The following is a 527,588-nucleotide window of genomic DNA, read 5'->3' on the forward strand; positions in this document are numbered from 1 at the left end:
TATTAGTATAGGATAGAAAACACTCTGACGTTTCTAAAACTGTTTGAATGATGTCTGTGAGTATAACAGCACTCATATGGCAGGCATTTGTAGTTTTTCAAAGCTTGGCCTACCGAATACACAGTGTCTATGGAGTCAAGTTGCACTTCCTACGGCTTCCACTAGATGTCAACCGTCTTTAGAAACTGGTTTGAGGATTCTACTATAAAGGAGGGGCTCATGAGACCTGTTTGAGTCAGTGGTCTGGCAGAGTGTCTTATGCTCGTGACGAGTGCTCTCGATAGAGTTAGCTCTCGTTCCAGTGCTTTTCTTCAGACATAGAAATTCTCCGGTTGGAACATTATTGATGTTTTATGTTAAAAACATCCTAAAGATTGATTCCATACATCGTTTGTTTCTACGACCTGTAACGGAACTTTTCGAGTTTTTGTCTGGACGAAGTGCTCACGCCTCATGAAGATGGATTACTGGGCTGAACACGCTAACAACAAGTGGCTATTTGGACATAAATGATGGACTTTATGGAACAAATCAGTCATTTATTGTCGAACTGGGATTCCTGGGAGTGCCTTCTGATGAAGATCATCAAAGGTAAGTGAATATTTATAGTGTTATTTCTAACTTCTGTTGACTCAAATGGCGGATATTTCTCTGGCTGGATTGGGCTCTGAGCGCCGTTCTCAGATTATGCTTTTTCCGTAAAGTTTTTTAAAAACCTGACACAGCGGTTGCTGTGTCAGATTTAAAGTCTATCTTTAATTCTGTGAATAACACTTGTATCTTTTATCAATGTTTATTATGAGTATTTCTGCAAAATCACCGGATGTTTTGGAATCAAAACATTACTGCAAGTAACGCGCCAATGTAAACTGAGGTTTTTGGATATAAATATGCACATTATCGAACAAAACATGTATTGTGTAACATGAGGTCCTATGAGTGTCATCTGATGAAGATCATCAAAGGTTAGTGATTCATTTTATCTATATTTCTGCTTTTTGTGACTCCTATCTTTGTCTGGAAAAATGGCTGTGTGTTTTTTTGACTTGGCGGTGATCTAACATCATATGTTGTGCTTTCGCTGTAAAGCCTTTTTGAAATCGGACACGATGCTTAGATTAACAAGAAGTGTATCTTTCATTTGCTGTATTGGACTTGTTAATGTGTGAAAGTTACATATTTAAAAATATAAATTTTTGAATTTCGCGTGCTGCCTTTTCAGCGGAATGTTGTCAAGGGGTTCTGCTAGCGGAACGTCTGCCCTAGAAAGGTTAATGTAACTCTCACACTTGCATCATGTAATTTGGCGTTCAGAGGGCACTGTGAAAAGCTGGGGCAGGCTAACAGTGGGAATTTTCTCAATATAATTGAACTGCTGTCCTTTTACGACCCAGTTCTAAAATAACGTTTAGAACGCTCCGCAGGATCCGTTGACTATCTCAGTCCTCAAATCCAAAATGAGCTGATTTATATTTTAGCCGAGCGAGTGAAGTGTGACATTCAGGGAGAGATGCAGGAAGCCCCATTTTTTTCAAATTATTATGGACACCACACCGAATGTATCCAAAGTAGACCAGTTAAGCCAAGGTTATCGCTATGTGAGAATGATAAGGGACGCAAATAATGTCGCCACAGATCTGAACATCACAGAGTCGTTTTGGGGATTTCTGGAGACTGCTGACATATCAGCAGCTGAGCTTCAACATAAAATCCTAGGCAGTATAGAGGACAATGGGATGCATTAGCGGGGTCTATTCGGGGTGTGCAGGTCAGAATATCCGAAAAAGAGCTGCTTGCTGTTTATGTGCATTGCGCAGCGCAAAATCTTAACCTGGCTTTCTCTGTCAAAAATGTGCCAGAGATTAAACAGTTTTATGATACTATTGAACTGTTATAGAGTAGCATAAAGAGCATAGCATAAAGAGATAGTCAATGTTGAGTGGTTTATTTGATTTTGCGTCAGAAAAATAAAATGTAACTCTAAAACGACTGTGTCCCACCCACTGGTCATCTAGATATGAGTCCCTTGCCACCCTGAGATACAGATATGTGGACGTAATGAAGGCCCTCGCCAAGATTGTGCTTTTAAGTGACCTCCCGGGTGGCGCAGTGGTCTGGGGCACTGCATCGCAGTGCAAGCTGCGCCACCAGAGTCTCTGGGTTCGTGCCCAGGCTGGGCTGGGTTCGTGCCCAGGCTGGGCTGGGTTCGCGCCCAGGCTCTGTCGCAGCCGGCCGCAACCGGGAGGTCCGTGGGGCGACGCACAATTGGCATAGCGTCGTCCGGGTTAGGGAGGGTTTGGCCGGTAGGGATATCCTTGTCTCAGTATGTAAAAATGTAATAAAATGTATGCACTCTCCTGTAAGTCGCTCTGGATAAGAGCGTCTGCTAAATGACTAAAATGTTTAAAAATAAAAATAAAAAAAAATGTAAGAAGGAGGAGAGGGATGATGCAGCAGCACTGAAAAAGATAATGGAAAGCTGTAGTTAAATTATTTTGTCATTATCCAGAATAACACGGCGCCCAAACCGGCTGCGCACTTGCATTCCCCTACACCAAACGTGATCATGACACGCAGGTTAAAATATCAAAACAAACTCTGAACCAATTCTATTAATTTGGGGATAGGTCGAAAAGCATTAAACATTTATGGCAATTTAGCTAGTTAGCTTGCACTTGCTAGCTAATTTGTCCTATTTAGCGAGCTTGCTGTTGCTAGTTAATTTGTCCTGGGATATAAACATTAGGTTGTTATTTTACCTGAAATGTACAAGGTCCTCTACTCCGACAATTAATCCACACATAAAACGGTCAAATCATTTCTAGTCATCTCTCCTTCCAGGCTTTTTCATCTTTGAACTTATATTGTGATTGGCATCTAAACTTCCATAGTATTACCACGACAACCGGCAACACAGTTCATCTTTCAATCACCCACGTGGGTATAACCAATGAGGAGATGGCACGTGGGTACCTGCTTCTATAAACCAATGAGGAGATGGGAGAGGCAGGACTTGCAGCGCGATTTGCATCAGAAATAGAAAGGACTTCTATTTTAGCCCTTGGCAACGCAGATGCTCGTTGACTCGCACGAGCAGTGTGGGTGCAATAATTGAATAACATAGATTTAAAAATGTATTTTGCAACGCTCGCGTACGCGACGCGAGTGGTGTAGTCAGGGTATAAGGTTTTAGAAAATGTGAACGCTGTCTCTAAAATGCTACAGGCCAAAGACGGAGAACTGCACAGGGCAGTCAGCCTACTCAAGGACATGAGAGGTCCTATCCGGATTTTGAGAAGGCCAAAGTCACTGCAAAGATGAGACCGCAAGCCGTCTGGCTGAACATTACAGCAAAGATATATCAGCACGCTTCCCTGGCCAATTACTCTCTTTCAGGGCCTGTTTTAAGAAGGAAATAGCAAAGCACACTACAGTGAGAGACCTGGCCAAGATGCTCATTGTGGATTACAATTCAGTCACTGCTACATTTGGGGAAGTAGCTACAGCGATGCTCCTTTTTATGACTGTCTGTAACTGTAGCCAGTGCCGAGCGCTCCTTTTCCAGGCTGAAAATAATTAAATCATACCTGAGGAGCAGCATGGGACAGGAGAGACTGGGTGGGTTGGCCATTCTGTCCATTGAAAACACCAGGGCCAGGACCATGGATTTGAATGCCTTAGTCAACGACTTCGCAGAGCTCAATGCCAGTCGAATGCCAATCAAATGAGTGAGTAAGATTGTATTTTTACAGGACAGGCTACCCAGACAGCCTATGTAAATCAAGCTTTATATAGATTAATTTACATTTCTTGTCAATCTACGACTATGCTCGATCTGTCTTTGGAAACCATCTTCTTGTGCACGGCCGCTGAGCCATTTCACTGTCATCATAGCCTATACGTTTAACTAGGCTATAAGAATAATAGTAAGCACATACGCATCTTATACTGTTAAATGGCATGCTGCCATTTAAGCAATCTGTTTGAATGCTCCACTTGATGGATTTGCTGGTGTTTTTGCAATAGGCCTCTGCTGGAGGCAGATTATATGAAATACCGGTGTGACAGTTTTGTCGCTGTGCATAACTTCAGCTAGCATGTACTGGGTCATTAGCTGTGTTTCTGTGTTTCTGTCAAGAGGTTTGATCTATATCTTTATGTTTTATAATATAGGATATTGCCTATTATTTGCAGATAAAATAGGGTGTTTTTTGACCGCTTTGTGCTTTCCGTGGTGCTGATCAATATATACGGGGTAATTTCGGACTGCCGTTCATGGTGTTGAATGTGTTGGCTATATTGCGGCTTCTCTGGTAACAGCTTCAAATGGGCACTTAGATTAGGTTCTGCTCTGCTGTTACAATGCTTAGTAATATTAACACACAGCCTTACCAACAAAATTATTTTCATTTTAAGGGAAATATGGGTGGTGATAGGGGCCCGTCTTTTTTGGGGGTACCTGGGCCCGTCATGATTAAGATATGCTACTGGACAGAAGAGAACCAATCAATAAAAAATCACAACCCCCTTCATAATCGAGCATCATGCCTACAACATCAAGGAGCCTTTCCAGACTCTGAAGTCAGGAAGAATGAGTTCGGTGTCAGCCAGAATAACAGACTGTGGCTTAACCCTGGCAAATGCTAACATCCTTTGTTATGAGATAGTTTCCTATGTGCTTTACTTACTTGCAGTACACAATCACCTTCTCTGCATTTTCCTTTTGGTCTCGCAGCTGCTGTATGACCCAGGCCACCTCTGCTCAGATACCCCTCCTACCTCTGCAAGCGGTTATTGCCAGGTAAATATCAATGTATCATCCTGTGTGGCTCATTTGGTAACAGGGTAGAGCAAGCTAAGCCAAGGTTATGGGCTTAACCCCCACAAAGATCAGAGACATATACAAAAAATACAGTATTCAGTCTGTATAGTGTGAGCCACATTGGATTAAAATGTCAGCTAAGTGACATACTGTAGACTGAACAAACATATAAAGGAATATGTAACATTTCAAAGATTTACCTGAGTTACAGTTCAAATAATGAAGTCAACCAATTGAAATCAATTATTTAGGCCCTAATCTATGGATTTCACATGACTGGGAATACAGATATGCATCTGTTGGTCTAGGATGCCTTAAAAAGTGGGGGCATGGATCAGAAAACCGATCTGTATCTGGTGTGACCACCATTTGCCTCATGCAATGCAACACATCTCCTTCGCATAGAGATGATCAGGCTGTTGATTGTGGCCTGTGGAATGTTGTCCCACTCCTCTTCAATGACTGTGCGAAGTTGCTGGATATTGGCTGGAACTGGAACGCGCTGTCGTACACGTCAATCCAGAGCATCCCAAACATGCTCAATGGGTGACAATGTCTGGTGAGTATTCAGGCCATGGAAGAAATGGGACGTTTTCAGCTTCCAAGAATTGTGCACAGATCCTTGTGACATTGGGCTGTGCATTACCATGCTGAAACATGAGGTGATGGTGGCGGATGAATGGTACGACAATGGGCCTCAGGATCTTGTCACGGTATTTCTGTGCATTCAAATTGCCATCAATAAAAAGCATTTGTGTTTGTTGTTCATAGCTTATTCCTACCCATAACATAAACCCACCTCCACCACAGGGCACTCTGTTCACAACGTTGACATCGACAAACCGTTCTCCCACACAACACCTTACACGTGGTCTGTGGTTGTGAGGCCGGTTGGACGTACTGCCAAATTCTCTAAAATGACGGAGGAGGCTCTGTGGCATTGTGTTGTGTGACAAAATTGCACATTTTAGAGTGGCCTTTAATTGTCTCAAGCAGAAGGTGCACCTGTGTAATGACCATGCTGTTTAATCAGCTTCTTGATATGCCACACCTGTCAGGTGGATGGATTATCTTAGCAAAGGAGAAATACTCATTAACAGAGATGTAAACAACTTTGAGCGCAAAATTTGAGAGAAAAAAGTGTTTTTGTTCGTATGGAATATTTCTGGGATGTTTTATTTCATGAAACATGGGACCAACAACACTTTATATGTTGCGTTTATATTTTTGTTCTGTGTAAATGGCAATTTATTTTAAAAAAGAAACTGAGAGCAACAATAGATATAGCAAATCTATTCTATGATCCCCAGCAGAGATGATCTCTATCTCAGAAATTCCCAGGTGCATCCCGTCGATGAAATCTGTAACCATGGTTTCTGAAGAGGTGGTTCAGGAGCTTGGATAAAATCCAAATCACTGTGCCGAATACAACAGGTGTAGACTTTGCTGTTAAATGCTTACTTACGAGGCCTTTCCCAACAATGCAGAGTTAAAAAGTAAGAACATTTGCAAATCAAAATGGAACATCTTCATGAAATAAATAATAATTAGGCTATATGCAAGGAGTACCGATACCGAGTCAATATGCAGGGGTACTTAAGGTTGTTAAGGTAATACAGTATGTACATGTACTGTAGGTAGGGGTAAAAATGACTAGGCAAACTAGATAGATCACAAAAAGAGTAGTAGCAGCAGCGTATGTGGCGAGTGTGAAAGTGTGTACCATCAATATACAGCTGAAGTCGGAAGTTTACATACACTTAGGTTGGAGTCATTAAAACTTGTTTTTCAACCACTCCAAACATTTCTTGTTAACAAACTATAGTTTTGGCAAGTCGGTTAGGAGATCTACATTGTGCATGACACAAGTCATTTTTCCAACAATTGTTTACAGACAGATTATTTCACTTATAATTAACTGTATCACAAGCTGACTGTGCCTTTAAACAGCTTGGAAAATTCCAGAAAATAATGTCATGGCCTTAGAAGCTTCTGATAGGCTAATTGACATCATTTAAGTCAATTGGAGGTGTACCTGTGGATGTATTTCAAGGCCTACCTTCAAACTCAGTGCCTCTTTGCTTGAGATAATGGGAAAAGGAAAAGAAATCAGCCAAGACCTCAGAAAAAACATTGTAGACCTCCACAAGTCTGGTTCATCCTTGGGAGCAATTTCCAAACGCCTGCAGGTACCACATTCATCTGTACAAACAATAGTACACAAGTATAAACACCATGGGACCACACAGCCGTCATACCGCTCAGGAAGGAGACCCGTTCTGTCTACTAGAGATGAACATAAACTCAGCAAAAAAAGAAACGTCCCCTTTTCTTTTTTTCTGGTGTAACTGAGCCAGGTTTGTAAGCCTCCCTGCTCGCACACACTTTTCCAGTTCTTTTCCAGTTTGAGGTCAGGGTTTTGTAATGGCCACTCCAATACCTTGACATTGTTGTCCTTAAACCATTATGCCACAACTTTGGAAGCATGCTTGGGGGCATTGTCCATTTGGAAGACCCATTTGCGACCAAGCTTTAACTTCCTGACTGATGTCTTGAGATGTTGCTTCAATATATTCACATAACTTTCTTTCCTCATGATGCCATCTCTTTTGTGAAGTGCACCAATCCCTACTGCAGCAAAGCACCCCCACAACATGATGCTGCCACCCCCGAGCTTCACGGTTGGGATGGTGTTCTTCAGCTTGCAAGCATCCCCCTTTTTCCTCCAAACATAATGATGGTCATTTTGGCCGAACAAAAATGAAACATTTTTGTTTCATCTGACCAGAGGACATTTCTCCAAAAAGTACGATCTTTATCCCCATGTGCAGATGCAAACCGTAGTCTGGCTTTTTTATGGCGGTTTTGGAGCAGTGGCTTCTTCCTTGCTGAGCGGCCTTTCAGGTTAGGTCGATATAGGACTCGTTTTACTGTGGATATAGATACTTTTGTACCTGTTACCTCCAGCCTCTTCACAAGGTCCTTTGCTGTTGTTCTGGGATTGACTTGCACTTTTTGCACCAAAGTAAACTCAGCAAAAAAAGCAACTTCCTCTCACTGTCAACTGCATTTATTTTCAGCAAACTTAACATGTGTAAATATTTGTATGAACATAACAAGATTCAACAACTGAGACATAAACGGAACATGTTCCACAGACATGTGACTAACAGAAAGGAAATAATGTGTCCCTGAACAATGTGGGGGGGGGGGGGGGGGGGTTAAAATCAAAAGTAACAGTCAGTATCTGGTGTGGCCACCAGCTGCATTAAGTACTGTAGTGCATCTCCTCCTCATGGACTGCACCAGATTTTCCAGTTCTTGCTGTGAGATGTTACCCCACTCTTCCACCAAGGCACCTGCAAGTTCCCGGACATTTCTGGGGGGAATGGCCCTAGCCCTCACCCTCCGATCCAACAGGTCTCAGATGTGCTAAATGGGATTGAGATTCGGGCTCTTCGCTGTCCATGGCAGAACACTGACATTCCTGTCTTGAAGGAAATCACACACAGAACGAGCACTTTGGCTGGTGGCATTGTCATGCTGGAGTGTCATGTCAGGATGAGCCTGCAGAAAGGGTACCACATGAGGGAGGAGGATGTCTTCCCTGTAACGCACAGCGTTGAGATTGCCTGCAATAACAACAAGCTCAGTCCAATGATGCTGTGACACACCGCACCAGACCATGACGGACCCTCCTTCCTTTGATGATAAACGCGAATCCGACCATCACCCCTGGTGAGACAAAACCGTGGCTCGTCAGTGAAGAGCACTTTTTGCCAGTCCTGTCTGGTCTAGCAACGGTGGGTTTGTGCCCGTTGTTGCCGGTGATATCTGGTGAGGACCTGCCTTACAACAGACCTACAAGCCCTCAGTCCAACCTCTCTCAGCCTATTGCGAACAGTCTGAGCACTGATGGAGGGATTGTGTGTTCCTGGTGTAACTCGGGCAGTTGTTGTTGCCATGCTGTACCTGTCCCGCAGGTGTGATGTTCGGATATACCGATCCTGTGGAGGTGTTCTTACACGTGGTCTGCCACTGTGAGGATGATCAGCTGTCCGTCCTGTCTCCCTGTAGCGATGTCTTAAGTATCTCACAGTACGGACATTGCAATGTATTGCCCTGGCCACATCTGCAGTCCTCATGCCCCCTTGCAGCATTTCTAACGCACGTTCACGCAGATGAGCAGGGACCCTGGGCATCTTTCTTTTGGTGTTTTTCAGAGTCAGTAGAAAGGCCTCTTTAGTGTCCTAAGTTTTCATAACTGTGACCTTAATTGCCTACCGTCTGTAAACTGTTAGTATCTTAACAACCGTTCCACAGGTGCATGTTCATTAATTGTTAATGGTTCATTGAACAAGCATGGGAAACAGTGTTTAACCCTTTACAATGAAGATCTGTGAAGTTATTTGGATTTTTACGAATTATCTTTGAAAGACAGGAGGAATGGGACAAAATTCACCCAACTTATTGTGGGAAGCTTGTGGAAGCCTACTTGAAACGTTTGACCCAAGTTAAACAATTTAAAGGCAATGCTACCAAATACTAATTGAGTGTATGTAAACTTCTGACCCACTGGGAATGTGTTGAAAGAAATAAAAGCTGAAATAAATCATTCTCTCTACTATTATTCTGACATTTCACATTCTTCAAATAAAGTGGTGATCCTAACTGACCTAAGACAGGGAATTTTTACTAGGATTAAATGTCAGGAAATGTGAAAAACTGAGTTTAAATGTTTTTGGTTAAGGTGTATGTAAACTTCCGACTTCAACTGTACATGAGTTACACAACTAATTAATATAGACAATAGAATAGTGACATATACAATAGTGACATGCATGATACATGATATAGTGGAAAATGTCCATCATACTAAAGTTTTTAGGATATGACCATTGTAGGAAAAATTTGCCCAATTCAGCAGTTTGTGGAGCTATCAGGTCAGGACTTGGTACTGCAGCAGCCTTAGGAGTTGTGATCTCATGCTGAAGCTACCGGTAGTGAGTGTATTTCATTCAACTCAACCATGGCATCATTTCCAGACGTGTGCTTATGCCTACCAAGAAATGGGAAAACAATTAGGCACCTGACTTCGTCATATTAACATGAAAAAATGTTACAGTAGCTAATACATTGAGCAGCGATGGTTGCCAACTATTGTCTAGCAAGTTTGATAAGAATCTGTCACACTTTTCAATTGTTTAACCCAGCCTGTATTTACGGACTGAAGACGAGAGCTTATTGTGCAGAGTGTGTTTGACAGTACCTTCCCTCTACGTCGAGGATGTTTTCCGGAAGACACACATTCAGGGTCTCGGGCAGCAGGAAGACCACACAGCCGCTGCCAATGGCGGTGGCGGCGAAGATAAGTGGGGGCGTGAACACCCAATAGTCCTCCAGCAGCATGACCATGGGGACCAGTGAGCCCCCCATACGCCCCATGAATGAGGTGTAACCTAAACCACACTGTCTGAAGGAGGAGGGGAGTGCAAAGTCCGTGTTACCACAGTCTATCCTGGGGTCTCACTAAGAAAAGTTGCCTACTTTCTTACTTAAATTTCACAGTCAACTCTTAAAATGTGAGGAAACAAATGTATCCACAGTGGACAAAGTAGACTCTGCAAAGCATAATTGGGAAACGCAGAAGACTAAGAATGTCAAAAGTTTGAGAATGACCAATCAGACAATTCAACCATCATCGAAGAAAGTAAGGTGATTTAGGAGTAGTGTGCATATGCATGTAAGTTATGGCGCTAGTTTCACAGTCGCACTTACCTGAGAACGGTGGGATAGAGCTCTGCTGTGTAGAGAAAAGCTGTAGTGAAAGCAACTTCTGAGAAACCCTTCCCCACCACAGCTATGCAAGTGCGAACCAGGCCATTTTCTGGATGAAGAAACAAGAAGGATAGGATAAGAACAGGGGCGTCGTGATCCCCAAATCTGAGGGGCCACAAAGTATGTGAGGACGGCTGAGGGGTGTAAGTGGGGAGAATTTTGCATTTTTCAAACACCTGAAACAGCTTTTTCCAGCAATCTAGAGCGGCAATCATTATACTTAATTCTATGTACAAAAATATATCAATTTTTTCTATATGTCTAAGCATACGTCTTTTTTAAAGAAACGAAATATGCTTCTCTGCATCTCTGCAAAATTTGAGAGGCGCACCGCGATGCGGTGTGGAGCTTGATTTGGCCTGAGCATACCTCCGGAGACTCCGCAAATTGCATCACACCCTCCATATGAAGCCTCCGACCACATTTACGGATCAAGCTTAAATTGCCTTTGACTTGATTGATAGCTTGAAATAACTTCTTGATAGCTAGTTATGAGGGATGTCCACATACTTTTGTATATAGTGTATCTGGGTTAGCTACAACCAACTTTACAAAATTGCTAGGTGGCTAGTAGTATTACATTTTAGTAAATTTGACTAAATCACTCACTCAAAATGTACCAAGTATAATCTATTAAATGTATTAATATTATTTACATATTAATGTTTAAACAATAATCAAAAATTTGACTAGGGGAAGAACTATTCAGAGACTTGCAAAATGTAGATAACCTCTCTCAACAACAATTATACAGAGCAGGCCTGACACAAAATGTAGAAATAGTAGCTTACTTTGACAACAATTCAGTGAACGCAACAAGTATTAGAGAAGATACAAAACAGACAATTTTAAAAGGTACACAATTTCCCAATAAGATTTGTAGGACAAATTATTCATATTTCACACTGTCACATTTAGTGTTTGCATTTAGCCTACAACATGACATGGAGTTTCTGGAAGCATGACCCCATCCTTTAAAGTAGCACAGAACGAGTAGGACACCCAAAGTAGGTTTCTACACATCTCCCACTCTTTGCCCTGCGTCCACTCCGGATGCACACCACTCCCTCTCTTGTCTCTTTTGACCCTCCACCAACACGCCATTACATTATCTAAAGACCATTTTACACTCTGACCTCTCTGGAGCTTTCCCTTCATAATGGCCTTGGGGAAGTACGATTGGGCCTTACTATAACCACAACAATCAGTACGGTGGATGCCCATGAGTGCTCCCTATGGGCATGACGCCTCTGGATAAAAGTCCCAGGATAAGAGAAGAGCAACTGTGATATGCATATATCAAGTAGAAGAGCAACTGAGTTTTAAACCGTTGCATTGATATTCAATGTCACTGTTTAGTATTTTGTGAGTTGTTTTAATATGGCAGAAACTCCTCGATACAGGACCTGAAACCCAAGATGAGTGTGCATAGAGTGTTTTTAATAACCTACCTGTGGGGATAGCGGTATTGAGAGCTATCAGCGCTCCCGTGATGATGAGAGACCACGCCTGGCCATTTCTTCGGCCAATGCGATCCAAGGCGAAGTAGGCCCCCACTTTGGCTGGGACTTCAATTGCGCCGTAGACAAAATGAGTGAGGTACATGTTCAGACCAAACCCTGTAATCTTATAGCTGATCCCATAGTATGCGAACGACACAGCAAACCTTTTGGGAGGTAAATATAGGTAAAAACATTACTTGCAGTTTCAGTGAGGGCTCGACATATATTATAATCAGTAATTGGGGAAACTTAAAATATGAGTAAGTGAAAGAAGGGAAACATTTTATGGGGCAGAATGTTTTAATTAAAACGTGTTGAAAGTGGAATCATGGAGATTGCAGGTCTAAACTGGACACAAATGTACATGCATGCCACAAACTATACACACACACACACACCTATTTCTCTTCACAGCAGTAAGTCCACTCTCGCCCTAGCTTAGGGGCAGGCAGACTCTATATATCTCCAATCAAAGTTATGGGTGGAGTTGTGGAATCATAGACCTTTCAGGCCTAAACTGGAGACAAACACACTCATGCACAAACACACACACACATTTCTTCCCAAATACTCCACTCTCCCTAGCTTAGGGACAGGCAGCTTCGCTAATTGTCTGTCTCGTCAAAAAGGTCAAGGGTGAAACATTTTTTCCTCATACCAGAATATTCCTGAGCAAATAGTGATTTTCCTGAGCTTGGGTGTCTTGACCAGATCCAAGTAGGAATAGTTCTTAGTGGCAACCTCAGAAACAGTTACCTTCCTCAAAGTCTAAGATAAGAACGAATTAGAATATAAAGTTCAGAGGTTAATGTTCAGATATATTTTATTAGTCAAGTTTCAGTAGAATAATTTTGGTCTGCATTTATTCTATAATGCTCAATAGGTAATAAGCAGAGCTTTGCAAAACATTTTTGTTTTAAACAATTGGACAAAATGTAAAACCTCCAAGATAAATTGTATTTTGTACAAAAGTTTTCATTCAAATGTCAGATGAATTTCAGGATTTATCAATTTGTTCTCAAACACATGTATTTTAAGACATGAGAAAATGATGGTGTTTCGTTTACATTTCATTCAATTATGTATTTACTGTGTCTTCAGAAATTATTCATACTTATTCCACATTTTGTTGTGTAACAGCATGATTTTAAAATGGATGAAATGGATATTTTTTCTCACCCATCTACACACAATGCTCCATAATGACAAATTGAAAATACGTTTTTATACATTTAAGAAAATGTATTGAAAATGAAATACAGAAATATCTCATTTACATAAGTATTCATACCCCGGAGTCAATACTTTGATGAAGCACCTTTGGCAGTGATTACAGCTGTGAGTCTTCCTAGGTAAGTCTCGAAGAGCTTTCCACACCTGGATTGTGGATTGACATTTTTTATTTTTTATTATTCAAGCTCTGTCAAGTTGGTTGCTGATCATTGCTAGATAACCGATTTCAGGTCTTGCCATATATTTTATAGTAGATATAAGTAAAAACTAACTCGGCCACTCAGAAACATTCACTGTCTTCTTGGTAAGCAACTCCAGTGAGATTTGGCCTTGTGTTTTCGGTTATTATCCAGCTGAAATGTGAATTAATCTCCCAGTGTCTGGTGGAAAACACACTGATCCAGCTTTTCCTCTAGGATTGTGTCTGTGCTTAGCTCTATTCCGTAAATTTTTTATCCTGAAAAACTCCCCAGTCCTTAACAATTACAAGCATACCAACAAGATGATGCAGCCACCACTATGCTTAAACATATGGAGAGTGATAGTATGTAATGTGTTGTATTGGATTTGCCCCAAACATGACACATTCAGGACAAAAAGTGAATTACTTTGCCAGATTTTTTCCAGCATTACTTTAGTGCCTTGTCGCAAACAAGATGCATGTTTTGGAATCTTTTTATTCTGTATTGGCTTCCTTCTTTTCGCTACAATGTTGTTGATCCATCCTCAGTTTTCTCCTATCACAGCCATTAAACTCTGTGACTGTTTTAAAGTCACCATTGGCCTCATATTGAAATCCCTTAGTGGTTTCCTTCCTCTCTGGAGGAAGGACACCTGTATCTTTGTAGTGACTGGGTGTATTGATACACCATCCAAATTGTAATTTTCAACTTCACCATGCACAAGGGGATATTTAATGTCTGTTACATTTTTGTAACAGATCTACAATAGGTGCCCTTGTTTGGGATGCATTGGAAAAACTCCCTGGTCTTTGTGGTTGAATATGTGTTTCACTGCTAGACTGAGGGACCTTACAAATAATTGTATGTGTGGGGTACAGAGACGAGGTAATCATTCAAAAATAATGTTAAACACTTATTGCAAACAGAGTGTGTCCATGCAACTTATTATGTGACTTGTTAAGCACATTTTGCCATTACAAAAGGGTTGAATATCCTAGTTACTGACTCAAGAATTATGATATTTTAATATTCATACTTTTTTTCATTCAGGCTGTAACACAAAAAAAATTGGGAAAAATTCAAGGGGTTTGAATAGTTTCTGAAGGCAATGTATTTACATTTATTTTTTGATAGTACCCAGGGCTGGAGTAAATTTAAATCCCAGGCAATTCAGGAAGTGTACTGAAATTCCAATTACAAATCCAATTCCCTTCAATGCTTTTCAATTCGAAAAATGTGGAATTGGAATTCAGAATTGATTGGAATTGAAATGGACCCCTACCCTGATAGCAGAACATTATTAAACTGAGAAGAAAGAGTCCCTAGTGTACACCTGGGTTCGTTAACTCACCTCAGTGTCTAGTTTTGCAGCGTAACCATACTTCCCATTCATTATGGCACACTGCACCAAATACTTCTTTGCCTCCTTAACTTTGCCTTTGGCCAGTAGCCATCTGGCAGACTCGGGTATCCACCTAAACGAAGAAAAGAAAATCTGGACGTTATATTTGTCATTATCCACTGCTGTAACAGGATAATATCTTGGACACAAAATCTGAGATTCAAACCATGAGCACATTGATTCATTAATAACCTTTAATAATAATAATGCACTTTAATCCTTCATCAATCACTGTACTGTTATTCGTTTTGTTTCATTCGTAACTCTACATTAGATGTACTGCATAACGCTAACATGTGGGAACACATCATACGTATGTCTTCTTTTCCATTGGCAACTTTCAAATGTATGTAGTTCTGTCCTTGAGCTGTTCTTGTCTATTGATGTTCTGTATTATGTCATTCTGTATTATGTTACATTTGAGCAAATGTATAAAACTAAAACTGAAATATCACATTTACATAAGTATTCAGACCCTTTACTCAGTACTTTGTTGAAGCACCTGTGGCAGCGATTACAGCCTTAAGTCTTATTAGGTATGACGCTACAAGCTTGGCACACCTGTATTTGGGGAGTTTCTCCCATTTTTCTCTGCAGATCCTTTCAAGCTCTGTCAGGTCGGATGGGGAGCGTTGCTGCACAGCTATCTTCAGGTCTCTCCAGAGATGTTCGATCGGGTTCGGGTTCTGGCTGGGCCACTCAAGGACATTCAGATACTTGACCCGACGCCACTCCTGCGTTGTCTTGGCTGTGTGCTTAGGGTCGTTGTCCTGTTGGAAGGTGAATCTTCGCCCCAGTCTGAGGTCCTGACACTCTGGAGCAGGTTTTCGTGAAGGATCTCTCTGTACTTTGCACCATTCATCTTTCCCTCAACCTGACTGGTCTCCTAGTCCCTGCCGCTGAAAAATATCCCCACAGCATGATGCTGTCACCACCATGCTTCACCATAGGGATGGTGCCAGGTTTTCTCCAGACGTGACAAATAGTTCAATCTTGGTTTCAGCAGACCAGAGAATTTTGTTTATGATGGTCTGAGAGTCCTTTAGGTGCCTTTTTGCAAATTCCAAGCTGGCTGTCATGTGCCTTTTACGTCTGGCCACTCTACATTGAAGGCCTGATTAGTGGAGTGTTGCAGAGATGGTTGTCCTTCTGGAAAGTTCTCTCATCTCCAGAGGAACTCTGGAGCTCTGTCAGAGTGACCATCGGGTTCTTGGTCACCTCCCTGACCAAGGGCCTTCTCCCCCGATTGCTCTGTTTGGCCGGGCAGCCAGCTCTAGGAAGGGTCTTGGTGGTTCCAAACTTCTTCCATTTAAGAATGATGGAGGCCACTGTGTTCTTGGGGACCTTCAACCCTGCAGATATTTTTTGTAACCTTCCCCAGATCTGTGCCTCAACACAATCCTGTCTCAGAGCTCTACGAACAATTCCTTCGACCTCATGGCTTGGTTTTTGCTCTGACATGCACTGTCAACTGTGGGATCTTATATAGACAGGTGTGTGCCTTTCCAAATAATGTCAAATCAATTGAATTTACCACAGGTGGACACCCAAATTGTATAAACATATTTCAGTTTCTTGTTTGTAATACATTTGCAAAAATGTCTACAAATCTGTGTTCGCTTTGTCATTATGGGGTATTGTGTGTAGATTGATGTGAAAAAAATAATACATTTCAGAATAAGGCTGTAATGTAACAAAGTGTGGAACAGGGAAAGGGGGAAGAATACTTTCCGAATGCACTGTATGTCATGGCTATGATGTTATTGACTATGGGCTATTCAGGTCTTGCTCCAAAACCACTTCTATAGTATCACAGCAAAAATCTGTAAGATACTGTCCTTTTTTTTTTTTTTAATAGTCTGTTTAATGAGATTTTTGTGACATTTCAAGTGTAAAGATGGACAGATTACTCAATTAATTTCCTTCCCACATTTGTCAGACATATACTGTCTTTTACAGGGTTGGACTTCATTCCATTTCAATTCAGGAAGTACACTGAAATTCAAGTTTACTTCCTGAATTGACTGAATTGAAATGGCATTGCCCCCAACCTGGAGTTTTTCTAGCCCCATCTTACCACCAGGAGATGATTGCAGCGATGCAGGGGGACGTCACCACCAGCATGAGATATCTCCAGTCTCGTATGAAGTATGCCAGGAGGGCCAGGAGCATGTTGCCCACACTCCAGCCCAGACTGATAATGGTCCCTGTGAAGGTGCGATGCTTAATGTCCGTCCACTCTATACCTGGAGGGAAAAACACAACTGCAACTTACCTCTGTGTACAGTAAATAGCATTTATGGGATAGGTAAAAAAATAAATATTGTCAGGGTAGTCCTTTAGGACTGATTTTGGGCCCATTGCTTTAAAACGACTGTCTGGGATCTGGAAGTCTGTTCAATGGACATTTCAATTCTTGATGAAGCCTCAAACGGGCTTTCACTATCATAACCCAAAATATAACGTCTTACCTTTATTGTTCTCAAACAAGAATGTAAACAAACCATGTATAGCTTTGTTTAAAACTGTCATGTGGATGTCATGGACTGTAAGTCCTTGCATCCATAGCTCTGTCTATAAATTTGAGAGGGGTTATATTTTCCATTGGACGTTCAGTCCTTGCATCCATAGCTTTGTCTATAAATTTGAGAGGGGTTACATTTCCCAGTGGATGTTCAGTCCTTGTATCCATAGCTCTGTCTATTAATTTGAGTGTGGCTGCATTGTTGTTGTTTGAACTACAGATTGCCCCTTTAATCAACACATATCATGTTATAGGAAACCCAGTGGGGGTTAAAGATCATAATAGTACTCAGGGCAAGAGTGGTAATGGTCATTCCCGTCAGTGCGACTCCACAGAGGGTTCTGGTCACGGCAAACATGACGTAAGAGACAGAGAAGGCGGACATGGTTCCGAACACGGCACTGGCCACGAAGGACACTAGGATCATGGGCTTCCGACCAAATCTGCAGCAGGAGAGAAAGGGGAAAGATTCAGAGTTCTTTCAGCGGTCTTCACTGTCTGAATGTCTGCCACAAAATACAGAAGTACAGCGCTTTCTCTCCCCAAAAAAATGATTTTAACCACTAGCCCTAACCCTGACCTTAATCCAAATGTTAACCTGACTAACTTGGTCATCGAATTCTGATGATATAGGAATTTGAGTCATTTGTAGCATCTAATAAGTAAGGACATTCTCTTTTATTGTGACCATTAGTCTGCAGCTAATGTATGACTGTCTACTTCTATCGAGACCTGTAACGGTGGTCCTCCTCCTCTTCAACCGAAAAGGGGGAGTAGTGATGGAACCAAGATGCAGCGGATTGTGAAGACATGATTTTAATAAACAAGACGGAAAAAACACGAAACGAAATACACTTGACTAATTAACAAAACGGAGTAGACAAACCTGGACATACGAACTTACAATAAAACACGAGAACGCACGAACAGGGAAAATAGCCTACACATAAATGACGGTGAACAAACAAACCGAACAGTCCCGTATGGTGCGACAAACACTGACACAGGAGACAACCACCCACAACGAACACTGTGAAACAACCTACCTAAATATGACTCTCAATTAGAGGAACGCCAAACACCTGCCTCTAATTAAGAGCCATACCAGGCAACCCATAAACCAACATAGAAACAGAAAACATAGAATGCCCACCCAAACTCACGTCCTGACCAACTAACACATACAACAAACTAACAGAAATAGGTCAGGAACGTGACATAACCCCCCCCATAAGGTGCGAACTCCGGGCGCACCAGCACAAAGTCTAGGGAAGGGTCTGGGTGGGCATCTGACCACGGTGGTGGCTCAGGCTCAGGGCGAGGTCCCCACCCCACCATAGTCAATCCCAGCTTACCTCTCCCCCTACAAATGACCACCCTCATATTACCCCCACTTAATCTTTTGGGTAACATCGACACAAGGGGCAGCACCGGGATAGAGGGATAGCTCAGGACAGAGGGATAGCTCAGGACAGAGGGATAGCTCAGGATAGAGAGGTAGCTCAGGATAGAGAGGTAGCTCAGGATAGAGGGGCAACTCCGGACTGAAAGGCAGCTCCGGACAGAGAGACAGCTCTGGACTGAGGGGCAGTTCTGGATAAATAGCCGCTCTGGGCTGAGGGACAGCTCATGACTGGCTGACGGCTCTGGACGCTCATGGCTGGCTGACGGCTCTGGACGCTCATGGCTGGCTGACGGCTCTGGACGCTCATGGCTGGCTGACGGCTCTGGACGCTCATGGCTGGCTGACGGCTCTGGACGCTCATGGCTCACTGACGGCTCTGGCAGATCCTGTCTGGTTGGCGGCTCTGGCAGATCCTGTCTGGTTGGCGGCTCTGGCAGATCCTGTCTGGTTGGCGGCTCTGGCAGATCCTGTCTGGTTGGCGGCTCTGGCAGATCCTGACTGACGAATGGCTCTAGCGGCTCCTGACTGACTAACGGCTCGGGACAGACGGGCGGCTCTAATGGCTCGGGACAGACGGATGGCTCAGACGGTTCTGGGGAGACGGATGGCTCAGACGGCGCTGGGGAGACGGATGGCTCAGACTGATCCTGTCTGGCGGAAGGCTTTGGCTGCTCCTGTCTGGCGGAAGGCTCTGTAGGCTCATGGCAGACGGGCAGTTCATGCGGCGCTTGGCAGACGGACAGTTCAGGCGCCGTTGGGCAGACGGCAGACTCTGGCCGGCTGAGACGCACTGTAGGCCTGGTGCGTGGTGCCGGAACTGGAGGCACCGGACTGGAGACACGCACTTCAAGCCTAGTGCGGGGAGCAGGGACAGGGCACACTGGACTCTCAAAACGTACTATATGCCTGGTGCGTGGTACCGGCACTGGTGGCACCGGGCTAAGTGCACGCACCTCAGGACGAGTACAGGGAGAAGGAACAGTGTGAACAGGGCTCCGGAGACGCACAGGTGGCTTAGTGCGCGGTGCAGGAACTGGAGGCACCGGACTGGAGACACGCACCATAGAGAGAGTGCGTGGAGGAGGAACAGGGCTCTGAAAACGCACTGGAAGACTGGTGCGTGGTGTAGGCACTGGTGGTACTGGGCTGGGGCGGGGAGGTAGTGCCGGAAATACCGGACCGTGCAGGCGTACTGGCTCCCTTGAGCACCGAGCCTGCCCAAAATTACCTGGTTGAATGCTCCCCGTCGCCCGACCAGTGCGGGGAGGTGGAATAACCCGCACCGGGCTATGTAGGCGAACCGGGGACACCATGCGTAAGGCTGGTGCCATGTAAGCCGGCCCAAGGAGACGTACTGGTGGCCAGATATGTAGAGCCGGCCTCATGGCACTTGGCTCAATGCTCAATCTAGCCCTACCAGTGCGGGGAGGTGGAATAACCCGCACTGGGCTATGCACCCATACAGGAGACACCGTGCGCTCTACTGCGTAACACGGCGTCTGCCCGTACTCCCGCTCTCCACGGTTAGCCTGGGAAGTGGGCGCAGGTCTCCTACCTGCCCTTGGCCCACTACCTCTTAGCCTCCCCCCCCCCCAAGAAATTTTTGGGTGGTACTCACGGGCTTTTCGGGCTTCCGTGCTAGACGGGTCCCCTCATAACTCCGGTTCCCTTCTCCGGTTGCCTCTGCTCTCCTCAGTGCCTCCAGCTGTTCCCATGGGAGGCGATCCCTTCCAGTCAGGATCTCCTCCCATGTGTAGCAACCTTTCCCTTCCAAAACATCCTCCCAAGTCCATTCCTCCTTCTTGCGCTGTCCCTTCCTCCGATTTCCTCGCTGCTTGATTCTGGATTGGTGGGTGGTTCTGTAACGGTGGTCCTCCTCCTCTTCAACCGAAAAGGGGGAGTAGTGATGGAACCAAGATGCAGCGGATTGTGAAGACATGATTTTAATAAACAAGACGGAAAAAACACGAAACGAAATACACTTGACTAATTAACAAAACGGAGTAGACAAACCTGGACATACGAACTTACAATAAAACACGAGAACGCACGAACAGGGAAAATAGCCTACACATAAATGACGATGAACAAACAAACCGAACAGTCCCGTATGGTGCGACAAACACTGACACAGGAGACAACCACCCACAACGAACACTGTGAAACAACCTACCTAAATATGACTCTCAATTAGAGGAACGCCAAACACCTGCCTCTAATTAAGAGCCATACCAGGCAACCCATAAACCAACATAGAAACAGAAAACATAGAATGCCCACCCAAACTCACGTCCTGACCAACTAACACATACAACAAACTAACAGAAATAGGTCAGGAACGTGACAAGACCGTGTTAAGAAAGCAATGCCAATTTTCTTGTTTCATGTTGAGAAAAGACAACACAGTTTCGAAACATGGCCAAGCCTATGTTTTGTAAATTATGTTTGTATGCAAGATGCTGTGGTCAAGTGATAACATGCATGTCCTGTAAATGTTGAATTTGGGAACATTAATATTGTCAAATATTTGTCACAGTCATTACCATAGAATAATTAGATTCTAATAGGATAAATAACATACTTATCTGAGAGGTATCCAAATATAACTGCACCGATTGTGACTCCAACGAAAAAGAAAGTAGCAACGGCCTGGTTTAATTTCTTACGGTCACACACCAAATCCCACTGTGAAAAAATAAACAGGTTCATAAATCAGAATTAACCCCCAGTTCCACCAGTTTTCCCCACAAGCACCCCAAGGTGTCATAAAACAGCAAACAAGGCCTTTCATACACCACAATGTGAAAAGAAATGATCCAAGCCAGCACAGTTCGGTTTGGGTCAGCCATGTAGGGTAAAGACTTGGGCTGCAGTGTGACCGTATTACCGCCACACTGGCAGTCATGAGTCAAGACCGCATAAAATTCCATGTGGCAGTTGAGTCACGGTAATCTCCTCTTATTCACTCTGGACAGGCTTTGATAGTACCCAACTCACAAATGACCATCAAGTCCTAATGGCCTGGTACTCAGGGCTCCATTGTCCCTCTAACCACTCTGACATCAACGCAAATGGAATAGAAAATCACATCAAACACTTATCAGAAAAACAGTATCATGCTTTTCAAACTCACCTCACTGTGATGATCAATTTAAAGAAAGATGTTCAACAGCAGGTTGAAACTGAGTGTAAAACATGGTCGTTGTGGATGTTGTTTCAAAGCCTAACACAACAAAATGGACAGCTCTTTCTAAGATGATTATTCATTCAAAACACCTATACGAATATTGGAGCTTAAGCAATCGCATAGGCTTATGAGCTCAAGCCCAAAGAAAAACCCCTGAATACATACAGTTGAAGTAGGAAGTTTACATACACCTTAGCCAAATACATTTAAACTCAGTTTTTCACAATTCCTGACATTTAATCCTAGTAAAAATTCCCTGTCTTAGGTCAGTTAGGATCACCACTTTATTTTAAGAATGTGAAATGTCAGAATAATAGTAGAGAGAATGATTTATTTCAGCTTGTATTTCTTTCATCATATTCCCAGTGGGTCAGACGTTTACATACACTCAATTAGTATTTGGTAGCAGTGCCTTTAATTTGTTTAACTTAGGTCAAACGTTTCAGGTAGCCTTCCACAAGCTTCCCACAATAAGTTGGGTGAATTTTGGCCCATTCCTGACAGAGCTGGTGTAACTGAGTCAGGTTTGTAGGCCTCCTTGCTCGCACACGCTTTTTTAGTTCTGCCCACAAATTCTCTATAGGATTGAGGTCAGGGCTTTGTAATGGCCACTCCAATATCTTGACTTTGCCACAACTTTAGAAGTATGCTTGGGGTCATTGTCCATTTGGAAGACCCATTTGCGATCAAGCTTTAACTTCCTGACTGATGTCTTGAGCTGTTGCTTCAATATATCCACCTAATTTTCTCTCCTCATGATGCCATCTATTTTGTGAAATGCACCAGTCCCTCCTACAGAAAAGCACCAAATCAAATCAAATCAAATTTTATTTACCACATACACATGGTTAGCAGATGTTAACAACATGATGCTGTCACCCCCTTGCTTCACGTTTGGGATGGTGTTCTTCAGCTTGTAAGCCTCTCCCTTTTTCCTCCAAACATAACGATGGTCATTATGGCCAAACAGTTCTATTTTTGTTTCATCAGACCAGAGGACATTTCTCCAAAAAGTAAGATTTCTCCAAAAAGTTCAATCTTTGCCCCCATGTGCAGTTGCAAACCGTAGTCTGGCTTTTTTATGGCGGTTTTGGAGCAGTGGCTTCTTCCTTGCTGAGCGGCCTTTCAGGTTATGTCGATATAGGACTTGTTTTACTGTGGATATAGATACTTTTGTACCTGTTTCCTCCTGCATCTTCACAAGGTCCTTTGCTGTTGTTCTGGGATTGATTTGCACTTTTTGCACCCCAGCACGTTCATCTCTAGGAGACAGAACGCGTCTCCTTCCTTAGCGGTATGACGGCTGCGTGGTCCCATAATGTTTATACTTGCGTACTGTTGTTTGTACAGAGAGCGTGGTACCTTCAGGCGTTTGGAAATTGCTCCCAAGGCTGAACCAGACAACCAGGTCTACAATTTTTTTCTGAGGTCTTGGCTGATTTATTTCGATTTCCCCATGATCTCAAGCAAAGAGGCACTGAGTTTGAAGGTAGGCCTTGAAATACATCCACAGGTACACCTCCAATTGACTCAAATGATGTAATTTAGCCGATCAGAAGCTTCTAAAGCTATGACATCATTTTCTGGAATTTTCCAAGCTGTTTAAAGGCACAGTCAACTTAGTGTATGTAAACTTCTGACCCACTGGAATTGTGATACAGTGAATTATAAGTTAAATAATCTGTCTGTAAACAATTGTTGGAAAAATTACTTATGTCATGCACAAAGTAAATGTCCTAACCGACTTGTCAAAACTATAGTTTGTTAACAAGAAATTTGTGGAGTGGTTGAAAAACGAGTTTTAATGACCCCAACCTGAGTGTAAACTTCCGACTTCCACAAATTACGGATGGCAGAAGAACAGATTTTCTGAAGACGTATTTTTGGTAATTCCCAGCTGCACATGATGATGGAGCACATGATGACTGGGAGTGTGACAAAGTCATAGGTCACATGTTATTTGGATAGACAACAACAGATCTGTTGATGCTCAATCTATCACCCTATCAACTCATCAACTGCATCTCTGTTGATATGCAACAGCTTGCTCACGTGAAGGCTTTTGTTGGGGCTACAATTTAAGATTAGGGTAAAGGGGGATACCTAGTCAGTTGTACAACTGAATGCGTTCAACTGAAATGTGTCTTCCGCATTTAACCCAACCCCTCTGAATCAAAGAGGTGTGAGGCGCTGCCTTAATCGACATCCACGTCATCGGCGCCCGGGGAAGGTTAGTGGATAGTTAGTTGAATAATTGTTGAGAGTTAATGGAACGCCTATAACCTATATAACCATATATTGCAACATCACAAACACCTCATTACCACAAACCACCACATCATCATACAATTCATCGAAGATGGGTAAAGCCATAACAAATGAAAACCAATGGAATGGATAAAAAAAAATATTTTACCAGGTAAATTGACTGTGAACACATTCTCATTTACAGCAACGAGCTGGGGAATAGTTACAGGGGATGAATGAGACAATTGTAAACTGGGGATGATTAGGTGACCATGATGGTATGAGAGCCAGATTGGGAATTTAGCCAGGACACCAGGGTTAACATCCCTAATCTTACAATAAGTGCCATGGACTCTTTTAGTGACCACAGAGAGTCAGGAGACCTGTTTAACATCCCAGCCAAAAGACAGCACCCCAACATTGCCCTGGGGAATTGGGATATTTTTTTATACCAGAGGAAAGAGTGCCTCCTACGGGGCCTCCAACACAACTTCCAGCAGCATCTGGTCTCCCATCCAGGGACTGACCAGTACCAACCCTGTGTAGCTTCAGAAACAAGCCAGCAGTGGGATGGAGGATGGTATGCTGCTGGCCTATTGTACACTGTGTTACATATGCTGTGGTTATGAATCTGATTGGCCATCTCTTGGTAAAATATGCATGTATAAAAAATTACAATGGCAGTGCTATTTATAGCTACACAAGCTAACCACCATTCTATCAAATATTCAGTTGGAGTTACTGTAGTCATGGAAACAAATGATATTGGGGAAGTTTTACAGTTTGATCATTTTTTTCTTCTGATTGACAGAAACTACAAACAGGGTAACAATTAACATGAACTGCATGTTCACGAAGCATACATTAGACATCTATAAGCACATTAACATGACATTACATCTACATAAGGCATCAAACCCATTGGTACAAGTGTTCTGGAGGTAGGAGCTTAGACTGCTAGACCACCATTGTGGGCAACAGTGTTATTTTTTTTAATTTTACCTTTTTTTTTAACTATGTAGAACAAGGGGAGGAACGATAGATTTTTACCTTGTCAGCTCGGGGATTCGATCTTGCAACCTTTCGGTTACTAGTCCAACACTAACCACTAGGCTACCCTGCCGCCCCGTTAATAATGACATTACCTGGGTGGCAGTGGTGGATGTGAACTGGGAACGGTCGTACACCCAGCCGTCCTGGCACGGCACCGACATGGACACATTGGTGTAGTTGGAGTGGCCAAGGTCAAGGGTCACCAGAGTGGCAAAGGCCCTGCAGGAGCTGAAGGAGCCGTCGGCTTCACGAGGGACCCTGAGGGCCAACGTCATGGGGTCGGCCAGGGTTTGGGGTCCATCTCCATGGATCCCGAGGGCGCAGTGGTGCGGAGGCACACCCGAGATGAAGTTGTGCAGGAGAAAGTGGAGGGGGAGAATGACCCTGGGCAAGCAGAGCAAGTGGAGCATGAGGAACTGAAACTTGGAGAAGCCACCCACCTCGTCCAACACCTCCTCGAACCTCATCCCGAGAGTGTATGAGTGTGCGTGTGTGTAAAGTCAGACAACACAGGCCTCCTTTTTCCTTCTTCCCTCTCTGTCTTCTCTCCCCCAGGAATAGGAGTCTCTCAATGTGGAGTACCCAACAGAGGGAGGGAGGGTCTTATTCAGTGTAAGTGTGCAAATTGAGGCACACCATAGGCCTTGCCTCTGATTCCCACACTGTCTGTGGATAATCCCAATATAATACACTACTCATCGTAGTATTTCATAGCGCTAGCTTCTGTCGTACGCCTGTTGAACTGTGAGACACACAAACACTCCTTTGTGTAAAATGGTATGCGTGAAATAGTACTCACAGGGATCCTCTTCACCAGAACTTCTCACCTGACCAACAGCGAAAAAGCAGATCTAATACATTAGCTCTGGCAAGAGCTCCTTCCTGAAATCCATCGTAATAGTGCTGGTTGTGTAAGATGTAAACTAATGACCAGATAGAACTAATAATGAAGATGATCCCTGTCTAACTCTTGAGCATATGTTGGCTTCCATCTATGATTTAGAAAATGTGATTTTATACTGAACAAATGCAACATAATTGCAACAGGCAACAATTTCAACGATTTTACTGAGTTACGGTTCATATAAGGAAATCAGTCAATTGAAATAAATTCATTAGGCCCTAATCTATGGTTTTCACATGACTGGGCAGGGACGCCCATCCACGGGAGCCAGGTCCAGCCAATCAGAATGAGTTTTATTACAGACAAAAATACTCCTCAGCTTCATCAGCTGTCTGGGTGGCTGGTCTCAGACGATCCCGCAGGTGAAGAAGCCGGATGTGGAGGTCCTACGCTTGCATGGTTACACATGGTCTGCGGTTGTGAGGCCAGTTGGATGTACTGCCAAATTCTCGAAAATGACTTTGGAAGCAGCTTATGGTAGAGAAATGTACATTAAATTCTCTGGCAACAGTTCTGGTGGACAATCCTGCAGTCAGTATATCAATTGCACACGCTCATTCAAAACTTGAGACATCTGTGGCATTGCAACACAACTTAACATTTCAGAGTGGCCTTTAATTGTCCCCAGCATAAGGTGCACCTGTGTAATGATTTTGCTGTTTAATCAGCTTCTTGATATGCCACACCTGTCAGGTGGATTGATTATCTTGGTAAAGGAGAAATGATCACTAGCAGGGTTGTAAGCAAATATGTGCACAAAATTTGAGATGGGTGTAATGGTCATATGGATTGAGAAAATATTGTTTTATTTAACATATAAGGCAGGTGTGGTACATGGCAAACATACCATGGCTAAGGGCGGTTCTTATGCAAGACGCAACGTGGAGTGCCTGGATACAGCCTTTAGCCGTGGCATATTGGCCATATACCACAAACCACTGAAGTGCCTTATTGCTATTATAAACTGATTACCAACGTGATTAGGACAGTAAAAATAAATGTTTTTAAAAACCGCCAATCAAAATAACCACAGTGACCCATGTTATTTCTGGGAAACCCGTTTGATTCCGAGTTCAGACATATACCTTTTGTATGTGAAAACGATTTCTAAGTTGCATACTTTCAGTTTTTCCGAACTCACTTCACTCACGCTAAAGAGGGAGGGTCGCACTGCTGGTGCTAGCACATGTGCAGATAAAATATACATCTGGAACGCAGATTAAGGTGTTTACATGTCCTAATAATTTGAATAAATCCAGGTGTTTTAATAGGCGTATGCTTAATTCGATTGTGACCGTACGCTGGTGAAGATAGACATGTAAATATCTTACTCGGCCTAATATCATACTGTGGATGTAAACATACTCACTATTCTACCACGTCTTACCTCATACTCATTATGGATTTAATCATTTTTTTAATTGAACTTTTTACAATACGTCAACGTAACCTCAGGGAGACATCTCACAGCCTCGTGGTAGGGAGGGAGAGACCATCTCACATGCTTGCATTGAACAAGTGGGGGCGGGGAGAAAGGGAAAGGGAGGCCTCCCTTCTACTGGATATCTCTCAGGACTCATAGGCTCAGCTTTCAGTGCATATATAACAGAATTTAAAGGGCAACTCCAAGAGACCATTAGTCTCAGCACAGTACTACACTGCAATGAAACATACTCCTATGCGCATAAATTGCATTATTTATGTAATCAATTGATTCCTGTTGGGATGGATCAAAGATGAATTTAATAGCATTAATAGTATTCAAATGTGGGTTATGTACTTGCTCAGGAATATTCTGATATGGAAAAAAATAAACATTTTCACTCCTGGCCTTAACGAATGTAGACAGACAATTAGAGAAGCTGCCTGAGCCTAAACTAGGGAGAGACTGGACTTACCAATGTGAGGACAAATGTGTGTGTGTCTGTGTGAAATATTTAACAGTATGTCGTTTTTGTACACGTCTGTACTGTAACTACCTCTTGAAAATAAAATGACCTAAATATGTGAAAACACTTCAAAAATGTGTCGGAGTCAATTCACCCTGATAAGGAACCTTTCAGACCTATTCAGTTGCCCAAGATGCTTCAGTTCCAGTCCTGGAGGGCCGAAACACTTCTGCTTTTTGTTTCAACCTGGTACTTTTATTGCCCTCACCTGGTGTCACCTGGTGCTCACCTGGTGAATCAGTCTCTGATTAGAACAGGATGAAAACAAGAAGCAGTCCTTTCTAGAGGCCATGGTTATATCTGACAAACAGTGTAGAAAGGAAACAGGAGATAGTCAATCCACATGACAAGGATTTTACTTTAGCTCAGTGCCCTGCATTTGTAGGTTTTATTTACCCAATACAAACACAAAACATGGGTTCCAATGATCCACCATTCATTTCATTGTCAGAACATTAAAAGGCAGGTATCTATCGCTCAAAGTTAACCTTATTTTTCTCATGCGTAAAAAAACAGGCATATTTGCCAACATTATTCAACAGCAGAGGAAAGGCAAAATATACAGGTTGTTTTCACAAGATAAAAAATAAAGATGTCTTTTTTCAAGAAATGATCATATTATATACACGTCTTCGGAATGTAAATATAATCAAACACCCACCCCAAAAATAGAATGATATAATGCATGCCCATTGTCACACGCTAACAAGGAGACCAGCAATATTACTTCTGCATTCGCTTAATATCGGCAGTAATTTACCCCATAATCCAACCTTCCTCTTTTAACACATCTGACCAGAGTTGGGAATGATTTTGGCCTTTGCATTCTATCAGATTTGGTTATCGTGTCAGACCATTGGAAGTTTCCTTAACATTATTCAAATTATCAAAAGTGTTTGTGATATCTATACCATGCAATGTAAAGTGAGCAGGATATTGTCGATGATAACTTAGTATATCGGTGTGAGACGTTTGTGTGTTGAGAAAGATTGCAACTTGGCTTGCAAAGGGGTCATGACGACCGACTTTGTTCAAATACATTTCTTGCATGTAGGATGCAAAATTCACAAACCTAAAGAAATGTTCAACCTCAGAAACAAAAGGAACATTTATACAATGCACCAGTGAACAGCGTACACATAGCACCATGGTAGCATCGCTCCTCGGTGACATTGACTAAAAGTTATTTGACTGGAAGCTCATGAAGATTGTTCCGTATGGTTCCTCTTGTAAATGTTGTTGTCATGGTCTAGTTAGTAGAGGTACATGATTTAGATCAAAGAAGGTATTTGAAAGATTAAAAAATATGGGAAACCGCGTCAGTCTTAACTTGGGGTCGGCCTGGAGCTTTTTGAGGCATTGAGTCTCTCTGAGGACAACAGAGAAGCGTATGCGTTTCATCCCAGTGAATCTGTTTACTATCTCGAGGTAGCCATCTTGTCCTCTCTGCTTTGTTTCACTTTGGCAGGGCCTGTTGATTTGGCTCTGATTCTGGCAGGCATAGCGGTGAACGCCTGGGTAAAGCGGCTCTGTGAGTTGGCCTGTTTCATGGTGGTGGTAGTAGTATTAGCCCTGGGCCAGAGCGGAGGGGCAGTTGTGGGCCGGACAGAGAGGGGCTGTCTAGTTGGACGGACACGTTGGGGGGAGGGGCTGTCTGTCCTGCAGTGGGAGGTGCTTAGGCTGCGTCGGGTCATGAAAACGCAGCGCAGGGGCATGCGGGGGCTGCCGCAGGGCTGGGCGGGGACAGGACATGGCCTCGGACAGGAGGAGGAAGAGGAGGAGCCAGTCTGCAGAGGTTTAGACCACCTCTGGGTCGGGAGAGTGCTCAGTCCTATTTTCTGAACTTGGAGCCTGAAATGAGAATAAGTGGAATAAGAGTTAATTCTTCCCCCCGGAAACCTTTGATAAGTCATCATTTAAGTGTTTTTACAAAAATCATAACAAAACTTTAAAGAACATGACACCGTTCAACCAATCAAATTAAGTTTAGGTCATAAACGACAGAAATCAGACTGTCTTTGGCAATGGCTAAACTCTCAATATTTGGCACTGTAAAGAAGTGTTTTCATAAATTATAGTAAAGCAATCAAGGGTCTTTTCATTTACAGTGGTAACCAATGAGCCATACAATGTTATAATGTTATGTTTGCAAACATGATGTTGTGAAGACTACTTACCCATTACCAAAGGTGGATGCATCTCTACAAATGCCCGATACTGGCAACGCGAGAGGGGAGCCCACGGCGGCCACCAGCCGCCCCGAGGGCCTCTTGATGGGGGTGACGGGCCTGGGGATTCTGCTGCGCCACTCCGTATGGCTCTGGTCCCCTCCAGCCCCTGCCCTGGCCTTCAGACATGAACTCCTCCTGGCCAGGGACTCATCCGAGGCGTGGGTGTCTTCTTCCGAGCCGGTGGTGGAGAGCGTCTCGGAGGCCCTCCCATCGCCAGAGGACAACGAGGAGGATGTCCCCGAAGGTAGCCTCATCCAGCGGCCCTGCTGCTTCTGCACTACCAGCCGTGCCAGGTCCAGTTGCCGGGCTCTCTTCCGTAGTCGCGCTCGGGCAGAGAGTGAGGCTGAACGCTCCGAGCCTGTGTCTTCTTCAGACAGTAGAACCGGGATGCGGCTTTTGATCCTCTGCCTGAGTGCGGTATACGGTAATCCAGCGTTGGACTCGGCAACACCTTCGGTAGACAATGCTCCCTTGTTGGGATCTGCAGAGAGAGTTTTGTGTTCCAGAATGGGCGACATGGCTTCTGGGACAGGTTCCAAGGACTTAACAAAAACCAGCGGTGGGCGGTCGTCTGGTTTGGTGCGAGTGACACCGTTCTCCAGGGTCACGTCTGGGATAGAATGGGCTTGGGGCTCTCTGGAAAGACGCTGGGATTCCTCACCCTGTTCAACATGTACGGTCTGATCATGGGAGTCTCCTTCCCATGGTGAGGTCTCCCGGGTAACGGCAGAGAGGTCGCTGCTCTCCTTTGCGGTCTGACCTCTGGAAGACATGACGTTAAAGTGAGAAGTCTCGGCAATGTGGACAAAGGTGCGCTCGACTTTGGTGAAGGGGGGAGACGTGGGGGCGATTGGGGTGGATGGCCTCAAGTCTGACCTCAGTGTGAAGGAGAGCTCTGGCTGACTGCCCGCACCCACCAGAGGCATATCGTTCCTAGGGGTAGAGGCAGGCGCCGTCCCGAAGTCAACCTCCAGCAGGACGTGTTCTCCCCCAGTGGATGGAGACTTTCGGGTATCCCCCGGCGAGAACAGAACCAGGGTCTTGGAACCGTCCTCCAAGTCAGGGTCAGCATCTGCGGCCGAGGCGGGTTCCCGGGGGCCCCTGGGACCATCATCGGCCATGAGGGTATTAGGGGCCCCATCCTGGCTCCGCTCTGTGCTTTTTTGGCTGGCCTCGCTGTTCGACTCACTCTTGGTCACGTCATCGTCCCGCGGGCCCTGGGGCTCCTGGACCTCGTTCTCTGTTGGCAGAGCTGCTGTGAAGGTTCGCCGCTGAGGAAGGGTGCCGGTCAGCATGACGGTGAGGAAGTCGGCCCGCTTGACCTGGAGCTGGGGAAGGATGTGGAAATGCTCCTTCTCGTCCAGCTGGCCCTTGGTCCTGAAGTCTGGACAAGGCTGAGATAGACCATTGTGCTCAGTCGGAGACATGATCACCTACAAAAGATGCAATTAAAGAATTACTTTTTCACTTGGAACAAGAGGCATGCTGGAAATATTGTCAAGGCAAAAAATATAAAACAATAAGTATTTTGGAAGATATGGCTCATGTCACACGATGTAAATGAGGACAAAACTGGGAAAACACTCAAGATTATGTAATGTGAACATATCTAAGATAACTTCATAAAGAACGAAACGAGGGACAAAATTGTTTCCCCAAACGATTTAATGTTTTTTGGGTTATACACAGGCTTTTAAAGATTGTCTAGATTACATACATTGATAGAAAAGGCACAAAAATGCATTGAAGAGTATTCCCTTTTAGAGAGACACTTCAATATCTTGTGATTTTCAAGTGTTTCCCTTCATAAAGAATTGACATACAGTACTGTAGTATATACACACTAAAACCAACTATCTTGCATGCTACTACAGATTAACTGAGAACTCAGTAGGCAAACTGGTTAAAAGTACGTATTTTCAACATGTTTTAAAGTTAAAAATACATCATTTCAAACAGTTTTGCCCACTGGGAATTGAACATTTATTGAGTTGTATGTATATATATATATATACTGTATATATATATATATATATATATATATATATATATATATATATATAAATATATATATATATATATATATATACACACATACATACGTTTTGTTGATTTACAAAAAGTTTAAAATACATGCTTTTTACCTGTAAATATTACAAGCAGACTGTACAATTGTATTGTGATACAAAAGATGCTTACACGTGTATATACAGTATATCGTACATCTAAAAGACACTCACAGATCACGCTTGACAAATACTGCAGTTATACTCACGACTATTTATTTCTTTCACAATTATATCATACAGTACCTTCTACTATCTCATGAGCCCTGTTTCCAAATATGAAGATGAATGCTCACTCATTTACAACGACTTGACAAAAATCTCTCCTGTAGACTGAACAATGTTCTTGTCTTATATTTGACGAGGTTGAAGCACTTCTGACACCATGATATGTACTGTGCAGCAGAGCAGAAGCAAATAGCTTAGCTTCAAAATGTTAATGATCAATTTAGTGATACCCGCGGCCTACCCTTACCGTAGTTATTGATGAAAAAACAGGCCCTACCCGGCACTAACCCAATGTATAATGTCAAGGGCCATCGGACTCAGGTCGTGTAGCAGAGCTCTAGCCTACATCCCTGAACACAACAGGCGCATTTTATTCAATTTATTCATTTCCTGCACTAATGTGTTATCATTTACACACCCGACGTTCATTTGAAACAGGCGTTTTTTTTGTTGAAATGTGTGCCATTGCACGGCTATTAAAAAGTACATGCGGCTATTTGAGACTGCATTTAATTTAAGTTTTACAGACATCTTAATTTTCAGTCAATTTTCCTCACGGAGATGCATAAAATATTCAAGTCATTAAACACTTAAGACTTATAGACTGAAAACACTTTCAAATTCTAGGCTATCGTTGACAAATATAACTCAGCAATTCAAGATAATAATTGTATACAAGACCACATCATGCTTTTATTTTAACTCAACTTGAAAGGCTAAGGGTTAAGGGGCTTTCTGAGCATACAGTGTGCTTTACAGTGCAGTGGCTTTGTGTAATGTTATGTGATATGTTAAACAGGTATCACATCTATGGCATTTTCAATCACTCTTAGTCCATGGCTAAAAGGGATTTCTGCCACAATAAACAGTTTACAATATTTCACAAGACATTTGCCCATGTCCTGTGGATTTCGCAGCAGATTTCTCAACTTATAATGCTATCCATTTACAATAGGTTGGACACCCAGCCCTGCGGAACAAGTCATTTTTCAGACTATAGGACAGGATATGCAGAACATATGGAAGATATTGTCATGTATCAGTGACGTGAACTGAATATGTTTAATTTATCTGAGAAATTAAAGTAATAAGGTGCGAAGCACATAGTTTTGTTAACTGAAAATGCAAGTCCCTCTTCGCTGCAACTTGAAATACATGTTTGATCCATGAGTATACTCCGAGTCAATATTCACATAATAATAAGGAATTGCACGCCCACAAATTGGGGAAAATAAACATTCTTTCCAATTGACCCCCATTGTAAAAGAGCCAACTTCATCGTTGTTTTTTTGTTATATAAAAATAACAAAACATGCCGAAAAGCTGCTGTGTTGTTCAATGTAACCAGGTAAAAAAAATCCAGATCTATGGTTCGCAATGCTCCCATGTAGGGGAATAGAGCCTGCGAGAAGAGCTATTTGGCATGGGAAATGTGGGGAGACAGTGTCCAAGTATGCTACACATAGCTGTGTGTATGGAAAACATTTCGTCACAGGTAAGACAGTTAACTTGTTAAGTATAGTCTGCTTGTAACTCCACTCACTACTTGTAGCTGTATAGTCCGTTTGTTTGTGTTGTTGGTCTTAGCTATCTTAATGTTGCGGTTGATAGCTAGCTAGCTCTCACTCACATGGCTGCTAACACCTTCATTAAAAGGGTCATGAGGGAAGACCTACAATATAACGTTTTTTCTAAGCAGTGGAAACCCAGGCAATGTTGAAAAGTCCTCTTTAGACATATTGTACCTTTCTTAAATGTAGTTTTGTAATTGACTAAAACAAGCAGACAAGAAAAGTGCGTTTGAAAAAGGTCACGTTTTTGCTGTGAGCCAATGGGGTAACTTAGGTCACCACAGTTTGTTTCCCCACAGGCGAGTGGGGCCGGTACGTTCTATATCTAATACCGACTGGAACTATCCCTTTACCCGTGGTAATATACATAACTCACTGAAAAAATATCACTGGGTTGTTCCACCAATTGGGTGCCATTTGAGTAGTATAACTTGTTCAAACAAAACTTTTGATTTCACCTAATTTATAATCTTTCAGAAATGACTTTGTCAAAGCAACAATGTAACTATAGCATTACAATGATGAAGACTTTGGATTTTTTGGGGTTGTTGGTTACAATCTTCCTAAACTCTGAAGAACTTGAGGGACCTTTCAAAATTCTGGCACTTTAGCAAGTCTTTTGGCACTTTAGCAAGTCTTTATTCATATTATAAAAAAATATTTATTGAATTGTCCATGTTGGCTATATTAAATGATACTTCATTGAATATAACAGGCTTTTAGAATTCAATATTGGTGCACAATTATTATTATTGTTTTATTTTGTACTTGTACCCCCAATTGGTATCCAATTGTTAGTTACAGTCTTGTCCCATCTCTGCAACTCCACTATGGACTCAGGAGAGGCGAAGGTCAAGAGCCATGCATCCTCCGAAACACGACCTTGCCAAGCCGCACTGCTTCTTGATACACTGCTCGCTTAACCCGGAAGCCTTCCGCACCAATGTGTGGGAGGAAACACAGTCCAGCTGGCGACTGAGGTCAGCTTGCAGGCATCCGGCCCGCCACAAGGAGTCGCTAGAGCGCGATGGGACAAGGAAATCACGGCCGGCCAAACCCTCCCCTAACCCAGACAACGCTGGGCCAATTGTAGGCCGCCTCATCTGTCTCCCGGTCACGGAAGGCTGTGACACAGCCTGGGATCGAACCCGGGTCTGTAGTGACGCCTAAAGCACTGTGATGCCTTAGGCCACTGCGCCACTCTGGAGGCCCATTGGTGTACAATTTCTACTTAAAATACTAAAGGGACGCAAAAGGCATTAATTTCATAGAATGACCGTACTATACATTTATAGCCAGAGGTTTGATATTATTATATATCATGCAAGTAATGTTAGAAGTATGAAAACAGTCTTGTACAATACAATTTCTCTGCAAGTACATTTCAAAATTGCCTGCGTTATTTTCAGAGTTCAGTGACAACATTCAACATCCTGTTTTGATTGAGTATTATGGCGAGATTTGTTTGACCGAGAACGGACAAAAAAGTACAAAAACAATATATTTTTTAATATCATTGCCAATTATGTCAATGAAAATTTGCATGTGTGCAAAATGAAGTTTGACGTTAGCAGCTAATCCACTCTCAGTACATTCACTGAGTAGTGCTCGTTACATGATGCTATACACAAAACGACAAGCATGATTTGCTGAAAATTGTCTAACCAAGCAGTGATTATTGAACTGACGGAACAGTTATCTAAATCAGAGACAGAGGCGACATTCAGAGAGGGATGCTTGCTTGCTTCTTAGTGCCGTTAAGTAAATGCAAACGTCTTAAATGCAAAGCTTGGCAAAAGTAAAAATGGTGCATATTTCTGTAAGCGTAGCCCTTTAGCGCATTCACAAAAGGAATCATAAAAGAAACATAAGATCCTACTCATTGAGAAGACCAAATAAGAAGGCTGTATGTGGTTATGCCATTTCAGAAATACAGTAGTATCGTTCCTCTTCACAATGGTTTCAGCAAAACAGGGAACACAAAGCCAAGAGATACATGGTTATTACAAGATATCAGTAAAATAACAGCATAAAACGTTCATTAAAATGTTGAAAAGACATCCAAAAAACATTGGCGTGTAACAAAAATCAGCTTACAGTGCAGCGTGAAGCCTGTGATGTCACGGGTCAAGTATTTCTAAGCTGAGGTGCAATTCTATACAATTCATTTCTATACTGTACATTTTTGCACTTGGCTACATCTACAGTGCATGCCCTTTACATTAGAACTGCTACCCACTTAAGTGTCTGAAACCTCATTGGTTGGGGATGGAGAGAGTGGCATAAAATGAGTGTGGAAATAACCAATCCTCCTCCTTTCCTCAACCTTTTTTCTTCAAAATGGCGTAACATTTTCCCCCCAAGCACCCTTATTTATTGCGTTTCTCATCTTTTGCATCAATATTCTCTACCTGGGTCCAACAGTAACCAAGTTCTCCTGTTAAGTCCTTAATAAAGTGCAATAGTGAGGTACAGTACTCAAAGGACAACAATGGAGAAAGTGCTATGTTGATGACTTATCTACACAAACATACTGTCACATACAACAGTCAATCCTGATACAGTATGTAGCTCACTTCACTGCAAAAATACACACCAAAACCCACAGAATTCCAATGGCATTTTTGGCTAACTTTGGCTACTTGAATGAATGGTTTATGCTATTCTGCAGAAAGATAGATAACGCAAAGCCCCCCCAGTGCAATCCAAACCCTGGCATTATCTATCTATAACAATGACAGAGTTGAAGTGCTGAGCTAATGCAATGGCAGAGATGTCATTCTATGGAGCTTAAACTGTAAGTGCCTGAAATACTTTGGAACCAGATTTCAATTCATAAAACACAGCTGTTTGCATAGTACACCCTAACCACTGGTCCAGGGTCTACCCTGCTTATGGTTAAGGATAGGATTCAGGGTTGGGTGATCTTATCCTAGATCTGTGGTTAGAGGCAACTTCTATCTCAAGCAGGAAATTCAGTCTCTCTGGGTAGAACTTAAAACGTGCAAGTTTTCCTCCGTCAACATTCACACATAGCAGCTTTGCTACCGATTCCAGACAGTGATGTGATTTCACGACCAAAGTGATGTGATTTCACGATTTCATGACCAAACGAACTTCAGACAACTGTGAAATAACTACTAGGGTGGAAGCTGGAAGCAACGTCAGTACAAGAAATGTTTGTTTGAAATGGGTTTCCATGGCCGAGCAGCCACACACAAGCCTAAGATCACCATGCACAATGCCAAGCATCGGTTGGAGTGGTGTAAAGCTCACCGCCATTGGACTCTGGAGCAGTGGAAACGCATTCTCTGGAGTGATGAATCACACTTCACCATCTGGCAGCCCGACGGACGAATCTGGGTTTGGCCAGGAGAATGCTACCTGTCCGTATGAATAGTGCCAACTGTAATGTTTGGTGGAAGAGGAATAATGGCCTGGGGCTTTTCATGGTTCGGGCTAAGCCCCTTAGTTCCAGTGAAGAGAAATCTTAACGCTACAGCATACAATGACATTCTAGACAATTCTGTGCTTCCAACTTTGTGGCAACAGTTTGAGGAATGCCCATGCATGACAATGCCGTGCACAAAGCGAGGTCTTTACAAAAATGGTTTGTCGAGATCGGTGTGGAAGAACTTGACTGGCCTGCACAGAGCCCTGACCTCAAACCCAACACCTTTGGGATGAATTGGAATGCCGACGAGCCAGGCCTAATCGCCAAACATCAGTGGCCGACCTCATAAATGCTCATGTGGCTGAATGGAAGTCCCCGCAGCAATGTTCCAACATCTAGTGGAGGCTGTTGTAGCAGCAAAGGGGGGGGGGGGGACCAACTACATATTAATGCACATGATTTTGGAATGAGATGTTCGACGAGCAGGTGTCCACATACCTTTTCATGTAGTGTAGCACGTCATTAAATGCTATGTCACATAACTGAATTAGAGTTACAGTTATATGAAAGTAGGTTTCACCATTTCCTGCATCATACCCATCGAATCATGTTACCGTGGCTACAGTAAGTTGTCATAAACTGCCATGACATGCTATAACATGATTTGGACACTGGTACAGCAAGTGTTATTACATTTTCAATACCTCAAGCCAAAGAGAACCATATAGAATTACACTAAAGTTATATGTATGGGACAACTGATACGGCCAATAATTTCTATAGTTCAAGATGCCATTGTAGTCATAGTAGCCATAATGGAAATACAGATGTAGGATCTTCATTTTAGACCGTTTGCTACAGCATGAATATAATCCTGCAGCAACAGGACATGGAAATTATTATGTGCATTATCATGAATGGACATTTTTGTAGGGGTTGATACATTTTCTGTTAGAGCATTCAAGTCTGAAATTTCAAAGCCTTTTTAAAAACTCAGACATAACAAGTTTAAATTCTCAGCAACAAAAGAGTGATCAAACTAAGATCTGTACAGTACATTGAAGTCAACCACGATAACGCTTGTCATAAAACATGACACAGAATATTAGAGAACAGGAGTTTTCCTATTGCAAAACCCCACAATTCATATCCTCACCCTTCAGAGGCCTGCCTAATCCATTGCTCAAGCATTTTAACGCATAGAAAGCATGGAGATGCAAGCAACCGACACACAAAAAACACCTCTAGTACACCAAAAGCAAGATAAGACCTATAGAAAAGTGCCATGTGTGATAAACATACAGATGCTGAAGGATTTCTGTTTACATTCCACAAGAACTAGCCTGGTCCCAGATCTGTTTGTGCTGTCTTGCCAACAGTATGGTCATTGTTAAGACGTTGTTATGGACGACATGGATAATATAGAGCTGGAGGGATTTTCAATGCACCGGCAGAACAGAGAAGCTACGTTTGGTAAGACGAGGGGTGGGGATGTGTGTCTTTTTGTCAATAACAGCTGGTGCGCAATGTCTAATATTAAAGAAGTCTCTAGGTATTGTATTGCATTGTTCGCCTGAGGTAGAGTACCTTATGATAAGCTGTAGACCACACTATCTACCAAGAGAGTATCTACCAAGAGAGTCTCATCTATATTATTCGTAGCCGTCTATTTACCACCACAGACAGATGCTGGCACTAAGACCGCACTCAACCAACACTATAAGGCCATAAGCAAACAAGAAAATGCTCACCCAGAAGCGGCGCTCCTAGTGGACTTTAATGCAGGCTAACTTAAATCAGTTTGACTAAATTTTTGCAAGCATGTCATGTGCAACCAGAAGAAAAACAACTCTAGAGCACCAGGGGCGGCAGGTAGCCTAGTGGTTAGAGCGTTGGGCCAGTAACCGAAAGGTTGGTGGATCGAATCCCCGAGCTGACAAGGTCATTCTGCCCCTGAACAAGGCAGGTAACCCACTGTTCCTAATCTGTCATTGTAAATAAGAATTTACAAGCAAAAACTAAAGCAGGAAGTACCAGTGACTTGCTCAAGATGGAAGTGGTCAGATGATGCGGATGCTACGCAAGAGTGTTTTGCTAGCACAGACTGGAATATGTTCCGGATTGAGGAGTATCGGTTTCATCAATAAGTGCATCGACGACGTATTCCCCACAGTGACCGTATATCCCAACCAGAAGCCATGGATTACAGGCAACATCCGCATCGAGCTAAAGGCTAGAGCTGCCGCTTTCAAGGAGCGGGACACTAATTCGGATGCCTATAAGAAATCACTCTATTTCCTCAGACGAACTATCAAACAAGCAAAGCGTCAATACAGGATTAAGATTGAATCCTACTACACCGGCTCTGATGCTCGTCGGATGTGGTAGGGCTTGAAAACTATTATGGACTACAAAGGGCAACCCAGACGCCCAGTGACGCGAGCCTACCAGACGAGCTAAATGTCTTTTATGCTCGCTTCGAGGCAAGCAACACTGAAGCATGCACGAGAGCACCAGCTGGATGACATTGTGACAACGCTCTCGGTTGCCGATGTGAGCAAGACCTTTAAACAGGTCAACATTCACAAAGCCGCAGGGCCAGATGGATTACCAGGATGTGTACTCAAAGCATGCGCGGACCAACTGTCAAGTGTCTTCACTGACATTTTCAGCCTCTCCCTGACTAAGTCTGATACCTACATGTTTCAAGTAGACCCCCATAGTCCCTGTGCCCAATGGAGCGAAGGTAACCTGCCTAAATGATTACCGGCCCGTAGCACTTGCATCGGTAGCCATGAAGTGCTTTGAAAGGCTGGTCATGGCTCACATCAATAGTATCCTCCCGGATACCCTAGACCCACTCCAATTTGCATACCACCCCAACAGATCCACAGATGACACAATCTCAATCGCACTCCCCACTGCCCTTTCCCACCTGGACAAAAGGAACACCTAGTCGAGAATGCTATCCATTGACTACAGCTCAGTGTTCAACACCATAGTGCCTACGAAGCTCATCACTAAGCTAAGGACCCTGGGACTAAACACCTCCCTCTGCAACTGGATCCTGGACTTTGACGGGCCGCCCCCAGGTGGTAAGGGTAGGAAACAACACGTCTGCCACGCTGATCCTCAACACTGGGGCCCCTCAGGGGTGTGTACTTAGTCCCCTACTGTACTCCCTGTTCACCCACGACTGTGTGGCCAAACACGACTCCAACACCATCATTAAGTTTGCTGACAACACAACAGTGTGATCACCGACAACGATGAGACAGCCTATAGGGAGGAGGTCAGAGAACCGTCAGTGTGGTGCCAGGACCACAACCTCTTCCTCAATGTGAGCAAGACAAGGAGCTGATCGTGGACTACAGGAAAAGGCGGGCCGAACAGGCCCCCATTAATATCAACGGGGCTGTAGTGGAGCGGGTCGAGAGTTCCAAGTTCCTTGGTGTCCACAATACCAACGAACTATCATGGTCCAAACACACCAAGACAGTCGTGAAGAGGGCACGACAAAACCTTTTCCCCCTCAGGAGACTGAAAAGATTTGGCACGGGTCCCCAGATCCTCAACAGATGCACCATCGAGAGCATCCTAACCAGTTGCATCACTACTTGGTGTGGCAGCTGCTCGGCATCTGACCGTAAGGCGCTGCAGAGGGTGGTGCATACGGCTCTGTACATCACTGGGGCCAAGCTTCCTGCAATCCAGGACCTATATAACAGGCGGTGTCAGAGGAAAGCTCATAAAATTGACAGACACTCCAGTCACCCAAGTCATTGACTGTTTTCTCTGCTAACGCAAAGCAAACGAAACCGGACCGCCAAGTCTTGGACCAAAAGGCTCCTTAACGGCTTCTACCCCCAAGCCATAAGACTGCTGAACAATTAATCAAATTGCCACCGGACTGTTACATTGACCCCCCCCCCCCCATTTGTTTTGTACACTGCTGCTGCTCGCTGTTTGTTGTCTATGCATAGTCACTTCAACCCTACCTACATGTACAAATTACCTCTAACCTGTACCCCCGCACACTGACTCTGTACCGGTACCCCCTGTACTGTCTATAGCCTCATTATTGTTATGTTATTGTGTTAATTGAAAAACATTTTTTTTAAACTTTAGTTGATTTGGTAAATATATTCTTAACTCTTCTTGAACTGCACTGTTGGTTAAGGGCTTGTAATTAAGCATTTCACGGTACACTCTACACTCGGTGCATGTGACGAATAAAGTTTGATTTGACAATGACCATAAGTGTTTGCAAGACGGCACAAACAGTTCTAGGACCAAGCTACACAAGATCAGCGTGAAGACTGCAGAGCACCAGATAGTACCCTAGCATCTCATGCCGTCTCTGGGGAATAATTGAACTTAAATGCTTTGTCACAAGACCCTCATTACAGTGTCAGGAGCATGACATAACTGACGCCTTGGGATAAACAAGGATAACTTAAGACTCTACATTGTTATGACACCGTTGATAAAGTAGCTGGCCTAGCATGTACCTAAGTCAGTTGGTTACGACTGCTTAAAGTCAGCTATCACTAGAGGCCGTAACTGCTTATGACAGCTATATGTCATTATCATGACAGTGCACATAGGTCTTATGAGGAAATATTATTTAAGGAAAGTGTGGTAACACAACTTGTAGCTTGCAGGTGTAAAGCTTTATTACTTGTTATAAGCATGTATGAGCCTTTATAACGACTTACATTGCATTATAACGTCATCCTAATGCATTATACCTGCGCGGGCAATCTGCGATTGGTACATCCATTTTAATACATACCCATTGATTCTTAAAGAATATAACTTAGAAATGCCTCATGAGCTTGGTTCAACTGTCGTACCCCATCAGAAGCCAAAATATATGCTTGGTTTACTCCATTGATTGTAAACAATGTAATTGTTAAACAGCATCAAAACATGGCTAAAACTGTACGTTTGATATCATGGATCTTCATTCCTTACATAGCTCTGTCTATGAATTCGAGAATAGTTCTTCATCCCCATCCCTCAACTGTTTACCAAAACAGTGGTGGGGTGGCCCGACCGCCTTATTGTTTGAACTACAGATTGCCCCTTTATTTTAATGTTACCGAAAGCGTTACTGTATTCCTTTAGGTACGCATCGCCGACATGACCTGCATTCGACGACAATCCCTCAAGCCTTCAGCATGAATGGAAAAAGAAGAATGCAAATGAAGTTGAACAGCCTCTTAACAGTCCCGGTTTTGTGACTCCTCTTCCTCACGGCACCATTAAAGGATGAAGAAACCTCAAGTTTACCCTTCCACCACTTTTTACTGAAATTGTGTACATTTTTGTGGCATGTGCAACTGACTTTGCAAGTAGCAGACTTTTAAGAGTTTATTGCGCGAAAAATATTTTGCCGTCAGCACTTTTCTTCTCTTCGTATTCACCTTTCAAAAAGTTAGTTACATTAAAGTGAGTTGTTTGTGTTTTAGTTCAGCATGTTTGCGTGTACGTGTGTGCAAGCGTGCATGTGTTTGTGTTCTAACCAACCCGCCAAAATATGGCTCTTTGGGTTACAAACTGTGTGTGTACATGAGTATGTCCCCCTGTATGTACACAATGGGTGTGTACGAGTATACGTTAATGCATTTTGGCATGCAGAGTGCCCTTCCCTCAGCTCGCGTTCTTGTTCATGAGCTTGGCAAGCAATTGCTGGATTTGCGTGCGCGACACGTTCAGGACCGAGTGCCTGCTCCGCGGGCTGCCCGGGCTCTGCAGGGGAGCATGGCGCCGGTGGGTGGAAGCGTTCATGTGGGCGGGGCTGCTCTCGGCCGAGCGGCTCCGCTGGATGAAGGACCCTCCGGGGTGCGGGTACTGCTCCGTCTCCAGCGTGGAGGATGAGAAGACGTAGGAGGCCAGCCTCCGCAGCTGATTGGGCCTCGGGTGGTGCCTGTCATCCTCCAGCTGCAGAAGAGACCAATCAAAAAACAGAAGGAGGGGCATTAGGATGGAAGGGGGGAGGAACAACCAGGTCATGCTAACAGACTATAAACTAGTATCGGGCCACGTCCCAACACTCCTGAAACGGCTTCATTTCCTTGTCTTCTTACCCTTCCTCACCAGCGATCTAAAAAGATGAGATAGTTTAGAGTTATAGGCTTGGGCTCTCAACTATCCAGTACCTTTCAGGTCAGCTGATAAAAGGAGACAAGGAAAGGGATCCATATAGAGTATTGAAACATAGCTTGTCATACATCTCTCCTTCCCTGTATGCATGCTGTAAGGGTTCTCTGATGTAGTCCAGAGAGAAACAAGGAGAGGAAGACTATGGTTGTAGCTAGGGTTGCCATTACAGTATGTTAAAAGGATAGTAGACAGTATTCTACAAAACTCTTAAGTGGGTTGCCAGATTGGAAGCAAATGAGAGTAGGTTTCCGTCTCTCTCATAATCAAGGCACAGTGGACACATTCCCCAACAATGCCATTAAAAACACACAAGTACTGCACATGTTCCTCTAGTATGTCAACACATTGAACCTGGGAAAATGCCTGGACACCATCAAATTTACACTCAATTTTGCTAAAAGACGTTAGTCGAAAAATCACCATTGGAAAATGCTAAATGAATAACACAAAATATAGATGGTCTCATCAAGCACACGAAACACAAACACAGGACGAAGAAAAAGGGAATAAATATGGCTCAACATAAAAAAGGGTTCGGAACAGAAACGAATTAAGAAAAAAACAACAGAAGTAAGGACTATCCTAAACTGTGCTTACCCCAAAACACCACTTTATTTCTTCGCTTGTTGTTCCCATGGCACCCTCGCTTTTTCTCCTTGGGTGAGTGCAACTTGACATACTGTACTTTTAATTGATAGGTTGCGCAAATACATCAGTTATGTCAAGGAAGAGGTCACAGGGCAAATAAAACGAGGGTCCTTGATCATGTTTGCGGTAGCGAGGCCTGCCGTACTAGGCACTTGCGGTGAAATCACAAATAAGGCTGGTAAAATGTTATTGGTGAGGTAAGTAAATCAACATTTTTGTTTCCTTTTACAGTAATCCATGACAAGGAAATACAACTGACACAGGGAATGGGTGAACTGGCCTTGTGGTTTTGAAGGCCCCTTGTGTATGCAGGTATTTATTCGTACCAAACACCTGAGCAAAACATGTTCTTTAACATATTTCATGGACATACCGTAACAGTCAGAAAAAGACACGCAAACTTACAAAAGGTTTAATAGACAGAAAATGTCAAGTTGATAAAATGGTACGCAGACCTGCATAACACAAGAGTTCTTCAGGACTGGTTTCTAATTGATGCAGTGCTAACGGACCCTAGTGATACATGGACGCTGGGTAATGTGTAAAAGATTTTTAGGCACGGCAACAAGGTCAACAATATTAAATTGTAATCTAAGCCAGTGGGAAAAACTGGTCGATGTCAGGTTGTGTTCTGATTATAAATGTTTTTAGACATATTTTTAACGTCTTTAAATAATTGAAATCATCTGACCAGTTAACAACCAAATTATGGTGCCTTTCCCAGGGCCAGATTACTGAAGAGGCATGCAGGGCACATGCCCTGGGGCCCCCGACCTCCGACCCCCCCCCCCCCCAAAAAAAACAACATATGAACACGTTGGTTGGGGGCCCCTTGGAAATATTCTCTCAGTCTCATGGCAAAATGTATAGAATAGCATGAAATGTGTTTTAAAATTGCAAATGTTTGTCTGGCAAAATGTGTAGAATTGCAGGAAAGCTATGAAATCAGGTTTAGTATAATCTTAGCTAGTTTATGTATTTTTATTCAAATTGAAGAGATTGTAATCTGATGTTGGTTCAACAACATTTTTCCCAGGGTTGTTGATGTCGCCATGATAAGGATGCCTTTATCTGGTTGTAATCTGATTATCTGACTTCGCTTCAACCAGAAAACCAGATTTCAACAAAAGGGAATTTTACAAAAGGTGACTTTAATTAAGGCTGTTGTGTGAAGTTTTGGATTTGTACACAAAATAGTTTGAGTGTGTGTATTTTGTTCAATAAAAATTATAAAAACAACTTGGATTTTGGGTTTTCAAAGAACAAGGATTTGCTCCAAAATTTAAATAAAATATCTGAAAAGGTATTCTTCCACAGTGCATTTTTAAATTCCACTCAATTGAGGCAATGAGTGATAACTGAGTCGTTCCATGAAATGAGTCCCTTTTGGGTAGTGTAATTTGTTGAACGTTTTAATTCACCTCATTTTAACATTCTGCCATGACAAACACATGTTCAACTTCATAAAAAAGAGGTCTATAGTAAGTGCATATTAACTGCCAAATAAAGTAACAGGGAAGCTTGTTGTGTGCAACAGGGAGGGGCAATTGGGTGGGGTTTTTGGACCGGCTGGTGACATCACCAAGTGGTACAAGTTAATAGCCCAATAACAAAGAGAGTTTGCCCTACTCTCTGCCAATAACAGCTAGTTTTCAGGTTAAATTAGGTTCCTTCATATTAGGTCCCTCTCTCAAACCACTTCCAGACAGTCCTAACAAAATTCTAGCTTGAGAAATATCATTTAGCTAAGGAGCTATTTTGGTTTCTTTTTAGCCACTTTAATTGAAAACAATCACAGTAAGGTACTTAATTGTTACCCAGAAATTATTTTATTTTGAGATGAAAATGGCTGCATTGAACCTTTTAAGAGAGATACATTTAACTAGGCAAGTCAGTTAAGAACAAATTTGGTGGGGTTAAACAGACGGATTTTGATGTGAATATTTGTATTATGTTAACTAGATTGACACTCGGGTACTTTTTAGTATAATTCAAGTTTAAAATTCAATATTGGTGCACAATATCTACTTGAAATATCAAAAGAACTGTCACGTTCTGACCATAGTTCTTTTGTATTTTCTTTGTTTTAGTGTGGTCAGGGCGTGAGTTGGGTGGGTTATCTTTGTTTTGTGTTTCTGTGTTGGTTTTCTTGTTTGGCCTGATATGGTTCTCAATCAGAGGCAGGTGTTAGTCATTGTCTCTGATTGGGAACCATATTTAGGTAGCCTGTTTTCTGTTGGGTTTTGTGGGTGGTTATTTTCAGTCTTTGTGTGTCTGCACCAGACAGAATTGTTTTCGGTTGTTTCTTTGTTATTTTGTTATTCAGTGTTCTGTTTTGACGATTATTAAACATCATGAACACTTACCACGCTGTACCTTGGTCCTCACCTTCTTCCACCGACGACAGCCGTTACAGGAACACAAAAGGGACTCATTTTGTGGAATGACCCAACTACACTATTGTTTCAATTAATCAATCTGAACTAACTGGATTTAAAACCACATCTCAGTGACTACTGACTGACATTCTTGTTAGCCATGTTCTTTTTTTGACTGTTGTCCTTTAACAGTGAGCGCCATTGTTTCATTCATATGGAGCTGTATCACATTTTCCGTTCAAACCTTTCAAATGATCGGGGAGTTATTTCTCACCCTAACCTCATAGATAAATACACTACATGATCAAATGTATGTGGACACCTGTTCGTCGATAATCTCATTCCAAAATCATGGGCATTAATATGGATTTGGTCCCCCCTTTGCTACAGTAACAGCCTCCACTCTTCTGGGAAGGCTTTCCACTAGATGTTTGCTGCACTAGATGATTGCTGCAGGGACTTGCTTCCATTCAGCCACAAGATCATTAGTGACGTCGGGCACTGATGTTGGGCGATTAGGCCTGGCTCGTTCCAATTCATCCCAAAGGTGTTCGATGGGGTTGAGGCCAGGGCTCTGTGCAGGCCAGTCAAGTTATTCCACACCGATCTCAACAAACCATTTCTTCATGGACATTGCTTTGTGCATGGGGCATTGTCATGCTGAAACAGGAAAGGGCCTTCCCCCAACTGTTGCCACAAAGTTGGAAGCACAGAATCGTCTAGAAAGTCATTGTATGCTTTAGCGTTAATATTTCCCCTCACTGGAATAAAGGGGCCTAACCCGAACCATGAAAAACAGCCCCAGACCATTATTCCTCCTCCACCAACCTTTACATTTGGCACTATGCATTACGGCAGGTAGTATGCTCCTGGCATCCAGCAAACCCAGATTCAGCCGTCGGACTGCCAGATGGTGAAGTGTGATTTGTCACTCCAGAGAACGCGTTTCCACTGCTCCAGAGTCCAATGGCGGCGAGCTTCCCACCACTTCAGCCGACGCTTAGCATTGCACGTGGGTGGTCTTAGGCTTGTGTGCGGCTGCTCAGCCATGGAAACCCATTTCATGAAGCTCCTGACGAACAGTTCTTGTGCTGACGTTGCTTCCAGAGGCAGTTTGGAACTCAGTGAGTGTTGCAACTGAGGACAGATAATTTTTTACACGCTTCAGCAATCGGTGGTCCCGTTCTGTGAGCTTGTGTGGCCTACCATTGCACAGCTGAGCCGTTGTTGATCCTAGACGTTTCCACTTCACAATAACAAAACTTAGTTGACTGGGGCAGCTCTAGCAGGGCAGAAATTTGACGAACTGACTTGCTGGAAAGGTGGCATCCTATGACGGTGCCACGTTGAAAGCCACTGAGCTCTTCAGTAAGGCCGTTCTACTACCAATGTTTGTCTATGGAGATTGCATGGCTGTGTGTTCGATTTTATACACCTGTCAACAACGGGTGTGGCTGATATAGCCAAATTCACTCATTTGAAAGGGTGTCCACATACTTTTCTATATAGAGTTTACATACTCTGCTCTGAGTTAGGATGTTTTGAGCACAGGGATGTGTTGTGGCACCCTCTAGTGTTTGGCGCAGGGGAATAAAAAATAAATAATGTGTTACTGTACTTACACTATGTGTATGGGCCTCCCATTATACATACACAGTAGCCCGTAGTAAGCAATGTATGACACGTTCATAATCATTGAATATACATTCACACAATGTTTTCTTATCAGCATGTACAGTTTATGTAAATCAGAGTTTTCCAACTCTAGGGAGCTACCTGTTTCCAATAATCAACTCATCATGATCTTCATTCAACCAGGGATGTCAAACTCAAAACAGTTCTCTATCCATCATTTTGTGACTTTTTGATGCTCCCTGATTGTCTAGCTTTCAATTCGATGATTATTAGCGAGCTGGACACAGTCAAGAACATTTATGTATGTAGGTCCATTTTAATTTCTACACAATTTAAATTTTGTTTTCGTCATTTTAAAGTATATTGAGTTTGTCCCCCCCCCCCCAAAAAAATATTTATATTGTTCGTTTTTTTTAACTCAAACCACCCTGGATTGGACCTTCTCGCAGGCCGGATCCGGGCTCTGGGCCGGACGTTTGACACCTGTGCCATATGCTAACCAGTGATTGTTTTGAAACGCTTAAAGCATTTATGAAATATGAAATACTCATGGATGTGTATTTGGTTCATACTTAAATGCCTGTTTCTTGACACATATTTGTGTAGAAAACTGTATTTCAGAGTTGAAAGTGTAACTAATATTTTCTTGTTTTCCATGAAAACATATATGAAATGAGTTGCAAAATGAATAGGAAATAGTCAAGACGTTGACAAGGTTATAAATAATGACTTTTATTTTAAATATTGGTGTCCTTCAAACTTTGCTTTCGTCAAAGAATCCTCCATTTGAGGATATGACAGCCTTGCAGACCTTTGGCATTCTAGTTGTCAATTTGTTGAGGTAATCTGAGGATATTCCACCCCATGCTTCCTGAAGCACCTCCCACAAATTGGATTGGCTTGATGGGCACTTCTTAGGTACCATACGGTCAAGCTGCTCCCACAACAGCTCAATCTCAAGGGTTGAGATCCGGTGACTGTGCTGGCCACTCCATTATAGACAGAATACCAGCTGACTGCTTCTTCTCTAAATAGTTATTGCATAGTTTTGGAGCTATGCTTTGGGTCATTGTCCTGTTGTAGGAGGAAATTAGCTCCAATTAAGCGACGTCCACAGGGTATGGCATTGCGTTGCAAAATTAAGTGATAGCCTTCCTTCTTCAAGATCCCTTTTACCCTGTACAAATCTCCCACTTTACCACGACCAAAGCACCCCCAGACCATCACATTGCCTCCACCATGCTTGACAGATGGCGTCAAGCACACCTCCAGCATCTTTTCACTTTGTCTGCGTCTCACGAATGTTCTTCTTTGTAATCCGAACACCTCAAACTTCGTCTGTCCATAACACCTTTTTCCAATCTTCCTCTTTCCAGTGTCTGTGTTCTTTTGCCCATCTTAATCTTTTCTTTTTATTGGCCAGTCTGAGAGATGCCGTTTTCTTTGCAACTCTACCTAGAAGGCCAGCATCCTGGAGTCACCTTTTCAATGTTGATGTTGAGACTGGTGTTTTGCGGGTACTATTTAATGAAGCTGCCAGTTGAGGACTTGTGAGGCGTCTGTTTCTCAAACTAGCCACTCTAATGTACTTGTCCTCTTGCTCAGTTGTGCACGGGGGCCTCCCACTCCTCTTTCTATTCCGGTTAGAGCCAGTTTGAGCTATTCTGTGAAGGGAGTAGTACACAGCGTTGTATGAGCTCTTCAGTTTCTTGACAATTTCTTGCATGAAATAGCCTTCATTTCTCAGAACAAGAATAGATCGATGAGTTTCAGAAGAAAGTTATTTATTTCTGACCATTTTGAGCCTGTAATCAAACCCACAAATGCTGATGCTCCAAATACTCAACTAGTCTAAAGTAGAGCAGTTTTATTGCTTCTTTAACCAGAACAAATCAGACTTTATTTGTCACATGCGCCGAATACAACAAGTGTAGACTTTACTGAGAAATGCTTACTTACAAGCCCTTAACCAACAATGCAGTTCAAGAAGAAGAAAATATTTACCACAGTATTTTCCACAACAGTTTTCACTAACATAACTGCAAAAGGGTTTTCTAATCATTAATTAGCCTTTTAAAATGATAAACTTGGATTAGCTAACACAACGTGCCATTGGAATACAGGAGTGATGGTTGCCGATAATGGGCCTCTGTACGCCTATGTAGACATTCCATTAAAACAAATCTGCCGTTTCGAGCTACAATAGTCATTTACAACATTAGCAATGGCTACACTGTATTTCTGATCAATTTGATGTTATTTTACTGGACAAAAAAAATAGTTTTTCTTTAAAAAACAAGGACATTTCTAAGTCACCCCAAACTTTTGAATGTTAGGCAAAATCACTGTTTGGCAAAATAGTATGATTGCACGTTTTTAAATGGAGAATGACATTCTCACCTCAAAGACCCCTAAAGAACTGAAACACTAATGGAAGCTACAGGCTGAGACACATTGGTTTTAACAATGAGGAAACATTTTGTCAACTTCAACTGTTCTCCAAGAATTTGCTGAATTTCCTCTATAATTCATTCAGCTAAAAGACTTGAACATTCCCCATATTTTATTTTGTGCATCTTTTTATGTATGAGGTAACGGTCAGCTTAAACACATTTGATGGCAGCGATGGGAAGACCCATGGTTTAAACCTTTTAATTTAACATTTTCAACCAAAAGGTTTTCATGTCAGGACAGTGTACATCTAACTTTCTAACACTGACGTCCAGAACATGTTCAGTGTGAAGAAAAATGTTTTGAAACTAGGTTACACCACCTGAACATGTCCAAATATTTTGTTTGTTTGTTACAAAAACCTTTTGCTCATTTGTGCCATACTGAATATGACCCAGCTATCTGGATGTTTGCTACATTATTCTCATCAGAATGACAGTGTCATCATGTATGCGTATGTCTTGTTTCACCAGTCAGTGTGTCATAACGAGGGCATCAAGTGCAGTGCAACCCTGACAAATGTTATCCCGAATACAGGGCGGTAGTGGGAACAGGAATCTGCCCGTGGTATGGAACAGCCTATCTGGCATTTGCCGGAACTGCACTATGAGAAAATGCTCTTGTGGACTCATTGAGAAAAATATTGTACAAATACATTTGGGGGGGGGGGGCACTGTCAAAATAACCCTACTCAAGCCACCATCTCACCCAAAAAGCATAAACTGTTCAATAATTCTAATATGTAAGGCTACATCCTACTGGAATATGCAGTTAGCAAAGCCACGTCTCCCACTAATACCTTAGCATTACAAAAACAATGGTTAAAACCAAAAGTCATGGGCAAAACCAAACTCATGGAAAGGAACAATTTGTGCCTACTGACACAGAAAAATTCACTTTTTCTCTCTTTACACTGGCAGGATATGTCACACCAATGACAGTGTGAATGACACTAAAATGGCTGTGGGAATAATGGTCGCCCCCCTCGCCAAGGTATTCAGTACCCACTGGCTTGCAAAATTCTAGAGTTGCAAAATTCCCTGTTTTTCTAGATTGATGCCTGAAATTAGAAGGAATCTTCCAACTGAGATTTCCGGAAAAACAGGAACATTTTATTTTTTTTAAATAAACTTTATCCCCTTTTCTCCCCAATTTTCGTGGTATCCAATCGCTAGTAATTACTATCTTGTCTCATCGCTACAACTCCCGTACGGGTTCGGGAGAGACGAAGGTCGAAAGCCATGCGTCCTCCGAAGCACAACCCAACCAAGCCGCACTGCTTCTTAACACAGCGCGCCTCCAACCCGGAAGCCAGCCGCACCAATGTGTCGGAGTAAACACCGTGCACCTGGCCCCCTTGGTTAGCGCGCACTGTGCCCGGCCCGCCACAGGAGTTGCTGGAGCGCGATGAGACAAGGATATCCCTACCGGCCAAACCCTCCCTAACCCGGACGACGCTAGGCCAATTGTGCGTCGCCCCACGGACCTCCCGGTCGCGGCCGGCTGCGACAGAGCCTGGGCGCGAACCCAGAGACTCTGGTGGTGCAGCTAGCGCTGCGATGCAGTGCCCTAGACCACTGCGCCACCCGGGAGGCCCTAAAAAAAAAAACTGGTAATTTTGGCAAAATTATCGGAATTTTGCAACTATAGGCTTAGTTAATGTTAATTGACATCCCGACCAGAGGGGGCACCGAAGAGCTAACCTTTACATCATCTGGATAGATCAACAACAACACCCACCGCTTATGTGGGTCTCATCCATATCATCTGAAGATCAATCGCATTGTACAGCAGGCGGCCCAGCTCTGAGCCGACTCCCATGAACATGCAAGGAGAGAAACCTCTCTCCACCGATAGGTCGGCCCGGTCTCTTACCGGTCTTTGTGGTCCAATAGGACGGCCTGATGGGAGTGAATGACAGGGCGACATGGCGGGGCTCCCCCCACTTCGTCTGGAGGCTTCCTCCTCAGTGAGCGTGAGCATGCCCCGGCTGCTGTTGGTCGTGTGGGTCGTCTTGGGTCGCACCACCATCTCCGCCCCTAAAACAAAGGATTGGTTTGGAATCTAGTACCCTTTTCACACTATCATGCCAACCCGAACCAAACTGTGATGGGTTGAATATTTAATTTTCACATGGTCCTTTTCAGCACGGTTCTGCTTGTGGAGGATGCATAACCAGGTCAGTTCAGTACAAATGGTTTGGTTCGGCTCAGTAGTGGGAAAAGCGTTTGCCGGATTAAGTCAAACGTCAAACAATATTTGAACGTGAGAGGAGAGATGAGCATCATCGTCAACACAACACAACTTGTACAGAATAGAACTGAATACAACAGAAGCGAATAGAATTGAACTGACTGAAATTGCACATCATTGAATGCACATAAAACCTCCAGGCCCACCTCCTCCACGCAGCCGCCTCCTCTCCTCTCCCTCCTCCAGGGGCCTCAGCTCCTCAGGCTCCTCATCGGTGGTGCCCGACGTGGTGGGCTGGAAGTCCCTCAGCTCCGTCTCCTTGTCGATGATCACCCACTCCTTGCTATCAAAGTCTTCTTCCTCTGCCAGCGGCACCGATCTGATAAAGGCATTACTGTGGGCTTCCTGGTCCACGGACGCCACCGAGCCCTCGCCGTGCCGCCCGCGCTGTAGGCCGCAGTCCACAGACAGCATCATGGCCGGCTGGGACGAGTACACGTGGCGCGAGGGCGATCCCAGGATGTCCATGCGGGACCTGATACTGTGGCACACAGATGTGTACACATACATTCACACAGGTACAAGCACGAGGACGTACAAGGGCACATAGACACACAAGCACGCGCAAACGAATGCACACACACAAAACCCACACATTAAGTATTGAATTAAGTATTAAAGTGGAGCGCTATAATAGATTGGCTTATAGCAGTTTCACAACCCTAACCCAAAGGACTATCCTGGAACACCTAAGAGACTTTAATGTAGCTAGGTACAATACTAAATGTATATTGTACTTCCTGGTTAACTACATTACTTAAATACCACTATACTAAAAGCTAGTACAGGTCTGGAACTAATACTAGAGCTGGTTTGTTGTGGTCACCTTTGGCCGTATCCGTCGACGCCCCTCCCATCTGCGGCCGACATGCGGTCTGACTCGGGGCTGTTGATGCGGCGGTACCGGAGCGAGCGCACCTGGCCACTGGGGGACTCGGGGGCCCCTCCTGGCCGGCACGGAGACATGGGACAGGCCCCTCTGCTGGGTTCATCCCCCTCCTGGGCCCCCTGCAGACACAGAGGGGAGAGGAGTGGAAGAGACGGGAGGGGAAAGGAGAGACAGGAGGTCACAATGATGTATGCTAAACAGTAATTCATTCTAAAATGTGTTTATTACCACTGCTAGGAGTTTAAAGGGTAGACCTTCGTCTGTCTGGTGTACACATTTTCTGTCTGGATGTCCATCTCTGCCTGTGCATCTCTCTGTCCGTCTATCATCCTCTACCCAGCCAACCATCAATCCATCCCATATTTTTCATTAATCAAAAATGCTAAAAATACTGTATCAACAAACAGTATAAGCTAAGCTAAAACATCTACATCGATGCCATCCTTCCATCTACGGGCCATTGTGGTGAGACCAGGCCATACAGTAAAATGTTGTGGTCTCCTTCCCCTCATTCCTCCCCCTTACTCACCTTGCCCAGGCTGATCCTGAGTTTGTTGCGGTTGAAGTCGGTGTCCTCCCATCCCTCGCCCTTAGCGGGCGTCTGGCCACCTCCCACCTGGCGGCTCCCACCGGGGGGCAGGGCCGGAGGGGCATTCTCCTGGTCGCTGAGGTGCTCGTCCTGGAGCACGTTCTCCGTGTTCTCCTTCTGGAGGTCTACGGGCACCGGGGTGTTGAGGGCCCTGGAGGAGAAGATGGGTGGGAGTGGGGGGGGGGGGGGGGGGGTTCAGGTTTAATCAGTTGATTTAAGAGCAGTGGTGGCCCAACGATGTATACAATGTATGTACTAATGTGTATGAATGTATATAATAAACACATGTATATAACACCTATATGTGAATATGTCCACTGGTTGTGCAGGTTTTTGTTCCAGCTCTACTCTATTCCAAAATGTTTTTTTTATTTCCTAAATTAAGCACAGGCAACCCTCAGTTCAGTAAACATCTATTTACATATCTATTTATTCAGTGAAACATTAATTGTAAACTGGTATATCAAATGCCTTTTACAGCCTAGTTTAGAATTCAATATCATGCATTTCAAAGGGTTTGGATGAGCAGTGTGGCAGTAGCCTCGAGGTGTGACAGCAATACCGATGGTCACAAAACCTGTTATCTCTCTCTGTTCACACTGAGACTCTATGCCAAATGGCACCCTATTCCCTACTTAGTGCACTACTTTTGACCAGAGGCTTATGGGTCCTGGTCAAAAGTGCCCATACATAGGGAATAGGGTCATTTAGAATAGAGTCTCAGTGTGTGATGACGACCGAAAGACTAATGATGTCTCCAGAGATAAGGATGTCATGCAGCTGTGTGTGTGTGTGTGTGTGTGTGTGTGTGTGTGTGTGTGTGTGTGTGTGTGAAAGTGTGTGTGTGTGTGTGTGTGAACGTGTGTGTGTGTCTAGGGGGGCTAAACAGTAAAGAGCTTCAAACAAGACAGTCATCAGAGAGAGAGAGAGAGAACTTCAAAAGGATATATTTGGGTGAGTGAGTCAAACAATAGCTCCCATGAAAGATGTATAAAAGACAGATTAAAATAGAGCACTGTGACTGTATCACGTTGTGGAACATTCAGGATCTAATATTTTGTACCATTGCCTTGTTTATTGATACTGTAGATGTCAAGTGTCAAAGACAGACAACTGGTGAAAAATACTCTAGGATTAAAGGAAGACGCAGATATATGACATCATCGTACACAATGGGGAAACTTTCTGCTTACAAAAATCAACAACTACAAAATGTGAATCTGCCAAGATGGCCTCTATTGGCTCTTCCCACATGGGCACGTCTCAAGGGAGGGCACTTCAGCAAGCACATTTACATTAATGTGAACACTGAAATGTTGATGAACGGGCACTGTCCCTGTTAACACTAGAATCACTAAAGCAGTAATTTTGACTGCTCATTCATATAATTATTTTATTACTCTGACATTTTTAAAGCCATGGATTCATCCCCCTCTTTGACTTTTCCTAAATAAGTCCATATAACACACTGCCGTTGTTAGAATGTTAATATCACAAACAGAACTGGAGTTATAACCAGTTTAAGGAAGGCATCTCATTTTTTGAATGGTTTTCCACTGTTGCCCCCCCCTTCTCCCGACAGTGAAAAGTGCCGTGCCCAGTTGATAATTGTCACGGTTGTCGTAAGAACGGGACCAAGGCGCAGCGGATGTTGAGTTCCACATATTTATTGCAAAGTGAAACTTAAAGAAAAAAACAATAAATCCATAAACTAATAACTAAACGTGACTACGTATAAACTAGAACACAACATAGAAATAATAAACTAGAATAACCCCTAGTCACGCCCTGACCTACTACACCATAGAGAAACAAGGGCTCTCTATGGTCAGGGCGTGACAGTACCCCCCCCCCCCCCTCCAAAGGTGCGGACTCCGGCAGAAAAACCTAAAACCAAATGGGGAGGGTAGGGGGAGTGATTATTGTCGGTGGCGGCTCCAGTTTAGGTCGTAGCCCCGGCCCAGACCACGGATCCTGCCATCGCGCCGGGCTTAACACCGTGCCTGGACTGGGCATCGGCACAAAGGAGGACTCCGGCCATGGAGCTGGGTTGGATGCCGTGCCTAGACTGGGCACCGGCGCAGAGGAAGGCTCCGGCCTTGGAGCTGGACTGGACACCGTGCCTGGAAGCTCCGGACCGTGGACCGTCGCATGAGGCTCCGGAACGTGGACCGTCGCAGGAGGCTCCGGAACGTGGACCGTCGCAGGAGGCTCCGGACCGTCGCAGGAGGCTCCGGACCGTCGCGTCGCAGGAGGCTCCGGACCGTCGCAGGAGGCTCCGGACCGTCGCAGGAGGCTCCGGACCGTGGACCGTCGCCGGAGGCTCCGGGACCGTGGACCGTCGCCGGGAGCTCCGGACCGTGGACCGTCGCCGGGAGCTCCGGACCGTGGACCGTCGCCGGAGGCTCCGGGACCGTGGACCGTCGCCGGAGGCTCCGGGACCGTGGACCGTCGCCGGAGGCTCCGGGACCGTGGACCGTCGCCGGAGGCTCCGGGACCGTGGACCGTCGCCGGAGGCTCCGGGACCGTCGCCGGAGGCTCCGGGACCGTCGCCGGAGGCTCCGGGACCGTGGACCGTCGCCGGAGGCTCCGGGACCGTCGCCGGAGGCTCCGGGACCGTGGACCGTCGCCGGGGGCTCCGTGACCGTGGACCGTCGCCGGGGGCTCCGGGACCGTGGACCGTCGCCGGGGGCTCCGGGACCGTGGACCGTCGCCGGGAGCTCCGGACCGGGGACCGTCGCCGCGAGCTCCGGACCGGGGACCGTCGCCGGGAGCTCCGGACCGGGGACCGTCGCCGGGAGCTCCGGACCGGGGACCGTCGCCGGGAGCTCCGGACTGTGAATGCGCACTGGAGGCCTAGTGCGTGGAGCTGGTACAGGGGGCACCGGACTTGTGACACGCACCTCAGAATGAGTGCGGGTAGCAGGCACAGGACATACCGGACTGGGGAAGCGCACTGGAGGCCTGGTGCGTGGAACCGGCACAGGTGGCACCGGACTGGTGACACGCACTTCGGGAGGGTGCGGGGAGCCACAGGACGTACCGGACTGAGAAGGCGCACTGGAGGCCTAGTGCATGGAGCCGGCACAGGTGGCACCGGACTGGGGAGACGCACTGGAAGCCTAGTGCGTGGAGCCGGCACAGGTGGTACCGGACTGGTGACACACACTCCAGGGCAAGTGCGAGGAGGAGACACATGATGTACCGGACTGGGGAGGCGCACTGGAGACCAGAAGGGTGGAGCCAGCCCAAGTTGCACCAGACTGCTAACCGGATCCCCTGGTCGGATGTTTAGCAGAACACACTTACACAACATCTCTCTCTCTCCTAACCTCCCCAATGCCTCCCTGACCGTCTCTGGCACTTCAGGGCGAGTGCAGGAAGCAGGCACAGGACGTACCGGGCTGGGGACACGCACTTCAGGGAGAGTGCGAGGAGGAGACACAGGACGTACCGGGCTGGGGAGGCGCACTGGAGGCCAGATGCGTGGAGCCGGCCCAGGTTTCACCGGACTGATGACACGCTCCTCCAAACGCCTGCGTTGCTGCATACTCCTAGCCAACTCCATTCTCCGGTATCCCTCTTCACACTGTTCCATCGACTCCCAGGCGGGCTCTAGTACTCTCCTTGGGTCGTGGGTCAACCTACCACCTCTCTAACTCCTCCCAGATGTTCTCAGGCTTTTCCCTCTGCTCAGTCGCCAGCTCCATGTGCCTCCCCCCAAATATTTTGGTTTCTGTGGCCGCGGTCCCCGGTGTCGTCGCCGTTCTTCTTGCGACTCCTGCCAAGGAAGGGTCTCCTGTCCTTCCATGATTTCTTCCCAGGTCCAACTTATTTTTCCCATCGTTGCACGTTGCTTGGTCCTTGGTTTTTGGGATATTCTGTCACGGTTGTCGTAAGAACGGGACCAAGACGCAACGGATGTTGAGTTCCACATATTTATTGCAAAGTGAAACTTAAAGAAAAAACAATAAATCAATAAACGAACAACTAAACGTGACTACGTGGTGCACATGCACAAACACAAAACAATATCCCACAAACACAGGTGGGAAAAATAGCTACTTAAATATGATCCCCAATTAGAGACAACGATTACCAGCTGCCTCTAATTGGGAATCATACAAAACACCAACATAGGAAATATAAACTAGAACACAACATAGAAATAATAAACTAGAATACCCCCTAGTCACCCAGATAATTGTCTCAAAATTTAACCAAAACAATACCGAAACTAATTTCACACTTATACCAACAGATTAAATATATTAAGTAAAGTTTGATGGGGGAGAATGGGTGAGTTAATGAGCGAAGGGATGAGAACAATGCATAATTATGTAATTACCAATTGTGAATGAAGAACAGGGCGGGAAATTCTATTGTATTGGTATATTCTAATTATAACCTGAAAATGGTATAGTATGTGCTCTATATCAGTCCACCAAATCCAAGCAGTTGTATCAGTCTACTCTGACCTATTTGGAGAGTGTGCGTAACATACAATGGCAAGAAGATAAAGACGAATGGATGCACATGCTGCGTTAGCACTGCTACTAGATCTGAATGAAAATGACTCAGATCGTGGGGGGGAAAAAATGGATCATGACATCTCTGATTATTCTTCAGATTCTGAGCCTCAGCATGAACCTACACCTCCGAGGCCTAAGCGCAAAAAAAGCCAGAATGATGCTCACTCAGCAGGTGCCCACGCCACCATTAAATAAATATTATTCAAATTTTACCTTTATAATTTGTGCGCTATCATATATGAAATTGATTAATTACACTGTCAGTGTTGCAGTCGGAGTCACTGCTCATTAGCTTGAGGGGGGTTCTCTTGAGGCCCAGCGGTTCTAGTGTTAAGTAAAATGCAGAAAGTCGCCCTGCAGTGTATGATCATGTAATATTGTGGACTCTCCTTTTAATCCTAATGGTAAATATATCAGGGTCCTTACCCAACCATGGCGACGGTGGGCCGTGTGTTGTGTTGTGGTTGGGTGGAGGCGCTTGTTGACTGCGTGGAGTCTGTCCCTCCTTTCTCCCAATCAAACGGCTCATTTTCCATGATGATGCGCTCCTTCATGCTGTTCTCAAACACCGACATCAGCAGCTGGGAAATAAAAGAAATTTGACTTTGGATGGATCCCAAATGGCACCCTAATCTTTCAAATACACCCTATTCCCTTGACCAGACCAGCGGGCGGCCAATAGAAAACAACTCCAAATGAGACTCTGGTTGTGTCCAAATGGCACCCTATTTCCTTTACACTGTAGTGTACCTCTCTGGTCAAAGTAGTGCAGTAAATAAGAACTAAGGTGTCATTTTAGATGCAATTTTGTTATTGGAAATAGCACAGGGAGTGCTAGGAAGCATTGACAAAGTCAACTTATCAGTTTGTGTGCGCATACAAAAACGTCCCCGCTGTAGCGGCCAGTCAAAAAAGAAAGAAAAAGAGATACGTTTGTGGGAGTATTTCAAAACACTTTCAAAGTACTTTCCTTATTCTCTATACTGCGATGGTACCTGATAATCCGGCTTGGTGTAGTAGTCAAGGCCCAATACATGGTCGAGGAAGATATGAAACTCTGAAGGCATGTGTTTCAGCAGCATCCTATGGTCATATCGCTCTTTTATCTGCCCAACTTGCTCCTGCGCAAAACAGAAGAAAAAAAACAGATTTGTTTGACTTTTATTTTATTTGTTTGCTTGTCATTCAGTGGCTGAAACCAAACCAGTCCCCCTCCATTTGCCCATTGCGCCATATGCACAAGTGTCCGAAAACTGATGGGGTGAAAATGATCAAGGGTGTAGGGGCAAATTAGATCATCCTATATGCCACTTCGACAGAGCCAACACACACTGGGATATTTGTAGTTTGCACAATTTCATACAATGAATTGAGAGGCGTACCAAATGATATGCCACATTCATTTATTTCTATCTGCTTTCGAGGCGTTACTCATATTACAAATCAAATACCTAGAAAAACGGACTAAATGAAATGTTTAATTGTTACTAACATTGTCAAGAGTTGAAAGAAAAGAAGATCCAAAAAGGCTTGTGTTTTGTTCATCTTGCGTATGTGATTATTTGACTTTAACGATTCGCTAGAAATACAGTGGGTCTGTCGTGGTCGAGTGAAGTGACTCTACCTTGTCCTTGATTTTCCGCCATGGTAGCTGTCCAACTGCAAATTCCACCAACATGTAAAATAAAGACCATAGGTCATCATGGCGTCCCATTTCCTGGGGAGAGAAAAAAATTTAAGTAGAGATTACGAATGATATCTTCCTCCATGCTATATCGTTTTAATTAGTACAGTATACCCTCAATAGTGCCAAACCTAAGGTTGCCCCCATAGAGATCCTATTAAATTACTAGAGGGGGTATGTATTGGAATTCCGTATTCTATGGTTGCCTGCCACCATTTTATAGTAGAACAACACAATAAACAAGTCTATTTCAAAGAGAAAATTTGGCAGAATACATTTTCCAGCATATCATTTCGACAACATAAACATTGTTGTTTACTTTGTTTTTATGTGCGTTGACTGAGGCATATCGGACAGTTCCTCGAAAACCTGCGACAGTTCTCGGCTGAAAGGAAACAAAAGGGAACAGTATTAGTGACGGACCAATATCAAGATGCACATAATTCAACGTCTTGGAAAAATAACAATTCTAACACTTCTTCCTTCTAGGTTTCTCCCTACTGCTCACTCTCCAAAATTGGTTTTAAAAACTAACTATTCCGATCTAACAAACACTAAAACAACTTGTTTTTATAATACTTAAATGGGAAGTGAATAGTAAGGAAAACAAATGGAACAAAATAAATTACCGGGAACAATTTACATTTACACTACACTAGCATTCATCTCACATCTGTTAGCGCCAAATAACCAGGACACAACAGCTACATAGAGGATACATGCAATACAAGTCATCTTAAGACCCAAGAGCACGTCATTGAACATGCTATATTTGACCTTGCAAATTCCATCTGACATATAGGTAATATCATTGCTTTTGTTGCCGCCATTTAGTGCCGTAGAGAAGCTATGGATGCTTACTGTAAACACAGTGAATCTAAATTGTATAAATAAAATAAAAACGAAATAATAAAGTAGACAAAAACAAAAGTGAGGGGTCACACCAGGCGTCTGTACACTAATCCTACTAAAAGCTCATGAATTAATGTCTGCGTGTGTTTGGCTCAGTAAGCGACTTGGGTAAAACCATTATGGTATTATACTGTAGTTAAGCTAAATTTAATTTGTAATCCAGTCAATATCAATAAGCAATATTCAATGAACTTGTCTTGAAACAATTCAATAACTTCTTTATTCTTTCAAACTTTTTCCTAAATGTCAATTCATCTCCTGAACTGACAATCTGAAAACTTCAAAATAGAATTGCGCCTCTCTAGCTTATTTTAGTAACTCAATCTCCTGTGAGTTTGGCTTGGGATGGCAGTATCAGTGGTGCGGCACATGCTGTTCGTTCTCACATTACCCTCGTAGTTTGCTGGTGCCATGACCTTAGCTCCGGGGGGAGCAAACTGAACGCTCGCGGTCGAGTCCCACGGTCATTTATCGAACACTGAGCACTGAGCCCTCGGAGGTAGACAGCTGTATCCAGAATGGCACTCTTTGGGACGCATCCTAGGTTTAGATTTGACAGTGAGGGATGTCCCGTTATTGTCAACAATAACACCAACTGTGCTCTCAGCTGGTTATTACAGAGAGAAGGCTGCCTGTATGCCGATTCACACTATCCTAAACAAGCAATTAACTAAATGCTTCTTCGGCGACAAGGAGAAGCTGCTTCAGACTGAATTAGAGTGTGCAGTTCGCTATGTGTAAGAACCTTAAGGGAAATTCTGAGCCTCTACCTTGTGACCTTGAGAAACTTCCACATTGCTCTAACTTACGCTTAGATCTTCTGTTGCTTTCAAGTTTCAAATCCTTGTCGACTGCGTATGCATCAGAATCAGGGCCCTACTCTGACACATAGCTAAAACCTAAAAGAAACAACATCTAAGTGTAAGTTAGAAATAGTTCAAGTTAGCGAGAGAGCGAGTAATAATGTACAACTGTCTTACATCCGAATGTGGCTCTAATATCATTGCTATGTAGATAGATCCATTTATAGCTGTTGCTATATAAAATAGCTGCCAGCAGCAATAACGGGGTCCTAGCATTAGAAACAGTAACCATTGATATGAGTATAACAGAAAGGTTGAAAGTGGGTGTCCTTAGTGTGACCCCTCTGCTATGAGGAGAACAGAAAGCTTGGTGACCACACTCACGTCACTCTGTCACCATGCACGTGACAGCCATGGCGGAGCAAGGATCTGATGGAGAAACGGGTTGGAGCATGCACTTCAAAATCAAATGTCCAAAAGGAACTGTAAAACACAAAACAAAGGCAAGCACTGAAATAAAATGTATGAATAAATGTAAGGAAATGTAAAATAAATAGGCACACATCACATAGGAAAACAGTGACGTTCATGAGGTCTAAATTACACATGGTAATGGCAGGTAATGGCAGTCAAACATTTTCTATTGGCGTTTATGTAATAGAGACAGAACTATATATACACAATAAGTAATGTCCTTGCTGACCACCAATGGCCACAATTCTGGCTGAAATATATTTAAAAAAATGTATGTAAATGTGTATCAATTTCCTGTAACAATCACATTCTGGCTTACAACATCACACATTCAGAAAACGTTTCAGTTTGATTTTTGGGAACTGCTGGTGAGTAGGGACCTTACTTTTTTCAACTGGCTGTTTTCAAGTTTCAAAAACTGCATCCCATTTTATCACCTACTGTAGGTATGCAAGTGGATTGAGTGTTATCCTATCCAAGAGGCAATAATGTGCATGAAACAGCCTTAATTATGCCTATATAATGGTGTTATATAGTGTTATACAGAGACATGTTATAGGAAATGAATTAGCATGCCAAAATCTCTACATACATAATTATTTTCCACTTCCCAGCAGCAGTCATGGAAAACAAGATTTCTGAGAAACGCATGACGCATGCCACGGGAGGAAAAATAGCTCCGCTATTTATTACCCACAATGATTTATTCAGTTATCAGGGAAGGAAAGTGAGGGAAGATCCCTCTTCATTGCGGAGAGAACACTACAGTATGTAGCAGCTGGTAGGTCATTCACTGCACAAGCACTGGATGCTAAAAGCTACATGCTAACAAATATGCTTTGTGGCAAATGGCTGGGGGCTGACGGCTATGTGCTAACAAATATGCTTTATGGCTAAGGGGCTGACATAGTGGCAAGGTGAAGGTCATTTGGACTGGAGAGGCCCCTGACACATCCTTCCCTGGAGATCTGGCTGCCTCAGGGTAGGAGAGAGGCATACATGGCTATTTGCCAGGGACTGGGGGAAGAGGGAGATGAAGAGAGAAGGGAGATGGAATGAGAAGGAGGGAGGGAAGCAGGGGTAAAGAACGAGAGACAGACAAGGAAGCAGGGGGAGTTAAATAAAGCAAGATGGAGAGACAAACAGGAGGGTGAGAGGTAGACAGAAAGAGGGAGAGGCAAATGGGAGAGAAAAAGGGATAACGCAGAGAGAGAGAGAGAGAGAGAGAGAGGGAGCCAGAGCCTCGCATTCATCACAAATCAATGAGCTGAAGCTGACTCAGCTGTACTGGCTAGAAGAAGAAAAAAATCAGAGAGTGAGAGAAGGGTGTTGGGGGGTAAAGGGGGGAGCGATGCCCCGGGGCATTGCCCACTGACGCATGCATGCAAATTAAATATTCATCTCACGCTGCTGCACTCACAGAGCTCCGAACACAGAGAGGGAGAAAGGGGGGGGGGGGGCTGCATGAGGACACAGAGTGGTAGAGCCAGAGATATGAGGGAGGGGGGAGAGGAGAGGGAGGGAAGTGGCAGAGAGAAATAGAGGAGAGCAGATAGTGACTGAGTCAAAGAGACGAGAGTAGGAAAACAGAGGGAAGGGAGAGTGGTGCCTAAGAAATGGGAGGCAAAAGGAGGGGAGAGGAGGGGAGAGAAATGGAAAGGGAGAGGATCCGAAAGAGAAATGGAGTGGATGACAGAAATGTAGAAGGGGCAAGAGGGGAAAGGAGAGAAGATAGAAGTTACCTGAGAGAGTCTAGTGACAAGGAGGGGAGAGGAGAAGAGGAAAGAAGGGAGGGGAGGAAAAAGAAGAGACACAAAGGGGAAGAAGAGTCCAGTGGAGAGGAGGATGAATGCATAAGCAATTGATGAGAGGGAGAAAAAAGAAGAGGAGGTGAAAGTGCTAGAAGAGATTAAGAGAGATAAAAGGAGACAGGGAGAAGTTGGGAGAGGAGGAAATGACAGGATGGAAGTGAAGAAGAAGAGAAGAATAGGGAAGATCAAAGGCGGGAAGAAGAGGAGAGATTGAAAATGCAGTCGATAAGAGGGGATGGGAGAGGATGAATGAGACGGAGGAGCAAAGGGGGGAGGAGGGAGAGAGTTGCTGTAAGAGTGGACGACTCATACTTGACTTGAAGTGAGCTAAAAAAAGACAAGACACCACAGACTGAGAGAAAGCACTTTGGATACCTCTCTCTGGGATGAAGGTGTGTATGTGTGTGCGCACATTTGCTTGATAGAATGTGTTTGTGAGAGAGAGAGAGAGAGAGAGAGAGAGAGAGAGAAAAAGAGAGAGAGAGAGAGACTGAGAAAAAGAGAGAGAGAGAGAGACAGAGAAAAAGAGAGAGAGAGAGACTGAGAAAAAGAGAGAGAGAGAGAGACTGAGAAAAAGAGAGAGAGAGAGACTGAGAAAAAGAGAGAGAGAGAGACTGAGAAAAAGAGAGTGATAAAAAAGAGATTGAGTGAAGGAAAAGGGAGAGAGAGAGTGTGCCGGTCGTAAGGGGGAGGTTAGTCCTTCTTCGGCTTAGTTTCGGTCGCATATCCCCTAAGACTTTGATTAGCATGTAAACTAACTACAAAAGCCAGGGATTACTGTGTATGATGTGAATGACAAATGGGCTGAACATTTCAACTCAATTTGAAAATGATGGAGAGGCTTCCACTTGACACCCAAATGATTAAATAAGACTGATATTGTAAATAAAAAGGGTTTTCTGGGTCATTTTAAAAGGCTGATAGAAATGACCAAAGCCTGCAGGAAATCTCATACAAAAAAAATAAAAGTGTCTGCTAAGTGGCATATCTTACAGTATATATTAGCCAAACCATGGACTAGGCACAAATATAACCAATATGATCCATCCATTTTTAAGATGTCACTTTGAAGATGTCACTGTACTATCATTAGCTAACACAACATAACCGATGTCATAAGCAGTCACTGGATAATGCATTTTAACTGTCATCTGTTTGATTTTGTACATTACCGACAGGTTTCCCAGACTCAGATTAAACCTATTCCTGGATATCAAAGCACTTTCAATGGTGATTCTCCATTGAGCATATATTTTAGTCCGGTAATAGGTTTAATCTGGGTCCGGCAAACCGGCCCTAAGCGCTTTTTTAAAAAGCCGATACCACCAGGCATATTGGACAGCTACCCATGTAAACAAGGAACAGTAAAACAAGGATTCAGATATTGTACAATGAATGAGCTCACTTGTGCATGAATTGTACTGCAATGCACCAAACCCAGGGTCTGAACGTAAACAAAACAGTACCAACGATGATAATATAGTCCAGTGATCCTCAAAATTCTGCATTGTGACCCACAACCTAGACAAGGTTCTTGTTCATTATGGCACAGACCCAAAGGAAAACTTGTTTTGTAACACAAAAACTGAAAATGTGTGTTTGTTATTGGACAAATCCAGGTAATCCTTCCCTGTTTCACTCTTGGAGGAAGTAATTAAGTGTTGTGCGCATTGCGTCTGTGCATTTAGCTAACTACCATCCCATAGCCTACATTGTATATGAAGTGTGACTGCCTCGTCCGTGGATGTACAAAGAAAATGCCCCCCCAAAATTCTCATGCTCTCGGATTGGCTCAAAGTCAAGTTGTTGGCCACTGACGAGCGTTGCGATTCGTAGGTTCGACGGTACCGCTTTTGTTCTAGCAAGAGAAGGAACGGCCTCCCACTGTGATAAGTACCTATCGGCAGTCTATCGGCAGTGAGATTCTCAGTGTTACATGCTTTAGGGTGGGTCATGTGACGTCATTGATCCTGACCCCACCATTTAGGGAACACTGGGCGCGTTCCAGGTCTGGCTCATTTCTGTCGCGCTGCACATCGCAAAACAGGGATATATCGTATGACCATTTCATAATGAGTCTCAGAGTAGGATGCTAAGTTAGAATCACGTTTGCCTTTTAGATCATAAATACATGGACAGGGGGACATGATCCTAGATCTGCACTCCTACTCTGAGATGGTTTATAAATGATAGGCCCAGATGTTGGAATCTCAGACCTGCTAATCTGTGCAGCCTCACCATTGCAATAAAGATGACCTGGAACTTACCCACGAGCTGGACATTATTCTAATAACATTACAATAACATTGAACTGGGCGGCAGGTAGCGGTTAGCCTAGCGGTTAGAGCGTTGGGACAGTAAAGGTTGCTGGTTCGAATCCCCAAGTCGGCAAGGCTCTGTAGATGTGCCCTTGAGCAAGGCACTTAATGGATAAGAGCGTCTGCTAAATGACTCAAATGTAAACAAACATTTGGTAGGACAAACCAAAGCAAAGGAACAAAAGAGGAGACTTACAGGGCGGACTTCTCCAGTGGTATTGGTGTACTGCCGCGCGAGGCCGAAGTCCAACATGTAACACTTCCTCAAGGTCGAAGGCAGCCTTCCCATGGCGAAGTTTGACTGCAGAGAAAATACATGATTATTCAGTGCATTACAGATATGGTCGTGTGGCTCAATCGGTAAGAGTGTGGGGCTATTGTAGCAACACCAAGGAACCATCACTGTGCCTTTAGACCTAGCCAGGAGGGGTGCTTGTTCTTAAGGGGGGGCATTGATGAAACATCAGCTATAGGACCATCTAAGAAGCCACAGATTGCCGTTGTGCCCTTGAGCAAAGCACTTAACCACTAACCTGCTCCAGGGGTGCTGTTCTGCTGCTCACCCAATTCTGCGTGTGTGTGAATGTGGTGTCTGAGATTGCGAATGAAACAAACCGATGGCAAAAAGACATTTCCGTTTTGATGGACAATACAGATGCAGTCTTTTCCCCATGCGTCACAGCACAACATGCCACAGCATTATGGAAGGTTCTCAGTGCCAACTCTAAAATGCAATGGTTAAATGGTAAATTAGAATGCAAAAATGACACACATTTGCATTTAAGCATTGTATTTTAGAATTAGCACGGATAACCCTTCATAAAGCTGTGGCATGCTGTGCCACGACACGTGCAACAAAAACAAGTCTGCATCTGTATGTTACGTACCGGTTTGATATCTCGATGCAGGAAGCCAACAGAGTGGATGGCCTCTATAGACTCCAGGATCTGTTTCCCCAGGCGGAGCGTGGTGCTCATGGTGAAAGTCCCCCGAGGCTGGCTCCTCCTCAGGTCCGCCAAATTGCGTCCCTGCTCCACCCCCCAAAACAAAACAACGCTCTGGGGTGAAGTTACCTCTAGGTACAGATCTAGGATCAGCTCCCCCCCCCCCCAATCCTAACCTTAACCTTTGGTGGGGAAAATACAAATCTGACCCAAAATCAGCATTTAGGGGCAACTTCACCCTACTCCAGAAAACCAACCATATGTAAAGAAACAGGTTTTGTGCGAAAGAACACATCATTTCTTATCGGAACGGGACACCCAATCACCTAGGTGGAATCATAGAATTACATATAGAATCCTTATTCATTTCATATATGATGTCTGTGTAACCTAGGCCTAGTAAAGATTTGTCATATCACTTAACATGCAATACCTATTAACATAGTGCTTGGGTTTCAAGTTTGGGGAAGCTAATTTTCACCATAAACATGCACCTTAAATAAAGCATTCCATGCATCCTCGCATTTGCAGACTTACGTAAGATAGCCTACTATTCCTAATGTGATTTGATTGGATAGTCATAATTTAGGCTAATAATATAACTAAATCGCTGTTCGCAGAAAAGACTGTTCAATGCAGCGCGTAGTGGCGTTAAGTAAGCCTAGGTTACAAATACAAGATAGAATTTTGAAATATTACAATATGCTTGGCTGGGTCTCTCTGCTTTTCACTGACAGTCACAACTCAACAATCATCTATTTGCAGAGCGAGCTGCCCAAATTGCGGGCCCTTCCTTCTGTAGGCTATGCAATTGAAAACAATCCACAGCTTTTTTTTAAAGAAGCAAATGGTCCTCTGTGGCCAAATCATGCTTTCTGGTGTAGTAGCCTATTTTGAATGATTTAATTTATTTCTGTATAAGGGGAGTAAGCTAATTAGGCTATATCATTTTGGCAATTTAATTACATTTACTTTATGGAAAGCTTCCCCCTAGCCTGATGGACACACCGCCTCTCGCTTTTAATGCGGCATAAACACAACCAGTCATGATGTTTTCATCTGATTGTCAAACAATCACTTAACAAAGGCGTTCCTGTTGGCTACGTTCGTCCACTGACAAAATCATTTCAGGATCCAAACCCCAACACTGCACTGTGCACTCGCAATTTGATGAATGCAAAGAGACATCAGTCACAAAACACCTACTGTACATGTATTGTAATGACATTCTGCGATTGTCATTAGGCCTACAGTCTAATAGTCTAAACTAATTTAGACTATTAGACTGTAGTCTAAACTAATTGGCCACTGTTGTATGTTTCAATATGTTTCAATATATTTCAAAATGTTTCAGTATGTTTTCTTCCATGTCATGCCTTATGAGTACAACCCTGAGTTTCAATTTAACTAAAATAAAATGTGATACTTCTTAAATGAATTCTTTCGAACCTGGGCATTGGCTTGGCTAAGTCATCACAGCATATCAAGTCAATTCTGTACAGCACATAGAGTTCTTTATGTATTGGAAGCTGATTGCAGCCTTGTCAATAAGTCATACAGTACCAAAAGTCTGGTCATGATGGATTTTTACACCCAAGTAACATGGCAGAATAGCTTTATAGGCTGTGTCTCAATCGACACAGGTATAGACTTTCCATAAGATACTTTCATATTATAGAAGGCTGACAATGCTATGTTGGATCATGTCACATATGACATTTGCATTTATTGTCCATCATCAGTATGTGCTAGATACTTTCATATTATAGAAGGCTGACAATGCTATGTTGGATCATGTCACATATGACATTTGCATTTATTGTCCATCATCAGTATGTGCTTTGTCAGCCTCTAACCAGCCGCTGCTTATGAATCATTTATTCAGTTAATATGGCCTATTTGCAAAGACTTCACATTTCACAATGCTTTATGCAGGCTTTATAAAATTGCGTGTGTTTTGTTGAATTGTGGTCAGATTCTCACAGAATGCTTTTTGAGGATGGTGGTCAATCTTTCAAAAAAGCAAATGTCAGCTTCTTACCTGAAGTTGCATGACCACGTAGTTGAATTTGTCATTTCTCCCACAGCCAATAAATTTGCACACGTGGTTTTTACCTAAACAAAAAAGCATATTTTAAGAATCGTAGTTCAAAGATGCCGACGCCAAAATATTCCATTTCACTTCAACTTGATGATTGGATTGGTTTTCATTGGTTACACCAGGGAGATGAGAGTGGTGACAGGGCCTAGGTGAGATCCATTTTGAAATTCCCATACCAATCAATGCAAATACAGCAGAACCACTCATGTTGACACTCAATGGCTGAAGAAAGGAGAAAGTCATCTTTTCTTTCCAGGTTTTCTTCTGTCTTAGGACTGTTCTTTCCAGAACTTCTGTCTTTCTCTAGGACATGGCCTTGTGTTAAATACTCTATAAAATATAAAATATTGCCAGACAAATAAAACTGGACAAAGGAATAAGCCGGGCAGTCCATGTTTCCTGGTCTTCCTTTTCTTCACAGTTAATCCCAATTAAGGATGATCAGTTGGGCATAAATCATTGTTATTCCTCATGCACCATTAATCTTTTGATGGAGCACCGTGTTAATGTGACTCAGTTAGCACCGAACATTTAGGAATCTCAGACTTAAAAAAAAAAAAAAATCTGAGGGAACTTCATTTGATCTCATCGTTTTGGTTGTTTGATATTTAAAAAGGTATAGTCTATAATATGACATCATCATATGCCAAAGGGTGTCGTCCTGCTTACAGTCCTGCTTACAACGACAACAGTATTGGCACCTCATGATATGGGAATGCTGGGAAGGGCAGTCTAAGCTGATTTGAATTTGTTTGTTGTTTCGCCCCGCTTTGATGATGTCACATTGCAGAGTCTTCCTTTAATATGTACATAGAAATACCAACACACACACACACACACACACACACACACACACATAAACATTAGCTTCTTCAAAGACATAGTACATGTTGCAAACCAATCATGTGTCGCTTTGGGCGACAGTCACACACTGTGGCTGACGTGTGACAGCTTTCGAGGTTACTTTTCCCCCTCATATTGTGACGAAGACTCGTAGCCAAAGTGAGTCACTTGTCACCCTGGCACATTGACGTGCATACTCCAGGAGGAGAGTTGCCCTCATTCTATGTGCCACGTGATCACCATCCCGTTTAACACGATACTGCTGCCCCACCCAGCATGCAAGAACATGCTTTGAGTCACAACAGTTAATATACATAAAAACATATAGAGGGCCCGTTATGGCAGAATTAAAGGCATAGTCTAAGTCAAAGGATTTGCTCTAATTTGTTCACTGTTTTTGGATATACTGTCGGGACCATGCAATCAAGCATCAATAAAGTACTGTGAGGATGCATGTTTGGCTTTAAGGGCACAATTGTAAGATATCTGATTGTTGGGACCTCTCTACTTCCTACCGATGTACGTATTAACCAAAAACAAACAGCATTATATTGCTTATCCTTCAGGCACATTTTTAAGTGCCTTTTTATCATGAGTGGAGTATTTTTCACTACAGCTACTACATAATGGCCTTGTAGACATTTGACCTACACTGAACTTCAAGGAGATCAAAGGCCCCTTAATCAATAACAACATGAGCAATGATGTGGAGTAGTTGACTACCGTAGGTTACCTATTGATTCATTAGGTCTAAGCTATTCTTAGCCACTCTTCCGTGAAGCTACTATGGGTGTGGTAAGCGAGAGAGACATCTGTTTCCGCATTTGCTTGAGCCTCGAGCAAAAGATTCAAGGGCCATAATGCAAGCAGCACACCAAAAATGCAAAAAGCGAAACAGATATGCTTTAATAGCGCATCGGTGACCCACTAAATTAGGACAGGCGGAAGGGAAGGCTCCATTAAACTAGCTTAATGCAGGGCAGACAGAGCCATTGTTCCTCTCCCTAGCCACTTGGACAAAAGCTCTATTCAAAGTCCACAGCCACCTAGTCACAATAGTCTGGCAGCCCATTATTACATATTTACTAAACGAATGTAATTGGCTCTTTATGGAGTTGCAGACGTCTGTCACGGTAGACTGCATGGCTCTGCAGCTTTTAACGCTGTAGGACGCTTAAGGGTGGTCATGACAATATGAGAGGAAATTCCTTTTGTGTCACTCTCTGACACGACGTCTCAAAGGAAACCCAAAGCAGTAACACTTTACCTGGTTCTACTGTCCTGAGACCTACGTTGTGCTGTCATGAGGAGAGATGGTTACGCTTCTTACTAGACTGTCATGAGTATGACATAGCAGATTTTTATAACCAATCATAAGTGCAGTCTTAAGCAGTATTGATGTAACACATATTTATCTTACACAGGAAAGACAAATGTTCTTACTTGACTATGTACTGTAGCTGACTGAAACTTTATATATTTGTCTGTCATGACTATAATACAAAGTATGTTGACACATGGTGTCAGAGGTGGGATCTGGGTTCAAGTCAAGAGACATCAACAAAGAATGCCATTTACTGTGAGAATGACAAGTCAATGAAGAATGGCTGAGCAGCACAGACACCTTCATACTCATTGACTAAGCAGAATGGTAAACACAAAATGGCTGCCGCAGTGGCACTGCCAGGCTCATTGTTATAAAAACTAGCAGAAAAGTTCCAAAATGGCCGCTGCAGTGGGCCCTTACCCTGCAGTTTCTTCAGGACTGCCACCTCCATCTTCAGGACCTGTTTGGGCTGCTGGGCCGACTCCACCTTCAACGCCACGTTCTCCCGCGTCAATAGGTCCAGCGCTTCGTAGATCTCCCCAAAACCTCCTCCTCCGATTTTCTTCAGCTAGAAAGGTGTCGAAGATAAAAGGTGTATTAAATAACATTCTTCTTGCGCTGTTCGAATGCTGGCTTTAAATCAACGAAATAAATGTACTGTGCTAATCAAATTGAAGTTCAACTTGACAAACCCTTTTGCACGAGGAACACCAGTTTTGATGGAAGAGTAGGTTAGCCTGATCCTAGATCTGTTTGTGCTCTTGCCAACTCCTATGGTCGTTGTCATTGTTTGGCATGACAACAACCAAAATGTGTTGGCAAGACAGGACAAACTGATCTGGGACCAGGCGATAGAGAGGTGTGTCTTATTGGTCGAACAGTAATCGAGTAAATTCATTTTTTTCTGAGTGATTAGATAGTTGCCCTCCTTTGTCCCATCCCTCCTTCTCCAGCCCCACTTCCTCAACTCCTCTATTGCCTTTATGATTCTTTCACCAAGTACTTAAGTGATTTGAACAACCCTATTATCATTTATGGCTTGATCGTGACAGCCAAGTGCCGAAGACAAATATTTACCAGCCATCCGCAAACACCCTCTACTTTCTTCCTCAGCTCTTTGGCAGAGGGATCTGTCAATCCGCGATTGGTTCTGACAGGGTCGTCCAAGTGATCACCATCAGAAGCACAGTAACTTTGGCTGTTGCGCTATCACTTTCTTAATTTAGTGGGCCAAATGTGTGGAACTGCGTATAGGATCCATAATTAAAGGGCCAGAAGTAACCCCAAAAAGTTTGTCAGATACCATTAAAGGGACATTTCACCACAAAATGATTTAACACCCCAAAATCTGTATTGAGTCAATTTTACATTCTGTTCTGTAGCTCCAGAAGTAGCCTTTAAATCATTGGACAATCTTGTGGTCCCAAATGAATAGGAACGACAGGGAATGGATACTGCTGTGTATTAGTTAGTTACAATCTTTCCCATTCAGGCTGGATGGAGGCCTGCAGAATTCTGTAATTTGCTTGCTTTAAAGGTATGAAAAAACCTGACAAACTGATTTTGGATTTATCTTCTCTACTTCAAGGTATGAAATCACAGATTTTCGAGTACACTATCCCTTTAATTCTGGTGAGACACGTAGAACCTTAGTAATGGGGAGTCAAATCTGTGTGTGTGAAGGTAACCTTGTACTAAGCCCCTTAGGGAAACACTGATATAGAGAGACTATACACGAAGACAAAACCACGACTAGATCTACTATGTAGCGTACTTACCACTTTCCATCGGTCCTTGACCATGCAGTTAGGCGGCAGTATGTCCGCCGTCTCCCCAGTCCCATTCATGTTGGCGTGGTCCTGGAGGGCTGGCACTAGGCACTGCATCTGCCAGCCCGACAGAACGCGAGCAGCTCCCAACTTAAATGAGCCATTTATCTGGAAAAGGATATTCAATAGGACATAAGTCAGTCTTATTCCCTTTCATTTAACACAATACCCAAGAGCAGGCATCACACAGCGCACTCAAAGCAAAAGGCATAAGTCAGGGTTGTCTTACAAAGCCATTCGTTTTGTTAGCTCGGGCCAAAGTGGAGGAGAAAACAAAATGGTATTTGCAGTTGTCCGTGCAAATACCCTGGTCATACAGAAAGCTTGCTGGTATTGACGGTTGTAGTTGGACATCTAGATTGTCTTGAAAGAACAAGGGGGACAAACAGTACATACTCTGCATTTCTTGCCTCAAGTGAACAATGGATAATAAGGCCTTAGGTATATTGTATGTTGGAGGTACATCAACTACAGCGACTATATTTGTCCATGGATACGAAATGTCCTTCATATCTGAATAACATCAGGCCCAATAAGGAGATGCACTTTCCTTAGGGTGTGGCCAAATCAAATTTCAAATGACTTTTGGCACTTGAAGCACAGTACATCACACTCTGCTTGAGCGCTGAGTTAAGAGTTTTGAACAAAAGCTTGATTATGTAACAATATATGCCAATAGTGTACCTACAATATATGTAATTTGTATGTGATACATGGATTTAGTGACCTACTATAAAGTGGGATCATAACCATTCTCAGTCTTGAACACTGCTGTACAACAACAAATTGACAATATATCTATGAAATGAATAGTAATGGAAATATTATTTGGCCTCAAATTTTCTGGTTGTAAACTCGTTCTTTTGGGGTTAAGAAGACGTCATATACCTAGTTTACGACCAACTGGTCTCTGTTACAATCAGGTAAAGACGTCCTCTTCATGACGAGATCAAGGCGTCATCAGATAACAACCAGATCTGGTTGCTAAAAAGACTTCAGCAAAACTTCATTATACAACCTGACCATGACGTCATTGCAACCAATTTTGCCTGATGAGATAGACACTTCGTAAATGTAACTTTATAAAACAAAATCTGTTTTTACATTGTAATATCTGGTCAGTCGCTGTTAGCCCTCTAAACTATTACAGACAGTATACGTATTGGGTTCGAACCGATATCTATCAAATTGTATTTTCTAGATGCTTATGATTATTCTGGGTAAACAACATCTGGATAAGAGTTATGAATGTAAGTAGGTTAGTACCAAAACCATGCTATACTGCATGCAGGGCCATGGACCATTTAGTTATGCATGCACAGGGGGGGGGGGGGGGGGGGTGCACTTAGTCATGCCTAGGCTGAGGCCAGTAGAGAGACTGTGTGCCTTATCTAGCAGATTAGTCAGCTGTGAAAAAGAGTGACAAAATGCACTGGAACACATACAATAGGTTTAGACAGAGTGTGTGAGCCTACGGGGGTGGTATTGCCAGTGCTTATGGCTTTAAAGCAAGGTTTGTCAATGCACCTGGGTCGGTTCCCAACATTTACATTGCTACGGCAGGAAGTGTGTGAATAGATGCTGTGTCATTGAATGTCAATGTGCCAATAACTGGTGGATATTTCAAGCACTCGCATAGCACAGCAAGATTACAGGCCAGTAACAATGCAAATGTAGCAAGACTTGGGTCATGTTCAGTAGGCAAATGTTGTGGAACCTTGCAGATAGAAATGTCATGAATAGCGCTTACGCGACTCCTTATTCTACATGTCAGAGGTGCATGTTCGTTCTACGTAACATTGTATATCTGAATGTCCCATAAACATTGCACCATGCTAAAAGCGGCCCTAGCGCTCTCATCAGACTTGCTCTAAAACCCACAAGAGCAGGCAATATTGTAAGTAGTTCAAGTGAAGGTAGGACCAGGCAGAAGTACTGAATTGAACCAGCAAGCATTCAGAGTTCTAGAACGGGGCGGAAAGGTGTTCAGGGAGCATTTCCTCACTTAGCGTTCTCTACACAAGCTCCAAATTAACTTCCACACACTACAGCCATGGAATTGGAATAAATATTTTACTTTAACCTTAAATCATTAAAGGGATAGTTCACCCAATTTACAAATCATATTGGTGTCCTTGTCACGAGACTGCTTAAAGGGTAAGGAAATTAATGTAATTTTGTAATTTGAGTGAACTATCCCTTTAAGCTTATTTTATACTTTCCAAAGTATGACTGACTAATAATTGATTAATCAAGATAATTTGCTGATCAGCAGTTATAGTGACTGCTCATCATGATGCCACCCTATAAGATCATATAAAGTAGGCTTCAGGTTGTGTGGTTTAAGATAATATGTAATGCTCTGTCTAACTATTATAATATTAAGGCCATCTTTCCAGGTGTTATGACAGATTCTGCTTATGTAGGGAAACACTGCAAGTCTGTTTACCCCCCCTTTGGGTGTAGTCCAATAATAATCTTGGAAAAGGAAAATCATATTAGCATCATCATAGTCTCATTTTCACTGGGCTGTGATAGCAAAACATAACGGCAGTGCATCAGTGAGAATAGTGAGAGACTTGATAGACTCCTATCAATTCTAACACACAACTAAATGTGTATTTGCTGTCCTACACTATCAATAGTGTGAGGGGATCTACTTTGCGAAAAGCCAAGGGTTTGCATTCAAGTTTCCCAGAACTATGAAGCGAAATCATGAAATTTCCTTGAAATCCGCGAAGGAAGCCGCGACAGCCATTTTGTGTTCAAACTGGTGGGTAAAAGTGCAGCCACATTTCCAAGGGAACTTTGAAGAACACATTAACCTCTCACCATATTTACAACCTCTTCAAAAACCTTACGTCTGAGAAAAAAATCCTGAACTTGGCCAATTTAGTCGATGCCAAAACCCTCCTTTGTTAGCCTACAAGCCAAAACAAAATACAAATACAAAGAGGTTTGTTACGACTGCCTCCACAACCAAAGCAATGATGTTTAGAGATATTTATATATTTAAATGTAAAAAATAATATTTATGAGAATGCCAGTTGTAATTTGAATGAGTAGACAATGATGACAAATAATACTATGATAGACAACAATACACACAAACAATACAATGCAATAACTTAGCATAACATCCATATAAGACGATGATTAGAACGACGAGACATACTGTATATAGCAATGGACAGTTGAAAATTAAAAGAAAAACATTAACAAATATATTACAATCTATTGATTACTTCACAGGTGCCAGATCTATATTTGGCAGTATAAATGTTGTAAATAGGTCCTGATCCAAGCCACGGTTAAACCTGTAATATTACATGTAACACTGGAAAGTAAAAAGTTGGAACAATTACACAAATCTGACATCTCATCCTAAAGTAATTTATAATAGCCTAACAATTATACAAATATTTAGCCTTACTCTTAAACACAAACTGTAATTTGTATTATGTATCTATTGAGTTTAATTGATACTTCTTGATGGGCTATAAGCAAATTAACGCTACACTGGGTGTGTGCTATAACTCTGTAGACCTATCTGCTACTAAGGCAACTGACTGTTCAACATTCACAAATAACAGGCAAAGAGAGAGTTTGAGTTAGTCAATAACCAATACCAACAAAGGGGCAGGTTAAGTAGTGTACAAGCAGTATTTTTTTATGGTTAATGGTTAAATAATATGGTTTAATATGGTTATATGGTTAAATAAATAGCTATAGCCCTATCACACAACAATTAAACGTAACTTTTTGTTCAATTTCTGGACGACATTTCTGTAAATTTTGGGCACCCCTTTTGGCTCAAGCACAGCCCCAGAGGCAAACGTCATATATAGCCTCTTTAATAAAGCACCCTGCAAGTTCCATTCATGCCCGGTAGGCCTACTGATATCTACTTTAGGTGAAAGTTATTAGCCAAACTGAGATGTCATGAAGAATATTACCTGGCGCAGAGACGGCACGTTAGTCTTTTCCGTCTTTTTGGAATCTTCATTTGGGATTTTAAGGTGGGAGAAGACTTCCTCTGACAAACAGTAGCCTTACTGCTACAGCTATACACTCAATAATAGCATAATGTCCCCATGTATGACCAAATCCATTGCGAGAACTTTTGAAAGGTCCATATAAACATCTATTCCGATATCCGACACTAAAACGAACCGTACTCCTATGCATTTAGCAGGCAATTATCCCAAGCGAAACCTCCAATAAATTCAATCAAACATTTGATTTTATTCAAATTAAAAATAACACTCAAAATAACACTCAAAATTAAAAATCTAATCTAGAATAATATCCTATTTCTTCGACAAAAATGTGTCACGCAAGCGGATTCCTATGATTCCGAACTGCAGTGTATCGGTGTAGGCTTTGTATGAATGCACAATTAAAATACATTGTCGACGACTAAAATCCAGGTAAGCAGTGGGTCCAATTCCGATAAACTAGTCCGATACAATGCTTTGTTTTAATAATTGATGTCTCGGTTTAAAATACGGTTATATGCTCTCAAACGCCACGGCTCTCGGTCCATCCCACTCCACAGTTTTTGTCCGCACTGCAGCGTCGACTCATGCTTGACAAGAGACCCACCTATTACTACCGCCTTTATGGCGACAGGGGGCGCACGACACCCCATAAAGATTATGCAAGAACTCACAAAGCTTGTCCCACGTTACAAATATTCTACCCCAATAACAGTCAGTTTATTATCCTCCCGTGTAATGGACAGAGAGTTGGCAGTTGGACGGCCGCCTTTCTAATCTTATAATAATATTGCATCTTTCAATGGAATTGTTTGATAACGGTAGACCTACCATTAGGAAAAATAATACCGAATGTAATTTAGCATAAATGAGAGCAAAAACACGGGACTACAATTCCCAACGTGAACCAATCACTGGAAAAGGCCAGCCCTGAACCTTATCATACTAAAATACGCACAATAATAGATATAGGTCTATAATAGCCGATTGGCATTAATGGATTGGGAGGATCAAAATGTATTGCTATATTTTAAATACATTCCACGGCCATTAGTACATTCTGCTGCAATTCAAATCCAAATTCCACATTTATATTAATTAAGACAACTATAATCCCTTAAATCAGCCACCTGGGCCTTCCGTGTAAAAACATACAGCGATATTTATGTAACCCTTCAAAACTGGGGAATGGAAATAGCAATAGGATAGTAAAGTTTTTCTTCTTACCTAATTCTCTTCAGCCGTGATGACATGAAAACCTCGAAGACTTTGAAGAGGCGCATTGTTTCGCCTCAACGGTCAAAACCATTTCAGGATGTTCGCCCCACGTACCACCATTTCTACGGCAGCATCCTCATCCCTGCTTACATTCGAGTCCCCAGCATCAGCATCATCATCAGCAACCACAACGCTCGTCCTCTGTGCTTTCCTCGGAGCGTTGTCTATAGGCTACACAGCACATACCGCCACCTACTGGAGCGGAGAAGAACATTTGAGACCTGGCCGCACAATTAGGTTTATAATTATGTTTTGAAAAAATAAACATGGTGACTTAAAAGTTAGGGAGGATGACGGATGAAAATGATTTTGAGCAAAACGTTTTAGGTGGATTGTTTTAATTTGTATATTTTTCATAAATAGCCCAATCTATATAATTTGGGGAGTTCTCAAAGTAATTTTGAGGAGGACCTTTCTCCCACAGATATTTCAATATAGGCTTGACTGAGTATACAGCAGCCTAAAATAGTATTACAGTAGTATTAACAAGTGACAGGGCTGTCCAAGGTACCTCTCAACCAACCTGCACATAGGCTGTGCTGCTGCAGAGCCTTTTGTAGGCTGCACACTCTTGCATTCAGTGCTTGTGAGTGCAGTTTATGTCAAGCAAATGGAAAAGGAAAGCTGTTCAGGGCTTCAGGTTCTCACTATTTGGAAACGTAATGTTAATGTGCAAAGTGCAAGAATGGAGGTGTGTGTGTGTACCTGACAATTCAATAGGCTTTATTAGTATGGACAGATCAAGCACTTACATTGTCAAAGCAAACATACAGGAAAATATCAAGATGATCCAATAATAATAAAATAAATACCAGTCTTCAAGAAAGGCCCTCTTCATCTCAGTGATTTAACGGGGTGTCATCATGAAATGCTGTGAAGTGGGGTTTTTTCAGCTTAGCTTGAAGAGGGGCTATCATTTAGATGGTTGGGAGCTCCTTTTCACACGTGATGATAGTTGCAACTTTGAGAGGTGCCATCACCTTCATGATGTCTTCTGTATTGCTTAAGTCCTACTCAGTAAGAGTGTTCACGTCATCCCCCTTTCTGAGCTCTCTTGACATGAGTGTGGCAAAAACAACAGGTTGTTGCTTCAGGAAACGTTCAAGCATATCCTAGGAGCTGTTCCAGCAGGTGGTCACATCTTAGATCATCTTGTGGGATGGCAAGGCAAATAGCTTCTGCTTCTCCATATCAAATCATATCAAGTTTATTTTATATAGCCCTTCGTACATCAGCTAATATCTCGAAGTGCTGTACAGAAACCCAGCCTAAAACCACAAACAGCAAGCAATGCAGGTGTAGAAAGGCCAAAACCTAGGAAGAAACCTAGAGGAACCAGGCTATGAGGGGTGGCCAGTCCTCTTCTGGCTGTGCCGGGTGGAGATTATAACAGAACATGGCCAAGATGTTCAAAATGTTCATAAGTGACAAGCATGGTCAAATAATATTCAGGAATAAATGTCAGTTGGCTTTTCATAGCCGATCATTAAGAGTTGAAAACAGCAGGTCTGGGACAGGTAGGGGTTCCATAACCGCAGGCAGAACAGTTGAAACTGGAATAGCAGCAAGGCCAGGTGGACTGGGGACAGCAAGGAGTCATCATGCCCGGTAGTCCTGACGTATGGTCCTAGGGCTCAGGTCCTCCGAGAGAGAGAAAAAAAGAGAGGAGAGAATTAGAGAGAGCCAAGATTTTCAAAATGTTCATAAATGACAAGCATGGTCAAATAATAATCAGGAATAAATGTCAGTTGGCTTTTCATAGCCGATCATTAAGAGTTGAAAACAGCAGGTCTGGGACAGGTAGGGGTTCCATAACCGCAGGCAGAACAGTTGAAACTGGAATAGCAGCAAGGCCAGGTGGACTGGGGACAGCATATGGATTTTAGTTGCTGTTGAGTTGCGATGGAAAAAATAAACCACCTTCCTCACTCTTTGCCAGTAATCTCTGGGCATTATTGATGTTACTCAGGGCTTTGTGGGAGGCCGGATTTGGGGTCATCTAAATTTAGGATAATCTGGGCCTCAACTACAGCAACAATCAAGTTAGCTGCGTTGTCCTTGACCAGGGGCCTCATTTAAAACTGTTGTGTAAATTTCACACTGAATTTCTGCTTGTGCCATTTCTGAAAAGTCTGCGCACATGCAAAAATATAGAGATATATAAACTTGGCACATGCAATACATACGCATGTTTCCAGTTATAAATCAGACCTGTCATAAAACTGCGCGCGTGAACGAACATTAAAGCTCTGCCTGGTAACGCCCTCCATTCACCTTTTATGGTGACAATAATTACCTGTATTTACTGTATAATTTGGAACTATTTGGAATTAGGTCAGGACAGTTTCTGAAAGAAAGAGCAATGGGAATTTTGGGCAGAATGGTGTGGGCAGAATTTTTTGATATTTTGCAGTGACTAAACATGCATGCTGCCTATACTGTAGCATGTGCCTGCCCGCGCATTCGAAAACAATTTAAAAGTAGGTTAAATGCTACAGCCCACACTTCTATGCAAAATACAAATAGTTTTTCAATATTTAGTTTAGCAATAGATTAGTGGGTTTCTATATCCTGACTTGGTATAGGCTCTGAGATTAAATAGGCAAACATGTCGCACTCCTATAGCACAGCAATACTGCACTGTGCCCATATGATCAAAAATGTAACACAAGCTACCGGTCTATTTACTCTGTTAGCAGAATGTTTTAATATTTTGCAGTAATTTATGCTGTATCCGGGAAAGGACTGTGTCAGTTTCTGAAGAGTAAACAATGGCAAATTCTTGTAGACCTGTGTAACGGTTTCTCTCCTCCTCTTCGTCTGAAGAGGAGGAGTAGGGATCAGACCAAAATGCAGCGGGTTGGGAAGACATAATGAATATTTATTAACAGAACGACGAAACACGAAAACTCTTTAACAAACTACAAAACAAATAAACAACGTAGACTGACCTAAAACATGAGAACTTACAAAATACACGAAGAACGCACAAACAAGTACAGACTACAAACCAACGCTACAGTCCCGTGTGGTACGAACATACATACAGACACGGAAGACAATCACCCACAAACAAACAGTGAGAACAGCCTACCTTAATATGGTTCTCAATCAGAGGAAACGTCAAACACCTGCCTCTAATTGAGAACCATATCAGGCAACACATTAAACCCAACATAGAAACACAACACATAGAATGCCCACCCAGCTCACGTCCTGACCAAAAAACAAAGGATTGACACAATAACTAGGGTCAGAACGTGACAACCTGTCAGCAGAACGTTTGAATTCAACAGTGTTTTGCATTAAACTTTTCTCCCAACATAAATATAATGGACTGCCCACGAATTCTGAAACATTGTCTTGGGCAGGCTACAAAAAAAATAGAAATGACAGTACTTACAGTAGCATATATAGGCCTACTTCAATGTAAAAGATCAACTGTTCACCTGTTAAATTCAACTGTATATTATAAACTGCACTACCTATGCAATTGCAACTTGAAATACACTATTTACTGGGCTACTAGGTCCAATTAATTGAGATATGCACATACACTGAACAAAAATATAAATGCAACATGGAACAATTTCAAATATTTTACTGAGGTACAGTTCATATAAGGAAATCAATCAATTTAAATACATTTATTAGGCCCTAATCTATGTATTTCACATGACTGGGAATACAGCTATGCATCTGTTGGTCACAGATACCTTAAAAAAGGTGGCGTGGATCAGAAAAACAGTCAGTATCGGATGTGGCCACCATTTGCCTCATGCAGCATGACACATCTCCTTTTGAGTTGATCAGGCTGTTGATTGTGGCCTGTGGAATGTTGTCCCACTTCTCTTCAATGGCTGTGTGAAGTTGCTGGATATTGGTGGGAACACTCTGCCGTACAGGTCGATCCAGAGCATCCCAAACGTACTCAATGGGTAAAATGTCTGGTGAGTATGCAGGCCATGGAAGAACTGGTTAATTTTCAGCTTCCAGGAATTGTGTACAAGTCCTTCAGCATTATCATGCTGAAACATGAGGTGATGGTAGTGTATGAATGGCATGACAATGGGCTTCAGGATCTCGTCACGGTATCTCTGTATATTCAAATTGCCATCGATAAAATGCAATTGTGTTCATTGTCCGTAGCTTATGCCTGTCCGTAGCTTATGCCTGCCCATACCATAAACCTACCACCACCATGGGGCACTCTGTTGACAATGTTGATATCAGAAAACCGCTCGCCCACACAACGCCATATACGTGGTCTTCGGTTGTGAAGCTGGTTGGATGTACTGCCAAATGATCTAAAACGACATTGGAGGCGGCTTATGGAAGAGAAATTAACATTACATTCTATAGCAACAACCCTGATGGACATTCCCGGCAGTCAGCATGCCAATTTCATGCTCCCTCAAAACTTGAGACATCTGTGGCATTGTGTTGTGTGACAAAACTGTACATTTTAGAGTGGCCTTTATTGTCCCTATCACAAGGTGCACCTGTGTAATGATCATGCTGTTTAATCAGCTGCTTGATATGCCACACCTGTCAGGTGGATGGATTATCTTGGCAAAGGAGAAATGCTTACTAACAGGGATGTAAAGAAATTTGTGCACAACATTTGAGAGAAATAAGCATTTCGTGCATATGGGAAATTTCTGTCATTTTATTTCAGCTCATGACACATGGAACATATTGCGTTTATATGTTTGTTCAGTGTAGTAATTTGTTGTATGAACCCATCATGGCCAGAAAAGGTGAGACATTTATTCTATAATGGTTATGAAAATAAAATAAATATGTCTGTATTTTAGATTCGAAAAGGAAACACTGAGATTTTCGCTCTTCTCACTAACATCAAATGGCTGAATTCTTGTATGTCTTCCTGTTTAATTTTTTTTAATGAATAAGCTTTTCATCATATCCTTCATTTGGAAAAAATTAATTAGGCTACTTGCCAGCTTGCAAAACAATATTTAAACAACTAGCAGAGATGTGTGTATCCACGGTCTAAAGTTTGCGGGGAGGTGACCACATTCTAAGTCAGGTTACATTTTTATAAATGCCAATTTTTGCGTGAAAACACATTTGGGGGCGTATTTTGTATGTACACACAATTTATACATGAGGTCCCAAGGCAGGTTCTTTGTTGGTGATGTCCAACTCCACGCATGACTCCTTTAGTAAACCACCAATATTATTGCCTGTGTGTGACTCGTTGTAGAGTAGACTCTGGTTTGTAACACATCACCCTTCATCTCCCACTCTGGAGATACAGTTGAAGTCGTAAGTTTACATACACTTAGGTTGGAGTCATTAAAACTTGTTTTTCAACCACTCCACAAATTTATTGTTAACAAACTGTAGTTTTGGCAAGTCGGTTAGGACATCTACTTTGTGCATGACACAAGTCATTTTTCCTACAATTGTTTACAGATAGATTATTTCAATTATAATTCACTGTATCACAATTCCAGTGGGTCAGAAGTTTACATACACTAAGTTGACTGTGCCTTTAAACAGCTTGGAAAATTCCAGAAAATATTGTCATGGCTTTAGAAGCTTCTGATAGGCTAATTGACATAATTTGAGTCAATTGGAGGTGTACCTGTGGATGCATTTCAAGGCCTACCTTCAAACTCAGTGCCTCTTTGCTTGACATCATGGGAAAATCAAAAGAAATCAGCCAAGACCTCAAAAAGAAAATTGTAGACCTCCACAAGTCTGGTTCATCCTTGGGAGCAATTTCCAAACGCCTGAAGGTACCCCGTTCATCTGTACAAACAATAGTATGCAAATATAAACACCATGGGACCACGCAACCGTCATACAAAAATAGAACTGTTTGGCCATAATGACCACCATTATGTTTGGAGGAAAAAGGGAGAGGATTGCAAGCCGAAGAACACCATCCCAACCGTGAAGCACGGGGGTGACAGCATCATGTTGTGGGGGTGCTTTGCTGCAGTAGGGACAGGTACACTTCACAAAATAGATGGCATCATGAGAAAGAAACCTTATGTGGATATATTGAAGCAACATCTCAAGACATCAGTCAGGAAGTTAAAGCTTGGTCTCAATTGGGTCTTCCAAATGGACAATGACCCCAAGCATACTTCCAAAGCTCTGGCAAAATGGCTTAAGAACAACAAAGTCAAGGTATTGGAGTGGCCATCACAAAGCCCGGACAATCCCATAGAAAATTTGTGGGCAGAACTGAAAAAGCGTGTGCGAGCAAGGAGGCCTACAAACCTGACTCAGTTACACCAGCTTTGTCAGGAGGAATGGGCCAAAATTCACCCAACTTATTGTGGAAGGCTTCCTGAAACGTTTGACCCAAGTTAAACTCTTTAAAGGCAATGCTACCGAATACTAATTGAGTGTATGTAATCTTCTGACCCACTGGGAATGTGATGAAAGAAATAAAATCTGAAATAAATCATTCTTTCTACTATTATACTAATATTATTATTATTTCACATTCTTAAAATAAAGTGATGATCCTAACTGACCTAAGACATGGAATTTTTACTTGGATTAAATGTCAGGAATTGTGAAAAACTGAGTTTAAATGTATTTGGCTAAGGTGTATGTAAACTTCCGACTTCAACTGTATGTAATATGCAGTGATAGTGAAGTAGGAGTCAGTGGCACATGAAGTCCACAAATCAATTGTAATTGCAATGCGCTCCTCATTTGCAAGGCCTTCTTTCTCCTCATTCCTCAGTTTTGTGTACATGTCAGGTATGCATTTCTCAGTAAAATACTATGAGTGTCACGCCCTGGCCTTAGTTATCTTTGTTTTCTGTATTATTTTAGTTAGGTCAGGGTGTGACATGGGGGATGTTTGTGTGTGTTTGTCTCGTCTTGGGTGGTTGTATTGTCTAGGTTTTTTTTGTAGAGTTCATGGGATTGTGTTCAGTGTAGGTGTTTAGGAAAGTCTATGGTTGCCTAGATTGGTTCTCAATTAGAGACAGCTGTCTATCGTTGTCTCTGATTGGGAGCCATATTTAAGGCAGCCATAGTCATTAGGTAGGTTGTGGGATATTGTCTAGGTGTAGTGTTTAGTGTCAGACCATTTTGTTTGTATAGCTTCACGGTCGTCGGTTTATTGTTTTTGTTAGTTTGTAAAAGTGGTTGTTTCGTCTTCATTAAAAAAGAGAAGATGTATTGCTATCACGCTGCGCCTTGGTCCTCTCTTTCACCATACGACGATCGTGACAATGAGCTAGGTATCTTATCTCCACAGTGGGGTCACAATAGTTTGTAGTCCAAATGATTCGGATGCTACAAACAGAAGTTGGCACATCAACGGTACCAACTTCAGACGAGTCCCTTGACACTTGTGAGGGTCGTAGAGCAAAATAGAGAACAAATACATACTGAGAGTCTCCCCTTTCCATAGAGTGGTCATACTAGTTTGTAGGTCAAACTGTTCGGACGCTACAGACGTTTTCGTGAGAAGACCAATTTTTGGGATGTCTCATGGTCTGACAAACACCGTTATAGCTCTGCCACCTTTACCGCAGATGCGGAAGTGCCAAATCAGCGGATGCATTGGATTGAGACGCATCCAACACAAAAAAACGTATATCTCTAGTTTATATTGACGGATATTGATGGGGATTTGTTTATTATCTTACTTAGGTTGACGCACCACTGTGTTGTGTGACTGTTTTTTATAGGGCAAGGCAGCTCTAACTAACATCTCCAATCTCGTCTCATTGATTGGACTCCAGGTTAGCTGACCTCTGACTCCAATTAACTTTTGGAGAAGTCATTAGCCTACATTCCAACCTACACTCTGAATATTTAAATTATGTATTAAATATAGACAAGAAAAATATTCAATAATGTGTGTGTTATTAGTTTAAGCACACTATGTTTGTCTATTGTTGTGACTGATCTGATCTTCATCTAAAATTTGATGACCAATTTATGCAAAAATGCAGGTAATTCCAAAGGGTTTGCATACTTTTTCTTGCCACTGTATATCAGTGATTCATTAGTGCTTGTCCGTTTATCTTTTCATTTTAAGTCAGCAATGTCATGCTTATATTAGATTCTTGCTGGCAGTGAGCCACTTATGTGTTGCCAAACAGCGTCTCTTACTGCCAAAAAAAAATAATAGCATGCGATGGGTACTTTGAGTACCTATTTATTCGTTTATCTCATTTAGTTAATAAATAATGAATGCAAGAAATGTTTTAATAATTTATCTTCGGAAGGATGTTAAGAATGTATAATGGAATTCATTCAATTGTTACTGCATATGTTTTTGTGTTGGATTTGACATAATTGTCAGGTTTTTATTTGTCAGGTTTTTTGAGGACCTATTAAGTTAATTAGTGTTACTTGCTCAGCAGTCAGACTAAATATTGTGTAACTTGTTTCTGACTTATTATTCCCACTTTAAATATTTTAAATCGCTATTTTTCGTACAAGGTTTAAGTTAGAAACACTATTCAAACTCTAAAAAGTGCCGACCAGTATGGAATAGTGTGCTTGTATACAACTTGTTCTTCTTTTTGTCCTTCTCCATCTACTTCGATGGGATTTCTTCATAATTTTAAAGCTCCCATTGTTAAAAATGCCCATGACTTCCAACATTCTATTCATTGTAAACAATGTAACTTTTAACACATATGACCTAATTTTACCACTTTCCCAACAGCTTAGACAAACACTTAAATGAGATGATATATGTGTCTACTTCTCAGGTATTCAAATCTGAAATCAGAACAGAAATAACTTCTACCAATCAAGATGAACAGGCGATGCCAGATGCGGGCGATGCCAGATCAATAGCAAAGGCGGTAGTTGAGTTTCTTGAGAGGTGTAACCTTAAAAAAGAGAATCTTCAGGGTATTGGCACTGATAATGGGTCTGTGATGACTGAGGTGCACAACAAGGTGCACAAGATTTTAAAGGAAGAATGTACATTGCCCAATTTGGTATTTATCCTCTTTGTGTGCCATTCTTTACAATTGGCTGTCAGTGCAGCATCCAAAGAAACCATCCCTAGGAGTGTTGGGTACTTAATCAGGGAAACCTACAACTGGTTTTTGATTACCCCAAAACGGCGCGAGGCGTACAAAGCAGTGTATGCCACCATTAATTATGGCCAGAAACCCCTGCAGATCACCAAAGTGTGTGCCACACATTGGCTATCGATTGAGCCTGCGGTAACTCGTATATTGAGTCAGTGGGAAGAACTGAAACTCCACTTTGAGTTGAACAAGGCCAGTGAGCATTGCTACATGGCGGATCTGCTCCACGCCATGTACATGGACAAGACCAACTATGTCTACCTGACATTCTTGAAATCAATCATGTCCGATGTACAAGTTGAAGTGAAGTCATTTAAGGGAGAGCAAACAGATCCTGTCAAGCTTTTGGACAATCTGGTACACCTCTTAACATCAATTTGAAGCAGAGTAGTCAACCCTATGGCAAAAATTGATGTCCTGAAGGATGCCATTGATGGAAATCTCAGTCCATCACCATACCTTGGGTACCTTTTTGAGAGCACAGTGTACCAACTCAGTCTTGCGCCAGAGGACAAAAAGGTCATTCGGAGACAGTGCATCAACTACATTGTTGCTTCAAGCAAGGAGCTGCAAGCAAGGCTCCCAGAAAACCTTGAAGCCTTGCGAAACATGGCCTTGTTCAGTGTTAAGGTGTCACGCCCTGGCCTTAGTATTCTTTGTTTTCTTTATGTTTTTTAGTTAGGTCAGGGTGTGACATGGGGAATGTATGTGTTTTGTCTATGTCTATGTTCGATGTTGCATGTGTGCACTTAGTTCAGGTTTAGCTTCACGATCGTTTGTTTTGTTCATTTTGTAAGTGTTTGTTTTTCCTTCATTAAAAGAAGATGTATTTTTCACGCGCTGCGCCTTTGTCCTCTCTCTCTCACGAAGACGATCGTGACATAAGGAAACGCTAAAGCACAATAAAGGCACCATTGAAATTATTAAAGTAGCTGAGATACTGGGATACCAGCCCCAAACAATTGATAAAATTGTTTCCTAATGGAGAATCTGTTTAGGTGGAAATCAACTGAAAATACAGTCGAGTTTTGGAGTGAAGTCAATAACTACACGGACTCTTCTGGGTCAAATCCATTTGAAGAATAGTGCAAAGCTACACTCACTGCCCTCTCCTTGCCATACTCAAATGCGGAGGATGAACGGCTGTTCAGCCAAATGAGTGTGGTCAAGTCAAAGTTAAGAAATAGAATGTCACTGCACACTCTCAACTCCATACTCCTGGTGTGGTATGGACTGAAGCTGGCTGGTGATACCTGTAATCAACTACTGTTCTTCTTTTTGAAGCAACTGCCGTTATTTTACCACTTTCCCAAGAACTTGGGAAACATAAAATCTTAGTCTACTTCTCTTCTGTTCAAATCTGAAATCATAACATAAATATATTCTACCAATCAAATCATACGTAAGGGATACACGATGACGCTCCAAGATAATGTACAGAGCAGAATCGTTCATGCCGGTTATACCACGGTTGCCAACGAAAACAATACTAAAGCACACATTTACCAATAGAAATTACGTTTAATTTATGTTTTAATTTTGTTAAGTAAATTCATAATTTATCATCCTCCCTCCAAACCTGGTCATTAGTTCCATCGGTTAAGTTTCTAGAGACACAACCTAGTCCTTCATTCTTTTTGTTCTATGTCTATGGAGGCACACCAGTCATTCGTTATTTTTGGTTGATTGCTATGCAGGCTTTCTTACGTTCTTCCCTCGTCATAGTAGTTTATTCATTGATTGCAGATGTGGGACTATTTGACAGCACTAGCGGAAGTTATGGTTTGTAGGCTTAGCTATAAATTAAATTTTATCAGTAAAATAAAAGCAGTGTGCTGGTTTATTTTTTATTTTAAGTTATTGCATTGTTTCCAATGCACATCCAAAATAAATATAATCAATATAAAACATATTTACAAAAATGTAATAAACACCAAGACACATGTAAAAAACATATTCAAATAATTAAATTAATTATTGTGACGTAAGGGGTTAATCAGCTTGCTAGGTTCTCCGGAGTGAGCTGTCTTTCCAGCTACTTGTTTAAATAAAGTCGGACACTGCTATTAATGGTGAAGTGGCAGCGTAGCAAATCGCCGGGTAAATCGAACGACTCACTCTCTTGTGACAATGGCACCATTTCAATCATTTTGCATTGTTGGGTGTTGTTGCTACTGCTTTCGGTGGGGTTTTCTACCTCGGGGGAGAAGAGGCTAGTGACTCCACCGCTTTCTTTCTGACACTGAAAGTCTCCAGTAACTTATCAGACTACTCTTGCACCTGTGCCTGGTGTTACTTATTATCTGTCTGGACTCCAGACCGGTATTTGATAATAGCTTTACTGCTGTGTAGCGAGATGACAACCTGGCCTCTTGGCTAAGTCTAGCTAGCATGTTGCCAATGTAGTATATACCCCATTGTCTCTTTAGAGTACCAAATACACCTCTTGTCTAGCTCATGTACCAACTAACGCTATGTACTCCTGCTCTTATTGCAACCAAACTAGCAACTGAGTACTCCTGCCCCGTTGTTGTGCGGAAAGAAACATATAAGTCACGGAGGATGTTTAATTCTTCAGGCCATATTTGTCGCAGTCTTAATTTTTATTGTTTTCCTTTACCAATCCAATGTTTTAACAACCCATTCTGTAATTTTGAAGGTATATTTTTTTGTGACGTGCCACTTCTATCTTGTCTAGCTTCACTTCCGTAATTTCACTGTGTCTGTCAACTGTGCGATTTCTTTTCATATTGATAATGGGACTTTTATCTTTCCACCAGTCATGGATAGGATAGCTACCAAGCTTGTCAAAAGTAAAAATGGGAAAATTCTCGTCTCAATCATGTAGGCTAATAATAGTAATAAAGTAGCAACTTTGTATCACTGTCAGTATTGAATAAAATGTTGGGTCTTGTTACTAGGTCACATTATATTTTCATTCATAAATAGTTTTCATTCATAAATGTGTAGTGATTTATTACGGTAAAAAGGCATTTACTGCTGGAACTACTTCAAAAGAGTATTTTCCAACTGTCCTGTATATCTGGTTTAATGCCCACTAGAGTGCCATTGTAGCCAATCAGAAAGGAGTACTCAACATTGCCGTCATAAAATGCTGTTTTTGTAGCCACGACATCTATTTATATATATTTTTTTTTACAACTGCATTTTATACCACTTTTCCAACAAGTTAGACAAAAACTAGAGCCTATGAAATCTTCCTGTATTTCTCTAGTATTCAAATATGAGGTACAGCTGTTTTAGTAAGCACATCAACTACATTTCTTCTCAACTTTCTGAAACAACTGCCGTTTTGTCCACTTTCCCAAGAAAACAACATAAAGCATATGAAATCTTAGTCTACTTCTCTGCTATTTAAATCTGAAATCAGAACAGAAATAACTTCTACGTATCTAGAGGTACAGCTGTTTTAGTAAGCACATCAACAACTTTGGTAACCCTTCATTTTACACATAGTGTCAATTTAGTCTTAAAACTTCTTGTCAATAGGGGGGCGCTGTTTTCGCTTTGGAAAAAATCGTGCCCAATTTAAACGGCCTCGTACTCTGTTCTAGATCATACAATATGCATATTATTATTACTATTGGATAGAAAACACTCTGAAGTTTCTAAAACTGTTTGAATTATATCTGTGAGTAAAACAGAATTCATTTGGCAGCAAACTTCCATACAGGAAGTGAAAAATCTGAAAACGAGGCTCTGTTTCAGGGCCTGCCTATTCAACTGGCTTTTATTTATCGATATGTATGCACTTCATACGCCTTCCACTAGATGTCAACAGGCAGTGGAAAGTCGAATGGGGTGTCTAGCTTGATCTGAGGCCGAACAAGAGCTTTTGGAGTGACAGGTCCGGTATTTTATTTGTCTTCGACGGCGCGCGAGGGACCTCGACATTGTCTTCTGAAAAGCGTTCGGTATACACGGCGAATATCTCCGGCTCTGATTTTATTTGATACATATGATAATAACATCATAAAGTAGTTTATTTCAACCGAGTTTTATCAGTTTATTCAACGTTTATTGGGACTTTTGGAGTTTTCCGTTCTTTGCACCAAGAGAGGATGGGAATGTTAGCAACCTTGGCTAGCATTGTGGCGCGTATTCGACAGAAGAAATGGACATTCTAAAACCAAACAACGATTTATTCTGGAAATAGGACTCCTTGTACAACATTCTGATGGAAGCTCAGCAAAAGTAAGACAACATTTATGATGTTATTTCGTATTTCTGTGTAATATGTTGATGCCTATTCTCCACCGTGTTGGTGAGCGCTGTCTCACAATAACCCAAGCTGTATGTTGTGGTAAAGTTATTTTAAAAAATCTAACACAGCGGTTGCATTAAGAACCAGTGTATCTTTCATTTGCCATAAAACAAGTATTTTTATGTAAAGTTTATGATGAGTTCTTTGGTCAGATTAGGTGAGTGTCCAAAATATCTCCGGACATTCTGGGGAAATGTTGCTACGTATTCACAATGTATAATCACGATTTGCAGCTCTAAAAATGCAAATTTTCGAACAAAACATAAATGTATTGTATAACATGATGTTATAAGACTGTCATCTGATGAAGTTGTCCAAAGGTTAGTGATTCATTTTATATATATTGCTGGTTTTTGCGAAAGCTAACTTTGCTGTGAATAAACGCGTTTGTGTGTTTGGCTATTGTGGTAAGCTAATATAATTCTATATTGTGTTTTCGCTGTAAAACACTTAAAAAATCGGAAATATTGGCTGAATTCACAAGATGTTTATCTTTCATTTGCTGTACACCATGTATTTTTCATAAATGTTTTATGATGAGTATTTATGTATTTCACGTTGCTCTCTGTAATTATTCTGGCTGCTTTGGTGCTATTTTTGATGGTGGCTGCAATGTAAAACTATGATTTATACCTCAAATATGCACATTATCGAACAAACATAAATGTATTGTATAACATGTTATAAGACTGTCATCTGATGAAGTTGTTTCTTGGGTAGTGACTAATTTTATCTCTATTTTGTCGGTTTTGTGAAAGCTACCTATGCGGTGGAAACATGGTGAAAATATGCGGTTGTGTGTTTGGCTATTGTGGTTAGCTAATAGAAATACATATTGTGTTTTCGCTGTAAAACATTTTAAAAATCGGAAATGATGGCTGGATTCACAAGATGTTTATCTTTCATTTGGTGTCTTGGACTTGTGATTTCATGAAAATTATATTTATGATATTCCTGTCCCGTTAGGCTAGGCTATGCTAGTCAGCTTTTTTGATGAGGAGGATCCCGGATCCGGGAGGGTGATGAAGTAGAGGAACTTAATAGGAACCAAGGAAGTTAGTACTACATTAATTAGTAAATACAAAATCACAACATGTAATTATATAGATAAGTACAAGTAAGTAAGAAGGTACGTACAACTAAGTACCAGTTATTAACTATACCTAGTCACGCCACTACTTCAATTTAAATAAAATAAACACCAAGGAACATATAGTCACAAAATGTATTTATATAGTAAAACATTTTATTCCCAAAAGTAAGTACAAGTAAGAACCAACATATTACTATATAAATACGTAGTCACAGCAGTCTCTTTTAAAGTAATACCTAAGAATCACCAATGAACATACATGGTAATTTATAATTTATTACCATATAAATACCCCCAAAAATACCTTCAAGTCATCTCTCCTGTTGTTTCTATGTACTTTACATTTAGTTACCATGTATGTTCGTGGTATCAGGGATGTAAAATTAAGTGGTTTCTGTTTCCACGTAGATACAATTTAGTTACTAGGTACCATTGCATTGGACGACTCCATTCCATGAAGACAACATCAAATCTGTCCGTGATCTTACTCTGTTGTTACAGGGTACCACCTTCACACTTACAGGGTACCACCTTCACACTTACAGGGTAAGTAGGAGGTAAGAGGCGTGTAAAAAAATAATTGGTGTCTGTTTCCACATAGATACAGTGTAGTTATTTGTGAGGTACCACTGCATTGGACGAAGAGAACAAAGTGATCCAGTTTGCCAAAGTGGGGACCTTTTTTTGCATTAAAGACAAGCACACAATTCAGAGTGAAGTTTATTTAACGTAAATCAACCAAACAAACCTAAGTAGAAACAAATTTGTACTCGCAATCAGAACGAGCTAGCATAACAACAAACGCTTTTGATTCCTAGTTAGCCTCGTGGAAAACAGTTTATGGGATTGAGCTAAGTAGCAGCGAATATGTTGATCTATTATGAGCAATTGTGAGCAACTGAAGAGGATGGAGAGCCTCACAAGTTTGACAAAATTACCTCACACTCTTACAAAAAAGGTTATCTTGGGTTCTATATAGAACCTCGTGGTTCTTTGGACAAGATATAAAAAAAGGTTCTTCATTTAAAAAAACAGTGAAGGAAAAGTACCTTCCCAATCCCAGAGTATTATGCAGTCCCTCCAGGATTTTTCAATTTGGCGATCACAACATTTTCCCACATATTTTGCAAGAGCACTATTAAGACAGTTAAATCATAGCAATATGACCACATACAACGGTCCGATAACTGCAATATAAAAGAGGGCTAGCAATTTTAACCAATCAGCACACGTTTACTGCATTAAAATAGTTAAATCAAACAACACGTCAACAAACCTTTTTATTTAGAAATAGTGTAAATTCAAGTAGCTTTAAAATCAAAATAGGTCCCTACTTTTCAGGTAGCCATAGGATTAGTCTCTTTTGAGGGACAACACATTTTCCTCGATCTAGGTACCAAGGTTACTTTAGTTTACAACTCAGAGGAGAAACTCAGTCTCCATAGTGACAGTGGCTTACAGGTAAAGTCTCTGGTCTCAGGTGAGAACAACCCGATCAACAACTCCATCTCTTGGCTCCAAAGTCAAAGTTGCTCACCGTGCTGGAACTGCCAAAGTCGTCTAGGATTCCATTCTGTGTGCGGACCCCCAAAACCCCTCTGCAATCAAGATGATCTTGAGGAAGGTTGGTTGTCCAGGTTCATCTCAGAAGGCTGTGTCGAGTCCTGTGCTGACCCAGGTGGCCTTGCAGTGACCAGGCCTGATGCAGGGTGCTGTGCAGCATGTGGAGGCCAGTGCCAATGCCAGTCAGGTGTCCGAGTAGGAGTGGCAGTCTGTGTCTTTGTCAATAACAGCTGGTGCATGAAATCTAATATTAATGAAGTCTCAAGATTTTTCTTGCCTGAGGCAGAGTATCTCATGATAACCTGTAGACCACTCTATTTCTCAATAGAGTTTTCATCTATATTTTTCGTAGCTGTCTATTTACCACCACAAACCGATGCTGGAACTAAGACCGCACTCAACGAGCTATATAAGGCCGTAAGCAAACAAGAAAATGCTTATCCAGAGTTGGCGCTCCTAGAGGCCGGGGACATTAATGCAGGGAAATTTAAATCTGTTTTACCTCCCAAGAACCTTGCTTACCTCCTCCGGAGCGCTACACTGGAGATTCTGGAACCTGCCGGGCTTTTCTCTCCCAGTGCTCCCTCATCTGTGAGCTGCAGCCTTCTTTATTCCCCTCGGACCGCTCAAAGATAGCGTACCTCATAACACTGATGTCTGGGAGGGCAGTCGCCTGGGCTAAGGTGGTGTGGGAGTCCACCGTTTTCCTCAGTCTGGAGGAGTTTGGCGGAAGTACGAAAAGTGTTAGATTCTCCTTTGTCTGGGAGAGAGGCTGCTCGTAAGCTGCTCCAACTACGTCAAGACTCCCGAAGTGTGGCTAAGGAGGGAGAGGGAGTCTGTTACCAGTTCTCTTGGAAATCATCGAGGGCTGTCGACCCGCCTCCTACGGAGCCCATGCAACTGGGCAGGGCCAGATTGTCCCCCGCTGAGCACTTGCGCAGCCTTACAGTGTCTTGCTAAAGTATTACAATCTGTAATTTAAATCGATTTTTATTTGGATATCATGTAATGGACATACAAAATAAGCCAGATTGGTGAAGTGAAATGAAAAAAATAACTTGTTAAAAAATATATATATATTTTAAACGGAAAAGTGGTGCGTGAAGTCACACAATTAGTTAGATTGCACACGTGGATTTTATTTAAGTGTCACATGATCTCAGTATATATACACCTGTTCCGAACGGCCCCAGCGTCAGCAACACCACTAAGAAAGGGGCACTACCAAGCAAGCTGCACCATGAAGACCAAGGAGCTCTCCAAGGTCAGGGACAAAGTTGTGGAGAAGTAAAGATCAGGGTTGGATTATAAAAAAAATATCAGAAACTTTGAACATCCCACGCAGCACCATTAAATCCATTATTGAAAAATGGAAAGAATATGGCACCACAACAAACCTGCCAAGAGAGGGCTGCCCACCAAAACTCACGGACCAGGCAAATAGGGCATTAATCAGAGGCAACAAAGAGACCAAAGATAACTCTGAAGGAGCTGCAAAGCTCCACAGCGGAGATTTGAGTATCTGTACATAGAACCACTTTAAGCTGTACACTCCACAGAGTTGGGCTTTACGGAAGAGTGGCCATAAAAAGTCACTGCTTAAAGAAAGAAATAAGCAAACATGTTTGGTGTTCGCCAAAAGGCATGTAGGAGACTCCCCAAACATATGGAAGAAGGTACTCTGATCAGATGAGACTAAAATTTAGCTTTTTGGTCATCAAGGAAAATGCTAATTCTGGCGCAAATCCAACACCTCTCATCACCCCGAGAACACCATCCCCACAGTGAAGCATGGTGGTGGCAGCATCATGATGTGGGGATGTTTTTCATTGGCATGGACTGGGAAACTGGTCAGAATTGAAGGAATAATGGATGGTGCTAAATACAGGGAAATTCTTGAGGGAAACCTGTTTCAGTCTTCCAGAGATTTGAGACTGGGACTGAGGTTCACCTTCCAGCAGGACAATGACCCTAGGCATACTGCTAAAGCAACACTCGAGTGGTTTAAAGGGACCATTTAAATGTCTTGGAATGGCTTAGACAAAGCACAGACCTCAATCCAATTGAGAATCTGTGGTATGACTTAAAGATTGCTGTACACTAGCGGAACCCATCCAACTTGAAGGAGCTGGAGCAGTTTTGCCTTGAAGAATGGGCAAAAATCCCAGTGGCTAGATGTGCCAAGCTTATAGAGACATACCCCAAGAGATTTGCAGCTGTAATTGCTGCAAAAGGTGGCTCTACAAAGTATTGACTTTGGAGGGGTGAATACTTTTGCACGCTCAAGTTATGTTTTTTTGTGTTATTTCTTGTTTGTTTCATGATAAAAAATATTTGCATCTTCAAAGTGGTAGGGATGTTGTGTAAATCAAATGATACAAAACCCCCAACAATCAATTTAAATTCCAGGTTGTAAGGCAACAAAATAGGAGACCTGCTTTTTCTGTTGCCAATTTGTCATGAAGTCCTACCATCATATTCCTGTGTTTCCTGTGCTTTAGTTTTAGTTTTTCCTAGTCTTCCCAGTTCTGAACTTTCTGCCTGTCCTGACCCTGATCCTGCCTGCCATCCTGTACCTACCTGACTCTGATTTGGATTACAACTCTTTGCCTGCCTTGACTTACCTTTTGCCTACCCCTTGTACTGTAATAAACTCTGAGACTCGTACTATCTGCCTCTTGTGTCTGCATCTTAAGCTGAGCCATGAAAGGAGGAGGTCAAAGATCCGTCAGTGTGTTGCCAGGATAACAACTTCTCCCTCAACGTGATCAAGACAAAGGAGATGATCGTGGACTACAGGAAAAGGAGTGTTGAGCACGCCCCCATTCTCATCGACGGGGCTGTAGTGGAGCAGTTGAGAGCTTCAAGTTCCTTGGTGTCCACATCACCAATGAACTGTCATGGTCCAAACATACCAAGACAGTCATGAAGAGGCCACGACAAAGCTTATTCCCCCTTAGGAGACTGAAAAGATTTGGCATGGGTCCTCAGATCCTCTACAGCTGCACCATCGAGAGCATCCTGACTGTTTGCATCACCGGCTGGTATCGCAACTGCTCGGACCGCAAGGCACTACAGAAGGTAGTGCGTACAGCCCAGTACATCACTGGAGCCAAGCTTGCTGCCATCCAGGACCTCTATACCAGGCGCTGTCAGAGGAAGGCCCTAAAAATTGCCAAAGACTTCAGTCACCCTAGTCAAAGATGGTCTCTCTGCTACCGCATGTCAAGCGGTACCGGAGTACCAAGTATAGGTCCAAAAGATTCTTAACAGCTTCTAACCCCAAGCCATAAGACTCCTGAACAGCTAACCAAATGGCTACCCGGACAATTAATTTGCATTTTTACGCCGCTGCTACTCTCTGTTTATAATCTATGCATAGTCACTTTACATCTACCTACATGTACATATACCTCAATTACCTCGACTAACCTGTGCCCCCACACATTGACTCTGTACCGGTACCCCTTGTACAGTTAAAGTCGGAAGTTTACATACACCTTAGCCAAATACATTTAAACTCAGTTTATCACAATTCCTGACATTTAATCCTAGTAGAAATTCCCTGTCTTAGGTCAGTTAGGATCACCACTTTATTTGAAGAATGTGAAATGTCAGAATAATAGTGGAGAGAATGATTTATTTATTTCAGATTGTATTTCTTTCTTCACATTCCCAGTGGGTCAGAAGTTTACATACACTCAATTAGTATTTGGTAGCATTGCCTTTACATTGTTTAACTTGGGTCAAACATTTCGGGTAGCACTCCACAAGCTCCCCACAATAAGTTGGGTGAATTTTGACCCATTCCTCCTGACAGAGCTGGTGTAACGGAGTCAGGTTTGTATGCCTTCTTGCTCGCGCTTTTTCAGTTCTGCCCACAAATTGAGGTCCGGGCTTTGTGATGGCCACTCCAATACCTTGACTTTGTTGTCCTTAAGCCATTTTGCCACAACTTTGGAAGTATGCTTGGGGTCATTGTCCATTTGGAAGACCCATTTGTGACCAAGCTTTAACTTCCTGACTGATGTCTTGAGATGTTGCTTCAATATATCCACATAATTTTCCACCTCATGATGCCATCTATTTTGTGAAGTGCACCAGTCCCTCCTGCAGCAAAGCACCCCCACAACATGATGCAGCCACCCCCGTGCTTCACGGTTGGGATGGTGTTCTTCGGCTTGCAATCCTCTCCCTTTTTCCTCCAAACATAACGATGGTCATTATGGCCAAACAATTCCATTTCTGTTTCATCAGACCAGAGGACATTTCTCCAAAAAGTATGATCTTTGTCTCCATGTGCAGTTGCAAACTGTAGTCTGGCTTTTTTATGGTGGTTATGGAGCAGTTGCTTCTTCCTTGCTGAGCGGCCTATCAGGTTATGTCGATATAGGACTCGTTTCACAGTGGATATAGATACTTTTGTACCTGTTTCCTCCAGCATCTTCATAAGGTGTTCTGGGATTGATTTGCACTTTTCGCACCAAAGTACGTTCATCTCTAGGAGACAGCGGCGGGCGTCGGAGCCTGTGTGGTATGATTCCACCTTATTCCTATATTGTCATTTTGTTCGTTTGATGACTCTGCAGAGGTCGTAGCGGGACTGCTTGTACTTGGTTGTGTTCCTGTCATCCGTAGCCTCAGGGTTGTCTGCGGTAGCCCTGTGTGTGGTAGCATTGTCCTTTAGCTTAGCGCCAACCTCTGTGTTAATTGAATGGGAGAAGCAGTGAACTTTCACTGTGGGGACAACGTCGCCGATGCATTTCCTTATGAAGCCGGTGACGGAGGTGGTTAGCTCGTCGATGTTCCAATCAGCGCTAGAAAGCAGTCCTGTAACATAATCTCTGATTCTGATTACCATTTCTCAACGGAGTGAGTCACGGGTACTTCTTGTAAACAGTACGGAGTCATGATCTGATTTTCCGTATGGCGGACGAGGTATGCCTGCTTGTGGGAAGAGTAACAGTGGTCTAGGACTTTATCGACTGCCCCTAGTGGTGAAGGAGACGTGTTGATGGAAGTTGGGCATCACGTGTCTTAATGATGCAGAAGTAAAATTGCCGTAAACAGTCTCCGGATGTAAGTTTTCCTGCTTGTTTTTGGCCTCGTATAGTTCGTTAAGTGCCAGCGTGTTATATTTCTTGTCCTGAGGTCGAATGTATACAACAGTCACGATAATAGCTGAAACCTCCCTCGGGAATTAGAAGGATTTCACCATCAGGTATTCCAAGACGAGTGAACAATGGGTCAAGACTACCACTGCGCTCGAGTCAGCAAACCATTTGTTGTAGATAAGAATGGAACCCCCCACCCCCTCTTAATTCCCGGACTCTACTCTCCTGTGAATGGAGAATAGCCAAGGGGGATATCTTGTCTGAAAGCCATGTTTCAGAAAAGCAGAGGATATTGCCGTTATGAGAGTCCGGTTGGTAGCAAATCCGCGATCGGAGGTCATCCATCTTATTATGAAGTGATTGGCAATAGAATGGAGGGAAGAGGTGAACGGTTTTCCCTTTGCCTTAATCTTGCCAGGCCTCCCCGTCTCCTGCCTCTGTAACACCAACGTTTCTGCTTGCATACCCTGAAAATTGGGTTGGAATTACAGAGACAGCCCAGGGCAGATGAGTCGATGTCGAAGCCGCAATTGGGGTAAGTAACTGCTGATCTGATGTTCAAAAGTTATTGTCGGTTATAAGAAATGATAGTAGATACATTTCGTGAAAACAAAGTAAAAATAAACTCCAAAAGAATCACAAAATAGCAAAGTTGGGTCAGAGCTCGCCAATCGAGTAATACATTCTTATATTTTGTGTTATGATAAATACTAACATATGTGTTAAACTCATAAGCCATTGATGAATGGGCAACTCACATTGCACAGTGCGCACACATACAGTGCCTTCAGAAAGTATTCACACCCCTTGAATTTTTCCACATTGTTACAAAGTGGGATTAAAATGGATTTAATTGTATAGTTTTTGTCAAAGATCTACACAAAATACTCTGTCAAAGTGTAAGAACATTAAAAAAAATCTCTAACATTTCTGAAAAATAAAACACTATTAGAGCTTGATTAGTTAAGTGTTCAACCCCCGAGTCAATACATGTTGGAAGCTTACAGCAGATTATAGCTGTGAGTCTTTCTGGGTAAATCTCTAAGAACTTTCCACACTTGTATTGTACAACATTTTCCCATTGTTCTTTTCAAAATTCTTCAAGCTCTTTCAAATTGATTGTTGATCATTGCTAGACAACCATTTCCAGGTCTTGCCATAGATTTTCAAGAAGATTTAAGTGAAAACTGTAACTGGGCCACTCAGGAACATACACTGTCTTCTTGGTAAGCAACTCCAGTGTAGATTTGGTCTTGTGTTTTAGGTTATTGTCCTGCTGAAAGGTGAATTCATCTCCCAGTGTCTGGTGGAAAGCAGACTGAAAAAAAAAATCCTTTAAGATTTTGCCTGTGCTTAGCTCCATTCCGTTTCTTTTTCTTCCTAAAAACTCCCCTGTCCTAGAGATTACAAGCATAACCATAACATGACGCAGTCACCACTATGCTTGAAAATATGGAGAGTGCTACTCAGTAATGTGTTGTATTGGATTATCCCCAAACATCATATTTTTTATGCAAGACAAAAAGTTAATTGCTTTGCCACAATTTTTGCAGTATTACTTTAGTGCCTTGTTGCAAACAGGATGCATGTTTTGGAATATTTTTTCTGTACAGGCTTCCTTTTCACTCTGCCAATTCGGTTAGTGTTGTGGAGTAACTACAATGTTTTTGATCCATTCAGTTTACTATCACAGCCAATAAACTCTAACTGTTGGCGGTTTCCTTCCTCTCCGGCAACTGAGTTAGGAAGGACGTCTGTATCTTTGTAGTAACTGGGTGTATTGATACACCATCCAAAGTGTAATTAATAACTTCACCATGCTCAAAGGGATATTCACTGTCTTTTAAAAAATAATAATAATAATAATAATAATAATAATTTACCCCCATCTAGCAATAGGTGCCCTTCTTTGTGAGGCATTGGAAAACCTCCCTGGTCTTTGTGGTTGAAATCCACTGCTCGACTGAGGGACCTTACAGATAATTGCATGTATGGGGTAGTGACAAGGTACCGTAGTCATTAAAATAAATCATGTTAAAACACTTATTGCACACGGAGTCCATGCAATTTACTCCTGAACTTGAATAGGCTTGCAATAACAAAGGGATTGAATAATTGACATCTCAGCTTTTCATTTATGAATTTGTAAAAATACCCCATAATGCATTGTGTAGGCCAGTGACATTTTTTTTTATTGCCTGTAAACACAACAAAAGTAGAACAAGCTAAGGGGTGTGAATACTTTGAAGGCACTGTAGCTATCCAACCGTTTCCAATCGCAATAATCACTGCACGGTGTCAGGTAGGGTAGGCTATGCACCAAACGGCCAAAGTTTACTTGAAAAAGTGACTGATGTCAGAGCAAACCAATCTCTAGTAAATTAATGCTTGGTTACATGAAATGTTGGTTTGGCTGCACATAATACATCACAAGAAAGCCCTTAGCTGGCATGCTTTATTAATAGAGAAATAATGATGTACATATAGATACATAGATAATAGATAATCAAACATCATTTGATTTATCTATTATCATTACAGAGTAATGGTTGGATGTGACTGAACTTCGAGGGCTGGTTCCTTGGACACAGATTAAACAATTGAGATTCTGCATTGAACATGTTTTTTAGTCCAGTAGAAGGCCTGATCTGTATCCGGTAAACTTTGCATAAATGACAATAGAAATAAAGTAAAAATAAATGAGTAAAGTCTGTATTCGAGTCAGATTTCCCAATAGACACAACCATTTATGCTGCATCAAATTACCCTGAGTAGATATTCCATTTGATATCATTTCAGTTTTCCCTTCATGACAGAGATTATCAAACAGCATTTGATAATCTATACTTAAACAAGAATACAATCTCATTTTTGATGAATGTGGATTGTGTGAGAGATTTACAAAAATAAGTAAATGAAAGAAAAATAGCTAGCTAAATATCACAGAGGAATATTACCCGTTTAAAGTGTATTGTGTTTTACATAAACCTCTAGAAATATTTCATAAAATATAGTATTAGGTATGATAATATAAGGCATTCCAGTAAAAAAACAGAAAGCTAAATTAGAGTATTTGTGTATTTATTCCCTTTCTGACCACGGCTATACAGAATCAAAGTTTGGATTTGGGAAGTTCAGATTTGATGGGTTATTGGGATCGAAATCTTCGTCTTCCGCAAAATCCTCTGGGTCTAGGTCCGCCTCAAACATCCTCTGTAACAAACCATCCACGGTTTTGTATCCTGGGAGGAAGCAGGCAGAAAGCTGAGATCAGTACAGATGGTTAAAAGGGAAGGTCCTATTCAGGTAGAACTTGTCTAACAAAAAACACAGATGTACATTTTCCTATTGAAAACACAGGTTTTTGATAACCTTTTTCAGGGTAGTAAATCATAATTCATCACATACTGTGTAAACTATGATGATTCAATGTGATTCTATGATTGTGCATTCAGAATACACAACACATTATAGCAGCCATAATATTTGAAAATGCATGAATTTTCATATGCATATTTCCATACACGTTAATAGATTTCCAAGGTATAAAATGATGGTATGATACATACCACTATACAGGTGATTCAGACAGTGCTACAATGAATTCTCCTCAAAGCTTACTTTTACAGGCGATCTTGAACATGAGTGCAGGTTTTTCCTTGGTCGACTCAGAGGTGCCCATATCATTGTCGTTCGTTTCCATGGCATCCACCAAGTTTCCATCCAGTTTCTCTCTGATTGGCACAAAGAGAAAGCACAATAACATCAAGATAAACACGGCTGTTCAGGAGGATACATCATTACAGAACGTTCTGATGTTCTGAAATGTTTTGCATAGATTGTAGCAACTATGATTGTCATGTTGAATAGGAAATCGTATCAACTCGATTCATCACGTTTCTATCTGGAACACTGAATATTTCACCTCACTGAACATCCCCCAGTCTGCCACATCTACTGGCCAATAAGCAATTAGCAAACCCTTTATTTTAAGGCAGTGCATCATGAATACTGTATGTGGTTTAGCTTGGAACATGACTCATGGCTACAGGAAATTATGCATGCTACACTTTCACCCCTCTGACTCAATACGAAATCAAGCCATGGCATAAAAAATTATTCTTCTCTAATTGCAAAACTATCAGGCACGTACTGTTTGACGCCCAATTCCAGTTCCTCAATTTTCTTTTCCAGTGAAGATTGTAGATTACTTTGGTCTACGGTGTACTCCACGAAGAAGGCTTCCAGGACGAAAGCGATGAAAATACTGAGGGGGAAAAAAGCATGCGATACTCAATTCTCAAAGTGAGTTATCAAATACCAAGTCACATCACCACCTCCTAGGTACTCCTGCAGATCTGAAACTATTACATGGGTATAAGCAATATGGCGGACATTCCTCCAAGCCAATCAAAAGATTGGGGGGGGGGGGGGGGGGGGTGTAATAGGAGCTAGGGGTCGATTTGTAATTCAGCAATAGAGTATCATTGAGAAATGTTTGTTTGGTTCTCAGTATTTCAAAGGAAACTTGTTCTTACTTGATAATGATGATGACAACTACAATATGGAAGAGGACGAAGAACATCCTGGCTGAGATGTGAGTGACTGCGGTGAAACCGCTGGACAGCAGTGGGACCAACATTAAAGAAAATAATAAGACAGTAACAATTCTTCACCGAGCGGTCAAGTTAGCCTGGCAACTTTGAGAAACACTGAGAAACGACCCAGTTGTCTGGGTCCTAAAATAAGCCATGAAGACTGTTTAGTAAAGAAAAAGGAGTTACAGTGCAGTTTCATCTCATTTTTAACCCTCTACACACTGTAAAGTTTTAGTCAGTGACCACTGCTTACTGTACATCACAGTACACAATTTCAATCTTGGAGCAACATTTTCACAAGAGTACATAAAAAGTATTGGTTTTTAGCTTAATATCTGTATTTCCCCAAGCTTGGAAAAGGATATCATGCCACTGGTTGACCACGGTGAGTTCCAGTAGGAGGATAAAAGAGGAAACGACGTCGTTAAAGTTGTTCCTGCAGTAGTTGTGCTTGGCGAACACTGAGTTTTTGAGCAGAGGGTTTCCACAGAATGCCTTAGCCGGATCAGTGGAGTTGGCCTCGAAAAAGAGTATTTTCCCTTTGAACAGCTCCATTCCCACCATGGCGAATATGTAATAGACCACCTGAAAAATACATGGGACAACTATGCAGTCAATCAATCAGTTGCAACACAGGATTACATAGAGGGATATTTCACTCCAATCAATTGTCTGATGTTTTCAGCCATCATAATACAGTAATGTAAATATGAGTCAATGACCAGGACCATCTCATTTGTAGATCCAGCTGTATGGCATAATCCAAAATGAACAGAAGACATAAGCACCACAATTATAATCCTTATCTTTTCCATTCATTTAGGGTTGAGGCATATAGCTGGATATACATAGCTCATAGATTGGGAATTTGATTCATCTTGACCTTTGACACTTGGAAGGGATATCCGATGATTTCAATCTCATGAGCTTAGTTCAACTGAACCCAAAATACAGTATAAGCTTGTTTTACTCCAATGTTTGTAAACAAAGTAAATGTAAAACACCATATAGGCTCAAAACATGGTTCCAGCTATAATTACAATTTCATGGATGGTCAGTCCTTGCATCCATAGCTTTGTCGATGAATTTGAGAGTGGTTACATTTCTCCAGCCCCATCCCTCAGCTTTTTAGTGAAACAGTGGAGGGGAGTACACTTTGTTATCCTGATTGTCACTTTAAGCTCAATATGCAGGAATAGGGTCACACTTTGGTCCATAAATATCATTAATAAAACACAATAACTTCTTGGTGTAATTTAACTTAACTACACACTAACAACTTACGATAATGAGCTGTCCGAATGTGAGTATCGTTGGTCCAATCTTGATGAGGGTGTTGATGATGGCACGGAACCTGAGGGGAGAGAGAGAACATCAGGAAAAGTTCCACGTCCAAGTCTATGAATAAGAATATCAAAATCAACCATATCCGACTTGTATAGGTCTTTCTGCAAATTCATTTTGTCACAGTAGCTACTGCAGATACTAGCGCTGGTAGTTAAGGGAAACGGTTTGATAATGTTTCACATCTTAATGTTGAAGCCCACACACACCAGACACTGCTCATACAGGAAATGGAAGTACTTGACCTCCTAACCTTTTGATGTTGTCCACCACTCGTATGAGCCTCAGGATGCGCAGGATGAACACAATGTCTAGGATCTGACGGCTGGTGTAGCCTCCAGCTGGGACAAACCACATGAACATCACAACGTGAGCGCCCGGCAGACTCGGAGGGCTAAATCATTTTACATGCATGTGTTCTATGCTGCAAGAGGGCACCGACGATAGCATAGAGACAAAAAGGACACAAAGAAAATAAACAGCATCCCAAGTCAACATAGGAGGCAGATGTTTGATTTATAGCGCTTTTCAACAAGCTCCTCACAGTAGGAAACACCTCATCCATCGCCAATGTATACCACCCACTACCAATGTCCTTATATACTATACTGATTTTTCAATAATGTAATTGATGAGTATCTATCAGAAGTCATCAATAAAACATAAATAAAGTACTCTTTTAATCTTTCATTGTACTTTTTCTCATTTTCAAAAATGAAACATAACGATGACCCCTCATTCAATAGATTTAAAATAATACATGAAAGGGTCAAAGAGCTATGGGCAACAGAAACAATAGGGTGACTCCAACAAACCAATGAGAGGCTTACTATAGGTGACCTTCCACTCCTGCTTCCCAGAGCCAGCACAGCTTTGAAATAACGTAACACCCCAATGTTAGCTCAATGTCAACAGCAGGCAGCATTAACAATGAGCGGCCATCAGAGGGTGGCTCATGAGGAACAGCAAACCGCACACAAAAATGGGCAATTAAGTTGGATATTGTATTTGCCTTAATATAAACAATGACGGTAAAAGTTCTCTCAAATGGCATGATGGACTACAATCTGAAATGTAGGCACACTGCTGCTGAGCCCTTAAAGAAAAATAACAAAGAAATAACAATTTACTGTTTGTGAGGAAAGAGTGGAAGTCATCGATAACACAATGTGCTAGATTTAAAGACATATTGGGCCGGTTTCCCCCGGACGCAGATTATGCCTAATCCTGGAATAAAAAGCATGCTCAATGGAGAATCTAATGGAATTCTAATCCAGGACTACGTTTAGTCTGTGTCCAGGAACATGGCCCATTTTGGTTTTGAATCCTCAAACTTAAAAATATGTAGTAGTACACTGCTGCACTGGGCGTCGATGACATGGATGTCAATTAAGGCCTGATAGGTGGGGGGGGCCACCTCTCTGATTCAGAGGGTTTGGGTTAAATGTCAAAGACCTGACTAGGTATCCCCTTTCCCTTCCCTAACACAGATTTAGGTTTTACTTACATAATTTCACTGCTGAATTGATGATCATAGCAATCAAGGCAGTGATGACAATGATGGTGTCAAACCTGTGTGCATAGTGGTGAGGAAGATATTACTACACAAGTAACTAAACCGAAGCAGAAACGGTCTCCTTTCATTGCAATTCAATCCTCATATACCTAATCAGCTAGTACCACTTAAGTACGCAAGCCTTGGTCACAGAATTAGGGATTCTGCATCTACATGGCGTAAGGGGAACATAAAACTTTGCTACTAATATTGAGCAGACCTGGGTTGTATCTTTCTTTCAACTTTAGCCGTGCTTGATTGAGCTTGGAACAGTCAAAAAAGTGCAGACCCTCAAAACGCTCAAAGTATTTGAAGGGAAAACAACAAATTATACTACTACTGCCTACATAAAGGGTTGGTTTCCCAGATTAAGATTGAGTTTTGTCCTGGATTAAAAAGCAAGCTCAATGGAGATTCTTCAGTAAGCATGCTTTTTAGTCCAGGACTAGGCTTAAATCGCTGCCCGCGTAACCGGACAAAAATGCTTGGGATTCTCACCAGTTCCAGAACTGGTGTCTGGAGAAGAAGGCGCGCGGTTCGAAGCTGTACAGTTTGAGGAGGATCTCTAGGAGATAGAGAACCAGGAAAGCCCACTCTACGTTGGCTATCAGCGGGTCCTCCTCATCCAGGCCGATGAACACCGCGTTAACCAGGATGATCAGGTCGTAGGTGTACATGAACGCCCTGGATATCACACACACACACACACACACGGAAAGAAACACAAAGATATACAGTGCCTTGGGAAAGTATTCAGACCCTTTGATTTTTTCCCACATTTTGTTACGTTACAGCCGTATTCTAAAATGGATTAAATACATAAAAATCCTCAACCTACACACAATACCCCATAATGACAAAGCAAAAATCAGGTTTTTAGAAATGTTTGCACATTTATTAAAAATAAAACAGAAATACCTTATTTACATAAGTATTCAGACCCTTTGCTATGAGACTCGAAATTGAGCTCAGGTGCATCCTGTTTCCATTCATCATCCGTGAGATGTTCCTCCAACTTGTTTGGAGTCCACCTGTGATACATTTAATTGATTGGACAAGATTTGGAAAAGTACACTTCTGTCTATATAAGGTCCCACAGTTGAGAGTGAATGTCAGAGCAAAAACCAAGCCATGAGGTCAAAGGAAATTGTCCGTAGAGCTCCGAGACAGGATTGTGTCGAGGCACAGATTTGGGGAAGGGTACCATAAAATGTCTGCAGCATTGAAGGTCCTCAAGAACACAGTGGCCTCCATCATTCTTAAAGTGGAAGAAGTTATATACCACCAAGACTCTTCCTAGAGTTGGCCGCCTGGCCAAACTGAGCAATCGGGGGAGAAGGGCCTTCGTTAGGTAAGTGACCAAGAACCCTGTCATGCTGACAGAGCTCTAGAGTTCCTCTGTGGAGATGGGAGAACCTTCCAGAAGGACAACCATCTCTGCAGCACTCCACCTATCAGGCCTTTATGGTAGAGTGGCCAGAAGGAAGCCACTCCTCAGTAAAAGGCACATGACAGCCGCTTGGAGTTTGCCAACAGGCACCTAAAGACTCTCAGAGCATGAGAAACAAGATTCTCTGGTATGATGAAACCAAAATGCAACTCTTTGGCCTGAATGCATCTGGAGGAAACCTGGCATCATCCCTACGGTGAAGCACGGTGGTGGCAGCATCATGCTGTGGGGGTGTTTTTCAGTGGCAGGGACTGGGAGACTAGTCAGGATCGAGGCAAAGATTAACGGAGCAAAGTAGAGAGATCCTTGGTGAAAAGCTGCTCCAGGGCACTCAGGACCTCAGACTGGGGCAAAGGTTCACCTTCAACAGGCAAAGGTTCACCTTCAACAACTTCAACAACTACTCAACAACTACTTTTAAACTCGGACAAAACAGAGAGGCTTGTTCTAGGTCCCAAGAAACAAAGAGATCTTCTGTTAAATCTGACAATTCATCTTGATGGTTGTAAAGTCGTCTCAAATAAAACTGTGAAGGACCTCGGCGTTACTCTTGACCCTGATCTCTCTTTTGACGAACATATCAAGACTGTTTCAAGGACAGCTTTTTTCCATCTACGTAACATTGCAAAAATCTGAAATTTTCTGTCCAAAAATGATGCAGAAAAATTAATCCATGCATTTGTTACTTCTAGGTTAGACTACTGCAATGCTCTACTTTCCGGCTACCCGGATAAAGCACTAAATAAACTTCAGTTAGTGCTAAATACGGCTGCTAGAATCCTGACTAGAACCAAGAAATTTGATCATATTACTCCAGTGCTAGCTTCCCTACACTGGCTTCCTGTTAAGGCAAGGGCTGATTTCAAGGTTTTACTGTTAACCTATAAAGCGTTACATGGGCTTGCGCCTACCTATCTTTCCGAGTTGGTCCTGCCGTACATACCAATACGTACGCTACGGTCACAAGACGCAGGCCTCCTAATTGTCCCTAGAATTTCTAAGCAAACAGCGGGAGGCAGGGCTTTCTCCTATAGATCTCCATTTTTATGGAACAGTCTGCCTACCCATGTGAGAGACGCAGACTCGGTCTCAACCTTTAAGTCTTTACTGAAGACTTATCTCTTCAGTAGGTCATATGATTGAGTGTAGTCTGGCCCAGGAGTGTGAAGGTGAACGGAAAGGCTCTGGAGCAACGAACCGCCCTTGCTGTCTCTGCCTGGCCGGTTCCCCTCTCTCCACTGGGATTCTCTGCCTCTAACCCTGTTACAGGTGCTGAGTCACTGGCTTACTGGTGCTCTTTCATGCCGTCCCTGGGAGGGGTGCGTCACTTGAGTGGGTTGAGTTACTGACGTGATCTTCCTGTCTGGGTTGGCGCCCCCCCTTGGTTTGTGCTGTGGTGGAGATCTTTGTTGGCTATACTCGGCCTTGTCTCAGGATTATAAGTTGGTGGTTGTAGATATCCCTCCAGTGGTGCGGGGGCTGTGCTTTGGCAAAGTGGGTGGGGTTATATCCTTCCTATTTGTCCCTGTCCGGGGGTATCTTCGGATGGGGCCACAGTGTCTCCTGACCGCTCCTGTCTCAGCCTCCAGTATTTATGCTGCAGTAGTTTGTGTCGGGGGGCTAGGGTCAGTTGGTTATACCTGGAGTACTTCTCCTGTCTTATCCAGTGTCCTGTGTGAATTTAAGTATGCTTTCTCTAATTCTCTCGTTCTCTCTTTCTTTCTCTCTCTGAGAACCTGAGCCCTAGGACCATACGTCAGGACTACCGGGCATGACGACTCCCTGCTGCCCCCAGTCCGCCTGGCCTTGCTGCTATTCCAGTTTCAACGGTTCTGCCTGCGGTTACGGAACCCCTACCTGTCCCAGACCTGCTGTTTTCAACTCTTAATGATCGGCTATGAAAAGCCAACAGATTTATTCCTGATTTTTATTTGACCATGCTTGTCATTTATGAACATTTTGAAAATCTTGGCTCTCTAATTTTCTCCTTCTCTCTTTCTTTCTCTCGGAGGACCTGAGCCCTGGGACCATACGTCGGGACTGCCGGGCGTGGTGGCTCCTTGCTGTCCCCAGTCCGCCTGGCCTTGCTGCTGTTCTGCCTGCGGTTATGGAACCGCCACCTGTCCCAGACCTGTTGTTTTTCAACTCTTAATGATCGGCTATGAAAAGCCAACTGAATATTATTCATGATTATTATTTGACCATGCTTGTCACTTATGAACATTTTTGAACATCTTGGCATAGTTCTGTTATAATCTCCACCCGGCACGGCCAGAAGAGGACTGGCCACCCCTCATAGCCTGGTTCCTCTCTAGGTTTCTTCCTAGGTTTTGGCCTTTCTAGGGAGTTTTTCCTAGCCACCGTGCTTCTACACCTGCATTCTAGCTGTTTGGGGTTTTAGGCTGGGTCTCTGTACAGCACTTCGAGACATTAGCTGATGTACGAAGGGCTATATAAAATAAACTTGATTGATTGATTGAACAGGACAACGACCCTAAGCACACAGTTAAAACCTCTTCGGGCTAGGGGGTGGTATTTTCACATCCGGATGAAAAGCGTGCCCAAAGTAAACTGCCTGCTACTCAGGCCCAGAAGCTAGGATATGCATATAATTGGTAGATTTGGATGGAAAACACTCTAAAGTTTCTAAAACTGTTAAAATTATGTCTGAGTATAACCAAACTTATTTGGCAGGCGAAACCCGAGGACAAACCATCCAGGATTTTTTTGTTTGTTGAGGTGACTGTTTTCAATTGGTTTTCTAAGTGAATCTAGATTTCTGAGGCATCTGGTTGCAGTTCATATGGCTTCCACTAGATATCAACAGTCTTTAGAAATTGGTTGATGTTTTTCCTTTGAGAAATTAAGAAGTAGCCATTTCCTTTCTGGGTGGATAGCCAAGTGGACTGTTTTGTTTGGGGCGCGTGACCTGAAGCTCGCTCCACTTTCATTTTATCCGCTATTGAACGCAGTTTATCCCATCTTATATTTTATGGATTATTTACATTTTAAAATACCTAAAGTTGGATTAGTTGAAACACGGTGGCTGGATTAACAAGAAGTTAAGCTTTAATTTGGTGTATTGCACCTGTGATTGTATGAAAGTTAAATATCATTTTTTTTAAAATTGAATTTCGCGCTCTGCAATTTCACCGGATGTTGTCGAAACGTTCCGCTAGCGGAACCCCCAGCCGAAACAGGTTAAGACAACACAAGAGTGGCTTCGGGACAAGTCTCTCTAAGTCCTTGAGTGGCACAGCCAGAGCCCGGACTTGAACATCTCTGTAGAGACCTGAAAATAGCTGTGCAGCTATGCTCCCCATCTAACCTGACAGAGTTTGAGAAGAAATGGGAGAAACTCCCCAAATAGAGGTGTGCCATGCTTGTAGTGTCATACCCAAAAAGACTCAAGACTGTAATTGCTGCCAAAGGTGCTTCAACAAAGTACTGAGTAAAGGGTGAGAATTCTTATGTAAAATGTGATATGTTATTTACTTTAAATAAATTAGCAAACATTTCTAAAAACCTGTTTTTGCCTTGTCATTATGAGGTAGTGTGTGTAGATTGAAGAAAACAAAACAATATATTTTAGAATAAGGCTGTAACAAAATGTGGAAAAAGTCAAGGGGTCTGAATACTTTTCGAAGGCACTGTCTACTTTCAGATACTTTCACACGCGCCCCCAAACCTCTTCCCTGTACGTCTGCTGAGTAACGTCTACACTCATTGGGTGCACTCACCTGTGCTGGACCATGCGGCAGACGAGACGACTGGGGGAGGAGAGATAGAGAGAGGGGAGCCATGTCTTGAGGGGGTGAGGCCGTGACTTCATCATGATCACCTGGATGTTCAGGAGGTCCGCAAGCTGAACAAATGCCACTTTCCCTGCACAGGTGGATGGATGGATTAAATGAATTAAGGCTTCAGCTCAAAGCAGGTGCTGCATTTGTCATCTTGGGTAACACTACGGTCGCGTTCCAGGGTAACTACATTGCAGGCATTGCATTGCATGAACCAATGGTTGTGTACCATGTCAGTGACTGGGAATTTTGACTTCAAATGGCTATATCATATGATGTGGATGTTAGCTGACATATTAAACACCTATACAGGTCCATCTGCAATTTACTCAGCATGTAACACAGCTTTGTGTGGATCTCTCTGTGAAGTAGACGCCAACCACTCACCTATGCAGCCTTTGTTGTTGTCGTCGGAGACGCTCCACAGAAGCTCCCTGTGAGCGTTGCTGATGTCCGGCTGGACGAACCGCACAAGCTGGTTCCAACAGGCCTGGCTTACCACAGGCTCCTCCTCTCCCTTCCTCTCCTGCAGCACGCCGAAGGCACGCACCATCTTGTGCCTCTTGGCCCTGACGAGCTGCCGAACTTCTTCCTGATTGGGTACATAGGATAGGAATAGGATGAAGTTGCCCGTAGACACTGATCTTGGCTCAGTTTAGCATTTACCCCACAAATGGTTGAGGTTAGGAATGGGGGAGGGGATCCTAGACCTGGACCTAGAGGAAACTTCACCACAAAGCACATGGGTAAAGTGACATCACTTGACCTACAACCTCAGATCAGTGAAGACGAAGGAAAGCATACTTTAGACTACAAACACCCACCTAGGGAAAGTGATGAGAGGTTATCATAAATGAGTCCTTTTAGACACCACACAATTATCAGCCGCTCACTTTTCTCACCAACTCAGCGGGCTTGTGGTTAGAGTGTCCGCCCTGAGATCGGAAGGTTAGGAATTCGATGACCAGCGGCGTCATACCAAAGACTGTAAAAATGGGACCTGGTGGGTCTCTACTTGGCACTTAGCATTAAGGAGATTTGAGGGTAAGGCCCTGCGATAGACTAGCATCCTTTCTTGGGGGGTGTACTTGTACACCAAGCTGCCTTAAGCTAGAGCCAGGAGATTCTCCTATGAGCCATTCCATCTCACACAAGCCAAGGCTACTTACATTTTAAAGTCACCAATATTGAATTTCATAATAAAACACAAAAGCACTCAAAATAGCTACCTTTAAGCAACAACCTATCAAAGTTGTGACGTTCAACTAGCTCATTCAGACACGCTCTGACACAGAATGAAACAAATCATATCAGAACCAACAAAAGGAGCAAATCTGCAAAGAAATTGCTTATATCATTGTCGTGTCCACCCACTCTACCTTCAGGTACTTTTTGTAGTTGTTGTACACGACCGCCAAGAACACTGACATGAAGATGTAGGTGTTGATGAGGATATAGGTGATGAAGAACACAGCAAAGAAAACGCTGAAGTTGTACGCTGGCATCCTACGTAGGGAAATAAAGACAAAAATACAAAAAGATTTGTCCACGTAAGTGTCTGTATATTAAAGATTAAACAATTAAATGACTCATGTGATATTTTACAGTTTAGTCATTTAGCAGAGGCTCTTATCCAGAGCGACTAACAACCAGTTTATTCAACTTCAGTAGGCAAAACCCACCATGTATCACCATCATTGCAATTATAATCTACTCCCAGCAAAATTGTTGTAGGTTTATTAGGTACACCACCCTTTCACGGAAATGGTTCGCTCCTACAGACAGGGAGTCACGTGGCCGTGGCTTGCTATATCAAGCAGGCAGATAGGCAGAGACATTCAATTACTGTTCAATTGAACATTAGAATGGCAAAACAAGAGACTTAAGCAACTTTGAACGTGGTATGATCGTCAGTCCTAGGTGCGACGGTTCCAGTATCTCAGAAATGTCCGTCTACCTGGCCTTTTCACGCGCGCCAGTGTCTAGGGTTTACCGAGAATGGTGCATCCGTCCACAAATCGGTAAATAACGGCGCAGTACAACAGTGGTGTGCAGAACGGCATCTCGGGAATGCACAACTCGTCGGTCTTTGACACGGATGGGCTATAACACCCGGTTTCATTCCTATCAACTAATAACAAAAATAAGCAGCTCCAGTGGGCACGCGATCACCAACACTGGACAATTGAGGAGTGGAAAAGCATTGCCTGGTCTGACAAATCAAAGTTCCTGTTGCGTCATATTGGTGGCAAAGTCAAGATTTGGCCTAGACAGCATGGGTCCATGGCTCAATCCTGCTTGGTTTCAAAGGTATGGGCTGGTGGTGGTAGGGTAATGTTTTCCTAGTACACGTTAGGTCCCTTGAGCAACGTTTCCATGCCCCGAAGAATTCAGGCTGTTATGGAGGCAAAGTGTGATCTGACACAGTACTATATGGATGTACCTAATAAACTGGCCACTGAGTGTATATAGAAAGGGGCATGCACTTTGAGCTTAAAGTTGCACTACAAATCAAAAGTCATACAGTTAAAGCTAGAATCCTTAAATGCTACATCCATTTTCTGACCTTTAAATTAATGATAAATACCCATTAATTCTTAAAGATTAACTGAAATGCCTTATGAGCTCAGTCCAACTGTCATACTCCATCAGAACCCAAAACATAAGATTGTTTACAAACATTGGAGTAAAAACAAACACTGTCTAGCCTCAAAACATAGTTAAAACTATATTTGTGATATAGTGGATGGTCATCCCTTGCATTGATATGCTCTGTCTATGAATTTGACAGTGGTTACATTTCTCAAAGCCCATCCCTAAGCTTTTTACCAAAACAGAGGTGGGGTGCCAGCTTTGTTATTTTTTCAATTAAGGATTCTAGCTTTAAAAAGAAGAATTCAAATATTGCTAGATTTCATAACAAAAAAAATCACAATAAAGTCTTAACAAAAATCATAAGGAAATATGGTTGGATAATGTATCCAGGGTACTCACATGATATCCGGGCTGTTGGCAGTCGTGACTAGGACATAGAGATCAAAGACAATCTCCAGATAGTTGGTGAAATAGGGGCGTCCCTCTATTGTTTTAAGGCCCCTAGGGAGAAAGCAGCAGCACAAATGTGGTGTGCATTATGTCCAACAACAATGCCCCCCCCCCCACCAAAATAAAACTAAATAAAAGGGCAACTTGATCCTAGCCCCCTCCCTCTTTGCAAACAGGAAGTATGGATGGATGTCCTCTACTAACCACACAAGGACGGTGTAGGATGACATAACCATCATAAAGAAAAACAGTGCTCCGAGGGGCTAAGATTAGGTTTGGGATAGAAAAGCTGATTCTAGACCTTCTCTTATAGAGGCAACTACAATAGTTTTCAGAGCAACTTTATGAAGTGCTATGCATTTGGTAGTAATTCTTTGCTTGCCAACTATACCAGACCAGCATGGGTGCAGGCTTTTGTTCCAACCCATCATGAACACGCCTGATTCAACTAATAAAAGGCTTGGTAGAATAGGAGTTGAATCAGATTTGTTAACCCTAGTTTTGTTTTTTAAATTTCTTATTTTTTTAAGTAAAAAATTGTTTGCTTCCCTACCCCAAGTTTTCATGTGTGGGTCAAATATGACCCGTATGTATTTCCTATGGAATCCACTGCATTGCACTCGTCAAACTGACTTTTCTTTGTTACAACAATAAAATCAAAGTGATTAATATAATCTTGTTTTTAATGTTCATTAATCACCGTTTTCATTTCTCCTTTTTAACTCATTGAGTAAAAGCAGTTTCATAAAGGGGCTCATAAGAATGTAGACAGATATACAGTTGAAGTCGGAAGTTTACATACACCTTAGCCAAATACATTTAAACACTTTTCACAATTCCTGACATTAATCCTAGTAAAAATTCCCTGTTTTAGGTCAGTTAGGATCACCACTTTATTTTAAGAATTTGAAATGTCAGAATAATAGAAGAGATAGAATGATTTATTTCAGCTTTTATTTCTTTCATCACATTCCCAGTGGGTCAGAAGTTTACATACACTCAATTAGTTTTTGGTAGCATTGCCTTTAAATTGTTTAACTTGGGTCAAACGTTTCAGGTAGCCTTCCACACGCTTCCCACAATAAATTGGGTGAATTTTGGCCCATTCCTCCTGACAAAGCTGGAGTCAGGTTTGTAGGCCTCCTTGCTCGCACACACTTTTTCAGCTCTGCCCACAAATGTTTTATAGGATTGAGGTCAAGGCTTTGTGATGGCCACTCCAATACCTTGCCATTGTTGTCCTCAAGCCATTTTGCCACAACTTTGGAAGTATGCTTGGGGTCATTGTCCATTTGGAAAACCCATTTGCGACTAAGCTTTAAACTTCCTGACTGATGTCTTGAGATGTTGCTTCAATATATCCACATAACTTTCCACCTCATGATGCCATTTATTTTGTGAAGTGCCCCAGTCCCTCCTGCAGCAAAGCACCCCCACAACAGGATGCTGCCACTCCCGTGCTTCACGGCTGGGATGGTGTTCTTCGACTTGCAAGCGTCCCCCTTTTTCCTCCAAACATAACGATGGTCATTATGGCCAAACAGTTCTATTTTTGTTTCATCAGACCAGAGGACATTTCTCCAAAAAGTACATCTTTGTCCCCATGTGCAGTTGCAAACCCTAGTCTGGCTTTTTTTAATGGCGGTTTCGGAGCAGTGGCTTCTTCCTTGCTGAGCGGCCTTTCAGGTTATGTCGATATAGGACTCGTTTTGCTGTGGATATAGATACTTTTGTACCCGTTTCCTCCAACATCTTCACAAGGTCCTTTGCTGTTGTTCTGGGATTGATTTGCACTTTTCGCATCAAAGTACGTTCATCTCTAGGAGACAGAACGCATCTCCTTTCTGAGCGGTATGACAGCTGCGTGGTCCCATGGTGTTTATACTTGCGTACTATTGTTTGTACAGATGAACGTGGTACCTTCAGGCGTTTGGAAATTGTTCCAAAGGATGAACCAGACTTGTGGAGGTCTACAATCTTTTTTCTGAGGTCTTAGCTTATTTCTTTTGATTTTCCCATGAAGCAAAGAGGCACCGAGTTTGAAGGTAGGCCTTGAAATGCATCCACAGGTACACCTTCAGTTGACTCAAATTATGTCAATTAGCTTATCAGAAGCCATGACATCATTTTCTGGATTTTTCCAAGCTGTTTAAAAGGCACAGTCAACTTAGTTTTTGTAAACTTCTGACCCACTGGAATTGTGATAGTGAATTATAAGTGAAATAATCTGTCTGTAAACAATTGTTGGAAAAATTACTTGTGTCATACACAAAGTAGATGTCCTAACCGACTTGCCAAAACTATAGTTTGTTAACAAGAAATTTGTGAAGTGGTTGAAAAACAAGTTTTAATGACTCCAACCTAAGTGCATGTAAACTTCCGACTTCAACTGTGCAACCAAAATGGTTTAACAGATGCTGGATGAGGAAGCCATTTGTGCCTCTGACTCAGAAGTATCTAATTCAGATGGCACAGACTATGTGCCTGTGGGTAAAGTTGGAGTTGTGGATGCACCTGGTAGTCCAGCTGTTCTAGAAGATTATACAGATGGGGAGAACTCCTCTGAGGAGGAGAGTGAGTAAAAAGGGGTCTTACTGGAGTGAACATCTCCCACCACTAAAGACAGGACCAGAATCCATAACATCCTGAGGATCTGCCCAGGGCCTGTGCCGGGGTCAACAGTTGTGTCACCAAAAGTTGCCTGGGATCTGTTCATTAGTGACAACATCATTGAGGAGGTCCTAAAGTGTACACATTTTTGAAGGATGAGGAAGAGCGACAGCAAAAGGGACAGAGTGGAGAGAGCTCAACAAAGAGGAACTAAAGGCCTTCATTGGTTTAACCCTCCTCTCAGGCATGGAGAACCGGTGGGATATCTCCACACGGGAGCTATTTTTGGATCCACTCCAGAATCCAATGTATAAGGCCACCATGTCGGTTCGGAAGATATGAGGATATCCGTCGATACCCGAGGCTTGATGACAAGAGGACCAGTGTGTTCAGAGAAGCAACGGACCACCTGGCAGCCTTCTGGTATGTGTGGGACCTTTTCCCGGACAAACTGTAGAGAAAGGTTCATCCCCAGCGATTGCGTCACAGTGGACGAGCAGTTTTCCTCCAGACGTGACACTTGGCATTCCGTCCAATGAGTTCAATCTTGGTTTCATCAGACCAGAGTATCTTGTTTCTCATGGACTGAGAGTCTTTATGTGCCTTTTGGCAAACTCCAAGCGGGCAATCATGTGCCTTTTACTGAGGAGTGGCTTCCATCTGGCCACTCAACCATAAAAGGCCTGATTGGTGGAGTGCTGCAGAGATGGTTGTCCTTCTGGAAGGTTCTCCCATCTCCACAGAAGAACTGAGGCAATGGAAAGCTGTGGGGTGATGAAAGAGAGCCATGCCACCACCACTCAGAGCAGCCAGGGCCAGAGGAGGAACAGGTGCCAGCTCTGCCCAAGCGCAAAGGATAGAAAAGTCAGCTGCTGGTGTTCTCAGTGCAACACATCCGTCTGCAAAGAGCACAGTCACAAGCTTGCTGTTTGTAACAAATGCATGGACTAAGACAGCATAAGTAAGCATCACACACACGCAAACTTTGTTCCTTTTAGTGTTCATGTTTTCTAAATTCACAATTGTCAGTGTTGTCATTTATATTGATGATGAACTTTGGATTTTCAAATAAATGCTTAGAAATATTATAAAACATGCTTAAGGTGGTTTTATTTTGTTCTTCATACTAAAAGGTTGAATGTGAAACTTTGATTGTAAGAAAAAGATGCTAATATTTTCAATATCCGTTATGGAATTTCATAATATGTTATCATTGAAATGTGTATCAAACTGTTGAAGAGCGACTAAAAACATTTTAAACAAAATAATAATTAAAAGGTCCAAATCATCACTCAAAATAATTATGTTCGACCAAATGGATAATATTTTAGACCCATATCAATAAAACACAGATATTACATTATCGGGTCATTTTGACCTGGCATATGCATTCTTGTGGCGCCATGTTTACTATGCATCCTAGGGTTAATGCTTGGCTGGAATAAAGGCCTGCATTTAGACCAGGCCTCTGCAGACAAAATGGTCACCCCTGTTCTAGATTTTACAATGCTGTCAGGTCATGCCCATATGACTTCCGGACATTCCTGATCCTGACTTACCTTTTCCCAAAGAGTTTGAGGGCCATGAGTGAGAACATGAGCACACTGAACATGAAAAGCAGGAAGACATAGAGGATCTGAGGCAGTGCGTTCCGGATGCTTCGGAACGCTCTCCGGAGCTGGAGGAAGGAAGAGAGAATGTGAGTGAGTGACAGAAAGGGGATACCTTGTCAGTTGTACAACTGAATGCATTAAACCGAAATGTGTCTTCCGCATTTAACCCAACCCCTCTGAATCAGGGGGAAAATGGTGTGTGTGACAGACAGACTTTACCTGTCGTCCCTCAGTGATATTGACCAGTAGGAGGGGCCTCAGTACCCGCGACCAGCGGACAGCGTAGAAACCACTGGCTTTCAACGCCCCATAAATTATCATATCAACAAGTGAGAGCTGAGGAGGAGAAAAATGACAATTATTACCTTGTTTCTTTCATTGTAATGGGAGTAGTTATTCAAAGCTAAATTCAAAATCGACTTCTAACGACTCCTGGAGATCAAAGTAAATTGTATAGATTTAGTGTGGTAATTGTATTGTAGCCATATTGTTTCCATCTATCCAATCCTGAAGCGGGTGAGTGTAATGGCTAGTGGTTGATTTGCAATTCAGCATTCTGGATTATTTCAGAGCAATTCTCAAACTTCCTAAATTGGAGCCCAGTGTTGGAAGTTGGAATTGGGTTCCAACATTGGGCTCCACTTTTCCACACACTGCTCAATCAAGAGTCAACACCACCCCAGTCATACAATTTACATTGAAATATGTTTTACCACCTTTATATATATATATATATCGCTACCAATACATGTTTGGATACATGGTCAATACAGGAGTTAGCAGTGTCCAACAGTGCATTCAAAATGAGTCATTTGTTTATTCTGAATCAAACTGAGTCATAGCGTTAACACTAGGCAGTAACTAGGAGTTGAGAATCCCTGACACAGGGAAACTGAGGGCTAAAGGTTGTTTCACAACAACGTGCAAAGCACTTCTCAGCACATTCTCAACTTGTCATACAGTTCCTTCAAATGCTGCTACACTGACAGTCACTGGGTGCATTTCCCAATTCCTTCTTGGCCAAAGTAGTATGCGATTTCTTTCAACGACCGAGACTAATACATGTTAGCAATACCTTGGTTTTGGATTTGATTCCAGTATTGTTCATATATGCAGAATATGTATAAGCTGTCGCCGGATAAGAAGTATTATAATAAATTAAAATGTATTATTCAGGCACCTGTATCTAGACAGAGATATGCATACTGAATCACAATGACCCTAGTGTTCATGTCTTGTGAGGAGAGGTAGGAGAGAGCAGAGCAGACAAGGAATTTCCAATGTAGTAGTTGGACAAATAAAGTTGTATTGTGCTATATTGTATTTCACTAAAGAACATGATAATACGCACTCCCTAAACTTGAGTACACCAGGGCTGGGCTGAAAAATAATACAGATAAGAAATGAGGTCCGCGGAATATTGCTGTTCCCCTGTGCTTTATTCCTGCACCTAAAAATTATTCTATTGCAGTAGTTGAGTCGCGCCTACCAAAATGATGACAAAGATGCAGATGTTCTTGGGGTCTTTCCAAAACCTTTCCCGGGGAATGACTTTGGCGTAATGCACAAGCCGAGCAGTGAAGGCTGCCAGACAGACAAGCTCGATCACTGAGGTCACCTGAGGGAGACAAAAACAATGTGTGCCTGCTATCAATTCAGGAAAAAAATGGTATATGCACAACCAATTGTTAGCAATTCAACTTAGTTTGACCGGGGTGGTGTTCATTTGGTGTAAACAGGAAAAAAATGCTTTGAAACAGGAGGGGTTACATGAACTTGTTCAATGAGAATATTTCAGTTTCAGAACATTTCTGCAATGTGCCCTAGGCCTAATGAACACGACCCTGGTACTCTCATCAAAAAACAGAGGTCACACACAGTGCTACACACAATACAACTGTCGGACAACTGTGGATATATTTAAAACATGAAAAGAGCAATACAACAAGCCTAAAGAAACTGGGTTATTTGTAACGGTTTCAAGAGACAATTCCTGCATACTGCTTGGAATGCTTCATTATCTCTCGGCCAAAATATTTGCGTTTTAAAAGACTGAGAATTGCACCAAGTTGAGAGGATTATCATTGTGGATATCTACCCATATTGGCAGAGGGACAACTGCTGGGTCTTCAAAGATGGCCAAAGCCAGGTCCACTAGGATGAAGGCATACACCAGGATCTGCAACCCCCAATGGTTATAGAGCAAGTACAATCTGTGGGGGAAAAAAGCAACAACCAGAATCATATTTCAACAGAATTATCCAATATTTTCAACCATATATAGTCAGAGAGAGGGTTGTCTTTTTCCCCGTCTGTTCCTCTCACACACACACACACACACACACACACACACACACACACACACACACACACACACACACACACACAGCCTATGATAGCAGGACTACCTTTAATGCTATCCTTAAGCTACAAGTGACAAGATTCTATCTATTTGTATTTATTCTAATACACGCTCTGTCTATTTCGATATATTCAACCAGTTGAATACTCTGGAAACTATAACCTAACATCATTAAACATAACCATCTCTACCTACCTTATAGCTTGAGGTGTTGTGTCAAAAAAGATGTTCCTGTTATACTGGGCGTCTGACACGTACACTGCTGCCAGGTCAAAATCCTGGAACACCCCCACAGACAATAAAAGCAGCCGGTGAATACTCTACGCAAATGAAACCTTTAGTATATATGCAATATCATAGCCATATCTAGACAACACAAAACAGTAGGGTCTTTAGGTTTATTATATGTATAAAGTGTCTCAAGGTAGGAATGCTGATCTAGGATCAGCACCCACCTGTCCATGTAAAAAGGTAAAACTGTGATCCCAAGTCAGCACGACCACTCGAAGACGCTTGAAAAATACAGGCGCTGGGTGAAAAAATGAAGTGTGTGATCCAACTGGTCAAGTCATGCAATGGGTACAGTTTATGATCATATGAATCCATGGGATCCTTGATGTCAGTAAAGCATTAGAGCAAATAGGGACATTGACTATGTATAATGTACATAGGCTGATAAGTGTCAAGGCAACACAGTCAACTGAAGATAATTAAGTAACGTTAGTGTGCAATGAACCAAAATTCTAATTTTAAGTGGAAAAGGCTCCGCCCAATATAGGCAAACAAACATGATGACATGTATAATATAAACGTTAAAGGAAAACACGCGTGGTGTGTTGGCTGTGACAAAACGGATTATTGCCATGCCAGTAAGAAAGCCTATAGTTGGAGTATGACTATTTCATGCATTATTATCATGATTTAAAAAAATATACAGCTTACAGTAGGCCAGAGCAACTTTATAAAACTATGCATATACGGTACTCTGCACGAACGCAAACAACTTACGTATGAGGTTATGTGATGAGACAACGACAGAAAGAAAATACTATATAACGTATCACTTGGAAATGTAACGGAGCACCGATAGGTGATACGTCAGCAACATTCTACAAAATATCACTTACACCCTTTGTCTTTCCGTTCACAGTTTCAGATGTATGTCCACTGTTTCTTATCCCCTTTCCATTTTCCGGCGCCTCTTCTGGAGTGATTTCCTTTTTATCTGGTTCAGACATTGTTTTTAGCATTACATTTCCCTTGAAAATGTACTTTTCTCCTCTTTCGTAGGCCTAGATAAACTATTCGCTCCTGTTAAGTTAGCAGGATATCCCGTGATTGAGTTGGGAGTCGTCCCCCCCAAAATTGTTATAACTCCTGTTTTCTTGCACGTTACTGCGTCTGCTACATATACGTCCCTCAAATATCACACGTTTTTGTCGAATTGAAGGCATGCTAACATTTTGACCTCCTGTCGTAATCGGAGGATGGAATAGCCTACTTTAAAAAAAAAAATTATAACAGAAAGATTGTGAAGGGAATGCTGTATGCCAGGATTTTTTATCTGTCATGTGACAATTTTAGCGGAAATAGCGGAGGAGAGACGAAACGTTATTGCATAAGTAGAGTTGCCAGAATGTGAGAACTCTTGGGATGTGAGAACTCAAGGTCCGTATAGCACTCGAATTAGAGAAAACATGATGTTAAAGTTAAACTGATGCTATACACAGTGTACAAAACATTAGGAACACCTGCTCTTTCCATGACAGACTGACCAGATGAATCCAGGTGAAAACTATGATCCCTTATTGATGGCACCTGTTAAATCCACTTCAATTAGTGAAGATGAAGGGGAGGATACAGGTTAAATATGGATTTTTAAGCCTTGAGATACTGGCGTGTGTATGTGTACCATTCAGAGGGTGAATTGGCAAGACAAAACATTTAAGTGCCTTTGAACGGTGTATGTTAGTCATAGATGCGGGAAGTAGGGGTGAACATCTCCTGCTCTGACTGCAAAGCTGGGAGCGACCGGGCCGCCTGTGAGTGCTTTGGGACGGGCCCCCACGGCAGCACCCGCTGCTCGTTGAGAAGAGTAAGAACGATACGTGCTTTCACGTCAGAGTCTCAAAGTCCCCAAAAACACCAGGAACAGTTGCTAGCTTTATTGAAAATTTGTCGCTAGAGGGGTCTGAATACTCGCTAAATAAAGCGACAAAGTTGCTAAGTTGGCAACACTGCACCTGGGGGCGATACTTTTCACAAAAGTAGTACACTGGACCTTTAATAGTCCTGTATTAGCAGTCTGATATGTGCCAGTGTGGGCAAAAAAATCCCAAACTATGATGGAAGTAGGTGACAGGAGCACCAGTTTGGGTGTGTCAAGAACTGCAATGCTCCTGGGTTTTTCATGCTTAACAGTTTCCCAAGTGTATCAACAATTGTCCACCACCCAAAGAACATCCAACCAACTTGACTCAACTGTGGGAAGCATTGGAGTCAACATGGGCCAGCATCCCTTAAACTTTGATCATTAATGCTTTACTTTGCTTTTGATAACATTAGCCATGTTTCCATCAAACCATTTTATTTTCCAGACATTTTGTATACAATTTTAGGGGCCTTATTTATACGCTTGTGACATGATGATCGGTGCTTGACTTGCAAATAAAGACAAATACAAATGATCTTGCTCTCATTGTAACCAGGTAGGGTTTATTACCTACTAAGCATGGACTGACAGCGACTTTTGTGTGTAGTCCAGCGGCCTTGATTTCAACGTTCCTAAGATTTTTGGTCCGAACCAAATGTGACTAATTTCAGGAAACTAGGCGTATGTCACTCCTTGACAGGAGAGCCATTTTTTTTTGGGGGGGGGGGCAAAAATGCCTTCTGGAACATGTACGCTTTCATGTGCCTTCATAAAAACTTGTATACCATCTGTAAATACGAAAACAATTGTTAAATTATGAGCCTATTTGGTTTAGCCGCTGAAAACGTCAGGAATCTTCCCGCTAGCTGGCTGAGATAATGAATGGGCTGGACATCCCGAGAGTTGAGTTTGGATTGGTCTGCCATGTAGCAAGCTTCTGTCTATAACATGAGCTGGTCAGTATGTGTAGGTAATCCTTTCTAATGCAGCTTTTTTGAAAGATATCACATAGTAGAACTGCAAAAGTGTTATCTCCACTTTCTGGAGGACCGAGTTTTGAAATCATTGAAATGCCCAGTGGAATTAGAGTATGATAGCTAAGCAAATGGAGCAAATTCTGGTGTTTGATTGCAAATATGCAGAGGGAGTCGAAAAGAGAACACACAGAAGGCTATTGTATAAAGTACATGTCTCAGGATTACATCTTCAAACTAAGGGCAACCATGGCATCTGTGACAGAGAGGGAGAAGCATCCATCCATGTATACGGGTAAAATAGACTAGCTAGCTACATTCATATATTAAACGTTTCTAATTTAGTCAGCAAGTCATTTTCATTTCAAGTTAAAGCGTACTGTTAGCTACAGTTGAAGTCGGAAGTTTACATGCACTTAGGTTGGAGTCATTAAAACTAGTTTTTCAACCACTCCGCAAATTTCTTGTTAACAAACTATAGTTTTGGCAAGTCGGTTAGGACATCTACTTTGTAATTTACAAGTAATTTTTCCAACAATTTTTTACAGACAGATTATTTCACTTGTAATTCACTGTATCACAATTCCAGAGGGTCAGAAGTTTACAAACACTAAGTTGACTGTGCCTTTAAACAGCTTGGAAAATTCCAGAAAATGATGTCATGGTCCTAGAAGCTTCTGATAGGCTAATTGACATATTTGAGTCAATTGGAGGTCTACCTGTGGATGTATTTCAAGGCCTACCTTCAAACTCAGTGCCTCTTTGCTTGACATAATTGGAAAATCTAAAGAAATCAGCCAAAACCTCAGAAAAAAATTGTAGACCTCCACAAGTCTGGTTCATCCTTTGGAACATCCTTTGGGAGCAATTTCCAAACGCCTGAAGGTACCACGTTCATCTGTACAAACAATAGTACGCAAGTATAAACACCGTGGGACCACGCAGCCGCCATACCGCTCAGGAAGGAGATGTGTTCTGTCTCCTATAGATGAACGTACTTTGGGGAGAGGTGCAAATCAATCCCAGAACAACATCAAAGGACCTTGTGAAGATGCTGGAGGAAACGAGTCCTATATCAACATAACCCGAAAGACCGCTCAGCAAACAAGAAGCCACTGCTCCAAAACCGCCACAAAAACCACCAGACTACAGTTTGCAACTGCACATGGAGACAAAGATTGTAGTTTTTGGAGAAATGTCCTCTGGTCTGATGAAACAAAAACAGAACTGTTTGGCCATAATGACCATCGTTATGTTTGGAGATAAAAAGGAGGAGGCTTGCAAGCTGAAAAACACCATCCCAAACGTGAAACACGGGGGTGGCAGCATCCTGTTGTGGGGGTGCTTTACTGCAGGAGGGACTGGTGCACTTCACAAAATAGATGGCTTCATGAGGGAAAATTATGTAAATATATTGAAGCAACATCTCAAGACATCAGTCAGGAAGTTAAAGCTTGGTTGCAAATGGGTCTTCCAACTGGACAATGACCCCAAGTATACTTCCAAAGTTGTGGCAAAATGGCTTAAGGACAACAAAATCAAGGTATTGGGGTGGCCATCACAAAGCCCCGACCTCAATCCTATAGATTTGTGGGCAGAACTGAAAAAGCGTGTGCAAGCAAGGAGGCCTACCAACCTGACTCAGTTACACCAGCTCTGTCAAGAGGAATGGGCCAAAATTCACCCAACTTATTGTGGGAAGCTTGTGGAAGGCTACCTGATGCGTTTGACCCAAGTTAAACAATTTATAGGCAATGCTACCAAAAACTAATTGAGTGTATGTAAACTTATGACCCACTGGGAATGTGATGAAAGAAATAAAAGCTGAAATAAATCATTCTCTCTACTATTATTCTGACATTTCACTTTCTTTAAAAAAAAAGTGCTGATCCTAACTGACCTAAAACAGGGAATTATTACTAGGATTAATGTCAGGAATTGTGAAAAACTGAGTTAAAATGTATTTGGCTAAGGTGTATGTAAACTTCCGTCTTCAACTGTATCTAGCTAACGTTAGCTGGCTGGCTCGCTAGTATGATGTGTGTAGTAATATTATTCCTATCTTAGAGCCATTTGCATTGCTAGTTATAGCCTAATGTCAGCTAACTAACATTTAACCTGGTTGGTTAGCTACCTGCAGATTCATGCAAGGTATTAACGTTATGACTTGGGATTATGGTTCATTGTTTAGCTAGCTAACTGCATTTCTAAACAAGACTCCACTGTTTATGATGTCACTACGACAACTGTTGAAAGATGTAGCTGGTAAATTCGCTCAGGCTATCTACTCCGATTTCTGAGCACTATCGTCTGTGTGCCAGAACGCAGAATAATTGACAAATTTACAAACGCTCAAAACCTGTTGAATACGGCCATTGTCCGTAGACGTTGGCAAAAGAAGTGTAATTAAATTGTTGCCAGCACAGTCACCAATGCTCTGGATAACATAACAGCCTAACCAGCTCTCCTAGTGCGAGTAAAATGGTCAGAGTGAGCTGTTGTCTCATTTGTGTCTGGAAGTAGCTAGCAAGCTAGCCAACGTTAGCCAGTTATCTGGGTGCCTGACTGATGTTGTTGGGTCAGAACACTCGGATCAACCCTACTACTGGGCCAGAGCGTTCAGTGTGAATGCTCTGAGAGCAAAGCGCTTTGAATTTACGGATGGAAAATCTGGCACAAGAGATTGAATTTACGAACACACCCGTAGTATAAACCAGCCTTCAGTCTTGAAATTTTGGGTTGTTTAGTACATGGCCTCACGTGACGCAGCGGTCTAAGGCACTGCATCTCAGTGCAAGAGGCATCACTACAGTCCCTGGTTCGAATCCAGGCTGTATCACATTCGGCCGTGATTGGGAGTCTTATAGGGCGGTGCACAATTGGCCCAGTGTCATCCCGGTTTGGTTCGGGGTAGGACACCATTGTAAATAAGAATTTGTTCTTAACTGACTTGCCTAGATAAATAAAGGTAAGATAAAATAAATAAATAAAAATCCTTAGAGGTGGGTGGGGCTAAGGCTTAAGAGGGTGTGAATTATTCTGAATGGGTGTAGACAAAGAGCTCTCCAGTAGGTTTACCAAAACATTCAAAACATTTTCTCAAAAGAGAGGTTACAAGTTTATCAACTTGCAAAGCAGAATTACTTTCCCATTGTTCCTCAACTGTAGTGTATGATATACCATTTTGTAGCCCGGAGGCTCTACTTTTATCCAATGTAAAAAACACGATTTCAAATTTTGCTACATCAGATCGAGCCGATCGGTCACAAATCACAAAAATGGACATCTATGTTTCACAAGTTTGGATAACACAGTACAGTAGAGCACAGCAGAGTACAGAACATTACAGTAAAGTATAGATCAGCACAGTAGCTTAAAGCATAGTATAATACCGTATATCCTTTACGCTAATGTACTCTACTGAATTAAACTACTGTGCTCTATTGTACTGAGCTGTTCAAACTTGTGCAACACAGCCTAGACATCTATGATTCACTCAGATTTGGCCTGACCAAAGTTGTACTTGTTTGGGGGCAGAGTTCATTAGAAAATATCCAGCATGCTTTGGAAGTGTTTGATTTTAGATTTACATTTTGGTCATTCAGCAGACGCTCTTATTCAGAATGACTTACAGTCAAGTTAATACATAATATGTTAACTGAACAAAAATATAAACGCAATATCTTTCATGAGCAGAAATGTTCCATATGCACAAAAAGCATATTTCTCTCAAATTTGGTGCACAAATTTGTTTACATCCTTGTTAGTGAGCATTTCTCCTTTGCCAAGATAATTCATCCACATGACAGGTATGGCATATCAAGAAGCTGATTAAACGGCTTGATCATTACACAGGTGCAACTTGTGTTGTGGACAATAAATGGCCAGTCTAAAACGTGCAGTTTTGTCACACAACACAATACCGCAGATGTCTCAAGTTTTGAGGGCGCAGGCAATTGGCATTCTGACTGCAGGAACGTCCACCAGAGCTGTTGCCAGAGAAGTGAATGTTCATGTGTCTAGCATAAGACACCTCCGTTGTTTTAGAGAATTAGACACTAGGTCCAACCGGCCTCACAACCGCAGGCCAGGTGTAATGGCATCGTTTGTGCAAGAGCTTGCTGATGTCAACATTGTGAACAGAATACCCCATAGTGGCTGTGGGGTTATGGTATGGGCAGGCATAAGCTACGGACAACGAACACAATTGCATTTTATCGATGGTAATTTGAATGCACAAAAATACTCAGACCAGATCCTGAGGCCCATTGTGAGGCCCATTGTTTTTAAGATATCTGTGACCAACAGATGAATATCTGTAATCCCAGTCATGTGCAATCCATAGATTGGGGCCAAATGAATTAATTGGATTTCCTCATATGAACTGGAACTCAGTAAAATCAATGAAATTGTTGTATGTTGCATTTTATATTTTTTGTTCAGTATAGATTCACATCTCCAAGTAAACCAAAAATAAAAGTTCAATCATAGGATTAAGCCAGTGGCTCAGATGAAACTATCCAAGCATTAGATACATCTTCTTTAAATGTTGATATTTGGTTTCTTGTCAACCAAACACAATTCAGTATGACTTTTGTAAGACGGTAAATAGCCTAAAGTTAAGGCTCTTTCAAACTCATTTAACAGTATTTATTCAACCTTAACATGAGTGACATCCATGGACACATGTTGAGGTTACTGTAACTATAAATGTCTTCTTATGTAATCATAGAACGTTTGCATGCTCAAGATAGCATGCAAAGGTCACAGGTCTGTGGAGATCTTCACAATTGCTATAATAATCTGTGCAGAATCCCGAACAGCATCGCTCACTTGGACTATGTACTTTTAATATAATCTCAACTGCAATCCAGGTCATTTGGTTGTACTGTACTATTATATAGATGAAGGAAGCACAGTGATAAAATGTAAGTTGTTGTATAAATACAAAATATCTGACATTGTATTCCCATTTGAACTTTGTTGTGCTTTTAAATGGTTGAAAGCGCGGTTATAACACATTTAGATGACAACTAAACCAAAAATCAGACATTGTTTTTCCATTGGAATTTGGTTGTCCTTTTATATGGTTGAAAGCATAGTGATAACACATTGGGAATTCAACTAACTTCTGGCTGTCTTTTAGAGTGGGTGAATAAAGGATCAACGTCTCCACTAAATATTACCCACATTTCCACGTTGAAATTACATGGTGTGCCCAGTGGGCTAAGAGAATGAACTTCAAATCACTATATAGTTGCCCAATTAGTTTACACTATCTTTCCTTAAACAGATTCCCTTTAATGTAGGAATTGTGATAGAAGCAACATAATATCAGCCCTTTTGAATATAACAACTTAAAGCAAATCTAACTTTTAATTTGTTGTACGAGTGCATCGGCATATAATATGTTGTAATGAGTCATCATAAAGTCTAATTGTTTGTCTCCATAGTTGGAATGTTAGAGTCACTGTCTGTATGGTTATTGGTTATCGTCTCTCACAAAACTAGACTATCAGCAAACTACAATTAAAAACAAACAAAAAACATTGAAATGGTCTAATGCCTAAACAACAAATGGAAAGGGAGACATAGACATAGACATATAGTCATGGTTCGATTCCCTAGCATTCTGCACAATAGGTTTAGCATATTGCCAGGTTGATACCACAGGAGGCTTGTGAGGGGAGGACGGCCCATAATAATGGAGCAAATAGAACGGCATCAAACACCTGGAAAGCATACACTTATTCCGCTCCAGTCATTACCCAGAGCGCGTTCTCCCGAAATGAAGGTGTTACCAAACTCCTGTGGTTGATACATGACAAAGGAACTGGCAAGTTTAGTCTTTTAACTTGCACCTACACAACAAGCCTATAAACAGCCTGGACAACAAGCCTATTTATCTAATACTGTACTCTCTTCATATGGTCAACAACTTGGTAGGTTATTTTAAATATTTCAATTATGCTAGTTATAGCTAGAGTGAGTTGTGTGGGGTGGGGAGATAAGGCGAGACTAGAGCTACGAAACAGAGCCCTTTGCAATGCCCACTAACCAGCTGTATACTCCCACTTTTTCCCACACAACTCACTCTATCATAGAAATCAAAAGCTATTCCATGTTAAAATGTTATGGGGTGCATTTGCTCCATTGGTTTTGTTGGTAAACTATTCTGATAGGCCTACATTCTGCCCAAATAGCCACAGTAGCCTGCTTGGCCACTGACTAAAACTGTAACTAAAGCAGGTACAGCCAGTGTTCACGGTAAACGTGTGCCAGAAGTTGCACAGAATGCTTAAAATGTTCAAGTTTCCACTCACAAGAAATTTGCCAATGCCAGAAATATGTATTATGACCATATCAAATGGTTTCAGAATGTGGTACTTTGACCTTTCAGGTGCTCTTTAGCCTCACACCTGACATGCTTTGTTCTCATCTTTGGCACAGCAAGATATCGACACATGGAGGAAGTACCTCAAGGCCACGCCCCACCTGCTGACAATCTAGGAAGAGTTTATTCAACCTGTCTGTTTAGCATTTTATTATATTGATGTCCACAAACTTTATAAGTGGTACTTTGGTTGAGCCAGTAGCTCTGTTGGTTTGAATAAAGAGTGGAAAATAAGGGATTGATTGTGTTTTAAACTTTTCAGACAAAGATACTTGATGCTTCGGCAAGGTCCGAGAGGAGTAGAAGACGCTCAGCCAACCACCTTGACGAAGTGCAAACGACCACCTTGGATTAATCTTACTATCGTTTTTGCATTTATTTAATCATTTGCAGTTATATTATGTTTGCCCTGTATTTTTTGTTTTATTATCTTTACTCTGTATTTGCCTCCAGGTGGCGCCAATGACCACAGTGTGCCTCATTGAGGGAAAGATAAAACATTTTTCTCCCAGGTTCTGACGTCACTGTTTATTACCTGTGGCTGAAAAGTAACATTTAACTAGCCCGGGCTCCCTACGCCCCACCCATTTTCCCTTGACGAGAATGGGCGAGTTCATTTTCCATGGCCAGTGTTTGTACATTTTAGACCATTCCATTGAAACCTCCACCCACGGAACGCAAAACAAAACCCGCCCAATGCTTTCTGTTCTTGCTGTTAGGGTGGCCAGAAGGGTTATATTTCTTTCCCCTTCGATATATTTTGAGAATAATTTAAAACAAATGATTACTGTTTCCTATAACTGTATTGAACTAATGATGATGAATAGAGAAGATAGACAACACAGGTGCACCGTTCTCATGGAGAGTGTGTAGGAATGACGTCAGCAGCAGCTCTGAATACAGCACGAGTACAAACCGCTTGACCGGTGAGACTTTCTCTTTCCTTTTCAAAAATATTTCAGGATTACGACTAATTCTATAACCCAGGCTTTATAATTTATTAGTGCCTCGTTGAGTGCCGTTTTGAATGGTAAAATAAAATAATAATTAACATGAATGTCATTTGTCTTACAAGATTCACTTTTGTAACCGAGTGTTTTCTATATTGGCTATACAGATGATTTTATTTCCAAAGATATTTAGCTATAGCATTTAGATTTTTTCTTATTTAAAATGTAGATGTTTTACTATAACAGTACGTTTTAATGACTGTTCTTAAGAACCTGCAAAAATGCTGAAATACCAATACACTAAGAAACTCAACATGAAAGGTGCATGGCAAGTGAAGTACTGCCAGATGACTAGGTTGAAGCAGTTAATTTTCCTCTGCTCTTTAAAATAGAAGAGTCAAGAATAATGCATTCCAACCGTCACCAGATGACATTGACAAAAAGCAGTAAAAGAGCACTAAGTTGACTGTGCCTTTAAACTGCTTGGAAAATTCCAGAAAATAATGTCATGGCTTTAGAAGCTTTTGATTTGAGTCAATTAGAGGTGTACCTGTAGATGTATTTCAAGGCCTACCTTCAAACTCAGTGCCTCTGATTGACATCATGGAAAAATCAAAAGAAATCAGCCAAGACCTCAAAAGAAAATTGTAGACCTCGACAAGTCTGGTTCATCCTTGGGAGCAATTTCCAAACGCCTGAAGGTACCACATTCATCTGTACAAACACTAGTACGCAAGTATAAACACCATGGGACCACACAGGTGTCTTACCGCTCAGGAAGGAGACACGTTCTGTCTCTTAGAGATGAACGTACTTTTGTGCGAAAAGTGCAAATCAATCCCAGAACAGCAGCAAAGGACCTTGTGACGATGCTGGAGGAAACGGGTACACAATTATTTATATCCACAGTAAAACGAGTCCTATATCGACATAACCTGAAAGGCTGCTCAGCAAGGAAGAAGCCACTGCTCCAAAACCGCCATTAAAAAAAGGCAGACTACGGTTTGCAACTGCACATGGAGACAAAGATCGTACTTTTTGGAGAAATGTCCTCTGGTCTGATGAAACAAAAATAGATCTGTTTGGCCATAATGACCATTGTTATGTTTGGAGGGAAAAGGGGGAGGTTTGCAAGCCGAAGAGCACCATCCCAACTGTGAAGCACGGGGGTTGGCAGCATCATGTTGTGGGGGTGCTTTGCTGCAGGAGGGACTGGTGCACTTCACAAAATAGATGGCTTCATGAGGAAGGGAAATTATGTGGATATGTTGAAGCAACATCTCAAGACATCAGTCAAGAAGTTAAAGCTTGTTCGATGTTGCTTCAATATATCCACATAATTTTCCTTCCTCATGAAGCCATCTATTTTGTGAAGTGCACCAGTCCCTCCTGCAGCAAAGCACCCCAAAACATGATGCTGCCACCCCCGAGCTTCACAGTTGGGATGGTGTTCTCCGGCTTGCAAGCCTCCCCCTTTTTCCTCCAAACATAACGATGGTCATTATGGCCAAACAGTTCTATTTTTGTTTCATCAGACCGGTGGACATTTCTCCAAAAAATACGATCGTTGCCTCCATGTGCAGTTGCAAACCGTAGTCTGGCTTTTTTATGGCGGTTTTGGAGCAGTGGCTTCTTCCTTGCTGAGCAGCCTTTCAGGTTATGTCGATATAGGACTCGTTTTACTGTGGATATAGATAATTGTGTGCCCGTTTCCTCCAGCATCGTCACAAGGTCCTTTGCTGTTGTTCTGGGATTGATTTGCACTTTTCGCACAAAAGTACGTTAATCTCTAGGAGACAGAACGTGTCTCCTTCCTGAGCGGTATGACGGCTGCGTGGTCCCATGGTGTTTATACTTGTGTACTATTGTTTGTACAGATGAACGTGGTACCTTCAGGTGTTTGGAAATTGCGCCCAAGCATGAAACAGACTTTTTTTCTTGGCTTATTTCTTTTGATTTTCCCATGATGTCAAGCAAAGAGGCACTGAGTTTGAAGGTAGGCCTTGAAATACATCCACAGGTACACCTCCAATTGACTCAAATTATGTCAATTAGCCTATCAGAAGCTTCTACAGCCATGCCATCATTTTCTGGAATTTTCCAGACTGTTTAAAGGCATAGTCAACTTAGTGTATGTACACTTCTGACCCACTGTAATTGTGATACAGTGAATTATAAGTGAAATAATCTGTCTGTAAACAATTGTTGGAAAAATACCTTGTTTCATGCACAAAGTAGATGTCCTAATCGACTTGCCAAAACTTTAGTTTATTCACAAGAAATTTGCGGAGTGGTTGAAAAACGAGAGAGTAAATGTTAATGATGAACTAATTATATAGAAATTGATTCCTGATGTGACCCGGTACGTACTGAAAGAGAGAGACATGTGCATGTTTTCTATTGGAAATAGTAGATATCTGATACGTGGACTGAAACATTTTCAGCCTTAATAGGTCTTTGTTTACATGCTCATTATTGGTATTATGAAAAAGTTGTTTTACAGGTACAGGATGAGAGCAAAGTACTACAAATGTCTCCCATTGTTACAATCAGACAAGTTCCTAATGATACATGTTCTTTCTTTACAGGAGCCAAAATGCTGTCTAGCATTTACCTAACTGGAGTTTTACGTGTCATTCTGATATCGATTATTAGTTTAGGAGGATTTGTGGCGCTGGTTTTAATGCATTACAGCTCAGCACCATCTCTGTTCTGCCCTCCCCTGCCTGCTTTCCCACCTCAGTACTCAGAGAGACCCCAAGGCCAGCACAACAGCTCATTGGCTAAGACCCTACCAGACAAGCCCATTATGCTGTTGTGGTTCTGGCCTGAACACTACAGGTTTGACTTAAGCGATTGTGCCACTCTCTTCAACATTAATAGCTGTCTCCTGACTGATGACAGGTCAATGTACAACAAGGCAGACGGGGTGCTCATCTTTCACAAATCCATTAAGCGAGATTTATCCAACTTGCCTCGATCACCCAGGCCACCATTCCAGAAGTGGATCTGGTTCCATGTTGAATCCCCTACAAACACAAACAGGCTATCTGGTCTAGAGAACCTTTTCAATTTGACCTTGAGTTACAGGCAGGACGCAGACATCCCTATTCGTTGGCGCTTGACCGCAAGGAAAGGCCAGGGGGAGGATTTTGTGCTGCCCAAAAAAGATAAATTAGTTTGCTGGATTGTGAGTAACAATAACCCTGCCACTGGATCAGGCCAAAGGTATAACTATTACAGAGAACTTGTCAAACACGTTAAGGTGGAAGTCTTTGGCAAGGCCTTTGGCCGCTTCTTGAACTATGAGGACTACTACGATACCATCTCCAGCTGTAAGTTTTACCTTTCCTTTGAGAACTCAGTCCACAGAGACTACATCACCGAGAAGCTAAATGGACCACTTGCAGCAGGAACTGTACCAGTAGTATTGGGCCCACCCAGACAAAACTATGAGGACTTTATCCCAGGCGATTCCTTCATCCATGTTAACGACTTTCCAGATGCCAAAGCCCTGGCAGAATTCCTCCTGAAGTTGGACAAGGATGATGAGGCATATCTGCACTACTTTCAGTGGCGTGAACACTTTTCTGCTCAGCGCCATCTAATTCAACAGTATCAAGAGTTCACCCATGCTATTTGTTATGCCTGTGACCATGTGGGAACACATAAGGAGTACAGAGTTGTTCACAATCTTTACAAATGGTATTTTGGTTAATAAGGCACTTAGTGATCCCCAGAAATATTGGGACATTTACAAATATTTGGTGTTTTGAGCCCCACATTTTCAGCACCCCGAAAAAAAATTGAGGCTTGCCTGGTTTTTGGCCAATAATAAGTGTCACATCAGTTAGCAAACAATGTAAAGAATATATAAATCATTGAGTTAATAAAGCTGCATAAAAACATGGTCTCTTATTTGTTTTCTTGAGTAAGGCAGCTCCAAAATGCAGGTGTTTAATCCTAGCTCAGTGCTTTCTGTGGTGGTGTGGCAAGCCAGCAGAAAATAGGAGTGTTGCACCGTGATAAGCTCAGTGTTCTGTCACTCATGGGAACACTACGTTACCGCCAAGTCGAAGTCCTTAGTAAGGATAGACATAGAAAATTCTAGCCCTTTGGGTCCTGCTATATAGTTACATTGGAAATGCCCTTCCAAGAAGGCTCAAGATCATTGGCCACAGATAAAATGCTGTCAAATTATGTTAGCACAGCTGAAAACTGTTGTTCTGACTAAAGAAGCAATAAAACTGGCCTTCTTTAGACTAGTTGAGTATCTGGAGCATCAGCATTTGTGGGTTCAATTACAGGCTCAAAATGGCCAGAAACAAAGAACTTTCTTCTGAAACGTGTCAGTCTATTCTTGTTCTGAGAAATGAAGGCTATTCCATGTGAGAAATTGCTAAGAAACTTAAGATCTCATAAAACGCTGTGTACTACTCCCTTTACAAAAACAACGAAAACGGACTCTAACCAGAATAGAAAGAGGAGTGGGAGGTCCCGGTGCACAACTGAGCAAGAGGACAAGTACATTAGAGTGTCTAGTTTGAGAAACAGACGCCTCACAAGTCCTCAACTGGCAGCTTCATTAAATAGTACCCGCAAAACGCCAGTCTCAAGATCAACAGTGAAGAGGCGACTCCGGGATGCTGGCCTTCTAGGCAAATAGCCGTGGACACCACACACACATCACGGAATTTCTGGGCTCTTTTATTTCAGCTCATGAAACATGAGCATTTATATTTTTGTTCAGTGTATATATATACACGGCTCAAAAAAAATAAAGGGAACACTTAAACAACACAATGTAACTCCAAGTCAATCACACTTCTGTGAAATCAAACTGTCCACTTAGGAAGCAACACTGATTGACAATAAATTGCACATGCTGTTGTGCAAATGGAATAGACAAAAGGGGGAAATTACAGGCAATTAGCAAGACACCCCCAATAAAGGAGTGATTCTGCAGGTGGTGACCACAAACCACTTCTCAGTTCCTATGCTTCCTGGCTGATGTTTTGGTCACTTTTGAATGCTGGCGGTGCTCTCACTCTAGTGGTAGCATGAGACGGAGTCTACAACCCACACAAGTGGCTCAAGTAGTGCAGCTCATCCAGGATGGCACATCAATGCGAGCTGTGGCAAGAAGGTTTGCTGTGTCTGTCAGCGAAGTGTCCAGAGCATGGAGGCGCTACCAGGAGACAGGCCAGTACATCAGGAGACGTGGAGGAGGCCGTAGGAGGGCAACAACCCAGCAGCAGGACCGCTACCTCTGCCTTTGTGCAAGGAGTAGCACTGCCAGAGCCCTGCAAAATGACCTCCAGCAGGCCACAAATGTGCATGTATCTGCTCAAACGGTCAGAAACAGACTCCATGAGGGTGGTATGAGGGCCCGACGTCCACAGGTGGGGGTTGTGCTTACAGCCCAACACCGTGCAGGACGTTTGGCATTTGCCAGAGAACACCAATATTGGCAAATTCGCCACTGGCGCCCTGTGCTCTTCACAGATGAAAGCAGGTTCACACTGAGCACATGTGACAGACGTGACAGAGTCTGGAGACGCCGTGGAGAACGTTCTTCTGCCTGCAACATCCTCCAGCATGACCGGTTTGGCGGTGGGTCAGTCATGGTGTGGGGTGGCATTTCTTTGTGGGGCCACACAGCCCTCCATGTGCTCGCCAGAGGTAGCCTGACTGCCATTAGGTACCGAGATGAGATCCTCAGAGCCCTTGTGAGACCATATGCTGACACATGCACATTTGTGGCCTGCTGGAGGTCATTTTGCAGGGCTCTGGCAGTGCTACTCCTTGCACAAAGGCGGAGGTAGCGGTCCCGCTGCTGGTTTGTTGCCCTCCTACGGCCTCCTCCACGTCTCCTGATGTACTGGCCTGTCTCCTGGTAGCGCCTCCATGCTCTGGACACTACGCTGACAGACACAGCAAACCTTCTTGCCACAGCTCGCATTGATGTGCCATCCTGGATGAGCTGCACTACCTGAGCCACTTGTGTGGGTTGTAGACTCCGTCTCATGCTACCACTAAAGTGAGAGCACCACCAGCATTCAAAAGTGACCAAAACATCAGCCAGGAAGCATAGGAACTGAGAAGTGGTCTGTGGTCACCACCTGCAGAATCACTCCTTTATTGGGGGTGTCTTGCTGTTGCCTATCATTTCCACCTTTTGTCTATTCCATTTGCACAACAGCATGTGCAATTTATTGTCAATCAGTGTTGCTTCCTAAGTGGACAGTTTGATTTCACAGAAGTGTGATTGACTTGAATTTACATTGTGTTGTTTGAGTGTTCCCTTTATTTTTTTGAGCAGTGTATATACACTCAGATGCTGCCACACCCGAGCTTCACGGTTGGGATGGTGTCTTCGGCTTGCAAGCCTCCCCCTTTTTCCTCCAAACATAACGATGGTCATTATGGCCAAACAGTTCTATTTTTGTTTCATCAGACCAGTGGACATTTCTTCAAAAAGTACGATCGTTGCCCCCGTGTGCAGTTGCAAACTGTAGTCTGGCTTTTTATGGTGGTTTTGGAGCAGTGGCTTCTTCCTTGCTGAGCGGCCTTTCAGGTTGTCGATATAGGACTCGTTTTACTGTGGATATAGATACTTTTGTACCTGCTTCCTCCAGCATCTTCACAAGGTCCTTTGCGGTTGTTCTGGGATTGATTTGCACTTTTCGCACCCCAGCACGTTCATCTCTAGGAGACAGAACGTGTCTCCTTCCTTAGCGGTATGACGGCTGCGTGGTCCCATGGTGTTTATACTTGCGTACTATTGTTTGTACAGATGAACGTGGTACCTTTAGGCGTTTGGAAATTGCTCCCAAGGATGAAACAGACTTTCTTCTGAGGCCTTGGCTTATTTCTTTTGATTTTCCCATGTCAAGCAAAGAGGCACTGAGTTTGAAGGTCGGCCTTGAAATACATCCACAGGTACACCTCCAATTGACTCAAATTATGTCAATTAGCCTATCAGAAGCTTCTAAAGCCATGACAATTTTCTGGAATTTTCCAGACTGTTTAAAGGCACAGTCAACTTAGTGTATGTAAACTTCTGACCCACTGGAATTGTGATACAGTTAAATAATCAGTTGTTGGAAAAATGTAGTGTGTCATGCACAAAGTAGAAAGTAGATGTCCTAACCGACTTGCCAAAACTATAGTTTGTTAAGAAGACATTTGTGGAGTAGTTGAAAAACAAGTTTTAATGACTTCGAATTCAACTGTAGGTGTCCTTCCTAACTCAGTTGCCGGAGAGGAAGGAAACCGCTCAGGGATATCACCATTAGGCCAATAGTAATTTAAATGGCTGTGATAGGAGAAAACAGGATTGATTCCACAGTGTCTCTACATATTTGCATTTACAGCCATGTTATAAAGAAGTGTACAGTGCATATACAGTATTACACAGTACTTTCAACTATTGTCATAACACTTTAGTTTTAGATCATAAAATTAAGGTGAGCCGTTTAGGCACAATTTGAGTTGCTTGAAAATCTGAAGCACAGAAAAATGTCAATGTGTAGTCACACAAACCGTAAATACGTATAATTGTCTTGTAACTACACTTAACAAAAGTATAAACAACATGTAAAGTGTTGGTCCTATGTTTTATGAGTTGAAATAAAAGATCCCAGAAAGCTTGATTCTCTCAAATGTTGTTAGTGAGCATTTCACCTCTGCCAAGATATTCCATCCACCTGACAAGTGTGGCATATCAAAAAGTTGATTAAACAGCATGATCATTACACAAGTGCACCTTGTGCTGGGAACAATAAAAATGCCACTCTAAAATGTCACCCAACACAATGCCACAGATGTCTCAAGTTTTGAGGGAGCGTGCAATTGGCATGCTGACTGAAGGAATGTCCACCAGAGCTGTTGCCATGGTATTTAATGTTCATTTCTCCATCATAAGCTGCCTCCAACGTTATTTTAGAGAATTTGGCAGTACGTCCAACTGTCCTCACAACCACAGACCATGGGTACGGCATCATGTGGGAGAGCGGTTTGCTGTCAACGTTGCGAACAGAATGCCCCATGATGGCTGTGGGGGTATGGGCAGGCATAAGCTACAGACAACAAACACAATTGCATTTTATTGATGGCAATTTGAATGCAGATACTGTGATGAGATCCTTAGGCCCATTGCCATTCATCCGCTGCCATCCCCTCATGTTTCAGCATGATAATGCATGGCCCCATGTCACAAGGATCTGTACACAATTCCTGGAAGCTGAAAATGTCAGTTCTTCCATGGCCTGCATACTCACCAGACGTGTCACCCATTGAACATGTTTGGGATGCTCTGGATCGACAGCGTGTTCCAGTTCCCGCCAAGATCCAGCAACTTCACACAGCCATTGAAGAGGAGTATAATAACATTCCACAGGCCACAATTAACAGCCTGATCAACTCTATGAGAATGAGATGTGTCACGCTGCGTGAGACAAATTGTGGTCACACCAGATACGGGCTGGTTTTCTGATCCACGCCCATACCTTTATTTGTTATCTGTGACCAACGGATGCAAATCTGTATTCCCAGTCATGTGAAATCCATTGATTAGGGCCTAATACATTTATTTCAATTGACTGATTTCCTTATATGAACTGTAACTGAGTAAAATCTTTTAAATTGTTGCGTTTATATTTTTGTTCAGTATAAGTAACTATATATAAGTAAGTATAAGTAACTAACTACTAACTATATACACTGTCCCTGTTAATTTAGTCTCACAATAACATACCTATCAACGCTGTATTGTCATTCTTACGAAATGAGCATTAGTCTTCCGGAGTCGAGGCTATGTGACTACTATGTATATATACACAGTGGGTACGGCGCGGTATGTATAGGGCCACATCGAAAAGTGGGAAAACTTGTTTTGCTTTATAAACAGGTCTATTAGTTAAACATTCCATCCAAAGTCAATGTATCAATTAAGTATTGGCAAACATTTTTTACATTATGTATTATTTTATTAGAAGTGTTAAGTGTACACAGTGCAGTATTCAAAAAACAGAAAGTGATTAAACACATGGATGCTAGTTATACAGTGTCTAAGGTCAACATGAGTGTACAAAACAGTAGGAACACCATAATATTGAGTTGCACCCCCTTTTGCCTTCATAACAGCCTCAATTCGTCAGGGAATGGACTCTACAAGGTGTCGAAAGCGTTCTACAGGGATGCTGGCCATGTTGACTCCAATGCTTCCCACAGTTGTCAAGTTGGCTGGATGTCCTTTGGGTGGTGGATCATTCCTGATACACACAGGAAACTGGAGCGTGAAAAACCCAGCAGCATTCACATGGATTAACCTGGTCAGTCTATGTCGTGGAAAGAGCACCTGTTCCGAAATTTTGTACACTCAGTGTACAGCATAGCATGTATGATGTAAGTACACAGCATCAAATCACGAAATAAACACTAAGGGTTAAACAGTATATTTAATTGTTTTTCTTTCAGACATTCAAAGTGTCAGACATTCAAAGTGTCACAGTCCAGCAATATTGCCATTGTCCATTGGTTAAATTAGATTTTAACAACCTATTGAAGTTGTTAATCCTTTGATTATCATTAGCCTTAGTTCAACAACTACAGCAACACGCTTTGGTATTTTACTTGATACATTTATTTGAACCTTCAGGGGATATGCAGTACATGGTTATGCCAACATAGAACATACTGTATTCCAAAGTGTACCCAATGTGTGTGGAGTGTACCCAAATATTGCATAAGAGAAATAGATCTTGCCTAGATGGGTTAAATAGATCCATTTACATGGGTGAAATCTTACAGTAGGCTGGAGAAAGACCTTCAATATCCATCAAGGACTATCATTACAGGCACCATTGGTTGGATTTGGGAATATGTCAGGGATGCTAGCATAGTGCCATGTATTCATATGGAGTGTTAGGTAACCCTGTATGGTGATATTCAGTCATATTTATCAAAGGATTAGAGTAAATTCCATTTAAATTCAGTCAATTCAGTTTACTTCCTGAGGTGAAATGGAATTGTCTCCAACTCTGATTAAATGGCACCCTATTCCCTACATGCACTACTTTTGACCAGAGCTCTATTGGCCCTAATAGTGCACTATATAGGGAATAGAGAGCAATCTGGGACGCAGCCTCAAATCTCTTTTCAGTTGTTCCTCAAAGAAGTCTAGGCCTGGATGGGTTGGCCCTGACTGAGGAGAAAGCCCCGATGTGGGAGACCAGGTTGGGCTCTATGCTGTGCGCTCTCTCTCCGGTTATAGTCCGAGCCATCTGATACAGAACCATGTCCTTAGCATTGCCCTTGACGCAGAATGATCCGTCCAGGTACTCCGCCGCCCTGAGTGATGAGTTACCCGGAAACAGCATGGCAGGTGTGCAGCACTCGGTCGCCGGGGACACGGCGTAGAGCTGCGGCGATAAGCGCCGTGCCTCGAGTAGGTAATGCCGACCGGCCAGCTCTACGGTGACCATGATGTACAAGGTAAGGAAGAGGAGGTGGGTGGTGGAGAGGGAGAAAGAGAAAGGTGTACCGTGGCTAAGGATTAGGAGGAGTGCGGTAGCCCCGACTAGTCCAAGTCCCACCCATTCCAGGATGCGGTAGGGTTCGGGGTTCCAGTAGCGCTGCAGCCTCTCCGGGTGGTAGAGCTTGACGTAGAGAGTGTGGAGGGCGAAGCGCCGCGAGAGCAAATCTTGGATCACGGCAAAGAAGTCTGCCCTGGGTAGTGCGTCGTCCTCGAGGACCATCAAGTTTTTGGGCCTTGCCAGCTCCCATCCTTTGCGTAGACAGTAGACGTAGTCCCTCTTCTCCTTCTCAAAGGTGTTGACGTGAGCCTGGTTCTTCCACTGCTCCTCCAGGGACCTCCGCACCACCAGGAACTGGCTCTCCAGTAGCGCCGCATCCTCGTTGTCCAGGGGACCGCTTTCCACATCGCACACCAGCACTTCGGCGCAACGCCGCCCCTCGCCGCATCCTCTCAGGAGGGACACCAGCCGCTGCATCACTTGAAGCAGGTAGTGAAATTCCTTGCCCTCCGTTCGCCTGGCCGTTACCACAGTGATCAATAGCTCGGATCCCTTAGCGATGTTGGAAAAGCCAGGCGACCCAGTGGTAGACCGTGATGCCTCCCAGAATTCCAAAGCCTCCTGCCCTCTCTCGTAGCTCTCCGCTAGAAACTGATCGCTCATGTCATTCAAGTACATCGATTTAATGTAGTAGTAGGAATATAGTAGCCTATGGCAGCACAAAGGCAGTACGATGCCAAACGTTATGATACATAAAGCTAGTCCTTGGGCAACAGGGCTGGACCACCGTAAATGCTGGCTCGCCAGAGCTTTCCATCGAGGCATTGGTAAAGATGAGTATTATAGTGTTGAGTAAAAAAAAAGTTGGAAAAAAAAGATTCAGGTTTCAATAATGATTTAACAAATCTTATGTAAAAGGGGATGTTTGCTCTGAGCTGTTTGCAATGTTAGGGTTGGGCAACGCCTTTGTACAACTGTTAATTTCCAGGTTGGCTGTGTGAAAGAGTTGTGGTGGCTACAGGCCTACTAGTGTTGTAAAAATTGATGCCAAAGCAACCATACCGGAACAGCAAAAAAAAAGAAGCTCTGTATGCAAAGCATTGATATGGTTGCTTTTCATAGCTTTTATCCTTCCAGCAAAATGTGTGCAAAAGTAGATATCCACGTTTGATATTGTCCAAGTATCTCTGGCCAAGGAAAAGCCAATTCAAAGTCTCCAACTATACGACCATCTACAAACACTGCTGCTACCTGTAGCATTCCACGGTTCCATTAGATCCCATGTTCCTGGAGAAACTATAAAAAAAAAAAAGGTTATTAATTTTGTTCAGGCTATTCAAGTTGGAGGCACACCCAAATAACATGAATAGCCAGGTGTAGACTGTACCCAAAGTTTCAACTACTGTATGGCAACATTAACTATTTAATTAGATGTCACGTCTGACTTTACAGTGTATAGCTAATTAGTATATAATCCATTGTTTTTAGGCATCCTATCGCTGTGTGTGAACCAGTACAATTACTGTGCGATACAAATTCGTTTCATTGTACATTTTAAGATTATATCGGTAACAAGCGAGTTAGTGCCCCCACTTTACCTGGCTATTGATACAGCACACCGTTGTGCATCATCGGGTCAACATGCAGAGAATAGAACGATCAACATAAGCCTATTTCCTTTACTAAATAGGCGACTGTGCTGTCCAGGAAAAAATAGCAGCAAAATATTAAACATCTATTTTCCTTAGTCTATACTGCGTTAGATATGGTGGAAGCAACAAATAAACAGTCTCACCATAACTTCTAATGTGGTAATATAGTTGCTACATGGCTGCCGTAGCTAGAATCAAGGGTTATGTTTCAAAATGCGCACTTAAGTTCTGCATTATTTTAAATGGTGATCTTCCAATAACACCTGATGCCACGTTTACATCGTAACGTATTTCTTTACGTCGTTTTCACGGAGTCTTGCCCGGCTACCGGAAAAGACTAGTCACAGATTGAACAATGAGAAAGAACGATGAGACAGATATTTCACCAGCTGTATAAATTTGAAGCATCCGGTTGACGCACTCACTACAAAATATGGTGATGAGAGGAAGCCAAGTCGTGGCAGTGGGAGAAGATTGAGCGAGATGAATTTTGGCCGACATAATGCAAATATTCTCATCGATGAAACATTTGATCTCAATGTTTCCAAAACTATAACATGTTACGAACAGAGTGGACTACGTTTTGTAGATTTTAGCCTTTGCCAAAGTTTAAAAAAAATTGTATTGTTTAGAAGGAGTGCAAGGGCGAATTGGGTTATTGCACACGCGCACTCTACAGAGTAGGCGTTCCCTAACAAATATGCAAATACCTGCTAGAACGCGCCAATATAATTTCGCTAGCTTGTACCTGGCTCTGCCCACTAGGATGAATTTGTTTCCATTGGAAAGGACAGGCTGTGGTCTAGCTTGGGTTAGTTTAAAAAATCTTTGGTGTGGTCTTTGTAAAAATCTCAAAATGGAGGATAGTCTGTCTCTCGTCAGAGATTGAATTTATTTTGGGATATTGCAAAATATGACCTTTTCGTTCAAGACACAGGATAAATATATAGCTTGAGGTTATAAAACATGTTTAATGACTTTTCCCTCAACTTGTTTCTTTACCTTTATAGAAAGTCAAGATAGTTTGCACTGCAGATCAGCAGCTAGCTAAAGCAAGGCTAGGTTGAAGATACCTCAGGGTCGTTACAATACCATTGTAGCTAGCAAGCTCCACCTAATAATTATGATTAAAAAACAAACGTCATTATCACAAAACACTTAAATGGGAGGTAATACAATAATTGTATTGTGTATTATTCAACAATACTGTTAAAAATAGTACTCACGTTAAGTAATGGGTAATTGTTCACAACAAGTTGCTAGCTATCCCATAAAGCCATTACCTAAAACCACATATTTCCATCTCCTGTTGTTTGGTAACTTCCTGTTCTTCGACGGACTCTGGACTGAAGACGAGGAAAAGTTTGAAACATGTCTAAATATGCGCTGTTCGTCTCGCAACGGAGCCTTCAACCGCAATGGGATGTTCCAATTGAAATGCATGACATCCGGCGTAATGTAACGAAGTGCATATGGTTTTGCGTATGTGATCGAAGCTTCAGAGAGCATACTGTCTAGTATGGAACACGTTGACGGGAGAACGCAGAGCGCTTAAAATCCTTTACTTATCGGTACCAAAGATTTTTTATTTTCTTTATTTAACCAGGTAGGCCAGTTGAGAACAAGTTTTCATTTACAACTGCGACCTGGCCAAGATATAGCAAAGCAGTGTGACAAAAACAACAGTTACACATGGGATAAACAAACATACAGTCAATAACACAATAGGAAATCTGTATACAGTGTGTGCAAATGAAGTAACGAGGTAAGGCAATAAATAGGCCAATAGTTGCGAAGTAATTACAATTTAGCAATTTACACTGGAGTGATATATGTGCAGATGAGGACGTGCAGTAGAAATACTGGTGTGCAAAAGAGCAGAAAAACAAATATGGTGATGAGGTAGGTAGTTGGTTGGATGGGCTATTTACAGATGGGCTGTGTACAGCTGCAGCGGTAAGCTGCTCTGACAGCTGACGCTTAAAGTTAGTGAGGGAGATATAAGTCTCCAACTTCAGTGATTTTTGCAATTCATTCCAGTCATTGGCAGCAGAGAACTGGAAGGAAAGGTGGCCAAAGCAGGTGTTGGCTTTGGGGATGACCAGTGAAATATACCGGCTGTAGCACGTGCTACGGGTGGGTGTTGCTATGGTGACCAGTGAGCTGCGATAAGGCGGAGCTTTACCTAGCAAAGACTTATAGATGACCTGGAGCCAGTAGGTTTGGCGACGAATATGTAGCGAGGACCAGCCAACGAGAGCATACAGGTCGCAGTGGTGGGTAGTATATGGGGCTTTCATTTTACCTTTTTTCAATGGATTTAAAAATATATATTTATCCATAAAATTGATGCCAACTGATTCATGATTTCGACTGGCTGAGAAACGCTGCCTGCCTGTCTGTCTCCTCCCCACTCCTGACACGTTCATTACTATCTGACAGCAGGAGATTCAATTTCAATATTGAAACAATGTTACAAATGTCGGAGAGACCGACAGCAAGGTTTATACACATCTCAGCTGTTGAAAACAAAATTTTAGTCTAAAAGAAATGTGAGATAATGTCTAGATGCCTTTTATAGTGGAGATCAAGTGTATAAATTGCCTGGCTGGGCTGATGTGACCGTGGATTGTGCAGTCAGATGGAACAGAGTAAATAGGCATTTTAATGTCATAGATTTAGCCGGTGGCAACTTGTGGAATAGACACTGTCTGGAATGCGGTTTTAACCAATCAGCATTCAGGATTAGACCCACCCGTTGTATAAATCTTATTATAAACTGGGTGGTTCGAGCTCTGAATGCTGATTGGCTGACAGCTGTGGTATATCAGACCAGTTATCACGGATATGACAAAACATTTATTTTTACTGCTTTAATTACATTGATAACCAGCTTATAATAGCAATAAGGCACCTCTGGGATTTGTTGTATATGGCCAATATACCACGTCTAAGGGCTGTATCCAGGCACTCCGCGTTAGGTTGTGCGTAAGAACAGCCCTTAGCCATGGTATATTGACAATATACCACACCTTGTGCTTATTTGCTTAATTATTGTTATCTCATTTTGAATATTCAATGAGGGTTATTGATGTCAACCGCCTGTATTCAATAGAGAGAGATGCTAGGCTACTAGTGTAACAGTATAACTTTAAACCGCCCCCTCGCCCCGACACGGGCGCGAACCAGGGACCCTCTGCACACATCAACAACGGTCGCCCACGAAGCATCGTTACCCATCGCTCCACAAAGGCCACGGCCCTTGCAGAGCAAGGGGCAACACTACTTCTAGGTTTCAGAGCAAGTGACGTAACTGATTGAAATGCTACTAGCGCGTACCCGCTTACTAGCTAGCCATTTCACATCCGTTACACTCACCCCCCTTTCAACCTCCTCCTTTTCCGCAGCAACCAGTGATCCGGGTCAACAGCATCAATGTAACAGTATAACTTTACGTTGTCCCCTCACCCCGACACGGGCGCGAACCAGGGACCCTCTGCACACATCAACAACGGTCGCCCAAGAAGCATCGTTACCCATCGCTCCACAAAGGCCACGGCACCAATGTAACAGTATAACTTTAAACCGTCCCCTCGCGAACCAGGGACCCTCTGCACACATCAACAACTGACACCCACGAAGCGTCGTTACCCATCGCTCCACAAAAGCCCCGACTCTTGCAGAGCAAGGGGCAACACTACTTCTAGGTTTCAGAGCAAGTGACGTAACTGATTGAAACGCTACTAGCGCGTACCCGTTAACTAGCTAGCCATTTCACATCCGTTACACTAGCAGATATAAAACTTTTTTTTTCAAGTTGCCGGGATGTCACGCGTCCTACTTATATCATTATACTCGTAACAACTTGAGCATTACAAAACTTCTATTCGATCAAATAAACCTCACGTAGCAAATAAGCCATTCATTCTCATTGACCTCCACACAAAAACTCATTGCTTGGGGGGTGAAACAACGAAGTAACTCTTTCTGCTGGCGGGAGACAGATTTTCCCCGGAGATTTACATTTACATTTAAGTCATTTAGCAGACGCTCTTATCCAGAGCGACTTACAAATTGGAAAGTTCATACATATTCATCCTGGTCCCCCCGTGGGAATTGAAACCTGGTCCCCCGTGGGAATTGAACCCACAACCCTGGCGTTGCAAGCGCCATGCTCTGCCAACTGAGCCACACGTCTCCCGTGGGACTCTCCCGCTCTGCAGAAGCCAACAATTTACCATAAGACTTGAACAAGAAGGGACAGCTCTTAAGTAAGCAAAGAAATATCCACTAGGTGGCAATGTATACCCAGGGCATGTTAAGAAAGCATTTCTATATGTTCTTCATGGAAGCAAATGAGAGGATGGCTAGCTATACATGTTGTGCTGACTTTAAAATAGGTTGCAATAGGTTTAACAGTGACCATTGGTTGTCAAACAATACTTTGATTGAAAATATCCTTACCCAAACCCATGTCACTCATAATTTCCTGTACATGGGCTGGTCACACAATTTTTTAATTTATTTTATTTTATTTAACCTTTATTTAACTAGAACAAATTCTTATTTACAATGACGGCCTGAAAACATGAAAAAGTTCAAGACACCTTCTCTCATCACATTCACACAACCATACATGAGTAAGGGGTTTTTGCACATCAAATTATATTTATTGTATTACCAGTTTAAAATGTTCCATAAGACAAAACATAACCAACCATATAACAACATAGCACTGTCATCCTAATGGTGCCAGTTAATTTATATTCTTTCCCCACTACTGGGCTGAGCCAAGTTGAACTGTACTGGATCAGCCTGGTTCTGCCTCCACCATAGTCACTGTGGAACTGAGCTGGGTCAGTATGATAGTGTGAAAGGATAATAGTTCCCTCAAACGACATATTTGTCACTTGGAGAGTGGAATGCCTGGTGACGTTGGTGTGTAGTGTCTCGTCTGGAGACGCGCCCATACAAACTTCACACACACACACATGCACTCAGGCTTCGTCTCAATTGGTACCCTATTCCCTATGGTGAACAACTTTTGTTCAGAGCCCTATGGGCCCTGTTCAAAAGTAGTGCACTAAATAGGGACAGGGTTATATTTGGGACGTACATTACTGTTAAACCACAGAACAAAAAATGATCATGTTTTGCAGCAATACCCAGTTAGATCAATGGGGAAGGTTTGCGGCAACTTATTATACATTGGATATTGTCTAATAGGATCCTAACTACATTATTCTACACGTTGTTAGTGTTCAGTTTATAAATGGCCTACAAAACAATGGACCATTTTAAAGTATAATAACTGCCAAAATAAGGGAAACACTTGAGTAAACGAGGGATACAAAGTATATTAAAAGCTGGTCCTTTCAGACTAGGCAATGCTCAGTTGCCTATTATTTTGGCTAGAAGAAGAGATCTCAGGGGGATTAAAGTGTGTGTGTGTCAGTCACCAGATCTCAACCCAATTGAACAATTATGGGAGATTCTGGAGCTGTGCATGAGACAGTGTTTTCGAAAAAAAAACACCAAACGATGGAATTTCTCATGGAAGTATGGTGTGGCATCCCTCCAATAGAGTTCCAGACACTTTAAATTTATGCCAAGGCACATTGAAGCTGTTCTGGTGGCCCAGCGCTCTATTTTAAGAAACTTTATGTTGGTATTTCCTTTATTTTGGCAGTTATGGCATGATAATTTGAAAAAATTCACTTTAATTTATCTTAATTGTCCTAGTAGACAAATCGGACCACATATCCCTCTGAGAATTTTTTTGTTATTGTATTCTATTCTATTGAAAAAAAGTCTGAATAGAACGGAATATAGTTTTTCAGGAACTACCCGTTTTACAGGCAATAATTATGTCTTTCTGTGGATAACTGACTAATTAGATCAGGCATTTTAACAACTTTTTTTAGGACAATTGTCTCACTCTCACACAACGACTAAAGCATCTATTGTAAAACTATTTTTTCGATCTTGAGTTTTAAAATTAGGAGTTGATCACTTGTTGCTCACTCGTGTTGATTTGGCAAAGGCACACTTCGAGGGTGAGTTTGTCAACAGTTTGGGTGTGACGAATGAGTCAAATTGAAAAAATGTATAGCGCGGCTTCTACAAGTTCAGACAAACTTCTTGAATACATCATTGATATGACTAATTGGGTAGGTTAGCCTACAATTCACGTGTAGGTAAACTACAAAACTGGTCTTTATTTGGTCGGGTGTGACAGTCAGTTATCGGGATGGGAAAGCAGGTTTTTCAAGTTGGCACCTCTCTTAAAACGGGCACCTGCACCTGTTCTACCATTACTACATTTGAGGTGCCCGAAACCAAAGGAGAGCAACCATGACATCAACTACAGAGACTTTACCCCGTGGACTAGGAATATGCACAACTATTCCAGACATTTTCTACCTACCGGAGCTTGTGAGTTACAATGGTTTACTGTTTTTGCTCAGGTATATATTGTATCGAAACGTGATAATATTTTAATGACGTCAATTGACGCACTTCCCATGGTCATGCACCTGTAGAACCTTTTTACGTGTGTTCCAATTTGCGACAAAATGTTGCCTCTACCCGCTGGGCACAGACGTAAATTCAACGTCTATTCCACGTTGCCGTAATTTCATTTAAATTACGCTGAAACAACGTTGATCGAACCAGTGTTCACAGTGGGTAGGAATGTTTGGCTGGGTCTACACAGGCAGCACAATTCTGATATATTTTCCCCGCTAATTGATCTTTTGACTAATCACATGATATCTGTGAGCTGATCTGATTGGTCCAATGACCAATTAATGAAAATAATTGGTCTGCCTGTGTAAATTCAGCCCATGTTGTTCTTATGATTTGGGGAGGAACATAGCCTTTATGTCTGGACTGTATGGGGTGCATTTTCTACAAGTCATCATTCAGTAAAACACTTATTTGATATAATGTAAAATGCAGGTTGTTTTTTTAGAAGAAGCGTGTGCCTTGCAGTTGTTATTATGACTATGAGTAGTACTTCTACCGAACCATCACATCTAGTATAGAAAGTGTGTGACATTTCAAGATGTCCTGGTATTAGTTTGTAGACATTTCACAATCACCCCAAGCATCCACATTCATGCTGACATCTCAGACCACTGGTGGAATGTTGTATGCCTACCTTTGCCATTGCCTGGCCCTGATACAATAGCCTGGTCATAGATCCTGTCAGTTCTATCATGTCAACTCCTTGTCTTACCAAACATGTTTTGCATGACAAGGAGTGGCATGATGGCACAATCGGACTGGACCATGGCTACTGACAAGATATCCTAAATGAACAAGACAGGTGGATTCTGACACACACACACACACACCCTTCTTTTGCATTCCCAGGCAACAGATTGATTGCTGGGAGCTTGTCAGGGTGGAGTAACAGAAAGGGTGTGACTTGATGACAAACAACTAATTGTACCTTTCCATAAATCGTATGTCATAGGGATTAGGGAAGGGCAGGCCATTGTTGGTTTTCTAAGGTAGGTCTTGGTAAATTCTAATCTGTTTATTTCACTATGTTATATAATTGATTCCAACAATGGAATAAGTGCTATTACAGTAGTGTAGTTTTAGCGTCAGGAATGCCAATTTTGTTTTCTCCCCAAACTAATAGCACCAAACGAGTTCCTATGGTGTCACAGATCTGCAAGGTTTTCTTTTAATATCCCAGTCCCCCCCAAAAAACTGCAGACTCCAACATTTTCAAACCAATGAAACAAAATAATTGTAGGAATACACTATCTCTTGCTACCAAGGCCACTGGATGTTCCACTGAAAATACAACCTAACATGATTTTCCCACTTACCCTGGCTCGGGGGTTTCCCCACGTTTTTTGGATATGCTGTATATTGTTCTCAATATTTCAAATTCATATTTCGTTTTTTGAGTATTACCATAGGTGCAAATCTAATTGAGTGGAACAATTGACTTCTTTCAATTTTAATTGAATGGACCAGAAAACCATTTACTCTACTGCAATGCTTTGTTTCAGGTCTTTGGAGGTCTGGTATGGATCCTGGTGGCATGTACACTGGTGCTTCCCTACAACCCACAGGGCTGGGTGATGTTCGTGTCCGTCTTCTGTTTCACCATGACCTTCATCTGGATGTGCATGTTCGCCTTCGGGGTGCATCGCAACAGCGGGGGATGGGCAACTGCTGTGAGTCTTTCCTGTTTTTTGAGGGAAGGGGGGGCGGAAGCACCATGGATAGATTTGTTTAATCGACTAACCAGATGAAGGATAAGTTCAAGGAGCACACACACACACACACACACAAATAGTAATATAGCATGTATATTTCATTTAGAAAATCTAGTCAAATTGAGGAGGCAATCCTGGGGAACTTTTCACAATGAATTAGCCAGGAACCTGGCTTTGTTGAAATAGAACATATATTTACACTTAATATGAATTACATGATAGTTGGCATACTAGACAGAGAAGGAAAAGCAGCAGAAGGACCTGAGTATGAAATCAATGTTTTTTTTTTAACTAGGCAAGTCAGTTAAGAACAAATTCTTATTTTCAATGTCATTCCTAGGAACAGTGGGTTAACTGCCTTGTTCAGGGGCAGAACAACAGATTTTTACCTTGTCAGCTCAGGGATTCGATCTTGCAACCTTTCGGTTACTAGTCCAACGCTCTAACCACTACGCTACCTGCCTCCCCAGTTATGATGGTTCTCTTTGGAGGAGGTCCACTATATTCAACAGTCATCATCGCCATTGATAATAAATATATGTATGTATTGATGATGAAAAGTGTACCATTCCTGGCGGATACCCCAGGGTGTACCCATTTTAGATTCCATTACTAACACACCTGATTCAACTAATCAAAGGTGTGGTGATTAGTTGAATCAGGTGTGCTAGTGCTGGGCTAGAACTAAAATGTACACACCCTGGAGGCTGGCCAGAAATAGATTGGGAAAAACTGGTCTAAGAAAAATAAATGTAGCGCTTCGCCCGTGCTCTTGGCTGTAAGATAATCTTCTGGCTCCAAAAAGCAGTCACACTGCATTGTTGGTTAAGTTTCACCCCAGATCTTTTTCCATTATCCAGTCAAACGCAGTGAAAATAATTTCCTCATCCTTCCCTTTCTATGTCACACAGGACTTAGCATACCACGGCATTGCAGCTTTCTTCTACCTCAGTGCCTCAGTGGCTCTCGCCAAAGTGACCCTGGATAAGAAAGATGGAGACATCTTTTACTATCGACTTGACATTTCTGCAGTGGTAAGTCTTCCATAACAGCAAATCTTAGGAAATGTATAGGGATGCCAAAAACAATCTAAAATGTTCACGTCTTTCTCACTGTAACAGTTCCTGTACAGCTTAGTATCAAATATCATCCATTAGTTTCCCTGCCCCTGACTAGTTTCCCAGTCCCTGCTGCTGAAAAACATCCCCACAGCATGATGCTACTACCACCATGCTTCAACGTAGGGATGGTGCCAGGTTTCCTCCAGATGTGACACTTGGCATTCAGGCCAAAGAGTTCAATCTTGTTTTCATCAGACCAGAGAATCTTGCTTCTCATGGTCTGAGAGTCTTTATGTGCCTTTTGGCAAACTCCAAGCGGGCTTTCATGTGCCTTTTACTGAGGAGTGGCTTCCATCTGTCCACTCTATCATAAAGGCCTGATTGGTGGAATGCTGCGGAGATGGTTGTCATTCTGGAAGGTTCTCCCATATCCACAGAGGAACACTGGAGCTCTGTGAGTCAGAGTGACTATCGGGTTCTTGGTCACCTCCCTGACCAAGGCCCTTCTCACCCGATTTCTCAGTTTGGCAGGGTGGCCAGCTGTAGGAATCTTGGTAGTTCTTCCATTTAAGAATGATGGAGGCCGCTGTGTTCTTGGGGACCTTCAATGCTGCAGAAATGTTTTGGTACCTTCCCCAGATCTGTGCCTCAACACAATACTCTCTTGTACGGTAAAATTCCTTTGACCCATGGCTTGGTTTTTGCTTTGACATACACTGTCAACTGTGGGACCTTATATAGACAGGTGTGTGCCTTTCCAAATTATGTCCAATCAAGTTGTAGAACCATCTCAAGGATGATCAATGGAAACAGGATGCACCGGAGCTCAATTTCGAGTCTCATAGCAAAGGATCTGAATACTTATGTAAATAAGGTATTTCTGTTTGTTTTTGTTGTTGAAATGTCTAAAAACCTGTTTTTGCTTTGTCATTATGGGCTATTGTGTGTAGCTTGATGAGGATTTTTTTATTGATTTCATCCATTTTAGATTAAAGCTGTGACGTAACAAAATGTGGAAAAAGTGAAGGGGTCTGAGGACTTTCCGGATGCACTGTGTCTTGCCTAAGGGACAATGCCAGGATCACACAATGATGTTAAAGAAGTTGAACCAACTTGGGGTGTTGAAGGATACAATCCTTTAAAGTAGATCCTAATAGGCCTACGACTATGTGGTATAGCTATTTGTAGGCTATAGCCTAGTGAACGTACAAAAACATATAGCTTAATATCATTGCACTGCTTGCGAGGAGAGCTTTTGTTTGCGAGGGAGCATTTCATTGTTTTGTGTAGCTTACACAACGATGTATCATAAATAAACTTTGATTCGATTAACTTGAACACATGGTTACAACATGCCCTATAACAGAATAAAAGAAAACAGAGGTGAACTATAAATTCATATAATTTATTTGTATAGATTAACATGCTATCAAATCAATTGACCAAGTAGTGAACATAAATCATTACTATGTAGAATTGCAGGAAATCTGTTTCAAAACAGCCATTAATCAAGCCTTTGTTGTGGTGTATTCATGCATCTCAATAAACTATAAACTAAATGCATTATTACCTCCAACTTGGCCCAATTCGCCCACCCTGACATACTGTCCCAAGCTAGAATGGGGCCTGCGTCTCAACCAATAGGCAAAATATCCCAAGCAGGGCTACAGCAACTTCCAGAGAGGGTCAAGCTGCTTGGGCTTTGCGGTGGCCACTCTGGTTTATGTGTCCTCGGCAGAACTGTGTCGCCGTAACCAAGTAGTCACATATTGTTCTGGGTTCCACTGCACAAGAGGTGGTACGTGGAGTTTTGTGAACATCAAGGCAGATACACAATGAATTTGGACCTAGAGCTTGTAAAGTTCATGTGGCTGAACCCCCTCTCACACTCAGCCGAGCTGCAGATTTGTAAAAAAAGTGGTCAAGCCTCCAATGGGCCTCTTCAGTGCACAGACTCTGTAACCTACAGTTCTTCATCATTCTCGCCACTGCCTTAGAAAAGACAGGGAAGAAACCACCATTTACCTACCTCTAGGTTGCTATACATATTTATTTGGTTTACATGAAAAACTATAGAATGACAGTTTTATTGGTAATTAAATAGAATTTATTTAGAATTTATCAGAATACATTTTCCAGAAAGAGATTTACCAGCTCTGTGTATTCTCAAATCAAAAGAAGTGAGGGAGCGCCGGTCCCCTGTTGCTCTGGCTGCACTACACCCCAGGCGATCTGTTCTGTAGATCCAGCTACATGCCTCAATCCAAAATGGGTAAAAAGCACCATATAATTTCAAGGTTTTATTCTGTGCTTTTTTTCCCACTATGCATATTAGTTTGAGGCATATAGCTGGATCTACACAACTGATGGTATGTGGGGTGGATTCATTTGACGCCTGAAAACTAGTGTTATGTCCCTAAATCATAATTTGTCAATGTTTTCACGACTCAAAAGTGGTCTGGGTTCGAGTGGACAAAACATTAAGAACACCTTCCTAATATTTAGTTGCACCGCCCTATTTGCCCTCAGAACAGCCTCAATTCATCGGGGCGTGGACACTACAAGGTGTCGAAAGTGTTCCACAGGGATGCTGACTCCAATGCTACCCACAATTGAGTCAAGTTGGCTGCATGTCCTTTAGATGGTGGACGGGAAACTGTTGAGCGTGAAAAAAAACAGCAGCGTTGCAGTTCTTGACACAAACCGGTGAGCCGTTTTGTCTCAGTTGTCTCAAGGCTTAAAAATCCTTCTTTACCTGTCTCCTCCCCTTCATCTACACTGATTTGAAGTGGATTTAACAAGTGACATCAACGAAGGATCATAGCTTTCACCTGGTCAGTCGATGTCATGGAAAGAGCAGGTGTTCTTAATGTTTTGTACACTCAATGCATTAGGAGGCCTCAATCCCAAAGTAAAAGGAATGATTGAAAGGATTTCATCCTTTTAATTAGTTACAGATTCGACCACAGAATAATTTCCTTTTACGTACAGTAATATTCAACTAGAATTGTGCACTCCTAAATTGAAGTCACCGTTTCTGCTTGAACTCATTTTGGTACTCTTGCTTATTAGTAGGGATTGTGGGCATTCAACTGTCTAACAGTAGGCTAGATTATGTACTGAGTTCCCCAAACTTGTGCCTTTTCATTGTGTGTTTGTTACCCATCCAAAGGTGGAAGATAATGTTGCGATTTCAATCAAACACCTACTGACCTTGTCAAGGAGTTCAGATCTCTTGGCCTAACAGCTAAGGTGTTGGGTTGACAGTCACTGGACCAGAGTTTAAGTCCTAGTTGAATATCTTTATCTGTGCAATATCACCCCCGCTTGTTGCTGATATATGTTCTTACTCTGCCAGGTGTTCTCTTACGTGGCCACACTCCTCTACTTCATCCACACCATCTTTTCGGCCATGAGGTGGAAGTCCTTCTAAACTAGAACGATGCTAAAGGCCTCAGTCAAAGAAGAGAAGGTCATAAGTCTACTATTGGAAACCATGGAGGGCTGTGGTGTAATGTACTGCATGGCCTATACCCTGAGGTAAAGAAGAAATCTACCTGCTCTTCATCCCAATTCTCTATCATTCTCCTCATTCTCCCCCTACATATTCAAATGCAAATGATTGGTTTAGACTAGAGGGAATTGCCATCATAGGCCTACATGTCCTTTCTTTTTAAATTCATGAAGGGAAGTGAACATATGCACTATGGACACTTAGGGTAGACGGGTAGTAAAGAACCAGATCCCTCTTGGAGGACTAACCCTACGAAAGCAAACCTAGAATTAAAAAGTAATGATGGGCTACTAAGTCAATTATTACAGTTACAACATTTTTTATTTGACAATTTTTCACTTTTATAATTTTTTCACATAATCTTCCACATTTTATTGAACAAACCAGAAATGTAAAATGTAATGAAATGTTTGTTTGCTTGTTTTTATATGCTTTGCTACTGATAGCATTTTTGTAAAATGTTGATCCTGATGGATCCACCTACTGTTACGTTCTAATAAAGGTGTTATGAAACATTGTAAACCTACAGTAGGACACATTAGTGATAATAGCTCATTGTTTTTAATATAGCTAGCTCTTTACAACGACCCAAAGTGTTTGTAGCCTCATAGACCAAACAAACAATAAAATGGTTAACCAGTCTATCTTTAGTTTCGGAGTTGACAGCTGTTAACGACAAAATAGGGTCGTGTTTCACCTCCAACAGGGTTCCATTTCAAGCCACGGGTGATGTCTGGTATTGATACTTATACATTTTTCATCAGGCACAGTGTTGGGTGAATCAAGAACGCAGCTTCATTCTAATCTCCTTTTCCCCCGAGGGTCCATTTTGTCAAGTCAGAGGACCTAACAAAAGGGTCACGGATCTCTGGGACACGAAATGTGCTTTAACCTGTTTATTGCAGTGATGTTCTTGTTGTATTGTGTGTCACACGTATCAGGTGCATTCTTATCTTTCTTAATATTCTTATCTCTATGGTCCTCCCCATTTCTAATAACAGGTACACCACACCACCTAGTACTGTTTCCCACTGCAAGGCACTGGTATATGCAGTCAGAGTGAGACAGGTGTCATTACCTAAGGTAGAATAACATTATTCACAAACATATTACATCAGCAATATCATTTGGTGACATTTACTATGGTAGTGTAACATGTTGGCATTCAATGTGTGACATACGCCCACTGAAAAAGGTTAACACATTTACTAAATTAAGTAATAAAGTAGGATTTTATTTAGAAAATTTGAACATGGGGCTTAATTTACATTGTGTACACGAACATCGCAGGTGTTGTCCAGCGTTGCTTGCAAATCTTGTAACACTATTGTGTCAAAGACAAGTGGCTGTGGAACATGAATAGGTGCTAAGTAGTGTTTTAGTCTAGATGCTATCAGATGGGGATCAGTATCTTTCTGTAAGAAGGCGGGGTGACTCATGGACAGCTCTAGTCTGAAACCAGAATAACCTGAATCTGAATGTCCTGGCAGAGGGCGTAAATAAAGTTGGGGCTGGGTGGTTGGGACACACATGTCATTGGGACCCATTGGCGCAAGCATGCTACACACACACACACACCATTTTGAGTGGGCAGTAACTACTCCCGTCAGAGGTTAAGGCAATTAAAATCACCATATGACTTGCTCATATTATACACCATGGCTCATATTGTTGCCATGAATTAGCATTGCTATTTGGCTGATATTCTGATTTGATACTGATTGTATGCCCATGAAACACACAGGTTCACTTACATACAGTGAATCAGAGAACTACAAATTGTGAAATACAATGAAAATGTAGAACCATTGATATTAGATTTTATACTTTCATCCATTTATGGCACATTTATTTTATCCATATGATGCAGACAGTTTAATTTACATAAAGTGAGTCAGAGGACTAGAAATGGTGAAATACAATGGAAAACAGTATTTAAATTATTCATCACTTATTGTACTGCAAGTGAACCACACACAAGGCATTGCCTCATCTGTCATCATGAAATGTCATTATTGATATGTTAAGTCTTGTAAAGTTTTTTTATTTTTTATTTTATTTCACCTTTATTTAACCAGGTAGGCTAGTTCAGAACAAGTTCTCATTTGCAACTGCGACCTGGCCAAGATAAAGCATAGCAGTGTGAACAGACAACAACACAGAGTTACACATGGAGTAAACAATAAACAAGTCAATAACATAGTAGAAGAAAAAAAAGAGAATCTATATAACCATTGATATTAGATTTTATACTTTCATCCATTTATGGCGCATGCATTTATTTTATCCATTTGATACACAGGTTAATTTACATAATGTGAGTCAGAGGACTAGAAATGGTGAAATACAATGAAAAACAGTATTTAAATGAATCATCACTTAATGTACTGTAAGTGAACCACACATGACAAGGCGTTGCTTCATCTGTCATGAAATGTCATTATTGATATGTTAAATGTTGTAAAATAACACTCAAGCACCACCATGTGTTGGCCCGTCCACATTACATGAAAAAACTGACTGGAGGAGAACTCCACTTTGGGATTAGGTGAGTAAGCACATTAAACCACACACATTTTTATTTGATTTATTTCACCTTTATTTAATCAGGTAGGCCAGTTGAGAACAAGTTCTCATTTACAACTGTAACCTGGCCAAGATAAAGCAAAGCAGTGCGACCAAAACAACAACACAGAGTTATAGCCCCCACTTCCACAAGCTTTGTAAAGGGACAGATTGAATGGATGCCAATGTAACATTTGACTTAATTGTTCATTTGCTGAGCATTTTGGTAAAAAACAAATGTTTATAGAGAAATAGCTAGGTTTCAAAAAATGTCTTTAATGTAAACAGAATCTACTCTTCCAATTATATTTGTTACTTTAGAGGTCATTCAGGTCAAGAATGCACCAAAGCTTCAAAAACAAAAGACAAATTAGAGAATTAAAAGTGATCAAAGGCTGCAATGAAAATGTCAGTACAGTCACATTTTGAAAGAGATGCATTTGAAAAGAATATGCTCTGTGCTCCCCTCTCCAAAAAATGTATGACTTATATACTCCTTCCGGCGCTGGAACAAACCACCAGCTATTCCCAAATTATCTTTGGTGTCCAGAGAGTCAGTAGATAGGCTACAGTGGTTTGCGACAGTGGGCGACTGAAGATGAACTATTTGAGCACCGCCATTTGTGCGATGACATCTGCTGTGCTGTAACACCACATGAATACAAATGTACCCTCCCCTCCCAGTTTCAGATGTACTGTCTCACACTGTCATTCATTGTGAGTCCTGAGCCGCAAAACCTGACAGCTGTATTTTATCCCTTGATGAGATATAATATATATACAAAAGTATGTGGACACCCCTTCAAATTAGTGCATTTGACTATTTCAGCAACACCTGTTGCTAACAGGGGTATAAAATCGAGCACACAGCCATGCACTCTTCATAGACAAATATTGGCAGTAGACTTGCCTTACTCAAGAGCTCAGTGACTTTCAATGTGGCACTGTCATAGGATGCCACCTTTCCAGCAAGTCAGTTCCTCAAATTTCTGCCCTGCTAGAGCTGCTGCGGTCAACTGTAAGTGTTGTTAATGTGAAGTGGAAACGTCTTGGAGCAACAATGGCTCAGCCGCGAAGTGGTAGGCCACACAAGCTCACAGAACTGGACCGCAGAATGCTGAAGAAGCCTAGCATGTAAAAATCGTCTGTCCTCAGTTGCAACACTCACTACCAAGTTTCAAATTGCCTCTGGAAGCAACGTCAGCACAAGAACTGTTTGTCGGGAGCTTCATGAAATGGGTATCCATGGCCGAGCAGCCACACAACCCTTATGAACTCACTCACCAAGTCAGCGTATAGATCGATGTTATTCTCTGAGGCTGCCCGGAACATTTTCCATTCCACGTGATCAAAACAATCTTGAAGTGTGAATTCCGATTGGTCAGACCAGCATTGAATGGTTCTAGTCACGGGTACATACTGTTTGAGTTTCTGCCTATAAGACGGTAGGAGCAAGATGGAGTAATGGTTAGATTTGCCGAAGGGAGGGCGAGGGAAGGCCTTGTATGCATCTCAGAAGTTAGAGTAGCAGTGATCATCAAATCAAATCAGGTTTATTTTATATAGCCCTTCGTACATCAGCTAATATCTCGAAGTGCTGTACAGAAACCCAGCCTAAAACCCCAAACAGCAAGCAATGCAGGTGTAGAAGCACGGTGGCTAGGAAAAACTCCCTAGAAAGGCCAAAACCTAGGAAGAAACCTAGAGAGGAACCAGGCTATGAGGGGTGGCCAGTCCTCTTCTGGCTCTGCCGTGATCGAGTGTCGGCATAGGCTGATAGAATTGAGGTTGCCTTGTTCTCAAATTTGCTTTGTTAAAATCCCCAGTACAATAAATGCAGCCTCATGATATATGGTTTCCAGTTTACAAAGAATCCAGTGAAGTTCCTTGAGGGTCGTCGTGGTGTCTGCTTGAGGGGGTATATACACCGCTGTGACGATAACTGACGAGAATTCTTTTGGAGATAATATGGCCAGCATTTGATTGTAAGGAATTCTAGGTCGGGTGAGCAGAAGGATTTGAGTATGTTGTTATGATTACACCATGAGTCGTTAATCATGAAGCATACACCCCCGCCCTTCCTCCTCCCAGAGAGGTATTTATCTCTGTCGGCGCGACGCATGAAGAAGCCCGGTGGCTGAACCGACACCGACAACATACCCGAGAGAGCCATGTTTCCATGAAACAGAGAATGTTACAATCTCTGATGTCTCTCTGGAAGGCAACACTTGCTCTAATTTCGACTACTTTGTTGTCAAGAGACTGGGCGTTGGCGAGTAGTATACTCGGAAGCGGGGAGCGGTGTGCACGCCTACGGAGCCTGACCAGGAGGCCACTCCGTCTGCCTCTTCTGCGACAACGTTGTTTTGGGTCGGCTTCTGGGATTAGATCCACTGTCCTGGGTGGTGATCCGAACAAGGGATCCGCTTTGGGAAAGTTGTATTCCTGGTCGTAATGTTGGTAAGTTGACGTCGCTCTTATATCCAATAGTTCTTCCCGGCTGTGTGTAATAACACTTAAGATTTTCTGGGCAAACAATATGAGAAATAATACGTTAAAAACAAAATACTGCATTGTTTCCTAAGGACCCGAAGCGAGGCGACCATCTCTGTCGGCGCCATCTTAGCCAAGCTCAGAGAGTTAGTCTGTGTTTAAAAAATCTCAGTAGATCAGTACATTTTCTTTCCAGTCACTAAATCATGATGATCAAAATTGCAGATGTTCTTTTAAAGTAGTCAAGTCTTCGATGGGCCTCTCCAATACACAGACTCTGTAGCCTACAGTTCTTCATCATTTTCGCCACTGCCAGAGAGAAGACAGGGAAGAAACCACCATTTACCTACCTCTAGTTTGCTATACATATTTATTTGGTTTACATGAAAAACTATAGAATGACAGTTTTATTGGTAATTAAATAGAATTTATTTAGAATTTATCAGAATACATTTTCCAGAAAGAGATTTACCAGCTCTGTGTATGCTAAAATGTCAATTATTACAGTTGCAAAAATAAGGAGACATTTTTAGTTTGACCATTTTTTACTTTTATATTTTTCTCAATTAATCTTCCACATTTTATTGAACAAACCAGAAATGTAAAATGTAATGAAACATTTGTTTGCTTGTTTTTATATGCTTTGCTACTGATAGCATTTCTGTAAAATGTTGATCCTGATATGTTCTAATTTAGGGGTTATGAAGCATTGTAAACCTACAGTAGGACACATTAGTGATAATAGCTAATTGTCTTTAATATAGCTAGCTCTTTACAACAACCCAACGTGTTTGTAGCCTCATAGACCAAACAAACAATAAAATGGGTAACCAGTCTATCTTTAGTTTCAGAGTTGACAGCTGTTAACGACAAAATAGGGTCGTGTTTCATCTCCAACAGGGTTCCATTTCAAGCCACGGGTGATGTCTGGTATTGACACTTAAACATTTTTCATCAGCCACAGTGTTAGGTGAATCAAGAACGCAGCTTCGTTCTAATCTCCTTTTCCCCCGAGGGTCCATTTTGTCAAGTCAGAGGACCTAACAAAAGGGTCACGGATCTCTGGGACACAAAATGTACTTCAACCTGTATATTGCAGTGATGTTTTTGTTGTATTGTGTGTCACATGTATCAGGTGCATTCTTATCTTTCTTAACAATCTTATCTCTATCGTCCTCCCCATTTCTAATAACAGGTACACCACACCACCTATTACTGTTTCCCACTGCAAGGTACTGGTATATGCAGTCAGAGTGAGACAGGTGTCACTACCTAAGGTAGAATAACATTATTCACAAACATATTACATCAGCAATATCCATAGGCGGAAATCCCAGGGGGGACGGGGGGACACGACCCCCCCATCTTGGGAAAAATATGATTTGTCCCCCCCAATATATCACTGTAAACATAACTATGTAATTTCAATAATATTAATAATACGCAATGAAAGCACTTGTGCTGTTTATAGACACTTAATAGCGCATTTAAATTTCAAAAGATTGCGACCCCCCCCCCGCCCTTTGCCTCACAATGGTTTGATCCACTGCCAGTTCTTTAGCTGGCAAGGTAATAAAGGGTTCGTATCTACTGTCCGAAAGGGACATGTACGTAACTGACGTGAGGTTAATCCAGTCAATCCATAGCAGGTCCATAGCAATGTTATTTATTTATTTTTATGTTGGCAGGGTTCACACACTAGTTGAATTTGCAGAGCTAGCGCGCAAACTAAAGCAAACATTAACTATCAAGCTAGCTAGTACCTATTCCATTTATGTGGCGTCGTCAAAGATGGAATCTTTGCTATCGTCAGTTTATTCCAAGATCAGCATGCAGCTGTAGTGCTTCGACATCCCTGTGATAAGGTTAGCAATAAACTGAAGTCCAAACTGAACAGAACAGAACTACACTCTCTTCTACCATTGTCTTAAATATATATAATGGTCTCGTTGCAAAAGATAAATTGTCGCTAGTGAACTTTTTTTATTTTATTTTATTTCACCTTTATTTAACCAGGTAGCAAAGATTATAGCAAACACACAGAAACGGAATTGGTGCTCGCTAGCTTTACAAATTCAGCTATTGTTGGAAGCCAGCCAATATGAAACAAACTATTTAAATTACATAAGGTTGCAGCATGTGTTGTGTAAATGTGTGTGCGTGCAGCTAGGCCAGCCAGCCAGCCAGGTAGAAAAATGGCAGAAAAAAGTAAGAAGACGGACATCAGAGTATTTGTCAGTACACCAAAACACATAGTAAGAACTCTAGTATCCTAATATCTCAAAGACTAGTTGATAAAATGTTCATAAGAAAGAAGTGAAATGCTAATGGAAATGTTTCACAATGATGTCATTAGGCAGAGCAGGCAACAGATGGCACACAGACAGCAGAGCTGGGGACAGATATGCAGGGACAGACTGGCAGAGACAGGGAGTCTCAGGTAAGTTTGTTGAGTCTTTGTTTGGCAACATTATGAAAGGTTCTCAATTTTTTTGACTTGTAAAATAGGGACATAATTGGAAAATGCCATGGATACCCCCACTCTCAACTTAAACTGGTGACTAAACTAAGATTTGTTTACGGCAATGGTATTGCTGTTGTGATTAATTGTGTAGTTTTGGGTACCGGTAGTTAGGAGTACGGCAAACACCTTATTTATTTTCTAGGAGACCGGCTGAGTCAGTTAGGGGGGTGAAAGGGAAAGAGCCAGGAAGAGAGACTTCAGAGGACAGTGTCACAGCCACGGCAGGACCAAGTGTCACCCTTGTTGCCAGCAGCACCAGTATAGGGGACAGTGGCACAGCATTGTCCAGTTACCACAGTGATGGCACAAAACCATATCAGCCACACCCACAATTTATAGAACCGCAAACTCTTGCCAACAGAGTGTTGACGTTTCAAGAGAGATGGTTTCGCGATTTCCCCTGGCTACATTATAATCCATCAATAAAAGGAGTGTTGTGTTTTCACTGTAGCCAAGGGTTTTCAAGCCAGCCATCTTTTGGCCAAAGAGCTGATGCTGCCTTCATTAGTGCAGGATTTAGGAACTGGAGAAAAGGCATTGAAAAATTCACAGCACATCAAAATTGCCAAACCCACCGCCACTTTGTAATTGTAACAGCACACCAGCTAAATCCAATCAGTGTCCAGTTATGTCCAGCGCGTGGGTTAAACAGCTGGATGACGCAAGGCATTGCTTGATGAAAATTGTTAGTTCGGTGCGGCATGTAGTAAGACAGGGACAAGCCTTTAGAGGCCACACGGATGACAGTGGGAATTTATACCAGATTTTGAAACTTAGGGCAGAAGAGGATGATCCCATTTTACTGAAGTGGTTAACAGAGCGTACCACAATGTACACAGGCCCCAAAGCACAGAATGAAATTCTGAACATCATGGCCAATAGTCATTCGAGGCATTGCAGCTGAGATTAGGTCTCTTCCGATTGTACAATTTTCATTAATTGTTGATGGTACTCAAGATGTCTCTGGTGCTGAACAGGAGAGTGTCTGTCTGCGTTATGTTGACCATGACCATGTCCCTCACAAGGAGTTTATTGGGCTATACAGGGTGTCGGAGACAACAGGCGAGGGCATTGCGAAAGTGCCAACTGATGTGTTGTTGAGGAAACCCGCAAACATATGCTCGGTTCTTTTGTTCAGTAGTGTGTATAGCAGTGGTTCTCAACCTTTTTGGGGTACTGGAACCCCTGCATATTTTGAGGCAAGGCAGGCAAGGTTTTGAGCAGTCCTCAGGGACCTCCACCCCTTCTATATTATATGTAAACTTACTGGAAACCTTGTGGTACTGACTACATTCATTACACTTTTTTATTTCACGGACCCCTTGCAATTAGTCCATGGACCCCTGTTTGAGAACCCCTGGTTTAATTGATATTTGTTCTTTTGTTTAGTAGTTTTCAGGACACTTACAAATGATTTATTTCATGTTATTTTATTTAAAATGGCCTACTTTGTGCGACATACTTGTCCATAGCTGCTGTTTGAAGAGTTGAGACACTGACTGAGTTGAGACACTGACTGAGTTGAGACACTGACTGAGTTGAGACACTGACTGAGTTGAGACACTGGCTGAGTTGAGACACTGGCTGAGTTGAGACACTGGCTGAGTTGAGACACTGGCTGAGTTGAGACACTGGCTGAGTTGAGACACTGGCTGAGTTGAGACACTGGCTGAGTTGAGACACTGAAGGATATTTTGTTTGATTTATTTGGGTTTTTCATTGAAGTAGTTATTTTGCTTTTAGAACTACTTATTTTAAGCTTTTTGTTCTTGCAAAGATATTGTAGACTCAGGCCAGGTGGACATATTTAATGACTATTTAAATGTATCAGAAAAAGTCCAATTAAAAAGTCAATTCAATACGGCGACCAACTTTGTGATGGTTCTCAATGGAGATTCTTTTAGATGTGATCACACCATGTTCATTGTATTTATGAAAACTACACCCATACAGTGTACAGTACCATTGTCACCTACTGACCTTTCTTGATATTGCTGGTTGTAAGTACGAATACCTGCATACATACTGGACTGGTAAGGAGCACTGCTATAACTATTATTAGTAGTAGAATTATAATGATTTAAACATTTGAACAAGTTGGGAAAACCCTTCAGTTAACTACTGTACCTATCAATTATCCAGTTGTAGGAATTATGGTTCCTCAATATACATTTAACAACGTATGCTATGTGTTACAGCACTACTTTTGGTGTCCCCCTCAGGAATTGCTCTTGAGAAAATTTAATGTAATTGTCCCCTCCAAGGTTGATCTCAGATTTTCGCCCCTGGTAATATCATTTGGTGACATTTACTATGGTAGTGTAACATGTTGGCATTCAATGTGTGACATACGCCCACTGAAAAAGGTTAACACATTTACTAAATTAAGTAATAAAGTAGGATTTTATTTAGAAAATTTGAACATGGGGCTTAATTTACATTGTGTACACGAACATCGCAGGTGTTGTCCAGCGTTGCTTGCAAATCTTGTAACACTATTGTGTCAAAGACAAGTGGCTGTGGAACATGAATAGGTGCTAAGTAGTGTTTTAGTCTAGATGCTATCAGATGGGGATCAGTATCTTTCTGTAAGAAGGCGGGGTGACTCATGGACAGCTCTAGTCTGAAACCAGAATAACCTGAATCTGAATGTCCTGGCAGAGGGCGTAAATAAAGTTGGGGCTGGGTGGCTGGGACACACATGTCATTGGGACCCATTGGAGCAAGCATGCTACACACACACACACACCATTTTGAGTGGGCAGTAACTACTCCCGTCAGAGGTTAAGGCAATTAAAATCACCATATGACTTGCTCATATTATACACAATGGCTCATATTGTTGCCATGAATTAGCATTGCTATTTGGCTGATATTCTGATTTGATACTGATTGTATGCCCATGAAACACACAGGTTCACTTACATACAGTGAATCAGAGAACTAGAAATTGTGAAATACAATGAAAATGTAGAACCATTGATATTAGATTTTATACTTTCATCCATTTATGGCACATTTATTTTATCTATATGATGCAGACAGTTTAATTTACATAAAGTGAGTCAGAGGACTAGAAATGGTGAAATACAATGGAAAACAGTATTTAAATTATTCATCACTTATTGTACTGCAAGTGAACCACACACAAGGCATTGCCTCATCTGTCATCATGAATTGTCATTATTGATATGTTAAGTCTTGTAAAGTTTTTTTATTTTTTATTTTATTTCACCTTTATTTAACCAGGTAGGCTAGTTCAGAACAAGTTCTCATTTGCAACTGCGACCTGGCCAAGATAAAGCATAGCAGTGTGAACAGACAACAACACAGAGTTACACATGGAGTAAACAATAAACAAGTCAATAACATAGTAGAAGAAAAAAAAGAGAATCTATATAACCATTGATATTAGATTTTATACTTTCATCCATTTATGGCGCATGCATTTATTTTATCCATTTGATACACAGGTTAATTTACATAAAGTGAGTCAGAGGACTAGAAATGGTGAAATACAATGAAAAACAGTATTTAAATGAATCATCACTTAATGTACTGTAAGTGAACCACACATGACAAGGCGTTGCTTCATCTGTCATGAAATGTCATTATTGATATGTTAAATGTTGTAAAATAACACTCAAGCACCACCATGTGTTGGCCCGTCCACATTACATGAAAAAACTGACTGGAGGAGAACTCCACTTTGGGATTAGGTGAGTAAGCACATTAAACCACACACATTTTTATTTGATTTATTTCACCTTTATTTAATCAGGTAGGCCAGTTGAGAACAAGTTCTCATTTACAACTGTAACCTGGCCAAGATAAAGCAAAGCAGTGCGACCAAAACAACAACACAGAGTTATAGCCCCCACTTCCACAAGCTTTGTAAAGGGACAGATTGAATGGATGCCAATGTAACATTTGATTTAATTGTTCATTTGCTGAGCATTTTGGTAAAAAACAAATGTTTATAGAGAAATAGCTAGGTTTCAAAAAATGTTTTTAATGTAAACAGAATCTACTCTTCCAATTATATTTGTTACTTTAGAGGTCATTCAGGTCAAGAATGCACCAAAGCTTCAAAACAAAAGACAAATTAGAGAATTAAAAGTGATCAAAGGCTGCAATGAAAATGTCAGTACAGTCACATTTTGAAAGAGATGCATTTGAAAAGAATATGCTCTGTGCTCCCCTCCCCAAAAATGTATGACTTATCTACTCCTTCCGGCGCTGGAAACAAACCACCAGCTATTCCCAAATTATCTTTGGTGTCCAGAGAGTCAGTAGATAGGCTACAGTGGTTTGCGACAGTGGGCGACTGAAGATGAACTATTTGAGCACCGCCATTTGTGCGATGGCATCTGCTGTGCTGTAACACCACATGAATACAAATGTACCCTCCCCTCCCAGTTTCAGATGTACTGTCTCACACTGTCATTCATTGTGAGTCCTGAGCCGCAAAACCTGACAGCTGTATTTTATCCCTTGATGAGATATAATATATATACAAAAGTATGTGGACACCCCTTCAAATTAGTGCATTTGACTATTTCAGCAACACCTGTTGCTGACAGGGGTATAAAATCGAGCACACAGCCATGCACTCTTCATAGACAAATATTGGCAGTAGACTTGCCTTACTCAAGAGCTCAGTGACTTTCAATGTGGCACTGTCATAGGATGCCACCTTTCCAGCAAGTCAGTTCCTCAAATTTCTGCCCTGCTAGAGCTGCTGCGGTCAACTGTAAGTGTTGTTAATGTGAAGTGGAAACGTCTTGGAGCAACAATGGCTCAGCCGCGAAGTGGTAGGCCACACAAGCTCACAGAACTGGACCGCAGAATGCTGAAGAAGCCTAGCATGTAAAAATCATCTGTCCTCAGTTGCAACACTCACTCCAAGTTTCAAATTGCCTCTGGAAGCAATGTCAGCACAAGAACTGTTTGTCGGGAGCTTCATGAAATGGGTATCCTTGGCCGAGCAGCCACACAACCCTTATGAACTCACTCACCAAGTCAGCGTATAGATCGATGTTATTCTCTGAGGCTGCCCGGAACATTTTCCATTCCACGTGATCAAAACAATCTTGAAGTGTGAATTCCGATTGGTCAGACCAGCATTGAATGGTTCTAGTCACGGGTACATACTGTTTGAGTTTCTGCCTATAAGACGGTAGGAGCAAGATGGAGTAATGGTTAGATTTGCCGAAGGGAGGGCGAGGGAAGGCCTTGTATGCATCTCAGAAGTTAGAGTAGCAGTGATCATCAAATCAAATCAGGTTTATTTTATATAGCCCTTCGTACATCAGCTAATATCTCGAAGTGCTGTACAGAAACCCAGCCTAAAACCCCAAACAGCAAGCAATGCAGGTGTAGAAGCACGGTGGCTAGGAAAAACTCCCTAGAAAGGCCAAAACCTAGGAAGAAACCTAGAGAGGAACCAGGCTATGAGGGGTGGCCAGTCCTCTTCTGGCTCTGCCGTGATCGAGTGTCGGCATAGGCTGATAGAATTGAGGTTGCCTTGTTCTCAAATTTGCTTTGTTAAAATCCCCAGTACAATAAATGCAGCCTCATGATATATGGTTTCCAGTTTACAAAGAATCCAGTGAAGTTCCTTGAGGGTCGTCGTGGTGTCTGCTTGAGGGGGTATATACACCGCTGTGACGATAACTGACAAGAATTCTTTTGGAGATAATATGGCCAGCATTTGATTGTAAGGAATTCTAGGTCGGGTGAGCAGAAGGACTTGAGTTCCTGTATGTTGTTATGATTACACCATGAGTCGTTAATCATGAAGCATACACCCCCGCCCTTCCTCCTCCCAGAGAGGTATTTATCTCTGTCGGCGCGACGCATGAAGAAGCCCGGTGGCTGAACCGACACCGACAACATACCCGAGAGAGCCATGTTTCCATGAAACAGAGAATGTTACAATCTCTGATGTCTCTCTGGAAGGCAACACTTGCTCTAATTTCGACTACTTTGTTGTCAAGAGACTGGGCGTTGGCGAGTAGTATACTCGGAAGCGGGGAGCGGTGTGCACGCCTACGGAGCCTGACCAGGAGGCCACTCCGTCTGCCTCTTCTGCGACAACGTTGTTTTGGGTCGGCTTCTGGGATTAGATCCACTGTCCTGGGTGGTGATCCGAACAAGGGATCCGCTTTGGGAAAGTTGTATTCCTGGTCGTAATGTTGGTAAGTTGACGTCGCTCTTATATCCAATAGTTCTTCCCGGCTGTGTGTAATAACACTTAAGATTTTCTGGGCAAACAATATGAGAAATAATACGTTAAAAACAAAATACTGCATTGTTTCCTAAGGACCCGAAGCGAGGCGACCATCTCTGTCGGCGCCATCTTAGCCAAGCTCAGAGAGTTAGTCTGTGTTTAAAAAATCTCAGTAGATCAGTACATTTTCTTTCCAGTCACTAAATCATGATGATCAAAATTGCAGATGTTCTTTTAAAGTAGTCAAGCCTTCGATGGGCCTCTCCAATACACAGACTCTGTAGCCTACAGTTCTTCATCATTTTCGCCACTGCCAGAGAGAAGACAGGGAAGAAACCACCATTTACCTACCTCTAGGTTGCTATACATATTTATTTGGTTTACATGAAAAACTATAGAATGACAGTTTTATTGGTAATTAAATAGAATTTATTTAGAATTTATCAGAATACATTTTCCAGAAAGAGATTTACCAGCTCTGTGTATGCTAAAATGTCAATTATTACAGTTGCAAAAATAAGGAGACATTTTTAGTTTGACCATATTTTACTTTTATATTTTTTTCAATTAATCTTCCACATTTTATTGAACGAACCAGAAATGTAAAATGTAATGAAACATTTGTTTGATTGTTTTTATATGCTTTGCTACTGATAGCATTTCTGTAAAATGTTGATCCTGTTATGTTCTAATAAAGGTGTTATGAAACATTGTAAACCTACAGTAGGACACATTAGTGATAATAGCTAATTGTCTTTAATATAGCTAGCTCTTTACAACGACCCAAAGTGTTTGTAGCCTCATAGACCAAACAAACAATAAAATGAATACCAGTCTATCTTTAGTTTCAGAGTTGACAGCTGTTAACGACAAAATAGGGTCATGTTTCACCTCCAATAGGGTTCCATTTCAAGCCACGGGTGATGTCTGGTATTGACACTTAAACATTTTTCATCAGGCACAGTGTTAGGTGAATCAAGAACGCAGCTTCGTTCTAATCTCCTTTTCCCCTGAGGGTCCATTTTGTCAAGTCAGAGGACCTAACAAAAGGGTCACGGATCTCTGGGACACAAAATGTACTTCAACCTGTATATTGCAGTGATGTTTTTGTTGTATTGTGTGTCACACGTATCAGGTGCATTCTTATCTTTCTTAACAATCTTATCTCTATCGTCCTCCCCATTTCTAATAACAGGTACACCACACCACCTAGTACTGTTTCCCACTGCAAGGTACTGGTATATGCAGTCATAGTGAGACAGGTGTCACTACCTAAGGTAGAATAACATTATTCACAAACATATTACATCAGCAATATCATTCGTTGACATTTACTATGGTAGTGTAACATGTTGGCATTCAATGTGTGACATACGCCCACTGAAAAAGGTTAACACATTTACTAAATTAAGTAATAAAGTAGGATTTTATTTAGAAAATTTGAACATGGGGCTTAATTTACATTGTGTACACGAACATCACAGGTGTTGTCCAGCGTTGCTTGCAAATCTTGTAACACTATTGTGTCAAAGACAAGTGGCTGTGGAACATGAATAGGTGCTAAGTAGTGTTTTAGTCTAGATGCTATCAGGTGGGGATCAGTATCTTTCTGTAAGAAGGCGGGGTGACTCATGGACAGCTCTAGTCTGAAACCAGAATAACCTGAATCTGAATGTCCTGGCAGAGGGCGTAAATAAAGTTGGGGCAGGGTGGCTGGGACACGCATGTCATTTGGAACCATTATAGCAAGCATGCTACACACACACACACACACACACACACACACACACACACACACACACACACACACACACACACACACACACACACACACACACACACACACACACACACACACACACACACACACATTTTTGAGTGGGCAGTAACTACTCCTGTCAGAGGTTAAGGAAATTAAAATCTCCATATGACTTGTTCATATTATACACCATGACTCCTACTGTTGCCATGAATTAGCGTCGCTATTTGGCTGATATTTTGACTTTACTGATTGTATGCCCATGATACACACAGGTTAACTTAGTGAATAAGAGAACTACAAATTGTGAAATACAATGAAATGCATAAATGAAATGCAATGAAATGCATAAACATTGCTATTAGATTTGATACTTTCATCCATTTATTTTATCCATTTGATACACACAGGTTAATTTACATAAAGTGAGTCAGAGGACTAGAAATGGTGAAACACAATGAAAAACAGTATTTAAATGAATCATCACTTAATGTACTGTAAGTGAACCACACACGACCATGAAATGTCATTATTGATATGTGAAGTCTTGTAAAGTAACACTCAAGCACCACCATGTGTTGGCCCGTCCACATTACATGAAAAAAACTGACTCAGAGGAAAACTCAGTTTTGGGATTAGTTGAGTAAGCGCATTAAGCCACACATATTTTTTATTCAGTTTTATTTATTTAACCTTTATTTAACCAGGTAGGCCAGTTGAGAACAAGTTCTCATTTACAACTGCAATCTGGCCACGATAAAGCAAAGCAGTGCGACAAAAACAACAACACAGAGTTACACATGGGATTAACAAACGTACAGTCAATAACACAATAGAAAAATCTGTATACAGTGTGTGCAAATGAAGTAAGGAGGTAAGGCGAACTCCGCTTTGGGATTAGGTGAGTAAGTACATTAAGCAACACACATTTTACAACATCCATTTACCCTCTATTGTGTGTACTTTGTGTTTTGCTTCATAATGATGAAACTTGGGAAATTACTATTGTCAGTTCATTGTCTAATGTAGAGGAAGTGTTGGGTCACATAAAGTCATTTGAGGAAGCTCATCTTGTCATCTTGTCATCAAAACTTGCAGACCTCAAGTGACATTTTGCCCTTGGGAACATGTATAGCCCCCACTTCCACAAGCTTTGCAAAGGGAGAGATTGAATGGACGCCAGTGTAACATTTGACTTAATTGTTCATTTGCTAATTATTTTGGTTAAAAACAAATGTTTATAGAGAAATAGCTAGGTTTCAAACATTTTCAAACAAACGTACAGTCAATAACACAATAGAAAACTCTGCATACAGTGTGTGCGAATGAAGTAAGGAGGTAAGGCAATAAATAGGCCATTGTGGCGAAGAAATTACAATTTAGCAATTAACATTGGAGTGATAGATGTGCAGATGAGGATTTGCAAGTAGAAATACTGGTGTGCAAAAGAACAGAAAAATAAAAACAAATGTGGGGATGAGGCAGGTAGTTGGTTGGATGGGCTATTTATAGATGGGCTGTGTACAGCTGCAGCGATCGGTAAGTTGCTCTGACAGCTGATGCTTAAAGTTAGTGAGGGAGATATAAGTCTCCTTCTTCAGTGATTTTTGCAATTCGTTCCAGTCATTGGTAGCAGAGAACTGTAAGGAAAGGCAGCCAAATGAGGTGTTGGGGATGACCAGTGAAATATACCTGCTGGAGCGCATGCTACGGGTGGGTGTTGCTATGGTGACCAGTGAGCTGAGATAAGTCTGAGCTTTACCTAGCAAAGACTTATAGATGACCAGGAGCCAGTGGGTTTGGCAACGAATATATAGCGAGGACCAGCCAACGAGAGCATACAGGTCGCAGTGGTGGGTGGTATATGGGGCTTTGGTGACAAAACGGATGGCACTGTGATAGACTGCATCCAATTTGCTGAGTAGAGTGTTGGAATCTATTTTGTAAATCACATCGCCGAAGTCAAGGATCGGTAGGATAGTCAGTTTTACGAGGCTTTGTTGCAAAATAGGAAGCCGATTCTAGATTTAATTTTGGATTGGAGATGCTAATCATGAGTCTGGAAGGAGAGTTTACAGTCTAGCCAGACACCTAGGTATTTATAGTTGTCCACATATCCTAAGTCAGAACCGTCAAGAGTAGTGATGCTAGTCGGGCGGGCGGGTGCGGGCAGCGATCGGTTGAAGAGCATGTATTTTGTTTTTCTAGCATTAAAGAGCAGTTGGAGGCCACCCTCTATTGTGTGAACTTTGTGTTTTGCTTCATAATGATGAAACTTGGGAAAGCACTATTGTCAGTTCATTGTCTAATGTAGAGGAAGTGTTGGGTCACAGAAAGAACATTTGAGGAAGTGAATCTTGCATCTTGTCATCAAAACTTGCAGACCTCAAGTGACATTTTGCCCTTGGGAACATGCATAGCCGAGGGAGAGATTGAATGGACGCCAGTGTAACATTTGATTTAATTGTTTGTTTGCTAATTATTTTGGTTCAAAGCAAATGTTTATAGAGAAATATCTAGGTTTCAACAAAAAAAATGATGTAAACAGAATCTACTCTTCCAATGATATTTGTTAATTTAGAGGTCATTCAGGTCAACAACGCACCAAAGCTTCAAAAACAAAAGACAAATTTGAGAATTAAAAGTCATGAAAGGCTACAATGAAAATGTCAGTACAGTCACATTTTGAAACAGATGCATTTGAAAAGAATATGCTCTGTGCTCCCCTCCCAAAAATGTATGACTTATCTACTCCTTCCGGCGCTGGAAACAATCCACCAGCTATTCCCAAAATATCGTTGGTGTCCAGAGAGTCAGTAGATAGGCTACAGTGGTTTGCGCCAGTGGGCGACTGAAGATGAACTACATGAGCACGGCCATTTGTCATCTGCTGTGCTGTAACACCACATGAATTCAAATGTACCCTCCCCTCCCAGTTTCCAATGTACTGTCTCACACTGTCACTCAGGGTTAGTCCTGAGGCGCAAAATCTGACTGCTGTATTTTATCCCTTGATGAGACACACTACATATACAAAAGAGTATGTGGACACCCCTTCAAATTTGTGGATTTGGCTATTTCAGCCACACCTGTTGCTGACAGGTGCATATAAACGAGCACACAGCCATGCAATCTCCATAGACAAATATTGGTAGTAGAATGGCTTTACTGAAGAGCTCAGTGACTTTCAATGTGGCACAGTCATAGGATGGCACCTTTCCAGCAAGTCAGTTACTCAGATTTCTGCCCTGCTAGAGCTGCTGCGGTCAACTGTAAGCGTTGTTATTGTGAAGTGGAAACATCTAGGAGCCACAATGGGTCAGCCGCGAAGTGGTAGGCCACACAAGCTCACAGAACTGAACCGCAGAATGCTGAAGCGCGTAGCGAGTAAAAGTCGTCTGTCCTCAGTTGCAACAATCAATCAATCAATCAAGTTTATTTTATATAGCCCTTCGTACATCAGCTAATATCTCGAAGTGCTGTACAGAAACCCAGCCTAAAACCCCAAACAGCTAGTAATGCAGGTGTAGAAGCACGGTGGCTAGGAAAAACTCCCTAGAAAGGCCAAAACCTAGGAAGAAACCTAGAGAGGAACCAGGCTATGAGGGGTGGCCAGTCCTCTTCTGGCTGTGCCGGGTGGAGATTATAACAGAACTATGCCAAGATCTTCAAAAATGTTCATAAGTGACAAGCATGGTCAAATAATAATCATGAATAATTTTCACTTGGCTTTTCATAGCCGATCATTAAGAGTTGAAAAACAACAGGTCTGGGACAGGTGGCGGTTCCATAACCGCAGGCAGAACAGCTGAAACCGGAACAGCAGCAAGGCCAGGCGGACTGGGGACAGCAAGGAGCCACCACGCCCGGCAGTCCCGACGTATGGTCCCAGGGCTCAGGTCCTCCGAGAGAAAGAAAGAGAGAAGGAGAAAATTAGAGAGAGCCAAGATTTTCAAAATGTTCATAAATGACAAGCATGGTCAAATAATAATCAGGAATAAATCTCAGTTGGCTTTTCATAGCCGATCATTAAGAGTTGAAAACAGCAGGTCTGGGACAGGTAGGGATTCCGTAACCGCAGGCAGAACAGTTGAAACTGGAATAGCAGCAAGGCCAGGCGGACTGGGGACAGCAAGGAGTCATCATGCCCGGTAGTCCTGTCGTATGGTCCTAGGGCTCAGGTTCTCAGAGAGAGAGAAAGAAAGAGAGAACGAGAGAATTAGAGAGAGCATACTTAAATTCACACAGGACACTGGATAAGACAGGAGAAATACTCCAGGTATAACCAACTGACCCTAGCCCCCCGACACAAACTACTGCAGCATAAATACTGGAGGCTGAGACAGGAGCGGTCAGGAGACACTGTGGCCCCATCCGAAGATACCCCCGGACAGGGCCAAATAGGAAGGATATAACCCCACCCACTCTGCCAAAGCACAGCCCCCGCACCACTAGAGGGATATCTTCAACCACCAACTTATAATCCTGAGACAAGGCCGAGTATAGCCAACAAAGATCTCCACCACAGCACAAACCAAGGGGGGGGCGCCAAACCAGACAGGAAGATCACGTCAGTAACTCAACCCACTCAAGTGACGCACCCCTCCCAAGGACGGCATGAAAGAGCACCAGTAAGCCAGTGACTCAGCCCCTGTAATAGGGTTAGAGGCAGAGAATCCCAGTGGAGAGAGGGGAACCGGCCAGGCAGAGACAGCAAGGGTGGTTCGTTGCTCCAGAGCCTTTCCGTTCACCTTCACAATCCTGGACCAGACTACAATCAATCATATGACCTACTGAAGAGATAAGTCTTCAGTAAAGACTTAAAGGTTGAGACCGAGTCTGCGTCTCTCACATGGGTAGGCAGACTGTTCCATAAAAATGGAGATCTATAGGAGAAAGCCCTGCCTCCCGCTGTTTGCTTAGAAATTCTAGGGACAATTAGGAGGCCTGCGTCTTGTGACCGTAGCGTACGTATTGGTATGTACGGCAGGACCAACTCGGAAAGATAGCTAGGAGCAAGCCCATGTAACGCTTTATAGGTTAACAGTAAAACCTTGAAATCAGCCCTTGCCTTAACAGGAAGCCAGTGTAGGGAAGCTAGCACTGGAGTAATATGATCAAATTTCGTGGTTCTAGTCAGGATTCTAGCAGCCGTATTTAGCACTAACTGAAGTTTATTTAGTGCTTTATCCGGGTAGCCGGAAAGTAGAGCATTACAGTAGTCTAACCTAGAAGTAACAAATGCATGGATTAATTTTTCTGCATCATTTTTGGCAGAACATTTCTGATTTTTGCAATGTTACGTAGATGGAAAAAAGCTGTCCTTGAAACAGTCTTGATATGTTCGTCAAAAGAGAGATCAGGGTCAAGAGTAACGCCGAGGTCCTTCACAGTTTTATTTGAGACGACTTTACAACCATCAAGATGAATTGTCAGATTTAACAGAAGATCTCTTTGTTTCTTGGGACCTAGAACAAGCATCTCTGTTTTGTCCGAGTTTAAAAGTAGAAAGTTTTCAGCCATCCACTTCCTTATGTCTGAAACACAGGCTTCTAGCGAGGGCAATTTTGGGGCTTCACCATGTTTCATTGAAATGTACAGCTGTGTGTCATCCGCATAGCAGTGAAAGTTAACATTATGTTTTCGAATAACATCCCCAAGAGGTAAAATATATAGTGAAAACAATAGTGGTCCTAAAACGGAACCTTGAGGAACACCGAAATGCATAGTTGATTTGTCAGAGGACAAACCATTCACAGAGACAAACTGATATCTTTCCGACAGGTAAGATCTAAACCAGGCCAGAACTGGTCCGTGTAGACCAATTTGGGTTTCCAGTCTCTCCAAAAGAATGTGGTGATCGATGGTGTCAAAGGCAGCACTAAGGTCTAGTAGCACGATGACAGATGCAGAGCCTCGGTCTGACGCCATTAAAAGGTCATTTACCACCTTCACAAGTGCAGTCTCAGGGCTATGATGGGGTCTAAAACCAGACTGAAGCATTTCGTATACATTGTTTGTCTTCAGAAAGGCAGTGAGTTGCTGCGCAACAGCTTTTTCTAAAATTTTTGAGAGGAATGGAAGATTCGATATAGGCCGATAGTTTTTTATATTTTCCGGGTCAAGGTTTGGCTTTTTCAAGAGAGGCTTTATCACTGCCACTTTTAGTGAGTTTTGTACACATCCGGTGGATAGAGAGCTGTTTATTATGTTCAACATAGGAGGGCCAAGCACAGGAAGCAGCTCTTCCAGCAGTTTAGTAGGAATAGGATCCAGTATGCAGCTTGAAGGTTTAGAGGCCATGATTATTTTCAGTACTAAAACACTTAAGTGTCTCTCCCGATCCCAGGCCCTGGCAGAGCTGTGCAGATCCAGGACAGCTAAGCCCTGGAGGAATACGCAGATTCAAAGAGGAGTCCGTAATTTGCTTTCTAATGGTCATGATCTTTTCCTCAAAGAAGTTCATGAATTTATTACTGCTGAAGTGAATGCCATCCTCTCTTGGGGAATGCTGCTTTTTAGTTAGCTTTGCAACAGTATCAAAAATACATTTTGGGTTGTTCTTATTTTCCTCGATTGAGGTGGAAAAGTAGGATGATCGAGCAGCAGTGAGGGCTCTTCGGTACTGCACGGTACTGTCTTTCCAAGCTAGTCGGAAGACTTCCAGTTTGGTATGGTGCCATTTCCGTTCCAATTTCCTGGAAGCTTACTTCAAAGCTCGGGTATTTTCTGTATACCAGGGAGCTAGTTTCTTATGACAAATGTTTTTCGTTTTTAGGGGTGCAACTGCATCTAGGGTATTGCGCAAGGTTAAATTGAGTTCCTCAGTTAAGTGGTTAACTGATTTTTGTCCTCCGACGTCCTTGGGTAGGCAGAAGGAGTCTGGAAGGGCATCAAGGAATTTTTGTGTTGTCTGAGAATTTATAGCACGACTTTTAAAGCTCCTTGGTTGGGGTCTGAGCAGATTATTTGTTGCGATTGCAAACGTAATAAAATGGTGGTCCGATAGTCCAGGATTATGTGGAAAAACATTAAGATCTACAACATTTATTCCATGGGACAAAACTAGGTCCAGAGTATGACTGTGGCAGTGAGTAGGTCCAGAGACATGTTGGACAAAACCCACTGAGTCGATGATGGCTCCGAAAGACTTTTGGAGTGGGTCTGTGGACTTCTCCATATGAATATTAAAATCACCAAAAATTAGAATATGATCTGCTATGACTACAAGGTCTGATAGGAATTCAGGGAACTCAGAGAGGAACGCTGTATATGGCCCAGGAGGCCTGTAAACAGTAGCTATAAAAAGTGATTGAGTAGGCTGCATAGATTTCATGACTAGAAGCTCAAAAGACGAAAACGCCATTTTTTTTTTTTGTAAATTGAAATTTGCTATCGTAAATGTTAGCAACACCTCCGCCTTTGCGGGATGCACGGGGGATATGGTCACTAGTGTAACCAGGAGGTGAGGCCTCATTTAACACAGTAAATTCATCGGGCTTAAGCCATGTTTCAGTCAGGCCAATCACATCAAGTTTATGATCAGTGATTAGTTCATTGACTATGACTGCCTTTGAAGTGAGGGATCTAACATTAAGTAACCCTATTTTGAGATGTGAGGTATCATGATCTCTTTCAATAATAGCAGGAATGGAGGAGGTCTTTATCCTAATAAGATTGCTAAGGCGAACACCGCCATGTTTAGTTTTGCCCAACCTAGGTCGAGGCACAGACACAGTCTCAATGGGTATGGCTGAGCTGACTACACTGACTGTGCTATTGGCAGACTCCACTAATCTGGCAGGTTGGCTAACAGCCTGCTGCCTGGCCTGCACCCTATTTCATTGTGGGGCTAAAGGAGTTAGAGCCCTATCTATGTTGGTAGATAAGATGAGAGCACCCCTCCAGCTAGGATGGAGTCCGTCACTCCTCAGCAGGTCAGGCTTGGTCCTGTTTGTGGGTGAGTCCCAGAAAGAGGGCCAATTATCTACAAATTCTATCTTTTGGGAGGGGCAGAAAACAGTTTTCAACCAGCGATTGAGTGCTGAGACTCTGCTGTAGAGCTCGTCACTCCCCCTAACTGGGAGGGGGCCAGAGACAATTACTCGATGCCGACACATCTTTCTAGCTGATTTACACGCTGAAGCTATGTTGCACTTGGTGACCTCTGACTGTTTCATCCTAACATCGTTGGTGCCGACGTGGATAACAATATCGCTATACTCTCTACCTCTCTGCCTCTGCCTCTGGAAGCAACGTCAGCACAAGAACTGTTCATCGGGAGCTTCATGAAATGGGTTACCATGGCCGAGCAAGCTTAAGATCCCCATGTGCAATGCCAAGCATCGGTAGGAGTGGTGTAAAGCTCGCTACCTTGGTCTCTGGAGCAGTGGAAAAACGTTCTCTGGAGTGATGAATGACCCTTCACAATCTGTCAGTCTGATTGGCGAATATGGGTTTGACGGATGCCAGGAGAATGCTACTTGCCGCAATGTATATTGCCAACTGTAAAGTTTGGTGGAGGAGGAATAATGGTCTGGGGCTGTTTTTCTCGGTTCGGGCTAGGCCCGTTAGTTCCAGTGAAGGGAAATCTTAATGCTACAGCATACAATGATATTCCAGACGATTCTATGCTTCCAACTTTCAGCATGACAAGGCCTCCAATGCACAAAGCCAGGTCCATACAGAAATGGTTTGTCGAGATTGGTGTGGAAAAATTTGACTGGGCTAAACAGAGCTCTGACCTCAACCCCATCGAACACCTTTGGGTTGAATTGGAACACCAACTGCGAGCCAGGCCTAATCGCCCAACATCAGTGCCTGACCTCACTAATGCTCTTGTGGCTGTAGTGGAATGTCTTCCCACAAGAGTGGGGGCTTTTATAGCAGCAAAGGGGGGTTATAGTAGCAAAGAATGTCCATCATTTTGGAATGAGATGTTTGACGAGCTGTGTCCACATACTTTTGGTCATGCAGTGTATATCACCCCTAAATGACATTGTTGCCCCTGTGATGCCATTGCCATTCGTAATGCACACAGTTTGCCAATACTACAAAATGAACTTGGACTCAGGGTTTTCAATTATTGTAGAGCTTGAAATGAAATATGAATCACTCATATTGAGACATATATAATGTTAAATGCATAAACATCCCAGCACCTTAGTTATGAATCTGTCAAAAATAAACAGTCATGTTTCACGAGGAAACACAACGACGGGGTTTACCGAAAAAAGATAATTAAAGCACAGTGTGTAACTTGTCAGCATAGATACCTTGTCACTTGCAGCTCCGGCAAAGTAAAAGAGGCAACAATGTGATTCTCGCTCTATAGTGTCCTTCCAATATCTTGCTGACGATAAAGTGCTGAATGAACAATAAACCAAATAACACTTACTAAGAAATATGTTGTTTACTAAGGGGGATAACATTAGCTTAGAGCATGAGCCTATTGTCACCCCTACTCTGCCCCCCTTGAAAGTATTAGCTTGCAGTGTATTGATCGAGATAATCCATTTTTTTTTAAAGCAGGATGTCTTAATACTGTACGCCATTAATATTGCATTAAGCCCCAGGGTTTACAGTTCCTCCAGTTCACCCATATGGTCTTTGGGAGCTGCTGCTTTCTGTCTTGAGTGGGTACCATAAGTTACAATGGTGGTTTCTTGACATGAGCATTGTGCATCCCAAAAGGGACCCTATTCCCTGTATAGTGCACTACTTTTAAACAGAGCATGGGAATATTTAGTGTACTAAATAGGGAAAAGGGTGCCATTTGGGAAGTACCCTCACTATAAAAAGTAGGAAAGAATGATCCCACACCGGCATTTTATAGTCAGCTTGATCACCCTAGACCAGGGGTGTCAAACTCATTCCACGGAGGGCCGAGTGTCTGCAGGTTTTTGGTTTTTCCTTTCAATAAAGCCCTAGACAACCAGGTGTGGGGAGTTCCTAACTAATTAGTGATGTTAATTCATCAATAAAGTACAAGGGAGGAGCGAAAACCCGCAGACACTCGGCCCCCCGTGGAATGAGTTTGACACCTGTGCCCTAGACGTTCACATAAAGCCAGCAATTCATGGATTCATGGAGATTAAACACACCTAGATTGCCTACCAATAATGAAAACTTTGGCTAACTAATCAATATTATGAAGAGATCTGTGAGAGCCTGCCCACATGAAAACATATTATAGTATACTATGGTATAAATGCTGTTGTATTACTAAGTTTATATACTGTAATATTCACTGTAGTGTTTTTGTGGACTTCACTGTAGTATTCACGAGTTTTTGCACAAAAACACATGGCTGTAGTATACTGTAGTATTTACTATAGTGTTTTTGTTTTATTATCTTTGACATAGACGTGTGGGCTTTCTCCTTGAGGAAACCTACTGGACAAATATTAAAATAGCACCTTTTCCATGACTTTTAAGTAGGAAGGACTGGGGTTTGAATGGATAGGTTCAGAGTTTATACTCTTTTCTATAACCTGTGGCAAACGCAATATACAGTATGGTCTATCACAATCTAAACACAGTACATGTGTTCAATACAAAGGTTGGTTAGCTCATAGATTTGTAGACTTTCCATTGGTGCACAGAACACAATCCACAATAGAAATAAAGGTGAATACAATGGAGGAACACAACTGTTATGGGTGGATTCAGAAAGTATTCACACCCCTTGAATTTTTCAAGATGTTGTTGTGTTACTGCCTGAATTTAAAATGGATTAAATTGAGATTTTTTTTGTCACTCGCCTACACGCAATACCCCATAATGTCAAAGTAGAATAATGTTTTTCACAATTATTACACATTTATTTAAAACGAAAAGCTGAAATGTCAGGCGTCAGTAAGTATTCAACCCCTTTGCTATGACCAGCCTAAATAAGTTCAGGAGTAAACATTCACATAATAAGTTGCATGGGCTCACTCTATGTGCAATGATAGTTTTTAACATGATTTTTATAAGGACTACTTCATCTCTGTACCCCACACATACAATTATTTGTAAGATCCCTCAGTTGAGCAGAGCATTTTTAACCGCTTCGACCACAAAGACCAGGGAGGTTTTCCAATGCCTTGCAAAGAAGGGAACCTATTGGAAGTTAGGTAATAATTTAAAAAGCAGACACTAAATATCCCTTTGAGTACAGCGAAGTTATGAATTACACTTTGGATGGTGTATCAATACACCCAGTCACTACAAAGATATAGGCGCGTCCTTCCTTTTGTGCAGTAGTATTTACTGATTGCCGGAAACAGTCAACACAATTGCACATATTTCTCTTCTGATGAAAACAATTTGCTAATATTCTGTGAACAAAACACTTAATGGTGGATTTTGTATTCACTGATGACATTTGTATGTCATGTTTTGCGAAAGGTAGTCTAAGATATGCGAGTCGGGTACTAAGGCAAGAAAATGATCAGAAGTTTGATCATTGCTTTTCTGCTATAGATTACATTTCAACACAGATCTAAAATTGCTTGTACGCTATTGAGAAAAACTGTAATGACTGAAAGGTACAGTGTGTAGTGTATTTTACAGTATACTATGCACTTCTATAGTAAGGAGTAAACAATTGAGGGATACTACAGGGTGTAGTAGCAAAGTGGGTGGGGTTATATCCTTCCTGTTTGGCCCTGTCCGGGGGTATCATAGGATGGGGCCACAGTGTCTCCTGACCCCTCCTGTCTCAGCCTCCAGTGTTTATGCTGCAGTAGTTTATGTGTCGGGGGGCTAGGGTCAGTTTGTTATATCTGGAGTACTTCTGTCTTATCCGGTGTCCTGTATGAATTTAAGTATGCTCTCTCTAATTCTCTCTTTCTCTCTTTCTTTCTCTCTCTCGGAGGACCTGAGCCCTAGGACCATGCCTCAGGACGACCTGACATGATGACTCCTTGCTGTCCCCAGTCCACCTGGCCGTGCTGCTGCTCCAGTTTCAACTGTTCTGCCTGCGGCTATGGAACCCTGACCTGTTCACCGGACGTGCTACCTGTCCCAGACCTGCTGTTTTCAATTCTCTAGAGACCGCAGGAGCGGTAGAGATACTCTTAATGATCGGCTATGAAAAGCCAACTGACATTTACTCCTGAGGTGCTGCACCCTCGACAACTACTGTGATTATTATAGCATGGTGATGCTGTTCATTTATGAACATTTGAACATCTTGGCCATGTTCTGTTATAATCTCCTTCTCGGCATAGCCAGAAGAGGACTGGCCACCCCTCATAGCCTGGTTCTTCTCTAAGTTTCTTCCTAGGTTTTGGCCTTTCTAGGGAGTTTTTCCTAGCCACCGTGCTTCTACACCTGCATTGCTTGCTGTTTGGGGTTTTAGGATGGGTTTTCTTGCAGCACTTTGAGATATCAGCTGATGTACGAAGGGCTATATAAATACATTTGATTTGTAGTATAGTATTCTACAGTCTACTACAAAATGCTATATATAGTAAGCACTACACTATCAAGGGATACTACAGTTTATATACTGTATAATCTTGTTGTAACATGTTGCCTGCAGTCTGTCAGACATATTTGATGCCAGGCAGTATTTTCCCCTTGGGAATAACTAAAATTAAAATTGGTAAATGGTCGTGAGCCCTGTGTCACAGAGCCATCTTCTGTAGACACCCACAGACACCTCCTGCTTGCAGGGGCGAGGTGCGAGCTGAGGGCCACACATTCCCATTAACACCCTTCTGCTTCTCTCCTCCTACTCCGTTCCAGTGTCCTGCGCTTGACATTTTACACACCGCAGATAAAAATAAACCGATCTACCGGAATGTTGGAAAATCAAGTGTCTGCTTCTAGTCCTCCTGAGGCAATAAGAGAAGTGTTACCACTCGGATGATGTCACGCCGGAACTGCTTAATGTTTTGTTACACTGTGGTTTAATGAATTAACATCCAACTGTGACCATATAAGAGAAGTGATGCCCTGTGTGACTAAGCTTTTATGTGTAATGCCTTGGATTGTCATTACCATACATTATGATAATGAAATGTATGTGATATTGTGTTGTAGTAATGTATGTAATAATGTGTTTGAGGGGATAATATATAGAAACAGGATCATTCATTTTTACATATTTATTTTTTATCGAACCTTTATTTAACTAGGCAAGTCAGTTAAGAACAAATTCTTATTTACAATGACGGCCTACCCCGGCCAAACCCGGACAACGCTGGGCCAATTGTGCGCTGCCCTATGGGACTCCCAACCACGGCCGGATGTGATGCATCACAAAGAAATATCCAAAATGATTGAATCCTTTTGAATAAAACATCATGTACAATCCTTTTCCCCTCATTACTATCAGTAGCCTACTGCAGATCCCCAAATCACTTGATATTGACTAAGAATCTGCAGTCAGTGTTGTGTGTGGAAGCATCATGGCAGAACCAGGTATTCGTATGTCTCAGCTGTTTGATGAATATTATTGATGAATCCATAACTTGACCGTGTGATGACTTGTTTGTGTGTGTGTGTGTGTGTGTGTGTGTGTGAGAGAGAGGTAGAATTAGTCTGATACCTGCTAATTATTAAAATCCAGAAAATAGACGTAAAACTCTACAACCACCTAAAAGGAAGCGATTCCCAAACCTTCCATAACAAAGCCATCACCTACAGAGAGATGAAGCTGGAGAAGAGTCCCCTAAGCAAGCTTGTCCTGGGGTTCACAAACACAAACAGACCCCACAGAGCCCTAGGACAGAAACACAATTAGACATAACCAAATCATGAGAAAACAAAAAGAGAATTAATTGACACATTGGAAAGAATTAACAAAAAACAGAGGAAACTAGATTGCTATTTGGCCCTAAACAGAGAGTACACAGTGGCAGAATACCTGACCACTGTGACTGACCCAAATTTAAGGAAAGCTTTGACTATGTACAGACTCAGTGAGCATAGCCTTGCTATTGAGAAAGGCCGCCGTAGGCAGACCTGGCTCTCAAGAGAAGACAGGCTATATGCACACTGCCCACAAATTCAGATGGAAACTGAGCTGCAATTCCTAACCTCCTGCCAAATGTATGACCATATTAGAGAAGCATATTTCCCTCAGATTACACAGACCCACAAAGAATTAGAAAACAAACCCAATTTTGATAAACTCCTATATCTATTGGGTGAAATACCACAGTGTGCCATCACAGCAGCAAGATGTGTGTCCTGTTGTTGCCACAAGAAAAGGGCAACCAGTGAAGAACAAACACCATTGTAAATATAACCCATATTTATGTTTATATATTTCTCTTTTCTACTTGAACTATTTGCACATAATATGACATTTGAAATGTCTTTATTCTTTTGGAACTTTTGTGAGTGCAATGTTTGCTGTTATTATTTTAATAATAATAATAATACGTTTTCATTGTTTATTTCACTTTTGTTTATTATCTATTTCACTTGCTTAGGCAATGTAAACATATGTTTCCCATGCCAATAAAGCCGCTTAAATTGAATTGATATTCAATTGAAATTAAATTGAGAGAGAGCGCGAGTGAGTGAGTGACCAAGCATGCGTTGGAAGTAGTGACTGTTCCGGATATGTTTCTTGAGTACATTTCCCGTGAGGCCTTAATAATCATACTTGACAAAATTGACATTGAGTGCTAAATCACAAGAAATAGCCTATATTGTTGACACTTTAAATGTTGCCTGCATAGCAACACTATGTTGTCTTAAGAATGATCTGTAATTAGGCTACACTGCTTCTGACATCTGAAACAACTGTGCTATGACGCATGCAACGAAAGCGTTAAACCACAATTCCAATCATTAACATTCGGTGCATCATAACAGTCCAATCTAACAACTTTTTGCCTGGAGATTTTCGTGGGCCTTTATTCATTTTTTTAATTTACCTTTTGTAGTGTTTCTTTCTGACAGATTGAGCTATTCTTTGATGGGTCCTTTGTTTTGCGATAATTTGAAATGTGGTTCATGTAAGACTCTTTCTCCTGAGCATCAGCAGCGTCGAGCAGATCCAGCAAATCCCCTGTCACATGAAAATCTTGCATCCCGCCGCGGGCGGCAAGAATGAGATGGCACATTGGGTTCATTACAATGATTTCCTGTCTTCCATAATTATTTGAGTGAACTTATTATTGTCTCTGTATATTCAAATGATTTACCCTCACAATAAGAAACTGCATTCGTACGGGCATTAATGTCTTTATTGAGTTTTCAAAACAAATTGCATTGAAATGGGTTTGAATCCCCAAAGCAGGTGTAATTGAAATATAAATGAGAAGAAATCATTCTTCATCAAGTTAACTCTTGGATATGAGGGGAATGAGGCATATGACTGTCTATTAATTCAATTACTTTTTTCTTTTTTACTGTCAGTTGACTCAAGTCAATCAGTTCAAATCCTTTAACACTCAATTTTCAGTTGCAGCAAAGTACAAGGCCACAACTGTAACGGTCCTGACCTGTTTTATGTTGTTTTTGTATGTGTTTAGGTCAGGGCATGTGTTTTGGGTGGGCAGTCTATGTTATCTGTTTCTATGTTGGTTTTGGTTGCCTGGTATGGCTCTTAATTAGAGGCAGGTGTTTTGCGTTCTCCTCTAATTAAGAGTCATATTTAGGTAGGGTGTTCTCACTGTTTGTTTGTGGGTGATTGTCTTCCGTGTTTGTGTTATGTTTGCACCATACGGAACTGTATACGGTTTGTTCGGTTTATGTAGTCTGTTTCCTATTCGTGCGTTCTTCGTGTCTATGTAAGTTCTCATGTTTAGGTCAGTCTACGTCGTTTGTTATTTTGTATCATTTCAAGTGTAGTTCGTGTTCGTTTTTCGTCTTGTTTAATAAGTATGTGTTCAAACTTCGCTGCGCCTTGGTTCCCTCAATACTCCTCCTTTTCCGAAGATGGAGAGGAGGAGGATCGCCGTTACAGAATCACCCACCACGCTAGAGCCAAGCAGCGGAGTAATTGGAGTAAGGGACAGGAAAAGAAGGAGCAATGGACATGGGACGATATATTGGACGGAAAGGGTTGCTACACTTGGGAGGAGATCCTGGCTGGTAGGGATCACCTTCCATGGGAACAGCTGGAGGCACTGAGGAGAGCAGAGGCTACCGGAGAGAGGAACCGGAGCTATGAGGGAACGCGTCTGGCACGGAAGCCCAAAAAGCCCGTAAGTAATTCCCAAAAATTTCTTGGGGGGGGGCTAGGAGGTAGTGGGCCAAGGGCAGGTAGGAGACCTGCGCCCACTTCCCAGGCTTACCGTGGAGAGCGGGAGTACGGGCAGGCGCCGTGTTACGCAGTAGAGCGCACGGTGTCTCCTATACGAGTGCATAGCCCAGTGCGGGTTATTCCACCTCCCCGCACTGGGAGGGCTAGATTGGGTATTGAGCCAGGTGTCATGAGGCCGGCTCACCGCGTCTGGTCTCCAGTGCGTCTCCTCGGGCCGGCATACATGGCACCTGCCTTACGCATGGTTTCCCCGGTTCGCCTACATAGCCCGGTGCGGGTTATTCCACCTCCCCGCACTGGTCGGGCAACCGGGAGTATTCAACCAGGTAAGGTTGGGCAGGCTCAATGCTCAAGAGTGCCAGTACGCCTCCACGGTCCGGTATTTCCGGCGCCACCTCCCCGCCCCAGCCTAGTACCTACAGTGCCTACACTACGCACTAGGCTACCTGTGCGTCTCCTGAGCCCAGTTCCTCCTCCACGCACTCTCTCTGTAGTGCGTGTATCCAGTTCGGTGCCTCCAGTTCCGGCACCACGCACAAAGCCTCCTGTGCGTCTCCAGAGCCCTGAACACACTGTATCTTCTCCCCCTACTAATCCTGATGTGCTTGTCCTCAGCCCGGTGTCACCAGTGCCGGTACCTCGCATCAGGTATAGAGTGGGCTTTGAGAATACAGTGTGCCCTGTCCCTGCTCCCCGCACTAGTAGGAAGGTGCTTATCCTTAGCCCGGTGCCTCCAGTTCCGGCACCACGCACCAGGTCTACAGTGCGCCGTATCCGGCCAGAGCCATCCGTCTCCCCAGCGCCATCTGAGCCATCCGTCTCCCCAGCGCCATCTGAGCCATCCGTCTCCCCAGCGCCATCTGAGCCATCCGTCTGCCATGAGCCTGCAAAGCCGCCCGTCTGCCATGAGCCTGCAAAGCCGCCCGTCTGCCATGAGCCTACAGAGCCGTCCGCCAGACAGGAGCCGCTAGAGCCGTCCGCCAGACAGGAGCCGCTAGAGCCGTCCGCCAGACAGGAGCCGCTAGAGCCGCCCGCCAGACAGGAGCCGCTAGAGCCGCCCGCCAGATAGGATCTGCCAGAGCCGCCAACCAGACAGGATCTGCCAGAGCCGCCAACCAGACAGGATCTGCCAGAGCCGCCAACCAGACAGGATCTGCCAGAGCCGCCAACCAGACAGGATCTGCCAGAGCCGTCAGCCTGCCATGAGCGTCGAGAGCCGTCAGCCTGCCATGAGCGTCGAGAGCCGTCAGCCTGCCATGAGCGTCGAGAGCCGTCAGCCTGCCATGAGCGTCGAGAGCCGTCAGCCTGCCATGAGCGTCGAGAGCCGTCAGCTTGCCATGAGCGTCGAGAGCCGTCAGCCTGCCATGAGCGTCGAGAGCCGTCAGCCTGCCATGAGCGTCGAGAGCCGTCAGCCTGCCATGAGCGTCGAGAGCCGTCAGCCTGCCATGAGCGTCGAGAGCCGTCAGCCTGCCATGAGCGTCGAGAGCCGTCAGCCTGCCATGAGCGTCGAGAGCCGTCAGCCTGCATAGACCTGCCAGAGTCCCACAGCCGGGATCTGCCAGAGTATATCAGCCGGGACCTGCCCCTTGTCCCGGTGCTGCCCCTTGTCCCGGTGCTGCCCCTTGTCCCGGTGTTGCCCCTTGTCCCGGTGCTGCCCCTTGTCCCGGTGCTGCCCCTTGTCCCGGTGCTGCCCCTTGTCCCGGTGCTGCCCCTTGTCCCGGTGCTGCCCCTTGTCCCGGTGCTGCCCCTTGTCCCGGTGCTGCCCCTTGTCCCGGTGCTGCCCCTTGTCCCGGTGCTGCCCCTTGTCCCGGTGCTGCCCCTTCTCCTGGTGCTGGCCGTTTATTTAGGGGATGTGAGTTTTGGGGTGGTCATTGGGAGGGGAAGACAGAAACGGGGAGTGACTATGGTGGTGTGGGGACAGCGTCCAGAGCCGGAGCCACCACCGTGGTCAACTGCCCACCCAGACCCTCCCCTGGACTTTGTGCTGGTGCGCCCGGAGTTCGCACCTTGAGGGGGGGGTTCTGTAACGGTCCTGACCTGTTTTATGTTGTTTTTGTATGTGTTTAGGTCAGGGCATGTGTTTTGGGTGGGCAGTCTATGTTATCTGTTTCTATGTTGGTTTTGGTTGCCTGGTATGGCTCTTAATTAGAGGCAGGTGTTTTGCGTTCTCCTCTAATTAAGAGTCATATTTAGGTAGGGTGTTCTCACTGTTTGTTTGTGGGTGATTGTCTTCCGTGTTTGTGTTATGTTTGCACCATACGGAACTGTATACGGTTTGTTCGGTTTATGTAGTCTGTTTCCTATTCGTGCGTTCTTCGTGTCTATGTAAGTTCTCATGTTTAGGTCAGTCTACGTCGTTTGTTATTTTGTATCATTTCAAGTGTAGTTCGTGTTCGTTTTTCGTCTTGTTTAATAAATATGTGTTCAAACTTCGCTGCGCCTTGGTTCCCTCAATACTCCTCCTTTTCCGAAGATGGAGAGGAGGAGGATCGCCGTTACAACAACCTAAAATGATATTATGTACGTGTATGTAAGAAAAGCAATGGATTTCCAATGTCTCAAACAAGACTGGCTGGAATTCAATCATTGCAGATGATAGTTTTCCACACGGCCCTTTTACAGCAGCAAGTCCGGGCTGGAAGAAGTTGACACTTGATTTAGGAATTGTCAGTGCTGTTGTGTGCCCTGGATGACTTCTCAGCCAAGTTTTCCATCACTACTGAACAGGTCACAACACCAGACTGCCCATTTCTAAATCACATGTCAACTTCCTCCTTCTGAGGTAAATGCTGTGCAAGTCAAACGCACTTCTGAAAAGGCAGTTTGGAAAATGTAACATCTGCAAGGATTGAATGCCAGCTTATGTCTCAAGACTTTTGACTAGCTAATATGTTGTAGCATTGTCCTCCAAAATGGTCAGTGCTCCATGATGTAAGTTACTCTCAAAACCGAAATAATGTCTTTTGAGATAATGGGGTATTTTGTAGAAACATGTCCATGGTTATTTTCCTCTGAACACAACAGAGGAAAATAGTGGCAACTTAAACGTAAAAGTGGCAAAACCAAGGTCCCATTCACTGGGGAAAAGATCAATTACATTTCCGAACATAAACGCTACCAAGACACCGTCTGACCTCGTCCAATAGCACCACTTATTTATGCTTCAAAAGCGATTGCTCCCACTTGAAGTTAATGTATGCGTCCTAACTCTGTGTGGAACAGACGTTTGGCATGACTTGAATTTTCCAACTTGGATTCTGATGTCGTTGGAGCACAAAGGGTAGTCCAGTAAATAGAGCAGCGTGCTGCTTGGGGCCAAACGAAATGGAGCCCAGGCACAGATTCTGTGCCACAGACGGGGAGAGATAAGGCTTCTATTTCAAGGGAAGCGAGGAGGGAGCATTGTCACTGCAAATAAGTCACGACTACGACTCGATTGGAGAGGAAAACCAAATGGTGTGAAAATACCTACGACAGTTTGCTTTACAAAACTCAGGTATATGCTTCGTATTGTTTTATAGCACTTAGCATAGCAGAATATAGGGTATGTAACATCCTCATTGATCTACATTCATGCCTGCCTGTAAAGTGCATGAGGGGTAAAATAGCAGATTATGCTAATCAGCTCATTATGGGTTCAGATATGCAGATATGTCAATCATTTTGTCCGAGAGAATGAGTTCCTGTTTTACAGTAGCTTTAATGAGCCTCAACCCTTTTAAGCCTGCCACCTTTCCTCTCAATATCTCTTCTCTTCCACCAGACGCTAGTAGACGATGGCTGATATCTGTGTGCTCATGACAAAGACAGATATCAATGGGGTGTGCTATCTTCTTCAAATAATCACTGCCTTGCTCTCACCTCAGTTTTGATAGGGGGTTTGTTGGCTTCACAATGGAAAATTGGAGGCACATAAGCCATATTGGAATGGCTATTTGAATGCCTCTGGTTGATTATCAATCAAAATGTATTTGGCAGCAAGTGGTCATAACTTTGAAACTGATGTTCACGCACTGTACAGTGTCTTAGAGAGTAAAACGATATGATGCATGTGGTCCGTCACACACTGTGAACACACGTGTACAAGGGCTGAACACATTCACACACACGTTCAATGAAGCTTGCAAGTGATGGGAAATCACACAACGTACCCCTATTGTTCACATCTCTGTTACAACGCTTCCAAACGTATCGACAGACTGAAACCTTGTCACTTTGATGAACACATTGGGTAGAACTGAAACACTCCGAAGATCCTCTTTTTTCCACCTCTCCTCTACGGATCCACCTCTAATCCATCCACCCCCTGGATCCATAATACGGACTTCAAGACAATTAATGGAGATATCCAATCTCCATATACCACCTCCACGGTCAAAGGGCCTGGAAACAGTGGAAAAACACCCTGGAGGGAACCACTTATCCACCACATTCCTCCACTGGTGGGGGGGGGGGGGGGGGGGTTCAACATTGTCTAAAAAGTACCCACCATCCAAATACTCCAAACCCTTTATCTCCCATGTGTCGGTGGCGACAAGGAGCTGCCAGATAGCCGGTCTACTCCAGAAGCCCAGAGTGACAGGCTCTATCAGCAGAGTCCTTGTATGGCCATGGATCGGGCTGAGGAGGACGATAAGCAGCAGCCAGCCCAGCTATGCGGCCCATGTTTAGAGAGACTCCTTGGGACCGGGCATCCGCGGGAACAGTCTGTTTCTGTTCAATTTAGAGGGGTTATCGCACGCCGTTCTTCCCGCTAGGCAGTACGTATTTTTCACAGCTCCATTAGGACTAACAGAGGTGAGTAGAGGGGTTCTTGTTCGGTTGGTCAACCCGTTCACCTTTGACAAATTTGAAATGTATTTCCATGAATGTCTTTCACCTTTAGAAAGAATGATGGTGCAGTTGACTAGCAGATGGGGAATCATCATGTGTCATCATAATTCTACGTTTTTGCATGATTTTCATAGTGAGATGATAGTCTTGTTTACCGCAGTGGGTAATTCCATTATAATATGGATTATGGGAGATTCAAATATTACATTAGCAAACCATACGGTATTGATTTTCAGCCCTTTTATCCAATTGATGGCAGAAGCACCTGAACAAAAGTCCTCTACATTCAGTGAGAAATTGGACTTTCAGGCAAAGGGGGTCAGATAAATCATGATTCAGACTTAATTAACTGGTGCAGCTCATGCACTGGATAGGAGCGGGGAAGTTAGACCATGAATAATTACAAGAACATAAATAAAAAATAAATCCAAGACATACATTTGTATGACATTTAAAGAGATAGTTCTCCCAATTTACAAAAATGTATGTTTGCTCCTTTACCCAGAAATCAGATTATGGACAAGGAGGGTCTGCAATCCACACTTTGGTTTGGTTGAACTTTTGACTGCCACCAACAGCGATGGGACAAGACTGTAACTACCAATTGGATACCACGAAATTGGGGGGGAAAGGGTTATAAAAATAAAAATAAATAAAAATAGAAATAAGTGAATATTAGCATTTTCTTACCGAAATGTAAGTTGATGTCCCACAGTTAAAAGTTAAAAGTTATCTCTTTTGGTGGAAGAACCTTTGGCAGCCATTACAGCTGTGAATCATTTTGAATAAGGGTCTACCAACCTTGCACAACTCTTAGGATAACATACTGGGCATTTGGAAAGTATTCAGACGCCTTTACTTTTTCCACATTTTGTTACATTAGTCCTATTCTAAAATGGATTAAAAACATGTATTAATCCTCATCAATCTACACACAATACCCCATAATGACAAAGCGAAAACAGTTTTTAGATAACCTACATTTTTTTATGTTTTTATTAAGAAATACCTTATTTACTAAGTATTCAGACCCTTTGCTGTGAGACTCGGAATTGAGCACATGTGCATCCTGTTTCCATTCATCATCCTTGAGATGTTTCTGCAACTTGATTGGAGTCCACCTGTGGTAAATTCAATTGATTGGACATGATCTGTCTATACAAGGTCCCACAGTTTACAGTGCATGTCAGAGCAAAAACCAAGCGATGAGGTTGAAGAAATTGTCCGTGGCACTCCAAGACAAGATTGTTTCGAGGCACAGATCTGGGGAAGGGTACCAAAAATGTTCTGCAGCATTAAAGGTCCCCAAGAACACAGTGGCCTCCATCATTCTTAAATGGAAGACGTTTGGAACCACCAAGACGCTTCCTAGAGCTGGCCACCCGGCCAAACTGAGCAATCGGGGGAGAAGGGCCTTGGTCAAGGAGGTGACCAAGTTCCTCTGTGGAGATGGGAGAACCTTCCAGAAGGACAGCCATCTCTGCAGCACTCCACCAATCAGGCCTTTATGCTAGGGTTGCCAGATGGGAGCCAGTAAAAGGCACTTTACAGCCCGCTTGGAGTTTGCCAAAAGGCACCATGAGAAACAAGATTCTCTGGTCTCAAGAAACCAAGACTGAACTATTTGGTCTGAATGCCAAGCGTCACGTCTGGAGGAAAGTAGACACCATCCCTACGGTGAAGCATGGTGGTGGCAGTGTTTTTCAAGGTCAGGGAGTGCGAGCCTAGTCAGGATTTAGGGAAAAATGAACGGAGCAAAGTACAGAGAGATCTTTGATGAAAACCTGCTCCAGAGCACTCAGGACCTTTAGACCGGGGCGAAGGTTCACCTTGCAACAAGACAACGAAACTAAGCACACAGCCAAGACAACGCAGGAGTAGCTTCGGGGACAAGACTCTGAACCTGGTCAAACATCTCTGGTGAGACCTGAAAATAGCTCTACGCTCCCCATTCAACCTGACAGAGCTTGAGAGGATCTGCAGAAAATAATGGCAGAAACTCCCCAAATACAGGTGTGCCAAGCTTGTAGCGTCATACCCAAGAAGACTTGAGGCTGTAATTGCTGCCAAAGGTGCTTCAACAAAGGGTCTGAATACTTATGTAAATGTGATATATCTGTTTTTTTTATGGGGTATTGTGTGTAGATGATGAGGGGGGAAAAAACGATTTAATCCATTTTAAAATGTCGACAAAGTCAAGGCGTCTGAATACTTTCCGAATGCACTGTATATCAATTGATTTTATTAAAATTGCTCAAGCTCAGTAATTTGGGTGGGAATCATTGATAGACAACAATATTCAAATCTTGTCTCTGATTTTCAAGCAGATTTCAATCAGGACCGAGACTGGACCATTCAGGAGCACCTCTTGGAAAGACATTCTGGTGTGTCTGGCATTAACATTTGTGCTGAAATTGTCCCGCTGAAAATAAAACTCTGTCCCAGGGTTAGGTTTTCAGAAGACTACGGTGGCTTTTTCCGCTAAACTTCCCGGTCCCTGCTGGTGCCAAGCATACCCATATCATGATGCTGCCACCGCAATACTTGAAAATACAGAGGATCAACAACATTGCATTGTATTTTTGTTTTTAAAAAGGAGAAAGGAAAAGTGTTGAAGCCCATGGACCTGTTATTATGATTTTTTGAGCAGTTTGATCATCATTTGACTAATATTCTGCAGTAACATTTTACAGACACCAGCCCCAAAGTAGTTTAGTGGAACGGCCCATCAATCAATAAGTGCATAGACAAAAATGGGATGGTGTGGAGAAATGCTATGGGAGTGATTTCTGTTCCCAATCCATACTTGGCCTTACAAATGTGTACACTGTATCCTCTGAACATCATTTTCATTCAGTTATGCAGCAAGCTATCCATGAAAGCTTGCGTTCCTACTATATCACCTACTTTAGATATATCGTGACTGCTTATCACATCTTTTACTTACTATGTGTCATACGACGATGCAAAGGACTGTTTAAGGACTGAGGGAGTACAAGCAAAGTCTGGCCAAGTGCATGTACGCCAAAATAACCCTGTAAGCCAAAATAACTGATAACTGTAAAATCACGAATGACTAACTAACTGACTGACGTTCAAGTAAAGTGTGTCCAGTCTGCGTGAGCCAAGAGCAGAAACATGACTGACTCAACTGTGAGTTCACCTCAACTCTCCCTCTTGCTCCATGATGAAGTTATTTGAGGTGAAAGCTTCCCAGTACTACGATATCGTCATTAAAACTCCACTGACTCAGAATGGAGTCAGGTTCAACTGCATACTGTGTCTCTGCCAAGGGACGCGCATCTACATTGTTTCAAAAGGAAACAAATCACGCACCGGCACATTTGATGAACCTTTGATGGAACCACTCTCGCCTCTCCCATAAGGTGAAATGATTTCAAAGTCAAAGCTTCAAAAAATGAAAGGTAGTCACTGTGTAACCTAATGTAGTAGGCATAGATAGACGCACGAGCAGAGTTCCCACTTCCATTTTTCAGGGGAAACGGAAGTTAGGTTAAAAATACTGTATCCCTGAAAACCGAATGTTAACGTTTCCTGGTGACTGCATAGACTAGTCACTGTGTGCTATGTGTAGTGCATTTGGAGCAGCATGGGCTAATTCAAAGAGTGACTGTTGCAGCATCATCTGACATATTATTCATATCTGTTGTCTGCTAAGCTAGCCTTCTACCGGAGGCCTGGAGATTGAGTGGGCAAACAAGGGGGGACAAAAAATGTCAGAGAGCTCAGCGTTGGGTAACTTGACCTGACATGGCATTGCAGTGACTCAAGATTACAAGCAGGAAGAGAAACTCTTTTCTTTGGTGAGTTATAATTGACCTCAGCTTATCTGACAGGCTGGTCTCGTAGACTAGACGTAAGATAGTAAACAGAAATCGGGGACACGCAAATTAGTATGATATGTTATGTTTGGTGGGGTTACATATCACATAAGGTTACTTAAGGCAGAACTGAAAGGAGGGTGGTTGGTCAGGGTGGAAAGGTAGGTGTATAATGCGAACATCTAGCAACCCAAAGGTTGTGTGTTTAAATCTCATCATGGACAATTTTAGCTAATTACCGACTTAATTAGCCACAACTTACTACTTTTTAGCTACTTTTTAAGTACTTAGCATGTTAGCTAACCCTTCCCCTATCCCTTAAGTACTTAGCATGTTAGCTAACCCTTCACCTATCCCTTAATCTAACTCTTAGAGATATGCATCTTTCCCTTTCAAGACAATTTGAAAAGTATCTAGATACATGGGCTTCGAAACTATACAGGAATGATACATTTTAGTTTGAAATGATTCAGTGTGATTCATTTTGATTAGAGGAATAACGCAAATGTCTAGCAACTCAAAGGTTCTGTGTTTGAATCCCATCACCGACAACTTTAGCATTTTAGCTAATTATCAACTTTGCAATTACTTACCACTTTTTAGATACTTTTTAAGTACTTAGCATGTTAGCTAACCCTTCCCCTATCCCTTAAGCTAACTCTTAGAGATATGCATCTTTCCCTTTCAAAACGATTGGAAAAGTATCTAGATACATGGGCTTCGAAACTATACAGGAATGATACATTTTATTTTGAAATGATTCAGTGTGATTCAGTTTGATTAGAGGAATGATGAAAATGTCTAGCAAACCAAAGGTTCTGTGTTTGAATCCCATCACCGAAAATTTTAGCTAATGATCAACTTTGCAACTACTTACTACTTTTTAGCTACTTTGCAACTACTTATCATGTTAGCTAACCCTTCCCCTAATCCTAACCTTAACCCTTTAACCGAACTCTTAGGGTGTGAATCTTTCCCTTTCAAGACGATTCGATACGTATCTAGATACATGGCCTCCGATACGATACAGGAACGATAAGTTTTAGTTCGAAACGATTCAGTGCAATTTGGTTTGATTAGAAGAACGAATCGATGCCTTTCGGTTCGATGAGATACGATTCGATGCACCAACATTTGTTTCATAAACTCAATCATTTTCCATTCTAAATTAAAATCTGCTGTTCATGAGCTGGGCCTCTTTGAGCTGGATCTGTCTAAGCTGACTTCTCTGTGTGTGTGTGTGTGTGTGTGTGTGTGTGTGTGTGTGTGTGTGTGTGTGTGTGTGTGTGTGTGTGTGTGTGTGTGTGTGTGTGTGTGTGTGTGTGTGTGTGTGTGTGTGTGTGTGTGTGCGTGTGTGCATGTCTATGGTGTATGTAGGCAACTAAGCTGAGCCATGAGGGAAACTAGGTATCTACCACCCCACTATCAGTGATCTGAAATCACCCACTAATTAATTTGTCATTTTTGCAGATTCAACGTGTTAAGCGCTTGTAATGTATCAGTATTTATCTTTAAAAATTAGCTATGACAAAGCCAATGAATATATAGCACAACTTTGGATTTCAACCCCTTGTCATAATTTAATGATTTAGACCGTTTGGGAGTTTTGAAGGACTTGGAGCTTCTCTTCTTCTCCTGCTTCGACCGTGCAGTGCGGGTAGCAAAAGTGATTGCTGTCTTTGTTATGAAATGATCAAATTTCGCCTGATTGTTTCAAGCAAAATTACCAAAACTATTCCTGATGGTGAACAACGAACAATGTAAATACAATCTAATGTAAGCCCCGATCAGCATACAGTATAGCCTACCTATAACAAGATGAGAGTTGTAGCTTAGGCTGGTAGAACACAATTTTCAACAGTGCATTTGATAAAAATAACCTACCAAATTACATTGGTTGTCACTCAACTAATAAAGCCTAATAATGCGCAAGCCATTTTACAAATATTTGAATGCTGAAGTTAACACGCAGATGTGCCAGATCAAAAATAGGCCTACCTCTAGTTGGTCAGCACATGAAGCTGCGCACAGCACGCAGTTTGAATATAGTAGGGTACTGATATTGCCTGGGGTTGTTCAGCATGCAAAATGACCTGTAGATCAATGACCGTCAACATAATTACATGCTTAGTTCGACACTGAAGGAAAGGACACATATTTTTGGAAGGAAGTAATTTGAACAACAACCCTAATCTTAATCTTAAACTAATGTTAGTGTTAGCCACCTAGCTAACATTAGACACAACACATTGGAATTTGTAACATATCATACGTATTGCAAATTCTTAACATATTGAATTAATTGCAATTCGTAACATATCATACGAAATAGATGATGGACATCCACAAATTAATACATACCATACCAAATGTAACATACTAATTTGAGTGTTGTATTTTCGTTCAGTATGTTACGTCTACCTCTGAGTCCAGGTTGCATTTGGGCTTCTCTGTAAATACTCAATGAAATAAATAGCTTGGGATCAGACTCCTGAATTGTCCAAATGGATAAAAAAAAAAACTTAGGCCTATATCCTGTCAAACATAACAATATTGCAGTTGGATAAGGATCAGCCCGTTTTTTAAATTTTCGCCTAAAATGATATACCCAAATATAATTATCTGCTTGTAGCTCAGGCATTGAAGCAAGGATATGCATATTCTTGATACCATTTGAAAGGAAACACTTTGAAGTTTGTATAAATGGGAAATTAATGTAGGAGAATATAACACATTAGATTAGATTAGAGTAAAAGAAAATACAAAGAAAAAAACAGCTGTTAATATTTGTTTTCCATCATCTTTGAAATGCAAGAGAAAGGCCATAATGTATAATTCCAGCCCAGGCACAATTTAGATTTTGGCCACTAGATGTCAGCAGTGTATGCGCAAAGTTTTTGACTGATCCAATGCATCATTGCATTTCTGTTCAAAATGTTGCATCAAGACTGCCAAAATGTGCCTAATTGGTTGATGAATAACTTTTCAAGTTCATAACTGTGCACTCTCCTCAAACAATAGCATGGTATTCTTTCACTGTAATACTTTCACTACTGTAAATTGGACAGTGCAATTAGATTAACAAGAATTTAAGCTTTCTGACAATATCAGATATGTCTATATCCTGGGAAATTTCCTTGTTACTTACAACCTCATGCTAATCGCATTAGCCTACGTTTGCTCAACCGTCCCGTGCGGGACCCGCTGATCCTGAAGAAGTGTTAAATATTTATTGATTAAAGGATATTTAAAAAAAATAGCATTATGGCTAAACAAAATGGAGCATATCTAGGTTTGCATTAGGCCTAGGTTGCATTAACCTCCAATACTATATTAATATTGTGCCAATAATGTAGTTTCCACAAGTAAGTGCTTCTAAAATACATGAGATGAAGATACAGTACTGATTTGTTCAAACTTGATTCATGTTCAAGTTTGGGTTAGATATAATGAAACTATTCCTAAAATAAGCTGTTAGAATAAATGCATTATTTTTTCTCAAGACAGCAAATCAAATAATATATGGAAATTAATTCCCCCATTGCTTTGCGTCACTATCGAAAAAACATCACCACCTCACTTTGGAGATGAGAGCATGGACATTAAAACCAGTATATATGAGAGATATGAGAGAGAGAGAGAGAGAGAGAGAGAGAGAGAGAGAGAGAGAGAGAGAGAGCGCGAGAGAAAGAGAGAGAGAGAGAGCAGTCCGGAGGAAGCGCGCGTTGAGCGCCCATGATTGTCTCTATTCGGCTATCTACAGTGTGGCAGAACATTTAGATTTTTTGGGTACGAAGGGTTTACCTATACAACAACTGAAGATTTATTGACGATGGCGCAACTTACATCATTGTTTTATAAAGGTTTGGAAATTGAGGATTTCTCAAGGACTTCTGTATCCTTTCTTCAACCTCAAATTATTTTTGAGTAGTTTATAAATTCCGTTCCCCATTACGTGGATTAAAACGGTAGGCTAACATTCTGGGCAACTACTGTCACTTGAAATGTTACACATTTTTGTAGGCTACTTTATCGACTAGTTGGCTTTAAATCCTACCTGTAAAGAACATGTGCATGGATGTACTGTAAATTGCGGACTATCATTTTCTGATACTGTATCTTTGTTATTTCATGTTGCAAATGAGAATCATGTAATTAGGACAAATGTTGTCTAGCCTTTCTCAAAATAATAACCTATGTACAGAAAGATAAGACTATGAAATACATTTTACTATCGCCAGCTCTAGCCTTCTGGGGACCCTAAGCAAGATTTGGTTGGGGTGCCCCGACTTCGGGCAAACATTTTAGTGACTCCCCTCTTGATGGTGGAGAGAACATTTTTTTGTTTTTAAGTTCATTTCCTGCAATTCTACACATTTTGTCATGGGGGGGTAAGGAAAATGTTTCAGTTTAAAAGCAAGTTGTCTGCAATTTTACACATTTTACCATGGGGCAAAGAGAAAACTTAGCAGTTTTACAACAAATTTCCTGCAATTCTACACATTCTGTAATGACTTTGCAATGTTAGTATGATATCTGAGGGAGAATGACTAACAAATTCAATGTGGCCTCCCCCCTGGATGTCAGGGCCCCTGGACACGTGCCCTGTGTGCCCAGTCGGGATTCGGGCATGATTACTATAAGTTTAGATGGCTGGCTAGACTAACTGCCAATCTATTTTTTTTTTTGCTGACATGGCTAATTGAGTGACTGTCAGTGACTGACATAACAAGAGAAACTGCTGATGCACCACCAAATTTCGAAATTGCACCTGGTGTATTCTACTGTTCTTACTCTCAATAGTAAGTTGAGACCCTAACTGAGTAAAAAAATATATATAATATGTCAATCAAAACTAGACGTTGAATAGGTTTGAATCCCCGAACCGACGAGGTGAACAATCTGTCGATGTCCCCTTGAGCAAGGCACTTAACCCTAATTTGGCAGTATGTCAAGAGGACATAGTAAAGCTTGTATAGAGAAATGTAATCATTGGTGCCATTTTTTCCATCTAAACCAGTTATTCAAATGATACAATGCAGGTGATCACTCTCTAAGTCACACACACACACACACACACACTCAGAGAGAGAAGTGTGTCGTACACTTGTGTGGTTGTCTGGTTAAACCAGTGTTATTTTCTTAATATTATTTAGGAAGTGTTTCCCCAACCAGGTTAGCCAGATCCCCCTCCTAGCCTGGTAGCCCAGAGGACACCTGAAGCACCCCCACATCTGACAAAGAGACCTTTCCTAAAATAATTTAGCTTCAATTGGCTTCAATACTGAATGTGTGATGTGTGCATTGGAGGCGGCTCTGGGGGATGTTGCTTTATATCTACGGTAACTTAGGGAAACACTGGAGTTAGGAATATTGACATTTCTCTTTCAGTCATTTGTAAATTTTCAAATTTGAACAGTTTTTGGTAGTTCTGTTCTCATCGATCCCTTTTTTTTGCATAGGTGAAAGGAAGAGTTGGAGCATAACACCTCGTCAGAATCATGGGACAAACTGGGACATCATCTTTCCGCTTCTGCACTCTTCAACTCACAGTGTTGTTGGCAGTTTTTTCATCTGAAATTACATTTGTTACAGCGGTGAATTCAAACCCAAGCCTCGGAACAAACTCTTCCATTGGCAACCAGACTAACAAGAAATGTGATTCAGTGGGTACTGAATGCAAAGTGGGTGTCATTCTGCCCATATGGTTACCAGAGAACCCATCCTTTGGAGATAAACTGGCAAGAGCCACAGTTTACTTTGTGGCCTTGTTTTACATGTTCCTGGGGGTCTCTATCATTGCGGATCGCTTCATGGCATCCATCGAGGTAATTACATCACAAGAGAGGGAGATCACCATCAAGAAACCAAATGGTGAAAAAGTGACAACCACTGTGCATGTGTGGAACGAGACAGTGTCCAACCTGACCCTTATGGCCCTGGGTTCCTCCGCCCCGGAGATCCTACTGTCCGTCGTTGAGGTGTGCGGTCACAACTTTGACGCAGGTGATCTGGGCCCGAACACCATCGTTGGTAGTGCTGCTTTCAACATGTTCGTTATCATTGGATTCTGTGTTTCTGTCATTCCCGATGGAGAGCACCGGAAAGTCAAACATTTGAGGGTATTTTTTGTTACCGCCACCTGGAGTATATTCGCGTACACCTGGCTTTATCTCATCTTGGCTGTCATCTCTCCGGGCATCGTACAGGTGTGGGAGGGCCTTGTCACACTGTTCTTTTTCCCGTTGTGTGTAGGGATGGCTTACGTTGCGGATCGCAGACTTCTTGTCTATAAGTACATGTACAAGCGCTACCGCGCAGGGAAGCGAAGAGGGGTGATCATTGAGACGGAAGGGGAGGCTCAACTTCCTTCAAAGATGGACATTGAAATGGATGGGAAAATGCTCAACTCAGAGGGCTTCATGGACGGAGCGATGGGTTTTGATGAGAAGGACCTGGATGAGGAGGAGGCCAGGAAGGAAATGGCCCGGATCCTGAAGGAACTGAAGCAGAAGCATCCAGAGAAGGAGACAGAGCAGCTGATAGAACTGGCCAACTACCAGGTACTGACACAGCAGCAAAAGAGTCGCGCCTTCTACCGATGCCAGGCTACCAGGATCATGACGGGAGCAGGGAATGTACTGAAGAAGCATGCAGCAGACCAAGCCAGGAAAGCTGTTGGTGCATACGAGATCCGCTCCGAAGTTTCGGAGAATGACTTTTCGTCAAAGGTCTTCTTTGACCCCGGTACATACCAGTGCTTGGAGAACTGCGGTACAGTGGCCTTGAATGTAGTACGCCTTGGTGGGGACTTGACTAACACCGTTTCAGTGGAATACCGTACCGAAGACGGCACAGCCAATGCCGGCTCGGACTACAAGTTCACTGAGGGCGTTGTGGTGTTCAAACCTGGTGAGACTGAGAAGGAGATCCGGATAGACATCATTGACGATGACATCTTTGAGGAGGATGAGCATTTTCTGGTCCACCTTAGCAACGTGAAGGTCATATCCGAGGGCACTGGCTACGGACAACCAAGGGCTAATCACGTGGACACTTTGGCGGGCCTTGGCCTACCCTGCTCAGCTACTGTGACTATCTTTGACGATGACCATGCCGGGATCTTTACTTTTGAAGAACCGGTAATGACCGTGAGCGAGAGTATCGGCATGATGGAAGTAAAGGTTCTTCGTACCTCAGGAGCGCGGGGACTAGTGGTCGTACCCTACAAGACCATGGAGGGTACAGCAAAAGGAGGGGGAGAAGACTTTGAAGATACGCACGGATCGCTGGAATTCCAGAACGATGAGATCTTGTAAGTTACATACTTGCTTTTAACGTTGTCATGTTTGTATTGTTGTCATGTAAATGAGTTGAGGCCCACGGCACATTGACGTTCAATTTGGACAAATGTTATGTCTAAGTTATGACAATGTCCCTGTTTCTAGTTTGTCCCACAGAAGCAGTTTTCTGTCTCAAAAAGAAAATAGCTGTATCGTTATCGCCTAGCACTAGGAGACTTCCCACTGGGCACAGACGTCAACTTATTTTTTAAATTTACACTTGGTTTAGTTGTCAGCTAATGTGAATTTAATGTGAAATCAACAAAAAATGTCAACATGTCACTGGATTTGGGTTAAAGGTTCGGGGGAAAAAATGAAATTCCTATACGTTGATGGCTTTTTGCAAATCCAATCAGTTTTCCACGTTGATTCAACTTCTGGTTTATGACATGGTTTATGACATGGAAACAACGTTGATTCAACCAGTTTTTGCACAGTGGGTTGTACTTTGTATGGCCTGTTGACATCGTCATTTCAATGTGCTGTCCATTCCTATTGTTGTTTTAATCTATTGTCTTAGGTTACATTTTCTCAGGGGATGTAAGTGTCTCTGGGGTTCAAGAAGGAATCCTGTCTTAAGTTTCTATCTTTCCACTGTACTTCATCCTTTCTGCTTCACTGTCTTGTGTTCTTTTTCTCTCAGCTTTGCCCTCACTGCCCCTCTTGTTTCAATCATTCATGTGAGCATTCAATTGACTGCCTGACTAGCGCCTCTAAACAAATCTACCAATTAGTGTTTTTCATACCATATGTAGAGATACTGTGGACTAGAGGTCGACCGATTATGATTTTTCAACGCCGATACCGATACCGATTATTGGAGAACCAAAAAAAGCCGATACCGATTAATTGGCCGATTTTTTTATTTTATTTGTAATAATGACAATTACAACAATACTGAATGAACACTTATTTTAACTTAATATAATAGATCAATAAAATCAATTTAGCCTCAATTAAATAATGAAACATGTTCAATTTGGTTTAAATAATGCAAAAACAAAGTGTTGGAGAAGAAAGTAAAAGTGCAATATGTGCCATGTTAGAAAGCTAACGTTTAAGTTCCTCGCTCAGAACATGAGAACATATGAAAGCTGGTGGTTCCTTTTAACATGAGTCTTCAATATTCCCAGGTAAGAAGTTTTAGGTTGTAGTTATTATAGGAATTATAGGACTATTTCTCTCTATACAATTTGTATTTCATATACCTTTGACTATTAGATGTTCTTATCTTCTCTAGGGTAGGGGCAGCATTCGGAATTTTGGATGAAAAGCATGCCCAAATTAAACTGCCTGCTTCTCGGGCCCAGAAGATATGATATGCATATAACTGGTAGATTTGGATAGAAAACACTCTAATGTTTCCAAAACTGTTCAAATAGTGTCTGTGAGTATAACAAAACTGATTTGGCGAAGAAAAATCCATTCAGGAAGTAGGATTTTTTGGGGTTTTGTAGTTTTCTATTCAATGCCATTACAGTATCCATTGACTTAGGACTCAAATTGCAGTTCCTATGCCTTCCACTGGATGTCAACAATCTTTACATATTGTTTCATGCTTGTATTTTGAAAAATTAGGAAGTAAGAGCAGTCTGAATGAGTGGACCCTGCCATGTCACAGAGCTTTTTCAGGGGCGCGACCGAGAGAGTGTCTTTCATGTTTACCTTTTATATTGACGACGTTATTGTCCGGTTGAAGTATTATCGATTATTTAGGCTAAAAACAACCTGACGATTGAATTTAAACATCGTTTGACATGTTTCTATGAACCTTACGGATACAATTTAGATTTTTTTTGTCTGCCTGTTGTGACTGCGTTTGAGCCTGTGGATTACTGAAGAAAACGCGCGAACAAAACTGAGGTTTTTGGATATAAAGAGACGTTATCGAACAAAAGGAATATTTATTGAGTAAATGAATGTCTTCTGAGTGCAACCATATGAAGTAAGGGATTAATTTTATCTCTATTTCTGACTTGTGTAACTCTTCTACTTGGCTTGTTACTGTTTGTAAGGATTTTTCTGCTGGGCTATGTTCTCAAATAATCATAAGGTATGCTTTCGCCGTAAAGCATTTTTTTAAATCTGACACCGTGGTTGGATTCACAAGTAGTTCATCTTTAAACCTATGTAAAATATGTTTGGTTTTCTGAATTTTTATAATGAGTATTTCTGTATTTGAATTTGGCGCCCTGCAGTTTCACTGGCTGTTGAAGAGGTGGGACGCTAACGTCTCACGTACCCTAGAGAGGTTATATGCACGTTAGTATTGCCAGTGTAACAGTATGGCTTCCATCCCTCTCCTCGCCGCTACCTGGGCTCGAAACAGGAACACATCGACAACTGCCACCCTAGAAGCAGCGTTACCAATGCAGAGAAAGGGGAACAACTACTCCAAGTCTCAAAGCGAGTGACGTTTGAAACGCTATTAGCGCACACCCCACTAACTAGCTAGCCATTTCACATCGGTTACACCAGCCTAATCTCAGGAGTTGATAGGCTTGAAGTCATAAACAGCGCAATGTTTGAGGCATTGTGAAGAGCTGCTGGCAAAACGCACGAAAGTGCTGTTTGAATGAATGCTTACAAGCCTGTTGATGCCTACCATCGCTCAGTCAGACTGCTCTATCAAATCATAGACTTAATTATAACATAATAACACACAGAAATACGAGCCTTAGGTCATCAATATGGTCGAATCCGGAAACTATCATCTCGCAAAACAAAACATTTATTCTTTCAGTGAAATACGGAACCGTTCCGTATTTTATCTAACGGGTGGCATCCATAAGTCTAAATATTCCTGTTACATTGCACAACCTTCAATGTTATGTCATAATTACGTAAAATTCTGGCAAATTAGTTCGCAATGAGCCAGGGGGCCCAAACTGTTGCATATACCCTGACTCTGCGTGCAATGAACGCAAGAGAAGTGACACAATTTCACATGGTTAATTTTGCCTGCTAACCTGGATTTCTTTTAGCTAAATATGCAGGTTTAAAAATATACACTTCTGTGTATTGATGTTAAGAAAGGCATTGATGTTTATGGTTAGGTACACGCTGGAGCACTCACTGGTGCTGGAAAAAAGAGAAAACACATCAAGAAATGATCATTGTGATGCTAATGATAACGATGCATTAGCATGTAGCATGAATCGATTAGGTATGGAATATGTTGGAGCCCAGAGGCAGCAGCTGTTCTTTGGCTGTTCATTTTGTGTATGCGATGTAAAAACACTGGAATACCTTCCTGATAAAGATTTAAAATAATACCATTATAAACAGGTGTATCAAAAGATGTAATGGACTCTAAACAGTTGGCAAATGGTTACTATTTATGAAGAGCTCCCAACAACTACTAAATTCATTTTACTACGTTATAGGTTCCAGAGAGATACGAGTAGAGAAAGGGGTTATGAACATGAGACAGTAGGACTCCTACATGTTGACTCCACATGTAGTTTACATACTAGCTAAAATAATTTGGATCTTGAACTACTCCTCAGTCTATCCTGTTTTATTTCAACTCAAAACAATCTCCTCTTTCATAAGACATTACTTGTAAGCTAAGCAGTTGTAATATTGAACGGTTTTTCATCAATATCCTATTGAACAAAAATGCAGCTGCTTTCGATAGAGATTTTCCATATCAGTGTGTCCATTATTTATAGGAAACCACCATAATTGAATGTGAGTAAGGCATTTTTGCCTTTTTCAATGGGAAATCCACCAACACTTTCATCACTCCCCTCTTCAAACTGGAACTCCCGTAAATGATATACTGGTATAGTCAGGTATACTGTACATACCTAGAATAGCAGTTGGGCCAGACATTTTCCATGGATTGTGGGGTGGGGGATATAATGACAACAAATGTATTCCATAGAGGATAAACATTGCCAGTTTGAGGACAGCACCAAATGGAAAAGGCCCTGTGCTTGTTTTAAGTTTTAAGACATCCACACATTTATACAGAGGCAAACGGATTGCTTTGAAGTGAGCAGTGTAAATCGTCTCAGCAAGCTTTGCATAGAGAAGCAGCCCCATATATAGACAAGGCAGCAGCCTCTGTTGGGAAGTCGGTTCTTAAGTTATCATTTGGGAAATGTATTAACGTTGGCATTGACACATCTGAGAGGATGCAGTTGCAAGTTATTTCCAAATCTATTTTAAGATGCATGCAATGTCCGTTGGAATGTAAACATTTATTTATGTTTCTGCACATATCACTCACTTATGCTACAGACAGAATATGATTGACAGTAATTACATTTTTCACTGAAGCAAGAGGCCTGGTTACTCTCAACCATGCTGTATCCAGATAAGGGGGGTTGATGAGTCAAAGATGATCTAGTTATATCGTTACAAGAAGTTACACGGTCAGGACCATGTTCTTTTGTTTTGCTGGTAGGAACAAGTGTTAGTTGTTGTGATGATATTGGTAGACATTAATGTGTAATAAGGGCTTCGCTCCTGACTGAGCCAGTATAGGTTTTAAAGAATCATCACCCGATACTCCTCCAAGGACCTTTCAGCCACCTTTGAAATATCAAACTAACAATGTTCTACAAAGTACCCACTTCAGTTCAATTTCTACTGGATCTATTCTCAAAAAAATGTGGTTCGGTCCACTGTACTTTTAACTATACTGAATGATAACTATGCTGTAAATTTCATTTTACATCACAATTTGTTATAGCCAGAATGTGTCCTTTGTGTCCTACTGTCCTTATCAGACAAGATCATAACTGCTGCCCTCAACCGTAGAGAATGATGGTTCAACCATGCCTTTTTTTTTGTTTTGACAAGACCCACCCTCTGGTAATGTAGATATTATTAACTTTGCTGCTTACATGTAGTGAAATTAATGACTTTGCTTTGACTACACACATTGACAAGCATGCAACTTGACAGGGGGTTACTTTGGGCTTTAGGAGGAGGTACTATTTTAAACAACTAATTAAATCGTTTTTTTGCCTATGCTAATTTTGCCCTCTCGTCTCTGGCCTGCTCTCGCATGAGGACAGACCTCGTGCTCCTCCTCAGACCACTTTCATGATCTAGGGCTAGCGTAGCTGCCCCCGCGGACCAGTGGCGGCTCTGGCCTGTGGATCACATGGCTGGGGGAGTGACGTGTTCCCTTGGGCTGCATGACAGTGGGGCTGTCACCACCGCTTCATCAGACGAGCAACAGACAGAGGCAGGAGACCAAGGCACTTTAGACCATAGAGGAGCAAGAAGACCAAGGGTTCAAATCATGTTTGAAATCTTTCAAATTACTCCAAGCTGTGCTTGATTGAGCTTGCCTGGTGCAGACTCAATCAAATTGCTTAAAGTATTTGAATGATGTCAAATACTATATAAACCCAGGCCTATCCAAACCCAACCCCCTCAACCTCTGTCTATATACGCCTCACGTTTTCCCTTGCAGCCTTTGGATGTTTTTTGAGGAGGATGGTCAGTGCAGTGCAATGTCCCAATTTCTGGGGAGCTAATCGCTTCAGGGGGGATGGTCGTATTTGTGTCTTTTTTTTCTGCAGGCAAAAGAGGACCCTGCTGGCTGAAATGTTTGTCAGGCTTTCTACATGGCTGAAATAAGTTTTTTTCAGGCCTCTAATTGGCTGAGACACAGAGACTGGGAGCAGATAATAGCAGACGTGTTACTTACAAAGCACAGTTTGATCAATCACTATGGCCATCTCGTCTGTGCTGACGGATTCTCTTAGCGTTGTATCCTATTGTATACTTTGTGCAAAAAACGATCACACATACGACCCTGGCTGCTGCTCAAGTAAGCACGTTAATGAAGATGCCATGAAATAAACATACCGTTTCTTAGCAAAAACACATATATTTTCGTGGAAAGACACTCAATATAGGACACACATGCCCGATAGTCAGAAACAGCATTGTTACATTCTGCATCTCAGCCCCTTAGGAACACTCGGCTGCCTCTCTATCAAGTAACATTTTTGTACACACCAAGGGTATAGTCTATAGGTTATGAATAGCTGTAAGAAAAACTGGGTCAAGTGACAAATTGTAGAATTATTTATACTTTTTTGGTACCTTTGCTGATGTAGTACCATAGGACTTCTTCCCACCCCAAGAGGGATACTTAACATTATGTACACTGCACATAGGGGAACCCACATCTCTTTGTAAATCAATTTAAATTCTGAGACCGCGCGAACTCAAATCACATGTTCCATGCTTTAGCAGGGAGGAATAAAGGACAAGGAGAAACTTTCAGTAGGCTGCATTTTATATGTTGTGACGGAAGCAGCAATTAGCATTGCAAACTGCCTATCTTTGTGAAGCCATCTTTGGTGTGTAATTTGAATTGTATGATTTACAAAGAGGAAATAGCTTATTGGGGCATTTAAGATGGTAAAATGTGACTACAAAATGTATTCAAAATCTTGGAATACGGTTTTCAAGCCTCCTGTTCGGCATCTTTCGTACTCCTGCTTCCAGCCCTATGCATGAGTATCAAACATATGAACAAATCTGTTATGTAAATTACTTTACATAGTGTACATTTTTTCAGTCTGCAAGAAAATATTCTACCTAGTATTACATAGACATCAACAGAATAATGGTCCACAGGAAGCCTAGCGGTTAGAGCGTTGGGCCAGTAACCGAAAGGTAGCTAGTTTGAATCCCAGAGCCGACAAGCGAAAAATCAGTCAGCGTTTTTCATCATGAATCTTGTTCTAGAGGCAGCTCTGCAGAGTGGTCACTAGCTGGCAAAGCCACAAAGTCATAACATCTGATTCTAATTCTAACCACACTGCTAACCCTAACCCTTAACATTAAATGAAGACCAAAGAGCAAATGTTATCATACATTTTTTACATTATACCCAATTTTGACTTCACAGCTTGCAGAAATCGCAGAAATCGCTCAGATCTGCCTCCAGGGTAAGATTTATGACAATAAATGTCATCCTGCTGAAAAATCTGTCAATGTGCCGTTGAGCAAGGCACTTAAACCTAATTGCTTGAGGGTTACCGTTGATAATGGCAGACACTGGCCATGACACCACTCTCGGAGGCGATACTCAGCTGGAGTTGGGATATGCACATTTCTTATTTTGCCATCATTTTACCAGGTAAAGAAACACATTTCCAATTCACACATGCTTATTAATACACGTGTACATGTGTGAAATAGGACAAATAAGCACCCACCAAATTATTATTATTATTATTTAATAAGCCTCCCTCACTTTATGAGCTGTCTTCTTACTTACCGCAGTCTTCACGTTCTCAAAATCTGCAAATGATTTCAAGACCACTGGCATAAGGATCTTATAGCAGGGCCAGAAATAGAAAACTAATGTGAGGCAGGAAAAACGAATTATATTCATGGTAGGGAAGGCAACTTATTGGTCTGCCGGCTCCTTAGGCACCAAAAGAAAATTACTCCTGACAGAATCCAATGAGAGACAAACTGTAGCCTACTTTCTGCATGGAAGTATGATGTACTACTGTATGTGGTCGGAAGGTTATAATTGAGTAGGTCGCTAAGGAGTTGGTTAATAGAGTTCTTACATTAGGGAGTTTTCCTCCTCGGTTACAGTGACTGATAGAGTGGAGTCACTGAGTCAGGCCTTGTACAGTATTCTCTAGTTAATCACAGATACTGCCAGTCCAGCTGGAGGGCTTGAATGTAAAGGCGAAGCTTAAGTGTATTGGGACTGCTACTCTGTTATCAAGCCTCGCTCTCAGTCTCCTTTTGTGCGGCTGGGTCTGAAGACCAGAGGGTAATGCCTGTTACTGGTTGGTGTTAACTCTTTCCCTGTTAGAATTCTCCATAAGAGGGTCTGGGCTACTTTTGCACATTTGTTGTCCGAGTGAGGGAAATGCTGTAAATCGAGAGGTGTCGATGTGTTCTGAAAGATGAGACGTTGAGGGTTATAATAAATACCGCTTTGATGTGGGCTTCACATTTCCATATTTTAAGATGTCATTTACAGTATCAAGCTTTATGAGCGCTGTGTTTGATCCACAGTTACAAGGGTTATATATGCGTTATACCCTGGGTTGTCCTGAACACAATGAGCTTATATGTTTGTCGTATTGTGAAGAAAATTAGACGCGGAACACACACTTGAATGCACTGATTCTATATGCACCAAAACTACAATCTGTTTCTCTGAAGTGCCTTTTCGAAGCCTAACAATGTACAGTCTTATTTTATAACTTATCTAGCCATGTTGGCAATAAAATAAGCTTTCAAAAGATGCCCACCTGACCCAGATTGCGATTCATAACGGAACGTTTTTGGATTGTGTATACAGCAACAGTAATTGTGTGATGGTGCTGTGTTCCAAACAAAAAACTATAAGTGGGCTTGCTTCAGTTCCTCAATGGCAAAGCTAGGAGAGCTCAAAAAACACCTTATAGTTGAAGGCGCTTTCCTTGAGTCATAAAAGTGCATTGAAATGACTTAGGAAATGTGCAGTTTGGAGAGGTGTGGCCACCTGGAAACACCAGTTAGACCTCTCACTCAAACCCTTGTAATTGTTTTTTCTTAGTTTGCACCAATCCAACATTTCAGTGAATATTCTTAGTATGTTCCTGAATGTATCCAGAGTATTTTCAGATGTTGTTATTGACAAAGACTGTGAAAAGTACAGTAAATGTAAAATGCACATAAAATCAACAGTGTAATGTTTGGATTCAGTCTCGTGTCCTCACCCTTGGTCTCATTATTTCTCCATAATCTCCAGTGTTCTCTTTCAGTTGCTACCATTGTCCTGCATATGCTTTTTTTATAGTTCTTCTGTTATAAATATTTTACATTTGGCCCTAACCAAATAGGCCAATTTCCACAAGTGTAAGGGGTTTTAAACCATTCATTTTTATTCAATTCTGGTCACAGTAAAGCCTACTCTGAACTTACGTATTTTGCAAATCGGACATTAAAGTATAACTATCTGGGGCTCTCTTTCACGGGAAATAAAATTGTCGAGGAAGGTAACTGACGTTGACAAGGTCACTGGTGTTGACATTCAGGGGCAGTGTGACCGTTGACACTGCCTATTTTGTGGGATGGATGCCTTTGAGTGGGAGTGCTGAGGACTGTGGAGATGCTGGCTCACAGCTGGTGGTTGGCCCTGAGTCAAAGCGCATTGGCTGATTTGACTCAGTTGGAGGGCTGGCTCACAGGGATAGGATTGACACGGGGCTAAGAAGCCAGAGGAACATTCTCTCTCCTCCCCTTGTCCCCATGTCCTCTTTCTCTCACTCTTTTTTCCTCTCTCCCACCCTCTCTGTTGTTCACTTCTCTTTTCCCCTTTATGTCCTCTCTCTCTCTCTCTCTCTCTCTCTCTCTCTCTCTCTCTCTCTCTCTCTCTCTCTCTCTCTCTCTCTCTCTCTCTCTCGCTCCCACCCTCTCTGTTGTTCACTTCTCTTTTCCCCTTTATGTCCTCTCTCTCTCTCTCTCTCTCTCTCTCTCTCTCTCTCTCCCACCCTCTCTGTTGTTCACTTCTCTTTTCCCCTTTATGTCCTCTCTCTCTCTCTCTCTCTCTCTCTCTCTCTCTCTCTCTCTCTCTCTCTCTCTCTCTCTCTCTCTCTCTCTCTCTCTCTCCCACCCTCTCTGTTGTTCACTTCTCTTTTCCCCTTTATGTCCTCTCTCTCTCTCTCTCTCTCCCACCCTCTCTGTTTCAGTATGTTGAATTGAAAGGGGCGAATATTGTGTTGATTCGATCACAATTCCCACAGTTGATAGTGTTAACTAAGGGGGAGACTCTAGAAAGTTGAGTAAAGTTCAATCTCGTGCTTCTCTGTGCGGGTTGATATTTCTTCTGTGTGGCAGTCTTGGTGGAGCTGTGCGCGGGTGGATTTAAAATTGAGGGGGGGGGGGGGGGAAACTAACTCAATATTCTTTAAAATAACTCAAATCAAATCTAAACTGTGTAGAAAGTGGACCTACAATGTATTCATATAGTTTATTGACTGTCCAGCTCACTAATAATCACTGTGCACAGTCAATGGACCTACACTATCGTTCAAAAGTTTGTGGTCACTTAGAAATGTCCTTGTTTTTGAAAATAAAAACCGTTTTTCTCCCTACATTCAAATAACATCAAATTGATCAGAAATACAGTGTAGACATTGTTAATGTTGTAAATGACCATTGTAGTTGGAAGGCTGATTTTTAATAGAATATCTAAATAGGCGTACAGAGGCCCATTATCAGCAACCATCACTCCTGTGTTCCAATGGCACGTTGTGTTAGCTAATCCAAGTTTATAATTTTAAAAGGCAAATTGATCATTAGAAAACCCTTTTGCGGTTATGTTAGCACAGCTGAAAACTGTTGTCCTGATTAAAGAAGTAATAAAACTGGCCTTCTTTAGACTAGTTGAGTATCTGGAGCATCAGCATTTGTGTGTTCGATTACAGGCTCAAAATGGCCAGAAACAAAGAACTTTCTCCTGGAACTCATCAGTCTATTCTTGTTCTGAGAAATGAAGGCTATTCCATGCGAGAAATTGCCAAGAAGCTGAAGATCTCGTACAACGTTGTGTACTACTCCCTTCACAGAACAGTGCAAACTGGCTCTAACCAGAATAGAAAGAGGACTGCACAACTGAGCAAGAGGACAAGTACATTAGAGTGTCTAGTTAGCACAACGTGCCATTGGATCACAGGAGTGATGGTTGCTGATAATTGGCCTCTGTACGCCTATTTAGATATTCCATTAAAAATCAGCCTTCCAACTACAATGGTCATTTACAACATTAACAATGTCTACACTGTATTTCTGATCAATTTGATGTTATTTGAATGGACAAGAAAAGGTGCTTTTCTTTCAAAAACAAGGATATTTCTAAGTGACCTCAAACTTTTGAATGGTAGTGTACATTAGTACAGTTTCTTGACTGTCTAAATCGCTAATAATCACTAGACAGTCAGGAAGCATTGAAAATTCCCAAAAACGATGGAATTATGATGGCAAGGAAACATAACCAATTTTCAGTGTGGCCCACCGGACCTCGTAGAAGACCGAATGCGGCACCTGGGGCAAAATGACTTTGACACCCCTGGTTTAATCCATGACACACAGGGCTGCCTGAGAGGGTGAATAGGAGGTGTCACAAAAGGAAGTGACTGACTCCCTGTTATGTCACCCAAGGGCCCAGCAGGACTCTTGGTATTTCTTTTCACCAGAGACTCATTCACCTCTGTGGCACCAAGAGGCCGTTGATCAATAATTCATGTTAATCTTAGTCAATCACATGAACATCAGCTTAATGACGCTATATAAAGGTCCCCTGTCACTTAGTAGTTGACTTTGAGTAATGGGCAATTCCAGCGTGATGGATGTGACATTTCCACACAAAATCACATTTCTCACAGAATGGACAAACAAAACATTAATTAAACTGTTGCATGCTCAGGTTGACTATCCCACATAATTGCCCTAAATCTAATCAGTTTGGAGGTTCCACTAAGTTTGAACTAGTTTGTGGTTTGTCAATCCCTTTCTAGCTTCCACCTAATGAGGTTTTGAAAAAGTAAGCAAAGTTTTCGGGTTCCCGAGTGGCGCTGCGGTCTAAGGCACTGCATCCCAGTGCTAGAGGCGTCACTACAGACCCTGGTTTGATTCTAAGCTGTATCACAACCGGCTGTGATTGGGAGTCCCATAGGGCGCTGTGGAACCCACGTATACCAGCCTGGTCTCATAGAGTAGACGTAACATAGTAAATGTAAATCCGAGATACTCAAATTAGTATGAAATGTTATGTTTGGTATGGTTATATAATACAGATGTTTACTTACTGTGGTGGTTGGTCAGGGTGGATGGTAGTCCCGTGTAGCTCAGTTGGTTGAGCATGGTGCTTGCAATGCCAGGGTTGTCGGTTTGAGTCCCACGGGGGACCAGTATGAAAAAAAGTATTAAAATGTGTGCACTCACTACTGTAAGTAGCTCTGCATGAGAGTGTCTTCTAAAGGACAAAAATTATGGGTTGGCTTATAACGGACAACTGTAGCTACTTCGCAACTACTTAGCATGTTGGCTAATCATAACTTTAACCTAAACCCTAACCCATAGCCTAGCTAATGTTAGCCACCTAGCTAGAATTTCTAACATATCATATGTTTTGGAAATTTGTAACATATTGTACATTTAGCAAATTTGTAACATATAGCACGAATTGTAATTCTTAACTTATCAAACGAAATGGGTGATGGACATCCATATATTAATACTTAACATACGAAACGTAACATATCATACTAAACAGGAGTGTTCTCGGATTTACATACAGAATAATATGAAATGGTCTGAGACCAGGTTGACTATACGGCATGTGTTTATTTTCTATGGCAATTTTCCCTTCCAAAGGTTTTGGACATTTCCATTTGCTACAAAGCAGCACTGTTTTATCAAGGGACAGTGTAATTCCATTCCAATTAATGACCCTGTTTATCCCACAGTCTCTGAATACGTGTAAGCAATTGAAATCGCACCAATGTTGACATAATGCTATTAGGACTCACAATCAGTGTTTAGCCTACCTTTAATGAAGGAAATACATGTCAGACCATGGACGTGTTCTGTTATTAGATGCAGTTATCTGCCAGATTTAAATTGTCCATCTTGTAAGGGGTGAAATGTGGCAAACACAGCAGCCTTGAAGTATTGTTCATCAACCATCCACAAGGTTACATTTCGTGGATTGGCTGTTTATTTTACTAGGACAATAAATTGTCAACAAATCGTGGATTCATTTTCTTAATTGTTTTTGATGGTAGGCCACTCTAGTAGGCCTACATTATGAACAAATAGCCACAGTCTGAAACTTGTCACAATCTGTTGGGATTATTTGCTATTATTTCAAATCCAACAGCAAATGGCAATCTGCTACAGCAGCTTGTTTCTGCATTATTCAACAGTAGCAATCAGACAATTAGTAACTTATAAATTGGGAATGTCATATCCCGTTTACGCCCAAAGCAAGTAGAAAGGCTTTTCTTTCAAAGCTACCTACATAGTTTTTGTCATTACTTGTATATTTTGTCCAAGTTTATTAGTAGTGTGGTGTTTTGAGATATGTTCAGACATGTTTGGCTAGCTGTTAGAGCGAGAAGCCTGTCGTCTCCCTCCCTCCCCTGGTCTGGTCTGGTCCCAGATCTGTTTGTGCTGTCTTGCCAAATCCTATGGTCATTGTCATGAGTTGGATATACAGCACAAACATATCTGGGATCAGGCAATAATTTCCCCCTGGTTTAGTTTATAAACAATATGCAAGAGTGCGTCTTCAACCCATGGGTGCTCTGTTTTTCTCTTGGAGAGTTGTTTTAGTCTCCATATTTGGGTAGCATCGCTGTTGAGAGTATCCTGGTCATTCTCAAACATGGGCCTGAGCCACAGTATAAGACTATAAAATAGACTGATTGAAAAAAAAAAAAAACAAGCACAACTTACATTTGACCTATTGTTGAGAAGAAAATGCAATAATATATATTGGAGGGAAAAAATGTCCACCATGCCTGTCTGTACATAGGGCCTGTGGCCTATAAGAACACTAACAGTACAATACAGCACTGCATAGTCACACTTGAAAATATTTCAGTCTTGTTGTGAATTGTTGTTTGTCTCAAAATACTTTCATTCAGAACTTAAATGTAGTGTTTTGATGAGGCGATATATGGGGGTGTTTTCATTTTCCCAGTACATTTTTGTATAAAAGACATTGATTTCATTGTTTGTGATTTATTGTTTCCTCCCACCCCACCGGAATCGCTTAATGTCACCCTACAATCCATCTTCCCATTTTTTTTTGTGCTGTCGCCTTTGTGTCGTTTGACGATGCATGGCTCGTCGTTCTTCTTCCCTCATGTTCGCACTCTCCATACGCTGTTCTATCTGCAACCTTGTCTTCTTTCTCTCTCTTTCTCTCTCTCTCTTTGTTTCAGCAAAACTATACAGATCAATATAATCGATGACGAGGAATATGAGAAAAACAAGAACTTCTTCCTTGAGATGGGAGAGCCTCAGCTGCTGGAGATGAGTGAGAGGAAAGGTGGGGCGTTCCCTTCCCAGGCTTTGGTCCCAACACTGTACCCCTTAACCCCACCCCCATTCCATTCGCCATGTATGGCGTCCCCTACTGGATCCATCCACTATTACTTTGTGCTTGCCCAGACTACTGAATTGGGTATACATGGATAAAGGCCACATTTCCATCCTCCATGGAGCATTTTCCCAATCCTGGTCCAAGAGGAGAACAGTATAAAGGCAGGTTTTCCTACCCACTGGATTCTCTATTTTGGTCTTTTTTCATTGTTACCTTTCAACCATATTTGTGTAATGGTCAGGTGTATATTTCTTGATTATAAATCCCAGGTTTTCCTACCCACTGGATTCTCTTTTTTGGTATTTTTTCGTTGTTACCTTTCAACCATATTTGTGTAATGGTCAGGTGTATATTTCTTGATTATAAATCCCAAGATTCATTGGAGCCGAAACCAGCATACATAGTGGTCCTGCAGGACCAGCATTGATCCTAAAACAATTTTAGTCAGATCTAGACTACAGAGCACTTGTTCTGAGTAGTCACTTTTTTTTAGCTGTGACCTTTTATTTACCTCAGCACCTAGACAAAACAATATCAATGTTATGAGAGGTAAATACCAGGACATAACAATATCAAATGCACAGACATAACAATATTGATATTATGATTAGAGGTGAAGATCAATGAAGATAGTTGAGGTGAAAAGCTTTCATCTTTAAACTTAAACTGAGATTATAGAGGCTTCCAAACAGAGTTCCAACTGTCCCTCCATGTATGCACCATGAGGTGGTACGGGTATGCAACAGAGCTCGACTTCCCCCCTACCCCCGAACCCCGACAAACTGTTCCATCTGTACATCCATGGATGGCCCAGTGGATTGGTGGATATCGAAACCAATCCAAATCCTTTTTGGTGTGTGTGTGTGTGTGTGTTTGTGAAACTTGCACAATCTATCCTTCCCCCTTCCCCCACCTCCCGCCCTCGTCCTTCACCTTGCCCTTTTTGTTTTGTACCTTGTCTTGTGTCCCCTTGCAGGAAGACCATAGGGGTTAGAATACTTGACCACGACGAATATGAAAGGCAGGCCAGATTCTACATAGAGCTACAGGAGCCCCATTGGAAAAGGCGATTGACAGGTGTGAGAGTAACTGAAAAGAGTAGAAGATGGGCTCAAGCTTCTGACCTCCTCCTTCTCTCCTTCCTCCCACTCCTTCCTTCTTACTTTCCTGTTCTTTTTTTCACCCTCTTCTGCTCCCTTTCGTATTTTCTCTGCTGTCGCAAGGCTACCTACCCTCTCCTCTGGTTTCTTGTGCTTCTACTGCCCCTGGTCAACACCGCTGTTCAATGGGGTTGGGCTGAACAGGATTTGAGCAGAATCAGAGAAGTTTCTTTCTGTCTCGTTAAGGAGTCCCATCCTATGAGGCGTGCAGAGTGATAATGGCTTTTTGGTTGATAAACAAAGGTGGAACGTTGAGTGGTAGTGGTTGTATGCTCAAGAAGGTGCTGTAGAAATGTGTACCTCCACATGTTCTAGCCCTTGAGCTCTCGTGGTCTTCAGCCAAGCAAATGGTCCGAGTTGACTCTTTCCTAACCATACCCCTTGGGTACTAACTGTGTTCCACTGTTTCTGTTTGTGGTGTTGCTTGGAACACACACACTCACAATACTCAAGAACTTTATGAGTTTTGCAGTATGCATTTTGGACTTTGATTAACTCCTTACTGTAGGATTTTGGAAGAAACGCCATTAGATATATTTTTATCATTACATAATACAATATTAACGTCTATATACGGTACCAATGCATATACTAAATCACCACTCTCAATGTATGGAAATGACTTTTTAACATTTTATCATTGTGCTATTGAGAAAATGGTGTGTTGCGGTGGTTAATTTATTAGGCACATTTTGCCATCAAAGAGAAGTGATTGCAGTACATGTGTATTGTGATACCATTTCATTTAATATTTGTTTTATGTTGACCTCCAAATGAAGCTATGCCAGAGCCTAGGGCCCTGTTTCCCAAAACCCTGATAACATTACATTTTGGAACATTAGGGACAGTGCATCGTTAAAACGCTCTCATGAGACTTCCGTTCCATCTCAGGAAACTTGGCCCAAAACACTACACTGCAGGTTAATGTTAGCGCATCATTTTGACAATAATCTGTTTTGACTTATTCAGTGTGCGTTTAGGCATCATTTGTCATTGCTTAAACTTTCACCCAGTGGAAACATTTAGCGTGTAACAAATGCCACTAGGAAACCCTTGTTTTTATTTCCGAATATGTTACATCTTTAAATACTCACAGATATTGGGAATTGAAATTGTGCCTCTGAGATTTGATTGGCCCAAGTCTTTTATTGGCATTTAATGTATAACATTTCGAGTCCTACAAGCCTGATTTGAAATTCAAAAACTTGCTAGACATGTCTAGTCTGTAGTGAACAACAACCTAACCACGAAAATCTATATATTATAACTAACTTGCCTGATGGCTATAACTTTTTCCCACCGGCTTGTGTATATTCATTCCTCTGTTTCCCTTGTTACTTGTTTCCATTTCTCTTGTTTCTCATCTCTCGTTTCTCTCTGCTCAACTGTCTCTTGTTTCATCTGTTTCCATCCTATCAGCTGTGTTGCTTCAAGAAATTGGTAAGCAGTCTACGTTTTCTCGTTAGTCTGCTCTGGTGTGCTGTCACACTCTTCGTTTACCTCGCTTCTGAAGTCACTTATTACTTGAAATGTCAATCATTGTCTGTTACTGTTGTAGTGTTAAGTGTCAAGCGTGCAAAACTGGCAGTCCTTGTACATAGTAACCTTCTACGGAAGGGTAAATACATTTCCTAAATGATGTTCTCAGTTGCAAGAAAACATGTGTAACTGTTCTTATTAAAGAGTGATTTAGAGTGAGTTGGAAGTAGGCCTATACAGTATTTTTATACTATAGTTTAATTATCATTTTCTGATCAAAATGTGTCATTAATCAATAATACTATTAAGATGCTTCATATAAACTAATACCCACTCACAACCAAAAGGCATGTTTTGATTTATTTTCTTTATTTTTTATGGTTTTAGGTGGATTCGTGAAGACAGGTATGGTATATTACTATTGCAAAAGAAAATATATTATTTGGATTCAATGTATATATTGATTGATTGATTAATTAATTGGTCATTTTTTGTTAATTGTAATAGACAAAAAGCTTTATGGTAAGAGACAATTCAGTGTTTTGCATTTGATTGCTTTAAATCGTCGAAATTTAAAGCAAGTCAAATTCAAGTAACATATGTGTCACCTTGGTGAGAATCGTGCGTTCTCCTACCCATTACTAATGGCACAAGCCTGTCAGGCTACTCTTTCATTGTTTAGACTATCTTTGTAACTATGTCTATTTACACATAGACATTTATAACAAACCAATGTAATATATTGATTATATTGAGAATGCTTTGATAGACTTTAGTTGATTTGAGCATGGCATATTTTCAAATCAAATATACTCCAAAGACAGCACTGAGTACACGTGAATGGATATGTTTTGTGTACTTCTGTAGTACTACTATAGTATTTTCTTTGGTGAATATTAGTAATGTAGTTTGTTTGGTTTGCACCTTGGTTTGTGGCACTTCCAGGTATTCAATGTGTAGGCCTATCCTATCACTGAATGAGTCACACTTCACTGTGTGCGAAAGAGTGTGAAAGATGATGAATGCGTGTGTGCGACCTCACTGTGTGTTCATGTAGGCATGTACCAGTGGACGCTGCTGAGGGGAGGACGGCTCATAATAAAGGCTGGAATGGAGTCAATGGAGTGGTATTAACCGCATGGAAATCACGTCTTTGATGTGTTTGATACCATGCCAATGACAGGGTTGGGGAGCAACGGATTACATGTAATCCGTTACTTGTAAGGGATTACAAAAAAAATGGTAGCTGTAATCCGTTACATTACCAGAAAAAAAATGTGTAATCAGATTACAGATACTTTTGAAAAACTAGATGATTACTTTGAGGATTACTTTTAAATTCAGAAAGGATGTTTGCGAAAAATATCTTTGACACTTCTCTGTTTTCTCAATGACATTCAAATCAGCATTGAAAAAAGGCTCGATTTTAAATTTGTTCCATCTGGGCGAGTCTGACCACTATGACGACACACCAAATGTGTTCGATGGATCACGGGAAAAGAGCACAAATAGGCTTTTGTAGGCTACAGTGCAAGCTATGTCTTACAATGGTGCGACTGCTGTCGGCATCCAAAGATTATCCAATTTGAATAAACGCTTGGAGGTAAGGATGACAGCAGTGGTGTAGTCTACGGCGATACGGATATCCTTTATTATTGATATCTACATAGCGCATTGATATGAATCACACTGCTGCTCTCTCATTTAGCTATTTGCACCTCATGAATTGTGGTTGTTGTGGATAGCTGCTCACAAATCTAAATGTGTATTTGATCCCAATAATGGTTTAAATCCAAGAAGTTCAAGCTGCCTATCAATCATTGTTTTTGAAACCAGTCAGTGAAAAATGCACTCTTGCATCAGCTGCATAGTGCGGATCCCAGCCTATGGAATGAAAGTGGGGCTTTTATTGCTCAATCTACTTCATTCTGATAAAACATATTTTTTAAAATCCACAGGCCTAATGGACACACTGAGCGCATTCTGTGGTCCTTTAACGGTTGGGTCGTGAACCGTTAATGGTCGGCTATTCATCAGGGTTCAATCAAGTCTCTTGGGAATGCAATTTCCACAAACACTTTGTGCTTACTCAACTGTATACAGTAGGCTAATTACAGATAAGGTAAATATAACAATGTAATGAAAATGAACTAGCTAAATTCTGGTTCAAATAATTTCATGTCTCCAGAAACTTGAATTGAATTCCCCCTATTTTACAGGAAATAAACATTCATAAAGCTTACACACTTGAAATACTTTAATCATGGTAATTCAGGTATTACAAATGATTCATGAATGGTTTATGAATGTGTTCCTGTTGTGTTAGGTGTGACCAGTTGTAATATCATATCACCTAACATGTCTGGTGATTACTGTATGTGCTACAGTACAGTTGAAGGCAGAAGTTTACTTACACTTAGGTTGGAGTCATCAACACTTGTTTTTCAACCACTCCACAAATGTCTTGTTAACAAACTATAGTTTTGGAAAATCAGTTAGGACATCTACATTGTGCATGACACAAGTCATTTTTCCAACAATTGTTTACAGACAGATTATTTCACTCATAATTCACTGTATCACAATTCCAGTGGGTCAGAAGTTTACATACCCTAAGTTGACTGTGCCTTTAAACAGCTTGGAAAATTTTAAAAAATGATGTCATAGCTTTAGAAGCTTCTGATTGGCTAAATTACATCATTTGAGTCAATTGGAGGTGTACCTGTGGATGTATTTCAAGGCCGACCTTCAAACTCAGTGCCTCTTTGTTTGACATCATGGGAAAATCAAAATCAGGCAAGACCTCAGAAAAAATAATTACAGACCTCCACAAGTCTGGTTGATCCTTGGGAGAAATTTCCAAATGCCTGAAGGTACAACGTTCATCTGTACAAATAATAGTATGCAAGTATAAACACCATGGGACCACACAGCCATCATACCGCTCAGGAAGGAGACGCATTCTGTCTCCTAGAGATGAATGTACTTTGGTGCGAAAAGTGTAAATCAATCACAGAACAACAGCAAAGGACCTTGTGAAGATGCTGGAGGAAACAGGTACAAAGTATCTATATCCACAGTAAAACGAGTCCTATATCGACATAACCTGAAAGGCCACTCAGCAAGGAAGAAGCCAATGCTCCAAAACTGCCATAAAAAAGCTAGACTACCGTTTGCAACTGCACATAGGGACAAAGATCGTACTTTTTGTAGAAATGTTCTCTGGTCTGATGAAACAAAAATAGAACTGTTTGGCCATAATGAACATTGTTATGTTTGGAGGAAAAAGGTGGAGGCTTGCAAGCCGAAGAGCATCATCCCAACCGTGAAGCACGGTGGTGGCAGCATCATGTTGTGGGGGTTCTTTGCTGCAGGAGGGACTGGGGCACTTCACAAAATAGATGGCATCATGAGGAAGGAACATTATGTGGATATATTGAAGCAACATCTCAAGACATCAGTCAGGAAGTTCAAGCTTGGTCACAAATGGGTCTTCCAAATGGACAATGATCCCAAACATACCTCCAAAGTTGTGGCAAAATGGCTTAAGGACAACAAAGTCAAGGTATTGAAGTGGCCATCACAAAGCCCTGACCTCAATCCTATAGAAAATGTGTGGGCAGAACTGAAAAGGCGTGTGCGAGCAAGGAGGCCTACAAACCTGACTCAGTTACACCAGCTCTGTCAGGAGGAATGGGCCAAAATTCACCCAACTTAGCTTGTGGAAGGCTACCCGAAACGTTTGACCCAAGTTAAACAATTTAAAGGCAATGCTACCAAATACTAATTGAGTGTATGTAAACTTCTGACCCACTGGGAATGTGATGAAAGAAATAAAACCTGAAATAAATCATTCTCTCTACTATTATTCTGACATTTTACATTCTTAAAATAAAGTGGTGATCCTAACTGACCTAAAACAGGGAATTTTTACTAGGATTAAATGTCAGGAATTGTGAAAAACTGAGTTTAAATGTATTTGGCTAAGGTGTATTTAAACTTCCGACTTCAAATGTATGTCAGTGGTCACTCCGGTCCTGAAGATGTACTGAGTGTGCAGGCTTTTGTTCCAGCCCAGCAATAACACAGTTGATAGGACTTAGCCTACACACTTCATTCAGCTCTTCGGTCTGGGCTGGGATTAGGTGAATCAGGTGTGTTAATGGTGGACAGGAACAAAACTCTTCACATTCAGTAGCTCTTCAGGAGGATTGTTTGGATCCAATGCTATATGAAAAACAATCTTTTCAATCAAACACAGTCACTGGTTTTCCCCGGATAACTTTAAAAGCATATTTCCTCTATAGCTGCAACTTTAACAAAAGTCTCAAAGCAAATGTACTCAAATTCATGTACTCAACAAAGTAAAGTTTACAGTGGGATCAAAGAATCTCAACAGCTTTTCAATTGAAACCTGCGTTCCTCCACCATAATATTGTGAAATATATTGGATAGTGTTTTTGACTTATCCGGAAACCTTGGGAAACAGTTTTTATTATCTAATGGGGGCTCTTTGTGCAATGAACTTTGAACTGTGAACTTGTCCCTCAGGCAGGGACGTCTACCGGAAAGTGCAGGGTAGGGATAACCCTGTCCCCGCCACCATTATCAGCATTGCAGGTATACATCCTCCCTTTGTCCTCTCTATCCCCCCCTCACTTCTCTATCGTCTCGCTCTCTTCTATCCTCCCTCTCACCATCCATGTGCCGGTGTTGTGTCAAAGGCTGTGCGCACGCCACCGTGTGACTCATGAGTTCTCTGTCACGGCCGTCTCAATACTGCCTCCGGCTGGAAATCTCTGCGAAATAACAGTCTGCTTTTTTATTTCCAGTGTCACTCTGAAAGAACTCCCTTTCTTTATCAGCTCAGTACGTCTCTGTTTCTGCTTCGATGACTAGCTTTGGGCCAGTCAAATGACTAGATTGTCACAGCGACGCTAATAGTCAGTATCATGCAGCTATTGCACATTTGCCTCTTTCACACACCTTTGTGGCTTCTCCTACCACAGATCGTTTATGTAGCCTGTGAATGCACACTTTTCCTAGTCCTCACTTTATCTTTGCTCAGTTAGCATAAACAGAGCACAAGAAGGTACACTTGCAACAGAAACCTGGACTCAAGTGACATTTTCACACTTATGAGCCTCGCAAAACAGAGCCAAGCTGAACTGTTATGCTCTGGCCAGGTTCTGCATCCACCACAGTATCTGGAACTGTGCTAGAAAGGATTATGGGAAAATAAAATATCCAGCATAGTACTTAGCACAATATTTTCAAAAGTGTAAAGGTTTTCAAAGGCAGGTGTTGAACAGTCAACAGCTACCTTGACCACTCACAGAAACACATGAATGTTCTCTTATGGGTATCGTCCGTGTCATGGCCGCTAACCACCCAAATGTGATCTCTCTCCTTTCCTCTTTCTTTATCCATCTCTCTCTATCTTTCTCCCCCTCTCACCCTCAGAGGAAGGGGACGAGGAAGCTCTCTCCAAGAAAGAGGAGGAGGAACGCCGCATCGCTGAGATGGGCCGGCCCACCCTCGGGGAGCACGTCAAACTGGAAGTTGTCATCGAGGAGTCGTATGAGTTCAAGGTACGAGACCACACTTCTGCTTTGGTCTGTTTCTGAGGCGTTCTATTTTACTAGATTAATGACTACCTTTTGGTTTGTTAGAAAGATGTTTCCTGGTTACTAAAATGTTCCCCTGATTTTAGTTTTAGTGACACAAAAAAGCAATGTATAGTGTAGAGAATCGTTGCAATGTCTAAAACGCTGTGACATATATTTGGAATAACCCAAAATATTGTATTTTCAGCTCTTGAAGCTGACGTACAAAACTAAAACAAAAAATAAGCAAAAACGTAACTTATAGAGGGGAAGCATAGCATACCGCACAAAGAACGGATCTACCGCTTACCAGACTTGCTTTCAACGAGAATGACAGATCATTAACTCTCATTTATATCGGAAATCTGCCGTGTCGCGCACAAACCTGCAAATTATACCTTTAATAATAGTAAATCACAGCTTTGATAGGACCGTAAAACAACTAGTGGACCTTTAAAACCACCCACTCCACCACTTGGAAAGGGAGGGAATAAGACAACCAGCTGCACTTGAGATTGTATCTCCTATTACTTACAGTAAGTCGTACCTCTGGTGTCTTAAGTGGTATCTCCCATCTGTCAATCCAAAAGGTGTACTGATACTGTAAGTTCCATTTTCCACACGAAAGAGACAGTGATCAGGATGAACATTTTGGAATTTGAGCATTAAAAATGTCTTTGCAGTTTGGGGTAGTTTTAGGGGTAGGAGTCAGGGTATGTTTTGAGGTTGATATAGGGTATGTGAAATGGTTTGGCTCACAGTCTGCCCTGATAAATCAAACTGGTCTGTCTTTATTGTATTTTATAGACTTGTACATCATGTTCACCGCCAAGGTGTGTTCATTGGGCATGTATCTGTGTTTGTGGAATGCTAAATAAGCAGGTTTGAGGATTAATAGACTGAAATATTATCTTCTGGTGCCCCACAGAACACAGTGGATAAGCTGATTAAGAAGACCAACTTGGCTCTATTGATTGGAACCAATAGCTGGAGGCAGCAGTTTATGGAAGCTATCACAGTCAGCTCTGGTAAGCAGATCAATCAATCAATCATTTCATTGGCAGCCTTTTATAGAAAAGTGTTTGTAACAAATTGCCTAACCAACAAACCAGGCCTAAACCCCAAAAGAACAAGCCACAACTAGAGTGGCAGGGGAAAACTCCCTAGGTCTAGGAAGTGCAGTAGGAAGAACCCTTCAGGGTAGCCTCTTAAACATCACACCAAATCTGCGTCCCAAATGGCATCATATTCCCTTTATAGTGCACTACTTTAAAAAAACTAATATTATTTTTATTATTTTTATTTTGGTTTGCGCGCACTGCGCCCGGCCCTCCACAGGAGTCGCTGGTGCACGATGAGACAAGGATATCCCTACCGGCCAAACCCTCCCTAACCCGGACGACGCTAGGCCAATTGTGTGTCGCCCCACAGACCTCCCGGTCGCAGCCGGCTGCGACAGAACCTGGAGTCTCTGGTGGCACAGCTAGCGCTGCGATGCAGTGCCCTAGACCACTGCGACACCCGGGAGGCCCAGTGCACTACTTTTTGACCAAGGCCTAGTAGTGCACTACAGGGAATAGGTTGCCATTTGGGACGCAAACCTATATTCTGATTCTTGGACAACAATACGGGATGATGTATTCAGAGCAAAATTAAATCTTGTCCCAAATATGTTATTTTCCTTTCAAATCATATTTGTCTTAATTGGCTACACAATCACCCTAGCCACAATGTCATCTGCACAGATCTTAATTGGAACGCTTTTTGTAATTAGCGGGAACTGTGAAGTTCCAGTAGCGGCGCCCTCCGAAGCACATTCCGAAGCACTGTTGATTTATCAGCGGAGCAGCGCCGAAGCACAACGAACTCATCAAGCAACACACATACACACACACACACCCCCACACACAATCACATATACACACATCTCACACAAAGTTCCACTGAGAGCTTGAGTGGAGATGGCTAAGCTTGTTAGCCATGGGAGTGCACTCCAGAGTAGATTCCTCCAGGGCTAGTAATGAGATCATTAAAAAGTCCATGTAATGAATTAGTATGTAATGAATTCATGAATTCTAAACTACGTGTGTGTGTGTGTGTGTGTGTGTGTGTGTGTGTGTGTGTGTGTGTGTGTGTGTGTGTGTGTGTGTGTGTGTGTGGCCGTGGCCATGTCCAGAATCAGGCTTTCCTACTATTTACTTAAACTGCATATTGTGTGCTAGTACCACATACTGTTTAGAAAAAAACTAATTCGGTAAGCAACAAATATCAACATACTAGGTTCCTGGGAATGCATCATCTAATGAGCAATTATGTTTATTCCCGCCATTCGTTCTTTTTTGGTACAGCACGTCCCCTCAGCTGATTATCAGCTGAAGATTATCTTCCTCAAAAGTGTACAGTGAATTATACTAGCTGACAAGCTGAAATTATTATGACATCCTGCCATTTAAAGCATACAAACATTTTGAAATTTCACATACTATAAAACATTCTATAAAACAATGCCTACTATTTAGAATGCAAGTATGGGTATTCACACACAACCATTGTGTGTGTGTGTGTGTGTGTGTGTGTGTGGTGTGTGTGTGTGTGTGTGTGTGTGTGTGTGTGTGTGTGTGTGTGTGTGTGTGTGTGTGTGTGTGTGTGTGTGTGTGTGTGTGTGTGTGTGTGTGTGTGTGTGTGTGTGTGTACTCGTGAGTTCTGAACTGTGCTAATATCCGGGCAGACCCTTTCCTCTGGGATAGGCACAGAGTCTTTGCTGCAGATGGGCTATAGTTGATCTCATCCCTAACCTGTATGTTTACCGTAACACATATTCGATTGGAAACAAAACAAGGCAGGACATGGCCAAGCTGGATCTTTTGAACCACTATGGCCTCCTGTCCACTCAAATGCATGCATGAGCACACACACGCACCCATGCATGCACGCGTGCATAGAAACAAGCATTGAAACAGGTGTTGAAATGCAGGCCTATGTCTTGAGACATACTCATGGACACGTGTATTGTATTAGCAAAAATACACACAAATAGAGACACACACATACACTCACACACACACACACACACACACAAAAACGTGACCATTCCCTGCTCCCATGCAGAGAAACGCATTCAGATGGATTTTGCCCATCAGCTCTTTTAAGCCACGCTGTCAGTCACCCTAATGAACTCTCCCATGGCTTCAATGAGTAGAGATGTGGCTCACTGTCCTGACTTGATGTGATGAGAGGCTTCATTGGTTGTGTCATGTGGAAATTCACTCTCCACACAGACTGTAGGGAGTGGAGAGAGTGGGACTAACGGCTAACACTACTAGGAATGCCGGAACGTCTGTGTTTTAATTTAGAATGGACTAGTGGTGGCTAGTTTCTCCTGGTCCACTCACAGTTTAAGACTTGATTACATTGCAGAGAAACTTAACATTGTAGCAGAGGTTTTAAACATGTTAAATGTTGAAATTGAACCACGAAGTTGGGGTTACAACACATCTTTCCTCCCCTCAAAATGTCTCAGGCGATGATGATGAGGACGAGTGCGGCGAGGAGAAGCTGCCCTCCTGCTTTGATTACGTCATGCACTTTCTCACCGTCTTCTGGAAGCTCCTGTTCGCCTTTGTGCCGCCCACCGACTACTGGAACGGCTGGGCCTGCTTCGTGGTCTCCATCAGTATGATTGGCCTGCTCACCGCCTTCATTGGAGACCTGGCCTCCCACTTTGGCTGTACCGTGGGCCTCAAGGACTCCGTGACCGCCGTGGTGTTTGTGGCGCTCGGGACGTCTGTGCCAGGTGCGTTCCATACATGCCGTAATACACACAGACATGTATACACACTGTCACGTTCCTGACCTTATTTCCTTTGTTAAGTCTTTGTTTAGTTGGTCAGGACGTGAGCTGGGTGGGCATTCTATGTTATATGTTTCTATGTTTGGTTTAGGGTTGTCAACTAGCCTGATATGGTTCTCAATCAGGGAAAGGTGTTTTACGTTTCCTCTGATTGAGAACCATATTTAGGTAGGCTGTTCTCACTGTTTGTTTGTGGGTGATTGTTCCTGTTTCAGTGTACCAGTGTTAAGTGTTCACGTTACGGGACTGTATCGTCTTCGTTCCTTTGTTTGTCGGTTTGTTGTTCTTTGTTCGTGTTAAAAGAAGTATTCCAATAAATATGGAAACATACCACGCTGCGCTTTGGTCCTCCTCACTTTCACCCGAAGACGAGCGTTACACACACAAACAGACATATTCACAAACGGTGGGTCTTATTAGGACTCTGTCACCAATCTAGTGTTTGCTGCATTGGGAGGTCAGGTTAGTAACATACACCATCTAACTCTACATTCTCATGACAGGGTTGTAATCACAATTAGGCATTGTCACTCCTAAAAGCAGTGCTTTGTATGCAGTGTTCTTGAATAGTACACTATGTCATATCTCTTGTCATGCATGGACATCTAATTTTGGATCCATGTCACTCTACCACCATTCACAATTCTTCCTTTTCTTCCTTTCCCTTTCTCTTCATCTCTCTCTCGCTCCCCCAGACACGTTTGCCAGCAAGGTAGCTGCAATCCAGGACCAGTACGCAGACGCCTCCATCGGCAACGTAACGGGCAGCAATGCCGTTAACGTCTTCTTGGGGATCGGCGTGGCCTGGTCCATTGCCGCCATCTACCACAATTCCAAGGGCAACGACTTCCGGGTGGACCCGGGCACCCTGGCCTTCTCCGTCACCCTATTCACCATCTTCGCCTTTGTCGCCGTGGCCGTGCTCATGTACCGGCGCCGACCTGAGATTGGGGGCGAGCTGGGTGGGCCCCGGGGCCCCAAAATTGCGACCACCTGTCTCTTCTTCAGCCTGTGGCTCATGTACATCGTATTCTCCTCCCTGGAAGCGTATTGCCACATCAAGGGCTTCTAACTTCTCTATAAAGAATCTGAAAGCAAGATTCAAAAAGCAATAGCTTCTAGAGTCTCCAAAAGCTTCAGAAAGATCTTCGAAAGCTTCTTAGTCTTTGAAAGCTTCTATAAGGTCTTATAAAGCTATTCAAAATTATTTGAAAGCTTCTTTAAATAAAATTGAAAGATTTTTAGTCTTTGAAAGCAAAAAAATAAATATATAACCATTTTTTGCTTTCATCCAAGGCCTCTGAACTATGTACGATTAAATCCAAGGATTTGGAGGCATTGACGTGTCACATCCAAGGTCTCCTACGCCATTGACTACCACCTCCCTTTATCCTAAATCTAACATCCATGACATCCAATACTTAAGCCATTTACTGCCACATCCAAGACATCTGAAGAATCCACTAATATAACTAAGGCCTCTGAACCAACAACAGCAGGATGGTGGCCCAAATATTTCAGACGTGAATTATATATATTTTTTTAACTATTAATTTAGTGTTTGGCCTCTAGCTCCTTTAATCATGTTGTTGCAGCTTTATTTTAAATGGAAGCTCTCTGTTGACTTGCATTGGATCAAGACTCCTAAGGCTGTGTATCCAAAATGTAATTTCAGATGAAGCAAAAAACTTGTGCTTGTTTGGTTATACAGAACTTCAAAGCTATGCCTAAAAGTGCTGCTGGCTGGCATCCACAATCTCTATTCAGTGCCCCCCCCCCCAAAAAAAATACACTAGACAAATATGTCATAATATTCCTGCAACACAGAAACGTGAGTGGTTGTTTAAATGCGAAGGGCATATGGATGATAACTACATAGTTACTGAGGTAAATACCTAAATGAGACTATAACTCATTTTATGTCTACACAGTACTGTTGCAGTCATGACTGCATCTCCAATATTACAGAAACTAAAGAAACCTTTCCTTACTAGAAGAATGTCTTGATATAAAATGTCACTAATGCACATGTTATATATATTTTTTAATTCCCCATGAAACATTTATCAGCAACAATACTATTACACTATTACACAGTCAATAAATAGTTAATTAGAGGTGAAATAATCATTATGTCTTCGTGAAATGTATTTATATCCTATATCTTCTATGGTCTTTCTTTTAATTGTGTTAAACATATTTAATTCAGTCGGCTTTGTCTGCTAACAGACCATTTTTACAATGAAGAGATTGTGAGAATGTTATACAGTGGAGACAGTGTAAAGAAGACCACAATACACAGAGATGTCTTGTCAGAAGGTGATCTGAATTTTCACTAAGATACATTTAACACAATTTACAAATTAAATATCATTGTAAAACAAAAACTAAACTACGTTGTTTTGTCATCAAAAAATATATAATTGGAAGGAATGAGCCTAGATATCTTTCAGTGACAGCTTTTTGAAAATGTTTTTAGGAAAATGAATCAACCTTTTCTAGCGTGGTTGGTTGACTTGAACCTCTTTTGATATTCTTATCAGACCTCATATGACAAGAATTATATCCTAAGACAAGGATACAGTATGGATCTTCCATGTTTGGGTGAATAGGACTTCCATCGTAGTAAGAAGATAAAGTCCAGAAAATGTATAGTATGCCTTGGATGGGCAATTGCCTTGGATAGGCCTGCGGACCAATACATTATTATTATTTTTTTAAACACATTCTTAGGAGCTTAGTCGGGGTCTCAATTTACGGTTGAGAGTTAGAATAATAGAATACACAAGGTGAAATTTCGAAATTTGGTTGTGCATCAGCAGTCACTCAATTAGCCCATGTCTGCTAATTGTTTTTTGATTGGTAAGTTAGTCTAGTGGCCAGCTATCTAGACTTGTAGTAAGCATGGTCGAATTACCAAACAGAGTAGGGCCCATTGATTATCAATTATAATATTAAAAACTGATAACATTTACCTCCACCCTATGGCAAAATGTGTAGAATTGCATGAAATTAGCTGTAAAACTGCAAATTTTTCACTCCGCCCCATGGCAAAATGAGTAGAACTGCATTAAATTAGTTGTAAAATAAATAAAAAAATCTCTCCGCCCTGTGGCAAAATGTGTAGAATTGCAGCAAACTTGCTTTAAAACGCCAACATTTTCTCTACACCCCATGGCAAAATGTGTAGAATTGCAGGAAATGAACTTTAAAACGTAAAATGTATCTCTTCGCTGTCACGAGGGGTTCACTAAAATGTTTTGTTCGCGGGGGGTGGTATGGACATCCATACCACCCCCCGCAGACCCACGAGCCACTGCGGTCCCCCATGATGAGTTCCATTGCCCATCCCTGTAGTACGCTATCAAGGTCTCCAAGACAGAGACTGCCAATCCCTTTATATATGTGATGTCACTAGCATCTTCCATTTTGTCTGTTAACTACCGCAGGTGACAGAGAAAACAACACAAACTCTAAGGTTGTGCTTCTTTCATAGGAAAGTCCTCAAGAATTTCTCGTGTGTCAAGTTTAGTCATACATTGTTGTTGATTCCTTGTCCAGGTGTGCGGCGATGTTCACTTTAGCACTGTGGTGAGCATAGTGTGCTAGTGTTGTCTATACCTCTGTCTGAATAATCCGCAATGTTGGATTATCAATGTGCTACTTGTAAACTATATGCATGAGTGTAAACATAACTGTATATAATAAGCCGTAGTTATCATTAACATTAGGGGACACATTTTGATAATGAGCAGTAATGGATTTGGGTTCATTAAAGTTTGTTTTTGTGTGTTTGCTCCTGGAACAATGTCATCTGAAAGACTACACTTCTTTTAAAGTAATGTGAACAAGTCATTTTCTTATTTGTATGAAAGGCAATATCTCATACTCTTGTGTTGATGAAAGTTATTCGTACGGTCCAAAACGACATTGCTTCTGCTTGAGTTTGCCGATGTTGAGTTTGAGGAAAAGACGAAGCAGTACTTTGTCTGTGTTATGTTTTTTGTATATAGTGTACAGTGTTGTCAAAGTGAGGTAGTTGGCCTCAATGTTGAACATATAAGATTCAAACTATTTATTTTCCTACCCTTTGGGGACACAAGAATAGCTAATGTTGCCTTCCAGGGAAGCCGCGTTTTGAATTGACTTTCACCCCTCTTTTCCTCTATATTTCTGAAGGAGTCTGGGTGGTTCTCAAGGTCCTTGTTGAGGCGTTTTTATCCTTTCTTGCAATGGAAGTTGTCTTGTCGTCATTCAGGGGCCTAAATGAATACTACACACCTACTACAGAGTGAATTCAGCCAAACCTAAAAAAAAAGAAGTATCACTTTATCAGTATTGTGTGAATGCATGGTATTGTAACTTCTTACACAGTTTTGACTGGTTTAAACAAAACAAAAGGAATCGAGACCCATTTTTTTCTCTCACATTAAGCACATTGATTCACTATTAGGACAGTTGATGCGTAAAAAAATAGCCATATTATGGCTTCTGTTTATTTCACCTTTCTCATTGTTCCTATTAGTGATGTCACACACATTGACAATATTTTATTGATTCACTCTTCCTCAACTTCTCACAAGCCTAGGCCCGTCTCTGGACAAATTGTTTTATGTTTTTATGTATTAACATTGGTCAGACATACTGTGTAGCCTGGTCCCCTTCTGTAACTGTGCTGTAGACAACTTTCTATTCTTCTATCCTTGTCAAGCTCCATATGTATACTACATATACATATGGAAACCCCTTCAAATTAGTGGATTCGGCTATTTCAGCAAACACCAGTTCCTGACAGGTGTATAAAATTGAGCACAAAGCCATGCAATCTCCATAGACAAACATTGGCAGTAGAATGGACTTACTGAAGAGCTCAGTGACTTTCAACATGGCACCGTCACAGGATGCCAACTTTTCAGCAAGTCAGTTCATCAAATGTCTGCCCTGCTAGAGCTGCCCCGCTCTATTGTAAGTGATGTTATTGTGAAGTGGAAACAACGGATCAGCCGCGAAGTGGTAGGCCACACAAGCTCACAGAACGTGCTGAACCGCGTAGCGCGTAAAAATCGTCTGTCCTCGGTTGCAACACTCACTACCAGGTTCCAAACTGCCTCTGGAGGCAGCGTCAGGATCTTCATGAAATGGGTTTCCACGGTCGAGCAGTCGCACACAAGACTAAGATCACCACGTGCAATGTCAAGCGTCGGCTGGAGTGGTGTTAAGCTCACCGCCATTGGACTCTGAAGCAGTGGAAATGCCTTCTTTGGCGTGATGAATCACCCTTCACCATCTGGCAGTCTGACGGATGAATCTGGGTTTCGTGCATGCCAGGAGAATACTACCTGCCCCAATGCATAGTGCCAACTGTAAAGTTTGGTGGAGGAGGAATAATGTTCTGGGGCTGTTTTCACGATTCGGCCTAGGCCCCTTAGTTCCAGTGAAGGGAAATGTTAACGCTACAGCATACAATGACATTCTAGACCATTCTGTGCTTCCCACTTTGTGGCAACATTTTGGGGAAGGCCCTTTCCTGTTTCACATGACAATGCCCACTTGCACAAAGCGAGGTCCATACAGAAATGATTTGTCGATATCCGTGTGGAAGAACTTGACTGGCATGCACAGAGCCCTGACCTCAACCCCATCGAACACCTTTGGGATGAATTGGAACGCCGACTGCGAGCCAGGCCTAATTGCCAAACATCAGTGCCCAACCTCACTAATGCTCTTGTGGCTGAATGGAAGCAAGTCCCCGCAGCAATGTTCCAAAATCTAGGGTAAAGCCTTCCCAGCAGAATGGAGGCAGTTATAGTATCAAACTCTATTTGCTACTATACCAACTCTATCTTAACGCCCATGATTTTGGAACGAGAGCAGGTGTCCACATACCTTTGGTCATGTAGTGTACATCCTGTATGACAAGGAACGAACACAGAGAGGAGTTGGCAAAAGCGCAAACAGACTGGACCACCAGGCTAGGTAATACGAGCACCATATTTCTCTCAGAATGCTTGTTCTAGGTTTCATTGTGTGTTTTATTTTATTTATCAGGGTTTTTTGCTTTAAATGTATTTGTTTGCTGTTCAAATGTATTTGAATGTCATAATCTTTCTTTCATTGTGCACCCAAAACAGGAGGGACGTACACAATCTGTAATGTGTACCAAGGCTGAATTAGTTCTGTCACAGAAAATAAAAGTTTTGAAACCTAGCTTGTCTCAGGGACATCAGTAGAGTTGTTATTGGTGTGTACATGATTGTGTATGGTGTTAGGATTTGGGTATTTGATCAATTAGATATTTCTGATAAACAGTAAGTTGGCTCCCCCTTCTGGTACATTTAGCTGATACTGTACTGACAAACGCTTAAGATACATATTACTGTATTCCCTTACAGGATTGTGACTTTTTGCCCTTCCAAAATATTTAGATTTTTACCATTTTGAAAAAATGACAAAATATTAATCTGATTGTATAAAATGTCCTTTAAACGTCTCTGTGTGTGCAGGTCAACCAGAAGAGATTCATGAAACGGCAATCTGCAGTTCAAACAATAACAAAGCGGTCATCCTTTAGTCGGGGCTATGGATGCAAGGACTGACCACCAATGAGATCAAAATGATTGTTTTAACCATGTTTTGAAGCTATAAAGTGTTTGTTTACAATTACATTGTTAACAAATAATGAAGTAAAACAAACGTATCTTTTGGGTCCTGATGGGGTTAATTAAAGGACATTTTATACAATCAGATTAATATTTTGCCATTTTTTCAAAATTGTAAAAATCTAAATATTTTGGAAGGGCAAAAAGTCCAAATCCTGTAAAGGAATACAGTAATATGTATCTTAGACCAGGGGAGAACGACTGCCCCCTCGCGTTGAGGATTTCAAGATGAAGGCCGACCGAGGTACTGCAGGCTACATTCGCAACTAAATTGTCCTTATAACTTCTTCTGTGTGCAATTTCAAAAGAATCAGTTGAAGGACATACACCTAGTGTATTAGAACCAATTATTGGTACCATGATTGTGTTCAATGTTTTTTTATATATCCATGAATATTGACCACATAGATCGCCGTTTCCTCATACACTGTAATGGGGGATTGTGTTTTCTGGAAACAATACCTGCCGTGCTTCGGTCGGCCTTCAACATGAAATCCTCAACGCTATGGGTCAGTCATTCTCCCCTGACTAAATGGAGAGGAGGCAGCACTGAGCTAGCCTGCAACGTCACTTCCTAGAGAAGCGCTCAAACTACACATGCAATGTGTCTTAAAACTCCTTCATGTAGCAAGATGGTGACACGCTGAAATGACACCTCTTGATCTTCAAATGCGCCACTGAGCATTCTCATAGGAAACAATGGGGTGACGTCATCGATGGCTTCGTTGAACTATGCACATGAGGCATTTATAGGTTATATTCTTCAAGAGTCAATGGCTTTATATTATTCATTTAAAAGTCGACAAATGGAAAATGCAGTTGCAGATTGCCCAGCTGATGGAAAGGGTGGAAAACAGAGGCCGGGAGTGAATCCAGCCACAGAGGAAGAGGTTTTACTCAGCCCAAAATCTCTCCATGAAAATAAGCCCACAAAGTGAGGTCAATGAGAGTCTCAAATTTGGTCAACAAAAATGTAATTGCTAATTTTCTAAGTGAGGCTTATTTGATCGAAAAGGAGTTTCGTAATGGTTAGCTTGTTAGGAATACACTGATATGGATGCATACGCATTTCGGCAACTTTGAAAAAAACTACTTTATATAGCAGTTGTGCCTGTTGTCATAAAGATAGATAGAGGACTTATCATGGATATAACCTGTTTTAGCATGGACACTGCAATGGAGAGCTTCCACGATTTTAAAGTAGCCAACTGGGTGGGGATTCTTATGAGTTGGGACAATTGACTACTTTAAAATGGAGTCTCAATGGTTGCTGCCCATGCTGTCACAGACGCTATGATGGCACAGATACAAATATGAGTCCGCAATCTCTATGTCCGCAATCTCTATGAGCTGTTGTTCACACGCATATCTGCCCTCTCATTGGCTAGAATGGTCCCACCTGATCTCGCCTTCTCCCGTCTGCCTTCCATCTTTGAGGACATGTGTTTCCATTGTTAGATCGATCACACTTAAGGACAACAAAGTCAAGGTATTGGAGTGGCCTTCACAAAGCCCTGACCTCAAACCTATGGAAAATGTGTGGGCAGAACTGAAAAAGCATGTGCGAGCAAGAAGGCCTGCAAACCTGACTCATTTACACCAGCTCTGTCAGGAGGAATGAGCCAAAATTCATCCAACTTATTGTGGGAAGTTTGTGGAAGGCAACCCGAAACGTTTGACCCAAGTTAAACAATTTAAAGGCACTGCTACCAAATACTAATTGAGTGTATGTAAACTTCTGACCCAGTGGAATGTGATGAAAGAAATACAACCTGAAATAAATAATTCTCTCTACTATTATTCTGACATTTCACATTCTTAAAATAAAGTGGTGATCCTAACTTGACCTAAAACAGGGATTTTTACTGGGATTAAATGTCAGGAATTGTGAAAAACTGAGTTTAAATCTATTTGGCTAAGTTGTGTGTAAACTTTCGACTTCAACTGTAGGTTGATAGTAATTTAGGTGGCAAAGGTCATCTCCTTTGAGGGGAGGTACATGAGCCGCCTTCCAAACCTTGGGGATAGTACCAGATATAATCGTCAGGTATAAAATATGAGCCAAGGATTCTACTACAAACAAAGTGTTACCCAAATAACAGATATGCTATCCTGTTGTCTCTGTGACTCCCATAGAAAAGATATTGTTGAATCATGGCTCTCAGTGAAATTGCATTGTTATGACATATGTTGCCAAGAGCAAGTCCTGCATCGAAACCCTATTGTTACGTTCCCCAGTTTCTGTGTTCTGTTTTGTATTTGAGTGTGTGTTTCAGGAGATGGCTTCCTGAAGTACTCCCCAACCAGCTGATTGGTCAACCCCAGGCTAATTGGTGATTGGAGCTGACCCCGCCCCCTCGTCAAGAAGCAGCTGACTCTAATCACCATTGCCACCTGAAGATAAAAGCCAGTGTTCTGCCCCAGGAGTTTTGGAGAGAGAGGAGATGAGATTTGGAGTAGAGATTTGGAGATTGAGAGAGAAAAATTAGATTGTGATATAGTGTGGGTTGGGTATCAGAAAGTGTGGTATGTAATGTTGTTGTTGGTAGCAGTTTTTCTATGTCCTGTGTTTGTGAGTGTTTGTGAAATCATTAATAATTACTCTGTTTCATTTGTTCCCAGGGGGGAAGGAGAAGGCACTTTGGGAGTGCTTAGGCAAGAGGCCCGCGGGCATACATATACCCGTAGTATATTTACTGTCTAGACACACTAGGTAAGACCTGGGCGGACCACCCCCTGTATTTTGGTTAGGGCACCAGGCGGTGTTAAGTTAGGTAAGTTAAGTGGGTAGGCAGGTTAGATAGGAGAGGGGGAACTTTGATATTTACTTTCTTTGCTTTGGTTCCGTCCAGCCCCTTTTCCCCATATTACCGTGTAAGAAAATAAATTCTAGTAAACGGTAAATTCTGCTTTTGTGTCATCCTTACTCGCACCTACAGTCCATACCTCTTGCACTTCAGAGAGTTGAGTTGTAGCAGGGAGTTGCGTTCCCTCTTCTCAGAGGCGTGCGTAACACCTATTATAAATGAGCTAATTACACAACTTGACAGAAGCTTTGTGTTCAAAATTGCATCAAATAATTATCAATAATTCCTGACTAGAAAAGACTTGGGGACTTTATGGGTGTGAACTTTAGTACAGGGCTCGGGAGGGACAAGGACCTAAGTGGTGTAGGACCATAGCTGGGTGGGTGGGAAAGAGCAAGAAGCTACTAAAGATGTTGTGATTGTACGAGTTATCAAACAGCCCACACCCCCAGGGAAGCTCCATGTGCACATGATCATCTTTATCCAGTTGCACCTGATATGTACTCGTAACTACCATTGAAGTTGTCCTGGACGTTGTGTTGCAGTTGCTGTCCATTTTTGGTCAAGTACACACCAATTTTCTCATAAGACTTTCGTCCCATGGCGGTGAATCTGATGTAGTAGACTCCTTTCCCTCGTGCTCTGAAGACGCCTGTATCAAAGGAGATTCAGGGATAAACACTGTCCATTTCATAGACACCGGAGCAGCCTGTTGGACGTGTGTTTTAACAGTATATAAAGATTGTATGTGTTATCAGTATCGAGTACTGTTGCAACCCACTGGGCACACCATGTCATTTCAATGTGGAAATTTGGCTAATATTTGGTTGAGGCATTGATCAATGATATTTCAACCTTTATTCACCCAAATTTAAGTTTGCCTGCATTAAATTCCCCAGCCACTAGGAGCACTGCTTTTGGATGAGCATTATTATCCATGTCTGTCTTTACGACAGTTAATTCACTAGGCCTACACAGCATAAATAACACCAATGGAGGTTGTAAAAACTCATAATAGGGGTATTCAAATAAATCAATGAAGACTTATTTAAAATTTAATTTCACCCTCAATTTTGCCTTTCATGTAAAGTTGGTTTCACTACTCAGTAATATTTGCTATCTGAGCGTCATGTCTGTCATTACATGAAATTTACCCGTATCTGAAACTTTACTTCTTTGAAGAGCAGGCCTATCTTAAATAACTTTCCCGGCGCACCCGACGCAGTACCACCACAGGGTGACTCACAACACTGTGGTCAGAATGGACGTTAGGAAGAGCCCTCATCCAACCATCTTTAAGAAGACAATAGATGGTTGTTCCCAAATATATTTAGATGAATACAAATATATGGCTCTGGTTGTTCCTAAATCCATGTGAAAGATCACTTGAGTTTATTATGTCTAAACATCCACCATCATTTCCATCAGTAACATAGACTATTGTTTGTCTTTCTCTATCAAAATGCTATGGTTGAGTTTTGGTAGTTATTTTCTTCTGTTCATGGAATGATTTGTTTTCAAATTCCAAACAGGTTAAGTTCCAGCAAGTAGACGAAGAAGAAATTAATGCAATGGTCAAAGAGGTCTATAAATGCAATTTGAATTGATGAGGAACATTATGGTCGAAAAATTGCAAGATTATGCTATAATACTTTTATTGCATCAAATGGTTGTTTTATGCAACAGAATAGAGTATTCTTAACTGTTGTGTGTGTGTTCTACTGATGATGGGCCTCTGGGAGATAACACTGACAGGAGAGATTTACCATGTCTTTTGGGTGATAAAACCTAAAGAGCATTCCAGAGCATGAGTTAATGTTTCTGTTCCATACCGTATCAGGGAGAGATGGTCCCAGTTTGGAGTTGGAGGGCCAGACACTGGTCTCTACACAATGAAAACTGTTGACACAGCAGACCTGCTGCGCCAGCAGCATACCACCCTGCATACCACTGCAGGCTTGCTTCTGAAGCTAAGCAGGGTTGGTCCTGGTCAGTCCCTGGATGGGAGACCAGATGCTGCTGGAAGTGGTGTTGGAGGGCCAGTAGGAGGCACTCTTTCCTCTGGTCTAAAAAAAAAATATCCCAATGCCCCAGGGCACTGCCCTGTGTAGGGTGCCGTCTTTCGGATGGGACGTTAAACGGGTGTCCTGACTCTCTGAGGTCATTAAAGATCCCATGGCACTTATCGTAAGAGTAGGGGTGTTAACCCCGGTGTCCTGGCTAAATTCCCAATCTGGCCCTCAAACCATCATGGTCACCTAATAATCCCCAGTTTACAATTGGCTCATTCATCCCCCTCCTCTCCCCTGTAACTATTCCCCAGGTCGTTGCTGCAAATGAGAACGTGTTCTCAGTCAACTTACCTGGTAAAATAACGGTAAAATAAAAAATAAAATAAATAAAAAATACAGTCTGCTATATATTATAGGTATCTTTCATACAGATCTTAACCTTGTGACCCATTCTACATATCTGTTGTTCATCATGTACGTTGAAAGGGGTGTATCTTGGCTATAAAACCTTTGTACCTTTGTCTCGGGGCTCTCAACGAATCATCTGAGCGTGAACCTTCGACCAGCCATGACCAGCCATGATTATCGTAGAGCACTCAATCGATTCACTTTATGTCGAATAAATGTTGTGGATCTTAATGTTTTTCCTCATAATCCTGGACTATCTGACCACCATTTTATTACGTTTGCAATCGCAACAAATAATATGCTCAGACCCCAACCAAGGATCATCAAATCATCACGAGCCATGTGTTTAAGTTTGTGTCTACGGAGCCATTTACTTTATGTTCATATTCTTATCTTTTATTGTTTCTTACTGTTGCATTGTTGAGAAGGAACCTGCAAGTAAGCATTTCGTTGGACCATGTGTATCCTGTACATACGACTAATAAAACTAAACTTGTGTGTGCCTATGTGTATGTGTGCCAGGGTTGGGGTCAATTCCTTTTCAATTCAGTCAGTTCAGGAAGTGACCTGAAATTCAAAACCCACTTATAAATTCCCTCATTGCCGCTCTTTGAGAAAATAATTTGATTTCAAACTGGAATTTCTGTTTACTACCTCAATTGACAGAATTGAAATGGATTTGACCCCAACCCTGATGTGAGCGGAATATCAGTGACAATGCTCCCTCCTCTATCTGGCATTTGTGCGAGCTGATGTCTTCTGCTTTACAGCTGCTCTCTTGCTCCAAATGTTGCCAGACTTCTTATCTGAAGTGCTGACTGGCTTCTTCCTCTGTCGCTGCTACTTCAATTTAGGCCACTTGCACTGGCTCAGTTTCTGATCGAGACTATCCTTCCAGGAAAGGTACCTGAAGACCTGACTGGCATTGGCACTGGCCTCCACATGCTTCACAGCACTCTGTGGCAGATCTGGATGCTGCCGGGCCTGCTGGGTCAGCTCAGGACACGACTCAACCTTCTGTGTTAAGCCTAGACAACCAAACTTCCTCAGGATCATCTTGATCACAGAGGGTTTTCTGGGGTAGGAACATAGGATTGACTCCCAGAGCATGGTAAGCGGCTAGGACTTCTGAGTCAAGAGATGGAGCTGTGGTTGGGTTGTTGTCACCAGAGAACAGAGACTTGACTGGTAGACCACTATCAATATGGAGACTGAGGTTCTCTGAGGTGTGTCCTATGGTAACCTCAGCACACAGATTCAAGAAAATGTGTTTTCTCTCAGAAGAGACCACTCCTAGGGACACCTGAAAAATGGGGATAGTATTTAGATTTTACAAGCTTGTTGAATTTACACTATTTCTTAAAGACCCACTCCAGCCTCCCTAGCACCTCAGTTATCACCTGATTTACTTAACGAAAGGTGCATTTCAGTAGCTGGTGCAGATCTCCTCATGACAAGGCACAAGTGGATGGGTGGGCCTTTAGTCCTCTATTGCTCCTCTATTGTTCCAGCAAACAAGGGGGAATGCTGATGACATCTGAGTGAACCCATAAAAGAGACCAACTCCTTGAATAGATTTTTTTCCTTCTGAAAAACAGTATTTTGATGAAGTATGTTTACTTACATTTTTGGGACTTTTTAGAGTGGTTGTCATAGGCCTTCAGGCCAAATCAGTCCACTTTCTACTAATGTAGTTTATGAAAGTTAAATGCATAGCCGCGAGAAGTAAGAGTGTACCCTCAGCACACCCTGAAAAATCGGAAGAAATGTTGCAATATTTTTTGGGGATATTTTTTTTGTTGAAAAAATTCCCCAACAAAAGTAGTGCACTGGGCTTTTAATAGTTCTGTATTTGCGGAACAATAAAGCTGTCTCCTCCTGCTCAGTGTCATGCCCTGGCCTTAGTTATCTTTGTTTTCTTTATTATTTTGGTTAGGTCAGGGTGTGACAAGGGGGATTTATGTGTTTTGTCTTGTCTAGGGGTTTTGTATGTTTATGGGGTGTTCCCTAGTCTAGGTGTTTGTATGTCTATGGTTGCCTAGATTGGTTCTCAATTAGAGGCAGCTGTTAATCATTGTCTCTGATTGGGAACCATATTTAGGCAGCCATATTCTTTTGGGATTTTGTGGGTTATTGTCTATGTGTAAGTTGCCTGTGTCTGCACTTTCGTTTATAGCTTCACGTTCGTTTTGTTGTTTTTTGTATAGTTTGTCAAGTGTTCTTCGTTTCGGTAAATAAATAGAAGAATGTATTACTATCACGCTGCGCCTTGGTCCTCCTCTCTTCCTCCATACGACGAACGTGACAGAATAACCCACCACAACCGGACCAAGCAGCGTGAAAGGAAGGAACAGCGCTTTGTGGAGCAATGGACTTGGGAGGAAATATTAGTCGGCAAGGGACCATGGGAACAGCCGGGTGAATATCGCCGCCCCAAGGCAGAGCTGGAGGCAGCGAAAGCCGAGAGGCGGTATTATGAGGAGCTAGCTCGGCAGCGCGGCTGGAAGCCTGAGAGGCAGCCCCAAAAATTTCTTGGTGGGGAGGCACACGGGGAGTGTGACGAGTTCAGGGAGGAGACCTGCGCCAACTTCCCGTGCTTACAGTGAGGAGCCGAAGATGGAACCAGAGCCAGTCGGGGTGGAATTGGCGGTGAGCGAGGGGAGTGAAGCAGAGACTGTGAAGGAATTAATGGGGAAATTGGAGGAGAGTGAAATGAGGGAGTTGCTGTGTTGTTGCATGAGGCACAACATCCGCCCGACGGAGCGTGTCCGGGATTTGATGTTACCTGAGTCAGCTCTACATACTCGTCCCGAGGTGCGTTCTAACCGTCTGGTAATGACAGTGCCAGTCCCACGCACCAGGCCTCCTGTGCGCCTCCCTAGTCCTGCACCTCCTGTGGCAGCCCCACGTACGAGCTCTCCTGTGGCAGCCCCACGCACCAGTCCTCCGGTGCCGGCGCCACGAACCAGGCCTCCAGTTCCAGCACCCCGCACTCGCCTTGAGGTGCGTGTCTCCAGCCCAGTACCACCAGTGCAAACACCACGCACCAGGCTTCCTGTGCGTCTCCAGAGCCCTGTACGCCCTGTTTCTCCTCCCCGCACTCGCCCTGAGGTCCGTTTCCCCAGCCCGGTACCACCAGTTCCGGCACCACGCACCAGGCCTACTGTGCGCCTCCAGGGTTCAGTATGCCCTGTTCCTGCTCCCGTCTGTCCAGCGCCGGCTGAGCTGCCCGTCTGTCCAGCGCCGCCTGAGCTGCCCGTCTGTCCAGCGCCGTCTGAGCTGTTCGTCTGTCCAGCGCCGCCTGAGCTGCCCATCTGTCCAGCGCCGCCTGAGCTGTCCATCTGTCCAGCGCCACCTGAGCTGTCCGTCTGTCCAGCGCCGCCAGAGCCGCCCATCTGTCCTGAGCCGCTAGAGCCGTCCGTCAGTCCTGAGCCGCTAGAGCCGCCCGCCAGTCAGGAGCCGCCAGAGCCGCCCGCCAGTCAGGAGCCGCCAGAGCCGCCCGCCAGTCAGGAGCCGCCAGAGCCGCCCGCCAGTCAGGAGCCGCCAGAGCCCCCCGTCAGTCAGGAGCCGCCAGAGCCGCCCGCCAGTCCGGAGCTGCCTTTCAGTCCGGAGCTTCCCGTCAGTCCTGAGCTACCCCTCAGTCCTGAGTTACCCCTCAGTCCTGAGCTGCCTGTCAGTCCTGAGCTGCCTGTCAGTCCGGAGCTGCCCCTCAGTTCTGAGCTACCCCTCAGTCCTGAGTTACCCCTCAGTCCTGAGCTGTCCCTCAGTCCAGAGCTGCCCTTCAGTCCGGAGCTGCCTTTCAGTCCTGAGCTACCCCTCAGTCCGGAGCTACCCCTCAGTCCGGAGCTACCCCTCAGTCCGGAGCTACCCCTCAGTCCGGAGCTGCCTTTCAGTCCGGAGCTGCCTTTCAGTCCGGAGCTGCCTTTCAGTCCGGAGCTGCCCCTCAGTCCTGAGCTACCCCTCAGTCCTGAGCTACCCCTCAGTCCGGAGCTACCCCTCAGTCCGGAGCTGCCCCTCAGTCCGGAGCTACCCCTCAGTCCGGAGCTGCCCCTCAGTCCGGAGCTGCCCCTCAGTCCAGAGGCGCCCCTCCAGTCCAGTGGCGCTCTCTACAATGGTCTTCAGTCCGGGACCCGCTGCGAGGGTCCCCGCTCCAGAGGCGCGACCATAGCGGGTAATGACTATGGTGGAGTGGGGTCCACGTCCCGCACCCGAGCCGCCGCCGTAAGAAGGCCCACCCGGAGTCCGCACCTTTGGGGGGGGGAGGGGGGTACTGTCACGCCCTGGCCGTAGTTATCTTTGCTTTCTTTATTATTTTGGTTAGGTCAGGGTGTGACATGGGGGATTTATGTGTTTGCCTTGTCTAGGGGTTTTGTATGTTTATGGGGTGTTTTCTAATCTAGGTGTTTTATGTCTATGGTTTAGAAGAAAAAGAAACGCACACCTGTTTAGGCGAGGTGCTGGCTAGCGGAGTAGAAAACTTAAAAATAAAGGAGAGCCGCACACTCTAGTAGCTCAGATGCAAAAATATTTAATTTACCAACGTTTCGACAGGCAAGCTGTCTTCATCAGGGTACAATGTACCCTGTATTTTATGTATGTCTATGGTTGCCTAGATTGGTTCTCAATTAGAGGCAGCTGTTTATCAATGTCTCTGATTGGGAACCATATTTAGGCAGCCATATTCTTTTGGGATTTCGTGGGTTATTGTCTATGTGTAAGTTGCCTGTGTCTGCACTTTTCGTTTATAGCTTCACGTTCGTTTTGTTGTTTTTTGTATAGTTTGTCAAGTGTTCTTCGTTTCGGTAAATAAATAGAAGAATGTATTACTATCACGCTGCGCCTTGGTCCTCCTCTCTTCCTCCATACGACGAACGTGACACTCAGCATCACTCTGTTTCTCCAAACCTCAAATTTTGAAGTTGCTCCAAATGTCAGAAATTAAGGGTTAAGGTTTTTGATAAGGTCAAAACATAAAGTTTAGGCATTCATTCCGAAAATTTCAATTAAGGGTTTGGAATACGGAAAACAATTTAAAAATGAGTGTGTACCACTGGGATTAAACACGCAACCTTCAGATCCGGAGTCATGAGATTACGCACATCTGCCACCCCCGTCTACAACGCTCTAGCAAAACCCAAGCCCACCGCCCCTAGTGGGCAGTTTTGAAGGCATTTGCCGTCATCATTAGGACATAGACATATGTCCAATTTCAAAGTAAATCTTGTGTGATCTTCAGCCTGATGTGGTGACCATTGGGAAAGCAGCAGGTAAAATTAAAGAGTTTATATCTAATCTGTGCTTATCCCAAAATGTGTAATTATAACAGTGCACATGTAAATAATGTTTCAGAACCATGGACAGTACTGTAATTTGAGGTAAAGAAAAATAGAAGACAGCTGATTGCTAATTTCAGCTCCTTGGACACTGAACAGCGTGGCACACAGTGCCCCTCCCAGCTCCCAACATAGACGATTATGGCAATACTGCTCAAGATCTCTGGTATCTAGTAGTTTAACCATGCTCTGATGTACTACAATGGTATACTGACAAGGATCATTATGATATGACATGATAAGGGGGTCTTGAAAGTGCATTATAACAGCATCATGCAGGCCTTTGTAACACAGGTAACACACAGAGACAAAGCTCAACATAAGGCATGTCATAAACTCTTAAGACATGTTCTTGTTGATCATCTTTTATCTACAGCTCAATTTAAATGTCAATCTTTGAACATCTTTGCCCAAAAGTTCATATTCATTCATCATCATAGCACAACAAACTGCTTAATACCAATATAGAAATATATTACTTTTCTTTCCTCAAAAATGCATAAAACATTGTGTAAAAATATCATGAACATTTTTACATTTTAGTCATTTAGCAGATGCTCTTATCCAGAGCGACTTACAGTAGAGTGCATACATTTTACATACTGAGACAAGGATATCCCTACCGGCCAAACCCTCCCTAACCCAGACGACACTATGCCAATTGTGCGTCACCCCACGGACCTCCCGGTTGCGACAGAGCCTGGGTGTGAACCCAGCCCAGCCTGGGCGCGAACCCAGAGACTCTGGTGGCACAGCTAGCACTGCGATGCAGTGCCCTAGACCACTGTGCCACCCGGGAGACGAAGTCAACAACAACAAAAAATACCCACAATCCTCTAAAAAGGAGCCACGTGTTAAGTTGTTGCAAGAACATAACATTCTTAAGTTGAGAGAAAATATTATGCAAGTTGTTTTTACATGCAAGTAATCATTCAGATCTTGCAGTTGTCACGACTCCGACCGAAGGTGGCTCCCCTTCCCGTTCGGGTGGCGCTCGGCGGTGCCACTGTTTCTTTCTCCCCCTCCTTGTATGTTGATTGATTACACCTGTTATGAGTTGTGGTGATTGGTAGGGCTTCATTAGTCAGCCGGCCCGCCTGTTTCTTTGTGCGGGATTGTTTTGGTGTAACTTTTGTGTACGTTTGAGACGAACGTGTTTGTTCCTGTTCGTGGGTTTTTTGCAGTGGTGGGCCGTCAGGGCCCTGAAAGACTTTCTGTGCTGGCCTAAACATCATCAGAATATAAAAAAAATTTAAATACATTTTCCCACAAATATGTATTAAAATATTCCCCAGAGTAAGAGTTATACTCTTAATTTCATAGCTTTCCTCTTGATTGCACTGCTTCCAGCCCCAGGTTGAGATTTGGAGGGCTGGTCTTTATGTTAGATCTTTCATCCAATCATATTCAGCCATCATGTGTTGCCAGGGGTCTAAAATCTGCCCTCAGGCCTTCAGAATCAACAGTGCGGGCGCTCGTAGCTTATAGTGAATGGAAATGAAAATTTTGTGTCAACCAATCAGCTTTAGAGTTGGCTATTGTACGCCTGCTGGCTGGCTCCAGTGTTACACAGGAGCCAGCTAGCAGGCGTAGTGCGTGCACATCTTTTGATTGGATTACCAATATTGAGAGGCAGGTCCTATGGAGATCTAGGAAACTGAATTTGATAAACGAATTAATTTGCGTACTACTAAGCTGTTTTTTCAACCCACAATGGTGGAAGGAGGAGAAGATATCGATTTGGTCGAGGATATAATTATAACGCCATTCTCAAGACGAACTTTTCAAGAAAAGTTAGACATTGTAAGGAGAGGTCGCCCGACGCCACAAAGCCTGTCACAGGCGGGAAAGGGCTTTGTTCGCTCGCCACTTTCAAAGTTTCAACTACGAGCGCTGTCAATGGCTCACAGGCTCCTTGGCTCCGAGAAGCACTGCAAACTGTACTGCTGGGAATGCCTATTATTTGCAAGTGATCGATTTGGTGTTTGGAGCCACACTGGCTTTGCAAACTTGAGTTGTCTAACCAAGGCAGCAACGAGACACCAAAGTACGGCTGGGCACTAACAAGCAATGGTGCTTTTGAAAACTTTTGGGGACACCGGAGTGGATCTACAGCTCAAAGAACAAGCGCGCAGGGCAACGGAGCTGCACAATGAAAAGGTGAAGGGAAATATTGAAAAGACTCATTGATTGTGTCATGTTTTTGGGTAAACACTGTTTACCCAAAAATGTCAATTTGTCAATTTCAAGGTGACGCAACGCCTGGTTATACTGCGTTTCTGTCTAAATGTATAGTGTCTAGAGCCATGGCTAAAGATGGTAATAAGAGGTGGATTAATTCGGGTGGGACTGTGTAGTACCTCACTGAATGGTAATAAGAGGTGGATTAATTCGAATGGTAATAAGAGGTGGATTAATTCGGGTGGGACTGTGTAGTACCTCACTGAAGGCCCAGGCCCCAGGCCCAAGGCAAGACACTGGTTTTTTGCTATACTGTTTCAGTCCCTGAGTTTGGGGCGTTTGTTTTGTTCGGCACCCAGTGGTTTTGTGAGGTGGCCTGTGTCCGCCATTTGTGCAATAAAGAGCACTATTTTGAACTCTCTGTTTCCTGCACCTGACTTCAGACCTACGACACCCAGATCGTTACAGCAGTATATTAAATTGATTTAACATTTTCAAAAGTCAAGCTTTTTTAACACAAAAATTAAGTAAAACCAGAAACATGCATTTTTTTGTGAAAATAATAGCATTTACCAAGCCACTGAATTATTTTTTACACAATGCATCACCAGGAGGTTTGGACTTTACCACCACCTTCTCAGAAGGAAATCATTCAGCAGAAATGACATACTGTTTGACTGTGTCATTTGTCACTACAACTGTCAAGCAAAGCTTTGTTATTGCCTCTCTAATGACACAATTGAAGCGATAAGGAAAGCTGTGATGGGAATTTCAGTTAACTTCCTGAATTGATCTACTGTAATTGACCCCAACCATTTCCCTACCATAACTCGCTCCAATGTCGTTTTCAGGTTACTTCCTGATTTGAGTGAATTGACCACAACCAACCCCAGTCTCTCATGACAGGTTTATCTATTACAATTAGTAGCTGGAGATTTGGTCCTGGTTGCCAAGATGACATCCAACCATGACCTGCATATGGCCAACTGTTTAAGATGTTCATAATTCTATATGAAAAAAATATATATTGTAATATCCAATAACATTGGTTGCGTCGGGTAAATTGGTTAGAATTGTGTAATTTAGAGCACCATGCCATTCATTGGAACTGCTGAAAATGTTGGTATTGTAGGATAGTATTTCATTTCAACCCACATTTGTTCCAAGTTTAGTACCTTTTAATTAAAAGTATTTCTAGACAGTATAAAGCCATGCCTACTAAAGTTAATGATTACCTACTCATTTTAAAGTGAGGTGTTGTAACGCTCGTCCTCCTCCTCGTCTGAGAATGAGCAAGGATCGGACCAATATGCAGCGTGGTATGTATCCATAGTATATTTATTTGTGAAAGACGAACATGAAGAACACTTGACAAAATACAAAATAACAAAACGACGTGAACAGACCTGTCCTTGAGAACATAAAACAAGAACAGGAAGGAACACACTAACGAACGAACGAACGAAACAGTCCCGTGTGGCACAAACACTGACACAGGAACAATCACCCACAAACAAACAGTGAGAACAGCCTACCTTAATATGGTTCTCAATCAGAGGAAACGTAAAACACCTGCCCCTGATTGAGAACCATATCAGGCTAATTGAAAATGAACCCAACATAGAAACACATAACATAGAATGCCCACCCCAACTCACGCCCTGACCATACTAAACAAAGACAAAACAAAGGAAATAAGGTCAGGAACGTGACAGGTGTGTGTGTGTGTGTGTGTGTGTTTAACAGAAGTGCTCCCAGGCTATGGTCTGCACAAATACTAATAATACATACAGTACCAGTCAAAAGTATTGTATGTCTCCAACAATATTGATTGCGTTGGGTAAGTGGGTTAGAATTGTGTAATTCAGAGCATCATGCCAATACTTGGAAATGCTGAAAGTGTGGTATTGTAGGTTAATAATTCATTTTCAACCACATTTGTTCCAAGTTAAGTACTTTTCAATTTCAGTAGCCATGCCTACTAAAGTTAATGATTACCTACTCACTTTAAACTGAGTTGAGTGTGTGTGTGACATTCATTATTTAACAGCAGTGCTCCCGGACTATGGTCTGCACAAATGCTAATAATACATACTGTAGATAGATAGTTTTGTTATGGGTCCTCTTAGGTCATCAACATCACATATATGCTTCTTCAGAAACATCTTTCTCATCCTAATGTCTGCTTTAATCTCTCTTCTCCTATGGAACACTCTGAGACGCCCAACCTGTTCTGAGAGAAGCCCGCTCCCAGCACCTGACCTCCTGCCACAAGACTACGCAGACGACCTGCCAGCCTGCTCTGCTATCATCAAAGGAGACCTGAAGGGCATCGACAAGGAGCAGCTCAGAAGACTTCTGAAAACAAAGAATAAGCCCAAGCTTCTGTCTGAGGCGTTCTATCACGACGTGACCCGAAACTGTAAAACGTACGTTACAGACAGAGGGTTCGTCATGATGCCGCTGAGTGTGGAGGAGAGAGACTTCCCCATCGCCTACTCCATGGTGGTCCATGAGAAGATTGAGATGTTTGAGCGACTCCTGCGTGCAGTGTACACACCTCAGAATGTATATTGCGTGCATGTGGACCAGAAATCCTCAGAGGAATTCAAGACTGCAGTAAAGGCTATTGTGACTTGTTTTACCAATGTGTTTGTGGCAAGTAAGACAGAGAGTGTGGTTTATGCATCGTGGTCTCGAGTGCAGGCAGATCTAAACTGTATGAAGGACCTGTTGAAGTCACCTGTTCAGTGGAGGTACCTGCTCAATACCTGAGGAACAGATTTCCCCATTAAAACCAACGCAGAGATGGTTCAGTCACTCAAACTGCTCAACGGGAGGAACAGCATGGAGTCTGAGACCACCGTCGACTATAAGAAACGCCGGTGGCAGTATCAGCACAATATAACCAATAACATAGTAGTCAGAACGAGCATTACGAAGAGCCTTCCTCCAATCAGCACCCCCATGTTCTCCGGAAATGCCTATTTCGTGGTCTCCAGGGACTTTGTCCATCACGTGTTTGACAGCCAGGAGGTTCGGGCCCTGCTGGAGTGGGAGAGGGACACCTACAGTCTTGATGAGCACCTGTGGGCCACTCTGCAGCGCATGCCCTCAGTGCCAGGGTCTAACCCTCCTCACGTCAAGTACCATGAATCAGACATGAACGCCATCGCTCGCATGGTGAAGTGGAGTTCCCTGGAAGGAGATGTGAGGAAAGGAGCCCCATATCCACCCTGCTCCGGTGCCTCCAGGAGAGCTGTGTGTGTCTACGGGGCTGGAGATCTCCGGTGGCTCCTACAACACCACCACCTCATCGCTAACAAGTTTGACCCAGAGGTGGATGATGTAGCCATTAGATGTCTGGAGTCATACCTTCGTTTCAAAGCAACATATGGTTCACCTGGAAGTATCTGGAAAAAGCTACGAAATGAGAAAGGGTTGCACATACAGTAATGTAAAAAAAAAATATTGTGTTTTGGTATCATTTTTATATGTGGTTGTTTTACCTGTTGAATTGAATGCACTGATTGGAAGAGGCTATGGACAAGAGCATCTGCTAAGTTATACCTAAAATGTCATGTTGCATTTAGAATACACTCTCTAAACAACTTATATATATACACAGTCTCTATGATGTCAATATAGGTTGAAAAAAAAAATCATAATTGGGGTGTTCAAATAAAAATGATTTATTTACAACCTATAAGATGTTGGGAATAGTTGCACAGGAGAGCCTGAAACTAATGAAACACCCTAACCCTGTTCAATGTCAGCAGCAATTTCCGATGAGAAATTAGACAGTCAGAGGATTTTCTTCTGAATAACTGGTCAGGGTATACCACGTTCCATTCAGCTTCAGGCAACTTTGATGTAAGGCTTGATCACACCTGTACTGACTACTTCTGTCCGTCATGCCCATTGTTGCTTGTTGATTGTTCACTAGAAAAGGCAATCACTTGGTTGCGGTCAGTGATAAACTTGGATAGCTGTGGATTAGTGAGGAATGTGGGCTGAGGTCAGGTCAGACGAAGAGAGAAGGAACCGTTTTATTACACACTTCACCTGTCGAGCAGCAAAGATGTAGTGTTTAGAGGTGCGAATAGGAGACTCTGCCTAAAGGAGGGTATAAATAATGGTGCTGGTGGGAACATGTTTTTGTCTTTTCAGCTGTTTGACCCAGTGGGTGAATAAACTTGGTTTGAGCTTTGACTAGTTTGTCAGAACCTAACACCTTGTTACAATAGCCTAAATATATAATATGATTGACACAACCGTAGTAATCATCATGAAACAGCCTTGGAAGTGCCATAAGTGCAAGCCAACATAATTCATTATTTTATGAACATGTTTAACTGCAGTGATATGGATTAATTAATCAGTCTAGGCTGAAAATACAGTGCATTCGGAAAGTATTCAGACCCCTTGACTTTTTCTTGTTACAGCCTTATTCTAAAATGGATTCAAATGTTTTTCCCCTTATCAATCTACACACAATACCCCATAAAAACAAAGCAAAAACTGGATTTTATTAATGTTAGCACATAAAATAAAAAATAAAAAACTGAAATATCACATTTGCATAAGTATTAAAAACTTTTTACTCAGTGCTTTGTTTTAGCACCTTTGGCAGTGATTACAGCCACGAGTCTTCTTGGGTATGACGCTACAAGCTTGGCACACCTGTATTTGGAGAGTTTATCCCATTCTTCTCTGCAGATCCTCTCAAGCTCTGTCAGGTTGGATGGGGAGAGTTGTTACACAACTATTTTCCGGTCTCTCCAGAGATGTTCGATCGGGTTCAAGTCTGGGCTTCTCAAGGACATTCAGAGACTTGTCCCGAAGCCACTCCTGCGTTATCTTGGCTGTGTGCTTAGGGTAGGTGAACCTTCGCCCCAGTCACCACCATGATTCATGGTAGGGATGGTGCCAGGTTTCCTCCAGATGTGACGCTTGGCATTCAGGCCAAAGAGTTCAGTCTTGGTTTCATCAGACCAGAGAATCTTGTTTCTCATGGTCTGAGAGACTTAAGGTGCGTTTTGGCAAACTTCAAGCGGGCTGTCATGTGCCTTTTACTGAGGAATTGCGTCCATCTGGCCACTCTCCCATAAATTCCTGATTGATGGAGTGCTACAGAGATGGTTGTCCTTCTGGAAGGTTCTCCTATCTCCACAGAGGAACTCTAGAGCTTTGTCAGAGTGACCATCAGGGTTCTTCTCCCCCGATTGCTCAGTTTGGCCAGGTGGCCAGCTCTAGGAAGAGTCTTGGTGGTTCCAAACTTCTTCCATTTAAGAATGATGGCGCCCACTTTGTTCTTTGGGATCTTCAATGCTGCAGAAATGTTTTGGTACCCTTCTAAACTAAATGGAAGTGGTTCTGGATAAGAGTGTCTGCCTTATCATTAGACAGTATTGATGACGTCAATGGAGGTTGTAAAAAAACCTCATATGACGGGTGTTCAAAGAACTTTTGCCCCCTCAATTTTGCCTTTCATGTCTCTAAAAAGTGGGCTGCATTGTTTGTCACTTCCAAACCAAATAAACTGTTCACCTCAAGTAAATAAATGACAATATTGCTTGGCTAGTTGCCTTACTCTTTAACTCTCCTTTTCATTTGAAGAGAATGCCACCTGCTGATTGAAATGTGATATCAAATAGTCCTAAACTGCCCATTTGAATTGATAAGGAACATTTCATGATCTCTTTTTTTCATGATAGCCATTTAACCCACTTTAGCAGACATTGTTGAACAAAGTGCTCATTCTACTAGCAGAAAGTGGCGGTAGAGCTGTAAGCATTGCATTTCCCTCTGACATTAAGGGTGATGCACGTGAATTATCTCTGGATGGAATGGCTAATGACATCTTTGAACGTAAATTTGCCCAACAGTTTTGATATCCGTTCATCATGATCCATTAAACCTCATGGGACAGCAAACTGCTTAATATTCATATAGGAAGTCCTCTTGAGCACTTGTGGTCCACTCTGCAGTGCAGGCCCTCGGTTCCAGGGTCTAACCCTCCCCACATCAAGTACCATGAATCAGACATGAAGCTATTGCTCGCATGATGAACTTACCTGGAAGGAGATGTGATGAAAGGAACCCATATACACTCTGCTCTGGTGCCTCCAGGAGAGCTGTGTGTGTCTACTGGGCTGGAGGTCTCTGGTGGCTCTTACAACACCACCATCTCATCGCTAACAAGTTTGACCCAGAGGTGGATGATGTAGCCATTTGATGTCTGGAGTCATACCTTCATTTCAAAGCAACATATGGTTAAGATAGGAGTGTCTGCTTAGTTATACCAAAAGCATATAGGTATGGCAATAAATAGGCCATAGTAGCGAAGTAATTACAATTTAGCAAATCAACACTGGAGTGATAGATGTGCAGATGATGATGTGCAAGTTGAAAGACTGGTCTGCAAAAGAGCAAAAAAAGTAAATAAAAACATTATGGGCATGAGGTAAGTAGTTGGATGGTCTATTTACAGATGGGCTGTACAGCTGAAGCGATCGGAAAGCTGCTCAGATAGCTGATGCTTAAAGTTAGTGAGGGAGATATAAGTCTCCAACTTCAGCGATTTTTACAATTCGTTCCAGTCATTGGCAGCAGAGAACTGGAAGGAAAGGCAGCCAAAAGAGGTTTTGGCTTTGGGGATGACCAGTGAGATATACCTGCTGGAGCGCGTGCTACGGGTGTGTGTTGTTATGGTGACCAGTGAGCTGAGATAAGGCGGAGCTTTACCTAGCAAAGACTTATAGATGACCTGGAGCCAGTGGGTCTGGCGAATATGTAGCGAGGGCCAGCCGACGAGAGCATACAGGTTGCAGTGGTGGGTGGTATATGGGGCTTTGGTGACAAAACGGATGGCACTGTGATAGACTGCATTTAGTTTGCTGAGTAGAGTGTGGGAGGCTATTTTGTAAATGACATCACCGAAGTTGAGGATCGGTATGATAGTCAGTTTTACGATGGTATGTTTGGCAGCGTGAGTGAAGGAGGCTTTGTTGCGAAATAGGAAGCCAATTCTAGATTAAATTTTGGATTGGAGATGTTTAATATGAGTCTGGAAGGAGGGTTTACAGTCTACCCAGACACCTAGGTATTTGTAGTTGACCACATATTCTAAGTCAGAACTGTCCAGAGTAGTGATGCTAGTCGGGTGGGCGGGTGCGGGCAGCGACCGGTTGAAGAGCATGCATTTGGTTTTACTAGCGTTTAAGAGCAGTTGGAGGCCACGGAAGGAGTGTTGTATGGCATTGAAGCTCGTTTGGAGGTTTGTTAACACAGTGTCCAAAGAAGGGCCAGATGTATACAGAATGATATCGTCTGCATAGAGGTGGATTAAGGAATCACCCGCAGCAAGAGTGACATCGTTGATATATACAGAGAAAAGAGTCGGCCCGAGATTTGAACCCTGTGGTACCCCCATAGAGACTGCCAGAGGTCCGGACAACAGGCCGCCCGATTTGACACACTGAACTCTATCTGAGAAGCAGTTGGTGAACCAGGCGAGGCAGTCATTTGAGAAACCAAGGCTGTTGAGTCTGCCGATAAGAATACATTGATTGACAGAGTCGAATGCCTTGGCCAGGTCGATGAAGACGGCTGCACAGTACTGTCTTTTATCGATGGCGGTTATGATATTGTTTAGTACCTTGAGCGTGGCTCAAGTGCTCCCGTGACCAGCTCGGAAACAAGATTGCACAGCGGAGAAGGTACGGTGGGATTCGAAATGGTCAGTGATCTGTTTGTTAACTTGGCTTTCGAAGACTTTAGAAAGCCAGGACAAGATGGATATTGGTCTGTAACAGTTTGGGTCTAGAGTGTCACCCAATTTGAAGAAGGGGATGAACGCGGCAACTTTCCAATCTTTAGGAATCTTGGACGATACGAAAGAGAGGTTGAACAGACTGGTCATAAGGGTTGCAACAATGGTGGCAAATAATTTTAGAAAGAGAGGGTACAGATTGTCTTGCCCAGCTGATTTGTATGGGTCTAGGTTATACAGCTCTTTCAGAACATCTGCTATCTGGATTTGAGTGAAGGAGAAGCTGGGGAGGCTTGGGCAAGTAGCTGCGGGGGGTGTGGAGCTGTTGGCCGGGGTTGGGGTAGCCAGGAGGAAAGCATGGCCAGCCGTAGAGAAATGCTTATTGAAATTCTCGATTATCGTGGATTTATCAGTGTTTCCTAGCCTCAGTGCAGTGGATAGTTTTAGGGAGCGTTTGACAGTGAAGAGGGGTGGTTGTTTGATCGCGGACCCATAGCGGATGCAGGCAATGATGCAGTGATCGCTGAGAGCCTGATTGAAAGCAGCAGAGGTGTATTTGGATGGCAAGTACGATATCGCACCCGACGCCGTTCCACCACAGGGTGACCCACAACACTGTGGTCAGAATGGGCGTTATGAAGAGCCCTCATCCAACTATCTATAAGAAGACAATAGATGGTTGTTCCCAAATATATTTAGATGAATACAAATATATGGCTCTGGTTGTTCCTAAATCCATGTGAAAGATCACTTGAGTTTATTTTGGCTTGCTATGCTATGGCTCAACATCCACCATCATTTCCATCAGTAACATAGACTATTGTTTGTCTTTCTCTATCAGAATGCTATGGTTGAGTTTTTGTATTTGTTTTCTTCTGTTCATGGAATAATTTGTTTTCACATTTTTTCACTGTTTCCAAAAAGGTTAAGTTCCAGAAAGTAGACGAAGAAGAAGTTAATGCAATGGTCAAATAGGTCTATGATGCCCATTTGAATTGATGAGGAACATTTCATGACCTCTTTTCCGTTATATATTGTTTGTTTTTGAAAGCCATTTGTATTGTTACACAGTCACTAAACTCAGTGGTAATATTGTACCATCACCCTATTTTATTCCTATCCGGGCCTGGCCAGTTTGATGTGCAGTTCTCCTTTCTCTCATGACAAATGTTTACATGTAACTCACATGTAAATTGTGGAATCAAAGTACATAACTGACAGATGTTATACTAATTAACCCCCCCCCCCCCCCCCCCTATATAAAAAATAAGTATATGATGATGTAATCCTCACGAGCCATGTGTTTAAGTTTGTGTCTGCAGAGCCATTTACTTTATGTTCATATTCTTATCTTTTATTATTTCTTACTGTTGCATTGTTGAGAAGGAACCTGCAAGTAAGCATTTCGTTGGACAGTATGTACCATGTGTCTCATATACATATGACTAATAAAACTAAAAGTGTGTGTGACTATGTGTATGTGTTCCAGGGTTGTGGTCAATTCAGGAAGTTAAGTGAAATTCAAATTCCACTAAAGAATTCCCTCATTGCCGCTCTTTGAGAAAAAAAATTGAATTCAAACTGGAATTTATGTTTACTTCCTCAATTGACAGAATTGAAATGGAATTGACCCCAAACTCTGATGTGAGCGGAATATCAGTGACAATGCTCCCTTCTCTATCTGGCATTTGTGCGAGCTGATGTCTTCTGCTTTACATCAGCTGGCTGCTCTCTTGCTCCAAATGTTGCCAGACTTTTTATCTGAAGTGCTGACTGGCTTCTACCTCTGTCGCTGCTGCTTCAGTTTAGGCCTCTTGGACTGGCTCAGTTCCTGATCGAGACTATACCTCAGCTGCTTCCAGGAAAGGTACCCGGACACCTGACTGGCATTGGCACAGGCCTCCACATGCTTCACAGCACTCTGTGGCAGATCTGGATGCTGCAGGGCCTGCTGGGTCAGCTCAGGACACGACACAACCTTCTGAGTTAAGCCTAGACAACCAAACTTCCTCAGGATCATCTTGATCACAGAGGGGTTTCTGGGGTCAGCATACAGGGTTGACTCCCAGAGGACTGTGGCCTTGCGCTGGTCAGCAGTTCCAGCACGGTAAGTGGCTTGGACTTTGGAGTCAAGATATGGAGCTGTGGTCGGGTTGTTCTCACCTGAGAACAGAGACTTGACTGGTAGTCCACTTTCAATATGGAAACTGAGGTTCTCTGAGGTGTGTCCTACGGTAACCTCAGCACACAGATCCAAGAAAATGTGTTTTCTCTCAGAAGAGAGAATTAGAAGAGATTTTAATCCTATGGACACCTGAAAAATGGGGATAGTATTTCGATTTTACAAGCTAGTTGAATTTACACTATTTCTTAAAGACCTACTCCAGCCTCCCTAGCACCTCAGTTATCACCTGATTTACTTAACAAAAGGTGCATTTCAGTAGTTGGTGCAGATCTCCTCATGACATGGCACAAGTGGATGGGTGGGCCTTTTGTCTTCTATTGCTCCTCTATTGTTCCAGCAATCAAGGGGGAATGCTGATGACATCTGAGTGCACCAATCAGAGAGACCAACTCCTTGAATACATTTGTTTCTTCTCCTGAAAAACACTATTTTGCTCAAGTATGTTTACTTTACCCTTACGTGCCGGTACTTTACTGTATATATACTCAGAATAGCTTTTTCAATGGTGGAAGTAAAACAAATAGCTAATTAATAAGATAATTATTTTGACTTTTTAGAGTGTTTGTCATAGGTCAAACCAGGTCAAACCAGTCCACTTTCTACTAATGTAGTTTATGAAAGTTAAATCAGGAAGGCTGGTCTGAATGCATAGCTGTGGGAAGTAGGGGTTCACCATCAGCACCCCCTGAAAAATCTGAAGAAATGTTGTAATATTTTTAGTTGATATTTTTTTTTTGGGGGGGGGGGGGGGGGGGGGGGGGGATTCCCAACAAAAGTAGTGCACTGTGTTATTAATAGTTATGTATTAGCGGACCAATTAAGCCGTGTCCTCCTGCTCAGCATCATTCTGTTTCTCCAAACCTCAAATTTTGAAGTTGCTCCAAACGTCAGCAGTTAAGTGTTAAGGTTTTTGAGAAGGTCAAAACATAAAGTTTAGGCATTCATTACGAATTGTTAACCTTTCTGAACCACCAATCCCGGATCCGGGATAATTGTCATCAGAAAGGCTGACTAGCATAGCGTAGCATAGCGCCACAGGTAAATAATATTACTAGAAAATATTCATATTCATGAAATCACAAGTGCAATATTGCAAAACACAGCTTAGCCTTTTGTTAATCCACCTGTCGTCTCAGATTTTGAAATTATGCTTTACAGCGAAAGCAATACAAGCGTTTGTGTAAGTTTATCGATCGCTCGACAAAACAATAAGTACACTTAGCATCAGGTAACTTGGTCACGAAAATCAGAAAAGCAATCAAATTAATCGTTTACCTTTGATGATCTTCGGATGTTTTCACTAACGAGACTCCCAGTTAGACAACAAATGTTCCTTTTGTTCCATAAAGATATTTTTTATATCCAAATACCTCCGTTAGTTTGCTGCGTTATGCCCAGGAATCCACCGGAAAGAGCGGTCATGACAACGCAGACAAAAATTCCAAATTATATCCATAATATCCACAGAAACATGTCAAACGTTTTTTATAATCCATCCTCAGGGTGTTTTTCAAATATCTATTCGATAATATATCAACCGGGACAGTTGGCTTTTCACTAGGACCGGGAGTAACAATGGCTGCCTTTCCCTTTTGCGCACAACTCACTCTGAGAGCCCCCACCTATCCACTTACGCAATGTGGTCGTTCACGCTCATTCTTCAAAATAAAAGCCTGAAACTATGTCTAAAGGCTGTTGACACCTTAGGGAAGCCATAGAAAAAGAAGTCTGGTTGATATCCCTTTAAATGGGCAATAGGGATGCATAGGAACAGAGGGGTTTCAAAAACAGGGGCACTTCCTGATTGGATTTTCCTCCGGTTTTCGCCTGCAATATCAGTTCTGTTTAACTCAAAGAAAATATTAAGACAGTTTTGGAAACTTTAGAGTGTTTTCTATCCTAATCTGACAATTATATGCATATTCTAGTTTCGGGGGCTGAGAAATAGGTAGTTTCAAATGGTTAAATTTTTTAGCCAAAAACGAAAATACCGCCCCCTAGTCTTAAGAAGTTTTAAATTGAGGGTTTGGAATACGGAAAACAATTGAAAAAATGAGTGTGTACCACTGGGATTAAACACGCAACCTTCAGATCCGGAGTCATGAGATTACGCCCATCTGCCACCCCCGTCCACAACGCTCTAGCAAAACCCAAGCCCACCTCTCCTAGAGGGCGGTTTTGAAGGCATTTGCCATCATCCTTCGGACATTTCAAAGTGATCTTGAGTGATCTTGAGCCTGATGTAGTGACTATTGGGAAAGCAGCAGGTAAAATTAAAGTGCTTATATCTAACCTGTGCTAATCCCAAATCGTGCAATTATAACAGTGCACACGTAAATAATGTTTCAGAACCATGGACAGTACTGCAATTTGAGTTAAAAATAGAAGACAGCTGATTGCTGATTTCAGCTCCTTGGACACTGAACAGCGTTGCACACAGTGCCGCTCCCAGCTCCCAACACAGACAATTATGGCAATACTGCTCAAGATCTCTGGTATCTAGTAGTTTAACGGTTGTGAACTTCCGGGTTGGAGCGAGTGGTCGCATTTCGCATTTCGCTCCGCAGGTAGTATTACATTTCATTACAGTACAACGGTTTGACTTGTCTGATCTTAGCTAGCTACATAGCCGTCTTCGTATCAAAGATAATTGTGTAGTTTAGAGTATTATCGTAATTACCGAGGTTAGCTAGTCAGCTATTTTCGTCCTAGTCAACACTGCTAGCTAGCCAGCAGCTAGCAGCTAGCCAACGTCTACCGTCTACCGAATAGCAGCACTGGTGGAGCGAGTGGTCGCATTTCGCTCCGCAGGTAGTATTACATTTCATTACAGTACAACGGTTTGACTTGTCTGATCTTAACTAGCTACATAGCCGTCTTTGTATCAAAGATAATTGTGTGGTTTAGAGTAATTATCGTAATTACCGAGGTTAGCTAGTCAGATATTTTCGTCCTAGTCAACACTGCTAGCTAACCAGCAGCTAGCAGCTAGCCAACGTCTACCGTCTACCGAATAGCAGCACTGTAGAAACTATTACATTAGTTTCTACATTACAACGGAACGACTTGATTAGTGTAGTGTTAGCTAGCTACATAGTTGTCGTTGCTGTCTTTGTATCCAAGGTAATTGTGTAGTTTAGAGTAATTATCGTAATTACCGAGGTTAGCTAGCCAGCTATTTTCGTCCTAACGTAGGCAACACTGCTAGCAAGCCAGCAGCTAGCCAACGTCTACCGTCTACCAAATTGCAGCACTGTAGAAACTATTACATTACAACGGAACGACTTGATTAGTGTAGTGTTAGCTAGCTACATAGTTGTCTTTGCTGTCTTTGTATCCAAGATAATTGTGTAGTTTAGAGTAATTGTCAAGGTTACCTAGCCAGTTACCGAGGCTACCTAGCCAGCTACACTTTCAAACTAAGTCAACAACGCAGCCACTGCTAGCTAGCCTACTCCACCAGCCAGCAGCACTATCATTTTAGTCAATAAGATTTTTTGCAACGTAGCTTAACTTTCTGAACATTCGAGACGTGTAGTCCACTTGTCATTCCAATCTCCTTTGCATTAGCGTAGCCTCTTCTGTAGCCTGTCAACTATGTGTCTGTCTATCCCTCTTCTCTCCTCTCTGCACAGACCATACAAACGCTTCACACCGCGTGGCCGCCGCCACTCTAACCTGGTGGTCCCAGCGCGCACGACCCACGTGGAGTTCCAGGTCTCCGGCAGCCTCTGGAACTGCCGATCTGCGGCCAACAAGGCAGAGTTCATCTCAGCCTATGCTTCCCTCCAGTCCATCGACTTCTTGGCACTGACGGAAACATGGATTACCACAGATAACACTGCTACTCCTACTGCTCTCTCCTCGTCTGCCCACGTGTTCTCGCACACCCCGAGAGCTTCTGGTCAGCGGGGTGGTGGCACTGGGATCCTCATCTCTCCCAAGTGGACATTCTCTCTTTCTCCCCTGACCCATCTGTCTATCGCCTCCTTTGAATTCCATGCTGTCACAGTTACCAGCCCTTTCAAGCTTAACATCCTTATCATTTATCGCCCCCCAGGTTCCCTTGGAGAGTTCATCAATGAGCTTGACGCCTTGATAAGTTCCTTTCCTGAGGATGGCTCACCTCTCACAGTACTGGGTGACTTTAACCTCCCCACGTCTACCTTTGACTCATTCCTCTCTGCCTCCTTCTTTCCACTCCTCTCCTCTTTTGACCTCACCCTCTCACCTTCCCCCCCTACTCACAAGGCAAGCAATACGCTTGACCTCATCTTTACTAGATGCTGCTCTTCCACTAATCTCATTGCAACTCCCCTCCAAGTCTCCGACCACTACCTTGTATCCTTTTCCCTCTCGCTCTCATCCAACACTTCCCACACTGCCCCTACTCGGATGGTATCGCGCCGTCCCAACCTTCGCTCTCTCTCCCACGCTACTCTCTCCTCTTCCATCCTATCATCTCTTCCCTCTGCTCAAACCTTCTCCAACCTATCTCCTGATTCTGCCTCCTCAACCCTCCTCTCCTCCCTTTCTGCATCCTTTAACTCTCTATGTCCCCTATCCTCCAGGCCGGCTCGGTCCTCCCCTCCTGCTCCGTGGCTCGACGACACATTGCGAGCTCACAGAACAGGGCTCCGGGCAGCCGAGCGGAAATGGAGGAAAACTCGCCTCCCTGCGGACCTGGCATCCTTTCACTCCCTCCTCTCTACATTCTCCTCTTCTGTCTCTGCTGCTAAAGCCACTTTCTACCACTCTAAATTCCAAGCATCTGCCTCTAACCCTAGGAAGCTCTTTGCCACCTTCTCCTCCCTCCTGAATCCTCCTCCCCCTCCCCCCTCCTCCTCCCTCTCTGCGGATGACTTCGTCAACCATTTTGAAAAGAAGGTCGACGACATCCGATCCTCGTTTGCTAAGTCAAACGACACCGCTGGTTCTGCTCACACTGCCCTACCCTGTGCTTTGACCTCTTTCTCCCCTCTCTCTCCAGATGAAATCTCGCGTCTTGTGACGGCCGGCCGCCCAACAACCTGCCCGCTTGACCCTATCCCCTCCTCTCTTCTCCAGGCCATTTCCGGAGACCTTCTCCCTTACCTCACCTCGCTCATCAACTCATCCTTGACCGCTGGCTACGTCCCTTCCGCCTTCAAGAGAGCGAGAGTTGCACCCCTGCTGAAAAAACCTACACTCGATCCCTCCGATGTCAACAACTACAGACCAGTATCCCTTCTTTCTTTTCTCTCCAAAACTCTTGAACGTGCCGTCCTTGGCCAGCTTTCCTGCTATCTCTCTCAGAATGACCTTCTTGATCCAAATCAGTCAGGTTTCAAGACTAGTCATTCAACTGAGACTGCTCTTCTCTGTGTCATGGAGGCGCTCCGCACTGCTAAAGCTAACTCTCTCTCCTCTGCTCTCATCCTTCTAGACCTATCGGCTGCCTTTGATACAGTGAACCATCAGATCCTCCTCTCCACCCTCTCCGAATTGGGCATCTCCGGCGCGGCCCACGCTTGGATTGCGTCCTACCTGACAGGTCGCTCCTACCAGGTGGCGTGGCGAGAATCTGTCTCCGCACCACGTGCTCTCACCACTGGTGTCCCCCAGGGCTCTGTTCTAGGCCCTCTCCTATTCTCGCTATACACCAAGTCACTTGGCTCTGTCATATCCTCACATGGTCTCTCCTATCATTGCTATGCAGACGACACACAATTAATCTTCTCCTTTCCCCCTTCTGATAACCAGGTGGCGAATCGCATCTCTGCATGTCTGGCAGACATATCAGTGTGGATGACGGATCACCACCTCAAGCTGAACCTCGGCAAGACGGAGCTGCTCTTCCTCCCGGGGAAGGACTGCCCGTTCCATGATCTCGCTATCACGGTTGACAACTCCATTGTGTCCTCCTCCCAGAGTGCTAAGAACCTTGGCGTGATCCTGGACAACACGCTGTCGTTCTCAACTAACATCAAGGCGGTGACCCGTTCCTGTAGGTTCATGCTCTACAACATTCGCAGAGTACGACCCTGCCTCACACAGGAAGCGGCGCAGGTCCTAATCCAGGCACTTGTCATCTCCCGTCTGGACTACTGCAACTCGCTGTTGGCTGGGCTCCCTGCCTGTGCCATTAAACCCCTACAACTCATCCAGAACGCCGCAGCCCGTCTGGTGTTCAACCTTCCCAAGTTCTCTCACGTCACCCCGCTCCTCCGCTCTCTCCACTGGCTTACAGTTGAAGCTCGCATCCGCTACAAGACCATGGTGCTTGCCTATGGAGCTGTGAGGGGAACGGCACCTCCGTACCTTCAGGCTCTGATCAGGCCCTACACCCAAACAAGGGCACTGCGTTCATCCACCTCTGGCCTGCTCGCCTCCCTACCTCTGAGGAAGTACAGCTCCCGCTCAGCCCAGTCAAAACTGTTCGCTGTTCTGGCACCCCAATGGTGGAACAAACTCCCCCACGACGCCAGGTCAGCGGAGTCAATCACCACCTTCCGGAAACACCTGAAACACCACCTCTTTAAGGAATACCTAGGATAGGATAAAGTAATCCTTCTAACCCCCCCCCCCCCCTCCTTAAAAGAGTTAGATGCACTATTGTAAAGTGGTTGTTCCACTGGATATCATAAGGTGAATGCACCAACTTGTAAGTCGCTCTGGATAAGAGCGTCTGCTAAATGACTTAAATGTAATGTAAATGTAAATGTTAACCATGCGCTGATGTGCTACAATGGTATACTGACAAGGATCATTATGATATGACATGATAAGGGGGCTTGAAAGTGCATTATAACAGCATCATGCAGGCCTTTGTAACACAGGTAACACACAGAGACAAAGCTCAACATAAGGCATGTCATAAACTCTTTAGACACGTTCTTGTTGATCATATTTTATCTACAGCTCAATTTAAATGTCAATCTTTGAACATCTTTGCCCAAATGTTCATATTCATTCATCATCATAGCACAACAAACTGCTTAATACCAATATAGAAATATATTACTTTTCTTTCTTCAAAAATGCATAAAACATTGTGTAAAAATATCATGAAGTCAACAACAACAAAAAATACCCACAATCCTCTAAAAAGGAGCCACGTGTTAAGTTGTTGCAAGAACATAACATTCTTAAGTTGAGAGAAAATATTATGCAAGTTGTTTTTACATGCAATTAATCATTCAGTTTTGCAATATTTTAAATTGAATTTACATTTTCAAAAGTCAAGCTTTTTTAACACAAAAATTAAGTAAAACCAGAAACATGCATTTTTCTGTGAAAATAATAGCATTTACTAAGCCACTGAATTATTTTTTACACAATGCATCACCAGGTGGTTTGGACTTTACCACCACCTTCTCAGAAGGAAATCATTCAGCAGAAATAACATACTGTTTGACTGTGTCATTTATCACTACAACTTGTTAACTTGTTATTGTCACGACTTCTGCCGAGGTCAGCCCCTCTCCTTGTTCGGGTGGCGTTCCGCGATCGACGTCACCGGCTTTCTAGCCATCGTCGCTCCATTTTTCGTATATCCATTTGTCTTGTCTTGTTTCCATACACACCTGGTTTTCATTTCCCAATTAAGCTACTTGTATTTAACGCTCTGTTTCCCATCATATGTTGTGTGTAATTGTTTTCATGTTAGGTGGTGTTTGTTTACGCGCTCTACTTTTATGTTCTGTTTTTTGAGCGCGTTTGTTTCATGTAGTGCTCTCGTTTATTTGGAACTATAATAAAGTGTGCCTGTTCATTCTAATCTGCTCTCCTGCACTTTACTTTGCCTCCAATACACCATCCTGACAGTTATTGCCTCTCTAATGACACAATTGAAGCGATAAGGAAAGCTGTGATGGGAATTTCAGTTTACTTCCTGAATTGATCAACTGTAATTGACCCCAACCATTTCCCTACCATAACCCGCTCCAACTGTGGCCAACTGTTTAAGATGTTCATAATTCTATATGAAAAAATATATATTGTAATATCCAATAATATTGGTTGCGTGGGGTAAATTGGTTGGAATTGTGTACTTTGGAGCATCAGGCCATTCATTGGAACTGCTGAAAATGTTGGTATTGTAGGCTAGTATTTCATTTCAACCCACATTTGTTCCAAGTTTAGTACCTTTTAATTTAAAGTATTTCTAGACAGTACAAAGCCATGCCTACTAAAGTTAATGATTCCCTACTCATTTTAAAGTGTGTGTGTGTGTGTGTGTGTGTGTGTGTGTGTGTGTGTGTGTGTGTGTGTGTGTGTGTGTGTGTGTGTGTGTGTGTGTGTGTGTGTGTGTGTGTGTGTGTGTGTGTGTGTGTGTGTGTGTGTGTGTGTGTGTGACATTAATAATTTAACAGAATTGCTCCCAGGCTATGGTCTGCAGAAATACTAATAATACATACAGTACCAATCAAAAGTATTGTATGTCTCCAACAATATTGATTGCGTTGGGTAAGTGGGTTAGAATTGTGTAATTCAGAGCATCATGCCAATACTTGGAAATTCTGAAAGTGTGGTATTGTAGGTTAATAATTCATTTTCAACCACATTTGTTCCAAGTTTAGTACCTTTTAATTTCAGTAGCCATGCCTACTAAAGTTAATGATTACCTACTCACTTACCTACTCACTTTAAACTGAGTTGAGTGTGTGTGTGACATTCATTATTTAACAGCAGTGCTCCCGGACTATGGTCTGCACAAATGCTAATAATACATACTGTAAATAGATAGTTTTGTTATGGGTCCTCTTAGGTCATCAACATCACATATATGCTTCTTCAGAAACCTCTTTCTCATCCTAATGTCTGCTTTAATCTCTCTTCTCCTATGGAAGACTCTGAGACGCCCAACCTATTCTGAGAGAAGCCCGCTCCCAGCACCTGACCTCCTGCCACAAGACTACGCAGACGACCTGCCAGCCTGCTCTGCTATCATCAAAGGAGACCTGAAGGGCATCGACAAGGAGCAGCTCAGAAGACTTCTGAAAACAAAGAATAAGCCCAAGCTTCTGTCTGAGGCGTTCTACCACGACGTGACCCGAAACTGTAAAACGTACGTTACAGACAGAGGGTTCGTCATGATGCCGCTGAGTGTGGAGGAGAGAGACTTCCCCATCGCCTACTCCATGGTGGTCCATGAGAAGATTGAGATGTTTGAGCGACTCCTGCGTGCAGTGTACACACCTCAGAATGTATATTGCGTGCATGTGGACCAGAAATCCTCAGAGGAATTCAGGACTGCAGTAAAGGCTATTGTGACTTGTTTTACCAATGTGTTTGTGGCAAGTAAGACAGAGAGTGTGGTTTATGCATCGTGGTCTCGAGTGCAGGCAGATCTAAACTGTATGAAGGACCTGCTGAAGTCACCTGTCCAGTGGAGGTACCTGCTCAATACCTGTGGAACAGATTTCCCCATTAAAACCAATTCAGAGATGGTTCAGTCACTCAAACTGCTCAACGGGAGGAACAGCATGGAGTCTGAGACCACCGTCGACTATAAGAAACGCCGGTGGCAGTATCAGCACAATATAACCAATAACATAGTAGTCAGAACGAGCATTACGAAGAGCCCTCCTCCAATCAGCACCCCCATGTTCTCCGGAAATGCCTATTTCGTGGTCTCCAGGGACTTTGTCCATCACGTGTTTGACAGCCAGGAGGTTCGGGCCCTGCTGGAGTGGGAGAGGGACACCTACAGTCCTGATGAGCACCTGTGGGCCACTCTGCAGCGCATGCCCTCAGTGCCAGGGTCTAACCCTCCTCACGTCAAGTTCCATGAATCAGACATGAACGCCATCGCTCGCATGGTGAAGTGGAGTTACCTGGAAGGAGATGTGAGGAAAGGAGCCCCATATCCACCCTGCTCCGGTGCCTCCAGGAGAGCTGTGTGTGTCTACGGGGCTGGAGATCTCCGGTGGCTCCTACAACACCACCACCTCATCGCTAACAAGTTTGACCCAGAGGTGGATGATGTAGCCATTAGATGTCTGGAGTCATACCTTCGTTTCAAAGCAACATATGGTTCATCTGGAAGTATCTGGAAAAAGCTACGAAATGAGAAAGGGTTGCACATACAGTAATGTACATTTTTTTATTTGTGTCTTGGTATCATTTTTATATGTGGTTGTTTTACCTGTTGAATTGAATGCACTGATTGGAAGAGGTTATGGACAAGAGCATCTGGTAAGTTAAACCTAAAATGTCATGTTGCATTTGGAATAAACTCTCTAAACAACAGTTATATATTTATACAGTCTATATGATGTCAATATAGGTTGTAAAAAAAATCATAATTGGGGTGTTCAAATAAAAATGATTTATTTACAACCTATAAGATGTTGGGAATAGTTGCACAGGAGAGCCTGAAACTAATGAAACACCCTAACCCTGTTCAATGTCAGCAGCAATTTCCGATGAGAAATTAGACAGTCAGAGGATTTTCTTCTGAATAACTGGTCAGGGTATTCCACGTTCCATTCAGCTTCAGTCAACTTTGATGTAAGGCTTGATCACACCTGTACTGACTACTTCTGTCCGTCATGCCCATTGTTGCTTGTCGATTGTTCACTAGAAAAGGCAATCACTTGGTTGCGGTCAGTGATAAACTTGGATAGCTGTGGATTAGTGAGGAATGTGGGCTGAGGTCAGGTCAGACGAAGAGAGAAGGAACCGTTTTATTACACACTTCACCTGCCGAGCAGCAAAGATGTACTGTTTAGAGGTGCGAAGAGGAGACTCTGCCTAAAGGAGGGTATAAATAATGGTGCTGGTGGGAACATGTTTTTGTCTTTTCAGCTGTTTGACACAGTGGGTGAATAAACTTGGTTGAGCTTTGACTAGTTTTTCACTCTGTTTGTCAGAACCTAACACCTTGTTACAATAGCCTAAATATATAATTTGATTGACACAACCGTAATAATCATCATGAAATAGCCTTGGAAGTGCCATAAGTGCTAGCCAACATAATTCATTATTTTATGAACTTGTTTAACTGCAGTGATATGGATTAATAATTCAGTCTAGGCTCAAAATACAGGGCATTCGGAAAGTATTCAGACCCCTTGACTTTTTCCACATTTTGTTACAGCCTTATTCTAAAATGGATTCAAATGTTTTTTTCCTTATCAATCTACACACAATACCCCATAATGACAAAGCAAAAACAGGCTTTTATAAATAATAGCACATTTAAAATATTTTTTTTAAACTGAAATATCACATTTACATAAGTATTAAAATCTTTTACTCAGTACTTTGTTTTAGCACCTTTGGCAGTGATTACAGCCACGAGTCTTCTTGGGTATGTCGCTACAAGCTTGGCACACCTGTATTTGGAGAGTTTAACCCATTATTCTCTGCAGATCCTCTCAAGCTCTGTCAGGTTTGATGGGGAGCGTTGTTGCACAGCTATTTTCTGGTCTCTCCAGAGATGTTCGATCGGGTTCAAGTGTGGGCTCTGGCTGGGCCACTCAAGGATGTTCAGAGACTTTCCCCGAAGCCACTCCTGCGTTGTCTTTGCTGTGTTCTTAGGGTAGGTGAACCTTCGCCCCAGTCACCAACATGCTTCACGGTAGGGATGGTGCCAGGTTTCCTCCAGATGTGACGCTTGGCATTCAGGCCAAAGAGTTCAATCGTGGTTTCATCAGACCAGAGAATCTTGTTTCTCATGGTCTGAGAGACTTTAAGGTGTGTTTTGGCAAACTTCAAGCGGGCTGTCATGTGCCTTTTACTGAGGAATTGCGTCCATCTGGCCACTCTACCATAAATGTCTGATTGATGGAGTGCTGCAGAGATGGTTGTCCTTCTGGAAGGTTCTCCTATCTCCACAGAGGAACTCTAGAGCTCTGTCAGAGTAACCATCAGGGTTTTTCTCCCCCGATTGCTCAGTTTGGCCAGGTGACTCTAGGAAGAGTCTTGGTGGTTCCAAACTTCTTCCATTTAAGAATGATGGCGCCCACTTTGTTCTTTGGGATCTTCAATGCTGCAGAAATGTTTTGGTACCCTTCCCCAGATCTGTGCCTCTACACAATCCTGTCTCGGAACTATACTACCAACTGATTTGACCTAATGGCTTGGTTTTTGCTCTGACATGCACTGTCAACTGTGGGACCTTATCTAGACAGGTGTGTGCTTTTCCAAATCATGTCCAATCAATTGAATTTACCACAGGTGGACACCAATCAAGTTGTAGAAATAGCTCAAGGATTATCAATGGAAACAGGATGCACCTGAGCTCAATTTTGAGTCTCATAGCAAAGAGTCTGAGTACTTATGTAAATAAGGTATTTCTGTTTTTTTGCTTTGTCGTTACGGGGTATTGTGTGTAGATTGCTGAGTGAAAACATGTATCTTTATCCATTGTAGATTAAGGCTGTAACGTAACAAAATTGATGCATGTTGTGTTTATATTTATGTTCAGTATAGTTAGTAAAAATGTCAAAAATATAATTCCTCTTTGAAATTATGGAGAATTGTGTGTGGGCTAGTGACAGAAAATCTCAATTGAATCCATTTTAAATTCAGGCTGTAACACAACAAAATGTGGAAAATGTCAAGGGGTGTGAATATTTTCTGAAGGCACTGTAACTGTCAAGGGAGGCCTCGTTGTTGCCTTTCTAACGAGGCAATCAAAGCAATAAGGAAAGCTGGAATGGAAATTTCAGTTTACTTCCTGAAATGACGCCAGCCAACCCCAGTCTCTCATGACAGGTTTAACTATTAAACTAAATGGAAGTGGTTCTGGATAAGAGTGTCTGCCTTATCATTAGACAGTATTGATGACGTCAATGGAGGTTGTAAAAAAACCTCATATGACGGGTGTTCAAAGAACTTTTGCCCCCTCAATTTTGCCTTTCATGTCTCTAAAAAGTGGGCTGCATTGTTTGTCACTTCCAAACCAAATAAACTGTTCACCTCAAGTAAATAAATGACAATATTGCTTGGCTAGTTGCCTTACTCTTTAACTCTTCTTTTCATTTGAAGAGAATGCCACCTGCTGATTGAAATGTGATATCAAATAGTCCTAAACTGCCCATTTGAATTGATAAGGAACATTTCATGATCTCTTTTTTTCATGATAGCCATTTAACCCACTTTAGCAGACATTGTTGAACAAAGTGCTCATTCTACTAGCAGAAAGTGGCGGTAGAGCTGTAAGCATTGCATTTCCCTCTGACATTAAGGGTGATGCACGTGAATTATCTCTGGATGGAATGGCTAATGACATCTTTGAACGTACATTTGTCCAACAGTTTTGATATCCGTTCATCATGATCCATTAAACCTCATGGGACAGCAAACTGCTTAATATTCATATAGGAAGGCCCTCGGTTCCAGGGTCTAACCCTCCCCACATCAAGCACCATGAATCAGACATGAAGCCATTGCTCGCATGATGAACTTACCTGGAAGGAGATGTGATGAAAGGAACCCATATACACTCTGCTCCGGTGCCTCCAGGAGAGCTGTGTGTCTCTACTGGGCTGGAGGTCTCTGGTGGCTCCTACAACACCACCATCTCATAGCTAACAAGTTTGACCCAGAGGTGGATGATGTAGCCATTTGATGTCTGGAGTCATACCTTCATTTCAAAGCAACATATGGTTCATCTGGGAGTGTCCGCTTAGTTATACCAAAAACATATAATCATAAACCTGGGGCACATAGAATGCACTGTCTTTACGACAGTTAATTCACTAGGATTACGCAGTATAAAGAACATAAATGGAGGTTGTATAAAAACTCATAATAAGGGTGTTAAAATAAGTCAATAAAGACTTATTTAAAACTTAATTTTACCCTCAAATTTGCCTTTCATGTAAAGTTGGTTTCACCAGTCAATAACACTTGCTATCTGAGCGTCATGTCTGTCATTACAGGAAATTGATCAGTATTTGAAATTGTATAAATGAGAAAACATCAGCTGTCAATTCTCATTCCTCCACAACACACCTGTTTTTACAAATGCACCGCTACTGAGAACAGCGGAGTCCCTGCATAACCTTACTTAGAACAGCGGAGTCCCTGCATAACCTTACTGAGAACAGCGGAGTCCCTGCATAACCTTACGGAGAACAGCGGAGTCCCTGCATAACCTTACTGAGAACAGCGGAGTCCCTGCATAACCTTACTGAGAACAGCGGAGTCCCTGCATAACCTTACGGAGAACAGCGGAGTCCCTGCATAACCTTACGGAGAACAGCGGAGTCCCTGCATAACCTTACTGAGAACAGCGGAGTCCCTGCATAACCTTACTGAGAACAGCGGAGTCCCTGCATAACCTTACTGAGAACAGCGGAGTCCCTGCATAACCTTACTGAGAACAGCGGAGTCCCTGCATAACCTTACTGAGAACAGCGGAGTCCCTGCATAACCTTACTGAGAACAGCGGAGTCCCTGCATAACCTTACTGAGAACAGCGGAGTCCCTGCATAACCTTACTGAGAATAGCGGAGTCCCTGCATAACCTTCCGAAAACATTTAAAACCCGACTTCTTTGAAGAGTAGGCCTATCTTAAATAACTTTCACGGCGCACCCGACGCCGTAACACCACAGGGTGACTCACAACACTGTGGTCAGAATGGACGTTATGAAGAGCCCTCATCCAATCATCTTTAAGAAGACAATAGATGGTTGTTCCCAAATCTATTTAGATGAACACAAATATATGGCTCTGGTTGTTCCTAAATCCATGTGAAAGATCACTTGAGTTTATTTTGGCTTGCTATGCTATGGCTCAACATCCACCATCATTTCCATCAGTAACATAGACAATTGTTTGTCTTTCTCTATCAAAATGCTATGGTTGAGTTTTGGTATTTATTTTCTTCTGTTCATGGAATGATTTGTTTTCCAATGTTTTCCCTGTTTCCAAAACAGGTTAAGTTCCAGCAAGTAGATGAAGAACAAATACATTTTTGAAATTTATTTAAAAGGTATTATAGTGTTACTAATTTGTCACCAGAAAACAAACCAGTTGCCTTAATTTTTTCACTTGATCTTCACATGAGTAGACTGCCATCTTCTGACGTGTGCCTGAAATGCAATGGTCAAAGAGGTCTATAATGATCATTTGAATTGATGAGGAACATTTCATGACCTCTTTTCTGTTATATTTTGTTTCTTTTTGAAAGCCATTTGTATTGTTACACAGTCACTAAACTCAGTGGTAATATTGTACCACCACCCTATTTTATTCCTATCCGGGCCTGGCCAGTTTGATGTGCAGTTCTCCTTTCTCTCATGACAAATGTTTACATGTAACTCACATATAAATTGTGGAATCAAAGTATATAACTAACAAATGTTATACTAATTAACCCCCCCCCACCGCCACCCCCCCAAAAAAATAAGTATATGATGATGTAATCCTTACGAGCCATGTGTTTAAGTTTGTGTCTGCAGAGTGTTGGGGATGAATCAGAATTAGTTGGGTAACATAGATAAGATGTTTTATTTTCATAATATGCTAGTGAGATACTTGTCATTGGAATGTTTCCCTTTGGACTATAGTGTTGGCAGTTGTAGTTATTCCTTCTCAGCTAGGGCTCAGAAACTTGGGGCCCAGAGAGGGGAGAGGTCAGGCTTGTCTTCTTATGGCAATGTGTCTGTAACTATTCCTAAACCATGTGAAGGGATGGCGTGATTAATGTGGAACCAGTTAGTTATCTCCACAATGTCTGTACGCCAGTCACTCCCTCCTTTTCTCATTGGGGGGAGGAGTTTGGCAGTGTCTGGAACCAGTGTATGTCCCCTCTGATGTTGCCCTTCTTTTCTTGACCTAGTATATGACCTAGAGGCTCACTCCCCTCCGTGAGCTTGTCCAGGAGTGGATGTATTTGAGATGGGTGTGTCTAGAATTGACGATTGATATATGCCATTGGATGAGGTAATGTTTTGGTACCAAGAACGAGATTAGAACCTCGTTTAGAGACCCAACTGAATGATAATTTATAGCGAATGCTGTCTGGCTATGGGATACCCCTCTCTCAAGTAAAAGTCTTTCTTTGTGAACAGTTCCTATTATCTGTGGTTTGTCATGTCGACTAGGGGGTGGATCTTTACTATAAAATATCTCAGTTGCCATTATGTTGACCACTCTCAACTTTTCATTAGAGATACTGAAATGTTGAAAGTCAAATGCTATTGCAAAAGCTTAATTATAATTAAAGGTGAAGTTTAAGTATAACTCTAACTGGTGTGTGGTTTGCTCTCTCATCATTTGGTAATACAGGAAATTGCCACAACAAGAGCCATTTACTTTATGTTCATATTCTTATCTTTCATTATTTCTTACTGTTGCTTTGTGTATCCTGTACATACGACTAATAAAACTAAACTTGTGTGTTCCACTTAAAAATTCCCTCATTGCCGCTCTTTGAGAATAAAAAAAAAAAATCAAACTGGAATTTCTGTTTACTTCCTCAATTGACAGAATTGACCCCAACCCTGATGTGAGCGGAATATCCGTGACAATGCTCCCTTCTCTATACTCAGAATATCGTTTTTCAATGGGGGAAGTAAAACAAATAGCTGGAGAGTGTCTTTAATAAATGGACGTCTTGATTTGAAAGGCTCTGGGAAGATAATTATTTTGACTTTTTAGAGTGTTTGTCATAGGCCTACAGGTCAAACCAGTCCACTTTCTACTGATGTAGTTTCTGAAAGTTAAATCAGGAAGGCTGGTCTGAATGCATAGCTGCGGGAAGTAGGGGTTCACCATCAGCACCCCCTGAAAAATCTGAAGAAATGTTGTAATATTTTTTGTTTATATTTTTGTTTGGGCGGGGGATTACCAACAAAAAAAGTGCACTGTGCTTTTAATAGTTCTGTATTAGCGGACCAATAAAGCCATCTCCTCCTGCTCGGCATCATTCTGTTTCTCCAAACCTCAAATTTTGAAGTTGCTCCAAATGTCAGAAGTTAAGGGTTAAGGTTTTTGATAAGGTCAAAACATAAAGTTTAGGCATTCATTACGAATTGTTAAATTAAGGGTTTGGAATACGGAAAACAATTTTAAAAATGAGTGTGTACCACTGGGATTAAACACGCTACCTTCAGATCCGGAGTCATGAGATTACGCCCATTTGCCACCCCCATCCACAACGCTCTAGCAAAACCCAAGTCTACCGCCCCTAGATGGCGGTTTTGCAGGCATTTGCCATCATCCTTCGGACATTTCAAAGTGATCTTGAGTGATCTTGAGCCTGATGTGGTGACTATTGGGAAAGCAGCAGGTAAAATTAAAGCGCTTATATCTAACCTGTGCTAATCCTAAATCGTGCAATTATAACAGTGCACACGGAAATAATGTTTCAGAACCATGGACAGTACTGCAATTGGAGTTAAAAATAGAAGACAGCTGATTGCTGATTTCAGCTCCTTGGATACTGAACAGCGTTGCACACAGTGCCGCTCCCAGCTCCCAACATAGACGATTATGGCAATACTGCTCAAGATCTCTGGTATCTAGTAGTTTAACCATGCTCTGATGTGCTACAATGGTATACTGACAAGACTTTGTCATGAATGCATGAAGGATCATTAGGATATGACCTTATAAGGGGGTCTTGAAAGTGCATTATAACAGCATCATGCAGGCCTTTGTAACACAGGTAACACACAGAGACAAAGCTCAACATAAGGCATGTCATAAACTCTTTAGACACGTTCTTGTTGATCATCTTTTATTTACAGCTCAATTTAAATGTCAATATAGAAGACTTGAAGCTCAATGTACCATCTCAGAAAGGCTGCTCTGCTTCTGACACAGCATGCTGAGTTGAACATACATAACCTGCAAGGTCCACACAAGTCATTTAATGTCCCCAGAAGCCATTCAAGGTCCCTACAAGTCTTCCAGGTTAGATAGAGTCGTTGCGAAAGCTGGCCATTCCATGGGGCAGCATGTAACTTTCAGGACCCACCCCTCACTGTTGGCTGCTCAGAACATATGTGATGACGTTCCAACACAAATGTCTTACATCCATTCAAGCGGTGTGTCAACATTATCTCATCCATTTTCTACTGTTTTCACATTCCAATGTTGAATCGTGCACCATTTGTGTCCATGAGCGAGAAAAATGACTTTCCTCAACTTTGTAAGCAACAATCCCTGTAGTCCTTCATCTATCATTGTCAGTATTCTTCTCACAGTCTGGCACACATTTTGAAATGATTAGTGATTATGCCTCATCTGTTTGGGAAGGGACTGGTTAATGGGTTCGCTAAAAACTTTGTGCAATTTGATTGCCACAACTGAAATGACCAATAGAATCCGTCGGTATGTCATAGGCTGTGGATTACAGTTTATTTCAATCCCTTTGGTGCAATTTTCACAAGTATGTGGTAAATTTTCACAACAAGCACAAACATCTAAACAGATCATCAAAATGGCTCAGGTTTCAAAACTCTAAGCACATTTTCAATTGACTGAGTAGAACAAACAAATTCACAAAGTTACTGCATCAAATCACTCTTTCAATTTGGATATATATTCAATCTAAGTACCTGCTTTTCAAAATGCAATATTCCCTTTATTTTTTATATGGTTTTCTTATAATTTGTTAAGAATACAATTATCTATCACTTAATAAATCTGCTCAAAACTGATAACTACTGAACCAAAATGATGTAATGCCTACTTTACGTATACAGTTCGATAACTGCTGAACACTGTACATTTCTATATTTTTACCTCATAAATGTATCAGTTTGACATCAATTTATGTTGGAAGGTAAATCCAAATCATATATGGATGTGACTGTAAATACTACATCATTCTCCATCAGCCAGTGTGCTTCAATAGGAAAAAATGGAAAGAGTCACTCTGTGTGCTACAATTTGGAATGGTAGTGTAGTGTTGAAATGCCTGTATTGTGTATAATAATATATTTCACTCATCATCTGAATTTCATTTGTACATTATAAGCTGATGAATTTCAAGCAGAGCGACAGGCGATACTGTATTAGTTGACAAGTCACGTAGAAAAGGTGATCTTTCACAATGTTGCATGCGGCAGAAATAGCATACAAAACACCGTACGACGTTTTTACAGTAGCCAACTGCTTTACAATACCCCTATTTCTGATGATTTGTCCTACACATGTGCTGTATAAGGATTATGAAACCGTTAAACTGACATATTTCTCAACATGCTCACAACCTGCCATTGGATACAAATTGTTTAAAAAAATGGTATGTCAAGTTAGAATCAAATACTGTATGGAAAATATATATTTACCATCTAGTATGCTTTCTATTTAGCACTTGAAAAAGAACAGTTTTGAAATGTGTATGAGCAGTGCACAACCCAGGTATTTCAGCAGTGCATTGTGCACTACAATATAATCCCAAATTGTAGCACATAGTGACTCTTTCCCCTTTTGTCCTATTGGAGCACATAGTGACTCTTTCCCTTTTGTCCTATTGGAGCACATAGTGAGTCTTTCCCTTTTGTCCTATTGGAGCACATCGTGAGTCTTTCCCTTTTGTCCTATTGGAGCACATAGTGAGTCTTTCCCTTTTGTCCTATTGGAGCACATCGTGAGTCTTTCCCTTTTTTCCTATTGGAGCACATAGTGAGTCTTTCCCTTTTGTCCTATTGGAGCACATAGTGAGTCTTTCCCTTTTGTCCTATTGGAGCACATAGTGACTCTTTCCCTTTTGTCCTATTGGAGCACATAGTGAGTCCTTCCCTTTTGTCCTATTGGAGCACATCGTGAGTCTTTCCCTTTTGTCCTATTGGAGCACATAGTGAGTCTTTCCTTTTTGTCCTATTGGAGCACATCGTGAGTCTTTCCCTTTTGTCCTATTGGAGCACATAGTGAGTCTTTCCCTTTTGTCCTATTGGAGCACATAGTGAGTCTTTCCCTTTTGTCCTATTGGAGCACATAGTGACTCTTTCCCTTTTGTCCTATTGGAGCACATAGTGAGTCTTTCCCTTTTGTCCTATTGGAGCACATAGTGAGTCTTTCCCTTTTGTCCTATTGGAGCACATAGTGACTCTTTCCCTTTTGTCCTATTGGAGCACATAGTGAGTCCTTCCCTTTTGTCCTATTGGAGCACATCGTGAGTCTTTCCCTTTTGTCCTATTGGAGCACATAGTGAGTCTTTCCCTTTTGTCCTATTGGAGCACATCGTGAGTCTTTCCCTTTTGTCCTATTGGAGCACATAGTGAGTCTTTCCCTTTTGTCCTATTGGAGCACATAGTGAGTCTTTCCCTTTTGTCCTATTGGAGCACATAGTGACTCTTTCCCTTTTGTCCTATTGGAGCACATAGTGAGTCTTTCCCTTTTGTCCTATTGGAGCACATAGTGACTCTTTCCCTTTTGTCTTATTGGAGCACATAGTGACTCTTTCCCTTTTGTCCTATTGGAGCACATAGTGACTCTTTCCCTTTTGTCTTATTGGAGCACATAGTGACTCTTTCCCTTTTGTCCATTGGAGCACATAGTGAGTCTTTCCCTTTTGTCCTATTGGAGCACATAGTGAGTCTTTCCCTTTTGTCCTATTGGAGCACATAGTGAGTCTTTCCCTTTTGTCCTATTGGAGCACATAGTGAGTCTTTCCCTTTTGTCCTATTGGAGCACATAGTGAGTCTTTCCCTTTTGTCCTATTGGAGCACATATTGACTCTTTCCCTTTTGTCCTATTGGAGCACATAGTGACTCTTTCCCTTTTGTCCTATTGGAGCACACTGGCTGATTTGCTTTTACCTTCCAACATAAATTGATGTCAAATTGATACCTTTAGGTAAAAATATAGACATTTACAGTGTTCAACAGTTATCAAACTATATACGTTAACTAGGCAGTACATACTTGTGGTTCAGTAGCTATCAGTTTTGAGCAGTTTGATTAAGTGATAGATAATTGTATTGTTAACAAATGACAAGAAACTCATATCAAAAGTAAAGTGAATATTGCATTTCGAAAAGCAGATACTTAGATTGATTATTTATCCAAATTTGAAAAAAAGTGATTTGATGCAGTGAACAAGTGACTTTTTTTGTTTGTTTTACTCAGCCAATTGCAAATGTGAGTTTTGAAACATGAGCGATTGTGATGATCTGTTTTGATTTTTGTGCTTGCTGTGAAGATGTACCACATAGTAGTGAAAATTGCACAAAAGTGATTGAAAAAAACAAACAACTGAAAATAGTCGTTAAAATGACTACACGGTGAGCCGATAATTATCTGATGTATTGGTGACAAAATAAATGGGCTCATGGTATTTAATGGAAAACTGACTCAGGGGTGAAAGATGTGAGAAACCCCAATGAATGCACAATCAAAGGTTCTGAACATAAGATAGGGGGCATTACACATGTTATCAGTTTAGAGTTTTGTACTTAAGAGTTTAGAAAATATATTACTTACATCTGAAAAAAAGGAGAGTTCTTGCTTTTAAAGTGATACTAGTATTTTATACAATGTCCATTTGATTCAACCTTACCAAACCACCCATATGAATTATGCCTTTTTCGTATATGTGCTAATATATACACACATGTTTTATGTGTGTGGTATGCCTGTGTGGGTATTTGCGTCGTTTCATGTTATTCACTCTCATATTGTTCTCCATATCTTGGAGAGAGAGAGAGACAGAGAGCGAGAGAGAGAGAGAGAGAGAGAGAGAGAGAGAGAGAGAGAGAGAGAGAGAGAGAGAGAGAGAGAGAGAGAGAGAGAGAGAGACTGTGTGTGTGCTTGTGTACGCATGTGTAGGTCCATATGTATGTGTGAGTTTGCCTGTGTGCATATACAAACACACAGATAACACATCCTAACAGCTGCACCTTCCATAACACCTCGATAAAGGATGGCGAGAGTCCACAAAAAAGACCAACAAAATTCCCATATCTCACCGTGGCATCTCTGGTTTCGTACAAATGAAACATCTCCTCTGATATTGGTCTTCAGTCAGCAACAGAATGTCCACACCAACAATTCATCCTCCGAATCTACAGGGGGCGCTCAATTCTCTCACACTGCTCATACAACTCATACCGAGGACTCCCGGGCGGTTTTGGAGTGCAGGGCCTTGGCTTGGCTGAAGAAGGGGTAGGTGGTGCAGAGGCAGCCCGATGCCACGGTAAGTCCCAGGCTGACCCAGGCGCAGAAGATGGACCAGCCGTAAGCATGGTCCACGTCGCCGGGCAGTCCATAGATGAAGGGTGGGTTCCGGGAGAGGTCGTAGGAGACGCTGGCGGCGTAGGTGCACAAGGAGATGGTGCAGAAGATCCCTGGAGGGGACACATTTTTAGCGCCAAGATTTTTATTTAAGAGGTCATACAGGACTCAAATAACAACAAAGGACAGACTAGGCAGTTGAAGTAAGATCATGAGGCATTTCTAAGTTATATTCTTCAAGAATCAATGGCTTTATATTATTCATTAAAAAGTCTAAAAATGGATGTACCAATCCCGAATTGCCACTTTAATAACCATCTGCATGGAATGGTAATTAATGAGTATAACATCAATAAATAAACAAAAAAACACAAGTTGAAAGGAAATCTAAAACTCAACTGAAATGAAAAATGAGCCGCCCTATTGTGTAATGTTATAAATATGTTATAGGAATGTTTGCATACAACCATTGAAGTAGTCTCCTGTCTGTAGCGATTAGCTATTATGAATGGCTATGGCATGTTTTATTATGCATATTAACACCTGTGTTTAAGGTATTATGAATGCATCTGTATCCATTAGGCATTTTCAAATTCTGCTAAAAAAGAGCCTTTACTGTATGTGTTTGATGAACAGTTGGGAGGAAGATTTGGACGAGAGAAAGAGAGGGAGAGAGAGAGAGAGAGAGAGACAAAGGGGGATAAAACTAAAGATAGAGATATAGAGATAAGCTGTTGTAAAAGAGGCACAGAGAGACACAAGTTGAAACAAACAATGATAGGGAAAGAGAAGCACACACTCTCTCTATATCGCTGTCTCTCTCTCTCTCTGTCTCTCTAACACACACACACATAGGAGAGGTAGGGTGTTGGTAGTTGGCAGGCTTTGTACCTGCCATGAGGAAGAGCAGGCCGGAGACGTGCTGGGTGAGGCTCTCCTCCCAAAAGAAGCCCACTGTGGCCACAATGCTGCCACACAGCAAAACGGCAGCCGCCATCCCAAGGAACCCCGCCGTGATTCGCCGCAGATCTGAGACACACACACACACACACACACACACACACACACACACACACACACATATAAACATAACACACACAAGCAAGTACACAAAGATACAGACACCAGCATACACAAAAGCGAACACATAAGCACACACACACACACACATAGACAAACACAAAGCGTACACACACACAAGGGCACACACACACAAGTGAAAACATTAGCACACACGCACACACCAACATTTCCATGACAACCACCCCTTAGTAAACCCGCTCATGCTACCCCTCAACAGTCTCCAAACAACCACGGGAAACGTTTGTTTTTATTCGGTAATACTTTGCATTTCGTCTCCCCTGTCCTACATTTGTTACAACCCTGTCATAAGAATGACATGACGCCTGTCATAACGTAAAATGGCCAGCAACGACTGTTAAAAATAGGTGAATTTGAATGATTTCCTTAATGCATCATGACAGCATTGTGCCTTGTTTTTCCGTACACGTTATGGCAAGCATTATGTCACTCAACACACAACAGTGTTATAGCGGGATATATTGATGGGAATATTCAATTCCTGCAACTATACTGTAACAACATTATGACACATTGATCATAAATCACATATCCGATACTATACCCCCCCCCCCAAAAAAATGTAGGCCTACTCTGCATCTCATACATTTGTCAGATCGAGTTGCAGTATCCTAACACAGGATCAAACTCGAACAGGAAAAACACTGGTAGCGTCCCAAATAACACCCTATGCACTTAATAGGGAACAACTGTGCACTCAAAAGTGGTGCACTTAATAGGGAATAGGGTGCCATTTGGGATGCACACCACTGTCTAAAGGTGGCAGGCTGAAAAAAAGAAAACCAATCGTATGTTGACTTTGATGAATGTTCTTCCTCAGACTAGTTGTGTAGTAATAATACGACCGTGTGGAGTTAATATGTTTTTCTTTTACAAGCTGACATTTACTTCCTCCCCGTGAACATTTTCTATAACCATGAAGTAATCCGATCATCAGGGGTCGGACACTGGAGTAGGAATTCTAGCTTCGAAAGGTTAGCTTAACATATTCAGCATGTGGGTACAGTATTAGCTTTATTACAGATCATGGTTCTCTGAAGAGATCACTATGGTTGTCTGAAGGTTCTAAAGGTTCCACAGCATGAAGCCAAAGGAATATGGAGCACTGGAATTTGGACTTCCACTGTTATTTCATTGTCAAACCTAGACACAACAGACATGTTCAGAACCTTTCGTCTACAGTACTGTACGAAGCACTGAAAAACATATTTTAAAAACACACATATAAAACATGTAACTATTTATACAAAAAAACACACAATACAAGGGATGGGAAGAGCAAGTAACAGTAAAACATTTCCCCAATAAATCATGGAAATAATATGGGTAGGGATACAATGATATTGTTTGAGCAAAGATGGTGGTAGAAATTTGCCCCAAATCCGTAAGATGAAAGTTAGGGTCGCTATGTTTTTTGCACCAACCACTACCTGGAAAAGCTCATCTAAAAAGGACCCTAACACTACTCATGATAGACGTCAGACTATCCCACCACAGACACCAACATAGATCAGTTGTAGGGCACCTGGAATCAAACTTCGCACACCACACCAAGAGCATCTAACCATTGTTCAAAAGACTTTTGGCTCAGACCAAACCGGAAATGAGCTAGCATTTTCTACCTCTGGTTCGTTGGGCATTGCTATTGTGGAAATGAATGGGGAAAGAATGGGATTTTAGGATAAACTCTGAAAATAAGATCTGAAGTTAACACATGCTTAGGAGATCTTATATGTTTTGTTCTATGAGATAATATCAGTCAGTTTACATGACATTTATGATTTCTAAAGTATTTATGTACTATATGTGCTTGTTTTGATTACATAAATGCTTCAAAATTCACAAAGTGACATTAGCGGAGGAAGATTATCTCATAGAACGAAACGTATAAGATCTCTTAAGCCTGTGTTTACCAGATACCTTATTTTTGGCATATATCCAACCCCCCCAGAAAAACACACGTTTCCCCATAGGCTTTGGCCAACGAGCCATGTTGCAGTTAGCCTCCTTTAGTTCCTACAAAAAGACACCATTACTATTTATCTCTATAAAAAACAGCTAGCCATGCAAGCGGTTTTATTGCTGATGGTTCTGGGACTGCAATACATACGTAAGAGATGCCATTCATCTTGCTGAATGGTTCTCGTCAGGTTGAGCGGGATGTTTCGAAGCCGAATAGGCTGAGAGAAATGGTACTTGACAGTTGTGCATCGGTCCGCAATACCTGTAGAGAGAATGGATTACTAAAAAGCTCTACGTTTTAACATTAGCACGTATGACTTCTGTTATGTAAAATCGTTGCCCTACTTACAGATCTTTACTTGAAGTTACCATAAGATGTATATGGCATAATGCCATATTATAATGGTTTATAATCATGTACTGTATAAAAGTTTCATTTAACTTTTAATGTCATAACAGCTTTATGTCAGTGATCGTTAATAAACCAATTAGGCACATTTGGGCAGTCTTGATACAACATTTTGAACAGATAAGCAATGGTTCATTGGATCTGTCTAAAACGTTGCACATATGCTGCCATCTAGTTGCCGAAATCTAAATTGTGCCTGGGCTGGAATAATACATTATGGCCTTATCTTTTACCAGATCTAATGTGTTACATTTTCATACATTATTTTTACATTTCCACAAACTTCAAAGTGTTCTCTTTCAAATGATATCAAGAATATGAATATCCTTGCTTCAGGTCCTGAGCTACAGGCAGTTAGATTCGGGTATGGAATTTTAGGGGAAAATTTAAAAAAGGGTTGGATCCTTTTGTGTCATAAACCAGGCATTGCATATTATACAGGGAATGCTTATAACAGTGTTATAAATTTGATGTGTCAGGTCACATTGTAAAGGGCAATACTCAATATATTTTTTTACCGTCATTAACTGCCTCAAACTGTGACATTTGAGCTCTTGTATTTCCATGCAATGGCTAACTTGGTTTGAAAATAGTAAACACTGTGACATTTACTTGGCTTTGAAGCAGCGCATGACTTGGGTTGTCCAGTTTCCCTTACGCGCATGGCAGGCCTAGGTCTACTGTAGAGTTGAATTGGTATAGTAATCAACTACACTGCTCAAAAAAATTAAGGGAACACTTAAACAACACAATGTAACTCCAAGTCAATCACACTTCTGTGAAATCAAACTGTCCACTTAGGAAGCAACACTGATTGACAATAAATTTCACATGCTGTTGTGCAAATGGAATAGACAAAAGGTGGAAATTATAGGCAATTAGCAAGACACCCCCCAAAACAGGAGTGATTCTGCAGGTGGTGACCACAGACCACTTCTCAGTTCCTATGCTTCCTGGCTGATGTTTTGGTCACTTTTGAATGCTGGCGGTGCTCTCACTCTAGTGGTAGCATGAGACGGAGTCTACAACCCACACAAGTGGCTCAGGTAGTGCAGTTCATCCAGGATGGCACATCAATGCGAACTGTGGCAAAAAGGTTTGCTGTGTCTGTCAGCGTAGTGTCCAGAGCATGCAGGCGCTACCAGGAGACAGGCCAGTACATCAGGAGACGTGGAGGAGGCCGTAGGAGGGCAGCAACCCAGCAGCAGGACCGCTACCTCCGCCTTTGTGCAAGGAGGTGCACTGCCAGCGCCCTGCAAAATGACCTCCAGCAGGCCACAAATGTGCATGTGTCTGCTCAAACGGTCAGAAACAGACTCCATGAGGGTGGTATGAGGGCCCAACGTCCACAGGTGGGGGTTCTGCTTACAGCCCAACACCGTGCAGGATGTTTGGCATTTGCCAGAGAACACCAAGATTGGCAAATTCGCCACTGGCGCCCTGTGCTCTTCACAGATGAAAGCAGGTTCACACTGAGCACATGAACACATGTGACAGACATGACAGAGTCTGGAGACGCCGTGGAGAACGTTCTGCTGCCTGCAACATCCTCCAGCATGACCGGTTTGGCGATGGGTCAGTCATGGTGTGGGGTGGCATTTCTTTGTGGGGCCGCACAGCCCTCCATGTGCTCGCCAGAGGTAGCCTGACTGCCATTAGGTACCGAGATGAGATCCTCAGACCCCTTGTGAGACCATATGCTGACACATGCACATTTGTGGCCTGCTGGAGGTCATTTTGCAGGGCTCTGGCAGTGCACATCCTTGCACTAAGGCGGAGGTACCGATCCTGCTGCTGGGTTGTTGCCCTCCTACGGCCTCCTCCACGTCTCCTGATGTACTGGCCTGTCTCCTTGTAGCGCCTCCATGCTCTGGACACTACGCTGACAGACACAGCAAACCTTTTTGCCACAGTTCGCATTGATGTGCCATCCTGGATGAACTGCACTACCTGAGCCACGTGTGTGGGTTGTAGACTCCGTCTCATGCTACCACTAGAGTGAAAGCACCGCCAGTATTCAAAAGGGACCAAAACATCAGCCAGGAAGCATAGGAACTGAGAAGTGGTCTGTGGTCACCACCTGCAGAATCACTCCTGTTTTGGGGGGTGTCTTGCTAATTGCCTATAATTTCCACCTTTTGTCTATTCCATTTGCACAACAGCATGTGAAATTTATTGTCAATCAGTGTTGCTTCCTAAGTGGACAGTTTGATTTCACAGAAGTGTGATTGACTTGGAGTTACATTGTGTTGTTTAAGTGTTCCCTTTATTTTTTTGAGCAGTGTATATACAGAACAAATTAATTTAACTTGGCCTGTGCTGTTGCCTATTTTGTTATCTTTCCAAACTGGACAGGTTTAGACAGGTTTACATTGTGAGTTCTCAGTAACACTTTATAAGGTACCCTTTTTAATTTGTTTATAATGCATTTACAAATGATTAAATAACTGTTATAAGTCGTTTAGAACCGGTACCTTTGAAAAAAGGCTGCCTATAAAGTGTTACCAAGTTACCTTTGCTGATGTTACGGTGTCTCTAAAGGTGAGCTACTGTAAAATGTTGTCTCTTTCTTATATGAGAGTACAGTTGTCACGTGTGCTCCCTCTCCGGCCTCTGGGTCACCAGGCTGCTCGTTATGGCGCACACCTGTCACCATCGTTACACGCACCTGCGCGTCATCAGACTCACCTGGACTCCATCACGTCCCTGATTACCTTCCCTGTATATGTCACTCCCTTTGGTTCCTTCCCCAGGCGTCATTGTTTCTGTTTCTGTTCCAGTGTTTAGTCTGTGCGTTGTTCGTGTTTCTTGTTTTGTTTTATGTTGTGTTTATTTATTAAAACACTCACTCCCTGAACTTGCTTCCCGACTCCCAGCGCACATCGTTGCAGAATGACGCCTCACCTAAGGGAAGTATCAGGGAGTGTTTTTATTTTGTTCGGTGGGAATGACGTCGGGTCCGGGAGCCGCTACAGGCTCTCGTACCTCAGACAGATCGCCACACTCCCCTGCCTCCGCCGCTTCGTCAGGCTCTCATGCCTCAGCCAGATCGCCAGGCTCCCCTGCTACAGCCGGCTCGTCGGGCTTTCATGCCTTCACCGGATCGCCAGACTCCCCTGCTTCCACCAGCTCGTAAGGCTCTCATGCTTCAGCCGGATTGCCAGGCTCCCCTGCCTCAGCCGGTCTGTCAGGTTGCCGCGCCCCAGCCGGCGACAGCATCTAGCTGTGATGATGTTTTTCAGTGGCAGGGACTGGGAGACTAGTCAGGATCGTGGGAAAGATGAACGAAGCAAAGTACAGAGAGATCCTTGATGAAAACCTCCTCCATAGCGCTCAGGATCTCAGACTGGGGTGAAGGTTTATCTTCCAACAAGACAACGACCCTAAGCACACAGCCAAGACAACGCAGGAGTGACTTCGGGACATGTCTGTGAATGTCCTTGAGTGGCCCAGCCAGAGCCCGGACTTGTACCCGATTGGACATCTCTGGAGACACCTGGAAATAGCTGTGCAGCGATGCTCCCCATCCAACCAGACAGAGCTTGAGAGGATCTACAGAGAAGAACGGGAGAAACTCCCCAAATACAGGTGTGCCAAGCTTGTAGTGTCATTTCCAAGAAGCCTCGAGGCTGTAATCGCTGACAAAGGTGCTTCACCCAAATACTGAGTAAATAGTCATTTGCAAAAATGTCTAAAAACCTGTTTTTGCTTTGTTGTTATGGGGTATTGTGTGTAGATTGATGAGGTGGAAAAACTATTTCATTTTAAAATAAGGCTGTAACAAAAAAATGTGTTAAAGGTCAAGGGGTCTGAATAGTTTCCTAATGCACTGTATATATGGTTCTATGTAGAACCCTTCATGCCTTCCAAAGAATCCTTCTTGCTTTCCAATCATCAAATAACCCTTTCTTCCAAAAACGGTTCTTAGGATGTTAAAAGTTCTAGGTTAGAAACCTTCGCCTTCCAAAGAACCCTGTCTTCCAAAAAGGGTTCTTCTGATCAAAACGGTTCTTGGTAGAACCCCAACCTTCCGCAAAGAACACTTTTGGAATGCTATTTTCTAAGAGTGTATGGGCACAATTCTTCACAGGTTGAAGCAGGTATCAAATGAAATCCACATTGACAGAAATCAAACGGTAGGTGTTGAAGCTCGAAGTCCTTCACATGACACCTCAGCTGTTTTAAATGCAAGGTGGCAAGTGGGTTTCGGTGACATTTAACCGCTGGCTTAATCAGGGTGACATTAATCTTGATGGACTGGACACCGTGCGGAAAAGTTATCATTTCATCCCGATCAACTTTTTGAGTTTCAACCTTAAAAATACTTTGTAGGAACTTGAACTTCAGCACATTGGGCATGAATTCAGTTTTAGAAAAAGGTTTATTCTGTCGTTTCCCTGAAGGAGATCCCTTTATGGTTGTAGGTAGAACACTTTCAGTCAAATAAAACTTTTAGATCCCTTTTTTCCAAAGAGAAGGTTCTTAAGAACCCTGTAGAATTCCACGTTGAACACTTTTCCCTGGAGAATAAAAAATGGCTTCCAAGGGGGTTCTTCGTGGGTAAAAAAAAAGGTGATATCTAAAACCTATAAGGGTTCTTAGGCTGTCCCTTCCAGGTAGAACCCTTTTGCTTCCAAGTAAAACCATTTTGGGTTCCATGTAGAACCCTTTCCACAGAGGGTTTAACATGGAACCCAAAATGGTTCTACCTGGAACCAAAAAGGGTTTAACTGGAATCAAAAAGGGTTCTCCTATGGGTACAGCCAAAGAACCCTTTGGAATATTTTTTTCTAAGTGTAGTCAATCAACACTTTGGCTTTTGTAGCCCTATAGATGGCTCTATTGACAATTTGACTGGCATAACAACATAAACAAACATTTCCAAGGCCTGTCTACAACGATTACCACTGTGGGAAAATGAGAGGGAAATAAAAGTAAAAATGTTCCTCATAAATTAGCATATTAATAACCTAAATCATTAGGCTATAATTTCCCAGCACCCTCATCATGATGCGACAATTATAGAAATCATAATAGCCTACTAAAGCAAGCCTTGGTAATGAGTTTGAAATAGCAATTAATGTTCCTGGAAATTAGTTTGGGCGTGTATAATCATGAGCCCTTGTGTATGAGCACTCATAAACCTTGTTTTGACGCAATGCACGTATGCAGAATCATCACCACAGATGGAGCTACCTCGATTAAAGGGATGCAAAACAGTCCTTGCCTATAGTCACGGATTATTGACAGCAAATTTGACAACTGTTTTTCTTTCCTCCCACTTTTTAATGTGCACATTAAAACTTACCCTTTGATATGAGTTTATCGATATCCCGGTCCATGCCTTGAAAGTAGCATTTTCTCCAGAGTCCAGAATATGTGGAGAACAACGGACGCCCACATTCCGTCTCAAGAATCCCCATCCCCAGTATCGCCCTCCAGTTCTCAAGTAATTCCTCCTCTCTACTCCCGACGTGAATCGGCTTCATAAGCGCCACGTTCCGTTTGGAGTTGCTGTTGTCCACAAGAGGCAAGTGGTATATTGGCATCTCCCTGTTTTTCTGGTCGTTAGAATCCGACCCATACTTGTCGCAGTTCTCCTTATGCCTTCTGGTGTCTGTCTCGTACCAATGGTCGGTGAAGATAGCGGTGACCAACAAGAGTAAAGAGATAACGCTCATGGACACGCTCAGAGCCGTTGCAAGAGCTTGTTTCTCCATGGTTTGAACATCAGCGCTCGGCGCTATGCGCACAGTTTAGACGTGTTGACAGTCGGACGCCCTTCTTCCAGCACCTACTATTCCAGTTACTACGCATTTTTACGCATCCTCTGACCTGCGAACATGGTCTACAGTCGAGAGCGCATTGGAATTGGCTGCTTCCCACTCGCGGGTTGCTGAAAACAACACAGGTGGATCGGTACGGTGTCCGCAAGCGTGCTGGGTGTGGGCTAAACTCCGCACTTGCCTCTCTGTGCTAGAGATTACTCGTGTTTACCTGCAGAAACCACACCACCCCTATCGCTCTTTCCCTCTCCTCAGCACCTGGGCTTGTCCTCTTCGTCCGTGACACAGTCGGGTAAAACGGAGGGCTCCTCCTATTCGCATGGAGAGGAAAATGACCATCTCCCGGAGGCGACATACAGCGTATGTGAGGGAATGTCAAGGTTGTCCTACTCTTTCACAGTCAGTAATAAAGATGGGTGTGTCTATAAGAGAAAATAATGGTTTCCTGTAACTTAACCCTTGCATCCTAATTTTGATAAAACATCAATTTCCCCAATACACCAAGTAACAAGTAACAGGTTGACAATTTTAATGTGTAAAACTTAAATTACTCTCTCTCTCTCTCTCTCTCTCTCTCTCTCTCTCTCTCTCTCTCTCTCTCTCTCTCTCTCTCTCTCTCTCTCTCTCTCTCTCTCTCTCTCTCTCTCTTTCTCTCTCTCTCTCAGATGCAGACACATACACATACACACACACTTCAAACATATGATACAGGCCGAAACGTTTGTCTATCTACCTACCCCTAAATTAAATTAATACTAAAAAGAAACCCTGAATCTCCTTTTTGAGTGCAGACCAGCTACAATGTTGGAATTGTATTACATTTTGGTTGACGCACCTGTTCTGAGCACAGTGGTCACACAAACTATGAATGATATGAGCCTTTACTGTAGTACTCTCTCTCTCTTACACACATACACACTACCAAACAATTGACTCCCATTCAAAATCCTATTTTCACTAACCCCTAAACCTAACCATTAACCCTAACCCCTAATCCTAAACCAGACACAAACTCCTAACGCTAAACCTACCCCTAACCCTAATTGTAAACCTAATTGTAACCCTAAACCTAACTCCTAAGCCTAAAATAGCCTTTCTCCTTTTGGGGAAGGAAGACAAAAAGTCCCCAATTTTCCTTGTTTTACTATCCTTGTGAGGACTTCTGGTCCCCACAAGGATAGTGAAACCAAACACACCCACACAATGGCCATATCAAAGTGAACTAATGAACAGAGTTCATGAACTGTACATAAAGCTTTCAGGGGACTTATCCAAAATGTCAGGATTTTCAACAGTCCCCAAACAAATGATCAATAGCCATTTCAGCATCATGCTATTGCAATTCTATTCTGTCACAGTATCAAAGTCTGAATTGAGCTCATAGTGATGAAATAATTGCCACAAAGCGAGCATTGCTGAAATGGATTTGTGGGTGTTTATTTGGCTTGTTTGATCTGCACCTTTGCCAGCTCTAATAATGGCCCATTAAAATGGAGCCTGGATGTGTGCCTGGCATGACAAAAATTGCATAACTAAACATGTAAATGGTGATGACAATGATTGCAATCTGTACTGGTGGAGTGAACATGGGAAAAAACATTGATCAATTAAATTGGCACATTTGCTAGTTGACCAAATTGGTACAAATCACAAATCAAATATTATTTGTCACATGTGCTAAATACAAGAGTGAAATGCTACTTACAACCCTTAACCAACAATGCAGTTTTAAGGAAAATAAGTGTTAAGAAAGTAAAAAATAAATAAATACAAAAATAAAAATAGAAAAATAACAAATGATTAAAGAGCAACAATAAAATAACAGTAACGAAGCTATATACGTACAGCGTCAATGTGCGGGGGCACTGGTTAGTTGAGGTATTTGAGGTAATATGTACATGTAGGTAGAAGTAAAGTGGGGGGGGGGGGGGGGGGGTCAATGCAAATAGTCCAGGTAGCCATTTGATGAGCTGTTCAGGAGTCTTATGGCTTGGGGGTAGACACTGTTAAGAAGCCTTTTGGACATAGACTTGGCACTCCAGCACCGCTTGCCGTGCGGTAGCAGAGAGAACAGTCTATGACTAGGGTGGCTGGAGTCTTTGGCAATTTTTAGGGCCTTCCTCTGACACCGCCTGGTATAGAGGCTCTGAATGGCTGAAAGTTTGGCCCCAGTGATGTACTGGGCCGTACGCACTACCCACTGTAGTGCCTTGCGGTCAGAGGCCGAGCAGTTGCCATACGAGGCGGTGATACGACCAGTCACAATTCTCTCGATGGTGCAGCTGTAGAACTTTTTGAGGATCTGAGGAACCATGATAGTTTGTTGGTGATGTGGACACCAAGGAACTTGAAGCTCTCAACCTGCTCCACTACAGACCCGTTGATGAGAATGGGGGTGTGCTTGGCCCTCCTTTTCCTGTAGTCCACGATCATCTCCTTTGTCTTGATCACGTTGAAGGAGAGGTTGTTATCCTGGCACCACACTGCCTGGTCTCTGGCCTCCTCCCTATAGGCTGTCTCATCGTTGTCGGTGATCAGGCCTACCACTGTTTTGTCGTTGGCAAACTTAATGATGGTGTTGGAGTCGTGCTTGGCCATGCATTTGTGGGTGAACAGGGAGTTGGAGGGGGCTGAGCACGCACCCCTGAGCGGCCAACGTGTTGATGAACAGTGTGGCAGATGTGTTGTTACCTACCCTTACCACCTGGGGGTGGCCTGTCAGGAAGTCCAGGATCCAGTTGCATTCTCACATTGATGTTCTTTTTGTCCGGGTCGGTAGTCATTTAGGCAGGTTACCTTGGTGTTCTTAGGCACAGGTTCTGCTTGAAACATGTTGGTGTTACAGACTCGGTCATACTAACGTCCTTGTAATCTGTTTGGTCTGGTGCCTTGTGAATGTTGCCTTGTTTAAAGGTCTTACTCACATTGGTTACGGAGAGCGTGATCATACAGTCGTCCGGAACAGCTTGTGCTCTCATGCATGTTGGAAAAGGTTACATTGTGTGTGTGATTGTCTTTGTTGAATACATTTTTTTGTGCTGTGCATTCCTATTTTCAGATTAGTATAGGCCTAGGGAGTAGGGACAGATCCATCTAGTGACACCTGTTTTTCTCTGGAGGATATTACACAAAGGCAGGACATCAAGGGAAATTAAGAATAAGAGTGATGTGTGATATGGTCAAATGTAATAATGCATTGGCTTTGTATTAGTCATTTTTCGATCATTCAGTAATATGGACTTTTTAATAGTTCTGTACAATAATACATTCAATCAAATAGTAAGTTATAAATAATACATGTATTGCAAACTTTCCACATGCACAAATGCCTAGTAATTCTGGCTCACAAGACAACAGATTATAATAAATTCCCACAATATGATTGACTGTATGGTTATTATTTTGTGTGCTTTCCAGTTTTACAGAAAAGCAATACAATGTATCAATATAGTAGGCTAATGCAGCATATTATCTATTATACCATAATTATTGATTGGTATAATCAAACTCATAAGATTGTTTTTCCAAGTTTATGATCCTTATTTTCCTAATTCTCAAATTCTATGCTATTTTACTCTATTGCACTCTGGATATTTGTGAGAATGAGAATAAATTATCCAGCTGTAAACAAGTAGAGAATTACTAGGGTATTCATGATCCTCGTGTCAAAAACATTTCTGTAGGATACACAAAACCAAACTAGTCGCTCCTAAACTCTGGTTTCAGATCAGTTTAGCGTTTCACCCCCAACGATTGAGAATTTGTGGACGCTAAACTGATCCCAGATCTGTGTCCAGGGGTAGAATTCTACCAGAGACCCCAGCCAGCCAGCGACCCACCCTCTTGTCGCCCATTCCTTGCATTCCCCTCTTGGACAAGCTGGCTGCGGCGCACGCGCAGTGCTCAGAGGAGGCCATGTTAAAGTCAGGCAGTGATATTTTCTGACGACGTGTGTTTATATTGTATGTTTTTCGTTATATGTGGTGTCAGTGTTACAACAAATATAGCGACTGGATAACTAAACCGGGGACCTAAAAATGGCTTCCACTTTCGACCTTTCAAGGCGAAATCCGCAAGAGGATTTCGAGCTAATACAGAGAATTGGGAGCGGGACCTACGGAGATGTATACAAGGTAAAAGGGATTTTAGCTATACATTGTCCTCTTTTTTGATAAACCATTGATATGCTACCAATAAAGACATTGTTATTAGTAACCTGACTACAATGTAGGAACTTGGAGTAGCCTTCAGGAGTTTAGACAGTCGGGAAATAACAGTGGTTGTTGAGATAGTAACTACTGTATATCCAAGCTGTTAGCATGTTTACCAACTCGCTACAGATGTGTTCCAATTCACAAAGCCTACTACATCCGTAAGGAATTCTACCTATTATTGTAATACATGTTTACGTATCCCGGCCAAATTCCACGAACGATATTGTAATAATGTTTTCAATTTGCTTTCACAGTGTTGTCATCGCAATCCTTAGCACAATAGTGGACTAAAGTAGCCTAACATTATTCCTTATAGTCATAGGACCTTACATGTTCTGTACTTCTTCTATGGTATATTGACGATCACACAATGTTATGTGCATCCCGCCACCTACTGTACGGGATGGAAACAGGATTCCCCCCAAAAAATAAATAAACTAAACCAAATCAGAAACTTTTCTGATAAAAAATATAACAGATCTGATCGCTACACAGGCCCAAAAACCTTTCTACCGCAGCCACAATAATGTCCAGTTTTTTAGACTTCTTTGAGACTTAGAGTTATTATTCTTTGAGCCGTAGAGTTTATTACTGTGGCAATGAACGCCATAAAATCCACTTTTTTTAGGGTATCTTTTGACTGGCAGCAAACATTTACTCCAGGCTGTGGTCGGTCCACTACCATATCTTCACAAGCATCACTTGTTTTCTCTAACCTTTTAATCACCTCCGCATAGGAAATTTGATTAACCGCTCTAACTTTTGCAACCTCAATCTCCTTCACCCTTACAGGGCACTCTAGGAACTCGGGATCATGATCCCCACCACAATTGAACACCGGCGTCCTTCTACACACCATTCTTCAGTATACTCTGTCCATCTGCACCTCACTTGAAACATGGCCAAATCCTTTACAATTCTTTCACTGCAATGGTTTGGGGAAGAAAGCTTTTACAGCGTATCTTACATAACCAAACTTCACATGCGTAGGTATTTGCTCTGTATCAAAAAACAACAGGACGACATACTTTCTTATTTTTCTCCATTCACCCAACGGGTCAGACGCCGGGCACCAATCATACCAGGATTTCTCTTCAGGTATTCAACCTGAACATCCGTCGTCACCCCTGAGATGATTCCTTTGACAGTTGATGTACTCCAAAGTTCAAAACTTCTGTTGTCCGGATTCTTTTGAGGCTCACTGCAATCTTCCTCTGTTCTTCAGAAATACAATTAAATCTAAATAAGACCACTCCTGTTCACTCTGACAAACTCCACTTTTCACAGTGCGTACTTCACCATTTTCGACACCTCAAATGGGTCTCCTGCATATGCATCCTTACTAGAGGTCGACCGATTATGATTTTTCAACGCTGATACCGATTATTGGCGGGCCAGAAAAAGCCAATACCGATTAATCGGCCGATTTAAAAATAAAAAAAAAAATAAAAAAAATAATAATAATAATAATAATAAAAAAAAAATATATATATATATATATATATATATATATATATATATATATAATATAATATATAATAATGACAATTACTATACTGAATGAACACTTATTTTAACTTAATATAATACATCAATAAAATCAATTTAGCCTCAAATAAATAATGAAACATGTTCAATTTGGTTTAAATAATGCAAAAACAAAGTGTTGGAGAAGAAAGTAAAAGTGCAATATGTGCCATGTAAAAAAGCTAACGTTTAAGTTCCTTGCTCAGAACATGAGAACATATGAAAGCTGGTGGTTCCTTTTAACATGAGTCTTCAATATTCCCAGGTAAGAAGATTTAGGTTGTAGTTATTATCGGAATTATAGGACTATTTCTCTCTATACCATTTGTATTTCATATACCTTTGACTATTGGATGTTCTTATAGGCACTTTAGTATTGCCAGTGTAACAGTATAGCTTCCGTCCCTCTCCTCGCTCCTACCTGGGCTCGAACGAGGAACACATCGACAACAGCCACCCTCAAAGCAGCATTACCCATGCAGAGCAAAGGGAACAATTACTCCAAGTCTCAGAGCGAGTGACGTTTGAAACGCTATTAGCGCGCACACCGCTACCTAGCTAGCCATTTCACATCGGTTACACCAGCCTAATCTCGGGAGTTGATATGCTTGAAGTCATAAACATCAGAGCTGCTGGAAAAATGCACAAAAGTGCTGTTTGAATGAATGTTTACGAGCCTGCTGGTGTCTACCAACGCTCAGTCAGACTGCTCTATCAAATCATAGACTTAGTTCTAACATAATAACACACAGAAATACGAGCCTTAGGTCATTCATATGGTCGAATCCGGAAACTATCATCTCGAAACAAAACATTTATTCTTTCAGTGAAATACGGAACCGTTCCATATTTTATCTAACGGGTGGCATCCATAAGTCTAAATATTCCTGTTACATTGCACAACCTTCAATGTTATGTCATAATTACGTAAAATTCTGGCAAATTAGTTCGCAAAGAGCCAGGCAGCCCAAACTGTTGCGTATACCCTGACTCTGCGTGCAATGAACGCAAGAGAAGTGACACAATTTCACCTGGTTAATATTGCCTGCTAACCTGGATTTCTTTTAGCTAAATATGCAGGTTTAAATATATATACTTCTGTGTATTGATTTTAAGAAATGAATTGATGTTTATGATTAGGTGCAGTCGTGCAACGATTGTGCTTTTTTCGCAATTGCGCTTTTGTTAAATCATTCCATGTTTGGCTAAGTTGGCTGTCGTTGTTAGGAAGAAATAGTCTTCACAGTTTGCCTCTTCACTGTTGACGTTGAGACTGGTGTTTTGTGGGTACTATTTAATGAAGCTACCAGGTGAAGACTTGTGAGGCATCTGTTTCTCAAACTAGACACTCTAATGTACTTTTCCTCTTGCTCAGTTGTGCACCGGGTCCTCCCACTCTTTCTATTCTGGTTATAGCCAGTTTGCGCTGTTCTGTGAAGGGAGTAGTACACAGGGTGGTAAGAGATCTTCAGTTCCTTGGCAATTTCTCACATGGAATTGCCTTCATTTCTCAGAACAAGAATAGACTGACGAGTTTCAGAGGAAAGGTATTTGTTTCTGGACATTTTGAACCTGTAATCGAAGCCACAAATGCTGATGCTCCAGATACTCAACCAGGTTAAAAAAGGCCAGTTTTATTGCTTCTTTAATTAGAACAACAGTTTTCAGCTGTGCTAACATAATTGCAAAAGGGTTTTCTGATGATCAATTAGCTTTTTAAAATGATAAACTTTGATTAGCTAACACAACGTGCCATTGGAACACAGGAGTGATGGTTGCTGATAATGGGCCTCAGTACGCCTACGTAGATAATCCATAAAAAATCTGCCATTTCCAACTACAATAGTCATTTACAACATTAACAATGTTTACACTGTATTTCTGATCAATTTGATGCTATTGTAATGGACAAAAAATGTGCTTTTCTTTCAAAAACAAGGACATTTCTAAATGACCCTTCACTTTTGAAAGGTGTATATATAGATATCTATATATCTATACGCACAAACACACACTACTGGTCAAAAGTTTTAGAACACCTACTCATTCAAGGGTTTTTCTTTATTTATAATATTTTCTACATAGTAGAATAATTGTGACGATATCAAAGCAATGAAATAACACATGGAATCATATAGTAACCAAAACAAGTGTTAAACAAATCAAAATATATTTTATATTTGAGATTCTTCAAATATCCACCCTTTGCCTTGATGACAGCTTTCCACACTCTTGGCATTCTCTCAACCAGCTTCACCTGGAATACTTTTCCAACAGTCTAAAAGGAGTTCCCACATATGCTGGGCACTTGTTGGCTGCTTTTCTTTCACTCTGCGGTCCGACTCATCCCAAACAATCTCAATTGGGTTGAGGTCGGGGGATTGTGGAGGCCAGGTCATTTGATGCAGCACTCCATCAATCTCCTTCATGATAAAATAGCCCTTACACAGCCTGGAGGTGTGTTGAGTCATTGTTCTGTTGAAAAACAAATTCTAGTCCCACTAAGCTCAAACCAGATGGGATGGCGTATCGCTGCAGAATGCTTTGGTAGCCATGCTGGTTAAGTGCACCTTGAATTCTAAATAAATCACAGTGTCACCATCAAAGCACTCCCACACCATAATTCCTCCATGCTTTACGGTGGGAAATAGACATGCGGAGATCATCCGTTCACCCACACCACGTCTCACAAAGACACGGCGGTTGGAACCAAAAATCTCCAATTTGGACTCCAGACCAAAGGACAAATTTCCACCGGTCTAATGTCCATTGCTTGTGTTTCTTGGCCCAAGTCTGTTCTTATTATTGGTGTCTTTTAGTTGTGGTTTCTTTGCAGCAATTCGACCATGAAGGCCTGATTCACGCAGTCTCCTCTGAGCAGTTGATGTTGAGATGTCTGTTACTTGAACTCTGTGAAGCATTTCTTTTGGCTGCAATTTCTGAGGCTGGTAACTCCAATGAACTTATCTTCTGCAGCAGATGTAACTCTGGGTCTTCTATTCCTGTGTCGGTCCTCATGAGCCAGTTTCATCATGGCGCTTGATGGTTTTTGCGACTGCACTTGAAGAAACTTTCAAAGTTCTTGAAATATTCCTTATTGACCGACCTTCATGTCTTAAAGTAATGATGGAATATTTTCTCTTTGCTTTTTTGAGCTGTTCTTGCCATAATATGGACTTGTTCTTTTAGCAATTGGGTCTATCTTCGGAATACCTCCCTCTACCTTGTCACAACACAACTGGTTGTCTCAAGCGCATTAAGAAGGAAATAAATTCTACAAATTAACTTTTAAGAAGGCACACCTGTTAATTGAAATGTATTCCAGGTAACTACCTCATGAAGCTGGTTGAGAGAATGCCAAGAGTATGCAAAGCAGCCATCAATGCAAAGTTTGGCTATTTGAAGAATCTCAAATATAAAATATATTTTGATTTGTTTTGCTCTTTTTTGGTTACTACATGATTCCATGTGTTATTTCATAGTTTTGATGTCTTCACTAATATTCTACAATGTAGAAAATAGTAAAAAAAAGAAAACCCTCAATGTGGCACCGTCATGGGATGCCACCTTTCTAACAAGTCAGTTCGTCAGATTTCTGCCGTTCTAGAGCTGCCCGCTCAACTGTAAGTGCTGTTATTGTGAATTGGAAACGTCTAAGAGCAACAACAGCTCAGCCACAAAAGGCGTTCTCTGGAGTGATGGATCACGCTTCACCACCGACAGACGAATCTGGGTTTGGAGGATGCCATGGGAGCGATACCTGCCCCAATGCATAGTGCCAACTGTACAGTTTGGTGGAGGAGCGATAATGATTTGGGGATGTTTTTCATGGTTCGGGCTAGGCCCCTTAGTTCCAGTGAAGGTAAATCTTAACGCTACATAATACAATGACATTCTAGATGATTCTCTGCTTCCAACTTTGTGTTAACAGTTTGGGGAAGGCCCTTTCATGTTTCAGCATGACAATGCCCCCGTGCACAAAGCAAGGTTTATACAGAAATGGTTTGTCGATATCGGTGTGGGAGAACTTGACTGGCCTGAATAGAGCCCTGACCTCAACCCCATTTGAACACTTTTGGAATGAATTGGAACGTCGACTGCGAGCCAGGCCTAATCGTCCAACATCAGTGCCCGACCACTAATGATCTTGTGGCTGAATGAAAGCAAGTCTCCGCAACAATGTTCCAACATCTAGTGGAAAGCCTTCCCAGATGAGTGGAGGCTGTTATAGCAGCAAAGGTGGGACCAACTCCATATTAATGCCCATGATTTTTGAATGAGATGTTCGATGAGCAGGTGTCCACATACATTTTGTCATGTAGTGTATGATAGTGTTCTTGTCTGTATGTCTAAAACTGTACATGTCAACATGTTTACACAGGGCACAGCCGTAAAAGAGATCCAGGTCTCAGTCTGTTTTCCCTGTTAAAATAAAGATAAAAAAAAATAATAATAATAATAATACCACATTCATGTCAGTAGGAATAACACTCATTTTTTATTCCATTGTGTAAATACAAAAAACCCTAGACTATTTAAATTGTTGTAAATTACTCACTTAAAATGTATAAAGTATAATATATTATACTTGTAAATATTATTTTCATATAAATAAAACAATTATCCAAAATGTGATGAGAGGATGATATTCAGATGGTATTTAAAAACCCACACAAAGTAGGCCATTTGATTGACAACAATTCCTACTTCTGTATCATTGTAAAAATTCAAATTATTCAGAGAATCTTTCAAAATGTTTGTTAGCTCTCTCAATAAGATTTAGTACAGACCAGGCCTGACACAAAATGTAGAAAAAGTAGCCTATTTTGACAACAATTCAGTGAACGCAACAAGTATTCGATAGAGAAGATACAAAACACAACTGTTCAGAGACAACAAAAGATTTGTAGGAGAAATTCTTATTTCACACTGTCACTTTAGTATTGGCGTTTAGCCTACAACATGTCATGGAACTTCTGGAAGCACTGCCCCATCCTGCAAAGTGGAACAGAACACGTAGAGCACCCAAAATACATTTCTACACATCTCCCACTCTTTGCCCTGTGTTCACTCCAGATGCACACCACTCCCTCTCTTGCGCCCTTCAAACTTCACCTGCTTTCAAATTAGTTACAACTCGGTCCTCCCCTCTTCCTGCCACTGTAGCCATATCCCAAAGTGAATGCACAAGCTGCATTTTGAATGCCTTCAGGGACCAGAGCCTGGGGTTTCTGGGAAGGGGCCTTTGCAGAGTTCCCCACAATGTACGCATTTATGATAGCAATGTTGAGCATCCCCCAAAACACATACTTCCACCATTTTCTGCCAGTGCATCCAACATTGTAATAGCTCCTCAGTTGCTCAAGATGGTCAACCCCGTCCATTGTCTTTTTGAAATCCATTACAAGCTCTGGAACAGATAGAAGTTCCTACCACTTTTAAAAAGAACTCCAAAACCACTCGCTTTAGTCCTAGGCTGTGACATGGCAAATAGGCTCCCATTCCCCATTCTCTCTGTGTGTGTGTGTGTGTGTGTGTGTGTTTGTGTGTGTGTGCGTGCGTGCGTGCGTGCGTGCGTGCGTGCGTGCGTGCGTGCGTGCGTGCGTGCGTGCGTAAAGAAATAAAACAACAGTAAAGATACATTTGAAAATAAGAGTAGCAAGGCTATATACAGACACCGGTTAGTCAGGCTTATTGAGGTAGTATGTACATGTAGGTATGGTTAAAGTGACTATGCATATATGACGATGTAAAAAATGTAAATAGTCCGGGTAACCATTGATTACCTGTTCAGAAGTCTTATGGCTTGGGGGTAAAAACTGTTGAGAAGCTTTTTTGTCCTAGACTTGGCACTCCGGTACCGCTTGCCATGCCAGAGAACAGTCTATGACTGGGGTGGCTGGGGTCTTTGACAATGTTTAGGGCCTTCCTCTGACACCGCCTGGTGTAGAGGTCCTGGATGGTAGGCAGCTTTGCCCCAGTGATGTATTGGGCCGTACGCACTACCCTCTGAAGTGCCTTGCGGTCAGAGGCCGAGCAATTGCCGTACCAGGCAGTGATGCAACCGGTCAGGATGCTCTCGATGTTGCAGCTGTAGAACCTTTTGAGGATTTCAGAACCCATGCCAAATCTTTTTAGTTTCCTGAGGGGGAATAGGCTTTGTCGTGCCCTCTTCACGACTGTCTTGGTGTGTTTGGACCATTCTAGTTTGTTGTTGATGTGGACACCAAGGAATTTGAAGCTCTCAACCTGCTCCACTACAGCCCCGTCGATAAGAATGGGGACATGCTCGGTGCTCCTTTTCCTGTAGTCCACAATCATCTCCTTAGTCTTGGTTACGTTGAGGGATAGGTTGTTATTCTGGCACCACCCGGCCAGGTCTCTGACCTCCTCCCTATAGGCTGTCTCATTGTTGTCGGTGATTAGGCCTACCACTGTTATGTCGTCTGCAAACTTAATAATGGTGTTGGACTCGTGCCTGGTCATGCAGTCTTGGGTGAACAGGGAGTTGGAGGGGACTGAGCACGCACCCCTGGGGAGCTCCAGTGTTAAGGATCAATGTGGCAGATGTGTTGCTACCTACCCTCACCACCTGAGGGTGACCCTTCAGGAAGTCCAGGATCCAGTTGCAGAGGGAGGTGTTTAGTCCCAGGTTCCTTAGCTTAGTGATGAGCTTTAGGGGGACTATGGTGTTGAACGCTGAGCTGTAGTCAATGAATAGCATTCTCACATAGGTGTTCCTTTTGTCCAGATGGGAAAGGGCAGTGTGGAGTGCAATAGAGATTGCATCATCTGTGGATCTGTTTGGGCGGTATGCAAATTGGAGTGGGTCTAGGGTTTCTGGGATAATGATGTTGATGTGAGCCATTACCAGCCGTTCAAAGCACCTCATGGCTACAGACGTGAGTGCTATGGGTCTGTATTCATTTAGGCAGGTTGCCTTTGTGTTCTTGGACACAGGGACTATGGTGGTCTGCTTGAAGCATGTTGGTATTACAGACTCAATCAGGGACATGTTGAAAATGTCAGTGAAGACACCTGCCAGTTGGTCAGCACATGCCCGGAGCACACGTCCTGGTAATCGGTCAGGCCCCGCAGCCTTGTGTATGTTGACCTGTTTAAACGTCCTACTCACGTCGGCTACGGAGAGCGTGATCCCACAGTCATCCGGAACAGCTGATGCTCTCATGCATGCCTCAGTGTTGCTTGCCTCGAAGCGAGCATAGAAGTGATTTAGCTCGTCTGGTAGGCTTGTGTCACTGGGCAGCTCGCGGCTGTGCTTCCCTTTGTAGACTGTAATAGTTTGCAAGCCCTGCCACATCCAACGAGCGTTGGAGCCGGTGTAGTATGATTCAATCTTAGCCCTGTATTGACGCTTTGCCTGTTTGATGGTTCGTCGCAGGGCATAGTGGGATTTCTTGTAAGCTTCCGGGTTAGTCCTGCACCTTGAAGCGGCAGCTCTACCCTTTAGCTCAGTACGAATGTTGCCTGTAATCCATGGCTTCTGGTTGGGATATGTACGTACAGTCACTGTGGGGACGACGTCCTCAATGCACTTATTGATAAAGCCAGTGGCTGATGTGGTGTATTCCTTAATGTCCTCAGAAGAATCATGTTCCATGTTCCAGTCTGTGATAGCAAAACAGTCCTGTAGTTTAGCATCTGCTTCATCTGACCATTTTTTAATAGACCGAGTCACTGGTGCTTTCTGCTTTAATTTTTGCTTGTAAGCAGCAATCAGGAGGATAGGTTGTGGTCGGATTTACCAAATGGAGGGCGAGGGAGAGCTTTGTACGCGTCTCTGTGTGTGGAGTACAGGTGATCTAGAATTTTTTTCCCTCTGGTTGCACATTGAACATGTTGATAGAGATTTGGTAGAACTGATTTAAGTTTCCCTGCATTAAAGTCTCCGGCCACTAGGAGCGCCGCCTCTGTGTGAGTGGTTTCCTGTTTGCTTATTTCCTTATACAGCTGACTGAGTGCGGTCTTAGTGCCCGCATCTGATTGTGGTCGTAATCCTATAGAACATTTGTGGGCAGAACTGAAAAAGTGTGTGTGTGCGAGGAGGCCTACAAACTTGACTCAGTTACACCAGCTCTGTCAGTAGGAATGGGGCAAAATTCACCTAACTTATTGAGGGAAGCTTGTGGAAGGCTACCTGAAACGTTTGACCAAGTTAAACAATTTAAAGGCAATGCTACCAAATACTAGTGTATGTAAACTTCTGACCCACTGGGAATGTGATGAAATAAATAAAAGCTGAAATAAATCATTCTCTACTATTATTCTGAAACATTCTTAAAATAAAGTGGTGATCCTAATTGACCTAAGAGAGGGAATTGTTATTAGGATTAAATGTCAGGAATTGTGAAAAACTGAGTTTAAATGTATTTGGCTATGGTGTATGTAAACTTCCGACTTCAACTGTACATATGTATTCAGACTTTTTACTCGGTACTTTGTTGAAACACCAAGTCTTCTTTGGTATGACACTACAAGCATGGCACACCTGTATTTGGGGAGTTTCTCCCAATCTTCTCTGCAGATCCTTTCAAGCTCTGTCAGGTTAGATGGGGAGCATCGCTGCACAGCTATTTTCAGGCCTCTCCAGAGATGTTCAATCAAGGTCAAGTCAAGGCTCTGGCTGGGCAACTCAAGGACATTCAGAGACTTGTCCCGAAGCCACTCCTGCGTTGTCTTGGCTGTGTGCTTATTGTTGTTATCCTGTTGAAGATGTCAAAGGGTGGTCACACCAAATATGGATTTGATTTAGATATTTGTTCTGCTCACTCACTTTGAAAGCATTCTTACTTTACAGCATTTTTTCACACCTGCCTAAAAGTTTTGCACATTACTGTGTGTGTGTGTGTGTGTGTTTTATTTTTTTCTTGCTGATATGAAAGATAAGGAACTGAGAGTCATGATCAAGGGCTATGCTCTCCCTTGTTATATTTATCAATGTACATTGTATATCTAAAGATGGACAGGACAATAGTCTACAGTTGATGACTTAAGTTGTCCTATTGTTACATTCACAGTAGCCTATCTTTAACAAATGTCCTTTTCAGGCCCAAGAAAACAATCGCTCAAGGGGCTCTCAAAGATAAATGCTGGCTTCCACGGTTAAGGGTTTCTCAGTTTTAACTTATTATGTGAATGTTGGCCATGTTTTGAAATACAAGGCTACACTTTTCTGTGCAATCTTTAGCTAAGCTTGACTATTTTAAAAAGACTTCAAGCCTACTTTGTTTTTCTAACCCTTTTAAAAGGTGCATCGATGACTGTTCATATAATGAGTTTATATCCATACTTCAACGTTGGGATTCAACCCACTAGTCAATCTTTTCATTCTGAAGGTTTTAGCTTGCAAGCACCAGAGTGGTCCGAGTTAGGCCAGAAAATGAGCTACTATACCAATTTTCTATTTTGAAGTAAATTGGTCCATTTCAGAAACCAGCTAAACAGGCCCTCTAAAGGGTTTCTTACTTTCTTTCATGAAATACTTAGGTAAATACCTGGTAATTGGTGCTAACATGGGTAATTCTGTCATGACAGTTGGCACACGATTTTTAACAAGCACTTATACGCAAACTTATTTTTTGCCGTCAGTGCCCACAGTGCCCCTAAATAAGAACGGTAAGGGAGATGGCCTATTATGCAATAAATATAGATTTGTTTTAGGTAGACCTATCACCCCGAAAGTGCACTACACATCAAAGATCTTGTGCATTTCCTTTTACACACTATCTCTCTTGAAATAGGCCTAATTATCATTGTGCTGTAGTATCCATTAGTGCTAAGTCAGGAACTACTTATTTCATGAGAAAAGCATTGTGAAAGGAAGTCTTGTTCAAAGGTACGGGAAAAGGAAGCAGTAGGATCAAAGCCCTTGTCATGTGACTGAAACTGAAAAACAAAGAAACAATTCGGCTATGTACATACTCTCTCTCTCGTGCTCAACACAACTCATTGTCTTTGGGCCATAAACAATGCTTACTATCTTATACCTTACCGTACCCCCCCCCCCCCACTGTTTCACTCCTCAAACTACAGTGTGGTTGGAAATTATTGACACCATTGATAAAGATGGGCAAAAATGACTGGGTCCCGGGGAACCTTGTTACGGTCAACGGCATCATTAACTTTACCCAGTACCAGGACATTTTAGACAAAACACTGGTTGCTGAAACTTGTCCACAAGTGGATTTTCCAAGTGAGAACATTTGGTAACATGGGAATGTATGCTACCTACAGTGCCTTGCAAAAGTATTCATTCCCCTTGGCGTTTTTACTATTTTGTTGCATTACAAGACGGAGCTGCTCTTCCTCCCGGGGAAGGACTGCCCGTTCCATGATCTCGCCATCACGGTTGACAACTCCATTGTGTCCTCCTCCCAGAGTGCTAAGAACCTTGGCGTGATCCTGGACAACACCCTGTCGTTCTCAACTAACATCAAGGCGGTGACCCGTTCCTGTAGGTTCATGCTCTACAACATCCGCAGAGTACGACCCTGCCTCACACAGGAAGCGGCGCAGGTCCTAATCCAGGCACTTGTCATCTCCCGTCTGGATTACTGCAACTCGCTGTTGGCTGGGCTCCCTGCCTGTGCCATTAAACCCCTACAACTCATCCAGAACGCCGCAGCCCGTCTGGTGTTCAACTTTCCCAAGTTCTCTCACGTCACCCCGCTCCTCTGCTCTCTCCACTGGCTTCCAGTTGAAGCTCGCATCCGCTACAAGACCATGGTGCTTGCCTACGGAGCTGTGAGGGGAACGGCACCTCCGTACCTTCAGGCTCTGATCAGGCCCTACACCCAAACAAGGGCACTGCGTTCATCCACCTCTGGCCTGCTCGCCTCCTTACCTCTGAGGAAGTACAGTTCCCGCTCAGCCCAGTCAAAACTGTTCGCTGCTCTGGCACCCCAATGGTGGAACAAACTCCCTCACGACGCCAGGTCAGCGGAGTCAATCACCACCTTCCGGAGACACCTGAAACCCCACCTCTTTAAGGAATACCTAGGATAGGATAAAGTAATCCTTCTAACCCCCCCCCCCCCCCCCCCTTAAAAGAGTTAGATGCACTATTGTAAAGTGGTTGTTCCACTGGATATCATAAGGTGAATGCACCAATTTGTAAGTCGCTCTGGATAAGAGCGTCTGCTAAATGACTTAAATGTAATGTAAATGTAATTACAACCTGTAATTTAAATTGATTTTTATTTGGATTTCATGTAATGGACATACACAAAATAGTCAACTGGTGAAGTGAAATGAAAAAAAAAAACGAGTTAGATTGCACACAGGTGGACTTTATTTAAGTGTCACATGATCTTAGTATATATACAGTTGAAGTCGGAAGTTTATCTTAGCCAAATACATTTAAATTCAGTTTTTCACAATTCCTGACATTTAATCCTAATAAAAATTCCCTTTTCTTAGGTCAGTTAGGATCCCCACTTTATTTTAAGAATGTGAAATGTCAGAATAATAGTAGAGAGAATGATTTATTTCAGCTTTTATTTCTTTCAACACATTCCCAGTGGGTCTCTGTAACGGTTCTCCTCTTCCTCTTCATCCGAAGAGGAGGAGCATGGATTGAACCAAGACGCAGCGTGATACTTAGACATGATGTTTAATAAACAAAACAGAAAACACGAACGAACACTTGAAGTTACAAAACAAATAAACGATGTAGACAAACCTGAACGACGAACTCACATGAAACACGAAGAACGCATGAACACGAAAACTGCCTACATAAAACGAACGAACAAACAAAACCGAAACAGTCCCATGTGGCGCAACGACATACACAGACACAGGAGACAACCACCCACAACAAACAATGTGAAACAACCTACCTTAATATGACTCTCAATTAGAGGAAACGCCAAACACCTGCCTCTAATTGAGAGCCATACCAGGCAACCCTTAAACAAACATAGAAACAGAAAACATAGACTGCCCACCCAAACTCACGTCCTGACCAACTAACACATACAAAACTAACAGAAAACAGGTCAGGAACGTGACAGTCAGAAGTTTACATAAACTCAATTAGTATCTGGTAGCATTGCCTTTAAATTGTTTAACTTGGGTCAAATGTTTCGTGTAGCCTTCCACAAGCTTCCCGCAATAGGTTGGGTGAATTTAGGTGCCTTTCATCCTGACAGAGTTGCTATAACTGAGTCAGGTTTGTAGGCCTCCTTGCTCGCACACGTTTTTTCAGTTTTGCCCACAAATTTTCTTTGTGATTGAGGACAGGGCTTTGTGATGGCCACTCCAATACTTTGATATTGTTGTCCTTAAGCCATTTTGCCGCGACTTTGGAAGTATGCTTGGGGTCATTGTCCATTTGGAAGACCCATTTGCGACCAAGCTTTAACTTCCTGACTGATGTCTTGAGATGTTGCTTCAATATATTCACATAATTTTCATACCTCATGATGCCATCTATTTTGTGACGTGCACCAGTCGCTCCTGCAGCAAAGCACCCCCACAACATGATGCTGCCACCCCCGTGCTTCACAGTTGGGATGGTGTTCTTCACCTTGCAAGCATTCCCCTTTTTCCTCCAAACATAACGATGGTCATTATGACCAAACAGTTTCTGTTTGGCCACATTTCTCCAAAAAGTACGATCTTTGTCCCCATGTGCAGTTGCAAACCGTAGTCTGGCTTTTTTGGGGCGGTTTTGGAGCAGTGGCTTCTTCCTTGCTGAGCGGCCTTTCAGGTTATGTCGATATAGGACTCGTTTTACTGTGGATATAGATACTTTTGTACCTGTGTTCTCCAGCACCTTCACGAGGTCCTTTGCTGTTGTTCTGGGTTTGATTTGCACTTTTCGCACCAAAGTACGTTCATCTCTAGGAGACCGAACACGTCTCCTTCCTGAGCAGTATGACTGCTGCGTGGTCCCAAGGTGTTTATACTTGCGTACTATTGTTTGTACAGATGAACGTGGTACATTTAGGTCTTGTGTCATGCACAAAGTAGATGTCCTATCCGACTTGCCAAAATTATAGTTTGTTAACAATACATTTGTGGAGTGGTTTAAAAACTAGTTTTAATGACTCCAACCTAAGTGTATGTAAACTTCCGACTTCAACTGTACACCTGTTTTGAAAGGCCCCAGAGTCTGCAACACCACTAAGCAAGGGGCACCACCAAGCAAGCAGTACCATGAAGACCAAGGAGCTCTCCAAACAGGTCAGGGACAAAGTTGTGGAGAAGTACAGATCTGGGTTGCGTTATAAAAAACAAATATCCTAAACTTTATACATCCCACTTAGTACCATTAAATCGATTATTAATAAATAGAAAGAATATGGCACCACAACAAACCTGCCAAGAGAGGGCCACCCACCAAAACTCACGGACCAGGCAAGGAGGGCATTAATCAGAAAGTCAGCAAAGAGACCAAAGATAACCTTGATGGAGCTGCAAAGCTCCACAGCAGAGATTGGAGTATCTGTTCATAGGACCACTTTAAGCCGTGGACTCCACAGAGCTGGGCTTTACGGAAGATTGTCCAGAAAAAAGTCACTGCTTAAAGAAAGAAATAAGCAAACACGTTTGGTGTTCACCAAAAGGCATGTGGGAGACTCCCCAAACATATGGAAGAAGGTTCTCTGGTCAGATGAGACAAAAATGTAGCTTTTTGGCCATCAAGGAAAACGCTATGTCTGGTGCAAACCCAACACCTCTCATCACCCCAAGAACACCATGTTTTTCATCGGCAGGGACTGGTAAACTGGTCAGAATTGAAGGAATGATGGATGGTGCTAAATAAAGGGAAATTCTTGATGGAAACCTGTTTGTCTTCCAGAGATTTGAGACTGGGATGGAGGTTCAACTTCCAGCAGGACAATGACCCTAAGCATACTGCTAAAGCAACACTCAAGTGGTTTTTAAGGGGAAACATTTAAATATCTTGTAATGGCCTAGTCAAAGCCCAGACCTCAGTCCAATTGAGAATCTGTGGTATGACTTAAAGATTGCTGTACACCAGCGAAACCCATCCAACTTGAAGGATCTGGAGCAGTTTTGCCTTGAAGAATGGGCAGAAATCCCAGTGGCTAATTGTGCCAAGCTTATAGAGACATAACCCAAGAGACTTGCAGCTGTAATTGCGGCAAAAGGTAGCTTGATAAAGGATTAACTTTGGGGGGGTGAATAGTTATGCATGCTCAAGTTTTCAGTTTTTTTGTCTTATTTCTTGTTTGTAAGCAAAATATTTTTTCTTGTGAATCTTCAGAGTTGTGTAAATCAAATGATACAAACCCCCCAAAATACATTTCAATTCCAGGTTTTAAGGTAACAAAATAGGAAAAATGCCAAGGGGGGTGAATACTTTCGCAAGCCACTGTATATGCATTCACATTCCAGAAAACACTTGCATGAGTTCAATATCAAGACTATTATGGAGGCCTGTAGAGGCTTTCTAATGGGGATTTACCTAGCTGCAACATGACAACATTTTGCGTTCCAGTGAAAAAATTCCAGTAGGTACAGATCTAGAATCAGCTGCCCATCACCCAATCCTAACCTTAACCATTAGTGGGGAAAATGCTAAACTGCCCCAAGATCTGTGTCTAGGGGCAACTTCACCCTACTCCCTTTGGCTCCATTTGGCTCCATAAGATTCCTCGTCGTCTATCATCCTAGACTTTAAGATAACATTCTTGCATGTGAAAGAATGCTAATGAAATGTCTGAGTTCCTTCAATGTTTTTTTGTGAGTAGGAGGACTTGGCTTTTCCAGACAGTGTGCTTCACTTGAAGTGTGTCATACTGTCGTAAGAACGACGGAACAAGTATAGTAATAATCTAATAACTATGAATAATTTGCCATTGTCAGGAACATTATTGTCATATGCTGAGACAAAGGTTGCTCTGGATAAGAGCGTCTGCTGAATGACTAAAAGGTAAATAAATACACATCACATATCGCTTGGGATTATAAGATTCTATCTGCAAAAAGATGACTCTGAGATAATTGGCTTTAAAGTCCCGAACCCTCATTGGTTTGAATGGTGTCAGCACTTTCTGTCTTGTATTCTTTTGAACGTAACAACATTTTCATGGCATATTTAGGTAGAGGACATTGAACAGAACAAGGCTATGTCAAATAACTACATTTTGAGAAAAATGCAGATAGAGCCTTAGAGTCCCAATCTCTCGCTTTGTCATTATGACTATGTCATGAAGGTGTTATAACTGTTATTGTAATGGACAGCATACCAGTTGTTTGCTAACAAATAGCTTATACTTAGTGGCCAAAATATCATATCACTGTATTTTTCAAATTGTGGACGGTATTTATGTTTTTCAGTAATAAAAGTTCTTAATTTGCTTTATAAGTGATTTCATTTGGTCTTTCTCAATTTGGATTGTTTTATACTGTTCAATTCAACCTAAAATAATTTCCTGCATTCCCATCAATTTCTGCATTTCTTGCACTCATTTGAGATAATTTCTACGCTGCCACATAGGGCTGCTCTATATGGAGAAAGAAAACTAGGCCTTATTTTTAACCAAATGTTGCGATTTGACTTGCGATTTAGATCAAAATACTTGGGTGAACTGTTGGAGTAATGGAAATACACTGAACAAAAATATAAATGCAACAATTTCAAAGATTTTACTGAGTTACAGTTCATATAAGGAATCAGTCAATTTAAATAAATGCATTAGGCCCCAGTCTATGGATTTCACATGACTGGGAATACAAATAATGCATCTGATGGTCACAGATAAAAACAAAAAAAACAAAGGTAAGTGCGTGGATCAGAAAACCAGTCAGTATCAGGTGTGACCACCATTTGGTAACTGGAAAATGCTGTTGTATACGTCAATCTAGAGCATCCCAAACATGCTCAATGGGTGACATGTCTGGTGAGTATGCAGGCCATGGAATAACTGGGACTTTTTAATCTTCCAGGAATTGTGTAGAGATCCTTGTGACATTGGGCCATGCATTATTATGCTAAAAAATGAGGTGATGGCGGTGGATGAATGGCACGACAATGGGCCTCAGGATCTCATCACGGTATTACATTTTTACATTTTAGTCATTTAGCAGACACTCTTATCCAGAGCGACTTACAGTAGAGTGCATACATTTTATTATATATATATTTTTTTACACACTGAGACAAGGATATCCCTACCGGCCAAACCCTCCCTAACCCGAACGACGCTATGCCAATTGTGCGTCGCCCCACGGACCTCCAGGTTGCGGCCGGCTGCGACAGAGCCTGGGCGCGAACCCAGCCCAGCCTGGGTGCGAACCCAGAGACTCTGGTGGCGCAGCTAGCACTGCGATGCAGTGCCCTAGACCACTGCGCCACCCGGGAGGTCATCTCTGTGCAGAATAAATACATAGAGCAACGTGTATTACCTAATTACTAATCATCAAACATTTCGTAAAAATACACAGCATACACTAATCGAAAGACACAGATCCTGTGAATACAGACAATATTTCAGATTTTCTAAGTGTCTTACAGCGAAAACACAATAAATCGTTATATTAGCATACCACATGTGCAAACATTACCAGAGCATTGATTCTAGCCAAAGAGAGCGATAACGTAAACATTGCCAAAATATATTAATTTTTTCACTAACCTTCTCAGAATTCTTCAGATGACACTCCTGTAACATCATATTACAACATACATATACAGTTTGTTCGAAAATTTGCATATTTAGCCACCAAAATCATGGTTAGACAATGACAAAAGTTGCCCAGCTGGTCAGACAATGTCGTGCGCTATATTAGACAGTGATCTAGTCGTATACATAAATACTCATAAACGTGACTAAAAAATATAGGGTGGACAGCGATTGATAGACAATTTAATTCTTAATACAATCGCTGATTTACATTTTTTAAATTATCCTTACTTTTCAATACAGTTTGCGCCAAGCGAAGCTACGTCTAACAAAATGGCGTCATAAGCGATTAACATTTTTCGACAGAAACACGATTTATCATAATAAATTGTTCCTACTTTGAGCTGTTCTTCCATCAGAATCTTGGGCAAAGAATCCTTTCTTGGGTCTAATCGTCTTTCGGTCGAAAGCTGTCCTCTTGCCATGTGGAAATGCCCATTGCGTTCGGCATGAACTGGAAACGTGCCCAGAGATTCACAGTGTCTCAGAAATAAATGTCCCAAAATCGCACTAAACGGATATAAATTGCTATAAAACGGTTTAAATTAACTACCTTATGATGTTTTTAACTCCTATAACGAGTAAAAACATGACCGGAGAAATATTACTGGCTACACTAATGCTTGGAAAAAGAGCAGGTCGGTGTCCACCGCGCGTCCGGCGCAGCTGGAAAAGAGTTCCTACCTACACGTTTTTTTGTTTTATAGTGGCTGTGATTGCGCAATCGACACCATTCAAAGCGTCATCACGTAAAGGCATCCAGGGGAAGACGTAAGCAGTGTCTGTATCCTCATAGCATTCACAGTGGCCTTTAAACTGACTCCAGATCAGGGGCCAAAATGTGTGAAATCTGACTCCATGTCAGGGAAATTGCTGTAGAATGAGTTCTGTTCCACTCAGAGACAAAATTTCAACGGCTATAGAAACTAGAGACTGTTTTCTATCCAATAATAATAATAATAATATGCATATTGTACGAGCAAGAATTTAGTAGGAAGCTGTTTAAAAATTACACGATTTCCAGAAATAGTGACAACAGCACCCCCTAGCCTAAAGAGGTTAATCCGCTTATTGATATGCTACACCTGTCAGGTAGATAGATTATATTGGCAAAGGAGAAATGCTCGCTAACATGGATGTAAACAAATTTGTGCAAAACATTTAAGCGATATACACTTTTTGTGCATATGGAACATTTTCTGGGATCTTTTATTTCAGCTCATGAAACATGGGAACAACACTTTACATGTTGTATTTTATATTTTTGTTCAATACATAATGTTTATTCTAATTCTATGGTTGGAATATAAATAATAGCGGGCACTTTGAATACAGTGTTGTTTGACATTACAACAAAGGAAAATGCCAGGGAGGAATTATTGTGACAGGGTAGGAACCAAAGGGATGGTCAGTGTTTCCTTGGAGACCCTATAATCTTTGGCTACATTAAATGTTTCTTCATCTAGCCAACATATTCATGCTTTGCCTATTCGTCTTTGATTTAAAAGATACTGTTGCACAAACAACATGCTGATTTACTACAGCACTGGTATCAGGCTGTATTAGCAAGCTACTTTTGCTCGGACTCTGTACATTTATTAGCTAGCTAGCTAGCTAACTAGTGATTAGCATTAGCGGCTAACATGATTTAGCTAAAACTTGCTAAGAAAATCCTGCATGTGCTGCATTGACCATGCAGACTGAACGCAAGTGTCTCGTGGTCAAGCAACAACAACTCATTGAGTGACATTGGGCGTGGCTAAGTCTGTGTGGAAAGTTGTATGGAGAGAGCGGATAGGGATGACTCAAGTAGTGGTGTAAACTATAAAAGTGGACATAACACAAGGCATATCACATTTAACATACCAAACTTTCAAATACCGTTATAGAAGGTAAAGTAAAAACCCGTAACCGGTCCATGCAGCAATACTGGTATATAGTAAAATACGGTATACTGCCCAGCCCTACTTTTAGCTGTGGCTCTCTACTATGACATTCGAATGACTGTGGCATGAGAGTGTTATATCATGGTCATGATAGTAAGTGTTAACTGTTATTGTAATGAACACCAAGTCCAGGTAGCAGACAATGTACCAACCCTAACATATATGTATGTAGTTGGTGCTGTATATTAACTAATATACATGGGTTCTTTAGAAATGGGTTCTTGAAAAATAATTGTTTGTTTACAATTGTACAGTTTATGCTCCCTGCATATAAAAGCCATGAAAACTGATGGAAAGCCACGAACGCAAGATTGTAATTTCTATGACTCACACGGTTGAGGAGCATGTTGCCTGTAACCTACTGTACTGGGGTAAGCTGTAAGTGGCACTTCACTTTTTAAAATGGAAACGTCTGTCAGGATATTTCTACAATATATCAATTATATGTGGAAATATGTGTTTGATTTAGCCAGCAGCTGATGAAACCAAGTGAATTCTTTCTTCCCTCTCTCCCGGATTTAGCTTGTGGCTATCACTGTCTAGCTGGCTAGGGTAAGGATTTTTAGTTATGTTAGTTAGTTATGTATTCAACATATGGCAGTACACAAAATCTAGCTAGAAAGAAATGGCCAGAAATTGATTCAGAAAAGGAGGAAGAGGATAGCTAGCTACGGCATTGGAATGTTAGCTGCTACCTCTTCAACAAGAAGCAACTGTGACAACATTGATCCTAAAATCAAAAAAGAAACTTAAGCAAAATCCATAATCTACCCCTCCAAAGAAAGCATGGCTCTCGGGATTCTCCGAAATGCCACCAGATCCGCGATCGGATCTATGGCCAAAGCGTGGCATTTCAGTTTAGCCCGTACCTGGCAGGCTGTATAGAAAACTTCCCCGGAGCCACAGAATGGCTGAATTACCACAACATGCAGCCCCCACAAACACCTTAAACTTGCTCTGTACAGTAACAGTGACATCTGCGGCCAAAATGACTATTTCCCATAGGCTTGTGCTGTCTATAGCAGTGATCACCAACCTTTTCTGAGTCCAGATCACATTCGCAGTTAAAAAGCAAGCCGAAAGCAACTGCTCAGATTTTTTTTTAAACATGACTTAAAAAAATATAAGCGTATGCAACATTAATATAAACAGTTCTGTCGGACTGAAGTTTGTGCAGTAGTCTGTATATACTGTATTATCACAGCATATTGGCTATGTGCTTGGCCTGACAATATTGTTATTTTAAGACCATATTATATTCCAAAACACGAGCTTTGATAACAAAATAGATCAGTTGTTGTATCACTTGCGAGGCACAGCATAAATTGAAATAATTAGCTTTTTGTTTATTTTACTGGACTGATGGCGCCTGCATCTGATGGTCAGTCTCAACGGAGGGAGGGAGTGAGCAGCAGAGGGTCTGCCTCTCACTGTCCCTGCTTTCTCCTTTCCTAAGGTGAGACTGACAAGTGAGAGGATACCGTCCTCCCACTCCTTTTTTAAATAGCTGAACTGCCTGTTTGGACAGTACATCAGGCTTGGGTCGGGTTGTTTTGATAGTTCTGCGGCTTCTATGCGTCTAGAAAATGGTTTTGTATTGATTTCAACAATCTGAGGAAGCCCTATTGTCCGGGGAGGGAGTGTGTCAGTGTGGAGTTGGGGGATGGAAAGAGGAAAAATGGAGGGGAGGAGGGAGGGGGAGGCAGATGGATAAATAGATAGAGGAAAGAGTGAGGGGAAGCGGGAAAGTGAACAAGAGAGATACAGTGAGAGACAGAGTGCTGGTCTAAAGGAAATATGGTGACGCTGCATATTTGCGTCACAGTCCTGGTTTGAGTGGAATTTGTTCATTCTCTTTCTAAGGGCTGTGGTGGTTAACTGGGGAATGGATTGTGTAAGCAGATCTCCTGAGAGTTAGGCCTCCTTCAAACTCAATGGCCTTGTTAGAATGCTTAAATGCATGCATCCTTGTTTCCTTGAGGTAATCGACAGATCTATAAGTGATTGGAAAGATGAAAGCAAGGTTACCACCCCATTACTTCACTGATCCAACCAATTCCGATCTGTGATTACTTCAAGAAAGGAAGGAGGGAAGGATGCATTTGAAGTATTCCAACAGGGCCATTGATTTTCCTGCATTTCAGGAAGTACTGCATTTCATGTGCTACCTCAACGTTCAGGGGTGTATTCACTAGAAACCAAACAGAAGAAAACAAATTAAACGAGGACTGACCTACCTGAATTTGTCCAATAGAAACTCGTTGCGAAACATTTTGCTACGGTGTGCACTGAATACACCCCGTTCAGCTCAACCGGAACTCTTTGAAGTTTGGGTCTGAACTTTGAATAGACATTGACTGGATGTGGTCCAGCAGCAGCCATTGTGTAGAGAGAGTGTAGTGAAGAGCCTACTTGGCATCCAGTCATCTCAGTCCATTTAAGCTGTCCAGAGGCATGGCTATGGGGGGGGATGCTCTTGATTTGGTTAAGGTGATTAACACTTTAGCTTACTAACCCTCTTGTCTTGATCCTTGTCGGCCTGCCTTCTTCACAACACATACTACTCTCTCTCTCTCTCTCTCTCTTTCTGTCTCTCTCTCTTTCTCTGCCTCCTGTTCTCTCTTCTCTTCCTCCTAGCCAATTAGATACTAATCTGATACACGTTCAGTCTGTTGAGATCGCACTCTCTCTGTCACTCTCTCGCCATTAATCTCTCAGTAGGCCGACATATCTCTTGGTACGTCTTTCTCATTGTATGAAAATCAAATCAAAAGTCTGCCCTTAGCTAGGAGACAGTGAGGCCATCCTTTTCGTGTGTCAATACAAAGCATCTATTTTACAGTATCAATGAACTGTCTTTGCATAGAAAGCCTGTTGCGAAACACAAGACGGCACCAATGTTCTTTTCCTCGGCGAACCCTCATAAATGTTGTCATCCAATCCTTTCACACTTGGAATTTTTCATCAATTATTTACCCGAGTCCCACAACTGGGCCATTGTCCCTTCCTGTTCCGCTATCACAGCGCCGAGATTGGAATCTCCCCATGCGGACCAACCGGGGCTCACGACCCTGACTTTGAACACACCTGGCTCTGATATGTCGTCGGCAGTGTTTTATTTGAAGGGTACCTACATAAGGCCTTCATAACACATTCATAACCCTTACATAACACATTCATAAGTGGTATATGAGCGGTTCATAAATGGTTATGTCACTACTGCTTTAAAATAGCCTAACACTTTGTTTTAAATGTGTCGTCATAACGCCTAGCTACATAAGGTTGTCATAAACACTACTTAATTGGCGTTAAATTAGAAGTTGACAAATGATGTCACATAACCAGATTCTATCTGGTATGAAGCACAAGACCCTAAACCCATCTCCTTACTTTGTGCTTGAATGACATGCTTATGACACCTCTATGGAGGCATTATAAAGGAGCCTTTAAATAATGAATACATATTTCTAACATTACAGAATGGAGTTAATGGTCAGACACTGAAATCACACTAGACTGTCCTTCACAGGCACTTTGTATGAACGCTTATCCACATTCGGGAATCGCCAAAAACACCCTATTCAGGAGTCAAATGCTTAGAATAATAAAAGGCCTCCTTTTTTGTCTCAGCACCCTTTCGGATCCCCATCTACCCTTTTTGTGGCTATGGTTAGTATTAGGGATGTGCATATTTCCCTTTCAAGACGATTCGATACGTATCTAGATACATGGCCTCAGATACGATACAGGAATGATAATACGTTTTAGTTTGAATTGATTCGGTGCTATTCGATACACTAACATTTGTTGCATAAATACATTCATTTTCTATTCTAAATTCAAAACTACTGCTGATGGCACTCGTGCTGGGCCTCTCTGAGCTGGATCTCTCTGAGCAGGATCTCTCTGTGCAGGATCTCTTTGTGCTGGATCGCTCTGTGCTGGATCTCTCTGAGCTGGATCTCTCTGAGCTGACCTCTCTCTCTCCGTTTGTCTGTCTGTATGTGAGAATTATATACATGTGTAATGTAGGCACCTGTGCTGAGCCATAAGGGAAACAGGGCATCTACCACCCTACTATCAGATAAGGGAGGTAATGTTAGCTTTTTCTCCCTCCACTTTTGATCTGAAATCACCATCATCCACTAATTAATTAGTAATTTTTGCAGATTCAAAGTGTTTGAGCTAGTAATGTAATCAATTTTTCTTAAAAAAAAAAATCATATGACATAGCCAATGAATATATAGCACAACTTTGGATTTCACCCCCTCATGTCAAACCGTTTGGAAGTTTTCTGGTCTCATGAAATGATCAACTTTACCCTGTATATCTAAAAATGACCAAAACTATTGCTGATGGTAAACTGGAACAATTGAAAATGAAATGTAATGTAGCCTAAGCCCCGATCAGCAGGTATGCTATAGCCTATAGCCTGATGAGACGTTTCTCAGGCGGTAGTTTAGGCTACTTTATTCCGGTAAAAAAACACTTTTCAACAGCGCATTTGATTACAATAATCTAGCAAATTACATTGGTTGTCACTCAACTAATAAAGCCTAATAATGCGCAAGCCATTTTACAAATATTTTGATGCTGAAGGTGACGCGCGGCCTACCTCTTGGTCAGCGTGCTAAGCCGTGCACCGAGCGCAGTTTGACTAGGCTACTGATAATGCCTGAGTCGTTTGGCATGTAAAATGACTTGTTCATCAATGACTGTCAACACAGTTGCTTAGTTCGACACTGAAAGAGAGGACGCATCAGTTGTCACAAAATATGAGGTATTTTCAGAAAGTAGAAAGTAATATGAGCAAAACATTTTTCTGCACTGCCGATTCGTAACGTTTCAATCGATTTTATGACCGATTCATGCTAAATTTGGAACAGTTTGGGGACCCGGGGACATTTGAACCGGGACCAATGCGTATTGCTGAATCGTTACATCCCTAGTTAGCAGTTGATTTTGTCCTTGATCTAGGGTCAGTTTCTTTTTGCATTCTAAGTATTTATCGGGTCATTAATATGCAATTACCATTTATATGTATAATATATGCCTTTTAGCAGATGCTTTTATCCAATGCGTCGTACAGTCATACCCACATACATTTTTCATATGAGTGGTCCCAGGAATCGAACCCACTATCCTGGCATTGCAAGCGCCACGCTCTACCAACTGAGCTACAGAGGACCACAACATTGTTTAACATTTCATTAACATGACTGACAAGTAGCCTAAATAGAGATCTGTGAAACAAAGACTTGGACCTAGGGGCCTGAGGAGGATGCATGTTCAGATAGAAATGTACTGTGTAGAACATGTTGGATTATCTGTCATGTACAGTAGAATAGGGAGTTGTCAGCTCTATTCATTCTATTTCTATCTGCAATGTTTAGAAGCACGCCACAGCGTGCTCCGTACCCCCCTCTCGCAGAGGTGTCACCAAAGGTGTCAGAGGCTGGACGCAGAGGTTTTCTCACTTTTGGACCCTGTGGTTTGGAAAGCTGAGGAAATCCTCTCTGTCAGCTCTTAACGGACCTGTTCTTCAGTAGTCTTGAAAACCCGACCCTAAGCAACCGTAATTAGGGTCTGGTTTCAATGACGGACTTTTTAGGTATAGAGTAACTACGTCACTGCCCACATCACAGTCTTATCTTCTTGAATAAAATACAAAATAGTATCTAGCAAAATGGAGATCACAGAGGTTATTTCTAATGAGTGCATTTCGCAAGTGGCTAGTTTGCTTCAGCTACCTTCACTAAAACCACTGCAAAGGTTTTGCCTGAACTTTGGTTTCGAATTACAACGTTCTGGCATGTCTGTCTCGTGATTTGTTGGGAGAGTTGTCTGTCTGAAAAAAAAACACCCTGGACATTTTTTTTTCCCCTTATCGAAGTTGCCAAAAGTCTGTTATTGAAACCAGACCCTAGTCACTGTTTCCTAGGGTTGGGTTTTTGAGACTTGTTCCTCAGGCCTTGAAGTTGAGCAAACATTGAGCTAGCAACGTCAATATCGCCTGTGCAACTCCCGCAGTGATCACATGCACTTACTAAACAATAAGTCACTTTGGATATAAAGCATCTACTAAGTGACACGTTTTATTATATTATAAATATGTAATTCTGAGTGTTTGTCAGAAGTACACTGTTGACATTAAAGTGGCCTGAATTCTATCAAACCTGCATCAAAAATTTGTGGCTGTATTTTTGTAAAACATTTTGTGGTTTGCATATTTCAGACGGGACTCTACGCAAAACCATACACCGGTTTTACTTGACTCAGGAAAATGTTAAAGGGTTAGTTCACCCAAATTACAAAATTACATATTAGATTCCTTACCCTGTAAGCAGTCTATGGACAAGGTGTCTTGCTTTGGTTTTGTTTACCTGGCGACTGTCTCCAAGTGCTAACTTTTTTGCATTTAAGGCACAAGTACAATGCAAGTCAATGCATGCCATTTTGTAATTTGGGGGAATTATCCCTTTAACATGTTAAATACTTCATGGATGCCTTCTCTCCACTGTAACATTTTTCAGTACAAGTTCAAAAGAGGTCTTCTCTTTCCTCACCATGAAAGATTAGCATTTAGCATTAGCTACCCTTATCTGTCATACTCCCTTTGTAAACAAAGCTGCTGGATCAATGGTAGTTCTTGTTTCACTCAGACCAGGAAGTGAGTGGAATTCCACAGCACTGCTATGAGCAGGCATGCAGAAGGGAAATGGAACAAAACATGACTTATTTCTCAATCCATTTGAAGACAGACGTGAAATGTATAATAAACATCTTTCCTCCAAAGGTCATTTCTATGGGTTACATTTCAGAAAAGTCCACAACGTCAGGGTCATTAGTTGCTCCGTTTTCACATTAAATGACCCAATAAAGACAGAAGTGTCTGCCATGAACATCCTTTTTTTAGTCTCCCTCCTGACATGTCTCTGATGTTTGAGTGTTGACGTCCAGGAATAGATTGATCAGACACAGAAAACATCATGCCTCACTGCATTTCTGGATTATATTTCCATCTGTTATTCTTACAAACAATGACAGTAATTGCATCACACATTAAACACCACAAAACCACTATAACTGACCACATCCAAAAGCAACAAGCCTACACATTGCCTTGAACATCTATCTATCTCATTTGCTCAAAATGCAGTGAAATAAATGCTACCCTGGTGCAAAGAACTGGTTGCTCCAGATTCTGCTCTGCAGTCTGTGCGAGCCCTGTGGCCCCTGCGGCCCGTGTCGCTTTGGCCTATGTTGCGATTTATTTTCTCTGGCTGTAATTACCTGAGATGGTAGCCAAAGGGCCTGCTGTGCCCTGCGCCTGTGCTGCCTGAGCTTGGCTGAGTGCATGGCACTGGGGCGGAGGAGAGTTGGGTCAGCGTTCCCGATGGAGGGGAAAGCTGTATCTTGACCCTGTGTTGCCTCGGCTGAGTGGCGCTGGAGCGGTTGGGGTGGGGTTAGTGCTCCTAATGGTGGGATAAGGGGCATGGGAAGGTTGGAAGGAGTAGGGGTTGAAGTTCGTAGAGGGGTCGGAGAAGAATTAGGTGGGGGCCGGTCAGAGTAAAGGCTCCATGGCCTGTCTGCTTCTCCTCCTTTTCCTTTGTCACCGTGATGACATTTGCTCTAAGCTCATTTGCTTTAATCACTCGCCGACAGAGTGCGTGACATGAATGTTCACGTAACGTCCGTCAACAGACTTTGGGATGCGGCAACTAGCGAGGAACATTATTGCACTGCACTGGGTTTGCGTCACTGGTTATATTGAGGAGTCACAATTTCGCAGGGCGGGGCATCCTTTGAATTTCGGAAGGGGAGGTGACATTTTGGCCCCTTAGACTTGCGGAGAGGGGGATGCAGCCACCAACGACAAAAGCATGTATTGGAACATAGCCACTTGACTCCAGAAGGCTAGATGATGGTGCTATTCTAGTATCTAACTAGATATGGAGAAACTAGACAGAGGGGGAAACACAACGGACCTAACCATACCGAGACCTTGTGACATGATCATCATCAACCAGCCCCTTCCTCTCCCTTCGCCTCCTCAAGGGCACTGGTCGATACCCGGTGGGCGGTTTCCCACGGTCCTCAACTCTCACCTTAGGCTGGTGGTGGGATGAGGTGGGGGTGGTGTGCTGGTGGTGGTCGTTGTACTTCACAGGCGTAGTTTGCATTTACCATGCGTTAATGGCCAATATGATTTGCCATTTTCTATGAAATTAGATATCGACCTTTAGTAGAAGTGCCTGTTAACACCACCAGTGAGGTTGATCCCGCGATTGATCTCCGAGCGGTCTACGTTTCCCATAAGGTGCTAGTTAACCTTTTGGAGGTGTTTTTCGCAAAGCGCATCCAGGTCATTAGTGAAAGACTGCGCAGAAATGTGTATTCAATTTCACCAAGGTTTTAATATGCCTCACAAGGGTTTGTGTGTGTGTAATAATTTGTTTCACTGTCTTTTGTGGAAAATCAATGTGTTGCTTTTTCCAATCGCTTCAAAGGAAGCGCAGAAGTGTCACCTTTGCTGTGACACATGCCAAGGTGCCATTATAAGTATGACATTGATTCTTGATGCACTTTGCTCCCGGGGTCAGGTATGTTGTATAGTACGTCTATCCAAAGGAACTTGAGTATCTTATGACTGTACCCTGCTGGCGTTTTCATTTTATGTGTCATTCTCTCCAAGCTCAGCCCTTCATGAATGTAACATACAATGTGAGCTTGCTGGCTCTGAAGAGTTTTTTTCTCTCTCATTTTTTCTCATTTTTGCGGTGAATGATTTTCTTGCTCATCACATCTGCTTCTAAACTGGGATTCTCTGCATCTGATGGTGGAGCAGATAGAAGGCGTGGAAAAATAGACTCAAGTCATTGATCCTGCGTCTTGTTTCCTCCCATGCCTTCCATCCACTGCCCCCCTTGTGCTTTTGTGGAAGAAATTCCTTTTGAGAGTGCAGTCTGAACGGGATGAGTGCCCATACATGTTTAATGCTTGGCAGTGGTAACCCTAACCTTAACCCCTCACCCTAACCCTAGCTCTAACTCACCCCTCCTAAACTCAACCTCAATCCTAAACCAATTTCGATTAACCTTTGAATCCGCCGGCTAAATGTCTGCCTTTATGCTTCTTTTCTGTGTTTGGATTTCCCCATCTAGTAATAACCTGTATTGAAGGTAGGCCTATTGCATTTCTCCACAATAAAATAGACGTGTTATCTAAATGATCATTCCCTGATCCTGAATGACCACATGTTGGTTTTCAATCTATAATGACTTGAATATCTTCTCACTGAACACATGAAATATGAGTTTCCTTGTGACCGTCAATTCCCCACTAGTCCAGTTGGGATTAAAACCAAAATACACAGTAGTCCCATTATACCAGAATCTCGAAAAACCGGAGTCATCATGACTATGCAAGTTTTATCTGTAGCTATTTAAAGGCCCAGTGCAGTCAAACGTGATTTCCCTGTGTTTTGTATTTCCACACTATGAGGTTGGAATAATACTGTGAAATTTCAGCCTGCTTTGGTGGGATGGAGTTTTGGACACCAGGCAAATAATTAGTTAATAGACCAATAAGAAATAAAGTTCCAAACCAGTCTACCAGTAACAGCTAGTTTTCAGTTTTCCTCTCCTCACTCAGACCACTCGTCGACAGTCCTAGCAAAATTCTTGCTTGAGAAATTGCTCTTTGCTAAGAAAATATTTTTGTTTGTTTTCATTTAAAATGGTCAAAAAGAATCACAGTAAGATACTTAATTGTTACACAGAAATGATTTTATATTCAGATAAAAACATCTCCGTTGGACCTTTTTTATGTCGGCCCCGGTTCCAAAACACATCCTCCTCAAGGTATGCTCTTGGGCAGCTCTCCATCGATCGCCTGTGGTTTTCTGCGTGTGGAGACTGGTCGATGTGCTCACCCTCTGTCTTGTTTGTCTTCCAGGCTCGGAACGTCACCACAGGGGAGCTGGCGGCCATCAAGGTCATCAAACTGGAGCCCGGTAAGAATCTTTGCCTCCATCTTCTCACACTCTGGGGTGAAGTTTCCCCCACGTACAGATCTAGGATCAGCTTGCCCTCAACCAATCAGTGGGGAAAATACAAAACTGACCCAAGCTCAGCGTCGAGGGGCAACGTCACCCTACAACTCATCTCACTGTCTCAGCTAGTTTAGCCTCTCCTGACCTATTATTCCATTTGACTTACTTAAATCTTCTCTACCCCACCATCCTACTTCTCCAGTCATTACTGTGCCTATTTCTGAGACCCACTAAACATTTGGAGGAATTGACTTAAGACCGTAGGCAAAATACAAAAGTGTTATGCAAATGCAACCCACCTGAATGCCCCAGGCCATATGCATGGAAGTACATTATATTATGACCCAGTGGGAGCATAACATTAGTGGTTAAGTTGGTTGGAGCATGTTGCTTACAGTAGAGTTGCGGGTTTAAATCCTGTATAGGCCACACACTGGCCTTATTAGCGTAAAAGACATCTGCTTCATGCCTACCATTTATCATTTGTTACCCATCGCTTTCGATGAGAGTGTGTTTATCTGGGACTTTTTCTATAATAGTCAGGCAGGCCTGGTTGCGTCCCAAATGGAATGTGTCCCACGTCAGGCCAGGAATGTGGAGTGGAGCTAGCCTTGGGAGCCATATCAGACCAGATTTACCTTAATCCCAGCCTCAGATGGCAGGGCTTGATTAAATTGGAGTGTTAGAGTGAACCTGTTGGAGCTTGCGGCCAAGCTCTTTGTCTGCGCCACAATAAGATTATCATTTTCTAATAGAGAGGAATATCAGATTTGAAGTCTCTGTGTTATTTCAAAAGCTGCCTGCTTATATCGAATGCATCAAAATCCAAGATGTACTTTATAATTTGATAAGATGACAATGATGGATATGAATTGTTATTCAGAAAAACTTAAAGTAACACTGTTGATATTCTTGTAGAGCTGTTGCTAGTTAGTACCCTGGAGGGATCCCGTGCAATTTCACATTATTGCATAGCTCAAACGCCTTGTATTATTAAAATGCATTGAATGTCACATCCTGTCACGATGCAACAATGTGTGAAGATTGCAGGACTTCCATAGGCGAAGTGTTACCTGTTACTCTACATCAGTGCTGCTCGTCCATTTGCGTGACACCCTCAGGGGGGTACATGTTTTTACTCTAGCCCAGCACTAACACAAAATATTCAGAATAGGGTTAAAAAAATCTTATTCTGGTAATTTTCCAACCGGGATTTCTGGAAAACCTGGTAATTTTGGGAAAGTTATCAGAATTTTGCAGCCCTAATTCTGACCCCCCCCCCCACACACACACACAACCTTGTTCATAAGGATAAACTAGGCGTGGTATAGGCCAACTGACTCACTACTCCAATAACCTATGGAGGCGATGTCTAACAATCCAAAAAGCTATTTTAATTGTAGTGTTTTTCTTAGTTAGCATTAGCAGGCTATCTCATTGATCCACAGTTAGTCATAATTGCTACTATAAAACAGCCTAATTATAGTTGGTTTGTGTTTGGTGATAATCTGTCACCGGTCAGTTGCGCAATTGAATTCTGCTATGAATAGCACGTTATCAGTCTCCTTGCAATCTCTAAGCTGCATTCTGTTCTGTTGCTTCCATATGTGGGAATAATAGCAAACTAGCTCTCGTATGCAAACTTTTTTAGCCTAAGGCCATTTCTGTCTCCTGGCTATGATACGTGGATTGATTAGGTCATCTATTGAGGTTGAATTGATCATATGTAAGTAATGTTAGAATTAGTTTGGTAATGACGTTCCATTCACGTGAAACACGCGTTTGACGTATTTGATACCATTCCGCTCCAGCCATTACCACCAGCCCGTCCTCCCCCAATTAAGGTGCCACCAACCTCCTGTGGTTCCATTCTAGTAATCATAATCTATTCATTTGCTAAGGATGTTTGCTATGTGTGAAAACGCAACCTTAAGGAAACACTCCATTGATATGAGCGGTCTCATACTTTTGAACTACCTATAACACTATTTCCAAGTCAACCGATCGCTCTAACACCTCTTAATACGAAATCGGAGAGGTTCGGATAGATGTAAGCCTTATCACGAAAACAATTGATGACAAAGTGGAGCTATTACTTTATTGCTTATACCTATCCAATCCTTTCAGATCTACAATGGGTGGCTAGGGGTCAATGTGGCATTCTCATTTTGTACAGTCATAAGATATTATATTGGTATTTTACTGATTCTAATAGGTATAGCGCTATTAGAATCCGAATCAAACAACAACTCAATACATCTTATTAACATTTTGGTCTCAGTCAACTTTCAGAATCATTTTACAGTTAACTGTTGATGCTATAGTTGGGACAAACCAATCCAGGGGGTGGGAACTGGTGGGTGTGGGTGTAGGCTAGGCTAGAGACTAAAGAAATGTTTACTTACATTTTCTTGCTATAAATCAACAAGGATTCACTTTGAGTTTGGCTTGTTAGACTGGGTGTCAGCAGGTGGTAGGCTTGATGGACTGTGAGTGTGCGTGCGTGTGAGTGTGTGCGTGCAAAATTGTGTACGGGCATGTGTGCGGTTATCTATGTGTGTGCGGGTGTGTGTACAGATATGCAGCCTGAGGCTTGTGGGGTACCATCTGACGTTGCGGCTGGTAAGAGTTCAGACAGGAAGAACTAGCTCCTATAGAAATAATGAACACTACTACAGCCCCTGCTTGTGTGACGCACGCTTGTGTGTGTTACTACTAATATTCAACTCTTAGGCAGTCCAGTTAAATCTACAGTACAGAATAGGATCATAATTTGATTAACCTGTTGCAGGAGAATATTCCTACAGTACAGGACATTTAAAACGTGTGGTGTATTTGCGGTTTTAAAAAGGCTTCTGAAGTTTGTAATTTCCACTTTGACATTTCAGACTTCATTTTCCCTTACAAAAAATGTATCAACTCCTACACAAATGTCCATAAATTATAATAATTCACATTTCCTCTTGCTGCAGGATTATTTTCCTGTTGTAGCAAACTGGCTCAAATGAAGTCACTACATCTGTAGCTATCCAATGTTAACTTTCATCATTTTGTGTTGACGTGTGTGTGCGGCCGTGTGTGTTGTCGTCCTTGTACGTGAGTGTGTTCTTCAACAACCAAAGCTATTCTTGGGTGGAAGGTTGAGGGGTCAGTCAGCATTGAACCGCTGATCCTCTCCTTTTAATGTCAAACCACCTCTTTACCATATCCGCTGTGACAGCTCCTGCCTTGCTTTTGGTGCTGTGTCCCAAATGGCACCCTATTCCCTATTTAGAAAAGAATGAAATAATCGTGCACTACATAGGGAATTAGGGTTCCGTTTTGGAAGCGGCTTTAGTATAGACACACAAGACTGGAGTATTTCTGCAAGGCTTTTGGAGTGACCTCTGCCGTAGCGCTTTTAACGTTAATAGGCACTATTGATTTGCTGCAACTTTCCTCTCCCTTTTGTGTGTCCGTTCTTGTAAGGACACTGCATAATTCTACAGTAACAGGAATTGATTTAGGGTTTATTTGTGGCATATTTTTAGGTTGTGCTCGTGCCATGGTCATTTCAAACATTTGATTTGTGTCAGTTGTATTATCATCCACAGCTGACTGTAAACCATGTTTTATTTATATAAAGGGATAGTAAGCCAAATGACAAAATGACATATTTGTAACCTTACCTTGTAAGCAGCCCTTACAGAGTATCATTGTCTTATGCATGTAGTCGCTCAAGGCACTTTTTTCAAAGCCCCCTTTATGAAAGACCCTCAATGTTAGGTGTGTGAGCCTGTTTATCATAAAAGAACACTGTACTGTGATGTCGCCGTGTTGTTGGGAATTCCAGTCGCAAGGTTGCGTTTCAAATGACTATTCCCTATATAGTGCACTACGTTTTACCGGGGCCCATTGGGTGTCGACTTATCATTTGTTACATATTCGTCACCAAACCCACTGGCTCCAGGTCATCTATAAGTCTTTGCTAGGTAAAGCTCCGCCTTATCTCAGCTCACTGGTCACCATAGCAACACCCACCCGTAGCACGCGCTCCAGCAGGTATATTTCACTGGTCATCCCTAAAGCCAACACTTCCTTTGGCCGCCTTTCCTTCCAGTTCTCTGCTGCCATTGACTGAAACTAATTGCAAAATCACTGAAGCTGGAGACTTATATCTCCTTCTCTAACTTTAAGCATCAGCTGTCAGAGCAGCTTACCGATCACTGTACCTGTACACAGCCAATCTGTAAATAGCCCATCCAACTACCTCATCCCCATGTTGTTATTTATCTTCTTGCTCTTTTGAACCCCAGTATCTCTACTTGCACATCATCATCTGCACATCTATCACTCCAGTGTTAATGCTAAATTGTAATTATTTTCGCCTCTATGGCCTATTTATTGCCTTACCTCCTTAATCTTCTACATTTGCACACACTGTACATAGATTTTTCTATTGTGTTATTGACTGTACGTTTGTTTATGTGTAACTCTGTGTTGTTGTTTTTGCTTTACCTTGGCCAGGTCGCAGTTGTAAATGAGAACTTGTTCTCAACTGGCCTACCTGGTTAAATAAAGGTGAAATCAAAAAATTCAAGATGGTGTTTCTGATGTCGTTTGAACTTACCTTGCGGATGTTTAGGGTTGAAATGCTTATTGTCTTCTTACAGTGCATTAGAGGTAGAGAATGCACTTGACAGGCCTTTGATGGTTTGCTAGATTGACGGTGACAGTTGGAGCTGGAAAGTGGTCAGAAGCTTTAAAGAGAGAGAGAGAGAGAGAGAGAGAGAGTGTGTGTGTGTGTGTGTGTGTGTGTGCTCGCATTTATCAGGTGGACCACATGCGGTGGAGTTCAGCCCGGAGGTCTCTTATTAGCCATTCCGGCTAACGCACTGCAGGAACCCCATCTAACATTCATGCTGCCAAGCTTTTCACCCTACCTCTTAAATTGCCAACAGCGCGGCAACACGAGGGGAAGGTGCCACAATCCACCGTGACAGCGTGGAGTGACATGGAGGTGCTTGTCAGTACGCATCACGGCCAGGGCAGCTGGCACTCTTGACAGATGTCGCCATGATGTCCAGGAGTGCGTTTCGTGGCGACAGGGTTGATGGCTCGAGGTGTGTCGCCAATGCCAGGACCATGGAAACCTACGTAGGCGAGACATAGGCTGACAGATTGACTATCATAGTGTGTGGAGTGGACACACACACACACACACACACACACACACACACACACACACACACACACACACACACACACACACACACACACACACACACACACACACACACACACACACACACACAGGGTGGGCGGCTAACACCCTCTAACATGTCACAGTTAACCAACGCCGGACACCATATTCAGCACCTTGTTATATCTGCCTGTCTGTTTCAATCTCAAATGTGAAACTGTTTCCCAAAGATGCTTTCAAAGCTTTAACCCAACTAACATTCCCTAGCAACAGTTTGCTGGGGTCTAATTGGCTTATCTCGCTTTAGTGGCGTGCTGTGCAGAATTCAAATAATGAATTTAATATTTGCATTTTTTTTTAATTGTTCCAATTTGTGCTGTTTGATTTTCAGATGGCATCTCGGTCACAGTTTCCTTTTCATTTGGGCTGGCTGCCAGGCTTTATCTTCATCTTGTGCTTTGTGCCGTCCGTGTACAGTCCAACAATCTTGCTTAGAGGCTGCCAAGATCTGTGTAACTGTTCCAATAGATCACAATCTGTTTCCATAAGGCCCCCTCCACCAAATCTGGATCCTGTTCATTAGGGCATGCAACGGGAAAAGTTTGAAAACATTTTGCAACGGAAAAGCAAAATGAGCATTTCTGTTTTTAATTCCTTTTTTCTTCCGTTTGGTGCCTAACGTGCACAACCTTGATGGCTTCCAGTCGTCCATGGTATCTGCCAACTCTAAGCAATTTTCTGTTAGCCAACATGAGATTGTGGTTGTACAGCCATCACATTATGTGGTCCTTGCTTGCTGTCAGTGTATGTGTGCATTCCAAAGGGTGCACCCTATTGCATAGTGCACTGCTATTGACCAGAGGCTTAAACTGCACCGGTCAGGGGGTAAAGCTGCAAAGAAATGGACCTTATGTCAGAGCTTAAGGGGAACCGCATTCCATTATCCTTGTGCTACGGTAAGTTCGGCTCTTCTGGGGTCAGCAATAAAAGGCTTTATTCCGTGTCAAACATTCACTACCGTTTGCTAAATAGCTCAAATAATAAACGACCATTTGGTCCATACATGTACAACATGTAAGGGCTAAGTGACCAGAATGTAAATACTGAACACTGTTTTGTAACTGCAGATAAATACTTCATTCCATGTATTTGTAGGATACTGTGATCAAAAAGAATACAGAAGAGTAAACGAATGACAGAAGAGAAAAATACTTTTATAATGATTCATTGTCGACGCCATGTTCTTAACTTTACAGCTTACATTACATCTCTGTAATAAGCCAGTAAACCTCCACTTGTGTTCTAAAAATAACATATTTATAAATTGTTTTGAGTCCAAAGACTCATTCTGGCAAGCTCGAGATACGTGTGCAGGAGTTTATCCAAAGTCAGTCCTTTGGTGTTAGCACGTAGAGGCGGTTGCAGTCAGTAGTAGACTTCTCCCCCAGTCCTACATGCCCCTAGACGCTGATCTTGGGTCAGTTTAGCCTTTTCTCAACAAATGGTTAAGGTTATGATTGGAGCAGGAGACGCTGATCCTGGATCTGTACCTAGGGGAAACTTCAACCCCCAGAGCATCCTTCACAGTCAGCCCCTCTCTCCAATCCCCTCTGTGCTGGAAAAATGTCACCGAGTCACCGGAGAAGGACAGGCTCACCACGACAGGAAGCACCAGGGCCATCTGACCTTGGTCACTGTTGAAAGTGAATCCTGGGACACTCCCTCAGGAGGAGGCCGTAAGCAGAAAAAGACCCGCAAAACTCCCCCATATATAAACCCCCCCCCTATGATATTTCATTCATCATAGGGTCCGAGTGAACTTTTTCTTCTTCTTTTTTTTCTGCAGCTTCAACGCTATAGACAACCCTCGCCTTGCATATCCAGCACGTTACATACATTTTAATGAGCCATTACGTAAGCCAGCATACATATTTATTTTCATCTCTCATTGAGACTACAGAAGGAATTTTGAACGCGGAGCAAGCGACCGGCTTAGAAATATTGAATAGTGGAGAGGGAGGTGAAAAAAAAAAAAAAAAAAGATCAGCTTTTTAATGAGGCCTGGAGCGTCATTAAGCCAGCAGTCACACTAAAGTGACTTTGTTCTCTCTCGCGCTCCTCCAAAGCATTTGTCCCGGCGCACACGTTTATAGACGTTGAGACCCGAGACGGAGATCAAGGTCAGCCCAGATCGGCGCCGTCAGGTCCACGAACCCCAGGGGACATTGTCGAAAAAAATTAATTCTCATCCAATCAACCAGGCCCGCCGTCTGTCCCTCGGGCCAATCGAAGGCGAGGGAGAGCTTCATGGGCAGTCATTTCTTGTTAAAACCAATAAACGAGCCCTGCTTCTCCCTCTGAAGAAGCATCGGGTGGAGCTGCGCTCGATAGCTCTGCCTGGGAGAAATGCGCTGACCTAGCAACAGTGCTCGTGCTGATGGAGAGTGCCGGGTTTGAATGTGCAGCATGCATCCCGTATTGACAGAGCTGCTAAAAACGAAAAGCAAGCATCCCCAGCGGGTTTTAGTCAAGGGCTATTCACTGCCGCCTTGTCATTGAGAGAATTTCTTATCTGTGAGTGTGTGTGCATGTTTTTGAGTGTGTGTTTTGAGTGCACCCTCAAGGAGACAGGCCCCCCAAAATGTAGCTTCTATTGGTTTCTATTTCCCCAGTTTCCAAGCCCATCACGTTCCCCCGCATTAGAATAGAGTTGAGTGTCGGGAAACACTGGCCTTCTGGTGGTGTTGACAAGCTGCCAAACTGAATATTGCCAGCCTGTGTAATTATGATCTGTGGAATAGATTCCCCTCAGTGATCGTAGTTGGACGTCGTGCGGCTCATTGATTCTGAGATGTATGGTCCTCATTTGGGAGGTGTGGAGTTTAATGTTTGCAGTGATAGCTTTGCCAGTTTGACAGATGCCTTCATCAAAAGGGACTAGCATGGATTACAAGTAACGCATTGATTCTGCTAAATCAATCCTCCGAGCCATTATCTCTGCACATCCGGGTCAGTATGCAGACTAATGCACAGTTGGTACTTGTTTAGAGACAGAGAGGAGTCCACTTACTTTTTTTTGCCAATTCTGTAAGTTCCAAGCTAGTCTTGCCAGAGTGCTTTGGTTCAGCGAGGTGGTCTAAGCGTGTGTCGGTGTCTGCATAAAAAAAAAAAGAATAATTCAAACTTATTTTATGCCATTTTATTCATGTAGAAGCTACTGAAGTTCCTTTTAAAGTTATTCAAGTGTGTTTACATTTATGTGTGTTTGTGTATGTGTTTATAATTGTGTGTTTATGTACATATGTGAATTTGTCTCTCTCCTCACCTGCTCTCTCACGTCTGCCGTCTCTCCACAGGGGAGGACTTTGTGGTGGTGCAGCAGGAAATCGTCATGATGAAGGACTGCAAGCACTCTAATATCGTGGCCTACTTTGGCAGTTACTTAAGGTAGCATATTTAAAGGCCCGCACCCCGCGCTCCCTCCGTCACCACCTCTAACCTACCCTTCCCTCCTCCACCCCTGCTCTGGCTCAGTCAATTCCCAGCCACTCGCACTCTCACACTCTCACTGTCTCACTCTCTCACACACACACACACACACACACACACACACACACACACACACACACACACACACACACACACACACACACACACACACACACACACACACACACACACACACACACACACACACACACACACACACACACACACACACACACACACACTCAGTGTGGAGTCTCACTCCACTGCAGTCAAGCTACAGTCAGAGCCTCCGGTCCTAGCCGCACTAACGCTAGCTAGCGATGTGGCTAATTGCTAGCTCTGGGGAAATGCTTTGTATTGAACTGCTCAAGACAAAAAAAAAAAGGGGAGGTGAGGGAGGTGGAGGGTGGCCATACTGAGAAGTTGCAGGGGCTGAAGAGAGGGAAGTATCAACGCGTTGGTTGCCCGGAGAGAGGTTGTGGCCTAATAGCCAAACCGCATCATGCTGTGTCACGACCTACAAAATACTCCCAAAAGCATTCATCCTCCTCATACTCTCGCTCTGCCCCCCCAGACTCCACCCTACCCCCTAGCATTTGGTTTTTACTCAGACTATTTTGAGACGTACAGTATCAATTGTAATGTCATTTGTTTCCTTTTGCTCTTTACAGGAGAGATAAATTATGGATATGTATGGAATATTGCGGGGGAGGGTCCCTACAAGACATATATCATGGTAAGCATACACAACAACATACAGCACACACACACATTTGAAAAATGACAGACGTTTCGGTGTGTAGTTTTAAGCTAATTCCTCACTCTAGCTAGGCGTCCTCTTACTAGGGGTACGTCCTAAATGGCACCCTATTCCCTTTGTAGTACACTGCTTTATACCACGGCCCAGAGGGAATCGGTTGCCGTGTAGGAAGTAACCTAGCTCCTACCACATAACCAGACAGTTAACAGATTCGTATTACTCTTTTTCTTCTTCTTCTTGTCTTGGTTGTTAGAGGGAGAATCTGCAGTTGCTACGTCCATTTTTGGACTTTAAAAGAGATGATATATATACTCATTTTAATTCTGGGAGAATATAAATTATAAATTGCCTCGCGCTTAGTTCAACTGTCTTACCCCATCACAACCCAAAATATGAGCTGGTTTTACTCCAATGTTTGTAAACATTGTAAGTTGTAAACAAACACTGTATAGGTTTAAAACATGGCTAAAACTATAAGTTTGATGTCATGGGTGGTCAGTCCTTTTATCCATAGCTCCATCTATACATTGGAGCAGTTACATTTCTCCAGCCCCGTCCCTGAGTTATGTACGAAAGCACTGGTGGCGTGACCTCTTTGTAATTGTTTGAACTGCAGATTGCCCATTTAAAGCACAGGTCATTAGAGCGGCTGTCTTAAGCAGCTGTTGTCGCACTTGTGTGTGTGCGCGCACACACACACACACACAAGAGACCGTGTTGATTCTGCTCTTAATGACTGTGCTGGGCTCAGTCGGCTGCGAGGCCCCTCATTAGAGAGACAGAACAGCAGTCGACACCACCAAGTACCGTTGATCTCAGCCTCCCACATATCAGTTCCCCGCTGCCACGGAGACGACACGCTGCTCGTAATGTCCCCAACCCAAGGCCCCGTCTACGTCTCCGGAGTAAATAGAGGGTCCCCGAAACGGAAGGCCTCTGAAATGCCCTGTAGTTCCGTTGCGTCATTACATTCCTTGGACCTTTTAACCGCCGTCGTTTAGATGTTGGGTATTCTTAACAAGGCTTTAGACCCGCCCTGTAGGCAGGTGGCGGGGGAGGTCAAGGGGGCATTTCGATAGTCTAACATAGCTTCCTCTCCGTCTGCATTGATCTGAACATGGAGGATAGGTGAAAGCAGTATGGTAGACCATAGCTGGGAGTATGCTGTCACCTGTATAGGTTCTTTCAGGTCAGTGCCGATGAAAGAAAGAAAGACTATAAAGGTAGGAGGTCATTTTCGACTGAGTTTTCCAATTGAAACATGGTCAATGAGTTGCCAGCTAACCTGTGTAAATATTTGGAAGTAACATCATCATTTTTTGGAGATAAGCTTGAAATGGGAATGTTACAATTGATTTGAACTGACTAACTTGGTGACCCTGCTTTTTGATATACCCCTTAGAGGCCTAAGAGAAAGTTAGTTTAATTAGCCCTGTCATGTGACTGACTGCACCTTTTAATCAGACCCCAATCAACTGGTGCTATCATGGCTTGCAATCTACTTAGTAGAGACTTTAAGAAGATTAGCCTCTCAATGGTATGGCCAAAGCACTCACACAGCCTACGATTGAAGCAGGATGGTGTATGATGCGTGTTCTCACTCAAACTGAAGACAAACAGGCAGAGAGGCAGGCAGGCAGAGAGGCAGGCAGGCAGAGAGGCAGGCAGGCAGAGAGGCAGGCAGGCAGGCAGAGAGGCAGGCAGGCAGGCAGAGAGGCAGGCAGGCAGGCAGAGAGGCAGGCAGGCAGGCAGAGAGGCAGGCAGGCAGGCAGAGAGGCAGGCAGGCAGGCAGAGAGGCAGGCAGGCAGGCAGAGAGGCAGCCAGGCAGGCAGAGAGGCAGGCAGGCAGGCAGGCAGAGAGGCAGGCAGAGAGGCAGCCAGGCAGGCAGAGAGGCAGGCAGAGAGGCAGGCAGGCAGGCAGAGAGGCAGGCAGGCAGAGAGAGAGGCAGGCAGGCAGAGAGAGAGGCAGGCAGGCAGAGAGAGAGGCAGGCAGGCAGAGAGAGAGGCAGGCAGGCAGGCAGAGAGGCAGGCAGGCAGAGAGGCAGGCAGGCAGAGAGGCAGGCAGGCAGGCAGAGAGGCAGGCAGGCAGGCAGAGAGGCAGGCAGGCAGGCAGAGAGGCAGGCAGGCAGGCAGGCAGAGAGGCAGGCAGGCAGGCAGAGAGAGAGGCAGGCAGGCAGGCAGAGAGAGAGGCAGGCAGGCAGGCAGGCAGAGAGAGAGAGAGAGAGAGAGAGAGAGAGGCAGGCAGAGAGAGAGAGAGAGAGGCAGGCAGAGAGAGAGAGAGAGGCAGGCAGAGAGAGAGAGAGAGGCAGGCAGGCAGAGAGAGAGAGAGAGGCAGGCAGGCAGAGAGAGAGAGAGAGGCAGGCAGGCAGAGAGAGAGAGAGAGAGGCAGGCAGGCAGGCAGGCGGGCAGACAGACAGACAGACAGAAAGACAGACAGACAGAAAGACAGACAGACAGACAGACAGACAGACAGACAGACAGACATGTGAGCCAATTCCGGAGGATCATGTTTGAATAGACAGTTATTTTATTTGTTTATTATGCAGGCGATCTCATTGAGAATATGCAGTTTCCTGTATAGTGCTATAAATGATATTGAAATCTAAGAAGAACCTAGGAATCTAGCTCTGTCTAATTCAGTAGCAAATCTATTTTTGTTCCGTTTTTAATAGGGTCCTGTTGCGCCTGGTCTGTTCTATAGTCCCAATAATGACCTTGAAATAACCTAACGTTGCCAGGTAAAGCTGTCAGATCAACATCCAGTTGTGGACCCTATTGTTGATTTGATGTGATTTGGTTGACGCTGGGGTTAAACGACACAAATACTTCAAATGTGGCTTGAAATGCTGATATGTGCCCAAATAAGACCTTTAGCTTAAATAATATTAAAGAAATACATGATACATTTGAGTTCAGGTACCAGATGTTGTCTCAAGCACCAACGGCCGAGGAACGTTTTAATGAAGCACGTGCGCTTCTCAGGCTCCAACCATGTCTCTCCTTATCTTTCAGTGACGGGGCCTCTCACAGAATCACAAATAGCCTACGTGTCTCGAGAAACTCTTCAGGTACGTTGATTCAGTTTGCCTCCTCCAACGCTCAAGCGTTCACTTTTCTTCTGACACACGTCTTTCATCTCAAAGTGTTGCCTTTGAACGTCCTCTTACCTTTGATTTGATCCATCCACTCGAAATGAGACTGAAAACAGCCTTTAGCAATAGGAATTGGAAAGGGAGATACCTAGTCAGTTGTACAACTGAATGCCTTCAACTGAAATGTGAACTGAAATGTGAAATGTGTCTTCAGCATTTAACCCAACCACTCTGAATCAGAGAGCTGCGGGGGGCTACCTTAATCGACATCCACGTCTTTGGTGCCCGGGGAACAGTGGGTTAACTGCCTTGCTCAGGGGCAGAACGACAGATTTTTACCTTGTCAGTTTGGGGATTCGATCCAGCAACCGGTTTCGGTTACTGACCCAATGCTCTAACCACTAGGCTACCTGCATAGCAACATCGTAAGGACTATTGTTGTCATTGATTTGTTTGATTTTGATACACAACTATTATACCATAATAAATCCATCATTACAAATCCCCGAAAATAAGTAACCAGACTATTGCTTTCCTGGTTAAATGACAATGCTCTCATGCTTTGGAAAAGTATATGTGGCTGATTTTGGTTGGATGTAAATTGGCTAAAAAGGGACACCATATTAGGATAGGATATTATTTGTGAAGAGGTCAATGGACTGACTCACTGTAGGCATTTTTCCCTCCACAGGGTCTCTACTATCTACACAACAAAGGGAAAATGCACAGAGACATAAAGGTAAGGTGGGAAAATGCACAGAGACATAAAGGTAAGGTGGGAAAATGCACAGAGACATAAAGGTAAGGTGGGAAAATGCACAGAGACATAAAGGTAAGGTGGGAAAATGGCACATTGTAGCAGGAATACATGGCTTCCATTGCATAGAATAGAATAGAGTGCACAAAGACAAAGGTAAGGTGGGACTGGGACAATAACCGTTTCAAGCAGGAATACATTGTGTAGTTTAGGATAGAATAGAGGTTATTGTCCTCTTTAAGGAAATACTTTTACACAAGCTTGTACGCACACACAAACAGACCAACAACACTTTTACCCAGACATGTACAATTACATTGACAGTAGTTTTAGTGTCCTCCTCTGGAATTTCTTGGCATAGATGTGCAATAGCCATTCTAAAAACATTTCTGACACTAATGGCCACCATTTTAATCCCCAGCAAGACATCTTTCAAAGTCACTCCAGGCTTTTCCCGGTTTGGTCTTTCCCCTGTGAAGTTTCCTTTTGATAGATGGCCTTGTTAAGAGACTGCTGCAGAAATTAAATTGCACTGAAAATGTGCAGATACAAGTTAGTTAGACGTTTGATACGTTGTTGAGGGGGAAAAAATACGTAAAAACGTACTAAACGCTTCCATGGGCCTATGCAACTGCAGATCCATTGTGACGTTCTGATCTTCTTTTATGTGTACAAAGGGAGCAAACATACTGTTGACAGACAACGGGTACGTCAAACTAGGTAAGGAGTCCAGACGTGCAACTGTTTTCTTTGATGTGTGTTTCAATATGATGAATCATGGCAATTTGATGAGCGTGTGAATCATCACCTGGCGAAGATTGACAAGCTGTTAATTGCGCTTGGCTGTGAATGAGCACCTTCTGCTTTCACATTCTGTCTCTCTGTCTGTCCTCTCTCTCTCTCTCTCTCTCTGTGTGTGTGTGCGTGCTTTCCTATTCAATGTGTGTAGTAGGCGAAATCAAGTCTGCGACGCACGCACAGCTTGGACCGTGATAATTGTATCAGTGCTAACACTACAATTTATATCGTATTCCTTTTGGAATATTACCTGCGCCAGCTTACAAAAGATGTATAATTATTACAATACATGAGCATTGCATGATTTGAATTGATTTCAACATCGTTATGCATAGTTTATCATCATCAAACATGTATTAGACATTCACATAAACTGTTGTTGATTGCATTTGGACATTTATTTGCCATTTATTCCTGATAAACTGTTACTGTATTAATGTAACTCTGACTTTAAATAAATCATTTACAAATCATTCATTGGTGAGTAATGACATGTTAAAAAGGCATAATTAATTACACTTAATGGAGGCCTCGATGTAGATATAACTACAAAGTCAGGCTTCTCACGTCTTTCTTTCTTCACTTGGCAGCTGACTTTGGCGTCTCGGCCCAAATCACGATGACCATTGCCAAGAGAAAATCCTTCATCGGCACACCTTACTGGTAACGTCCTTCATCATTTCCCCCCCTTCTATCGACTCTCTCCGTCCCTTGATACCCAAGTCAGGGGAATCTATCCATAGATCTATCGTTCCACCATTTTGTCAAGCAGGATATGAATGTGCCCTTCAATTGATTTTAAAAGGTGTTGGACCCCCTAGAGCCGATTTCCGCGGCCCGCATAATAAAAACATCCCCATCAAAATCTATCAGTTGAACTTAGAGAGATGTTTTTTTCTGCATTGCATCTGCCGACGTTGCACTTCCGCATATGCAGTAAAAGGTGGTAGAGCCAGAGCGGTGTTTGTCGGACCACGAGACATCTTGGAAAATTGGTCTTACGAAAACGTCTGTAGCGTTCGAACGGTTTGGCCTACAAAAAACTATTAGGACTATTGAAAGATGAGACGCACAAACACGATGGTGTTCTCTGTTTTGCTACACGGCCCCCACAAGCCTCACAAGACCTGTCTGACGTTACCAGTTGAAACTTTTTTTATGTAAGTGTATATATTGAGAAAGTCTCGTGACAAAAATTAGGGCTTAAATACAAATTTCAATGCGTGTCTGTCACCAGAGATTTTAACAGTTTGAGAATGCTTGACAAAAAGATATGCAAGCCTAAACATGTTTTGCATTTCAAACTACAAAGCTAGTAGAAAATATATATATATTTTTGTTTTTTCTAAGCCCAATCCCACACATTACCCTAAACTGGGTTTGTATCCCAACCCCATTCCAGCCCCTTACCCTAAACTGGGTTCGTATCTTAACCCCAATGCCGCACCTTGCCCTAAACCATGTTTGTATTTAAATCCTGACCCTACCCTTCCCATACACTGATACATCACACTCTTTCCCTGCTTTGAGCCCACCTCTCTCTTTATTCATGTTTTGTTTAGTCTGATGTTTTGTTTTGACTCCTATTTTCTAGTTTTTCTTTTTAATATCTATAAAGCGCAATATAATTTATATATTAAAAATTGTTCAGGGGCAGAACGACAGATTTTTACCTTGTCAGCTCGGGGATTCGATCTTTAAACCTTTCGGTTACTAGTCCAACGCTCTAACCACTAGGCTACTTGCCGCCCCAAATAAGTTCCATGTATTATTATAATTATTATGCTTGGCGAAAATCAAACACTGCATTCCACAGTAAGAACCTCATACCAACAGTCAAGCATGGTGGTGGGAGTGTGATGGTGTGGGTATGCTTTGCTGCCTTAGTACCTGGACGACTTGCCTTAATAGAAGGAACAGTGAATTCTGCTCTGTATCAGAGAATTCTACAGGAGAATGTCAGGCCATCCGTCTGTGAGCTGAAGCTGAAGTGCAGCTGGGTCATGCAGCAAGACAATGATCCAAAAACACACAATCAAGTCTACATGAAAATGGCTAAAAAGCAACACATTTGAGGTTTAGGAATGGCCTATTAATGTCCAGACCTAATCCCAATTGAGACGATGTGGCAGGACTTGAAATGAATAGTTCATGCTTGAAAACCCACAAGTGTTGCTGAGTTACAGCAGTTCTGCATGCAAGAGTGGGCCACAATTCCTCCACTGCGACGTGAGAGACTGATCAACAACTACAGGAAGCGTTAGGTTGGAGTCATTGCAGCTAAAGGTGGAACAACTAGTTATTGAGTGTACGGGGGCAATTACTTTTTCACACAGGAGCATTGGGTGTTGCATAACTTTGTTTATGAAATAATGTTTATGTTTATGTTTTTTGTTGTTGTTATTTGTAAACGCAGGTTCCCTTTATCTAATATTAGGTTTTGATTGAAGATCTGATAACATTCAGTATCAAAAATATGCAAAAATAGAGAAAATCGGAAAGGGGGAAAATACTTTTTCACGGCACTGTAGGACAGACACTTCAGAACAAACTTCCTTTAGATTTTTTGGGGGGTAGTATCTGTTCTTCCATGTAGTGACTGTTATTCAGTATGTTCGTATGGGCTAATTCAATATTTCATCAAATAATAGTTTTATTCATATTTTTTAAGGGGTCTTAAAATTCAAAATCAAATAACTAAATGATCTTTGGTATGACCTTAAAACAATTCCATATGTTAGCTTAGTAGAACCCCTGCCCAGTTTAGGCAGGGCTTCGACTCTAGTCTAGAAAGTTAACGAGTCAAACATATTCTGATTTATATTGATTTGGTGGTGGTGGTGGTGGTGGTGGTGATTTGATGATGGGCGGCAGGTAGCCTAGTGGTTATGCGCGTTGGGCCAGTAACCGAAAGGTCGCTGGTTTCAATCCCTGAGCCAACTAGGTGAAAAATGTGTCTGTGCTCTTGAGCAAGTAACTTAACCCTAATTGCTCCTGTAAGTTGCTCTGGATAAAAGCGTCTGATAAATGACTCAAATGCAATGATGATGCTGGTCTAAATTCTATCATCAAACCCAATTTAGGCCAGTGTATTTTAAAAGTAGCCTATTAAACAAGTCAAATGATTCTGATTATATTGATTTCAATGATGATAATACGATAATGCTGTGATGAGGATGACTGCTGGTATTATCAAATTAATTTAAGACCAGTGTTTGGGTTACACTTTATAATGATTTTCATGAATAAGCCCTATAAATGCTTATGAATTTTAATACTTACAAAAGCGCTGGATGTAGCCATTTTTGGGCATTACGCGAGATTTGGGTGGGTTGCCACCCCAGACCGTGGGGGCAAAACATTTTAGTGGCCCCCCACTTGGCGGCTCTAGTTGTCGCGCCACTGCTAAACAAAAGTTTTGAAATATTTACAAAATGTGTTCATATTTATAAACATTTATAAGCGAGTTATTGGCACAGTGGGTTATACAGTGTGAGTTGAGAGATCAGTGTGAGTTGGTTGAGATGGCCCTGTAGTGTTAATTGCTATTGACTGTGCCAAGGCTATGTGGTGAACGGTTCATTTGACTGAGCCGACTCCCTGTGTGCAGGATGGCACCCGAGGTGGCAGCCGTGGAGAGGAAGGGCGGGTACAACCACCTGTGCGACATCTGGGCAGTGGGCATCACCGCCATCGAGCTGGCAGAGCTGCAGCCGCCCATGTTCGACCTTCACCCGATGAGGTTAGTGTTTGGACCCATTGGCATCAGACCAGGGTTCTTCTTTTAGTTTTAAAGGAGAGTGGATTTTCCTTTCGTATTTTGTTGTTTTTGACAGAGACCGTTATGAAATGAAGAGGAGACAGAGAGAAGGGGCCAGTAGGTGCCCGGATTCTTATCCATACAGGCAGGGGAATCGAATACACTCACACCCCCCCATATGTATTTGGACAGGGAAGCATATATCTTTTTGGGGCTCTATACTCAAGGATTTGGGGTTTGAGATAAAATGTTTCATATGAGGTGACAGTACAGAATGGCACCTTTTATTTGAGGTTATTTTCATACTTATCTGTTTTAGCGTTAGGAAATGAAAGCACTTTATGTAGCTAGCCCCCCATTTAAAGAAGTATTTGGAGAAATTCACTTAGTGTATTGAAGTAGTCAAAAGTTAGTTATTTGGTCCCATATTTCTAACATGCAATGACTCTACAAACTCGTATGCATTTGCAGAACACAGAGAAAGCAGAACATCATTATTTTAAATGTATGCTTAGTAAGTTAGCACCTCTGAGTAAAAGCAAGGATTGTAAGTGTAAGGGACTGATTTCCTTAAATACACAACTACACATTTTTTTCCCTTTTTCTCAGAGCCCTGTTTTTAATGACCAAAAGTAACTTCCAGCCGCCCAAGTTGAAAGACAAGGTGAAGTGGTAAGTGTCTTTTAGGGTTACTGCCTGCAACATTACCTACACCCTGGCCAGTTCTATTTCGCTACTTGAACACACCGTCCTCTCCCACCCCAACTCTTATACATTAGATCTGGATGGAAAAAAAGACTTAATACAATATTAACGAATCAAATCAAAATGCTGCTAAAATATTAACAGTCAGACACGCCTGTCACGGCGGTAAAGGAGCCTCAGATTCGTGTCGATGTCATTGGACTCAGAGAAAGGCTGTTTTTTTTGTGGGGAGGGGCTGCAGAATTGACAGCCTAACTCAATTTACACATAATATGGGGTCAGGTTTCATCCCAAAGAGGTTTGATCGTTATTAGCATATAAATGGAATATTTATGATCGAATAGGCGGAATATATATATTTTTTAATCCAATTTCGTTCTCCCTCCCCAAGGACCAGTAATTTTCATCATTTTGTAAAGATATCGTTGACGAAAAATCCAAAGAAAAGGCCCTCTTCAGACAAGCTGCTGCAGGTAAGATGTTCAGCAATGGGATTGTAGTGACGTCATTGTGTAGATCAAGGGATTTGGTTTCCGCAATGACAACCCATAGAGCATTGTTTGTAAGTAACTCTTTCAACAAATGTTCAAGGTCAAGATTTAGTGAAATAGTGTGAATATTTGGAACTAGAGCCCTCTTTGCATTTGTTATACGTAGACTGGTTAAACGGGAAATATGAAGTTTAAACAATAACACAGCAGTTACCCCGCCACTGTTTTTGTACACAGCTGAGAGATGGTGCTGGAGAAATGTAACCACTCTCAAATGTATAGAAAGAGCTAACGGATGCAAGGACTGACCATTCATGATACAGTATCACAATTATAGTTTTGAAGGTATACAGTGTTTGTTTTTTAGTAAAACAAGTTTATATTTTGGGTTCTGATGGTTGAGCTAAGCTCATGAAGCACTTCAAATATTCCTCAAGAATCAATGGGTAAAAATGATTTAAAAGCCTGAAAAAGAATGTCGCAATCTCAGAAAGTGCTGCAGTTTTTACATAGCAACTCTTATTTACTAGTAGCCTGAGGTTTGTGTTCTTAGAACTTCCATGTTTATTACTCAAATTAACATGGACAGAGTAACCCACCTAACTCTTACGAGCTCAAACGTTTTTTAAATATTTTATCTTAGAAATGTTGTTTATCAAATCATTTGAAGATCTACTGCACTTATAGTGCCTTTTACACATTACTCTTTAGCCTTTTAATAATCTATTGCACGAGCATGTGATAAAAACAGGATAAAATCTTGTGTCATGCTTGTCTGAGGCAAATGGCATAGTATTCCCTATATAATGCACTACTTGACCAGGGCCCATATTTGGGACGCAGCCTAAATGTTTTGTGTCTGTCTAGTGTTTGTATATCAGTTCATATCAGATGCACCACTTTAGCCCTGAATCGAATTGTCCTAAGGGATGGATAAAGTTGTATCTTATCTCATCTTAGATAACATTTTCCCCATGCCAAGCCAACTCCTATTTTATTCAACTGCTATTTGGCTCAGGAGGGAACAACCACGGCAGGAAATGTTTTTATCATTTTTTAAATAATTGAGTGCTATGATTAATTTGACAATATAGGTACCAAAAAAAGTGTTTTATTCGATTGCATTTCTCATAATGCAGTCTTTCTGACACATGGATTTTCTTGACTGAATCTGGCCCATAGTCTCCTACAGTTAGTCCCAGTCCCAGATCTGTTTGTATAGTTTTGCCAACTGCTATGGTCATTGCCCCACCAATAACCATAGGATTTGGCAAGACAGCACAAACAGATCCGAGACCCGGCTATCCTACAGTATGAACTCAGCTTCAGTGTTGTCTCCTGATGTTTCCCCAGCATCCCTTTGTCTCGCAACCCCTGAGTCGAACGCTGGCCATCGAGCTCTTGGACAAGGCCAGCAACCCGGACCACTCCTCCTACGACGACCACTTAGATGACGAGCCCGAGGAGCCTGAGGAGGTACAGTGGAGCTGCAGACACTCAATCAGAACCAGTAACCTTTGCCTCTAGCGAGGGTGCTAGTCTGTTTCTGCTATCTTGCCAACCTCTTGTCACTCAGCGTCAATCCAAACATTTGGCATGACTATTCCATAAGGAGTTGGCAAGATAGAGGAAACAGATTGGCACCCAGGCTAGGTTGCCTCGGAGGTTGCCATTTTAAAATGGTGACATCGATTCTCACAGCGGAGTAGTAATAATTTAGATTTTTGTTTTCTTACCTGTATTCATGGTTACCGGTTTTGATTGATCAAGGCCAGTAAATCATTTTAATTGACTGTAGAGGACAATAATTGGTTATAGAGCATCTACTGTACTTTGTCATACAGAACATTTTGTCACTGTAGGTTTTAGGGGTCAATTATTTAGTCTGTGTATTATGCACAGCAAGAGCTTGACAAGAGTGGTTTTGCTATTCATAGCCACAGTATTCACACTCAGCAGTACTTTCTGTCGTTGCCAATATTATACTAGAATACACTGACTGAACATTCTGTCCTGTTCATTGGCACACTTAAATGCATATTTGTTAGACAATTACAGAATGTATAATATTATACAGCATCTATATATTTTTGTTTTAATTTTAAAGATGTACTAGGGGGGGGTTAATTAGCCTCTTAGCTTCTTCCACATTTTTTTTTTACTATTTCCTCATCAAATGTACATGCCACTAATTCTAAAAAGTTGCACTGTCACTTTAGCTGGCAGCAGTCACTTTGTCCAAGGTCCATAATACCTGTCTGTAGGTGTTGACTCTGTGCCTTAAAGGAATTCTTTAGGCCGTTTCACCCCCTGCCCTGTCCTCAACTGCTCCGGGGTAAAGTTTCCCCTAGGTACAGATCTATGATCAGCTTCCCTTCCCCCAATCCTAACCTTAACCATTAGTGGGGGAAACGCAAAACTGACCTGAAGATCAGCATCTAAGGGCAATTTCACCCTACTCCTCCTCAACTCCTCTCATCAGTTGGGCTGAGTGTATCTGCCTCTCTCCTTCGCCCTTAGTTGAAATACAAGAGGGTCGTTTGGCTCATACTGGGGTGTGTTTCAACCTGTTGACCCCCCCCCCCCCTTTCGCTGCAACTCCCACGTATTGCCGTTGGCAGAAAGGTACCGTGTGTGTGTGTGTGTGGAGGCATTGTGGGCCTACATGTGTGTGTTTGCCTGCTCTGGTAAATTAGATTGTGTGGACACAGACATAGATGTTTTGTGCATGAGAAGTGTGTTTGTGTGTAACTTCAGAAATGGACATGTGCTGAAATTGTTTGATGTGGAGAATGGTGTGATACCATTGGGTCCTTGCTAAAATGTATGCTATATCTTACCTCTTGAGTACTTAGTCCGATAATAAATATTTACATCAGGTAGTGTAATTACAGTGTAGATACTGTAGCTCTACATGTAAATACAAAGGTATCGGGGACACTTATTGTAAATTGGAGCCAAATGCTATTTGTCTTTAACGGTAGACCCGTGTGGCTCAGTTGGTAGAGCATGGCGCCTGCAACGCTAGGGTTGTGGGTTCAATTCCCACGGGGGAGAACAAGAAAAAGTATGAAAAATATATGTACTCACTACTGGATAAGAGCATCTGCTAAATTAATAAAATATAAAATACAGACAAGAATGATCCTATAATATATCCCGAGATTAAGTTGTACTGGTGAAGGTCCTTCAACCGCCCTTCGTTTCCGACGGTTTGGCTCTAAATGCTTTTAGTCTCTTCTTCAAAACAACCAGGCAGTGAAGGATGTCATTCAACTGCCATTCTGTGCCCTGGAAGTGTCAGTTCCACTGTGAGTCCTTCACATAAAGTAAAGTGCATGTCCTCTGATGCATGAGGGAGGACACACTGCTAAATAAATAACAGTGGAAGCCATCCTGGGACTACCTTGCCTGCCCCCAAATGTCACCCTGGTCCCTACGTAGTGCACTATGTGTGCTGCTGTCAGAATTAGTGCACTATATAGGAAATGGGAAGCCATTTGGGATGCACACTTATTGATTTTCCCCACAGGGCTTAGTGGGAGGGCGGATATAAGGTTGACGACCTCCCTCAGAAGGGTCATTTTCATTACGCATGTGTCATCAAAGTGCGACATTCAGTGGTGTTATTTTTACACCAGCCTTTTTAATCAGGGAAACATGGAAGGTTGCCAGGAAGATGTGACTCACCTGAGTGTCCCAAATGGAACCCTATTCCCTATATGGTGTACTACTTTTGAATAGAGCCCATAGTGGTCTTGTCAAAATAGGGAATAGGGTGTCATTTGGGACTTATACTCCGTCTGCAAAGACGGTTACACATTTGAATTCTTGTTATTCCCTCATCATCGTTATCGCTGATTGTCGTTACATTATATTGATCTTATCAGAGAGGAAGAGGCGAAGCCAGAGGTTTCACTTTCACCTAAATCTAAGCTTGTCGCATGCCTTCCGCCTTTTGGACAACAATTCCCATTGTTAGTGCGGAGACATGAGCATCTATACAGATCTCTGATCTTACCGCTTGACGCTATATACAGTACATTCGGAAAGTATTCAGACCCCTTCCCCTTTTCCAAATGTTGTTCTTATTCTAAAATTGATTAAATAAAATAAAAATCCTCATCAATCTACACACAATACTCCATAATAACAAAGCGAAAACAGGTTTTTAGAAATGTTTACACATTTTATGAAAAATAATAAATAGACATTTTTTACATAAGTATTCAGACCCTTTGATATGAGACTCGAAATTGAGCTCAGGTGCATCCTGTTTCCATTGATCATCCATGAGATGACCGTGTGTTGAGGCACAGATCTGAGGAGGGGTACCAAAACATTTCTGCAGCATTGAAGGTCCCAAAGAACACAGTGTCCTCCGTCATTCCTAAATAGAAGAAATTTGGAACCACCAAGACTCTTCCTAGAGCTGGCCGCCCGGCCAAACTGAGCAATCGGGGGGGGAAAGGACCTTGGTCAGGGAGGTGACCAAGAACCCAAAGGTCACCCTGACAGAGCTACAGAGTTCCTCTGTGGAGATGGGAGAACCTCCCAGAAGGACAACCATCTCTGCAGCACTCCACCAATCAGAGCTTTATGGTAGAGTGGCCAGAACGGAAGCCACTCCTCAGTAAAAGGCACATGACAGCCCTTTGTGAGACGCGGTGTGGGTGAACGGATGATCTCCGCATGTATATTTCCCACCGTAAAGCATAGAGGAGGAGGTGTTATGGTGTGGGGGTGCTTTGCTGGTGACACTGTCTGTGATTTATTTAGAATTCAAGTCACACTTAACCAGCATGGCTACCACATCATTCTGCAGTGATACGCCATCCCATCTGGTTTGGGGTTAGTGGAACTATAATTTGTTTTTCAACAGGACAATGACCCAACACACCTCTAGGCTGTGTAAGGGCTATTTTACCAAGAATGAGAGTGATGGAGTGCTGCATCAGATGACCTGGTCTCCACAATCCCCCCGACCTCAACCAAATTGAGATGGTTTGGGTTGAGTCGGACCGCAGAGTGAAGGAAAAGCAGCCAACAAGTGCTCAGCATATGTGGAAACTCCTTCAAGACTGTTGGATAAGCATTCCAGGTGAAGCTGGTTGAGAGAATGCCAAGCGAGTGCAATGCAGTCATTAAGGCAAAGGGTGATTATTTGAAGAATGTCACTTTTTGGTTACTACAATTTTTTGGTTACTACATGATTCCATATGTGTTATTTCATAGATTTGATGTCATCACTATTATTCTAGAATGTAGAAAATAGTAAAAATAAAGAAAAACCTTTGAATGAGTAGGTGTTCTAAAACTTTTGACTGGTAGTGTATGTAAATGTGATATTTCAGTATGTTATTTTTTATAAATGTGCAAAAACTTCTAAAAACCTGTTTTTGCCTTGTCATTATAGGGATTTGTGTGTGGATTGATGAGGGAAAAATGTTTGTCTGTTGTAACGTAACAAAATGTGGAAAAAGTGAAGGGGTCTGAATACTTTTTCTACACACCCCTTGCACAGTCTTCACATTTTGCTAAAAAGGGATTACATTGGATTTTTTACCTACAGATCTACACAATCTACTCCACATTTTAAAGTGATAGAAAGTTTGAGAAAAATGTCTAAAAGATGTCTTGATGACGCATGTTAATACTTGGTGGAAGCACCTTTTGGCAGCCATTACAGCTGTGAATAATATTCTACCAACTTTGCACAACTCTTAAGGCAACATTTGTCCATTATTTTTGTCAAAATTACTTAAGCTCAGTAAATTTGGTTAAGAATCATTGATGGACAGGAATAATTAAACCTTATCTCTGATTTTCGAGCAAATTTAATTCAGGACTGAGACTAAACCAGTCAGGAACACTCACCACTTATTGGAAAGCCATTATGGTGTGTCTTTGGCATAACAACGTGTGTAATTGCCTCGCTGAAAAATATAACTCTAGGTTTTCAGAAGACAGGCTGGTTTTCCTTAAACTTTTTACCAGGGCTTTGATCCTTTCATATTTCTTTTGATCCTGACAAATTCCCCAGTCCCTGCCGATGACCAGCATACCCATAACATAAGGCTGCCCCCACAATACTTGAAAATACAATTTAATCCCTTTTTATATGTCATTTTAAGGCAGTGTCAGATGCGTACAAGCACATTGAAATAATATCAAACACACAACAGTGCTTTACTTTTTAATACAGGGTTTTTGTGACGCTTTCATAAACGGCACTGTAGGTATGTCAGAATGCCTGCATCCAAAAATGCTACATTTTTGACTAATGTATTTACTAGCCTGGTCCCTGATCGGTTTGGGCTGACAATGTCCATAACAGTTGGCAATACAGCACAAACAGATCTGGGACCAGGCTAGTTAGTGTTGTACTGTCTCCCTCACTCCACTTTATCTGTTTTGACAGCCCCCAGTACCTGTGCCGCATCGGATTCGCTCCGGGAACACACGAGAAGGGAAGACCCTCTCTGAGATCAACTGTGAGTGTCTTCAGTAGCATTTGTTTTAATCCCTCTGGTATAAGACTGTTATGAGAGTGACATTAGCATGCCGTAGTATGTCGTAAGCAGTCATGACTAGTGCTGTTGCGGTGACTGTATTACCGCCATACTGGCGGTCACGAGTCATGAAGGCATTCAAATTCCACATGACCGTTTAGTCAAGGTAATTAAGCTTCTCCAAGCTCTGATGCCACTGATGGTCATTAGTAGCCTACCAAACTTGCTAACTGCCTGGTACTCAGCATTCTATTGTCCTTCTAATCGCTCTGACATCAATGCAAATGTCTTCGAAAATCTAATCAAACACTTCATGAGAGGCCATGAGCTAATGTTGCGCAACATTTCAATAGGCTATGCAATTGCGCGAGAAAACAGAGTAATGGCCTCTACTAAAAATAGGAGGGTCAGCTTTCTATAGGCTTGGCCTACTATATTTATTTCTCAACTATCCTAATATTAAGCACATTGCTTATATTTACAACAGTTTTTGGGGATGCTAGTGGTTGTATTAATTTGGGATCTATCGCATCCCACAACTGTCCCAGACTATGTTTGGAATATTTATTTCTCGCACAGAATAGAATAGGTTGACCTTTATACTATGGGGATTGTAGATTGACTTAGGCTAGTGCTGTCGCTGTTCGTTAGGCCTACTCATATTGTTGGCTGACGAAAAGTAAATAGACGGGTCTTCCAATATCTTCAATATGCACCTCGGAATTGGATAAGGACGCACCCCGTTGCATCCCCGATGTGTCTGTCTTCACTTGTAACCTGTGGGAAAGACCCGATCACGTGATGGAGCACTCAGGACAACTCGGAGTATGTTATTCTGTTCTTCTGAAATAGACTACATTTTCTTCATATCATGTCTAAAGTAAATCATGGATTTATTGTGAAGTTGTAGGCTATATTAAATTGATTTATTAGACTTTTTAAAATGTAGATGTTCCAAAGGTCTGCATCAGTGGCTTGTAGGCTATGTGTGGAAGCCAGGAGATACTAATGTGTTTGTGCTAATTAATGGTCAATTACCGTGAGACCGACAGTTATTTGCTTGACTATCACCGGAAGATTAAAAAGATTTAAAAAAATGTAAATCTTCTGTTTTGGACTCAACGTGTCGTTGTATGGCTCATACATGCATAATAAACGATCTACAGTTCTCTCCAAGCGGATAAAAGCAACTGAATACTTACTTCCTAACCTGTCATCATTGAGTGCATGAGATTACGCACTCGTGCCTGTCATGTAGTGAACGTGCGCTCTGAAGCAAGTTTTCAAGTGCCTGCATGGTTTACCATTAGTTGATTTGATAACAACGAAAATACAGCAAGTACATTGATCAAATCCATGCATCATAAATTAGAAAATATCCGAAATTAGAAATGATATATTTTCGACAATTTTTTTTGTAATCTAGCAGACTCTCTCTTCCAGGGTGATTTACAAGAGCCATTAAGGTTAATTACCTTGCTCAGGGGCACATTGACAGTTTTTTCACCTAGTCAGATCAGGGGTTCGAACCAGCAACCTTGTATTTTGTTAGAATTTTTGAATATATTGTGCAATAAGGTTTATACAAGGCGCGTCCATCCATTCTGTTCGTGAATCGCGAATGTGACAACACACACAACTGTAATGTGCTCGAGAAAAGTATACTGCAAACTTTCCCCCACTTTAAAATATCGGCCCAACTTTGTTGTGTCAACCATACGTTCAAGTCAAATAAATCCATGTGTCCACCTTTTAAACTTTCACGCACGTATGATTGGGGTAATCCCAATGTGGGCAACACTGCAGCTGTTGATTGCCAGCGATCATCATTCATCACGTAGTCATATAATACAATCAATACACGACTTTCAAAGTGTAGGACATTTGATGCAAACACACTATATATACAAAAGTATGTGGACACCCCTTCAAATGAGTGGATTTGTCTATTTTAGCCACACCCGTTGCTGAGAGGTGTATAAAATCGAGCAAACAGCCATGCAATCTTAGTAGACAAACATTGGCAGTAGAATAGCCTTACTGAAGAGCTCAGTGGCTTTCAACATAGCACCGTCATAGGATGCCAAGTCAATTTCTGCCCTGGTAGAGCTGCCCCTGTCAATTGTAAGTGCTGTTATTGGTCTAGGACCAACGACGGCTCAGCCGCGAAGTGGTAGGCCACCCAAGTGCTGAAGTGCTTAGCGCGTAAAAATCTCCTGTCCTCCGTTGCCAACACTCACTACCGAGTTCCAAACTGCCTCTGGAAGCAACGTCAGCACGATAACCTTTTATCAAGAGCTTCAGGAAATGGGTTTCTATGGCTGAGTAGCCGCACACATGCCTAAGATCACCATGCTCAATGCCAAGCGTCGGTTGGAGTGGTGTAAAGCTCACCGCCATTGGACTCTGGAGCAGTGGAAACACGTTCTCTGGAGTAATGAATCACACTTCACCATCTGGCAGTCCAAAGGACAAATCTAGGTTTGGTGGATACCAGGAGAACGCTACCTGCCCCAATGCATAGTGCCAACTGTAAAGTTTGGTGGAGGTGGAATAATGGTCTGGGACTGTTTTTAATGGTTTGGGCTAGTTCCAGTGAAGGGAAATCTTAGCACTACAGCATACAATAATATTCTGCACAATTCTATACTTCCAACTTTGTGGCAGCAGTTTGGGGAAGGCCCTTCCCTTTTCTTGCATGACAATGGTCCCGTGAAGCGAGGTCCATACAGAAATGGAATGTCGAGATCTGTCTGGAAGAACTTGAATGGCCTGCACAGAGCCCTGACCTCAACCCCATCGAACACCTTTGGGATTAATTGGAATGCCGACTGCGAGCCCAGACCTAGTCACCCGACCTCACTAATGCTCTTGTGGCTGAATGGAAGCAATTCCTCGCAGCAATGTTCCAACGTCTAGTGGAAAGCCTAGTGGAAAGCCTAGTGGAAAGCCCAGAAGAGTGGAGGCTGTTATAGCACCAAAGGGGGAACCACCTCCAAATGAATGCCCCTGATTTTGGAATGAGATGTTTGACAAGCAGGTGTTCTCATACTTATGGTCATGTAGTGTAGAAGTATACATTTTCCATTGTTTAAAATTACATTCTAACATTTGCTTGCTCGTTTGCCATATTAGTCTGACACCATACCCTACAACGGGAGCTAGCCTGCCAACAACCAAACTTGATGGACAATGTTGATTGGCAGGTGGAATGAGCTCCAATAAGGTTGCAAGTTTATAGTGGGAGGCGGGATCAGGTCAGCACAGTGTTGTCCAATGAGGTTGCGGGGTGAGCACAACATGCACATCCCCACATGTACTGACGTTGTACACAATTGTGCACAATGTTCGGGGAACCGTTTTGGCTCGTGAGCGCTTCTTTCAAAACTACTGGCTGAAATTATACAAATCCTTTATAATGCATCTTTACAACTGCGTCAAGTGAGTAGCCACAATCTAACATCTACTAAGGTCACTGTGACTGGTTAGAATATCTATAATGTCACGTTTATAACAATGTAACGAACGCTTTTCAGATTTCTTCCGGATCGGTCCTTCTCGTGGTTAAGTATGGAAAACCACTCCCCCCCACACTCCCTCCTTATCTCTCCAGCTCTCATTTTTGTCACTCAGAGTGGCAGAGACATCACTTCCCAAGAGACTTGAATATTCGCCCTGCATCTGCAAAAGGCACATGGGGAACTGCTTACTGTTCATTCAGGGACTCTATATGTGAGGGTCTATATCTTTGCCATTAAGTTTTGACTCCGTGCCCACAGGGATTATGAGGGAAAGTGCCTGCACTAGTAGGAATATGCCCATAAGCAATCTTTAGCGATATGTTGTGCTTATGTTACTGTTTGACGCATGCGTTTTAATTATTTTTTCTTTGCCAGGCCACTGGGACTATATTTTGAAATGTGTCGTGTGTTCATTTCTTGGTACTGCAGTTTGTTTAATTCTCTTTGTTTAATTTTTTTAACCCTGATAGTTGATCAAGTCAAGTTTGATCCCCCGCTTAGGAAGGAGACTGAACCTCATCACGAACCAGCAGTGAGTGACTCTCCTAACACACACACACACAACACAACACACGCTTGCCCATCAACATTTCACACTTTTCGACCAACCAAATCACGCTTTGCAACAATAACAACTGTTTAAATTCAGAACCTCACAATTTCCATGGCTACTGCTATTACTATTGCACTGCTATTATCCCTTAACTGTGCATTGTATTTTGGATGAGGCGCACTACAGAATTATATGTTATATAGACTATATTAACTGTATGTGGCACAATAGGGATGACAGAGTAGCTCAATAGCTCATACAAAGCTATATTGGAAACCCAGAATGTGTGCTCCAAATGACACCATATTGTCCCTGGTCAAAGGTAGTGCACTATATAGCAGCATACCACCCTGCATACCACTACTGGCTTGCTTCTGAAGCTAAGCAGGGTTGGTCCTGGTCAGTCCCTGGATGGGAGACCAGATGCTGCTGGAAGTGGTGTTGGAGGGCCAGTAGGAGGCACTCTTTCCTCTGGTCTAAAAAATATCCCAATGCCCCAGGGCAGTGATTGGGGACACTGCCCTGTGTAGGGTGCCGTCTTTCGGATGGGACGTTAAACGGGTGTCCTGACTCTCTGAGGTCATTAAAGATCCCATGGCACTTATCGTAAGAGTAGGGGTGTTAACCCCGGTGTCCTGGCTAAATTCCCAATCTGGCCCTCAAACCATCATGGTCACCTAATAATCCCCAGTTTACAATTGGCTCATTCATCCCCCTCCTCTCCCCTGTAACTATTCCCCAGGTCGTTGCTGCAAATGAGAACGTGTTCTCAGTCAACTTACCTGGTAAAATAACGGTAAAATAAAATAAATAAAAAAATATGAAATAGGGAGTCATTTGTGATGTGCCCACAGTCAACAGATAGGAGTTGTAGTTTGTGTGTTGACCTCAAAAATTACCGAAGGGGTGAGAGACTCTCGCGTTGTTGAATACATTTTCGAACCCTTCCAACAATGAAATATCTAACCTAGTCGAAACGGTGTTTGAATGTAGCAGTGTTTGAAATTGTGTGTGAATCAACACAATTATAAAGTCTGTACACAGTGCCTTCCCATCCTCCAGTCTTGAAGTATTATCATCTTTTATGCTTTTTTTTTCTTATAACCACCCCCCTCCACACACACACACGCGCACACACACACTCGGGCGACTAAGCAAAATATTATATTTGTAACTTTTTTCTTTATTATTCTAAATATATTTTTATATTTTGGCAAATATTAATTAAATAAATAAATAATTATCAACAAAAATAAATTGTAGGCTTGTAATACCATGCTCTTTCTCTCTTTCAACTTCTGTCTTTTATGTTCTTCTGTTGGAGGGGAAGGTCGGCCACTTATTTTAGAAGCGCAAGTCCATGAAAGATAATTTTCTGAAGGCCCCACTTGCATGGTATCCTTTTGGTCCCCTGGCCAGCCCTTTGAGTCTCTCACCCCTTATGTGTGTTTTATTTGTGTATACATTTCTTAACCCAACCATCATCCCACCTCTTCGGAGAACAACTTAAACACTTCACCAAAAAATGATACTGTGTGTGTGTGTGTGTGTGTGTGTGTGTGTGTGTGTGTGTGTGTGTGTGTGTGTGTGTGTGTGTGTGTGTGTGTGTGTGTGTGTGTGTGTGTGTGTGTGTGTGTGTGTGTGTGTGTGTGTGTGTGATTTTTACATTTTTTATAAATACCAGATGACTGTGAATAATCTATATTTTCTTGGTCTGTCTACTAAACAGCCCGACTCTGACGATTTTTTGGACTGTGTGGAAGAACAATACTACACGGCAAGATCTAACATGGTACTTTTGTTCTTATTTTTGCCCATATTTGACCTCCGTTTTGTGTTGTCTCATCCTCATCGCAGTTCATATGTTGTCAGTTCACGTTTGGATGCTTTTCACTCTGAAGGCCGCTGTCTTGCTCCTTTCGTTGGCATCCCATAACACTTTCACTTGTTGTTGCATGTAAAGACATAACCCGTGCCCTTGCGACATGTACTCTCTTTTGTAACATATAGTTTTCAGCCTATAGTTCCTTTTGGTTATTACAGCGTCATGCATCACTGTACATTTATTGATGCCCTGTATACCTTACAGTATGATCACTTTGTATTCCTAACTGGTTTTGACGTGGATGATGAAATAGCGCAGTAATATCAGCATGAAAAATCACCAAACACGTTAAAATGATGAAATATATTGCATCTAACTCGTCCCCTAGCCTATTTTGTAGTAAGTTTTATTTTTTTAGCGTACGCTTGTTGTTTACAGGGGCACAAAAGGACTTTATTTTTAGGCCTTGTCACAATGCGACACGTCTCTTTTTCAAAGAGAGAGAGGTTTAAAGAGAGGGGGACGGTTATCAAAGTGCAATGCCCTCTCAATGATGGCAGACTCAGACGAGGGAGGACAGGGAGCTGGAGAGATGAGAGGAAGAGGGGTTGGGATGGAGATATAGGGATGGCGATGTTGAGAAAAGGAGAGGTTTAGAGAGGGAGAGCGGTTTAGAGAAGGAGTGCGGTTTAGAGAAGGAGTGCGTTTTAGAGAAGGAGTGCGTTTTAGAGAAGGAGTGCGTTTTAGAGAGAGAGCGCGTTTTAGAGAGAGAGCGAGGTTTAGAGAGAGAGCGAGGTTTAGAGAGAGAGCGAGGTTTAGAGAGAGAGCGAGGTTTAGAGAGAGAGCGAGGTTTAGAGAGAGAGCGAGGTTTAGAGAGAGCGAGGTTTAGAGAGAGAGAGAGAGTGAGGTTTAGAGAGAGAGGGAGAGAGTGAGGTTTAGAGAGAGAGGGAGAGAGTGAGGTTTAGAGAGAGAGGGAGAGAGTGAGGTTTAGAGAGAGAGAGAGAGTAAGGTTTAGAGAGAGAGAGAGAGAGTAAGGTTTAGAGAGAGAGAGAGTGAGGTTTAGAGAGAGAGAGAGTGAGGTTTAGAGAGAGAGAGAGTGAGTTTTAGAGAGAGAGAGAGAGGTTCAGAGAGAGCAAGGGATGTTGAGGTTAAGAGAACGCTTGAGAGAGGCGGGAGAGGCAGAGGTTGAGAGAGGTAGAGAGGTTGAGAGAAGAAGGGATAGAGAGAGCGGTTAAGAGAAGGAGGTTGATAGAGAAAAGTGTCATTGTTTGTCCCATTGGTACAAACTCTCCGTGTTGGACTGGGAAGTGCTGCCTAAGCGCCCGCTACAGATGCTTTGCGTAACAAACGGTACATACAGCAACCATACAACAGCTGCACCGCAGTAAAACAGGCCTCATCTTAGCCTCACAACCTCCTCACAACCTCCCCACAACCTCTGCATGAATGTGTTGTGATATGGTAACATTTTACAAAAGTTACCCTTTTTTAAAGGGTTTATTGTCAAGTGTTTCCCATTAGGCCATACATATGGAATTTAGCTGATGCTTTTATCTAATCTAAAGATACAATTATGCACACATCTTACGCATATATTTAGTTGTACATATACGCTGTAGTTGAAATATATATTGCCATTATTCACTGTCATCACGTAGACACTAAAGATGGTAGCTGAACAGTTTCTTAACTGCACCCTCTGAGATTCTGTGTACATTGGGTTCAAGGCTGACACCTGGTTTGTCCCAAACGGTCCCCTATTCCCTATAGGTCACTACTTTTACTACTCAATATAGGGGATAGGGGGCCATTTGGGACGCAGCCCCGGCATCTCTGTGACTAAGAGACCGTTATTATAGGGGAAGGAATGGAAGAAAACGACAGGGACGGTTATCAAAGCGCATCGCCCTCGCAATGATGGCAGACTCAGACGAGGGGGAGGACGGAGGGATGAAGGAGGACAGAGAGGTGACAGAGTCACTGAGCTGCAAAGCCTGAGATCTTCTGTCAACTCTCCTTCCCTCCCTCTTTCTTTCTCTCTATAGCTTCCTTCCCTCTCTCTCTCTCCCTCCCTGCCTCCCTCTCTCCCCTGCCTCCCTCTCTGAAAATCCCTCCCTCAGCAGAACGCATAGCGGTGAATAACGTAATTTTGTCTGATAATCTAGAGGTGAAAAAAATCGATGCGGTTTTGCATGACTGAGAGTTCCGCTCCAAAGGCAGAAGGTGGTAAATCTGATTAAGACAGATGTGTTATCCACACAGTTTATCCAGTCTTTAGTGTGGAGATAGAGTTTAAGCTCAGAGAAAAGAGTTAAAAAGGCCTTTGCCATTAGTTTACCCCTCCTACTCTATACAATTTTAAGACTAAACTGACAGAATTACCAAGCTTTTCTGATTTATTAAGCAACGTTTAATCTTTCAAAGAAAACTGTAGTTTAAAGCTGAGTTAAAACTGCTAAATTTTGTTCTGACTGTAAACTATGTCCTGTATTAGATATCTGCATTATTTCTGAGTTGCTGTGTCATTGTCGACCTTGGTCATTTGTCATCATTGTACTAAATCCTCAAAACGTCTCACCTTATAACGATTGTCTCCTTTTGACATGTTGGTGAGAACTCAATTAGAGCGCCTAGAAACGAAACCTTAAAAGATGAGTTACCCCACTTAAAATACGTAGTTGTATCAACTAATAATATGTTTCAAGTTTTGTCATATCAACTTCATTTCCTGAGTTTAAGGCTATGGTCTAACCAATGATGCATCTTATCTTTTCAAATGTATACTGTAAATATTTTAAATTATTTTAATGTGATCAATGTCATAACCAGTAAGGACAAGTATTGTGTCCAGCATAAACAGCTATTTGTTTGGTTCATATACAGTAGCTGCGATTAAATGAAGTGTCAACCAACATGTATTTTGTTGACGTTCAAACAAACCGCTCATCCACCAATCAGCATCTTCTTTGCTTGTGTGTATCCATTACATGCTTAACCAATTAAATTGTTATTATTAAGAGGTATGATGTATTTGCATGCATGAATGAATGACTGCCATATGGCATGCCAATGAATAGAAGTTCACCAACTGAATAAATCAAAAAGCAATCACATTGCCTTTCGACTAGAATTACAGTATACATAGCACCTCTGCACAACAAAACCTCAATGTCACCTATCACTCATAAAGAGATGGAGCTTTAACATGTCATGATTTCATCTCGGTCAAACCTTATTCATTTATTTCTCATTTCTCATGCACGTCATCATGCAGTTATAATGACTTTCTGACTCATGAGGAATGGAACATGCAAAGTGAAATGAAATAAAGATTCTGTCTTGTGTAACGGTCTTCATTTCCCCTAGGACTTGCAGATGGATTACGAAGAGGGATCTCCCAAAAGCTCCTTCTTGGGAGGGCATAAGTAAGTGAGACTGCATGCATGGAGGTTTCAAAAAGTGCAGTGAAATGCTAATGCAAGCTCTAAACTCAACAATGTAAGCATTTTCGCTACACCCGCAACAACATCTGCTAAACGTGTATACGACCAATAAAATGTCGTTTTCGATTTGATTTGCAGTAATCAATATCAATGCAGTAGTAAAAATAACAATTTAGAACAAAAACACAAGAAATAAAAATAAGAACACAAGAAAGTAAGTGAGCTACTGTATATACAGGGTCGGTTCCAATACCATATTTACAATATGCAGGGATACAGGAGTAATAGAGGTAGATACAGTGCCGTGAAAAAGTGTTTGCCTCCTTTCTGATTTTCTCTATTTTTGCATATTTAATACTGAATGTTATCAGATCTTCAACCAAAACCTAATATTAGATAAAGGGAACCTGAGTGAACAAATAACACAACAATTACATACTTATTTCATAAACAAAGTTATGCAACACCCAATGCTCCTGTGTGAAAAAGTAATTGCCCCCTTACACTCACTAACTGGTTGTTCCACCTTTAGCTGCAATGACTCCAACCTAACGCTTCCTGTAGTTGTTGATCAGTCTCTCATGTCGCAGTGGAGGAATTGTGGCCCACTCTTGCATGCAGAACTGCTGTAACTCAGCAACACTTGTGGGTTTTCAAGCATGAACTGCGCATTTCAAGTCCTGCCACATCATCTCATTTGGGATTAGGTCTGGACTTTGACTAGGCCATTCCTAAACTTCAAATGTGTTGCTTTTTTGCCATTTTCATGTAGACTTGATTGTGTGTTTTTGGAGCATTGTCTTTATTTAACTAGGTAAGTCAGTTTAAGAACAAATTATTATTTACAATGACGGCTTACCCCGGCCAAACCCTAACCCGGATGACACTGGGCCAATTGTGCGCCTCCCTATGGGACTCCCAATACAGCCTGTACTCGAACCAGGTCTGTAGTGACGCCTCTAGCACTGAGATGCAGTGCCTACACCGCTGCACTACTCGGGAGCTCGGGAGTATAAGGGTAAGATGACTAGGCAAGTTGCATTCAGACCTGGATTCGAATACTATTTGACATTTTTCAAATACTTTCACTGTTTTCTGTAGCCTATCTGGAGTGCACTTTTGCCACTAGGCAAGGTCGATCATGCCCAGATAAATTATTTGAACTCAACTCTGGTTGTATTGCACTGAATCTTAATGGGAATCTTGAGCGTGTGTAGTTTTTTTTCTCCAAACTTTTCCACTCTCCTTAAGTATTTTATTGTTTATTTGTAGAGACAGCCATTCATGAAGGGGAGGGGGATAAGAGGGGAAGATGGAGATTTGAGAAGGCCGGTGGGGCGTTGAGACAGATGGAGTGACACACGAGTGAGACAGAGGCGAGAGGTGCCGCTCCCAGTTACACTAACAGATGGGCCTAGTCACAACCTGTGAAGTTTGAGCTTTCCACACAAAGCTTTGCGGCACCCTTATACATTATTAGTAATAATATGACAACCTGGTCATTTAGCGTAGCCACAACCTGTGATCCTAGGGCTTTCCACACAGAGCAACATAACAGTACTAGTAATAATATGATAATTTAGTTTAGCCACAACCTGTGTCGCTAACGCTTTCAACACATAGCAACGTAGCATCCTTTCTACAGTACTAGTAATAATACAGTATATTTGTAGGTAATTTAGCTTAGCCATAACATGTGAAGCTAGCGCTTTCCACACACAGCTTAGCAATGTGGCGTCCACTGTTCTTATACAGTGCTAGTAATAATCATTAAATGGTCATTTAGCTTAGCCACAACTTGTGTAGCTAGCGCTCTCCACACAAAGCAACATACTAGCATCCTCTCTTAAACAGTAGCCTACTATGCAGACCCTGGCAACATCTCTGATCCAGTGCCACTATGAGTATGCTTGTATCTCATGGTCCAGTGGCATAAAAAAAATCTGAAGGACAAACTTCAAATGGCCCAAAACCAACTGATGAGAATTATACTCAAGCTCAGCCCTAGGATGCACATTTGTCCTAATAATTTCAGGGAACTGAAGTGGCTTCCAGTTGACCTCCGGGTGGTGCAGATCAAAAAATGTTTTTTAAAGTTCTACATGACCTTGCCCCCAGTTACTTGTCTATTTTTTTTAAATTTCATTAGACTCTCATAGCCATCACACCAGAGGCAGTGTTGCCAATATCAGACCGCTGCACTATAGGAGCATGGCTGGAAAAAGCTTTTTCCTTAACACTGGTGCAGAGGAATGGAATGGTGTACCGAACCATATAAAATCCATCCCTACGCAAAGGAGTTAAGATAAAACTGCTGACCCTGTTTTGTTTATCTCAGCTTTAAACCTTCACCCAAATGACAAAATAACATATTGGTTTATGACAGCAATCCATGCTTTGGTTTAGTTTCCCTGGGACTGTTCCAAATGCATTTGTGGCACAAATCCTATTTAGCATTTGTGGCACAAATCCCATTCAAGTCATGGGACCGATAATAGCATTTTTCACGCATCATATTCAAAACATCTATAAGTGACTTTGTTAAGCTTCACAATCAATTTTAGATACTTTCGGATGATTTGAACATGATGTACGAAAAATGCTAATATCGGTCCTGTGACTTGAATAGGATTTGTCCCACAAATTGTAAAACGTTAGCATGTGGAAACGGTGACAGGGAAACTAAACCATATCATGGATTGCTGTCATAACTCGTCCATTGTAACGACTTTCCTCTTCTTCTGACGAGGAGTAAGAAATATCGGACCAATGTGCAGCGTGGTAAGTGTCCATTTTAATATATAAAAACTGAACACTACAAAAATACAAAATAACAAAGTGAATGAACAAACGAAAATCGAAACAGTCCCGTATGGTACAGACACAGGAAACAACCACCCACAAAACACAAATGAAAACAGGCTACCTAAATATGGCTCCCAATCAGAGACAACGACTGACACCTGCCTCTGATTGAGAACCATACTAGGCCAAACGCATAGTAATAGAACAAAAGAACAAAACATAGAAAAAACAACATAGAATGCCCACCCCAACTCACGCTCTGACCAAACTAAAATAAAGACATAAAAAAGGAACTAAGGTCAGAACGTGACATCCATAGACTGCTTACAGGGTAAGGAAACCAATGTGTCCTTTTGTTATTTGGATTAACTATCCCTTGGTTTATGGGCAAAATGCTTTAAAGCGACACAGGCTAAAAGAAAGTATAATTGGATCAATGAAGGTTACGTGGTCATCTATTTTATTCATTTTACTCTTTCCTCCCTATTGATGAGATGTACTTTAGATGTACACTACTGTTCAAAAGATTGGGGTCACTTAGAAATGTCCTTGTTTTTGAAAGAAAAGCAATTTTTTTAATCCATTAAAATAATATCAAATTGATCAGAAATACATTGCAGACATTGTTAATGTTGTAAATGACTATTGTAGCTGGAAACGGCAGATTTTTTTTAAATGGGATATCTACAGTTGAAGTCGGAAGTTTACATACACTTAGGTTGAAGTCATTAAAACTCGTTTTTCTACCACTCCACAAATGTCTTGTTAACATACTAAAGTTTTGCCAAGTCGGTTAAGACATCTCCTTTGTGCATGACACAAGTAATTTTTCCAACAATTGTTTACAGACAGATTATTTAACTTATAGTTCACTGTATCACAATTCCATTGGGTCAGAAGTTTTACATACACTACTGCCTTTAAACATCTTGGAGAATTCCAGAAAATGATGTCATGGCTTTAGAAGCTTCTGATAGGCTAATTGACAAAATTTGAGTCAATTGGAGGTGTACTTCTGGATGTATTTCAAGGTCTACCTTCAAACTCAGTGCCTTGTTGCTTGACATCATGGGAAAATCAAAAGAAATCAGCCAAGACCTCAGAAAAATAATTGTAGACCTCCACAAGTCTGGTTCATCCTTGGGAGCAATTTCCAAATGCCTGAAGGTACCACGTTCATTTGTACAAACAATAGTACACAAGTATAAACACCATGGGACCACGCAGCCGTCATACCGCTCAGGAAGGAGACGCATTCTGTCTCCTAGAGATTAATGTACTTTGGTGCGAAAAGTGCAAATCAATCCCAGAACACCCGCAAAGTGTTCGACATAACCTGAAAAGCTGCTGGGAAAGGAAGAAGCCACTGCTCCAAAACCGCCATAAAAAAAGCCAGACTACGGTTTGCAACTGCACATGGGGGCAAAGATCGTACTTTTTTGGAGAAATGTCCTCTGGTCTGATGAAACAAAAATAGAACTGTTTGGCCATAATGACCATCGTTATGTTTGGAGGAAAAAGGGAGAGGATTGCAAGTTGATGAACACTATCCCAACCGTAAATCACGGGGGTGGCAGCATCATGTTGTGGGGGTGCTTTGCTGCAGGAGGGACTGGTGCACTTCACAAAATGGCATCATGAGGTATGAAAATTATGTGTATATATTGAAGCAACATCTCAAGACATCAGTCAGGAAGTTAAAGCTTGGTCGCAAATGGATCTTCCAAATGGACAATGACCCCAAGCATACTTCCAAAGTTGTGGCAAAATGGCATAAGGACAACAAAGTCAAGGTATTGGAGTGGCCATCACAAAGCCCGGACCTCAATCCTATAGAAAATGTGTGGGCAGAACTGAAAAAGCGCGTGCGAGCAAGGAGGCCTACATACCTGACTCAGTTACAGCAGCTCTGTCAGGAGGAATGGGCCAACATTCACCCAACTGATTGTGGGAAGCTTGTAGAAGGCTACCCAAAACGTTTGACCCAAGTTAAACAATTTAAAGGCAATGCTACCAAATACTAATTGAGTGTATGTAAACTTCTGACCCACTGGGAATGTGATGAAAGAAATAAAATCTGAAATAAATCATTCTCACTACTATTATTCTGACATTTCACATTCTTAAAATAAAGTGGTGATCCTAACTGACCTAAGACAGGGAATTTTTACTAGGATTAAATGTCAGGAAAAACTGAGTAAGTGTATTTGGCTAAGGTGTATGTAAACTTCCGACTTCAACTGTACATAGGCGTACAGAGGCCCATTATCAGCAACCATCACTCCTGTGTTCCAATGGTACGTTGTGTTAGCTAATCCAAGTTTATCACTTTAAAAGGCTAATTGATCATTAGTAAACCCTTTTGCAATTATGTTAGCACAGCTGAAAACTGTTGTTCTGATTAAAGAAGCAATATACCTGGCCTTTAGACCAGTTGAGTATCTGGAGCATCAGCATTTGTGGGTTTGATTACACACTCAGAATGGCCAGAAACAAATAACTTTCTTCTGAAATTCGTCAGTCTATTCTTGTTCTGAGAAATTAAGGCGCTTCCATGCGAGAAATTGCCAAGAAACTGAAGATCTCGTACAACACTGTGTACTACTCCTTTCACAGAACAGAGCAAACTGACTCTAACCAGAATCAAAAGAGGAGTGGGAGGCCCCGGTGCACAACTGAGCAAGAGGACAAGTGCATTAGAGTGTTTAGTTTGAGAAACAGACGCCTCACAAGTCCTCAACTGGCAGCTTCATTAAATAGTACCTGCAAAACATCAGTCTCAACGTCAACAGTGAAGAGGCGACTCCGGGATGCTGTTCTTCAAGGCAGAGTTGCAAAGAAAAAGCCATGTCTCAGACTGGCCAATAAAAATAAAAAATGAAGATGGGCAAAAGAACACAGACACTGTACAGAGGAACTCTGCCTAGAAGGCCAGCATCCCGGAGTCGCCTCGTCACTGTTGTGTATATTTTGTTTTTAAAGTACTTTCAAGAGGACTACAATGAAATGTTTTTATTCTCATCCTCAATGATTTTAATGCCATTGTACTGTCACGATCGTGTGGAGGATTGACAGACCAAAACGCAGCAGTAGGAAAATAAGCCATATTCCTTTTAATGAATACGAAGGAAAAAACGAAACAAAAACACTTAGACACTAACAAAACAAGAAAACGATCGTGAAGCTATGAACGAAGTGCACATACATGCTACAAACGTATAACATAGACAATTACCCACATCAAATGAAAGCCTATGGCTACCCTAAATATGGCTCCCAATCAGAGACAACAGAAATCAGCTGTCTCTAATTGGGAACTCATTCAGGCAACCATAGACTCTCCTAGAAAACTAAACCAACATAGACACAGCTAGACACATGCACTCAACACAAACCCATACACTACACCCAACACCCCCTTTACCATATAATCACCCAAAACCGACAAAACACAAACATTCCCCATGTCACACCCTGACCTAACTAAAATAATAAATAAAACAAAGAATACTAAGGCCAGGGCGTGACATGTACTGTATCCACGTGTGGTTCTATTGTGTTTAAATGGTCACCCCCCCAAAAATATATATTTTTAAAAAATCATAGTAATTATGGTAATATGGTAATTTAGTGTAGCTGCAACCTGTGTAACTAGCACTTTCCACACAGCAATGTAGCGTTCTCTCTTATACAATACTACTAATATGATATAATTTCGATGTATACATTTTAGCAGACCCTTCCAAAGCAACGCACAGTTAACCTATACCCGGTGTGGCCCGTGCAGGAATCAAACCCACAACTATTGTATTGCAAGCATCATGACATAACTAACTGAGCCATCGGAACCACAAATAGAAGATTGAGTAGCCTACTGCTGAACATAGTGTGTTTGAGAGGTTGTTGTGCACTAGCAGGGAACCCTGTCAGCTTTGATGTTTGTTTGTTTTTTAATGTTCAGCCAACATTCCTTCTACCTATCGAGAGGTTTCGCCGAGTGCTAATTCATAAAACATAAGTAGCCTTTTATTTTTGGCTCTTCCACAATCACTTGGCAATTTGTTTGTTGGAACTGCCCCCAGCGCACGACCCCGGGTCGCACTAAATAATTTAAATCCAAGACATGGAGAATCTAGATTGGAGAAACAAAGTTCTTTTACAAAAAGGAATATGGCTCCACTGATATTTTTAGACAAGAAAGCGGAGGTTGGTTGGGTACTTTCACAGCATCTTCCGAAAAACGGACGGGAAATCGGCCTTTGAACAATCAACATCAATCTAGCGCCGTCTTTACACTTCAAGTCAATAAAAGCCTTTTTGTAAAACAGTGTTTTGGGAAATCGTCTCCCTCATCCTCAACCACTCCCTGCAAGTACCCCTTGTGTGCAAATGTAAACATGACAGTATCTATCTCCTTTTATCTGTTTTATCTCTTATCTCCTGTCTTTATCTCGCAACAGGAGTCTTCTGAAATCGGTGGAGGAGGAGCTAATCCAGAGGTAGGCCCAGCTGTGCTTTCCTTCCTGTCCCCTTTTTTCTCGTTTTTACTCCTCTTTCTCTCTCTCACACACACTTTTTCTGTCTGTCTATCTATCTATCTCTTCCTCTCTTTTCACTGAAACTCTATTTCTCTCTTTCAATTTTTTTCCTATCCTCTCTTCTCATTTCTATCTCTATATTGGACTGGGCTCACTCGGAAAAATAAATGTGGCTTCCCTGTTAAATAAAGAATTTATAAAATAAAAGTTATTATTATCTCTGTCATCTCTTTCTCAACTATTTTATTCTCATCCCTTTCCCCTCATATATTTTTCTCATCTTTATCCTCTCTCCCTCGCTTTCTCACTCTGCTTCCCTCTCGCTTTCTCCTTCCCCCACTTTTTCTCTCTCTCGCTCGCTCTACCTCCCCCCACCCCTCTCTCCTGAGCCTCTTGCTCTTGCAATACTCAATATTTAATGTGACCTAACCTTCTGCCTCTGTGCTTGTCCGAGTGATATGGACGACTAATTTGCTTTAGAACCACTCCCGCGAAGACCGGGGGGGATTTCTCACCCTTGCTAAGGCGTTAAAGCCTTATGGCCAGTTATAGCGCAGCCGGGGCTGAAAACCGGCGGGATGTCCGCTATTGTTTATTGTAGTCTTTGTCTCTCGGTGGCTAGGGTGGTGTCCCGCTGGCATGCATTAATTCTCAGCGTTAGGGTAAAAAAAAATACACCTCGTGCAGGAAAGATACCTGCACACTGATTTCCAATACACAAGTGACGAGCAGGTCAGCTAGCCTTGTCCCAGATCGGTTTGTGCTGTGTCGCCAACTCCTATGTTCGTTGTCTTGCCACACGTGATGTTTGGCAAGACAGCACAAATGGATAGCTAGACTCGGTTCAAAATAAGGCAATGACTGTTTCGGATGTCTTCTCTACTTTCATCTTTGTTGATGAAATGGCACTTACAGAAGCAGGGCACTCTCAAATGTTGGCCGGTTCACTACTAAAGGCGTCAGCTGCTGGCGGCTATCCAAAGTCGGCTAGGCAAACCGAATGAGTGTGATTGCATACTCCCTTAAAAGACCTCTGCTTGAAAAAACCTGAAAAAAAGCGGCAATAGTACATTTGTTCATTTTGAGATGCCATAGCCAGTATACACTTCCTCAAAAACTTCCGAATGAATCAAAAATAACTCCAGAAATATCATTAATTTTGACGTTTTTGCCGAGGAGATCTTAGTCGTGCAATTTTACATCTAACTAAGATGTTTGGTGCAGTATTTTTGAACAACAAAATTGCATGAAAATGAGTCGCTTCGTTGAATGACAAAGACTTTAATTGAGGAATCCCTACTGTTAAACAATCACTGATGAAGGGGCGTAGACTTTGGCTACCAACTTCAAGAAAAAAAACTGTGTGCCTGAAAAATCCCTCAGCGAAGTCCAAAACGAACAAAAACCTCACAAAACGTTGTCATAATATATGCGCAAACTCTTCTGATCGGTTTCGGTTGGGAAGCATGGAAGACACCTTAAGGTAGACCTCACATTGAAATGGATAATGGTGCTTAGTATCACATTTCACTGTTGAAATGTTTTGAACATGGGGTGCCTACTAACAATTTTCCTTCATTGGACAGGAGAAGAGCATGTTTCCCACTGCTGAAATGCTGTTCAATAGGATTGTTGTTATGGGGTGGATCTTTCCTCGTCTCTCCAAAGCCCTTAGAAGGGAGCGCTCAGCTGATTCTGAGCCACGATTGAGAAATGCCAATCTGTACCTATTCAATTCAATACAACTACAAATAATTGTATTGTATTAATCCCAGAGGGGCAATTACAAAGGCATTAATAAAGTTGTATTGAATTGAAATGTACATCCCTCTTCTTCTCCCTTAGGGGACACGAGACTCATTTAGATGATGATGATGGTGGTGACCATGATGATGAAATGCAACAGTAAGTCCTACTGTCTTCAACCCCTTTCTCCTTTCAACTTATTAACTGGCCTCTTAACATTTCCTCTGTAAACTGTAGTTATGAATGTTTCGTTATGCAAATGATTGGAACTGGCTACTCTGCTAGGGGCCAGGTTCATGTCCATTAAGCGTTTCTTATTGGACAAGTCCAGATAGTCCGTCTTTTATTTACTCTGTTTTCTTCCATTTGATGCTTAATAATGCCTAATTGTGCCTAATGAACGTGACCCAGGATATACACTGAGTTTATGAACACCTGCTCTCTCCATGACAGACTGAATCCAGGTGAAAGCTATGATCCCTTATTGATGTCACTTGTTAAATCCACTTCAATCGGTGTAGATGAAGGGGAGGAGACAGGTTAAAGAAGGATTTTTAAGCCTTGAGACATTGTGTATGTGTGCCATTCAGAGGGTGAATGGACAAGACAAAATATTGAAGTGCCTGTGAACGGGGTATGGTAGTAGGTGCCAGGCCCACCGGTTTGTGTCAAGAACTGCAACGCTCAACAGTTACACCGTGTGTATCAAGAATGGTCCACCACCCAAAGAACATCCAGCCAACTTGACTCCTGTGGGATGCATTGTAGTCAACATGGGCCAGCATCCTTGTGGAATGCTTTTGACGCCTTGTAGAGTCCATGCCCTGACGAATTGAGGCTGTTCTGAGGGCAAAAAGAGGGGTGGTGCAACTCAATATTAGGAAGGTGTTCTTATACACTGTACACAAAGGTATAACTGTTAGTACAATAATTTGTTCTAATAGTTATGCCCTCTCTCTCTCTTAGTGCCAAGGGCTCCACATTGCGGCCCAAAGAGCCTCCACCACCGCCTCCCAACGTCAAGGTATGTGTTCTTCAAATGACTCCTTGTCCAACGTATGAGACTGAGGGCGTAGTGTTTCCTCACATATCAACCTATAAGATGATCTCTTTTCTACAGTGTACACACAGGAATCATTTTTTTGGCACCGCTTTAAATTGAACATAGCACAACGCTTGTTCATATTTCCTATAGCCCTATTGTGTGCAGTAGAGCATAATACTTTACATACAATGATGATGATTACATGTTGACGTGTGTGCTTTTATGCCGATCACGTAGCGTTGTGGGTCACATCAATTTCAACTTATGATTATTATAATATTTTTTTTTACAAACGTCAGTTGTTTAAATTCAGTTGACTTCATCCATTAAATGGGAATTTACCAGAACTCTGTTTTGTCTTTTGCTCTCAGCCCATCCCCATTCCACAGGATAGTGCCAACTCCCACGCTCACCATGGCTCCCCTGCTCACCATGGCTCCCCCGGTCTCTACGGCTCCCCTGGTGACCATGACGACATTGGGGGGACCATAAAGCGGTGTCCGGCCGCCGAGAGCCCCGCACGCTCTGCCACCCATGTTCCGCCCAGGCCGCCGCCCCCCAGACACCCCCCACACAGGCAGCTTAGCTTAGGTAAGTAACGTAGTCTTCAGTCATGCTCACAAACTGAATGGGTGCATTCTGGGAGTGGTGGTATCCCCTATGTCAGAAATGCATTAATGCTGGTTTTCTTATCTCCCCTGCACTTAATTGGAGAATCAAAGCTGTGGTCCCCTTGAATGAATGAATGGGTCGGTGGGTGAATGGGTCAATTAATAAATCAGTCAGTCACTTCAATTCAACTCATCACAATACCAACCACAATACCCAACCTGGACCACTTAGACAATAAATGTGATGATGCTGAGATAAAAGCTACCACTGTTTTCAGGGATCTCTCCTTCCAACCCTGCCAACATCTATCCACCCACTCTACTAAACTCAAGAAGCTCCACCCCACTTCCTCCCTCTCTTAGCCAGTCAGCTTTTCCAAAGTGGACCCTGTGTGTATGTGTGTGCCCCAGCTATTATTTATAGCCCGTTTAATTAGGAGCAGTGGTGTGACTGGTGTTGCGATAATGTCACACACCCACTCTGCCACATGAGTCACCTTCCAGTACACACACACACTCACACAAACTTCCCCAGTTTCCACATCCTGTCTGCTTCGAGTAGTCTGGTGGCAGGGGCCAACTTTCAAACGAAGCTCACTGTCCCTCACGTGTGCATCGCAATAGTTTTCCTCCCCTCATCAGCTTTCCTTCGTCTGCGCTTGACGTGAAACAACTGGACTAGTACCTGGGCTATTCCATCCTATTGCATTCGCCTGTCCTGATGTTTTCAGATATGTCAAGGAGAAGAGACGAGGACGCCACTTTAGACTATTGAGACAAAGTCTTAGTTTAGTCACCGTGGCGATCTTAGTCGTACCAGTGTCTTGTTTCAGCACAATTGTTGGAATTGCTCAGTTCCCACAGAGCCACATACTCTCTTGCTTCCTTTTCACTCTCCACAGCACCATTCAGATTGTGGCTATCAGGGAATCGTTTAAATAAATCATGTAATATTTAAAAATGAATCCATAATTAATTTCCCTCCCAACAGGCAATGGGTTCAGCTCGTCAGAAGTGAGCGGGGATGCTGGTGGTGCCGAGAAGCAGTCTACTATGCCACCTAGCGTCACCACGAGGAAGGACAGGAAAGAGATTCCGGTAACACCATAGTAATGTAGCCTTGGTCAGAAGCTGTGCGTAAAAATTGGTGGCAAATCTTTCTGTGAATAACTTGTGTATAATGCACTTAAAGTCGATTTTGTCAAATCCATAGTGCATTATAAGACTTCCTGTAAGCATTGTTTTAAACATACAGGTAGTAAAGTGCATTATATTGATAAGTGGTCATGGCTGTCATTAATTCATTAATACCTATAGTGAGGTGTTCATTATATACATAATGCATTTTTGCATAATGAATTACACACAGTGCTGGTTCATAGAAAATGTTATTTAGACAGTTTCTGACCTTTTCACATTTTTACACACTAATTTGACTACGTGTTACCTGAAAGTAAGTTATTTGGAGAATAATTTATGTAAATGTTGATTAATTCATTAACATGTCCGAACAGCTTTGATAACAGGCTTACATTTTCATTGCAACATATATAATTATGCGATTTTACATTATGACTAAACATACATCTTCTTGTTCTTCTTAGAAGTGGATTTTTATTCGCACCCAGAGCTCTGAAAAAATAGCATTTATTCTATGTTTACCTCATTAGTTACTCATTAATAAGCAACGACTCATGAATTAAAGATTACTAACAGTGCGTTCAAAGTGTTACCGTGTCATTCCCAAGTTATTACAGCACTGATAAAGACAGAATGATAACATTGTTAACGCATGGTTAAATAGAACTCTATAAGATCCACTTATCATTTTTATATTTCACAATATTACAGTATAATATACAGTATATTTGAACTATGAATGTTAATCATTCTACGCTGACCTTGGTATGATGATGTAATTTCCTGTTTCCTCAGAAACCAATCAGTAATGGCCTTCCCCCTACGCCAAAAGTCCACGTAAGTCTTAACACCCCTTACCTGCTCTTACACACACGCATTGTCAAGTAGGAAACTTTAACTCTGCACTGTAGGAAAAAGCAAATGAGCACTAAGATATAGAAACAAAAGCACAAATGTGTTGATTACACATTCATTATCTAAATAATTGATGTGAATTGTAATTCAGTCATTAGCAACCTAAAAGTAGTAGTGTTGAGTTCATAACACATTTGTAATTAACGCGACTCTCGAGCTAGAGATCCTGCCACAACTTTGTTTCAAAATAAGCGATTTATCATATTGTACTGAATTTTATAAAGGGCTTTTCCAGGTACTCTACATTGTGATATGCTCTATATTGATCAACTATAACTAAACACCTACAATCCTCTACATTTTGTTTTCTATTTTCGCTGGACAGATGGGAGCCTGTTTCTCCAAAGTCTTCAATGGCTGCCCTCTAAAGATCCACTGTGCGGCGTCTTGGATCAACCCCGACACGAGAGGTGGGCCTCGTGCCAATTAATTTATTTCTAACTGCCATGGACCCTGATTCCATCAATTGCAGATAACAGGAAACTGTATTTATGCTGTGTTTTAAGGACAGATGTGGTTTCGTGTCAGTGTTCAATGACAATGTCCGCAGGGTGTGACAGACAGAGTGCGGTTCATATTTTGACCTAACCCGCTGTGCGATTTACCTTTATCTGCAATTGATTGAATTGAAGCATTTGATAACTTTATTTTTCAGTCTCGCGCTACCAGTCGTCCCACCGTATTCTTGTTCGAGAAAGGCTTGGAGAAGCCTAGAGCAGGAGTCGAAGCTAACTTGATTTTAGTCTTACCCCATGTCTTATTTGCAGTTTGCGTGTGCTACTATTAGTAGTTTCCTTCTTAGGCAGTGTGCTAAGCAATGTGTGTATTATCCAAGTTTCCCAGTCTCTCTCTGCTATAATACTTAATCGTTTAATTCTCTGTTTTAGACCAATACCTGCTATTCGGCGCCGAAGAGGGCATTTACACTCTAAATCTCAACGAACTACATGACTCCTCCATGGAACAGGTCAGTGTCTCATTATTTCATTTGTATTATCTTTTTGTCAGTAAATAAAAATTGTTCTAACTGCTTCCAATGTTTTTACAGTGTAATGTGTAAAACATAATCAATGTATTTATGTGAAGGAGGAAAGTATTCTCTTATCGCATCATACTGCAGGTTATAGTTCAATTTGAATGCTTCCTTCTTTGTGACGCAAGTATAGGATTTGAGGTTTGATCCGCAAGGTTTTATCCACAACTGGTCAATAAGACACGGATTATGATTCATTGTACCACCCATTAAACACTGAAACATGTTTTTTTCCCCTAGCTCTTTCCCCGGAGGTGTACATGGCTTTATGTCATGAGTAATAGTCTGCTCTCCATATCTGGTAAGAATTCATCATAGAAACCTGTATTGCCAAACATTGCTAATATACCTCAACAAATAACTGTAGTGCACACTCAAAGTTTTACGTTGTTTGTTTTATTTGTAGTTAATAGAATAGATTCTCCAGACACATCATATAAAATGTACCTTTGGCCGTACACATTTTTTTAAATAGTTTTTTTTTATTTAACCTTTATTTAACTAGGCAAGTCAGTTAAGAACAAATTCTTATTTACAATGAAGGCCTACCAGGGAACAGTGGGTTAACTGCCTTGTTCAGGGGCAGAACAACAGATTTTTACCTTGTCAGTTCGGGGATTCGATCCAGCAACCTTTCGGTTACTGGCCCAACGCTCTAACCGCTAGGCTACCTGCCTCCCCAATGACAGTGACAGACATTAAAAACATAAACCATAAGCAGCAATATGTCATCAAGAGCATTAGTCTTATTTTATCATTAAATATGCACTCGTAAATATAAATTGTAAATAGTACTTGTCAATACTTGCTTCAGATATACAAGCAGTTAGACACTGTACTGTTTGCGTGAAAATCAAAGATATAATTGCATTCAAAGCATTCAAAAGGTGTGTTCGTTGTGTTTTTTGGCAGGAAAAGCTTCGCAGCTATACTGTCACAATCTGGCGGGTCTGTACGAGCATGCTCGACAGATGCAGAAGCTGCCAATGGCCATCCCCACCCACCGGCTCCCAGACAAAATCATTCCAAGGTAAGAAGATGGCGATGTCTCTGTGTGTAGGAGTTTTCTGTGGGAAGAGTCTCACTTTTCTGACTAAATTCCTTGTTATTGTGGTTTTTAGGAAATTTTCCATCTCCAATAAGATTCCCGACACCAAGGGATGTCAGAAGTGTTGTGTGGGTGAGTAGACATGGACATTCTCTTTTTCTCTCCCCCTCAGTTTTCCCCTCTTTCCACATCCAACCCCTTACTTTCCCACAAGTTGCTACGTCATCTTGCTACAAGATTGAGAGTAGTTGCTACACTACTGTGTTTCTTAGATGCATCACTTCACTACATGTAATAAACACAATACTTCTCCATCCCCCTTATAACCAATTATGACAACAACCTCTTCATCTTAGTACCAATAGTAGAAAGGTCTTTGAAATACATTATTGTGGTCACAGCTTAGTATGATTGACAAAACCGGCTGACTACCAACTATTCCCCCTTAGTGAGAAACCCTTACACAGGCCACAAGTACTTGTGTGGGGCCTTCCAATCCAGTGTGGTCATGTTGGAATGGGTGGAGCCCATGCAGAAGTTCATGCTTATCAAGGTAAGAATTTTTGCATCTGTGTGCATTTATTTAGCCATCTCTTTGTGTTTGCCAGGCTCACGGTTGACTCTCCAAACCTTTGAGGAGTGCTGAGAGCCCATGTCATAGCTATATGAGGTTTCAACCAAAACAATAAAGCATTGATGGTAGCTATGCTAAGAGCCTCTGGGGAAGATAATCCACAACCTTCCGCTAACTGTCCTGTCAAATGGAAGTGTTTGAGATATACTAAGAGACATCCCTTTACTTTGTAGCCTACATGCTAATGGCAACACACTTCCCTCTTCCTAAAAACACTGACTTCCCCCTGCCCACTGGCACTGGAGGTGTTTGTGTTTTAGATAAGCATGCTAACCCGCCAACATAAACTAAGCTACCCTTGCTTTGTAACCGACGAGCTAATGCTTACCCTGTCCTCTCCTAAGAACATTAACTTTCATCTGCCATGCCCATGGAGGTGTTCGGGTTTGAGATAATCATGCCAACAAAGACTGGGCTACCCTTACTTTGTAATCTACAAGCTAATGCTAACTCTAGCCGTCTCCTCCCAAGAACATAATTTTAGATTAGCATGCTAGAGTCTAGACCAGGGAGTTTTTAGGTCAGTCAGGATTGTAGAATTGACCAGGTGCAATTTCTAAATTTGATTGTGCATCAGCAGTTTTTCTCTTATGTCAGTCACAGATAGTCAGTCAATTAGCCCATGTCAGCAAACACATTTTTCGATTGCTAAAGTTAGTTTAGCAGCCAGCTACTAAACTTGTTATCGTGATCGAAATACCGGTCGGGGGACCCCATTTTGATTTTGTAAGTCTCACTTTATCATATTAAAAACTGCAAACATTTCTCTCTAACATATTGAAAAATGTGTAGAATTACAGGAAATTAACTGTAAAACAACCAATTTTCTTCTCCACCACATGACAAAATTAGTAGAATTGTAGGAAATTTGTTTTAAAACTGCAAAATCTTCTTTGCACGCCATTGCAAATGTATAGAATTGCAGCAAACTTGCATTAAAACTGCACCACGAAATTAACTCTAAAACTTTTTTTTTTAAATCTCTTGACAGAAGGGGGTCATTCAAGTGTTTTGATGTCAATTAGCCTATCAGAAGCTTCTAAAGCCAACATCATTTTCTGGAATTTTCCCAGCTGTTTAAAGACACAGTCAACTTAGTGTATGTAAACTTCTGACCCACTGGAATTGTGATACAATGAATTATAAGTGAGATAATCTGTCTGTAAACAATTGTTAGAAAAATGACTTGTGTCATGCACAAAGTAGATGTCCTAACCGACTTGCCAAACCTTTAGTTTGTTAACAAGACATTTGTGGAGTGTTTGAAAAACGAGTTTTAATGACTCCAACCTAAGTGTATTTAACCTTCTGACTTCAACTGTATATCGTACATGTTGTTAATAATACTTTGATTTTAAACCAACCTCGTCTGTTTTTACTTTGTGTTTGCGTACGCACGCATCGGTTTTGTTGGTAAACACCCCACCCGTCTACATGCCTAATGCTAACTCTCCTCTACTCCCAAGAACATTGAATATGAGATTAGCATGCTAACATGCTAGAGTCTAGACCAATGTAGCATAGTGATAATGCTAACCCTCTTTCTAACGTTGACATAGCTAATGCTAACCCTGTCTTCCTAAGAACATTGACTTTCCCCTGCCCTGCCCGATGGAGGTGTTTGAGATGCTTGTGGTGCCCGAGCACCAGTACCCCCTCATCTGTATGGGCGTCAGCAAGGGCACGGAGCTCAACCAGGTGGTACGCTTTGAGACGCTGGATCCCAACACCGCTTGCCCCTGGCTCAAAGAGTCCGGTAAGGTCTCATTCAAAGACTGACCTTGACTCCTCATTGACATAGATAGCCTTGACACAACTCTAGAGAAAATATAGTCCTATTTGATTCCATTCATAATGGAAAATGTTTGACGCTAATAAAGCAACAGATTAAATGGTTCGTTGACGTTTTTATGTTTTATCTCCTCCTAGACACTCCACAGACCTGTGTTATCCATGTGACTCAACTGGAAAGAGACACCATTCTTGTCTGCCTGGATCGTGAGTCTAGCAGCATGTCTTGGCTATCCAAAAATCTGATTTGCATTGTAATATTATCTATGTAGATTATACATGCATTGTACGTTCATTGTATGCATTTCTAATAACATTATGACAATATATTAACAGTGTATCATGTTTTATCACTGAGCGGTCCTTTAAATAAGATGGAGGGAAACTCACCTCAATAGCCACCAATGTGTTGCACCCCGCCTGGGTGGACGGCAGCCATTTTGTGCCTGGATGTCTTCAGTTTCTTGTAATAGCATCATTGTTTAACTCCTCAGGGTCCATTAAGATTGTGAATCTGCAGGGGAGGCTGAAGTCCAGTAGAAAGCTTTCAGCTGAGCTGACGTTTAATTTCCAGATTGAGTCGATAGGTAATCGCCCTTGACCCCTTTGCTAGAGTTTAGCCCACACACACACACACACACTCACACACACACACACACACACACACACACACACACACACACACACACACACACACACACACACACACACACACACACACACACACGTATCAACAGCTATAGAATGGAGAGCAGAGTATCACAGTCATGTTATGATGAATGACATTCTGGTAAAATAATTACATTTTTCATATGGTATGTTAAACATCCATCTTTTCCACAGTCTGCCTTCAAGACAGTGTTCTGGCTTTCTGGAGACATGGCATGCAAGGAAGGAGTTTCAAATCTAATGAGGCAAGTTGTGTCAATGCCCCGGCTGATGCACTAACTGTATATAACAATAGTATTTGAACTGTTTATTGTTGTTGTAATATGATGACTATGATAATGACTGCGATGACGAGAATATTAGATCCTGTCCATATTCCCACCAGATCACACAGGAGATTTCCGACAACACCAGGATATTCCGACTCCTAGGATCAGACAGGTGAGAAATCCATTTTTAGATTGAGGCTAAATCCGTTCAGCAGGGATCATCAACTAGATTCAGCCTCAGAAAGAATTTGTGAACTGCAAATTGACCGCAAGAAGCCCAAACGGATAGAATATGTGACTAAAACATAATCATGTCAAACCTTGCTTACATTTGTGTACGATCACATACTGTATGTCTCTCTATTATGCGTGGGAATACTTTGGAACAGATTTCCAAAATTAAAATCACTTGGAGCTGATTTGTTGGTGTTTTTACAGTCTTTTATGTCCGACAATAAAATAATAACACATTTAAAATAAAATAAATATTTTTGCTCAGAAAACTTGCAAATAAAATCATCACCATTTGGCGAACTCTGTGTTTAGTGTTGTGGATACAAATTCATTTTGAGACCTCTGCTGACATGGGTACAAATCCCCTCTGTCCTTTTCATCTATCTGTTCCTCTACACATATCTCCCTCATTTCTGAATGTGCTGTCAAATTAATAAATAAAAATATGTAAGGTAAATATATTTTTAAGTGCCTCGATTATTGCCTGTAATAGCTATGGTGGCGTTCCAGATCTTATTTTTTGCAGTCGCATCTCAGAAAATTGCTATATCGTATTCATGCAGTTCATTTTATTTCTATCTGCAACATTCAGAACATTTCACATCACTGAATACACCCCTGTTGTACCTTTGATTGCAGGGTTGTGGTGCTGGAGAGCAGACCTACAGACAACCCTACAGCACACAGCAACCTATACATCCTGGCTGGACACGAGAACAGTTACTAACCACCCTGCACTCTGGGAACCAGGGTATGGTTCAGTAGGCATAACACTTTCTGAAACGGAGTGATACAGGGATGTACAGTCTGAACCTGTCCAATAAGAAACCTTAGTTTCATTGTCAGTTGCAAAACATTTTTCCATTGTATGCCTTAATGAACATGGCCCAGGATTGGTTTCAGTTACATTTTAAGAGGTTATAAATCTGAATGAAATTCATTCATTGAAAATTGCAATTAGGTTTATTTTTCTATTCATAAATTGGAATTCATGTCCTGAAATTAAACTATGGAACTGACCCCATCCCTGATGGGAACAGACTATGATGAGGAGGACATGTCTAACTCTGCATCTGAGACCAAGGAGTTGCAATCGGACCATTCATCGAGCAAGCGACCTTGGATGTGTCCGGTTTTTAATTTAATCTTATGATTTGAATTGAAAGTCGACATTTATAGTAACACAAACCCACATTCCTGGATATCACACTATTTCAGTATTGACCAACTTCTGAGAGCATGCATCCTTACCTAACAAGTGCTTGACCGATGTGTTTGTAATTAATGTAAATAGAATATTGAGGTTGTACACTATAAGTATGTCATGTAGATAACCATGCTGCATATATTTTGTACAGTTGCCCCCCAACTTGAGAGATATAAAGAGTTGTTGCCTAATCAATGTGGGGTACTACTTTTAAGGGCTTGTCAACTAATGTAATTTTACAAAACAGTGGTAGGATGTCAAAGAGCAAAGTGTCTGTTCATTTTGATCATGTGTTGCCTTTTTTTAATATGTTAGACTCATTTTGATATGAAGCCATATGCAATGTCATTTTATTTTCCCACACTTTAATTCAAACCCCATAGAAAGTTGTCAATACTCAGATATGCACTGGTTGTGAAATTTGCACATAGGTTTACGCAGTAAAACACTTTATTCTTACATTTAAGGTATGGTTAAGTTGTGCTTATAACAAAGTATCTGCACGAGTGCATTAGAATACATCATACTACACACTTTAGATGTAAACTCAGACAAATTTAACCAGGCAATATAAGGTTTATTTTTTACATACACGCCAAGCTATTGTTAAAACTGCATTCAAACTGAAGAGACTCTGGGCAGTTGTACCATCTTAGAATCCTTTTCCTTATGGTGGCCAATGAGTTGAATGTTGAATGTTTGCTAAATTGCATTGTTCATAGTGTGGGGCCAAATTGAACATGTAACACTAAATGTCCCTTGCTGACTCCATGTAGCTAAAGGAGGGTAAGATGAAGTACAAGGATTTTCTGACTTGGTTTCTTTCCATATTGCTTTTGTGTCATGTAAATACAGTAAAATAAAATTGCTTCATTGTGCCTGTAAAACTGCTAATATTCGAACATGTTACATATTAAACATTTTAACTCACGATGGGCTAAATTGATTGACTGATGAGCCATAGGAAGCCTGTATTTTTTTTCTCCAAAATTTTAGACGGTATGATGAAGTATAAGGATCTTCTCACTTGGTTTCTTTCCATATTGCTTTTGTTTCATGTAAATACTGTATAATAAAATTGCTTCATTTCGCCTGTACAACTGCTATATTTGGACATGTTACATATTAAACATTTTAACTCGTGAAGGGATACATTGATTGACTGATGAGCTATAGAAATCAAATAAAAATAAGAAAGCCTAATGTTTTTCTGTCTGATATTTTAGTGGTTATATGTATTTTTAAGCCTATTAAACCTATGGAATAATTTCTGTCAAGATGTAGATGTGTATTTTAAACATTGGGAATACTTATTATACCATGAACTGCTCCACCCAGTTAGTTAGTGGAGGTGTCTGCTTTGGGAAGTCTCCACAAAAAGATGAATGCTTTCCATTATGTTTTCTCTGGGCTCTGTTAGTCAAGTCTGCGACCTCACCGCGTGCGCACAAAACTAGCACTAGTTCACATGCATCGTTGGTATGTTGTAAATTTCATGTCTTAACATCACATGCACAAGTACAGTGAAATGCCTTTCTTGCAAACTCAACCCAACAACGCAATAATGCAGAACAATGTATTACTAGAAAAAAGCACAAGAGAAATAATAAAAAAATACACCAAGTAATTAAGTAAGCATACTAAATACGGATTTAAAAAAAAATCAGTTCCAATACGTTATGTACATGTGCAGGGATACTGGAGTGACGGAGGTAGATATGTATGGAGGTAATGTGACTAGGAACATTGAGTTTGCAATGGTTTCAATTGATCTTTCTCATCAAACGATATTTTTCATGCTATCGTTTAATCAATTATTAATATCGGTTTATCCAGATTGTATACAGATCTGCGAATGTGGGCAGGCGCGATGATTATCGAAAACAAGCCCTAACGACGTCATTAGCTATCATCTGCGCCTGTGCAATTCTTCAACCAGCAACTGCACCCGACCCGAGTCATAACAATCGTCTAAATAAATAATTTTGACCAAAGGTAAACTGGTAATTAAAGCCAGCCTTTGCGTTGATTCTTTGGTTTTCGCGATAACCAAATAAAAAGATAAATATTCTGAAGACATGTTTTGGGAATGATACATTCATGGAGGATAACACGGTTATCAATATCCACCCTGCCGAAGATTCGGTGAAAATGGGCGATTAATGTACCGAAGAGGTTTTTTATGCCCAAAATATAGGGAATGATTCAACTGGCCGAAAAGGACGAACAGTATCGCATTTCACGAAACGTGAAGTGACACATTCACTCCCAAGTTGGATACTAGCTAGTCAGCTACGCCACTGTCCACATATTGCTAGTTAGTTCATCACGACTGCCAACCATCTTCCGATTCGGATCGATCGGCTACGGCTAGTAACATCACCAGCTCGGCTGTTAGCTAGCTACTACTAGCTTGCTAAATTAGTTAGGCTAACCTTTGTTGCCACCAACAACGTAAGTTCGGAACTTGGAATAATTTCCATCTGCCAACGCAACGCAAGCTTGCTAGTTAGCGTTTGAAGTATCTTTGGTTTCGTGAATTTTAGCTCTTTTAAACTCTCGGTGTCCGAAAGAGCAAGCCTGCTAGCTAACGATAGTTACTTGCTTCGACAGCTGGAGACGGCTAGCTAGCAGCTATCAACATCTGTACACTGCCGATGCAATGGTCGCATTGTTAACTGTTTTGGTAGAGGAATGCTCATTTGGTGGATATTCTGAGGCAGCGGGCCGCACAGAATATTGCACCTCTCAGTTCCAACCACAGGCCACACTATATACTGTTTTGATGTGAAAAGTGGCCGTGAACACACATCGCTCACTGGCTGCAAGATAGCGCACGAAGACCGGCAGCTGAAGCCATGCAAGCGGCCCAGGTTCAGTACGACTTTTTCAGCGAGGAGAACGCACCGAAATGGCGGGGGCTATTGGTACCCTCCCTGAACAAGGTAAGCTAGGAAGTTGGCAGGTGCCAAGCGAACAAATTAACGTTAGACGGCGAGGGTATGCATTACAAGCAAAGTGGCTATTATTAGCTAGTCAGCTAACGTTAATTAGCTACCTTAAACTGTGTTGTCTTGTAGGAATTGATTTTTGCCACATTTATTGGTGCCACGTCAAAACACACCATGTTGCCAGTGACACATGGTTTGGTTGGTCAAATCACATTTTATTGGGTGCGACATTTATTTAGCATATGTTATTGCGGGTGTAGCGAGATGATTGTGTGTGCTAATAGTACCAAGATAACATTGTATTTCGACTACTGTTAGCTGCCACCCGCTCATTATTGGGGTGCACCCGTGGGGACGCGATGCTTCTATATGACACAGCCCTATGTTTGACTCATGGTTTTGTTTGATTCCCACACCTAAACTCGAACGTCACTAGTTTCCCTATCCATTACACCATTCCTAAAAATGTCCCATTTTATCTGTATCTGCTATCTCAGCGTCACTGTATGCACATCTTGTCCACAGTGTCAGTTTGAGTGTGACGGAACTGGAAGCTTCTGTGGGGGAGGACGCTGTCACGCTCACGGAACGTCGTCCCCCCTCGATAAAACTGCATCACTTTTTCCTAAGCTAAGGGGTCCATAGTAACGTTGAAACTGGGCCCTCAATTTCAGACATAGAATAAATAAAGTACTTGCTAGCAGCAACCCTGAATATTGTAGTACTAATCATCATCATGAAACGAGTCATTTGTTTGTTCTTGTCCCTGAAGGCAGTTTTGGAAATTCTATGTTGGTGGAAGTGATGGTGGACTGTCATAGCTTATCCATGACCAATCAATTACTATTTGACCATTTACATGGACAACATCATTAACACTACATAAGTTGTTGCTAGATTACTCATATGTATCTTTTTATATTGTTGTTGTGATACTCTGCTTTACTCTACCTCCTACCAAAGAAAATAAGAACATCAATTTGCACACCTAGACTTGCCAGGTATTTGAAGAGAAATTAGGTTTTGAAACATTACATGGGTCACAGCTCATCAAGATTGACTCGGGCACCTTTTTTCAAGTAGGTTCTGACTCAGTCTCGATATTTTGGGACGCCCTCATATAGTCTCATGAAGGTGGTGGCCATGTTTTTGGCGATTTACAGACTCGCTGCTGAGTGAAATTGTTGTTGTTGATCAAACAAACGCATATCAGCCTTTGGGGTGGTTTGAAATAACATGTCTGATGTGGGCAAATTTTTGTGACACCACACACGTTACCTTGGTCTACACAGAGTGTACACTGACTAGCGCCTCTCTGGTTTGCCTGTGTGTGTTGGTAAATAGAGGGTTATAGCTAGCGTGAGGCGATTAGGGTGGGGTTTTTCAGCAAGATGCTGCAAGCAGGGGAATGCCGAGTCAGTGAACTTCAGTCACAGCTCTCGAGTGAGATGTTACAATGACAGTTGAGCAAATTGTTTATAAAAAATAAAAATAAACGTATAAAAAAGAAAACATTTTCACCCCAGTGCATTCTTAAGATGAGTGTTGTCAATGACTAGCATATATTTAGTTCACGGCAGCCTAGGCCTTGCCCAAGTTTGGGCACTGTAACATTCTTAATTAAAACCACTCCAGACCAACCAATTTAGGCCTAAACAGAAAAACTATTAGGCCTATATAATGGTAGTAGTCAAGGTGAAAGGACACCTGAATAACAAACACAATAAGTATCCCAATTTACAATGGGAGTTTGACATGAATGGGCAGGCTCAGCCTAAGCCCCTCTGTGTCACGTTAGACCAGAGGTAGTGATCAGGAGAAGAGAATGCTAAGAAGAACTGGAAGAATCAGAACAATACTTAAACAGTAGGTTAATAATACCAAAACTGAATTCTAGCCTACTGAAAGTAAAACATCCTAATGGACCAGCTAGAACTGAATTATGTAATGATAATGTGCCGCTTGATATGAATCTGGAAATGAAAATGACCTTTGACATGCCTCGGTTAATCTTTTAGCTAACGCTGCAGAAACGGTGCACTGTGAATTATGTTGAGAATTTGGTCTCATGTGGGAGATTGAATGAACTGTGGAGGAATGCCGCAGAAGTCTTTATTCGAGTTCTCACTTTTGGATGACTGGCACATGTGGAATCCCACCGAGGGGGGATGGCCTCTGCATTCCTGTTGTGTGTAGACTGGCAAGGGCCGGCAAATGCCAAAGTGCGATGATGCCGTAGCAATGCAACACCACAGGCATGGCAGGAATGTAGCCCAATGCATGAGGTCAGAGCAAGTCAGCCCTCGCAGAAAACAGGAGTGAGAGACAACGAAGGGGAGGTTATAGCCCCAGTGGGTCGCCTTAAGGACATTTTTGCGACAAGCTTTTACCCCCTTCTCCTCCAAACCACCCCTATTGGATCCCTCAAGTGTTGCTTTCCCCGCTCAAGCTGTGTCAACAAGTCTAGGAGAGGTTATAGAAGACTTCAAAAGAGCCACATGGCAAGACCTGCTTCTCCTCATTGAGCCGTTCAAAGTTGACACCCTCTGTTCACCCTATTGATTTAGCCATTGGCCTATTGGCTTCAGCTTCAAAAAAATTGTTACATTTGTCTGGAATGTGCTGGCACAGGGAACTGAGAGGATTTGAAAATGTGCATGCGCTCCAGTGGATGAGCATTGTTCAGGTTTCTGCTGTGGAATGAAATGGGGAAATCGGTTTGTTTTGTCATGCCATTTAAAAATATATATTTTCTCCATGGTTCACTGCTCAAGACATTTTGGCCTGCTTTACCAAAGTCAAAATGCCAGGTTTGCCAGCCCTGCCAGGAAAAGCTTTGTCAAGAGCAAGCCCTCATTTTAGCCTTCCCACACATTTCCAATGGAGTGAGTTTGCAAAGTCTTTGAAGTTCTCTGCTGGAATTTTTGAAATTTATTCACAGAGTAATTTGTTCATTTTGTGGGGAGAAGTTGTGGTCATTTTTTTTTTTTTTTTTTTTTAAACAGCTGTAGTCTGTAGAATAGCCCTTAATATTCTCTCAGCCCTGCTAAACATCAATGGACATAATCTTAAATTGGGGATGGAAAATGTCACACTGATTCTTCCATATGTACTTACAAAGACTTTTCACATTACAATGGCATTAACATCCAAACATACTGCATCTTGCCTCTTCGGCGATAATGAATCAGTTTAGCTGCAGTAATAACAATTTTCAAGCGCAGACAATTTTCCATATAAACGGTGTGCCCCATTCTTCTTTCTGTTGTTCCCCTAGTCTGTTTGCTAGGGATGTAACGATTCACTGAGATGCATCGGTCCCCGATTTTCAAATGTTTAACATCGGTTCGCGGACCCCTAACCGATCCAAATGTAGCTTGCATCTGGTCATAAAATCAATTAAAACTTCATGAATCACCCATTCACAATTTTTGGGGAGTTGTATTAAATTCTTTCTACGTTCCGAATCTACCTCATCTTTTGTGACAACTGATGTGTCCGCTCCTTCAGTGTCGAACTGCGTGTGACTGTTGACAGTCATTGATCTACAAGTCATTTTGCTAAACAACCCCAGACATCATCAGTAGCCTAGGAAAACTGTGTTCAGCTTTGGGCGCTGACCAACATGGGGTAGGCGGTCTGTTCCTGATATTGCACATCTGCTCGGCACCTTCAGCATTCAAATAGTAAAATGGCTTGCATGATATTAGGCTTTATTAGTTGAGTAAAAATCTGTGTTTGCTGGGTATTGTTGTCTATGCACGGTTGAAAATTGTGTTTTAGGGGAATACAGCTACCGGAGACAACTCATCTGGATTTACCTGCCGAACAGTGCTTAAAATAGATTTGATTTTGATTGTTCAGGTTCACCATCAGCAATAGTTTTGTCTGTATATGGTCATTTTTAAATATAACGGGTAAAGTTGATAATTTCATAACGAGGACCACAATCCTTTTTGCGAGGCGCACTGCATGGTTGAAGCGAGATTTAAAAAAAATCACACTGCAAAAACTTCAAAATGGTCAAAACCATTAGATTTTGAGATGGGGTGAAATCCAAAGTATTGCTATGTCATAGCTAATTTGTAAACAATAAATATTGATACAATACTAGCTCAAACAATTAATCCATTAATTAACTTGTTATTTTAGCAGGTGGTGATTTTAGTAGTGGGGTTGACAGAAAACAGGCTCCATTGCCGCCTCCGCCCCCCCCCTCCCCCCCAAATATGGTAGTGGGGTGGTAGATGCCTAGTGTCTCTTATGGATCAGCTCAGGTGCATACATAGTACACCATAGACATACATCATTTACACACAGACACACACACCCATAAATCAGCTCAGACAGATCCAGCTCAGGGAGGCCCAGCTCATGAGTTCCATCAGCAGATTTTTATTTGGAATTGAAAATGAATGTGTTTATACAACAAATGTTAGTGCGTCAAACCGAATTGCATTGATTCGTTCTCCAATCAAACCGAATCGTTTCAAACTAAAAAATATCGTTCCCGTATGGGAAAGATGCACATCCCTACTATTTGCATGTCGTGCCGTGCAGGCCCGCACTGGCTGGGGTTCCTGGGAATGAAATTCCTGGCATTGCTTTGGGTTAGTCTGGCATGCAGGAACCAGGGCCTTCTCTCCACCACACCTACCTGCCTGGGACGGGCACCTCACAAGGCCACCTTGCACATCTGGAGCCAATTAACTTGAGCTTGAATCGTCATCAACAAACTTGATTCACATGATCAGCAGCTTACTCTGGATTTGAGACTCCCATGCTTCCTTTTAGAAGGACACTCAGTCCTCTCATAACCTGGGGTTGGAGAGTGACCTTGGATTTGCAACCAAGTATTTCATTCTACTCTTTACTTGATGTTGTCTATCAGAGGACCACACTGCTCTAATACACATTCTTGGAGGTGAGGACACTGCTTGAAGAACAAGGCTTGAAGAACATTTAAAACACAACACTTTTTGAGTTGAAGTCCACCTTAGGCATTGTTTCTGTGGGGGAGCATTGAGTTGGCCCCCAATTTTCAGTTGGAATAATGAGCCTTTCTTGCAATTTTTCTGGGAGTTTCCCATAAACCTATCCTCCATATATTATCTTGTGTGTGTGCAGATTTTATTTGCAACTAATTTATTCAGATTATTACCTTATTATAATGGGTTAAGACTTGTTTTCATTTTTTTGTTTATTCATCATTTGCATTCACAAGGAGGCAGAGCAAAGTAAGAAGTCTGATCAAACGGGCTAAAGAATTGCAGCATGCAATTTTCCATCTACAATCAGAGCTTTCTAGTCAATCTTCCAGTTTTTCCCCCATTGGCAATCATAATGTAGCCTAACCACGAGCCTTGTGTCAGGCAAGGCTACATCTTTTACATTATCTCAGGACCTCCTGTTAGACCTTGATCGTTCCCCACTCAAAACACACTTCTGAAAGCACCTACGTACAGTGGGGAGAACAAGTATTTGATACACTGCCGATTTTGCAGGTTTTCCTACTTACTAAGCATGTAGAGGTCTGTAATTTTTTATCATAGGTACACTTCAACTGTGAGAGACGGAATCTAAAACAAAAGTCCAGGGAATCACATTGTATAATTTTTAAGTAATTAATTTGCATTTTATTGCATGACATAAGTATTTGATTACCTACCAACCAGTAAGAATTCCGGCTCTCACAGACCTGTTAGTTTTTCTTTAAGAAGCCCTCCTGTTCTCCACTCATTACCTGTATTAACTGCACCTGTTTGAACTCGTTACCTGTATAAAAGACATCTGTCCACACACTCAATAAAACAGACTCCAACCTCTCCACAATGGCCAAGACCAGAGAGCTGTGTAAGGACATCAGGGATAAAATTGTAGACCTGCACAAGGCTGGGATGGGCTACAGGACAATAGGTAAGCAGCTTGGTGAGAAGGCAACAACTGTTGGCGCAATTATTAAACAATGGAAGAAGTTCAAGATGACGGTCAATCACCCTCGGTCTGGGGCTCCATGCAAGATCTCACCTCGCGGGGCATCAATGATCATGAGGAAGGTGAGGGATCAGCCCAGAACTACACGGCAGGACCTGGTCAATGACCTGAAGAGAGCTGGGACCACAGTCTCAAAGAAAACCATTGGTAACACACTACGCCGCCATGGATTAAAATCCTGCAGCGCACGCAAGGTCCCCCTGCTCAAGCCAGCGCATGTCCAGGCCCGTCTGAAGTTTGCCAATGACCATCTGGATGATCCAGAGGAGGAATGGGAGAAGGTCATGTGGTCTGATGAGACAAAAATAGAGCTTTTTGGTTTGGAGGAAGAAGGATGAGTACAATCCCAAGAACACCATCCCAACCGTGAAGCATGGAGGTGGAAACATCATTCTTTGGGGATGCTTTTCTGCAAAGGGGACAGGACGACTGCACCGTATTGAGGGGAGGATGGATGGGGCCATGTATCGCGAGATCTTGGCCAACAACCTCCTTCCATCAGTAAGCGCATTGAAGATGGGTCGTGGCTGGGTCTTCCAGCATGACAACGACCCGAAACACACAGCCAGGGCAACTAAGGAGTGGCTCCGTAAGAAGCATCTCAAGGTCCTGGAGTGGCCTAGCCCGTCTCCAGACCTGAACCCAATAGAGAATCTTTGGAGGGAGCTGAAAGTCCGTATTGCCCAGCGACAACCCCGAAACCTGAAGGATCTGGAGAAGGTCTGTATGGAGGAGTGGGCCAAAATCCCTACTGCAGTGTGTGCAAACCTGGTCAAGAACTACAGGAAACGTATGATCTCTGTAATTGCAAACAAAGTTTTCTGTACCAAATATTAAGTTCTGCTTTTCTGATGTATCAAATACTTGTCATGCAATAAAATGCTAATTAATTACTTAAAAATTATACAATGTGATTCCCTGGACTTTTGTTTTAGATTCCGTCTCTCACAGTTGAAGTGTACCTATGATAAAAAATTACAGACCTCTACATGCTTTGTAAGTAGGAAAACCTGCAAAATCGGCAGTGTATCAAATACTTGTTCTCCCCACTGTATATGGCCACGACAGATGAATACCTCTGCGTTACGACGCGATGTGAGAAAGGTAGGTAGGTGTATGTTAGTCACGGTCGTTACAGTTTAAGATGAGGGAGTGTGATCTTTGTTTATGAGCGTTGTCTTCTTTCAATTACAGCATAGTGGATGACTCGTTCATGTTCCATTCACCCAGCTCAATCTAACGTCGATAGTTTTAGGCTCATATGCTGCTCACGTTTTCCCTGTACCAATCATGAGATTGCTTCAACATAGCCTATGTTTGAAAGTTTACATTGTAGGTGCACCGGTCGAGAGAATTTTGAGTAATCAAGGTGCGAGACAGTGACTCAATACCGCCTTGCACACTCTTGCCTGCATCTAGCTGATCTAGGGTGTAATCATTAGTCCAACAGTTATAAATTAGTTTCTATTGTACAAATTCAGGTATGTTCATCCCGCTTCCGTTTTAAGGAATGTTTTTCAACCGACTCGGCGGGATCAATACACCCCTGATCAGACACAGTTCACATCCATAGCAGCCACCAGAAAAATAGCATGCTCACTTTGCTCGTTGTATATATAATTCCTTCTCACAACTATCGACGCGCTTTCCTCCTATCACCTTTTCCCGTCGCTTGTGAACGTCAGTGCACAACACATCAGCTGTCTGGGCCAGGCGAAAAAACATTTCCAAGCCAAACCTTCATATCAGGACAGCTGGCTGCTATACACAGCCTACATCGTTGTCCCGTCATAGTCAACACAGCTACTAGAACTAACGTGTTAGTAAACCGGCTACAATCATGCAGTACAATGTACAGTCAGAAAGCAGTTTAGCAGTTACAAAGGCGGGCCCCGGTGGCAATAAATTAATAAAACCAAAAGCTTGACTTGGAAGAGTTCCAGTGTTGGATAGCCAGCTAGCCAACATGGCATCCCTCTCTGTTTGAGTAGGCTAAACTAGCTAGCTACATTCGATAGCTAAGTGAAAGTAAAAAATAAAATAAAAACATCTCACTCTTGCTTCTCCTTAATTTAGGAAGAAATTGGAAGGAAGAAATTGATGTTCAAAACTGTTCAACTGTCTTTCTCGCTCTGAGTCAACTACTCACCACATTTTATGCACTTCAGTGCTAGCTAGCTGTAGCTTATTTTTTCAGTACTAGAGTCATTCTCTGATCCTTTCATTGGGTGGACAACATGTCAGTTCATGCTGCAAGAGTTCTGATGGGTTGGAGGACGTCCTCAGGAAGTTGTCATAATGACTGTGTAAGTCTATGGAAGTTGTGAGAACCATGAGCCTCCTAGGTTTTGTATTGAAGTCATTGTACCAAGAGGAGGACGGAAGCTATCTGTCCTCCAGCTACACCACGGTGCTACACTACAGAGTGCTGTTGAGGCTACTGTAGACCTTCACTGCAAGACGGTTTGTTTTAATCAATTATTTGGTGAGGTGAATATATTTAGTATAGTTTTATTTCTATTAAATTCACTGAGGATGGTCCTCCTCTGAGGAGCCGTGTGTGTGTGTAAAATGGCGGCATTAGAGAACATTCAGGCTTTATAGACCCAGTACAGCAACCTCTGTATTTCCATAGAAGATGGGAGTTTCCTTTGCCTTGTGATGGGAGAAGATTGCACTTCAGCTACAGTACGATTTTCGCCACGTTTCGATTCTCTGCATTTCTATCTGAAGTTTTGTCACTTGCTCACTACCTTGTTGAATTGGTGTTTGTCATGGGCTCGAATTGGTTTCCACCGTATGTCTTGCTCCAGTGAAGTGTCAAGCATGTGCAAAGCTGTCATTCTTGCTCCAGTGAAGTGTCAAGCATGTGCAAAGCTGTCATCAAGGCAAAGGATGGCTACTTTGATGAATCTCAAATATATTTAGATTTGTTTAACACTTTTTTTGGTTACTACATGATTCCATATGCGTTATTTCATAGTTTTGATGTCTTCACTGTTATTCTACAATGTAGAAAATAGTCAAAACAAAGAAAAACCCTTGAATGAGTAGGTGTGTAAACTTTACTGGTACTGTATGTATTTCGGAGTTTGTATTTAGTATTTTATTTTAATTGTTGGACATAAATGACTGTTAACAGCAGGAAATCAGCTCCAAGTGTTTTTAATTTAGGTAATCTGTTCCAAAGTATTCCCGTGCCTAATAGAGAGATGCGTTTAATTGCATACAAATGTAAGCAAGGTTTGAAATGTATTGTTTTAGTCAAATACATCTATTCGGGCTTCTTGCGGTCAATTTGCAGTCTCCAAATAATTAGTAATTATGTTGAAAATATCTAAGTGATCCCTGCTGTAGGTTATAGTCCCCTCTTTACTTACCTCCCTTTCATTTTGCTTTTCACGCCATCTGTGCCTTTTTGCTTTTATCCACTCTGCACCATTTTTAGCGATCAGTTTACTATTTTATGCAGTCTCTCCCTCAAAATGAAATGGCATATTCATAGAAATAGTTTTACTTTCTATTTCTAAGGTCTCCATCTTAATACTATCTGACCTCAGTTCCAAAACACCCTCTCTCACTCACAGTCCCTCCCTTTGTAACTCTCCCTCCCTCTCTGCCTCTGAAGAGCTGCCAAGTTGAGTAGAGACCGTGCCCTCTCTAAGAGGGGGGGAGTAGAGACTCTCAGAGCTTGCTTAGTCATGCTCTGATAGGCCTCGGCTGGCGAGGCGAACTGAGGAGACCGGAGTGTCTATGCTGTGCTCTCGTCACTGGGCTCAGTCAGTTACCAGGGACACAGCGTTAGAGGCAGTAGTCCCACTCCACGAGCTACAACCGCAAACGTATGCTTATTCCAATCTAAACTCAAGTAGCCTAATTGTGTACTTTTCCCCTAACGTATTTGACCCCATTACCAGCCATAAAGTTAAGATTGATGTTTTGTCTTGTACCAACTCAATGGATGATGGTTAGGAGATGCAGGACCAAAAGGTAGGCCTCAACGTTAGAGTAATGTGTCTTTATAGTTAAGTTTGTAGCGACAACACTTCATCGCTGGTCATCTCTTTTTCTAGCCATGTTTGACAAATTCATGACTGCATGAAGTGGGCACAAGTTCGGCAGTAGTCAACTCAAAATGAGTTTGGGACAATGAGTACTTAAATAGCAATTTCCTGCTTGAAATATATGAATTGACTTGGGAAATAGCTTTCATCAATAATCATGTAGCCTACGTCTCGTGTTTGATTTAAGGCTGTGTTCAAGGAGTTTAGGTCTATGTTATGATGTGCATGTTCTGCAAGAATTCATGTAGCTTTTCTATACAGTAATTTGTGACTGTTATGATGGAGTGCACTTGACTGGAATGCAGATGGGCCTATCCAGAGTAAGAATGTATTTGAGTAGGCTAGGTACTGGTGAACGCAGCACTCTGAATTTGCATTTCATCAGGTAGGCTTAATACTAGTCGGCTGTATTGCAATTTGCAAATGCATATCTAGAGGGCATTTCTAAAGGGCAGCCACACTACAAGCCTATTTGTCTTTTTTGTTCATTACATTATATTCCACCACTTACTATCCAACCAAAAGTATCTCTGAGAGTGTGAAGTCTAGCCTACTTTCAGTAAAAAGTTGACTATTATTGTATTCTGTCTGTTTTCGAGTGGTCCAAATGAGAAATCACTATTTATTTTGAATTTTTACGAAGGGTATTTTCTCATATAGTCCTCTTAACGCGAACTCCAGGGTAAAAAAAAAAATATATATAAATAAATAAATAAATAAATCCTCTTTGTATTCTCACTGCCCTTGCCTTTGAATGAGGACTCAACTCTCTTACCAGGTCACTTATTTTGTGGTCCGAGTCCTCTTTATTCACATTTGCTAAGTTTAGAAAGGATCCAAAAGCTTTTTCCAACATTCCCTGAATGCACTCTGGGTTTTTACAAAGTGCAGGACAAGCCATCCCATCAGAATTTATCAGACCGCTAGATATACCTACTTACAGTGGTGGAAAAAGTACCAAATTGTCATACTTGAGTAAAAGTAAAGATACCTTTTTAATAGAAAAACACTCAAGTAAAAGTGAAAGTCACCCAGTAAAAAACTACTTGAGTAAAAGTATTTTGTTTTAAATATACGTAAGTATGAAAAGTAAATGTAATTGCTAAAATATACTTAAGTATTATAAATTATTTCAAATTCCTTATAAAGCAAACCAGAAGGCACAATTAAAAAATATTAATAATTAAAGAAAAAAGAAAGAAGAAAAAAATATTTAAAAAAAAATATATATATACAGTGGGGAGAACAAGTATTTTATACACTGCTGATTTTGCAGGTTTTCCTACTTACAAAGCATGTAGAGGTCTGTAATTTTTATCATAGGTACACTTCAACTGCGAGAGACGGAATCTAAAACAAAAATCCAGAAAATCACATTTTATGCTTTTTAAGTAATTAATTAGCATTTTATTGCATGACATAAGTATTTGATACATCAGAAAAGCAGAACTTAATATTTGGTACAGAAACCTTTGTTTGCAATTACAGAGATCATACGTTTCCTGTCGTTCTTGACCAGGTTTGCACACACTGCAGCAGGGATTTTGGCCCACCCTCCATACAGACCTTCTCCAGATCCTTCAGCTTTCGGGGCTGTCGCTGGGCAAAACGGACTTTCAGCTCCCTCCAAAGATTTTCTATTGGGTTCAGGTCTGGAGACTGGCTAGGCCACTCCAGGACCTTGAGATGCTTCTTACGGAGCCACTCCTTAGTTGCCCTGGCTGTGTGTTTCGGGTCGTTGTCATGCTGGAAGACCCAGCCACGACCCATCTTCAATGCTCTTACTGAGGGAACGAGGTTGTTGGCCAAGATCTCGCGATACATGGCCCCATCCATCCTCCCCTCAATACGGTGCAGTCGTCCTGTCCCCTTTGCAGAAAAGCATCCCCAAAGAATGATGTTTCCACTTCCATGCTTCACGGTTGGGATGGTGTTTTTGGGCTTGTACTCATCCTTCTTCTTCCTCCAAACATGGTGAGTGGAGTTTAGACCAAAAAGCTCTATTTTTGTCTCATCAGACCACATTACCTTCTCCCATTCCTCCTCTGGATCATCCAGATGGTCATTGGCAAACTTCAGACGGGCCTGGACATGCGCTGGCTTGAGCAGGGGGACCTTGCGTGTGGTGCAGGATTTTAATCCATGGCGGCGTAGTGTGTTACTAATGGTTTTCTTTGAGACTGTGGTCCCAGCTCTCTTCAGGTCATTTACCAGGTCCTGCCGTGTAGTTCTGGGCTGATCCCTCACCTTCCTCATGATCATTGATGCCCCACGAGGTAAGATCTTGCATGGAGCCCCAGACCGAGGGCACTTTTTGCACCAAAGTACGAACACGTCTCCTTCCTGAGCGGTATGACGGCTGCGTGGTCCCATGGTGTTTATACTTGCATACTATTGTTTGTACAGATGAATGTGGTACCTTCAGGCGTTTGGAAATTGCTCCCAGGTCTTGGATGATTTCTTTTGATTTTCCCATGATGTAAAGCAAAGAGCCACTGAGTTAGAAGGTCGGCCTTGAAATACATCCACAGGTAGACCTCCAATTGACTCAAATTATTTCAATTGGCCTATCAGAAGCTTCTAAAGCCATTACATAATTTTCTGGAATTTTCCAAGCTGTCTGAAGGCACAGTCAACTTAGTATATGTAAACTTCTGACCCACTGGAATTGTGATACAGTGAAATAATCTTACTTTAAACAATTACTTGTATCATGCACAAAGGAGATGTCCTAACCGACTTGCCAAAACGATAGTTTGTTAACAAGAAACTTGTGGAGTGGTTGAAAAGTGAGTTTTAATGACTCCAACCTAAGTATATGTAAACTTCCGACCTCAAGTGTGTGTGTGTGTGTATAACTTTGTTAAAACAATTCAAAATACGTTTCTTTTGACTCTTCAGATACCCTAAAATGTAATCAAACTATAATTTTTCATACGGAAAGTAGTATGTTCCTCGTGCGACCAAACACGAATTTCCAATAGTGTGTCCCAATACTAAAAATCATATTTCTTACTCGTTTTGGAAGAAACACGCCTGAAACCTTGAACACAGAGTGCTGACATCTTGTGGAAGCCATATTAATTGCATTCTGGGAGCTAGATTACATTTTTTCCCTATACCTTCCATTGTAATAGTATGTGCTCTCAAAAAAAAAGAATCTGGTTGGTTTTTCTATGGATATTCTCCTACCGTATCTTATGTGTTATAGTCTCCTACATTATTTTTAACATTTCTACAAACTTCAAAGTTTTTTCTTTCCAATGGTACCAATTATATGCATATCTGGCTTCAGGGCTTGAGCAACAGGCAGTTTACTTTGGGCACGTCAGTCAGGTGGAAATTGAGAAAAAAGGACCCTAGCCTGAAGTTTCAGAACCCACATTTATTCAAATAAGTTTTTTCTCTGCCAAGAAGTTTCCTTTCCACTCTTATGTAGGTTTCATAACAGCAAGGAAATAACACTGTCACAACAGATCTTAATATGCGTCATGACAGTGTTATGTCAGCTGTTAGGACATGACATGGTTATGACCGTGGAATAATGTGTTATGACTCTGCGGGTCAAGTAAAGGGTTACCTCATCTTCTCTCTTTTTTAGTTGGGTGAAAAAATTACAAAATGTTTCTAAATTCCCTTACGTTGATTACTTTTTCCACGTTGATTCTATTCCATGGAAACACCATTTATTCAACTAGTTTGGGCCCAGCTGGAATCCATACTGAACTAATAGCCTAGCCTCATCTCTCTTAGTTTCTGTGTGAAGGTGCTGAGCCAGATGCACCTCAAGCTTTTTAACAGTTGATCCAAAAAAAAGTGTAATGATAATCAACTCAACCTATACTGAGCTAATACATGTTTACCACGTATTCTGCCGATCCAACCTTTTTAACAGCTGATTTTCCAAAAAATAAATAAACTCATCCTGAAATATTATATATCTCTCTCTGTGAAGGTGCTGAGCCAGGTACATCCCAAACTGTCGTCCCAGGAGGATGCGCTGCAGTACATCGAGGAGCTGATCCTGCTGCTGCTCAGCATGCTCTGCCAGGCACAGCCACGCAGCGTGCAGGATGTGGAGGTGAGGATCTCCGTCAATAGCGCAACAGTGTCTGGACCAAAAACCTTGTTGACCCCTTTTTTACAGAGTGTAAACAGAGGAGGTTTTACACACTTCCAAAGCAATAACAGGAGCTTTGGACAAAAAGGTCCTTCACATAGAGAAAAAGGGAATGTGTGCTCAGTGTTGTTTTGCCCTCGTGATCTTTTACTGAAGCGTAGTTCCAGGTGATAATATCACAACATTTCAATCACAATTAAGTTGAATCGTTGTGATTGTGTTGTCTAAGCTGTATTATTAAAAGATTCCGTTTGGAAGCAGAAAAACAGTGAGCAGACCTTCCCTTTTGGAGTCCCTCATGGAAACAACAACGAGCTGTGGCGAGGTAGAAGTTGCCTCTAAATCACAGGTCTAGGATCAGACGACTGTTCCCCTGATCCTCTCATTTAACCTATCGTCTGGGAAATAAACTGACCCTTGACCAGTGATGGGGGCTACTTCTACTTAAAGGGGAAATCAGCATTTGCTACACTGAACAAAAATATAAACGCAACATGTAAAGTGTTGGTCCCATTTTCATGAGCTGAAATAAAAGATCCCAGACATTTTCCATATGCACAAAAAGCGTATTTCTCTCAAATCCTGTGCAGCAATTTGTTTACATCCCTGTTAGTGAGCATTTCTCCTTTGTCAAGATAATCCATCCACCTGACAGGTCAGGGATATCAAGAAGCTGATTAAACCGCATGATCATTACACAGGTGTATCTTGTGCTGGGGACAATAGAAAGCCACTCTAAAATGTGCACTTTTGTCACAACACAATGCTAGATGTTTCAAATTGAGGGAGTGTACAATTGGCATTCTAACTGCAGGAATGTCCACCAGAGCTTTTGCCAGAGATTTTAATGTTCGTTTTAGAGTATTTGGCAGTATGTCCAACCGGCCTCACAACCGCAGACCACGTGTAATCACGCCAGCCCAGGTCCTCCACATCCGGCTTCTTCAGCTGGTCTGAGACCAGCCACCCGCACAGCTGATGAAACTTTGGGTTTGCATAACCGGCGAATTTCTGCACAAACTGTCAGAAAACGTCTCAGGGAAGCTCATCTGTATGGTCGCTGTCTTCACCAGGGTGACACAATTGCAACAAACACAATTGCATTTTATCGATAGCAATTTGAATGCACAGAGATACCGTGACGATCCTATATTTGTCACATGCGCCGAATACAACAGGTGTAGTAGACCTTATTGTGATATTCTTAATTACAAGCCCTTGACCAACAATGCAGTTCAAGAAATAGAGTTAAGAAAATATATATATATATTTATTTTTTTCTTAACTCTATTTCTTGAATATATATATATATAAAATAAATGACCAAATAAAATAATAACAAGGCTATATACAGGGGGTACCGGTACCAGGTCAATGTGCGGGGCTACAGGTTAGGTGAGGTAATTTGTACATGTAGGTAGGGGTAAAGTGAATATTCCGGGTGGCCATTTGATTAATTTTTCAGCAGTCTGATGGCTTGGGACTAGAAGCTGTTAAGGAGCCTTTTGGACCTAGACTTGGCGCTCCGTTACCACTTGCCGTGCGGTAGCAGAGAGCACAGTCTATGACTTGGGTGACTGGAGTCTTTGACAATTTTTTGGGCTTTCCTCTGACACTGCCTGGTATATAGGTCCTGGATGGCAGGAAGCTTGGCCCCTGTGATGTACTGGACCCGCACACACTACCCTCTGTAGCGCTTTACGGTCGGATGTCGAGCAGTTGCCATACCAGGCGGTGATGCAACCAGTCAGGATGGTCTCGATGGTGCAGCTGTAGAACCATTTGAGGTTCTGAGGACCCATGCCAAATCTTTTCAATCTCCTGAGGGGGAATAGGTGTTGTCGTGCCCTCTTCACGACTGTCTTGGTGTGTTTGGACCAGGATAGTTTGTTGGATGTGGACACCAAGGAACTCACTCTTGACCTGCTCCATTACAGCCCCGTTGATGTAGTCCACGATTAGCTCCTTTGTCTTGCTCACATTGAGGGAGAGGTTGTTGTTGTCCTGGCATCACACTGCCAGGTCTTTGACCTCCTCCCTATAGGCTGTCTCATCGTTGTCGCTGGTCAGGCCTACCACTGTTGTCATCAGCAAACTTAATGATGGTGTTTGAGTCGTGCCTGGCCACGCAGTCGTGGGTGAACGGAGTACAGGAGAGGACTAAGCACGCACTGTTGAGGGGCCACCGTGTTGAGGATCAGCGTGGCAGATGTTTTGAAGCCTACCCTTACCACCTGAGGGTGGCCCGTTGGGAAGTCCAGGATCCAGTTGCAAGAGGGTGTTTAGTCCCAGGGTCCATAGCTTGGTGATGAGCTTTGTGGGCATTATAAGACATATAAGACATGTCACCCATTGAGCACGTTTGGGATGCTCTGGATTAACGTGTACGACAGTGTGTTCCAGTTCCAGCAAAATATCCAACAACTTTGCACAGCCGTTGAAGAGGAGTGGGACAACATTCCACAGGCCACAGGCCACAATCAACAGCCTGATAATCTCTATGCGAAGGAGATGTGTCGCGCTGCAAGAGACAAACGGTGGTCACACCAGATACTGACTGGTTTTCTGATCCACGTCCCTACCTTTATTTTAAGGCATCTTTGACCAACAGATGCATATCTGTATTCCCAGTCATGTGAAATCTATAGATTAGAGCCTAATTTGTTTCAATTGGCTGATTTCCTTTTATGAACTGTGACTCAGTAAAATCGTATAAATTGTTGAAAGTTATGTTTTTTTTAATATTTTGTTTCAGTATACATCAATTTTGGGACTAAAATTAATGATTTGTACGTATTGATTCTTGAAGAATATAATTTATAAATGCTTCATGAGCTTAGTTCAACTGTCGTACCCCATCAGAAGCCAAAATATAAGCTTGTTTTACTCCAATGTTTGTAAACAAACACTATATAGCCTCAAAACATGGTTAAAAGTATAATGTTGATATCATGGATGGCCAGTCCTTGCATCCATAGCACTGTCTATGAATTTGGTTGGTTCCATTTCTCTAGCCCCATCCCTCAGCTTTTTTCCGAACCGGGGCGGGGAGTCCACTTTGTTATTGTTTCTACTGCTGATTGCCGCTTTAAATATCTCTGTCACAGCATAGCATTCCGCTTAATTTCATTCTGTAGCAGACACACTTTTTATTGACAGCTGGTGAAGTCAGGATTGCAGTAAAAGAGGATGTTGATTTTATGTGCCCACCGAAAAGGGGAAATTATCAGTGTTCGTGAAGTTAATTTATTTTAAACTCGGGTCACGGTGTACTTTAGATGGTTTGATTTGCACTGAGATAAAACTCAGTTTTCATTCATTTGTATTCTTACGAATCCAATCCATTTACCCAAAGTGACAGGTAGAAAAGTGAAGCTATTTACGGACATGTATTTTGACTGATATTGCTTTGACAATCATTTGAACAGAACTCACAACATTCTCATATCTTGATTGATTGGATGTCATTGAACAGGAGAACGTTTTCTTGCGCATCATCACACTATGTTGTTTTTTGCTATTCTACAATGATAACTGACATGAGCTAATGCAGAAAACATCTGAAATCTTGCTTTGTTCACTCCATGTTTTAGATGGCCAACCTGTTTTCACCTCTTGTTTTTGTTTTGTCTACCTTGACTCATTTATTGCGAGCAGAAGGTTCACGTGAAATCCGCAGGTGCTTTTTACGGTCCATGACCCTAGCCATGGGGCATGGTAAAGTCAAACCATGGATATGTGGTCTCTTTTTACCATGTTTACTCCTCCCTTAGTTCTGTGCTCTCTCTTTCTGTTGACCTCTCCCTGTGACCCTGTCTGTATGAACTTTAACCCTTGACCTGCCAGGGTTGGTGACTGACCACTCTCATTTGTGCTTGTGTATATTGTAGTTTGTGACCCATTGAATCCAATGGATTGCGGGAAATTTGTATTGTTTGTGTACTATGTATGTACCCTACATAAGAACTACATAACGCATTCATAAAGAGCTCCTTAATACCTTTGTAAGCACAACAAATGTTTGATTCCCTCAAATATACAACACAAACATTTTGTAAATGCCTAGGCCTCAGAAAGCCTATGTCAACTTGAAATTGTTGACATAAGCTCTTATGACTTTTTATGTAGTGCTTATGAAGATGTCCTCCGTTAACTGTGGATGTATTTTGTAGTTCTCACCCTTTTTTAAAAATGGTTACAGAAACTCTTAGCCTAACTCATACGTCAAGGGAGGGACATCCTGGTAGTGCCTGCAGCAGAAGTGTGACATGACACTTGACATGTACATGTCATGTACCCGTCCTCCCATTGACATAACCTGTTAGATGTCCCTTTTTTTAAGGGAAAAATCCCATGTGAAACGTCTGCGACAATAAAAAAATGGTGAACGCATGGAAATGCTTATGTCAAGTGTCATAGGGCAGTTTGAAGGAGGAGTCATGTTTGCCCCCAGTGAATGTTTGCTTTGCCTATGGATGCAGCATCAACAGAGGACCAGGAAATATGTAATTTAAGTAAATAAGAGATAAGTAAGGCCTGACTGCAGCCCAAATGGCACCCTATTCCCTATGTAGTCCACTACATTTGACAAGGGCCCATAGGGCTCTGGTCAGAAGTATTGCACTATTGAAGGGCTCTCAATCTCCCTCCCTCCTTTCCTCCCCTCAGGAGCGAGTGCAGAAGAGTTTCCCTCACCCTATCGATAAGTGGGCTATCGCCGACGCCCAGGCAGCCATCGAAAAGAGGAAGAGGAGGAATCCTTTGGCCCTGCCAGTGGATAAGATCCACCCGCTGCTCAAGGTAACCCATAATCCCAAATGTCTCTGGGTCATGTTCAGTAGGGCAAAGCATTTTGAAATGGAAAGCGAAAATGAATGTTTCTTACTGGACACTTTCAGCAGGATCAGACATTGATGCTGGCCAGTAAAAACATGTTGGGGCAGTATCTTCTCAGCGCATTTTGTTGTTCCAGTTTACCTGCTGTGTCACAGTCTGCTATTGAAAACCATTGAAAACTACACACTGAAAAGTCATGCTATTTGTATTTGAGCAAAATTATTGGCCGTTAATTCAACCACGCTCCTCGCAAGTCAGAACTTCTTGAGCACTCGCACTACATGAGTTGATGCCTTCACACGGCACACATGAGCTGTCCAGAGTAGAAAGAAGGGCTCATCAATCTACTCGCCAAGCTTATTTATTTTAGGGAAAGTGGTTTACAAAAGTAAAACTTCAATAGTGAACATACTAGCAAAAATAATACAATGTCTACATTGCTAAATTATATTTGTTTTTTTTTAATACTGTAATACCATAATAACCAAATGTAGCCTATTACGAGCTGAATATATACAGACTAAGGATATCAACCTAGGCCCCTGCATGACCCTAATGCATTTACAAAGAAAAGGTTAACGTTGGACCCTGATTTCAGGTAGTTCGTTACTGTTTCAAAACTTTTTGTACCTACTGAACATGACCCTGGTGGCTAGACCAATCATAATGAAGGGACCTGTAAGGTCAGGATGTAGCCTAGGTCTTCAACGCCAAGTACGTTAGTCAGGCTGTGAACCACCCTGAGGAAACGGCTGGGTGTATTCAGTGATGTACAGTGCCTTGCGAAAGTATTCACACTCCTTGACTTTTTTCCCGAAAACATTTTTCATTTCTTGTCAAGGATCTACACAAAATACTCATGTCAAAGTAAAAAAAAATATTCTAATCATATTTTGATTAGATAAGTGTTCAACCCCCTGAGTCAATACTTGTTAGAATCACCTTTGGCAGCGATTACAGCGGTGAGTCTTTCTGGGTAAGTCTCTAAGAGCTTTGCACATCTGGATTGTACAATATTTGCACATTATTCAAAAAAAATCTCCAAGCTCTGTCAAGTTGGTTGTTGATCATTGCTAGACATTTTCAAGTCTTGTCAAAATCGCCTTGAAAATCGGTCCGTAACTAGGCCACTCAGGAACATGCAAGGTCGTCTTGCTAAGCAGCTTCAGTGTATGTTTGGCCTTATGAAAGGTGAATTTGTCTCCCAGTGTCTGTTGGAAAGCAGACCGAATCAAGTTTTCCTCTAGGATTTTGCCTGTGCTTAGCTATATTCCTATACTCTTTTTATCCCCAAAAATCTCCCAAGTCCTTGCCGGAGATGAGCATACCCGTAACATGATGCAGCCACCACCGTGCTTGAAAATATGGAGAGTGGTACTTAGTGATGTGTTGGATTTGCCCAAAACACAATGCGTTGTGTTCAGGACATAAAGTTCATTTCTTTGCAACATTGTGTGCAGTATTACTTTAGTGCCTTACTGCAAACCGAATGCATGTTTTTGAACATTTCTATTCTGTACAGGCTTCCTTTTCACTCTGTCATTTAGGTTAGTATTGTGGAGTAACTACAATGTTGATCCATCCTCAGTTATCTCCTATCACACAGCCATTAAACTCTGTTTTAAAATCACCGTTGGGCTCATGGTGAAATCCCTGAGCGGTTTCCATCCTCTCCGGCAACTGAGTTAGTGACTGTGTGTATTGATACACCATCCTAAGTGTAATTAATAACTGCACCATGCTCATAGGGATATTCTATGTCTGCTTTATATTTTTTATTTTACCCATCTACCAATAGGTGCACTTTGCGAACCATTGGAAAACCTTGCTGGTCTTTGTGGTTGAATCTGTGGTTGAAATTCACTGCTTGCCTGGGGGACCTTACTAATTGTATGTGTGGGGACAGAGATGGGGTAGTCATTTAAAAATCATATTAAACACTATTATTGCACACAGTAAGTCCATTTTTACTTATTTAGGCTTGCCATAACAAAAGGGTTAAATACTTATTGACTCGACATTACAGCTTAGATTTGTTTTAAATTAATATCTAAACATTGCTAAAAATGTAATTCCACTTTGATGTTATGGTGTGTTGTGTATTGATCAGTGACACAATCAAAATTCAGCAGAATGTGGAAAAAGTCAAGGGGTGTCAGTACTTTCTGAGGGCAGAGTAAAAAGTCCTGAATGTTGCAAATAGGACTGTCTGTCATGTATTCATTTATTAATCCGTTTTAGCTTTCTACACAATATATCTGAAAGTGTTGTAACGTTACATCCTCCTGAACAGGACCCAGTTACTGATATCTTTAAAAAAATATATATATATGTTTCACCTTTATTTAACCAGGTAGGCCAGTTGAGAACAATTTCTCATTTACAACTGCGACCTGGCCAAGATAAAGCAAAGCAGTGCGACAGACAACAACACAGTTACACATGGAATTAACAAACTTAGTCAATAACACAATAGAAAGGTCTATATACAGTGTGCGCAAATGATGTAAGATTAGGCCATAGTGGTGAAATAATTACAATTTAGCAATTAAACACTGGAGTGATAGATGTGCAGAAGTTGAATGTGCAAGTAGAGATACTGGGGTGCAAAGGAGCAAAAATAAATAAATATCAATATGTGGATGAGGTAGTTGGGTGGGCTATTTACAGGTGGGCTATGTACGGGTGCAATTATCTGTAAGCTGCTCTGACAGCTGATACTTAAAGTTTGTGAGGGAGATATGCGTCTCCTGCTTCAATGATTTTTTTCAATTCGTTACAGTCATTGGCAGTAGAGAACTGGAAGGAAAGTCGGCCAAAGGAGGAATTGTGCTCTACACTTCAGAAATGTTTTTATGAAACAGACAAAGGATTGATTGAACCGCTTTTAACGTGACTCAATAAACAAAATAGACATTTTGTTTTTTCTTTGTCCAAAATGTTTTCTGTTTCAGTGCCTACTGAACACAGCTCGAGGAGCGGTATTGGCCACGTTTCTCACAGTACCTATACTGACCAATAGAGGGAGACATTTAACTGTTTTGTGGAATTGGTCACTTACTGAAAATCCATGATGAACCTATCATGCTTAACAAAATGTATTCACCCATGCCAAATACTTTAATTGAGATGATATTAAAGGGGCAATATGCATTTGAAACAATAACACATTTTGGTAAAAAGCTGTGGGATGGGTATGGAGAAATGTCGAAAGCCAGTATGAGGGTTTGCGCTCAGGCTAGAATGAATGGTGGCTGTAGAGTTCAAAGGGTACTCGCACTCAAACCATGAAAAGGAAAATTCCAAGGAGGCCGAGATGCAAAGATTTACTTAATTTAGACCATGCTTCCAAGAATACAAAAGGTTAAAGTTCTGAAAGACCTACACTTTTTTGCACTTTTTGTTGTATTCTTTTACCTATTGCCCCTTTTAAATAAGGAATGATAGGATTTACATTTTAGAATGGTAACTAACACCTAACCATATAGATGCTTTATGAGTGACCAAGCAACCTTTAAAAAAAACATGTCTCTTATTGGATACTTGATAAGAATATTCCAACTATATTCTTTAGACCTTTTTTGCTATGAGCTGTTAGTGCTCTTTGTTTTAGTAATACACATACTGATGTGCAGCAACAACAGAATTACTTGATTAACATCATTTTAAGAACACCGGTTATACAATTCTGAGCCTTGCATGACCGTATTACATGACTTAATTAGTATTTAAAGTACCTATAGTGCCCAATTACTGTTCAATGATGTGTACCGGTAACCAAAACGCATAAAGGAATTCTTACCCTGCACTTTCTGTGTTCTGTGTACCATTCAGTTCAGCACCGTTTACATTAATTTGAAAGTACGGCAGGGTCAGATTGTACAGTAGTCAAACCACACTGACCCTGCTTTTTACCCATGATTCCTCTCTTCCTGGGTCATGTTCAGGAGGCACTAGGGTACAAGACCGCCAGTACACAGTAGGTGTACGTAGTGGACTCATTTTCCCATAATCCCTCTGCCTTGTTCAGGAGGTACTAGGGTACAAGATTGACCACCAGGTGTCGGTGTACATCGTGGCCGTGTTGGAGTACATCTCAGCAGACATCCTGAAGCTGGCAGGGAATTACGTGAGGAACATCCGCCACTACGAGATCTCCCAGCAGGACATCACCGTGGCCATGTGTGCCGATAAGGTGAGCGTTAACACCTGTGTTGTGCTTCACAGTGTGTTGTGATGCATTATGAAGAGGATCTTCAACATCAGCTACTGTGAGATCCCCCAGCAGGACATCACTGGCCGTATGTGCCACTAAACCATTTCTAGTCTTCTTCAAGATTGACTGTACCAATCCCAGATTGCCCCTTTTATGTTGCTATGACTATGAAATTAGATTGGCTTGTAAATGCTATTGTTGTTGTTGTTGGCCTAAGTATGGCTGGTGGCGTGTGATGGTGAGAAGTCTCAGGAACCACACCGACTGGCCAATATACAACTAACGCTGGAGTCCGTAGGGTCATTTCTGAACGTAAGCTGATGAAGAATGCCAGCTGAATGAGCGATAATGTGTGCCCGCTTTTGTTTGCCTGTGCGTGCGCATGCATGTTTCTAAGCTTGGGTCTCTCGGGATCCATTTCAATTCAGGAAGTAAACTGAAATTCCAATTCCACATCTTCTTTACAGAAAATGACTGCCGAAAATGGGAATTTCAGTTTACTTCCTAATTGACTGAACTAAATGGAATTGACTCCAACCTGGTATCTATGCTGATGTCCCTCTGTATGATTATTCATTCTACGAATTTTACTTTTATTTTTATTGAACCTTTATTTAACTAGGCAAGTCAGTTAAAAAATAAATTCTTATTTGCAATTACTGCTTTCCCCGGCCAAACCCGGATGATGCTGGGCCAATTGTGTGCTGCGCTATGGGACTCCCAATCACAGCCGGATGTGATCCGCCTGGATTCGAACCAGGGACTGTAGTGATGCCTCTTGCTGCGCCATTCAGGAGCAAAAAGTGGTCCGTAACACTGAGTAATTGGTAAGAATATGTCTGGCCGCTTCTATTCCCCCATCTCCAGGTTCTGATGGACATGTTCCACCAGGATGAGGAGGACATCAGCGGTTTTCCCCTGATGGACGAGGAGCCGTCCACCAGCGAGGAGCAGACCTACTACGACCTGGTCAAGACCTTCATGGCCGAGGTCCGACAGTACCTGCGCGACCTCAACCTCATCATCAAGGTGTTCCGCGAGCCAATTGCCTCCGACGCCGGACTCTTCTCCCACCATGTGAGTAGTGATGGAGGCACCCTCGCACACACTTGCACACCTATGGTCTTCCATCAGGACTTTGTTTGACTCGTCTTTTTCCACTCCTTTTCTCTCCTCTACCACCACTCTCACTTCTCTCCTGCCACCTTCCTGCATTACTCTGCTCCCCATCTCCCCCTTCCACCCATCTTTCCATCACCCTCCCCCTATTCCCACACGACTCTCTCTCTCTCTCTCTTCCCCCGACTCTCTCTCTCTTCCCCCAACTCTCTCCCTGCCTCCTTCCTTAATTCCCTGTCTCCCATCCTCTCTCGCTCTCTCTTCCCCCAACTCTCTCCCTGCCTCCTTCCTTAATTCCCTGTCTCCCATCCTCTCTCGCTCTCTCTCCCCCTCTCTACTACCCCCTGCAGGACGTGGAGAACATCTTCAGCCGCATCGTGGACATCCACGAGGTCACCCTCAAGCTGCTGGGCCTCATTGAAGACACGGTGGAGATGACAGACGAGGGGAGCCCACACCCGCTGGTGGGCAGCTGCTTCGAAGACCTGGCCGAGGTGAGTGTGTGTTTGTGGGAGGGATGGTGTGTGTGTATGTTTATGTGGTGTTTGTGGGAGCCCAGCTTGTTTGTGGTGGGCAGCTGCTTCAAAGACCTGGCCAAGGTAGGTGTGTGGTTGGGGGGGATTGTTATGCATGTGTGTGTGAAGCTGTCTGTGTTAAGAAATTGCTGTCTGCAAAAAAGTGTGTATTTGTGGGGATGTGTGTGTGTGTGTGTGTTTACGCGCATATATATTGTGTTAGTGTGTGTGCTGTTTCTGCAAATAAATTGCTCCTGGGCACCCAAAGACAGAGCTAAAGCTTAGGCATTAGCTTGGGGAGCTAACAGGAGTCTTCAGGTACCAGTGAAGGTTGCTCATTACACAAACCTGTTACACTTACACCTGTGTCTGAAAATACATTGCTCTTGTGCACCACAACGCTGTTAGTCCGCCGAGCTTAAGCTTAGGACCTAGACATTAGCTCAGGGAGCTAACGCAAGTCTTCAGGTCCCAGGCAAGGTTCCTTGTCATTCACAGACCCCACTTACACCCTGTGGCCATTGTCATAAAACATGACATTTCATATTTGATACATCTCTCTTTTTTATATCCAGGAGCTGGCCTTCGACCCCTATGAGACGTATGCTCAAGACATCCTGCGGACTGGCTTCCACGATCACTTCCTCAGCCAGCTGTCTAAACCGGGAGCTGCCTCATACCTCCAGGTCAGAAGCCACACTCACCAGCCCCCCGCTGACCACACTCACCAGCCCCTGCTAACCACACCCCAGCCCCCCGCTGACCACTCCTTATCATAAGCCCAAAAGGCAGGCTTGATTACTCCAATGTTTATGTTTTTGTTGTCGACTGATGTATTTAAATTATGTTTTTACAAAGTTATGAGTTGCTCTGATGGAATGTAATTAATCGTGTACTACAAATGTTAATCACGCGCTATTTGCATGTGAAGCATTTGCTTGTTAACTTTTTTGTTGGTGGCCATTCTTGGATGTACATCTAACAGAGTTTGGCGTTTAAATTCTGACTGTTAGGGCAACCAGGCAAGGTCCACGCCAGGAAGGCCCAGAAATATTTCTGGTATCCGATTGTTCTGGAAATTCTCACATAGGAACATCACTGTGTGGAAGGATGTTTGATATGCTTATTACATTTGTATCGCAAACACTTTTTTTCTCCATCGAGATGAAAGTGGCCATTTTAAGCCCTTTTTAGACCTGTACATGCCTCGTGTAAAAGCCTTTGATTTGTGAACCGTACATGATACAGACAACATCTTGGTGTCATTGTGCTCCAAAATATGAATTATAATTGTGAATAATCGTATTTCAGAATCTAGACATACTCCATATTTCAGAGCACACTACAATGAGTATAATTGCATCAAGATGGTGTCTGTATCATGTACGGTTCATGGATCATAAGGTCTTACAGGAGGCATTTTAGGTATAAAAAGCAATAAAATGGCCACTTTAATAAATAAAATAAAAAGTGATGTAAAAATGCATGTCAAACATTCCTCCCAACGAAGTCCCTGTGAGTATTGCCAGAATAATCTGAGATACTAGAAATGTTATCGGCCATTTCTGGGTGGATTTTCCCTAAGGTAAGAACTTTATAAAACTCCCCCCCCAGACCACTGTTTGCCTTTTCCTGGTCAATATACCTTGATAAGATTTGACACTGTATTACCTGTCCAAGTTAACACTCATTTCTGTCTGTCTCTGAACCCCCAGTCTATATGCGAAGGCTTTAAGGAAGCAGTCCAGTACGTCCTACCCCGGTTACTCCTGACACCTGTCTATCATTGTCTCCACTATTTTGAGATCTTAAAGGTAGGCATATATGAGCATTCATAATGTGGTTGTTCCTCTGTAGCTCAATTGGTAGAGCATGGCACTTGCATTGCCAGGATTGTGGGTTCGATTCCCAGGACTACCCATATGTAAAATGTATCGCTTTGGTTAAAAGCATCTACTAAATGGCATATATTATGTTTAATAATAAAGTTTATAAATAGATTCTGTATCTATTACTGAAAGGTACTGCATATGGATCAGAAAGCCTTGGTTTCTCCCCAAACGATGATCCACCAGCCCACAGTTGATGGGCTCAATGTTTTTCAATCTCAATGTTTTTTTCTCTTAATATCTCCAGTTCCATACAACAACAAAGGGGTCCCAGCTAAGGGATGGGGCAGGAGAAATGTAACCTCTCTCAAATTCATAGACCGATCCATGAATTCAAGGACTTGACCATCCATGAGATCAAAATGATAGTTTTAACCGTGTTTTGAGGCTATATAGTTTTTGTTTACAAACAATGGAGTACAACAAGCTTATATTTCGGTTTCTGATAGGGTACGACAGTTGAACTAAGCTCATGAGGCATTTTTGGGGTTATATTTTTCATGAATTAACGGCTATATATCATTAATTAAAAAGATTTTATTTTTAATGGATGTGTCAGTTGCAGATTGAAATTGCCCCTTAGAAGGAGAGTGAGGTTCCACTCTCCTCGTATTCTTTAACTTATTCAGACAGGTTTGAAATCAGAGAAGGGAGAGTAGGTGGGAGGGACAGATAGTAGAAAGGGAGGATATGAAGATTGGTCTCTGGTGGGTAGTCATGCATGTGTTTAGAGCAGAAAGTGTTACCGCTGGACCACATGATCTGTACTAGTGTGGAATATCTGTTACCCGAACCATGTGCCACCTCCGAGAGAGCCTTAGTGTTTGGGCTCCTTGTTCACCCTTAGGCCTAGATTTGGCCCCCACAGTCCCTATTCTCCAGTGAGCCTCTTTCCAGCAAGCCATGGAGGTGGCGGCTGCTCTGCAGAGGGCTAAATCGCTGAAATCCCTCATCTTTCATTTTTTTTCTACCCCCAGCTTACTTACTGCGAGTCCAGGGTAAAGGAAAAGCGGGTGTGGAGAGAAGTAGTTTCTTTCTTTGTCTTCAGATGGCATAGCCAAAGGGACAGACTTAGGATGCAAACGCATGGGTTATGTTCATTAGGCACCAAACGGAAGACAACAGACAAACCGGGAGGGACTACCTTTTTTTGTGCAAAATGCTTTTAAAACCTTTTGTGTTGCATGTTCTAATGAACATGACCTCGGTTTCACCATCCACTCCTGGAGGTGCATGGTTTCTCAATTTTCTCACAAGGTGGCAAACTTATGGTGTCTCAAGCCATTCCAAGATGTAAAAACATGATTATCCTGGTTTTCGGGGAGATGGTTATCTTCTATCGTTGTGCAAATACAGTATGTAGACTTATACCATGGCATTGTTAAATACTTGTTTCTGATTGGCTTGAAGGGAATTCTAGAGTGTGCATTATTTCCCTATAGGGCACGGTAGAATTCAAAGGCTATATTTAATCCTTACATGTTCTATGTTTTGAGCTGCTTTTGAAAGCAAACGTCAAATTGAAAACATTTGCCATTGTTGAATTAGATTTTCATAGTACCACGTCTGGTTGTTTGGTTACCAAGGAAACTAGTAAACTTGCTAGCTACTTCAGTGGATGTTGAGTACATTTCTACCTGCAAATTAACACATTTTTAGCTGCAAATGTGTTTAATTATAGCCATGGTATAAAAGGGATAATCAACTCAGGGCTCTATGCGTTCTCTGGAAAATAATGCAACTCCGTGGGAGGTTAGTTCCACTCGGCTAGCACATCGTAGAACACTCCTTCCACGTCGTTCATTATTTTCCATAGAACGCATAGCCCCTCATTGATTAGCCCTTACATGTCATGTGTTTGTACAGGTATATACAAGCTTATATCAAACCATAATATAAACACTGTCACTACAGATGCAAAAGGTAGGGCTTTCTGTACTTTAACCACAGCATGCTAGCAACAGCCTTATTCTAAAATTGATTAAATCATATTTTCCCTCATCAATCTACACACAATACCCCATAATGACCAAAAAACAGGTGTTTAGATATTTTTGCAAGTGTATTAAAAATAAAAAACTGATATCACTTAAGTATTCAGACCCTTTACTCAGTACTTTGAAGCACCTTTGCCAGCAATTACAGCCTTGAGTCTTCTTGGGTATGAGGCTACACGCATGGCACACCTGTATTTGGGGAGTTTCTCCCATTCTTCTCTGTAGATCCTCTTAAACTCTGTCAGGTTGGATAAGGAGCCTCACTGCACAGCTATTTGCAGGTCTCTCCAGAGATGTTCGATTGGGTTCAAGTCCAGGCTCTGGCTGGACCGCTCAAGGACATTCAGAGACTTGTCTGAAGCCACTCCTACGTTGTCTTGGCTGTGTGCTTAGGGTTGTTGTCCTGTTGGAAGGTGAACTTTGACCCCAGTCTGAGGTCCTGAGTGCTCTGGAGCAGGTTTTCATCAAGGATCTCTCTGTACTCTGCTCCGTTCATCTTTCACTCAATCCTGACTAGTCTCACAGTCCCTGCCGCTGAAAAACATTCCCACAGCATGATGCTGGCACCACCATTTTTCACCTTAGGGACTGTGCCAGGTTTCCGCCAAACGTGACGCTTGGCATTCAGGCCAAAGTGTTCAATCGTGGTTTCATCAGACCAGAGAATCTTGTTTCTCATGGTCTGAGTGCTTTAGGTGCCTTTTGGCAAACTCCAAGCGGGCTGTCATGTGCCTTTTACTGAGGAGTGGCCTCCGTCTGGCCACTCTACCATAAAGGCCAGATTGGTGGAGGGCTGCAGATATGGTTGTCCTTCTGGAAGGTTCTCCCATCTCCACAGAGGAACTCCGGAGCTCTGTCAGAGTAAACATTGTGTTGTTGGTCAGGCCATTTTCCCCCGATTGCTCAGTTTGGCCGGGCGGCCAGCTCTAAGAAGAGTCTTGGTGGTTCTAAACTTCTTCCATTTAAGAATGATGGAGGCCACTGTGTTCTTTGGGAACTTCAATGCTGCAGTAATTTTTGGGTATCCTTCCCTAGATCTGTGCCTCGACACAATCCTGTCTCGGAGCTCTACGGACAGTTTCTTTGACCTCATGGCTTGGTTTTTGCTTTGACATGCACTGTCAACTGTGGAACCTTATATAGACAGGTGTGTGTGCCTTTCCAAATCATGTCCAATCAATTGAATTTACCACAGGTTGACTCCAAACAAGTTGTAGAAACATCTCAAGGATGATCAATGGAAACAGGATACACCTGAGCTCAATTTCGAGTCTCATAGCAAAGGGTCTGAATACTTATGTAAGGGAGGTGTTTGTTTTAGATTTTTAAAATAAATTTGGTAAAATTTCAAAAAACCTGTTTTCACTTTGTCATTATGGGGTGTTGTGTGTAGATTGAGGAAACAAAAAAATAAGGCTGTAACGTTAACAATGTGGGAAAAAATCAAGGGGTCTGAATGCTTTCCGAATGCACTGTATATATAAAGAAGGGTAAGACTTGCGTTGTATTTCACAAAGGGTCATGTGGTGTCAGTTGAATGTTGGTAGCCATTTTGTTCCTAGGTCGTCGCTAAAGAAAGTAAGAATTAAGGGGAAAACACTGGAGTTGAGGGGGTTGGGAATGCGAGAATGATGGAGAGGGCGAGCGATGAAGAATTTATTCTTTACTCAGCCCTAATCTTGCTCATGAGTTTGGCCTTATACCGACCGCATCATGATCCTTCACCGGACTCCCCCTACCAGCGAAACCACCTGACCCAACATTTTATTCTCTACCCACTCTTTCTCTGCCCCCCCTCCCTTTTTTCCACAGCAACTGGAGGAGAAAAGTGAGGACGAGGAGGACAAGGAGTGTCTGAAGCAGGCCATCACGGCGCTGCTCAATCTGCAGAGTAGCATGGAGAGGATCTGCTCCAAGAACATGGCCAAGAGGAGGCTGAGGTAGGCAGGGGAGCGCCAACTTACAACCCCTCCCGGTCCGTCCACACCTGGTTCTCTTTACCCAAGAAGATACAAAGCTAGCTTTGACACACACAATACATTTTGCACACACACTGACTGATGCAATAATAGAAATCCACAAGCAAAATATGGAAAGCTAACTCAGACACACATAATGGCACAGACCAGAGATGCACATATGTACCACATGTGCATCAGTAGGTGGATATGTCTCGAATGTGCACTCTGTATGCTCAAAGAGGTGTTAACACTTGCACAACACACACATCACGATAGACACACACAGCAATTCTTACTACTGCCTCATTGGTGTACTCCTCCCATCCTCTGCACACCCCCCACCCTAAGCTCAGTTCTGAGTTTCCCTCTGGACCTAAAATAGACCTGTGAGGGGAGGGAAAGGGTTGGAGGGGGCTCGCCACTGTGTTGTCGGAGGGAAGTTGTGACAGGAATTGGGCTGTCCTGTTCTGGTATTATTGTTCCCGGCTTTGAGAAAAGAAAAAAAAGGTGAGAGAGTTTGAAAGGGGGAAAAAAAGAATCCCCTTGCTTTCAGCAGTGGACTTTAGCATCCCAACCTTGCAGACCATTTTTCTCTCCATCCCTCCTTTTGTATTGGTGAAGAAAACGGGGTGTTTTTTTGGTTACATGCGGTTGTTGCTCGTTCTTTACCTGCGTGGAAGCGAGGAGCGTTGAGTATGAGGACGTAGGGTATAAACACCCCAAAATTACCCCTTTGTTGCTGTTCTTTTTGGTTTTTGGTTTCATTTTTCATGGGGAAAGGATGGCTTATCTTACGGTATGTCTTTGCACCCCATACTTTGGCGGGAACATGGGGATGGTGACACAAACAGGAGGCTAAAATGGACAATTCGAGAGGACACACTGAGTTGGGGTACCCGACAAGGGTTACCTTTGTTGACTTTGGCTGTTTTTCGCTACACCTTTCCTGTCTCTAGGGGTCTTTGTATTTCGAGAGCCAGAACAAAGAACAACCCAAGAGTTCTATTGTCACAGCCATTTGAATTATGCTTGCTCTTTCGCAAGCTTGCTGTTCATTAGGAGAACATAATAACCTCTTAGTCGCTAATGCTCTGGCGAGGTCCATCGCTGCCTGGACTAAATGATGGTTTGATAATGATGCTCGTTATATATATATTTTTGCTATAATTAACTACTTCATTTCATCATAAGACTGCTAGTTTAAAGATTAATGTAAATGCACTTCAAATATAACCTCTGATCAGACTTGAGAGTAGGCAAAGTTTTGACTTTCTTTCTGTATATAGTTTTTAAGAGTTTCACACTTAACGGGACTGGGAAATGGGAATGAAAGATTTTGGGGTGAAGTTTTGAGTGTAGTCTATCCCTTGCCCTTCAGAGGTGCCCCTCGTCTCTCGGGGAAGCTAATTCTGGCCGGTTGACAGTCATCCTGTACTTTGAGGTGCTGGTATGAAGACAGGCGCGCACAAGTTGGCTTTGCCTGCCTCCCCTGCCTCTCGGGAGTGCTGATGCAAGTCGTTGTGCGTCCGTGAAAAACAAAGTAAGCTCCCCCCTGCGATTGTTTACTAGTAGGTCTAGTTCAGATGCACTGTACGAGCGGGTGTTAAATCCTTGTTGATTTCTTTCTCCATCCCCTCTCACTCAATCGATTGTAGAACCCCCAATAAATCTTTAACCCCCCCAGTGGCTCAATGCTGTTCTATTATTCTAAGTAGGTGATTTTAGAAGTGATCATTGGAATTATTGCTCAGCTGATTTGTCATGTGCAATAGAGGTGAGATTCTGGTTCTGGTGGGCCGCAGAGCTTTCTCGTCTTCTGTTTACTTACGTTTTGTCATTCTGGTTTTGAAAGACCACCGCATGTGCTGGTTTTCACTCAAACCAGTCTTTTCGTAGTGAATTTCTGAAAGGGTTTTGAACTTACTACTCACATGACCTAACTATTACAGGGGGCATGGCCCTTAATAATGAGTAAAGACTGAAAATAGACATTGGTATAATATGAGAATAAAGAGATTGATTAAAACAAAGACTAGTCTACATTGTGCTCCTAAAAGAACTGGGATGAGATACTCATACCTCATTTTTGAACATGATAGTCATACCATAGACCATATTAAAGGTATGATGAACCAAAACAATATTTAAATAGTGTCTGGCTCAAAGAAATATAATCAGATGCTCTTTATTCTTTTAGACTCATTCTATTCTTATGCACTTTCTCAGTTGGTCCTCCGAGGCACCCTGTTAACCATGGGTGTGGGCCCTTCCTCGGTAGACTACCGTTTTGTTCAACTGCTGGAATGGTGAGGACGTCTAGTCAATTGGCCTGCTGGTCCACCAGTGTTGGGTGGAAACTGAAGGGACATGACTGACCAGCAAAGCGATATTGAATTAGTTACCTAATTGGTTCTGGTTGGGTTAAATTTAGGGTTATTGGTGTGGTTAAAGGAAAACTCTACCCAAAAACGACCTTTTGGTATTTGTTTCTTTAGTCCACTGTTGATAAAGTTACAAAATGTTTTACATGTCAGCAATCCAGTTTTCAAGATATATGCCAAATGCATCGTATTGGCTGTATTTCTGTATTTGAAAGTTATATATCTTGAACATCTGATGAAACAAATACCACAAGATCGTTTTTGGGTGGAATTTTCCTTTAAGGTTAGGGTCAGGATTATAGTTATGGGTGGGGATGCCAGTCACGTCTCTTCAGTCGCACCCAGTGTTTTGTTAATGAGATGTTGTTTGTAGGAACCCCCTCCTGGACCAGTTTTAGTTATACCGCTGCTTTAGAAACTCAGCCACCCACACTTGACCCTACACTCCATCTCAGTCTCGCTGGCTTTGTTGATTTGTTTTCCATTGTCAATGTTCTGTGAACATCAGACCCACATTTCCCTACCTCTCTCTCCCCCCCTCTCTCCCTTTTTTTTCTCTCACATTCTTTCTCTTACATTCAACTTTTCCCCTCAAACTCTTCGGTGGCGCCAGCGAGTCGGCCTGCCGCTTCTACAGCCAGCAGATGAAGGGCAAGCACCTGGCCATCAAGAAGATGAACGAGATCCAGAAGAACATTGACGGCTGGGAGGGCAAGGACATCGGCCAGTGCTGCAACGAGTTCATCATGGAGGGGACGCTGACACGCGTGGGCGCCAAACACGAACGACACATCTTCCTCTTCGACGGCCTGATGATCTGCTGCAAGTCCAACCACGGCCAGCCGCGCTTGCCTGGCGCCTCGTCCACCGCCGAGTACCGCCTCAAGGAGAAGTTCTTCATGCGCAAGGTGCAGATCAACGACAAGGACGACAAGGAGGGCGAGTACCGGCACGCCTTTGAGATCATCCTCAAAGACGGCAACAGCGTGGTGTTCGCCGCCAAGTCGGCCGAGGACAAGAATGGCTGGATGGCGGCGCTCATCTCGCTGCAGTACCGCTCAACGCTGGAGCGCATGCTGGACTCGGCCATGCTGCAGGAGGAGAAGGAGGAGCAAATGAGGCTGCCTGGGGCGGAGCTTTACCGGTTCGCCACGCCCGACTCTGAGGAAAACGTGGTGTTCGAGGAGAACGTGCAGTCGAAGTCGGGCATCCCTATCATCAAGGCGGGGACAGTGCTCAAGCTCATCGAAAGGCTCACCTTCCACATGTATGCAGGTGAGGAAAAAGCACACGACACAGAAAGGGTTTCCTGTGTATGACCTGTTATGACCTTTTGAAATGCGTGCCTTTTTCATACAGCGGGCTATACAAATACCTTCCTCAGATGTGTGGAGTGACAGTAGTTGCTAAATCCTGAAAGAGAATATCTTGCTGACCCTTTCCCATCGTAGAACAGGGGGGAAGGGGCAGGGTTTGGGGGTTAAAAAGGGGTCGGTAGGAGTCAATTTGAAAGAAATATGAGATTATGGGAACATTATTAGACCAAAGTTGAGGACACGATAGTCCACCTTTCACAAGACTGAATCCAAACATTACCCTGTTGATTTTCTGTGCATTTGACGTTTACTGTACTTTTCATCGCGTTTGTTGATAATGAAACATGAAAATACTCTGGATACATTCAGTAACATGATAACAATATTCCTGGAAAATGTGGGGTAGGTGCAACCTCAGATAAAAAATAGTTTGAGTGAGAGGACTTAACTGGTGTGCAGAGTTCCTAAGTAATTTCAATGCACTTTAATGACTCAGTCTTCAACTATAAGTTTTTTTTTTTGTGTTCTCCTAGCTGAGCCGTTAAGGAACTAGAGCAAGCACACTTGTATTTGTTTTGTTTGTAACACGGACCTGCATCACCGCCGTCACACAATCACTGTTGTTCATACAATCCAAAAACTGACCATTATAAATCGCAATCTGTGTCAGCTGGGCATCATGAAAGCTTGTTCTATTGCCAACATGATGACTAGCTCAGTTATAAAATACTATCTTACAGTGTTAGGCTTTCACGGGGCAATTCAGAGAAACGGGTCGTGATTTTGGTGCGGATAGAAAAGAGTCACGCTTTAGACAAACAGGCTCATTCTGTTCAGAACCACCCAGGGTATGACGCCATGTCATTTTGTAACTGTATATCATACATAGTGATCATAAACGTTAACACTGCATGTTATTGTACTGCCACATATGCTATTTTCAACCTGTATACAGGCACGAGTGTAAAGGGCTACGAGGAGCAGGAAGTAGACATGGGTCGCATCTTTTATGGCTCCCTCTCCACATTTCTTTTCCTGAATGTGAGAGAACTGGACAGGTGAAAGCGAATTCCTAGAAACCTAGATATTTTCTGTATCTTGTTAATTTTGTCCTGACCTTTTTATTTTTACTCATGTGTCCACACCATGTTTGTGTTTATGCAATTATGCACTTGCCCAGTGCCTGGCGTGCATGTTCCTGTTATCACCTTGTTGTTCTACACACAAAACCTTGAACTTGGCGCAAACGCAGTTTATGCTAAACATAAAATACAAGATAGTGGAAGGCCTATTTCTTCCCCCCACTTTCGTCATCCCCGCATCCATTTATAGCTGTTTTCACACTGCTCGTAAATATTTGGCCACAGTTGACGTCAGAACGCGGATATGCGATGACCTGCTTTGTTTCAGTGTCATTTTAGCCCCAGATAACACAACGAGAACTGATAAAGAACAAAAAACAAGTGGATGAAGCCTATTCATCTTCACGTCGCCATTTAGTAAGCGACCGGTAGTAGCAGATCTTTCCTGCCTGTAATTTGCCTATCTGTTTGGTGTTTAAAGGGGAAGTTCAGTATCCTCACCTTGTGCGTAGCTGTTTAAAGAAAATCAAACCACGGATTACAGTTTTTCCCGGCCCATAGACTACTTTCAGGGTTAGGAACCCTCTAGCATCAAGTTATAAAATACTGAACTTCCCCTTGATTGATTGGTTGATGCTTATTTACATAGCCCTCTTAGGCCTCACTCCCCACTATCTGAGATATCTACTGCAGCCCTCATCCTCCACATACAACACTCGTTCTGCCAGTCACATTCTGTTAAAGGTCCCCAAAGCACACACATCCCTGGGTCGCTCCTCTTTTCAGTTTGCCGCAGCTGGCGACTGGAGCGAGCTGCAACAAACACTCAAACAGGACAGTTTTTTCTCAATCTCTTCATTCGAAGACTCAATCATGGACACTCTTACTGACAGTTGTGGCTGCTTTGTGTGATGTATTGTTGTCTCTACCTTGCCCTTTGTGCTGTTGTCTGTGCCCAATAATGTTTGTACCATCTTTTGCGCTGCTACAATGTTGTTTCTACCATGTGGTTGTTGTCATGTGTTGCTGCCTTGCTATGTTGTTGTCTTAGGTCTCACTTTATGTAGTGTTGTCTCTCTTGTTGTGATGTGTGTTTTGTCCTATTTTTATATTGTATTTATTTATTTATTTTTTAATCCCAGGCCCCTGTCCCCGCAGGAGGCCTTTTGCCATTTGGTAGGCCGTGATTGTAAATTAGAATTTGTTCTTAACTGACTTGCCTAGTTAAATAAAGGTTAAATAAAAATACAATTTAAACACAGCCCTTTGTGGAATGTTGGTGAGCTAGCCATTACAGTGTTGTTGAGGTAATCACTTTGCAGACTTCAGTGACACCTGAACTCCTTTAGTGATTCCTCACTAAAGCCAAACAAAAAGATGCCATGATTTTCAGGATGGTCACGAAATGTAATCCATAAAATAGTCCTTTGGAGACAGGGTTGTTGACATACACAGTTGAAGTCGGAAGTTTACATACTTAGGTTGGAGTCATTAAGACTTGTTTTTCAACCACTTCACACATTTCTTGTTCACAAGCTATAGTTTTGGCAAGTCGGTTAGGACATCTACTTTGTGCATGACACAAGTAATTTTTCCAACAATTGTTTACAGACAGATTATTTCACAATACCAGAACAACAGCAAAGGACCTTGTGGAGATGCTGGAGGAAACGGGTACAAAAGTATCTATATCCACAGTAAAAACGAGTCCTATATTGACATAACCTGAAAAGCCGCTCAGCAAGGAAGAAGCCACTGCTCCAAATCTGCCATTTAAAAAGCCAGACTATGGTTTGCAACTGCACATGAGGACAAAGATTGTACCTTTTGGAGAAATTTCCTCTGGTCTGATGAAACAAAAATAGAACTGTTTGGCCATAATGACCATTGTTATGTTTGGAGGAAAAAGGGGGAGGCTTGCAAGCCGAAGAACACCATCCCAACCGTGAAGCACGGGGGTGGCAGCATCATGTTGCGGGGGTGCTTTGCTGCAGGAGGGACTGGTGCACTTCACAAAATAGATGGCATCATGAGGGAGGAAAATTATGTGGATATATTTAAGCAACATCTCAAGACATCAGTCAGGAAGTTAAAGCATGGTCCCAAATGGACAATGACCCCAAGCATACTTCCAAAGTTGTGGCAAAATGGCTTAAGGACAACAAAGTGAAGGTATTGGAGTGACCATCACAAAGCCCTGACCTCAATCCTATAGAACATTTATGGTCAGAACTGAAAAAGCATGAGCGAGCAAGGAGGCCTACAAACCTGACTCAGTTACACCAGCTCTGTCAGGAGGAATGGGCCAACATTCACCCAACTATTGTGGGAAGCTTGTGGAAGGCAACCCAAAACGTTTGACCCAAGTTTAAACAATTTAAAGGCAATGCTACCAAATACTAATTGAGAGTATGTAAACTTCTGACCCACTGGGAATGTGATGAAAGAAATAAAAGCTGAAATAAATCATTCTCTCTACTATTATTCGGACATTTCACATTCTTAAAATAAAGTGGTGATCCTAACTGACCTAAGACAGGGAATTTTTACTCGGATGAAATGTCAGGAATTGTGAAACTGAGTTTAAATGTATTTGGCTAAGGTGTATGTAACCTTTTGACTTCAACTGTATTTATCTCAAAGTTGACATATTTATGACATTTTGGGCTTACCCAGGCCTCCTTTAAGACTCCACAATGCTTAATCTGTAGGTGCTACAAAGCAGAAATTGTCGTATGAAGCTTTACCACTTGTTCTGTAATATGAAGAGTTTTTTGATTAAAAAATAAAATAAAAAAGATTTGAAGTTGCATATCAAAGTTCCAGAGTGGGATCTCTGCTAGTTTTAAAGTTATGGCCCATTTTATACAGAGAAATTGGCGTAATAGGCAATGTAACCAATCACAGCCCTCCTTTTACTTGTATCCTGCATATCACCAGCAGAGGGTGACCATTTTGAATACATTTTCACATTCACTGTTGGTAATGCTTACAAATTGGATCATGACTAAGAGTAGCAGAGATCCCATCTGGAACTTTGATATGCCTGTAAAGTAGGCTATATCATGTTCAAAAATATATATATATATTTTTTAAATGCCAAATCAAAAATGTCTATGTTTATTTTTCTATATTCATAAATTAATGTAAAAATGTGATTTGAAACCAAATTACTACTCCTATTTCAGAGCAAGCAATAAAAATTCATATGACACCAATGTTTGCTTAGTAGCACCTACAGATGAAACACTGGAGTTTTAAAGGCGGCCTGGATAAGGCTAAAATGTCAGAAATATGCCAACTTGTATTAATTCTTTCTCAATTATGCTTTTAGATACAAATGTCAAATATATGTCAACAATCCTTCAACCTAAGGACTGTTCTATGGATTATATTTTGTGAAAATTCAGAAAATCATGGTCATTCTTTGTCTGGGTTTTGTGAGAAGTCACTCTTTTTAGAAAGGCTGAATGACCCATCATGCATAGTAGTAGTTAGACCATGGGGTCTGTATTCTTCTCTACTGACGGGTGCCATTGTACCTAACCAGATACAAGGCTGCGATTGGACCAATAAGCTCTTCATTAATTAAAAGTAATGACGTCGTTTTGGGGAAATAAATCGCCAAATTCAATCGCTCAAAGTCCAAGTGGATGTGGGCTCTGGTAATCCGGGGAGCAAAACATTTAGGCCAAGCGCTTCTGAATTTGGTCTGTTTCTATGTGTTATTCAATGTCATGCAACCATACAGGTGTTGTATAAAATCTTCTTAAAGACACACGTTTTCCTTTGTTTATAGCACGGAATCCTTTCTGAACTCTTACACATACGTTTGGGTTTTGTCTCTGCAAGTCTAGAGCAGTGTTTCTCAACTGTGGTCCATGAGTACCCCCCAAACTGTACACTTTTGTTGAAGCACACCTGATTCAACTCACCCAAGTGCTTGATGATTAGTTGACTAGTTGATTAAGGTGTGCTTGTTCTGGGCTACACCAAACATGTGTGCTGTGGGGAGTAATGAAGGACTGGAGTTAAAAAACACTGGCCCAAGGTTATTCCAGCACAATACAAAGCCAGGAGAGAACATTCCTCTTATGGGTGGACTGTCCAGCTCACACCCCTGTGTAAACTTCCTCCCACGAATAAAAAGTAGGGTGTAAATATAGGCCACTATTTTCCTTTTTAGTTTCCAACAGTCTGTGTGCCACTGATTTCAAATAAGCCAAGGGAAACAAGCGTTTTGACGAAAAGTGTGTCTGTGTGGCCAGGGTAATTTGAAAAGGGGAAAAAGGTGCTTCCTGTGCGATGCACCACATGCCTGGACACACACCCTACTCCCACCCAGGAGACAGCAGGGCAGGGACAACACACGCTTTCTCTCTTATCTCTCTGTCCTGACTATCTGCATTACAATTTGCATGGAACTATGCTTCTCTTTTGCCATAAATTGTAGTCAAGAATCAATATAGTCCATGAGCCAGGAGGGTCGGTCGGGCTCACTTGGAACAATGATGTCTCTAAGTGATTTTTTTGAAGGTCAATGTCCCTAGAGTTGGAAAATGTGTGTTATCAGTGCAGCAATGATAGCTTTCTGCGTGTTGTCTTTCATCCCTCCGTCCCATCTATTTTTCCCATTGGGATTTTACCCTATGACAAACAATATCACTATACAACAAGTTATTGCGCACTTGTACCCTTTAACCTTATATCATTGGAAAGCTTAGAGATTCAGACACATTTTCGGAATGTTCAGGTCAACAGAACGTTGACCATTGACCCCTCTGGTACACAACAGCAGTGGTGGAATAAGTACTCAATTGTCTTGAGTAAAAGTAAAGATACCTTAATAGAAAATGACTCAAGTAAGTGAAAGTCACCCAGTGAAATACTACTTGAGTAAAAGTATTTGGTTTTAAATGTACTTAAAGTATCAAAAGTAAACGGAACTGCTAAAATGTATTTAAATATCAAAAGGAGAAGTATAAACCAACCATAAAAAATTAATTTTATTAAGCAAACCAGACGGCACAATTTTTTAAAATATATTTTTATTGACGGATAGCCAGGGGCACACTCCAACACTCAGACATAATTTACAAATTACGCATTTGTGTTTAGTGAGTCCGCCAGATCAGCGCCAGTAGGGATGACCAGGGATGTTCTCTTGATGTGTGTGAGTTGGACCATTTTCCTGTCAAAATGTAACGAGTAGTTATGGGTGTCAGGGAAAATGTATGGAGTAAATAGTAATGTACAGATGCACTAAAGTACTACTTAAGTATAAATACTTCAAAAAATTACTTCATTACTTTACACCACTGCATATCCAAATGACCTGTAAGCATTATAAAGGAAACCCTGATACATTTTAAACTTTGTTTAACAAGTGGTTCTTTCATGACCTTTCAAATGATCTATAATACAGTGCATTTGAAAAGTATTCAGACCTCTTGACTTTTTTCACATTTTGTTACGTTACAGCCTTATTCTAAAATTGATTAAATCGTTTTTTTTTTCGCCTCATCAATCTACACACAATACCCCATAATGACAAAGCAGAAAAATGTTTTTTAGAAGTGTTTGCAAATATATAAATCCAACCTGACAGAGCTTGAGAGGATCTGCAGAGAAGTATGGGAGAAAATCCCCAAATACAGGTGTGCCAAGCTTTTAGGGTCCTACTCAAGAAGACTCAAGGCTGTAATCGCTGCCAAAAGTGATTCAACAAAGTACTGAGTAAAGGGTCTGAATACTTATGTAAATGTGATATTTTTAAATGTATATATATATATTTATATATATATATATATATAAATATATATATATATAAATATATATATATATTTATTTATATATATATTTATATATATTTATTTATAAATATATAAATATATATATATATATTTATATATTTATATATATATATATATTTATATATATTTATATATATATATATACTTATATATATTTATATATATATATATACTTATATATATTTATATTTATATATATATTTATATATATTTATATATTTATTTATCTATATATATATATATATATATATATATATATATATATATATATATATATATATATATATATATATATATATATATATATATATATATATATATATATACATATACATTTAAAAATATCACATTTACATAAGTATTCAGACCCTTTACTCAGTACTTTGTTGAATCACTTTTGGCAGCGATTACAGCCTTGAGTCTTCTTGAGTAGGACCCTAAAAGCTTGGCACACCTGAATTTGGGGAGTTTCTCCCATACTTCTCTGCAGATCCTCTCAAGCTCTGTCAGGTTGGATGGGGAGTGGCACTGCACAGCTACAGTGGGGCAAAAAAGTATTTAGTCAGCCACCATTTGTGCAAGTTCTCCCACTTAAAAAGAGAGAGAGAGGCCTGTAATTTTCATCATAGGTACACTTCAACTATGACAGACAAAATTAGGTGAAAAAATTCAGAAAATCACACTGTAGGATTTTTAATGAATTTATTTGCAAATTTTGGTGGAAAATAAGTATTTTGTCAATAACAAAAGTTTATCTCAATACTTTGTTATATACCCTTTGTTAGCAATGACAGAGGTCAAATGTTTTCTGTAAGTCTTCACAAGGTTTTCACACACTGTTACTGGTATTTTGGCCCATTCCTCCATGCAGATCTCCTCTAGAGCAGGGATGTTTTGGGGCTGTTGCTGGGCAACACGGGCTTTCAACTCCCTCCAAAGATTTTCGATGGGGTTGAGATCTGGAGACTGGCTAGGCCACTCCAGGACCTTGAAATGCTTCTTACGAAGCCACTCCTTTGTTGCCCGGGCGGTGTGTTTGGGATCATTGTCATGCTGAAAGACCCAGCCACGTTTCATCTTCAATGCCCTTGCTGATGGAAGGTGAACCTTCACCCTAGTCTGAGGTCCTGAGCACTCTGGAGCAGGTTTTCATCAAGGATGGTCTGAGTCCTTCATGGTCTGAGAGTCCTTTAGGTGCCTTTTGTCAAACTCCAAGCGGGCTGTCTTGTGCCTTTTACTGATGAGTGGCTTTCGCCTGGCCACTCTACCATAAAGGCCTGATTGGTGGAGTGCTGCAGATATGGTTGTCCTTCTGGAAGGTTCTCCCATCTCCACAGAAGAACTCTGGAGAGCTGTCAGAGTGACCATCGGGTTCTTGATCACCTCCCTGACCACGTCCCTTCTCCCCCGATTTCTCAGTTTGGCCGTGCAGCCAACTCTTCCATTTAAGAATGATTGAGGCCAGTGTGTTCTTGGGGACCTTCAATGCTGCAGAAAGGTTTTGGTACCCTTCCCCAGATCTGTGCCTTGACACCATCCTGTCTCTGAGCTCTACAAACAATTCCTTTGACCTCATGGCTTGGTTTTGCTCTGACATGCATAGTCAACTGTGAGACCTTGTATAGACAGTTGTGTGCCTTTCCAAATCATGTCCAATCAATTGAATTTACCACAGGTTGACTCCAATCAAGTTGTAGAAACATCTCAAGGATGATCAATGGAAACAGGATGCACCTGAGCTCAATTTCGAGTCTCATTGCAAAGGGTCTGAATACTTATGTAAATAAGGTATTTGTTTTTTATTTGTCATACATTTGCTAACATGCTAACATTTTAGCAATTTTTATCTAATCAATTTTAGAGTAAGCGTGTAATGTAACAAAATGTGGAAAAGTCAAGGAGTCTGAATACTTTTTTGTGAGTGTGAGAGGGACCATTTGCTCACACACATGCACACACATGTATACTGACTCCACACACACACACACACACACACACACACACACACACACACACACAATCATCATCATGTAGGCTGCTACTCTGTTTACTATATTCTGATGCCTCGTCACCTTACCCCTATACATATTTACAGTACGAGTCAAAAGTTTGGACACACCTACTCATTCAAGGGTTTTTCTTTATTTTTTATATTTTCTACATTGAATAATAGTGAAAACATCAACTATGAAATAACACATATGGAATCATTTAGTAACCAAATAAGGCTTAAACAAAAAAGGCTTAAACAAAATATATTTGAGATTCTTCAAAGTAGCCACCCTTTGCATTTCTGACAGTTTTGCGCACACTTGGCATTCTCTCAACGAGCTTCACCTGGAATGCGTTTCCAACAGTCTTGAAGGAGTTCCCACATATGCTGAGCACTTGTTGACTGCTTTTCCTTCACTCTGTGGTCCAACTCATCCCAAACCATCTCAAATGGGTTGAGATTCGGGGATTATGGAGGCCACGTCATCTAATGCAGCACTCCATCACTCTCCTTGGTGAAATAGCCTTTACACAACCTGTAGGTGTTTTGGGTCATTGTCCTGTTGAAAAACAAATGATAGTCCCACTAAGCGCAAAACCAGATGGGATGTCGTACCGCTGCAGAATGCTGTGGTAGCCATGCTGGTTAAGTGTGCCTCTAAATAAATCACAGACCATGTCACCAGCAAAGCACCATCACACCACCACCTTCATGCTTCACGGTGGGAACCACACATGCGGAGATCATCCGTTCACCTACTCTGCGTTCCACAAAGACACGGCAGTTGGAACCAAAAATATCAAATTTGGACTCACCAGACCAAAGGACAAATTTCCACCAGTCTAATGTACATTGCTCGTGTTTCTTGGCCTAAGCAAGTCTCTTCTTATTATTGGTGTCCTTTTAGTAGTGGTTTCCTTGCAGCAATTTGACCATGAACGCCTGATTTCACGTAGTCTCCTCAAACATTAATTGTTCAGTCTGTCACTTAAACTCTGTGAAGCATTTATTTGTGCTGCAATCTGAGGTGCAGTTAACTTCAATGAACTTATCCTCTGCATTAGAGGTAACTCTTGGTCTTCCTTTCCTGTGGCGGTCCTCATGAGAGCCGGTTTCATCATAGCACTTGGTTTTTGCAACTGCACTTGAAGAAACTTTCAAAGTTCTTGAAATATTCCTTATTGACTGACCTTCAGTGTCTTAAAGTAATGATGGACTGTTGTTTCTCTTTGCTTATTTGAGCTGTTCTTGCCATAGTATGGACTTGGTGCGCTATGTCTAATATTAAAGAAGTCTCAACGTATTGCTCGCCTGAGGTAGAGTACCTATAGACCACTCTATCTACCAAGAGAGTTCTCATCTATATTATTCGTAGCTGTCTATTTACCACCACAGACCGATGCTGGCACTAAGACCGCACTCATCCAACTCTATAAGGCCATAAGCAAACAAGAAAATGCTCATCTAGAAGCGGCGCTCCTAGTGGCCAGGAACTTTAATGCAGGCAAACGTAAATCAGTTTCACCAGATTTTCACCAGCATGTCACGTGCTACCAGAGGGAAAAAAACTCTGGACCACCTTTACGCCACACACAGAGATGCAAACAAAGATCTCCCCCGCCCTCCATTTGGCAAATCTGCCCATAATTCTATCCTCCTGATTCCTGCTTACAAAAACTAAAGCAGGGAGTACCTCAGGGAGTACCAGTGACTCGCTCAATACGGAAGTGGTCAGATGATGCGGATGCTACGCTACAGGGTTGTTTTGCTAGCACAGACTGGAATATGTTTCGGGATTCATCCAATGGCATTGAGGAGTATACCACCTCAGTCATCGGCTTCATCAATAAGTGCATCGACGACGTCCCCCCCCCCCAGTGACCGTACGTACATATACCAACCAGAAGCCATGGATTACAGGCAACAGCAGCATCGAGCTAAAGGCTAAAGCTGCCACTTTCAAGGAGCGGGACGCTAATCTGGACACTTACAAGAAATCCCGCTATGCCCTCAGACAACCCATCAAACAGGCAAAGCGTCAATACAGGATTAAGATTGAATCCTACTACACGGGCTCTGACGCTCGTCAGATGTGGCAGGGCTTGAAAACTATTTCGGACTACAAAGGGAAACCCAGACACAAGCTGCCCAGTGACGCGAGCCTACCAGACGAGCTAAATGCCTTTTTATGCTTGCTTCGAGGCAAGCAACACTGAAGCATGCACGAGAGCACCAGCAGTTCTGCATCTGTGTGATAACGCTTTCGGCAGCCGACAGATCCACAGATGACGCAATCTCAATCGCACTCCACACTGCCCTTTCCCACCTGGACATAAGGAATGCCTATGTCAGAATGCTGTTCGTTGTCTACACCTCAGCATTCAACACCATAATGCCCACGAAGCTCATCACTAAGCTAAGGACTCTGGGACTAAACACCTCCCTCTGCAACTGGATCCCGGACTTTCTGACGGGCCGCCCTCAGGTAGTAAGGGTGTCAACAACACATCTGCCACGCTGATCCTCAACACTGGGGCCCCTCAGGGGTGTGTACTTAGTCCCCTCCTGTACTCCCTGTTCACCCACGACTGTGTGGCCAAACACGACTCCAAAACCATCAAGTTTGCTAACGACACAACAGTGTTACAAAACCATCAAGTTTGCTAACGACACAACAGTGGTAGGCCTGATCACCGACAACGATGACACAGCCTATACGGACATCAGAGACCTGGCAGTGTGGTACCAGGACAACAACCTCTCCCTCAATATGAGCAATACAATGGAGCTGATCGTGGACTACAGGAAAAGGCGAGCCGAACAGGCCCCCATTTAACATCAACAAGGCTGTAGTGGAGCGTGGGTCCACTACAGCCCCACAAGTCTTGTGTAGACCTCCACAAATCTGGTTCATTCTTGGGAGCAATTTCCAAACGCCTGAAGGTACCACGTTCATTTGTACAAACAATAGTACGCAAGTATAAACACCATGGGACCACGCAGCCGTCGTACCGCTCAGTCTCCTAGAGATGAACGTACTTTCGTGCAAAAAGTGCAAATCAATCCCAGAACAACAGCAAAGGAGCTTGTGAAGATGCTGGAGGAAACGGGTACAAAAGTATCTATATCCACAGTAAAACGAGACCTATATCGACATAACCTGAAAGGTCGCTCAGCAAGGAAGAAGCCACTGCTCCAAAACCGCCATAAAAAAGCCAGACTACGGTTTGCAACTGCACATGGGGACAAAGATCGTACTTTTTGGGGAAATGTCCTCTGGTCTGATGAAACAAAAATAGAACTGTTTGACCATAATGTCCATTGTTATGTTTGGAGGAAAAAGGGGGAGGCTTGCAAGCCGAAGAACACCATCCCAACCGTGAAGCACGGGGGTGGAAGCATCCTGTTGTGGGGGTACTTTGCTGCAGGAGGGACTGGTGTACTTCACAAAATAGAGGGCATCATGAGGGAGGAAATGTATGTGGATATATTGAAGCAACATCTCAAGACATCAGTCAGGAAGTTAAAGCTTGGTCGCAAATGGGTCTTCCAAATGGACAATGACCCTAAGCATACTTCCAAAGTTGTGGCAAAATGGCTTAAGGACAACAAAGTCCAAGTATTGTAGTGACCTTCACAAAGCCCTGACCTCAATCCTATAGAACATTTGTGGGCAGAACTGAAAAAGTGTGTGCGAGCAAGGAGGCCTACAAACCTGACTCGGTTACAACAGCTCTGTCAGGAGGAATGGGCCAAAATTCACCCAACATATTGTGAGAAGCTTGTGGAAGGCTACCCAAAACATTTGACCCAAGTTAAACAATTTAAAGGCGATGCTACCAAATACTAATTAAGTGTATGTAAACTTCTGACCCACTGGGAATGTGATGAATGAAATAAAAGCTGAAATAAATCATTCGCTCTACTATTATTCTGACATTTCACATTCTTAAAATAAAGTGGTGATCCTAACTTGACCTAAGACAGGGAATTTTTACTAGGATTAAATGTCAGGAATTGTGAAACTGAGTTTAAATGTATTTGATTAAGGTGTATGTAAACTTCCGACTTCAACTGTACATGTACAAATTACCTCAATTAACTTCTACCCCCGCACACTGACTCGGTACCGGTACCCCCTGTATATATAGCCTTGTTATTTTATTTATTTTCTACTTAAGAAAATATTTACCAAATCAACTGAACTCTTCTTGAACTGCACTGTTGGTTAAGGGCTGGTACTTTTCACATTCCACGATAAAGTCTACACTTGTTGTATTCGGCGCATGTGACAAAGAAAGTTTGATTTGATTCTGCATTTTACCAAATAGGGCTATCTTCTGTATACCACCCCTACTTTGTCACAACACAACTGATTGGCTCAAATGCATTAAGAAGGAAAGCAATTCCACAAGTAAACTTTTAACAAGGAACACCTGTTAGTTAAAGCATTCCAGGTGACTACCTTATGAAGCTGGTTGAGAGAATGCCTGGTTGAGAGAATGCCAAGTGTGCAAAGCTGTCGTCAAGGCAAAGGGTGGCTACTTTGAAGAATCTCATATATTTAAAAAAAAAAAAAAAAAAAAAAAAAAAAAAGTTTTTTTTTTGGTTACAACATGATTCCATGTGTGTTATTTCATAGTTTTGATGTCTTCACTATTGTTCTACAATTTAAGAAAACAGTAAAAAATAAAGAGAACCTCTTGAATGAGTAGGTCCCTACACTTTTGACTTGTGTGACTTGTGTGTGTGAAATAAGTTACAAAATAAAGTTTGGGATGGTAAAACCTGTTCGGTTTACACTTGAATGATTAAATCCAGATATAAAATAGGTAGAAAAGATAATGGAGCTATATATTTTTTTTAAGATCATCTTTGAGAACTAACAACCACCAGAATAAAAACTAAACTGTCAGTGAGAATCTAAAATTAATTTTGTTTTAAAGTTTGAGTCACTCAGCATAAGAACACAACATAAGCCAAGGCAAAAAAAATGTAAAATTGCAGGAAGTTAACTTTAAAGTAACTGCCCAGTGAAAATCTAACTTTTTATAAGTTCATATTCTGTTGAGTCATACACAAGTAATGTTGTTGACTTGTCCCACAGTATACTTGTATTTGTGGCCAAAGCCTAGGAGAAACACTGCAGTGTGTATGTCGGTGGTGGGAAGGACAGGCGGGTAATCTATTTTTAAGCGTGTGTGTGGTGGAGTGGCAGTTGCGTGCGTCAGAGCAGCGTCTGTTTCCTGGCTGAAATGGTTCCAGGCCGATTGTTTGTAAATCCACACTGAGGCAGCTATTGTTCCCCCCCCACCCACTGCCCTCCAACCCCAGCCAGACCCGGCGAAAGGGCTTGGACAGATCCATCATGTGAACCACTAGCTGACGATTCTGTTCGGACTGCAGAAGATCTAGCTCTTGCTAGCTCCCACTCCAAGACCCGCATAACCAAAGCATCCGCACTCCTAATATACACACAGACCTGGGTCATGTTCAGTAGGGAATGTTTGACATTTTTCTTATTGGACAAGTCGAGTTGTCCCCCATGTTTCAGTCTGTTTTTTTCTGTTTGTTGCCTAATAATACACATGACATTGGTTAGCATATCTTAGACTGTTAACTTAATAGTTATAAGATATCTAGCTGGCAAACGGTAGCAAATTTCATACTGAAAGTCATGAAAGAAAAATAGATACTTGCACAATGCTGCGAATGATTAACAAAATGGCTGACAATCCTATTGTTTTTCCTTCTTGCAGATCCAAATTTTGTCCGAACATTTCTAACAACCTACAGGTCCTTCTGCAAACCTCAGGAGCTGCTGGGTCTTCTTATGGAAAGGTGAGAATGTTGATGCCATTCTACGATTTATGTGGATTCTACGATTTGGGCTCCACTGTTATTATTCTCTGAAGAACTACCTTTGTCTAATATTGTATCATATTTTTCAACATCAGATACATTGCCTTTCACTTCGGAAAATGTTTTCAGTCAACAAGATATTTGTCCGTGCTCGTTGACTCTGACCTTTGTCAGAACAAAGACAGGAATGTATTTATCACGGACAAGAAATTCCTATATACATTTATAGAAACTAGGGCTGTCCCTGACTAAAATAAATCTTGGTCAACCGAGAGTCGTCTGTTTCAACCAATTGATTGGTCGACATTTTTAAATATGTATTCAATTTTTTAATAAAATCAACTATATGTAGCTTGTCTGATGCTTTAAGTACACTGTTTGATTAAATAATTGAGACACACAAATCACTCGAGAGAGCCAGAGATCAAGATGGCCTAGACAGAAGGGGGAAAACCTGTGCCGCCCTCCTCCCTCTGCTGCTAGCCTTCACAGATAATAGGCTACAGTAGGGGTCGGCAACCTTTTCCATTTGGAATGCCAATTTATGTTACCATTTCTACCATTCTGCGTGCCAGTTAGGATTATCAATTAACAGTTTCATTTAATTTCTAATAGTCTTCGTATCTTAAAATCTTTGCCATGTGGTTCATCAATAATTCTGCTCTTTATTTAACTTCCTATGGCTGCATCCCGCTAACGGGATCGATATGACAACAGCCAGTGAAAGTGCAGGGCGCCAAATTCAAACAACAGAAATCTCATAGTTAAAATTCCTCAAACATACATGTGTCTTATATAATTTTAAAGGTAATCTTGTTGTTAATCCCACCAAAGTGTCCGATTTCAAATATGCTTTTCAGCGAAAGCTCTACAAACGATTGTTAGGTCATCACCAAACCACAATAAGCACAGCCATTTTTCCAGCGAAATATAGCAGTCACAAAAAGCAGAAATAGAGAGAAAATTCATCACTAACCTTTGATGATCTTCATCAGATGACACTCATAGGACTTCATGTTACACAATACATGCATGTTTTGTTAGATAAAGTTCATATTTATATAAAATAATCTGTTTACATTGGCGCGTTACATTCACTAGTTCCAAAAACATCAAGTGATTTTGCATAGCCACATCGTTTCAACAGAAATACTCATCATAAATGCAGATGATAATACAAGTTATACACATGGAATTATAGATATACCTCTCCTTAATGCAACCGCTGTGTCAGATTTCATTTTTTTTTAACGGAAAAAGCAAACCATGCAATAATCTGAGACGGCGCTCAGAACAATAGCCAAATTTGCCGCCATGTTGGAGTCAACAGAAACCAGAAAATACATGATAAATGTTTCCTTACCTTTGAACTTCATCAGAATGCAGTCCTAGGAATCCCAGGTCCACAATAAATGCTTTGTTGATTTGTTCGATAATGTCCATTATTTATGTCCAATTAGCTACTTTGGTTAGCGTTTTTGGTAAACAATTCCAAAGTCACAAAGCGCGTCCACTATAACGTGATGAAATGTCCAAAAGTTCCGTAACCGTCAGTAGAAACATGTCAAACGATGTATTGAATCAATCTTAAGAATGTTGTTAACATACATCTTGAATAACGTTCCAACCGGAGAATTACATTGACTTGAGAGATGGGACGGCGCTGCCTATCACGTGAACGCGCATGTTCAATGCATGGTCACCTCATGGCAGTGATTACTCATTCCTGTCTCCTTCGGCCCCCCTTCACATTAGAGTCATCAGACAAAGTTCTATTGACTGTTGACATCTAGTGGAAGCCGTAGGAAGTGAAAACTCATCCATATCTCGCTGTAATTTCATTGGGAGCTTGGTTTAAAATCTAGCAGCCTCAGAAGAAATCCAAACAGGAAGTGGAACGTCTCAGGTTTTTGCCTGCAATATGAGTTCTTTTTTACTCACAGACATAATTCAAACAGTTTTAGAAACTTCAAAGTGTTTTCTATCCAATACTAATAATACTATGCATATATTAGCAACTATGACTGAGGAGCAGGCTGTTTACTCTGGGCACCTCTGTGCACCTTTCATCCAAGCTACTCAATACTGCCCCTGCAGCCATAAGAAGTTAATCATCTTACATATGAAACCATATTTGTTCATCGAAAATTGTGAATAACTCACCACAGGTTAATGAGAAGGGATGCACATAACTCTGCAATGTTGGGTTGTATTGGAGAGTCTGTCTTAAATCATTTTCCAAACACAGTCTGTGCCTGTATTTAGATTGCATGCTAGTGAGGGCCGAGAATCCACTCTCACATAGGTACGTGGTTGCAAAGGGCGTCAGTGTCTTAACAGCGCGATTTGCCAAGGCAGGATACTCTGAGCGCAGCCCAATCCAGAAATCTGGCAGTGGCTTCTGATTTTAAAGAAAATTGTCACATTACCGCTTGTTGCAATTTTGATGAGGCTCTCTTGTTCAGATATCGGTAAGTGGACTGGCGAGAAAAAAAACTCACTCAAATGTATAGCCCCGTTGGAAAATATATATGGAATGTTTGAAAATGTGAAAGAAATATATATATTTATTATTATTTAAAAAAATAAAAAAATGTAAATCACATTTTTATTTGGCGTACCCACGACGGCATTGCGTACCCCAGTTTGGGAATACCTGAACTAGGCCATCAACTGGATCCGGGCCCGACGCTCGCGCTAGCAAACTTGCATCATTTTATAAAATATTCTGGGCCCTCAGTTTCCTGCGCCAGTAAACTCGGGACAGACAAACACAGCTGTAGGCTATTTGTGCAAGGGATAAGAGGTATTTTATGATGTTTGCACTGGATCAGAGCATTACACTTTTCCCTTTCATGCTGAGTGGTTCGATCGAAAGGGAGAGAGCTGGAAATATTTTTCAAATATGTTGAGGAACTGTTGTCATTATCAATAAAAAACGCCTTTACTCGCTGTTTGAGGTGAAGAATAAATTACTTTGAGAAGCTCCACAACTAGAGGCGCAGCGGTCTAAGGCACTGCATCTCAGTGCAAGAGGCGTCACTGCAGTCCCTGGTTCGAATCCAGGCTGCATCACATCCGGCTGTGATTGGGAGTCCCATAGGGTGGCGCACAATTGGCCCAGCATCATCCGGGTTTGGCTGGGGTAGGCCGTCATTGTAAATAATAATTAGTTCTTAACTGACTTGCCTAGTTAAATAAAGGTAAAATAAAAAAATTGTGGTGGGGAGTTAAGGCAATCAGACATTTTTTCTCACAAAGGTAGGATAGATTGTGAGCTCTGCAAACAAAACAACTTGTCCACTCCGACGATGAGAATGGTAAACAACTGTAATGATATATTGAATGCATTAACAGAAATGACTGTAACCAAACAAACATTATCAATTAGAAATTATGAGAATTAACGGTAAATGTACTACTCTGCTGATGATATATGTAATGGGGGATTATGCACGAAATGTCGGGAGAGACATTGTGCATCTTAGCCACACTCCCCTTCTTGGATCTCCGGGGCCTCCGCATATTCCACTAAGACATGCGTGAATCAGACAGGTGTCTTCTATGCAATGAAAAAAATATATAGGTTTGCGACTGCTCCGCTCAAAAAATCTTGGCCGACCAACAGCCTATCAACCAAACAATCGAACAGTCGACTAAATGGCGTCAGCCCTGGTAGAAACATACCTAGGTGTTCAAATATTTCGAATTATACCAATCTTTATTTTTGCTATCTACTGTATAGCAATCACCATCTACTGTCTGGTTAAAGGTGTCTCCCAGATTCCACACTGCTGTGTCTTCTCAGTTGTGATTTTGTTTTCCGGAACCTTCCAGGTTTGAAATCCCAGAGCCAAAGCCCACAGAGGCAGACCAGATGGCCATAGAGAACGGAGACCAACCTCTCAGCGCCGAACTCAAACGATTTCGCAAGGAGTTTGTCCAGCCAGTCCAACTCCGGTACCTCTCCACCCCTCCCAATTTACCACACCTAATTCCAGTGTTCATTAGGAACTGTAGCAAAACATTTGACAGGAAAAAAGTCGAGGTAGCCCCCGTCTGTTTTCTTTTATTTTGGTGCCTAATGAACATGACCTAGTGGTCAACAGAACATCCTGGTTTTCTTGTGATACTTATGGTGCCACATGGAGGGTAGTCTGTCCTGATTAGCAGAGAAAGGTTTCAAACTGTTTCAATGCTGGGTTGAAACAGAAGCATGCACTTTTTTATATATTTTTTTTATATACAGCGCGTTTAGAAAGTATTCAGACCCCTTCCCCTTTTCTACATTTTGTTACATTTACAGCCTTATTCTAAAATTTATTTATTTTTATCCTCAGCAATTTACACAATACCCCATAATGACAAAGCAAAAACAGTTTATTTAAAAAATGTTGCTAATATATTAAATATAAAAAACAGATACCTTATTTACATAAGTATTCATAGCCTTTGCTATAAGACAAGAAATTGAGCTCAGGTGCACCATGTTTCTATTGATCATCCTTGAGATGTTTCTACAACTTGATTTAAGTCCACTTGTGTTAAATTCAATTGATTGGACATGATTTTGAAAGGCACACACATGTTTATATAAGGTCCCACAGTTGACAGTAAATGCCAGAGCAAAACCCAAGCCATGAGGTCGAAAGAATTGTCTGTAGAGCTCCGAGACAGGATTGTGTCGAGGCACAGATTTTGGGAAGGGTACTAAAACATTTATGCAGCATTGAAGGTCCCCAGGAACACAGTGGCCTCCATCATTCTTAAATGAAGGAAGTTTGGAACCACCAAGACTCTTCTTAGAGCTGGCTGCCTGGCCAAACTGATCAATCTGGGGAGAAGGGCCTTGGTCAGGGAGGTGACCAAGAACCCAATGGTCACTCTGACAGCGCTCCAGAGTTCCTTTGTGGAGATGAGAGAACCTTCCAGAAGGACAACCATCTCTGCAGCACTCCACCATTCAGGCCTTTATGGTAGAGTGGCCAGACTGAAGCCACTCCTCGGTAAAAAGCACTTGACAGCCCGCTTAGAGTTTATCAAAAGGGACCTAAAGGACTCTGACCATGAGAAACAAGATTCTCTGGTCTGATGAAACCAAGATTGAACTCTTTGAACTGAATGCCAACCGTTACTTCTGGAGGAAACCTGGCACCATCCCTACAGTGAAGCATGGTGGTGGCAGCATCATGCTGTGGGGATCATTTTCAGCAGCAGGGACTGGAAGATTATCCAGGATCAAAGGAAAGATGAACGGCGCAAAGTACAGAGAGATCCTTGATGAAAACCTGCTCCAGAGCGCTCAGGACCTCAAACTGGGGCGAAGTTTCACCTTCTTACAGGACAACGACCTTAAGCACACAGCCAAGACAACCCATGACTAAAGTCTCTGAATGTCCTTGAGTGGCCCAGCCAGAGAGTTGAAAATAGCTGTGCAGTGACGCTCCCCATCCAACCTGACACAGCTTGAGAGGATCTGCAGAGAAGAATGGAAGAAACTCCCCAAATACAGGTGTGCCAAGCTTGTAGCGTCCTACCCAAGAAGACTCAAGGCTGTAATTGCTGCCAAAGATGCTTCAACAAAGTACTGAGTAAAGGTTCTGAATACCTATGTAAATGTGATATTTCAATTTACAATTTTTTTGAAATGTGCAAACATTTCTAGAAACCGGTTTTTGCAGTGAAAAACAATTGTGGACAAAGTCAAGGGGTTTGAGTACTTTCTGAATGCATTGTAAATATATAGAATTTTTTATGCATATATTTTACTACATTATTTTCCACTAACCCTACCACCCCTCCCCTAATTGGAGTAAACTAATGGACAACAATACTCAGGCTTCACTTCAGGTTATACATACTACATAGATTTCACGGACAATATACTTAATGTTAATTATCTTTTTTGTTTGTTTTTATGTCCCAGCTTTCAGCTACCCTCAAACCTTCCCATCTGTCTCTGAAGAACATCCAGTTTTCATTTCTAGCTGCCATATATTTTTCCAGCATGCACTCTTTGTAGCTCTCAATTCATCTGTGGCTCTCTGGTCTCTTATCAGTCAACTCATCTCTTTCCCAGTCTCTTTGGAGTTGGTTTAAGTTGCTAATCCAGGGTCAGATTTATTTAGTTTTTAGGTCAGGATTTGTAGTTAGCAGTTACAGACCAGCAAGAGACCGCTATCTAACTGGTTTTGACCTACTCGCTCTTCCTGCAGAGTACTGAATGTATGTCGCCACTGGGTGGAGCACCACTTTTATGACTTTGAGCGGGACTGCCAGTTACTGAAACGTCTGGAGGAGTTCATTGCATTGGTGCGAGGTATGTGTGGATAAATCGGGGCAAGGACTTTCTCTTCTCTCGTTGCATATCCTCTCTTTTTGTCTTGTATTTTCTCCTCTTTCTTCTTTTCCTCTTGTCTCTTCCTCTCCCGTCTCTTGTATTCTATTTTCTTCTAATTTTGTGTATTTTTTTCTCTTCTCTTCTCTTCCTCTTCTCTGAGTGACAATTTACCTCTCTGTGACCCCTCCCAGGCAAGGCCATGAAGAAGTGGGTGGAGTCCATCACCAAGATCATCCAGAGGAAGAAGCAGGCGCAGGCCAACGGGCCCAGCCACAACATCACCTTCGAGAGCTCGCCGCCGCCCATCGAGTGGCACCTCAGTAAGCCGGGCCAGACAGACCAGTTTGACCTCATGACCCTCCACCCCATTGAGATCGCCCGGCAGCTCACACTGCTCGAGTCCGACTTCTACAGGTAGGCCTACAGTACCGTATGGCCGTCCAAGCCAGTGTTTTTTAACTCCATTCCTTTTTGTTCCTGTCCAGTACTAAGGCACCTCAATTTATCACTGGCTTGATTACTTGGATCAGCTGTGTAAGTGTTGTCCTAGAGCAAAAATGTGACCCACCACCTGGATTCGGTCCTATGTCGCAACATTTGAAATGGTGTCTTTTACATTGGATAAAAGTACAGACTCAGAGCTAGAAATGTGGATATCATACACTCCAGTTGAGAAACATTGAGAAAGTAATTCTGCTTAGAAAGTTGATAAACTTGTAACCCCACTTTTGAGAAAATGGCCCTTGAATGTTTTGGTAGCCCAGCCTTAGCCCAACCCATCTCTTTAAGGATTCACATTTGAGGCCATGTGCTAAACCGAGTGAGTAGTGTAGTAAACAACCAAGTATTTCAAGACTAAAAGTAGTAGCCTACAATAAGTTGAGGCTCCAGGAAAAAATACACTATCTAGTCCTTGTCCAATATCCTAATTTGACTTTGGTGCAGATCATGTTTTTCTTGACTTTATCATCTCTGGTAAACACACATTATATCAAATCAAATCAAAGTTTATTTGTCACATGTACAGGATACAGAAGGTGTAAATGGTACTGTGAAATGGTTACAGGCATATTTGCAAGTAATATAAAAAATAGAAAGTGTCCAGATAAAAATATAGTGTCAATATTTGATCATTTATTAGATGATGCTTACCCAGACACACTTGCCTAAATTGATAGGCCATGTGAAAGAAATGCTATATTCACCCCCCCCCCCCCCCCCAGCCACATCTAGCTAAGTGGATGGGTCACTATTGTCTAGACTTACACGTGTTCATGAAATACAACAGATGGCCGTAATCACCCCCAGACACACTTGGCTAACTTGATGGGTTGTGTAATGATCTGGCGAAGTGGATTTTTTTGTTTAGACATGTAGCTATCTAAACAACGAACTGTCATAATCCCAACTCGTACTAATACAAACTGATTGTTGTAGCTAAAGCTAACCAACAATGTCCAATGTTAGGTAGCTAGCTAACATTAAGCTATAACTAGTAATGAAAATCGTTTTCTGATTCAAATAATATTACTACAGATCATACGTCAGCTAGCGAGCCAGCAAGCTAACATGCACTAGCTAGCTAACAGTACGCTTTAACTTGCAATGAAAAATGACTTTCTGACAAAATTAGAAACTTATAATATCTGAAAATGTAGCTAGACTCTTACCCTTATACATGGATGAAATCTTCACGGCAGACTGGAACCATTTAACTCCGTTTTGTTTGTAGCTACATCTTGTTTGGCCAGCGTTGTGTTAAGTCACTCCGGTTCACACTAACCGTGGCGTGTGCAGAAAGTAGCCCATCACAACTTTTTCCAACTGATCTGTCAATAGCGCCTGCTAAATTCAGGGCAACAGTGTTGTTGAGAAAAGTAGCAAAACTTTTGTAGTTCTCAATGGCTAATGTTAAAACTTTCAAAAACCGGCGCGGTAGAAATGACTATCAACACATACTAAAGAGTTGACATTATAGACAGAAGCCTGCTACATGGCAGACCAAACTCATCTCCTGGCATGTCCAGCCCACCCATCTCAGCCAATCATGGCTAGCGGGAAGGTTCCTGTCTTTTTCCTTGGCTAAACCAACTAGGCTTGTAATTATAACAATTTAATTCGTATTTACAGATGGAATACACATTTTCTATTAAGGCACATGAAAGTTCACATGTTCCAGGAGGTATTTCTGCCCGAAAACACATTTTGATAAAAAGTAAAAGATGTTCAAATGCCTCTCCTGTGAAGTAGTGACGTGCGACATACTCCTAGCTTCCTGAAACGGGGCACAAATGTGCTGTATTTGTTGCCTTCATACCAGATGGGGAGTGAAGGGGGGAAGTGTACCACTTTATTTAGTCCCCTAAATACCTAGTCATTATTTTTTACCAATTGTGTTATATAATTTCATGTAATTAGAAAGTTCTCAGTGGTAATAGGACTTTAAAAAACGAACAACTGTAGTTTGGGATGTTCTTTCAGGATTCGTATCTTTGCAGTTGCACCCAAATCCTCCTAAGAGGTCGCTTACATTGGAATATACTCCTTCATGGACATTTCAATTGATATTCTTATGGCTAAGTGATCATTTTTTTCACCAGTGAATAAAATTGAGTTCATGATTCGTCACACTTGATGCAGTCTTCGCTTTGGATCCACCTCTTGTCTGAATGTGTTTCTATGTTTTCCCATTTTGCCAGATTAAAGTTGTTTAGTACAATAGAGGACACATGCACACACGCACAATTTTCCTCACATATACTTACACACACAAACATGCAGCACCAGAGAGGGGACGCAGGGACACACTTCCCCCTCTGACGTCGCTGGGCCTGTGGGAACAGCTAGGGTGGGCCATACCCAAGGTTATCCCCTCACCTCTTTCCCACGCTCCGGGGTGAAGTTTCCCCTAGGTGCAGATCTATGATCAGCTTCCTCTCTCCCAATATTAACCGTAACCGTTAGTGGGGAAAATTCAAAACTGACCCAAGATCAGCATCTATGGGTAACTCAATGTATGTACTGTAAGAATATCAATTGAAATGTCCATGAAGGAGCTGGTCCTCACTAATGCCCCGTAGGTCACTTCATTACTCCCTATTTGTTTACTATACAAGCATCTGATTTACCTAACTTTGTTGTTGAAGGATTAAAAACATGAGTTACAAAATCCATTCGCTGGGTTGGTTAACTCTTAACATTCCTCGGGTCTCCACCGATTAGGTAAATCCGCTTTTAGTTTTAATGCGTCCCATTGCTGGAACAATTTACAGATCTCATTAAAACTGGATGTTCTGGTGCTGCTTGGATGTTGATTGAAAACCTAGTAGCTGAGAAATGTAACTGTTTATGATTGTGTATTTGCGTTTTGCATATTTAAAAAAATATATATATTAACACTTATTTATGCACGTGTAGTTTTAATTGTGTATATTGTATATTGATGTGTATTGTGTACACAGGGCTCCCCTGGAAAAGAGACCCTTGGTCTCAGTGCTACCAGACTACCTGTTAAAATAAAGTTCAAGTAAAAACAATCACATATTCACTCTACTCCATTTCCTACGACGAGATCACAACACACTGGCCCAAAAATGGTCGCCGGTATTGTCTGAAAGTCTTTCTGCTGGCACAGAAAGCTCCCTTAGCTGCCAAGACTGGAGTTGGTAGAAGTTTGCACCGAACCACTGACAGTCAGATTTTTTTTGTTTGTCATTAAACTAATAATGGTGGCCCTCTGTGGCTCACATGGTTAATGCATGGTGCTAGCCACACTAAAGTTGTGGCTTCAATTCCTGCTGGGATCACATAAACATACAGTATAGTGCCTGCATACATTTTTTGTAAGTCGCTTTGGATAATGGCATAGAATAGTTAGAGTATATGGTAATCTCCTCCTACATCTTTGGTTTGGAGCTTTATTGACCTCTCTCTCACCTATATCTACAGGGCGGTGCAGCCATCAGAGCTGGTGGGCAGCGTGTGGACAAAGGAGGACAAGGAGCTGAACTCGCCCAACCTTCTGCGCATGATCCGCCACACCACCAACCTCACATTGTGGTTCGAAAAGTAAGAGCGCCAATTTTGTTTTTTTGGCAGCACAAAGAAGCGGTCCTCATGTGAAATGTGACCCATGATACTCCTTACACTTGCAGTGTTGACCAAGCATTTTCTATGATTAATTTATGGCATGATAAAGTAAGTTTTATGTAGCTCAATGTATACTGAGCAAAATTATAAACACAAGTATAGTGTTGGTCCCATCATAAGCTGAAATAAAAGATACCAGAAATGTTCCATAAGCACAAAAAGCTTATTTCTTCTCAAATGTTGTGCACTAATGAGTTTACATCCCGGTTAGTGAGCATTTCTTCTTCGCCTAGATAATCCATCCACTTGACAGGTGTGGCATATCAAGAAGCGGATTAAACAGCATGATCATTACACAACTGCACCTTGTGCTGGGGACAATAGAAGGCCCCTTTAAAACATGCAGTTTTGTCACACAACAAAATGCCACAGATGTCTCAAGTTTTGAGGGAGCATGCAATTGGCAAGCTGACCATAAGCCACGTCCAACGACATTTTAGAGAATTTGTCAGTATGTCCAACCGGCCTCACAACCGCAGACCACGTGTAACCACGAAAGCCCAGGCCCTCCACTTCCGGCTTCTTCACCTGCAGGATCGTCTGAGACCAGCCATCCGGACAGCTGATAAAACTGAGCAGTATTTCTGTCTGTAATAAAGCCCTTTTTTGGGAAAACTCATTCTGATTGGTTGGGCCTGGTTCCCCAGACAGTGGGCTTGGCTCCCAAGCGGATGGGCCTTTGCCCTCCCAGGCCCAACCATGGCTGTGCCCCTGCCCACTCATGTGATATCCATAGATTAGGGCCTAATGAATTTGTTTCAATTGACTGATTTCCTTATATGAACCGTAACTCAGTAAAATCGTTGAAATTGTTGCATGTTGCATTTTTATGTTTTTGTTCAGTATAGTTATGTCATGTCCTTTGCATACAGATGTTATGAATGCTTTATGTAGGTGGTAGAATTTCACCCTAAATAAGGCTGTGATTACTCCTATCCTCCCTCTCTTGATTCTCAAGCTGAAAAGGAAGGAAACATTTGGGACTGTTCTTTGTGGATGAGCTGCTAATCCCTGTCTGATTGTACATGTGATATTACACCAGGCTTGTTATCTCCAGAGACTTCCTGATTCGTTTTCAGGGACTACTGAATTGGTTGAGTGAGATGTGTCCTTACACTGACTTAATAGCTCACCATGTTACCAAATGAGGACTAACAGGTCAATATGATGTTACTAATTAAACACATTTGGGAGCATTAAAATGTACCAGTGCTTATTTTCTTGCCCCCACTTACCTTACGCCAGCTGTGGAAGTTATTGACCGAACTATGCTGACCTGAGTCATGTTTATTAGGCCTTGCAGCAGAAAACGTTTTGCAATTCAAAACAAAAATGTGTGTTTCTTGTTGGACAAATCCAGGTAGTCCCTCCATGTTTATCAGTTGTCCGTTTGGTGCCTAATGAACACAGCCCTGGCCCCTGGGTTTAGCATAGCATTTATTTTCTATGTACTATGTTCTACACCAGGTGTATCGTAGAGACGGAGAACCTGGAAGAGCGGGCAGCGGTGGTGGCGCGTATCATCGAGATCCTGCAGGTGTTCCAGGAGCTCAACAACTTCAATGGCGTGCTGGAGGTGGTCAGCGCCATGAACTCCTCGCCCGTCTACCGGCTAGACCACACCTTCGAGGTGAGGAAGGCCGGAGGGGTTCTTTCTGCAAGAGTTTTTGGTGGTGTTGTTAGGAAATAGTACCAAGACTGTGTTATCACAGTGTCTGGCATTGCATGAATCCAATGAAAATTGCGGTACCAAATAAGTGCCTAGTGTTCATGAGTATTGAAATTAGTACGTCTCTACGTTGAGGTAACATAAAATGACAGATTTCTTATCAATAGAAGCATGACACAATGTGCCTCTGTGTACAATAGAGATGCATCTGTGGGACGAAATATATATACTTGTTTTGACTGTGAACTTCTGCCCCCTCTCCAGCAAATTCCAAGCCGACAGCGGAAGATTCTGGAGGAGGCCCACGAACTGAGCGAGGACCACTACAAGAAGTACCTGGCAAAACTACGCTCCATCAACCCCCCCTGCGTCCCCTTCTTTGGTGTGTTCTAGAGCAGTGTTTCTCAACCTTTTTGAGACTAGTGACCAGGAAGCTATGGTCCCTTTTGTGTCAGGGACTCACAAGTAATGTACAGGTTGTTTTGTTTTTTTTGTATACAGCAGTACTGTGTGTCTAAGACAATTTCCCCCTCGGGAACATTGAAGTTGATCCTGTCCTATTCTAGGGTTTTTCTTTGGAGGACCACTTATATTAAAACTAGTGTTGGTTAACCATCTCGGGGACCGGCCAGCAACATTCCACGGACCGGTGCCAGTCCATGGACATCATCGCTCCGCTCTTTCATGTCTTTTCTTTCTCTCTTCTCAGGGATCTACTTGACGAACATCCTGAAGACAGAGGAAGGCAACCCTGACTTCCTGAAGAGGCATGGCAAGGAGCTGATCAACTTCAGCAAGCGACGGAAAGTGGCCGAGATCACCGGGGAGATCCAGCAGTACCAGAACCAGCCCTACTGCTTACGGGTGGAGAGCGATATCCGGGTGAGGGGCGAAAACAATGATGTCACAAGTTCCGTTGAAGTCGGCTCCCACTATATGGCCAGCCTGCGTAGTCAACATTTTTGTAGAAATTGTAATAATTCCGGCTTTGCAGCATTTTCCGACCCATCGACGTTTCACAAATACCATTTAGTTACGTGGAATATGAATGGGTGTAAATATGAGTAACACAGGGAAGTAATATAACACATGATTGGACTGTTTCCTTTTCACGATTTCAGCTCTACAGTTACCATGTACAGTTGACAGTTTGCCAAGTCATAGCAACCTATTAGTTTTTGTTTAGATATACATTTAGTGATGATCCCTAGCGTCAACTTTAGTCTCATTGACATCAGTGCATGACTAAGTGAAAATTCGACATAAGTGGAAGGTAGGATTCACCACTTAGTAGAGAGTTACTGCCAATCAGCTCCTGACATGTACTATTTGGTTATTTATCAAATTGTCCCCAATCACCCACACCCTTGTCTATCGTCATTAGGACAGCAATGTATATTTCACGATGGATCTTTCTTTCGATCTTTCTGATGACTCCCTCTCCTTTGTATATCACAGAAGTTCTTTGAAAACCTCAATCCAATGGAGGACAAGGCAGAGAAGGAGTTTGCTGACTATCTGTTCAACAAGTCGCTGGAGATCGAGCCTCGGAATGCCCGGTCGTTGCCTCGATTTGTAAGTGTCTTGTTCCTCTCCGATCATAAGGTTCACATGATTATCCTCTCTGTTTGATCAGTTATTGTATTTCAAAAATTTGTTAGGACATTGGATCTTCATGAGTTCAGATGAAAAATACTTTTTGTCAACTATAAAAATAAATACATTTTAGTCATTTAGCAGACTCGACTTACAGTAGTGAATGCATACTTTTTAGTAGTGGCCCCCCCGTGGGAATCGAACCCACAACCCGGATATTGCAAGTGCCATGCTCTACCAACTGAGCCACGGGACCAGACTGGGCCACACTTAAGCATGTGCGGCTCCATGTATACTCTTAAGCAGTGGCGTCTCGTGAAATTTCCGACAAGTGGTGCTGTTGTCAATACGTTGCAAACTGGCAATAAGTAGCTGACAAATAACGCTTATGTAAGTCCACATTTCCAAACGGAATGAGTAGGCTACTACAAATGTTCAACTTATTTGCTAGACTTACAAGCATATGGGAATACAGTAAGAGACAAAAACTTGTGTAGTTTAGTTTTAGCTAACGTCATGGCTCGTTTGACAGTGTCATCTTCTGTGTCTGAACTCACTTCATAACTGACAACAGTCCAGTGTTTTTGTAGATCGTCGCCATCTGGTGTTCAGAGTTATAACTGAAAACCAGGGGCTCTTTGGAAAGGTTCAGTAAGAGCGGCTAGAATCCTATGATAATCAAATTGTATTGGTCACATACACGTGTTTAGCAGATGTTATTGCGGGTGTAGCGAAATGCTTGTAAAATTTTCTAAGGACTAGTAGCAAGGCAGCCCTCTGTTGGCGCCGTTTTTTTAGGTTCCGCAAGGGGTATAGGGATCGCTTTGAATTGCATTGAATTGCATTGAACGCTGGAACTACGCTGCCGATTACAGCAGCACATTTTCTTTTTGAAAAATCGATTTGTAATCTAAATGCAGCTATTTATGTACACAAACTTGATAGTATTACATTTTATAATTATATACATTTTTGTAAATCCATTTTTATCTCATTTGCTGCCAGGTGGGGCGGCGTCCGAGCGCCCTCTATGGACGCAACGCCCCTGCTATTAAGGTAGAAAAAAGACTGACAATTTGTCAGCAGAATTGATACCTATAACAATTACAGGTAACTGCCAAAATAAAGGAAACACTTGAGTAAATGAAGGATATAAAGTATATTGACAACATTTTCTTCCGCACAGGTGTTCCTGAGCTAATTAAGCATTTAACATCCCATCATGCTTAGGGTCATGTATAAAAATGCCCAGTTGCCCATTTTGGCTACCATGGCTAGAAGAAGAGATTGGTGACTTTGAAAGAGGTGTCTCAAAGGTGCATAGAGGGTTTAAAGTGTGTGTGTGTGTGTGTCAGCCACCAGATCTCACCCAATTGAACACATGTGGTAGATTCTGAAGTGTCACCTGAGTCAGCGTTTTCCACCACCGTCAACAAAACAGCAAATTATGGAATTTCTCGTGGAAGAATGGTGTCACATCCCTCCAATAAAGTTCTAAACACTTATAGAATCTATGGTTTATGTTTGTTGGTGTTTATTTTGGTAGTTACCTATAGGTAACACACTAACCAGATAGTTCCCCAATCTTCCGACATTAATTTATCAATTAACTACCAGATAGAAAAGAACCAGCAGCACTTGAGGGCTGAGGGTCTGCAGTTGAGTAGCCCTGACATTATAGTGTTGCCCTGACCCCTCCTTCACCTCTCTTCTCTCTCTCCCTTTCTCCTTTCAGCCCAAGAAGTACAACTGCCCACTCAAGTCGCCCGGCGTGCGCCCGTCCTCGGTGCGCCCGGGCACCATGCGCCACCCGACACCACTGCAGAACGAGCCACGCAAGATCAGCTACAGCCGCATCCCTGACAGCGAGATGGAGAGCGCCGCCTCTGCGCCCAACTCGCCGCGCACGCCCCTCACGCCGCCGCCGGCCTCGGCCGCCTCCAGCTCCACGGACATCGGCAGCGTGTTTGACTCGCCCCAGGGCCCCTCCAGCCCCTTCCACTCCAGTAGGTGGTCCTTCGAGCTGGACGGGGGAGCAGCTTGGGTGGGGATCGTGGCGGAAGGGAGGAGAGGTTGGGTGGGTGGGAGTACAGCTAGAGCTTATAGAGAAAGTTTTTGAGAGTTAAACACAGTTTGAGAGTTTGAATTTAAGGTGGTACCTAAGGAAAATGGTCAAAATGCTTCCTTCCTCCCCTTCTTGGAGTAATCACTGAGCTAAGGTAAGTGATTAGCTAGGTGAATGCAGTGTTCCACTTCTTAGCTTTCACCAATCCAGTCATGTCAGATCAGTGATTACTCCAAGGAAGGAAGGAAGAATGCATGCAAGACCAGTCAGAGTGCAATTGAGTGTTATCGCTGTGAAATGTTTGGCGCCGACATGGATAATGACAGTATTCCAATTTATTTACAGTATATTGTTCTGAGCACAGCCAAAGGAACACAACCTCTTGCCCTAAAGATACTAACCCATTTTACATTACCCTGTAACTCGCATTATACCAGTAACTTTCCCATTTTCAGAACTCCGTTGTAACATGGCTTGTGTGTGTGTGTGGGGGGGGGGGGGTGATGACACCCGCAGTCCTTTCAGAATTGTGAACAGTGAATACATAAACGGGTTAATGGGTGATAGGTCCAGTGGTCCGAAATGAAACTGGTCCATCCGCATCAGTCTCTCCTCCTCTCAGGGCCTTTTCTCTTTTCTCTCCTCCTGCCTCTCCCTCCGTCCAGACTGCGACAGCATCTTTGCCCCGGTCTCTTTACCACAACACGGCCCACGTTAGTATGACCCTCTCAAAGCCAGCCTACCTGTTGTCAGTGAACCCCCCCCCCCCCCGCACACACACACACACCCCATCCAAGCAACTACATCAACTCACCCCCCCGTCTCTCACTCATTCTGACCCTCCCAAGCCCAACTTGCCTCTCCCTACCTGCATGCAACTGACATCCACCTCATTGCTCCAATCTCTGCACACTGTTGCGCCTGTCCATCTCCATGGCAACGAATGTTCATCTGTGTGTGAGTTTCGTAGCTCCAAGTAGACGTTGCCCACGGGTACAGCTCTAGGATCAGTTTACCTCTCTCTGAATACCGACCCTAACCAGGCTACTAACCAGCTAAACTGACCCTAGATCAGTGTCACCCCCTTCTGTTCTCCTGTCCTGAATTCCTTGTCACTGTGAGGTTTTGCTCTAAGCATCCTTGTACAATATCACTCTGTGGTGTGTAGTTAGTTATTGAAGTTGGTCGACGTGATTGCCTCGAACATAATACTTTAGGGGTGTCATTTGCATACCCTTCCCGAAAGGAGAGTGTCTATTACCCATCCAATCCTCATCCTCTATTCTAAATGTTTTCATTTTGCTTGTTTTTTTACTCCATTCTTCGTGGGCCTGAATGTCTGGAGAAATTGTCTGATTTAAGACCTAGGAAACAGTCAAGCAAAAGAGAGAACCCCCCCAGACACTGTTGCCCATCCCTGAGTTGTAGAGTCCTGTATGGGATGAATTAGGGTTAAATATGTGTAATTACTCTCTTCCTGTAAGACTTAATTTGAGTTCCTGATTTCCTTCTATTCCAGGGTCCTCCTCAGTTTCCTCCATGGTGAGTCTCCACAGGAGCACTGAAGACGCCACCGTCCCCCCGCCTGTGCCCCCTCGCAGACGCCCCGAATCCGCCCCCGCTGAATCTTCCCCTTCGAAGGTGACTCTATTTTGACGTTTGCTACCTAATGTTGTTCTGAGACTGTACCATTAGGAGGATTCTCGATTGATTTATTCAAGAATGTAGATGTGGAATGCTAAATATCCAATGAAACACAACTAAGTTGCGCTGTCAGTTATTTGCTAGAGATTTAGATGACAATTTTGAGATTTTGTCGAGTCGTTCTCCCACACTCTTCATATCGTTTGTGTTTCTCCTTCTTTCTCCTTTTCCATCTGTGCGTCTCTCACATTCCAGATGATGTCCAAGCACTTGGACAGCCCCCCCGCCATCCCACCGCGGCAGCCCACCACCACCAAGGTCTACTCACCGCGCTACTCGCTCTCGACCGAGCGCACCTCCTTGTCGGAGCCGCCTGACAGCCCACCCACCCTACCACCGCGGGAGCCCGTGAGAACGCCGGACGTCTTCTCCAGCTCCAACAGCCCCCTGCACCTGCAGCCACCCCCGCAGGGCCGCATCCGCAGCAGCGAACCCACGCTGAGCCAGACCTTCTTCCCCTCCTCGCCGTTCGGCCCGCTCACCCCGCCACCACCCCCGACTCCCTCGCCCTCGCTGGGGCCGCGCAAGCACCTGCCCTCCCCGCCCTTACCACTGCTGGGGCCCGGCAGCCCAGACTGCTGCGGCGACTCAGCCCTCCTCCCTCCGGGGGGTGCAGCTGGCCCCCCTGTGCCCCCCCGCCAGAGCACCAGCAGCGCTGCTGCCCAAGCCATCCCCAAGCTCCCCCCCAAAACGTACAAAAGGGAGTCTGTGTCATACCCGTCCCTAGCGCATCGAGACGGCCCGACCCTGCTGGAGAATGCCAACCCCTTTTAAAAAGACTTGTGTATGTAATCTGGGGCAAATGATTGAACACTAAAGACTTGGACAAAAAACAACATTAATTGTGATGTTGACTTTGAGAAGAAAAAAATGACAATACCAGTGTAGGTTCTTAGCTACCTGGAAAAATAATCATGTGCCCTTATAAAAAAAAAATACTTAAACGAAAGATGATTGTCCTTTTTCATTCGTGTAGACCATTTGGAGATTCCCTATAAAAATCCTTTCGGGGGGGGGGTATCTTACTGTTTGTTTTGTTGTGTGTGTTTGTATGTACAGTATGTCGTTTGTCATTGTCCAATGTTTATTTCATTATTTCATATTTTTTAAGTGAATCGATTGCAGCATTACTTGTCTATGAGCTCGGTGGCCTACCCATGCACATACAGCTTGAACCGTAATAAACCATGAGCAAATACCACACAAGTCCACTGCACTCTGGAGGACGGAACGATAAAGACTACAGCCCAGTTTGTACAGACTCCAGGAGAAATCCACAAACTTAATAGTGTTTTAACTCCCTGTGTATGGGCTAAACGATCTACTAAAGTGGCCCATATTGACCAGAGACGGACCAGAGAGGACTCAAGCTATCACGGTGTTGCAAACCCATTCAACTCCCCCATAACAAATGTCTGTCGTTCAATCCACCTCACTCAGATGGAAAAAGGAACTTGGGAAATCATGTTGTTAGATGGTGTTTAAGGCTTTGTGTAGAGACTCAGTCCGAGGCGAGCGTTTTTTTTTTTGTGCCAGTAGATCGACCAGAGTACCATGATTTAAGGCAGGGTTTCCCAACCTCGGTCCTGGGTGCATGTTTTTTTTTTTTTGCCTTAGCACTACACAGCTGATTCAAATAATCAAAGCTTGATGATGAGTTGGATTATTGAATCAGATGTGTAGTGCTAGGGCAAAAAAACTAAATGTGGGGGGCCCAGGACCGAGTTTGGGAAACCCTGATTCAAGGTACCCATCCACACCAAAGAGGTACTTTTCAAGAAACACAATAAGTGATTGTTCTTAAGTTTGTGTTAGTACTTTTATGTTCTGATTCATTTCTGCCAATGAGTATGTAAAGAAAATTACGATTTGACTTCTTTAAACAAGGGAATAAAAGTGTTTCTACCACTCTATGCAGTAGGTCCGCTATGAAACTAGTTAGAATATATTTGTTTAATGGTCACTGATCTGACTGAAGCTGATTGAGTTATGTACTGGAGACCTTGCTCTATCAGTGACAGAAAGAGTCTGTATGGAAATGTAGTTGCTAATTGTTTACCTCAAACTTCAGCTTGTGTATATGCCCCATACATGCAAGACTCATTTTAAGGTTTTTACATTTTAGTCATTTAGCAGACACTCTTATCCAGAGCAACTTACCGTATGAGTGCATATGTTTTTCGTACTGGTCCCCCGTGGGACTCGAACTCACATCCTTGGCATTACAAGCGCCGTGCTCTACCAAATGAGCCACATGTTACAATTTCTTAACTCATGAAACCACACAATCCTTAGTTTTAGCCTACAATATGATTTTGCTCATGGGTGTCAGGAGATACGCCCCTTTCTGTCCAATGAGGTCATTTCTGGGCACGGTTCGAATTACACAGGCAATACACAGTCAATTCAGGGGACCCCTTTTGACTCAAGTGCACCCCAGAGGCAAGCGTTCCATATAACCCAATTTTGAAAGGAAGGATGAAGGGATGCCTTTTTAAAGCATCCAAAAAGGGCCATAGCAAAATGCAGTTGAATTGCTGGCGCTACCTAGATGGCTAAATATGAATGACTAGCCACAACGAATTGACTTTGTCCTTATTTTGCTTGATCATGAATACAATCCATTTAATCATAGGTAGACCACACTCCAGTCAAATGTTACCAACTCACTATGGAATGGTCATATATTAACAGTACATCTTGAGTACACATTTTAATTAAGAGAACAATAGCCTGTGACTGTGGCAATAGTTTATGTATGTGAAATCAAACTATTTGGTTTATTTGAAGAAGTGCAAGTGTTCCACCTTCAGGTTATACTATGGTTTGTTCCCTAGGGTCAAAATGTGGCCTGTGAGTCACCCAAATGGCACCCCATTCCAGACACAGTGCACTACTTTTGACGAGCCCTAAGTATCCTGGTCAAAAGTAGTGTACTATATAGATTCCGTTTGGGACACACCCAATAGCCTGAAGTAGTTAACCTGGGTTTGTTGTCTTCATTGTAATCATTCTTGGCTATTCTCCCAGGTTTCTTCCAAACGGACAAAGTGCCATAGGGTCATCCTGTCAGTTGCTTCTAAAAACATGTTATTTTTCTGGCCCATACACGGCTGGAGTTTGAGAATCATAGAAATCGAATGACTAGAACGTGCATTCACATTCAAGTCACGTTCCGCGATGGGTCAACTGACGGCAATATCAGTGTACCAATATCTAGGAAAGTAATAATGACCTTTTTAAGGAAAGTTACTTGAGTTTAGCGACCAGGTTGTATGTGTGTTCTGTATGTATGTGATCATCTCATTGACAGTGACTCTGGTGTTTACCAGCAATACTGTGAAAAAGCCTTGGCAATAGAGACCTCTTTAACCCACAACACATTGCTGCAGTGTCAGAAACAATAATTGTGCCACGTCGGTAATAAACGATGAGTAAAGGAATTTGTTTCACTGCTATGTTGAGTTAGAATGTCAACAGACACTCATATTTCACTGTCACGTTAAACTACATACACACTCAGGTTAGGAATACCCGTTTAGCCATTAGTCAAATGGGGCGCTTAGGGGATAATTGGTTGACTGATTAATGTTAGAGTTGTACTGAAGTTCCTGACTCGGTGCAGCTGGTCACCTAGAGACTGTGGCTAATATGTGTGATTTGAGTGTTTCTGATAGTATTGGGAATTGATTACGCCGTTTCAGGAGGAACCTTTAATCATACGACACATCCCATACACAGCTGGAGTCTTTCTAAGCAGTAACTTCCGGGCTCAACCTTCCATCATCTTGCCCAATCAGGCTTCCTGCACAATGTGGGTGACAGCTCACACCCTGTCGTAAATTAAAGGAGAGGAGAGAGAACATCACTCCAAATTTAATTGAGAAATGTTTTTTGTCTACACAGAGGTTTCCCGCCTGATCTCTTAACACGTTCTAAAGTGAATACTAGAAAAATATTCCTAACAGAGAACGTGGGGAATGGTTTTTATTTTGTGATATTAAGTGTTATAAAGGAAATACTGTAACTTGGAAAGCATATACACTACATGTACGGAGTCTCCATCCTTTACATTGAGCATGAAATATGAACAATTATGAATGTTTTTTTAAGATATGAATTTGATTTTAGGAGCCATGAGATCAGATAATTTGTGTCCTATAAACTTTGCACATTAAGTAGCCACGCCCCTAGTGAGGTCAGAGAGCGTGTCAGCCTGACGGAACCGTCCCTTTCGATCAGAGTGCATAAAAGGATTGGTAAAGAAACAACAGCGAGATCAGAAAAGCATGAAGTGGGAGCTACACGTTTAAAATGGTTGGAACTTTGAACCTCAACACGAGGTGAAGAAAGTAAACTCACCTCCGAGACCAGAACATCGCCAGGCTGCAGCTGCACGTGTAACGTGGTTTGAACCCTGAATACCAACACAAGGGGAGAAGACAACTCAACTCTCAGACAATCACTGGTATGGCTGATTAGCTGTCCTAAGAAAAGTGAATTTAAGTGGATCCATTCTACTATTCAAACCAACGTATTCTACTTCTCTCCTCACCACTGAGAACCATCTACACAGCTGGCTAGGCTATCTTCAAGTAAGCTTCAGGAGCAAATGGAAAGTAGAATAAACTCTGTAGTTCTGTTCAGGACTACACGACAATTTTAACGGGCAGAGGAGCACAACAGTAGAAGAGACGGATGAACGACACCTTTTAGACAATCGGAGCCTTACAAGCGTGCCGCGAAAAGGCCCAACAGTGAACCAAGGCATTGACACGTACATTCATGATTTCTTACTCCAAACGGGTGGCAGTTTGGTTTCAAAGTATATGATTACTGTGAGATTAGTTTCTAAAATGTATCAATGATAAATGTATTTTTTCTCTCTCTCCCCCCCCTCTCCATCTCCTTTTGTAAAAAGCAACCAAATTGTGTCAGTCCACTAGGGACCTTTTCCTAATGTATTAAGTATGTATGTTTATCCTCTGTTATCATTTAGTTAGCTAGTAAATAAACAATTAAACCAATTTGTGTAGTACTGAATCATAAGTAAGATTGGTTTTTTTGCAGAAGCAGGAGGTTACGACTGTTCAGAATGATGATATAATGCGAAGTTATGATTATCACGTCAACTGTTTTATGGATGTGATAGGTAAAGACCTTTAGAGTTTAATTCGGGAGATGGTAACTCTAAACAACCGCTCTTATGATGCCCCAAATCCTAATGAGTTAATTGTTAGATTACTAATTTAATTGGGTAACAATTAAACATAGTTGATAAGATAAATAACAATCATCAGATTAATGAAAGTAAAGTCACGGCTCAACACAGTCTGCAACCGGGGGCTGATCCAGCCGGGAGGCCAGCTACCAACCTCAGTCCACGGCCCGGGGGCTGGCCACTCATACCATACTCCATCTACTACCACCCCTTCCAACATGTTTGTCAGATGGCGAAAAGCCAAACTAGTGAAATTTGGTTTCCCGTAATGATATTACATCACAATGACCTTGGTTTATCTGGAATGACGCCACTAGTCTGTCTGTCCCTCTTGCCGCCCCCCACTCCCATCCCACCCCTCCTCCCCATACCCCATACCTCAAACCTGAAAATATAAATAATAGGTTCCCTTAACCGAGCTTGCTCGTTGTGCTGGGTAGGCAGAAATAGAACTTTCTGACCAATGGAATGCTTTAAAAAGGGAAAACTCCCCCTACATGGCATGCTGGGTGAGCTGAATTGACACACAAAAACATTTAAGTATTGCTAACACAGATAGAGGATTCCGACACAGACAGCACTAAGGGATAATCAGGTACCTGGGTGTTCTGTGTTCCTCAACAAACAAAATGTTTAGCCTGTTTTAAGAGTCTATACATGTGTTATGATTGATTCCTTATTAAAGTTTATAAACTCAGCAAAAAAAGAAACGTCCTCTCACTGTCAACTGTGTTTATTTTCAGCAAACTTAACATGTGTAAATATTTGTATGAACATAACAAGATTCAACAACTGAGACATAAACTGAACAAGTTCCACAGACGTGACTAACAGAAATGGAATAGTGTGTCCCTGAACAAAGGGGGGTCAAAATCAAAAGTATTTGCCAGTTCTTGCTGTGAAATGTTACCCCACTCTTCCACCAAGGCACCTGCAAGTTCCCAGACATTTCTGGAGGAAATGGCCCTAGCCCTCACTCTCCGATCCAAAAGATCCCAGACGTGCTCAATGGGATTGAGATCCGGGGCTCTTCACTGGCCATGGCAGAACACTGACATTCCTGTCTTGCAGGAAATCACACACAGAACGAGCAGTATGGCTGGTGGCATTGTCATGCTGGAGGGTCATGTCAGGATGAGCCTGCAGGAATGGTACCACATGAGGGAGGAGGATGTCTTCCCTGTAACACACAGCGTTGAGATTGCCTGCAATGACAAGCTCAGTCCGATGATGCTGTGACACACCGCCCCAGACCATGACGGACCCACCACCTCCAAATCGATCCCGCTCCAGAGTACAGGCCTCGGTGTAATGCTCATTCCTTCGACGATAAACGCGAATCCGACCAGCACGCCTGGTGAGACAAAACTGCGACTCGTCAGGGAAGAGCACTTTTTGCCAGTCCTGTTTGGTCCAGCGACGGTGGGTTTGTGCCCATAGGCGACGATGTTGCCGGTGATGTCTGGTGAGGACCTGCCTTACAACAGGCTTACAATCCCTGTCCAGCCTCTCTTAGCCTATTGAGGACAGTCTGAGCACTGATGGAGGGATTGTGCGTTCCTGGTGTAACTCGGGCAGTTGTTGTTGCCATCCTGTACCTGTCCCGCAGGTGTGATGTTCGGATGTACCGATGCTATGCAGGTGTTGTTACACGTGATCTGCCACTGCGAGGACGATCAGCTGTCCGTCCTGTCTCCCTGTAGCGCTGTCTTAGGCGTCTCAAAGTACGGACATTGCAATTTATTGCCCTGGCCACATCTGCAGTCCTCATGCCTCCTTGCAGCATGCCTAAGGCACGTTCACGAGGATGAGAAGGGACCCTGGGCAGTTTTCTTTTGGTGTTTTTCAGAGTCAGTAGAAAGGCCTCTTTAGTGTCCTAAGTTTTCATAACTGTGACCTTAATTGCCTACCGTCTGTAAGCTGTTAGTGTCTTAACGACCGTTCCACAGGTGCATGTTGTCGTGGTAATTTCCTGTATTACTCAATAATGAGAGCCAACCACACACAAGTCAGAGTTATATTATAAAGTCCATCTTTAATAATATATGAGCTTCACCATAGCCCTTTTTGACTCTCAGATCAATTCATTGTCTATAAATGAATTATCTGAGAGTGTCTACAAAACAATTCTTTGTATCATTTATAGCCAAGATACACCCCTCTCAACTTACAAAGAACCTTTTACTTGAAAGAGGAGTATCCCATAGCTAGATAGCATTAGCTATAAATTATCGTTCAGTTTGGTCTCCTAAAACAAGATTTCAATCTCGTGCTTGGTACCAAAACATTACCTCATCTAATGGCATATATCAATTGTCAATTCTAGATACAACCATGTCAAATACACCCCCTTCTGGATAAGCTCAGAAAAGACAGTGATTCTCTAGGTCATATACCATGAAAGATAAGTTGAACACATCAGAGAGGTAATATAATGGTTCCAGACACTGCCATACTCCTCCCCTCTCTGGGCCCAAGTGACTTTTCCCTAGAGAGAAAGGCCAATGCAACTGCCCACAGTATAGTCCAAAGGGAACCATTCTAATGACAAGTATCTCACAAGCATATGATGAAATAACATCTTATCTATGTTACCTAACTAATTCTGATTCAGCCACGACAATGTTCATTAATTGTTATGGTTCATTGAAAAGGATGGGAAACAGTGTTTAAAGCCTTTACAATGAAGATCTGTGAAGTTATTTGGATTTTTACAAATTATCTTTGAAAGACGGTCCTGAAAATGGGACGTTTCTTTTTTTGCTGAGTTTATATGTTTATATCTGTTTATTCTAATGGTTTTACCATCTGTTAAATTGTGTGCAGTGTGTGTATTGACACAGTGTTGACTCCGTGCGCGCGTGCGTGTGTGTGTGTGTGATACTCCAGTGTGTTTCAGATGTCTGCAGCTATGAGGGGGGTTGTCCTTCTCTTTATGCTTTCTCTCTGGCCTGGAGACAAGGTGGATGCTCTGATCAGTGAAACAAATTTATCAAAACTGATTACAGAGATGAAAAAGTGAGTACTTCTCTGTTTTGTTGTAACTATATAGTCTCTGTTTTAAAACCACACTTCTTATTACCCAAAGAATCCCTTGCATTAATATACTATACATGAATATACTCAGAACAATAAGATGCACTGAAAATCTTTAAGCTACAAGATGACTACAGTTGAGGCCTATCATCGTGGGGCACAATGTTGTACTTTATTGGCTGTGACATTACATAAAACCCATCTTCTCTGTGTCAAGTGCCCATTCCAAATCGACCCCAACATCTGTGAAGTTGAAGAGCTCTGGAAGACTACTTAGTTATAACACACAATGTAATACTGTAGCTCAATGTGTGAAGATAAGATTCCCTTATGTATTGTTGGAAGGGTTGGACGGTATCCAGATTTTCATATTGTCATACCATCCTTCTCTCATACTGGTATAGTTAAGCAATAAGGCACGTGGGGGGGGGGGGGTTGGTATATGGCCAATATACCACGGCTAAGGGCTGTTCTTAAGCTCAACACATTGCAGAGTGCATGGACATGGACACAACCCTTAGCCATATATCACAAACCCCCGAAGAGCCTTATTGCTATTATAAACTGGTTAACAATGTAATTAGAACAGTAAAAATAAATGTTTTGTCATACCTGTTGCATACGGTCTGATATACCACAGCAAAAAAGCACCATTGGCATCTATACCAGAATGCTAACAACATTTGCATAAGTAATAGCGAATTTCAATGGAGGCTGCTCGCTGAATATGCTGACGAAAATAAACCAATTGCAAAGACATGCAATCCAGCTTATAAAGTAAAAGATACAGTACAAGTCACGCCCTGACCTTAGAGATCCTTTTTATGTCTCTATTTGGTTGGGTCAGGGTGTGATTTGGGGTGGGTATTCTATGTTCTTTCGTTTTATTATTTGTATTTACATGTTTAGGCCGGGTAGGGTTCTCAATCAGGGACAGCTGTCTATCGGTGTCTCTGATTGAGAACCATACTTTTTCCCACCTGTCTTGGTGGGAAGTTAACTTTGTTTGTGGCACATAGCCCTTAAGCTTCACTGTTGTTTTGTATTGTTTATTGTTTTTGTCTGCGTCATTTTTATAAAGGAATATAAACGCTCACCACGCTGCACTTTGGTCCACTTCCTTCAACGGCCGTGACAGTACCAGTCAAATGTTTGGACACACATACTCATTCAAGGGTTTTTATTTATTTTTACTATTTTCTACATTGTAAAATAATAGTGAAGACATCAAAAGTATGAAATAATATATTTGGAATCATGTAGTAACCAAAAGAGTATTAAACAAATCAACATATATTTAGTATTTTTGATTCTTCAAAGTAGCCACCCTTTGCCTTGATGACAGCTTTTCACATTCTTGGCATTCTCTCAACCAGCTTCACCTGGAATGCTTTTCAAACTGTCTTGAAGGAGTTCCCACATATGCTGAGCACTTGTTGGCTGCTTTTCCTTCACTCTGCAGTCCAACTCATCCCAAACCATCTCAATTGGGTTGAGGTCGGGTGATTGTGGAGGCCAAGTCATCTGATGCAGCACTTTATCACTCTCCTTGGTGAAATAGCCCTTTCACAGCCTGGAGATGGGTTGGGTCATTGTCCTGTTGGAAAACAAAAAATGATAGTCCCACTAAGCCCAAACCAGATGGGATTGCGTATCACTACAGAATGCTGTGGTAGCCATGCTGGTTAAGTGTGTCTTGAATTCTAAATAAATCACAGACAGTGTCACCAGTAAAGCACCATTACACCTCCTCCTCCATGCTTCATGGTGGGAACCACACATGCAGAAATCATCTGTTCACCTACTCTGCGTCTCACAAAGACACGGAGGTTGGAACCAAAAATCTCACGTTTGGACCAAAGGACAGATTTCGACCAGTCTAATGTCCATTGCTCGTGTTTCTTGGCCCAAGCAAGTCTCTTCGTCTTATTGGTGTCCTTTGATAGTGGTTCCTTTGCAGCAATTTGACCATGAAGGCCGGATTCACGAAGTTTCCTCTAAACAGTTGATGTTGAGATGTGTCTGTTACTTGAACTCTGTGAAACATTTATTTGGGCTGCAAGTTCTGAAGCTGGCAACTCTAATGAACTTGTCCTCTGCAGCAGAGGTAACTCTGGGTCCTCCTTTCGTGTGGCGATCCTCATTAGAACCAGTTTCATCATAGCGCTGGATGGTGTTTGTGACTGCTCTTGAAGAAACTTTTAAAGTTCTTGACTGGCGTTTCCCTTTGCTTATTTGAGCTGTTCTTGCCATAATATGGACTTGGTCTTTTACCAAATAGGGCTATCTTCTGTATACCCCCATATCTTGTCACAACAAAACTGTTTGTCTCAAATGCATTAAGAAAGAAAGAAATTCCACAAATTAACTTTTAACAAGGCACACCTGTTAATTGAAATGCATTCCAGGTGACTACCTCATGAAGCTGGTTTCGAGAATGTCAAGAGTGTGCAAAGCTGTCATCATGGCAAAGGGTGGTTATTTGAAGAATCTCAAATATAAAATATATTTTGATTTTGTTTAACACTTCTTTGGTTACTACATGATTCCATACGTGTTATTTTATTGTTTTGATGTCTTACTATTATTCAACAATGTAGAAAATAGTAAATAAAAATAAAAACATTTGAATGAGTAGGTGTGTCCAAGCTTTTGACTGGTACTGATTAAAGGTAGGAGCTACCGAATGTCCTTTTGTGTGAGTTTGGACATTTACAAGCGAATGTGAACCAGAGACATTGTGCAAATGTCTTTATTTTTTTTGCATTGTTTGATAACTTATTTTGTACTTAATGTTGCTGCTACCGTCTCTTATGACCGAAAAGAGCTTCTGGACATCAGAACAGCGATTACTGACCTCGAATTGGACGAGATTAATAACCATAGTTGGTAGTGAGTGGAAAAGCCAAGCGGAGGCTTCACATTTATACATCTGGTGAAATATCTGCCTCGTTGCTCTATCTGTGTATATAGGCTATGCTGAGTCTGGAGTTGCTAGGGCAATGGGCCTGCCTGCTCTGAGAATAGGGGAAAGAAGATAGGAGAATAGGGGAGAGGAGAAGATAAGACTGAAGAAGGAAAAAGGGCCAAGAACAGAGAGAAAAACCCCAAGGATTTCAAGATAGTGGCAGCAATACAAATAACTCATCCAAAAGGCTTTGACTTCTCAAACATGGCAATTAGCTAACACAATATGATGCCCCATCACCTTATTAATTCAGCCACTTACTTAGATTAAAGGGCAAGTTAAATTTAAGGGTTACATTAATACAGAATTCTGTGTTTTTCAAGCAGGAAAAAAAATATAAAACGCATAAGAAATATCTTGCTGCGTTTTGTAAACGCAGAAATTAAAACGCTTCTTATTGTAATTTATGCTCGGCATCAGACTAATTTCGTGGTTCAGTTGCACTTCTCCACTCAGATGAGAATTCACAAACAGGCATTCTATGAGTGATTTGTAGCTATACTGAACAAAAATATAAACCCAACATGCAAAAATGTCAACGAGTTTACTGAGATACAGTTCATATAAGGAAATCAGTCAATTGAAATAAATAAATGAGGCCCTAATATATGGATTTAATATGACTGGGCAGGGACGCAGCCATGGGTGGGCCTGGGAGGGCATAGTCCCACCCACTGGGGAGCCAGGCCCAGCCAATCAGAATGAGTTTTCCCCACAAAAGGGCTTTATTACAGACAGAAATACTCCTCAGTTTTATGGCTGGTCTCAGACGATCCTGCAGGTGAAGAAGCCGGAAGTGGAGGTCCTGGGTTAGCGTGGTTACAGGTGGTCTGCGGTTGTGAGACCGGTTGGACGTACTGGCAAATTCTCTAAAACGAAGTTGAAGGCTGCTTATGGTAGAGAAATGAACATAAAATTCTCTGGCAACAGCTCTGCCGGACATTCCTGCAGTCAGCAGGCCAATTGCACACTCCCTCAAAACTTGAGACATCTGTGGCATTGTGTTGTGTGACAAAACTGCATGTTTGAGAGTGGCCTTTTATTGTCCCCAGCACAAGGTGCACCTGTGTAATGATCATGCTGCTTAATCAGCTTATTGATATGCCACACCTGTCAGGTGGAAGGATTATCTTGGCAAACAAGAAATGCTCACTTACAGGGATGTAAACAAATTTGTGCACAAAATTTGAGAGCAATAAGCTTATCCACCTTATTGACCACATTAAGAAGGAAAATGAGAAGGGGAACTATACAGGTATGGTCATGATATACTTGCAAAAAGCTTTTGACACTGTGGACCATGATATTATCCTGAAGAAACTGAAATACATGGGTCTAAATTATGTAGCAGTGAATTGGTTTAGGTCTTATCTGACCAACAGAACACAAGTATGTAATGTTGGTGATGTTCTGTCAGAGGCCAAAGAAATATCTCGTGGAGTACCGCAGGGATCTATTTTAGGGCCTCTCTTATTTCTTATATACGTTAATGATATTCCAGATACAGTAAAGGGGAAATTCCTGCTTCATGCTGATGATTCAGCCATACTGGTATCAGGGAAGGATGCAGTTTACATAGAGGAGACCCTGAGTAAGGAATTGCATTTTGTTAGAGATTGGTTGTCTGACAACAAATTGTCACTACATTTGAGGAAAACTGAATCGATTTTGTTTGGAACAAAACGTAGATTGCTTAAGGCTGACAAGATAATGGTAAACTGCGCAGGCAAGGAGATTGAATCTAAAACAAGTGTATCTTATCTTGGTGTGTTCCTAGATCTTTCCCTTTCCCCAGACCTGATTGCTGCTAAAATGATTTCTAAAATGGCAAACAAATTGACATTTTTATATCATAACACTAGATATTTTAACATTAAAGTTAAGAAACTGCTCGTCTCAACCTTGAATCAGTGTAATTTTGATTACGCCTGCTCTGCTTGGTATAGTGGGTTCTCAGAAAAGCTGAAAAACAGAATGCAGGTCAAGCAAAATAATGTTATCAGGTATATGCTGAATGTCCCCCCTAGAACCCACATAGGGGTACAGGAGTTCCGGGAGGTGAGCTTGTTGCCTTTGGAGTCCAGAGTGGACCAACTTGAACTAAACCATATGTTTGACATCTTAAATGTTCATGCCCCAGGTAACATGAAAAACCACATTGATATGGTCTATAACCAACACAGTCACAATACCAGAGCTAGTGTTATGTCATGTACAATCCCAAGAGTAAACAGTACTGCGAGGAGCACAGTTTTCCAAACAGGCATTTGTCTATGGAATAGCCTGCCCTTGGAGATCAAGCAAAGAAAAAGTAAAAATAGCTTTGAAAAGCAGGCAAAGGTTTTCATTTGGACAAGGTTGTCTAAGTAAGGGAAACCACTCCACTGTCCCTTGTACCCCCTTACTGCTGGTCAGGTGTATTATTTGAAGGATCGGTATGATGTGCAATGAATAGATTGTTTTAATGTGAAATTAATATTGTTGATTTTTAAGGTTAGGGAGAAGTGCAGTGATTAGTGACACATTTTAGGATGTCAATATAAATGAATGTATTTATGGTTGGTTGTAATTTTGTCTTGTCTTTTAATCATTATATGTGTTGTTTATTTTTACCATCGAGGGCCACTTTGGAAACAAGCGTTTTAATTAAATACTTTCCAGTGATATCCTCTGGGTCCACATTGTGCATTTTGTTGTTTAAGTCTGTTGGCCAAAATAAATTAAATTTAAAAAAAAAAAGCTTTGTGTGCGCATGGAACATTTCTGGGATCTTTTATTTTAGCTCATGAAACACAGGACCAACACTTTACAGGTTGTGTTTATGTCTTCGTTCAGTATACATTTCTCCAGTACTTTTCTCGGTGTAGCCAGCCTACTTTACTCTGGTACGATTAACTTTAAGCAAAACGTTAGAAAATGTAGCAGGCTACGTTCTTCCTATGATAAACATTAGATGGCCGGGCATTGTTTTTGCATAAAAGAATTTGCTTTTTCAATGTAATTTAATTTTCTGCCAGCCAAATAACATGGCACTTCTTTTGTCATCTGATGAAAATGAAGCTATTTTTCTGCTGTGTTGCGCTAATGTCTTTTCTGTGAAGAAAAACTGTAGTTGCATATCCCTGATCACTCTATTGATGCAAACTTTTAATATAAAATGCGACCCCTGTCAATACCCACCTGGACTCACCTGCTTCCGCTTTCTCCCATTGTGCTATTTACAAACAAACCCGTGACTAGGTCAACTGTTCTGGGGAACTAAGGTAAGCGTCATAATGTAAAATAATGTAACAGGGGTCAAATAAAAAAACGTGATCTGCTTTATCTCTTAACATTTTGCACGAGATGACTGCAGGTATTTACTTAAAAAGTAGCCACAAGTATTAAAATATATTGGGGAAAAAAACATCCTGTGGCTTTTTCCAAATACACCGGTGTACAGTATACCGCCCAAGCCTAATTATCGGAGATTTATTCAAGTTTTATCAAGTAAAGTGATTTAGGATTAAAGATTCATAACATAGATTTTATAGGCACAGGTATTTTATTGGTCTTTTTTTTATAGATATTTAAGTGTAGCGGGAGAGATGCAACTATTGGTTTGTAAGTAACAGTGCACGTTTAATTACAAAAGTTCATTACAAAATTACAAAAAAGGTATCTTTAGAACCAAAACTTCACATTTCTAAATGTTGCCAACTGTTTGCTTTGTGATAGCAATGTCCATTGTTGAATATGATTATAGTAACATTTGAACCATCAACAATCCAAAGCATTTTAAGTGTCTCTCAGTTCATCCCAACAGTCTAGAGTGGCTTTCCCTCCTCCTCTCCTCGACCTTCACTTATCTAAAAACGTGGGATAGGTGAAAGACACATGGCCAAGACCCAATTCCCAGTCCATTTTTTCCCCCACATAGAGGCAGATGAAGGAGACGAGACCCTTTTAGACTATTGACATCCACTATGAGCCGGTTTCCCTGACACAGATTAAGCTTAGTCCTGAACTAAAAAGCTATTTCAATGGAGATCAAGAAAATAGACAATGTATTTTATTCCAGGACTCGGCTGAGCCTGATCTGTGTTTGAGAAAATATCCCTATATATCAAAGTGAATCCTTCATCAGGAGTTGGCAGGCTGGTCTGGAGATGAATCAGGGTTGCTCTCCACCAGGCTCTGCACTCGGGCCAGGATGATCTCGTTGGAGCTACTACAGTCTTCCGCTCCGTAGGGGGCGCTCACTGTCAGCACGTTGGCCACGCACAGCATCTCGCCCTTCTCTTCCACGGGGATGCGGTTCTTTTCCAGCCACAGGCGGAGGCTCTCTTTCCTGTGCCTCACTTCTTCCGGGCCAAGGGTGTGGGCTCCTGGGGGTGTGAAAATGACCCTCAGTCGCCCCGCCGTTTCTTCATTGCCCTCCTGGAGGACCTCTACTTCCTGTACTGCATGGCCTGTCACAACTCGGACCGTCGGTGTGCCTCCTTTCTCCTGGAAGGTCACTAGGACTATACTGGGGGAGGGAAAATAGGTAATGCATTGAGTGTCAACTCAGCCGATATACACCCCTTTCAAAGCAACAATCCTGGTATTGTCTATGACTGAGTCACATCAAATATATCACACTGTAGCTAGGGATAGCAGTTACGAAGTATGATGCTCAAATTTAGGTCTCATAACAGAGTGGTGTAGTCACTCGTCACTGTTGTAGCTAGGTACCACACTATATAAGTGGGAGAAAAAACTGACAAATCAGTGCATTGGTGTATTATTTTCATATGATAGTTTAAGCTATCCATCAACAAACTGTGCACATGGCCATGGGGAAGAGTACTGGGAAGGTGACGAAGTTACCTGGCAGATACTGGATCAACGGTAAAAACCCAACCATGATGTTGTTGTTTCTCGTGCACTGTCACTTTGACCTCTTTGTTGACATATTTACACCACTCCAGTGGCTTCAGTTGACGCCACGTGTCCATTACTATTTCAATATTCTGACCGAGAATAAGCTACACTGGGTTTTAATCTCCAAATCATGTGATTGAGCTGGCTACTGGATAGCTGGATTGAGCCTGTGACTAAATTTGTCCGACGGTCAAAGGTGTCGTAGAAAACAGTGATCCAATTCCAAAGGTTCCAGCCCGAAGAATTAAATACCTCGTTACACATTACTAACCTCTTCACCAACCTAATACTCTACTGTGTGATTCATGGTATGAAATATGAGTAATTTAGCAATTTATTGCATTGCACGAGTACATTTAGTGACCCGTCATGTCTCTGACAGTCCTCTCAGGAGAATCAGTTTGACACACGCATGCGCATATTGATTGTAAAGCGGGCCTTGAATCATGTCAAGACACGGTCGAAACGGAGGAGGTAAACTAAATAGCAAAACATATTTTAACTTCACAAAAAGATAATCTAACACATGTTCAATAGTAGACAAAATACAGTATTCGTGAAGATAATCGCATGCTTAGTTAACTATCTAACATTAGCTACATTAGGCGTAACGTTACTTAGCTTTCTAGCTCTTGCCCTAAACAAGCACACCCGATTCTCTAATCAATGGCTTGATTATGTAGCTATTTTTCAATCAAAATGTTTTAAAGGGGCAATCTGCAGTTGCTACATCCATTTGTGGACGTATACATGAATGAAATGTGCCCAATGTTTGTTGAAGAATTGAATGGTGCAATATGCGGAAATCTCTCCGCCATTTCCTGGTTGCTAAAATTCTAATAGTTTGCGACAAAACAAACAGTCGTTGTGTAGAGAATCATTGTACCATCTAACCCGCTGTGAAATATATTTTCCATAACAAAAAGTTACATATTGCAGTTTAAATGCCTCATGACCTTAGTTCATCTGTTGTACCCCATCAGAACCCAACATATAAGTATGTTTTATAAGTATGGTTAAAACTATAATTTTGATATCATAGGATGGTCATTCCTTATATCCATTGCTCTATGAATTTGAGATGGGTTACATTTCTACAGCCCCACCCCTCAGCTTTTTAACAAAACAGGGGCGGGGAAGGCTTTGTTATTAATGCCATACATTTGTTTGGAAAATTTCCTCTCACAAGCCAGAATGTTGAATTACTTACATTCCTACAGACAACCTGTAAAGTGAGACAATATATTCATAGGAAAGTATACTTACATTAACTTTTCAAGGCGCTGGTGGTGCGTTCAGATTTTTCACCTGAAGCATGCGCAGAACCATGTAAACACATGCACGAGCTCGGCAAGTATGCATACTTCAAGTGATAGAAATCTGAACGCACTACCAGCGCTTTGAAAAGTTTGTATTTATACTTCCTGTCGATATGTCTCACATCCCTACCTGCAAAAGGACCAACCACATGGACAACCGGGAAAGTGAGTAAAAATATAATTTTATCTGTGTCATAGCCGGCAGTGACCAGGAGACCCATGAGGCGGCGCACAATTGTCCCATCGTCGTCATCCGGGTTAGGGGAGGGTTTGGCCGGCCGAGATTTCCTTGTCCCATCGCGCTCTAGTGACTCCTTGTTGAGGAACCAGGTGCCTGCAAGCTGACTTCGGTCGTCAGTTAGACGGTGTTTCCTCCAACACATTGGTGTGGCTGGCTTCCGAGTTAAGCGAGCAGAGAAGCAGTGCGGCTTGCCAGGGTTGTGTTTCGGAAGATGCATGGCTCTCAACCTTCGCCTCTCCGGAGTCCGTAGGGGAGTTGCAATGATGGGACAAGACTGTAACTACCAATTGGATATCATGAAAAAGGGGGTAAAAGTACAAAAAATATAATTTTATTCAACATTCTAGCTTGTAGAGGTCAGGAGAGGAAACTTTCCTGGTCCAAATGCCAATTTCTGCCTGACGTAGAAATCAATGCAATTCAACTTTGGGTCTTTAGGCTAAACTGCTGATTGCGGCTTTAAATACATCAGTAGTGATTAGTAGACAAGTTGAATTAGGTGTGCTAGCTCTGGAATAGATCAATAACATGTAACATTTGTGATCCACAAGACGTTTGAGAACCACTGATAATGTTAGTGTAGCTAAAGAGTCTATGGGTTAAGGTGCTAAACTCTTACTACTTTTGTAGAGGGCAGCTCATGAATCAGAAATGGTCCGCAAAATTGGACCTTATTTGCAGTTAAATTAGGCTAAGTAACAAAAATAAACAAAATCCTCACCTCACTAGCCGTTCTACCTTCTGTCTTAGTAGATGTGTTGACTCGTTCACCACAGCCAAACATAGCTACGCTTGATGAATACACCATGCCTCTGTAACGTTAGTTGGTGTCATAAAGAATTCAATGGTTATGTATGACATGTTAGGGGATGGATTACATCTAAATTCAAAGAGCAAATTACACGTTCACTTGGCAACTAATGCAAATCAAACATGGCCCTAGGCCTAATCATAACCCTATAAACCTTTTGTCTTATCATAAAGAAAGGGGGATACCTAGTCAGTTGTACAACTGAAAGTATTCAACTGAAATGTGTCTTCCGCATTTAACCCAACCCCTCTGAATCAGACAGGTAGCAGATTGTAGAAATTGATAAATTACTAGATGTTACACAATCTAGTAGCAAGGTATAGAGATAAGGTTGATCCTTTGCCTAATTTATCACATTTTCAGGCTTCAAATATTTGCTCTAGTGTGATTTAGGTGATATTTAATTGAATTTATTTATTTCACCTTTATTTAACCAGGTAGGCAAGTTGAGAACAAGTTCTCATTTACAATTGCGGCCTGGCCAAGATAAAACAAAGCAGTTTGACACATACAACAACACAGAGTTACACATGGAGTAAAAACAAACATACAGTCAATAATACAGTAGAAAAATAAGTCTATATACAATGTGAGCAAATGAGGTGAGATAAAGGAGGTCATTGCAGTAAATCACTACATACAGCTCATTGTCATGTGGAAAAGTACACAATATTATATTCATATGAATGACACTAGTAATTTATAATTTTATTTAGACCATAGCATGAGGAACTGCCTCAGGCCAACCTTATGCTAATTATTCACTGACCTCAATACATATGGGATGCCTTGAGAGGGCCGCATTTCAATGTGATTTTTACATTTGTGCAGTTACTTCTAGCAACCCTTTTGATACTGAGCTTAGGGGAGTGGGAAATCAAAGGCCCTCAGAACAGAAGTCAGCGAGTTGCAGCAGTGGTGGCACCTCTTTCTGTTTTTCCTTTGCAGACTCTAAGATTTACGTCGGTAACCTGGGCACTGGTGCAGGGAAAGGAGAGCTAGAGCGGGCATTCGGGTATTACGGACCTTTAAGAACAGTGTGGATCGCTAGGAACCCCCCGGGCTTTGCCTTTGTGGAGTTTGAAGACACCCGGGATGCAGAAGATGCGGTCCGAGGCCTTGACGGCAAGTAAGTGGTACCTCAAGACTTCAGACTTTGCCCCCAAGTTTAGCCTACTTTCCAAGACCTACAAGCTGAAAGGGCTCAAAGGGCACCTCTGTTGTTGACGTTTGCCAATCAATAATGTCATTTGCTCTTTGCAAATATTGAAGGATTTTATTGGTTTAGGGACATCTATCAGTAGAAGGTAAGCAGGTAGCTGGTATTATCTTGTTACTCATTTGCTACTATCCAGATCATACACTTAAGGTATGTTCCTAAATGCTTGTTACACTTTAGATGGGTTTCCTTAAGTCCTCTTTTTAAAGTGAACTATGCCATTGTGCAATTTGCTGACTGTCGAACTGACTGTTTTTCAGGTTGATTTCTGGATCTCGAGTTCGAGTTGAATTATCTACAGGGATGCCGCGGCGATCTCGGTACGAGCGTGCGCCCACCAACCGGCCCTTTGACTCCAACGACAAGTGCTATGAGTGTGGTGAGCGGGGGCACTATGCCTACGACTGCCACCGCTACGGTCGACGCAGGAGGACCAGGTAAAGCCTCCTTAACCAATGCATCAGATTTAGCTTGTTTTGGGCTTTTCTTATTTTGATAGTTGTGGCTTATTTTCCATTGTCTTGATTTTTCAGTGTCTTATGTAGATAAAAAAAAAGTTAAGATGATTATTATATTATCATACAACCTGTTGTTGCAACTTTTGTCTCTCCGTCTGTCACTTAATCCCTTTTAAAATATGGAAATACTTCTGAAATGTTATGTGGGTTTTTTTTGTTAACAACTCACCTGGTCAAAACATTTCAGGTTTCTTCGTTTGATTCAGAGTGTCACGATCCTTAACGATTTCATGAGGCATCTAGCAAATTCCACACTTTCGATCCTATGACCATGGGGTTGATCGATCAGCCAGACCTCCCCTTCTCAAGCAACTGCCACTTCTAGCTGCACCTTAAAGATTTCATAGAGGGCTGACAATTCACCAGATGATTTGGTTATCAATTTGAGCCTGGGGTTTTGTAAAGAGGACAACCAGGTAGACCATGGTCCCGTCTAGACAAATCGCCTTGCATCTATCAAGTCTCAATCAAGCGATTTGGCTGTCAATACAATCATCATCGTTAGAAATCGAAGAACACGACTAGATGCAGAAGTCGGCTGATAGATACTTCTAGAACGCCTAGATCTGCTCGAACCTTGGTCCAAAGTGGGTCAACCGGGCAAACTCGCAAGGTTTATTTCAAGTACCAATTAATGTGTTTTTATCTCCAATGTATGACTTGACAATAACATTCCTCTCTTCCACTCTTTACTAGAGAACTGAAAGGCCTGCTTTAAGCAGGATACGTTAGCTCCATGAACAGCTATGTCTATATTAGAGGTCGACCGATTATGATTTTTCAACGCTGATACCGATTATTGGAGGACCAAAAAAAGCCGATACCGATTAATCGGCCAATTGTTATATATACAATTGAAGTCGGAAGTTTACTTACACCTTAGCCAAATACATTTAAACTCAGTTTTTCACAATTCCTGACATTTAATCCTAGTAAAAATTCCCTGTCTTAGGTCAGTTAGGATCACCACTTTATTTTAAGAATGTGAAATGTCATAATAATAGTAGAGCGAATTATTTATTTCAGCTTTTATTTATTTCATCACATTCCAAGTGGGTCAGAAGTTTACATACACTCAATTAGTATTTGGTAGCATTGCCTTTCAATTGTTTAACTTGGGTCAAACGTTTCGGGTAGCCTTCCACAAGCTTCCCACAATAAGTTGGGTGAATTTTGGCCCATTCCTCCTGACAGAGCTGGTGTAACTGAGTCAGGTTTGTAGGCCTCCTTGCTCGCACACGCTTTTTCAGTTCTGCCCACAAATTTTCTATGGGATTGAGGTCAGGGCTTTGTGATGGCCGCTCCAATAACTTGACTTTGTTGTCCTTAAGCCATTTTGCCACAACTTTGCAAGTATGCTTGGGGTCATTGTCCATTTGGAAGACCCATTTGCGACCAAGCTTTAACTTCCTGACTGATGTCTTGACATGTTGCTTCAATATATCCACATAATTTTCCATTCCTCATGATGCCCTCTATTTTGTGAAGTGCACCAGTCCCTTCTGCAGCAAAGCACCCCACAACATGATGCTGCCATCCCCGTGCTTCACGGTTGGGATGGTGTTCTTCGGCTTGCAAGCCTCCCCCTTTTTCCTCCAAACATAACGATGTTCATTATGGCCAAACAGTTCTATTTTTGTTTCATCAGACCAGAAGACATTTCTCCAAAAAGTATGATCTTTGTCCCCATGTGCAGTTTCAAACCGTAGTCTGGCTTTTTTATGGCGGTTTTTGGAGCAGTGGCTTCTTCCTTGCTGAGAGGCCTTTCAGGTTATGTCGATATAGAACTCGTTTCACTGTGGATATAGATACTTTTGTACCCGTTTCCTCCAGCATCTTCACTAGGTCCTTTGCTGTTGTTCTGGGATTGATTTGCACATTTCGCACCAAAATACGTTCATCTCTAGGAAATAGAACGTGTCTCCTTCCTGACCGGTATGACTGCTGCGTGGTCCCATGGTGTTTATACTTGCATACTATTGTTTGTACTGATGAATGTGGTACCTTCAGGCATTTGGAAATTGCTCTGGAGGTCTAAAAAAAAATTCTGAGGTCTTCGCTGATTCCTTTTAGATTTTCCCATGATGTCAAGCAACGAGGCACTGAGTTTGAATGTAGGCCTTGAAATACTGACCCACTGGAATTGTGATACAGTGAATTATAAGTGAAATAATCTGCCTGTAAACAAATGTTGGCAATATTACTTGTCATGCACAAAGTAGATGTCCTAACCGACTTGCCAAAACTATAGTTTGTTAACAAGAAATTTGTGGAGTGGTTGAAAAACAAGTTTTAATGACTCCAACCTAAGTGTATGTAAACTTCAGACTTCAACTGTATATATGTAATAATGACAATTACAACAATACTGAATGAACAATGAACACTTTTATTTGAACTTAATATAATACATAAATAAAATCAATTGTCTCAAATAAATAATGAAACATGTACAATTTAGTTTAAATAATGCAAAAACAATGTTAGAGAAGAAAGTAAAAGTGCGATATGTGCCATGTAAAAAAGCTAACGTTTAAGTTCCTTGCTCAGAACATGAGAACATGAAAGCTGCTGGTTCCTTTTAACATGAGTCTTCAATATTCCCATTTAAGAAGTTTTAGGTTGTAGTTATTATAGGAATTATAGGACTATTTCTCTATACCATTTGTATTTCATATACCTTTGACTATTGGATGTTCTTATAGGCACCTTAGTATTGCCAGCCTAATCTCGGGAGTTGATAGGCTTGAAGTCATAAACAGCGCTGTGCCTCAGCATTGCTAAGAGCTGCTGGCAAACGCAGTAAAGTGCTGTTTGAATGAATGCTTGCTTACGAGCATACTGCTGCCTACCACTGCTAAGTCAGACTGCTTTATCAAATATCAAATCATATACTGAATTATTATATAATAAACACACAGAAATACGAGCCTTTGGTCGTTAATATGGTCAAATCCTGAAACTTTCATTTTGAAAACAAAACGTTTATTCTTTCAGTGAAATACGCAACCATTCCGTATTTTATCGAACGGGTGGCAACCCTAAGTCTAAATATTGCTGTTATATTACACAACCTTCTATGTAATAATTATGTAAAATTCTGGCAAATTAATTACGGTCTTTACACAGTTTGCAACAAGCCAGGCGGCCCAAACTGCTGCATATACCCTGACTCTGCTCGCACTGAACGCAAGAGAAGTGACACAGTTTCCCTAGTTAATATTGCCTGCTAACATTAATTTATTTTAACTGCATATGCAGGTTAAAAAAATATATACTTGTGTATTAATTTTAAGAAAGGCATTGATGTTTATGGTTAGGTTTGTGCAAAGTAAGTGCTTTTTCCGCGAATGCGCTTTTGTTAAATCATCACCCATTTGGCGAAGTTGAAGTAGGCTGTGATTCGATGATAAATTAGCAGGCACGCATTGATTATATGCAACGCAAAACAAGCTAGTTAACCTAGTAAGATCATCAACCATGTGTAGTTAACTAGTGATTATGTGAAGATTGATTGTTTTTTTAATAAGAAGTTTAATGCTAGCTAGCAACTTACCTTGGCTCCTTGCAGCCACAAGGTCCTTTTTATGCTGCACTCGCGTAACAGGTGGTGAGCCTGCCACGCAGTCTCCTCGTGGATTGCAATGTAATCGGCCATAATCGGCGTCCCAAAATTGCAGATTAACGATTGGTATGAAAAATTGAAATCGGCCCTAATTAATCGGCCATGCCGATTAATCGGTCGACCTCTAGTCTATATAGTGACTCCTACTACCAGTACCATTGCACGTGTAATGCTAAATCTAATATAATCCCCCTCTTTTTGTGTGTTGATTTGAGCCAGTGTCAGAGCATCAGTGGGCTTAGGGTGATTGTTGTTGTCAGAGGCCAGGTCAGAATTAAAGACAGACTGAGGCAGTGTTATGTGGGGCTTCGCGGGGCCTGCTCTGAACTGTCCATCTTTCCCTCCCCACCCCTCGTTTGGATGTGGTTTAGGTCCCGGTCTCACTCCAGGTCCGGTGGGAGGAGGTACTCTCGCTCTCGCAGCCGGGGCCGTGGCAGGAGGTGAGCATTCTTATGCACATTTTTCTCGTTCCAAAGGCTCTGTTGTCCAACTTCCTCGGAAAAGGGTCACATCAATCATCGATGGAGTTCCTCAGGGGTCTATTCTTGGACCTCTTTTTTCGTAACACATATAATGAAATAAAAATGATTGTACAGTACATTCAGAAAGTATTCAGACCCCTTGACTTTTTACACATTTTGATACTTACAGCCTTATTCTAAAATGTATTAAATTGTTTCCCCCCTCATCAATATCTCATTTACATAAGTATTCATACCCTTTACTCAGTACTTTGTTGAAGCACCTTTGGCAGCGATTACAGCTTTGAGTCTTCTTGGGTATTACGCTACAAGCTTGGCAAACCTTTATTTGGGGAGTTTCTCCCATTTTCTCTACAGTTTCTCCCATTTTCTCTATTTTCTCTACAGGCATCACTGCACAGCTATTTTCATGGCTCCAGATATGTTCGATCGAGTTTAAGTCAGGGCTCTGGCTGGGCCACTCAAGGACATTCAGAGACTTGTCCCGAAGCCACTCCTGCATTGTCTTGGCTGTGGGCTTAGGGTCGTTGTCCTGTTGGAAGGTGAACCTTCGCCCCAGTCTTAAGATCCTGAGCGCTCTGGAGCAGGTTTTTTTTCAAGGATCTCTCTGTTCATCTTTGCCTCAATCCTTACTAGTGTCCCTGCCGCTGAAAAACATCTACACAGCATGATGTTGTCGCCACCATGCTTCCCCCGTAGGGATGAAGGCCTCATTGATGGAGTGCTGCAGAGATGGTTGTCCTTCTGGAAGGTTCTCCCATCTCGAAAGAGGAACTTTGGAGCTTTGTCAGAGTGACCATTTGGTTCTTGGTCCCCTCCCTGACCACAGCCCTTCTCTCCCGATTGCTCAGTTTGGCCGGGCGGCCAGCTCTATGAAGAGTATTTGTGGTTCCAAACCTCTTTTCATTTAAGAATGATGGAGGCCACTGTGTTCTTGGGGACCTTAAATGCTGCAGAAATGTTTTGGTACCCCTTCCCAGATCTGTACCTCGACACAATCCTGTCTCGGAGCTCTACGGATAATTCCTTTGATCTCATGGCTTTGTTTTTGCTCAGTCAACTGTGGGACCTTTATTTAGACAGGTGTGTGCCTTTCCAAATCATGTTCAATCAATTGAGTTTACCACAGATGGACTCCAATCAAGTTGTAGAAACATCTCAAGCACGATCAATGGAAACATGATGCACCTGAGCTCAATTTCGCGTCTCATAGCAAAGGGTCTGAATACTTATGTAAATAAGGTATTTAAAAAATTTAAAGCCAAAATGTTTCAAAAAATCTGTTTTTGCTTTATCATTATGGGGTATTGTGTGTAGATGTTGCTGATGTTGTTTAATCCATTTTAGAATAAAGCTGTAACGAAACAAAATGTGGGAAAATGGAAGGGGTCTGAATACTTTCTGAATATACTGAGTGTATAAAACATTAGGAACACCTTCCTAATATTCAGCTGCACCCCCTTTTGCCCTTAGAACAGCCCCAATTTGTCGGTGCATGGACTCTACAAGGTGTCAAGTGTTCCACAGGGATGGTGGCCCATGTTGATTCTAATGCTTCCCACAGTTGTCAAGTTTTCTGGATGTCCTTTGGGTGCTGGAGCATTCTTGATACACACGGGAAACTTGAGCGTAAAAAACCCAGCAGCATTGCAGTTCTTGATACACTCAAACCGGTGCGCCTGGCACCTACTACCATACCCCGTTCAAAGGCACTTACATCTTTTGTCTTGCCCAATCAATCAAATGTACACTGCTCAAAAAAATAAAGGGAACACTTAAACAACACAATGTAACTCCAAGTCAATCACACTTCTGTGAAATCAAACTGTCCACTTAGGAAGCAACACTGATTGACAATAAATTTCACATGCTGTTGTGCAAATGGAATAGACAACAGGTGGAGATTATAGGCAATTAGCAAGACACCCCCAAAAAAGGAGTGATTCTGCAGGTGGTGATCACAGACCACTTCTCAGTTCCTATGCTTCCTGGCTGATGTTTTGGTCACTTTTGAATGCTGGCGGTGCTCTCACTCTAGTGGTAGCATGAGACTGAGTCTACAACCCGCACAAGTGGCTCAGGTAGTGCAGTTCAACCAGGATGGCACATCAATGCGAGTTGTGGCAAAAAGGTTTGCTGTGTCTGTCAGCGTAGTGTCCAGAGCATGGAGGCGCTACCAGGAGACAGGCCAGTACATCAGGAGACATGGAGGAGGCCGTAGGAGGGCAACAACCCAGCAGCAGGACCGCTACCTCTGCCTTTGTGCAAGGAGGTGCACTGCCAGCACCCTGCAAAATGACCTCCAGCAGGCCACAAATGTGCATGTGTCTGCTCAAACGGTCAGAAACAGACTCCATGAGGGTGGTATGAGGGCCCGACGTCCGCAGGTGGGGGTTGTGCTCACAGCCCAACACCGTGCAGGACGTTTGGCATTTGCCAGAGAACACCAAGATTGGCAAATTCGCCACGGGCGCCCTGTGCTCTTCACAGATGAAAGCAGGTTCACACTGAGCACATGAGCACATGTGACAGACGTGACAGAGTCTGGAGACGCCGTGGAGAACGTTCTGCTGCCTGCAACATCCTCCAGCATGACCGGTTTGGCGGTGGGTCAGTCATGGTGTGGGGTGGCATTTCTTTGTGGGGCCGCACAGCCCTCCATGTGCTCGCCAGAGGTAGCCTGACTGCCAATAGGTACCGAGATGAGATCCTCAGACCCCTTGTGAGACCATATGCTGACACATGCACATTTGTGGCCTGCTGGAGGTCATTTTGCAGGGCTCTGGCAGTGCACCTCCTTGCACAAAGGCGGAGGTAGCGGTCCTGCTGCCGGGTTGTTGCCCTCCTACGGCCTCCTCCACATCTCCTGATGTACTGGCCTGTCTCCTGGTAGCGCCTCCATGCTCTGGACACTACGCTGACAGACACAGCAAACCTTTTTGCCACAGCTCGCATTGATGTGCCATCCTGGATGAACTGCACTACCTGAGCCACTTGTGTGGGTTGTAGACTCCGTCTCATGCTACCACTAGAGTGAGAGCACCGCCAGCATTCAAAAGTGACCAAAACATCAGCCAGGAAGCATAGGAACTGAGAAGTGGTCTGTGGTCACCACCTGCAGAATCACTCCTTTTTTGGGGGTGTCTTGCTAATTGCCTATAATTTCCACCTTTTGTCTATTCCATTTGCACAACAGCATGTGAAATTTTTTGTCAATCAGTGTTGCTTCCTAAGTGGACAGTTTGATTTCACAGAAGTGTGATTGACTTGGAGTTACATTGTGTTGTTTAAGTGTTCCCTTTATTTTTTTGAGCAGTGTATTTATAAAGCCCTTTTTACATCAGCTGATGTCACAAAGTGCTATACAGAAACCCAGCCTAAAACCCCAAACAGCAGGCAATGCCGCTGTAGAAGCACGGTGGCTAGGAAAAACTCCCTATTCACCCTATGAATGGCACACATACACAACCCATGTCTCAAGTCCTTCTTTAACCTGTCTCTAGCCCTTCATCTACACTGATTTAACAAGTGACATCAATAAGGGATCATAGCTTTCACCTGGTCAGTCTGTCAGGGTTCTCTAACCCTGTTCCTGGAGAGCTACCTTTCTGTAGGTTTTTGCTCCAACCCCAGTTGTAACTAACCTGATTCAGCTGATCAATCAGCTAATTATTAGAATCAGGTGTGCTAGATTAGGGTTGGAGGGAAAACCTACAGGATGGTAGCTCTCCAGGAACACGTTTTGGAGAGCTCTGGTCTGTCATGGAAAGAACAGGTGTTCCTAATGTTTTGTGCACTCAGTGTAGAGTAAATTGTCATTACACTGTTATGCTGTACACAACTCCATATACTGCATGCATACATACATTCACCACAGATACATATACAGATTTGTATGATAGAGTAGTTGATCAGGAATGGCAGTGCAGAGTTTACCGGGTCTGAATGTATGTTAGCTAACAGCTTTTGATAATTATGTTCTAGATCAAGATCCTTCTCTCCACGCCGCTCTCGTTCTCCTAGAAGATCTAGAGCCTTTACCCCCAAGAGATCAAGGTAAATTGTAGACAAATGGACTTGCTTGCATTATTATTATTAAGATCCCACATTGTGTAAAACAATAACATTGTTCACTTATTTAGTAAATGATGGGTGTTGATGCTTTCCCCCCTAATTTATTTTTAGATCTCGATCAAAGTCCAGATCAAGGTCTAGGTCACTTTCTCATGCAAAGACCAGGTGAGAAATATAACTGTTTCAATGCTCTGATCAGCGTTGCATTGCTATTGTCAACAATGCAGCTACATACGTTGAGTAATTAACACTTAATGCAACAGTTTGTGTCAATCCTCAAAGATTGTCACTACTGCAACAAAATACAATTTTGTGTTGGTATTGACCGTTTCGGGTATTACAATTTAGACATTTGTCCCCTTGATATATTACATCACTGACTTAAGAGACTAAAGCAGGTTCCTCATTCCATGGAGGGCATAGTGTCTGCGGGTTTTCCCTTTAGATGAAGAGAGACCCAACCAGGTGAGGAGAGTTACTACGTTGAACAAAAATATAAACATAACAAGTGTTGGTCCCATGTTTCATGAGCTGAAATAAAAGATCCCAGAAATGTTCCACAAAAAGTTTTTCTCTCAAAAAACAATAAGCCTCCTCCAATGAAATTTTAGAGAATTTGGCAGTAGGTCCAACCGGCCTCGCAACCGCAGACCACGTGTAACCACTCCAGCCCAGGACCTCCACATCTAGCTTCTTCACCTGCGAGATCGTCTGAGATGAGCCACCAGGACAGCTGATGAAACTGTGGGTTTGCACAACCAAAGAAATTCTGCACAAATTCTCAAAAACCGTCTCAGGGAAGGCAATCTGTGTGCTCGTCTTCCTCACCAGGGTCTTGACCTGACTGCAGTTTGGCATCGTAATCAACTTCAATGGGCAAATGCTCACCTTCAAAGGCCACTGGCACGCTGGAGAAGTGTGCTCTTCAAGGATGAATCCTGATTTTTAACTGTACCAGGCAGATGGCAGACAGCCTCGTGGGGATCGAGTGGTTTGCTGATTGTGAACAGAGTGCCCCATGGTTGCGTTGGGGTTATGGTATGGGCAGGCATAAGCTACGGACAAGGGACACAATTGCATTTTATCGATGGCAATTTGGATACCCAGAGATACCCTGGCGAGATCCTGAGGCCCATTGTCGTGCCATCCATCTGCCACCATTACCTCATGTTTCAGTATAATAATGCACGGCCCCATGTTTGGGATGCTCTGGATCAACGTGTACGACAGCGTGTTCCAGTTCCCACCAATATCCAGAAACTTTGCACAGCCATTGAAGAGGAGTGGGACAACATTCCACAGGCCACTTTTTTTTGGTTTGTTGAAGATATGTGACCAACTGATGCATACCGTATCTGTATTCCCATGTGAAATCCATAGATTAGGGCCTAATGAATTTATATCAATTGGCTGATTTCTTTATATGAACTGTAACGCAGTAAAATCTTTGACATTTTTGCATATAGATTTATATTTTTGTTTAGTGTAATTAGTGACTTAATTTCATCAATCAACTACAAGGGAAGAGTGAAAAACCCGCAGGCACTCGGCCCTCCGTGGAATGAGTTGAAGTGAGGCCTAAAGCCTTGTTCACACTGCAGGCCTTAATGCTTAAATCAGTTTTGTAATGGTGACTGTTCAAACAACAAGTTACAAGTGACCAAATCGTACTTGCCCTTTTGTGCTGTCGTCTGTGCCCAATAATGTTTCTACCATGTTGTGTGCTGCTGCCATGTTGTGTGCTGCTGCCATGTTGTGTGCTGCTGCCATGTTGTGTGCTGCTACCATGTTGTGTGCTTCTGCCATGTTGTGCTGCTGCCATGTTGTCATGTTGTGTTGCTACCATGCTATGTTGTTGTCTTAGGTCTCTCTTAATGTAGTGATGTGTGTTCTGTCCTATATATTGTTTAATTCCCAGGCCTTTTGGTAGGCCGCCATTGTAAACATAAATGTGTTCTTTACTGACTTGCCTAGTTAAATAAAAATACATGTGTGTGTTCAGATAGCAGTCATTTGCTGACATGGCTACACTAGTTGTCATAGTAACGATGGGTGTGTGTGCAGTGGTGTAGGCTGATTGGTGGTGTGCTCGTGCTTCCTATTACTCAGACGTTTTGTAGCAATCCTAAGGTGACAGCAATGCCTTCCATGGACTTTTACCCAGTTGCTTTGAATGTTCAAAATCATAGTGTAAGAACACTTTTAAAGCCTCAGGATAAGATGATCCAACTTTCAAAGCTAGTTCTTTTTGGCTAGCCGCAGCAGTCAACTAGGTAGCTGTTTAGGTTTGTTGTACATTCACTAATTTGTTTATAAGCAATTAACAAGCTAGCTAGCTACAACGTCACGTTCTTGTCAAACTCAACAACGTATCTTGAGGGCAAATAAATCAGATTTGACTGTTCAAACAAGTCGCATTGCCAGCAATCAGATTGAAGGTGGTTTGCAATGGTGGCTTGAAATATCAGATTCCATGTAGCTTTTGAATGTTCAGACTGCAGGAAAAGTAACAGAAGTGATCTTAGCCCATTGGTGGAGATAAAAACAACAATGACCAACCAGAAAAAGGGACACTAGAATATGAATGCCTTGTATGTTTACTTCTTCAGGTCTGGTTCTGTGGGCAGATCCAAGTCTGGTTCCCCCACGAGGAGGTATGCAGAAGTCTTGAGAGTCTGACGCCAATTTTCTTTCCACCATTCTGCTCTCTATACGAGCTGTGGAACAGTTTGACAAATGCATGATAAGCAGCAAAACGAGACAATGAAAATGTTGTCCATGCGGGAGGGCAATCGTTATGCATGGTTACAGTTAACGGTGTAGATGCGTGATGGTTCATTAAGTCAGGCTACTTAAGCATTACATGTGAAAGGTAGACTGCAATAAATCAACAACAATTACATTCACATCTTTAATTCAATATGTGAAAAATGTATTAAGAGGTTATTTGAATTGTGTTCTTTAAATTCATTTTGCATGACGAACTTATATTAAATGCATGGTCTTTAAATACTTTGCTTGCTACAAATTGCCGCTGTCGAAGTCTTGTAGAATGAGCTCTAAAATGAAAATTCTATTTTAAATCCCAGCTGTTCAAAATCTAAAGCTTCACCTCAAAAACTAAGGTGCGTTTTTCCTCCCAGCTGAGGTAATGACTTTTTAATGTGGGGTTAATGCACAGCAAATAAATGAAGAGGGGAAACTAACTTCTGTTTTTCTCTCTTTCAGCCACTCTACCTCGAGGAGTCCTCGTCGAAATGGCAGCTCGGAGAGGGACGACTGAACTTGGGACGTTTTTGTTTCTTTATGTTAGCATCTCTAGTGACTAAGTTCTTTGTAAACCCATTGTATTGTATCATTTGAACATATGTGGTGTTGTTAATTTCCTTCTGAGGCATATTACTGACTGTTCAAGAAGAAGCAATGGGGGACCCAGTTTGGAATGCTTTTTTGTGTTTTGTGTTTTAGAAATAGTTGTTGGTTATTAAAGTATATTTGATTTAAAATGGTTGTGATACTGTTTTTGTGCTGTGTTGTCCATCTGGGCACAGTTGGTCTTTATATAGCACAACTAAATGAAATGGTTGATAAATTAAATGTTTTGAATTGAGGGATACCTATAGAGGGCAATGTTGCACTTGCGAAATGTGCTCTTTGAATTTTGAACTCATGATCAGAGCACACTGCTCTGGTCTTATCCTTGATACCAAATAGCTACTACTACTACTTTAAGCTCTTGCCTCTACAAATCGTAGGTTAATATTTTATTTCAGACATGTGACCTACTTGTGTACTTATGTATTGACATGTATGTGTAACTGATAGATGCACACCAGTGCCGTTTAAGATGAGGTAGGACCATTTGTTTTCATGAGCATGGCCTTATTTCTATTACAGCGTATTGGATAACTCTCATTCATATTCCATTCACCCAGTCCAATGTAACAGTGACAGGTTTAGGCTATTAGATGATACTCAAATTTTCCCTATGACCATCATGATGTTGCTACAACCTAGCCTATGAATGAAATTTTACAACGTAGGTGCACACAGGTCGAGAAACAAATTTAAGGTGACATACAGGGACATGGACAGACAGTGACATCGAATACCGCCTTGCACACTTGCCTGCATCTAGCTGACACATTGCCTTCGGATAGTATTCAGACCCCTTGACTTTTTCCACATTTTGTTACGCTATAGCCTTATTCTAAAATTGATGAAATGAATAAAATTCCTCAGCAATCTATGCACAATACCACATAATGACAAAATAAATAACAGAATTACCTTATTTACATAAGTATTCAGACCCAAGGTCATCCTTGAGATGTTTCTACAACTTGATCGGAGTCCACCTGTGGTAAACTCAATTGATTGGACATGATTTGGAAAGGCACACACCTGTTTATATAAGGTCCCACAGTTGACAGTGCATGTCAGAGAAGAAACCAAGCCATGAGGTCAAAGGAATTGTACGTAGAGCTCCGAGACAGGCTTGTGTCGAGGCACAGATCTGGGGAAGGGTACCAAAAAACTTCTGCAGCATTGAAGGTCCCCAAGAACACAGTGGCCTCCATCCTTCTTAAACGCTAGAAGTTTGGAACCACCAAGACTCTTCCTAGAGATGGCCCCCCCAGCCAAACTGAGCAATCGGGGGAGAAAGGCCTTGGTCAGGCAGGTGACCAAGAACCCTATGGTCAATCTGACAGTGCTCTAGAGTTCCTCTGTGGAGATGGGAGAACCTTCCAGAAGGACAACCATCTCCGCAGCACTCCACCAAATCAGGCCTTTATGGTAGAGTGGCCAGGACGGAAGCCACTCCTCGGTAAAAGGCACATGACAGCCCGCTTGGAGTTTGCCAAAAGGCACCTAAAGGCACAGACCAAGGGTCTGAATACTTATGTAAATGTATTTTTTTAATTTTTATTATTATTCATAAATTAGCAAAAATTCTAAAATCATGTTTTTGCTTTGTCATTATGGGGTATTGTGTGTAGATTTAATCAATTTTAGAATAAGGCTGTAACCTACCAAAATGTGGAAAAAGTCAAGGGGTCTGAATACTTTCCGAATGCACTATGTAGGGTGTGATCATTAGTCCAACAGTTGCAAACAAGAAAAAAATGAAAAAAAAGAGTTTATATTGGACAAATTCAGGTATGTTTATCCCTGTCTTGTTCTGTTTGCATAAACACACTTCACTTCATAGTAGCCATGTTGTATTTCTTATTGCGTCTATGTGCTCTCCTCCTCTCACGTCTTCCCTTCCCTTGTGGACATCAATGCACAACATATTAGCTGTATGTGACCAGGTGAAAAAACCTTATCAGGTCAAACACAGCCTACATCGTTGTCACCATATTAGGTAAAGTAATGTCATTGTCAGCATAGCTAATATAACTAACACTTTAGTAAACCCCTCTACAATCATGCAATAGCATTACAGTGTACAGTCAGTAAGCAGTGACACCTGCGTTCCCCGGTGGCAATAAATTAGTATCACCAAAAGCTTACCTTGACTTAGAAGAGTTCCAGTGTTGTGTTGGAATGTCATAGCCAGCTATTTAACATAGCATCCCTCGGTTTGAGTAGGCTAAACTAGCTAGCTGCATTTTTTTTGCCAAGTAAGTGAAACTGGGAAAAAATTACAATCTCTCACTCTCTCTATTTCTCTCTTGCTTCTCCTTTATTTTGGAAGAAATTAAATTGTTCAAAACTGTTCAACTATTGTCTTTCTCTCTTTTTGAGTCAGCTACTCACCATGTTTTATACACCGTAGAGCTAGCTAGCTGTTGGTTATACTTTCAGTACTAAATTGATTCTCTGATGCTTTGATTGGGTGGACAACGTCAGTTCATGCTGCAAGAGCTCTGGTAGGCTGGAGGACATCCTCTGGAAGTTGTCATTTGTAAGGGGGTGAGAACAATGAGCCTCCTAGGTTTTGTATTGAAGTCAATGTACACAGAGGAGCACGGAAGCTAGCTTTCCTCCAGCTATGATGCTACCCTACAGAGTGCTGTTGAGGCTTCTGTAGACTTTTGCAAAATAGTGTGTTTTAATCAATTATTTGGTGAGGTGATTATATTTAGTATAGTTTTATCTAAAAAGGATAACTTTTTAAATGTTTTACAATTTACATTTTTAGGAAATTTGCAGAGGAGGATGGTCCTACTCTTCCACCTCTGAGGAGCCTCAACAGATGCACTGTAATGTTTTTACATTTATGCACTGTAATGTTTTTACATTTATGTAAATTGTAAAGTATTTTGTCTGTAATGTCTTTTTCGTTATGTGTCGGACCCCAGTAAGACTAGTTGTCGCCGGCTAATGAGGATCCTAATAAAATAAAATCGTAAACACATTTGATTGTGAAAACGCCCAAGGTCACAGAGACAAAGGAGGGGGTAAGAGATGGTCATAAAAGATGATAATCATGATGCAGTTGATGGGCCTCCAGTTACCCTCTCCACTCAGTTTCACTTGGCCAAAGATTTGACAATAATAAAATAATCTCATGGTGTAGTAATATCTGAAGTGTTTTTCAGACACGCCAACATGCTGTTGGGCAGGTAAAGACCAGGGAGCGTTTAGCCTATAACAGCAGTGGGAACGAGGCCTTTATGTGCATCCCAAATCACACCCTATATAGTGCACTACTTTTGACCAGAGCCCTATGGTCCCCTATCGGCACTAGTCAAAAGAAGTGCACTATATATGGTATAGGGTGCCATTTGGGATGCACCCATTGGAATGCAGCTGTTTACCGCTTGTTTCTCCCTCCTTGTTTTCCCCTTTTCCTCCCAGCTGTTTGATCATAATCCAAAGAGACTGCTCATATCTTTTAATAGCCTCATTAGCCAAAGGCAAAATGTCAACTACCTAATGTGCGTGACCTTATTCTGGTATGCAAGGGGTTCGAAGACGAATCAAGGTGGTGTGGTGTCTTGGGGAAATGGGGAATTAAATCCTCTCATATGAGGAAGTCATGTAGAAGACAAACATCCATCATCTAAGCCTAACTTTATATCATAATGTCCACCTATATTTTGTTGATACGTGCTGTTTCCTGCTGCTTCTGTTTATCCATGTAAACCCTCAAAGCAATTGAGATCATTTAAAACATAGAGCTCCTTCTATTGGTTGGTTGGGTTCTATAAAGGCAAAGGATCAGCACTGGCAACAAGTTTTTCTGGGTAAGTCTCTAAGAGCTTTGCACACCTGTATTGTATACTGAATAAAATACACTGCTCAAAAAAATAAAGGGAACACTTAAACAACACAATGTAACTCCAAGTCAATCACACTTCTGTGAAATCAAACTGTCCACTTAGGAAGCAACACTGATTGACAATAAATTTCACATGCTGTTGTGCAAATGGAATAGACAAAAGGTGGCCTGCTGGAGGTCATGTTGCAGGGCTCTGGCAGTGCTCCTCCTTGCACAAAGGCGGAGGTAGCGGTCCTGCTGCTGGGTTGTTGCCCTCCTACGGCCTCCTCCACATCTCCTGATGTACTGGCCTGTCTCCTGGTAGCGCCTCCATGCTCTGGACACTACGCTGACAGACACAGCAAACCTTCTTGCCACAGCTCGCATTGATGTGCCATCCTGGATGAGCTGCACTACCTGAGCCACTCGTGTGGGTTGTAGACTCCGTCTCATGCTACCACTAGAGTGAAAGCACCACCAGCATTCAAAAGTGACCAAAACATCAGCCAGGAAGCATAGGAACTGAGAAGTGGTCTGTGGTCACCACCTGCAGAACCACTCCTTTATTGGGGGTGTCTTGCTAATTGCCTATAATTTCCACCTTTTGTCTATTCCATTTGCACAACAGCATGTGACATTTATTGTCAATCAGTGTTGCTTCCTAAGTGGACAGTTTGATTTCACAGAAGTGTGATTGACTTGGAGTTACATTGTGTTGTTTAAGTGTTCCCTTTATTTTTTTGAGCAGTGTATAAACGCAACATGTAAAGTGTTGATCCTAGAAACTTTCCATACGCACAAAAACATTTAGCAAAAATGACCTGACTGCAGTTCGGCATCCTAAGCGACGTCAGTGGGCAGATATTCACCTATGACGGCCCCTGGCACGCTGGAGAAGTGTGCTCTTTACAGATGAATCAAGATTTCAACTGTACCGGGCAGATGACCGACAGCATGAATGGCGTCGTGTGGGCGATCAGTTTTCTAATGTCAGCGTTGTGAACAGAGTGCCCCATGGTGGCGGTGGGGTTATGGTATGGGTAGGCATACGAACACAATTTCATTTTATCCGATGGCAATTTGAATACACAGAGATACGAGATGAGATCCTGAGCCCCATTGAAAATGTCCCAGTTCTTCCATGGCCTGCATACTCACAAGACATTGTCACTCATTGATCATGTTTAGGATGCTGTGGATCGACATGTACGACAGCGTGTTCCAGTTCCTGCCCATATCCAGTAACTTCGCACAGCCATTTAAGAGGAGTTGGACAACATTATATAGGCCACAATCAACAGCCTGATCAACTCTATGCGAAGGAGATGTGTTGCGCTGCATGAGGGAAAATGTGGTCACACTCGATACTGACTGGTTTCTGATCCACCATTTTTTTTAAGGTATCTGTGGCCAACAGATGCATATCTATTCCCATTCATGTGAAATCCAGAGATTAGGGCCTAATAAATGTATTTAAATTGACTGATTTCCTTATATCAACTGTGACTCAGTAAAATCTTTGAAATTGTTGCATTGTGCGTTTATATTTTTGTTCAGTGTACAATATTTGCAGATTATTGCTCTATTGCGTTTCTTTTCATCCTAAAAGTCCCTAGTCCTTGCCGGAGACGAGCATACCCATAACATGACACAGCCACCACCATGCTTGAAAATTTGAAAGTGGTACACAGTGATGTTGTGTTGGATTTGCCCCAAACATAACGCTTTGTATTCAGGACATAAAGTGAATTTCTTTGTCACATTTTTTGCAGTTTTACTTTAGTGCCTTATTGCAAACAGGAGGCATATTTTGGAATATTTTTATTCTGTACAGGTCTCCTTCTTTTCACTGTCATTTATGTTAATATTGTGGAGTAACTACAACGTTGTTGATCCATCCTCAGTTTTCTCCTATCACAGCCATTAAACGCTGTAACTGTTTTTAAAACACCATTGGCCTCATGGTGACATCCCTGGGCATTTTCCTTACTCTCCTAAAACTGAGTTAGGAAGGATGCCTGTATCTTTGTAGTGACTGGGTGTATTGATACACCATTCAAAGTGTAATTTATACTAATAGGTATTGGAAAACCTCCCTGGTCCTTGTGGTTGAATCTGTGTTTGAAATTCACTGCTCGACTGAGGGACCTTAAAAATAATTGTTTGTGTGGGGTAAAGAGATGAGGTAGTCTTTCAAAAATCATGTAAAACTCTATTATTGCACACAGAGTGAATCCATGCAACTTATTATGTGACATTTTTACTCCTAAACTTTGCCATAACAAAGGGGTTGAATACTTATTGACTCAAAACCTTTCAGCTTTTAATTTTAATACATTTTTCTACATTTCTAAAAACACAATTCCACTTTGACATTATAGGGTATTGTGTGTAGGCCAGTGACACAAAATCTAAATTTAATTCATTGTAAATTCAAGCTGTAAAAGGACAAAATGTGGAAAGTCTCAAGTCTGCTCATGGAATCATGAAGCTGACTAGGGACACTGGCACACATTGTACATTGTCTTCTCAACGTAAATAGTTGGCTACCTTTTAATATAGTATATAATAGGGTACTTAATTATCCATTAGTACATCTAATTTGCAGCATAATACTGGCAGATGTGGCCCACAGACATCACGAGACATTTTGACAAGGCAAATAAACACAATATATACGGTCCTCGTTTGTGTCAATGAAATATAACTTGAATAAAGACAGTAAAAGCAACTAGTCAGTGGTGATAAAATTGTTGTGGAACAATATTTCAGACTGCCTCTGAAATGTACATTATCGATCATAGTCTGCTGCTGGCAAAATGAATGTGTTATGGCTTTACACCCCCTGCTATATTGTGGATAAAGAGATACCTGTCTAACAGAACACAGAGGGTGTTCTTTAATTGAAGCCTCTCCAACATAATTCAGGTAGAAGCAGGAATTCCCCAGGGTAGTTGTTTAGGCCCCATACTTTTTTCAATCTTTACTAACGACATGCCACTGGCTTTGAGTAAAGCCAATGTGTCTATGTATGCAGATGACTCAACACTATACACGTCAGCTACTACAGTGACTGAAATGACTGCAGCACTTAACAAAGAGCTGTTAGTTTCAGAATGGGTGGCAAGGAATAAGTTAGTCCTAAATATTTAAAAAACTAAAAGCATTGTATTTGAGCAAGTTGAGGTCACTAAACAGCTCGGAGTAACCCTGGATGTAAACTGTCATGGTCAAAACATATTGATACAACAGTAGCTGAGATGGGGAGAAGTCTGTCCATAATAAAGCGCTACTCTGTCACAGTTGCGTGTATAAGTGGCAGGGAAGTCAGGCGCAGGAGAGTCAAATAGAGTGTAGAATGGAGTTTTTTAATTATAGTCCCAGTAACCCGCTCCATAACACTCATAGGAAAACATAAAACAAATATGGGTACGATGACCCGTCGCACACCTATACACATAAACACAACACTTGACAAAGAACAATCTCTGACAAACACATGAAGGGAAACAGAGGGTTAAATACACAACAGGTAATGAATGGGATTGACAACAGGTGTGTGGGAAGACAAGACAAAACCAATGGAAAATGAAAAGTGGATCGATGATGGCTAGAAGGCCGGTGAAGTCGACCGCCGAACACCGCCCGGACAAGGAGAGGCAACGACTTCGGTAGAAGTCGTGACATTACCCCCCCCCTGACGCGCGGCTCCAGCAGCGCGTCGACACCGACCTCGGGGACGACCCGGAGGGCGAGGTGCAGGGCGATCCGGATGGAGGCGGTGGAATTCTTTTAACATAGAAGGATCTAAAACGTCCTCCACCGGAACCCAGCATCTCTCCTCCGGCCCGTACCCCTCCCAGCCCACGAGGTACTGAAGGCCCCTCGCCCGACGTCTCGAATCCAAAATGGATCGAACAGAGTACGCCGGGACCCCCTCGATGTCTAGAGGAGGCGGAGGAACTTCACGCACTTCAGCCTCCTGGAGCGGGCCAGCCACCACCGGCCTGAGGAGAGACACATGGAACGAGGGGTTAATACGGTAATTAGTGGGCAGTTGTAACCTATAACATACCTCGTTCACTCTCCTCAGGACTTTAAACGGCCCCACAAACCGCGGACCCAGCTTCCGGCAGAGCAGGCGGAGGGGCAGGTTTCGGGTCGAGAGCCAGACCCTGTCCCCTGGTGCGAACACCGGGGCCTCACTGCGGCGACGGTCTGCGCCAATTTTCTGGCGCCTTATGGCACGCTGAAGGTGGACGTGGGCTGCCTCCCAGGTTTCCTCAGCGTGCCGAAACCAATTGTCCACCGCAGGAGCCTCGGTCTGACTCTGATGCCAAGGAGCCAGAACCGGCTGATACCCTAATACACATTGAAAAGGAGTAAGGTTAGTGGAGGAGTGACGTAGTGAGTTCTGGGCCATCTCTGCCCAGGGCACGAACTTCGCCCACTCCCCCGGCCGGTCCTGGCAATAGGACCGCAGAAACCTGCCCACATCCTGGTTAACTCTCTCCACCTGCCCATTACTCTCGGGGTGAAAACCTGAGGTAAGACTAACCGAGATCCCCAGACGTTCCATGAACGCCTTCCAGACCCTTGATGTGAACTGGGGACCCCGATCAGACACTATATCCTCAGGCACCCCATAGTGCCGGAAAACGTGTGTAAACAGGGCCTCTGCAGTTTGTAAGGCCGTAGGGAGACCGGGCAAAGGGAGGAGACGACAGGACTTCGAAAACCGATCCACAACGACCAAGATCGTGGTGTAACCCTGTGAAGGTGGAAGATCAGTCAAAAAATCCACCGACAGGTGCGACCACGGCCGTTGAGGAACAGGTAAAGGTTGAAGCTTACCTCTAGGCAGGTGTCTAGGAGCCTTGCACTGGGCGCACACCGAGCAGGAGGAAACATAAATCCTCACGTCCTTAGCTAAAGTGGGCCACCAGTACCTCCCATCAAGACAGCGCATCGTCCGACCTATCCCAGGATGACCAGAGGAGGGTGACGTGTGAGCCCAATAGATCAATCGGTCGCGGACAGCAGACGGAACGTACAGACGACCAGCTGGACACTCAGGAGGAGAGGGCTCTGCACGTGACGCCCGCTCAATGTCCGCGTCCAGCTCCCACACTACTGGCGCCACCAAACACGAAGCTGGGAGTATGGGAGTGGGATCCATGGACCGCTCCTCTGTGTCATACAGCCGAGACAATGCGTCTGCCTTGACGTTCTGGGAGCCTGGTCTGTAAGTAAGAGTAAACACAAAACGAGTGAAAAACATGGCCCACCTTGCCTGGCGAGGATTCATTCTCTTCGCCTGCCGGATGTACTCCAGATTGCGGTGGTCAGTCCAGATGAGAAAAGGGTGTTTAGCCCCCTCAAGCCAGTGCCTCCACACCTTCAAGGCTTCTACGACAGCTAACAGCTCTCGGTCCCCCACATCATAGTTTCGCTCCGCCGGGCTGAGCTTCTTCGAAAAAAAAGCACAGGGGCGAAGCTTCAGTGGCACACCCGAACGCTGAGAGAGCACTGCTCCTATCCCAGCTTCGGATGCGTCCACCTCTACCATGAATGGCAAAGAGGGATCCGGATGAGCCAACACAGGCGCCGAGGTAAACAGAGTCTTCAGGTGTCCAAAAGCCCTGTTCGCCTCAGCCGACCACTGCAAGCGCACCGGGCCCCCCTTTAGCAGTGAAGTAATGGGAGCCGCAACCTGACCAAAACCCCGGATAAATCTCCGGTAGTAATTGGCAAACCCCAAAAAACGCTGCACCTCCTTTACCGTGGTTGGAGTCGGCCAATTACGCACGGCTGTAATGCGGTCGCTCTCCATTTCCACTCCTGAAGTGGAAATCCGATGCCCTAGGAAGGAGATGGATTGTTGGAAGAACAAGCATTTCTCAGCCTTGACATGTAGATCATGCTCCAACAGGCGACCAAGCACCCTGCGCACCAGGGACACATGCTCGGCGCGGGTAGCGGAGTATATCAGAATATCATCTATATACACCACTACACCCTGCCCGTGCAGGTCCCTGAAGATCTCATCTACAAATGATTGGAAGACTGATGGAGCATTCATCAACCCATATGGCATGACCAGGTACTCATAATGACCTGAGGTGGTGCTAAATGCCGTCTTCCACTCATCACCCTTCCGAATACGCACCAGATTATACGCACTCCTGAGATCCAATTTTGTGAAGAAGCGTGCCCCGCGCATTGACTCCATAACTGTATTTATCAGAGGTAGCGGGTAACTATATTTCACCGTGATTTTATTGAGACCTCGATAATCAATGCACGGGCGTAAACCACCATCCTTCTTCTTCACAAAAAAGAAACTCGAAGAAGCGGGTGAAATGGATGGCTGAATGAACCCCTGAAGCAGGGATTCAGAGATATATGTATCCATAGCCACCGTCTCCGCTTGCGACAGGGGATACACGTGACTCCTGGGATATGCAGCGTCTACCAGGAGATCTATCGCACAATCCCCCTGTCGATGGGGTGGTAATTGAGTCGCCTTCTTTTTACAGAAGGCGAGTGCCAAATCGGCATATTCAGGGGGAATGCTCACGGTGGAGACCTGGTCTGGACTTTCCACCGTAGTAGCACCAACGGAAACCCCTAAACACCTACCTGAGCACTCTCGCGACCACCCCGTGAGAGCCCTCTGTGGCCAAGAAACAGTGGGGTTATGACACGCTAACCAGGGTAGACCTAGCACCACAGAATACGCAGGGGAATCAATAAGGAAAAGACTAATCTTCTCCTTGTGACCCTCCTGCGTTATCATATTCAACGGTGCGGTGACCTCCCTGATAAAACCTGACCCTAATGGTTGACTATCTAAGGCATGAATAGGAACAGGCATATCCACAGACACAATAGGGAGCCCTAAACTATGAGCTAAATTTTTATTAATGAAATTTCCAGCCGCGCCTGAATCCACTAGCGCCTTATACTGGGACTGCAGGGAAAAATCCGGAAAAGTGACAGAGACAAACATAAGTGCAACAGAGGGCTCTGGATGAGAATGGTGCCTACTCACCTGGGGTGATGCCAGAGTGCCCTGCCTGCCTTCTCTATTCCCAGAGGAACCAACCCGGCACCGACCAGCAGTGTGATCTCTGCGACCATAGATGGTGCTCGAGCGGGAACCCCCTCCGGTCTCCCGGCGCACCGTCCCTCCCAATTCCATTGGTTCGGGAGAGAGGGTGCGGGAGGATGGAACAACCAGACCCCGATCTAGACGTCCACGAGTAGCCAGCATGTTGTCCAGCCTGATGGACATGTCCACCAGCTGGTCGAAGTTAAGGGTGGTGTCTCTACAGGCCAGCTCCCGACGGACGTCCTCGCGTAGGCTACAACGGTAATGGTCGATCAGGGCCCTGTCGCTCCATCCAGCGCCGGCAGCCAAGGTCCTAAACTCCAAAGCAAACTCCTGGGCACTCCTCGTCCCCTGCCTCAGATGATAGAGGAGCTCACCCGCCGTTTTTCCTTCGGGAGGATGGTCGAATACTCTCCTGAAATAAAGGGTGAACTCCTCAAAATGGTCCAACGCCGCATTCTCCTCTCTACACACAGCGCTGGCCCACTCCCGGGCTTTCCCGGTGAGGCATGAGACGAGGGCGGAACTCTTCTCCCGGTCGGATGGTACTGGGGAGACCGTGGCCAGATATAAGTTCAGTTTAAGGAGGAAACCCTGGCAGCCAGCAGTATCTCCGTTGTAACCCGTGGGTAGGGGTAAACGGATTTTGTTAGGTTCATGTGGGGAAAACGCGTTAAAGGTAAATCCCAGTTGTGGCAGTGGAGGCGCTGGAGAAACTCCCTGTCTCTCCCAGCGATCCATATTCTGGACAATGCGATCCATGACGGCGCTCAAACAGTCAATCTCCTTCGCTTGTTCCATAACGCGCTTTTCCACCTCCATGGGCGTCGTGTCCTCTCCTGCTGACTTCATATATTATCTGGTCAGAGATTCTGTCACAGTTGCGTGTATAAGTGGCAGGGAAGTCAGGCGCAGGAGAGTCAAATAGAGTGTAGAATGGAGTTTTTTAATTATAGTCCCAGTAACCCGCTCCATAACACTCATAGGAAACCATAAAACAAATATGGGTACGATGACCCGTCGCACACCTATACACATAAACACAACACTTGACAAAGAACAATCTCTGACAAACACATGAAGGGAAACAGAGGGTTAAATACACAACAGGTAATGAATGGGATTGACAACAGGTGTGTGGGAAGACAAGACAAAACCAATGGAAAATGAAAAGTGGATCGATGATGGCTAGAAGGCCGGTGAAGTCGACCGCCGAACACCGCCCGGACAAGGAGAGGCAACGACTTCGGTAGAAGTCGTGACATACTCTGCCTTCTTAACTGCACTATCAACAAGGCAGGTCCTACAGGCCCTGGTTTTGTCCCACCTGGACTACTGTTCAGTCGTTTGGTCAGCGGCCACAAAGAGGGATGTACACAGAGAGCTTACATTAATAATATGTATGTCTATCTCTCCTGGCTCAAAGTGGAGGAGAGATTGACTTTATCACTAATTGAATTTGTGAGATGTATTGACATGTTGATTGCACCGAGCTGTCTGTTAGAACTCCTGGCACACAGCTTGAACACCCATGCATACCCCACAAGACATGCCATCAAAGATCTCTTCACAGTCCAGAACAGACTATGGGAGGAGCACAGTACTACATAGAGCCATAACTACATGGAATTCTATTCCGCTTCAAGTAACTGATGCAAGCATTAGAATCAGCATTAGAATAAAAAAACGGATAAAATTACACCTTATGGAACAGCAGGGACTGTGAAGAGATACAAACACAGGCAGACACATGCAAACACACACAATAACATATGCACTCTACACACACGTACAGTCGTGGCCAAAGGTTTTGAGAATGACACAAATATTAATTCCCACAAGTTTTCTGCTTCAGTGTCTTTAGATATTTTTGTCAGATGTTACTATGGAATACTGAAGTATAATTACAAGCATTTCATAAGTATCAAAGGCTTTTATTGACAATTACATGAAGTTGATGCAGAGTCAATATTTGCAGTGTTGACCCTTCTTTTTCAAGACCTCTGCAATCCGCCCTGGCATGCTGTCAATTAACTTCTGGGCCACATCCTGACTGATGGCAGCCCATTCTTGCATAATCAATTCTTGGAGTTTGTCAGAATTTGTGGGGTTTTGTTTGTCCACCCGCCTCTTGAGGATTGACCACAAGTTCTCAATGGGATTAAGGTCTGGGGAGTTTCTTGGCCATGGACCCAAAACTTCGATGTTTTGTTCCCCGAGCCACTTAGTTATCACTTTTGCCTTATGGCAAGTTGCTCCATCATGCTGGAAAATGCATTGTTCGTCACCAAACTGTTCCTGGATGGTTGGGAGAAGTTGCTCTCGGAGGATGTGTTGGTACCATTCTTTATTCATGACTGTGTTCTTAGGCAAAATTGTGAGTGAGCCCACTCCCTTGGCTGAGAAGCAACCCCACACATGAATGGTCTCAGGATGCTTTACTGTTGGCATGACACAGGACTGATGGTAGCGCTCACCTTGTCTTCTCAAGACAAGCTTTTTTTCCGGATGCCCCAAACAATCGGAAAGGGGATTCATGAGAGAAAATGACTTTACCCCAGTCCTCAGCAGTCCAATCCCTGTACCTTTTGCAGAATATCAGTCTGTCCCTGATGTTTTTCCTGGAGAGAAGTTGCTTCTTTGCTGCCCTTCTTGACACCAGGCTATCCTCCAAAAGTCTTCGCCTCACTGTGCGTGCAGATGCACTCACACCTGCCTGCTGCCATTCCTGAGCAAGCTCTGTACTGGTGGTGCCCCGATCCCACGTGTTTCCTTGCATGTAACCATGGCTGACAGAGGAAGAGCAATGATTCCAAGCACCACCCTCCTTTTGAAGCTTTCAGTCTGTTATTCGAACTCAATCAGCATGACAGAGTGATCTCCAGCCTTGTCCTCGTCAACACTCACACCTGCGTTAATGAGAGAATCACTGACATGATGTCAGCTGTTCCTTTTGTGGCAGGGCTGAAATGCAGTGGAATTTTGGGGGGGGGATTCAGTTCATTTGCATGGCAAAGAGGGGCTTTGCAATTAATTGCAATTCATCTGATCACTCTTCATAACATTCTGGAGTATATGCAAATTGCCATCATACAAACTGAGGCAGCAGACTTGGTGAAAATTAATATTTGTGTCATTCTCAAAACTTTTGGCCCCGACTGTACACATGGATTTTGTGTTGTAGATATGTGGTAGTAGAGTAGTGGCCTGAGGGCACACACTTAATTGTGTTGTGAAATCTGTTGTGAATGTATTGTAATGTTTTAAAATACCTGCCTTAATTTTGCTGGACCACAGGAAGAGTAGCTGCTACCTTGACAGCAGCTAATGGGGATCCATAATAAATACAAACACAAATACAGTGTGAGTCATAGCCTTTGGGACTGTCACACCCTGAGCTGTTTCACCTGTCTTTGTGCTTGTCTCCACCCCCCTCCAGGTGTCACCCATCTTTCCCATTATCCCCAGTGTATTTATACCTGTGTTCTCTGTTTGTTTGTTGCCAGTTCGTTTTGTCCGTCAAGCCTACCAGTCTTTTTCCCCTTGCTCCTGTCTTATTCTACAGTTCCTGTTTTCTAGTTTTCCCGGTTTTGACCATTCTGCCTGCCCTGACCCTGAGAGTGCCTGCTGTTCTGTACCTTTTGACTCTGATCTGGATGACTGACCTCTGCCTGCCCTTGACCTGTCATTTTTCCTGCCCCTGTTCTAGTAATACACCTTGGTTACTTCGACACTGTCTGCATCTGGGTCTTCCCTAAAACTTGATAGGGACCTAAGATCAACCACTAACTGTCATCTAAGATCGACCACTAACTGCCTGACTCTTATCTTAGTCTCTGCTTTTAGCGTCTGCCCACTGTTGAACATGGTTGTGTTCAGTGTGCACAAAACAGAAGGAAACAGACTGTTGCAAAGCTACCGGTAATTTAACAAAGTAACCAGAATCTTTAGTAATTTTGGTAATTACCAGGTAATCTATGGCAATCTATGGTAATTTATACTTCAATAGCTTTTTAAAAATGTATTCTTCTACAGTGCATTCAGAAAGTATTCAGACCCCTTGAATGTTTCCAAATTGTATTACGTTACAGCCTTATTCTAAAATGTATTAAATTAATGTTTTACCTCATCAATCTACACACAATACCCCATAATGACAAAGCGAACAGGTTTTTTTTAAATGTTTGCAAATGTATAACTAATTAAAAACAGAAATACCTTATTTACATAAGTATTCAGACCCTTTGCTATGAGACTCGAAATTGAACTCAGGTACATCCTGTTTCCATCCATCATCCTTGAGATGGTTCTACAACTTGATTGGAGTCCACCTGAATTCAGTTGATTGGAAAAAATATAATATAAGCTCAGAGACAGGATTGTGTCAATGCACCGATCTGGGGAAGGGTGAAAAAAACATTTCTGCAGCTTTAAAGGTCCCCAAGAACACAGTGGCCTCCATCATTCTTAAATGGAAGAAGTTTGGAACCACCAAGACTCTTCCTAGAGCTGGCCGACCGGCCAAACTGAGCAATCGGGGGAGGAGGGCCTTGGTTAGGGAGGTGACCAAGAACCCAGTGGTCACTCTGACAGAGCTCTAGAGTTCCTCTGTGGAGATGGTTGTACTTCTGGAAGATTCTCCCGTCTCTGCAGCACTTCACCAATCAGGCCTTTATGGTAGAGTGAAGTCACTCCTCAGTAAAAGGCACATGACAGGCCGATTGGGTTTGCCAAAAGGAACCTAAAGACTCTCAGACCATGAGAAACAAGATTCTCTGGTCTGATGAAACCAGGATTGAACTCTATGGTGAAGCATGGTGGTGGCAGCATCATGCTGTGGGGATGTTTTTCAGTGGCAGGGACTGGGAGACTAGTCAGGGTCGAGGGAAAGATGAACAGAGCAAAGTACAGTGAGATAGTTGATGAAAACCTCTTCCAGCGCCATCAGGACCTCAGACTGGGGCAAAGGTTCTCCTTCCAACAGGACAACGACCATAAGACCACAGCCAAGACAACGCAGGAGTGGCTTCGGGACATGTCTTTGAATGTCCATGAGTGGGCCAGCCAGCACCCGGACTTGAAACTGATCTAACATCTCTTGAGAGACCTGAAAAGAGCAGTGTGCCAAGCTTGTAGCGTCATACCCAAGAAGACCCGAGGCTGTAATCACTGCCAAAGGTGCTTCAACAAAGTACTGAGTAAAGGGTCTGAATACTTATGTAAATGTGATATTATGTCTTTTTATACATTTATAAAATTCAAACAAAAATCTAAAAACCTGTTTTTACTTTGCCATTATGGGTATTGTGTGTAGATGAAAAAACAATTCAATACATTTTAGAGCAAGACTGTAACGTAATAAAATGTGAAAAAAGTCAAGGGGTCTGAATACTTTCTGAATTCACAGTATACACTGAACAAAAATATAAACGCAACAATTCGTAAGATTTTACAGAGTTACAGTTCATATAAGGAAATCAGTGAATTTAAATAAATGTATTAGGCCCTAATCTATGGATTTCACATGACTGGGAATACAGATATGCATCTCTTGGTCACAAATACCATTTACCTCATGCAGCGCAACACATCCCCTTCGCATCAACACGCTGTCGATACAGAGCATCCAGAACTTGGTCAATGGGTGACATGTATTCCATACCTCCCGGGTGGCGCAGTGGTCTAGGGCACTGCATCGCAGTGCTAGCTGCGCCACCAGAGTCTCTGGATTCGCGACCAGGCTCTGTCGCAGCCGGCCGCAACCGGGAGGTCCGTGGGGCGACGCACAATTGGCATAGCGTCGTTAGGGAGGGTTTGGCCGGTAGGGATATCCTTGTCTCAGTATGTACAAATGTAATAAAATGTATGCACTCTACTGTAAGTCGCTCTGGATAAGAGCGTCTGCTAAATGACTAAAATGTAAAAAATTGTAAATGTAAATGTATGGTGAGTTTGCAGGCCATGGAAGAACTGGGACATTTTCAGCTTCCAGGAATTGTGTACAGATCCTTACGACATGGGACTGTGCATTATCATGCTGAAACATGAGGTGATGGTGGTGGATGAATGGCACGACAACGGGCCTCAGGATCTCGTCACGGTATCTCTGTGTATTGAAATTGCCATCGATAAAATACAATTGTGTTGTTGTCTGTTGCTTTACCTGCCCATACCATAACCCCACCTCCACCATGGGGCACTCTGTTCATAACGTTGACATCAACTAACCGCTCACCCGCACGACGCCATACATGGTCTGCCATCTGCCCAGTACAGTTCAAACCTGGATTCATCTGTGAAGAGCACACTTCTCCAACGTGCCAGTGGCCATCAAAGGTAGGCATTTTCCCCCCTGAAGTCAGTTACGACCCCGAATTGCAGTCAGTTCAAGACCCTGGTGAGGATGACCAGCATGCAGATGAGCTTCCCTGAGACGGTTTCTGACAGTTTGTGCAGAAAATCTTTGGTTGTGCAAACTCATTGTTTCATCAGCTGCCTGGGTGGCTGGTCTCATACGATCCCGCTGGTGAAGAAGCCGGATGTGTAGGTTCTGGGCTGGCGTGGTTACACGTGGTCTGCGGTTGTGAGGCCGGTTGGACCTACTTCCCAATTTTCTAAAACAATTTTGACGGTGGCTTATGGTAGAGCAATTAACATTAAATTCTCTGGCAACAGCTGCCAATTGCAACTCCCTCAAAACTTGAGACATCTGTAGCATTGTGTCGTGTGACAAAACTGCCCTGAGGGGCCTTTTATTGTCCTCAGCACAAGGTGCACCCGTGTAATGATCATGCTGTTTAATCAGCTTCTTGATATGCCACACCAGTCAGATAGATGGATTAACTCATTTGTGCACAACATTTGAGAGAAATAAGCTTTTTTTTGTGCATATGAAACCTTTCTGGGATCTTTTATTTCAGCTCATGAAACATGGGACCAACACTTTACATGTTGTGTTTATATTTTGTTATGTTCAGTGTAGTATTCATTTTTAGACATCTTTGTCCATATTTTCCATGAGTTTCTAGTGGATTGGCGATATGGTTCAAGATGAAATAGTTAATAATAGTTAAATAGCATCTATTCAAAAAGGGCCTTATTTTTAACTTTGGTCAATGGTAAAATAATTAACTTTGCAAGTCCTTCTTTAACCATTGACTTTTTCATAACTGATGCCAGTTTGGCGACAAAACCTTGACAACAAAGACATATTGACAAAGTAAAATAAATAAAAGTGCTTCAAACAAATATTATGGATACTTCATACGTAAACCCTCGTATTAAACATCAATGGTATTCACTAAGTTGATGTTTTATATTTAAGATAAGGTTTTACAGTTTTTCCATTCTATTTTTTATTTAAAAATAATCCTATTTGGTTGTTTTATATATTTAACATGTGGTAAGGCCACACAGATGGCCATGTATAATTAGACACCTGTGATAATCTGAAGTACACAAAAATGCCACTAGATGTCATCTTCTAAAATAATTCTGGTTGTTTGCTGGTAAAGGTGGACCATTTCCAGTAACATATCCTGGTTTTGCAACCTTAGTGCTGAGACATGACCAGACTTAACTTTACATTTTTGGGGCCCAAGGTGATATTCTCAGCTAAATAATTCGGTAACACTGTCTCATAATGCATTTAACCTACCTGCAGGCTACTACAGTGTTAACAATATTTTCTTCTATATATTCTATATATCTATATATTATATTTCTATATACAGAAAGCCAATATACAGCAAATAAAATACTATTTGCCTCTAGCATTTGGCATATTTAATATGCCTCTAGCTGTATTGTAAAAAGCCTTTAAACAATGTCGTCCATTAGACTGAAGAGACTTGACGCAGGTGGACACTCTCTCTCTCTCTGCAATATTAATAACCTATTTTTTCCTTTTACATAGTTTTCAGGCCAGACCTTACGGCCATCTGAATCCCAGCCATGTGTCTCTTAAATAATAATTTGCATCGGGCCTTGTAATAATGGTCGAGGCCGCAATAGAAGAGAATTAAAGATTTATAGCGTAATAAATACTCCAGCTATGTTCTGTGTTGTTCTCCCACCTGTTCTCTCTTCAGAACAACACAACGCAACACTAACAGAAATTAAACATCCAGTCGGGCGATGAGTTTCTTTTTGGGGGCCGGATTTGTGGCCAGGAAGACTTTTAAATGTCATCGCTGAATACATTTGAATAATGTATTCATTATTACCAAGGCACCTTGAGCCCCTGTAGTTGTGAGCGTGCCAAGGTGGTTGTATTAGTGAACACAGGCGGGGGCACAGCGGTGGGGGCTCAGCGGTGGGGGCACAGCGGTGGGGGCACAGCGGTGGGGGCACAGCGGTGGGGGCACAGCGGTGGGGGCACAGCGGTGGGGGCTCAGCGGTGGGGGCTCAGCGGTGGGGGCACTGCGGTGGGGGCACAGCGGTGGGGGCACTGCGGTGGGGGCACAGCGGTGGGGGCACAGCAGTGGGGGCACAGCGGTGGGGGCACAGCGGTAGGGGCACAGCGATGGGGGCTCAGCGGTGGGGGCACAGCGGTGGGGGCACTGCGGTGGGGGCACAGCGGTGGGGGCACAGCGGGACTCAGCGAATTAGATGAAGCCTTCATTCACACAATGGGAGTGTTGTCAGATAGGCGGAAACCAATGGCTTTGGCGAAATACTTGGCCTTGTCTTGTCTGGAACCCACCATCATCGCTGTGTGGATTTGTGTGTGTGTTCAGTGACACTGGTGGCACCTGTGGAGACTTTTGTTAGCTGGAATATTCATCCAAGGGTCCTTTCCAGTGGACTTTCTTTTTGCCTCCAACAGCAAACATTGTTTTATTGATTAAACAAACTCCCTCGGCACAAGAACATTTTTGTTTTATCGAACTCTGGAGACTTGTGATTGAGAGTACAGTGGTAACGTATGAAAATATGTATTGCTTTCTATGGCTCATGCAGAGGACAATGTGTGAGCTACTAGGCAGATTGTTGAAAGACAAGTATAGATTGCTTTAAGCGGTAACTTCTCAGCAGAGGTGTGTGTGTGTGTGTGTGTGTGTGTGTGTGTGTTTGGGAGTTCTTGGAACTGATTCAGCCAACTGATTGTCCCTCTTGTCCATTTTCTCTCACCTCTCCTCTCCCACATCCCACCCTTCACCTCTTCCTCCCCCTCTTTCTCCTCCTTCATCCATGCCCTTCTCTTTCACTGAGCACCTCTTCACAGGCATGAGAGCCTTATCGATTTTTTTCTTCCCCAGCCACCCACTCGCCCTCCAGAAAACTGTGCAAGTTTTGACTTAAAATGGAAAAAACCATCCCATTCTCTCATAGATGATCCAGCTTGAGTAGTCAATCACAAAGTAATTTGTGCCCATCTCGTTTGGGGGGAATATTTTGTAATTTAGTGGAGCAATGGCTTTGAGCAGAGTTGATAGTAATGCCATTCAATCTGTTCTGTTTCACTCCATCATCTACCTAAATGTCTGCCCTTAACACTGTTGTTCCCCAGATTCATGACCCTCTAAACGGGGTGCTTGTAAATATTTTTCGGGGGCCTTTCAAATTAGCATTAAGCGTCGGGGGGTAATAAAAAACAAAGTGTAATTGAATTATAACGCTCCCCAGAAAAATTGCTTTCTAATGACACCCTTCAGGTCTCTGCTGCAACTGAGTTAGAAGACGGAAGCTCATTCAATTCATTCAGCTAGTTCATCTTCCCAACGACGTTCAAGGCCAGCCTCTGTACATTTTACCTCTAGGGCTGATCAACTTGCTGTTTCTATCTTGGGCCTCCTATGGTGCCAGTGTGAGCTGTCGGCAGTGCTTCAGTTACACTGGGGTAAAGCCACTGTCACTGCCGGTGCTTATGACAGCTTATGCTGAGCAAAGTCCTGAATGTATACAAGTTATTTTAGTTGTTTTGGTACCAACTGACTGGGCTCTTAACTGTCCAACTGGGATGACTTGGAACGTCCGAAATCATCCCTCGGGGTACGTTGTGGTATGTCTGCGGAAGGATTCCCACCACTGATCTGTCGGAAGCGGACGCATCTTTTATTTCTAAAAAAAAATGTTGTGCGGACGCGTCTTAAGAAAGACGCTCCAGTAGCCGAGGATGATCCCGCTGCTTTCTCTGGAACTTCTGGGCAGAGCAGAGTTGGCAGCGGCGACGGGCGAGAAGGCAGAACAAGGACTCCATTGAGGAGGGCTTGGTTGCCAGCGGCCCTTTGGCACCTCGCTCAGTGAGTCAGACTGCGCCAATTCAGGAGTGCACAAGGGGAGAGAGGCTGATCATCAGGGCACAAGGGGCTATTACATAAACTGAAAACATCTTAACATGCTCGCCAAAGTGAGACAGGGGAATGACCAAAACTCCTCTTGAGATTTTCTGATTATAAAAATGTTTTGGGTATCCTAGAAGTTCAGTGAACCTTCTATTTCATTTGCTCTGGGTAGGAATTGAGTACGTTACACTACCCGCACATTTTTAATAGTGCAGCCGGCGTGTCACCTCTTCCAGGAAAAAAACTTTTAGAGGGGGCAAAGGAGCGTGTTACGGAGAGGAGCTGGCAGGTGTAGAGTAAAGCAGAGAGAGAAAAGCAAAGGGCCTTTGAGCACGACTGTCAGCCTATTTTTAAGTGTCAGGGACCTAGGTGCAGCGCTAGCTCTCAATTTGACACAGAGGCTGAGGTCTGCCACAGAGAAGACAAGCAAGCAAGGTTGCCCAGAAAACAAACTAAAGCAAGTCAAGCCAAAACAGACCCAGGATGGAGGAGAACTAGGCTGTTTGAGCTGCCTTGCCAACTCCTATAGTCACAGTGACAGCACAAATAGACCTGGCAGCATGCTAGAGGAGAGCTCAGAGGAGCCGTGAGTGGGGCAGTAAGTAGAAGGTTGGACGGTACTTTGGACAGAGACGGATAATGTTTAGACTTCTTAACTAGGTGAATTAACTCGAATGAAGTTAAATGAACACGTTACTTGTTGGACACCAGAAGAAGTAAAGAGACAACTCATTTGTAAGCCCTATAGTGGAGATAACAACACACACTTACTGCCAAACTTTCTCAGAAGAGGCACTTATTTGTAAGCCCTATAGCAGAAATAAAAACTTTATTGGACCTGTCTTTGCTTTGGTCACACACACCACACACACACACACACACACACACACACACACACACACACACACACACACACACACACACACACACACACACACACACACACACACACACACACACACACACACACACACACACACACACACACACACAGAAATGTACTGTCAAACTTTCTCAAACGCTTGCTCACACTAGTTGACAACACCATCAGCAAGGCTAATTGGGGGAGAGAACTGCACCACAATAGCTGTCAGAAAGAACAGAAGAACAAGACTCTCGAGTGCGTCTGAAAACCACTTGGCTATAATTTCCTTTTTGCCTCATCCCCTTTGACCATTTCCTGCCACTGCGCTTTTGTCATGCTCTATTTTATGCTGGTTTCATTAGAGTAAGAAAGGCCTGAAATAGGTCATAGTTAGCCTTTTTTCTCTCACCCGAGGGGACCGATAGTCTAGTCTTAGACCACTATGTGAAGTGCTCTGAGCGGTACCTGACGAACTTGAGGAAATGTCTGACATCCGCTCTCACAACAAACACTTGTCTCATTACGCAATTGGTTTGTGTGATGGCTGTGTCTGCATAACATGACATAACATTCATCTTTAAAAAAAATCACAAATACTTTTGTTTCCATATTATTATTGTTTGTGTAGGAGTCCAATTTTTTAAGAAAAATTATTGATCCAGGTTACAGCACATTATTGCATCCCATCATCAAATCAAATTATTTTTAATCAATCGTAATCAACATCTATTTTCCTCAATATGGACCTGCTGCGGCCTGTGTAGGCTGATCGACATTCAATGTCATACGCCTTCAGGGCCAGACATTCCCTCTCTCTGCAGTTCATTCCTAACTGTAAGAAATCTGAATCTGATGCTTAGCCAGCGTGAGGACAATTTAGCATGAGTTAGTCTGGGTTTACCTCAAGGGGACTGGCAGAGAGCCTGGCATATGGCATCATTTAGCACACGACGGCTGCGGTTCACGTGTCCCTGCTCCGATGGGCACACCAGCCACGGCACCTCGTCTCTCACAAACTCTCACATTAACACCCATTATGCTGAACGCTGTCAACGATCAATACCTGCAGCTGCCTCTTTCTCTTCTCTCTCTTCTCCCCCTCTCTCTCTTTTTCTTTCTCTCCCTCTTCTCTCCCGATAATGCAGTGTGCCAGACAAAGATGTGAGGAGAGTGAGGGGGCTGCAAAATGAAACAAGACAAAATGGAAGGACTTGGATGTGAACTTCTTTCTCCCCTAGCTTGTGATTCAAGGCTGAGACACTGCTGCGCAAAGGAGGGATACATGAACAATCTGTTTGATCCTTCTGCCCAGCTGTACATGCAAATGAGGGAGCCAGGCTTTTTTTAGTCCCCCATCACACACATAATTGGGAGGCTCATTTGGGTGTGATGTATGCGGTGTGCCTCCACGCAGTTTTAGAGAGAAAGAGAGAGAAAGAGAGAGAAAGAGAGAGAGAGAGAGAGAGAGAGAGATCAGATAAAACCACAGAGGTGCCACAGTCAGCAGCAAAAAAGGAGACCAAAGAAGCTCTAATAAAAATAAACGCCTCTCCCGGAGGTAACATAGTCCCAGCAACACACAGAGCGTCCATGAGTCCATGCATCTTCTCTGTGTGTTTCCCTAATGGCACCCTGTTCTCTATGTAGTGCACTACTTTTGACCGGAGTGCTATTGCCCTGGTCAAAAGTAGTGCACTGTAAAGGGAATAGGGTGTCATTTGGGATGAAGCCTCTGTCTAGGAGCAGCCGAAAGGGGACCTATTTACCCGACAAGCAAAGATGAAGAACAAAGCCAAATGGAAGACCACAAGGCTCTAAATATTGAAATACAAAGGAACGTCGTGTTAATCGAAGAGATCCGATGGTCACTTATACATCCATCTACCTCCAGATTTCCAGGCTGTGTCCCAAATAGCACTCTATTCCCTACACATTGTGCACTACTTTAACTAGAGTCCTATATAGTGCCATTTCAGCTGTCGAGTATGCTTTCTTTTTTTATGGTGGCCCTGGAGGGAAATAAAGGCAGTAGACTCATATTCAGACTCAAGCCCTTTATGTCTCTACTGATCCCTTCAGTCCTGTCAAAACATCTCAGTTAACTGTGGCAGGTGCTCTTTTGGTTCCGTAAATGATTAGTTCCTATTTTACCTTGTCTGTCATTTCCATTAATGTCGATGAGAGCCCTTTTCAGTGGAGGCGAAGCAACCTTGTCCAAAAACACATACATGTCTTGTCTATTTAGTACATGTTCTCTATTTTAGAATATCTCAAAAGGATAGTTCCATGGCTAATTGTCCAAAGGCTGATTCACATACATACACAATGTTTTAAACAGGGTATTTCAGGAATTGACCCCAACGTTGGTTCGAAATGAATTTGACTCTGTCGTGTCAGTAATTCTGTAACTCGCTGTTGTGTATTTTACGGAAGCCTATTTTATATACAATTACTGTAGTGAAGCCAGACTATCTTGCTCCTCATTCAATACAGTTTCATTGAATTTAGGCTGGCTTAGATTTACAACAATACATTTTTCCACATAAAGCATGTGTTCAAGCAATAGCCTACTGTGTCACCGGCTATCATGAAATTTGATTTCCTCCATCTTCCAGTAAACAAATTATACTGGGCCGCCACTACACTAATTTTCATGACGTGATCGAGGCTAAAATAGACAGAGAGAGACATGGCGGGAGGGGGAAACAGACCCAGGTTTAAAATAATTTTTGAAATCTTTTAAATTCTTTGAGCGTTTGCTCTAGCCTGCCTGGACTGCCATCTGGTCGGGGTTTACCGTTTTGGGACTATTCTATTGGTCCATTAAGCCAGGCAAGCTTTTTAATCAAGCACAGATAAAGGATTTGAAATGATTTAAAATAGTATTTGAACCCAGGTCTGTGGGGAAACTGCCTTTGTCTGTGGGGAAACTGCCTTTGTCTGTGGGGAAACTGCCTTTGTCTGTGGGGAAACTGCCTTTGTCTGTGGGGAAACTGCCTTTGTCTGTGGGGAAACAGCCTTTGTCTGTGGGGAAACTGCCTTTGTCTGTGGGGAAACAGCCTTTGTCTGTGGGGAAACTGCCTTTGTCTGTGGGGAAACAGCCTTTGTCTGTGGGGAAACTGCCTTTGTCTGTGGGGAAACAGCCTTTGTCTGTGGGGAAACAACTTTTGTCTGTGGGGAAACTGCCTTTGTCTGTGGGGAAACAGCCTTTGTCTGTGGGGAAACAGCCTTTGTCTGTGGGGAAACTGCCTTTGTCTGTGGGGAAACAGCCTTTGTCTGTGGGGAAACAGCCTTTGTCTGTGGGGAAACTGCCTTTGTCTGTGGGGAAACAGCCTTTGTCTGTGGGGAAACTGCCTTTGTCTGTGGGGAAACAGCCTTTGTCTGTGGGGAAACTGCCTTTGTCTGTGGGGAAACAGCCTTTGTCTGTGGGGAAACTGCCTTTGTCTGTGGGGAAACAGCCTTTGTCTGTGGGGAAACTGCCTTTGTCTGTGGGGAAACAGCCTTTGTCTGTGGGGAAACTGCCTTTGTCTGTGGGGAAACTGCCTTTGTCTGTGGGGAAACTGCCTTTGTCTGTGGGGAAACAGCCTTTGTCTGTGGGGAAACTGCCTTTGTCTGTGGGGAAACAGCCTTTGTCTGTGGGGAAACTGCCTTTGTCTGTGGGGAAACTGCCTTTGTCTGTGGGGAAACTGCCTTTGTCTGTGGGGAAACTGCCTTTGTCTGTGGGGAAACTGCCTTTGTCTGTGGGGAAACTGCCTTTGTCTGTGGGGAAACAGCCTTTGTCTGTGGGGAAACTGCCTTTGTCTGTGGGGAAACAGCCTTTGTCTGTGGGGAAACTGCCTTTGTCTGTGGGGAAACAGCCTTTGTCTGTGGGGAAACTGCCTTTGTCTGTGGGGAAACAGCCTTTGTCTGTGGGGAAACAACTTTTGTCTGTGGGGAAACTGCCTTTGTCTGTGGGGAAACAGCCTTTGTCTGTGGGGAAACAGCCTTTGTCTGTGGGGAAACTGCCTTTGTCTGTGGGGAAACAGCCTTTGTCTGTGGGGAAACAGCCTTTGTCTGTGGAGAAACTGCCTTTGTCTGTGGGGAAACAGCCTTTGTCTGTGGGGAAACTGCCTTTGTCTGTGGGGAAACAGCCTTTGTCTGTGGGGAAACTGCCTATGTTTCTTCGTTCTGGAACTTCCACGTGGTTTAATAATTACAAACAGTATTTGGAGATGAAGAGTTTTGTAGGCAGATGAACAAACACCCACATGATGTAATCTCACAGTTGCATGCACCGATCCTACATCTTCATTGTCCTCCCAACAGATTCATGCAGGTTTTAGTGCTTCGTCATCGTTCGTCCACTGAGCACGGGGTGGTAATCGAGTGTGGTGACCATACGGGAAATGGACAAAAGGAAGCAGGAAGTGCCCTTGAGGGTCCTGTGGCAATGCTGCAGCCACTGGTACACATGCATTCAGTGTAACAGATTCAAAACTGCCCTTTGACACAGCCTGACTATCGTTCAGCATTGTCATCCTCTCACTATCTGTTCAATAAAATCTAAAACATACCTTAAAATATACTTTTAAGATGTAGCCATATGAATAAAATGGCAGAGAGAGAGAGAGAGAGAGAGAGAGAGAGAGAGAGAGAGAGAGAGAGAGAGAGAGAGAGAGAGAGAGAGAGAGAGAGAGAGAGAGAGAGAGAGAGAGAGAGAGAGAGAGAGAGAGAGAGAGAGAGAGAGAGAGAGAGAGATGCTAGGTGGGCCCTAAAGTAAATGGACATGTTTTGTGTGTTTGTGTGTGTGTTTAGGTGATTGTGTCTTGGGGTAAATCCATTCAATGAAGGTAAAATGAAAACTATTAACAGAAAATGCCACATTTAGCTTCATGTGGATTTCCCTGAACTCACATTATTAAGAAATGTGACTTTTTATAGCTCAACTAGAATTGAACCCTGCTGGTTCTCTTGAGATTGGTTAACTCAGAAAATCAGATTCATTAGTAGAGGGTCCTCACTCCAAAAAAATATATTTTCAAAAAGTTAATTTGCTCTTGTTGCCTCAATGAATAAAAAAAGCATAAAATATTAACTCAGAAAGACAACATCCACAAGGGTCCAGGAGAACAAGTATGAATAAAAATAGATTTAATCCATACTACCAATTCAAAATCCTCCTTCGGCAAACAAGCAACGTTGATATTTTACCTCCTAAAAGTGTCATGGATCCTTGTTAATGAATCATTTCTGTTGTGCGTCACAGCAGTGAAAACCAACACTGTGAAAACACAAACCTTATTTGCCAATGCCACTAATGAATAGTCATTATGAAAATGATTATAACTGTAACTCAACAACATTGCACTCTTTCCTCCTGTCATTATACTGTTTCCACAAATGAGTCTCCTTTTGCTTCAAGCTGAAAAACAATGATAAACAAACCGTGATGGACTGAGAAAACCATGAACTGTAAAAAAGTTTAAAACAAAGTCATTACAGATGAATTAATACATTCTCCCATGACTGCCTTTTCCAACCATCACTGAATGTTGTCATTTTTACTCACCAACTGAATATCTTCTAGCTCCCTGTGATTCATTTTGTAGGCACAATTGCCTTTACTTGATTTTGTGTTTCTATGAGCTTACAGCAACAATTTACTTGAAAGTGACATAATATATCTGTAAATCAAATTATAGTCATGAGTGCATACATTTTTTATATATGTGTGGGCCCCAGTGGGAATTGAACCCACTACCCATGCAAACACCATGCTCTACCAACAGAGCCACACAGGACATCCAGTTGACTATATGAGACACAAACGGGTTAACTGGTCACATTGCCGGTCTCCATCGCTAATCGGCTATGACACATTCAGATTCCAGTGAAGTTTCAGTGCATTGTGCTTCAGAACAGGGGTATGGCAAAGACAGACAACATGACGTAAGTTGACATAAAGGGCTGTATAAAGTTCCAAGTTACAACAACCTTATGCAGGCATTATGACGGTCAAGGCGGTGAGTTGTATAGGGAGTCTTAGCCATGGATCCTGCAGTAAAGAGATGAGAGCACTACTCCCTGCATCACACATCAGGATAGACACTGCTTGCTACAATATAGAATGTCAACAAAATATTGAATCAATGACACTGCCTTTTGGTGCAGTTCTTCATTTGATATCATGTTTGGCCAGTAAATGCCAAGTGTCTTCCGGAGACACTTGTTTTGGAAAGTCTCTAGTTTTGTAGACATTCTGGATGTTACCCTCCATCATTCAGAGTCGTACAGAAGCACACTGAGGACATTACTGTTGTACAGGCGGAGTTTGGTTTTGATGTTGAGTCAGTTGATTTCCATATGGCTTTTAACGTCAAAAGTGTAGGTTGCTTCGATGATCCGGGTGTTGACGTCCTTTTCATTACTGACCTCGCTGCCTAGGTAGAGGAATTCTTGAACTTCCTCCACCGCTCCTCCGTTTATGTTAATGAGCGTGCGTCTTGTGGTTTTTCCTCATGAGCTTAGTTTCCGCTGCATTGATTTTCAAGCCAATTTGTAGGGATGTGTTTGTGAGCTTGTCAACCTGTTCTCGCATGTCAGATTGTCCGCAGGAGAGCAGGGTGATGTCATCTGCATTATCCAGATCTTCCAGAGTTGAGGGGAGTGTCCATCTGATGACACTTTTTCCATTTGTCAGGGTCTGTGTCATAAGCCAGTTAATGGCTTTAACAAACAGGGTGGAGGAGAGGATGCATCCTTGTTTAACACCAGTGTTGACTCCGAAACTGTTGGTTACAATGTCTGTTACAGAGAACCTGACAGTGGAAATCGGTGTACAAGGTCTTGATGACGTTGACTATTTTGGGAGGGATCCCAAACTGGTGAGGTATTTTCCATAGGGATATTCGGTGGAGAGTGTCGAGGGCCTTTTCAAGATCAACGCTGGTGTATATTGGGACTGTTCCACGGGCTAAATATTGAATATGGAATGCCCAAACTGTAACCAGTAGACCTGTTATCATGTAGCAACAGGGAGCAGTCAGCTCCACATCATTGATTCACATGCAGACTACATCCCAATCCCAGTAGTGCCCTACTTTTGACCAGGGTCTATAGTGCTCTGGTCAAAAGTAGTGCACTACAGGGAATTAGGGTGCCATTTGGGACTCCGACCTTATTCTTATTGGATTATGTCAGTCACGCACTGTTATTGGAGAAATGAAGCCTCTACAATGCAACATGTGTCCTAAACTTTGCACTGCGGCAAAATATTGTCCAGCTGGAGTGTTTCCATAGAAACCTTGACATTTTTCTCAAGACCGAGGTGTGATGTGATACAAAATTTGAAAAATGTTATGGCACAGAGTCATCTCCATCCTCCTCTTAAATTGTTTAGCCTTCGCTTTTTAAATGAAATCGTAAATGTTGCCTACTGTGATAAATGGAGGTTTGACAATAATTTAGTGCATTCCACTTACTGTATTAAAGGATCCCAGCGATTGGAATCAACTGCTTAAAGTGGCCAAATACCATTGGAAACATTCCCACACATACAGTGTATGTACTTTACGTTTAAGAAAATATCTGTTATAAAAATGTACACATCTGGAATGGGTGTGTTTCTTTAAAAAAAAATACAAAAAAAAATGAAAAGCTGAAATGTCTTGAGTCAATAAGTTTTCAAACTTTTTGTTATGGCAAGCCTAAATAAGTTCAGGTGTAAAATGTGCTTAGCAAGTCACATGAGTTGAATGGACTCTGTGTGTAATAATAGTGTTTACCATGATTTGTAAATGACAACCCCAGCACTGTACCCTACACATACAATTGTCTGTAAGGTCGCTAAATCGAGCAGTGAATTTCAAGCACAGATTCAACCACAAAGACCAGGGAGGTTTTGCTATGGTTTGCAAAGAAGAGCACTTACTGGTAGATGACAAAAAAAAGAAAATACAAATATCCCTTTGTGCATGGTGCAGTTACTAATTACATTTCGGATGGTTTATCAATACCCCCAGTCACTACAAAGATACAGGCGTCCTTCCTAACTCAGTTGCTGGAGTGGTTTTCACCGTGATGCCAATGGTGACTTTAAAACAGTTATAGAGTTTAAAGGCTGTGAAGGGAAAAAAACTAAATACAACAGGTGTAGGTAGACCTTACAGTGAAATGCTTACTTACAAGCACTTAACCAACAATGCCGTTTTAATAAAAAGAAGTGTTAAGTAAAAATTGATAAGTAATTTTTTTTAATTAAAAATAATTAAAGAGCAGCAGTAAAATAACAGTAGCGAGGCTATATACAGGGCGTACCGGTACAGAGTCAATGTACAGGGGCACAGGTTAATCGAGGTAATTGAGGTAATATGTACATGTAGGTAGAGTTAAAGTGACTATGTATAGATAATAACCAGAGAGTAGCAGCAGCGTAAAAGAGGTGTTGGGGGCAGGGGACCATGCAAATAGTCTGGGTAGCCATTTGATTAGCTGTTCAAGAGTCTTATGACTTGGGGGTAGAAGGTGTTAAGAAGCCTTTTGGACCTAGACTTGGCCCTCCGGTACTGTTTACCATGTGGTAGCAGAGAGAACAGTCTATGACTAGGGTGGCTGGAGTCTTTGACAATTTTTAGGGCCTTCCTCTGACACGTCATGGTATAGAGGTCCTGAATGGCAGGAAGCTTGGCCCGAGTGATGTACTGGGCTGTACGCACTACCCTCTGTAGTGCCTTGCGGCCGGAGGCCGAGCAGTTGCCATGCCAGGCAGTAATGCAACCAGTCAGGATGCTCTCGATGGTGCAGCTGTATAACTTTTTGAGGATCTCAGCCCTCTTCATGACTGTCTTGGTGTGCTTGGACCATTCTAGTTTGTTGGTGATGTGGACACCAAGGAACTTGAAGCTCTCAACCTGCTCCACTACAGCCCCGTCGATAAGAATGGGGGCGTGCTCGGTCCTCCTTTTCCTGTAGTCCACAATCATCTCCTTTGTCTTGATCAGGGTGAGGGAGAGGTTGTTATCCTGACACCACACGGCCAGGTCTCTGACCTCCTCCGTATAGGCTGTCTCATTGTTGTCGGTGATCAGGTCTACCACTGTTGTGTCATCGGCAAACTTAATGATGGCGTTGGAGTCGTGCCTGGCCATGCAGTCATGAGTGAACAGGGAGTACAGGAGGGGACTGAGCACGTAACCCTGAGGAGCCCCTGTGTTGAGGATCAGTGTGGCAGATGTGTTGTTACCTACCCTTACCACCTGGGGGCGGCCCATCAGGAAGTCCAGGATCCAGTTGCAGAGGGAGGTGTTTAGTCCCAGGGTCCTTAGCTTAGTGATGAGATTTGTGGGCATTATCGTGTTGAACGCTGAGCTGTAGTCAATGAACAGCATTCTCACATAGATGTTCCATTTGTCCAGGTGAGAAAGGGCAGTGTGGAGTGCAATAGGGATTGCATCATCTGTGGATCTGTTTTGGCGGTATGCCAATTGGAGTGGGTCTAGGGTTTCTGAAATAATGGTGTTGATGTGAGCCATTACCAGCCTTTTAAAGCACTTCATGGCTACGGACGTGAGTGCTATGGGTCTGTAGTCATTTAGGCAGGTTGTCTTTGTGTTCTTGGGCACAGGGACTATGGTGGTCTGCTTGAAACATGTTGGTATTACAGACTCAATCAGGGACACGTTGAAAATGTCAGTGAAGACACCTGCCAGTTGGTCAGCACATGTCCGGAGCACACGTCCTGGTAATCTGTCTGGCCCCACAGCCTTGTGAATGTTGACCTGTTTAAAGGTCTTAGTCATGTCGGCTACGGAGACTGTGATCACACAGTCGTCCGGAACAGCTGATGCTCTCATGCATGCCTCAGTGTTGCTTGCCTCGAAGCGAGCATAGAAGTGATTTAGCTCGTCTGGAAGGCTTGTGTCACTGGGCAGCTCGCGGCTGTGCTTCCCTTTGTAGTCTGTAATAATTTGCAAGCCCTGCCACATAAGACGAGCGTCTGAGCCGGTGTAGTATGATTCAATCTTAGCCCTGTATTGACGCTTTGCCTGTTTGATGGTTCGTCGCAGGGCATCGTTCGATAGGAAACTTATGTAATGCCTATTACTTATACTTCTGGATCCGTGAGTAGGGTTGGTGAAGAAGTAGGGCATTTGTAATCACTTTTGAATGCAGATTTTTCTTTAGAGGCCAGTAACAGTGTTTTATGATTCGTAGTCTCTGAAACATTGCATAGTCTCTGAAACATTTTGAACTGTGTCTGTGTGTGTGTGTGTGTGTGGGTGTGCATGCATTTACATTATTTAATTTTCTTACATAGCATACAGTACATACCCTCATAGTTTCTGTTTTTTATTTCAATTATTGAAGGGAATGAGGGCTAAAACAACCTATTTTCATGGTGAATGAATTAAAAACCCCTTTGAAGTGATAGCAAAGGGCGCTGTGGTCTACTGAGTGGTGGTTTCCCAATTGCACCTTATTCCCCATATACAGTAGTGCACTATTTTTGTTCCCTTTATAGTACACCACTTTTTTTTTACAAGGGCCCATAGGGCTCTGGTCAAAAGTAGTGCATTATATAGGGAATATGGTATCTTTTGTTTGCCTCAGTGTGTCTGGGCACATTTGTATCCTGGCACATTAGAAAAGGAGAGATGTCAGATGAGTTGACTCTGACCTTGAGATTATTAAATCATCTTTTCATCTCTGGCTGGGAGATACACTGCCCTCACTTCACAGTCACAGGCTTACAGCATACTTTCACTGGAGTTCTAAGAGAAGCACATTGTTGTAGGTGGAATTTTGTAAAGGGGTTCCGAAGTATGTAATATTATCAAGACCTTTGGTGTAGACCTGTATCAAAGACAAAAGTTCTTACATTTAAGAGCAAAATACTCCGTCTTTACATTGAAAGCAAGGCATAAGAGTGCATATTATTTTCATATTCTTTCCTGTCGTAGACACGTACACTACCGGTCAAAAGCTTTAGAACACCTACTCATTCAAGGGTTTTTCTTTTCAAATCAAAATATATTTTATGCTTCAGATTCTTCAAATAGCCACCCTTTGCCTTGATGACAGCTTTGCACACTCTTGGCATTCTCTCAACCAGCTTCATGAGGTAGTCACCTGGAATGCATTTCAATTAACAGGTGTGCCTCCTTAAAAGTTAATTTGTGGAATTTCCTTCCTTCTTAAGGCGTTCGAGCCAATCAGTTGTGTTGTGACAAGGTGGGGGAATATACAGAAGATAGGCCTATTTGGTAAAATACCAAGTCCATATTATGGAAAGAACAGCTCAAATAAGCAAATAGAAACGACAGTCCATCATTATTTTAAGACATGAAGGTCAGTCAATGTGGAACATTTCAAGAACTTTGAAAGTTTCTTCAAGTGCATTCGCAAAAACCATCAAGCACTACGATGAAACTGGCTCTCATGAGGACCGTGACAGGAATAGAAGACCCAGAGTTACCTCTGCTGCAGAAGATAAGTTCATTAGAGTTACCAGCCTCAGAAATTGCAGCCCAAATAAATGCTTCACGGAGTTCAAGTAACAGATACATCTCAACATCAACTGTTCAGAGGAGACTGCGTGAATCAGGCCTTCATGGTCGAATTGCTGCAAAGAAACCACTACTAAAGGATACCAATAATAAGAAGAGACTTTCTTGGGCCAAAAAGCACAAGCAATGGACATTAGACCGGTGGAAATTTGTCCTCTGGTCTGGAGTCCAAATGTGAGATTTTTGGTTCCATCCGCCGTGTCTTTGTGAGACGCGGTGTGGGTGAACGGATGATCTCCGCATTTGTATTTCCCACCGTAAAGCATAGAGGAGGAGGTGTTATGGTGTGGGAGTGCTTTGCTGGTGACACTGTCTGTGATTTAGAATTCAGGGTACAACGATACCCCATCCAATCTGGTTTGGGCTTAGTGGGACTATAATTTGTTTTTCAACAGGACAAATACCCAACACTTGTCCAGGCTGTGTAAGGGATATTTTACCAAGAAGGAGAATGATGGAGTGCAGCATCAGATGACCTGGCCTCCACAATCCCCCCGAACTCAACCAAATTCCGATGGTTGAGGTTGAGTCGGACCGCAGAGTGAAGGAAAAGCAGCCAACAAGTGCTCAGCATATGTTGGAACTCCTTCAAGACTGTTGGAAAAGCATTCCAGATGAAGCTGGTTGAGAGAATGCCAAGAGTGTGCAAAGCTGTCATCAAAGCAAAGGGTGGCTATTTGAAGAATATAAAATATAAAATGTATTTTGATTTGTTTAATACCTTTTTGTTTACTACACGATTCCATATGTGTTATTTAATAGTTTTGATGTCTTCACTAATGTATAAAATTGTAAAAATAAAGAAAAACCCTTGAATGAGTATATGTTCTAAAACTTTTGACCGGTAGTGTATGCCAAGAAACTATTTGATACCATAAAAGTAAAGTGCAATATCATATTATTATTATTATTATTATTACCTCAGATTTCATGAGGGATAAATTAAATCTAGTTGATAATCTAGATGAGTATCCACAGATGGAGAGAAAATCTTGATGAAAAATAGAGGAAAGTACTCTGAACAGAACTGTCCTATGTTCACCTTTGCCTTTCTTCTCATACAGTCCCAAAAGATGGAGACAGAAAATCAATTGACAATCACAACTTTTTGTTACCTTTTTCACATTCTAAACACAGCCACTCAAAAGTACAAACCACCACAAAGCATAAAAGATTGATGCTCAAAGCTTGTACCCTTAGCTGTTCACTCTGCTGTTGCTACCTTCCCTACCCCTTCTCCTACTCTCTTTGGCTCCTTGGCATGGAACAGAAGGTCCTTGAAGGGGGAATCAACAGTTGAAAAAATAACAAAGAATTTTCAACGCATCTGTTTCGGTAAAAAGCTGAGGGATGGGGCTGGAGAAACGTAACCACTCTCAAGTTCATAGACAGAGTGTCACGCCCCGACATGTTTCACCTGTCCCTGTGATTGTTTTCACCCCCTCCAGGTGCCACTTATTTTCCCAGTGTATTTTTCCCTGTGTTTCCTGTCTCTGTGCCAGTTCTTCTTCTATGTTTAGTCAAGTCAAACAGCATGTTTTTCCCAGTACTCATTTTCTATTCTCTTTTGCTAGTCTTCCTAGTTTTGACCACTGCCTGACCCTGGACTACTTTCCCGCCTGCCTGATCATCCTGCCTGCCCTGACCTTGAATCTGCCCTTCGGTACTTATTGGACTCCGAACTGGTTTTGACCTTTTGCCTGTACATGACCATTCTCTTCCCTACCCCTTTTTGGATTAATAAACATTGTAAGACTACAACCATCTGCCTCCTGTGTCTGCATCTGGGTCTCACCTTGTGCCTTGATACAGAGTTATGGATGCAAGACTCACCATGGATGATACAAAATGATACAGTTGAAGTCGGAAGTTTACATACACCTTAACCAAATACATTTTAACTCAGTCTTTCACAATTCCTGATATTTAATCCTAGTAAATATTCCCTGTTTTAGGTCAGTTAGGATCACCACTTTATTTTAAGAATGTGAAATGTCAGAATAATAGTAAATTGAATGATCTATTTCAGCTTTCATTTCTTTCATCACATTCCCAGTGTGTCAGAAGTTTACATACACTCAATTAGTATTTGGTAGCATTGCCTTTCAATTGTTTAACTTGGGTCAAACGTTTCGGGTAGCCTTCCACAAGCTTCCCACAATAAGTTGGGTGAATTTTGGCCTGACAGAGCTGGTGTAACCGGGTCAGTTTTGTAGGCCTCCTTGCTCGCACACGCTTTTCAGTTCTGCCCACACATTTTCTATGGGATTGAGGTCAGGGCTTTGTGATGGCCACTCCAATACCTTGACTTTGTCGTCCTTAAGCCATTTTGCCACAACTTTGGAAGTATGCTTGGGGTCATTGCCCATTTGGAAGACCCATTTGCGACCAAGCTTTAACTTCCTGACTGATGTCTTGAGATGTTGCTTCAATATATCCACATAATTTCCCCTCCTCATGATGCCATCCATTTTGTGAAGTGCACCAGTTCCTCCTGCAGCAAAGCACCCCCACAACATGATGCTGCCACCCTCGTGCTTCACGGTTGCGATGGTGTTCTTCGGGCTTGCAAGCCTCCCCCTTTTTCCACAGTCTGGCTTTTTTATGGTGGTTTTGGAGCAGTGGCTTCTTCCTTGTTGAGCGGCCTTTCGGGTTATGTCGATATAGAACTCGTTTCACTGTGGATATAGATACTTTTGTACCTGTTGCCTCCAGCATCTTCACAATGTCCTTTGCTGTTGTTCTAGGATTGATTTGCACTTCTCGCACCAAAGTACATTCATCTCTAGGAGACAGAATGCGTCTCTTTCCTGTGCGGTATGACGGCTGCGTGGTCCCATGGTGTTTATAGACTATCAGAAGCTTCTAAGGCCATGACATCATTTTCTGAAAATTTCAAAACTGTTTAAAGGCACAGTCAACTTAGTGTATGTAAACTTCTGACCAACTGGAATTGTGATCCAATTAATTATTATTAAGTGAAATAATCTGTATGTAAACCATTTTTGGAAAAATGTATTGTGTCATGCACAAAGGAGATGTCCTAACCGACTTGCCAAACTATAGTTTGTTAAAAAGAAATGTGTGGAGTGGTTGAAAAATGAGTTTTAATGACTCCAAAGTATATGTAAACTTCCAACTTCAACTATAGTTTTAACCAGGTTTTTAAGCTATAAAGTGTTAGTTTACATATACTTTGCTTAAAAAAATCGGAGTAGAACAAGCTTAGATTTTGGCTTCTGTTATATTCTTCAAGAATCAATGGGTACATATAATTAATTTATAAGCCAGAAAATCTAATCAAATCAAATTGTATTTGTCACATGCGCCGAATACAACAGGTGTAGACCGTGAAATGCTTACTTACAAGCGCTTAACCAAAAATGCAGTTTTAAGAAAAATAAGTGTAAGTAAAAAATGGAATAAAAATAACGAATAGTTAAAGAGCAGCAGTAAAATAGCAGTAGCGAGGCTATATACATCGCGTACCGGTACAGAGTCAATGTGCACGGGCACCGGTTAGTTGAGGAAATTGAGATAATATGTACAGGTACTGTAGGTAGAGTTAAAGTGACTATGTATAGATAATAAGCAGAGAGTAGCAGCAGCGTAAAACAGGGGGTGGGGGCAGGGGACATATATATATATATATACACAGTACCAGTCAAAAGTTTGGACACATCTACTCATTCAACGTTTTTTCTTTATTTTTCACTATTATATACATTGTTGAATAATAGTGAAGACATCAAAACTATGAAATTACACATATGGAATAATGTAGTAAGCAAAAAAGTGTTAAACAAATCAAAATATATTTTAGCCTTGATGACAGCTTTGAAAACTTTTGGCATTCTCTTAACCAACTTCATGAGGTTGCGACCTGGAATGCTTTTCCAACAGTCTTCAGGCAGTTCCCACATATCCTGAGCAGAGAGTAGCAGCAGCGTAAAACAGGGGGTGGGGGCAGGGGACAATGCAAATAGTCTGTGTAACCATTTGATTAGCTGTTCAGGAGTCTTATGGCTTGGGGGTAGAAGCTGTTAAGAAGCCTTTTGGAAGTAGACTTGGCGCTCCGGTACCGCTTGCCATGCTGTAGCAGAGAGAACAGTCTATGACTAGGGTGGCTGGAGTCTTTGACAATTTTTAGGGCCTTCCTCTGACACGTCATGGTTGGCTGCTTTTCCTTCACTCTGCGGTCCAACTCATCCTTAACCATCTCAATTGGGTTGAGGTCGTGAACGTGGAGGGCAGGTCATCTGATGCAGCACTCCATCTTCTTGGTCAAATAGCCATTACACAACCTGGAGGTATGTTTTGGGTCATTGTCCTGTTGAAAAACAAATGACAGTCCCACTAAGCACAAACCAGATTGGATGGCGTATCGCTGCAGAATGCTGTGGTATCCATGCTGGTTAAGTGTGTCTTGAATTCTAAATAAATCACTGACGGTGTCGCAAGCAAAACACCCCCACACCATCACACCTCCTCCTCCATGCGTCACGGTGAGAATCCCACATGTGGAGATTATCCGTTCACCTACTCTGCGTCTCACAAAGACAAATCTCAAATTTGGACTCATCAGACAAAAAAACAGATTTCCACCGGTCTGTCCATTGATTGTGTTTCTTGCCTCTTCTTATTGTCTCTTCTTATTATTTTTGGTCTTTAGTAGTGGTTTCTTTGCAGCAATTTGACCTTGAAGGCCTGATTCACGCAGTCTCCTCTGAACAGTTGATAATGAGATGTGTCTGTTAATTGAACTCTGTGATTAATTTATTTAGGCTGCAATCTGAGGTGCAGTTAATTGCTGATGTCTGAGGCTGGTAACTTTAATGAACATATCCTCCGCAGCAGAGATAACTCTGGGTCTTCCTATCCTGTGGCGGTCCTCATGAGAGCCAGTTTCATCATAGCGCTTGATGGTTTTTGCGACTGCACTTGAAGAAACGTTCAAAGTTCTTGAAATTGACTGACCTTCATGTCTTAAAGTAATGATGGACTGTCTTTTCTCTTTGCTTATTTGAGCTGGTCTTGCCATAATATGGATTTGGTCTTTACCAAATAGGGCTATCTTCTGTATACCAACCCTATCTTGTCACAACACAACTGATTGGTTCAAACGCATTAACCCTTTCACACGTACCATCACACAGGTGTGATCGTTCTACAGTTGTCAGATCTCCCCAAGGAGATGTGGGTGTGGAGTCAGGTGCAGGAGAAACAAGTTCAGAAGAAAAGGGCGCTTTATTTAACCAGCTCAAAATGAACAGGACACCGGGCTGCAGCAGTAGCCGCGAAACCCCACTCAGACACAGTCCAGGGAAAAAACACCTGTAAAACATGAACTAACGAAAACGCAACCCAAACTAACTGACAGTCAAACGAAAACGATCCCGCACAAAAAACCATAAGGAAATGTCGAAAAAAAACCTCCCCCCCTAATTAACCAAAATGAAACCAGGTGAAACACAAAACAGACATAACCAAAAGAAAAGGAAAAAGGATCGGTGGCAGCTAATAGACCTGCGACGATGACCGCCGAGCGACCGCCCGAACAGGGAGGAGCCACCTTCGGTGGAAGTCGTGACAGCAGTGGTCCCTGAAGCGTACGATCACACCTGTGTGATCAGAACGCTTATTTAGAATGCTAATTTAGAACGGACAGTTTCGAAAGACGCAACAATCAGCATTTGAGCTCGCCACACTTTTTCAGAAACGATTTACACAAACACAGTCCTTACAAAGTTATGTCCAGAATCTGAGCAGTTTATTTTTGGATGCAATGTTCAGATATTCACAGAAGTATTTATAGCATAACACAATCATCCTAACCGGGAAAATGTAGGCTACATTTGTCCTAGCGCTAACTGAGGAAAGATTGATGTAACACAAGCGGTCATATTTTCTAACTCCCGGCTGACATAAACTACAATATGAATTAGCTAATAGCATCTACTATGTAGAATTAATCACATCACGTGTGAGCTCACCATTGATCAAAATAATTGAGTAAAACACTTTCTAGAAATCGAAAGTAATCTGACGATGATTCATTTCAGACTGCAGCCATGCTTTTTTCCCTCACAGAAACCAAAGATAATAAGAGAAGACAAGATGAGTTTGGTCTGTTTATAGTATGCATGTTGAAGGGGTGTGTCGTCTACCGTTGTTCACATCCCACCCTTCATTTCTGGAAGTCCTCAAAAAAATAAGTGAACACTCACCTCATTTTGTTATAACATCTTTAATCAAAACGACTAAGGAGATGATTGTGGACTACAGGAAAAGGTGGATCCTAAACTGCTGAGAGAGTTTTGCCGTCGCCGGCCTGATCGCCCTGCGCCTCGTCCTCCGGGTCGTCCTCGAGGCCGGTGTCGGTGCGCCGCTGGAGCCGCACGTCAAGGGGGGAGTACTGTCACGACTTTCGCCAAAGTCGGCTCCTCTCCTTGTTCGGGCGGCGTTCGGCGATCGACGTCATCGGCTTTCTAGCCATCACCGCTCCAGTCTTGTCTTGTTTCCATACACACCTGGTTTTCATTTCCCCAATCAATCTACTTGTATTTAACCCTTTGTTTCCCATCATGTTTTGTGTGTAATTGTTTCATTGTTATGCGGTGTTAGTTTACACGCTTTACTTTTATGTTCTGTTTTTTGAGCGCGTTTGATTTATGTAGTGCTCTCGTTTTTGGAACTATAATAAAAGTGCGCCTGTTCATTATACTCTGCTCTCCTGCACCTGACTTCGACCTCCAATACACTATTGACAGATGTTTATACATTGTACGTTGTGTGGAAAATGTCCAAATCAAAGAAAATGTTTTGGTAAAGATGAAATGTGAAGTTAGTTGTCTAAAATTGGATTTGAGTAAAATCTAGACCTTACCTCTTAACTTGGTACGCCCAGAGAATTGCCCTAAAGGCGATTACACCCACTTCTGACCCGAGGGTATAAGACATGTGAGTTAAGAATTAACATATCAGACTAAGTGACCCGTGCTGCAGCTAAGGTCTGAAAAGTCAACGAACCCAAAACATAACACAAGGTTGAAGACAAATAAATATTTTTCTACCCATGCTACGGGTGAGTAGCTGTGTCTAAGCGGGTGAATTCAAGCCGGACCACCCGGCCTCTACTCCCCATCGAATCGTGGTATCTACACTGTTTCCATCCCTACGCTATGAGCTCTGAGCTACAGAGCTGGCTGTCCTCTGGAGATCCCTTTCAGAACAAGGGCGAGGAATCGGGCCACTAAGCCAAAAGGACACTGACATTGTGAGGACAACCAGAGAGTTTCCCCAGAGAAGAGCGTCATTGAGAAGCCTAAACGGTCCATGCGGAGAATCCACGGAGACCTTCAACGCGTAATTACATCAATATATTCTGACCCATAAGAGTGGCAGTTCGGGGCAAGGTTAGGGTTAAAATAAGCATAGCTGACAAATGCACCCAAATGTATGTTTCTTCTCTTTTTCTCTCTTTTTGAAATCCCCTTTTTGGGTAACACGCTTCATAGTGTGTTGGCCCTTTATACTAAGTTCTAATTAATAGCCTAGACTGTGTTTTTGTGTATGTGTATCTTTTATTATCATTTTAGCTTTCTAGTAAATAAATAATCAACTAAAATTGGTGTGGTACGAACTCATTGGTGGGACCCGGGTTTGTGCAGATTCCCGGATTATGCAACGTTCAGAATGAGACTGTAGGGGAAATTGGTTAATTAGCGACTGTTGTAATATCGATATTCTGATATTCTTTGAGTTAATTTGGGAAATAGAAACTCAATAAAACTAATTTTCCCATGGTGCCCCAGGTTTACGAGTTAATAATTGCCTGATTCATTTAATCACGCAATTATAAACCGTTAATCATTCGATGAGCAGCAGTCGTCACATTAACTAATACAACGTCACGACATCGGCCTCTGACCGCAAGGCACTACAGAGGGTAGTGCGTACGGCCCAGTACATCACTGAGGCTAAGCTGCCTGCCATCCAGGACCTCTACACCAGGCAGTGTCAGAAGAAGGCCCTGAAAATTGTCAAAGACCCCAGCCACCCCAGTCATAGACTGTTCTCTCTACTGCCGCATGGCAAGCGGTACCAGAGTGCCAAGTCTAGGACAAAAAGGCTTCGCAACAGTTTTTACCCCCAAGCCATAAGACTTCTGAACAGGTAATCAAATGGCTACCCAGACTATTTGCATTGTGTGCCCCCCCAACCCCTTTTTATGCTGATGCTACTCTCTGTTTATCATATATGCATAGTCACTTTAACTAGACATTCATGTACATACTACCTCAATTTGGCCGACCAACCAGTGCTCCTGCACATTGGCTAACCGGGCTATCTGCATTGTGTCCACCCACCACCTGCCAACCCCTCTTTTACGCTACTGCTACTCTCTGTTCATCATATATGCATAGTCACTTTAACCATATCTACATGTACATACTAACTCAATCAACCTGACTAACCGGTGTCTGTATGTAGCCTCGCTACTTTTATAGCCTCGCTACTGTATGTATATAGCCTGTCTTTTTACTGTTGTTTTATTTCTTTACCTGCCTATTGTTCACCTAATACCTTTTTTGCACTATTGGTTAGAGCGCACGTGACAAATAAACTTTGATTTGATTTGGTGACAGTCCTCATGGGGGTAGTAAAGAAGAACTCCCCAAGAGAATACTGGAGCACAGATCCTATGTTTGCAACTTTACCACCCTCATATCCCAAGAACGCTTCCTAGTTCTGCTGCGATGCCTGCATTTCGTCAACAATGCTACTGCCATCCTAAATGACCCGTTATACTAAATAAGAAATGTTCTTATCAGCCTGACATCAGCATTTGGTCAGGTCTTTGTGCCATGCAAGGACCTATGCATTGATGAGTTCCTGATATTATGGAAAGGTTGGCTGGCGTTCCATCAATATATTCCCTCCAAAAGGTACAGGTTTGAGGTCAAGTTCTTTGTCATGTGCGACGTGAAGACAGGATTTGTCAAGGACATTATAGTTTACACAGGGTCCACCACTGACATCTAACATTAGGAGGGGCTTAGGGTATGGTGATGACCATGCTGGCTCCTCATCTCGGCAAGGGACACACTTTGTACGTGGACAATTGTTACAGCAGCCCCACACTCTTCCAGCATCTGCTCTCCAACAGCACAGGGGCCTGTGGCACAGTCAGTTCGAACAGGAAGGGGATGCCGGCATTCGGATGCAGGAAGATGCAGAGAGGGGAGGTGGAGTTCAAGGAGAACGGTCAACAGCTGGCAGTAAAGACGTCCATGTCCTCCTCACTGTCCATACAGCAACCATGTCGGCCACTTGGAAGGTGGACCACCTGACGGGAGAGAGAAAAATCAAACCAGACTGCATGCTTGACTATAACCTCAAAATGGGGGCAGTGGATAAGGCGGACATGATAAACAGCTTTGCGGAATGCACTCGGAAAACGACCAAGTGGTATAAGAAGATATTTTTCCATCTGATCGACACTGCTGCCCTCAACGGCAGCATAGTTCACCGCCAACTAACCGGTGAGATGATTACTGAACAAGGTATTTTTGGAAATTGGATGTACAGTTCACATACAAATCCATTATGCAATTATAGTGACAATATCTCACCCACCTACCCACTGCCTCATCATCCTCTCCCTTTCCTCATCCTCCCCACTCCCTCATAGGTAATTACCTACCAAAAGTATAGAGAGAACCTCATGAGAGAGCTGCTGGATGAGCACCACACCTCGGCACCGATCCACTGGGGGTCGCCCTGCTGCGGACAATCGCCTACGCCTCACTGCACGGCATTTTTCCCCTGCAAAGTCCCTCAAACTGCTGCTCAAGGTAGTCACACACTGAGGCACTGCAAAGTCTACCTGTCTGGCACCAGGAGAAGTAAGCAGAGGAAGTTGACAAAATACATGTGTTTAGCTTGTGATACACCTCTATGTGTTTCACCATGCTTTGAGTAGTATCATATGCTCAAGCACTATTGAGCACATCTGCAGCAATTAGTGACTGACTGACCTGACAGGTGACTTGACAGGTGACCTGTCATGATACTATGCCTTTAGAGGTGGGGGGGTGGAAATGCAGTTGTTGTTCAGTCACTGCATGAATATTAAATATGGGTTATGCATATTCAGTTTTTTTCTCTCTAGTAAAACAAGTTGTTGAACCAACCATCAATACTGCAATAAAATAGAC

General features: G+C 42.4%; 13 protein-coding genes, 1 long non-coding RNA gene, 1 other non-coding gene and 1 pseudogene across 37 annotated transcripts; 9 read left to right on the top strand and 7 right to left on the bottom strand.

Annotated features, from left to right (window-relative positions):
• Positions 1 to 5,979: 5,979 nt before the first annotated feature.
• slc22a7a (solute carrier family 22 member 7a) lies at positions 5,980 to 25,955 on the bottom strand. Its single transcript, XM_055906674.1, has 10 exons — positions 25,488 to 25,955; positions 21,490 to 21,593; positions 17,792 to 17,946; positions 17,057 to 17,225; positions 14,929 to 15,052; positions 12,821 to 12,930; positions 12,112 to 12,326; positions 10,601 to 10,709; positions 10,092 to 10,295; positions 5,980 to 9,881 (listed from the first exon to the last, which is right to left on the bottom strand). The coding sequence occupies exons 1-10, from the start codon at positions 25,860 to 25,862 to the stop codon at positions 9,806 to 9,808; spliced, it is 1,641 nt and encodes a 546-aa protein (XP_055762649.1). The 5' UTR covers positions 25,863 to 25,955; the 3' UTR covers positions 5,980 to 9,805.
• Positions 25,956 to 28,023: 2,068 nt separating this feature from the next.
• ttbk1a (tau tubulin kinase 1a) lies at positions 28,024 to 79,747 on the bottom strand. Of its 5 annotated transcripts, none has more exons than XM_055906708.1 (17): positions 78,284 to 78,922; positions 77,160 to 77,250; positions 74,277 to 74,435; positions 72,919 to 73,066; positions 70,269 to 70,342; positions 68,171 to 68,311; positions 67,480 to 67,584; positions 61,285 to 61,350; positions 60,906 to 60,998; positions 60,277 to 60,402; positions 59,708 to 59,862; positions 54,690 to 54,900; positions 54,098 to 54,279; positions 53,418 to 53,752; positions 52,894 to 53,057; positions 30,426 to 31,912; positions 28,024 to 30,099 (listed from the first exon to the last, which is right to left on the bottom strand). In XM_055906708.1, the coding sequence occupies exons 2-17, from the start codon at positions 77,160 to 77,162 to the stop codon at positions 29,667 to 29,669; spliced, it is 3,882 nt and encodes a 1,293-aa protein (XP_055762683.1). In that variant the 5' UTR covers positions 77,163 to 77,250; positions 78,284 to 78,922; the 3' UTR covers positions 28,024 to 29,666. The 5 variants fall into 5 exon arrangements, with proteins under 5 accessions (XP_055762683.1, XP_055762672.1, XP_055762661.1 ...); XM_055906697.1 differs by having other exon boundaries at positions 68,171 to 68,314; XM_055906686.1 differs by having other exon boundaries at positions 68,171 to 68,322; positions 70,268 to 70,342.
• On the top strand, positions 38,185 to 238,770 carry LOC129839430 (uncharacterized). Its single transcript, XR_008757021.1, has 2 exons — positions 38,185 to 38,224; positions 238,438 to 238,770. It is a non-coding gene; the product is annotated as an uncharacterized LOC129839430 (long non-coding RNA).
• On the bottom strand, positions 103,150 to 124,708 carry tpcn3 (two pore segment channel 3). The gene is made up of 19 exons (XM_055906811.1): positions 124,216 to 124,708; positions 123,284 to 123,366; positions 122,825 to 122,939; positions 122,216 to 122,344; positions 120,946 to 121,062; positions 120,673 to 120,791; positions 116,453 to 116,554; positions 114,838 to 114,964; positions 113,846 to 114,050; positions 113,399 to 113,543; positions 108,707 to 108,892; positions 108,161 to 108,225; positions 106,907 to 106,994; positions 106,594 to 106,663; positions 105,675 to 105,894; positions 105,250 to 105,340; positions 104,865 to 104,978; positions 104,333 to 104,445; positions 103,150 to 103,953 (listed from the first exon to the last, which is right to left on the bottom strand). The coding sequence occupies exons 1-19, from the start codon at positions 124,336 to 124,338 to the stop codon at positions 103,814 to 103,816; spliced, it is 2,352 nt and encodes a 783-aa protein (XP_055762786.1). The 5' UTR covers positions 124,339 to 124,708; the 3' UTR covers positions 103,150 to 103,813.
• Positions 133,277 to 137,451, top strand: LOC129839419 (4-galactosyl-N-acetylglucosaminide 3-alpha-L-fucosyltransferase 9-like). The gene is made up of 2 exons (XM_055906859.1): positions 133,277 to 133,534; positions 136,147 to 137,451. The coding sequence occupies exon 2, from the start codon at positions 136,155 to 136,157 to the stop codon at positions 137,274 to 137,276; it is 1,122 nt and encodes a 373-aa protein (XP_055762834.1). The 5' UTR covers positions 133,277 to 133,534; positions 136,147 to 136,154; the 3' UTR covers positions 137,277 to 137,451.
• On the bottom strand, positions 142,527 to 147,394 carry pgap4 (post-GPI attachment to proteins GalNAc transferase 4). 4 transcript variants are annotated; one of them, XM_055906825.1, is made up of 2 exons: positions 146,975 to 147,394; positions 142,527 to 145,392 (listed from the first exon to the last, which is right to left on the bottom strand). In XM_055906825.1, exon 2 carries the CDS (start codon positions 144,919 to 144,921, stop codon positions 143,731 to 143,733), a length of 1,191 nt encoding a protein of 396 aa, XP_055762800.1. In that variant the 5' UTR covers positions 144,922 to 145,392; positions 146,975 to 147,394; the 3' UTR covers positions 142,527 to 143,730. The 4 variants fall into 4 exon arrangements, with proteins under 4 accessions (XP_055762800.1, XP_055762824.1, XP_055762815.1 ...); XM_055906849.1 differs by lacking the exon at positions 146,975 to 147,394 and adding an exon at positions 146,751 to 146,963; XM_055906840.1 differs by lacking the exon at positions 146,975 to 147,394 and adding an exon at positions 145,892 to 146,741.
• LOC129839426 (myelin and lymphocyte protein-like) lies at positions 150,203 to 159,207 on the top strand. The gene is made up of 4 exons (XM_055906873.1): positions 150,203 to 152,183; positions 153,779 to 153,946; positions 154,900 to 155,022; positions 158,408 to 159,207. The coding sequence occupies exons 1-4, from the start codon at positions 152,103 to 152,105 to the stop codon at positions 158,480 to 158,482; spliced, it is 447 nt and encodes a 148-aa protein (XP_055762848.1). The 5' UTR covers positions 150,203 to 152,102; the 3' UTR covers positions 158,483 to 159,207.
• LOC129851661 (U7 small nuclear RNA) lies at positions 184,506 to 184,559 on the bottom strand. Its single transcript, XR_008759028.1, has one exon. It is a non-coding gene; the product is annotated as a U7 small nuclear RNA (small nuclear RNA).
• Positions 193,576 to 238,770, top strand: slc8a1a (solute carrier family 8 member 1a). 8 transcript variants are annotated; one of them, XM_055906756.1, is made up of 11 exons: positions 193,576 to 193,845; positions 204,487 to 206,339; positions 220,308 to 220,414; positions 223,048 to 223,068; positions 223,495 to 223,512; positions 223,615 to 223,629; positions 227,659 to 227,727; positions 228,571 to 228,698; positions 229,642 to 229,741; positions 232,234 to 232,506; positions 233,259 to 238,770. In XM_055906756.1, exons 2-11 carry the CDS (start codon positions 204,526 to 204,528, stop codon positions 233,633 to 233,635), a joined length of 2,922 nt encoding a protein of 973 aa, XP_055762731.1. In that variant the 5' UTR covers positions 193,576 to 193,845; positions 204,487 to 204,525; the 3' UTR covers positions 233,636 to 238,770. The 8 variants fall into 8 exon arrangements, with proteins under 8 accessions (XP_055762731.1, XP_055762722.1, XP_055762713.1 ...); XM_055906747.1 differs by lacking the exon at positions 193,576 to 193,845 and adding an exon at positions 195,040 to 195,146; XM_055906738.1 differs by lacking the exon at positions 193,576 to 193,845 and adding an exon at positions 202,745 to 202,992.
• Positions 238,771 to 254,078: 15,308 nt separating this feature from the next.
• LOC129835192 (beta-1,3-galactosyl-O-glycosyl-glycoprotein beta-1,6-N-acetylglucosaminyltransferase 3-like) lies at positions 254,079 to 255,419 on the top strand (annotated as a pseudogene).
• Positions 255,420 to 270,657: 15,238 nt separating this feature from the next.
• On the top strand, positions 270,658 to 272,080 carry LOC129834422 (beta-1,3-galactosyl-O-glycosyl-glycoprotein beta-1,6-N-acetylglucosaminyltransferase 3-like). Its single transcript, XM_055899392.1, has one exon. It carries the CDS (start codon positions 270,658 to 270,660, stop codon positions 271,996 to 271,998), a length of 1,341 nt encoding a protein of 446 aa, XP_055755367.1. The 3' UTR covers positions 271,999 to 272,080.
• Positions 272,081 to 279,587: 7,507 nt separating this feature from the next.
• Positions 279,588 to 293,723, bottom strand: tmem178a (transmembrane protein 178a). Its single transcript, XM_055906896.1, has 4 exons — positions 292,829 to 293,723; positions 287,260 to 287,373; positions 284,940 to 285,077; positions 279,588 to 284,161 (listed from the first exon to the last, which is right to left on the bottom strand). The coding sequence occupies exons 1-4, from the start codon at positions 293,238 to 293,240 to the stop codon at positions 283,920 to 283,922; spliced, it is 906 nt and encodes a 301-aa protein (XP_055762871.1). The 5' UTR covers positions 293,241 to 293,723; the 3' UTR covers positions 279,588 to 283,919.
• Positions 293,724 to 297,181: 3,458 nt separating this feature from the next.
• Positions 297,182 to 383,502, top strand: LOC129839442 (mitogen-activated protein kinase kinase kinase kinase 3-like). Of its 2 annotated transcripts, XM_055906907.1 has the most exons (34): positions 297,182 to 297,439; positions 327,631 to 327,688; positions 336,266 to 336,356; positions 337,070 to 337,134; positions 340,170 to 340,225; positions 340,941 to 340,988; positions 341,684 to 341,726; positions 342,395 to 342,467; positions 345,415 to 345,546; positions 346,174 to 346,236; positions 346,661 to 346,742; positions 348,114 to 348,236; positions 353,182 to 353,254; positions 357,264 to 357,325; positions 359,076 to 359,138; positions 362,538 to 362,596; positions 369,880 to 369,918; positions 371,803 to 371,862; positions 372,670 to 372,727; positions 373,120 to 373,339; positions 374,351 to 374,457; positions 375,295 to 375,336; positions 375,740 to 375,824; positions 376,302 to 376,381; positions 376,688 to 376,748; positions 377,360 to 377,477; positions 377,569 to 377,627; positions 377,945 to 378,048; positions 379,714 to 379,885; positions 380,059 to 380,127; positions 380,415 to 380,507; positions 380,764 to 380,834; positions 380,975 to 381,030; positions 381,732 to 383,502. In XM_055906907.1, the coding sequence occupies exons 1-34, from the start codon at positions 297,344 to 297,346 to the stop codon at positions 381,817 to 381,819; spliced, it is 2,769 nt and encodes a 922-aa protein (XP_055762882.1). In that variant the 5' UTR covers positions 297,182 to 297,343; the 3' UTR covers positions 381,820 to 383,502. The 2 variants fall into 2 exon arrangements, with proteins under 2 accessions (XP_055762882.1, XP_055762892.1); XM_055906917.1 differs by lacking the exons at positions 297,182 to 297,439; positions 327,631 to 327,688; positions 336,266 to 336,356; positions 337,070 to 337,134; positions 340,170 to 340,225 and having other exon boundaries at positions 340,974 to 341,081.
• A 716-nt stretch (positions 383,503 to 384,218) lies between these two features.
• LOC129839452 (son of sevenless homolog 1-like) lies at positions 384,219 to 453,844 on the top strand. Of its 4 annotated transcripts, XM_055906927.1 has the most exons (24): positions 384,219 to 385,244; positions 399,264 to 399,389; positions 404,097 to 404,228; positions 408,295 to 408,459; positions 409,348 to 409,557; positions 409,950 to 410,093; positions 410,690 to 410,800; positions 411,830 to 411,928; positions 415,813 to 415,940; positions 418,956 to 419,617; positions 434,306 to 434,387; positions 438,246 to 438,368; positions 440,624 to 440,727; positions 440,940 to 441,162; positions 444,697 to 444,816; positions 446,365 to 446,527; positions 446,831 to 446,948; positions 447,276 to 447,448; positions 448,025 to 448,141; positions 449,168 to 449,218; positions 449,898 to 450,168; positions 450,893 to 450,940; positions 451,747 to 451,868; positions 452,127 to 453,844. In XM_055906927.1, exons 1-24 carry the CDS (start codon positions 385,158 to 385,160, stop codon positions 452,703 to 452,705), a joined length of 4,158 nt encoding a protein of 1,385 aa, XP_055762902.1. In that variant the 5' UTR covers positions 384,219 to 385,157; the 3' UTR covers positions 452,706 to 453,844. The 4 variants fall into 4 exon arrangements, with proteins under 4 accessions (XP_055762902.1, XP_055762912.1, XP_055762918.1 ...); XM_055906937.1 differs by lacking the exon at positions 450,893 to 450,940; XM_055906943.1 differs by lacking the exon at positions 449,168 to 449,218.
• A 12,837-nt stretch (positions 453,845 to 466,681) lies between these two features.
• gemin6 (gem (nuclear organelle) associated protein 6) lies at positions 466,682 to 468,341 on the bottom strand. Its single transcript, XM_055907000.1, has 2 exons — positions 468,008 to 468,341; positions 466,682 to 467,666 (listed from the first exon to the last, which is right to left on the bottom strand). Exons 1-2 carry the CDS (start codon positions 468,133 to 468,135, stop codon positions 467,279 to 467,281), a joined length of 516 nt encoding a protein of 171 aa, XP_055762975.1. The 5' UTR covers positions 468,136 to 468,341; the 3' UTR covers positions 466,682 to 467,278.
• An 87-nt stretch (positions 468,342 to 468,428) lies between these two features.
• Positions 468,429 to 483,856, top strand: LOC129839477 (serine/arginine-rich splicing factor 7-like). 5 transcript variants are annotated; one of them, XM_055906970.1, is made up of 9 exons: positions 468,429 to 468,535; positions 471,381 to 471,561; positions 471,912 to 472,088; positions 476,166 to 476,234; positions 480,261 to 480,332; positions 480,462 to 480,515; positions 482,960 to 483,004; positions 483,440 to 483,475; positions 483,579 to 483,856. In XM_055906970.1, exons 1-9 carry the CDS (start codon positions 468,508 to 468,510, stop codon positions 483,631 to 483,633), a joined length of 717 nt encoding a protein of 238 aa, XP_055762945.1. In that variant the 5' UTR covers positions 468,429 to 468,507; the 3' UTR covers positions 483,634 to 483,856. The 5 variants fall into 5 exon arrangements, with proteins under 5 accessions (XP_055762945.1, XP_055762954.1, XP_055762959.1 ...); XM_055906961.1 differs by lacking the exon at positions 468,429 to 468,535 and adding an exon at positions 469,447 to 469,545; XM_055906979.1 differs by lacking the exons at positions 468,429 to 468,535; positions 483,440 to 483,475 and adding an exon at positions 469,444 to 469,545.
• Positions 483,857 to 527,588: the final 43,732 nt, after the last annotated feature.

Source organism: Salvelinus fontinalis, chromosome 3 (genome assembly GCF_029448725.1).
Source record: "Salvelinus fontinalis isolate EN_2023a chromosome 3, ASM2944872v1, whole genome shotgun sequence".
Lineage (NCBI taxonomy): Eukaryota > Metazoa > Chordata > Actinopteri > Salmoniformes > Salmonidae > Salvelinus > Salvelinus fontinalis.

What these genes read in the sequence shown, in the direction of transcription:
- pgap4 (XM_055906825.1), bottom strand. Translation starts at nt 144,921, where the DNA reads ATGCCTCGATGGAAAGCTCTGGCGAGCCAGCATTTACGGTGGTCCAGC.
- LOC129839442 (XM_055906907.1), top strand. Translation starts at nt 297,344, where the DNA reads ATGGCTTCCACTTTCGACCTTTCAAGGCGAAATCCGCAAGAGGATTTC. An exon ending in CCTACAAGACATATATCATG is followed by an intron (nt 337,135 to 340,169) that starts GTAAGCATACAC and finishes CTTATCTTTCAG; the next exon opens with TGACGGGGCCTCTCACAGAA. An exon ending in CCAGACAAAATCATTCCAAG is followed by an intron (nt 377,478 to 377,568) that starts GTAAGAAGATGG and finishes TGTGGTTTTTAG; the next exon opens with GAAATTTTCCATCTCCAATA.
- LOC129834422 (XM_055899392.1), top strand. Translation starts at nt 270,658, where the DNA reads ATGGGTCCTCTTAGGTCATCAACATCACATATATGCTTCTTCAGAAAC.
- tpcn3 (XM_055906811.1), bottom strand. Translation starts at nt 124,338, where the DNA reads ATGCTAAAAACAATGTCTGAACCAGATAAAAAGGAAATCACTCCAGAA. An exon ending in AGACACCAGTTCTGGAACTG is followed by an intron (nt 108,226 to 108,706) that starts GTGAGAATCCCA and finishes CTATGCACACAG; the next exon opens with GTTTGACACCATCATTGTCA. An exon ending in CAATTCAGCAGTGAAATTAT is followed by an intron (nt 106,995 to 108,160) that starts GTAAGTAAAACC and finishes GGTTTGTCCCAG; the next exon opens with CTGGAGGCTACACCAGCCGT.
- tmem178a (XM_055906896.1), bottom strand. Translation starts at nt 293,240, where the DNA reads ATGGAGAAACAAGCTCTTGCAACGGCTCTGAGCGTGTCCATGAGCGTT. An exon ending in CGATAAACTCATATCAAAGG is followed by an intron (nt 287,374 to 292,828) that starts GTAAGTTTTAAT and finishes TTCTCTCTACAG; the next exon opens with GTATTGCGGACCGATGCACA. An exon ending in CCTGCTCTTCCTCATGGCAG is followed by an intron (nt 284,162 to 284,939) that starts GTACAAAGCCTG and finishes TGTCCCCTCCAG; the next exon opens with GGATCTTCTGCACCATCTCC.
- slc22a7a (XM_055906674.1), bottom strand. Translation starts at nt 25,862, where the DNA reads ATGAGGTTCGAGGAGGTGTTGGACGAGGTGGGTGGCTTCTCCAAGTTT. An exon ending in CATTACCACTCTTGCCCTGA is followed by an intron (nt 17,226 to 17,791) that starts GTACTATTATGA and finishes TTTTCCCTCCAG; the next exon opens with GTATAGAGTGGACGGACATT. An exon ending in CTGCAAAACTAGACACTGAG is followed by an intron (nt 12,931 to 14,928) that starts GTGAGTTAACGA and finishes TTCTTATCTTAG; the next exon opens with ACTTTGAGGAAGGTAACTGT.
- LOC129839419 (XM_055906859.1), top strand. Translation starts at nt 136,155, where the DNA reads ATGCTGTCTAGCATTTACCTAACTGGAGTTTTACGTGTCATTCTGATA.
- LOC129839477 (XM_055906961.1), top strand. Translation starts at nt 469,494, where the DNA reads ATGTCTCACATCCCTACCTGCAAAAGGACCAACCACATGGACAACCGG. An exon ending in GTCCGAGGCCTTGACGGCAA is followed by an intron (nt 471,562 to 471,911) that starts GTAAGTGGTACC and finishes ACTGTTTTTCAG; the next exon opens with GTTGATTTCTGGATCTCGAG. An exon ending in TTTACCCCCAAGAGATCAAG is followed by an intron (nt 480,333 to 480,461) that starts GTAAATTGTAGA and finishes ATTTATTTTTAG; the next exon opens with ATCTCGATCAAAGTCCAGAT.
- gemin6 (XM_055907000.1), bottom strand. Translation starts at nt 468,135, where the DNA reads ATGGACACGTGGCGTCAACTGAAGCCACTGGAGTGGTGTAAATATGTC. An exon ending in GTTGATCCAGTATCTGCCAG is followed by an intron (nt 467,667 to 468,007) that starts GTAACTTCGTCA and finishes TCCCTCCCCCAG; the next exon opens with TATAGTCCTAGTGACCTTCC.
- LOC129839452 (XM_055906927.1), top strand. Translation starts at nt 385,158, where the DNA reads ATGCAAGCGGCCCAGGTTCAGTACGACTTTTTCAGCGAGGAGAACGCA. An exon ending in CCCCTGCGTCCCCTTCTTTG is followed by an intron (nt 446,949 to 447,275) that starts GTGTGTTCTAGA and finishes CTCTCTTCTCAG; the next exon opens with GGATCTACTTGACGAACATC. An exon ending in CCCGGTCGTTGCCTCGATTT is followed by an intron (nt 448,142 to 449,167) that starts GTAAGTGTCTTG and finishes ATTTGCTGCCAG; the next exon opens with GTGGGGCGGCGTCCGAGCGC.
- slc8a1a (XM_055906756.1), top strand. Translation starts at nt 204,526, where the DNA reads ATGGGACAAACTGGGACATCATCTTTCCGCTTCTGCACTCTTCAACTC. An exon ending in GGAGATGAGTGAGAGGAAAG is followed by an intron (nt 220,415 to 223,047) that starts GTGGGGCGTTCC and finishes CCATCCTATCAG; the next exon opens with CTGTGTTGCTTCAAGAAATT. An exon ending in AGGAGTCGTATGAGTTCAAG is followed by an intron (nt 228,699 to 229,641) that starts GTACGAGACCAC and finishes GGTGCCCCACAG; the next exon opens with AACACAGTGGATAAGCTGAT.
- LOC129839426 (XM_055906873.1), top strand. Translation starts at nt 152,103, where the DNA reads ATGACATCAACTACAGAGACTTTACCCCGTGGACTAGGAATATGCACA. An exon ending in TTTTCTACCTACCGGAGCTT is followed by an intron (nt 152,184 to 153,778) that starts GTGAGTTACAAT and finishes GCTTTGTTTCAG; the next exon opens with GTCTTTGGAGGTCTGGTATG. An exon ending in GCGGGGGATGGGCAACTGCT is followed by an intron (nt 153,947 to 154,899) that starts GTGAGTCTTTCC and finishes TATGTCACACAG; the next exon opens with GACTTAGCATACCACGGCAT.
- ttbk1a (XM_055906686.1), bottom strand. An exon ending in CGTGGTCATGCAACTTCAGG is followed by an intron (nt 68,323 to 70,267) that starts TAAGAAGCTGAC and finishes TTTTGTTTTGGG; the next exon opens with GGGTGGAGCAGGGACGCAAT. An exon ending in TCAACGCACATAAAAACAAA is followed by an intron (nt 60,999 to 61,284) that starts GTAAACAACAAT and finishes TTCTCTCCCCAG; the next exon opens with GAAATGGGACGCCATGATGA.